Below are 558,960 nucleotides of genomic sequence, written 5' to 3'. Positions count from 1 at the left end.
ATCGCTAAAAAAAACTCCACTCATTCGGTCAATACTCCTCCTCCATTCTTTCCACCTCAAGAAGACTAGTAATAACTCATACATAAATAAAAGAAAGGGATAAATCGAATGCTCTCTGTATATACTGCCGTTTATTCAATAAATAAAATTGCACTCACGTCTTCAAAAATGAACACACGCTCATAAGAAAGCATCCAGCATCCACAGTGGTTACATCCACCAATTCTCAATACTGTCTTCCTAATAGAAAGTTTGATTGGCTCCACTCACCTGCAGGGTGACGTCACCCTTGGCATCCGCTTTATGCGGTATGTTCCGAAATACTTATTTCATTATAAAAATGTAATGTCAATGCATTTCAGGGGTTGTGAACTACTCTCTTCATAAGGGTTTAACGTGCCGTGTAATGAAAAATAGCAGACTCAAAACAAGTTTGGTAGGTTAAAGAGTAAAACAACAGTTTTTTCTAACCCAGGCTTCAGCAGTTGGTTGATAGGAAATCATACCAAAGTCCTAACCTAACCCTGAACGCCACCATGACACCTGCTCCAGTATGTTTTCCTTCTCTGGTCCCTGTTGCACCCAATTCTACTGCTAGATTTCAGCACTGAAACCACTAATACAGTACATTCATGGCCATAGTAGTACTGTGGTTGGTAAATAGAGACAGGAATGTAAAAATAATGGCAATTCAATTTGTTGGTTAACTGAACATATTTTGTTGGGCATAGTGCCCAACACATATTTGTTCAGTGCCTTGCTTATATCTTCCTTTTTTCACTTTTATGTATCTGTAGCTTTCCATCTAGATCCACTTATTTAGTTAAAGATTGATAACAAGTAGAGTTTTAATGGTGGACAAGACTTTGTATGTCTCTTCTGCCATAAACCCTCTTTTCCTGCCTGCTATCATATTTTTTAAACTGTACAATGACTGCCATACATGTGCAGCTCAGTGTACAATCTTGGCATCTTACAGATGCCAGGAGTAAGAGCTAGGTGTTTGGCCAAAATAATGACCATGCATATGCATGAGAGTTTGTTTATCCATAGCCAGCTAATGGAGGTAAGGGGCTGAAGGTTGAGGGCTCCAGACCTAGAAAAGATCAGGAAAGATGGTGATGGATGTTGCATCGCTGGAGAAGGATTCTTTGGGAGGTAAGACTGCCATCATGTACAAATTGTCTGTGTATACTTGCTCATCATTGCCAACACTATGGGCCCAAGTTGGCATATTGCGGCTTTAAAGTGATACTAAATATGCAGGGCAAGATTCATAAAAGAGATACGAAGGCGTATCTCCTGCTACGCTGTCGTATCTCTGAGATACGACGGTTACGCATATCAGGTTACGCATAGATCTCCCTAAGATCCGACAGGTGTAAGTGACTTACACCGTCGGATCTTAGGCTGCAATTCTAGGCCGGCCGCTAGGTGGCGATTCCATTGCGGTCGGCGTAGAATATGCAAATGACTAGTTACGCCGATTCACGAACGTACGCTTGCCCGTCGCAGTAAATTTGAGCCGTTTCCGTAAGAGATATGCGGCGTAAAACTAAATCTGCCCTCTAGGTGGTCTAGCCAATGTTAAGTATGGCCGTCATTCACGCGTCAAAATTTGAAAATTAACATTGTTTGCGTAAGTTGTCCGTTAATGGCGCTGGACGCCATTTACGTTAACGTCGAAACCAATGACGTCCTTGCGACCTCATTTAGCGCAATGCACATCGGGAAATTTCAGGGACGGAGCATGCGCAGTACGTTCGGCGCGGGAACGCGCCTAATTTAAATGGTCCCCGCCCCATTTGAATTAGGCGGGCTTGCGCCAGGCGGATTTACGCTACGCCGCCGCAACTTTACAGGCAAGTGCTTTGTGAATCAAGCACTTGCCCATAAAACTTGCGGCGGTGTAACGTAAATGTGATACGTTACGCCGCCGCTAAGTTACGCGATTCTATCTGAATCTGGCCGGCAATGTTTAATTGACATTATCCCTTCTATTTACATATAATAATCATGCCACTGTATTTAATTCAATATAAAAAAAAATAATCATCTGAGCACCTTATTCTATCATTGCTGTTCAGCATTGATATGATGTATCTATCCCAGGCCTTTCCTGTCCTTGGGGAAAGATCAGAGAGAGGAGGGAGGAGGTTCTAGTACTCTGCTGATGTATGTTGTATAGCACCAGAGGACGTCTGGACTATGAGTCTGTGTCTGTGTTGATTGGTGCTACATAGGTAACATGACAGAAAACAGCTTTCAGAATAGAGAAGTATCTTTCTCAGCTTTCAGAATAGAGAATCAAAATAAATAATTAAAGGAAAAGTCCAACCTGAGCTTGTTTGGCTGGGCTTCTCCTATGGGTCACATGAGTGAAATTTGTTTTGCACTCCTGTGACCCATTTTCAAGCAGAGGGCTGAGTGTAGTCTGCTCTCTGCTGACGTCACAGAAATTAGTCCAGGCACCGCGTCATCCAGACAATAGAAGTTTGGATCTGCCAGGTGCCTGGACTGACACCCGTCATGATGGCTGCTCCCAGCCCCTCCACAGCTCAGCGCTCCAGTTAGCGTGAAGGAGCAGAGCAGTGTGATGCTGATTGACAGTCAGCAGGTCTGTGCCCGGGGAGCTGTGAGAGCCGAGACATTAATGTTGTTCGATTGCTTGGTTCTTAGTGTAGGGGCACTGGGGGACCAATGCTGCATCCACCTAAGTAAGTATAATGAAGGAAAAACCCCAAACAATACTTCTCTTTTAATATCAGCAAAGTGTTTTTAAGCTTATTACAAATCTACAGTGTATTCCAAAGCAAATGCTTATTATGTTTTACAATAACATAGCATAGATTTTATGTTGACAGAAAAAAGCTTTAACTTTGCACTGTAAAGAAATCTGTAAGAGGTTCTGCCAATCACAGGCTGTGCCATGCCCCTCCATCCTGCATCTATGGTGTGTATGTGCTTGGACTAACAGGGAGGTGAAGCCTCCATTAATCAACATCTTACATCCTACCCTAATAGCGTTTAGCAATACTAAGACATGGAGAATGATGGTGGGAGGGGACTGTCATTTACCACTGTGTATACACCCATGTGTGTGACTGTAGCCCACCCATGTGGGCTGCACAGATAAGAAAAATAAGGAAATTAACAGCATTGAAGGAAACTGAAACTGGAGCATGCTCAGTAGATGCAGCAACAGCTGGTCTACACAATTTCAGGCTGCAGCAGGGACACAGGCAAGAAGAAGGGACAGCGGATAGCAGAATCAACCAGCTTTTTGCAATCTACAGTAACCAAATGCTCTATTGGTAAAGTGAATATGCACATAATGTCATATAGCATGTACTGGCAGTTTATAATGATTTGGGTTTAAAGAGGTTGCAAAGTCCAATTAAAAAAAATAAAACTACTTAGCGCTGTACAAGGGTATTGCACAGAGCGCCCGGAACTTCCTTTTCTGGGGTCCCTGCTGGCGCTGTCCGCTCTGCCTTTTCTCTGTGTTGCATAGCCATTTCTATGGGGGTATGCGTGCAGGCTTGCCCTCGAGCCAGGCTGTCTATGTTTTGCCCTTGCCCCCTACTCCCTCCCCACTGAATTTGACTGACGGAGGAAGGAGCCAATTGCTCCCGCTGCTCTCAGCCCCAAGGTTTTAAGAGCTTGCCAGTTAAAGACATCTTTTTTCATTTATTTTCACTCTCCTGTGCATATTTAGTGATGTGGTAAGAAGAGTTTTATGTGAATATTCATATGTGAAATCATTCATATGAGAATGTATTGTAAGACAAATAATATAAGACACATAGACAGTGTCAGCTTCAAAGTCTTGGCAGCCTGCCCAAATGCAGAATCAACTACCTTATGATTGTATTTGTACTAAAATAAATGTACTATGGACTAAATGCCCTACAAATATTAATAATAAAACCAATGGTGTTTCTAACAGAAGCAGATAAGGAAAAAATGATGATAAAAAAGGTAAAATAAAATCAATGGCTGATGTAATTATTTGCACTAAAAATGAACTATGCAAATAGATTAAAAAATAAAAAAAAACAGTATTTATACAGTTCAGTATAGATAATATGGATGCTCCGAACTACTTTATCATGTAGCTTTTTCTAATTTTTACTGTGTATATTTATATGTTCAACATCCTTGACAGTATCTTGTCATTTTATATGCAATAGCTGTAAAGTCTAATGTTATCTATTAGCAAACATATTTTTCAGTGTATTATTCAAGGAGGCTTAAGGATTACTAGTAATTCTGGAAAGCATTCTGTTTTGAATAGGAATATTCTATCAGCTTTTTAGCTATTACATATCTTGTCCCATTGTGCTTGCATAATTTCTTGATGTGCCCATTGTATTCATTGGGAAATGCTCATATATTCCATGTTGTCATGGATGACTTGCAGATAATGTAATGCTATGTACATACATACATTCAGTAAACAAGTTCAACTAACTGTATACAGCTTGATCTACTGCTTCCCCATGGCAACAACATATAGTGAATGTTCCTAAGGTCTGCACAATGAATCAGGGTCGGTACGAAATACATTTACAAAATTATACAATTTTTAAAAATTATTCTTAAAATATTCCTTTGTTGGTTAGGCCGTGTCACAAAGGAATAATTCTTAGATGAATTAGGATTCTGAGCGGCATAACCCAGTGCATCTTAACACAGGCGCAGAAAAAAATGGCATGTGAATTAGAGTAAACCATTTTGCTTTTAACTCTTTTACTGCCAGAACCATTTTTGCATCCTTTTATTTTTTTGCACACACATTTAAAAAAATTATTTTAGGCCTGAAGATTATGCAAACCCTCCAAACATTATGGGCCAGATTTACAGAGCGAGTACGCCGGTGTATCTACTGATACGCCGGCGTACTTTCAAATTACCCGCGTCGTATCTTTAGTTTGAATCCTCAAACCAGTATACGACGGCATCTGGGTTCGATCCGACAGGCGTACAGCTTTGTACGCCTTCGGATCGTAGGTGCAATACTTCGGCGCCCGCTGGGTGGAGTTTGCGTCGTTTTCCGCGTCGGGTATGCAAATTAGCTTTTTCCGTCGATCCACGAAGGTACGCGCGGCCGTCGCATTCTCTTACGTCGCCGCTAGTCGGCTTTTCCCGGCGTATAGTTAAAGCTTTTATTTTGCGGCGTATAGATAGACTTGCCATGTTAAGTATGGCCGTCGTTCCCGCGTTGAAATTTGAAATTTGAATTTTTTTTTTGCGTAAGTCGTCCGTGAATAGGGATGGACGTAACTCACGTCTAAGTAAAAAAAATGACGTTGTTGCGACGTCATTTCGCGCAAAGCACGGCAGGAAATTTCCAAACGGAGCATGCGCAGTTCAATCGGCGCGGGGACGCGCTTCATTTAAATGAATCACGCCCCCTAATCGCCGATTTGAATTCCGCCGCCAGAAATACACTACGCCGCCGTAACTTACGGCGCAAAATCGATGAGGATTCGAAATTTCACCAGGTAAGGTACGGCGGCGCAGCGTATCACTGATACGCGGCGCAAGTGTAAATGTCTGTAAATCTGGCCCTATATATTTTCTGAAAGCAGACACCCCAGAGAATAAAATAGTGGAAGTTCCAAATTATATGGCACATGATATTAGCTCAACGGTTTATGAAAAACAAAATTTCAGTAAAAATACACTAAAGTTCATTTTAGGGTACTAAATGCAATATATTACACAATATAAAAGACAAGGTTGCACAAAGTAAATAGATTCCCAACATGTCAAGCCTTTAATTTTCTTTAAAGGCCCTTACAGGTCATCAGTTTAGAGTTAAGTGTAAATAATGGTCCTAGAATTATTGGTCTCACTCGGGTGTGCGTGATGATATATAACATGTGTAGCGCAATCAACGTTTTTGTGTGTTGGCTTGTCAGATATACACACACTTTCGGTGATGTCCCCCAGTTACCAACTGCGTACAACATACATCAGTGCCAGTAAAAGGGTTATTGGTCTTCATTGTCTATTTTTCTGTAGTAATAACAGAATGACATTGACCCTGTAGCGCTAATGCTTTAATATCTTGCTAAGATTAAAAGAGATTAAAAAAAAGAGTAAAATCACAGCAAAACCAAATATTTTGAACGTTTGCTTGCAGTGTTTTTTTTTTTGTTTTACTTTTCATAATTTATTTTATTAATTTGCAGTTTTGCCTTTGAACTTGTTGGAAAGTTTGACTACTCCAGGAAGAGTCAGTGCATTTTTATAGCACTGGTCGCTGTAAAAATTACAATGATCCCAAAAATGTGTCAAAAGTGTCCGATGTGTCTGCCATAATGTCGCAGTCACGATAAAAATCACTGATCGCCGCCATTAGTAGTAAAAAAAATAATATATATTAATAAAAATGCCATAAAACTATCCCCTATTTTGTAGATGCTATAACTTTTGCATAAACCAATCAAACAAACGCTTATTGTGATTTTTTTATATATTTTTGGGGGATATTTATTATAGCAAAAAGTAAAAAATATTGAATTTTTTTCAAAATTGTTGCTCTATTTTTGTTTATAGCGCAAAAAATAATAACCGCAGAGGTGATCAAATACTACCAAAGGAAAGCTCTTGACGCAGTGCTGAATCGCAAAAAGGGGCCTTGTCCTTTAGCTACAAAATGGTCTGGGGCTTAAGTGGTTAAAGATGCAGGGTTCCAGACTGTTAACCTAAAATGTTGTACAAGCATGGAAATATCGGGTGTCACAATGCATAATACACATGCCCCAGGTTGTTGACTTGGTTTTATTTGTACTTTTGGGAAAACTTGAAAGCAGCATGTGCAGAAGGAGGTATCCACCTTTTGACCTTGGACAGATGGTGATGAACTAAGTAAATTTTGCTTATACTGAAAGCTGAACGCTGGGATAAGGATACAATGTCTAAATACAGGAGGCATATGTTTTCTTACATGAATCTCGGTGTGCTTTGTGTATGTCTGATAGGGAAATTGCATAGTATTGCAGTGCAATACTTTGCCTCTGTGCAGGAGCTTTCTCTAATTAAGACCGGTCACTGATGCACTTTCTCTTTGTGCAGGGTGACGAGTCTTGTGTCCACCCGTATTGTAGTTTATCAGGGTTATATCAGGGTTTGTGTAGACATTTGGGGGCAGATCCACAAAAGAATTACGCCGGCGTATCTATTGATACGCCGCGTAATTTTAAAGTTCCCGCGTCGTAACTTTGTTTTGTATCTACAGGCGTACGTCTTAGTACGTCGTCGGATCTTAGGTGCATTTTTTTCGACGGCCGCTAGGTGGCGTTTCCGTTGAATTCCGCGTTGAGTATGCAAATTAGCTAGTTACGGCGATCCACGAACATACGTCCGGCCGGCGCATTTTTTTACGTCGTTTGCGTTCGGCTTTTTCCGGCGTTTAGTTAAAGCTGCTATATGGTGGCGTACTCAATGTTAAGTATGGCCATCGTTCCCGCGTCGAAATTTGAATTTTTTACATTGTTTGCGTAAGTCGTTCGCGAATAGGGATTTGCGTAGAATGACATCACCGTCGGAATCATTGGCTTGTTCCGGTTTAATTTCGAGCATGCGCACTGGGATACCACCACGGACGGCGCATGCACCGTTAAAAAAAAACGTTGTTTGCGGCGGGTCATGACGTATTTACATAAAACACGCCCCCATCACAGCCATTTGAATTCCGCGCCCTTACGCCGCCAAAGATACACTACGCTGCCGTAACTTACGTCGCAAATTCTTTGAGGATTCGAAAAAAAATAAAAGTTACGGCGGCGTAGTGTATCTTAGATACGCTGCACCCGGTGGAGAAAAGCGCCGTGGTACGTGGATCTGCCCCTTGGTGCGCACAAAACTGCTATTGTGGAATATATATATATATATATATATTATATTCAAAGATTTTTGTGCCTGGAGTTCACCTGTCACTACAGGTGGCAGCAGTTTTTAGGGGTGAAGGTAGTCACAACATGTGGTAATGAACTGACATTTCTATTTTATGACCTTTGGGTTTCTGAAAAGAGATTTAAAGAGGAAGTAATCCCTGATGGGTTTTACTTCCTCTTTGTTCCCTGCAAAGTAAAAGCATAATGGACTAGTATGCATCGCATACTAGACCATTATGTGCCACTCACCTGCAGAAGAAGCCTGTGATGTCACCGCTGTCCCCGCTGTGTGACCATCTTCAACCCCTCTTCCTTCCGGGGCCGTGGACTCTGGCTCTGTTACTGCGCGGAGTCGTGTGACATCACTCCCGCGTGCACAGGCCCTATAGAAACATCACGATCGTGCCCTTTCTATAGTGCGCATGTGCCGATGACGTCGATGCAAGCGTATATGGCGAATATCTCCTAAACCGTACAGGTTTAGGAAATATTTCCAGTACCTACAGGTTAGCCTTATTATAGACTTACCTGTAGGGAAAAGTGGTTGTACAGAGTATACAACCACTTTAATACGAATGTATAAAGTATAATGTATACTTTAACATGACTCCGCTAATCCATAAAACATTTATTTTTCCATTTATATAGGGAGGAAACTATATAGCCATTTAATGCTTTGCTGTTATCACAAATGTTTATCCAAAGTACTTTGCATCACACTAGGAGTCATTACCATTCACATAATACAGTCTAACTGCACAATCTCCTATAGATCTATGAACAACTATGGAGCGCAAAGGCTTGCCTGACTAGACACAAATTGATTGGATAGTTCAGTTAAGTCCTCGTATCCCATAGTTTTGGTGAATCTAAATCTCACCACTCATGTTTCAATCTGACTGTAATCTCCATTAAATCTTCAAACAAATGTGTAGTCTAAGGTCTATCAAAACTCTAATGTCTCGTACACACGGTCATACTTTTGGCCGTGCAAAAGTCTGCCGTGAGCCTGACGGAACAGGTTCTCTATTTAAGGTCCGTCGGACTTCCGAGCAAAAAAGTCAGATGGAGGCTACACACGGCCGGACTTTCCGAGAAAAAAAGGCTGTGTGTACAAGGCATAATAGTTTTTTTTTCGTTCAACCCAGCAGGATGAATGAAAAAAACAACTGAAGACCATAGGAGGAGCCCCTGTACTAACAAGCTAAAATGTTAGTGCATCGATCTCCCCTGCTGTGCTATTGTATTCTGACGGGGGAACACCCCCCCCCCAGAACACTGGTCAGCCATACACACAGGCCTAATATCGCCCGGTTTACATGGAATCTAGTTCACAAAGATTTGTGTTTAGAAGCCTGCAAATTATCATAACGTTCTCATATACAACTGAAAAATGTTTTGGTGACACACACATTGCTACAGTGATACCAACTGGCATACTTGTAGCATTGGGCTGGATGTTGTTGTTTTTTTTGGGAAGGGCAAATCAGAAAAAACTATAAAAAAACAAAAACTATAACACCCTAACAATTTCATGATGAATGCTTGCACTGAAGCCAATGAGCATTTGAATGTTGTTTTAATAGTTTTTACTTTAATGACCAAAATACATTTAAATATATGAAATAAAATAGTTTAATTTTATATAAAATAGTTTAATTTTATATAAAATAGTTTAATTTTAACTTTGTCTGTTAACTTAGTGTTTTAAATTAAATTGTGGTTGTTAATTTTTTTATTCAAGGAAAATGGATAGATGAAGAGCTAACTGGATGTTAGCTGTCAGAAGGGTTGTGTTGATATTCAAAGCACATCCTGCATAGTTTCTAATTGACGGTAAAGTCAGCACCCTGTTAATTGTTTTCCTAATGAAATAAATTGCATTAGTTAGAAGAGGAAAGGGAAAATCCAGTTTCTTAAAGCAATGCCCGAGGAACTCAGCCTTTCAGAGAGGACATTAGGAAATGGAAGCTTTCAGTCTCAGGCTAATGGATCCTCAACAGATGGTTCTAAAGGTGCTTTAATATTAGTTTGCCAGCATCATAACAGAGTCGATTAGAACATGTACAAAGAGGAGATTTTTTTAATAGTATAAACTTTAGTTATTACCACATACTTTTTTTTGCAATATTTTAAACTAGGAAATGGACAGTTTTTATTCAATATTATACATCATCTGGATATTGCTACTTACCAACGGAATATGACGTGACTTCCCAATCACTTACACAGGGTTATGGATTTAAACAAATGACTCCACAAACAAAGCAATGTTTACAAGTGCAATGGCAAGGCAGACCTTTCAACCAGTGATAAGCAGCAAACAACATTAATAGAAACCCATCAGGATAGAAATATGGACATTTTATCACTAATTTGTTTTTAAGAGTGCCTTCTTCATCTTGAATTCATTATCCAGTGAGTCAATGAACTGGAATAAGTATACAAGATGAGAGTTCAGACTTCAAGCCCAATTGAACTCTCAAATAAAACACTGTAAATAGTTTCCAGGTGAAGTGAAATGGTAAGTGACTATAGTCTTACCATTCATTTCGCTGGTAAAGCAACCACAATCATAGCTAAATAGTGACGGTAAAACAGTCATGCTGCTGACAAGGACCACTGCTCTTCGGGTGTAGGAAGTGGACTCTCTGCAGTGGTCTGGCATGCACTTTGTGAATCAGAGCTAGAGCTAACACACAAAAAAAAAAAAAACACACAGAGCATCAATAATAGGAACCATGATCTATGTCTGAAATAGGTACATATGACTGTCCTCATTAATGTGGAGTCTTTGGACACAAAATTACATTTGCAGAGGTTGTCTTAATTTTCTCACCTGGGAAAACCTTGAGTATACTGTAATTTATTTGATCACTTAATATACATGGAAACAAAATATTTAATACATATACTGTACCTGTAGGTAAGGTTCCTGCTAAACAGAAATTTTAAAAAGTTATGGATTCCTTTTTATGAGATGAACATGGCCATAGGAGACCTTGTCCAGATATTGTATAGATTCTGCATTGAGGACCTTGATGTTTGATTCGTGTCTTTTAAAACTTTTATTGTACATAGAAAACATTTAATTTTGTTGTATATAACCTGCCCCAGGCATGCTTAGCTGCCTGACAAAAATCTTTCTTTTTTGGCCTCTCAAAAAGACTAAAGTCAATATATTTTTGATCCAAAAGTGCAGTGGGTAATGCTAATGTTTGCAATATTTTTTTTAAATATGAAATTACATTTTGTAAAAGAATAGCCTAACAATATATCATTCATGTGTTTTTTTGCAGGTGCTTTTCCAGGTCTGACCACCTTGCTCTGCATATGAAGAGACATATTTAAGGACATTTCAAAGCATTTATGGCTCCTAAGCCTAAAAGGACCAAGGATTGCAGTGGATACCAGTGGTTATGCCCATGTTATAGCAGGAGTTACAGAACATTTCTTCATGTAAACCTTTGTACACAAAAATCCATATCAAAGTCCATGCACCGTCAAACACTCAAGTATACAAGATAATGTTTGTTATGCCTTACCCCCCAGCCTAATTAAGAGGCACAGAGTTTTGGAGAGCTGAGCGATTAAGGAACTGCTTCATACTGATAGTTTTTCGATTACTCTGGAACCCAGGATATTGAAAATTCCCGGACAGTAAAATAACGCTATCTGAAGAACAAACCACCTTTTTGAAACTCAGAAGTCACCTTCGAGTTGCATTGTTGTAGCACTAATATTTTGTTTTAAAAGGTAATTTAAGAAAAAAAGACTGGTTCCAAACTATTAAACCAAAACTCATTTGAGCCCCTTGGTGCAGGTTTATATTTGGACTCCAAATTATAAAGAATTCTAGCTTGACCAAGCTCTGTTCTGTCAAGTATGTGGTGTTCTTCTGGTTTGGCCTCATTACAAAGCTCTTAAGATCATTTTTAACTTGGTGCCCTAGGCCTTACTGCCACTTGACTGGTGGGGTCAGAAAAATGAAACCATTATGGCTACTGTTAGGTCTGTGTTTCAGAAGATCGTGTGGATGGAGGAGCACTCATTAAATCCCCAACCTTATTTATTTTGACTTCTGTTGGCTGTAGCACACCTTATGCACTATGGACTTGTAAAAGCCACTGACACTGACTGAGGAGGGAGCCTGTTAAATATGGGCGCCCTTCACCACCAGTGTGCGCACTTCCAAAGGTTAAATAACCTTTCATTTTTTTCAGTGACATGTTATTTTAGTCTTTGCTTCATTTAAAAGGCTTTTTTTTTCCAAAAGCTTTTTTTTGTCACATTCTTTTCATGGATACGTATATATAACTGAACTTTTCAATCTCCATCTGGACACTTTTAGCTTGAATTGGACCAGCAAATTAGACTTGACTTCAAACATTGAATGGGCAGCAAGCTTACTCCCATTGAACTTTCCAAATCTTGTGCTTGATCACTGACTTCTACTCCTATTGATATAACTAGTTAGAAACTTGATGTTATTTCCAGAGCAGCTGCATTTTGTACTAAATATTTTCTTTTGAGTATCTGAAGACATCAACTACAAAAAGCCAAATATGTTGACATTGGATAATGGAGGACACTTACAGCAAATGATATTGCCATATTGACCCTTTATTGGTCAAAGGCAGACAATTCCTTGTTTATCAAGGCCTTTTCATTGGACACTCTTAGCTATAATTAAGAGGTCCTAATGGATAGACATTGTTGGCATTTATCCAGGTTATTGGTGTTTTTTCCACTTGGGACATCATTGCGAATTGCAGGTCTAATTTGACCTTATACTGATAAAATCTAGACTCATAAAAATAAATTTAACCCATGAATGCTTAGCTAATGAGTATCCATGTACATACAACTCAACCAGTAGTAATTAGTCTTTGTTTCAAAGACTGACCATCAGACCATATCAAGTGGTCAATTCAAGTAGATGTGGTGGGGAACAGGTTGTATATTTTGTATATTCTGGGACCACCCCTAAGCAGCTAGTAAAATTGCACATTTGGTCCCACTGTGTCCAGATGAACGCAACTTTACCCAGCCGGCTGGCCTCTTTTTAACTTGTTTTGACTCCTTGACTGTTAAGCAAAAAAAAAAAAAGTAAAAAAGAAAGTAAAAAAAAAAAAACATAGTAAAAAATAAAAAAATAAAGAAAAATGGCAAAAAAAGAAAAAAAAACATCAAAATCAAAAAAATAATAAAACAAAATAACATTAAACATTTGAGACTTTGAACAGAAGGAATAGATTAATAAATGAAAGAGCAGCCATGGCACTTGAGGGTTAATTCTGAAGCTGCCAGTGGGTAAAACATTTCCGTTGACTGATCTCTCTGGTTTCTAAAGGGTTTTTAAGCTTCTCTTTACTAATGTTATATGAAACCTCATAAAAACACCATTTCATCCTGTAATAACTTTACATTTTCATGCTCATTATCTCCTTGTTTATTATCATTACTACTTTTTATGGGGTGGGATGTTAACATGACCTGAAACCAAAACCTATGAACATTTTAGGTGTTCCGAAGAATCTGATAAAGGGTGAATGAAAAAAAGTTTGATTCCAAAGATTTTAAAATCGAAATGTACTTACTGTACCTGAAGCACTGCTTGTCGACAATCCTTGTAGTCCTCTGCTTCTGCATACTAGTTTTACATATTTTAATGTTATGGCCATTCTGATGGATTTTCAATATTGTTATAAAACTAAGGAACATGAATTCATAGAAAGCAAATGCTAAACATAATAGGAAATGTAAATGCTAGTTTACCTGCATTTCAAAAGGCACCTTCTTTGTAGATATTTTATACACATGTGGTTGATAGAGGAGCATGTACATTAGGGGAAATTTAGCTGAAAATGTTTCTATCCATTTCTTCCCACTGGCCCAAGTGTGTCTTTTGAGATGCAAATTTTAGGACAATGGGGCCTATTTAAACTAATTGAGGTCTTGTTCGCCCATAAATACCATCAACAATTCAATGTGTTTTTGCAAACTCTTTAATGTTATAATTATGCAGAAAACTGTTTGCCCCCTTTTTCTGTGTATGCACATAAAAAGGGTAATTTCTGAATGTCCACCTGTTTTTACACTTTACATTGAGTCAATAACCACAGAATTTCGTCAGTCTGCTGAAAAAAAAAAAAAAAAAATCTTTGTAAGGGGCAAGTTAAACTGTCTATGACTGTCTATGTTTACATCATAGGTGTATCTTTGTGAGGAGGGAACACTTTGACATCTCTTTCTTGTTTGTAAGCAATGGGCAAGGATTTTTTCTCCATGCTAGGTCAACTGATTTCTCTGAATTCCCAGAGTTGTTGTAAATAAGGTCATGTTTTTTAGACTTAGTAGAAAACGTCACTTGATGCACTTTCTTCAGTGAAATTAATGCATTTAAATGCATTGTGGTGACACATACTTTTGCATAGTTTCCAAGGGTCCCTGTTTCTGCTGGACAGTCCTCACATTTTGTCCTTGCCCCGATTTACCATGGAATGTCCTGCCAGGCAGGGGGCAGCACACAAATTGTCACAGCAGGTAGCAAACAATGTACTCCGTCATTTTTTTCTGTTGCAGAAAGCGTCCTTCTGTTTTTTCCAGATATGTTGGCAGCTATGAGAGAGTGTTAATGTCCTTTGTCTATTATGAGTAACATAATAAGTGATGTTAAGCTGAGCTTTGTTAAGAGAAAGTCATGAGAAGTAGCAATTGGAGCAGTCCTGAAGGACCAGCAGGACAGACATATGGCAGGCACCATTGCTGATATGTTTATGATTGATAATGGTTCAGGTATGCTATCCTTATCCCTCCTGCACTACCTAGTGAATTAGACATAGAGCAAACATGCACAGATACATAAGCACGTGTTTTTTTAGGTCAGTTCCTCTCCAAGTGTTAAAGGAAGGATTAAGATGACAGCCTGGATCATGGACCTCCAGACTGTAGTATTTCCATAGTTTAGTACATCCTGCTTTCAAGGTACAATTGTAGATTTTTAACCTAACATTTATTTCAAGTTCAACCAGGCCTTTTTAAATGACGTATGCGAAAATATATACCAAAAAAATGGCGCCTTGTGGGGATAAGAACATATAAAACAACAGCTGCCCCCTTTAAAGTGAACAAATCACTAAACTATGTAGAATTATAAAGTAAAGAATAAGGTGCTATACATTACATGTTCAGGTGAAAAACTGGCACAAAGAAAAACACTGCATGAAACTTAAATCTGCACATAAATAAAAAAAATAAGCAAACATAAAGTCCATAAGTGAATAAATCCCAACACCAAAATGGAATGCTCTGAGATAAAACTTCTAGATCTTCCACCACAAGTGCTCAGTATGAAGATGGCCACTCACTAGAGCTGTTTAACCCCTTTTTACAGGATGGTCAAAAAATGCTTTGGGAACACCAGATTGGTTCCGCTAATGGAATAAATCCACTCCAATGGCCACTCAGGAAGGGACTAGAATGTAAAAAATGACTCCACAGGAGACACGGATAAAAGTCTCCTAGTGTAGTAATTTTTTAATAAAGTAAAAACAGCAGCAATAATAGCAGTTAAGCTCACATGTTGTAGTGCCTGGCCTGGCACTACATGTAAACAGCGTGTGTGAGTCAGCTGATCCCTGGGAGTGGCATGCGTTCCACGTCTCGCTCCGAAGGGCAAAGCCCGATTTGGGGTATAAAATATGGACCCAGAAATGGTGGATCCTCTGCTCCAGAGTCATTTTTTACATTCTAGCCCCTTCCTGAGTGGACATTGGAGTGGATTTATGCCATTAGCGGAACCAATCTGGTGTTCCCAAAGTGTTTTTTGACCGTCCTGTAAAAAGGAGTCAAACAGCTCTGGTGAGTGGCCATCATCATACTGAGCACTTGTGGTGGAAGACCTAGAAGTTTTATCTCAGAGCATTCCGTTTTGGTGTTGGGATTTATTCACTTATGGACTTTATGCTTGCTTATTTTTTAATTTATGTGCATATTTAAATTTGATGCAGTGTTTTTCTTTGTGCCAGTTTTTCACATGAACATGTATAGCGCCTTATTCTTTACTTTATAATTCTACACAGGCCTTTTTAAATAAATGTTCATCATCATTAATTTTTATTTATAGTAAGTGACCCATAATAATTTTCTGGGAAAAAAAATGTCCCCCTCTACTGCAGTTTTTAGCTTAAGGGAGAAGTATGGCCAACTCTTTTTTGTCCGTTCTTCTTCTGGGGATCACAGCAGTGCACTTTGTTCTGCACTTCTGTGACCCAGATGCAGCCAACAGCGGGCTAAAGTCTGCTGTCGGCTGATGGCACAAAGCCAGCCCAGGCTCTGTGGAAATCCTGACAGTATTGTTGGGATCTACCCAAATGCCTGACTGGCATCTGGGTATGCTGCAGTAATCTAGGTGAGTATGTACAATATGTTTCTTTTTTATGAACCCATACTACTCTTTTAAAGCCCTTGAAACAATTACAAGATGCAAATACACTTCTTTAGAATGTTGCTTTCCGCTTTCTTTCCTCTTTAACAATAAAACTGCCATTCGAATGAAATAAACACACATGGTATTGTGCAGCTGTCTGCAGTCGTGCAGCATGATAGAATAATATGCTGGCTTGAGTTTGTTTTTCTACATCATAAGGCTTTATATATGAATTGCACTCCTGCAACACTTGTGCAATTTAGAAATACTGTTTTGCCATATAAGTGTTCACTTTCTTAGATAAACCTAAGTATACCACTCCACAAAAATGTGCTAGTTCAGTTTGTGATTGCTACAGACAGCTTGAATTTTTACCAATTCCTGCTGAATAAGCTGAAATTAGAGCTATGGGTAGCCCTGCAAGCATCCTATTAGATGCATTCACTGTTCTGTAGTACCACTCTATTCAGGCGCTACACCCCCTTAAAACAATAGCCAAGTGGAGAGCAGCATATAATTTGTCTGTATGTCATATAGATATACATACTCAGGATATGAGCATGAATATTTAGATGTCACCCTTTCTAATGCTGGTTGTTTATAATAGCTTGCAATGTCTAATTAGGGGGAAGATGTAAAGGCAGTTTTTTTTAAGTGCATTAACATACATTGTACTACCGAAGCCTTGAGGCCTGTAACCCTTTTTAGGTCAGATAGTGTGCACTTCTAGTTTACAACTGATAATGAAGGTCTGCCAGCACAGTACAAACAAGATCAGTTATGGTAAACATAACTCCCCAGCCCTCTCTTTGACATTGTATAGAAGGGGAAAGCTTAGTAGGATTTTTAGGAAGTATACATAAAACATTTTTTTTTAAATGATGAATCAGAACATGTAACAAATACAAAGTAGATGTTATCCAAATTTGGCTGCAAAAGTGGAAATACACTCTCAGGTCTCATTCAAATGAGACAGTTTAATCCATGTCCCGTGCAAGGTTGTGTTTAGCGACACAGGTGTTATCCCATGCCGGGAATCCCAAATGTGTCAGTTGGGTTGCAGCGGCTGCATGGACACTCATAATATGACATCCATGCAGGTGTATGGCCCTGAAATGCACCCAAGGCCCTTAACCCGCCACACCCAGCTGTATCTGTGCAGTTGCTGCATTCCAATTGGCAGCTGTGGAACTACCGTCACAGGGTTGCATGTAACACCTGTGTTTTCCCTTGTCGGCAAACACGGCCCTGCATGGGGCACGGATTAATACACCCCATGTAAACGAGGCCTTACCCAATATAGGCCTAAGGTTAATCTGTCAGAATTTTAGCCAGTGTCAAAAACAGAACCAAATACACACAGAAGTTTATTTTTTGACTCTGACTTGCATAGGATTTCGTCTACATTTAAACACCTACTTAATTAGTATGAGTATTGTCATAAAAAAAAAAATGATATTTTCCATTTCACCCAAAATCAGTCAAAACTTTAAAAATGCTGATATTAAAGTAGTTTTACAATTTTCCCCACAAACACTGTGCTGTGTCATCCTCCTTTACTAAAGCAATCATGGTTATAAGAACCACTCAGAATAAGAACCACTCAGACTTTTAACATATTGGCTAAGGAAAAATAAAAGCATCAGCTGATTTACCTGAAAAACCACAGTAAAATATCCTCTTAAATAACTATACTGTAGACACACAAAGCTCAAATAATTCAGCCACTGATTTACTTCAATTTTACCGAGCATTACAATACATCACGATGATATACCATCTGTGATCTACACCCAAAATGACTGTCTCGGGCATCCAGGCATTTTTGAGTATGCCCATTCTGTACTGTATTTGGCATCCTGAATTACTTTATAGCCATAGTGAAATGGATCTGAACAGAGAGATTGGTTCATTATTGCACAGTTCAAACTCCTCAATCTCAAATTTAATATTATGTGTTTTCTTGGCTCCATCGTGCATTTGTGGAGCAAATTGCAGAAAGCTTCCTCCCTTTAATGTGAAATAGTTTCCAAGGGAAATGTTTCATGAAGCGTGGGATGGTTGATTCTCCGCTTATCTGTGTGCAGTGCTTAGATCTACCATTACAGAGATGTTCTGTGTAAAGATCATCAGCATTAATACATGGCGCACTAGATGTGGGGGTGACTTTCAGTATTAATGTAATTAAATAACACACCTGTCTTTGCAGCTGAAAGTTAGCATTCTCTTGGCTCAGAGATACATATATCATTTAAACAGGAAAGTTGTGCTTTAAAAAAAAAAAGCCTGTTTATTGCATTGAGTGCAATGGGAAATGGGTGGAAAACCCTGCAAATTGTATGAAAATTGCTATTTTTGTGAAACACGGGCATTTCTTGGGCTGCTGGCAGTCTTCACAGCTAAACAGACTACCTTTGGGTTTTCTGTGCCAGAACCAGCGTGAGCATATGAAATCTAGGTTTTAGTGAAGTAGAATACATTTTTGAACAGCATTCAGTGCTTCCAAAGCCCCCTCCCGAGCAGATGTAGAAATCCTTGGCACTACGTTGATTGTGTAGTACTCTAGTCTGTGAATACGAACCTGAGACTTCCCTTTATAAAAAAATAATAGAGATTTCAGTTACACAATGTGTGGCTGACCTAAAAAGTAGATTTTTTTTCATTTAGCTACATTGCTACCTTTGGGATTTGAGTCAGTACTTTACTTTAAAATAAATCCAGCCCATGTATGACCAACAAAGCTATTGTACATGGATGGCTGATATTTTTTCAGTTATGTTAAAATTTAAATTAAATCCACTGAGCTGGGGGAAATTTATTGACAGAACAGTAACTGCATCCTAATCCGATTAATTTACTTTAAAACAAATTCAATCTGTATATGGCCAACAAAACTATTGTACAATGGTGGTTGATAGTTTTCAGGTTATAATATACTGCACAGCAAGATTGTGGAAACTTTTATGGCAAAACACGCATTTTCCCCTTTACTAGCACCCTTTATTAAAGAAGTTGTAAAGGTTAGTTTTTTATTTTCTAAATAGGTTCCTTTAAGCTAGTGCATTGTTAGTTCACTTACCTTTTACTTTGATTTCCCTTCTAAATGTTTGTTTTCTTTGTCTGAATTTCTCACTTCCTGTTCCTCCTCAGTAAGCTGTTCAGTAAGCTGTTCTGGCTGACTAAACACCGCTCAGATGATGGTGTGAAGTTTACGGAGGAGAAATAGGAAGTAAGAAATTCAGACAAAGAAAATAAACATTTAGAAGGGAAATCAAAGGAAAAGGAAAGTGAACCAACATTGCACTAGCTTAAAGGAACCTATTTAAAAAATAAAAAACAAACCTTTACAACCCCTTTAACAATAGGGTTGTACAATAGTACAGCTTTGGGGTATTTTTATCAAGTAGTTCATTCAAGTAGCATTTACTGCACAATACCCAAACAGGTCATCTGCTGTCATTTATTGTAGTTATAAAGCATACTCACAATCCTCACCTGTGGTGAATTGGGTCACATTTACTATTCTCAACCAGTGGCGGCCCATTCATTAGGGGCACACTCCTATCCATGCTTCCGGCCCCCTGATCTACATACTGGACCATGAATTCCAATGGGGGTGTTTTTTTTTTTTTAAGCACGTGATTAGAGCCAGAGGCCCTAATAGGCTTCAAAAAAGGGTGGGATTGGAGTGCAGAGGGGGGTAGTGCCACCGGCTGCCCAGGGGGGGGGTTGTTTGCCACGCCCCCAAAACAAAACACCAGCCGCCACTGTTCTCAACCCATCTGGATTTCTTCTTCCTCCTTAGAAAATTCAGGTCTCAGTAGTATTCACCATATTTACCATTCAGAGGATGTGAAAGGTATGCCCCTGAAGTTTATAAATATGCTCTATAATTAAAAAGGTCCTCAAAGGTGTGATGACATACATTTGGTAAGAGATGTCATCATCCATGCTGAAGTTATAGCAGTAATAGGGTGCTGTCCCATTTTAGCCATTGAATAATGCAAAGCTTGGAGCTTAATAGATAACCTATATTAACTAACTTAAAGTGGAAGTACATTCACAGAAACACCTCCACCTTCCAGCGATGCAGCAGTTACATCCCTCTCTGGTTGCTGTCATCCTCCTCCAGGCTACTTCCGGTTGCCGGGTTTTTGGCCTCTTGATTAGCCGATGGGGGGGTTGATATCATCCTGCACATATGCAGTCAGTCAGTCATTCTAGCACAGGGGATTTGATTAGACCAGGGAAGGTGGGTTAACTGGGCAGTAATATTATTAGGTAGATTGGCTATAAAAAAAAAAAAATACTTTGTCCTTTAGCTGGAGGCACTGCTTCAGATTGACCTGCCACCATGTGTATTTATTTAACTCAACTGAAAATTGTTATTGTCTATTATGCCAAACAATCTTATGTACAACATATCCTTTATCAGAAAAATCTGCCACAAGTCTGGAGAGAAATGTTTTATGCCTGTGGTTAGGCATAAAGTCTATTTTAGAGGATGACCTTCCAAATATAGATCTGATAAGAATACATCATAAAGGCGCATGCCTTTTCTAATAACTCATTATTTAAATTACATATACACAGTGGTAATGACCCTTTTCTATTAGATATGGCTATTGACTTCATATATTAACTATATATTACTAATGTGGATTCATACATCCTCCGTCTGACCAACATGTTTCACTGTCAATTTTCTTACCATTCTAAAGAACTGATAGTATATTCTATCCCTATGTGCACTCCACAGAGAACAGAGAGGAAGCTTCAGGAAGCCCAAGGATGTCCATTGTTTTAGTCTCATCTAGAGAAGCTAATTATACTCACGAATCAGTAGAAGAATCATCACAATAATTATTTCATGTTCCCTATCAGTTAAGGGAAAGATTGTCAGTGTATTAAGGTTTCACCCATTTGCTTGCTGGGTTATGGCTCCTTTCCCTCCCCCCTTCCTAGAAAAGATCACTTTAAGATGAAGCCTAGTGTAGTATTCCATAATTGTTGCACTTTTTTCAGTCTTGTATTGAGAACTGAGAAGCTGAGAGTGTGAGTTTCAGCCACATTCTCAGCTGAATGAAAGAGAAGAGTGACTGCTTTCAATATTAATTCACTTTTTGGTAACTCTTGGTTAGCAGATATTCAGTAAGTAGGGGATATCTCTGCTGCCTTATTTTGAATCCCAAGAGTGGAGTCTAGTTAGATAGAACATTTAGAATCCTGAAGTAGCTTCATTTTTTTATGGACCCCTAAGAAAAAGAAGGGGCCGGCAATGCAATGTATTGCTAGGTTCTGTAGCACTGGAAAGAATTCCTTATCAACGATCCTTTTCAGGCCTATTTTTGTGTGTGCAAAAAGTTGGAGACCATTCAGAATTTTTGACAAAATTGTTTTAACTAGACATTCAAAAGACTATACTGTTATATTGTAACTACTGTATTTTCTTAGAGCCAACAAAATTGTAACACCAGATGTTTTGTGGGTAGGTTAGGTATTATATAATATCTTCTAATACAGTGGCACCAAACCTGTGTTCCATACATTCTAAAATTCAATAACATTTTGTCAAGGTTCTTCTGAGAAGAATGTGGAATCAATCACATATATTTATTTCTTATTTGTTATATGTTGTGTGCATTCTGTTTTTTTTGTTTTGTTTTGTTTTTTAACTTATAGTGATTGAAACTTTCCTAAATTTTATATCACACATAAAATAGTGTAAAGTCAATTTTGACATTTGCTAATTTTATTGGTCACTTTTCCCTTTCTGAAGTTGGCAAAGCTCCATTAAAATTTGATTCTGCAGTACCAAGACACCAAATTCTATATCTTATGTTAGTTTGAGAAATGATCTTACACGCTCATAATACTACGAAAACCCGTAATTATTGATTTGGAAATACCATTCATTTAACAGTTTATTAACTGTTCTTTATGGACCAAATGAAACAATTTAGAACATGTCAACAAACTGAATAGCTTTCTATAAGCTTTAATTCATGCTATAAGCAGTGAATTCACTGTTTTTTGCTACAATGAAATATTCATATGTGAAAAACCAACACTCGGTACAATATATAATTGATGAGACATTACTAACTGAATACAATTTACTCATGTAAAAACTACAAACCCTTAAAATGGTATCAGTTCTGTAGATATTATATACACACATGGCATGGAAAAAAAATGTACATGGAAAATATGTGCACAAATTTGGTCTATAAACAACACATATTAACTTAAAGATATAATGGCTTAAAAATGAGCTATAATAAAATCAGGACCAATAGATTTGTAGAAATAAGTCACCACAGTGGTTACATTGAGAAACACTGTTATTTTATGTGATATTAGCTTAAATTGCGCTTTGTTAATTGAGCAGGTATTTGTATGCAAAAGCCTTGTTGTAGAATATATGTATCTACAAAAATGTACGTAATGACCTGTAAAACTATTGGTACATACCAGATCATCTTTACAGTTGATAAACGATTGTCCATACAGTTAGACGGACCTTAAATAGTTTTGAGGCTCAGCATATTTTTAGAAATCTGGTTCTGGATAATTTGCGTCCCTTTGCATTGCCAAGATGTGTTGCTAATTTGGATTGCACATTTATTAAGCACATTGTGCTAAAATATGAAAATTGCAAATATGAGAAAATTCTGAATGCTTTTCAAACTTGGAAAAAGTTGCTTGAAGGAATTTAATTTTGCACTATGATTTTAGATTATTATTATTTGTTGTCTTATTTTGTCCAGGCGTGTCGAACAAGTGCTTATGGAGAGACCCTCAAATATATTCTCTCAGGCCTTTTATGGTATTTCTTCTATATCTCAGAAATACCCCATTTATAGCTCTCCGTTCTCCCTTTATTTTTGTGTTTTTTATTTTGTTACTTATTATTTTTAGTCTTTTTTTATATATGAATATATTATGTTGTCTTTTTTTGCTGTACAAAAAGTCTTAAGATTTAAATAAAATATTATTTGTATTATATGATGGTGGTATGTTAATGTTACAAAATTATTAATGAAGAAAAAAATTTATTTTTGTTACTGGTCTGTTTCATAATTCTTTTTTAAATTGGTATATTGTAAGATATCTATGCAAAAATGTTATGTGACGCATTTTTATTTAAGAATGTAATATGTGTAATAAACAGTAGAATGTGTTTGGCCTGGAATGATTAAATGTCTCTTGTGCATCATTTAAGCAATACTTATATGAAGGACAAAAACCACAGTATAACAGATGGTCTTGATGCCAAACTAGTGTAAAACCTTCATGAAGAGTCCCAAGGATTTTTCATAGATAAATGATTTGCATTAAATATTCTTAATAGTTCCTTTTAATCATTAACAAAATAGCTGGAAAATTAAATAACAGCTTATCTAACATGAATATGGTTATGTGGTTTTGTCATTACATAGTTGGGTCCGGCTCTTCATGAACTCATGGGGCACACCATGGGACCGGTCTGTCTTTCTGCTCTTGTAAATGTATATTCATTGGTACCTAATGTAAACAATATTTTATAATTACTTGCCACAACCACATAGGAAAATAGATTTTTTTGCACAGGCCCCATGACTTTAAAGTAGGATCTACATTAATTATGTTTAAAAATATATTATTACTTTGGGCTTGTTTCTCATGGCCCCTTAAATGGCGTAATTTTTTCTTACTAAATACAAGTTGCATTCATTTGTGTATTTTATATTAGAAGTAATTGGAGATAGGTCTTTCACTGTGAGATCCCCTGGGGTGTTTTTAAGACTTTGCAGAATTTCTACCAAAGGAAATGTATGATAAGTTTATTCTTTTTTGTTATGCTTAAAAACATATCTCTCCCCAAACTGTATGACTATATACTTTTATTCTGGCCTTGTTTGAACAAACAGAGACATAAATTGCTAAGGGAAAAAAGTGTTGCAGATTTTTTAGATGTAATGCCGCATACACACCATCACTTTATGTGATGAAAAAAAACGCCATTTTCTGTGAAGTAAAAAACTACGTTTTTGAAACTTCAGTTTTCAAAGACGAAGTTTCCTACACACCATCGTTTTTCACAATGCTCTAGCAAAGCGAGGTTACGTTCACCACGTTTTTGTATTGAAGCTCGCTTCATAACTAGCTTCTGGGCATGCGCGGGTGTAAAAACGTTGTTTTTTGCTACACATAAAGTGATGGTGTGTACGCGGCATAAGAAGCAGAAGCACTCTTGTGCAAAGCTAAAATATTTTTTTGGACGAACTTGACTTTAACCACTTCAGCTCCAGAAGGTTTACCCCCCTTTATGACCATGCCTTTTTTTTTGCGATACGGCGCTGCATTATTTTACCCAACAGTTGCGCAGTCATGCGACGCTGTACCCGAATAAAATGTTTGTCCTTTTTTTTCCCCCACAAATAGAGCTTTCTTTTTCCCACAAATAGAGCTTTTGATGGTATTTGATCTGGTATTTGATCATCTCTGCGTTTTTTTTGTGTTATAAAATAAAAAAAGACAGACAATTTTGAAAAAAAAAAAAAAATTTACATTCTGCTATAAAACCCCCAAAAAATGTAAAAAATCATCAATTTAGGCCAATATGTATTCTGCTACATATTTTTTGATAAAAAAGAAATCCCAATAAACGTATATTGATTGATCTGCGCAAAGGTTATAGCGTCTACAAACGATGGGATATTTTTGTTTACGCTTTTTAAATAATTTTTTTACTAGTCATGACGGCTATAGTAGGACTGCGATATTGCGATGAACAAATTGGAAACTTAACTGACACTTTTGACACTTTTTGGGGAACCGTGACACTAATACAGTGATCAGTGCTAAAAAATATGCACTGTCACTGTACTGATGACACTGGCAGGGAAGGGGTTTACATCAGGGGCGATCAAAAGGTTAAATTTGTTCCTAGGGAGTGCTTGCTAACTGTGGGGGAGATGGTTTGACTGGGGGAAGGTAAAGATCCATGTTCCTACTTAGCAGAAACACAGGATCAGTACATACCCCTCTCACAGAACGGTAGTCTGCCTTGTTTTCTCCCAAACGATTGGCGGGTCCAGAAGGACATCCTGACCGACAGACCCGGTGATTGGCTCCCGCTGTGATTGGACACAACGCCCCAGACCAGGAAGTGTCAGATCACGTACTAAGTTTGTGATCTGGCACAGAGCGGCCGCCCTGCCGCAGTATATGTGTGTGGGGCAGTCTAAAAGAGGTAAAGGATAATTCTACTCAGTAGGATTGATTTACAAAAGGTAAATAGGCAGTGCACTTTGCAAGAGAAGTTGCACTCTGCAAGGGAATTTGCCCAGAGCTTAGTAAATGTGTAGTGAAGAATACACAATCACAAGGAAAATAAAAAGAAACAGTGTGTTTGCTTGCAGTGGATAATGGAAGTCAGCAGAGCATCACTTCAGCTCTGGTGCAAATTTCCCTGCAAAGTGTAAGTTCCCATACAAGGCGAACAGCCTATTTGCCTTTAGTAAATCAACCTCAGTAAGTTTACATAAGGGTATGAAAATATGCGCTTCCATTGTTCACTAAATTCACATACATGCCAATGATTTTCTCGGGACATTCACAGGATTTAGACTCTTGTTCCGTTTTTATGTTTTCACAGTAAAAATCACGGGAAATTGCCCTTTTTCCCCTCTCCCGGATAATCGCTAGAGGACCGGGTTGGCACTGGTGATGATCTCTGCAGCCATTTTACAGAAGACCAGCTCTCGTGGAGGCTGACATGCCGAGGGGAAGGAACAAGAGACGGAGTTCGGGTGGCTGCCAATAGAAATGGAGTTGCCGCCAACCCTCCGCCCCGCAGCCTGCGGTCAGGCTGTGACCTGTTGTGGAAAAGGACACAGGGCGGGGGTTGGTGACAGCTCCATTTTTATTGGCAGCCACCCAGGCTCCGCCTCTTGATTCTTCCCCTCTGCAAGTCAGACTCCACGAGAGCTGGTCTTCGGTAGTGGTGGCGGAGATCAAATCATGCATTATCTGACGAGAGGCAGAGCAAAGGGACTGGGGGCTCCTGATGTAAGGAGGGACTCTACTGGGGACACCTGATGTATGGAGAGACTCTACTTGGGGCACCTGATAATGAGGGACTCTGCTGGAAATGCCTGATGTAAGGAGGCACTCTGCTGGGGCACCTGATGTAAGGAGGGACTCTGCTGGGGCAGCTGATGTAAGGAGGGAATCTACTGGGGGAACTTGATGTAAAGAGAGACTCTACTGGGGGTACCTGATGTAAGGCAGGACTCTGCTGGGAATGCCTGATGTAATGAGGGACTCTACTGTAGGCACATGATGTAAGGAGGGACTCTGCTGGGGGCACCTTATGTAAGGGGGGACTTTGTTAGGAATGCCTGATGTAAGGTGGGACTCTACTGGGGGCACCTGATGTAAGAAGGGACTCTGCTGGGAATGCCTGATGTAAGGAGGGACTCTGCTGGGAATGCCTGATGTAAGGATGGAATCTACTGGGGGCACCTGATGTAAGGAGGGACTCTACTGGGGACACATGATGTAAGAAGGGACTCTTTTGGGAATGCCTAATGTAAGGAGGGACTCTACTGGGGGCACCTGTTGTGAGGGAATCTACTGGGGGCACTTGATGTAAGGAGGGACTCTGCTGGGAACACCTGATGTAAGGAGGGACTCTGCTGGGAACACCTGTCGTAAGGAGGGACTTTGCTGGGGGCACCTGATGTAAGCGGGTACTCTGCTGGAAATGCTTGATGTAAGGAGGGACTCTACTGGGGGCACCTAATGTAAGGAGGGAATCTAGTGGGGGCACCTGTTGTAAGGAGGGACTTTACTGAGAATGCCTGATGTAAGAAGGGAAGAGTCCCTCCTTACATCAGGCATTCTCAGTAAAGTCCCTCCTTACATCAGGTGCCCCCACTAGATTCAGGAACCTGGTGTAAGGAGGGACAAAGAAGTGTCCCTTTAAATGTTTTGACAATGTTGGCAACTATGAATTCATAGTACTAAATCTCCAAAATCCACTATATACACTAAGGGCCAGATCCACGTAAAGCGGGTGCAACTTAAATATTCGGATTTAAGTTACACCGCCGCAAAATTTCTACCTAAGTGCCCGATCCACAAAGCACTTACCTAGAAATTTGCAGCTGTGTAACTTAAATCTGTCCGGCGCAAGGCGTGCCCAATCTAATGGGGTGAGTCCCATTTAAATTTGGCGCGCTCCCGCGCCGGACATACTGCGCATGCTCCCGACGCAATTTTCCCGACGTGCTTTGCGCGAAGTTACGTTGCGCCGAGTTTTGAGAATCGCGACGGGTGTAAAAGAAAAAGTTGCGGCGGGAAAAAAAAAATTTGACAGCGACGCGGAAAAGAAGGGTATACTTTTACATGGTGTACTAAGTTTACACTTTGTAAAAGCAGCCCTAATTTTGCGACGGCAAACTAACACTTACGGAAAAAAACGAAGGGAAAAAGCTTTGTGGATCTCCGTAAGTGCTAATTTGCATACCCAACGCGGAATTTCGACGAGAAATGCCCCCCGCGGCGGCCGAGGTACTGCATCCTAAGATCCGACAGTGTAAAACTATTACACCTGCCGGATCTTAGGAATATCTATGCGTAACTGATTCTATGAATCAGCCGCATAGATAGAAACAGGGATACGACGGCGTATCAGTAGATACGCCTGCGTATCCCTTTTGTGGATCTGGCCCTAAAGTCCTATCATATACGTCACATATCTGTAACCACAAAAAGGGTGTAACTCCTAGAAATTCAAACTTGTAGGGAATTAAATAGGAAGACAGAATCTAAAATTTACACGCAGAACATTATTACAGAACTATTCAAAATAGTGGAAAAAAACATGGGAGAGCAGAATCTTTACAGTTATTTTCAAACAATGAGTCACTCTTGAGTGTCACTGCTCAAGGAGACAATGACAGCCAATTTTTCATATGTCCTATGTCTCTAAGACACATTTTGTTTGAAGCAGATCTTGCCCTAGAGTCTTGTCTGACGTAAAATAAACTATTGCTGCAATCTATAGTAGTGAACTAAGGTAAAATGAATTTGTGGCTGGTTTGGTTTTTGTAAACTGATATCTGGCCTGTGCATGACACCCGATTTCTTTACAAGCACCCTAGGAGCCACAAAACCTGAGAGAACAGAAGAACATCAGAGGCAGAGAAAAGAAAAACAGAAAGAAAATGAGACCTGGAAGCACGGTACAGAAGTATAATAAAAACTGACTTTTAAGAGTAATCTGTAAAACAAAAAATATCTAATGGTTGCAAAGACAAGCCTATACATAAAAGAAAAGGCAAAGACAAACATACTGAGGCCTCAGCAAACATTAAGCATTTGGTCACTAGAAAATCATAGGAATTTCCAATAATAATTAGTACCATCTAGTGGCTAAATGCTGTATTTTATATTTTAAATCAATGACTTACTTTTGAATGGCACAAGATATAACATAATTTTTTATTACAGGTACTTATATGGAGCTGTCAATTTTCCCATTGCTTTACATATATATAGATTCACATCAGTCCCTGCCCTCACAGAGCTTACAATCTAAGGTCCCTAACTCACATTAATACATGTGCATATTAGGATCAGTTTGGACAGGAGTCAATTAACCTACCAGCATGTCTTTGGCGTGTGGGAGGAAACCCACACAGACACATAGAGAGCATGCAAACTCCAAGCAGGTAGTGTCATGGTTGGGATTTGAACCAACAACCCTTTTGCTGCTGGGCATAAATGCTAACCACTTAGCCACTGTATATTTAATTGTATTTTTTGCTAAGTTCACACAGAAAGAAAGTACATGACCTTTCACTGGTCAAATGGCTATGCATTTAGCTTTTTTTATAAGTCAACAGTTTAGTGTATGTGCCTAGCTTTTCTCAAAACTACATGTGGGTGTTGCAATGGGCAACCTAAAGCAGTGCAGTGCTGTTAAAGTTTATTATGCAGAACTCCCGTGTTGTCTGCTTTTAAATTCAGACAGTCACAAATAGAAAAATATACTTGGTTACCATTTAGCACCTGGATGTCACAATCTCTAGTGTGTTGGTTTATTAGCTATCAAAGTGTCATATTAGTCATAAATAACCAGGTTATCTGCTGAAATAAGTAGCTTCAGCTCTGTCTGTCTTTGCCTGCTCCCACTGTTATATTTATGACAGCAAAACATGATGACCTTAAGTACTTTCAGTTTTCTCTCAAATTTTTGATAAGCCTTCTATAGCTGAAGTTTGGTCTAATACTAGAGGTTTGCAGACTTGTGGTCAGCCTTTGAAGTTAGTGTTTTACGGTCCTTGGGTATCGACAGCTGTCACTGTAGATGTTACTGCTTCTAATGTGATACAGTCTCTTCTGGTTGTTACTTCTCTGTCCAATAACTCTGTTGTTACAGATGACAATGGAGGGGATTTTTTTTATAATACATTTTTTTCTATAATTTTTTTTTCATTTACAACAAACCACACAATGCTATACACAAAATAAATGAGAAAGTGAACCATTATCTATATACTTACTCCTCTGTCTTAGGTCTTTTTCCCATTTATATAGGTCAACCTCTATGCAATATATAAAACCAGCCAAACCACACCCACTCATCCAAACAAAACAAAACAACAACAAAAAGGGGGAGAAAGGGGCGGGGTCGGGAAAGAGGTTTAAGGTTTGAGCAAACGGAAAAGGTCCTCTCTTCCAGATGATGGGTCTACATTCCTTGGAACGGGCCCTGCAGAGAAACATTAGATCAAAAATTTTAATTACGCGCCCCTGTTAAACAGGGGCAGAAAAATTGGGCCTTAGGCGGTGGTGGTGGTGGCACAACACTGTAAAGCCTCACAGATACTGTTGTTAAACGCAGGAGCGGGCCCTGCTGAGAAATATTAGATAAAAAATTGTAATTACGTGTCCCTGTTAAACAGGGGCAGAAAAATTGGCCCTTAGGCAGTGGTGGTGGTGCCACAACACTGCAACCCCTCACAGATACTCTAGTTGAGCGCAGAAACCAGCCCTGCTATGAAATATTACAGCAAAAATTGTAAATACATGCCCCTGTTAAACAGGGGCAGAAAAATTGGGCCTTAGGCAGTGGTGGGCCCTGAAACAAAAATATTCTTAGAAGCTATCAACATGAACATTGAGGAGGAATAGAATAGTCACTCAGCATAATAGGACAGTCACTCAGCATAGGCAATCTTCAAGGGATCCCACATTCATAGAAAAATCTATCAGTTACATCAGCATCAGGTGCTTGGTAGCTGGTGATCCAAGACTGATTAATTTTTATGAATGTGAGCCGATCAACAGAGTCTGTGGACAAGTGCACTCTGTGATCGGTTACAAAGCCTCCAGCAGCACTAAATGAGCATTCAGAAAGAACGCTGGATGCAGGACAGGTCAGTAGCTCAATTGTATTTTGTGCAAGCTCTGGCCAGTGGTCCATCCTCAAGACCCAGTAACCCAGTGGATTTTCTGTTGGAAAGGTCTCCTGATCTGATCTTGCCCCTAGATATTCCTGCACCATGTACTTCAGACACTGGCGATGGTTGCTGGAACCGATCAGACCTTGGGGCTGCGGACTGAAGAATTGTCTGAAGGCATCGGTCAGACGGCCACCTTCTCCACCGCTCTTTCTGTAAATGAACGAAGCCTCTGCAACACGTTGTCCAGCACCAGGAAATTGTAACCTCCCAGGCTCTGGAAACGCATTGTACAAACCTTTCTGCAAGGCCTCCCGAAGATGTTTCATCCTCTTCTCCCTCTGTGAAGGCTGGATACGTTTTGCAACCTTACCCTTGTAACGTGGATCAAGAAGGGTTGCCAGCCAGTAATGATCCCTCTCCTTGATACCATGAAACCTACGGTCCTTTTGCAGGCTTTGCAGGATCAGGGAGATCATGCAGCGCAGGTTTGCTGAGGCATTCGATACAGAGTCCTCTGGGTCAGTAAGGATCACATGATCCACAGCCACCTCCTCCCAGCCACGTACAACTCTATGGGTTACTGGGGACTGAAAAGGATCCCTTGAAGACTGCTGCTGATGCTGAGTGTTATCCTACACCTCCATGCTGACCCAATCCTCCTCCTCCTCCTCCTATGGGATCGGCGAGCCCGCAGGGGGCCTTGAGAGGTAAGGGAGTCCTCCTCTTCCTCCTACTGTTCTGCCTCAAGTGTTCCAAAAGGAAGACAAGAGGGACAGTTTTACTGATGCATGCACTGTCACTGCTCACCATTCTCATGGCCTCCTCAAATAATGACAGGACAGTGCATGCATCCTTGATTAGTAGTCACTGGCGTGGCGAAAAAAAGCCAAGCTCCCCTGACCCAGTCCTGGTGCCATACTCTCACAGATACTCATTGATGGCCCTCTGCTGCATGTGCAGCTGCTGCAGCATTGCCAACGTTGAGTTCCACCTGGTGGGCATGTCACAAATGAGGCGGTTCTTGGGCAGGTTGTATTCCTTTTTAAGGTCAGCCAGCCGAGCACTGGCATAATATGACCGGCGGAAATGACCACAGACTTTCCTGACCTGCCTCAGGAGATCCTGTAAGCCCGGGTACCTGCACAAGAACCGCTGCACCACCAAATTCAGGACGTGAGCCAAACAGGGAACATGGATCAAGTGTCCCTGTCGGAGGGCGGAGAGAAGGTTGGTGCCATTGTCGCATACAACCATTCCTGGCTGAAGCTGGCATGGCTTCAACCACCTCTGAGTCTGCCCCTGCAGAGCTGACAGAATCTCTGCCCCAGTGTGGCTCCTGTCCCCTAAGCAGACCAAATCAAGCACCACATGGCATCTTGTTGCCTGAGTGCTTCCGTAGCCCATTGAATGCCTACGGAGCACAGCTGGTTCAGAGGACAAATCTGCAGAGGAAGAGACCATAGAGGAAGAAGAAAAGGAGGGGTGGAGGAGAGAGCTTTGGCAGAATCACCACTACTAGCATTTTGGAGGTGTGGTGGCGGAAAAAACTCTAACAATAGTGTACCCTGTCCGGCATCCTTCCCAGCTGCCAGCAGAGTTACCCAGTGTGCCGTGAAAGAAAGGTAACGTCCCTGTCCATGCTTTCTGGACCATGAGTCAGTGGTAATATGCACCTTACTGCTGACCGCCCTGTCCAATGAGGCCAAGACATTGCCTTCCACATGCCGGTAGAGAGCTGGAATGGCCTTCCGTGAAAAGAAATGGCGTTTGGGAACCTGCCACTGAGGTACCGCACGTTCCACAAATTCACGAAAGGGGGCAGAGTCTACTAGCTAAAAAGGCAGCAGTTGCAGTGCTAGCAATTTGGCCAAGCTAGCATACAGATAGTGAGCATTTGGATGGCTGGGACCGAATTTCTTTCGATGGATTAGCTCATGGGTCTTGAAACTACGGCCCTCCAGTTGTTCAGGAACTACAATTCCCATCATACCTAGTCATGTCTGTGAATGTCAGTGTGTTACAATGCCTCATGAGATGTGTAGTTCTACAACAGCTGGAGGGCCGTAGTTTGAGGATCCCTGGTTTAGCAACTGGGGTAGGGAAATTTGCCTGCTACATTTGGATGTTCTACACCTTCATTCCTCTCAGTGTAGGTTTCTGAGAGGACTGAATATATTGTGGGGTTGGAGATCCCAGCTGATGAGGAGGAAGGAGAGGTCCGCCTTGTTCTTTGATGTGGGCCTTTTAAGTTCTGTTGCCAAAGGACTGCATGGGAAGTCAACATATGTCTGGTTAAGCATGTGGTGCCCAAGCGGCTGCTGTTTTGGCCACGCTTGATACGCTTCAGATATATGTTGCAAACAGCAACGGTGCGATCTGCTGCACACGTGTCAAAAAACTTGTAATACCAAGTTTGTGGTTTATCAACTTTTATGCCAATAGGGATGCTATTATATAGGCAAAACTAAGTGAAGATTGTGCTTGCAGATTAGAATTTATTTGTACGATGTTGAATCCTGGTACCTTAGATTGCCCATAGCAGGGGATTTCTACCTACAACTAGAGTTGAGCGAACCCGAACTGTAAAGTTCGGGTTCGGTACGGACTTTGGGTTTTTCCCAAACCCGGACCCGAACCCGAATAATTGGAAAAAGTTTGGGTCCGGGAAAAAATTCAAATTCAATAACCAGACCCTTTAGGTCTGGTATGGATATTAAGGGGAACCCCGCCGTCAATTAAAAAAAAAATGATGTGCGTTTCCCCCTAAATATCCATAACCAGACCCGTTATCCGAGCACGTTGACCTGGCCGGCCGCAGAAAAGAGGGGGGGACAGAGTGCGCCCCCCCCTTATCATATTAATACCTACGGGCAGGGATCTGCTCATATTAATACCACAGGCAGGGGATCTGCACATATTTTCACGTGGTGTACTGTGTCCTCTGCACAGTGTGCACCTAAAGCTACGTCAATAGATTTGCTGGTGTTCTCATATTAATTCCTACGAGCAGGGATCTGCTCATATTAATACCACAGGCAGGGGATATGCACGTATTTTCACGTGGTGTACTGTGTCCTCTGCACAGTGTGCACCTAAAGCTACGTCAATAGATTTGCTGGTGTTCTCATATTAATTCCTATGGGCAGGGATCTGCTCATATTAATACCACAGGCAGGGGATCTGCACATATTTTCACGTGCTGTACTGTGTCCTTCGTGAATACAATTGCTGTTGTTCTCATATTAATACCACAGGCAGTGGCTGATCAGCAAGTATTTTCACTGCGCCCATTCCTGTGCCCACCAAGAGTAACTGTGAGGGCTTACAGTGTTGTGCCATCTGAAGCCTGCACTGATAGGACTGAAGGTGTAGAATTAGGTGAGTCACAGCCTGGTACATGCGGGCAATCTACTATCGGTACACCGATACCAGGCAAATTTCCCTGCCCCAGCTGCTGCAGCGCCGAAAGATGTTCTCTCCCAGCCATCCACATGCCCAGCGGTTGAATGCTAGCTTAGCTAAATTGCTAGCACTTCAACTGCTGCATTTTCAGTTGGTAGATTCTGCCCCCTTCCGTGAGTTTGTGGAATGTGCGGTACCTCAGTGGCAAGTTCCCAAATGCCACTTTTTCTCACGGAAGGCGATTCCGGCTCTCTACCGCCATGTGGAAGGCAAGGTCCATGCCTCGCTGGACAGGGCAGTCAGTGGTAAGGTGCATATTACCGCTGACTCAGGTCCAGCAGGCATGGACAAGGACGTTACCTATCTTTCACGGTGCATTGGGTGACTCTGCTGGCAGGTGGGAAGGACACAGGACATGGTACAGTAGTGTTGGAGGTTGTTCTGCCACCACGCCTCCAAAATGCTACTACTGGTTGTGACACACCTCTCTCCTCCACCCCTCCTCTTCTTCCTCTGTGGTCTTTTCCTGTGCTGATGTGTCCTCGGAACCAGCGGTGCTCCATAGGCGTTCAAGGGGCTACGCAGGTACGCAGGCAAAGAGATGCCATGCAGTGCTTGAGCTGGTGTGCTTGGGGGACAGGAGCCCCACAGGGCCAGAGGTTCTGTCAGCTCTGCAGGGGCAGGCTCAGATGTGGTTGACGCCATGCCAGCTTAAGCCAGGAATGGTGGTTAGAGACAATGACACTGCGACAGGAACCCATGTGCCCTGTTTTGCTCATGTCCTTAATTTGGCGGTGCAGCGGTTCTTGGACAGGTACCCGGGCTTACAGGATGTCCTGAAGCAGGCCAGGAAAGTCTGTGTGCATTTCCGACGGTCATATAATGCCAGTGTTCGGCTGGCAGACCTCCAAAGGGAATACAACCTGCCCAAGAACCGCCTAATCTGTGACATGCCCACCAGGTGAAACTCTACGTTGGCCATGCTGCAGCAGCTGCACACATAGCAGAGGGCCATCAATGGGCATCTGTGCCAATATGGCAGCAGAACTGGGTCAGGGGAGCTTGGTTTTTTCCCCCTGGGCAATGATCAGGGATACATGCACTGTCCTGTCACCATTTGAGGAGGCCACGAGGATGGTGAGCAGTGACAGTGCATGCATCAGTGAGACTGTCCCTCTTATTCACATGTTGGAGCACACGCTGCATGGAATAATGGACAGGGCCCTTGAGGCAGAACAGAGGGAGGAAGAGGAGGACTTCCTTACCTCTCAAGGCCCCCTTTATCCAGACAGTGTTCCTGCTTGCCCGCCTATCACACAGGAAGAGGACAAGGAGGAGGATTGTGTCAGCATGGAGGTGAAACCTAGCACTCAGCATCAGCAGCAGTCTTCAAGGGATCAATTACAGTCCCAAGGAACCCATGGACTTGCACTTGGCTGGGATGAGGTGGCTGCGCATCATGTTGTCCTCAGAGGACTCCGCACCGAATGCCTCAGAAAACCTACGTTGTATGGCCTCCCTGATCCTGCAAAGCCTGCAGAAGGATCCTCGTATTCGTGCTATCAAGGAGAGGGATCATTACTGGCTAGCAACTCTCCTTGATCCACGTTACAAGAATAAGGTTGCGGACCTTATCTTGACGGCGCAGAGGGAGCAAAAGATGAAACATCTTCGGGAGGCCTTGCAGAAAGGTCTGTGCAACGCGTTCCCAGAGACTGGGGGGGGTTACAAAATCCAGGTTCTGAGGCTTTGGTGAGTTCCCACCGAAAATCCTCTGGCTTACTGGGTCTTGAGGATGGATTACTGGCCAGAGCTTGCAGAGTACGCAATTGAGCTACTGTCTTGTCCTGCATCCAGCGTTCTTTCAGAACGCACATTCAGTGCTGCTGGAGGCTGTGTAACCGATCACAGGGTGCGCCTCTCCACCGACTCCGTCGATCGACTGACCTTCAAAAAAATGAATCAGGCTTGGATCACCACCAGCTACCAATCACCTGATGCTGATGTAACTGAATATCTTTTTTTTGAAATGTCAGATCCCTTCAAGACTGCCTATGCTGATGCTGAGTGACTATACTGTTATGCTGAGTGACTATCCTTTTCCTCCTCAATGATCATGCTGATAGCTTGTAAGAACATTTTTGGTTCTGGGCACCGCCACCAGTGTTGCAGTGTTGTGACACCAGTGCCTAAGACCCAATTTTTCTGCCCCTGTTTAACAGGGGCGTGTAATTACAATTTTTGATGCAATACTTTGCAGCGGGCTTATTCCTGCGCTCCAACTAGAGTATCTGTGAGTGGTTGCAGTGTTGTGGCACCAGTGCCTAAGACCCAATTTTTCTGCCCCTGTTTAACAGGGGCGTGTAATTACAATTTTTGATGCAATACTTTGCAGCGGGCTCATTCCTGCGCTCCAACTAGAGTATCTGTGAGGGGTTGCAGTGTTGTGGCACCAGTGCCTAAGGCCCAATTTTTCTGCCCCTGTTTAACAGGGGCGTGTAATTACAGTTTTTGATGCAATACTTTGCAGCGGGCTCATTCCTGCGCTCCAACTAGAGTATCTGTGAGGGGTTGCAGTGTTGTTGCACCAGTGCCTAAGACCCAATTTTTCTGCCCCTGTTTAACAGGGGCGTGTAATTACAACTTTTGATGCAATACTTTGCAGCGGGCTCATTCCTGCGCTCCAACTAGAGTATCTGTGAGGGGTTGCAGCGTTGTGGCACCAGCACCAGTGCCTAAGGCCCAATTTTTCTGCCCCTGTTTAACAGGGGCGTGTAATTACAATTTTTGATGCAATACTTTGCAGCAGGCTCATTCCTGCGCTCCAACTAGAGTATCTGTGAGGGGGTGCAGTGTTGTGGCACCAGCACCAGTGCCTAAGGCCCAATTTTTCTACCCTGTTTAACAGGGTTGTGTAATTACAATTTTTGATGCAATACTTTGCAGCGGGCTCATTCCTGCGCTCCAACTAGAGTATCTGTGAGGGGTTGCAGTGTTGTGGTACCAGCACCAGTGCCTAAGACCCAATTTTTCTGCCCCTGTTTAACAGGGGCGTGTAATTACAATTTTTGATGCAATACTTTGCAGCGGGCTCATTCCTGTGCTCCAACTAGAGTATATGTGAGGGGCTGCAGTGTTGTGGCACCAGTGCCTAAGACCCGATTTTTCTGCCCCTGTTTAACAGGGGCGTGTAATTACAACTTTTGATGCAATACTTTGCAGCGGGCTCATTACTGCACTCCAACTAGAGTATCTGTGAGGGGTTGCAGTGTTGTGGCACCAGCACCAGTGCCTAAGGCCCAATTTGTCTGCCCCTGTTTAACAGGGGCGTGTAATTACAATTTTTGATGCAATACTTTGCAGCAGGCTCATACTAATTTGCATACCCGACGCTGGTTTACGACGCGAACTCCCCCCAGCGGCGGCTGCGGTACTGCATCCTAAGATCCGACAGTGTAAAACAATTACACCTGTCGGATCTTAGGGATATCTATGCGTAACTGGTTCTATGAATCAGTCGCATAGATACTCTGAGAGATACGACGGAGTATCTGAGATACTCCGTCGTATCTCCTTTGTGAATCTGGGCCCTAATGCCCTGTACACACGATCGGAATTTCTGATGGGATAAAATATGATGGAATTTTCTGTCGGAATTCTGTTCAAGCTGTCTTGCATACACACTGTCAGACCAAATTACGACCGTCCAAAACGCGGTGACGTACAACACTACGACGAGCCGAGAAAAATTAAGTTCAATGCTTCCGAGCATGTGTCGACTTGATTCTGAGCATGCATGTTTTTTTCTCCGTCGGAGTTCCACACAGACGATCGGAATTTCCGATAGGATTCTTTTCCATCGGTCGGAATATCCAATGAAAAAATTCCATCTGACTTTTTTCATCGGAAATTCCGATTGTGTGTACAAGGCATTGGTCTCCTGCATGATTTTTGATACTGTAGCATTACTACTAGGAATGATTCAGTCCAAACTCATATTTGCACCATGTATGGCCACCTTTAAGCAAGCTAATCCTTTTAGCAGTGTAATGCCGCGTAAACACGATTAGATTTTCTGTTGGAAAAACCTTGGATGGTTTTTCCGAAGGAATTCTGCTCAAGCTTGGCTTGCATACACACGGTCACACAAAAGTTCTCTGAACTTTCGACCATCAAGAACGCGGTGACATACAACACTACGATGAGCCGAGAAAATTAAGTTAAATACTTCCCAGAATGCGTCGAATTGTTTCCGAGCATGCGTTGACATTTTGCGTGTCGGAATTGCTTCAGACGATCGGATTTTCTGATAGGAATTTTTTCCGTCTGAAGATTTGAGAACCAGCTCTTAATCTTTTGTTGGCGGAAATTCCGACAGCAAAAGTCCGATGGAGCATACACACGGTTGGAATTTACGTTCAAAAGCTCACATCGGACTTTTGCTGTCGGAATTTCGAATCGTGTGTACGGGGCATTGGGACCAGTTCACACCACATGCAATCCAGTCCGTTTTTTTTCTGCATCAAAAACGCATGGAAAGTAGGTTATATGGTTTCCAATGGCATAGTTCACATCAGTGCAGTCAGTTCCAGGGCTTTCCAGTTCCAGAAAAAAAAGTAGAACATACTGCATTTTTTTTGCACTGGACTGTAATGGAAGGCAGTAAAACACATCAAAGTCATCGGAATGCAATAGCACACAGAAAAAAATCATCAAGAATGCACCAGATACCAGTACAGTGAAAACATCAAAAACTCACCAGAACGCGCTAAAAACACGTTAAAAACACTCATGCAGAAATGCATCCGGAACTAATCTGGAGTGTGTTTTTGTGATGTGAACCAGCCCTCAAACCCAAAAGCAAACATTGTTATATTGAAACGTACTAATTCTTAGATGCAATGCCTGTATTTGTTTTCTTTTTTAACCTTTCGTTCTTTTATTTTGCACTGGTGATCCAGACAATAAGTCTGTTGTATTTCAAATGAACAAGCTCTCTTCCAATATCCATTTACATGGATGAAACAAACAATTTAACACTGACAGGGGTGCTTTTATTTATTTATGTAAAACCTTTATCCCAAAAGGAAAAAAAAAAATATTATAAAGTATTAACTGGAGTTTAGCTTCAGTTTGATACAGTATTTAAATCTGCTAGTGCATCCAACACTCCCCTCCCGCCAGACTGAATATGCTGCTGTCCAAATCTGCCCCCTGTGCTCCTTCATCCAGAGTGGTGCCTGTATAATACAGGAGGTGTGTAAAAATAGAAAACTAATACAGCCACTACATCTGATTGGTAAGCTGCAATATATAACATTTTTGGTTGGGGGTTTAATACCACTTTAAACCTTGCAGGCATGTTGGCTACATTCCTCTTGTGCTCTCCCTGTTTGTTTTTCAAATGTATGGAAAGAGTGCATAAGGGTGAATGAGGCATAGATAACAAGTAGGATTAAAGCAGGGTAAATTATAGATTAAATCAATGCAGTAGCCCAAAACTGGCTTAGAGGAGTAAGAAAATAATTAGGCTACAGCTAGAGTAAAAGGTTCAAAGACTGAGCAGTGCCTAAAGGGAAAAGTCCTTAAAGCGGAACTTCAGTCATTTTTTTCATCTTTCCATCTATAAAATCCTCTGCCCTTGTTGTTTTAACTTTGGAATTTTTATTTTATTTTTTTCTGCCAGTAAATACCTTATACAGCCCATTTCCTGTGTCTTGTTTGGTCATTAGCCTAGGCTTATGACATCATGCACAGATCTCTCTCTCTCACCCTTGTGAGGCCCCGTACACACGACCAAGTTTCTCAGCAGAATTCAGCCAGAAACTCGATCGGAGCTGGATTCTGCCGAGAAACTCGGTCGTGTGTACACTTTTCAGCAAGGAAGCCGACGAGGAACTCGTCGGGCCAAATAGAGAACATGTTCTCTATTTCCTCGTTGTTCAATGAGGAAAGTCGGCCCGCTGAGATCCTCGGCGGCTTCCACACTGAACTCGACGAGGAACTCGATGTGTTTGGCACGTCGAGTTCCTCGGACGTGTGTACGGGGCCTGAGAGTTTGCCAGGGAGGGAGAGGGTTGAGACATAAGAGGGCTAATGAGAGCTGCAGAGCTGGATGTGTGTCTGTGTGAATCTAGGAAGTGAACAGGCAGCAGCTTCAGCTGCCCACAGTTAAAATGGGCACAGCCAGACTCAGTGGAGGGAGATTTCTGCAGCATATTTGTATTTGGCAAGTACAGAATCACAGTATATACAAAATAATAAGCAAAGTGGTTGGAGGGAAGCTTCAGAATGGCAAAGATGTTTTTATTACAAATTATGTGAGCAGACTGCAGTTCCTCTTTAAATATTTAATACCCATATGAGGGGAGGACCATCACAGGGTGGGGTACAGATATAAGATAGAAGGTTATAGGGAAATGCCAACAAATGATAGATCAATCAATAGATAGATAGATAGATAGATAGATAGATAGATAGATAGATAGATAGATAGATAGATAGATAGATAGATAGATAGATAGATAGATAGATACAGTAGATAGAGAGATAGTAATACATACATACATATATATATATATACAGTAGATAGATAACAAGATAGAAATTGTCCATAAAGACACAGGTCACAGAAGTAAACAGATTTTCTTTACAGAATAAATTATATTAATTCCCAGAAAACCTATTGTAGCACCTGGTTACTTCTAAGTACCGGTGCTAGTTAAATTTAGAGAGACATCAGAGTGTTAACTGACTCTGATCAAATTGTTATGTTCACATTTGGGTCTCTGTCTCAGCTTGGCTGTGCTGTGGGCTCATTTTGTTGCTTCTGGGGTGCTGTCCCCACCCCAGGACGATAGGTGGCAGAAGTAGAGTCGAGGTTTGGGTGCTCTTTCCCAGCGGCCAATCAGGAGGGATTTTCCTCACTGGGCATGCTGGGAGAGAGTATTTATGGGACAGACGCCATTGGTCTGGGTCTTCTTCTTCGAGTGCGGCACCCACCTTTAGGGTGACCGCATCACGGCGCCCCGGGGGAAATGGCCTTCCAGGTCGGGGTGCGCGTGCCATGCGGTGTTCCTGGTTCTGGGACTATGTTGGCCCAGAACATTTGAGTTGTGGCAGGGAGCCTGGTAGTCGACTGCGTTCTCAATTCTGAAGATCCCAAGCGAGGAAGCTGTTTGGTGGGGAGTCCATCTGAGGAGAGCCAATGAGAGGCTGGCAATCCAATAGGGTCTCGACAAACCACCGGGAATCAAGGTAACCGGACACTGAGAGGTTGGTCACCTGTAAGCTATTTGAAGGAGATCCAGGCTAATTCCATTAAGGAGAATCATCTCAGTTATCTCAATCCTAAGGAGGGTCTGTGGCAGAGACTTTTCCGCTAATTTCCGGAGTGATACTCTGGCTGCCAGGTCAGTGAGAGAGGCCTTTCCAGGTACGCTAAGTCCACTCAGGCAGGCGTGGCGCAAGAAGAGTTACATGTGGGAGCAGAACTGTTTCCCTATTATTACACCTGAATCTTCTGTTCTCCTTCTACTTTCAACTCTACCTTTCACCACCAGTTTTACTGTTTTTACCCAGCTGGGTAATAAAGAGCACAGAAAAGACACCTGTGGTGGACATTCCGTTACTACTACAGTCACCATACACCCTTAGATGGCGGAGGAGCCATGAGGTAACATGCCACCCAAAACAAACCAGAAGCTCCTCCGGGGGTAATGCTACACTATTATATTTCAAGTCAACCTGATATCTCCCCTTGGTTTTGTCATTTAAATAAATGTGCACCTAATCACTAAAATCTCATAAGATTTAATATGATAATGTAAATTCTAAAGTAATTTTCAGTATTGGTAAATCTGCTTTTTTCAATAAAAGATACATACCTGTTACAGGGTGACAACACTGTCCCTGTCTCCCGACTGTGCTCCTGTGTAGTCACCCTATTAGACGACTCATCACACAATACATAGACATGAACTACTGTTGCCACCATAATGAAACCTGTGCCATGCCATGCAGCCATACAGTAGATGGAGCGTATTCATGTAAACAGGAAGTGTCTGCAAAGAGGCAGCAGGATATCAACAATACTTAGATTCAACAGGGGAAGAGAAAAACAACAACAAAGAAATGAATTAATAAAACAAGAGTTATATGATATACAGTGATCTGGCAAACTAAATGTCAGACAGTTTTGGTGTGATTTTATTTTAATCTAAATAGCTACTTGGAGTGCAGTTTATGTTTTCTTACCTACTCTTCATGAATGGGAATGTTTACATACTTCTCCTTCTCCTGACACAGGACCCCTGAGTTCCTGCCATTCTTTGGCATCTAGTCAGGAAGAAAGGACAGGAAGACCAGCATGGTGGTGGAAACAGATAAGGAGAATACAGTTTTTCTCTCTTTCAGCAGACCAGAATCTGAAGTGTTTAAATGTCTCCCATAACATTGTTATAGAGCAGCAACATGTGCCATTTCAATGTAGGACATGTGTGGTTGACTGTAGTTGCTACAATAAAGATTAGATGAAATGTGATTGAACTGTAAAATGAATTGTAGCATGTAATATCTAACATTTACACTATATTACCAAAAGTATTAGGATGCCTACCTTTACACGCACATGAACATTAATGGCATCCCAGTCTTAGTTTGTAAGGGTTCAATATTGAGTTGGTCCACCCTTTGCAGCTATAACAGCTTCAACTCTTCTGGGAAGGCAGTCCACAAGGTTTAGGGGTGTGTCTATGGGAATGTTTGACCATTCTTCTTACTTTTATATTCATTTTCATTTTTTATTTTATTTTTTATTTCATTTCATTTTATTTTTATTTTTACTTGTCTTCACTTTTCACCATTTCACCCTCACACTCATACACTCTTATGCCAATTACAAGTCAGAAAAGTATCAGTTTTAATTTTTTTTTTTTTTAATTTTTCACTTTTTTTCACACAATAATTTCACACCAATCACTTTCGATATATTCTACTTTGTTTCTTGTTTTTTTTGTAGGCTTTGTCATATGGGTTTGGTTATTTGTACCATTGCATGAGAGTCCATGGTCACATGTCTTCATCACAGCGGATCTTTCATCCCCGTTGTAAAGTTAGAGACATGAATTTTCCGTTAAATTGGTTGATTCATAGTTTCATCATCCCCATAGTGGGTTGTTTATGACCTATGCACAGTTGGACGTATAGTTTACAGTTTGTCCATATATCCCAGATTTGAGTAATTTTTATTACATCATTCATGGTTTTATATTTCAGTAGATGGCATCCATTTACTATTCATTATTTATTCATTATTTTTTTCATTTTGTATATTTGCGTCACTGTATAGTTCATGCTCTAATTAAATATCATAATGAGTGCATCGCACGTAGCACGTAGCGCAAACAGTGCATCCGAATTGAGGCTTGACCTGCACAGGAAGTGATATCTGCGCTGCGTGTACACTTCTTGTGTAGTCTCTTTTCCAGAATGAGTCTTGGAAGACACAGCGTTCCAATCTGTGCTGTGTAATGCATGTGTTTCACCACACATTCGTTACTATAGAGAGGTTTGGAGCACAAGCGGCGACACCGGAAGTGATCCGCTGTGATGCCGGCGTGACACTGTGAGCTGGATTCTCATCATTGGGGTCAGTATTTTTATAAATTGTAGAGGGCTGCAGTGGAGGGACACCCCAGACGAAGTGCATTGACACGAAACGCATCGGGGGACTCCACTGTCACCTGATTTTTACAAGCGCTTATTATTCCAGCTGAAATGTAGATTCAATAGCTGCAATAAACCTGTTTTTTTTTATATAATTAGTATTTTATTTTAAAAGAAAATCAAAACAAATACAGGATACATTGACAGTGGAACATCGTTACATAACAGAATCCGAACAGAGTCGGGCATACATCAGGAATGGGACTCTGGGTAAGTAAGGGAGCGGAGGTCGGAGGTCATCCACCCACCCCGGACATTCGGTCCACTGAAGCAGGTGTCCCCCCCAACAAGTGGGGGGTGGGACACGACCCAAACCCCCACCCCCTGCAATGCTAAGTACAATCCCAAGGTAACGGTGAATACCAGGGAACATTCTAAGAACATCCTGAGCTCCCGAGGCAAAGCTGGGCACCTAAGCACCGCATGCCCGCTCGACATTAAACACAGTCTGCATTGAACAGGCTGAAACAAAGTCAAAATAAAAAAGTAAATTATTAAAATTAAATAAAATAAAATTAAAAGAGATACAGTGGACTGACACAGAGAAGGAAAAGAAAACAAGAGGGGTAGAAGAAGAAGGAAGAGCGAGAGAGCGAAAGACAGAAGAGAAGGTAGAGAAGGAGTCAGCCCCCACCGATGGCACCTAGGGGTTATTGCATAAATCAGGAGGTCTCTTGGTTAGCCCGTTGGCGATGCTCCTGGACGAGTCTCCCAAAGGAGGGATCCGCCAGAACCAGCAGTGCCTCCTCTAAACTGGACGATAACGGGGCAGCATCGTGGATATGTGCCTTTCATTCCCCCCAAACAGTGTTGAAGCGTTCACGGGAATCCCTGCATTCCGCAAGCCAGCTCTCGGCTTCCATGATCTCCCCCACCTTCCCCAACCAGTCCTGCTCGCTAGGGATAAGCGAGCTTTTCCAATGGATTGGAATGAGGCGTTTAGCAGCATTGAGGAGGTGGGGGAGAGCACTTCTTTTATAACGGGACAGTGGAATGGTAGGGACGTGGAGCAGAAAATGCTGAGGCAGGGCCGGGACATCCACCCCCAGGCCCTCAGAGATATGCTTACTGACCATATCCCAGAACGGCCGAAGCACCGGGCACTCCCACCAAATGTGCAGGAACGAGCCCTTCTGTCCACATCCCCTCCAACACGCCTCCGAGGCTGTAGGGAAAATCTTTGCTAGCGTAGTGGGTACTCTGTACCACCTTGTTAATAGCTTATAATTGTTTTCCTGGGTTCTGGAGTCCACAGAGCTTGAGTGCGTCAGTCGGTATAGGTGATGAAGCTGTTCCCTGCTAAACTCTATGTGTAAGTCCCTTTCCCATTCCCTTACAAAGTGGGGAGTGGGGGAAGGCGTTGCATCCCCCAGCATCCCATATAATGCTGAGATCGCGTGGGGCAGGCGTTCCTTCGCAGCCCACATGCTTTCGAATTCCGTCAGGGTAGACCTAATCTGTGCTGTCTTGTGGCTTTTAGTCACGAAGGTCTCAAGTTGTCGGTGTCTCCAGAAATCGAAGGGGAAGCTGCCAAACCTGTCTCGCAGTGCGTCTAATGATTGTAGAGCGCCCCCCTCCGCAAATTTTGCCAGATTACATATTCCGTCACCAACCCATGTGCCAAGGGAAGCCCCTAGCTCTCTGGGTGCAAACCACGGGAACCCGCATATCGGCGCCAAGGGAGACGTTCTGGGCGCCAGGCCCAGTCTGGTATTCAGCCTATCCCACAAACTCAATGAGTGAGTAGTCAAGGGGGACACCCACTCCGACAGCCCCCTTTCCTCAGCTGGCACCCACGGCGCATACGACAGGTCTCGCCCGGCCATTGTTTTCTCAAGGGGGACCCAGAGCTTAAGGGACGTGTGGAATTTCCAGTCCAGAATCCGTTGCAAAGCGATTGCTTGGTAATATTGTGGTATGTTCGGAATGCCCAGGCCCCCTCTGGTCTTTGCCCGCAGGAGTATAGACATTGCCAGTCTGGGTTTTTTGCCCCCCCACACAAATTTAGTAAAAAGACCGCGGAGATCTGTGAAAAAACGTTTCGGCATGCGGATAGGCACCATTTGCAGAAAGAATAAAACCAGAGGCAATACTACCATTTTTAGGATGTTCGTCCGCCCTACCCACGTAAAAAGAGAGCCCTGTCCCACGTCTGGAGGTCCCGAGAGATGGAGCTGAGGAGGGGAACATAATTAGATTGGTATAGTGAATCGTGATGGTTGGTGAGTTGTATCCCAAGGTACTTTATAGAAGAGGTGGCCCATTTAAAAGGGAAGGAATCCCTCAATGTAGACATCAAGGTCCGCGGGACAGTGATCGGTAGTATTTCGGACTTCGTGAGGTTTACTTTAAAATTTGAGACCTCCCCGTATGCGGTCAGTTCCCTCATCAGGTTTGGCAACGAGAAAAAGGGGTCAACGACATGAAACAATATGTCGTCTGCATAGGCAGATAGTTTATGTTCAAGGGAGCCCGCCTGCACCCCCCTGATATCAGGATTATCCCTGACCCTCTGCAGCAGTTGTTCCAGGACCAGAGCAAACAGGAGGGGCGAGAGCGGTCACCCCTGTCTCGTGCCATTCCGAATAGGGAACACCTCAGAGAGGCCGCCGTTGACTTTAATTCGGGCCGTCGGTGCTACATAGAGGGTGGAGATCCAGTGTAGCATGTGCGGGCCCAGTCCCGTCCTCGCTAGCACCGCGCGGAGAAAATCCCAATCCACGCGGTCGAATGCCTTCTCCGCGTCGGTGGACAGTATCAAATAGGGAGGCATCCGACCGCGTGTATGCGCCCAGTGTATGAGCTGTAGGGCCCTATTGGAATTATCCCTGGCCTCCCTACCCACCACAAAGCCAGTCTGATCTGCATGTATCAGGTCGGGGATAAGGTACTTCAGTCGGTTGGCCAGTATTTTGGAAAAAAAATTTAGGTCGGTGTTCAGGAGGGATATTGGCCTGTAACTCTGTGGCTGGGAGGGGTCCTTGCCCTCTTTAGGGAGAACCGTAATATGCGCCAACGAGGTCTCCCGTGGGAGGCTGCCGGCCGTTGCCAGGGAGTTAAGAAGGGCACAGAAAGGAACCTTCAACGTGTCAAAAAACTTCAAGTAATAGTCCCTAGTGAACCCGTCTGGTCCCGGGCTTTTGCCTGAGGGTAGGGATTTAATAGTAGTTAGCAGTTCGTCCGGGGCAATTGGACGCTCCAGATCCGTCGCCTGATCTGAGGGAAGGGAGCCCAATCGACGATAGGTATTCTTCTATTTTAGCCCGTTTGAGAGTCACTGCAGCAGGAGAGGAGGCGGACTCCAGGTTATACAGAGACTCATAATAGTCTCGGAACAACGAGGCGATCTTTGAGATATGCTGTTCTTGTTTGCCCCCAGGGGACAGTAATTTGTGCACATGCGCTAGGAGCCTCTTCTTCCGAAGAGCTCGCGCCAACAACCGGCCGCATTTGTTGCCTTGTTCGTAATAGGTGTGGGCCATAAATCTCAGTTTACGATTGATTTTACGGTCTAATAATTTAGAGAAAAGCACTCTAAGGTCGTTAAGTCGCTTAAGGTCTTCTGGACCCGATGTCTTCTTATGGCTGAGCTCAGCCTGCCTAAGCGCGTGCAGCACCCGCTGGAAATCCGCCTGCCTCTCTCTGCTCAGCTTGGCACCTAGAGCAATTAAGGTGCCACGGACCACTGCTTTGTGGCCCTCCCACAGGATGCCCTCGCCCACCTCATCATCAGTGTTTTCCCGAAAGTAGTGCGTCAAAGTCTCCTGCACCCCCGCCACCACCCCCAGATCGTCCAGCAAGTTTTCGTTGAGCCTCCATGTCCTGACCCTAGAGAGCGCCTGGGACAAAGAAAGCGTGAGAGTCACTGGGGCATGGTCAGATATCGTGATGTGGTCGATGGTTGCCCCCAGGAGAAGGTCAAGTGCATCCTGATCTATCAGAAGCATGTCGATTCTTGTATATACTTTGTGGACACTAGAAAAATAACTATAGTCCCTTTCCGTCGCATGGAGGACCCTCCAGCCATCCACCAAAGTGTGGTCCCGGAGTATCCTCCTAAAATGTTGCATAAAGGCGTCTGAGTGGGTCGTCCTGCTCGTTGAAGTATCTAGCTTCGGCACCGGGCTGACGTTAAAGTCCCCCCCCAGGATCAATCTGCCTTCCCGAAGGTCAGCTAGCTGGGCCAGGGTCTGGTCAATAAACGTAAGTTGTTGTGTGTTGGGGGCGTACAGAGTTGCAAAGGTGAACTTCTGTCCCATGATCGTGCCCTTTAGAAAAACAAAGCGTCCCTGAGGATCCGCCTTGTGGTCTAAGGGTTGGAATTGACAATGTTTATGTATGGCGATGGCCACCCCCTTAGACTTAGGTTTTGGTGAGTTGCTAAGATACCATTGCGAGAACAAGTGAGTGGGAAGCTTTGGTAACGAGGAGTCTGTGAAATGGGTCTCCTGTAAAAAGAGCACCTGGGCTCCCAACCTCTTCACCTTTAACCAGAGCCTGTTCCGCTTATTAGGGGAGCACAAACCACGTATATTGTAAGATACTACCTTGATCGATGCCATGAGGGTACGAAGAGGTTCGTCCGTATGCTAATCTGATTCCGCAGGGGCTGACTCGCTTTCCCAGCCGGGAAGGGGAAGAAGGAAAGGAAAGGAGAGGAAAAAGAGAGGGGGAGATAAAAAAACATTAATGACATAAAACATACAAAAAAAATTAACATTCTCAGGTCCACTAATGCCATAAAGGCACAGAACGGTGAGACCCAACACTGTTTGCCCGACCCAGGTGGCCCCTCAGATAAAGCGGGGCCACAAAGGTGAGGCAAGGTGCCCGTAACAGGGCATATACCCATGACGGGTAGTCCTAGGTGGGAATCGTGATCGGACACAGAGAGCCAGGAGGTCTCCGCTCCCCACACACTGAAAAAATAAAAAAATATAACATACTTCCAGCATAACACTACCCTGAGGGGGCCCGGGTATGCCAGGGGCACCCATCGTAACATGACAGGCCCAAACTAAGCAGAACACAACCCCAGAAACCCCATGGGCCAGGAAGCATCCCATACCCAACTCCCACCCCTCAAACCCTCCCCTTCCACATCTAAATATTGAATCCCTAGTGGCTAAGCATGTCCAAGGCACTGTAACATGGTCAAGGCCGTAAGGTAACAGACCCACTTAGGCTAAAGTAAACAGAACTAACTAAGAGTAGGACTATGACCAAAAAAACAACCGAAAAAATAACAAAAAAAGCAACTGTGTACCGAGGGACACCAAAAATAACAGAGAGGCCCCCAGTTAGGCCCCTCCGCCGGCCAGTCCAGGGAGGGTGGCGTTTGGAGAGTCAGGGTCTATCCGTGAGCGGAAAAAGAGAGTAGATTCAGCGGTCTCTTGGGGTCTCCATCTTTAAAGATAAGGCATTGTTCAGGTCTTCAGTCCCCTGTTGGAGGTCCCCGACCAGCCGCTGCAGACGAGGATCGTTTACGACCACGGGAGCTCCGAACCATCTGCCAGGGTTGAGGGGCCGGCACTGCTGGAATAGCAGAAGTCATCCTCCAGTCTGCAAAATCTACCGGTTCTAGCCGCAACTGCGTCAGGAAACGTGGGAGGTCGTCCTTGTTGCGCAAAATGGCGGACTTGCCATCTCTGTCAGCCTGCAGGCTGAACGGGAACCCCCATCTATACTTTATGTTTGCAGCACGCAATGATTCCAAGAGGGGTGATAGGGCCCTGCGCTGCATCAGGGTGCGGCGCGACAAGTGTTAAGGCTAGCCATTGGCTTGCCTGGGTTTGTGGGAGGAGCGTGGGGCTTCTTATGCTCGCCCTCTTCTCCCAGTGCACGTCGGCGCTGCTTCCGGGTCAGGACGCATCACTTCCGGTTCCAGGGATCCTCCTCCTCCTCCGTCCGTTCGATCGAGCGATCGGTATCGCCGGACATCGTGGGTGGCAAACACCGTCGGCTGGCGGCGTTCACCCGTGTCGGGGGTGTGGCCTGGCTCCCTTCTGCGTTTGGGTGGCATTCCGGCCTCCGTGCATGCGCCCTTGCTTCGCCCTGGTAGGGTCAGGTATGTTTGGGGGGGCTGGTCATCACCCGGACCGGGGGGGGGCGGATCATCACGCGGACCGGGGGGTGGGCTGGTTGTCGCACGGACCAGGGGGGGCCTGGTCGTCCTCTAACCAGGGGGGGGGCTGGTCATCACACGGAACGGGGGGGGGGGCTTGTCATCTCACGGACCAGGGGGGGCTGGTCATCATACGGACCGGGGGGGCTGGTCATCATACGGACCGGGGGGGAGCTGGTGTTGGGGAACATAAGCTGTTGGATCCCTGGCCATTGCTTTTGTTGGTATGCATTGAATAGATGCTTCCATGTTACATGCATGTTATAATAGCATTGGTGGATGGGGGGGGGGGGTGTATGGGGGGGCTGGTTTTTTGTAAGCTGGGTATGATTTGCTTTCTTCCATCCCTTGTGCAGGGTGTCTGTTTTTTCCTGCAGGTGGCAGTATCGCTGCAGGTGCATCAAGGTAAGTACTGCGGTTAGGTGGGGGGGTGGGGCACGGGTAGCTAGTCTGGGCCTCTGCTTCAGGGAATCACTGGGGGGGCGGCGGTGGTGAGCGGTTTTTCCCCGCAAGCATCATGGATCTTGCTGGGACCTGTAGTCCCACGGTGCACTATCAGTCGGTCCCCTCTGAGCCACGCATACTCACCGCTTAGTCACGCTGGGAGTTTTTAGGGGGAGGGTGTTCACGTTGGGTCACGGCAGCGCGGTGCCACTCCTCTGGCTTCTGGGGGGCACAGGGCATAGGTTCTTTACACAGCTTCACTCTGGCGCAACATGGGGTGTGCTGGGTTAGGTTTCAAGCATACCTGTATCTGGCTCATCGGCTACAGGCTCCACGGCCGCACGGCAGCTCTGGGCCATGGCCTCGCACATGGCAGGCTCAGGTTACTGGGTGCATTCTGCCCAGGGTCACTTTTTCCACCGCAGAGCACGTTCACTCTGGGTGGGGGGTGATGGCGGTACGGTGGTCATCGTTTTGTTAATTATTCGTGATATATTTTTGCAGGTGGATTCAGCTGTGTCTGCGGCAGCGAGGTGTGTCTGTTTTCCTTTTTGAGGGGATTTAGTTAGGTTTACATAATCAGATCCGTCACGTCTTCGGATCAGTACAGGCTGAGTTTTCATTTTTAATTGATTGTTTGCAATCAACTCGCCTGTACGTTCATACATCATACGTTGCATCACACTTACACGCCTATTTCTGCCTACCACGGTCTGTAGGTTCTAAGCCCTGAGTGTGCGTTTTTATTTACCTGTGCAGCGCCACAGGTGCTCGGGCTCGCGCTACATTCACGCAGGGGGTCATGGTCATTAGTTTGTCATGCGCATGTCTTCGATAGTTGCACCACACATTAGGTAGTTGCGGGGTTGTCGGGTGGCGTAGTTGACTTGTTGGTTGTTTTTTCACAGGTTGTGAACATGTCCCACGTGTCAGAGAGTGAGGATCTTGCGTTCATCCCGGCCACACCATCTAGGGGCTTAGAGCACGGCAGCTCGCCATCGTTGAGAAGCTGGACTATTCCCAGGCTCATGGCCGAGCTCCGTTCCAGGGGCATTCCTTTCGCGGCCTCAGCCAGAAAGGCAGAGTTATTTAGACTCCTTTTTCCCACGCAGTCCATACCGCAGCCATCCACCAGTACTGATCAAGCATCCCTGCTCACTGCTTTGACACAAATTCACACGGTGCTGAACACTCTTTCAACCTCCGTTCAGCTATTGCAGGATAGGATGGATGTTTTGGAGGCTCGGCCAGCCGGTGTGGTGGTCCCGGCGGCTGTCCCGATTCCAGGGCCGTCGGCTGTCCCGATTCCAGGGCCGTCGGCTGTCCCGATTTCAGGGCCATCAGCTGTCCCGATTCCAGGGCCGTCGGCTGTCCCTGCTGCGGTCACAGAAAGGCCGTCTCCTCTGGCGGTTCCCGCTAGTTTTGGTACGGTTCCGTCCATCTCCCCTGCCCATTTTATCCCAGCCAACCTGAAGAAGGATATTCTAGAAGGCAAGGACATCAACTTGGCCTCCCTCCTCATTGCATCACAAGATGTAGTGGAGAATAAGGCGTATGCCTGCGGGGAGGTCTCGGTGGTCCTCAGGACCCGCGATCCCAGGTTAAACCGCAAACTTAGCATCGCCGAGTTCGTCCTGGCCTTCGGGATTTTTAGGGACATTATTTGTGGGGTTAGTCCTGCCAGGAGGGAGGAGTTGGACCTCTATTTACATAAGATCGTAGATTTGGCCCACAAGTATGGCGGTAGCTCGTTTTACGACTATCACAGATCCTTCTCTGCCAAAGTCGCGGCCATGTGGGCTCAGTTCCAGGTGGTGTCATGTTGGAGCGTGATCGATACCGAACTGTTCTGCAGGCATTTTGCCAGCCAAAAGTCTCCAACATGTGCCACCTGCCAGTCTGCGGCCCACACTGCTAACTGGTGTCCTAATATTGAGCATCTGGGGGCAGTTGGGGCCAGCAGGCCTGGGTCAGGCAGCTCTTCTTCAGGCCCGTCGGGCTTAGTTGACAAGCTTGGCAGGCCTATCCATGTCTTAGGGAAATCGCAACTGTGTAATAACTACAACTACACGACATGCAACTATAATCAGTGCAGATTGTTGCACGTCTGTGCAATTTGTTTTAGGGCACACCCCAAAACTGCTTGCCCGATTAAGCCCTCAGGGGCTTCCTGACTAAGTGTAGTGAACATCCCACGGCTGGATTTTTGGTTGGCGCATCACCCTTCGCAAGCGCTTAGGCGATTTTGGTGGAAGGGTTTGAGGAGGGCTTTCATACTGGCCTCATTTCTCTTCCATCGCAGTCGCACGAGTGTGGTAATTTGTTATCTGCTACCACTAACCCTGAATTGGTGGATGAGTTGCTAGGGGTGGAGTTGGCCAAGGGCTTCATCATTGGGCCGTTTTTGTTCCCACCATTTGCCATGTGGAGGGTGAGTCCTGTTGGGGTGGTGAAGGGAAAATTTTCGAATAAATATAGTTTGGTGTACGATCTGTCTGCTCCTCATTCATCACCCATACCCAGTTTGAACTCCCTCATCCCTTCGGGGGAGTTTGCATTGAAATACGCTTCCGTGGACTCTGCCATCCAGCACATATTGCATTTGGGTGTGGGAGCTTGGTTGTCCAAGGCGGATGTGTCCGATGCCTTCAAGCTCCTCCCTATCATGTCGTCGTTGTGGCAGTGGTACGGCATGAAGTGGCGGGGGCAGTTTTTCTTTGCAACCAAGCTGACATTTGGATCCAAAAGTAGCCCGTGGCTGTTTGACACATTTGCCTCAGCACTCAACTGGGTGTTGGCTGAGCGGTTGGGGTGTGGTAAGGTTTTGCACTATTTGGATGACTTCCTGTTGCTGGAGAGCCCGGCTCAGGCGCCCAGTAATCTTGCCACACTTACCGATCTGTTCAGGGATCTGAATGTCCCCTTGGCTGCCCACAAAATGGAGGGTCCAGCTACCACAGTTACCTTCCTTGGGATAACGTTAGATACGGTGCGAATGGTTGCTAGCTTGCCACAGGACAAGCTGGTCAGGATTCGTGGGGTCATCCATGGCTTTGTTAGATCCCCAGTATGTTCTAAGAGGGAGTTGCAGTCTCTCTTAGGCATGCTGAATTTCGCCATGCGTATTATCCCACAGGGTAGGTCTTTTGTGTCTCGCCTGTTGGCTCCCCTGCCGCTCTTTCAGGAGGCCGACTCGAGGGTGCGGTTGGAAGCCGATGCTAGGGCAGACCTGCTCATGTGGGATCTGTTCTTGAGGGACTGGAATGGGGTGTCCTTGTTCATCCGACTCCCCACCCCAGCCTCCCCCAGGGTGTTTTCTGATGCCGCCGCATCAGTGGGTTTTGCGGCCATTTGCGGGCGGCAGTGGCTCGCTGGGCCCTGGCCTCCGGAAGTGGCGGAGATTCCGGGATTTTCCCGAACGTCTGCTTTGTTCGAAATTATCCCCATTGTGGCCGCAGCATATACCTGGGGGCCCTTGTGGTCTGGTCATACGGTCGTGTTTTTTACCGACAATATTGCCACCGCGGCTATCATCAACAAGGGAAGGTCAGGTTCCCTTACAATCATGGCGTTTATGCGCAGGCTGACCTGGTTGGGGCTCAGATTTAAGTTTGACTTTCAGGGGGAGTTTGTCAGCGGGGTGGACAATGGGGCGGCAGATGCATTGTCCAGGTCTGATTTCCCTCGTTTCTTTCGGCAGCATCCGGAGGCGGATCGGAGGGGCTTGCCGGTGCCGCCATTTGCCCAGCTGAGGTTGGACTGAGAACCCTCGGGTCTCGGGCAGCGGAACTTATCCATGGTTCTTTGGCCAGTAACACACGCAGGGCCTATGAGACGGCTTGGAGGTGTTTTTGCAAATTTACGTCCCTTCATCCTTGCACCGGAGGTCATGATATCAGTTACATGTTGGCCTTCATGGCTTTTTGTCATGATGGTCTAGGTCTGTCGCATAATACCATCAAGGTGTACTTAGCAGGTATCCAGCATTATTTTTCCCTGGCTCAACCTGCATCGCCGTCCATTTTTGCGGCTTATCCCGTCAGGGCGATGCTCAGGGGTATCCAGAAGGCGCAGGGAAGACCGGTGGTGACACGTCTGCCCATCTCAGGGTCCATGGTGCGGGGGTTGGCGGATTTACTGGCCCTGTCACCTTTCGGGGTGGGTCCCAGTTTGGTCTTGGAGGCGGCAGTGTTCCTCTGCTTCTTCGGATTCCTCAGGCCTGGGGAGGTTGCCAGAGCAGGACCCTACTCCCCTGCTCTCCGCAAAGGGGATCTCATCAGGTGGCCGGATCATTTTGCATTGCAGCTGCCCAATAACAAGACTAGGCAGGTGGGGCAGGGGTTCGTGGTAAAGTTTTATAGTTCCAACATGGCCTGGTGTCCGGTGAAGGTTTTGGACCGGCTTGTGGGTTTATTGGCCGCAGCTCCGCCTGAGAGCCCCTTGCTTCCCTTTCCTACCTTGGCCCTCTCCTCATCCCAGTTCATTTCCCATATAAGGATTCTGGTTGGGAGGTTGGGGTTTAACCCGAATAGGTTCTCGGGACATTCCTTTAGAATCGGTGCTGCTTCTGCAGCTTCCAGACAGGGGGTCCCGGCTCATGTCATTAAGTACATGGGCCGCTGGCGGTCCTCGTGCTTCCAGCATTACATTCCAGACCCCCACGCAGAGGTTAGGCAGGCTTTTGAGGTGTTATTGGTTTAAGCATGTATCTGTTGCAAGTTGTCATTAAACTATTACTGTACCTAAATTGGTGTCTCTTTGCCCTCTTTTAGGCGTACCCTCACGGGCGACCACGGCACACCTCAGGTCGCTAGGGTTGGGGTAGGGCGTTGATTACTATCCAGTATTCAGGCTCCGATCACAAGTGTTAAGGCTAGCCATTGGCTTGCCTGGGTTTGTGGGAGGAGCGTGGGGCTTCTTATGCTCGCCCTCTTCTCCCAGTGCACGTCGGCGCTGCTTCCGGGTGCCCACCCACCCAGTCCCCCTTTTTTAAATTACTTCTTCATAGGGTATGCCCTCTTTTAGGCATACCCTCACGGGCGACCACGGCACACCTCAGGTCGCAAGGGTTGGGGTAGGGCGTTGATTACTATCCAGTATTCAGGCTCCGATCACAAGTCCTGATAGAAGAAAAGCCTGGCACCATCAAAGTCAAAATAAGGGCGGTTTCTCATCAGCTGCATGATCCTATCTTTAACCGTGTATCTATGGAGCTTGCATATAATGTCCCTCGGGTTCTCTGCATCTTGTGATTGCAGCCTAAGGGCCCTGTGTGCTCTATCAATCTCCACTTTATCATTCGGTGAGAGGCCCAGCAGCTCTTTAAAAATGCCTTGCAAGGTGGGGACAATATCACTAGCTCCTGTGGCCTCAGGCAGGCCCCTTATGCGAATGTTAGACCTGCGGCTGCGATTTTCATAATCGTCCAGTTGTGTGAGTAAGGCCTCAATTTGGTAGTCCTGGGCTGCGCACTTGTCCCCCAGCTTAGCAATAGTAGGCAGGGCCTCATCCACAATCTGCTCCAGCGATTCCAACCTGTTGCCAAGCTGGGTGGTATCTGCTTTTAGCTGGTCTATGTCCTGCTTAAAGGCTTTTTCCACTCTGGTGACAAAGCGGTCTAAATCTTCCCTGGTGGGGAGGGACAGCAAATGTTGTCTCAGGTCCCGGTCGCCCAGCACATCTGCTGCGTTGGAGTTAGGCCTAGTGAAGCCACAGAGCCAGGGGAGTCGGGGGGGGGTCTCTGCCCTTACCAGGTTCGGCGTCTGGAAGGGAGTGCCTTGCTGCGTCCTTTCCCTGAGCCTCCGTCACCTTGCCTCGCCCGGACGCCATCTTGGAAGGTCTGCCGTGTGTCTGCAGGCCGCAGCCAAAATATGCGCCGATGGACCCGGTACCGTGCTGTGCGGGATGCTTGGTTCTGGAGGAGACTCTCCGGGACTGGGACATGCCGTTTGGGCCCGGCTGGAGGCAACGAATCCGCCGGAAATTGCTTATGTAGCTGCGGTGTGTGAGGAGCTCTGGAAACCTGCTTCCTCACGCGTCCATGTCCAAGCCACGCCCCCCAATAAACCTGTTTTAACTTTTATAAACGAGATTACGCGATGTGGCCATCTCTTTCTTTTATCTCTGCATACTAATTGATCTAAACTTGGGGCAAGTTTACATCACGCACCTAAAACCATTCTTTCCTGTAGATTCATTGTTTCTGTTCCCACGGATGTCTGGAGGTTAAGGTATACATCCACCGAGGACCCTTACAGCTTCATGCCTGTTTGGCTCAATGAGACGTAAGTCCTTTCTTCCTGGTTAGTGTTGAGCAGAATATGCCATATTCGATTTCGCGATATATCTCGAATATATATTCGAATATTCGAGATATATTCGCTAAATTCGAATATTCGTGATATTTTATCGAAAGTAAATGATTGCGATTTTTCGCTATTGCGAATGCGAAAATAATTGCGATTTTTTGATAACTGCGGTAGGAGCACTCTGATTGGCTCAGAATATTCGTGATATTTTATCGAAATATCGCAACATGCGAATGCGATATTTATTGCGCAATTTCGAGAAATGCTGGAGGAGCGCTCTGATTGGCTCAGAATATTCGTGATATTTTATCGAAATATCGCAACATGCGAATGCGATATTTATTGCGCAATTTCGAGAAATGCTGTAGGAGCACTCTGATTGGCTCAGAATATTCGTGATATTTTACAATACAAAATAATTGCGAATATTCGGCAAATGCGGAAGGAGCACTCTGATTGGCTCAGAATATTCTTGATATTTTACAATACAAAATAATTGCGAATATTCGGCAAATGCAGAAGGAGCACTCTGATTGGCTCAGAATATTCTTGATATTTTACAATACAAAATAATTGCGAATATTCGGCAAATGCAGAAGGAGCACTCTGATTGGCTCAGAATATTCTTGATATTTTACAATACAAAATAATTGCGAATATTCGGCAAATGCGGAAGGAGCACTCTGATTGGCTCAGAATATTCTTGATATTTTACAATAGAAAATAAAAAGTGTTTTGCATTGGTGGTGATTCTTTACTCTATCCATCTGTCACAGCCGTTTGTCAATCAAACACCTTAAAGATTGAACACGTTCATGCTGCATGCTTTGGACTTTTTTTCACTTCACATATCAAAGACATTTTTATGAAAGATTATTTTTCTATTATTGTGACTATATTTCTTTATATATTTGTTTCACTGTGTATTTCACAAGTTATTTGCGCTTGCTTATTTTATAATTTGCCCACATGTCTTGTCACTAGACATATTTTTTATTCTTGTAGAGCGACTCCATTTTCTGTCTTGTATTAATTTATGTTGTATAACATTTTTGAGTTGCTGCTGTATTCTCCCCTTTTTTAAGGTATGCGCAATTTTTTCCTTCTTACAAAAAATAATAATATCAAACATACAAATATTCATAACATACACATACACATACACAAAGCCCCCCCCTTTTGCATCAGAGACAATCAGAGTTCTCCTACCACAGTTATCGAAAATTCGCAATCATTTTCGCATTCGCAATAGCGAAAAATCGCAATTTTTTTTTTTTCAATTTGGCAACATAATAGGATCGCCTCAGCTTAGCTACTCGGCCCAGGGTCTCTAATCATACCAGCAATGCTTTTAGACGTCGATAGGATGTGATCTGTTTTAAAAATCAAATTGAAAAAATGCGAATATTCGGAATTGCGAATATTCACCGCGAAATTCGAAATATAGCGCGATTTCTCGAATATGCTATATTCGAGTCGAATATTCGCAATGCGAATATTCGTGAGCAACACTATTCCTGGTAAGCTCACACTTTTACCGGTGGTGGGGTTACATATCTCACATAAGGTGTCATGGTTTTTTGTCTGCAAGAGTTACTTGAAAGTCATTGATGTTTTTTCTCCTTGCTTTTTTCATCGGCACTTGGTGGACTTTTTATTCATTTATGGACTTCATGTTTTTCACTTTAAATTTTATATGTATTTAATGTTGCAATCATTTTTATTGTTGTTGTCACAGTGAGCACATCACTATTGTGGTATATCCACTCAACATCACATTATTTGGGTTCACTTCTCATTTTTTTTGTATAAGCGCTACACATAATATATCCCTCCTCTATGGGAATGTTTGACCATTCTTCCATAAGCGCATTTGTGAGGTCAGACACTGATGTGGACAAGAAGACCTGGCTAGCAGTCACCACTCACACTAATATATCCCAAAGATGTTCTATTGGGTTGAGGTCACGACTCGGTGCAGGACAGTCAAGTTCCTCCACCCCAAACTAGCTTATCCATGTCTTTATGGACCTTGCTTTGTGCACTGGTCCAAATAATTTGGTGGAGGGGGGATTATGGTCTGGGGTCGTTTATCAGGGATTTCGCTTGTTTCCTTAGTTCTAGTGGAGGAAAATCTTATAGTGTCAGCATACCAAGACATTTTGGAAAATTCATGCTCCCAACTTTGTGGGAACAGTTTGGGGATGGCCCCTTCCTGTTCCAACATGACTGGACACCAGTGCACAAAGAAAGGTCCATAAAAACATAATTTATTTGTACTTTTGGCAGTGTGGACAGGTGCCAAGTCCTGCTGGAAAATGAAATCAGCAACTCCATAAAGCTGGTCAGCAGAGGGAAGCATGAAGTGCTCCAGAATTTCCTGGTAGACAGCTGGGCTGACTTTGGACTTGATAAAACACAGTGGACCAACACCAGCAGATGACATGGCTCCCAAAATCATCACTGACTGTGGAAACTTCACACTGGACCTCATGCAACTTGGATGCTGTGCCTCTCCACTCTTCCTCCAGACTCTGGGACCTTGATTTTCAAATGAAACGCAAAATTTACTTTCATCCAAAAAGAGGACTTTGGACCACTGAGCAAGAGTCCAGTCCTTTTGCTCCTTAGCCCAGGTAAGACACTTCTGACGTTGTCTGGTTCAAGAGTGGCTTGACACAAGGAATGCAACACTTGTCCTGGATAGACTCTGTGTGTGGTGGCTCTTACAGCACTGACACCAGCCGTAGTTCACTCCATGTAAATCTCCCCCAAATTCTTGAATGACCTTTGCTTTTACAATCCTCTCAAAGCCACGGTTATCCCTGTTGCTTGTGCACCTTTTTCTACCACACTTTTTCCTTCCACTCAACTTTTCATTATATGCTTGGATACAGCACTCTGTGAACATCCAGCTTATTTAACAATGACCTTTTGTGACTTCATCCCCTTGTGGAGGGTGTCAATTACTGTCTTCTGGACAACTGTCAAATCAGCAGTTATCCCCATGCTGTGTAACCTACTGAACCAGACTGAGAGACTATTTAAAGACTCAGGAAACCTTTTCAGGTGTTTTGAGTTAATTAGCTGATTCAAGTGTGACACCATGAGTCTACAATATTGAACTTTTCCACAATATTCTAATTTCCTGAGATACTGAATTTTGGGTTTTTAATAGCTGTAAGCCATAATCATCAAAATGAAATAAATCAACTTCTGATGATATTCTCATTTTTTGAGATGCACCTGAATACATGTTACATCCCTAATGTTATGGTGTGCTAAAATAAAATAATAGATAGATAGATAGATAGATAGATAGATAGATAGATAGATAGATAGATAGATAGATAGATAGATAGATAGATAGATAGATAAATAGATTATTAATATATTATATTATATTTCTGATATATGTGCATTTGCATAGCTGCCAGCTAATTCAGTTCTAGAGACTGTTCCAAGTTTGCAAAAAACTATTCCTTGGAAATATAGCTGGTTTTGAACAATTATACCATAAAATCCCACTCAAATCAACTTATCATCCTCTATTAGCCTTATTGGCAAACATATATTAAGTTCAAAGAATTCTTTGCTTTTCGATTTAAACGTGTCATAATTAGGTATAATGGGCCAGATTCATAGACATTTGCCCTGGCGCAGCGTATCAGAGATACGCTACGCCGCCGTATCTTACCTGGCAGAATTTCGAATCCAGGTGTAGTGTATTTCTCGGCGCGTATTTCAAATTGGGCGGGTAAGGGGCGTGATTCATTTAAATGAAGCGCATCACCACGCCCATTGAAATGCGCATGCTCCGTTTTGAAATTTCCCACCGTGCTTTGCGCAAAATGAACCAACGTAATTTTTTGAACGTCGACGTGAGTTACGTCCTTTCCTATTCACGGACGACTTACGCAAAAAAAAAAATTTCAAAATTCGACGCGGGAACGACGGCCATACTTTAACATGGCTGGTCTAAATATAGGCCACAAAATAGCAGCTCTAACTATACGCCGGGAAAAGCAGACTAGCGACGACGTAAGAGAATGCAACAGCCGCGCGTGCCTTCGTGGATCGACGGAAAATGCTAATTAGCATACCCAACGCGGAAAACGACAAAAACTCCACCCAGCGGGCGCCAAAGTATTGCACCTACAATCCAAAGGCGTACGAAGCCGTACGCCTGTCGGATCGAAGCCAGAAGCAGTCGTATCTTGGTTTGAGGATTCAAACTAAAGATACGACGCGGCAAATTTGAAAGTACGCCGGTGTATCAGTAGATACGCCGGCGTACTTCTTCTGTGAATCTGGCCCATAGTGTTCAATGCTCCTATAAACTATTTTGACCTGATTACAATTTATAATAACGTTGCCAAATATGTATATGTGATAAACTTACAAGTTTTCAATGAGCTCACGTGGCGTGTAATTGGGCTAAACTGTTTCCCGGCATAAACTTTATTATAATTATAGGGACTGTATTTAGCATTCACACACATTAGCCAAAAATAAATTTAGCAACAGTAATTAATATTTAACTGTTATTGACTACTTTAATCCTTTTAAATTAAATCACTCAACTAACAGGGGAATATATTTAATTTTATGCTAGAGTGTTGTGCTTGAGTTTTTTTATTTACTTCTTAGAATGGGGGCTCAGTTCTGAATTTCTGGCTTGTTTGTCACAGCAACCCATCTCTGTGGTGTTAGTCATACCATATAAGACATCCAGAATGCTTGGAAGCCTAAACTGTCTATGTTGGGATGTTTTTGTAATATTTCTCCTTATAACTGTTATATTTTGATAATTTTAAACTGCTGTCTGTTAATGTTACACTTCCCTTAGCACCCCCATAGTCATGTCATTATTAATAATAATCTGAATTAGTTTATTTTTGGTAAACGTACTTGAATATGATAAAATGCATTTTTTTGCTTTGGATAGACTTTGTAAAGTTTTTATTTCTGTCTGTGTCCTTGTTAGGAAGACAGCTTTTTACCTTCAGACACCTATGGTAGATTTACCCTGTTGTACAGCCTGAAATTTAGCCAGTTGAGCAGGTCATTCCCTTACAACACCTTTTTTGCTACCACTGTCCAGACCACTGTGTACATTACAGGCCTCCCCTCAGACCACCGCCCAGAGCACTGTGTAGAGCACAGGCCTCCTCCTAGACCACTGTCCAGATCACTGCGTAGCCACCCAGTTTGTACAATCCCCCCCTAGTCTGCACAATCCCCCAGTTTGTACAATCCCCCCTCCCCCAGTCAGCACAATTCCCCCTCCACATGTCTGCACAATCTCCCCAGTCTGCACAATCCTTCCTCCCCCAGTCAGCACAACCCCCCCGCCCCCCCACCACCCAGTCTGCACAATTCCCCCAGTTTGTACAATCCCCCCAGACTGTACAATGTACTGCTGGGCGACCGGCTGGAGCAAAAATGCCAGGGGAAGCGGAAGCGATCACTGCCTGAGCAGCCAGAAATAGAAAATAGTGCCAAGGCTGCTGCGGTGGAAGTGGCGCCGCCAATCCAGGGACAAAACCAGAGACAGATTTGATCCAGGGACAGTGTCCTCAATTTGGGGACTGTCCCCGGAAAATGGGGTCATCTGGTCACCCTACTGTAAAGCTGCACAGTGCTCTGGACGGTGGTCTGAGGAGGCCTATAATGCACACAGTGCTCTGGACATAGACAGTCTGAGGAGGAGACCTGTAAAGCATTGCACACAGTACTCTGAACAGTGTCCTGTAGAGACTCGCTTGCTTGCTGGGAGCAAAAGCATTCACAGGCTCTACACAGGTGGAGCTCCAGGGAAACCAAAGGTTCATGTGGGTAAATGTCCCTCCCTCACATTTTTTTTTTTCTTTTTTTTTTTTGGGAGCAGCACCACCAAGAATATTTAGAGCACAATTGCTCTCCCCCATTCTGCGTTGCAGGTGTTCCTCTTTCTGCGTCAGCAGTGGGTTACTTTTTTTTTTGCTGCCCTTTTTTATATTTTATTTAAATTATTATTATATATTTTTTTTCTTTTTTGCTGCAGCAGCATTAAAATATTTAGGGCATAATTGCTGTTCCTCCTTTGCGTCAGCTGTGGTTCCCTTAATTTTTTTTCCTTCATTCTTTTTACATTTATTTTATTATTTTTTTGCAGCAACAGTATCAGATCAGGATCCAGGTGGAGAAAGGAGAAGAGGTGGTCGTCCTACTTCCCAACAGTCAGACAGATTGGAGGAGATTGTCTTCATTCCCCAGCCAGGATCCATGCACCTGGGAGACATTGACAGAGAAATGTCATCCCAGCAGCCAGATGAGGGAATGGAAGATGGAGCAGCCAGCTCACCTCCCCAGCAGCTTGGGAGTGGAGGAAGCCGGCCTCCCGCCCCAATGGTTAGCCAGAGTAGATGATGTGGAGTCCCTAGCAGAAGTGCTAGCAACAGGGCAGATTATACCAACCTCTGCCCAACACCAACTGTGGCGTTCCAGGGAGCTGTGAAAGTCGGCCCCTCTCTCCAGTGACAAGCTGTTGTAGTGAAGCTTCTACTCCCAGCTGAAGTGCTGGCAACAGGGCAGAGCGCCATTGGCCTCTGCCTAGCAACTACAGCATCTCCACAGCTTCAGGAAGCTGGTGCGGTCGGCCCCTCTGCCCAGCAGCAGACTGACCCCCAGAATGTTAAAAACCACCCAGCTGAAGCGCTGGCCACTGGACAGAGAGTCAATGACCTCTGCCCCACACCTACCGATGACAGCTATTTCTTGCAGTCAAGAATGGAGATCATGCAGATTCACTATGTGAGTTGCCTCTGCCCTACTAATGCATGTCCAGACCAGGTGGAGGTCTGGGACAGAGGCTTTTGGAGGGGACTGAATGCTAGCCTCTTGCCAACTGACTATAGACCCTGGTTTGTTAACCTTTGTTTCAGCTCTCCATGCCCTCTTATGACTAAGTTACCCTGTGTCTATTAGGGGCACAGGGTGACCAAGCAAATGGAACAGTAATATTTATCCACAATATCTCCCAGAAAATATACAAAGACTATTCCTGGTTTGTTTGATTCTGAAAGATACATGTTAATTGAAAGAGCTGATCACATTGGCATCTGTACAATGTAGGAGACAGATAATCTGCTACTGGTGGGCTCCTGCTATTGTGAGAAGGTCTCCTGTGTTTATACTTGTGATAATGTGGATTTTGTTTTCTGAGCTAGAAAGGTCAAACCTCTGAGACACCTAGGCTGGTTAAATGATTAGTTAATTAGCTCATGTTAATTTATGTTTCTGGTTACATTTGTATTGTTAGGGTAATATGATCAGGAGGGGGAACCTCCTCCTCAATTGTGTATAGGACAGTATTCTTGTTCTAATAAACAGTTATATTTCTGGTGTACTCCAAAACTGGTGTTGCCTGGTTCTTGGGGTTTCTATAGCCAGATCCTTTGATCTTGTGTTCCAGAGCTTAGGAAGCAATATACTGACAGAAGCACTCAAGGGAAGTGTGGGATGTTCCGTCACAACATCCACCAATGTCTCCTTCATCTACCGCCGTTGCACTGAAAATTAAAAAAATGCACCTCCTCTGACCCTGGCTCCCACCGTTCTGTCAGCTCCGGTGTATGACAATTCTTATCTATCTATGGGGCATGGCCATGTGGTGACATCACTCTGAGACCTTGCATCTTGTGACATCACGGACCCTGGCATGATGGGTCAGTCACGTCACAAGGGACTGGGGTCTCCAGTATATGTCACCACATGGCCACGCCCCATAGCTATATAAGAACTGTCAGACACTGGAGCTGACAGAAGGGAGGAGCCAGCATTGGAGGAGGAACATTTTTTTCCCAGCGGGTCGTCAGAGGAAGCAGAGAAAGAAGACATCGGTAGAGGAAGCGGAGGAAGAAGACATTGTGATTGACGTTGGAGCTACGACGGGGGGACATTTTCATTTTTAATAAAGGACTTTTTTTAGTGAATGAGTAGAAGTACAATGTATCTCATACTGATTCACATGGGGGACAGGATATGGGGGCCCCCTTTCTTAAAGCGGGCTTCCAGATTCCGATAAGCTTTCTGTCTGTGGACCCCCAAAACCACTGGCCAGGGTTGTCAGGAAGGGGCCTTTGTCCCCATGTTCCTGACAACCCTGGCTGGCAGAGCCCCCCTGCACCCACCCCCCCCATGTTGAGGGGGGGTGATATGATATGAGCACTCAAGTGTTTTGCCTTTTTATGGGCATGGAGCTCTTCAGTGCCTCTAAAGCCTCATACACACGATCGGACTTCAAACAAACTTTTCCGTGGATTTTTGTCCAAAGGGAGTTGGCCGGGCACACCCATAGCATACACACGGCAGGACTTTTCTGCAATCTTTCCCAAAACTTTACCAACATCATGTGGTTTTTCTGCTCTTTTCTGCCCTTTACCGCCACCCTTTGGTCAACTTCTGCTATTGTTGGTTGATTTTAACATTGGTTCTGGGCATGCATATTTGTACTTCGGACCAACGTTCGATGTTTTTTTGTACACACGATAGGACTTTGCACCGTAGGACTTTCGTTGCCGAAAAGTTTGTCCGTTTGCAGAGCGAACTTTTGTCTGATGAAAACCGAAAAAGTTTGTCTGAAAGTTTTTTTTGAAAACTTGCTCATTTTGAAGTTTGTTGTCAAAAAGTCCTACCATGTGTATGGGGCTTAATATCAACAAAATCAAACATAGCAGCATTTTCCAGATAAACTTGATACTTTCCTTTCAGTAGTTTATTAAGCTGAATTACCGTTAAAAAGCCACCCAAGTAGCTCTCTTGCTAATTACAGAAAGTTCAGGCATTGTTAATCCTGTGCCTGCAATTAAATAGAAACATGCACAGTTGGCAAATACTGTTGGTTTTGAAGACATTTAAGAATGAAGCTGCAGATTTCAAACTTGTACTGAGAGACATTGTAGGCTGCCATTGCTGACCTGAAAATAATAGTTGTCTGGCTGTCATACTTATCCATATTTAGATACAGTGTCAATATATAAGCAATAAAGAGTAGAGAAAGGGGTACCTACATCCAGTGGCAGCTGGTGCTCAAATTTTTTGGGGGGGCGCAAAGGAAAAAAAAAATTGCAGTCTCACTGTGCCCAAACGCAGCCACTGTTACATGCCATCAAACGCAGCCACTGTGCCATCAATTTGCACCACTGTGCCATGCCATCAAATGCAGCCACTGTGCCATCAATTTGCACCACTGTGCCATGCCATCAAATGCAGCCACTGTGCCATGCCATCAAATGCAGTCACTGTGCCATCAATTCGCACCACTGTGCCATGCCATTAAACGCAGTCACTGTGCCATGCCATCGAATGCAGTCACTGTGCCATCAATTTGCACCACTGTGCCATGCCATTAAACGCAGTCACTGTGCCATCCATTGTCACCACTGTGCCATGCCATTAAACGCAGCCACTGTGCCATACATTGTCACCACTGTGCCATGCCATTAAACGCAGTCACTGTGCCATCCATTGTCACCACTGTGCCATGCCAATAAACGCAGCCACTGTGCCATACATTGTCACCACTGTGCCATGCCATTAAACGCAGCCACTGTGCCATCATTTGTCACCACTGTGCCATACATTGTCACCACTGTGCCATACATTGTCACCACTGTGCCATACATTGTCACCACTGTGCCATGCCATTAAACGCAGCCACTGTGCCATACATTGTCACCACTGTGCCATGCCATTAAACGCAGCCACTGTGCCATCCTTTGTCACCACTGTGCCATACATTGTCACCACTGTGCCATGCCATTAAACGCAGCCACTGTGCCATCCATTGTCACCACTGTGCCATGCATTGTCACCACTGTGCCATGCCATTAAACACAGCCACTGTGCCATACATTGTCACCACTGTGCCATACATTGTCACCACTGTGCCCTTTAATGGTCGCCGCTGTGCCAATTGTCCCCACTGTGCCCTGTAAATTGCTTTCTTCCCCCTCCGCCCGGCACTTACCTTTACTGGTTTTAGGCATCCACGTCCCACGATGTCTTCTTCCGCCCTCGATGACTGACAGGCGTCTCAGCCAATCAGGTTACTGGTAGCCAGAACCGGCCAACCTGATTGGCTGAGGCGCCTGTCATCTTATTCAAGGGGCGTACAGTCTGTGCGCTCCGAGAATAAGCTTCCAGGACCCGGGGGCTGTATTGGGAAAGCCTATCAGAGCCGCTGGCTTTGATAGACATTTCCCTACAGCCAACCAGCTGGCGTTATTCAGATGGCCGGACATTGAGCGCCGACCATCTGAATAACAGCGGCAGCGGCGAAAATAACATAGATTCGTGCAATGCATGAATCTATGTTATTTCACTCAGTGGCGGTGTGAGCCAGAGGGGGCGGCGCTCCAGCGCCCTCTATGGATGAACCTCCACTGCCTACATCCTATCAAAATGGAAAGGTTTGTATTTGAGGCAAATGGACTAATGGTACCGTAAGAATTAAGATACACAGCTGTATAAAACAAATACAATTTTATTGAATAAATATCAATATATTAAAAGTATACAGATTTAACCACTTCCATATAGGGCACCTTCCTGCCTAGGCCAATTTTCAGCTTTTAGCGCTGTCGCTGTTTAAATGACAATTGCGCGGTCATGCTATACTGTACCCAAACAGAAATAGAGCTCTTTTTGTTCCCACAAATAGAGCTTTCTTTTGGTGGCATTTGATCACATCGGCGGTTTTTATTTTTTACTAAACAAGAAAAAACGACCGAAAATTTTGAAAAATAAAGTTTTTCGTTTGTTTCGGTTATAACATTTTGTAAATAAGTATGTTTTCTCCTTTACTGATGGGCACTGATAAGGCGGCACTGACGGGCACTGATAAGGCGACACAGATGAGGTGGCACCAATTAGGTGGCACTGATGGGCACTGATGATGGGCACTGAAAGGTGGCACTGATGGGCACTGATAGACAGCACTGATGGGTGGCACTGATATGCAGCACTGATGGGCATTGATAGGCGGCACTGATGGGCACTCATGGGTGGCACTGGTGGGCACTGATGAGCATTGATAGGCGATACTGATGGGCACTGAAAGGCTGCACTTCTGGGTACTTATGTGTGGCACTGATAGAAGGCACTGATGGGCACTGATAGGTGGCACTGATGTGCATTGATGGGCACTGATATGCGGCACTGGTAAATGGCACTGGTAGGCATCCCTGGTGGCACTGGCAGTGGTAGGCATTGTGGGTGGGCACTGATTGGCAGCTGCCTGGGCATTTATTGGCAGCTGCCTGGGCACAGATTGGCATTCCCTGGTGGTCTATGGGGGCATACCTGGTGGTCCAGTGGGGCGGCCATCCTGGTGGTCCTGGGCGGCTTTCTTGGTGGTCCTGGGTGGGATCTGAGGGGGGCTGCGCTGATAAACTATCAGCACAGAACCAGCAAAGTGGTTAAGAAAGCAGCTCTGTCTATCAAAACTTGAAAGGTGCAACTAAAAGAGATGGTAATAGTTATAGAGTGTATCCAAAGCCAGTACTCACCAGTCCCAAAGGAGACCCTCTGGGACTGGTGATTACCAGCTTGGTATACACTCTACCACTCTTTTTGAAGGCATTAAGCACAGTACATAGATTTTATCTGTGCTTTTTTTATAGGGGTCCCTCCTGTTTTTTCGTTGGATGGTATGTCTATATACTGACTGCTCAGCCAATTTGAAGTACTTTACCCAGCTTTATAATATAAGGAATTGTGGACATTTCACAACTTGTGGCAAGTGGACAAACCATAACTTGTGGCAGGTGTCATGGCAAGTGGACACTCCACAATTTGTGGCAGGTGATGTGGTGATGTGGCCAGGTGATGTGGCAAGTGGACAATCCACAACTTGTGGCAGGTGACGTGGCCAGGTGACATGGCCAGGTGATATGGCAGGTGATGTGGCCAGTGGACAATCCACAACTTGTGGCAGGTGACATGGCCAGGTGACGTGGCCAAGTGATGTGGCAAGTGGACAATCCACAACTTGTGGCAGGTGATGTGGCCAGGTGACGTGGCAGGTGATGCGGCCAGGTGACGTGGCAAGGGGACAATCCACAACTTGTGGCAGGTGACATGGCCAGTGGACAATCCACAACTTGTGGCCAGGTGACGTGGCAGGTGACGTGGCCAGGTGATGTGGCCAGTGGACAATCCACAACTTGTGGCCAGGTGACGTGCCAGGTGATGGGGCCAGGTCATGTGGCAGGTGATGTGACAAGGTGACGTGGCAGGTGACGTGGCCAGGTGATTTGGCAAGTGGACAATCCACAACTTGTGGCAGGTGACATGGCCAAGTGACGTGGCAGGTGACGTGGCCAGGTGACGTGGCAAGTGGATAATCCACAACTTGTGGCAGGTGACGTGGCCAGGTGACTTGGCCAGGTGACGTGGCAAGTGGACAATCCACAACTTGTGGCAGGTGACATGGCCAAGTGACGTGGCAGGTGACGTGGCCAGGTGACGTGGCAAGTGGACAATCCACAACTTGTGGCAGGTGACGTGGCCAGGTGACATGGCCAGGTGACGTGGCAGGTGACATGGCCAGGTGACGTGGCATGTGACATGGCCAGGTGACATGGCCAGGTGACGTGGCAAGTTTATAAGCTAAACGCTTATAAACGCAAACACTGTAAAACGCTGTAAAACGCGGCAAGAATTGCAGCAAAGTGGTTTGCAACGCCGGTTGTAGCCTTTAAAAATGTGTGTTCAGCAGAGTTTGCCCATGTGCATGGGGCCTAGCACATTTTAACCAAACTCCAGCTCAAAATGCAGTTAAGCAAGTAATTACAGAAACAGTTTTTTTGTTTTCTTTTTGGGATAAGTTTTACAGGGATAAATAAAAACTGACCATTGTAATCAGAGATAATTGCTTATTCTCAACCCTGTAACTGATACATTTGCAGGAAAGCTTATTCTGTTGAGAAAAACAAACTTACTGGCTGGATCACCAGACGAAAATATAGGAAAGAAAGCCTAAAAAAGAAAACGTATAAAGCCATAACATCTGAGGCCAGCCGTAGGCAGTTTGAATCTCGGCGGTTCAGCAGGAGCTGGCTGACATTCGCACAGTGTGTGGGTAGGCTGAATGTATCAAATTGGGTACAACCAGCCTACCAGATTCACTTTCGATTGTCGCTAGTGGCTGCTATAGCCGCTAGCAATAATCACTGTCTTCTCCCCAGTTTCGCCCCCCTGCTGGGTGCAGACAATTGCTGGCAGGAGGGATTCCCGCATCAACACTGTCTGTGTTAATGGGGGAATTGTGCAAATTTCTTTCGCTCAATTCCCCCACCAACACAGACAGTGTTGATACAGGAATTGCTCCTTCCGGGCCATTGTCTTCTCCTGGCCGGGGGAAGGCAGGTGGGAGGAGACAGTGATTATCCCTAGCAGCTGCTAGAGATAATCGCATGAGAATCTGGCAGGCTGGTTGTACCCAGGTTGATTGATTTACCAACTTGGTACATACAGCCTGCCCATTAATGTTTTTTGAATAATGTTTTGATTGGAACCGTGTATGGCCGACCTAAGTATTGGTAAGCTGCAATATATTAAATGTTTGCTTTTGGATTTAATAGCACTTTAAAAGAAATGGAGGCCAGAAATAAGTTGTCTTACTGTAGCTGTCTAAAGCCTCATACACACGATCGGACTTCAAACAAACGTTTCCGTGGATTTTTGTTTGAATGGCGTTGGCTGTGAACTTGGTATGCATACAGACGGCAGGACTTTTTCAGCAAACTTTCCCCAAATCACGTGTTTTTTCAGCTCTTCTCTCCTCTTTACCGCCACCCTTTGGACAACTTCTGCTATTGTTGGTTGATTTTAACATTCGTTCTGAGCATGCATGTTTGTACTTTGGACAAAAGTCTGAAGGACTTCTGTACACACAATAGGACTTTGCACCGTAAGACTTTTGTTGCCAAAAAGTTTGGGAACCTGGGAATTTCGAAGTTTGTTGTCAAAAAGTCCGACCGTGTGTATGGGAATTAAGGGCCAGATTCACAAACGAGATACGACGGCGTATCTACTGATACGCTGTCGTATCTCTGTTTCTAACTATGCGACTGATTCATAGAATCAGTTACGCATAGCTAGCCCTAAGATCCGACAGGTGTAATGGACTTACACTGTCGGATCTTAGGATGCAGTACCGTGGCCGCCGCTGGGAAGAGTTCTCGTCGTAAACCAGCGTCGGGTATGCAAATTAGCACTTACGGAGATCCACAAAGCTTTTTCCCTTCGTTAAGTCGCCGTAAGTGTTAGTTTGCCGTCGCAAAGATAGGGTACCTTTTACAAAGTGTAAAGTTAGTACACCATGTAAAAGTGTACCCGTCTTTCCCGCGTCGCTGTCCAATTTTTTTTTTTTTTTTAAATTTCCTGGCGCAACTCTTTTTTTCCCGACGCAACTTTTTTTTACCCGTCGCGATTTACAAAACCTTGGCGCTTCGTAACTTCGCGCAAAGCACGTCGGGAAATTTGCGTCGGGAGCATGCACAGTACGTCTGTCGCAGGAGCGCGCCTAATTTAAATGGGACCCGCCCCATTTGAATTGGCCCGCCTTGCGCCGGCCGGATTTAGGATACACCGCCGCAAATTTCCAGGTAAGTGCTTTGTGGATCGGGCACTAACTTGGAAAAATTGCGGCGGTGTAACTTAAATCGGAAAAGTTAAGTTGCGCCCGGGCTACGTGAATCTGGCCCTAAGTTGCAAATACCCAGAAACAGCTCAAAATCAGGATAATCTCTTCCTATTTTGGGTTATTTATGGCCACTCTATAAGAATTGATTTATCTGATGAAGAACTTTTGTACCTTTTTATGACACAAAAGGAAAAACTGTAGCTGCTAAGATGTTCGCTTAGCTCACAAAGACTCCCTGGTTGCATTTAAAGACTGGAAAGAATGATTCATATGACAAATGAAAATGAGGCTGCCATAATTTGATTTGCTGTCCTCCAAGACAGGAATGAAGCTGGACGCAGGAGAGAGACACAGGAAGTGGAATTCAGAAGTCTCCATTTATTAGAAATGATAGACAGGCTTATTTGCTGATATATCTGTTTCCGAACCTACATTTTCAACATTGTTGATTTAAATGGATTAGGTCATTAAGAGCTATATAAAACCAGTTATTGCAGCATGGCTGAACATGATTTTTTTTCGAATGTGAATTTGTGTATGGGATTAGAAAAAAAGTTCATAAAACAATAAAAAAAAAATGTATGTAAAAGGGATGGGGTAGTGTTTTCAATAAGAGCATATTCCTGAGTTAGGCTGCTTTCACAATTCTCCATTGAAAAAATGCATCCATTCTCAGTGCGTTTTCTGGTTTCTTGACTCCCAGCATACACCACTTAAAAAACACATTTTTGAATGCATTTTTGAGTTTTCCATATATTTCAATAGGGAGATGCTTCTTTGGTGCAGTTTTCTTAACATGCAACAAGCATGCACCAAAAATGCAGCAAGCAGGACATTTACAAAACGCAACTGAAAGGCAACTGACCAGTGTTAAGAGTTCCTTAGGATTTAAAAACAATAATTGTTCATACATTTTTTACTGAAAAACTGATGGATTTTACCTTATGCCCCGTACACACGATCGGAATTTCCGTTGGGATAAACTCTGAGGCCCCGTACACACGACCGAGTTTCTCGGCAGAATTCAGCCAGAAACTCGATCGGAGCCGTATTCTACCAAGAAACTCGGTCGTGTGTACACTTTTCAGCGAGGAAGCCGACGAGTTCCTCGTCGGGCCAAATAGAGAACATGGGGCCAGATTCACAAAGAGATACGACGGTGTATCTACAGATACACCATCGTATCTCTGACTTACACTGGTCCTATCTATGCGCCCGATTCATAGAATCAGTTACGCATAGATAGGGCTAGATCCGACAGTGTTACAATGTGTTACACTGTCGGATCTTTTTTTAAATTTAAAAATGGCGCCGGGGGCGTTCCCGCTGATTTACGATAAATAATATGTAAATCAGCGAGATACGCAAATTCATGAACGTACGCAGACCCGTCGCAGTGTTCTTACGTCGTTTCCGTAGCGGTTTTCCGTCGTGTACTTACCCCTTCTTTTATCAGGCGCAGCCAATGTTAAGTATAGCCGGCGTTCCCGCGTCGAATTTGAATTTTCCTACGTCGTTTGCGTATGCCGATTCACGAACACGCGCGTCGCAAGTCCCGCTCACGTCGCAACCACTGACGTCCTAGTGACGTCAGTGGGAGCAATGCACGCCGGGAAATTCCCCAGACGGCGCCTGCGCATTTAAATCGGCGCGGGAACGCGCCTGATTTAAATAGTACACTCCCCTAGCCGCGGAATTTGAATTCCGCCGGGGGAGTTAGGATCCGCCGTCGCAAGTTTGGAGGTAAGTTGTTTGTGAATTAGCCACTTGGCTCCTAAACTTGCGGGAGCGGATCTTAATTCACGTAGATCGAGCGGATCTATAGATCCGCTGCGCTACGTGAATCTGGCCCATGTTCTCTATTTCCTCGTTGTTCAATGAGGAAAGTCGGCCCGCCGAGATCTGGATCTCGGCGGCTTCAACACTGAACTCGACGAGGAACTCGATGTGTTTGGCATGTCGAGTTCCTCGGACGTGTGTACGGGGCTTGACGGATTTTTCTGACGGAATTTCGTTCAAGCTGTCTTGCCACACCAAATTCCAATTCTGCCACACCAAATTCCGACTGTCCAAAAAGCAGTGACGTACAACACTACGACTAGCCGAGAAAAATGAAGTTCAATGCTACCGAGCATGTGTCGACATGATTCTGAGCATGCATGTTTTTTTCTCCGTCGGAGTTCCATACAGACGAACGGAATTTCCGTTATACATTTTTTAACAGCCCAGATAGTGACTACAAGCCCTACACCAATTTCTCCCTATGCATATTTGTCAGTAGCACTCCCTAAGCTTTCCCTAACTCAGCTAAAACACCTTTAGCCTGATTCATGTAGACTTACGCTGGCGTATCAGTAGATACGTCGTTGAAAGTCCGAAACGCGCGCCGTCGTATCTTTAGGCGTATTCTGGAAACCAGATACGCCTGAATTTGGCCAAGATACGACCGACGTAAGTCTCCTACGCCATCGTATCTTGGCTGCCTATTTACACTGGCCGCTAGGGGCGTGTACGTTGATTTACGCGTCGAATATGTAAATGAGCAAGATACGCCGATTCACGAACGTACGTACGCCAGTCGCAGTAAGCAACGCTGTTTACGTAAGACATACGCCGGCGTAAAGATAAAACACCTCTCTAGGTGGCTCAGCCCATGCAAGGTATGGACGACGGAACAGCCGTCGTATTTTACGTCGTTTGCGTAAGCGTACATGAATGGGGCTGGGTGTAGGTTACGTTCACGTCGAGTATTTGCGACGTGATTCTGAGCATGCGTGCGCATGCGCCGTACCAACGGCCCTCATTTACATGGGGTCACAGTTACTTTACATGTAGCACGCCCACTACCTGATTAATTTGAATTAGGCGGGGTTGCGCCGGGCCATTTTCGCTACGCCAACGTAACTTAGGGAGCAAGTGCTTTGTGAATACTGGCCTTGCCTCTCTATTTTAAGTTGGCGTAGCTCAAATGAGCTGGGCTACGCCCGCTTAAACATACGCCGATGTATGTGAATCTGGCTACTTGTTGTTATGGTTGCTGTGAGTTAACCCTTTTATAGTGAGGGGGTTGGCAAACCTTAAGCCCCCTTGTTGGTCCCTTTAAGCCAGTTGACCTATGTTCAAAAGCCAGGCAGTGCGTTATGGTTACTATGATGAATTCCAACTTTATTTTACATGCAAGATTCATTCCAAACCCATGGTAGTGCCAAATTAAATATCATCCCCATCTAGCATAGAGGTTTTTTTGACACACTGTTTAACTTAGTATACAGCCATGGCCAAAAGTTGAGAATGACACAAATATACATTTTCACAAAGTCTGCTGCTTCATTATTTTTAGAATTTTTTGTCAGATGTTACTCTGGTATACTGAAGTATAATTACACGCATTTTGTAAGTGTCAATAGCTTTTATTGACAATTACATTATAAGTTTATGCAAAAAATCAATATTTGCAGTATTGACCCTTCTTTTTTAAGACCTGGCATGCTGTCAACCAATTTCTGGCCCACATCCTGACTGATGGCAGCCCATTCTTGCATAATCAATGCTTGGAGCTTGTCAGAATTTTTTTTTTCACCCACCTCTTGAGGATTGACCACAAGTTCTCAATGGTATTAAGGTCTGGGTAGCTTCCTGGCCATGGACCCCAAATGTTCATGTTTTGTTCCCCAAGCCACTTAGTTATCACTTTTGCCTTATGGCAAGGTGCGCCATCATGCTGGAAAAGGCATTGTTTGCCAACAAACTGTTCTTAGATGGTTTGGGACAATTTGCTCTCGGTGGATATATTTGTACAATTCTTTATTCATTGTTGTGTTCTTAGGCAAAATTGTGAGTGAGCCCACTCCCGTGGCTGAGAAGCAACCCACACATGGATGGTTTAAGGATGTTTGACTGCTAGCATTACACAGGACTGATGGTAGCGCTCATCTTTTCTTCTCTGGATGAGGTTTTTTCCAGATGCCCCAAACAATCGGAAAGGGGATTAATCAGAGGAAATGACTTTACCCCAGTCCTTAGCACCTTAGCACCAATCACTGTACCTTTCGCAAAATATTAGTCTTTCTCTGATGTTTTTCCTGGAGAGAAGTGGCTTCTTTGCTGCCTTTCTTGGCATCAGGCCATCTTCTAAAAGTCTTCACCTCACTGTGCATGCAGATACACTCACATCTGCCTTCTGCCATTCCTGAGCAAGCTCTGCACTGGTGGTCCCCGATCCCACAACTGAATCAACTGTAGGAGAAAATCCTTCCACTTGCTGGACTTTTTTGGGCACCCTGAAGCCTTCTTCACAAATGCAGTGGAAATCTTTTTTATGGGATTAAGTTCATTTTCATGGGAAAGAGGAACTTTGCAATTAATTGCATTTCATCTGATCACTCTTCATAACATATTGGAGTACATGTAAATTGCCATCATAAAAACCGAGGCAGCAGACTTTATGAAAATGTATATTTGTGTCATTCTCATCAAAACGTTTAACCACAGCTGTATTGAAGTTCATTGCCCGTGGTGCCTGTGAACCACATGCCAACAAAACATATAGCATAAATTAAACTTTTAAAAGATATAACACAACACTATTCCCAATTCTATGGCTCAAATTTCTGACAAATGGGATCCCTGGTTCTAGTATTGATTTTCTACCTCTGAATAATGACTACAATGTATTGTCATTTAGTCCAGATTCTTGTGTGTCTTTTGCTCATTTTCGAACTCCATTAGGCCACTGTGCATTTACTGTCGTGTATGCACTATACCCTTACATTTTTTCTTTCAGTTTATTTTATTCTGCATTGTGAGGGGTTAGCTCGGTAGCGGGGTGTGTGACCCCTTGGATGGGTTTACCACACACTGAATTTATACAGACTGGCAGTCGAAGACGGTTGAAAACAACATTTTTTTTCCATCTTGCTGGAAAACAATTGCAAGCATCCAAACAGCATAAACAAAATCAAACATAAAATAAACCCTAGCCACTCTGGGCATCTACCTTCCACACAGGAACCTATCTATGGAGTCTGGCTCAGCCTAGCGCTGGGCAGACAGTGCTGGTCGTACAGCACAAAACAATAGTCTTCTGATTTTTATCACACAGAAAAATCAATCCTCTCCTCACCTCCTCACAAGACATTCAGTACTGCTCTCCTTCCTCACAAAGCTTCAGGATGCAGCAAATTAGTGGTAATCCTCTGGGCTACTTCTAGAGGCCTTAATTGCCTCATTATGAACAGCTGAAGTTTTTCAACGGCCTTTAGCCTTTCTCTGGTTACGTTTGTAGCCGACGCCCGATAATGATTGGTGTATTGTCCAAACAAGGCAGAAATGTATCTCCCGTCTGTGACAACACCCACAGATTTACCTGACTTCCTGTCACAGCATGCTTTGTACTTATGCTCACAGCTGTTATTTGAATGTGCTATATTAGTGCTTTGTTATATGTACATTACAAGTATGCTGTGTAATTTCTAGTTACATTTAAATCTAAAGATTGTAAACAAAGATATAACACAAGGCATGTATAACAATATACGGTACCTGGTACACTGAGGGGGCAAGCGCTACTCAGTAGTAGAGCACATATACGATTATAGGTAATAAGTAGGATCGGGGTAATCCTTCCATTCTCTGGTCAATGATGATGGTCTGATACTGCCTGTGCACCATATAATGGATGTCATCTCCTTACACCCGAGACACCACTTTGTCCATCTGGACATGACATGCATATCTTCACTCCGGGTAGCAACAATGAAACTCCTGAGTAGTCAGGGAGTTTCCAATAAGAGACCACCCTTAAACACTCCCAAGTGGCAGTCTTATGTATTTTATGCCATTCCACAGCTCAAAAAGGGCTTACAGAATGGGACGCAAAAGGGACCTAGGCATCTGTTTTATGATTTCACACCCCGACTCTTCAGCTTCTTCCACCTCATTTTCAACAGTTGCTGAGGAACACCATTCTGCTCAAGGATTGGAAAACAAATTTTCTCCTCAACCCCTTAGAGCAGGGGAGTCAAACTCAATTTCAATGTGGGCCGCATCAGCATTATGATTATTGTACCTATAACATTAGATGTCCAGCGCATCCCCTCTCCTTTACATTAAATGTCAAGAGCCACCCCACCATCAGAAGTTGAGTCCCCCACTCTCCCTTACATCACAGTGCACCCCCCTTTTCTTATGCTGCTGCTGGGAAGAAGCTGGATGCATTGCTTGAAAGCAGAAACTAATGGTCTGGAGTAGGACCAGAGGAGGAGTGGAGCTCTCCTGCAGCTGCAGGAAAGGTGTGAGGGCCATACGGAATGGCATGAAGGACCGGATTCGGCCCGTAGGCTTTGTGTTTGACACCTGTGTCTTAAAGCAACAGAGCACCCCATAATGCACCAATTGTGACTTCACACACTCTAGACTTGGAGGATCCTTGGAATGTTGTTCTGCCTCCTGCACCTCTTTCACTACCTGGGCACAGGACTCAGCAGTTGCTTTGGCACTGGTGTCACTGATTAACAGTAATTCCCCCGTGGGTATCAGCACAGGGTGGACTTAACCCTGGTGCTTTTTGAGGAACTCTTTTGCCAGCAGATCTCCATATAGGGTACCAAGTCCAGAGAGCCTGGATACACAGCCTTCATCTGCAGCATTGGGTCTTCCTGGCAGCTGACTGTCTCCCACATAGCATCCTCATCCCTCAGTACTCACCTCTTGCAGGGATGCTCACAATCTGGGAGGACCTCCCATAGTGGGCCCTGGGCTCCATCTTCACTGCTAACACTCCATAATCTGGACAGACAGCCACAAATGTCTCAATCACTCCCATGTGGCAGATGGCAAAACCTTATTGGGTAGTCACCTACAGCCCGATACCATTTTTTTAAGACCGAGTACGAGCACCGATACCAATTACCGATACCTATTTTTAGTGTCACGTGACAGTTTTTTTAGGGCTCGTTCACACCATACATGCACAAAAACTGAGCTGGACTCCTCCACCTTTCCATTTGTGGATGCCCCACAGATGTTCAATAGGGTTTAGGTCTAGAGACATGATTGGCCAGTCCATCATCTTTACCCTCAGCTTCTTTAGCAAGGCAGTGGTCACCTTGGAGGTGTGTCTGGGGTCGTTATCATGTAGGAATACTGCCCTGCGGCCCAGTCTCCAAAGGGAGGGGATCATGCTCTGAGTATATCTCAGCATATCACAGTACATGTGGACATTCATGGTTCCCTCAATGAATTGTAGCTCCCTAGTGCCGGCAGCACTCATGCAGCCCCAGACTGCCCCATACACTCCCACCACCATGCTTGACTGTAGGCAAGACACACTTGTCTTTGTACTCCTCACCTGGTTGCCGCCACACATGCTTGACACCATCTGAACCAAAGTTTATCTTCGTCTCATCAGACCACAGGACATGGTTCCAGTAATCCATGTCCTTAGTCTGCTTGTCTTCAGCAAACTGTTTGCGGGCTTTCTTGTGCATTATCTTTAGAAGAGGCTTCCTTCTGGGATGACAGCCATGCAGACCAATTCAATGCAGTGTGCGGCGTATGGTCTAAGCACATACAAGCTGACCCGCCCACCCCTTCAAACTCTACTGTAATGCTGGTAGCACTCATACATCTATTTCCCAAAGACAACCTCTGCATATGACACTGAGCAAGTGCACTCAACTTCTTTGGTCGACCCTGGTGAGGCCTGTTCTGAGTGGAACCTGTCCTGTTAAACCACTGTATGGTCTTGGCCACCGTGCTTCAGCTCAGTTTCAGGGTCTTGGCAATCTTCCTATAGCCTAGGATATCTTTATGTAGAGCAACAATTATTTTTTTCAGTTCCTCAGAGAGTTTTTTGCCATGAGGTGGCATGTTAAACTTCCAGTGACCAGTATAAAAGCGTGAGAGCGATAACACCAAATTTACCACACCTGCTCCCCATTCATATCTGAGACCTTGTAACACTAACGAGTCATATGACACCAGGGAGGGAAAATTGTTAATTGGTCCCAATTTGGACATTTTCACTTAGGGTGAACTCACTTTTTTGGACAGCAGTTTAGACATTAATGACTGTGTTGAGTTATTCTGAGGGGACAGAAAATTTTCACTGATACTGACACAAGCTGTACTCTCACTACTTTACATTGTAGCAAAGTGTAATTTCTTCAGTGTTGTCACATGAAAAGATATAATAAAATATTTACAAAAATGTGAGGGGTGTACTCACTTTTGTGAGATACTGTAAATCACACATTACATTTGACCCTAAAGGAGATCATTTATAACTCAGAAAGTTCAGCCAATTCTCCCATCTTGTCTCTGCTGTGAGCCCCACTACCGTGTGTTATATTTTAGAGTCTCTTGACAGTCCTACCCTGAAAGGCCATCTCTCCCGCCCAGTTCACAAACCTACATGTAAGTCAGAGGTGACCTGTTCCCATACCCCCCTCATCTAGAGCTCCACCCACCACAGTTTAAAAAAGGGTACTAACCAGTGGCGGTGCGTCCATAGTGGGCGCAGGAGCGCCGCCCCCTCTCGCTCCTGCACCGCCACTGAAAACAATACATAGATTCATGCATTGCATGAATCTATGTATTGGCGCCGGGGCCACTACCGCCCACTATTCAGATAGCCGGCCCCCTGGCGAGTGCCGGCCATCTGAATAATGGCAGCTGGTTGGATGTGGAAGTGTCTATCAGAGCCAGCTTTCTGATTACAGCCTGTGGGCTGTAATCGGCTTCCAAATAGTTAAAGCGGGGGTTCACCCTATTAAAAAAAAATTTTTTTTATTCTAGCATAAAATTCGGCATCGTAGCGTGAGCTACAGTATGCCGGTCTTACATTTTTTATCCCCGTACTCACTGTTTAATCCTACCTAGACGATTCCGACTGCCCACGGGGAATGGGCGTTCCAATCCAGACGGAAAGTGATTGACGGCCGGCTCTGGCGCGTCACGCTTCTCCGGAAATAGCCAAAATAGGCTTGGCTCTTCACGGCGCCTGCGCATAGCCTGTGCGCAGGCGCCGTGAAGAGCCGAGACCTACTCCGGCTGTCTTCGGGGAGCGTGACGTGCCAGAGTCGGCTGTCAATCACCCTCCCTCTTGCTAGGAACGCCCATTCCCCGCGGCAGACGGAATCGTCTAGGTACGATTAAACAGTGAGTACGGGGATAAAAAATGTAAGACCGGCATACTGTAGCTCGCGCTACGATGCCGAATTGTATGCTGAAATGTTGTTCAGCAGGGTGAACCACCGCTTTAACCACGGGGTGTGCGTTCTGTGGTTAACACTCTCAAAAATATTCCAATTGCACACCTTCCTGGAAAATGGCCGATAAGAAAGGAGGGTGCTGAAGCGATTACCAGTTGGGAATCGGAAAGGCAATCATGCAAACATATTCGCCAGCACACCGAGGATCATTTAGAAAAACGTCCAGAAATTTTTTAATGCATAGAAACGATCAAAACAGCAATGTTTCGAGGTCCTACAGAACCTCTTCGTCATTTGCCTGATGAAGAGGTCCTGTGCGACCTCGAAACGTTGCTGTTTTGATCGTTTCTATGCATTAAAGAATTTATGTGGTTAACACTGACACGCATCTCAGCCAATCAGGTTCACCGCATCTGGTTACTGGTAACCTGATTGGCTGAAGGGACATCGAGGGCGGGAGAAGACATTGAGGGATCGTGGAGGAGGATGGCTGACCGAGAAAGGTAAGTGCTGGGTGGGGGAGAGGGGAATCTGGCGGTATTTTACGGGGCAAACTGTCGGCAATTGATGGGCACAGTAGCAACAATGGCATGGCACAGTTTCTGCGTTTGGCATGGCACAGTGGCGACAATTGATGGGCACAGTGGCGACAATGGCATGGCACAGTGGCTGCGTTTGGCATGGCACAGTGGCGACAATTGATAGGCACAGTGGTGACAAGGGCATGGCACATTGGCAACAATTTTGTGGCGCAGTGGCTGCGTTTGATGGGCACAATGGCTGCGTTTGATGGGCACAGTGACTGCGTTTGATGGGCACAGTGGCTGCGTTTGATGGGCACAGTGGCAGCAATTTACAGGCACAGTGGCTGCGTTTGATGGGCACAGTGAGGCTGCAATTGATGTTTTTTTTTTGTTTGTTTGCGCTACCCCCAAAAAAATTTGAGCACCAGCCGCCACTGGTACTAACCCTACCGAGCAACCACTGAGGGGAGGGGCCACACTAAAAGGGAAACCAATCTCTACTTACATGCACATTCTGTGACACCCCTAATATGAATCAAAGGCAATAAAGGAGCATTTTTTGGATTTTCAACATGCACAGCAAGCTAGGATTGCACCATATGCATTATGCATGAACATTAGTCAACAATCAGCTAGATAGGTTCAGTGATGCACTCAAACATTTGCATTAGCAAGTGGGCCTTCAATCCAAGCATACCTTAGCAGTTTATACCTGCTCTTTTTCATTTGTTTTAGTAAATCAAGCCCAAAGACTTTCACTGTGAGATGGATTAGCAAGAAGATTAACTGTCATTGAGCAGCACTACAAAGTAGGAAACAGTGCCTGCGTGCATAGGTAATAAGCAAATATGACTGTCCCAATATATATAATACAAATAATATCTAGAAAACAAGACTTTTAAAGCAATGTATATACTGCATGCGGACCTCCTATACAAGTATCTAAAAACATCAAAAGACTAAACCTTCCCCTTAAAGTGTAACACAATTCTGCTGAAGGTGAGTGAGCTTTTAACATAATAAAAAAGTATACACAGTTTACTTGCATATTATGCACACTTACCTGCCAGTGTGCACTCCCTATGACGTGAGATGCCCCCATATCTCCATGTTTAAATACTCTGGGTGCCACTGTGATCCTTCTTGGACATAGGGCTGCAACTGATGATGTAACTCCTGCACATGTGTAGCCAAAGTTATATTGACCCGAAAATGTAGACAACATGGTGCATGAAACAAAAATTGCTTGGTGAAGGGGGAATATTTTTTTCTAAAAGTGGTTGTAAACCCCATTCATAAAGTTTGACCTAAGCACATATATCTCTAGTGTTTACTTATCTCTCTCCAAAGCTCTACATGCTGTCTCTCTCTGGTGCTTTGTTCCTCTGTCATCAGCAGAGTCACCTCTGACAAGCTCCCTGACACATGAGATAACAGTAGCTGAAAATGTGTGTTGGGTAGAGTGCTTAGAGGGAGATTAGCAGGGAGCTTGTCTATTCAGACTGCAGCTCTGCATGTTGATTCATTCCTCTGCATATCTGGAGGGGGGGTGCCTTTCCTCCAATCAGCTCTCAGGCCTCGTACACATGACCGAGAAACTCGACAGAATCCATCAAGAACTTGGTGGGAGAGCTTTTTTGCCGAGGAAACTGGTCGTGTGTACGTTTTTCATCGAGGAAACTGTCGAGGAACTCGACGAGAAAAAAAGGGAACAAGTTCTCTTTTTCCTCGATGGGAGTCTCAATTTCCTCGTTGCGTTCCTCGTCGGGCTGGTTTTCGATGAGAAACTCGAGCGTGTGTATGCTAAGAAACCCGCGCATTCTCAGAATGAAGTATGAGACTGGAGTAAAAGTAGCATTTGTAATGGAGATAACACATTTTTCACGCTGTAACAGACTGAAAAGTGCACATCGTCTCCTACCACACTTTTGCTTAACACGCAGTAACATGAGACTAGCAAAAGCAGCCCCAAGGGTTGTGCCAGTGGAATCGAACTTCTCCTGCCATTGTATGTGTTGTACGTCACCGCGTTTGAGAACGAGGAGATTTTGTCTTGACAGAGTTCCTCGACAAGCCTAAAAAGGAACTCGTCGAGGAAAACGATGTGTCTTTTCCGACGAGTTCATCGGTCGTGTGTACGAGGCCTCACACAGTGTAAGCCCAAACTCCCCACCCACTGATGAAAGAGGAAGAATGATTTTTAACACGATCTGTACATTCTAAAGAGTGTACAAAGGGGAAGACAGCAGATATACAAGTAAAACTTATGTAGGGAGATTTGTTTCATCTCTGTGTATCATCTGAGGCTGTTCACTTCACTGGGTGTAGGAGAGAGTTTGCATCCACTTTGAGGAAAGAGACTTTGCATGCCTACTACAAAAATGTTCCTCCTAGCAATTTTTCAAAACAGGGATTTAGTGTCTTTTAAATCTGGCCGCAGAAGTTGGTGATTAGACATACTTTATGCCTTCATAAGAATCCCCAATCATTCTAAACCACAGTTACTGTTAATTCTGGACTGTGTACCAATTATCTACTGCATGCACCAGCAGAAGGGTCTTTCTCTTTTTTCATTTAATAGCTGAACTTTGGCTGTAGAAATTTTACAACATGCCAGAGAATCTCTGTGACAGGTGCTACATTCAATAGATGTAATGCTTTGTGTCTCTTACACTCGTGTCTCTTATTGTTAGCAATACTTGGAGCTGGCCAACGTTAGAGAAAATCAGGTGGGATACAGCCAATTTTAGGGTTATTTTACTTTCTTTGCACAGTCAAAAATTACCCAGAGAGGCAACGTCCATGTAAATTCACATTCAGTTCATTGTCTAAACCGGAGTGCAGGGCTTAATCTCTCTCTGCAGCAGCTAGGAGGAGGCTGGGTCGTTTACTACAATTTCCATAATCAATCTTTCTAAAAGTGCTCCTAACCTACAGTACTAATCCCAGCAGATCTGCATATCTTAACAGCATAAAGGGAAAGAACAAATATTGACATCTAAGTAATACTGGCTGGCCAATCTCAAGCTGAACTCAATTAAGCACAAAGGAATAGTTAGAGGGGTACAGTCATATTAAACTCCTCAGTTATTTCAGAATAGCTGTGTAAGCTTATCACATTTCAACAGGGATCATCTGGAATAAGTAGTGCTATTAACCCATTTCACCTCCTTCTATCCAATACTCCAATAAGCCGCGGCTTGAAAATGGTCTTTTCTGATTTATGTGTTGATAGTCCCAGTTAAAACTTGATATTAATAGAGAGAAGAAAAAAGTTCTGACAGTGTGAAAGTTTGGAAAACGATTCCTAGTATTAGCTCATTATCTGGGACATGTACTGTACTTTGACTATACTGTTATTGTTTATTGTACCATTGTAGCTGATTGGTAGCTGTTTGGTCACATTATCAGAGAAGAGGAAGTGATAGGATTTAAAATAAACCTATCATGCAAGGAAACATAGACGCTGTCATTCCTGTTTTTTTATTTCAAAAGTTTTTTATTTTATTTTAAAGTATAAGCATACATATACAGAATGAACATTGGTACAACAGAAGAGGTATTTGATCTTACAAATCAGGATAAAATCCAGGGGGATTAGCAATTACTCGGAGAACTAAGTCAAGGAGCCAATCAAGGACTTAAGCCCTGTACACATGGCCCAGAATCTCGTCAGGAAAAAAACATATAGGTAGATTCAGAGAGAAAGGTTTAAACTTGCGGCGGCGTAGCTTAGCGTGTTTAGGCTACGCCGCCGTAAGTTAGCTAGGCAAGTACTTGTTTCCCAAAGTACTTGCCTGCTAAGTTACGGCGGCGTAGCCTAAAGCGGGCGGGCATAAGGGCGCCTAATTCAAATGTGTGTAAAGGGGGCGTGTTTTATGTTAATGGGGCTTGACCTTACGTTTTTGACTTTTTCTTTTCAACTGCGCATGCGCCGGGCGCCTACATTTCCCAGTGTGCATTGCAGCTAAGTACGCCGCACGGGCCTATTGATTTCGACGTGGACGTAAACGACGTAAATCCCTATTCACGGACGACTTACGCAAACGACGTAAAAATTTCGAATTTCGAAGCGGGAACGGCGGCCATACTTTAACATTACTATTCCATCTACAAGATGGAATAACTTTAGGCCTAATATTGCCTTACGGAAACGGCATAAATGTACTGCGGCCGCCGGGCGTACGTTCGTGAATCGGCATATCTACTAATTTACATATTCTACGCCGACCGCAATGGAAGCGCCACCTAGCGTCCAGCCTCAATATTGCAACCTAAGATAGGACGGCGCAAGCCGTCCTATCTTAGATATGTTTAAGCGTATCTCTGTTTGAGAATACACTTAAACATAAGTCGGCGTAGATTCTGAGTTAGGTTGGCTTATCTACTGATAAGCCGGCCTAACTCTTTCTGAATCTACCTAATAGTTTTTTCTGACGAGATTCTTGGCAAGAATCTATTGCCGGCCGAGTGTACAGACACTCCATTCAAAAGAACCGCCGTTCTTTTGAATGGCACGAACGCGGTGACATCATCGACTACGACGAGCAGGCGCTCGTCACATTCAATGCGGTCGCCGCCATCTTGCTACACCCTACCTATGCCTTGGAAGCTACCGCGCATGCGTCAAAGTCATTTCGAGCATGCACGGGTTTCCACGGCGACAGGTAAGTATACAGACGCTCGGGTTTCTCGGCAGGAAATTTCTCGGCAGGTTCTCTATTTTTTCTCGTCGAGATTCTGGCCAGTTTTCTTGACGAGAAACCTCAAAGCCTTGTACACACGCTCAGTATACACGGCAAGAAACCTCTGCCAGCAGTTTCCTTACCTCTGCCAGCAGTTTCTTTGCTGGTTCTTGCCAAGAAAACCATGCGTGTATACGAGGCTTTAGACAAACAATTGAAGAAGTCTAGCGTTGTCATCCTTGAAAGCATTACCCAGATACATCTTACAGGGAATATTGAGCTATAGGAGGCCAAAGGTTGCTACTTGCTCTGGCGAGAGCAGGGCCATCCCGGGGGGACCCCTTTGGCACCCCCAAGGGGAACTAGCTGTGCCAGGTGTAGGTCATTCCTGTTTTTTTTTATTCTGATAATGCTGGTTATCTGTTTGTAATGCTGACTCTTGGTTGAAATATTTGGAGTGATTGATTCAGAATAAGTATGCAAAAAACACTTTTGATTTGACTATGACTTTCCTTATCTTAGCCCTTGTTCTGGGTCAGTGAATACCAAATTCTGGAGGAAAGCATGGCAGCCTGCAGCCTTCATACATAGTTACCTTCAGGCTGGGTTCACACTATTGCAAATTCGCAATAGTAGGAGAATGTGAATGGCTGTCTATGGAGTCAGGTTCACATATCTCTGATGCGGCTCTGGTGCGAATTTTCACAGGAGCCCTGTGCGTCTTTTAGTCTGTTTTAGGTCTGAATTCAGCTTAAATTGGACCTGAAACGTTGAACAAGGACGCACAGGACCCCTGCTAGGAGCTGCATCAGCATCCAGTGTGAACAAAGCCTAAAGTGATATTAAAGTTTTTTTTTTTTTGTTTAAAAATAATAATCATGTTATATTTACCTGCTCTGTTTAGTGGTTTTGCACAGAGCAGCCCAGATCCTCCTCTTTTCAGGTCCCTCACTGGCGCTCCTGGCCCCTCCCTCCTGCCAAGGGCCCCCACAGCAAGTAGCTTGCTATGGGGCACCCGAGCCTCTGCTCTGTGTGTCCATTCAGGCACAGAGTTGTCTCTCTGCCCAATCCCCCTCTCTCTCCCCATTGGCTCACTCACTTTGATTGATAGCAGCAGGAGCATATGTCTTCTGATTAGGAGAGAGAGTCCCAGACATCCGAGTCTCTTGTGCAACATTGCTGGATCGAGATGGGGCTCAGGTAAGTGTTGGGGGGGAGGGGGGCTGAGGGGGGATGCTGCACACAGAAGTTTTTTTATCCTAATACATTAAGATAAAAAACCTTCTACCTTTAGTATATCTAAGGGCAAATCCTTTTTTTTTTTTTTTGGATGGAGCAGAGAGGGATTAGAACACTTGTCAGTTTTCATTGCTTTCTACGCCACCATTAAGGAGATTCACCCTCTCTTTGTTCTATTTACCATTTATCACTGAAAGTGTAGGTAAAAGAAAATCTCAAATTTTGTGTTGTCCCCGGAAAAGTAATAGAGTGGAAAACTTCCAATGGGGACACTAGTTCGGGTGACCTGGGGGTCCCCAAGGAATTTCCTTCATTTGCAGGGATTTCTTCTCACTTCTTTTTGTGGCTATGGGACAGAAAGTGAAGGTAAATTTCCACAATGGGACACAGGTGGCAAAAAAAAAAAAAACTGACAGATTATAACCCTCCATTTCTCTATCCAAAATAAAAAAAGTACTTTAACCACTTGCTGACTGTCCTATAGCAGTTTTACTGCTACGGGAGGGCAGCTCTGCGCTGGATCACGTATATATATATATATATATATATATGTGATCCTGCACTTCCGCCTCCGGTTGGCTGCTTCTGCTGTGATTTTTCCACTCAATGTCTGCCAGCACCCACCGATCTTGAGGCACAGTGCATATTTTTAGCACTGATCACTATTAGTGTCACTGGTTTCTGCAAAGTGTCAAAAGTGTCAGTTAGTGTCCGATTGTCCATCACAATATTGCAGTCCCACTATAAGTTGCTGATCGCCACCATTACTAGTATAAAAAACAAAATCAATAAATACAGTGTATGACGGCTACAGCACGGATCTACTCTGCCGGCAGGCCATCAATAGACGTCCTCCCCTTTGCATGCTCCTCGTGCGCCCCCTGCATGGCGCACGCGGCGCGCACTGTGATCACTGAGTCACTGAGACTCGGGTGATCACAGATCTGAGTAAGGGGCCGATCCCTACCCCTTACCACGTGATCAGCTGTCAGCCAATGACGGCTGATCACGTGATGTCAACAAAAGCTTGGTTAACGACTTTTGTGCAAGGGACATCGGTCCCAAGTGGAAGAGGCACATCTACCTCATCAGTGCCCACCAGTTCCGCCTGCCAGTGCCCCCTGCCAGTGCCAGCTGCCAGTGCCCACAGTGCCCACCAGTTCAAAACAGTGCCACCCATTAATGCCCACAAGTGCCACCTATCAATGCCCACCAGTGGTGCCAATCAGTGCCTCATCAGTGCCACCTCGCAGTGCTGCCTATCAGTGTCACCTACCATTGCTGATCAGTGCCCATCACTGCCACCCATCAGTGCCCATCACTGCCACCTATCAGTGCCCATCACTGCCATCTATCAGTGCCAATGCTCAGTGACCACAAGTGCCACCTATCAATGCCATTTAATGCCACCCATCAGTGCCACCTATCAGTGTCACCTCTCAGTGTCCACCAGTGCCACCTCTCAGTGCCCATTAGAGCCCATCGGTGCCCATCATTGCAGCCCATCAGTGCAGCCTATCAGTGCCCATCAGTGCAGCCTTATCAGCGTACATCAATGAACAAGAAAAATTACCTGTTTGCAAAATTTTATAACAAAATATAAAATGGTATTGTATTTTTTTTTCTGTATGTTTTATAAAAAAAAACAAAAAAAAAAACGCAGAGATGATCAAATACCACCAAAAGAAAGCTCTATTTGTGGGGAAAAAATGATAAAAATGTCATTTGGGTACAGTGACTGCGCAATTGTTATTCAAAGAGTGAGAGCGCTGAAAGCTGAAAATTGGTCTGGGCAGGAAGGGGTTTAAGTACCCACTGCCCAGTAAGCAAGTTGTTAATAAAGGGATAAAGTTCTCTCTTTCGTAGAGTCATTTATAAGTGGGAGGTTATGGAACACCCAGCTTACTGTCCAGATCTGATTTCCATTTTTCCTTTTTTGACCGCTCAAAGAATCTTTAAGGGGTAGAAGAGGTGTGATGATGTGAAAGCAGTAGTGCATCAGTGGCTATGTGCTCAAGCAAGACTTTTTTTTGCTAATGGCATTAAACAGTTGCTACGACCCTGGGAAGGAACTTTGAAGGTGACTATGTAGAAAAGTTCTGTAATTCGTTTTTGAAATTTTTAACAAATTTAACAAGAGTTAAAAAAAAGTGTGGAAACTTTTTGAAGATCATATTTTCAGTTTTCATGCGGCTACCTTGCTTTGTTTGGCCCATGAAGGCTCTTACTATAACCACCCTTGCATGTTCACTCTCAATAGGAGCTACAGGTGTACCTCCCAAATCTATGACCCACTTAGAAAAGGCCAAAGCCCATGACACCAAGCTATTTCTCCCGCCTTCTCAAAGGCAATCAATTGACAGTGGCTCCCGAGACTCTAGGAGTCTCTTTAAAGATGTACTTTGTTTAGATGGCCTTAGGGATGGGGCAGGGCTCAAGTCCTGCGGGAACGCGTGGGAACGGAGCTCCTGCACTTTTTTCACAGCAGGAACTCAGTTCCCTTTGCAGGACTAGAGCAGCCAAGCCGCCCAAGCCAGTCCTTCACTAAGCGGCGATGCCCAGCTTGAGTCACTGTCAGGGGCAATCGAACCTTAGTGATCCTTTATGTTACTGGCCGCTTCCTGTATATGGATTCATCAGGTAGTGTGCGGGTATTCCGTCACTTCCTCGATGCCGCAATGTCTCCTGGGAGCTTTTGTCATTGTTCCCAGGAGACATTGCTTCTTTCTAAATCCCACGATAACTCGCGGCAGACCTCCGCAATGTCTCCTGGGATCAATGATAAAAGCTCCCAGGAGACATTGCGGCATCGAGGAAGTGACGGAATACCCGCACACTACCCGATGAATCCATATACAGGAAGCGGCCAGTAACATAAAGGATTACTAAGGTACAGTGCGGTTTAGTAATTATGCATATGAGCGTATCATTTTTTTTTTGGTGCGGGAGGGGATCTTGGGTGGGAGTTCCCACACTTTTTTCCCCAGGACTTGACCCCTGGGATGGTGGAACACATAGTCAAAATGAAGACAGTCATATGACCTTTCTTTGAGGTGTAAAGTGTTCTCTCCCCAACAAGAAGTTCTAGGAATGAGGAGTTAAACAATCCAGACCAAGTTGCCTTCAATAGTAAAAAATAGTAAAACATGCATGTGCCCACCACAAAATAGAAACAAATATTGTGGAATGTTTCTTTGGTGGGCCTGAAATAGTAAATCAAAAAGTGGAGCATGTAATACTAAATTAAAATAGGTTTACTATAAAGGGAATGTAAAATTATTTGTAAACAACATTATTTTTCTTTGTTTACAATGGTCAAACTAAAAGAAATAAAAAAAATGTTATGTTTTTTTTAGGTAAATATTAAATGTAGAATATTCCTGTTTTGGTTTCTGCTTTTAAGCCACCAGGTGGAGCTTTAGGTTACGTCTACCTCTTACACAGATGTTGGTCTATAATTAAGTGACTTATCAGCAATCAGCAAATTGTGTCTGAAAGCAAGCAGTTCTAACTTCGTGTCTTTTGAATCCTTTGTCACTATACTTTATGTAAAAATATTTTCTCCATTCACAACTTACCTTAAATCAGTTTCTACATGGAATGAAAATGTTTTGTACAGTATGCATTACAGAGTTCTATCCTGTTGGTAGTTTTCTTCTTATTGTATAAACTCTGCAGAGTTTAACTTTGCAGACTCTGGAAGTTGCATGACAAAATGATAATTTGTTATAATTCTCTGTGTCATTGAATATCATGTTCCTGTCAACCTCAGAACCAACATCTGAATCCAGTAATGGCTGGGCATCATCAAGGCGCTGTGGTCAAATAACTCAGCTGACTCCTCAATGTCTGATGTTATGGCTATGACAGGAATGGATGTGGACATGGAGGAAGGTTTATTCACTCTGGCAACTGCAGGGGATTGCACACTTGTCTCTGCTTGTGTGACAGAGGATGAAGAAGGTTTAGTAAGCCAGTCCACCACCTTCTCTGCATGCTGTGGCTGGATAGCAAGGGAAAGTCTGCCTCTCCTTGTTGTCCTCCCAGACATTATTGTGAGGGAGGGGGTGGTGCTTATAAGCAAATGTAAAGGAGAAGTTGAAACCTGTACGTAGAAGCACTTTAACAACTTGCCGCCTGCCAATGACAGATTGACGGCGGCAAAGTGGTTGTAGAATCCTGACTGGACGTCATATGACATCCTCAGGATTCTGAGCCGCTGCGCGCCCCCGGGGGCGCGCATCGCGGCGATCGTTGTTGCAGGGTGTCAGTCTGACACCCCGCAACACCGATCTAGGTAAAGTGTCTCTCACGGAGACACTTTACCACGTGATCAGCTGTGTCCAATCACGGCTGATCACGATGTAAACAGCAAAAGCCGGTAATCGGCTTTTCCTCACTCGCGTCTGTCAGACGTGAGTAGAGGAGAGCCGATCGGCTGCTCCTCTGACAGGGGGGGTTTGTGCTGATCGATTATCAGCACAGCCCCCCCTGAGGATGCCCACTGGACCACCAGGGATTCCACTAGATCACCAGGGATTTAAATCAAAGGTATGCCACATTAGACCACCAGGAATGACACATAATGGATGCCAATCAGTGCCACAATGGATGCCAATCAGTGCCCACAATGGGCATCACTGATTGTCAGGCATTGTTTGGCACTGATTGGCATCCATTAGTACAACACATTAGTTAGTGCCCATCTATGCCGCCTATCAGTGCCCATCCATGCCGCCTATCAGTGCCCATCCATGCCACCTATCAGTGCCCATACGTGTCGCCTATCCCTGCCCATCCGTGCCGCCTATCCCTGCCCATCCGTGCCGCCTATCCCTGCCCATCCGTGCTGCCTATTCCTGCCTATCTGTGCCGCCTATCTGTGCCCATCTGTGCCACCTATCCGTGCCGCCCATCAGTGCCCATCCATGCCGCCCATCAGTGCCGCATATTGGTGCCCATCATCAATGCCACCACATCAGTGCCACCTCATCGGTGCCCATCAGTGCCACCTTATCAGTGCCAGTCAGTGCAGTACCATCAGTGCCCATTAGTGAAGGAGAAAACATACTTATTTAAAATGTTTTATAATGGAAATGTTTTTTTTTTTCTAAATTTTCGGTCATTTTTTTTTTGCAGAAAATAAAAATCCCAGAGGTGATCAAATACAACCAAACGAAAGCTCTATTTGTGGGTACAAAATGATAACAATTTAGTTTGGGTACAGTGTAGCACGACCGCGCAATTGTAATTTAAAGTGCAAGAGCACTGAAAGCTAAAAATTGGTCTGGGCGGGAAGGTGTATAAGTGCCCTGTATGGAAGTGGTTAATCAATGTAAAGAGGTGTTTAGTACCCTGGGGATCCCTCTAGTGATGCATCCTAGAATTGCTTTCCCTACTGCCTGGTCACACTGTTTGCTTATTTTACCATCATTTGAAACAGGTTCAGTTTTTCTTTGTAGTTCTGGCCAACACTGTACCCCCAATGTGTTACTCTTTCAAAGGATTCTTCTTCCCTAGGTGCATTATTTCACATGTAGAAACATTGAACTGCAGTTTTCACTTTTTTGACCAATCTTCCAGCAATGCCAAATCATGTTCCATGTTACAGACACCTCCAGGAATATCAACCGTCAACCATCAACTGGCTCCCAGTTGATGGTGGCCTCACATGTGCATTCTCTGACCAGAAGTGCATTCTTTGATCAAAAGTGCCGGAGTTAAAAACCTGGAGTTTGCTATCAACTGCTTCTGTTTGCAAGGGTGGATTTTTTCCCCCTCTTTTTCTCTGACACTTTTTAAACAGCTTTTTTTCTTTTTCCTCTCTGCTAATTAAGGGGAGGGTTTAATTGTTCACAGGTGTGGGTTTGTTCACAGGTCTTCACAGGTGAGTATAAAGTGGCTTTACCAGCTCCCAGAGGAGCTGGCTCCCAGTTGATGGTGGCCTCACATGTGCATTCTCTGACCAGAAGTGCATTCTTTGATCAAAAGTGCCGGAGTTAAAAACCTGGAGTTTGAAACAGGAGGTAAGACTGGAGTCTTCATTATTTTTTTCAATCACTGATCCAGAACAAGCTTGCAGCTAATAAAGTTGGAACTCTTGATATACCGAGAGCCCCCGGCGGCAACTCTGTATTCCCCGGCTTGGCGCCCCCCCCCCCCCCCGATACACCATTCACCTGCCAGCTGCACATCAATCCCCCCTGACACCAGCAGGACCCCCCTCTTCCCTAGGGCCAGAACTACATGCCGGCAGCTACCGGCGCACGCTTCCTAGGAGTAGGACGTGTGGCCCACGGGATGTAGATAGGTAGGGCCCCATCCCCCTTCCCTTCATCGCCGCGACCGAGTGGCTCCCCACTCCTCCCCTCCAGATACCAGCCTGCTACCCCCTTGTAATTGGGTCACCTACCACCATCTCCTAACTCAATAACTACCAGTTGGCTATGCCCCCCCCCTCGAGGTCACCACCTTGGCTCTTTGCAGCCGGAGTGGTGGCCATCTTGCAACACCCTAGCCCCACTCCCCCTCTCTCAAATACCATTTGTACTTGATCCAGGGTTCGCCCGATCGCCTCAAGGGGTCAGGAAGGAATTTTTTTCCCTGTCGTAGCATATTGGCGTAGCACAACCAGGGTTTTTTTGCCTTCCTCTGGACCAAGTCAGGATCGAGGATTAAGTTAATCCTTGATTAATCCCCCCTCCCTCCTCCCCCTGGTGTTTGGCGACTATGGTTAATCTGCAATATTCTGCAGAAACCATTGGGGATCTGAGACAATTTGCCGCAATACTACCAGCCATCACTAAAAAAGCCCTAAGAACTGAGCGACTTTTGAGAATCGATCGACGATCGACTATCAAAAATCTCAGCCGTTTACCCCAGCCTAAGCATATATCGTGTGCTTTGATCAACACAAGATCGGCAGTAAAACACCGACTGGAAATCCATGATTTCATTCTACAATATGATTTAGACTGCCTCTTTATTACAGAGAGCTGGCTTACAGCTGACTGTAACACCATTCTCGGAGAACTGGTGCCAGAAAACTATTGTATCATAACTGAAAACAGAATAGGGCAAAGAGGAGGAGGACTGGCGGTGATCCATAAGACTCATCTTGCAATCACTAAACCTGTCCTACAAAACCCTCTTCCATTTATGGAAACCCTTACCCTGCAACTACAAACAAACTCCCAGGAGACCGTCCCGATTCTACTCTGCTATAGGCCACCTGGCCCAAAATCGCAGTTTCTCCCATCATTGACGGACTTTATCTCCACCTATAGCCTTAACAGCAAACACCTTTTGCTGCTCGGGGACTTCAATCTCTGGGCCAACTCCCCGCAAGACCCCGTTGCCGACGCCTGCATTGATCACTTCGAAGGATTAGGGCTACAACAACTAGTATGTGGGCCCACACATGCTTCAGGTCACACACTCGATCTTATTTTCAGACAAGATCTGGAAATAAAAATCTTGGAAAATGAACCATTGCCATGGACAGATCACCATGCAATTAAATTCATTATCTCCGATTTCCCACCCTTAACTAAAACATCAAATCTAGTGACAACACACAGGACTAGATGTCAGAAGAAGCTCCACTCGGAACTCTTCAAAGCCACGTTAAGGAAAAAAATAAATACAATTCTGCCGCATCAAACGGCTGAAGAAACGCTGGATGCCATAAACACAGCCCTATTACAGTCAGCCGACTTAATAGCGCCGAAACGTAAAACCCGCATCCGGAAAAATAACTCCAGCTGGTTCAACAACCAACTGGCATTACTGAAGCAAGAGCGTAGAAGGGCGGAAGCCGCCTGGAAAAGAAGCTCTTCAGATGAGAACCTTATCGTCTACAAAGCAACAACAAGAAAATACCACAAAGAAATCTTCAAAGCCAAGAAAAACTATTTTTCCAAGGCTATCAACAGCGCCCTTAATCGCCCACGCGAACTCTTTAAATTGGTCACTCAGACCATGAATCCAAGATGTCTTGAAGCCCCCAATTCGGACAAGAATTTTGCAGTGAATTGTCGGATTACTTCATTAATAAAATCGAGGGGATCCGACAAAGCATTCAGCAAAATAATTCCCCCCTCAACTCTCCCCGTAATGATTTACACAATACCTGCAGTAATTCACCACAACCAGGTAAGTTCACGCTGGAACCTATCTCTATCCATGCCACTAAAAATATCATCGGTACTCTGCGTAACATCACCGCGCCGAATGATATCATCCCCACTAAACTGCTGAAGGAATGCGCCGACATCCTGGCACCTCCTATCACGCAGCTTATCAACCAATCCTTCAGGGAGGGCATAGTGCCCTCCCAGTTGAAGGAGGGTATAATTCGACCCATCTTGAAGAAACCCAACCTGGACCCCAAGGACCCACTCCACCGTCGTCCAATAGCAGGTCTAAATGTACTCTCAAAGGTAATAGAACAAGTAGTGGTACAACAGCTGCAACATCATCTAGATACCCACAACCTACTTGACCCATTTCAATCGGGATTCCGGCCTGGACACGGGACAGAAACCGCATTGCTCAAAATATGGGACGACGCTCTCGAGGCCGCAGACGAAGGAGAATCTTGTCTTCTGGTTCTGTTGGACCTGAGCGCAGCCTTCGACACAGTAGACCACAAGCTTTTATTGACTCGGCTAGCTGAAGTAGCCAGAGTCGCAGAAGGCGATTTATCTTGGTTCTCCTCTTTTTTGGAAAACCGATCGCAAATAGTGAAGTTAGGACCTTTCACTTCTGAGAAACGCACGGTATCGTGCGGAGTCCCTCAAGGATCCCCCCTGTCGCCGGTGTTATTCAACATCTATCTTCGCCCTCTTTTTGAGATTATTAGCAGTCAAAAACTGCTCTACCACTCATATGCAGACGACACGCAACTATATTTCCGCATTTGCAATAAAAAGGATCATCACCTCAATCTAGAGACATGCCTCTCTTTGATAGAGGACTGGATGACAAAGAGTTATCTTAAACTCAACGGAGAGAAAACAGAACTTCTCCTGTTTCACGCCAAGCGTATGAATCAACCTACAACAACTTGGACCCCCCCGCCCATTCTGGGCAAAATCATCACCCCTAGCGCCAAAGTCAAAAGTCTCGGGGTCATCTTTGACTCTCACATGACATTGGACGCACAAATAGGGTCAGTAGTCAGCGGATCTCACCATCTGCTGCGCCTACTACGCAGACTTACTCCTTTTATTCCCAAAGAAGACATAGCGGTCGTGGTGGGAGCTATTGTAAACTCAAGATTGGACTATGCAAATGCCCTTTACCTCGGACTCCCCAAGTACCAAATCGCTCGTCTACAAGTCGTTCAAAATACGGCCGCTAGACTTGTGACTGGGAAAAAACCTTGGGAATCAATCTCACCTTCACTGAGAGCCCTTCACTGGTTACCAGTAAAAGACAGAATCACTTTTAAAGCACTCTGTCTAACGCATAGATGTATCTATGGGAATGCTCCCCATTATCTATGTGAAAAAATAAAAGCTCATAAACCCAATCGCGTTCTGCGTTCCACCAATCAAAATTTCCTCCAGATACCAAAAGCCAGATACAAGTCCAAAGGAGATTCGCGGTCCAAGGGCCTAGACTATGGAACGCTTTACCAACCAGCATTCGGTTGGAGGAGAATCACTTAGCATTCAGGAGAAAGATCAAGACTCATCTCTTTTGATACCAAAGGAGACAGGAACAACAAGCGCCCAGAGGCGATTAAATTCGCATGTGCTGCGCTATATAAGTTTTCATTCATTCAATCATTCAACCGTATTACACACCTTTGTATCATCAGCAAACAAACCTTTGGTTATATCACTTAGATCACATAGATTAAATAGAAAAGGACATAGTACAGAACATTGTGGTACACCTCTAGTGACTGGAATCTTTCCTTTAGCCAACTGCATATCCAATGAACCACCCAAGAGTTAAGTCCTAGCTTGTACAATTTTTGTATTAAATCATTATGTGAAACGGTATCAAATGCCTTGCTGAAATCAAGATATGCTTTGTCCACAGCACCTCCCTGATATTCCACATATCAGCCTATAGCTGATATACCACATTTGGCCTTCAAACGTTGATATATTTTATACAACCAACATGTGATGGAAAAGACCTCCAGTAGACTATTTGTGTGGTCAAGGGGGCAACATTAGTTTTATTAGTTTTATTTCAATAAAAACTGTCGTGTGTGTATTTTGTTTTAATTTTAAAAGGAGGTTCCAAAGACCCTCTTACTACACAAGGCAGGAGTAAAACACCTATTCTCGTTTGTGATCCCCTCCTAGGCATGGAGGTTACTGGAAAGTGCAAGTCTCATGTATAGCAATCAATGTCATATACATTTGTTTCTATGTGTAATGACTGACATTGCAAATTTTAGATTACCAAGCCCAATATGATTTATGTAGGCTAAAGGGGTTCACTGACAGAACCGTTATCTAAAAGCTGAGTTATACTAAACGAGTGCTGTGGAAGTCTTTTAAAGTATGAAACTTTAAATATTTTAAATACAATGGGTATGTCTGATTAACAGGAAGAGTTTACTTTAGCCCAGGTGAAGTAGTCCGTTTCTATAGCTGAATCTGAAAAAAAGTTTGGAGGAAAATACTTATAGGTAGATTCACAAAGAGTTAGGCCGGCTTGTCAGTAGATAAGCCGACCTAACTCCGAATCTACGCCGCCATATGTTTAAGCGTATGCTCAAACAGAGATACGCTTAAACAAAGCTAAGATAGGCCGGCTTGCGCCGTTCTATCTTAGCTTGCAATTTTTCGGCTGGCCGCTAGGTGGCGCTTCCATTGCGGCCGGAGTAGATTATGTAAATGAGCTTTTACGCCAATTCCCGAACGTACGCCAGCCCACCGCAGTCGAATTATGTCGTTTCCGTAAGGCCTTAGGCGCCCTAAAGTTATTCCACCTATGAGGTGGCCGTAGATTAGCTGGTAAGAAGATTGAAAATCATTACTAGCCTAGCTAATTTACGGCGGCGTAGCCTAAACAGGCTTGGCTACGCCGCCCTAAAGATATTCCTGTGTACCTGAATCTACCTATTAATGTTAATGGTATACCTTTTAAACGTGAGGTTTAAACATTGTTTTGACCCATGTTGCATTTTTATTTAATGGTAGGTGGTACTATTATCTCCCTGAGATAACAATGGGCAAACTGGTATCACCTACGTTTTCTAATTATTTGATCTAGAAAAGACATGGAATTAAATGGATTTGTGCAGTATATTAATTGCAATTACATAAATATTTTATTTACTGCTAAAGAATACCAGAGTGTAATGGATGTTTGACAACAAAAGGTTACAGGGAAGATACAATCACTAATTCATCATAGTGACAGTTTTCTAGCTATCATCTATAGTATGTAAAAAGTAATACCTTATAAGCTATTTCTTAGGCTAAAACCTAATTCTAACCATATTGACTTTTCACAGCGATCAATGGATTTAAGGCATTTGAAAATGCTAATTAAACAAGATATCATGTTCATTTAGAGGAAAAGGCATTTCAGTGGGCATATACATAAACTAACATACAGTTATTACATTGGAACAAAAGCACTAGAAATCAACAGGGTGCTGGGTTTAAAGGGGTTGTAAAGGTTCGTCTTTTATTTTCTAAATTGGTTCCTTTAATCTAGTGCATTGTTGGTTCACTTACCTTTTCCTTCAATTTCCCTTCTAAATGTTTTTTTTCTTTGTCTGAATTTCTCACTTCCTCCTCAGTAAGCTTGCCCCAATCATCCAAGCCGTTCTCGCTGGGGGATAGTCAGCATGCTCACCCCCTCCCTTGGGACTACATCTCTTCGGGGAGACGCTGTGACAGCTTACTGAGGAGGAACAGGGATTGAGAAATTCAGACAAAGAAAAAACTCACTAAAGGAACCTATTTAGAAAATAAAAAACAAACCTTTGTAACCCCTTTAGAGCCGGTTCACACAGGGGCGGCACGACTTCGGGGGCGACTCGGCCAGGCGACATGAAGACGACATCTAAGGCGACTTGCAAAATGACTTCTGTATAGAAGTCAATGCAGGTCGCCCGAGTTGCCCCCAAAGTAGTACAAGAACCCTTTTCTAAGTCGGAGCGACCTGCGTCGCTCCTATTAGAACGGTTCTATTCACTAGAATGGGACGCGACTTGTCAGGCGTGAACCGGGTCTTAAAGTTCTTCACTATAGCAAAGGAAATAAGCCAAGAATATCACTAACATTCAATAGGATCCAAAATAATTGAAAGTGTTAATAATAAGCCTCTGATATTGTTTTACAATTGTTAATTGTAAAATTAACGGGGTAAACGGTGTTGATTCCGAACTTTTTGCCATTGGCAATGATGCAAGACAAGAATGCCCACTCCTCTCTTGTTTGTGCTTTTCTTGGAGCCACTGTTAGAGCATATCCTCAACAATCTGGATATCCAAGGCCTTGAAACTAGCAAGCACCTCTACAAAACAGCAGTTTGTGTGGATGACCTGCTGTTCTATGTCAAAGATCCTATTAGCTCCTTACTTGTCTTACAATCTGAATTAGTCACCTATGGCGAGTTGTCCAACTTTAAGGTAAATTTGCAGAAATTTGAGGTCTTAAATGTTACTCTCACTCCTCCTGGCTTTTTCTCATTTTAGTAGCAACTTTCCATTCTGAAGGGGTTCTCAAGTTCATCCAGTACTTGGGCACTAAAATCCCCTATAATCTTCAACATATTTTTCAGCTGATTTTTTAGCCATCAATGGCTTCCCTTTCCGATGATTTAGTACAGGAACATAAGGCAGGAGCACAGTCAACACAAGCCGAGGTCACAGGTAGGCAGGCGGAGATCCAAGACAGGTACAGATGAAACCAGGTCAAACACAAGGAACAGGAACAGGTCTGGTAACAGGAAACAAGCTGAAAGACTACTCAGCAAAGTGTGTTTGTCATTGCCTGGTTTAAATAGGTGCACTGGCACCAATGCGCGCACACGCGCACCAATGCGAGCACGTGTGCGCGCACACGTGCTGTGCCAATGCACGCTTGTTACCCGGGTTTCTCTTACAAATGCAACGTCCTTAAGAAGAACATTATGCCATTACCATGTATCTTTTGCAGGTCTTACCTATAAGGCAGTGGCGGCCTGTCCATTAGGGGCACCCAGGTGCCGCCCCTTCTCTCCATTCCACCCCCCTATATGCAATGGATAGAGTCATGCATAGCATTAATCTATTTAAGGCCACCACAGCCACCCCCCTATTCATGCGTTCAGTACCTTTCAGGGCACTGGGTGCATGAATTACAGCTGTGTTTTCTTTTAAGCACCTGATTAGAGCCAGATGCTCTAATAGGCTCAGAAATCAGATGAGCTCAGGTCACAGAGAATGTGCTCCGATCGCACCCAAGTGTATAGCACCCAAATTCACACCTGATATGACTACTAGGAGGTTCAGGTAGATTGTCTATCATGACATATAATGCCAGCCTGTCCTTCTCCCTCCTCTCTTTCATTGACCTGTGATATGGTTGACTTTGTTGGTGTGCACATGATCCCCATGGTCTCTTCTGTATCATTAGTTATATCACAGATCACTTCATAGTATGTGCTGACATTTTAGGCATTAGTCGCTTCTCTTAGACCCCATTCACACCTTCGCGTTTTGTCGCATGTAGCGCGACGCGAACAAACGCCAGAGGGACGAAAAGCAATGAAAGTCAATGGGGATGGTTCACATCTGCACGCTGATGCGCCTGACGCGCATCGCCTGTAGTCAAAAGAAGTTACGGACCCTTTTTTGAAGCGCAATACGCGCGATATGCGCGTATTTGAGCGTTTTTGGTTTTCCATTGAAATCAATGTAAAACGCCAGATACGCGCGTATTGCGCGACAACAAGCGTTTGCTACGGGCGTTTTGTCAATAGAACTTGTCGCCTATGCAGAAGATTAAAAAAATCTACCAACATAGCAACAAGTGATGAAAAGTTTTTCCTACGTCTAAGTACAAAAACGTCGGACAACGCTGTATGCAAACGCGCATATTAGCATGAATACGCGCGAAAAAAACGCCGAAAAAAACCGCCGGAAAACGCCGCTATTGCCTACGCCTAGGTGTGAATGCAGCCTTAGTTAGTATGATGCACGGTATAAGATTTTGTTTTGCCGGTGGCAAATGACACATTTGTTCCCGAACATGAAGTCATGTCATGCTACTGTGTTTTGTTGCATACCACTAAATAAAGAATAAAAAACGTGAATATTTGAAAAATGACACAAGAGACTGACTGTAAACTGTTGGGAAATGTGATGTGAACATTTAAAATAGACAAAAGCTTCACAATGAATAACAATTTTGCTAGCTGTCATCTATGTGTCAATTAAATCTAATGCCACGTACACACGATCAGAAATTCCGACAATAAACGTTCGATGTCAGCATTTGGTCGGAAATTCCGACCGTGTGTAGGCCCCATCGGACTTTTTCTGTCGGAATTTCCGACAGCAAAAATTTGAGACATGGGAAAAGTTCTTGTCGGAAATTCCAATCGTCTGTATGCAATTCCGACGCACAAAAAAACATGCATGCTCGGAAACAAGTCGAAGCATGCTCGGAATCATTGAACTTAATTTTTCTCGGCTCGTCATAGTGTTGTACGTCACCGCGTTCTTGATGGGCAGACTTTTGTGTGACCATGTGTATGCAACTCAAGTTTGAGCCAAAATTCCGTGAGAAAAAAATCCACAATTTTTTTGTCGGAATTTCCGATCGTGTGTACGCGGCATTAGTGTATCCCTCACATGATTATACTTTTAAAATTCTAAATGATATGAAGATAGTTTAGTTAACAACAATACTATTAAATATGTAAATCTATATACTGTAGTATACAAACTTTACTTTTTTTCCCTCTCCAATGAGTTTTTGAATTTTGCTGTTGATATAATCTCTTAGGTATGACATCAGTAAATTGAGATGGGCGCCCTTAGGCCCCTTTTAGACGGGGTTGGAAACCATTCTGATCAGCTGGGAATCAGCTCACAGATCCCCTGCTGATCAGAGCAGAGCGGGTGGATGACACATGCGTGTCTGTTCAGATTCTGCAGATCAGACAAAGACAAAGCCCACTCTGCTCTATGGGTGGCCGTGAGTAAATTGCTTCTGCTGTTCATTTACACCCAACTACCTCTGATCCCTTTTTGCCTAATTGGAAGAGGAGAGAATCCACTTCCGCTTTTTTTTTTTGAGAACATAATCGGACGTGGAGGTAGGCGGGTGTAAACAAACACAAGTCCTTTTACACCCACCTGTCCATAGGGATGAATGGACCTTTCCGATCAGGTCCGTCTAAAAAAAAAAAACAGTCACAATCAGTTTTTCAGGCAGACCTGGTCAGAATGCCTCTGTGAAAGGGGCCTTATTACCATCATACTCATAAAGAAGTGATTATATCGATACTCATCATGTCAAGGTGTATGTATATCTTAAAGTGGAGGTTCACCCAAAAAAATCTATTTTTAACATTAGATTGAGGCTAATTACGGGAGGCAGAATCGGGTGTTTTGTTTAAAATCAATGCAGTACTTACCGTTTTAGAGATAGATGTTCTCCCGCCACTTGCGGGTATGGGCTGCAGGACTGGGCGTTCCTATTTGATTGACAGCCTTCCGACCGTTGCATACAGCGCGTCACCAGTTTCCGAAAGTAGCCGAACGTCGGTGCGCAGGCGCCGTATAGAGCCGCACCGACGTTCGGCAACTCGTGACGCGCTGTATGCGACGGTCGGAAGGCTGTCAATCAAATAGGAACGCCCAGTCCCGAAGACCATACCCGGAAGCGGCAGAGAACATCTATCTCTAAAACGGTAAGTACTGCATTGATTTAAAAAAAAAACACCCGATTCTGCTTCCCGTAATTAGCCTCAATCTAAAAAAAAAAATTTGGGTGAATCACCGCTTTAATGTATAGAGTTTATCATTGTCATTTTTTTATACTCTGCACCTTAGGCCCCATACACACGAGAGGATTTATCCGCAGATACGGTCCAGCGGACCGTATCCGCGGATAAATCCTCTCGAGGATTTCAGAAGATTTCTATGCGATGGCGTGTACACACCATCGCATTGAAATCCGCGCTGAAATCCTCTGCCGATGACGTGTCGCGCCGTCGCCGCTATTATGACGCGGCGACGGGCGCGACGCTGTCATATAAGGAATTCCACGCATACGTCAAATCATTACGACGCGTGCGGGGAATCCCTTTGGACGGATGGATCCGGTAAGTCTGTACAGACGAGCGGATCCATCCGTTGGAATGGATTCCAGCAGATGGATTTGTTGAGCATGTCAGCAAATATCCATCTGCTGGAAATCCATCCCAGGGGAGATTTATCCGCGGATAAATATCCGACGGAGTGTACACACCATAGAATCTATCCGCAGAAACCCATTTGATGGGATTTATCTGCGGATAGATTCTATGGTGTGTATGGGGCCTAATAGCTACACTGCAAAGATAATCTATTTTCTGGGCTGAACCCGTTTTCCTAAGAATGTGTAGAATACATTCACTGGGGTTTTATATGTAATAAATGCTTGTGCTAGTTTCCATAGGGTTAAAGAGTTTATGCCAATTTTTTTAAATTATGTGTCAGGAACATCATGTCTCCTGTCAGAGAGATTGTATGAGCCAGAAGATCATATGCAAGTTCCTTAGCATGCACGTGTTTTTGGGTATTGGAGCCTAATAAAGCATGTAACAATTTGTATAGGGACGTGCACACAACAGCATACATATGGACGAACACATCACCATAAAGTGATTATTATAACCAGGGCCCTGCATGAGGTCATTGTTGAATGTTTTTTTTTACCTTGAGTTCTTGTTATCCTTGATCCTGAATCTGTTTGACCCTGTTATTTATCCGGCTCTGATTTGCTTCTGGATTACCCTTGCCTGTCTATGTTTGATGCCTTTGTTTCCAAACTGATGCCGCGTACACACGGTTGTGTGTATGCTCCAGAGCATTTTTCTTGACGAGAAAAATGGGCGAATTTATTTTAGAACCTGCTCTAAATTTTCTCGTCGTTTTTCACGTCGTTCTTTTTCATGTCGTGAAAAACGGTTGTGTGTACGCTTTAACGAGGGGGGAAGAAACGCACATGCTCAGAAGCAAGTTATGAGGCAAGAAAATTAGAAAAAGCAGCCCAAAGGGTGGCGCCATTCGAATGGAACTTACCCTTTATAGTACAATCGTACGTGTTGTACGTCACCGCACTTTACTCAAGCATTTTTTTTCACGAACTTGTGTATGCAAGGCAGGCTTGAAAGCAATCACGACAAATTACGTTGAGAAAAACTTTGTGTTTTTCCATGACATGAATAGCGGTTGCGTTGTGTGTACGCGGCATTAGCCTGGAATCGTGACTAAGATTTTGCCTAATAATTCTGTACCCTGTTGCCTGCATTTTGTAACCTCTGCTTGTCCATGACCTGGATACTTTTCCTGATATGGTGCAGTCCTGATATTTTAAGTTTAGGAACACGTGACATTTGTTACATTGCGAGTTCATGTTTTTAATTTTACTCATGAATGTAGTGCTGACTACTTTTCATCAGCAGCTTACAGAAGACATTGAACCAATGACATTAGTCCCTGTCCAAGAAGGTAGTTACGATGTTGCTGCAACAGTCATGTACACATACAGAGGTGTAAGTTGTAAGGTGTAAGTTGTAAGTCTTTCAAGCTGCATTTTAGTGCTGTGGAAAGAAACCTAAATTAACTCAGGTGAAATGTAAACTTTGTGTTCCTGACAGAAATGAAACTCAAATGCTGCAAGGCTAGTCATTTCCTCAAACTGTTGTCAAAAGTTTATTGCTTCCGAACACATCACACCTCATTGTTCTGCATTCCAAAAGGCTAAAACTATTTTCCATTTACACAAACGCTTTCAATGTTTTTATTTTCTGGTGACATGTTATGCCGTGTACACACGACCATTTTTTGGGTTGTAAATGTTTTTATTTTTAATGGTCTAGAAAAAACAAAGGGCCAGATCCACATAGAATTGGATAGGCGCAGCGTATCAGAGATACGCTATGCCGCCGTATCTTACCTGGCTTTAAGTCAAACCCAGGAAGATTTTGCTCCGTAAGTTACGGTGGCGTAGTGTATTTCTGGCGGCGGAATTCAAATCGGCGGGTAGGGGGCGTGGTTCATTTAACCAATCGATTGAACTGCGCATGCTCCGTTTCGAAATTTCCCGCCGTGCTTTGCGCGAAATGACGTCGCAACAACGTAATTTTTTTAACTTAGACGTGACTTACGTCCATCCCTATTCACGGACGACTTACGCAAAAAAAATAATAATTCAAATTTCGATGCGGGAATGACGGCCATACTTTAACATGGCAAGTCTATCTATACGCCGCAAAATAGCAGCTTTAACTATACGCCGGAAAAAGCCGACTAGAGACGACGTAAGAGAATGCGACGGCCGCGCGTACATTCGCGGATCGTCGGAAAAAGCTAATTTGCATACCCGACGCGGAAAACGATGCAAACTCCACCCAGCGGGCGCCGAAGTATTGCACCTACGATCCGAAGGCGTACGAAGCCGTACACCTGTCGGATCGAACCCAGAAGCCGTCGTATCTTGGTTTGAGGATTCAAACTAAAGATACGACGCGGGTAATTTGAAAGTAAGCCGGCGTATCAGTAGATACGCCGGCGTACTCGCTATGTGGATCTGGCCCAAAGTTTTTTTCAACCCGATCGTTAAAACGGCCTTGCCTACACACGATCATAAAAAAAATAAAAATAGCTCTAGCAAAGCGCGGTGACGTACAACGCGTAAGACGGCACTATAAAGGGGAAGTTCCGTTCGGATGGCGCCACCCTTTGGGCTGCTTTTGCTAAATTTTGTGTTAGTAAAAGACAATTCGCGCTATTCAGTCTGTTACAGCGTGATGAATGTGCTTACTCCATTACGAACGCTAGTTTTACCAGAACGAGTGCTCCCGTCTCATAACTTGCTTCTGAGCATGCACGTTTTTTTCACGTCGTTAAAGCCCACACACGACCATTTTTTCCGACGTTAAAAACGTCATGAAAAATTAGAGCATGTTCGAAATTTTTAATGCCCATTTTTTTACATTGTGAAAAATGCTCTGGAGCCCACACACGATCGTTTTTAATGACATAAAAAAAAAACGTCATTTTTTACAACCCAAAAAACGGTCATGTGTACGTGGCATAAGTGATAGTGAAATGTTAGTTTCACTGGTTAAATGTCACTGTTGTCATAAAGTACTGTGTCATAATGACCTTAGGTGATCACCAGTAACACATATATCAGGTATTTGATCACTTTAGTCACATGAACATTAAGGAGTCTATGTATAAAAATGTGTTTTGCAAATGTCTCAGCATCCAAGCAAAAGTTATGAATAATCCCAACAAATATTATTATTATTATTATTATTATTATTATTATTATACCAGACTTACATAGTGTCAACAGTTTGTGCAGCGCTTTACAAAATGGAGGGAGACTGCACATTTACAGTGTCTGGGAAAAGTATTCATACCCCTTGAAATTTTCCACATTTTGGCATGTTACAACCAAAACCGTAAATGTATTTCATGGGGAAATTATGTGATAGACCAACACAAAGTGGCACAAATTGTGAAGTAAAGGGGAAATGATAAATGGTTTTCATTTTTTTTACAAATAAATATGTGAAAAGTGTGGGATGCATTTGTATTCGGCACCCCTGAGTCAATACTTTGTAGAACCACCCTTCGCTGCAATTACAGCTGCTGTTCATTTTTCACGATGGGGATGGTGTATTCAGGCTAATGTGCAGGGTTAGTTTTCCTCCACACATAGCGTTTTGCTTTTAGGCCAAAAAGTTAAATTTTCGTCTCATTTAACCAGAGCACCTTCTTCCACATGTTTACTGTGTCCCCCACATGGCTTCTCACAAACTGCAAATGGGACCTCTAAGGCTGCATACACACGATCGATCCATCCGATGAGAATGGTCCGACGGACCGTATTCATCGGTTCACCGCTTTTGTGTACTAACCATCGGTTTTGACCGATGGTCAGCCATCCATCGGTTCGATTTTAAAGCAAGTTCTAAAGGACAAAAGTCTGATGGGCCGTACACACGGTCGGTTTGGACCGATGAAACTGGACTTCGGTCTGTTTTCATCGGTTTGGAACGGTCGTGTGTACGCGGCCTTATGGCTTTCTTTCAACAATCGCTTTTTTCTTGCTACACTTCCATAAAGGCCAGATTTGTGGTGTGCACGACTAATAGTTGTCCTGTGGACAGATTCTCCCAAACTAAGCTTTGGATCTCTGCAGCTCCTCCAGAGTTACCATGGGCCTCTTGGCTGCTTCTCTGATTAATTCTCTCCTTGCCCTGCCTGTCAGTTTAGGTCAGGGGTGCCCAAACTTATAAAGGCCGAGGGCCACTTAAGCGACTTAGTAACCAGTCATGGGCCACAATGAGCGGAGTGGGCAGATGACAGGTCTGTGTCCAGTCTGCATATGCAACACAGACACAGCCCAATCTACTCTAGGGGCCCTCCGATCCAATCAGATAGAAGGGGGGCAGATCCGTTTTTTAGCAGATCGGATTGGAGATCGGATTGGAGACAGGCAGGTGTAAACGGACAAAAGTCTGTTTACATCTGCCGCTCCATAGAGGTGATAAGAGGGTCCGATTGGGTCGGACCGATTATGTGAAAAGGGCCTAAGGCTGCCTTTACACTGATGGTCTGCGGGCTATTCCGGTGCAGTGTACCTGTGGTTTTTCCGCTGGTCAGCTGCACTTTGCCATAGACGTCTATTATATCCTGTAGGTGTGGTGCACTTTCTGAAAAGCCGCTTGCTTCCTCTACCGCCGGTTTCATTTACAACACTGATGCTCTCGGATGGCAGGTCGGCAACCTGCTATCTGGGCTTGCCATTGAGCCATCCTATAGCAGGAGGTCGCAGGCCACATCAGAGGGCTCAGCGGGCCACATGTGGCCCCCGGGCCACTGGTTGGGCACCCTGGTTAGGTGGACAGCCATGTCTTGGTAGGTTTGCAGTTGTGCCATACTCTTTCCATGTTCAGATGATGGATTGAACAGTGCTCTTTGAAATGTTCAAAGCTTGGGATATTTTTTTTATAACCTAACCCTTACTTTAAACTTTCCACAACTTTATTGCCGCGTACACACAACGGTTTTTCCTGTCATGCAAAAAAACAATGTTTTTCTTGACGTGATTCGTTGTGATTTCTCTCAAGCCTGCTGTCACGTACCTTACCAGAGACCGAAGTGCTGAGATGGCTTCCCCTGCGACTAAGTGCAGAACGCCCCCTGGAGGTGACACAGGGGGTGCTATGCCCAGAGATGCAGGAGTTGCCAGCTGCGACTTGCTGAGTAGATGTTGGAGATCAGCTGTATACCAGGATACGTAGTCAGGCAGGGGTACCACGGAAGTACCAGATGAGGTAGACTGGCAGGAAAACCCAGGGGCGGAGTCAGGAGCCAAGCCGGTAGTCATACACAGGAAGCAGGAAGTGACTGGAGCAGGTCAGAAGGCAAGCCGAGGTCATACACTGGAACAAGCAGACAGGAACAGGATAAAGGGTAAGCCGAGAGACAAGCCGGGGGTCATGCACGGAGAAGTCTGGTCAGGCAAGCCGGGTCATCAACAGGAAAACAGGAATACAAGCTCAGGATCACATAAAAGCTGAAGATCATGAAGCAGTTGGTAACTGCTGCAGCAAGCTTTAAATAGGGCACTGACGCCAGGAGTCCCGCCCGCATTGCGTGCGTACTGGCGCATGTGCGTGCGCAGTAAAGAACACTGAATTTACGGTGTTGCTGCCCGTATGCGCGCGCATGCGCATTGCGCTTGTTTGCACGCGCATGCACACTGTGCTCTTTGGTCTGTGCAAGACAGGTCTGCCAGTTCTTCCACGGTTGGTTCTCTGACACCTGCCTTGCATACACACGTTCATGAAATCAACCACTCGAGCAAAGCCCGGTGACGTACAACACGTACGACAACACTAGGATGGCACTAGGGGAAGTTCCATTCAAATGGCACCACCCTTTGGGCTGCTTTTGCTGATCTTTGTGTTAGTAAATGTTTGGTGAGAGACGATTCGCGCTTTTCAGTCTTAGCGCCTTAGTAACTCTGCTTGCAACTAGGAAGGATGTAGGACAGGGCTCAGTGCTGGAGCTTGTTTTGCCGCCACATCTCCAAACAGCTGGGGGTAATAATGCAAGATCTGTCAACTCCACCCCCTTCTACTCCTCCATGCCCTCCTCTGCTGGATTGTCCCATGAACCACCAGTACCCCTAAGCATTCAAGGAGCTATTCAACGAGTCAGGCTAATTAATGCCATGCAGTGCTTCTGCTGGTCTGTCTAAAGGACAGGAGCCACACCAGAGCAGAAATTCTTTCAGTTCTGCAGGGGCAGGCCCAGACACCACCGAATCTTGAGGTAGGAATGGTGGTGTGAGGCATAGAAGCAGAGGAAGACATACGTCAAAACTTAAGAGATGTTTTTTAGTCCTCAGAAACCTCTGGAATAGTATGTGGCTGGGAGGAGGCAGTTCCAGATACTGTAATCCTCAGTGACCGCAAGAACTCTGATTCTCATGCCTCCACACAAACTTGTGGCGCATGGGCTCCTTTATTCTTCAAACCCTGTAAAAGAACCCGAGAATTTGCGACATCAAGGTGAAGGATTATTATTGGTTGGCAACCCTCCTTGACCAACCTTACAAAGGGAAAGTTTCGTAATTCATCCTGCCTTAGCAAAGGGAGCACAGGATAAAATATCTTGAGAACACCTTAAAGAGGAGTTTATGTAACTTTTTTCTCAGACTCTGGAAGGTTACAGTCTCATGGAAAAGCTAGTTTTAAGGCTTATGTTGGTCAAAGGAGGAACAGTGGATAAGGGGGCTACCTAAGTGGTGCCTTTTTAATTTTTTTTTATTCCTCAGTGCCCAGGTCTGTTAGCGTAAAGATCCCATCATCAGCATCTGTATTTTATGGTGGAAGATTATCTAGGGGAGAAAACAGACATGGAAAGATTTCCAGTAGACGATCCACTTGGTTTATGGGTCATGAAAATAGACCACTGACCAGAACTTTCCAGTATGCAATTGAACTGCTGGGCTGCCCTGCATCCAGCATGCTTTCTTAATGGGCATTCAGAGCTACCGGAGGTTTTGTGACAGATAAAAGAGCACGTCTGTTCACACACTCTGTTGACCAGCTGACATTTGTCAAAATGAATCAGTTTTGAATTAGTACAATTCCCCCAGGCAATAACTTGCATATATGCTTTCAAAATGGGGACTTTCGGTTTTTCACGTTGAAGCCCGTAGACTTCAATGAGGAAGTTAGGAGTTCAGGTTCAAACTTTTGCAATTTTCTAGAGTTCTGGCCGAACCGTACCAGGTGGGGGGGGGGGGGTGTTCAGGCCATCTCTGTTAGTTAGCGGTGTGTTGGAAGGCAATATGTTTTTTTTTCATAATACAAGATGTGTTTGAATAGGAAATCTGAATACACCAAGCCTCCGCACTCTTGGGCACTGACTGGAATGTAACACGTTGCACATCAAAGCTTTGTAGCATATCAGAACCTTCATCTGAAAGAAGAAGTCATGCCCCTATCAAGGATGTTGAACAAAAGCTTGGCTCCTGACCAATTGGTGTGATAAGATTGAAATCCTTGATGAACACTCTGCAAGCAAGCTTCAAAGAGAGCCATGTCTGCCAGGATGATTGATGAAGGTGGGCTACAGAAGATCAAAGCACCAACACTCAGTGAAGATGATCCGGGTCACATAGTGATGATACATGGACGAATGCTGCCCCTAGAGGCCAATACAGCAGGACAGATAGAAATATAATATATTGAGAAAGGACTACCTCGTAACTACTTTAATTTGTCAAAAACCTAGATGGGCTGGCAATGGGGTTGGGTCTGGATGGTGGGTATGATTGTAGTTTAAAAAGTGCTCACAGAAAGAAAATCGATCTCTTTTGGCTCTCTCTTGCTTTATTTAGCATCTTGGCTCTTTTTTGACATTTTGAGCCCAGCTGACAAGACAATATGACTACCTTATGTAATGTATTATTGATGTTTTTGTATTTTATATGCTCTGTAATATTTTCCTTTAGTGTTTTTTATGTTAGCATTTCCCATTTTATTGGGAAATAAATAAGACATTGTTTTACTAAGCAGTGTGTTTGTTTTCATAGCTAACCTTAAATCATTGTTCTATCAACAGTAACATTATCAGAGTTTTAATAGACTAGCTAACTATAGGAATAGACAAGTTAATACGTATATGGAACAAATAGAGGGAATACATAACCTACCCGGGTAATAGTTATTTCAATATTTAGTTTCAATATTTATTTCACAATGGGATAGGCCTCTCTGAAAAGATAGGTTTTCAGGGATTGCTTAACAGTGGCTAGAATAAAAGATAGTCAGACATTTGGGGTAGGGAGTGTCAGAGGATGGGGGAGGTTCTGGAGAAGTTCTGCAGGCAAGCATTGGAGGAAGTGACAAAGGAGCTAGAGAGTAGCAAGTCTTGGGAAAAGCGAAGAGAATCGTTTGGTTGGTATTTCAATATGAGTTTGGTGATGTAGCCGGGGGAAGAGTTGTGGATGGCTTTGTAAGTTATTGTTAGTGTTTTGCATTTTTTTTAATGACTGAGTGGAAGCCAATGAATGTATTGTTAGTGAGGGTTAGCAGACATCAAATGACTGGTAAGGTGGATGAGTCTGGCAGTTACATTCATGATGGAATGAAGGGGGCAGCCTATGAAAAGGGAATCCAATGAGGAGGGAGTTGCAAAAGTCAAGGTGAGAGACAATAAGGGAGTGAATTAGTATCTCTGAGGTGTCGTAGGTTAGAAAGAGGCATATTGTGGAGATGTTACAGTGGTAAGATTTGGGCAAGGGATGGGATGTAGGGTTGAAAAGAGAATTTATAGTCAGCATTACACCTAGCACCCTGGTATGCACAGAGGAATTGATCTGTATTGCCATTGATCTTGACTGAGAAATCAGGGGAGGGGACACAGGTGGGGGAAATAATATAAGCTCTGTCTTGTATAGATTGAGTTTGAGGAAGTGTTGTTACATACAGTACATACAAATATGTCCAATAGTAAATTACTGATGCGTGAAGAGGCTAATGGGATTTGCTGTGGTGTTGACATAAAATGTGATTGTTGTCAGCATTAAAATTATATTGGAAGCTGTGGGAGTCTATCAGCTAACCCAGGGAAGAGGGGTAGTTAGAAAATAGATAAAGCCATGGGGTACCCTGATGGAAAGAGGAAGAGCAGAGGAAGAGGCAGTCTTGTAAGTGACACTGAAGGTGAACCAAAAAAGAGAAGAGCCACAGAGAACAAGGGAATAAAGTGTTTTGAGAAGTAAAGGGTGGTCAACTGTATCAAGGCAACTGGTGTGCAAATACATCTGGAACTGGTGTGCAGATACATCAGAAACCGTAAGTGGCCCTGTGTCTCTAGAATACAGCTTTTTAAACCAAAATCAAAAGGTGGGTTAGCCCTCCCTGATTTCAAAAGCTATTTCTTAGCAATTATTTTAAATAGGATATCAGACTGGAAACACCACAGAGAGTCCAAGCTGAAGGTCCAACTGGAGCATGAACACAGTGCCGCAGAATTGTTCCGGATGGTTTGGATTCCTGAAAAATATTGCATACGGTACTTCTCCTCAAACCTGGTCTACCATAACAATCTGGTATTCGCTTTGCAAAACACATAACTGGCTAAAAAACTCTCTTCTAATGCATTTAACAGGCCACGCCTATTTCCCCTCAGGGATTTTGAACCACAGTTCCACAAATGGATCCCTCAAACACCTGTCCATTTTATGGACCAATCGAAATATCAGCAACTCTCTATCTTTCATTACTGAAACCACTGCAAACACTTACAGACCTAGCCCCTGTGGAAAGTATACTTGCCAGCGAGCAGTCTCCACAGAAACTTATCTTGTTATTGTATCAGGCATTATTGTCACTAAAAACCAAGTCGTGGCCTAACTTCTTGGCTAATTATGAAAAAGATCTACAACATCCTTTATCGGATGATCAGCATTCCATTGTTCTCCAACTAGCTCATACCTCTTCTACATCTTCTAAAATTGCAGAGATAAATTATAAATTGTTGGCCAGATGGCACTACACACCAGCTGTCTTCCATGAAGTCTTGGAAAGAAAGTTACCGCTTCAGGTGGATTGTGATAGGATGATCAGTATGGTCTCAGGAAATCAAGGGTGCTGGCAATGCACAAGGCAAGAAATGGAAAAATAAAATATGGACAGCCGCACTCCAAAAAAACTTGATGGTTGTCTTTATTTAAAAAAGGAAAAATGCACTACAAGTCACAGCACACTACACAGGAGTAAAACATCTGACGCCCGTCCCACTATAAATTTGCTATGATTAAGCACTAATTTATAGTGCAAAACGCGTCAGTGTTTTACTCCCGTGTAGTGTGCTGTGACTTGTAGTGCATTTTTTCCTTTTTTAAATAAAGACAAACATCAAGGTTTTTTTGGAGTGCAGCTGTCCATATTTTATTTTTCCATTTTTTTCCATAAAGTCTTTCCAGCGACTTCTGGTCTATGTTGGAGGGTTTTTGGTGAGAAAGCTTCACATGCCCATATCTGGTGGCGATGCCCATTTATTCATCCATATTGGTCCACTGTTTTACACTGGATTAAAGTGATACAAGGTTCAGAGGTTGTTAACAATCCATGGGTTGCATTATTTAATTGTACAGGCGAATCAGTAGGCCACTATAAAAAGTTCATAACCCCACACCTTCTGACCAGATTCTGTAAACAAGCTACTATACCGACTTTACATCAATGACTACAAGCTGTGGATCATATTTACCATATGGAATATATTACCTATTTACTAGGGCCGCTATCTCTAATAAAATTTGGTCCTGCTGGTTCGCCTTTTCATTCTTTTCCTCATATGCAGAGATTATGTCCCAACCAGTGTAATGTAATGTATCTTAATATAATTGTTATGTTAGTCACTGGTTGAGGCAGGATACCCCTCCCCCTTTCCCTTTCTCTACTCTTTCCAGTTCTATTTTCTATTGCTATTTTTCCTCTTTTTATCTGCTATGTTCTACTTCTAGTTTTTCTCTCTCTCCTCCTCTGACTCCCCAGATCCCCTATCTCCCCTTTTACCCTCACCCCTCCTCCTCAGACTACACAGACTCCCCTCTCCTCCTCAGAGACCCCAGACTCCCCTCTCCTTCTCAGACCCCCCAGACTCCCCCTCTTCTTCTGAAGAAGATGCTTCACAGTGTGGTCTGTAAGTACAAGGGGGAAGAGGGGGGCAACTCAGCCCCAGTCCTTTGCTCTCTACTCCTCAGACCTCCCCTTTCTCCTCCTCAAAACCCCCAGACCTTCTCACACTCTCTCCCCTTCTCACACACACCCTCTCCTCCTCAGACCCCCCCAGACCCCTGCTTTCTCCTCCTCAGTCACACAGAGCACCCTTCTACTCCTCAGACCCCCCAGATACTCTCTCTTCCTGAGACACTCTCCTCCTCAGACCTCACCCCTCCTCTTAAGACTCCACAGACTCCCCTCTCCTCCTCAGACCTTCCCTCTCCTTCTCAGACCCCCGAATCCCCTCTTCTTCTCATTAAGGTGCTCTGATTAGATAATAGTTAAGTGGAGGAAGGCATAGCTTTGAAGTAAGAGCTTAAAATTCAACTCAACTGGCTTCTGACTTTAATTTGACTAATCATCAGTGGTCAGTATAGTGGGGTTAGTTCATTATATAAAATGTGTAAACTTGAGTCTTTTCCAGTAAGAGATGAATGTGATAAAAGACTAGTTAAATAGTCTATTCCTTTTTTTCTCACTGGTTCCATGGTAACAGAAGGACTGCTGTGGAAATTAATATGGATCCTTTGTAGGAAAGAAAACTTAACCTTAACTGTCACTCTTGTATTGCTCATCCTTTGATATTTTATTAACAGCAGAATGCAATATACAGTAGATACAATAATTACTGTATAGTAAATTAACAGTATAGTGCTTACTCCCCTTTCAACACATAACTGTTTGAACTAAACACACATGAATAACCCAGAATACATATAATGAAACCAAAGAACACACAAAATGTTTTATTGCTAAGTAACATTTAATGTGCCACATTTTTAGAATGTGTAATGCTGATGGCAAGTAACAATGAGCCCAACGTATCTGGGTTCAGTTCAAGGCAGGTTTGGCGAGCCTTACAGACGTTCAGGTGCTGAATCTGAATTCCACATAATTTTTTACAAATTATTAACAAGTAGTAAAGAGCTTTAAAACAAAGTATGCCTGACCTTATTATGTCTTTTGCTGCATGTAGTGCAAAGTAAATTATCCTGAAAGATCACAACAGAAATTCTAAAGCCAAGCTTCAGTCAGTGTACAATAGCTTAGAAACACTTGGTGTTTGTTTACATTAGAGGGCTGGTAGACTGCCAAAACCTGCTCTACATAGAAAATAGCTGTGATTTCAGTGCCTCTGTTTTGAACTTAAAAGTTGCATTTATCAACAATGCTTCACTGAGCGGGGAGGGACCTGTCAGAACCCTGCTGATTCCTATGGAGAAATCATCCAAAAAGGCACAGCATGTCCGTTCATTAGATCTCATCCGATCTGAAAGACAGATGGCTGAGCGTATCGCCATACGTCTGATTTTATCGGATCAGATGGCAGGCGGGTGTCAGCGGACATCTCCACTGACATCTGCCTACCCATAGCGGTCACTAGATGGCCTGAAAAACGGACAAGCGGATCCGAGTGGGCTTGTCGTGTGACAATATATATATATATATATATATATATATATATATGTGTATATATATATATATATATATATATATATACACACATACACAAAGTGCCTTGAAAAAGTATTCATACCCCTTAAAATTGTCCACATTTTGTCATGTTACAACCAAAAACGTAAATGTATTTTATTGGGATTTTATCTGACGGACCAACACAAAGTGGCACATGAGTGGAAGGAAAATGATAAATAGTTTTCCAATTTTTTTTATCAATAAATATCTGAAAATATCTGAAAATCGTGTCATGCATTTGTATTTACCTCCCTTTACTCTGATACCCCTAACTCAAATCTAGTGGTACCAATTACCCTCAGAAGTCTTCTAATTAGTAAATAGAGTCCACCTGTGTGTAATTTAATCTCAGTATAAATACAGCTGTTCTGTGAAGCCCTCAGAGTTTCTTTAGAGAGCCTTAGTGAACAAACAGCATCATGAAATCCAAGGAACACACCAAGTCAGGGATGAAGTTGTGGGGAAGTTTAAAGCAGGATTAGGTTATAAAAAAATATCTCAAGCTTTGAACATCTCACAGAGATGAAAATGGAAATGAGTATGGCACAATGGCTCATCTGAAAATTGAAAGAGTATGGCACAACTGCAAACCTACCAAGACATGGCCTTCCTAAACTGACAGGCCAGTCAAGGGGAGCATTAATCAGAGAAGCAGCGAAGAGGCTCTGGAGGAGCTACAGAGGTCCACAGAAAAACGTTTAGTTGTGAACTTCACAAAGCTGGCCTTTATAGAAGAGTGGCAAGAAGAAAGCCATTGTTGAAAGAAAGCCATAAAAAGTCCAGTTTTCAGTTTGCGAGAAGCCTTATGGGGGACGCAGCAAACATGTGAAAGAAGGTGCTCTGATCAGATGAGACCAAAATTGATCTTTTTGGCCTAAATACAAAACACTATTAGGTAGATTCAAAGAGATTGGACTAACTTTAGGGCGGCCTAGCCTAGCCTGTTTAGGCTACACCGCCGTAAATTAACTAGGCTAGTAATGATTCTCAATCTACTTACCTGCTAATTTACGGCGGCGTAGCCTCAAACGAGCGGGCGTAAGGGCGCCTAATTCAATTGGTTGGAGGGGGGCGTGTTGTATGGAAATGAGGCTTGACCTCACGTTTTTTGATGTTTTTTGCTACTGCGCATGCGCCGGGCGCCTACATTTCCCAGGGCGCATTGCGGCTAAGTACGTCGTACGGGCCTATTGATTTTGACGTGGATGTAAATGACGTAACTTCCGATTCGCGGATGACTTACGCAAACAACGTAAAAAATTCGAACCTCGCGGCGGGAACGGCGGCCATACTTTAACATTGTTATTCCACCTCATAGGTGGAATAACTTTAGGCCGCCTAAGGCCTTACGGAAACGACGTTAATCGACTGCAGCGGGCTCGTGTACATTCGTGAATCGGCGTACAAGCTCATTTACATAATCTACGCCGGCCGCAATGGAAGCGCCACCTAGCGGTCAGCCAAAACATTGCAATCTAAGATAGGATGGCGCAAGCCGTCCTATCTTAGATATGTTTAAGTGTATCTCTGTTAGAGAATACACTTAAACATAGGGCGGCATAGATTCAGAGTTAGGTCGGCTTATCTGTAGATAAGCCGGCCTAACTCTTTCTGAATCTACCTATATGTGTGGCGTCACCCAGAACAGACCATCCCCTCCATGAAACATGGTGGTGGCAGCATCATGTTGTGGGGATGCTTTACTTCAGCAGGGATAGGGAAGCTGGTCAGAGTTGATGGGAAGATGGATGAAGCAAAATAAAGGGCAATCTTAGAAGAAAACCTGTCTGCAAAAGACTTGAGACTGGGGTGGAGGTTTAAGACTGGGACTGGGGCGGACAACCCTAAACATACAGCTGCAATAGATTAGATCAAAGCATATTCATGTATTAAAATCCCCCAGTCAAAGCCCAGACCACATCCAATTGAGAATCTGTGGCAAGATTTAAAAATTTGCTCTTCACAGATACCCTCCATCCAATCTGACAGAGCTTGAGCTATTTTGCAAAGAAGAATGTGTAAAAATGTCACTCTCTGCATGTGCAAATCTGGTAGAGACATACCTAAATAGACTTGCGGCTGCAATTGCAGCAAAAAGGTCATTCTACAAAGTATTGACACACTTATTTGTAAAAAAAATTGAAAACCATTTATCCTATCCTTTATTTATTTTCCTTCCACTTCACAATTATTGCCACTTTGTTTTGGTCTATCACATAAAATCCCAATAACATGCATTTATGTTTTTGGTTGTGACATTAAAAAATCTGCAAAATTTCAAGGGGTATAAATACCTTTTCAAGGCACTATATATATATATATATATATATATATATATATACATATATATATATATAGATAGATAGATAGATAGATAGATAGATAGATAGATAGATAGATAAATAGATAGATAGATAGATAGATAGATAGATAGATAGATAGATAGATAGATAGATAGATAGATTAGATAGATAGATAGTATTTTACCGCGTTTGGTCTAATGAGAACCTCTAGGGACAAAGATGGCTGACATCCTTCAATATGTGGTGGGTTGTGAGACACAGTGGGTGCAAAGATAGTGAAAGTCATTGGGCTTCAGACATTTCTTGTATACAAGTACAAATTTTAGGAACTGCAACCATTTTTATACACAGCAACCCCCCCCCCCCCCCTCATTTTCAGGGCCTTAGATGTAATTTGTCCAATAATTTTAATATTATCATAAATAAAATGTTCATTTTTAATGTATTGTTGAGAATACTTTACTGATAATGACTGCTAATGACTGATAATGACTGCCTGAAGTCTGGAACCCATGGACATTACCAACAACTGGGTTCCCTCCTTTCTGATGCTTTGCCAGGGTCTAACTGCAGCTGTCTTCAGTTGTTCTTTGTTTGTGGGTCTTTTTGCCTTTAGTTTAGCCTTCAGCAAGTGAAATGCATGCTTAATTGGGTTGAGATCAGGTAATTGACTCGACCATTGCAGAATATTCCACTTCTTTTCCTTCAAAAGCTCCTGGGTTGCTTTTGCAGTGTGTTTTCGTTCATCTGTACTGTGAAGCACCGTCCAATCAACTTTGCTGCATTTGGCTGAATCTGGGCTGACAGTATATCTCTAAACACGGCTTCTGTCTTCTGTCACATCATCAATACACACCAATGACCCAGTGCCACTGAAAGTTGTGTGCTTTGGATCATGAGCTGTTCCAAGCCTTCTTCACACTTGTTCTTCCCGTCATTCTGGTACAGATTAATCTTAGGTTCATCCATCCAAAGAATGCTTTTTCAAAACTGGTCTGGCTTTTTTAGATGTTTTTTGGCAAAATCCAATCTGGCTTTTCTATTCTTCAGGCTTATGAATGGTTTGCACTTTGTCGTGAACCCTCTGTATTTGCTCCCTTGAAGTCTTCTCTTGATTGTAAACTTTGACAACGAGATGCCCACCTCCTGGAGAGTGTCCTTCACTTGTCTGGATGTTGTGAATGGGTTTACATAGAGAGAGTCCTGCGCTCCTCCACCACTGTTGTCTTCCGTGGACGTCCAGGCCTTTTTATGTTGCTGAGCTCACCAGTGCAATCTTCTTTCCTCAGAATGTACCAAACTATTGATTTGACCACTCTTAATGTCGCTGTTATCTCTCTGATGGATTTGTTTTGTTTTTGAAGTCTTACAATGGCCTTTTTTGCACAGACAGCTCCTTTGAACGCATGATATACAGAATTTTTGAGTATAGCCTCACATAAAAGGAATATAACTAGCCATAATAAAGTACTATTATAATTGTAATCTTAAATTTACCTTTAGTTTTGACAATGGTCAGATCCCTTTTTTGGATCTCTCCATTGTCAAAAAATTAGATGGAACACTGCGTACTGACTTATACCGGAAACCAACGGTCTGCAACACATTGCTTCACGCATCTAGTGCCCACCCTGATCCACTAGTGCGTAGCATCCCATATGCGCAATATCTGCGCTTGCCAAGAAAATGTACACTAGAAACTGTATTTAGGATCCAGGCCAATGCCCTACTTCACTGTCTACTACTCATAGAGTATTTATCGACAAAACCTGAGAAAAACTTTCAACAAGACCTTAGCCCACTCTAGAAACTCTTTACTGTATACCCGACCTAAATCATCACCAATCGACTGTCAGATTTATTACCATGTATTCTGCCCACCACAATCACATTAAAACATGTTTTTCAGGTTTTCATGTTGCCCATGGCTACCCCTGATTGTTTTTTTTAATCACTCTGCTGTTCTGACATCACTGTGACCTTGAAATCCTTATTTGTCCCTCAACCCAAAACTTATTGAAAACTTCCATATGTGTAAATCTTAGTGATCATTTGTGGGAATCTATACCCCCAATGTTGTAATTAACATTATATAAAATGTATCTATATTATGTGATCGCATTGTGTTTTTATGTCATTATGTTATTTTGTTTTATGCACAGATTTGCTCCCTCAGTTGTCTGGCTCGGTCACGGGCTGCTTGTCTTTTTTCCCAAGCGGCGGACTTGTGTTTCCCCTGGTGAGGATGGTTCTTTTGGAGCTCATTCCTCGCTTGCCTCAACCGAGCCTGGGCTTTCTGCCCATGGGCTTGGCCTGGGCACACTTGTGCATTAACGCGGAATCACGCACCTGCGCAGTGCAGGGAAACTGACCCGGTGACATCAGATGCCGCCAGCTGGCGACGTGCCTGACGTCCGCAGGTTGGGGAGCTCATTTAAAAAACCCTGGGGGCCCGTTGATGAGCGTTGCAGACCTTCTTCCCAGGGGCAGTGTGATGGGCGGTTGACGGACAGGTAAGCTACATCTGACGATCTTTTGGAGAACTTCTATATGGACAAGTTTGCCCCCTCGTTTCTCCTACACTCCATACTGTCTATGTGGCTGATCCTTATATTTGTTTGTTCACTTTACAGATTATACTACTATATTGGGCTTTTGACTGGCCAGTCATTAGTGCCGCTTGTGTTCCTGTGAGGGGTGGATTTTTAATTATCTACCAGATATCCATACTATTTCATATTACAAGCTATTGGGTGTCCTCCCCGTTTTTGTGAAATCTTTGACATCCCATTTACTGGCTTAATTGGTGAGTTACATGCTAATTTGACACATGTTCTTCTCTCCAATACCCAGTGGTTAATGGGCTTTCTCCCCTTACCCCCCCTGTTTTTCCACTCCTCCTCTTCCCCCCTTTCCTTCCACTTTCAACCCCCCTTTCCTCATTCCCCCTTTTTTCCTTCTCGTGTCCCCCCTCCCCAATCGTACAATGACAAAAATTGTAATTTCTCTCTAGTGTGTTTTCCTCCCTTTTCTTCCTTCCTCCTCCCCCTCCCTCTTTCCCTGCTATCCCCTTCCCCTCTCCTCCTTCCCCTCCCCCTTTCCTCCCTCTTTTTGTTCTCTTCCCTCTCCTTCTTTCCTCCCTTCCTCTCCTCCCAGTGCCTTCCCCCTCCCCCTTTCCCCCCACCTCTCCCCCTCCCCATTCTTTGAAAATCCCCCCCCCCCCATTTCTATTATAATAAATTCCAAATGCACACTTAGAATCAACTCCAGACCCTTCATCTGCCTAAGTGATGAAAAAAATAACGAAAGAGTAGCCCACACCTGGCCTTGATTCAATTGTCCGATTACTTTTGGTCCCTTGAAAAGGGGGATGGATATTCATAAGAGCTGTAATTACAAAACCCTTCCTCCGATTTGGATGTACATACCCTCAAAATAAACCTAAGAGTGTGCACTTTCAGGCCATATTCATTAAATTAGCTTGAATATGTTTTGGTAAATTCCTGAAAAAAACTAAAATTGTGCCTGTGTCCAAATATACAGTATATGGACCTAACTATAGTTCTATATAATAAATAGTAACTTGTGTTGTTTGTTTTTTGGAAGGCTGGAATTATTAATCAAGGGTTATCTTGACCTTAGGAATACATTATTGCTTGCATGTTCTAGCTTTAAATACAATCAAGTTGTGCTAACTGTGAGCTCTTTGTTCTCCTCTATCCAAGGTAAGTCAAATTCAGCTTTAGAAAATAAATCTATATACTGTATGCCACTCAAGATTTCAATATACCATGCTACCTTTTCTCTTGTTGCATTAGTAAATAAAGCATACATTTTTTTTTTTATATTTACATCTACATGAAAAAATGTAATTCTTTTCATTTTCTATTAATGCAGTATTGTTACTAATCCTTTCTGAACAAAGAATATTCTGTGTCTTTGATACTAATGTTTTTTTAAATAAAACATCTGATCTTTATTGTACTTGAGATTGAATCTTATTTTGCATTAGGCTGCTGGCAAGTGGTCTTTGACAGGAAATATTATTTTAAATGGGGACAAATGACAAGCAGGAACTATTGTCTTGAAATTGACAATAACTATTTAGAGGAAAGATATATTGCAGCCTTTCGTGATAACACAGACAGGCACTGCAGCCCACGTCCTTTTGAGTTTGTCGCCTTGTCCCGGCAGATAAAATGTTCTCATGAATTTTGAGGTATTTGCATGAAAATACTCTTCCCACCTAGAATTTTAGGAAGCAGTGTAGGAGAAAAATTACCTGTTTGCGAAATTTTATATCAACTATGAAAAAAAAAAATCTTCAAAATAGTTGATCTTTTTTTTTTGTTTGTTTTGCAAAAACTTAAAAACCCAGTGGTGATTAACCACTTGCCGACAGGTCAAATTGCCATAGCTGTACGACGGCTCGCGCAGGTGCAATTGCGGGCAGGCGAGCACCACTGGGGGCGTGCTCTTGCTCCCTCTGCACACTGAGGGAGCGTGTTTTCATTGATCAGTACATTTTATAGCACTGATCAATGTAATAATGTCACTGGTCCCCAAAAAGTGTCATTTGGGGTCAGATTTGTCCGCTGGAAAGTTGCAGTCCTGTTAAAAATCGCAGATCGCCGCCATTACTAGTAAAAACAATAACAAATGAATAAAAGTCCCTAAATCTATCCCATAGTTTGTAGACGTGATAACTTTTGTGCAAACCAATCAATATATGCCTATGGCTAAACTGATGAATACATTTGTTTTTTTTATATTTTTTTGGATATGTATTAGAGCAACATTTCTAAATTGTCGCTTTTTGCTTGTTTATAGTGCAAAAAATAAAAACCGCAGAAATGATCAAATATCACCAAAAGAAAGCTCTATTTGTGGGGAAAAATGAACATAAATTTTGTTAGGGTACAATGTCGCACGACAGTGCAGTTGTCAGTTAAAGCGACGCAGTGCTGTATCGCAAAAAATTGCCTAGTCATTAAAGTGGCAAATCCTTCCGGTCCTTAACTAGTTAAATACCACCAAAAGAAATCTCTATTTGTGCGAATTGCACAAAAATGACAGTGCAGCATGACCGTGCAATTGTCATTCAAAGTGTAATGACTTAAAGCAGTGGTTCACCCTGTTTTACAACATGCTGTCTATTCAAATGCTCTGCAAAAAAAAAGACCAAACGATTTTTTTTTTTTGGAGTCCTCCTTACCCGTTTGCAGCTCGATGTTTCGACCTGTCAATCAATATCCCCCGCGCGGAATGGGCGTGTAAGTCCATTCTCCCCCGTCCTGTCACTCCAATTTAGGAACTCCTCCGTCAACGCGCTGTCCTGTAATCGCACGACATCTCGACATCGCGACATTACGCCGGCCGTTTTTAATGGTAAACATGTAGTGTTGACGGCGACGCTCGCCGTCAACACTGCGCATGCGCGGGATCGAGTGGTGAATGCTGGGAGGCCAGCATTCGCCCTATCCCGGAAGAAGACCCTGTCGGCTTCACTATGCCCACAGGCAAGATGGAAACGTCCATCGGATCAGGATCAAATATCTAATTACAGCGCATCGGATGGCTTAAAGAGTGGGACACCCTGTTAGTGCGGGAGTAAAGGTAAGAGCTATGGATTAGAGTGAAAAAAAAAACAATATCCCACGGAACCCCCGCTTTAAAGCTTAAAGATAAAAATTGGCCTAGGCAGGAAGGTTGTAAAACTGTCCAGCAGGCAAGTGGTTAAAAAAAAAACTAAGTTTTAATATCACTTTAAAGTTTATGGAAACCCTAACAATGAACTTCTTTTTCCCCTTTTTGACCTGTTAAATATACCAAAATATAAAAATCTGGAGCTATCCTGGGTCCAACACTCTCTACTTGTGTTATCTCAAAAATACTATTTAGCCCTTCAAGTGAATTAATACTTATGCTGTAGATAACAAAAGAGTAGGAGTGTGTAAAAAGAGATTCTAAACACACATATTACATTGTCCTTTCTATTTCTGTATGTGGATGGTGGCACTGTAATTATTTACATTAAAAAAATAAAAAAAATCTACCTTTTTCCTAATTAATATACAGCTGTCACATGACCCAGCTCTTTCCCAGGGTGTCTGTAGGAAACCATAAGCAGGAGGAGCTTCTAGTCCTCTGCTGCTGGTCACATGTTAAAATACGGAGAAAAAAATAAAACATTTTTTTAAATATTTTAAAATAAATAATTAATATCAATAATCTGTTTTAAATCGCCATACAAATATATATGTTTTGGCAATAACATTGTGTGGGCAGATTTCTGCCAGCCACAGGCTTTGTCAAACCCCCTCCAGCCTGTGTCTTAGAATAAGAGAGAGGTGAAGCCTCCATCAATCTAAATGTAATGTCCCGCCCCCATTTTGTTTAGCTGGTAAGTGGGCATGGGACAGGAATGAGGGACTAGGCTATAATTTACAAGTGTGTATGACTATAGTCACATGGGCTGCTCAGATGTGCTAGAGAGGAAATGCTCAGCATAGAAACTCACTGGAAACTGAGCATGTGCAGAACTGCCAACACTGCTCTGCAAAATCTCTAGTTGAGTTGGGGACATGGACAGAAGGAGGAAATAGAGAGCCGCACAATAACCAAGGATTTTTGCAGAATACAGCAAATTAATCTCATAGTGACTCAGTGAGTACACCATTTATTGATAGCTTTTTATGATGTGGTTTTAGTGACACTTTAAGGATATCGGCAAAGTCACTGGAAGGACAGACACCAGTCAGTTCCCAAAAATGTGTATTTTTTTTTGGGGGGGGGGGCTGAGCATATACCTAGATTTGACAGATACCTGCTCCCACTTCCACTTAGATAGCCTAGCTCCCCTCCGCCTGCAACCTTCTGGGACACATCACATGTTCCAGGAGGCTGCAGGACCTCACAGATTGGGCATACGCAGTGGGAAGCCGAATGTAAAGTCACATGGAGTCACATGGAGTCACAGCCGGCTTTCCACAGTTAACATAGTGGTACCGGGAACCTGAAAACTGGTGAAGAAAGAGCCTAGGTGAGGACGGTGCTGGATCCTGGGACAGGTGAGGGCCTGTTTATTCAAAGTCTGTAGCTACAGTTTTGTAGCTGCTGACTTAAATTTTTTTAAACCTGGCTGAAGAACCGCTATAAGTACAAATGAGAGGAGTACAGAATAGATGTAAAAGGTATAAAAACATTAGCAATGGCAGTAGTCTCTAGCAACTAAATGGTTCTCTATAGTGGATATGGAAAAACACATTTGCTATAGGATTTGCTGAAGAGAAGGCAATTAAACAAGCTAAAATTGAATTTAAAACTGTAAGCGAAAGAATATGCACTTTAAAAACAAAAAAGAATCAATATCTCATTTATAAGTGCTCAACTCCACTACGAAAGAAGCAGAAGAAGTAAAATGTAATCTTTTTAAACAGCCCCACAGAGTGTAAAGCAACTTACTAAAGTATTATGTTGAAGTATTATTAGACCACCAACATTGAATACAAAGAAGTATTAAAACCAACAATCTTTCTCTATAGTTTGCAGGATAAAGGGGAAATATAATAGAATAATGCCAAGGAATCAGGGCCACAACAACCTGTTAAACAGTGCAATATCCTTCTTTGGTGGTGAAAAAATGAGGAGAGGGCCTTGTTTGGGTGGTAGAACAGGGCTGTGAAATGGTTATCACAGTCTGCAATATTACCAGTTATGACTAGAGGGGAACTCTACTAAAATCTGTCTGGGAGGACTCAGGCAGGCCAGGACGTCATCTTATGATGAAACATGTAGGGAGATGCGACGTGCTGAGGTCATTGTGACTCTCTAGTCCCAGATGGACAGTTTGCTGTTAATTTGTCTGCCAGCATAACTGTTTTGATGGAAGTGTAATTTTATGAGTTTGCCAAATAAAGTTTTTAAGGATTTTATGTTATGTGGAGTCTTCTATATTTTTGTAAACTACTTTTGACCACACTGTCTGGCTGATTAGTTTACATGTTGCATGTCACAGATCTTCAGATGACACTTATGCCTCGTACTCACGGCCGGATTTTCAGAGGAAAAAAGTCAGACAGGCTTTTTTTCTAGAAAAGTCCGGCCGTGTGTAGCCTCCATCAGACTTTTTTTTCGGAAGTCCGACGGACCTTTTTTCCGTCTGACTTCCGACAGACTCATGGCGAACTTTTGCACGGTCAAAAGTCCGACTGTGTGTACAAGGCATTAAGGGCCCTAGCTGGGTATATAGCCACAAGTGTAACTGACCTTCTGTGATAGTAAGTCCGTGGGGGCTGGTAAGCAAGCACTTTATCTATGGTGGTGACAGTTCATTTAAAGGATCACACACTTCAAGATGGCAGATGGGGGTTTTATGGATTTACAACATTTATCACTTTGTTACTTGTGGACATCGGATCACGTTCTGATTTGGTGTATTCAGAGTTATTACATAATTACCACAACTCTGTATAGGTTTATTAATACAAATCTTGCATCAAAATCTGGTGCACTTAATGGGTGGTGTGGCAGCCAAAGTGATTGCCACACACTTCTGAGATTCACCAAACTATTTTGTGAGCTAGAATCCTTAGTGATATCTATTTACACTGATACCCCCCCCCCCCCACACACACACATACAAACACTCACTCAAAGACCTACACATACAATTTAGTGAAGCTTGCCGTTTTTCAGCTGACTGGTCTGCTAGGAAACAATTCCTGCACACTGGTCCTTGTCTGACAGATATCATTCCATGCACTGATGCTACTCTGCTTGCAACAAGCAACCACACAGTGCAAGTTTACACAGACTAAGATCAAATGTAAAGGCCCGTACACACACAATTGGATTTTCCTATGGGAAAAAGTGTGATGGCAGGCTGTTGTCGGAAAATCCGACCGTTTGTATGCTTCATCGGACAATTGTTGTCGGAATTTCCGCCAACAAATGTGGGATAGCATGCTTTAAAATTTTCCGACAACAAATGTATGTTGTCGGATTATCCGATCTTGTGTACAGATGTCCTTCGGAAAAAGATCTAAAGTATAATCATGCATGCTCGGAAGCAATGCTAACCATAGCACAACATTAGCAGAAGTTGTCTAAAGGGTGGGACTAAAGAGCTGAAAAACCAGGTTGTTTTGTATTTTTGGCTGACGATTCTTATGCCGTTTGTATGCAAGACAAGTTCATGGACAATGCCCTTCGGACAAAAGTCCTACACTTTGTCCGAAGGAAATCCGATCGTGTGTGCAATGCTTAAAGGGTCACTAAAAGAAAACAATTTTTTTTTGCTGAAATGACTGTTTACAGGGTATAGAGACATAATAGTTAACAGATTCCTTTTAAAAATGATTAAAAATAGATGGAAAACAATCATATAATGTTCCTGCAGTTTAGTTTAATTTTTGCTGTTGTTTCCTGGTTCTCTGATGTACAGAGACAAAGAGCCAATAGATGGCAGTGATGCTTTGTAAAACGAAACTGGATTGGTGCTGACACACAGTAATCACACCTCCTTGATTAGTCACCACAGTGAGAAATCTCCCAGTACTGTGGTGATCAGGAAACAGACAACCAGGAAGTGTCCAGAACAGAGAAGAATTACAGCAACATCAAAGCAAAAACGAACAATGAGGACATGAAACCAGGACTGCAGTAAGGTAAAGGAAGCTATTTAGCTAAAAAAATAAAAAAAATAGTGACCCTTTAAGACTGAACATACAGGCATTAGTAATATGATTCAACAATCTCTCAAGAAGCTATGAATTCTTAGCTTAGTAGAATCCACGTATTCATTTTGTATATTTAATATCCCTGTTTGTTATAATTTTAGAAGCCGTACCTCAACTGCTGTAACAAGAGTTCTTGCTTTTTGAAATGGTAAGCCAGTTTAGATGGCTGGTTCGGAGTTAGGATTTCTGACACCAGCACATTATCATGATTGCAGTAAGTCCAAACACAAAATGGCTAACATAAGCAGTGTTCATGAAACCATTTAGTAAGTCACTAGGGTGTTCTACAAAGCTAGAACATATAACCATTTTGTATTTTCATGTAGCCAATAAAATGTATATTATGAGTAAATAACTGGCATCTTCCTAAGACCACAACCAGCTGCAGCCATTGATCAGTATATTCTGACAGTGGCAGGGACCTCTGTCATAGTACAATATCCCAGCGGGGGGTTCTTCCTTCTATACCTCATTTTGTGTGGCCAGTTTAATTACTGACCAGTAAATTAGGAAAATAGTTATAATATCATATTTGTAATATCATCTCCCTCACATATTTTAATGTCACAAATAAGATTTGTTTATTTTATTTTTTTATTTTTATTTTTGGATAGAGTGGCTTAAAACACCTGTCAGTTTTTATTAGTGTCCCCATTAAAGAGACCCGCCCCCTCTCTATTTGTCCTGTTTACTATTATCATTGACAGTGAAAGTGAAAAGAAAATCCCACATTTTGGGTTGTCCCTAGAAAAAAAAAATAGAGGAGAAATCTTACAATGGGGACATTAGTTCTGGTAGCCTGGGGGTCCCCAAGGAATTCCCTTCATTTGAACAGATTTCCCCTCACTTCCTGTTTGGCTATGGGACAGGAAGTGAAGAGAAATCTCTGCAATGGGACACAGATGGCAAAAATTAAACCAACAGGAGTTATAACCCTCCCTTACACCATAATAAAAATAAAGTTTTGCCTATAGTTCTAACTTAATATTTGGTGATAAGCAGTACATAAAACCTCAAACAAAACAGATCATTGTTTAATTGACAAAATGTCTGGAATTTATTTTATGGATTTCCAAAGCATAAGAACTGTGGATTACTATTCAGACCATTCTATGTTGCTTAATAATGTCTAAAACCCAAAACATAAATATAATTTACTTCAGCTTACCAGTCTGTCGATTTGTTTAGGCTTTTTTCATCTGGTGATCCACCCAGTAACACATGTCCTATCCTGGAGTGACTTTGCTCACTCACTTTTCCTGTATCTAAACAGGGTGCTCTTTTGATTTGGAGTACAAATACCTCCCTCCTCTTTATCCCCATTACATAAGGAGTAGATATACTGTATTTCACAGATGATAGTTAGGAAGGTTGATAAAGTTGTTTGCTATTTAAGTTGTAATGTACAGGACATTACAAGATCTGGCAAGACCAACATGTGTTTTCTGTACTTGCAAATAATGCAGCCTGCTTGATTAAGGAATGGTAGGCTTTTCATATTACATGTTTATTTTGGGTTTAGACATACTTCAATTGAAAAAAAATTATGTATATTGAAAAGGTTGGGATGTTTGATGGTAAAGGTAGCGTTGTCCCGATACCACTTTTTTAAGACCGAGTACAAGTACCGATACTTTTTTCCAAGTACTCGCCGATACCGAATACTGATACTTTTTTTTCAATGTCATGTGGCAGTTTGACAGATGGGGACTGATAGGTGGCACTGACAGGTGGCTGGCACTGATGGGTGGCACTTATGGGCACTGACTGGTGACTGGCACTGATGGGCACTAATAGGTTGCTGGCACTGATAGGTGGCACTAATTGCACTGATAGGTGGCACTTGTGGGCACTGATAGGTGGCACTAATTGCACTGATAGGTGGCACTTGTGGGCACTGATAGATGGCAGTAATTGCACTGATAGGGGGCACTTGTGGGCACTGATAGATGGCACTAATTGCACTGATAGGTGGCACTTGTGGGCACTGATTGCACTGACAGGTGGCTGGCACTGAAATGCTGCAAAAAATGACACTGAATTTATAAAAAAAAAAAGAATGCTGCAACGCCCATCTTGGTACACCCTGCACTCCGCTGCAGCAAGCAGCAGCAGACATCTTGTTACACCCAGCCCATATAGCTCAGGCTGGGTGTAACAAGATGTCTGCTGTTGCTTACTGCAGCGGAGTGCAGGGTGTACCAAGATGAGTGTAGGGACGTTCAGCCGCTGACATGTTACACAGACCCCTCCCCCTACAGTGCAGACCCCCCTCCCCCTACAATACAGACATCCCCCTTACAATATAGACCCCCCCTACAATACAGATCCCCCCTACAATAAAGACACCCCCCCTCCTACAATACAGATCCCCCCCACTTCAGACCCGTAATGCTGTGCACCTCGGCTGCTCAGATGACCAGCGGGCGGCATGGCAGTGACAGGGAGGCAGCGACACACAGGCTGAATGAAGCCTGGCTTTGCGGGGGGGGGTCCGTCGTCACACCAGGGACCCAGTCGCGGCTCTGACAAATCTTGGCTGTGACTGTCTCACAGTCACACAGCCGAGCAGACCGCAGCCGCCTTCCACCCCTCTGTGTATACTACAAGTGCTGTGCACGGCGGGGGAGGCGACTGCGGTCTACTCGGCTTCAGCCTGTGTGTCACTGCCTCCCTGTCACCGCCATGCCGCCCGCTGTCTCCACGCTGTCCTCTTCAGTCGCAGAATGGCATGTTACAACCAAAAACGTAAATGTATTTTATTGGTATTTTATGCGATAGACCAACACAAAGTGGCACATAATTGTGAAGTGGAAGGAAAATGATAAATGGTTTTAAAAAAAAAATCACAAATAAACATCTGAAAAGTATATTCAGCCCCCCTGAGTCAATACTTTGTAGAACCACTTTTCACTGGAATTATAGCTGCAAGTCTTTTTGGGGATGTCTCTATCAGATTTGCACATCTAGAGAGGGACATTTTTGCCCATTCTTCTTTGCAAAATAGCTCAAGCTCTGTCAGATTAGATGGAGAACATCTGTGAACAGCAATTTTCAAGTCTGGCCACAGATTCTCAATTAGATTTAGGTCTGGAATTAGACTTGGGCCATTCCAACATATGAATGCGCTTTGATGGAAACCATTCCATTGTAGCTCTGGCTGTATGTTTAGGCTCATCGTCCTGCTGGAAGGTGAACCCCTGCCCCAGTCCCAAGTCTTTTCTTAACAGGTTTTCTTGCCCTGTATTTGGCGCCATCCATATTCCCATCAACTCTGACCAGCTTTCCTGTCCCTGCTGAAGAAAAACATCCCCACATGATGCTGCCACCACCATATTTTACGGTTGGGATGGTGAGTTCAGGGTGATGTGCAGTGCAAGTTTTCCGCCACATATTGCGATTGGCTTATAAGTCAAATGGCCCGTACACACGATTGGTTTTCCCATCAAAAAAAAAGTTGGATGGTTTTTCCAATGGAATTCCGCTCAAGCCTGCCTTGCATACACACGGTCACACAAAAGTTTAGTGAACTTTTGACTGGCAAGAACGCGGTGACGTAAAAGACTGCAAAGAGCCAAGAAAATTAAGTTCTATGCTTCTGAGCATGTGTCGATTTGTTTCCGAGTATGCGTCGAAATTTTGCGCGTCGGAATTTGTTCACACGATAGGAAATTCCGATCGGATTTTTTCCTGACGGGAAAATAGAGAACCTGCTCTCTATCTTTTTCCAGCAGTTTTTCAGTTGAAAAAAGTCTGATACAGCATACACACGGTCGGGATTCCCGACCAAAAGCTCTCATCTGACTTTTTCCAACAGGAAAAACGATCGTGTGTACGGGGCATAAAAGTTCAATTTTGGTCTCATCTGACCAGAGCACCTTCTTCCACCTGTTTTCTGTGTCCCCCAAACGGCAAACAGAACTTCCTTTTAGCTTTCTTCCAACAATGGCTTTCTTCTTGGCACTCTTCCACAAAGGCCAGATTTGTGGAGTACACGACTAATAGTTGTCCTGTGAACAGATTCTCCCACCTGAGCTGTGGATCTCTGCAGCTCCTCCAGAGTTACCATGGGCCTCTTGGCTGCTTCTCTGTTTAATGTTCTCCTTGCCCAGCCTGTCAGTTTAGGTTGACTGCCATGTTTTGGTAGGTCTGCAGCTCCGTGAGATGTTCAAAGTTTGAGATATTTTTTTATAACATAACCTTGCTTTAAACTTCTCCACAACTGCTGATTGTTCATTTAGGTTCTCTGAGGCTGTGTACACACGGTCGGTCCATCCAATTAGAACGGTCCGAAGGTCCGTTCTCATCGGTTAACCAATGAAGCTGACTGATGGTCTGATGTGCCTACACACCATCATTTAAAAAAACGATCGAGTCCAACGCGGTGACGTAAAACACAACGACGTGCAGAGAAAAATGAAGTTCAATGCTTCCAAGCATGCTTCAACTTGATTCTGAGCATGCGCAGGTTTTTAACCGATGCTTTTGCATACTAACCATCGGTTTTGACCTATCGGTTAGGCGTCCATCGGTTCAATTTTAAAGCAAGTTCTAAAATTTTTGACCGAAGGATAACTGACCGATGGGGCCCACACATGATCGATTTGGACCGATGAAAAGGTCCTTCAGTCCGTTTTCATCGGTTTGGACCGACCGTGTGTACGCGGCCTAACAAACCTCTGAGTGCGGCACAGAACAGCTGTATTTATTCTGAGATTAAATTACACACAGGTAGACTTTATTTACTAACTAGGTAAATTCTGAAGGCAATTGGTTCCAGTAGATTTTAGTTAGGGGTTTCAGCGTAAAGGGGATTGAATACAAATGCACGCCACACTTTTTTCACATATCTAAAATTGAAAACCATTTATCATTTTCCTTTCACTTCACAATTATGTGGCACTTTGTGTTGGTCTATCACATAAAATCCCAATAAAATACATTTAAGTTTTTGGTTGTAACATGACAAAATGTGGAACATTTCAAGAGGTATGAATACTTTTTCAAGGCACTGTAGCTGCGGAAATTCAGTATATATGCCATAGTTTGTAGACACTTTCTCAGAAATCAATTATTATACACTTATTGGGATTTTATATTTACCAAAGATAAGTAGCAGAATACATTTTGGCCTAAATTTATGAAGAAATTTTATATTTTCTTTTTTATTTATATTGGATATGTTGTATAAAAAAAAGTAGAAAAAAAACAGTGATGATCAAATACTACTAAAAACTCTATTTTAGTTGATAAAAAAATTATAACATTTTCATTTCCATACAGTGTTGCTTGACAGCTCCATTGCCAGTTAAGTGCAGTGCTGAATAGCAAATAAATGCTTAGGGGTGGAAGGTGAAGTGGATATCATTAGGATGCTCACACAGCATGATGTCCTGTGACTTGACAGTTCCATACATCCTGACACTGGGGCTTTGTGGGCTAGTCTAAGCTGAATTCAAAGCACAATTAAATTTCCCTATGCTGGCCAAAAAAGTGAAAGTATTTTTGTTGAGCTTTCCCCAGCGATGGACACAGGAACTTGTGTCTACCTGTTCCACTAGAAGGAGACTAGAAAATTCATGGAACTGCTGAGACTACCTTTCTACTCTTACTTCAACTACTGTCTGTGTGGCCTTAAAGCTGAGGCTAGGACACAGCCCTTCGAGTACCCGCAATGGCTTTGTGAAGGACCTCTGCCCTCTGGACCTCCTTTTCCCCACCCCTCTGTCTGGACTTTCTTTGCCGAGGCCACTCTTGGCTGGTGATTGCTGCCATGTGCTCCTGGACTTTGCTGTACTGGATTGTTGCCTGCTTCTCACTGAGCCCAGATTGTGCCCTGTGATTCTGGACTAAGCCCCTGCTGTACTAAATTGCTGCCCTGTGCCCCTAGACATGGCTGTACTGTGATTGTAACCTGCTACTCCCTGTGTCTGGATTGTGCCTTGTGATTCTGGACTAAACCCTTGCTGTACTAAATTGCTCCCCTATGCCCCTGAACTTTGCTGTACTGTGATTGTGACCTGCTACTCCCTGTGCCCAGGTTGTGCCCTGTAATTTAAGTCTCTCCTTTACTAGATTGATGCCCTGTGTCTCTCGACTTATCCCTTCATGTGCCCTATTGCCACCCTTTTACATTTTTGCATGACCCTCACTATTTTGGAATTATTGCCCTGTGGCCTTCCCTTATCTGACTCCCTGTCTTTTAACCCCCCAAAATAAAGAACCCCTTGGTCAGGGGCCCTAAAATCCCTCTTACTTTGTGTGTGTGTGTTCTGTTCCACCCATACCTCCATCACAGGATTTAAAATAGTAATAATAAAATCTGCAGAAAAGGTTATTGTTTTAACAAAATATGAAGCAAAGATAAGTATCTAGAAAGGGAATATAGAAAAAAGTAGGCCAATCTACAATGTTGGAGAGAAGAACATGTGCAAATATGAATACCTTGAAGCAGATGAATGGTAAATTAAATTTGCAGTAGAAAGAAAAGAGAAAGGCAAAAGCTCCAACAAATAGAACAGTCATTGGAAAATAAACTTACAATGGTACCTAAAGCGGTTGTATCCCCCCAAAAAAACAAAACAAACTGTAAGGCAAAGGCATAATGAGCTGGTATACACCGCATGCTAGCTCATTATAAAAATACTTAGCTTAGAACAAAGCGCCGACATCGCCTCCTCGTCACCGCTGAGGGAGCTGCGTTTCTTCCAGGTTCGCGGCTCTGGTGCTGTGAGTGGCCAGAGCTGCGATGACGTCACTGCCGCGCATGCGAGCAGGAGTCCACTTTCCGGCAAGGAGCTCTGATTTTCCAGCAGCATCTGCTGACTCTTGAGGGCGCATGCACCACTGATGTCAGCAGCTGCATGCAAGGTAAATATCTCCTAAACTATATAGGTTGAGGAAATATTCATTTTACCTTCAGGTAAGCCTTATTATAGGCTTGCCTATAGGTAAAATGTAGACAGCGCGGTAAACAAACGTTTTAAAGTGTCACTAAACCCACATCATAAAAAAACTATCAATAAATGTTGTATTACATGCTGTTCATACTCAGTCACTGTGAGATTCATATTCTGTATTCTGCAAAAAATGTAGTTGATCCTGGTGCTCTCCATCTCAACCTGTTTTTTGTTATTTTAAAGATGTGACCTCCTGCTTATGTTTCCCCGCAGACAGGCTGGGAAAGATCAGGGTCATATATGACAGCTGTATATCGATTAGAAAAAAGGTACTTAGAATTTGTTTATTATTAAAATAATTAAAGTGGCATCATCCGTATACAGAAATATAAGGGACAATGTAAATGAAACAGTGTGTATTATCACTTTAAAGTGGAGCTAACTGATAAAACAGCTACATTCAAGTCATGCACTGAATGCTGTCACGTTTGCTTGTGTGACGGTTGATTTTTTGCTTGTCACTCTTGAAATTATTAAAACAGATCTTCTTTCACCTTTTTGCCATTGCATAATCCTGGCCCTCCCTTTTACCTTTGGGGTTTTTTGTTTGTTTGTTTTTGGGTAGCAAGTACCTTTTGCAGCAGGTACATTCTTCCACTTGCTTTTTCCTTGCCTAGGGGGCAGATTCAGATAGAGATACGACGGCCTATCTCCTGATACGCCTTCATATCTCTGAGATCCGACGGTCGGATCTATGCGCCTGATTCATAGAATCAGGTTCCGCATAGATCTCCCTAAGATCCGACAGGTGTAAGTGACTTACACCGTCGGATCTTAGGCTGCAATCTCCCGCTGGCCGCTAGGTGGCGCTTCCGTTTGTATACGCAACGAATATGCAAATGAGGAGATCCGCCGATTCAGAAACGAACGCCCGCCCGACGCCTTTTTTTTTCGTTTGCGTTCAGCTTTTTCCGGCAGATAGTTACCCCTGCTATATGCGGCGTATCCTATGTTAAGTATGGCCGTCGTTCCCGCGCCGAGTTTTGAATTTTTACGCCGTTTGAGTAAGTCGATTCAGAATACGACCGGACGCAATTTACGCTCACGCCGAAACCAATGACGTCCTAGCGACGTCATTTGGAGCAATGCACGCTGGGAAATTTAGCTGGCGGCGCATGCGCAGTTAGATCGGCGCGGGGACGCGCCTGATTTAAATAGTAAACTCCCCCTAGCCGCGGAATTTGAATTCCGCCGGGGGATTTACGATCCGCCGGCGCAACTTTCGAGGCAAGTGCTTTCTGAATACAGCACTTGCCTCAAAAACTTGCGCTGGTGGATCGTAAATAAGATAGATTACGCGGATCTAAAGATCCGGTGATCTATCTGAATCTATCCCAAGGTGAAAATGACATTGTGCTGGGTCTGCTCCCTGCCCGCAACCTCTTAGGCCCCGTACACACGGGAGTATTTATACCTGCGGATACGGTCCAGCGGACCGTTTCCACGGATAAATCCTCTCGAGGATTTGCGCGGATTTTGATGCGATGGAGTGTACTCACCATCGAATCGAAATCCGCGCCGAAATCCTCTGGCGATGACGTGTCGCGCCGTCGCCGCGATGATGACGCGGCGACGTGCGCGACGCAGTCATATAAGGAATTCCACGCATGCGTCGAATCATTACGACGCATGCGGGGGATCCCTTTGGACGGATTGATCCGGTGAGTCTGTACAGACCAGCGGATCAATCCGTTGGGATGGATTCCAGCGGATAGATTTGAAGACATGTCTTCAAATATTTATCTGCTGGAAATCCATCGCATGGGAGAAAAATCCGCGGAAACAGATCCGCTGGATTGTACACACCATAGAATCTATCCGCTGAAACCGATCCGCTGAGATTTTTCAGCGGATGGATTCTATCGTGTGTATGGGGCCTAAGGATCTTCTCACAAATCCCAGTTGGCTTTGGGACAGTCCCAAACTCATGTCCCAAATCAGTTCTAAATTCAAGATGTGGGCATTGGAACAAAGATGGTGATAAAGACTTCAGGAGGTAGGAAAAAAAAGCAAACTTCTTTGGCTGGTAAATATGTGTTTTTGAAAAGTCAGTTGACTTTTACTTTTTTAAACCCTGGTGACTTTCCCATTTAACTATTTATGTACTTTTTAAAGGGATATGATCACTTACCTCATTATACTTTCCATGTCGCCAATTATAGTATTTGCATTTAGGGGAACAAAAGAGGGTTGTAGGTGTTGTGTTCTCTTTTGGTTGGAATTGTTATCTTACTTTTTTGTCACTGTTTACTTTGTTATGCTCTCAACACATGTGTACAATTCATCCCACTATTAATTTACCTGACTAAAGCAACCATTTTTAAAAACCCAAAACACTAAATATAGTTTGTAATATATAACTTATTATTATACAGCGGATATAAAAATGTCAGGTTTCTGTGATGTAAAAAAATGAGACAGAGATAAATAATTTCAGAAATATTTCCAGCTTTAATATGACCTATAAACTGTACAACGCAATTGAAATTCAAACTGAAATCTTTTAGGGAGGGGATGTATAATAATGTGGTTGGATAAGTGTGCACACCCTTTAATTGCTGGGTTTGTAGCTGTGCTCAGAATTAAGCCATCACATTCAAACTGATGTTAAATAGGAGTCAATACACACCTGCCATCATTTAGAGTGCCTCTGATTAACCCCAAATAAAGTTCAGCTGTTTTAGTAGGTCTTTTCTGATTTTTTCTTAGGCCCCTTTCACACCTGCCGACCGTATGTCCGCTTTTTCATCCCCCCTTTTGCGGATGAAAAAGGGACATACATTGGTCCCTATGAGATCGCGGAGTTCAGCGGATGAACATCCGCTGACACCCGATCTCGCCGGCCTCCACAATGAGCCGATTCTGCAGAAGGAAGAAAACCCTATTTTTCCTTCCGTCTGCGCATTGGATCAGATAAACATGGACAGATGGTCCGTGTTCATCCGATCCCCCCATAGGGGAGAGCGGAGAAAAGACAGGGCGGTCCCTGCACAGTGTGCGGGGACCGCCCTGTCATCCCCCGGCTCAGCGGGGATCAACGGAGCATTCCCTGCTGAGCAAGCGGAGGTTTACAGGGCGGATCTTTACTGATCTGCCCCGTGTGATCAGTCGCATCCTAATCCATTGTTTTATTTGCCACAGGGTTCCCCTTAATATCCATACCAGACCTGAAGGGCCTGGTAGTGGAATTTGGGGGGACCCCCACGCATTTTTTTTCAATGACTTTTAATTACTTTTTTTTGTATTGCCGGGACCCGACAATTCATTATAGCCGTAGTAGTTTTAAATGACTTTTTTTTCCTTTAGAAATGTAATTTTGTGCAGAGACTGTTATAACCACAGGAAACATGCGCTACTTTACAGGCATACTATAGACACCCCCATGTACAAAATTTAAAGGAATATTTCACATTTATTATTTCACTTTAAGCATTATTAAAATCACTGCTCCCAAAAAACAGAACAGTCTTCAGTTTTTAATTTTTTTTTTGCATTGCTACATGTCCCCTGGAGCAGGACCCAGATCCCCAAACACTTTTTATGACAATAACTTGCATATTAACCTTTAAAATTAGAACTTTTGATTTTTCCTGTTCGTGTCCCATAGACTTTAACGGTGTTCGCGTGTTCGAACACATTTTTTGCCTGTTTGCATGTTCTGCTGCAAACCGAACCGGGGGGTGTTCGGCTCATCCCAAATCTCCAGCACTTGAATGTCACTTCTGCCCTCCATCAGCAGCACTTCCACCTTCTTCTACCAGGATTGAAGTTTTTAGCCATATTGATTGGCCAGGATGACCTAATTATCCATTTCATACTGGCACAGAGTTGTGCCAAGACTGTACACTGAGTTGTACTAAAGGAATAAACACTGGCAGGCAGAGAGAAAGGAAAATGAGTGTTCATGTATGAGTGTGATGAGTGTTCGTTTGCTTCCTGTACTGGTTAAAGTGTATCTTTAGCCCAAAAATGTAATCTAGGCTACCTGGAGGCACAACAGAAAGAGAAAGGAAATCTCACTTAAGTGAAGATTTTCCCTCACTTCTTATTCTTATAATACCTGTAAAATTATGGATTTACCTCCTGTGAATGAAGGCCTCTTGAGCCCGTTAGCCTTGACTGATGGGGGCATGGCCAGGTACAGGACAAGGTGGTGGTCACTCAAGGATTGGTTATTTTGGGGGATGGGATGAGCCTGAGCTCGGGTAAAAGGATCGCCCCAGGGAATTCTGGGTCTTTTCGGAAAACGTGCTTGGAAGAGCTGCCCACCCTCCTGCCCCTTTTTTCTATGGTATGTCTCAGCTTGCTGCGGTTTTCTTGACCTTGCCAGCATAAAATGGCTGTAATGGGCCATGCCCTTGATGGAAATCGGAAGTAGGCGGCCTGTCCAGCACTTATGGTAAGGACAGGCCCATCCCCCCTTTGGAATTGTCTGCTCACAGTACAACTGATTACTGGCACTGGTTGAAAAAATGTTCACATGTTATGTTTGGTTTTTGATAAAGCTGTGGCCTTGCCCTTTCCAACCTAATGGTTGTAAGCGTGTTTATTTAATAGGGTGAGGGAGCAAGGGGGAAGGTTTATATACATATATGTTACAGTTAATGGTACCTGGGCTCATTGCACCTCAGCAGTCATGCTGGGCCAAGCAAACAAGGCGGGGGGGATCCTGCACTTGGGCTGGCACAAAGGTACCTTAAATAAATAGGCAACACGATAATATAATGCAACACATATTTATTTAACTTGGAATTTCATAATGGGTTAAATTAATTATTTAAATAAAATAAATAAGCCATCTTGGCTAAGATATGTTTAACAAAGAATTAACTGGTGTCCATCCAGCCAAGGCTGGAAGACTACTCCCCTATTTGGACAACAACATGACTCTAAAGATAGGGAGGGAGGGTGGGCATCGCTGGCTGACAGGAACGGTCTGAGGGACCGCCGCGCTCGGTCCTTTTATCAGCTTCTTCCGCGTGGGCTATTCAACCGCCCAAAACGGCCAATCAGCTGCTCTGTCATGACCGCCAATCCCGCGGCTGTTGCTGCCCAGGGATAGCACAGATACCTGTGGAATAAAACAAAGCAGGAGAACTGCAAGCTCTCCCTCTGAGCCAGCCCATGTTGGTCCAGCTTATTGCTGTGACCTCTCAGGAGACTGCATGTAGCTGTTGCTGAGTAGAGGCTGTATAAAGCCTGTGGTCCATAGTATGGGGACTGCTTAGAAAAAAGCTTTGGATCTAGGTATAGTTTAATTCTGAGCTTATTTATATATTTAATTTAAAAAAATATGAATGTATATGCAGCAATAATAACACAAATGTGGTATGTTCTTCTTAAACAAATGCTATACGGTACTTTCCCTTTAATTTGGCTCTGAGTTTAATCTGCAGTTTATTAAGTCAAATGAAAATGTTCATGTTGCATCATGTAGCTGTACATTTTTTTGCTGTACGTCTCCTCCCAGGTGTGATCCTAGCTCTGGTAGCAGTAAAACAAAAGCATTCTCCTCCATACTTTAAAGAAATACAGGTAAGTGCTGTGAAATATATGTTTAGTTGTCATAATAAGGGCAATCTGCCTGCAAATTGCAATAATCACTTTGTCTAATTTGCAGTAAGTAGTACAGGAACATTACAGTACAGTAGTAGTAAGTACAGTAACAGTAACATTTCATTAGTCTTATGTGTCCTTTATAAGCAATATACAATTAATATTTATAAAATGAGCAGTTGATGGAATATGTAATTATGACCAGCAAGGAATGTGGCTGAAAAGTCTACTATGCCTAGGGTCATAACTGCTTTTAGGGCATCCATGGTGCTAATGTATAGGGCCTAGAGCCAAATGAGAATACTCTGGAAGAATTTCAGCCCCTGGTTCATTTATTATGTAGGTATGTTCTTGTTTTGCTTTCGGTGACCACATAGGTTAAATGCAAGGTAATCAAAGTAAAAAATAAATAAAAACATTTGGAAAGTAGGACACATGTGACATGCTTCCTCGGGTTGGGGGTCTGTGCGTCTAAAACTAGGTACTGTAAAAGTGTTTGTCAAGAGTACATGAAAAAAGTGAGCTACAAGTAAACTCATGTCTTATAAACTAACATTTTGTTCAGTCAATATTAGACAACTCTACTTCCAAAAATGTTTATAATTATAATTTATTTTACTAGCCCGTCTTAACAGACTAAGCCTATTGTCCCCTGTCAGATACATATCCGTTGGCCGCAGGCGTTAGCAATCTTCACAACCACCAATTTTTTTTGCTACCGGCCACCCCATGCAGTCAATCCCCATAGTCTTCTATAGCACTGTCTTCTGTATGTTGTGATGGCTCCCTAGGTGTTTATGCAGATTGATTGTGCCTGCACAGCAAGCAGCAAGAACATTTTGGAACGTGGATGTGAAGATTTGTTGCAGCTATCAGATTTAGATAAGTATGCACTGGAGGTGAGGGAAGGGGATTTCTTTAGCTTGGGGGTAGGCAAAAAGGATAACTGTTAGTTTTAGAGCAATTATCATTTAAGGTTGTATTGGGGATTTTAAAGGAAAGAATCTTTGGAACTATAACCCATGCTGTAATTACCATATTTTACCTGACTTTACCAGTATATCTTATTATAATTGTAATATTTTTCTATGCAATTGCTCCAACTTTATCTTTGCATCAACCTAAAACTCCTACACGTACAAGAACTAGTCATAAGAATAAGGCCATAGCTATTTTTCGTCTGAGGATGCCCAACAAAGTCACAATGACGCCCTCAGATGAAGTCGTAATGACAAAATGCATCAGTGCGTGATCTTACAGCAACCGTAAGTCACATAGGCGTGTCCCAGTCAGCGAGAGACAACCAGAAGGAATAAGTGCGGCTGTTTAACCTACAGTACCTGCCGCCAAGAATGTGTTTTTAGCACAACGGCATCGCGCTGATTCTCGGCGACAGGGTGCCGACATCTCGCACTCGCTGGAATAGTAAAAGCACATTCCAGCAAGCGCGTCATAGAAGCGACGGGAGATCCGACTTGGATTCCCGCCAATTCTACACGTGTGCGGCGTTTGTTATGAATCCTGAGGGGGAACTCCCCGCCGGATTTTAAATAAAAATCCGGCATGGGTTCCCCCCTCAGGAGCATACCGGGCCCTTAGGTCTGGTATGGGTTGTAAGGAGACCCCCCTACGCCGAAAAAACGGCGTAGGGGGTCCCCCTACAATCCATACCAGACCCGTATCCAAAGCACGCTACCCGGCTGGCCAGGAAAGGAGTGGGGACAAGCGAGCGGCCCCCCCCACCCCAGAGCACCCTGTCCCCATGTTGATGAGGACAGGGCCCCTTCCCGACAACCCTGGCCGTTGGTTGTTGGGGTATGCGGGCGGGAGGCTTATCGGAATCTGGGAGCCCCCTTTAATAAGGGGGCCCCAGATACCGGCCCCCCACCCTAAGTGAATGGATATGGGGTACATGGTACCCCTACCCATTCACCTGGAGGAAAAATGTTAAAGTTAATAAACACGACAAAAGGGTTTTTATATTTAATGATTTTTATTGAAGGTTTTGTCATAACAAATTGCCAGAAGACAATGGCACATAACAGTACATAGCTTATGTTATAACAGAGATCTGTAGGTATTCGTCTATAAACAAGGCAAACATATCATAGCCTCTCAGCCCGACTCTAGTGTCCGTTGTTGAGCTGTCGGCCTTGTGTCTGCCCGTAAGGCAGCCAGGCTTGTATACTACCGCTGCGCGGGCCCCGTGACACTCATCTCCCCGGGCGCCCCTCTCGGGTTCACACTGCGCCCTGGGAGCCAAGGCCCCGGAGTCCCACGCCGCCCCATATAGTAGCGAACGGCCTATGTGATTCAAGGCGTCTGCCTGCAACTGCGCAGGCAGTCAAACTGGGTAAATATCACTTAATGACTAAATGCACCGCTAACTGAACCGCACACCAAGAGAGGTGCAGAAGTAGGGAGAGAGAGAGAGAGACACGTGGGATGAAGAGGAAAGGTGAAAAAAGGAAGAGGAAAGAGAAGAAAGACAGAGGAAGAGGGACAGAGAGATGTCTTTATGTGTGGAGTGGAGTGCTCCCACCCCCAGGCTGTATCCCTGGTAAAAGGGACACCCCGCAGTATGTCGCCCAAGGCTCCCACACAGACCTGAATTTCTCCGATTGGTCCGCACATTTCGCTACTATCTGCTCCTGTGACATTATCCAGGAGACTTTTCTCTTAAACGCCAGGAAGGAGACTGTGGGCTTCTTCCATGCCTTAGCTATGGTCATTTTGGCCCCCAACAGTATAAAAAATGCTAAGCTCTGGGATAGTTTAGGTAGACCAGGGATACACTGGTTCAACAGTGCAACATTAGGCTGCGGTGAAATCACTGTCCCCAGCAGGGCTCCGGTGGCACGGAAAACCTTTTTCCAGAAGGCTCTAATGCGAGGGCAGGACCACCACGTGTGAAGCATGGAGCCCCTCAATTCACAGCCCCTAAAACATTGTGGAGAGGTTCCTGGGAACATTCTTGCCAGCCTGGAGGGGACGTAATACCACCGCACCAAGAGTTTTAGGCTTGCCTCTATGAGGCCCACATTCATAATACCTTTGTACGCCCTTGTGGAGGCGCGATACCATACCGCAGTGCTCCAAGAATTGTTCAAGTCCTCCTCCCAGGCCCGTGCATACGATGGCTTCTCCGTCTTAGACATCAATGCTATGTAAATCAGGGATATTCCACCCCTCTGATCCATTGTGTTTGTACACCAGTGCTCATAGGGGGTTATGGAGGGGGGGACCGACTTCTCCGTCCACATAGAGTGGAGATAATGGGAGATTTGTGTAAACCGAAAGAGCTCGCTGTCGGGCATATCTAGTTTTTTCCTACAGTGTGGTAGGGAAAGCGGTCCCGCTGGGGAGAGATAGTGTCCTATCCTGTATAAGCCTTTGTCTGTCCACCACCGGAATGCCCTAATATCCAACCCTGGTGGGAAGTCGGGATTATGAAACAAATGTCTCAGTGGTTTCAGGGGGGAAATCAGGGAGTGAAGGGAGTAGAGTCTGGAGCAGAGGGCAACCGAGTGGGACAGTGTTGGGGCTAGAATGGCTGGTCTGCGTCTGGGGTCGCCCCCTAAAATGAAATCAATGGTGTGTAATGGGATGGCTTGTCGTTCCATGGCTATCCAGTCGGGTTTTGGTCCGTTCGAGAATACTGCCGACATTTGTGCCAGTTGGGCTGCTCTATAGTACTCCCAAAGGTTGGGAAGCCCAATTCCCCCCTCCGTCCGAAGCCGATAGAGTATGCCCGAGGGACATCTATACCCCTTTTTCCCCCAGACGAATCGGACAATCTCTGATTGAAATTTGCTAAGGAACTGTTTCTTCACCGGGATTGGTAGGGCCCGGAAAAGGTACAGAAGACGTGGGAGCAGGGTCATTTTAACCGCGTTCACTCTGCCCAGCCATGACAGCCCACCTTTAGCCCAACGCGTGATATCCCCTTTACATCGGAGGATCATAGGGGGGTAGTTGGCCTTGAAAAGGTTGTTGATGTCGGGCGTCAATTTGATACCCAAATATGGGATGTGTGTGGAGGTCCAGGTGAAGGTAAAATTACTAGAAATCTGTTTGAGTAGATCGGGGGGGACAGAGATATTCATCGCTAGGGATTTCCCCAGATTCACTTGCAGACCCGAAATCTCACTGAAAACCCGTAGTGTTTTAAGAATGATTGGAGTGGACAGCAGGGGTGATGTGACGAAGAGTAGGAGGTCGTCCGCGTATAGGGCGCATTTGTGTTCCCTTGTACCACATGTAACCCCCTTGACGTCTGGGTTTGCTCTCAGGGCTACTGCCAGAGTCTCTATGGCCACCGCAAAAAGAAGCGGGGAGAGCGGACACCCCTGTCTGGTTCCCCTGCCTATGGCGAATGTCTCCGAGTATCTGCCCATGAGGCGTACCTGTGCAGAGGGGCGTGAGTAAAGTGACTGTATGAGGCTAAGGAAGCTAGGGCCAAATCCCCATCTACCCAGAATTCCGTTTAAGTATTCCCAGTCTATGGAGTCGAAGGCCTTGTGGAGGTCTATGGACAGCAGGAAACCCTTTTGGGGTGCCCCTCCGTCCCATTGTGATTTAAGTAGGGAGATTACATCAATGGCGCGTCTGATCTGATCCGTTCCCTGTCTCCCAGGGATGAAGCCCACCTGATCCTTGTGTATATAAGATGCTATGAAACTCGATAGTCTGTTTGCTAAGATTTTTGTCATAATTTTAATGTCGTTATTAATCAAAGATATGGGGCGGTAATTACACACTTCGCTAGGGTCCTTGTCTGGTTTCGGTATGACCGAAATGTAAGCCGAGTTTAAATCAGCTCCCAGCCGGGCTCCATCCCTGAGAGAGTTGAACAGTCGCGTCAAGTGGGGTGCCAAACATGTGCCGAATTTCCTATAGTACCCCGTGGAGAAGCCATCCGGCCCCGGGGAGGAGCCTAACTTCAGGGACTTAATGGTCGCTAATACTTCCTCCTGCGTGAACGGGGAATCCAAAAGGTCCCTATGCTCCTCCGTAAGAGAAGGCAGGGGTAGTTCCGCCAGAAACTCTTTCCCTGCCGGGCTGAGGGGAGAACCGGCCGGTTTATAAAGGTCCGAGTAGAACCGTAGGAAGCTGTCCATAATTTTGGTCGGGTTCTGTGTCAAGTCACCCGTGGCCGTTTTGATTTTAGGGAAGGCTAATGATCGCTGTTTGGGGCTCAATTTAGTGGCCAGCCGGGAGCCCGTCCTGTCAGTTTGGGAATAAAATTTCGCCCCGGTCCACCGCAGGTGTTGTTCGGCCGCCGTCGTTAGGGAGAGGTTAAGTAGGGCCCGTGCCTTGTCCAGTCGGGAGAGCAGTTCAGTCGTGGGGTGGCGTTTGTGGTTCTTTTTTAACGTGCGGAATTCCTCCTCAAGTTTAAGCGTGTCCGCCCTATGTTCCACTCTAAGCTTCGCTGCTAGCTGAATCAATTTCCCCCTGACCACCGTCTTGTGCGCCGCCCAGACCGTGGACGCAGAAACCTCCCCTGTCGCGTTAATAAGAAAGTATTCTTTGATGTCCCCCTCCAGCAAGGAGCACTGAATTGGGTCGCTCAACAGCGATTCCCTCAGGCGCCATCGAGGTGGGTTCCTAGCTCCTGTGGGCCTCTGGGTTGTCACCGTCACCATAGAGTGGTCTGAAAGGGGGGAGTCTACTATCCGGGCGTTACGTATCAGTGGTATAGTCGTGGCGTGGGTAAAAATGTGGTCAATCCTGGCGTAAGAGTTGTGTGGTGCCGAAAAGTGTGTGTAGTCCTTTGTCCGTGGGTTGGCTTCCCGCCAGACGTCTATCAACCCTGCTGAGTGAAGGAGTTTAGCTATTTTAGAGCTCTGTTTGGAAGGGCGTTTAGGTTTGGGTTTCCCGTCCGCAGATTTATCTAGTGAGAAGTCAAAAGCTGTGTTAGAGTCCCCTCCCATGAAGACTGTGCCCTTAAGGTGCGGTTGTAGCTTCCGAAGCAAGGAGTCAAAAAAGGATTTTTGGCCCTTATTAGGGGTATAATACGACACGAATGTGTAAAGTTCCCCATCTATGTGTCCTGATACCAGGAGATAGCGACCCAGCGGATCGACAATCGATTCCACCAGGGAGAGGTTGATGTGTCTAGCGAAACAGATGGCTACCCCTTTTGTTTTGTTGTCTGCTGATGAAAGAAAAAATTGGGGGTAGCGCTGATGTAGGAACGTGGGTTTGTAAGAAGATGGGAAGTGGGTCTCCTGAATCATAAGGATATCTGCGTGCATAGAGTGGTAGAGTTGGAGGAGCTTCCTGCGTTTAACGGGTGAATTTAGTCCCTGCGCATTATGGGAGATGAGTTTGAGGGTAGGTGGGGGGGGTTGTGTGTCAGTCATGGATCAGAGGTGCAGAAACTATACCAGACACACGCAGCCTACCTTGAGCCCGCAGCGAGAGCTTCCAGTTGAGAACGGACCATCGGTGCACACTGGTCTTGAGACCCGGGACGAAGGACCGGAACCTGCCGTGGGACCTAAGAGCACTCCAGGGATTATGAAAGGGAAGCAGAGAAGAAAGAGATGAAATGGAGAGGAAAGAGAGAAGAGACAATATTATGCATGTATGTCTGCATCGATGCATACCTGCAAAAATCAGTGTTAAACAGTACATAACTTGAACCTGGGGGTCCCCCGACCCCTCCCCACCCCGGGGTGAAGTGGGCACGCCCGCCTCTACCCCTGCCCTATTAGGGAACTGAAGCTTCCCTAATGCCGGAAGACCGGATATGGATCCGATTGCACCCATGGCGCTCTCGATCCAACGGAGGTGCACTGGGTCCACCACGGCCCCACCACCACTAAACGATAACTGAGGGCTAACCAGGAGCCCGTGATGCCCAATAACTAAGCGCCCCCCCCCTGAGCGGGGGTGTTCCCCCGGGAGCTAGGATGCCCATCCAAAGCGCAAACCGGTACATATACTGTGAGGGATGCTACCTCCCCGGGGTTGGCACCCCCCCCCCCACCAAGTGATCCTATGTTAACGTAATGCCAATATTGTAACCGTTGAGTAGCATGGCTATACCTGCTATGAACTCTATTCCCCGTGTAACTTTGCAAAAATGCATCCCCCAGGAGCCCTGTGGCTCCCCCTCCTCCCCCGAGTCCAGGTTAACCCCCCCAGTTCCGGTGGAGGGGAAAGTAACACCCCCAAAAAATTAGCAAGAGAACTAATAAAAAGAAAAAAAAAAAAAAAAAAAAAACATTGTGTAAAACTTATACGGTGTTAGGTCCCTGCACCCCGGGTACCTCCCCCCTCCGAGCTGTCCCTTGGGGAAAGAAAAAGGAAACCGCGGAGGGTCCCCAAGTCCCCTTTAAGAAGGGGAGACCCTCTCGAGTCAGGGCCCCTAAATGACAAAGAGGGACATCAGAGCCCGATCCTCAGGTACGGAAGTTCTCCTTGGAACGCTTGTGGGTCTGTTTCATCCAGGTCTGCTGCAGCGGGCTGGCAGGCGAAGGCCTTTTCGTTGAAGCCGAGGGTCCTCTGTTGTTCTGTGAGCTCGGGGGTTCCAGGGCAATCAGTCCAAGTTGAACCAGCAGGTGCTCCCCCTCCGCGAAAGTTGAAAAGCCATAGCTTTTATTTCTGTAGGTGAAGTTTACCCGGATCGGGAAAGACCATCTGTATGTGACCTCCTTTTCCATAAGGACCTGCAGCAACGGTTTCAGAGCTCGCCGCTTTTGTACTGTATAGGGGGACAGGTCTGCAAAGATTTGAATCTTGTGACCGTTCAACATGAGATTGTCCGAACGCCTTGCCCTTTTCATCACCTCCTCTTTGACCGCATAAAAGTGTGGTTTCACAATGATGTCTCTGGGTAATCCATCCGATCGGGGGGCTTGCAATGCTCTGTGAGCTCTATCCAGCTCCAGACGGTGCTCAGCAATGTCAGGGATGAGGTTTTTAATGAGGGTTTTCACTGCGACCTGTACCTCCTTATCGGTTTCGGGGAGCCCCCTCACCCTAAAATTATAGCGTCTCGAACGGTTCTCGAGGTCGTCTATTTTTGCAAATGCTGTTTCCAATTGCTCCTGCACGTCTTGTAATCTGGCAGAGTTCTGATTAATCCTTGCCACTGCCTGATCAGCTTTCTGCTCAATAGTGTCCATCCTCATCCCCAACTGCAGTAAATCAGCATGAATGGATGATGTGATTTGTGCTGCGTTTACAGCTAGGCTTTTGGATAGCATTAGGGAGAAGGCAGACATCATAGAAGGAAAGTCTGTGGGGATGGGGGCCTCCTCCTGTACCTCATACACTGAGAGCAGCATCCCTGTATGGGGGTCCATCATGGGGGTAGTGGGGAATCCAGCTCCCACTCTCTCCAGCAGTGACTCGGTGGATGCTGGGGATGCAGCTGCTGCCAGGGGGGGGAATTCTGTACCCGGGGACTGCGGGGGGTGCAGATCCTGGTCCGCTATGGAGTCCTCCTGCAGCGCCGTTTTAGGCAGGCCTCGTGTCGCCGCCATCTTGGCATAACTGAGGGGGCCCGGAGACGCCGCCATCTGACCTGTCAGATCCCTCCGGACGGACGGCGCGGACATCTGCGGGCTCAGGGGAGATTCCCCTGCACGGTGATCCCGGTGGTACGGCTGCGGGGGCGCTCAGACTGCTCCGGTGGGACTCGTTAGGCCGTGGTGGAGCGGAGCTCTAGATGACGGCGGCCATCTTGGGAGCTGCCGCGCATGCGCCTCCGACAAAAGGGTTTTTATGCCGGTATGCTCCTGAGGGGGGAACCCATGCCGGATTTTTATTTAAAATCCAGCGGGGAGTTCCCCCTCAGGATTCATAACAAACGCTGCACACGTGTAGAATTGGCGGGAATCCAAGTCGGATCTCCCGTCGCTTCTATGACGGCTTTGTCTCCATCGCGGCAAGCCAGCTCGGCGCTGGCTCCCGCGATGGGGCTCGTAGGTGGTCAATATCGCCGAGAAAGGGGCTGTTTCCTATGCCAGCGCACTGGTGACTACGCTTTTACATTTACTTGCTTATTGATTTCTTACTGTTTGTAAGTCCAAACTTAAGGGGGTCGGGTTTGCAATAAAAATTGTTAAACAGGATCACGCTATGTGGAATCTTTCTCCTTTATGATTCATTATCCATGGAGTGACTTGCAGCCCTAACCAGACCTATATTTTGGATGACTTTCCTCTGATTATTTTGAGGATCGTGATTTACTTCTTTCTGGTGAGTTTGAACCCCTAGAGGAGTGTGACTCACGTGGTGTGGATTTTGGTGTATGGTGCACATTTACTAGGACCACCGTCTGCTTTCAGAACTGTATTCACCAAGTGTTCTTTGTTCCTTATATGTTTAAACATATAATTGCGGGTCATGTTTTAATGGACTGACAGGAGCGCTGCTATAATATTGGATTTGCACAGTGACTTTGGACTGGATTCTTTACTATATTTTATATAATATCCATTGGCATTCTTCACATTCTTTTACTTTCAATGTTTTGTGCTTTGTACATATTTTTTGGTGCATTAGATAACAGTGGAGTTGATGAAAGAAATGCACTTTGCTTTTTTGGCTCAGGTGCACAGATGACACAATTTCAAATGTTAAATAAGGACAGCATCATGATTCATCATCATTGACCTTTTTTTTTTTAACCATTCCTATTATCGTGCATCATGTAATTTTACACATTTGTTCAATTAGATTAGATGATTCCAAGAGTTGATTGACCTCATCTTTTCCAAATCAAGTGTCTCAACATGTGTGGTGGTAGGGTTTGCAATGGTCTTTGTTCACAGCATGGGTAATATTGAGAATTCATAACCACAGAAATAATGGGAGAAGGCCCTTGAACTAACTAGAAAACTACTAGGAGGAATCTGGGATGCCAAGCTATGGGAACATATTTTCGGTTGAATTGTAGAAAAATGCGCTTAAAAATATAAGGTTTAATGGACATGGCTAATAATGGCCATATAGAGTACATATGCAGTATGTACAATAAAAAAGTATTTAGCAGTATATATATTTAATATACTGTACATAGGTGTGTGCAGCCTATTGCATTAGGGTGTGCACCCCAAAGCTCAAACACACATGCGTGTGTGTGTGTGTGTGTGTGTGTATATACTGTTTATTTATATCCATATACATGCATACACACACATACACTATTATGGCAGAGCCTGTAAAGTAAGCTGACCAGATTTTTTAAATGAAATCAGGGGACATATTTTTTGTTTTTACTAGTAATGGCGTAAATCAGCAACTCATAGCGGACTGCGATATTGCGGCGGACAAATCGGACACTAAGTGACACTTTTGTGGGAACCAGTGGCACTAATACAGTGATCAGTTAAAAATATGCACTGTGGGCCAGATCCACATAGAAATGGATAGGCGCAGCGTATCAGAGATACGCTACGCCGCCGTATCTTACCTGGCTTTAAGTCAAATCCAGGAAAATTTTGCGCCTTAGACGTGACTTACGTCCATCCCTATTCACGGACGTGACTTACGTCCATCCCTATTCACGGACGACTTACGCAAAAAATAAAAAAAATTCTAATTTTGACGCGGGAACGACGGCCATACTTAACATGGCAAGTCTATCTATATGCCGCAAAATAGCAGCTTTAACTATACGCCGGAAAAAGCCGACTAGAGACGACACAAGAGAATGCGACGGCCGCGCGTATGTTTGTGGATCGTCGGAAAAAGCTCATTTGCATACCTGACACGGAAAGCGACGCAAACTCCACCCAGCGGACGCCAAAGTATTGCATCTACGATCCGAAGGCGTACAAAGCCGTACGCCTGTCGGATCGAACCCAGATGCCGTTGTATCTTGGTTTGAGGATTCAAACTAAAGATACAACGCGGGAAATTTGAAAGTACGCCGGCGTATCAGTAGATACGCCGGCGTACTCTCACTGTGGATCTGCCCCTGTGTCTGTACTAATGACACTGGCTGGTAAGGAGATAACATCTAGGGCAACCAACGGGCTAAATGTGAACCTAACAAGTGTTTTGTCACTGTGGGGAGGTGCTTTTACTAAGGGAAGGCATAAATCCCTGTACCTGCTTTGCAGGAACACAGGATCAATGTCTTCCAAACTGACAGAATGGCGATCTGCCTTGTTTACATAGGCAGACCACCGTTCTGCCTGTGTACATAATGATCAGTGGGTACCGGTGGACCCAGAAATGCAGAATCACGTATATACTGTATGTGATCCTTCACGGCACGACTGCCTCTCTGGCCGCCCCCGCCCGCCTCACAGCCCTTCAAGTCTCACTCTTCAGGACCCGGCTACTACTGGGTGGGGAGCGGAGGAAGATCAGCCAGGGAAGGCAAGGAGATAAGCAGGCAAGCGGCTGGCTGGGACTTGAGCCAAGGCAGAAGAACATGTGTGCAGAGCTAAATGGGCATGTACCCAAAACTGAAGAAATATTCCCTTCGCTCTGACCAGCACATGATCATCAGAAAGGGGCACAGTTAATGGAAAAAATACACCCCCCTAAGCTAGTAGGAGCAGGGAAGCGGGGGTGTGTAAATCAGATTAGTTTTTTTTTTTGTTTGTTTTTTTTAAGTGTATTTTGTGCGTGTACTCGAGAGAGGAGCCGGACTGCAGGAGTTGGGAGTAGGCAGCCCTCCCCCAGAGGCAATCTGCCACCTTTCTCCATGCCCCGGGTGGCAATGGTGGGTGTGTGAGGGGGTCCTCCCACACAGCCCGCCCTACCTGCTCTGCTTTGAAGCCCAGCGGGGCAGAGGGACTCCCTATAAGGGAGTGAGAGGATCTAGCCCGCTCAACCAGCCCCGTTAGTCCTTCGCCTCTCTTTTTAGAGACCGCGTGGTCAAAGTGCGTGCATGTTAACCCAATTTCGAGTGCGTGTAAGTGTGGTGGTTTTTGTGGGAGGGGGTGGGCGTACTAAGCGCAGGCTTACCTCGCATAGCACACCTCGCATAGATTCGTTTTTTTTTATTCTGCACTGACTGTCTATGAAATTGCCCCAGCCCCTGTTTAAATCCAATCAGGGACGAAACCAGGGACGGACCTATCCGGGGACTGTCCCTGGAAACCGGGGATGTCTGGTCACTCTACTGTAAAGTGAAAGAGAAATAAGGTAGCACTTCATTAATGGCAGAACTGGTCAGAGGGAGATAGTTTCCATCTCCCTGCTGGCACGCAAAGCGATAATGCTAACGCACACTGGCTGATTAGAGTGTGCCCAGGCACACCCCCTGCGCACGGCTATGATACTGTACATCCTGTAGAGATTAATGTGATAATTCGTAGTATATGTGAAAGATTGTAAGTGGAAACAGGTCCCTACTGAAGAACTAGGCACAAAGAGGACACCTCATTTGCTGGCTTCTCCCATCACATTGGGTTATCTTGACAAAGAGGGTGGTGCACTAAAACACGTAGAGCTTCCCGCCCACTTCTGTTACGCTGCTTCCCATGGTGATGGGTTGCATGAGGCTCTGCTGAAGACGCCGCCAGCTGTCATCTACATCGGCGCGTCCAGCTTCACTGATCAGAGGCTCAGGGATCAGCCAGTCTAAATGCTTTCTGCCTTTACTGTATCATCTACCCATTGCATTCCAGGCTGGAATTTGAGCATTTTATATGTAAGTGGGCTATTTATTTTAATAATGTGACATTGTTTTACTAACTCATGTGCCTTGCTGTTCTGTTTCCTTTTCATACATCAAAGTAGAACTATAGGCAAAACTTTTTTTTCCATTTTGGATAGAGCAAGGAGGGTTATAACACCTGTCAGTTTTTTTTTTTTTTTTTACATGTGTGTCCCATTTAGGGGATGTACCTTCGCTTCCTGTTCCACAGCCAAAACAGGAAGTGAGAGGAAAACCCTTCAAATTAAGGTTATCCATTTGCCCATTTTGATGCAGCCTACGATTTAGGATTTCGTAATTTTTTTGCACAAAAACAATCACAAATGACTGATAATTCTGCAGATTGGTATAATGTGCTATTGTAGTCTATATCCTTGATGGGCAATATAATGTGCTGTTGCTGGATGATGTAATTTACTAATACAGTGTGATTTACATAGTATGCTGTATTATGTGCTATTGTAGTACAATTTAGTGTGGTTGTGGCAGGGGAATACTATATCAGGTTCAACTCACTAATATAGAGGATTTATTTTCTAAGTCTAATCACTATTTTATTTCATGATAATTTTCTCAGAATTTCTCAGAATTTTTTTTGACTCACAAACATGAATATCTTTATGGTGTGGATTTTTTGCATGAAATTAGCATTTTTAAAAAAAAAAAATGTTTTAATCTCACATTCATTACCATTACTATAGTTATTTTTAGTCATTTAAATGTTGGTCTTCAACTTAATCAGGGGGATCAACATCTGTATCAACATGTAGTGGAAAGGATAATAGTTGGAGGATCTTGGCAATTGATAGTTGCTTTAACATTAACAAGCCAATTTGTAGATAATGGCACATTGAGCATTGTTTTAGCTTGGTGCTCCACCACCATAAAATAAGCACACTTTACTTGTAACCATCACCACTGAACTTGTAGCCATCACCACTGGCAGTGCCTCTGGGAAGACGTCCATTGACGAAACATACGTAGGGCTGGGATTGGATGTGTTGTAACAATGGTATGCTGAGTCTCTGTTCATGGTAATGTCAGAGCATTCCCGATGCTGATTTTATGCCTGCTTACTTGTGTCAGTAGAGACACTTTTATATGTGAGTGTATTATTTTTAATTACATTTGAAATGCTTTTAAAAACATTTTTTTCCTCTTATAATGGGATAAATGTTTTCTGAGAATTTGATACAGCCACGGTACCGGCAGATGATTGCATATCTGAGGCTCCTGTAGAGGATTGCTCCCTAAAGGTAATGCACTGTCTGCTGGTTTATAATTTTACTAGCCATTAGATTTGGTGAGTCAATTTTGGACATAAGTGGTGGTGGATTTTTCACTAAGGTGTGGTGGAAGCATGATAAGAAGATAACAAGCACTTTGAAGAGACATATTTTTTTGATTGAAACATTGATTTATTGGGACTCTGTTATAGCTTTTTAGTATCAATTTTGTATTATCAATAATTTTGCACAGGGGCACAACCCGACCACAACATCATCTGCCTGGAGTTTGCATGTTCTCCCTGTGCCTGCGTGGGTTTCCTCTGGGTACTCCGGTTTCCTCCCACACTCGAAAGACGTGCTGGTAGGTTAATCGGATCCTGTCTAAATTGGCCCAAGCACATCGGGACCCTTTGGGGTAAGACCACGCCATATCAAGACACCTCTCAACTCAACTCACACCAGTACTTTGGGCCAGATTCTGAGAGAATTACGTTGCTCCACGGCAGCGTAACGTATCTGATTTACGTTACACCGCCGCAGGTTTACAGCGTAAGTGCCTGATTCACAAAGCTCTTACCCTTTAAACTTGCGGCGGTGTAACGTAAATCCGCTCGGCGCAAGCCTGCCTAATTCAAATGGGGCGGGCACCATTTAAATTAGGCGCGTTCCCGCGCCGAACCTACTGCGCATGCTCCGTCGGGAAAATTACCCGACGTGCATTGCGCTAAATGACGTCGCACGGACATCATTTGTTTAGACGTTAACGTAAATGGCGTCCAGCGCCATTCACGGACGACTTACGCAAACGACATGATTTTTTACATTTCGACGCGGGAACGACGGCCATACCTAACATGGCTTAGAACAACTAGGGCTCAGCCCTAATTTTACGACGCGTATCTTGACGGAAACGACGTAAAGTTAGAGCGACGGGTAACGCGGACGTTCGTGGATCGCCGTAACTAGTCATTTGCATATTCTACGCCGACCGCAATGGCCTCGCCACCTAGCGGCCGGCATAGAATTGCATCCTTAAGATCCAACAGTGTAAGTCAATTACACCTGTCGGATCTTAGGGCTAGCTATGCGTAACTGATTCTATAAATCAGCCGCATAGTTAGGACGGGCGGATCACAGAGATACGACGGCGTATCAGGAGATACGCCGTCGTATCTCTTTTGTGAATCTGGCCCTTTGTTACAGTTTAAATATTTTATGTTGATGATTTTTTATGTTGACATTATATAAAAAAGAAAAAAGTTACTTTTTGCACCACAGCAGCACATCAGCGCCTTCCAAGGTGTAATTAGTAAATGTTAGCACTGGTATTTGCACAAAAGGATGTTAGCACTTTATTTTGTTTGTGATATGTGATGTTTTTCTATTCTTGATTTTTGTGCACAATTAGACTTCCTCCATAGCGCTGTTACCCCATAAACATTATATCTAAGTACATATCAAGGCCAACAGACCTTGGTTTGAAAATGAAAGAAGCCAAGCCTGAGCTTGTTTGGCTTGGCTTCTCCTATGGGTCACAGGAGTACAATTAGTTTTGCACTCCTGTGACCCGTTTTCAGCGGAGAGGGGACTGAAGTTTTGTGACTCTACAGTCCTCCAGACCGACACTGACCTACACTAACAACTAAACTATGTACACCTAGCACACGAACTAGGGGGTGCCACATTTGTTATTTTAGAAAAAACAAACAAAAAACAAGACTTTAAAGGGGAGGTTCACCCTAAAAACCACTTTCTCTAATTACACTGGCCCCCCACATTACAATACGATTATGCCTGTTATGTTTTTTTTGATGCTGTACATACCTTCGTACAGCTATTCACCCGTGGCTTCGGGGTTGCGAGTCCCGCGGGAGTGGGCGTTCCTCACATGCTGGTGATTGACGTTTTGACAAAAAATCAGCTCCCCCCGTCGCGTAAGCTGCGTCACGACTGGCGAAATGAGCCAAACGGCGAGTCGGCGCTATACTGCGCCTGCGCATCGCCGTTCGGCTCCTTTCGCCAATCGTGACGTGGCTTACGCGACGGGGGGAGCTGTTTTTTTGTCAAAACATCAATCACCAGCATGTGAGGAACGCCCACTCCCGGGGGACTCGTAACCCCGAAGCCACGGGTGAATAGCTGTACGAAGGTATGTACAGCATCAAAAAAAACATAACAGGCATAATCGTATTGTAATGTGGGGGGCCAGTGTAATTAGAGAAAGTGTTTTTTAGGGTGAACCTCCCCTTTAATATCTCTTTAAAGGCATTATTTTTATTTTATGATCTTAAAGCACTCCCATTTTTCTCAGTGTTCAATGTCTCTAACATTGTATCTAATTTAATATTATGTAGTATGGAGTATAGTTTATAAAAGTTGGCTCCTTTAAAATTAAGTGTTCTTACACTATCCTAATGTCTCCTTTTCCTAAAATTTACGCTGACTGTAATTACTCTGTGAATGCTTTTTTCTTCAGCTATCCTTTATGTCCACATCTGCACTGTTTGTAATTAGTAGATCTAGCAGAGCATTACTTCTAGTTGAGGCATCTATCAATTGACACATGAAGTTCTCCTGCAAGATATTTAAGAAATTGCAAGCCATAAATGAGTGAGCAGTTCTATTTGCCCAGTTGATACCTGGATAATTGAAGTCCTGCATTATAGTAACAATGCCCTGCCTTGCCTCCATTCCTAACTGTGACAGGAGGTCAGACTCCTTCTCATCCTTCAAGCGGGGGTTCACCCTTAGAGGGCACTTTTCCCCCTTCGCTTCCTGCTCGTTATTACTAGGGGAATCGGCAATTTATTTTAAAATATGTGCAGTACTTACCCGTTTACGAGACGCATCCTCTCCGTCGCTTCCGGGTATGGGCTTCGGGAATGGGCGTTCCTTCTTGATTGACAGGTTTCCGAGAGGCTTCCGACGGTCGCATCCATCGCGTCACGATTTTCCGAAAGAAGCCGAACGTCGGTGCGCAGGCGCAGTATAGAGCCGCACCGACGTTCGGCTTCTTTCGGCTACGAGTGACGCGATGGATGCGACCGTCGGAAGCCTCTCGGAAGAATGTCAATCAAGAAGGAACGCCCGCTCCCGAAGACCCATACCCGGAAGCGACGGAAGAAGATACAGCTCGAAAACGGGTAAGTACTGCACCTATTTTAATATAAATAGCCGATTCCCCTAGACCGAACGAGCAGGAAGCTAAGGGGAGATTTATTTATTTTTTTTAAATGGGTGAACTCCCGCTTTCAGGTTAGGGGACCTGTAGCAAACGCCCACTATTAATTTACTTTTTTTCCTTCTGTTTTGATTTCCAGCTGCAGTAGTTGCATAAAGTGATGCTACTATGTAGTGATATTTTATAGTATTACTACTATAGTAGTTCTAGAGAGAGTAAACAATGAGAAGGAGGCAGTGGAGAAAGCATTGGCCCATTTGAAAGTCATAGGATATTATTGGAAGGATGACAACTGTGCTTGATGCATGACTGTATAATTGAAGTGATTTTTTTAAATAATCTCAACTTCTCTAGTAAATCAGCCTCATTGTTTTGTAATGAATTCCTTCCATCCCTCATATCTTCTGTTGTCTTTCTTTTTGAATGAATATACAGACCTTCATAAATACATTTACAATTTAATTATCAAATGTTTATGCTGTGCGAAACACTCCATCGAACTTCTAATTTACTGCATTTGTTATTTTCAAATGTTAGTATAAAGGAAAGTAGTAGTGAAAAAAGCACCAGTTGGTTAAATTGATACTTGCGTATGAATTCTTCATAGCTGAGAGCTCGGAGATCATCTTTTACCTCCCTGGCGGTATGATTCCTTCTGGTTTTAGGTGCTGAAAGCGGTACAATTATTTTGCATGGAAATTTGGCGTTTTATATTGTAGGCCTGCAATTCTTAGGAATAACTCACTTAAATCTGTCCAAACAAAAGTCTAGTAGACATCCCGGGTATGATAAAGATTGAAACACAAAATCATAAATTATAATATAATGAATAACTATAAATGTAATTATAATAAAAATTATTCAATAATGTAATCAAATCAAAAACACTGCAATTTGCTCAGTTGCAGAATTGTCGCTGTCATTATTTTTATTGTTTGATGACGAATTTCCCCACAAATCGCTATCACTCAATTCTGCAAGTGATTCTAATTTATTATCGCTGTTTTCTAGCTGGTCTAAAAGCACTTTTGATGTAAAGGACACTTTTTGGTTGCTATGGACAATCTCCAGTTTCCAGGCAGAAAGAACAGTTTTTATTATATAAAACTACATGCAGGACACTGGGCAGACCACTAGGGACAAAGGGGGTGTGTAATTATTTGATGCAGTACTGTAATCTGTAAGATTACAGTATACTGTATGTGTATTGTGTGTTTCACTTTTTGAATTTGGCGCCGAACTCCGTCCCCGTGCGTCGTAACGTCGCAGGGAATGGAGCTTGGCACTCGGCACTGTGAATCGAGCGAGGCGACACAGCGGAGGAGCCCGCACACACAGCGGGGACACATCGCAGGATCCGGGGCAAGGTAAGTAACTTCCCCCTGTATCCTGCAATGCAATCCCGAGTCTGGCTCGGGGATACCACTTTTGGTATGAAAATATCACCCCGAGCCTGACTCGGGAATACCGCTAAGGAGAAGTTTATGTCATAATGTGGAACCTGCACACAACAGTAGACTTACCTCCACTGGTGACGCTGTCAAATTTTCCATAGCTTCTTCTGAATCCGGTGTGTCCCTCTTTAGCTATTGGTGGGGGTCACTGGTGTAAATCCTGTGCATGCATTCTGGGGTTTCATCGTCTTGGTTCCATTCTCCATCTCTTACATATGCCAGAAATGGGCCTGAAAGTGTATATTGTACTGCACATGTACCACAGACAACCGCAACCAATATTGTAAACAGACCACAGAGCCCATGCTCAAAGCAACCAGCTGATTAACAAACATATTTTATTACATATTTAAAGAAATCTTAAAGGCAGAACACAAGCTAAGAACAAAGATATATCTATTAACCACTTCAAGTGCAGACACTTTCACCCCCTTCCAGTCAGGCCAATTTTCGGTTTTCAGCACTGTCACACTTTGAGTGATAATTACTCAGACATGCAACACTGTACCTTAATGAAATTGTTATCATTTTTTGGAGACAGATAGAACTTTCTTGGTGATAGTTACTCACCACTGGGTTTTTTATTTCTTGCTATATAAACAAAGAAAATACCAAACATTTTGGGAAAAACACTTTTTTCTTGTTTTTTTTTGTGATAAAATGTTGTAAATAAATATTCTTTCTGATCACACTCAGGAAGTGCTCATCAACAGCTTCATATGTTATTTTTAAGATAGAACAATTCTCAAGTCCCCGCCGTTACCCTATACACCAGGTCGCCCAGATTCCCTCTTTACATCAGTGTTTCCAGATTCCCCCGTACATTAGAGTCCCCAGTGTTCCCCCTTTACACCAGAGATCCCCTTTACATCAGCGTTCTTCCCTAAATTGAAGTCCCCAACATTCGTTCCATACATCAGTGTCCCCTCTTACATCAGAGTCCACTGTTACGCTAGAATTCCTCCTGACTCCCCCTTACCTTAAGGTACCCAGTTTCACTCCCCTCTTATATAAATGTACATGTCATGCATGCAGAGTGTAGGGCACCATGGGCAGGCTTCAGGCAGGCTGTAGGGCACTGTAGGAGGGCTGTAGGACACAGCAAGAAGGCTAAGATTCAGACAGACAGGCTGTTGTTCCTCTTACCCCTCCTTCTTGTCTTCTTCAAACTAGTACTACATACTAGTACTACAAGCGCTCTTCTCTTGTTTATGGATATTACTTATACTTTGGTAATTATTTAGGTATTGAATTGTTTTGCAGGTTTTCTGTTTTTGTGTTTTTAACATAAGATACATCCTTTGAGTGTCATTGTCTGATATTTGATGGTTTCCCTGTTCTTTATTTGTTTCTTCCCTCTGGGTGCCCCCCCAAGTTAAACTTGCCTGTTGGACTGATAATACTACCTATTAGCTGCTTGGGAGAGTTTGTAGGGCACCATTGTGCTCTGCCCATCATGGTATCACATACGTATGAGCCTAGTTCCCCATGGAAAGGGACTGGAGTTGTGTTTGATGCTCTTTACCGGGTAAGGGCCCCTCTTGTCTTTGAGGATTGTTCATTTTTTCTAATAATATATAAAGCCATTGATGAGCTCTTCCTGAGTGTGATCAGGAGGATCTACAATTGTAGTGCTTCTATGGATGATGTGGATGAGATACATAGTTAATCTGGTTGAAGTCAATCCAGTTTACCAACAGAGAAAAACAAAAACCAACAACTACCTTTTATCCACAGTTGAAGAGGAAGGCAAACAAAAAAACAATAAAGCATGGACCGTATCCGCGGATAAATCCTCTCGTGTGTATGGGGCCGCAGAGCTTTCTTGCGAGTAAACAGTGCGTGTGTACGGGGCTTTGAGGTTTCTCCTCAAGAAAACTGCCCAGAATCTAGACAAGAAAAATAGAGAACCTGCTCTCTATTTTCTCGTTGTGATTCTCGGCAGTGTTTTCCTGCCGTGAAACCCGAGGGTGTGTATACTTACCTGCCTCCATGGCAACCTGCGCATGCTCGAAATGACTTTGATGCATGCGCGGTAGCTTCCAAGGCATAGGTGGGTAAAGCAAGATGGCGGCGACAGCATCGAATGTGAAGAGCGCATGATCGTCGTTGACGTCACCGCGTTCGTGTCATTCAAAAGAACGGCGTGTGTACACTCGGCCGGCAAGAGATTCTTGCCAGGAATCTCGTCAGGAAAAACAACATTTTTTTTTCTGACGAGAAACCGGACCGTGTGTACAGGGCTTAAGACCTGGTCATTGGAATGGAAACCTGGTCGTTAAGTGGGGAGAGTCTGTACCATAAATAGTGACGATATTATATTTTTACTCCAGGAGTTTGGAAATTCTAGAGAAATGCTTAAATAATGCATTACAATTGAACTAAACCCATTAGATTTTAGTTGACTAAAATTATTTTAGTCAACTAAAATGTACCGGGGATTTTAGTTGACTAAATTGTTCTGGAGATTTTAGTTGACTAAATTGTACTGGAGATTTCAATCAACCAAAATACGACTAAAATTAAAACAATTCAGATGACTAAAATACAACTAAAACTAAAACTAAAACTAAAATGGCATAAAATATGTTTGTTAAGCAGTTGGTTGCATAAGAGTTATATAAAGTATTTTTCTTTTTGCCTTCTATATTTGATGGTATCCCTGCAAAATAGATATTTTTATAGTGGTCGCTAATGTATACAGAAAGGGGTAGATTCACGTAGCATGGCGTATGTTTGTGCGGGCGTAACGTATCCTATTTACGTTACGCCTCCGCAAGGGGACTCGTAACCCCGAAGCCACGGGTGAATAGCTGTACGAAGGTATGTACAGCATCAAAAAAAACATAACAGGCATAATCGTATTGTAATGTGGGGGGCCAGTGTAATTAGAGAAAGTGTTTTTTAGGGTGAACCTCCCCTTTAATATCTCTTTAAAGGCATTATTTTTATTTTATGATCTTAAAGCACTCCCATTTTTCTCAGTGTTCAATGTCTCTAACATTGTATCTAATTTAATATTATGTAGTATGGAGTATAGTTTATAAAAGTTGGCTCCTTTAAAATTAAGTGTTCTTACACTATCCTAATGTCTCCTTTTCCTAAAATTTACGCTGACTGTAATTACTCTGTGAATGCTTTTTTCTTCAGCTATCCTTTATGTCCACATCTGCACTGTTTGTAATTAGTAGATCTAGCAGAGCATTACTTCTAGTTGAGGCATCTATCAATTGACACATGAAGTTCTCCTGCAAGATATTTAAGAAATTGCAAGCCATAAATGAGTGAGCAGTTCTATTTGCCCAGTTGATACCTGGATAATTGAAGTCCTGCATTATAGTAACAATGCCCTGCCTTGCCTCCATTCCTAACTGTGACAGGAGGTCAGACTCCTTCTCATCCTTCAAGCGGGGGTTCACCCTTAGAGGGCACTTTTCCCCCTTCGCTTCCTGCTCGTTATTACTAGGGGAATCGGCAATTTATTTTAAAATATGTGCAGTACTTACCCGTTTACGAGACGCATCCTCTCCGTCGCTTCCGGGTATGGGCTTCGGGAATGGGCGTTCCTTCTTGATTGACAGGTTTCCGAGAGGCTTCCGACGGTCGCATCCATCGCGTCACGATTTTCCGAAAGAAGCCGAACGTCGGTGCGCAGGCGCAGTATAGAGCCGCACCGACGTTCGGCTTCTTTCGGCTACGAGTGACGCGATGGATGCGACCGTCGGAAGCCTCTCGGAAGAATGTCAATCAAGAAGGAACGCCCGCTCCCGAAGACCCATACCCGGAAGCGACGGAAGAAGATACAGCTCGAAAACGGGTAAGTACTGCACCTATTTTAATATAAATAGCCGATTCCCCTAGACCGAACGAGCAGGAAGCTAAGGGGAGATTTATTTATTTTTTTTAAATGGGTGAACTCCCGCTTTCAGGTTAGGGGACCTGTAGCAAACGCCCACTATTAATTTACTTTTTTTCCTTCTGTTTTGATTTCCAGCTGCAGTAGTTGCATAAAGTGATGCTACTATGTAGTGATATTTTATAGTATTACTACTATAGTAGTTCTAGAGAGAGTAAACAATGAGAAGGAGGCAGTGGAGAAAGCATTGGCCCATTTGAAAGTCATAGGATATTATTGGAAGGATGACAACTGTGCTTGATGCATGACTGTATAATTGAAGTGATTTTTTTAAATAATCTCAACTTCTCTAGTAAATCAGCCTCATTGTTTTGTAATGAATTCCTTCCATCCCTCATATCTTCTGTTGTCTTTCTTTTTGAATGAATATACAGACCTTCATAAATACATTTACAATTTAATTATCAAATGTTTATGCTGTGCGAAACACTCCATCGAACTTCTAATTTACTGCATTTGTTATTTTCAAATGTTAGTATAAAGGAAAGTAGTAGTGAAAAAAGCACCAGTTGGTTAAATTGATACTTGCGTATGAATTCTTCATAGCTGAGAGCTCGGAGATCATCTTTTACCTCCCTGGCGGTATGATTCCTTCTGGTTTTAGGTGCTGAAAGCGGTACAATTATTTTGCATGGAAATTTGGCGTTTTATATTGTAGGCCTGCAATTCTTAGGAATAACTCACTTAAATCTGTCCAAACAAAAGTCTAGTAGACATCCCGGGTATGATAAAGATTGAAACACAAAATCATAAATTATAATATAATGAATAACTATAAATGTAATTATAATAAAAATTATTCAATAATGTAATCAAATCAAAAACACTGCAATTTGCTCAGTTGCAGAATTGTCGCTGTCATTATTTTTATTGTTTGATGACGAATTTCCCCACAAATCGCTATCACTCAATTCTGCAAGTGATTCTAATTTATTATCGCTGTTTTCTAGCTGGTCTAAAAGCACTTTTGATGTAAAGGACACTTTTTGGTTGCTATGGACAATCTCCAGTTTCCAGGCAGAAAGAACAGTTTTTATTATATAAAACTACATGCAGGACACTGGGCAGACCACTAGGGACAAAGGGGGTGTGTAATTATTTGATGCAGTACTGTAATCTGTAAGATTACAGTATACTGTATGTGTATTGTGTGTTTCACTTTTTGAATTTGGCGCCGAACTCCGTCCCCGTGCGTCGTAACGTCGCAGGGAATGGAGCTTGGCACTCGGCACTGTGAATCGAGCGAGGCGACACAGCGGAGGAGCCCGCACACACAGCGGGGACACATCGCAGGATCCGGGGCAAGGTAAGTAACTTCCCCCTGTATCCTGCAATGCAATCCCGAGTCTGGCTCGGGGATACCACTTTTGGTATGAAAATATCACCCCGAGCCTGACTCGGGAATACCGCTAAGGAGAAGTTTATGTCATAATGTGGAACCTGCACACAACAGTAGACTTACCTCCACTGGTGACGCTGTCAAATTTTCCATAGCTTCTTCTGAATCCGGTGTGTCCCTCTTTAGCTATTGGTGGGGGTCACTGGTGTAAATCCTGTGCATGCATTCTGGGGTTTCATCGTCTTGGTTCCATTCTCCATCTCTTACATATGCCAGAAATGGGCCTGAAAGTGTATATTGTACTGCACATGTACCACAGACAACCGCAACCAATATTGTAAACAGACCACAGAGCCCATGCTCAAAGCAACCAGCTGATTAACAAACATATTTTATTACATATTTAAAGAAATCTTAAAGGCAGAACACAAGCTAAGAACAAAGATATATCTATTAACCACTTCAAGTGCAGACACTTTCACCCCCTTCCAGTCAGGCCAATTTTCGGTTTTCAGCACTGTCACACTTTGAGTGATAATTACTCAGACATGCAACACTGTACCTTAATGAAATTGTTATCATTTTTTGGAGACAGATAGAACTTTCTTGGTGATAGTTACTCACCACTGGGTTTTTTATTTCTTGCTATATAAACAAAGAAAATACCAAACATTTTGGGAAAAACACTTTTTTCTTGTTTTTTTTTGTGATAAAATGTTGTAAATAAATATTCTTTCTGATCACACTCAGGAAGTGCTCATCAACAGCTTCATATGTTATTTTTAAGATAGAACAATTCTCAAGTCCCCGCCGTTACCCTATACACCAGGTCGCCCAGATTCCCTCTTTACATCAGTGTTTCCAGATTCCCCCGTACATTAGAGTCCCCAGTGTTCCCCCTTTACACCAGAGATCCCCTTTACATCAGCGTTCTTCCCTAAATTGAAGTCCCCAACATTCGTTCCATACATCAGTGTCCCCTCTTACATCAGAGTCCACTGTTACGCTAGAATTCCTCCTGACTCCCCCTTACCTTAAGGTACCCAGTTTCACTCCCCTCTTATATAAATGTACATGTCATGCATGCAGAGTGTAGGGCACCATGGGCAGGCTTCAGGCAGGCTGTAGGGCACTGTAGGAGGGCTGTAGGACACAGCAAGAAGGCTAAGATTCAGACAGACAGGCTGTTGTTCCTCTTACCCCTCCTTCTTGTCTTCTTCAAACTAGTACTACATACTAGTACTACAAGCGCTCTTCTCTTGTTTATGGATATTACTTATACTTTGGTAATTATTTAGGTATTGAATTGTTTTGCAGGTTTTCTGTTTTTGTGTTTTTAACATAAGATACATCCTTTGAGTGTCATTGTCTGATATTTGATGGTTTCCCTGTTCTTTATTTGTTTCTTCCCTCTGGGTGCCCCCCCAAGTTAAACTTGCCTGTTGGACTGATAATACTACCTATTAGCTGCTTGGGAGAGTTTGTAGGGCACCATTGTGCTCTGCCCATCATGGTATCACATACGTATGAGCCTAGTTCCCCATGGAAAGGGACTGGAGTTGTGTTTGATGCTCTTTACCGGGTAAGGGCCCCTCTTGTCTTTGAGGATTGTTCATTTTTTCTAATAATATATAAAGCCATTGATGAGCTCTTCCTGAGTGTGATCAGGAGGATCTACAATTGTAGTGCTTCTATGGATGATGTGGATGAGATACATAGTTAATCTGGTTGAAGTCAATCCAGTTTACCAACAGAGAAAAACAAAAACCAACAACTACCTTTTATCCACAGTTGAAGAGGAAGGCAAACAAAAAAACAATAAAGCATGATCCAATTTGATCCAGTGGTGGAATTTTTTTTTTATCTATAAATATTAATATCAGCTTCTTCCTTCATTAGCTGATGAAGGCAGTGTAGTTTTGCCTCTGAAATGGTTCATGATTGGCTACTAGCGCCCAGGCTTTTGACAGCTCCATCTGACAGTTCTTCTGAGGTTCCCAAGGCAGCTCTCTGACAGCTTCCCTGGATCTCATCACTGGCATCTACTGCCTCTCCCAGCGGCTCCTGTCAGGACTATTATCATTACTGACAGCCTGACATTGAACTAATTCTATGCTTTCACACTAAGCTTGTGAGTGCATTACCATTGTCTTTTGTTCGTTTTTTTATATATAAATATTTTAAAGTTGCACTTCTGTTTGTCAAAAAAACGAAATTTCTGTAACAAAGCTTGGTTTTATTCATAGTGAGTGAGTGAGTGAGTAACTTATATAGCGCTAACAAATGCGAACTGAATCACCTCAAGGCGCTTTTGTCCAACTTGTCCAAGGTCCTTCAGAAGAGATGAGTCTTAAGTTTTTTCCTGAAGGCCGGATGGTTTTCTTCCATGTGGATGTTCGTTGGTAGAGCGTTCCATAGCCATGGTCCTTGGACCTTATATATCAAATTGGCTAACTCTGTAGTGCATGTACAAAAACCTTAATACAGATACTCCTCATTTAAAGACTTACCTGTTTAAGGACTGCTCAGACCTACGACCAGCTCTCCCCATCCAAACAAGGCGCTATACATTATTGTATTGTACAGTACAGTACAGAAATGTTGTTTGTGTTCTGTACTTATGTAAATTAAAACAACGCTATTGAGCTGGAATTTTGTGTTTAAACCTTTTTTTCACAATACAGTACAGTACAGTAGTTAAGAATGCTTAAAATATTGATTACTTGTGACTCCTCGTTTAATGACCAATTTGTTTTAAAGCCTCGTACACACGCACGTTTTTCTCAGCAAGAAACAGCAAGAAAACAGCTGGCAGGCCCCGTACACACGATAGAATCTATCCGCAGATAAATCCCATCGAATGGGTTTCTGCGGATAGATTCTATGGTGTGTACACTCCGGCGGATATTTATCCGCGGATATTTCCGAATTCCAGCAGATAAATATTTGTCGACATGCACAGAATATCTATCTGCTGGAATCGGATCCCACGGATGGATCCGCTTGTCTGTACAGACTCACCGGATCCATCCGTCCAAAGGGATTCCCCGCACGCGTCGTAATGATTTGACGCATGCGTGGAATTCCTTATATGACAGCGTCGCGCCCGTCGCCGCGTCATAATCTCGGCGACGGTGCGACACGTCATCGCCAGAGGATTTCGGCGCGGATTTCAATGCGATGGTGTGTACACGCCATCGCATAGAAATCTGCTGAAATCCTCGAGAGGATTTATCAGCGGATACGGTCCGCTGGACCGTATCCGCGGATAAATCCTCTCGTGTGTATGGGGCCGCAGAGCTTTCTTGCGAGTAAACAGTGCGTGTGTACGGGGCTTTGAGGTTTCTCCTCAAGAAAACTGCCCAGAATCTAGACAAGAAAAATAGAGAACCTGCTCTCTATTTTCTCGTTGTGATTCTCGGCAGTGTTTTCCTGCCGTGAAACCCGAGGGTGTGTATACTTACCTGCCTCCATGGCAACCTGCGCATGCTCGAAATGACTTTGATGCATGCGCGGTAGCTTCCAAGGCATAGGTGGGTAAAGCAAGATGGCGGCGACAGCATCGAATGTGAAGAGCGCATGATCGTCGTTGACGTCACCGCGTTCGTGTCATTCAAAAGAACGGCGTGTGTACACTCGGCCGGCAAGAGATTCTTGCCAGGAATCTCGTCAGGAAAAACAACATTTTTTTTTCTGACGAGAAACCGGACCGTGTGTACAGGGCTTAAGACCTGGTCATTGGAATGGAAACCTGGTCGTTAAGTGGGGAGAGTCTGTACCATAAATAGTGACGATATTATATTTTTACTCCAGGAGTTTGGAAATTCTAGAGAAATGCTTAAATAATGCATTACAATTGAACTAAACCCATTAGATTTTAGTTGACTAAAATTATTTTAGTCAACTAAAATGTACCGGGGATTTTAGTTGACTAAATTGTTCTGGAGATTTTAGTTGACTAAATTGTACTGGAGATTTCAATCAACCAAAATACGACTAAAATTAAAACAATTCAGATGACTAAAATACAACTAAAACTAAAACTAAAACTAAAATGGCATAAAATATGTTTGTTAAGCAGTTGGTTGCATAAGAGTTATATAAAGTATTTTTCTTTTTGCCTTCTATATTTGATGGTATCCCTGCAAAATAGATATTTTTATAGTGGTCGCTAATGTATACAGAAAGGGGTAGATTCACGTAGCATGGCGTATGTTTGTGCGGGCGTAACGTATCCTATTTACGTTACGCCTCCGCAAGTGCCGTATTCTCAAAAGAAAGTTGCGGCGGCGTAGCGTAAATAGGCCGGCGTAAGCCCGCCTAATTCAAATCGTGAAGAGGTGGGCGTGTGTTATGTAAATTAACCCTGACTCGACGTGATTGACGTTTTTCGCGAACGCCGCATGCGCCGTCCGTGGAATTTTTCCAGCGTGCATTGCTCCAAAGTACGCCACAAGGACGTCATTGGTTTCGACGTGAACGTAAATGACGTCCAGCCCAATTCACGGACGACTTACGCAAACGACGTAAATTTTTCAAATTTCGTCGCGGGAACGACAGCCATGCTTAACATTGGTACGCCGCATATACGCCTCATATAGCAGAGATAACTTTACACAGGGAAAAGCCTAACGTAAACGGCGTAACTGTACTGCGTCGGCTGGGTGTACGTTCGTGAATTCGCGTATCTAGCTGATTTACATATTCTAGGCGTAAATCAGCGTACACGCCCCTAGCGGCCAGCTTAAATATGCAGTTAAGATCCGACGGCGTAAGAGACGTACGCCGGTCGGATCTAACAGAAATCTATACGTAACTGATTCTATGAATCAGGCGCATAGATACGACCGGCCAGACTCAGAGATACAATGGCGTATCTGGAGATACGGTGTTGTATCTCCTTTGTGAATCTACCCCAAAGTGTTTTTGAGTTTAGTTCTGGTTTAAATGCATTTTTTATATAGCATAAACACCTGCATCTGTATTGGTAAAAGCTCATCAGCTGGGGAGAGAGAAGAAACAGATTATGTTGGACAGTTGCACACATGTGTTTTGGGGAAATGCTGACAGGAGAAGAGAACAGAGTGAGCAGAGTTAAAGCTAGTGTGTCATTGTCTCTTTATTGTCCAATCAGCATGGTGTGGAAATGGAGGTGACGCCACTCTATTTCCTAATTTTAACAGAAAAATTGGTGTTACCCTCTTGCTGGTGCTATGTTTTACAGAAACATTCATCACCAAAGTGTGTGGACAGACTTACAAATTCCTTGGCAGTTAAGAAAGCTCACATAGGCCTCGTACACACGACAGAGAAACTCGACGTGCTTGGCACGTCGAGTTCCTCGTCTCGTTTTGGGATGAAGCCGCCGAAGAGCTCGGCGGGCCGCCTTCTCCTATAGAACAACGCGGCCAACGAGAAAATAGAGAACATTCTCTATTTTCTCGTCGAGCTCCTCGGCGGCTCCATCGAGCCAAAACTGTACAGACGACAGAGATTCTCGGCAGAATCCGGGTTTTGACCGAGTTTCTCGGCGAATTCTGCCGAGAATCTCTGTCGTGTGTACGAGGCCATACAGTGTGTATAGTTTATGCATTTAACTAATTGCTTACAATTGTGCTTTAAGCATTTGCTCCCTGCCATGCTAAAATATGTCACTCTTTCCCATCTCAGAAAGTTGGGAGGTATGCATAGCTATGGGCAGCTATAGTTATAGTTTTTTTTTTTAAATACTGGCCCAGATTCAGGTAGAATGGAGCAATATTTGCGTGGGCAAAGAGCAAAGATTTTTCTCTGCGCCCACGCAAATATTTCGATTTGCCCAGCGATTCACGGAGCAGTAGCTCCGTAAATTGCGTGGGCGCTATGCTAATTAGCCCTGCGTAAGGGCACCTAATGTAAATGATCCCGCCGGGGGCGGGAATCATTTAAATTAGGCGCGCTCCCGCGCCGAGCTAACAGCGCATGCTCCGTCGGGAAACTTTCCCGACGTGCATTGCGGCAAATGACGTCGCAAGGACGTCATTTGCTTCTAAGTGAACGTGAATGGCGTCCAGCGCCATTCACGAATCACTTACGTAACCGACGTGAAATTTAAATTTCACGAGCGGGAAGCGCAGCTATACTTTAGCATAGGTTGCCCCTGCTATAGCAGGAGCAACCTTGCGCTAAAGTTGCCGTACGGAAACTCCGTACCTTGCGTGCCCAGGGCCCGCGCAACTTTTGTGAATCGGTGGTAGTGTGCAATTTGCTTTCTATACGCTGATCACAATGGCCGCGCCCCCTAGCGGCCAACGCAAGAATGCAGCCTGGGATGTGAAGGCATAAGGAGGCTTATGTCTGTCAGATCCTAGGCTGCATTCGGTGTAACGAGGTTCCTGAATCAGGAGCACTCGTTACACCGGAGCAAGTAAGCACTTGCGCCGCGCAACCGGCGCAAGTGCTTCTTGAATCTGGGCCACTGATTTTAAAACAAACCTGGTATCAGATCTATTTTTCACACTTGCAGCATGCTGAGTAATCTGTAAATGTTAAATTTCCAGGTATTTATTATCTATAACAGAGATCACAGTACTCATCATGACACTGCCTTCATCTGCTTTTCCCCTCATAAGGATGAAGCCAAGCTTGTATCAAGGGTCAGTATTAACATCATGGCCTGATATGTTGGCTCAGAGTTGAGACTGTCCAATAAATCCTGGTATTTATGTATTACTGACATAGATCCAACCTTGCTGCAACCTTTCTCCTTGTGACTTGCTAAAAATTTACAATGTACAGGCTGATTGTGGGAGCAAAGGAGATTGAAGAAATCCCTCTTGCTGCCTGTAACAGCAGACAGGTGACATTGGGGTTGATTAACTAAAGACAGGTTCACTGTACACAATTGGAAAGAAAGTTGCATTTTGCTTAGTGAATGATGTGAACTTTCACTTTTTTGAGGAATACCCAATCATGGGCTAGAATCAGCAAGAATTTTTGCCGGCGTATTTATAGATACGCCGCGTAAATTCAAAGCTGCGCCGGCGTATCTTCTTTCTGTGTTCAGAAAGCAAGATACGCCGAAATTAGGCTAAGATCCGACTGGCGTAAGTCTCTTACGTCGTTGTATCTTAGGTTTTTTACGCCGTTTGCGTAAGGCTTTTTCCGGCGTAACGTTGCTCCTGCTTCTATGAGGCGTACGCAATGTTAAGTATGGACGTCGTTCCCGCATTGAATTTTGAATTTGTTACGTTGTTTCCGTAAGTCGTTCGCGAATAGGGCTGGACGTAATTTACATTCACGTCGAAAGCAATGATGATTTGCGGCGGAATTTCGAGCATGCGCACTGGGATTCTTTCACGGACGGCGCATGTGCCGTTCATAAAAAACGTAAAATACGCGGGGTCAACAATAATTTTAATAAAACACACCCACATCATCCCCATTTGAATTACGCCCGCCCACAAACGTTACGCCGCCGTAATTTAGGGCGCAAGTTCTTTATTAATACGGAACTTGCGCCCTAATTTACGGCGGCGTAACGTATCGGAGATATGTTACGCCCGCACTAAATTACGCAGGGCTATCTGAATCTAGCCCCATGTCTGTAGTGCCCACCTAGATAGGCTGCTATTTAGGATAGATAAATGTAGTTCCTGTAACTCTCTTGCAATGAGTTGAGCAGCTTGTGAATATTTTGGGCTGTTCTGTGTCTCACTGGTTGCAGATTTGACTGCTTCCCCCTGCCTTCTGGAGGGTTCTGGAATGTAGTGGGCTGGGAGAGTCAAATAAGCAGCCTGAAAATGTATGCGGAGATTAGAGAAGAATCACCCGAAAATACCTATTTGTTGCCAACATCCCTAGAATTAGTAAGCATGGAAAAGAGAAGAGGTACCCCACAAGAAGTACACAGGGGACTTTAAGGGCAACTATACTAAATACTGTATATATAAATATATCATAGGCAATGTATTAAAAATGTTAAGAAATAGGTGCATACATCACCATATAACACATTAATAAAAACAATAAATGCAGTTGATTAGTTTGAAAATGTTATTCTCCTATTATATCGCCCGATGCATTTCACAGGAATCCTTTCTTCAGGGGCATTTTCATAAGAAGATTTTTGCAACTTATAACAATCTATAATAAAGCATAACATAGGTTTATAAAAAAAAAAAAAACGGAGATATGGAATGAGCATCATGGGAGATACGCTAAAGAAAAAACCTCCCTAAAGATTTTTTTTTATCAAGAATAGCCTCTGCGTATTTAAATCTAATGCCGCGTACACACGATCGGTTCGTCTGATGAAAACAGTCCGATGGACCATTTTCATCGGACGAACCGATCGTGTGTGGGCCCCATGGTTTTTTTTCCCATCGGTGAAAAAACGTACAACCTGTTTCAAAATTATCTAATGGTTAAAAAACCGATAGAAAAAAACAATCGTCTGTGGGCAAGTCCATCGGTTAAAAATCCATGCATGCTCAGAATCAAGTCGACACATGCTCGGAAGCATTGAACCTAATTTTTTTAAGCACGTCGTAGTGTTTTACGTCACCGCGTTCTGACACAAACTGATTTTTAACTGATGGTGTGTAGGCAAGACTGATGAAAGTCAGCTTCATCGGATATCTGATGAAAAAATCCATCGGTCTGTTTTCATCGGATCAACTGATCATGTGTACGTGGCATTAGAGGTACAGCACATGGACATCTCAGCCCAGCAATTACCAGAAGAGTATCGGTAACAACTTTGGCAACAATAAAAATTTCAATCGAGTCAACTCCATTTATTGTTTTTTATCAATGTGTTATATGGTGATGTATGCACCTATTTTTTAACATTTTCAATACATTTTCTATTTTCGATTTATATATCCAGTATTTACTATAGTTGCCCTTAAAGTCTCCTGTGTTCTTCTTGGGGGGTACCTCCTCTCTTTTCCATGAATATTTAGGTGGTCTCAGCCAATCTTTGGAGGTGGGTGCCCAATAGGTGACTCGGGAGCACATAAATAGTCTGAGGCTTGGAAATGTAGGGTCCTGTCCAGGAGGAGAAGTTCCCAGCCGGAAGGGCTGCTGCCCTTCTGGGCAGCCCAGCTTTGCTTCTACACTTCTGTGTTAGAGCAGGGGGAGACATCCAAGTATCCAAGGACATTTGTGAGTATAGGCCTGTCCCAGTGTAGCTCAGTTCCCTTGTTGCTGCAAGTTCCCTAGTTGCTGCAAAAAGCCTTGTGGTACTGTTTTTGTACCACTGGAGTACAAGTGTTCAACTGTTCAAGTTCAACTTTAATAAAGCATCAAGAAAAGATACCCCTAGACTGTTCACTGAGACAGAAGAGAGACGGAAACCATGTGTTTGGCTGCTAATACACTAGTTGGTGAAAAGAGGCCATCAGGCTCACCCCGAGCACTACCCATGCAAGGAAAATAAAAAAAACAGCATTTTTGCTTGAACATGATTGGATGATGGAAGTCAGCAGAGCTTTTCCTCATTCACTAAACTCTGGGGAAAATTCCCTTGCATAGTGAACAGTCTATTTTCCTTTTGTAAAGCATCCCATAACCTCAGCCTAGGCTACTTGACTGCAGTTCAAGAACTGCTGTTTAGTGATAAAAGCTACAGCTTTCTTTTTAATTATACGGTTTCAGTAAATTGTGACATGTCGGGAATGTCTTCATAAAGACTTGTAAAGTTACTGAAAGGTCCACTTCAACACAATATCTTGTTTTTCTTTTAATTAGGCTGGAGTCGTTGTTTAATGAAGCTGAATGCTTAGGATTCATTCCATATTTCTTCCATGGATCCCACTGTTTTAACCTTGAGCTTTATTGCTGCCAGTAACTAAATCTATAGGGCATGCATAAAAAGCGTGCTACTCTAAGAACACATACACAAAATAAAAGTAAAAGAAACATGCATAGGAGAGGAAACAAAGAAATATCTAAGAAAAGGAAGAAAACGCAAGAAGGAAGAAAAGGATGATTGGGGGAGCAGAAGGCAGCATACAATAGCTTGAAGACAGACAACAATGAGTGTCACACAAAATAGAGACAGCCAGAGACAAAGAGACAAGGAAAAAGGCTCTCATAATCCAGGGTAGACAGACACAAACAGGCACACAAATGCTGCCTGAAACAAAGAGTGCAAGACAAAGGACGAGGCACAAAAAGGTAGCAAAGACAGAGATGCTAGAAAAATGAAATGGTTTTATGAATCGGAGTCTGTACACTTGTGTTAACCCCACTAGCAGGATTTTGTAGCAGAATATCCGATGGCAGTTTCAGCTTCTTACAGGCAGATGTGTATTTAATTTGTGCGTTTATGAGTCATTTAGTCATTCCCTAACGAGTGAGAATGCATTTCCATCCCCCGCTCCCTGCTGTTTTGTGTTCTATAAATACTGCACTAGTTAAAATAAATGGAGCAGGTAGAAGCAGCGAACGGCTTGTTTGGCTTTTTGCGCACACTCTATTTATTTTTATTGCAATAATCCTCTCGTGACTATATTTTATGAACTATTCTGTTATTCCTATGCTGCAGAATTGCACAAGGAAAATCAACAGGGTTCAAACCCCTCTTCCTGCCAGTGAAACTTTGCGGCGTGTTAATTGTCGCTGTTGCTGAGAAATTATTAAGGGGTAAGTAGCATTAAATCAAGCTGTTGCTTTATGGGTGCAAAATGGTGCAGACGGGTGCAGCACATGGTGTCAGGAACATACAGGTCTTCTTCCATAAAATCACCCAGAACAGCTGTTTCATCTCAGGCTGGGTCCAAGCAATGCCTTTGCTCCAGGCAATGAGATAAATTGTGCCCCTCTTTGCCACTTATACTAAGTGACACACTGAAAGGATTTTATTAGTACTCACAACTGTACCATTAACAGATATTGTTCATGCAAGAATCAGCAGGTCAGAAAATCCAATTCCCAGACCGATCTGCCTCATTCAGGAACTTTTCATGAAAATATGCATTCAGTTACACGCTGATGTAGAAAACGAATAAGCATTAAGCTGAGATAAGGAGTCATATAATACTACAAAGAAAATCTGCAGCACATTATTTTCAGTTGCTGGGGGTCCAGTGCTATTAACATTGTTCTGATAAAATGGAAATGTATTAGATCTGCCAAAGTATTCCGGCATCCTAAAGTATTCCATACCCATGGGTATAAGGATGCGGCATATGTGCAGTGTATATAGTGAAGCAAAAGCTCCCATGGGTACAAGTATATAGAGCAAAGCAACAATGATATTAATTAAAGTGACAATGCAAGTGAAGGGGGAGCTTGGATTTCAACTCCCAGAGATCCCTGCACACTGAGGAGGAGAGTCAGTGAGCGTTTCCAAAGCAATTGACCAGAGATAAGGCCAGTCTAGTGCATTGGGGGGCAGGGAGGGCAGACTTGCTGCCTGTGGGGTCCATACCCACACAAGAGAGCATGAGGACTGAGTCCTTATAATGTTTGTGTGCTAGGCTTGAGCTGTGCCAACATTGGAGCCATGTGTGCCTACACCAGAGAGGACAGAGCCTGTGAGGACCAAAGCTGAGAGACTGAACCACGTGACAACCTGTTAATGAGGACTGAGATACCGGGGCAAGATTCCAGAGGACAACTGACTGATATTAATTCTGCCCTGGTTCCATTGGGTACCAGGAGTGGCGAGCGGAATCAGCTGTGCTTATCTCCTTACTGTGCACAATTAATGCTAAGAGAGATTGACCCTTACTTAGGAGCCCAATAGTCATACGCCGCTTACAGTTTAAAGAGAGTAACACATGCACCATCGTACAGAAGGGCCCCAAAAACAGCCGTCTCAAACTTGCTAATTAGGCATCAGGTACTTTACAACCATCCCCAAGGGATACCGCTCTCAGGAATGTGTACACCCACCCACTCTTAGGGGTGTATGCTCAGAGTACACTCAGGGACACTTTTTGGATAACTATTGCCAACAGTTACAGTGGGACTTTTTTTTGAGTCATTCATGGGTTTCACGGTTGATTTTGTTCTGATCAATGCTGTGTATACTAGTTAATTGGGTTTAACCTTATTGTGGTTTAGAAAAAAATCCACTGTTGAGGCTAATATTCTCATCAGTTAATCTAATCTAACATATCTGTTGTCTCATTTATTGTTATGTGCATTGCATTTTGCTTTATCCACAATCAAGCAGCTTGTGCTCTATTTCCTGTATGCTAATACAGTTTTACATAGTTTTTTAGGTTGAAAAAAGTCCATCAAGTCCAACCTATGTGTGAGATTTTATGGCAGTATTACATAGTATATCCCTATATGTTGTGGTAGTTCGGGTGCTTATCTAATGTTTTTTTTTATCGATGCTCCCTGCTGAAACCACTGCCTGTGGAAGAGAATTCCACATCCTAACCGCTCTAACAGTAAAGAACCCTCTACGCAGTTTAAGGTTAAACCGCTTTTCTTCTAGTTTTAGTGAATGATCGTGTGTCTTATTAAATTCCCTTTCTCTGAAACGTTTTATCCCTATTGTGGGGTGGAATGGACCGTTCATTTGTACTTCCCCCTTGGTCGCCGCAGGGGACTACTTTGTTGACACCCGGTGCTCAGTCCTGGCAGGTTTTTAGGTAAGCAGCCTTGCCTATCCCCAAGTTTATATGTTTATCATTGTTATGTTTATGCATGGCTGTACTTTTACTATGTAAATTGTATAGCCATTGATCAATTGTTAATCAAATTGCAGATATTTCTCTTGACAAAGCGGCAAGACCGCAAAACTAGTTGAGATGTTCCATGTGACCCTCAATCCCACTGTGATCTTCCCCCTCTGGGGACCATTATATTGGTGATCTGTATGGTTGTGACTATGCTTTTCAATTATTTATGATTTTGGATGATTGATTTTGTATTGATAAAAACGTTATTTAATTTTATTTATGTATGTGTTCTCACATGTGATTCTAATTGGTTACCTGTATCATGATAGTCCTACTGCCCATACCCCCTGTTGTTTTGGTTTGGGGACCAAAAATTAGACATCTCTATATTTAAACTTCTAGGGTGATGGTACGACCAACTACAATATATTACATTTATATGTCTTTGCAGAGGCTCTACTTTTCATGCTTCTTCTAATGTTGTTGCTGTGGAAACTGACTTTAAGGTACTAACCCATTGGTATTCGGTCCCCGCTATTATATTGAAATATGCTTCTGATTACTCTGGAGCTTGTTTTCATGGCTGTTCAGAGTCTGACACTCAACTTCGTATTTGGTGGGAAAGCACAATTGTGCAAAATTTCTGGAAGGCAGTTTTTGACTTAACCTCCAAAATCTTTGATAAACCTATACAGCCTAATCCTGCTACAGTCTTGAAACCTGATGGGATCACACAGAATCAGTGTCACCCTATTTAACAGCTCCTAACAGCCACAAAACAAACCACGGAAAGGCATGAAAACTCAATATTTAATTCTAGCTGAAACCATACACAGAACTAATAAAGCTCTTATTCATGCTAAAATGGAAGAAGTCGAAAGTGACCGAATTGGTCAACTTGAGAAACTGGGGCTTCCTTGGGTTAAGCATTGTTTTGTTTTTAAAAGGTATTTTATTTGTTTTCACACAGGCATCAACAATATTCCACAAGAAATGGTATCTATCATTTAATATGCAATGTCAGTGTCAGGAAAGGTTTCACCTGCTGGTGGCACTGTGGCTCCCAAACCTATGGGCTGCAGTTCAGGTATCTACCAGCAGGTGGATCTTGTCAGTCAGGAGCTGACATAATCTCCTGCAATCAGGCATCACCTGATACTGATTGTAGGAAGTGTATTTAACCTGGTGATCACTTGCATACCTTGCCTTGGTATTTTATCTATGTGCCCTGATCTGTGTTCGCTAAATCCTGTATTCCTGTATCCTGTACCCTGAGTGTTCCTGAACCCTGCATCCGTTTCTTGACCCTTGCCCTGCAGCCTGATACCTTCCATCTGCTCTCTCTGTCTCCTGTTACCCTCTCCCTGTCCTGTCTTGCTCCCAGCTCTATCTGCTTGATTTCCCGTGTATGACCCTGACTTGCTATGATTATTTCCCACACCTGTATATACATTTCGTTTAGGTAAACATTTGTTGTGTGTCACTGTGGTTGGTTGCTGGATTGTCTCACTGTTTGCCATATTGGAGTTGCGTTTACTTTTGTGTACTCACTATCTTTTAATAAATTATATTATTTTTACCGGACCTGTGTTTGGTATTTTCTGCGACAGTCCACATATCTCTGGTCACTCCAATCCTTGATAGTCATCAGATAAAAAATACAGACAGTGCAAAGTACCCAGATAGGCAGGATTGATTACCAGAAAAAAACAATATCCAACAAAACAAAACATAACAGCTGGTGACTAAATTAGTTTATCAAAGTGCCATCCCTCCACTCCAAAGATATAGCAACATGACATTAAGGAGGACATGACACAGGGCACAAATCTGTACCTCTTTACCTTCATAGGGGTATAGCTCATAGTTTCATTAAACATCAATCTCTCCAGAGACCTTAGAGGTCCATTCTGTCCATATTTTATAAAAAAAATTGTTCAACCTTTAGCAGTATAGGTAATTTTATACATAGGCAATGCTTGGTTCACCAGGTCTATCCACATTTGTAAAGATGGAGGGTTTCTGTTTTTTTTCCATTGGAGTGCAATTACTTTTTTTGCATAAAAGAAAAGCAGCCCCTACCAAAACCTTCCTGGCGGCACTTAACTCTTCCTCCTCCAGAGTGCCAAGGAGACATCTGGCAAGTTTATATATATATTGGGTAAAGCAAGTTTGTCCATAAAAGATATAACTTCAGACCAAAACCGACGTACTTTTGGACATTCCCAGAAAAAATTGTGCATTGTGTGCATTGTGGCATCTGTAGGATTCAGAAGAATCCTACAGATGAATTACATAAGCGGATCAGAGTAAAATATTTTCTATGCAAATAGTTCATTTGTATCACCCTATCACCGCAGCTATGACACTCGTTACCTGAGCATCCAAGACACCAAGTTCAGCCCTGAGGCTTGCAAATGATTTAAGCGTTCCTTCAAAGAATAGCTGATGCGCATACTTCAAGCCAACACGGGCCCAGCTGTGTATATCAGGTAAACAAGTAAGTTCAGCCAAATCGCCATTGAACCACAAGGGGGCGTTAGGTGACAAGGCAAGAGGAGAGGCCTTAAGTCTCCAACTGCATAAGTGAACATTTTTATAGGACAGCTTCAGCACCTCAACCCCCTTACTATGATAAGGGCCATTTCTGTTTGTAAGTTAATCAGGGCTTCGTATGATTGCATAATGGCCACCGAAGCATTATCTATATTGGGTAAAAAACAGCTGTGTACGTGTTTCAGTTGAGTGGCCCAGTAATAGGCCTTGAGATCAGGTAGCACTAACCCCCTCTACATCAGGAGTTATAGTGTTTCCAAGGACGAGAGGCCCAAAGGAAGGTGGTAAGTAAAGTGTTAACTTCTATAAAAAAAATTCTCATATAAATACACTGGGGCATGCCAAAATATATATAAGAACCTGGGCAAGAAGATCATTTTAAACAAGCTAATCCTACCCAGCGGGTTTAAAGGGAGTTTACCCCTAGTTTTTAGACAGGTTTTTATTCTACTTATTAATGGATGTACATTGTTGTCTATATAGGTATTCAACGGTAGTTGTATTTAAATGCCCAAGTAGCAAAATTTAGAAACCACTTGAAGTAGTATGGGGGGGGGGGGGGGTGTTGGCTTAAATGGGGGGTCCAGAGGAAAGAAAAAAAAGGAAAAACTCACAAAGATGCACTTACTGAAGAATTCAATGCTTTAGCGCTACGTGTCTAGGGGATGAAGCCTGCGTTTTGAAGTTACATCGTGACCATCTTGAGACCTATTGTGTCTGAATGTGCTTTCAGCTTGCACTGCTTACAGTGCCATCTTTGTGAGTTTATACCTTACTTTTTTTATATATATTATTAAACATTTTAAACGGAGAGCACTAGATTCTGCCTACCTTCTTTTGCATATCCATCATATTTGGTGAAATGATCAGAGTTTTTATCCCATGTGAATAAGAAATATGGAGGAGGGAAGTGATTACCAACACCACGCCAGCCCTCTCTATTATCCCCAGAGGAGAACACTGCTGATTTGACTGAGATGTGAGGTGAGCAGCCTGTGATGATGGTGGAGGAAAGCACAAGCATTTTGGATGTTTGCACCATTGATGTATTAATTTTTTTTTTAATTCATTTCAATCAGTCACAGATACGATATATGAACTTTCAGCAATATATGTTTATTGATTACCATTTTTACACTTTTATTATTATTTATGTTTTTTTTATAGCACAGCACTGTCTATAAATTATTAGCTTCACAAACTTGCTCAGTTAATTAAATACCCACTTAGTACTTAGGTAGCCCCCTGATCAGCACACTTATAGTCCATTGAAACATCCTCCAATCTTCTACCTTAATGTTCATATGGAGGTACAGGAGGAAAGCTAGAAGAAATGTCTGCAGGATACTGACATTGCACCTTCGATCCACTGATCACTGGTGCAATGCTTTGCAGGTATTTGGGGGGAAAAATAATAAATGTACATTTTTCCCTTTAAATACTGATTGTCTTGGTTTATAAGAAGAGTTTGTGTCATATTTCCTGTTGTCAGTAAAAATTTGCTCAGTCAGTATATTTTCCATGTTTTGTCAGTAAAAAAAAAAGTAATCTGGGTTGGCAACACTGCCTCTAGAGGTTGTGCTAGGAATGCTAAAGTTTTTCATTATACTTCAGCAGACACCCCCTTAATGCCAAGTACTTGATCTATATCAATTTTTCTATAAGGCATGGTATTGCAATCCAACAACTAGCATGTTTTTGAAAAAAAAAATACATTATAATTTGATAAAGATCATGATATAAATTGGATACCTGTATTGCCTAAAGGATTTAAAGAAGGACTCCGGGAAATGCATTACTTTACAAACATACTTTTTACAAGCTTGGCTTAAACAATTTATGCATATGCACACACATGCACACACCCATGTGTGACTAATGGTGAATCAGTCATGTACTGTTGTAGCCAATGCTACACACAAGAAAAGGAGTTCTCATCTGGTGGGTGCTCCTGCAACTTCCCTCTGTGTTATTTGCCCTGGCACCTTTGTCACTCAGGAGAAGCCTTGTGTTTTTTTTAATATAGACAAGGCTTCTTTTCCTGCATTAAGGCTTATTAAAAATGAATGAACTACAGCAATGCAGCATTTCAAAATAAAGCATGTTACTGAATTTTATAATTGTCTTAAATGTTTTGAAAGGCATGAATACACAGCAGTGGCATACCTCGATGAGGGGGTGGGAATGGGCTGCCATGGGTACATGTTAAGAGTGCTTTAAGACTCATTCCCCAGACACACATTGCCACATTGCCTGTAGTAAAACAAGTCTTTGGGGTTGGCAACACTGCCTCTGGAGGGCGTGCTAGGAATCCTAAACCACCAACCTTTTCAGAAATAGCAAAGAGCTGAGTAAAGCTCTCCTAAGTTCTTCCCCAGCTCTAATGTGCCACAAGGAAAGGAAGAAAAATTAGCATTTAACCAGTAAGGTTATCTATTGTATTGTTATCTTAATGTGATGTTGATGAAGGTGATCGGGCTCCTGCTGCTTTGACATCTTAGAGGATTATAGTGTAATATAACAGAAATGTGAATTTGTGCCAGTAAGGGTCAGGGAGACAATTGAAAGAGTATCCAATGCAATCTGGGGCCTCAAAATGCCCCCATTAAGCAGTGGTGTGGCGCTTCAATGCACACCACTGCTGGATATGGCTGTGTGTAAGGTCTGGTAAGTGTTTTAATGGAAGGAGAGGGTTTGCTGGAAAAAAAAGTGCTGGCGGGGGCTTTGGGGAGGTAGACTTTGCTGGCAGATGGGGTTTGCTGAGGAGGAGAGGACTTTGAGGTGCTTTGTTGGTGGAGAGGAGGTTCTCCAAGGTAGAGGTGTATTTGTTAAGGGAGAGAGGGTTTTTGCATGCAGATAATTTTGATTCTGTGTGCATGGTGCATTGCTATTGAACCTTCAATTGTATTTTTTTTTGTACCATCATGGATTTATATAAAACACTGAGGTACTGAAAATCTTCCCTGTCCATTATTAGCATTTTTTTTTATTTCAAAATTACTATAGTAAATAATTGTGGCATTTCGAAGAGCATGGTGAAGGGTGGGGGTTGAAAATAATCCACCCCGGGTGTCAAGTATTCTGGGTGAGCCACTGATACACAGTACTTTAAATATTGTTCAGAACTGCCCTGTATCTAAGCTTCTGCTGTCATTTGTCTACATAAAGCAAGTAAGGAGTGGTGCAGCATTAAAATTATTTTTGGCAGTGCTATCAATATTTCTGATTTAACACATTTATTGCCAAAATCCATCAGTATGATTTGTCAGTCAGCTTCTCTGTAAGTGGTTCAGAGTAGCTGCATATATCGCTGTTGCCAAGCAGTGGGATGTTTGAAGTAGACCAATCACTAGTGGCTTATAAGATGGTCTTAAATACATTGCCATGGTTTCCTTTATATTACTTTGGATTTGTTCCCAGTGTCCTTGTCCATTAAGGGTCACATAAAATGAGTTATATCCACCATGCTGATTCAATTCCTCGGGCAATGTATTTTTAATCCAATGGCACCTAAAGGAAACCAGTGTCATGATCCTTAGGTGAGCTGGAGGTGATACATGTTTCAAACAAAGTGTTTAGTTGTAAATCCTTATTTTAATCTTCTAATAGTGTTGCTGATTTGTTGAATTATCTTTTTTTCTGTCTAGTCATTTGTTGTTGAGCACTTATTACTACTAAATTAAATTTTTAATGCCAGTTAAAGCATTTGTAGATGTATCTATAAAACTAAATGCATTTCTATATGATTCTGGCATACGAACAACAGCCCAATTTTCATATAATTTGAGTAGATATGCTTGCAGCTCTGGTTCCTGGATATATAGTCTTAAACCTACTCAACATCTGTATGAATAGAAATTCACGTTTCTTTACCCTTTTCTTTATTTTTTTATGTAAGGATCTACTGTACTTTTGAGACCACTACTGCAAAGATTTATTTGTTTTTTTGACTGTTTTGAAACAATTGACCTGTTCTTAAAGTCATTGGATTTATATAAATTTTATTTCATCTTCTGAAGACTTCTATATATTAAAAATGTAATGTTAAAAAAAAAATGCTGAAAGTATCACCATATTTCTTTGTAACATACCCATTGCAGGATATCAGTTAGGCCTCGTACAGACCATCGAACATGTCCGATGAAAACGGTCCGTGGACCGTTTTCATCAGACATGTCCGCTCGGAGATTTCGGTCTGATGGCTGTACACACCATCAAACCGAAATCCCTGCGGACAGACAGCGCGGTGACGTGGCGGTGACGTTGACGCCGCCACGTCACCAAACCAGGAAGTAAAATACTTCCACGCATGCGTCGAATCCATTCGACGCATGCGGGAGATATATGTCCGCTGGTTAGGTGTACTAAGCATGCTAAGAAACATTTGTCTGCTGGAAATCTGTCCGCCAGCCTGTACACACGATCGTATCTGTCACCTGAAACTGGTCCGCGGACCAGTTTCAGCGGACATGTCCAGTCGTGTGTACGAGGCCTTACACAAAAATTAATTTTTGGAGGATTGATTATTAAAGCAGATTTTTCATGAAAAATAGAAGGTTCGGGGGCATGGCCGGCAGTCTGAGGAGATGGCCGCACTGTGACTAAGCTCCGGCTCCACGGGATCTGACAGGCAACACACGGCAACGGCGGGACCCCGAAAACGTTACCTGACACATGATGCAGAGCCAGAGAGGCAGGGGAGGCATGAGGGAGAAGAGGAAGGAGAGTGAGGAACCCTCTAGACTTATGGATTTCTACAGTCTGGCAGATGCTCGATTCTTCCAAGATGGCACCGGCGCGACGGCTCCCTCACAGAGAAGAACAGGGACAGCTGCAGTGGCGCGGAATACCTCAGTAAGACCCTTAAGCTGCTGACAATGGAAGCCGCTCTCCTCAATCCACATTTAACAGCCCTGTGAAACAGAGAAGGAAGCTGATAGCGGAGGGAGATACAGTAAGTGATGCCTCCCAGGACAATAACAATCAGGCTGATAATAATGGCTTCAGTGAGAAGCTGGATGCTTTTCCCACAGTGAGCCAGCCTATTTTAGACTCTGCCTTGAAAGACATGCTAATTACCCTACACGGAGCACTGCAGCATGACATGTATAATTTTATGAGCAGGGAAATTGAAGCCATAGGGGATAGAGTGGATCGCTTAGAAAACAAAATGAGTGACTATACCCTAGCACACAATGAAGTAGTCGATGCTCATGATGACCTAGCAGAAGAAATCTGCAACATAAAAATCAAAATGGCAGACATTGAATACCGTCCTGCCGGAACAATGTAAAATTTAGAGGCATTCCGGAATCGGTCCCCCCAGGGGAACTCTGTCCCTATTTGCAGAAAATGATAGTCAAACTACTTCCAGTGACAAAATCCCACAAATTGATGATAGATAGGGCTCATCGCCTTCCAAAGCCATCTTATCTACCTGAATGCATACCAAGAGATGTGATGTGACAAGCGACCATACAAGCACACAAAAATCTCCTCACTATCACCAAGATCTTGAGGAATAACAATATTCTCTACAAATGGAAATTCCTGACAAAGCTGTCCATTGAAAAGAACAACAAAACCTGGCTGGTATCCACCCTAGAAGAAGGTCTGGAATTAATGAAATATTGGGGTCTCCTCCTACCAGATGAAGAGGAAATCTGGGACCCAGTGACACTCTCTTGAAAGCTCAGGTTAGAACGAACACAGTTTTGAACATCATCAGCGTATGGTTCATCTGCTCATAACCTGCTGTCTGATTGCTTACTAAGATCCTGCCCGGTTGGACATTTTACTCCCCGTTGGATATGTGTACAGGAGACACCTGTACCCAACAAACTCTCTCTCATCCAAGAGTATGGGACTACAGAAATGCAAGTTGTCAATTCCTTTTTCTTGGTTTGTTTGTTTTCAGTTCATGTTACGTTTGCCTTTTCTTCTGCCTGCAACAGAACTATACAAAAAAATAATGTGTTCGCCTGAAATAATAATTATCTTCAATGGTTCTTAAGTTGCTATCGTTGAATACGAAAGGTCTTCACAGCCCTTACAAGAGATGGGCACTATGGAAAGGCCATCTTTTAATTTGTGGTGATTTCGACATTCCCATGGACCCTGAACATAGACACTACCACCAGGAATTCAGCGGAGAAACCCGGACTTAGGCAATTCCTGCTGCAAGAAGATCTACATGACCCGTGGCACTACCACTGGAAGAGACTATGCTTTTTTCTCTCATCCCCATAACACATATTCAAGAATTGACTGCTTTATTATGGACAGAACTCTTCTCCATAAGGTAACAGGGACAAATATTTATAACATTACGTGGTCCGATCATGCCCCTATTTCACTGGAAATTTCAGAGGGGTGCACAGGTAAACACACACCATTATGGTGAAATAACACTTATATATCGTTGCACCCAGAATATGTAAAGGAGTTGGGGATGCAATTGTATTGCTTCTCCTTTAATTCTGAATCCTCTAGCAGTATATTCAATCTCTGGTGTACGCATAAAGCTTTTGTTAGGGGAGTGCTGATTCAGATGGCCTCCAGGGAGAGAAAAATGTCCACACTTCTTGCTGAAATAGCCTATTTGGAAGCTCAGCACAAACAGTCTGCCCAAAATACATTATTGTCCCGCCTTGTGATCCTTAGAGACGAACTTAGGTACCTGGGAACTGCCATGGGGCATGTAACAATGCAAAATAAATGTTTTTTACAGTTAAGTAAATCCTATAAATGACATGCTTGGTGCGCCTATAGGTCTGGTATGGATTCTGAAGAAGACACCATACAAAATCAATACCAAACCCTTATCCAGGCATGCACCCAAGCTGGCCAGAAAAAGGGAGGGTCAGCAAGTGTGTGCCCCTCTCCTGAGCCATACCATGCCACATGCCCTCAACATTGCTATTTTGCCAGGTGCCAGGACAACCTCCCATCCCCAAGCAAAGCACCTCATTATCACGTTGATGGGGACAGGAGCCTCATGCCCACATCTCTGGTACAGTGCATGTGTGGATCTGCAAGTGCAATCCCACCCGGTCAATGAGTATTACCCAAAAAAATGTCAAAAGTAAATAAAACATATACACACACTATAGCAAACGCTGTTTAAAATAAATAAATAAATAAATAAATATATATATATATATATATATATATATATATATATATATATATATATATACACACACATATACTGTTCCACAATGTACATTCAACATCAACTGCATCGTCTGGATGAAAAAAAATACACAAGTCCACCCAGTTCAACCCACAGAGAAAAAAAAAAACACACTCAAACGAATAGTAAACCTCCATGTACACAATTTTATACCCATAGTTGATCCAGAGGAAGGCAAAAAAAACCTCAATGAGCCCTGGTTCACACTGGGTACGATTTGGAATGATTTGAGATGCGATTTGACATGTCAAATTGCATCTCAAATCGGCGGCAATTGTCGGCAATGGCACTGTCCTAATCAGTGCGACGCCGCATCTGCGATTTCAAAAAGTAGTTCCTGTACTACTTTTTGCGATTTCGGGCCGCGATTTACATTAAATTGCGGCCGAAATCGCGGCAAAATCGCGGCAAATCGCGGCAAAATCGCGGCCGCGAAATCGCGGTAAAATCGCGCATTTTACCGCGATTTTGAATTCGCAGCAGTGTGAACCTAGGCTAAAGCATGATCCAATTTTCTCCAGTAGGGTAAAAAATTCCTTTCTGATCCCTGAAGAAGAAATCGTATATTCCCTGGATCAACTTTGCCTATATATATTAGTATCCAGTTATATTTTGTGCAGTTAGGAAATAATCCAGGCCTTTTTTAAAACAATCTACTGAACTGGCCAGAACCACCTCTTGAGGGAGTCTATTCCACATTTTCACAGTTCTTTCTGTGAAGAAGCCTTTCTGTATTTGTTATTAAATCTCTTTTCCTCCAGACGTAGAGAGGGCCCTCTTGTCCTCTGTGATGACCTTAAAGTGAATAACTCTAAACCAAGTTCAATATAAGGACCACTTACAGTGCCCTGAAAAAGTATTCATATCCCTTGTAAATGATAAATGGTTTTCAATTTTTTTTACAAATAAATATCTGAAAATTGTGGCGTGCATTTGTATTCAGCCCCCCTGAGTCAATACTTTGTAGAACCACTTTTTGCTGCAAGTCTTTTGGGGATGTCTCTACCAGCTTTGCACATCTACAGAGTACAATTTTTGCCTATTCTTCTATGCATAATAGCTCCAGGTCTGTCAGATTGGGTGGAGAGCATCTGTGATTAGCAATTTTAAAGTCTTGCCACAGATTCTCAATTAGATTTAGGTCTGGACTTTAACTGGGCCATTCTAACACATGAATATGCTTTGAACTAAACCATTCCATTGTAGCTCTGGCTGTATGTTTAGGGATGTTGTCCTGCTGAAAGGTGAACCTCTGCCCCAGTCTCAAGTCTTTTACAGGCTGTCCATGTTGAAGAAAAGCATCTCCACAACCTGATGCTGCTACCACCATGTTTCACAATGGGGATGGTGTGTTCAGGGTGATGTGCAGTGTAAGGCATCGTACACACGATAGGTTAAACAGAGGACAACCGATCATGTGTGGGCCCCATAGGTTATTTAACCATCGGTTAAAAAAAAGCCAACTTGCTTTAAATTTAACCGATGGATTCCTAACTGATGGGGAAAAAACGATCATTAGTAGGCACAACCATCGGTTAAAAATCCACGCATGCTTAGAAGTAAGTCGACGCATGCTTGGAAGCATTGAACTTCATTTTTTTCAGCACGTCGTTGTGTTTTACGTCACTGCGTTCTAACACAATTGGGTTTTTAACCGATGGTGTGAAGGCGCGACGGACCATCAGTCAGCTTCATCGGTTAACCAATGAAAACGGTCCATCAGACCGTTCTCATCGGATGGACCGATCGTGTGTACGTGGCTTTAGTTTTCCGCCACACATTATTTGGTCTCATCTGACCAGAGCACCTTCTTTCACATGTTTGCTGTGTCCCCCACATGGCTTCTTACAAACTGAAAACAGGAATACTTATGGTATTCTTTTAACAGTGGCTTCCTTCTTGCCACTCTTCCATAAAGGCCATGATTTGTGGTGTGCACGACTAACAGTTGTCCTGTGGTCAGATTCTTCCTCCTGAGTTGTGGATCTCTGCAGCTCCCCAAGAGTTACCATAGCCTCTTGGCTGCTTTTCTGATTAATGCTCTCCTTGCCCGGCCTGTCAGTTTAGGTGAAAGGCCATGTCTTAGAACAGGGATCCTCAAACTACGGCCCTCCAGCTGTTGTAGAACTACACATCCCATGAGGCATTGTAACACACTGACATTCACAGACATGACTGGGCATGATGGGAATTGTAGCTCCTGAACAACTGGAGGGCCGTAGTTTGAAGACCCATGTCTTAGAAGGTTTGCAGTTGTGCCATACTCTTTCCATTTACAGATGATGGATTGAACAGTGTTCCATGAGATGTTCAAAGCTTGGGATGTTTTTTTATAACCTAACCTTTAAACTTTTCTACAACTTTATCTCTGACCTGTCTGGTGGGTTCATTGGTTTTAATGATGCTGTTTGTTCACTAAGGTTCTCTAACAAACTGAGGGCTTCACAGAACAGCTGTATTTATACTGAGATTAAATTGCACACAGGTGGACTCTATTTACTAATTAGGTGACTTCTGAAGGCAATTTGTTCCGCTAGATTTCATTTATGGGGTATTAGAGTAAAAGGGGCTGAATACAAATGCACGCCACACTTTTGAGATATTTATAAAAAAAAAAAAATGAAAAACATTTATAATTTTCCTTCCACTCTACAATTATGTGCCACTTTGTGTTGGTCGCACATAAAATCCCAATAAAATACATTTACGTTTTTGATTGTAATATGACAAAATGTGGAAAAGTTAAAGGGGTAAGAATACGTTTTCAAGGTAATGTACTTATTATACATATTAAACATTTTTGTTTTAATTTTTTATTTGTTGCAAATAATAAAAACCCAGTGAACAAATCGCACAAAAAAAGCTCTATCTATCTAATTTTTTTTAACCCATTCACCGCCAGGTCCATACGTTGTATAAACCTGGCGGTGGGGGGGTATTGTACACAATCCAGTGGATGCAGCCACTGGGATTTTCTGTGAAACTGACAGGCAGCCTCATGCCTGTCAGGTGAGAGCGTTCATGCGTCTCCGCTTGCCCATTGGCGAGCCCGGGACAGTCATGTCGCGTAACGGCGGGTAGGGGGATGGAGAAGAGAGGATACACGTCCACTCTTCTCCCATTCTTGCAGTGACCCTGACGTCACTTCCGGGTCACGTTCTCTGTGTCTCTGGCACATTTTGCAAAGAAAGGATGTTTGCAATGCGTACATGCGTGCATTGCAAAACATTCAGTGAAATACAGGGGAGACATGCAGGGTCTTTTAGACAGAGATATTAGGCATATCTCAATAAAGAGAACCTGTCACCAAAAAAATCACTGTAATATTGCGTTTCCTAGACCTTTGTGGCAATATCGTGTGACATACAAAATTGGAACCACTGCTATTTTATTCTCTAGGGTGTCTGCTTTCAGAAAATATATAATGTTTGGGGTTTTGTGTAATCTTCAGGCCTAAAAAAATGTTTTAAACGTGTGCAAAAAACGCAAAAACGACTCTGGCAGCGAAAGGGTTAACCACTTGACCTCCGGAAGGTTTTACCCTCCTCGTGACCAGGGCATTTTTTGACATTTAGCACTGTGCTAGTTTAACTGTCAATATCTCAGTCATGCAATTCTGTGCACAAACACATTTTTAGAATTTTTTCAAGCAAATATAGCTTCATTTTGGTGGTATTTAACCACTTAAGCCCCAGACCATATTGCTGGTCAAAGACCAGAGCACTTTTTGCGATTCGGTACTGCGTCGCTTTAACTGACAATTGCGTGGTCGTGCAAAGTGGCTCCCAAACAAAATTGGCGTCCTTTTTTCCCCACAAATAGAGCTTTCTTTTGGTGGTATTTGATCACCTCTGCGTTTTTTAGTTTTTGCGCTATAAACAAAAATAGAGCGACAATTTTGAAAAAAAATTATATTTTTAACTTTTTACCATAATAAATATTACCCCAAAAATATACATAAAAAAATAGTTTTCCTCAGTTTAGGCCAATACGTATTCTTCTACATATTTTTCTTAAAAAAAAATGCAATAAGCGTTTATTGATTGGTTTGCGCAAAAGTTATAGCGTCTACAAAATAGGGGGTAGTTTTATGGCATTTTTATTAATATTTTTTTTTACTAGTAATGGCTGCGATCAGAGATTTTTTTTTTCGGTACTGCGACATTATGGCGGACACTTCGAACACTTTTGACACATTTTTGGGACCATTGGCATTTTTATAGCGATCAGTGCTATAAAAATGCATTGGATTACTATAAAAATGCCACTGGCAGGGAAGGGGTTAACACTAGGGGGCGGGGAAGGGGTTTAGTATGTTCCCTGGGTGTGTTCTAACTGTAGGGGGGGTGGCCTCACTAGGGGAAATGACTGATCGCTGTTCATACATTGTATGAACAGACGGTCAGGCTTTTCTCCCCTGACAGGACCGGGAGCTTTACACACACACAGCTCCCGGTTCTCGCTCTGTAACGAGCGATCGCGGTTGCCCAGCAGTGATCGCACCCGCCGGGCACGCGCGTCGGGATCAGGGACGAGCGGGGGGTGCGAGTGCGCACCCCTAGTGACCAATTCGTGAGGCGACGTAGAGCTACGGGCTCTCGCGCAGGGGAGCCGACCTGCCGCCGTAGAACTGCGGCGTCTGGTCGGCAAGTAGTTAATCACAACAGTTTATTTTATAAATTTTTTGCTATAGAAATGAAAAATACCAAAATATTTGAAAAATATATTATTTTTGCAAAATTTAGGCCAAAATGTAGTCTGCTATATATTTTTTCTTTTGTAAAAAAATAAAAATAGCCCAAATCAGTGTATATTATTTAGTCTGTTTGAAAGTTATTCAGTCTACTGACTATGGTATATATGTTTGAAAATTGATCAAGCCTGATGTACTGACGGCCTATCTCATTTCTTGAGGCCCGAAAATGGCAGAACAGTACAAATGCATCCCAAATGACCACTTTTTGGAAAGTACTCTAGATAGTCTAAAGTATTTAGTAAGCGGAATAGCGAGTTTTTTTGAAGTTGTAATTTGTTTTGAAAATTAAGACATTTTTGGGTCTTTTTTACATTTTTTTTTTTTTTTTTACATACTGTCACCAGTGCAGCATAGCACCATCCTATGGCTGGTATTGCAGTGATCAGGGATACAGAGGTGGATTTTTTTTTTAAGTTGGGGAATGCTAGAACCCATGTCAGCTTTTTATTGTAGCTTGTTCTCCTGTTGCGGATTGTTCCTCACAGTCTAGTAAAATGTTTCCCTAGGAGTGTGGAAACATCTCACTACAGAGACCTGTGCTGCAGTCAAATCTGACAGATGTTTTAACCCTTCCACACTCTTTTGAAACTTAAAGAAAAACATTATAACTAAATACACTTTAACAAAAGGACAACATGAGCAGCCAAATTACATATTCGATGTTCTGCTGATTATAGCATTACCCATATACATTAACCAATTGCTTACTGGGCACATATACCCCCTTCCTGCCCAGGCGAAATTTCAGCTTTCAGCACTGTCACGCTTTGAATGACAATTGCGCGGTCTTGCAACGTGGCTCCCAAACAAAATTTATGTCCTTTTTTCCCCCATTAACAGAGTTTTCTTTTGGTGGTATTTGATCATCTCTACCGTTTTTATTTTTTGCGCTATAAACAAAAAAAGACTGACAATTTAGAAAAAAACACAATATTTTTTACTTTTTGCTAAATATCCCAATTTAAAAAAAAAATATATATATATTTTCTCAGTTTAGGCCAATACATATTCTTCTACATATTTTTGGTTAAACAAAAACGCAATAAGCGTATAGTGATTGGTTTGCGCAAAAGTTATAGCGTCTACAAAATAGGGGATAGAATTCTAGTAATGGCGGTTATCTGCGATTTTTGTCAGGACTGCGATATTACGGTGACCCATTGGACACTTTTGACACATTTTTAAATACTGTATAAATGTGACTGGCAGGGAATGGGTTAACACTAGGGGGCTATCAAGGGGTTAAACGTGTTCCCTAAGAGTGATTATTACTGTGGGGGGAGGGGACTGACTGGGGGAGGTGACCGATGGTTGTCCCTATGTACAAGGGACACACCATCGGTCTCCTCTCCCTGACGGGACGTGGATCTCTGTGTTTACACACAGAGATCCACATCTCTGGCTCTGTAACTGCCGATCACGATTGCCTGGCAGGCATCACGGCTGCCAGGCACGCGCACGCGCCGCATCACTCAGGTTCCCCCTAGCAGCGAGAAGCCCCCCGGCATTGTAGAGCCCAGATACGAAGTGGTTAAACTGACACTAAAGGTTTTTTTTTTCCGTTTTTTTAAATAACAAACATGTCATACTTACCTCTACTGTGCAGCTCGTTTTGCACAGAGTGGCCCTGAACGCCTTTTCTGGGTTCCCCCAGCGGCTCTCTCAGCTCCTCCACGCATTAGATAACCCCCTCTGGGAAGCACTCTCCCAAGGGGGTTACCTTGCGGGCGCACTCCCAAGTCCAGCATTCAGCGTCCATAGCCGCCAAATGCAGGACTCGGCCCCGCCCCGGCGCCCAAGTCATTGGATTTGATTGACAGCAGCGGGAGCCAATGGCTGCGCTGCTATCAATCTATCCAATCAAGAGCCAAGAACCCTGAGCAAAGATGCAGCGCGTCCTCGTCATGGGACATTCCAGGGCTCAGGTATGTAAAACGAGCGGGCTGGGGGGTCGGTAATTATCAGATGTTTTATCACCTTAATGCATAGTATGCATTAAGGTGAAAAACAGGAGGGTTTACAACCCAATTTAAGTGGAAGACTGTTAAGAAGTACAGAATTTGAGAAGCAGTTAAACATCAGCACTCAATGCTAAACAGCAACTGCAAAAGCAAATATAACTTTAGTATGTAATAAAGGGAAAATAAATGTGATCCAAGTATAGGCAACAAGACATCTGCTTTCTGTGCATCATGATCTTGCATGTATAAAAATAAAGGTTGGTACATAAGAAAAGAAAATCTTGAATACTTAAAGTGGTTGTTAAGTTAGTGATTGCAATTTCTGGCAGCCCCTCTGTAATAAGATATACTGTACTGGGCAGTGTCTTTGTTTTTTAAATCATGCAGCTAAATACCTTCTTTTAAAACTCACAAAGTGAGTCACATGACTGATGTGAAAGAACATATTGAGCTGCAAGATTTAAAACAAAAACAAAGCCATTGCATAGTATATCTTGTTATTACAGGAGGGATTCCAGTAATTGTAATTGTCCTAACTAACTCTACAGACAAATGTAATAGTGGCCGGAGGGGAGGGGTGGGGAGGAGATGGCTCACACACTAGGAACAGACAGGCAGGGAGGGAGGGGAGAGACTCTGAACACAGGGGGCTGACGGAGGCACATAACACACCAACGTATCATGGATCAGCAGCCATGATTAAGGTAGTCAGCACACACAGGGGGATGCAGGAACAGGCAGGATCAACCAGGTATTTTACAGCATAGAAAAGGACAAATAACACTGCACGAGCACTATGCTGTTTAACATGCTTTCAAGGAACAGGATCTTTTTTTTCTTTTTTTTTTATATTTTAGGGTTACAACCCCTTTAAGGCTTGACAAGACACTACCTTGGTTTATTTTACTGAGGTAATCTGGGATAAACTCAGAAAAGCCAGACTCCCGGTAAAAATCATATACGAATCTCATTTAAATGTGCCACATTTAATCTGTTCATTATGTATGCATTTGGAGCATTCAATAGATTGGTGGCTCTGATTTACAGATGTTTGGACTACTGGGGAGGGTTCAAGGCACCACTAATACCAGTGAAAGGGGACTTTTATGAGGAGAAAATAGGCCACCAATGCAAGGAACTTATATTTTGGGGGTATCTAAACTAACCATTTACATTAAGAAAGTTTATTTCTGGCAGGGTGGAATAGTTCAATGTGTACTAACAGTTAAGGAGGCAAATTAGGCTACTGACCTCGAGTTTAAAGAAAAAAAATCAGCTGAAGAAGCCCACCAAATGGGTGACCATTGGAAAACATGGCTATTGAAGTTCTACCTTAGTCCCCTTTTCGCCTCCTGCTTTCTGTCTCCACAGTAGAGCTGGACATACACTATTAGATTTCTTTTCATTCAACCACCCAGGTTGTACAGTGCAAATGAAAAATCCCCCCATGCTGTGGATGTATTCTTAGGCCTCGTACACACGACCGAGTCTCTCGGCAAAAACCAGCAAGAAACTTGCTGTTTTTTTTTTTGCCGAGGAAACCGGTCGTGTGTACACTTTTCGACGAGGAAACTGTCGAGGATCTCGTCGAGCCAAAAAGAGAACATGTCTTCTTTTTCCTTGACGGCAATGGAGAAATTTGGCTCGCCAAGATCCTCGACAGCCTAACAAGGAACTCGACGAGCAAAACGATGTGTTTCGCCCATCGAGTTTCTCGGTCGTGTGTACGAGGCCTTACAGGCACCACTGGCTTACTGGGGCAGCCTCTGTTGGCCAATGACTTCCCATCCAGCTCGATTGATTTTTCAGTCAAAGGATGTTAGGCAGAAGGGTGGCAACAGGGCCACCCACAAAGTGAATTTCAACATGGGTCATCAGGAACCAGCAAAAATTCAAATAGTGTATGGCCAGCTTTAAGGAACAAAAGCATATTTACTAAATCGGACCTTTGCTCTACCCTCCAGCTAAACCAGCTCAGAATGTTAGTGTGGCAGCACTGTGCAAAATGATACAGGCCTGAGTTACTCAGAAAGAATCCTGACCTGCACTTTGTGGTGGCATATAGAAATTGAATTAAAAAGGGTTTGTATTATTCTTGCTTGGAGTTCTACCTTTCGATTTTCCCTCTATACATAATTTATATTAATGCCTCAAATCTAAAAATATAACAGATGGTAATATGATAACAGATATACAAGTTACAGTATACATTTTTCTTTAGAACTTTCTCAATTACCTTGATTTACTTAAGTAGTAGAGGCCTTTTAACTAGCAAAGTAAATGTTTGCTTGGCAATGTAAAAGTTAACGAATAAGGTATGGCTGTGTTAACTTTGAATATCCAATCGTATACAATGGAAATTTAAAAAAAATATATATGGATTTTTGCTAGCACAAGAATGGGTATTTAGAGTGAACTCAGCTTAATTTTTTTTTAATTCTATCCACTTTGCAAAGAAAACATAGGGCCAGATTCTCATAGATCCGGCGTATCTCTACGGCGGCGTAACGTATGTCATTTACGTTACGCCGACGCAAGTTTTACAGGCAAGTGCTTTATTCACAAAGCACTTTCCTGTAAAGTTGCGGCGGCGTAGCGTAAATCACCCGGCGCAAGCCCGCCTAATTCAAATTAGCCGGGTAGGGGGCGTGGAGCATTTAAATTAAGCGCGTTCCCGCGCCGAACGTACTGCGCATGCGCCGTCCGTAAAAAATATCCCAGGGTGCATTGCTCCAAATGACGTCGCAAGGACGTCATTGGTTTCGACGTGAACGTAAATGGCGTCAGCCCCATTCATGGACGACTTACGCAAACGACGTAAATTTTAAAATTTCGACGCGGGAACGACGGCCATACTTAACATTGGTTGCCCCTCATATAGCAGGGGCAACTTTACGCCGCGCAAGCCTGACGTAAACGTCGTAAACGTCGGGAATTTGCGTATCTAGCTAATTTGCATACTCGATGGGGAAAACGACGGAGGCGACACCTAGCGGCAAAAAAAAAATTGCATTTAAGATCTGACAGCGTAAGAGCCTTACGCCTGTCGGATCTAATGGATATCTATGCGTAACTGATTCTAAGAATCAGTCGCATAGATACGACGGCCCAGATTAGAACTTACGACGGCGTACATAGCGTTGCGCCGCCGTAAGCCCTTTCAGAATCTGGGCCTTTCTGTATTTTGGTAGTTGAAAATCCTATTTTTCTTTAGTAAATCAACCTGTAAGTGTTCAATCTATGGTTAAATTATATTGATAGTTTTTTTTTTTTTTTTTTATAAATTGGAAAGGGCCAAAGCAAGACCTCCAATGAGACCATAAAATTAGGGTTGACATTTGACAGATTCAGCATTAGGTAGACATTTGTGCTCTGGACTATGAATGGCTAGGGTCCTACTCCAATTTGCATGCAAGGGCACTTGTTATGTCATAAGTAACATTAAAGGGTGTCAAACTTCAATGGGTGGTAGTTACACTTCTACGATGGACGGTGGTATTCATATTACCAGCTTAACTGTGGTCAGGGCCGGCCTTTGCGTTGTGCGGGTTGTGCGATCGCACAAGGCGCCTTGGACAATACGGGCGCCGTGCGGCTGTCACATCTAGTCAGGACACTTGAGGGAAGGGACTGTGAAAAAAAACTGTGACAGACCACTCCCATCGCACGGGACCGCTGAGTTGAATGGGCGGGCCATCAGCTCTCCATAGAACATCGTATACAGAGTGACTGCCTCCAAGCAGCAGCGTGAGTCTTCTCCCTGTCCCTGCTGCTCTGTGAGCTGGTTCCGCCCCCTCCACCTCTTACATCTCTCACTGCAAGTCAGTGCGATCTCATCTCTCCTCACATCCCTCGTTGCCACCCCCGCCCCCCCCCCTCACCCCCCTCACCTGTCCTCAGTCATGGCGGGGTCCGGCTGGAGATACATGCTTTTAAGCTGGAGCCATTAGGAGCCAGAGAAGTTTCTGCAAGCAAGTTCACCAAGAGGTCAGATGCAGGGGGGGGGGGGGTACTGTGGGGGGAGTTGGAGCATTCTAAAATCCAGCCTGGACACTGACATGGCTGGGGGGGCTTTTATACATTGAGGGGGCTGAGATTTCCCTGGACTCCCCCCTGTACTGGGAACATCCCATATGTGAGGAAGTGACAGGAACCCAGCATGGGAAAGGGGGAGTTCTGGACATGCTGGGACTTGTAGTGACTGTGTGGCAATCCCTAATTCAGTGCCACAAGAGGTTAAGATGAATGTAGAAATAACATAAGGAACACCCATAACAGAGATCATTAGCACACTACTGGGTTATATTACAACTAAGAACACCAGTGCTGCACATTATTAAAAATGTGCAAACAAAGCAGAATAAACTGATAAAAATAAAAAATTCCTTATATACAGATCAAATTCATCAATAAAGTTCAAGTGAATGTGCACATAACAAATAAATACAATAAGACAACCTTAACCTACTGGATATTGCAACCAAAAGCACCAGTGCTGTAAAAAATCAAAGGTCTTGATGTGAGGTCTGAGGTGAGCTGTTAGTACACACCGTCATATATGCATTTCTATCACCGCTGGGATCTGTTTGATGTATTTATTTGCTTGGACACATTGGACAAATATATTTGGTTTATCTATTTATTCACCATATTTGCACATATTTAGATGTTTTACAGCACTGGTGCATTTGGTTGCAGTACCCAGCAGGGGCATCTTATTTGGATATTGCTACCACATGAACTTTATCTGCATGTGGAATTCTCTTGCTTTGTTTGCACAATTTTCTATATTTGCAGCACTAGTGCTTTTGGGTGCAATATCCAGTAGGGTACTATTGATTTTTATGTCTTATATATTTATTTGTTATTTGCCGCGTTGATCATCTATATAGAAAAAGGTATGTCCCGCTAGCATTTTTAAAAAACAAACGTCGATTCTCATTCTACTAAATAGCCTAAATACAATGATAATTTTTTTTTTTTAGGTGAACCTCCACTTTAAGCAGCGCACATAGCAAAACATGGCCTATCATGAAAGGGGGGGGGGGGTAAATCTTCCAGAGGTCCAATTTTTTACCCAGAGTTTATTTATACTTCAGGCAGTCTGTGATTGGCCTGTACTGGTACCATGTACCCCCGGCTATGTCTGCACCTCTGTCATATGGAAAACTCCTACAGAGGATCACTTCACGTTTGTGACACCCCAGGTTTATTGCCTGAAGTATAAATAAACTCTGGGCAAAAAAAATTCACGGTTTAACCACGTGACCTCTGGAAGATTTCCCCCCCCCCCCCCTCCATGACAGGCCATTTTTTTGCGATGTGCACTGCATAACTTAAGCTGACAACTGCGCGGTCATGCGACGCTGTACACAAATACAATTTGTATTTTTTTTTATTTTAACAAAAGATCAAATTTGAAAAAAATAAATAAAAAAAATGTACTTTCTGCTATATAACATATCCAATTTTTTTAAAGTTTTTTCATAAATTTAGGCCAGGGGTCTCCAAGCTTTCTAAACAAAGGGCTGGTTTACTGTGCTTCAGGAGGGCCAGACTGTGGCCATTTGGAGTACAAAATGTCCTGATGTCAGTGGGGAAAAAACAATGCTCCATCTTTGGTGTCAATGGGAGTAATGGTTGCCCCATAATCGGTGTTGTCAGGAGAAATTGTGTCACATCATTGGAGTCATTGGGAGAAATTGTGCCCCATTATCTGTGTCTTTGGATGAATTGTGCCCCATCATTGGTGGCAGTAGGAGGAATTGTACCCAAGGGTCAGAATAAAAGCAAGAAAAGGGCCACATCTGGCCCCCTGGCCGCAGTTTGGAGACCTCTGATTTAGGTCAATGTCGTTGGTACAAAATATCCTAATAAGTGTCTACAAACTATGGGATATATTTATGGAATTTTTTTTTCTAGTAATGGCGGAGATCAGGAACTTATAGCGGGGCTGCGATATTGTGACTGACAATCTGATACTTTGTGGGAACCAGTGACACTAATACAATGATCACTGTACTAATGACACTGGCTGGCAAGGGGTTAATCATCTAGGGCAGGGGTCTCCAAACTTATTAAATGAAGGGCCAGTTTACTGTCCTTCAGACTTTAGGGGGCCGGACTGTGGCCACTGGAAATAGCAAAAATGTTCCGGTATCAGGAGTAAACAATGCCACGTTTTTTGGTGTCAGTAAGAGGAGGAATTGTGCCCCTTTGTTGGTGTTATTAGAAGGAAATTGTGCCCCATTGTTGGTGTCATTAGGAGGAATTGTGCCCCATTGTTGGTGTCATTAGGAGGAATTGTGCCCCATTTTTTATGTCAGAAGATGAAATATTGCCCCAAGGGCCAGATAAAAGCAAGAAAAGGGCCACATCTGGCCCCTGGGCCGCAGTTTGGAGACCCCCTGATCTAAGGCAATTAAAGGCTTAACTGTTATTTGAGCGTTATTCGAGCGTTATTGAAGCGTTATTCAAGCGAAGCCTCATCTGCATTCCCAATGTGCTGGTAAAGCACCACTAAGACCCTAATGTTTTAGGACGTTTTTGCAGTGCCTCAGTGTGAAAGGGTAAGGCGTTTTTACAGCGCTTTCAATTAATTTCAATGGAGACGGGCGTTTTTGGAGCGTCTTTTTTTCAGTGCCCAAAAGCTGCTCCAAAGATGCTGCTTGCAGGACGCACTTAAATTGTCTGTTTGTTTATTAAAAGAAATTATTTTTTACAAATATTTTTTTTCTCTTTGTGTATGTTTAGGTGACCAGGGGGCGAGGGGGTGAAGATGGGGGGGGGGGGGGGGCGCCACAAGATTAGCTTGCACAGGGCGCCTGAACACCTAAGGCCGGCCCTGACTGTGGTTTACATCTTAAAATGGGTCCTGCATGAATACAATTATATAAGAAAAAAATGTGAACTGTCCCTTCAGGTGTGCTAGTAATTGAAATGTGTGGAGCGAGGAGCTTCTTATTTCAGTTTAGAAAATCTGATATCTGTTATTACTTTCCAGAGGTCCTGGTCTGCTTGGCATTTGATACATGATGCCAGCAACATTTCTTCTAATCTTTTACAGAACACTCAGCTATCTTTTGGGAATTACCTCCTAAAACATTGCACTTTATATTCAAAAAGGCTCTAAATTTGGTGTGATTTGTTCTTTTGTTATTTACAAAATATACTGATATGCAGATGTGTCCATTTAAAAAAAATGAGCAAAACAAAGTTAAAGTGGAGTTCCACCCATAAATATAACATTACATCAGTAGTTTTAAAAAAAATTCATTAGTCCTTTAAGAAACAAATTTATTTTTTTAGATGCCTTCAAAGTGTTGTTGCTAGGCAGAATAGTTAATCTTCCCTTTTCCTGCACCTAGGTGCTTAAGCTTCCTAACCTACACCGCACAGACTCCTGGGAATGTAGTGGGTGTAACTTTCCAGGAGTCTGTGCACTCTTGGACAGTACAGGTGCTGAAACCTGATCTGAAACCTATTACACTGCTTGTGCAGCACTGAGCATGTGCAAGATCTGCACGGCTGAAATCCAGGAAGTCATACAGTCTGGCTTCATGATGCCCAAACTTAAGATGGCCCCAGTCAATTTCTATTTTATAAAGTGTCTAAATGCTGTAACAACCTAACAAAACAGACCTTAGTTTACAGACTAACTTTACTAGAATACATTAAGCCTGTGTATTACAGGGGTATTTATATTTAAAAAGTGAAATTGTGGCCGGAACTCCGCTTTAATACATTACTCATTATGAGTAAGGAGTATGGGCTCCTTCACACATGCGGACCGTATGTGCGTTTTTTCACCCATCCGTTTATGGATGAAAAAGGGACATATATTGATCCCTATGAGATCGGGGGTGTCAGCGGATGAACATCTGCTGACACCCGATCTCATCCGGGTTCGCAATCCTCGGATTCTGTGCGGAGGAAAACCCTATTTTTCTATCCGTCTGTGGATCGGGTGAACAAGGACAGACGATCCGCGTTCATCTGATCCCCCCATAAGGGAGAGCGGAGATCTGACAGGGCAGTCCCTGCACAGTGTGCGGGGACCGCCCTGTCATCCGCCGGCTCAGCGCGGATCAACAGAGCGATTCCCGCTGAGCAAGCGGAGGTTCACGTGAGCGGATCATCATGGATCCATCCCGTGTGAAAGAGCCCTATGAGATGAGTAACACCTGACCCATGTCTGAAGCAGAAGCGAAAAGATAATGGGAGGAGGATTGGTTAAACCTCACCATTTTCTGGAGAAGAGTAAGAAGATGTAAGCAGGTTGAATGATAGGTGGCTAAAGTCTGGTGGAGACGTAAGAAGGTTATGTGAGGAGGTTAAGTTACACCTGACCAATGACTGGAGGAAGAGAAAGAAATGTGCAGAGGATCAGTGATACCTGACCCGTGCCTGGAGGAGAAGTGAGGAAGAGATGTGAGGAGGAGTTACACCTTACCCTTGTCTGGAGAAGAAGCAACAAGATGATGTGAGGAGCATTAGTGTATTTAGGTTTTGTGCTGCCCTAGGCCTGACTAAACTCATGACCCCCTAATTTAAATATGACCCGCCCCTTCCTGTCAAGGCCACACACCTTTCTGTTTAAGCCATGATTAAGCACTAGCTCAGTGCGAAACGCGTCGGCTGTTCCCCTGTTCCTTTGCTGTGACCTTGTGAAGTGATGCATTTGCTGTTCGTTTGAATAAAAAGACAACCTTTTTGGTTATTGGAGTGCGGCTATCCATTTCCTCTCTTCGTATCTCATGCATGGTCAGTGCATTGCCAGCACCCACGGTATCCTGAGTCAGTCTACTTCTCATAGCGACCCACCTGGAGCGGTGATCCTCTTTTTTCTCTATTTGCTATGGTAAAAAAATAAACTAACAGGGGGCTATAACCCTCTCTTACTCTATCCAAAAATTAAAGTGTTGCCTATAGTTCTACTTTAAGCATAAATTTCTGATAATTTTATGGAGAGGACTAAGAAGATATAATGGTGCAGCAGAAAACATATAGCACAGTGAGGAAGGTTTGTGGTCCAGGACCAGGATGATAGGACATTTAAAATTAGAAGCAGCGTCCCCTCCCCCCCTCACAGTTGAGGAATGCTGGCCGCCCGCATACCGAAAGCAATGCAGACGCTTTATGGGAGCGCTAGACTAATTTTCCTCTCAGCCCAGTCCGCCCCATAAAACTGGCGCTACACTAATAGTGTAGCGCAAGCCAGCAGGGACTCTTTCCGTGCTGCCCCCCTGCAAAGTTCTGCCCTAGGCCTGGGCCTTGTTGGCCTAGGCCAGGATACAGCATTGGTGAGGAGGTTAAGTGACACTTAATTCATGCTTGGAGGAGTGAAGAAATGGGAGGAGAATGAGTGACATCTAACCCTTGTCTTTAGGAAAAGTGAGATGGTGATGTGTGGAGGACAAATTACAACTGACTTACCTCAGAAGAAGAATAGGTAGATTCAGAGACGTTGCCTTAACTTTGCAGCGGCGTAGCTTAGCGTGTTTAGGCTACGCCGCCGTAAGTTAGCTAGGCAAGTACATGATTCACAATGTACTTGCCTGCTAAGTTACGGCGGCATAGCCTAAAGCGGGCGGGCGTAAGGGCGCCTAATTCAAATGTGTGTAAGGGGGCTTTTTTTTATGTTAATGGGGCTTGACCTTACGTTTTTGACGTTTTTTTTTAAACTGCGCATGGGCCAGGCGCCTACATTTCCCAGTGTGCATTGCAGCTAAGTACGCCGCACGGGCCTATTGATTTCGACGTGGACGTAAACGTCGTAAATCCCTATTCACGGACGACTTGCGCAAACTACGTAAAAATTTCGAATTTCGAAGCGGGAACGGCGGCCATACTTTAACATTACTATTCCATCTATTAGATGGAATAACTTTAGGACTGATAATGCCTTACAGAAACGGCGTAAATGTACTGCGCCGGCCGGGCGTACGTTCGTGAATCGGCGTATATACTAATTTACATATTCTACGCCGACCACAATGGAAGCGCCACCTAGCGGCCAGCCTCAATATTGCAACCTAAGATAGGACGGCGCAAGCTGTCGTATCTTAGATATGTTTAAGCGTATCTCTGTTTGAGAATACACTTAAACATAAGTCGGCGTAGATTCTGAGTTAGGTCGGCTTATCTACTGATAAGCCGGCCTAACTCTTTCTGAATCTACCTAGAAGTGACTAGGCAATGAAAGGAGAAAAAGTGACACATGACCTGTAATTGAAGAGTGAAAACAAGATGTAAGGACTGGAGGATGACTGACACCGGCTCATCTCTGTAGGGGAAGTGAGAAGGCCATGTGAAAAGGATGAATGACATCTCTTATATTTCTAGAGCAGAAATCACTAGAAACTGGTGAAGGACAGTGAGAATTGCAATAATCTAAAATGGACACCATAAAATGTGGTTTTGGCAAGTTACTAAAAAAGAAACTTTTCAAGCAGCCAAATTAATATGTATGAATATATCCAGGGTCAATATAAAGAATAATCATGTTATTGTTTTATTAAAAAGACTGTGCAAAAGGCAAAGAGCCCTGTTGTGCTTGGAGGAATATGAAGGAAAGTTTACCACTAGTTTAGTAAGCTGTTGTTTCTCATAAGAGAGGTTAATTTCCAATGAAACTTTCGGTTTAAGTCAGTTAAACACATTCCAAGTGCATTAAAACAAGGGTGGGAACAACTCTTGGTTGGGTGCCAGGGATGATGCATGTTTGTGCAGGTCTGACTGTCGGATAGTTAAAGTGGTTGTAAACGATTACATATACCCAGTGAAGTTACTGGCCTCAAGTGATACACAGAGAAGGCACAAATCCTCCTAAATAAGTTGTGCCAGTTTATCTACCCCTTTCTTCTCTACATCTGTTCAAAGTGCTACATTTTTAGCTTGTCTAAGGGTTTAAAAAAAAAGGGGTGCAAAGCTGAAGTTTCACTCTGCAGAGCTCAGTGAGAAGAGCTCTGAGAGCTGATTGGAGGGAAGAGACACACCCCCTCCACACAGCACACAGAAACAGAGCTGAGGCTGTCAATCTGCTGGAGATCTCTGTCATGTCACCATTTTTTCTCTTGGTGTCAGGAAAACTTGTGAAAAGTGGTTCATGCTGATAGCAGAGGAACAAAGCAGCGGAGAGAGATGAAACTTAATGCTCCTAATAGAGAGTACACACTATAGATGGATATGCTGTGTTCATATTTTATGTCTGAGATTGACAACATTTTTAAGTGGGATAAACAGTATTTTGAAGGGCTTTAACCACTTCAATACCGGGCATTTTCACCCCCTTCCTGCCCAGGCCAATGGTCAGCTTTCAGCACTGTCACGCTTTGAATGATAATTGCACGGTCGGGCGGCGTGGCTCCCAAACAAAATTGATGTCCTTTTTTTCCCACAAATAGAGCTTTCTTTTGGTGGTATTTGATTATATCTGTGGTTTTTATTTTTTGCGCTATAAACAAAAAAAGAGTGTCAATTTTCAAAAAAACACAATATTTTGTAATTTTTTGCTATAATAAATATCCCAATTTAAAAAAAATAAAAAAAATCTCAGTTTAGGCCTATATGTATTCTTCTACATATTTTTGGTAAACAAAAAAAATCGCAATAAGCGTATAGTAATTGGTTTGCGCAAAAGTTATAGCGCCTACAAAATATGGGATAGATTTATGACATTATTTTAATTATTTTTTTTTCTGCGATTTTTGTCAGGACTACGATATTGTGGCAGACAGATCGGACACTTTTGACACTATTTTGGGACCTTTCACATTTATTCAGTGAACAGTGCTATAAATATGCACGGATTACTGTATAAATGTGACTGTCAGGGAAGGGGTTAACATTAGGGGCGATCAAGGGGTTAAATGTGTTCCCTAGGGAGTGATTCTAGCTGTGAAGGGAGGGGACTGACAGGGGGAGGTGACCGATTGGTGACCCTTTGTACACACAGAGATCCGCGTACCTGGCTCTGTAACTACTGTTCGTGGGTACCTGGGGGACATCGCGGACGCCAGGCACCCGAGTGACGTGACAGCACACCCCCTAGCGGCCAGGAGGCCCAAGGATGTCATATGATGGCCACCCAGGATGGCAGAGCCACCTTGTGGCTGTCATATTATTATAGGCGGGATGGAAAGTGGTTAAAATACTACTGTAAATAACATCACGCTTAACACAACCTAATCATTACATAGCTGCTATAGCAAAGGGAAAGTAGGTAGGCTGAATGCTTTCAGAGGCAGGGTTAAATATATATATATATACTTTGGCCCAGATTCTCAAAGGCATTACGACGGCGCAACACCATTTGCGCCGTCGTAACTCCTCATCTGGCCCCGGGTATCTATGCGACTGATTCTTAGAATCAGTTACGCATAGATACCCATTAGATCTGACAGGCGTAAGGCTCTTACGCTGTCAGATCTTAAAAGCTATTTTTTTTCCGCCGCTAGGTGTCGCATCGTCGTTTTCCCCGTCGTCTATGCAAATGAGGTAAGTACGCGAGATTCCCGAACATACGCGCAGTCGACGCTGAGAATTTACGTCGTTTCCGTAGCGTACGCGATGCGTAAGGTTGCCCCTGCTATTATGAGGGGCAACCAATGTTAAGTATGGCCGTCGTTCCCGCGTCGAATTTAAAAAAAATTACATTGTTTGCGTAAGACGTCCGTAAATGGCACTGGACGCCATTTACGTAAACGTCTAAGCAAATGACGTCGGGGCAACATAATTTAGCGCAATGCACGTCGGGTAATTTACCAGACGGAGCATGCGCAGTACGCTCGGCGCGAGAGCGCGCCTAATTTAAATGGTGCCCGCCCCATTTGAATTGCGCGGGTTTGCGCCAAGCGATTTAACGATACACCGCCGCAAGTTTACAGGTAAGTGTTCTGAGAATCAGGATGTAAACCTGTAAACCTGCGGCGGTGTAACGTAAATCACATACGTTACGCTGCCCAGGAGCAACGTAAATGTATGAGAATCTGGCCCAGTGTGTATATATATATATATAAAAGGCATTCTATGTTTCCTACTGTGTAGAATTGTATCTGTTCTTTCTTACAGATTGCCTCTGTAATAGATACCTTTACTTTACTTGTAGTTTGGATTATATTTTATTATGAGAGATATAATGGATATTGTCACTTGAATTACAACCACTGTATACACTATAGCTCTTGGATAACCTGTCGTATATAGTGCTTATTCCATGGCTAACCCAGCCAATACTATCATTCACATTACATGATCTGTTTAGCTACATAATCCTATATTGTGCAAGTATATAATGCTCTTATCTATGTAATCCTTTCCCCTACCTACATAATCTTGTTATCTATATTGAATCTAACTTCTATCTGTTATTTATTGATTTCTCCATAAAGCATCTACAAGCCATAGCAACATTTCCAAAGAAAATAATTTATCCTTCTGCAGTACAGTTCTCTGGCCTCAGCCTGTAGGCACACTAATTACCAGCTGCTTGGGGATGTGATCGGGGACATGGCAGTAAAATGTGTGGGCTGAATACTGAAAGTGAGTAAGTGTCAGTATGAGAATTATTAATGTCATGTCAGTTAACAGTGATTATCATTTAGATAACAGAATAGTTGTCCATTAAAAGTTATTACGATAAGGAGAAAAGATCTGTTTCTTTGGCTCGTCTGTTAAAATGTACATGCCATTAAGGAACACTTAAAGGGGTTGTAAAGGAATTATTTTTTTCCCTAAATAGCTTCCTTTACCTTAGTGCAGTCCTCCTTCACTTACCACATCCTTCTATTTTTCTTTTAAATGTCCTTATTTCTTCTGAGAAATCCTCACTTCCTGTTCTTCTGTCTGTAACTACACACAGTAATGTGAGGCTTTCTCCCTGGTGTGGAGAAAGCCTTGAGGGGGCGAGCAGGCAAGTCAGGATGCTCTCTACTTTGCAGATAGAGAAAGGAGCTGTGTGTTAGTGGGCGTCCTGATACTCCTGCTCGCCCCCTCCCCCCTGAAGAGGCTTTCTCCACACCAGGGAGAAAGCCTTGCATTACGGTGACAGAAGAACAGGAAGTGAGGGGGGGCTCCCAGATTCTGATAAGCCCCGCGCTTGCAGACTCCTAAAATCACCACCCAGGGTTGTGGTATGGATTTGGAGGGGATCTCACGCCGTTTTTTTTACTAATTTTGATTTTACCGGCAATTCTTTTTTTTTACATTCAGCTGTCAGCGGGGAACCCTGCTGATAGCTGATGACTCATCGATTGTTAAATATGAGCTCTCTTTAGCAACTAGCTATACACATTGGCCCGGATTCACATAGAGCGGCGCATCTTTAGACCGGCGTAGCGCATTTCATATGCGCTACGCCAACGTAAATCAGTGAGGCAAGAACTGTATTCACAAAGCACTCGCTCCCAAACTTGCGCCGGCGTAACGTAAATTGGCCGGCGTAAGCCCGCCTAATTCAAAGTAGGAAGGTAGTGGGCGTGATCTATTATAATGAAGCGTGACCCCATGTAAATGAGGGGCCAGAACGGCGCATGCGCGCGCATGCTCAGAATCACGTTGCATATACTCCCTAAGATACGACGGCTCAATGCCTACGACGTGAACGTAACCTACGCCCAGCCCCATTCACGTTCGACTTACGTAAACGACGTAAAATACGACGGCTGTTCCGTCGTCCATACCCTAACATGACTTACCCCTGCTTTAGGTGGAATAACTTTACGCCGGACGTACGCCTTACGTAAACGGCGTAGATTACAGCGACGGGCGCAAGTATGTTTGTGAAGTCTGTTACACGCAAAAAGCAATCTGCTGTGGGAGACCTGACCCTTTTCAAAAAATGCAGAGCCGCAAAACACACAAATGTGATCTATATCCATAGGAAACCATGTTAAATGGACTGTAGTGTGTGTCTGCAAAACACAAAATGCACCAAAAACCGCATAGGTGTGAAAGTGGGGTAAATGCTCAGTCCACCCAAAAAATATATTTTAATTAAAGCTGACATCTGGTGAGCTGAGCCAGCTCATTGTTTGTTTGTTTTTTAATCTGTTGGATACTCGAGTGGAGGGGCATAGCTCCCAACTGTCCCCAATTTCGAGGGACTGTCCCTACTTTGGAAAAAAGTCCCTCTGTCCCTCTTTTCTCCTCATTTGTCCCTCGTTTTGGTCTGATCTACTGTATATAGTTGTATATAAAATTTACTTTTTATCTATCAAAAAATGTTTCACATTGCAAAAACTTTCATCCAATTTCTAAATGACTGCATTTGTGAATTTCAAAGGCCAGTATAAAGGAATAGCAGTGGTAAAAAAAAAAAGCATTTGTGGGTTTAACCACTTCAGCCCCGGAAGAATTTACCCCCTTCCTGCCCAGGCGAAATTTCAGCTTCCGGCACTGCGTCGCTTTAACTGACAATTGCGCGGTCGTGCGACGTGGCTCCCAAACAAAATTGATGTCCTTTTTTTCCCACAAATAGAGCTTTCTTTTGATGGTATTTGATCGCCTTTGCGGTTTTTATTTTTTGTGCTATAAGCAAAAAAAAAGCGTTAATTTTGAAAAAAAACACACTGGGCTGGAATTACGTAGATCGGCGCATCTTTGAGGCGGCGTAGCGTATCGTATTTACAAGCACAAAGCACTTGCCTCCTAAGTTACGGCGGCGTAGCGTAAATGGGGCCGGCGTAAACGTGCCTAATTCAAATGAGGATGAGGGGGCGTGTTTTATGTAAATGGGTGGTGACCCGACGTGATTGACGTTTTTTACGAACGCCGCATGCACCGTCCGTGTACATATCCCAGTGTGCATTGCTCCAAAGTACGCCGCAAGGACGTATTGGTTTCGACGTGAACATAAATTACGTCCAGCCCCATTCACAGACGACTTACGCAAATGGCGTAAAATTTTCAAATTTCGATGCAGGAACGACGGCCATACTCAACATTGGCTACGCCACCTTGGGGGCAGCTTTATCTTTACGCGGCGTACCTCTTACGGAAACAGCGTTTCTTTACTGCGACGGGCAAGTGTACGTTCGTGAATCGGCGTATCTAGTCATTTACATATTCTACGCCGAATTCAACGGAAGCGCCACCTAGCGGCCAGCAGAGAAAATTGCACCCTAAGATACTACGGCGCAGGCCGTCGTATCTTAGCTAGGTTTAAGTGTATCTCAGTTTGAGCATACACTTAAACTTACGACGGGCTTAGATTCCGAGTTACATCGGCGTATCTACTGATACGCCGGCATAACTCTTTGTGAATCCAGACCAATATTTTTTACTTTTTGCTATTATAAATTTTCCAGTTAAAAAAAATAAATGTTTTTCTCAGTTTAGGCCGATACGTATTCTTCTACATATTTGTGGTAAAAAAAAAATCGCGATAAGCGTATAGTGACTGGTTTGCGCAAATTTATAGCGTCTACAAAATAGGTGACATAATTATGATTTTTTTATGATTTTTTTTTTACTAGTAATGGCGGCGATCTGCGAATTTTTATTGTGACTGCGACATTATGGCGGACTCATCAGACACTTTTGACACATTTTTGGGACCATTCACATTTATACAGTGAACAGTGCTATAAATATGCACTGATAACTGTATAAATGTGACTGGCAGAGAAGGGGTTAACACTAGGGGGCGAGGAAGGGGTTAAATGTGTAGCCTAGTGAGTGTTCTAACTGTGGGGGGAGGGGACTGACTGGGGGAGGTGACCAATCTGTGTCCCTATGTACAAGGGACACAGCATCGGTCTCCTCTCCCTGACAGGACGTGGAGCTTTGTGTTTACACACAGAGCTCCACGTCCCTGCTCAGTTACTGGGCAATCGCGGGTGCCCGGCGGCGATCGAACAGTATATTGGGCAGTGGTAGAGTATAAATGGCCCCCACCATTCCCTGTGAAGCAACTACAACACAAGAACAGAGGTTTTGGCCTGTGGCATGATTTCTTGACAGACCCTATACTCTTTCATCGGAGTCAATCAACCTCTGAAAGTCACAGTGCATATATTCGTGCAGCAACTACCAATGTTTGCTTTCAACTTCTAATCTTCATAACAGAAATTACATCTACAATCCTAATGGAGAAAAGGGAAACGGACACTCTTTCCTTTCGTTTCCATATGTCAGAATCGGATGGTCAATAAAGACCAAGCAAATTGAGAAATCTTGCCAAAATTCCACCATTTGGACAAAATGCATTGGAGTCAAAGGGAAAGATGAAATGAAGGCTTTTTTAACCACTTTTTGAATGTAATGCCGCGTACACACAACCGTTTTTCGGGTTGTAAATTTTTTTTTTTTTTAATGTCATTAAAAACGATCGTGTGTGGGCAAGGCCGTTTTAATGATCGGGCTAGAAAGCAAGGGGGCCGTATCTAAGGCCGCATCGCAGACATTCTTAAAGCGGAGCTCCACCCTAAAGTGGAACTTCCACTCATCGGAACCCTCCCCCCTCTTATTAATAATTATTTTTTTACTAGTAATGTTGGCGATCAGTGTTTTTTTTTGTGACTGCGACATTATGGCCGACACTTTTGACACATTTTTGGGACCATTGTCATTTCACAGCAAAAAGTGCTATAAAAATGCATTGATTACTGTGAAAATGACAATTGCAGTTTAGGAGTTAACCACTAGGGGGCGCTGTAGGGGTTATGTGTAACCTCATATGTGTTTCTAACTGTAGGGGGGCAGGGCTGGACTTGTGACATTATTGATTGTCTTTCCCTATATCAGGGAACAGATGATCAGTGACACTGCCACAGTGAAGAACGGGGAAGGTTCTTCTGCTCCTGTGACCGAGCGGGTCCACGGCTCCCACGGCCGCGGTCACGGAGCTTCGGACCGGGTGGCAGGCGCGACCCACGGCTGGGCATTTAAAGGGGACGTACCTGTGCGTGCCTGTGCCCAGCCGTGCCATTCTGCCGACGTATATGTGCAGGAGGCGGTGTACACGGCATAAGAGTTACACCATAAATAACTTCAGCAATAGTTTCAAAGACATATTGCCTTATATCCTTTGCCCCTGCTGCCACTGTCACCCACCTAAAACTATTATAAGCAGGGCTGGTACAAGGGGTGGGCAGAGGGATCGGATTCCCTGGGCGCGACCATTTACTGGAGGAAGGGGGGCGCAGTCAGGGCCGTCATGCTACTCAATCGAGGAGCCGATCCCCCCCGCGCTCCAAGCAGTGGTCAACATTATAACAGGAGAGCGGGACAGCTGCGGACTTTCATGTGCTTGAGGCCGCCCGCCCACCCCTCCCGACTGTCCCGCTTCTTCCTCTGAAAGAATCTGTGTACCAGAGACAGGGAACGAAGCAGAGCAGTGCTCTGTGTTCCTCCCTCCCTTCCCCTGCCTGACAGACCTGTGTAGCAAACGGCCGAGTGAATTGTTGTGGCTGTGTGCTGGGTCTGATAGCCGGAGACTGCACTGTAATGCACCCCTCCCGACTGTCCCGCTTCTCCCTCTGAAAGAATCTGCGGACCGAAGACAGGGAACAAAGCAGAGCAGTGCTCGGTGTTCCTCCCTCCCTACCCCCGCCTGACAGACCTGTGTAGCACACAGCCTAGTGAATTGTTGTGGCTGTGTGCTGGGTCTGATAGCCGGAGACTGCACTGTTATGCACTGCTGGGTCCACCGAGATGAATAAGTTCTCAATCTCACCTCATGACAGAAAGAACCATGGAGATATGTGAAGAGAAAGGGTGGACGGGGGCTACAGAGGTGGACGGGAGGGGGCTACAGAGGTAAATGTGGATGGGGGGTATAGATGTGAATGTGGATGGGGGTACAGAGGTGGATGGGGGGTACAGAGGTAAATGTGGATGTGGGGTACAGAGGTGGACGGGGTGGGGGTTACAGAGGTGGACTGGGGGTACAGAGGGGGACAGGGGGTACAGAGGTGGACAGGGGGTACAGAGGTGGCACTGGCCACTGGCAGCAAAAGTGAGGACACCCCTAAGTGAAAATGTCCAAATTGGGCCCAAAGCGTCAATATTTTCCAGCACTGCTTTAACCCTCTTGGGCATGGAGTTCACCAGAGCTTCATAGGTTGCCACTGGAGTCCTCTTCCACTTCTCCATAATGACACAGAGCTGGTGGATGTTAGAGACCTTGCGCTCCTTTATCTCCTGTTTGAGGATGCCCCACAGATGCTCAATAGGGTTTAGATCTGGAGACATGCTTGGCCAGTCCATCACCATAACAATCAGTTTCTTTAGCAAGGCAGTGGTCATTTTGGAGGTGTGTTTGGGGTCGTTATTATGTTGGAATACTGCCCTGTGGTCCAGTCTCCGTAAGGAAGGGATTATGCTCTGCTTCAGTATGCCACAGTACATATTGGCATTCATAGTTCATGAACTGTAGCTCCCCAATGCTGGCAGCACTCATTTATTTATTTATTTATTAAAATGCTTATTGGGAGTGCAGTCATTACCCGAAGGCCTCGATGCGCAATCTGGGGCCTCATGTAGCCCCAGACCCAGGGCCTGTGAAAAGGGGGACCAACACCCTCCTGTACTGGGCCTGGCCCTGCAGGGGGGCCCAGAGGCAGTGTGGGGACTCTCGAATTATGGGCACTATACTAATCCTGTGCTTGGGTCCCATGTAGTGTGCGCGGGGGGAAGCAGAAAATGAACTATTTAAACACTTACGGGAGTAATCTGCAGCTGCATGTCCATTACACAAGTCCCGGTCTTTTCTATATCAGCCAGCCGGGACTTGTGTAATTTAATCGTCTGGACATGTGGCTGCAGATTACTCCCAAAAGTGTTTAAATAGTTTGCTTTCTGCTTCCCGCTGTCCAACTCCGTGCCCAGGAGAAAGGAGCAGAGGTTTTAGAGGAGCTCAATTTCTGTCCAATCCCCAGGCTCTCAGCTTCAGAGGATCCAAACCCCTAATGCCAGGAGAAGCACTGCATGAGGACACCAGAAAAAATAATCCGGCAAGACCAGGTTCTTGTGGAGTCGGGGGATGTTGGGGGGAGGTGGAGACTGGGCCCGGGCTCTAAGCATAAGGTTGGCCATACTGCATACTGCTCTCCCACACATCTAAAAGATTGTGGGTATTCACTGTGCCCAGAGTGAAAGTCTTTTCCCTGCTGTACTTTCTATTGCGTTATTATACAAATTCAAAAACGAGGGGAAGGGGGATAACATACAGGCACTCACATTAGCCCACATCCGAAATAGTAGTTCAAAAAAGGAGATTGTACTACACTAGGTAGTGACATGGCGGACTTTCAAAGGCAATCACAGGGACATTTTGGGTTATATAAAAATAAATTTAATTACAAAAATATATAAATATACAAATCAATTTCAATAAATGTTGAGGAAAAAACATAGATACATATTCTTAAGCAATATATTCGTCTCGCCGACGCGTTTCGCCTTACGGCTTCTTCAGGACGAGTTTTGAGATTTTATGACAAGAAGATATTGCTACTTGCATACGTCTGAAAAGAGATATACATTTGTAACATACAAACAACATAGAAACATAATCCAATAAAAATATTGAGAGCCGACATGCAACAAAAGACTCAAAGAAATACCAAAGAGTTGGTGGCCATCCATATCCATCAAGGATCATTGGAATCACAGGTAAAGAGGTACCAGGTGATGAGTTGGCAAGCTGTTGAAACAAAGATAAATGACCAAAAACAGAAAGAAAAAATATGTACATACACAGATACCATATGCATATATAACTGCATGCTAATGTATTAACTTGGGCAAATAGAGATGGGGCAATGAAGGACCTACCCCAATGGGAGGAGAAAAGAGAATCTCCTAATGATGTATAGGGGCCACAGCGAGAATAAATTGCTGGTTCTAGAATAAAAGGATAAATAAAGCCATATGTGACCTGGCAGAGATGAAAATATAAATACATAAGAGCAAATGAATACTGAATATTAAAGTTGCAGAGGCAGCCCATTTACCTGAAAGTAGAAACAGAAGAGCAAAACCGGGACCAGCAAGGCAAAGGGCAGGTGGGGGGGAGCCTGGAGGAAAAGCAGATTCCGACGCAAGGCAGCCACACTGCACTGTCCAACAAAGGACAAACCGGAGGGTTTAAAAGCCTGTATAGAGTATAGCCATGGTCACCATTAGAGCAAGACAGTAAAATAATAAAACAAACATAAAGCAATCCTCTGTAGGAACCTAGGTGAAGAGAGGCAGTTACCTTGCAGCCTTAGAGTTGTATTTTGTCCCGGGGGGGTAGCAGCCTGTGCTCCGCGCCGGGTCAAACAAATGGGGCTGGCTTTATAAAGGCCAGCACTCATGAATGGCGCGTATCACGTCGGGGAGACGCGATGACGTCATCATAAGCGCGCCGGAGTCGACGGCGCATAAACAGAGCGAGAGGGGAATCAGCTGGTGCAGGCCAGGGAGGCTCGGCCTCAAGTGAGCACCGCAGCGCGGCCAATAGCAGCACGGGCCAGCCCGAGGGGGCGGCGCTGGCGGGGCTACAAGCCCCCACCCCATCCCATCATTCACGATAGACTGGGCGTGGCCGTGGGCGTGGCGGTATCGATCGCAATGTCGAATTCTGCCAGCCCACACACTTGAGCACAGGGAGGTAAGGCTAAGAGCAGTATTAACAGGCTGGCAGAATTCGACATTGCGATCGATACCGCCACGCCCACGGCCACGCCCAGTCCATCGTGAATGATGGGATGGGGTGGGGGCTTGTAGCCCCGCCAGCGCCGCCCCCTCGGGCTGGCCCGTGCTGCTATTGGCCGCGCTGCGGTGCTCACTTGAGGCCGAGCCTCCCTGGCCTGCACCAGCTGATTCCCCTCTCCCTCTGTTTATGCGCCGTCGACTCCGGCGCGCTTATGATGACGTCATCGCGTCTCCCCAACGTGATACGCGCCATTCATGAGTGCTGGCCTTTATAAAGCCAGCCCCATTTGTTTGACCCGGCGCGGAGCACAGGCTGCTACCCCCCGGGACAAAATACAACTCTAAGGCTGCAAGGTAACTGCCTCTCTTCACCTAGGTTCCTACAGAGGATTGCTTTATGTTTGTTTTATTATTTTACTGTCTTGCTCTAATGGTGACCATGGCTATACTCTATACAGGCTTTTAAACCCTCCGGTTTGTCCTTTGTTGGACAGTGCAGTGTGGCTGCCTTGCGTCGGAATCTGCTTTTCCTCCAGGCTCCCCCCCCACCTGCCCTTTGCCTTGCTGGTCCCGGTTTTGCTCTTCTGTTTCTACTTTCAGGTAAATGGGCTGCCTCTGCAACTTTAATATTCAGTATTCATTTGCTCTTATGTATGTATATTTTCATCTCTGCCAGGTCACATATGGCTTTATTTATCCTTTTATTCTAGAACCAGCAATTTATTCTCGCTGTGGCCCCTATACATCATTAGGAGATTCTCTTTTCTCCTCCCATTGGGGTAGGTCCTTCATTGCCCCATCTCTATTTGCCCAAGTTAATACATTAGCATGCAGTTATATATGCATATGGTATCTGTGTATGTACATATTTTTTCTTTCTGTTTTTGGTCATTTATCTTTGTTTCAACAGCTTGCCAACTCATCACCTGGTACCTCTTTACCTGTGATTCCAATGATCCTTGATGGATATGGATGGCCACCAACTCTTTGGTATTTCTTTGAGTCTTTTGTTGCATGTCGGCTCTCAATATTTTTATTGGATTATGTTTCTATGTTGTTTGTATGTTACAAATGTATATCTCTTTTCAGACGTATGCAAGTAGCAATATCTTCTTGTCATAAAATCTCAAAACTCGTCCTGAAGAAGCCGTAAGGCGAAACGCGTCGGCGAGACGAATATATTGCTTAAGAATATGTATCTATGTTTTTTCCTCAACATTTATTGAAATTGATTTGTATATTTATATATTTTTGTAATTAAATTTATTTTTATATAACCCAAAATGTCCCTGTGATTGCCTTTGAAAGTCCGCCATGTCACTACCTAGTGTAGTACAATCTTCTTTTTTGCGTTATTATACAGTATTGAATGCTGCCACAGTAACCACATGGTTGGAGTGACTCTAATCAGGGGCATTATTGCTGTTTATTAGTGAATGCTTGTGTTGGCCGCTGATCACTTTTCAGTGGGTTTTTGCTAGGTGATGGAAAAGCAATAAATTGCCTTCTGATTTAATCCATAAAAGCCTGTACATTGGCCATCAAATGACACATGGGAGATAACTTTTATATACCCCTATTTGCTACCTTTGCCCGTTACCCCCTCTTGACCACTGCACTCTGTATGCTACATACTCCAGACTCTCTTAATTTATGCATTTACCCACTCCTGATCCCTGAAACATGTACATTACCCACTTTTGATTCCTTAATATGTATATTAAACCCTACATTTCTCCATTGTACACAGTCCGTGCTGTCTCCTTCTTCTCCACTGGCTGCCTGGCTGCCTGTGGGCTAGAGAGAGGGGTGCTCAGGTTGAGGCTCTCCACTGCCATGTGGGGGGTCCCTGCCAGGTAGGCTGTATGGACCCCCATGATTTCTAACAGCTGCTCTGCCCAGACCATGACACTCCCACCACCATGTTTGACTGTAGGCTAGAAACACTTTTCATTGTACTCCTCACCTAGTTGCCGCCACACACATGCTTTATGGCATTTGAACCAAATAAGTTTATCTTGGTCTCATCAGACCACAGGACATGGTTCCAGTAATCCATGTCCTTATAGTCTGCTAGTCTTCTGAAAACTGTTTGCAAGCTTTCTTACACATCATCTTTAGACAAGGCTTCCTTCTGGGACCATGCAGACCAATTTGATGCAGTGTGTGGCGTATGGTCTGACAGGCTGACCCCCACCCCTTAAACCTCTGCAGCAATGCTGGCAGCACTCATATGTCCATTTCCCAAAGACAACCTCTGGATAGGAAGCTGAGCATGTGCACTCAACTTCTTTGGTCGACCATGGCAAGGCCTGTTCTGAGTTGAACCTGCCCTGTTAAACTGCTGTATGGTCTTGCTGAAGCTCGGTTTCTGGGTCTTGGCAATCTTCTTATAGCTTATGCCATCTTTATGTAGAGCAACAATTCTTTTTTTCAGATCCTCAGAAAGTTCTTTGCCATGATGTGCCACGTTGAACTTCCAGTTACCAGTATGAGAGAGTGAGAGAGCGATAACACCAATTTTAACACACCTGCTCCCCATTTACACCTGAGACCTTGTTACACTAATGAGTCACATGACACAGGGGAGAGAAAATGGCTAATTGGGCGCAATTTGGACATTTTCACTTAGGGGTGTACTCACTTTGGTTTGCCAGAGGTTTAGACATTAATGGCTGTGTGTTGAGTTATTTTGAGGGGACAGCAAATTTACAAGCTGTACATTCACTACTTTACATTGTAGCAAAGTGTAATTTCTTCAGTGTTGTCACATGAAAAGATATAATAAAATATTTACACAAATGTGAGGGGTGTACTCACTTTTGTGAGATACTGAATGTGTTTGAATGTGAGTTAAGGACCTAAGACTATAAGCTCTTTGAGGGCTATGACTGATGTGAATGTATAATATATGTAAGGTGCTGAGAAAATTGACAGAGCTATATTAATATATACATACCTGTAATAATAAATACATTTAAAGGGGTTGTAAAGATAAAAAAAAAATCCCCTAAATAGCTTCCTTTACTGTAGTGCAGTCCTCCTTAACTTACTGTACCTCATCCTTCGATTTTGCTTTTAAATGTCCTTATTTCTTCTGAGAAATCCTCACTTCCTGTTCTTCTGTCTGTAACTCCACACAGTAATGCAAGACATTCTCCCTGATGTGGAGTGTCGTGCTCGCCCCCTCCCTTGAGGGGGGAGGGGGCGAACAGGAGTGTCGGGACGCCCACTAACACACAGCTCCTTTCTCTATCTGCAACGTAGAGAGCGTCCTGACTCTCCTGCTCGCCCCCTCAAGGGAAGGGGCGAGCACGACACTCCACACCAGGGAGAAAGCCTTGCATTACTGTGTGGAGTTAGGCCTCGTACACACGACCGAGAAACTCGACGGGCGAAACACATCGTTTTGCTCGTCAAATTCCTTGTGAAGCCGTCGAGAAACTCGACAAGCCAATTTTCTCCATTCCCGTCAAGGAAATAGAGAACATGCTCTCTTTTTGGCTCGTCGAGTTTCTCAACAGTTTCCTCGACGAAAGTGTACACACGACCGGTTTCCTCGACAAAAAAATATCTCCCAGCAAGTTTCTTGCTGGTTTTTGCCGAGGAACTCGGTCGTGTGTACGAGGCCTCACAGACAGTAGAACAGGACGTGAGGATTTCTCAGAAGAAAAAAGGACATTTAAAAGCAAAATCGAAGGATGAGGTAAGTGAAGGAGGACTGCACTAAGGTAAAGGAAGCTATTTAGGGGAATTTTTTTTTACCTTTACAACCCCTTTACCTTCTTTCTCCCCTTAGTTATTATTCTTCCGCAGTTTCTTTTTTTTTTTCATTTCTGTTTTTACCATTACTATTAATTAATTAATTATTTTTTTCAGTATTGATTGGAAAAATGTGCAACATTTAGACAAATTGCCTTTTTATTCTTTGCAAATAGCTCTGGTTCATATGTGGTATAAAGGTTTGAGAGCTAAAATAGTTCAGGGTGCAATTGGCTGTAAATGGCTCCCCAGGGTTACAGAAACTCCTTTCAACTCTGACTGGCTCTTTATAAAACCCATTATTTAAAATGTCACAGTGCACAAATAACATTTAAAGTATAACTGAAGCAAAACGTTTAGTTATAGATGGAATAGAGAGGAATTAGATAACCTGATGGAATTTGAATAAGAAAATTGTTTAATCTATGGCCAGCCTTGGTATCACAAAACACCTGACAAAGCAATATTTCTCCAAGTGGTCACTTTCACTGACTTTTCCAATATACAGTACATATTCTTAGACTTTTTTCATTTCAAACAATGTTCGTTTTAAGCTCTTCTCTCAATTGTATTCACTATCTTAAGATGGGAAGGTGGTATTTTCTTTAAAATGGCATTATTTAAAATTTTCAAAAGCTATTGTGCCATCCTAGCTTTTCCACTTAAGATAAAATGGCCGGAAATTTAAATGTAAGTGGACACTGATTAAACAAAAAGTTAATCTATAGGAAAGGTGACATTGCAAATAAAAGGATAAAGCGGCCATATAGTATATGTTTAATTCAAATATATTTTAATGTATTCCGTTTCAAAAATTGTCTAATGCCGCGTACACACGATCGGTCAAACCGATGAGAACGGTCTGATGGATCCGATCGTGTGCGGGCCCCATCGGTTATTTATCCATAGGTTAAAAAAAAGCAATCTTGTTTTAAATTTAACCGATGGATACCTAACTGATAGAAAAAAAACAATTGTTTGTAGGCACGTCCATCGGTTAAAAATCGGCGCATGCTCAGAATCAAGTCGACGCATGCTTGGAAGCATTGAACTTTTAAGTCACCGCGTTCTGACACGATCGTTTTTTTAACCGATGGTGTGTAGGCACAACTGGCCATTAGTCATTTTCATCGGTTAACCTAGGACAACGGTCTATCAGACTGTTTTCATCGGATGGACCGATCGTGTGTACAGGGCATTAGACTGGTTATTTTTTTTATGAAAACATACAAGACCAGTGTCAAACGTGTATGCTAACATGTGCACACTACAACAAAAATGTCTATGCTAAAAATAAATAAAATAAAATATAAGTGGATATAATCTATCTAGTTGTATGTCTTCTAAACTGTTTTATTGTTTTTAGAAACACTACAGAGACTTAAAGAAAATGTATGTTTTGCCCACACAGGGCAAAGCAACAGATTTATTTTACTGCGCCCCCCTTGCAAAAAATACTTTTCCTTTGGTCTGCAGCTGCTGCCAGAACCAAAGTAAATATCTACTTCTTCCTGGTATGGAGGCGCATCTAAATGGCTGCATGTGACAGCGCTTGTGATTGGTCCAATACTGTTACAAAGGGACAATGAAAATTATCAGACTGGAAAACTTGATGTTTACACAGGACAGTCTTTTTTCTCTCCCATTTGCCAAATGGGACAGATGACAAACAAGGAAAAGCTAAGTATGTTTAGCTGGTTAGGTCTGCATCAAAGTGAACCAGTAATTTAAAGCTGATCATATGCTAATTGACATTTAGCGGGTTCAGCAGGGATGAGACGAATTTCAATCAGTGTATGCTTACCCTGTAATTTATACAATCAATAAAGTGCAATTAGTTAAAGTGCTATAGTCTCAAAAAATTCATGTTTTTAACCTCCAACCAATAAATAAAATAAATAGTGCACAATTTCATATATACTAGCAGCTAACAAACCTATTACAGCTATGTAATGCAATATCTTAAAGTGTCAAAATTCATATACAACTTCATCCAATATTAAATTAAAAAATGCACAAAAAATCCTCATAATGTGCAAAGATCTTCAAAGTGCATTAGTGCTGAATTTGTGAAATGCAAATCAAAATAATAAAGTAAATATGTTTAATTTATCAAATAAGCAATCTTCCGACTGCTGCCACCACCTTTCCTCACCAGTAGAAATTGAACCCCCTAAATGGCAAAAAGGAAGGTTGTATATGAATTTTTACACTTTAATATATTGCACATTGCTGTAAGAGGTTTGTTATCTGCTAGTATTTTTTAAATTGTGCACTGTTTTTTTTTTTTTTTATTGGTTAAAGTTTTAAACATGAATTTGTGACATAATAGCACTTTTTTTTCAATTTCTTTATTAGACTATTATTATTATTATTTTATTTTTTGTTTTAAGACAAAAATTCATACACAAATTCATACAGTGGCAAAAAATCATACAGTGGCTGCCACTACCGGCCCCGCTTATGCAAAATGCAAACAGTCTAAAATTGTTACCCCCCCCCCCCCCCCAAAAAAAAACACTTTTTTGATTGTATTAATGATAGGGTAAGTGCAGCTCTATTTTTTTATGTTTAGTATTTTATGTGTATAAGTATATACAATATACACATTACTGTCCTTTTTTACATTTTCAACCAGTGTGTGGCCATTCGAAATTCAGCAAAGGTGGATCATGTTATTGACTTCTGTAAAAGGGACATGATGGAAAATGTTCCTCAATCAGTGGCTACAGCCAATCAGCGGGTGCCAATGTAAAGTACAATGTCCTGAAGGGGTGATTTCTTCATCCACCTTGTTTATGTTGATGGAGGAATCAGGCTGAATGAAAAAAAGCTGTGTATGGCCAGCTTTACTCTGATGGGCAAAGGACAGGTTCACTTTAAGGTTTCCATAGCGATTCAATGAACGGTCCTTGAACTGGCTGTTTGTGACCACAATTGGGTGTCTAATGACTATGGGGCACCCCAATGAAGTTTTGCATGCCTCAACTTTGGAAAAAAAAAACACGTGGGTAGGTTAGACCTTAACTGATCTTTCTATGAAAACATCAACCTGTACCAGAACTCAGGAACTAAACTACAAACTTTTAAATAGGTGGTATTATACACCGGCGAGATTAGGCAGGTACTCCCCTGAAATTTCAGATAAATGTTGGCGATGTAATAAGGAACAGGAACATTGTTTTATATATTTTGGACATGCCCTAAGATCAGGAATTATTGGTTAGAAGTACAAAAGGTGTCCCAAAAATGTACACCTTATCCAGTACTGGATGATCTAGCTTTTTTCCTGTTACATCTTTCACAGATCCCAACAAAGACATATAGAAACTCGATAATCTGTCACCTGATTAATGAAGCCAAGGCAGGTATTGCTCGAAATTGGAAAAACCCTAGACCACCCCCCCGATTGTAGAATGGCTCAATAGGGTTAGAAACGTGGGGGCCATAGAGGACTTGGTGCTCTCGGCCCAAGATAGAAAAGAACAATATAATGAAACTTGGAGGGCATGGAATGTATTCGTATATTCAGAAGAAGGAAAGAGACTGTTGGGGAATTTAAATGGGGGAATAAGTCAGTCTGTCTTATATTATTAAACTGAAGGCCCGGTTCCTTGAAAGGAGGGGGAGATACGGAGAGGAGGAGGTGGAGGGGGGAGGAGGAGGAAGAGAGGGTGGGGGGAAAATATTTTTTTATTTTTTTTGGGTGGGGAAGGGGAGGCTTGGGGGGGGGGGAGGGATAGGGGGGTATAAAGAATGAGTAGGTGGCAATCCAATTCTTGCTGGTCAACCCCTTTAAATTCTGCAGCAAACTGTTTTTTCAGAAAATATATTTCATTAGAGAAGTTTGGTTCATTTTGAATCCTTCACTGCAGAGACAGGTTTCTATCACTAGAACCATACATAGAAACATTGCACCAAATTCACACCCAACCTGCTAGGATTCTAATACATAAAACACTTTCTTGTGTTACTGGGTTTAAAGTGGCTTAGAATATTGTTACAAATTATAAATAGGTTAATAAAAGATTACTAGATTTCTACTTACCATGGATAATCTATAATAGTAACAGTGTAATAGTAATCTGTGACTGATAACTATACTTTGCTTCTGTTGTCTATAGGATAAGGCCTATTGTGCCCAATGAAAAATCATGCCCTGTGGCACTGTCATCTATTGCTGCACAGGAGAACTGATTTGAACTCCTGACGCAGAAAATGTGACCATGGCAGGGAAATGGTAATACAAAATGCCCAGTTATGGAAAAAATAATAAAATACATAGGGGTTAATTTACTAAAGGCAAATGGGCTGCACAATTCGCAAGTTCAATTGCTATGGCCACCGGATGCTTTACTAAAGGAAAATAGACTTTAAACTATTCAGCTTAGTAAATGAGGGAGAATTCTGCTGATTTTCATTATACAACCATGTGCAAACAAAAATCCAGGTTATTTTTCCTTGTGGTAAATGCAATATAAAAACACAGACTCTAGGCGGTGTAGTGTATGCAGCCCAGCTACAAGCCAGGCAGTTGCTTATAAATGTTAGGAGTATATTACATCTTAATAGATTTACTGTGAAGACCCTGTCAGGCGCAAACTCATATTTCAGTATGCAACCGTATCAGTGGACACAATTTCTTGGGTTCTCATATGGATATAAAATGATAAATACAAAAAAGGAGGACAACTATTATTATTAGTGACAATTGTGTGAAGAGGAGAATATAAATGCACTCACATTTATGAGCTGGAAAAATGGCAGCAGATGGTGACCTCATATGCTTTCATGATGTTGATAGTAAGCTAAGCAGAGTTCCTGGTGAATATCCTCGTCAGCCAGTAGGAGTACACCGTCTCTCAAGTATAAAACCATTGTATGCAAAGAGAGAGTTTTTGCCACTCTAATGCCTTGTACACACGATCGGAATTTCCGATGAAAACAGTCTGACGGAATTTTTTCATCGGATATTCCGACCGCGGGTTTCCCCATTAGATTTTTTATCCTTCAGAAAATTCCGACAGACTTAGGCCCCGTACACACGACCAGTTTCCTCGGCAGAATTCAGCTTCCGACCGAGTTTCTGGCTGAATTCTGCCGAGGAAACTGGTCGTGTGTACACTTTCGGCCGAGGAAGCCGACGAGGAGCTCGACGAGGAAATAGAGAACATGTTCTCTATTTCCTCGTTGTTCTATGGGAGCTCTCGTCCCGCCGAGCTCCTCGGCGGCTTCAGGGCTGAACTGGCCGAGGAACTCGATGTGTTTGGCACGTCGAGTTCCTCGGCCGTGTGTACGAGGCCTTAGAAAGAGAACATCTTTTTTCCGTTGGAAAAAATTGCAATCGGAAATTCCATTCGTCTGTATGGAACTCCGACGGAGAAAAAAAACGCATGCTCAGAATCAAGTCGACGCATGCTCGGAAGCATTGAACTTCATTTTTCTTGGCTCGTTGTAGTGTTGTGCATCACCGCTTTCTTGACGGTCGGAATTTGGTGTGACAGTGTGCATGGAAGACAGCTTGAACGGAATTCCGTCGGAAAAATCCGTCAGAGTTTATCCCGACGGAAATTCCGATCGTGTGTACAAGGCATTAAGGTAATATTTATTTTTTATTTTCAATAGATTTTTATTTTTCCAAATATAGAATACAATTACAGTATGACCAAAGGTCGTGTCTACAACATCAAAACATTTAACAAATAAGGCAAAATGTCAGCAACAAGGCCTCAACTGACTTCATATTGCCCGATTGTAGGCTGATTAAAGGAAATATACGAGCTTGCTAACAGGGGAAGTGGAGGAAAGGTAATATTTATTATAATCAATACAAACAAATGTAAAAACAGTATTGCACTCACATTAGTAATACATAGATAGGCATTATGCGCAGATACCAGCAGATGATGCCCTTTAATGGAATCCAATGGAAGGCAAATGGATGACGCATCTCCAATGACCACAGATGTATGGGTCTGTCAGGGAGTGGAGCAAGCCACCCATAGGCTGAAAACCAGGAAGAGCCAGTGCTAATGGTGTGTAGTCAAATGGGGGGGGGGGGCAGCAGTGGACAACAAGGAGGCATTGATACGGTTGCATACTGAAGTATGAGTTTGCACTTGACAAGGTCTTCACAGTAGATCTACTGAGATGCCATATACTCCTACCGTTTATAAGCCCCTGCCAGCCAACATCGAGTATACATATTGATGTGCTGCGTTTATCTTTCTATATATGTTTGCAATACCTACCTTTCTGCCATTTGTTACCCAAATCCTCATGTATACTACACTTAGACAGGGGCACTCTCTCTCCCCCTCTTGTTTTGCCTTTTTATTTTCCTTGCATGTGATTGGGTATTCTTTGTAAAGTAAACCTTTACCTTATCTACTAAGCACTGGAACAACTGCACTTGCAAAGTGCACAGTCTATTTGCCTTTAGTAAATCAACCCCATACTGCCACATTATGTAAACTTGCTCTTTTTTCTTACTGTCCAGAAATGCATTATGTGTGATGGCTATATTGATGTCCAAAACCTGCAGTGATCGGTTGTTGCCTTAGGCATGCTTTATTTCATGATACAGATATAAACATTTATGAAACATTATTTAACTTCTCAATCCCTGGAGTCCAACCTGCAGCCCAGGACACTTCTTGTGCAGCCCTTGGGCCCCCTACAGACACTATTGCCCTGTTATAGCATTGATTTCTAGCAGTCTTGTGTAACATTTCCAATCAATGATTGTCTCCTGAAGCATGTCCCCAGTCTTCAACAATTTCTGCTGTCTCTGACTTGACTAGGGTAGCTCCGAGGTATCCATCCTACTACTACATAGCACCCTTATTCCTCCAACCCCTACTCCCATTAAAACACATGACACTAGTTGGAGTTAAATGGCCGTCTAGCCTTTTATTGAACAACATAATAATTAACATTTGCCCCACAGACCTTATAGGTCTACCACTGCCTGATACCTCTTAGTGGGCCACACTCAACCAGAGGACACCATACCAACCATGGTTCCCCACTTGTATCCCACAGACCAGTGGTGGTGTGTCCATAAGCGCGCACGGGAGCTGCCCCCTCTCTCCAGCCACCCCCTCTATGGCCAATGGATAGATTCATGCATAGCATCCATGGTCGCCGCCGCTGCCACTCTCTATTCAGACGCCCTGTCTCTTTTCAAACGCCGGGGCGTAAATTACAGTGGCGGGGGTGTTTTTGAAGCACCTGATTAATGATCACATATCCAACAATTTTTTACCCATTTAGATTCTGGAGTTGCTGCCAGACACCACCATTACAATTCCTATGGACACTCTCCTTTCTTCCTCTTCTTCCCCCGGCTGTGGGGTTGTCCGCCTGGTTTGTCTGCGCAGGCACGTCCCCTCAGCTCCCAACAGGGACATTCCCCAGCTTTCCTTCACATCCAGCTCTCAGCATCCCATGACTTTTTATAGGGCTGTCATGTAAGTAATCTTCCGGGGTGGTTGTCTTTTTTGCTCCCCCCTCATTCTTTTTGCATCCAAGTAATTTGGTATATCTTTCATTATTTTTAGATATGCAATCTGCATTGCTTCTGAAGAAATGGATTTGTATCCACGAAACGCGTCAAGCTCTTTTATGCAGTTTTTTATGCATTTATATTTCATCCTACATACGAAGTTTACTCATGTGTAACAATGGAATTGTAATAGTTCTATTTCAAACCAGCCTGTCATAATTGCCATGTATTTTGTCTCATGTGCTTAAATATTTTTTTTTAATATATAATTATGTATTATTTTGGTACAATTGTCAACTGTACAAGCACACATTTCTTTAACCACTTACTTACTGGGCACATATACCCCCTTCCTGCCCAGGGGAAATTTCATTTTTTGGCACTGTCACGCTTTGAATGACAATTGCGCGGTCGTGCGACGTGGCTCCCAAACAAAATTGACGTCCTTTTTTTTCCCCACAAATAGAGCTTTCTTTTGGTGGTATTTGATCACCTGTGAGGTTTTTATTTTCTGCGCTATAAACAAAAATAGAGCGACAATTTGGAAAAAAAACACAATGGCCCGGATTCACAAAGCACTTACCCCGACGTATCTCCAGATACGCCGTCGTAAGTACAAATGTGCGCCGTCGTATCTATGCGCCGAACCAGAAACCAAGATACGCCTAAAAATAGGCTTCATCCGACCGACGTAACTTGCCTACGCCGGCGTATCGTGGGCGCATATTTACGCTGGACGCATGTGGCACTTCCATTGATTTTCGATTCAAATATGCAAATTAGGGAAATACGGCGATTCACGAATGTACTTGCGCCCAGCGCATAATATACGCGGTTTGCGTAAGTCGTACATCCGGCGTAAAGTTTTTCCCCATATATGAGGCGCAACTCATGCTAAGGTATGGACCAGGGAACACAGCCGTCATATTTTACGTCGTTTACGTTGTACGTGAATAGGGCTGGGCGTAGGTTATGTCCACGTCGTAGGCAGTGATCCGTCTAATCTTAGGGAGTAGTTCTGACGTGATTCTGAGCATGCGCACTGGGATGCGTCCACGGGACGGCACATGCGCCGTTCGTTATTCGTATCTTTTTGGCGCTCAGCCCATCATTTGCATGGGGTCACGCCTCATTTGCATTGCTCACGCCCACTTCCACTTACGACGACTTGCGCTTTCAAAACCCAGCGTAGATTCGAAAGCAAGTGGGAGCAAGTGCTTTGTGAATACTGTGCTTGCCTCTCTTCGCTGCGTCGGCGTAGCGTATATTCGATACGCTACGCCGGCATAAATATGCGCCGATGTATGTGAATCCAGGCCAATATTTTTTTGTTTTTGCTATAATAAATATCCCATTTTAATTATTATTTTTTTTTTCAGTTTAGTCCGATACGTATTCTTCTATATATTTTTGGTAAAAAAAAAAATTACAATAAGCGTATAGTGATTGGTTAGCGCAAACGTTATAACGCCTACAAAATAGGGGATAGAATTATTAAATGTTTTTATTATTATTTTTTTTTTTAACAAGTAATGGCAGCGATCTGCGATTTTTGTCATTTTTGCGATATTACGGCGGACACATCGGACACTTTTGACAGATTTTTGGGACCATTCACATTTATACAGCGAACAGTGCTATAAAAATGCACTGGTTACTGTATAAATGTGACTGGCAGGGAAGGGGTTAACACTAGGGGGCATCAAGGGGGTAAATATGTACCCTGGCAGTGATTCTTACTGTGGGGGAGGGGGACTGACTGGGGGAGGTGACCGATGGTTGTCCCTATATACAAGGGACACACCATTGGTCTCCTCTCCCTGACAGGACATGGAGCTCTGTGTTTACACACAGAGCTCCACGTCCCTGGCTCTGTGACTGCCGATCGCGGGTGCCTGGTAGACATCGCAGCCTGCCAGGCACCCGCATCGGCGCGCGGCCGGAGGCTGTATATAGACGGCCTCCCGGGAGATCAGAGCCACCTGGCCGCAGGGTGGGAAGTGGTTAAAATCCCCACCCTTCTCCTTTCATCAATTACAGGGATGGAGGCGTATGTTTTTGTAATCTCATACGCCTCATTTAAAGTCCCAAAGCCACCCCCTTATAGTACCTTCAAATAAGTAGTGCAAAGGCCTACCGGTTTGCATACAAATTGAAAGTGTTCAGGTTTGACCTCATATTACATGGTTTTGGTAAATCTAAAGGAAAAAATCGAAAGAAAATTGTATAGTGTGTATTCAGCTTTACTCTTTGGCCCAGATTCTCAAAGGCGTTACGACGGCGCAACACCATTTGCGCCGTCGTAAGTCCTAATCTGGCCCGGGTATCTATGCGACTGATTCTTAGATACCCATTAGATCTGACAGGCGTAAGGCTCTTACGCTGTCAGATCTTAAATGCATTTTTTTTCCCGCCGCTAGGTGTCGCCGACGTCGTTTTCCCCGTTGCTTATGTAAATTAGCAAATTACGACGATTCCCGAACATACGCGCGCTCGAAGCAGAGAATTTACGACGTTTCCGTAGCCTTTGCGACGCGTAAAGTTGCCCCTGGGTCTATGAGGCGCAGCCAATGTTAAGTATGGCCGTCGTTCCCGCGTCGAAATTTAAAAAATCTATGTCGTTTGCGTAAGACGTCCGTGAATGGCGCTGGACGCCATTTACGTTAACGTCTAAGCAAATGACGTCGGTGCAACGTCATTTAGCGCAATGCACGTCGGGTAATTTACCCGACGGAGCATGCGCAGTACGCTCGGCGCGGGAACGCGCCTAATTTAAATGGTGCCCGCCCCATTTGAATTGGGCGGGCTTGCGCCGAGCGCTTTTACGATACACCGCCGCAAGTTTACAGGTAAGTGTTCTGAGAATCAGGCACTAACGATGTAAACCTGCGGCGGTGTAACGTAAATCACATACGTTACGCTGCCCAGGAGCAATGTAATTATATGTGAATCTGGCCCTTTGTATTTAGTCTTAAATTCATCTTTACATCTCTGTCTGAACAGAAACAACATACTGTATATACAAAAACACATTACAGCTGCAGATTTCCTCTTACATTTATCTATTTGATCAGTATGTGTCAAAGAACATGGACTGGACAGAGGAAAATGAAACCTTATATAGCTAAAATGTATTATGAAAAGTATGTATAAAATCAATACTGTCAACGTGAACAGCTAAGAGCTTATCTCCAACTTTAATCATCTCCTCTGGCTATTAGCGTATGCAGAAAGAAGTGACACAGGCCTGTGAAGGAAAAACGTACAGACTCTGACTGACAGGCACCACCTTCTCTGTGCTGTGTGAGAGGCGAGATAGCAGCATGTATAGTGCCCAAAAGGGAAATAATTCTTGGGATAGACTCCAGCAGAATTTTATTTGCTAATTATGCATCTGTAAATTGTTTGTAGGCTGAATGATACATTTTTGCCAACAGTTGCTGTAAACATTTGGAATTCTTGTCAAGACACAATCTGCATGGAGTTTGTATGTTCTCCCTGTGCTTACATGGGTTTCCTCTGGATACTCTGATTTCTTCCACACTCCAAAGACATGTAGGTTTATCCGCTGCAGTCCAAAGTAGTTCTAGTATGTGTATGCATATGTTTTAGATCAGGACTCAAAATTTTAAGTCCTGAGCCACTAGCCAGGCATCAAGGTTTACTCTCCACCAGTTGCCCCACTCAACCCCTACGCTGCCCACCCCTAATTCCACCCCAAAACACACCCTCATAAATTATCTCATGAATGTACACTTAAATGTTTTATGCAGAATTAAGTTATAAAAATAAATATTAACAACAACTATATCAGTGCCCATCAGTGCAGCCTCACCTGTGCCCAACAATGCAGCCTCACCTGTGCTCATCAGTGCAGCATCATCTGTGCTTATCAGTGCAGCCTCACCTGTGCCCATCAATGCAGCCTCTCCCGTGCCCAACCACACAATCTACCTGTATCCATTAATGCCACTTCACCTGTGAATGCAGCCTCTCTGTGCCTGTGAACGCAGCCTCGCTGTGCCCTTGAATGCAGCCTCACTGTGTCCTCAGCCTCTCTATACATGTGAATGCAGCCTCACTGTGCCCGCAGCCTCTCTGTGCCTCATCAATGCAGCTTGACTGTGACCCATTATTGCAGCTTGACGGTGACCCATTAATGCAGCTTTACTGTGCCTCATCATGGCAGCTTTACTGTGCCCAATCAATGCAGCTTTTCTGTGCCCCATCAATGTAGCTTTTTGGCGCCCCATTAATGCATCTTTACTGTGCCCAATCATCAATAGAGACTCCTCTGGACTCCCCTGGATGGATCAAACACACAGCGGGATGTCCCGCTGTGTGTCATGGAGCTGGCTGGGTCTGTGTTCGGCATGCAGTGTAACAAGGTTCCGTCCCCTAGACCGGCTTGCTTCGTAGGCAGAACACTGATACTATCACACAAACAGGTCTAGGGGGTGGGACCTTGTTACACTACGCGCCAAACACAGACCCAGCCAGCTCCATGACACACAGCGGGACATCCCTGCTGTGTGTATGTGATACACAAGACAAGAGGAGGAGAGAGAGGGAGCGGAGCGCTGCAGCCTCACCTCAGCTTAAAGCAGCGCCAGGGCAGTCCAGCCTTGCCGCTCTGTGTCTTCTGGCTGACAGTTTCCTGGCTGATCGCTTCAGCCAGGAAACGGTCAGCCTGGTCCACCCCCACTTCTCACTCGCCCTGCATTAAATTCCACTCACAAATTGCGAGCAGTTGAGTGGAGGGCTGTTAAAGATATTGTTATTCTTAAAGATGTTGTTATTTATTTTTGGAACTTAAATCTGTTTAAAATATTTAACAGTGTAATTTCATGAGATAATTTACAAGGGCATGTTTGTGGCGGACTTAAGGGTGGGGCAGGGGAGAGGTTGGGTGGGGGCAACTGGTGGCGAGTAACTCTTAAGGCCTGGCTAGTGGCTCAGGACTTGAAATTTTGAGTCCTGCTGTAGCATACACGATTGTGGCACAAGCCATATTGTAATTTATTGTTGTGGCACCCCCTAGCATAGAGTGCTCGAGTAGGATGTTTGTGTTAGTGTAGGTACATTGTCAGGCGTGTGTTTTTTTTATGGGTCGGGTGAGTGGCTCAGGTAGGCTGGATGACTCAGCAGCAGCTTCTCTGGCAACTCCTTCCTTCTTGCCGGAAATGTGGAGAAGGTTCTAGAAGCAGTTAGGAGGAGTCTAGAAAGAGCTAGCTGGAGTATTCTGAGGGTCCTAACCAATCCCCAACAGAAGGGTTGGAAGGGGTCAGCCCAGCAGTGTGGGTGGAAGATGGAGATGGAGTGTTAGGCTGTCAGAGGCCTTTGAGTGTAGCTCCCTAGTCTGGGGTGGGGGGTGAACTCAGGTCTGGGCTCGGGTGTGGAAGGGACTCTTCTCATGACACATGGAGGGATCCTGACCAAAAGGCACGGGAGCAAGGAGGGGACAGCAGGAGAACACTGCCGGGCAAATGTCCAGTGAGAAAAACAGCCACGTGGACTGGTGAGTATTGCAGTTAGAGGACTGAGAAACATGCCTGAAGGGACTGGGTGCAAGCAGTCTGGGGAGGATGCAGAGTCAGTCTTGGCGGACTGTGGAGAAGTAGCCATGAGGGCTAGTGAAAGGGACAGCTGCAGCCAGGCGGACTGGCAGTGCCAGCAGGTAGCCACAGGAGAAAACAGCTAGCACCAAAGACCTCTATTTTTGCTGCATTACTAAAGGGGCCCACGGTCCCTGCCTGCAAAGGGCATTAGCAAGAATCTAACTGAGATTTTGTTGTATCAGTTAGGACACATGCCTTCAACTTGCCAATGGAGACACATAAAGCATGTAAAGCAAGGGAAATGGAATGAGACCGTGTGGAATAGCAATCTAGAGCATTGCATGTGGAATGAGTCAGTGCAGAATAGAGAATGTACAGTATACAGTATGGAATGAGACAATGTGGAATAGGGAAAGTAGAGCAATGGCGGGACTATGGCGGTGCATACAATAATAAAGCAAAATAAAGCAATAATATAAATTTTAATAATTTATTAAAAAAAGAACAGAATAGCATCAGGCTACATAGCACACTATAGACCCAACAGGGGCCCACTAGGCAACTCAATAACCTGATCGATAATACAATATTAATTTAAAAATTCCCGTAACAGACAACCAATACTGTAACAGAGATCGCAACCCGGTTGGCAAACCCTATATATTTCGCCCGGTCAGGCTTCTTCAGGGGTGGTTGAGATCAGGGTTTCGATTCTGATGGTGAAATACAGAAAGATAAAAGTTTACAAACATTCAAAAAAATATTAAACATACATAAATAATAAAGTCGCTCTGCCAATGTATATCACATAATGCCAACCTGCTGGTCCGTAGTGGGAGTAAAAAGACAACAGGGTGCATATACGCCCTGGTTCGATCACATGCCTGAAGAGTCAGGCCGGATGAGCACAAGTTGACAGCCACAAGGATATCTTAGGCAGGGAAAAATGGGGAGCTGCTGCAGATGGAGGTCACACATTCCCCAACCATCGGAGAGGCAAGGGGCGGCACCTAAGGACAGAGTGACCAGCTGTGAAGAAGAATAGTAATATCAGTATCTGTTAAGGAAGTACTTAACAAAGGATAAATGTACAAAGTAATAAGTGGAATGTACACTCACAGTGCTTAAATAAGCATATATAGCATCTGTGGAGGGATCCACCTACACTTGAGGCAAATGGCTCACCAGATCTATGAGAAGCTGATCCAAAAAATATATAATGTCAAAAACTTGGAAAGAAGAAACAGCCAGGGAAAAGAAATAAAGCAGACAGTTTTCTTGTATATATAAATTTAAATGTAGCGATCCTGGGGACCTTCAGCATACAGCTGGTCCATATTAGGATAAAAAAGGTCCACTCATAAAGAAAAAATTTGCCAATAGATAGCAACAAGCCAGAAGAATATATATAATATACTTTTGAACAGGGGAAAGGCATTTAGTAAAGGGCATGAGAATTACTATTAAACATCATAGGGACACACTAAGAATGTATAGGAAAGACAGAGGTATAGTTCAAGCAGTGTGTAGTAGACAGCATTCACGCTGGCAAAGAAGTACCTGGCCAATCAGTGTCAGCAGCATAGGTTGGCTCCACAGGAGTGTACAGCACACTGACGCTCCACAGCAGAGCAGGGTCCTGATATACCCCTAAACCCCTCCCACACGTCCGCGCGTCAGAGGGGGCGCGGTCGGACGTGGGCGGACACAAAGTGTCAGTGCGCAGGCGCCCGTACTGGCGCTGGACATAGGCCTACAATCCCCAGCAACCCCTGGGTTGGAAGGCGAGGAAAGCCGAAAAATCGGCCAATCACAACGCGCCGGGGGAGGGACAAACGCCGCAAAGCGGGGCATCCAATAGGCACAAAGGAAGAACCAATGGCCGAGGGCGGGGAGGGGCCGAGCCGCCGATGGAATGGGCAGGGAGCCAGCGATCAGGGGGAGAAGAACACTGACATAAAACGGGCTCACAAAGTGAAGCCCTTGGGTGTCCGAATGGAAGGGGAAAAAATATGGGGGACCAAACAGCCACAGCAGCATCACGGTGGACAGGTCCTGCAAGGTGGTATAAAGATATCCAAGTGGCAGGAAAGTACACAACTTGGTATATAAGGATATTGACCCATACATTAACAAAAGGCAGGGACAAAGAAAAACCAACAAGGATAAAGGCAGGGTGGCAAAAGGCACATACACAATGGCAGAGCGATTCACATCAATGTTTTCACAAACAGGCAATGTATACATGATCAAAATAGTAATCAAGGTCCGACATAATTATTATAGCATAAGGCACTTATATAGTAAGTATCGTTTATACAAATGTATTAATTAACAAAATGCCAAAGTAGCCCAGGGTGGAAGGCAGACAGAGAGGAAAAAGAAAAGGAAAAATAAGACATACAGGGGAAGGGGAGAAAAAGGGGAGCACACATGAAGAAGGAAAGGGAAGGGGGGGGAGAGAGAGGGGGGCAGAGGAAGAAATTGGGTAAAAGGGGGAATAAGGAGAGAAAGAAAAAAAGGAAGAAAGGGGGGAGCAAAAGGAAGAGCATGTCAGGAAGACCATAAAAATAACAAAAGGGAGGGGAAAGGGAGACAATGCAGACAAATGACGCAGAGTGACAGGCATCAGGGACGATGGAGCTGAGGAACATAAAATAGATAGCCCTTATAAGAAAGATTTGAAGCTGATATATTCGTTCAGCCCTGGGTATTGGGTGGCATTCAGAGTTTGTATCCATTTGGTTTCAAGTTGCAGAAGACTGCGATCAATGCCCCCACCCCTGACATGTGTGGGCACATGTTCCAGGGCAGTGAATTTGACCATAGTAGGCTCAAAATTGTGCTCATGTCCCACATGCCGGCTAATGGCAGTGGTGGACAGCTTTTTTCGTATAGGTCCTATATGGTCCGATATACGCTTGTAGAATGGTCTTTTCGTCTTGCCCACGTAGAAGCACCCGCACATACATTTGGCCAGATATACCACGCCGACGGTTTGGCATGTGACCCGATGCCGAATGGTGTGGGTGCGTCCACCAGGCAACACGACTATATATCCACTCAAGATAAAGGGGCACATATTGCATCCCTTGCATGAGAAAGTGCCATTGATCGTGTATGCTGAATTTTCTAAAGGATTATGATGACTCTGGACAAGTTTGTCCCGTAAAGATGGTGCTCTGCGGTAAGTGACTTCCGGTCGATCCTTAATAAATTTGCTTACGGTATTGTCAGCCAATAGCAACGGCCAATACCTATCCAAAATTTCCTTAAACTGTACATGGCAAGTAGAGTATTGAGTAAGCAGGCGTATTGGTTGCAGGGAGTTGACCCTTCTAGGGGGAAAAATCAAATCCCTGCGGTCAATACTAGCGGCTCGATTATAGGCCTTCTTCAGGGTATTGTGACTGTAACCTCTATCCTTCAGACGAGAGTATAGGTTTCTAGCAGCTATTTCATAATCTTTATTGAGGACACAATTCCTCTTTAGTCTAATGTACTGGCTGTAGGGTATACTTTTTACAAGCGACTGAGGATGGCCACTGGAGGCATGTAGAATAGTATTACCTGCAGATGGCTTACGGTAAAGAGAGGAGTAAACAACTCCATCAGAGCCAATGAAGATGGTGAGGTCGAGGAAATTAATGGATTTTAGACTGCAATCCATGGTAAACTTTAGATTAAAGGTATTTTTGGCCAGTGTATTCATGAACAACTCTAGTTCCGTTCTGCTACCAGACCACAATAGCAGAACGTCATCGATGTATCTGTACCACGCAATTACGTGGCACAGATACATCGAGGATTCATCATCAGAAAAAAGTTCCTTCTCCCACCCCCCCAGGTACAGGTTGGCATACGATGGGGCACATTTAGTCCCCATCGCAACCCCCTGCACCTGGAGGTAGTGGGAGAGTCCGAACATAAACACATTTCTGGTGAGAATGAACTTTAATAGATCCAGAACAAATAAATTATAAGGTTCTGCCTGATCACCTCTATCCTTAAGAATTTTACCCACAACTTCAATACCCCTATCATGGGGGATTGCGTTGTAAAGGCTTTCAATATCGATTGCAACCAGCCAGGTATTGGGTGGGACTGATATGCCATCGATAGTTTGCAAAAGATCAATCGTGTCCTTGATGTACGAGGACAAAGCGGTAACATGCGGGCGAAGGTAATTATCAACCAAGGAACTGGCATTCTCTGTTAGACCCGCACAGCCTGATACTATAGGTCTACCGGGTGGGCATTTTAGAGATTTATGAATCTTCGGTAGGGCGTACATTGTGGGGACCCTAGGTTCCTGAGTATTAAGAAAATTCCACGTATCCTTGTCAATCAAACCCTGGTGATAGGCCCGAGTGACAAGGGAGTAATATTCATTGTTAAAGCTTAGAATTACTGACTGAGATATCGGACGGTACCAGTCCTTGTTTTCAAGGATCTTGTAACACATACGTTCGTAGTCCTGTATATTCATGACTACTACGTTACCCCCTTTGTCTGAGGGTTTAATTATTATAGAGCGATTGTTCTGAAGACTTCTGAGAGCTTTTCGTTGGTTGAAAGTGAGATTTGGGGTGTTGTTGGAGAGGTCAATTTTTTCCACTTCTTTCGTGGTCTGCTGGACAAATGACCATATACTGGCATTTTTGTTCAGGAGTGGAAAGTTTAGCGATTTAGGTTTAAAGGACATAGGTGGAGGAAAGATGACCTCTGGGGCACAAATTCCCAGAGTGGATGGTACCAAGGGGTTATCATCATCCACATGACCTTCCTCCCACAGTTCCATCAAAGTCTCAATAGCCTGTATCTCATCGGCATCATTTTTAAGTTGTTCAAAATTGCTAGTATCTGACTCTATGGATGGTTTGTTATAAATAACCTTGAACATTAATTTCCGAGCAAAGAGATGAATATCTTTGATCATTTGAAACCTATCACCCCCTATAGATGGACAAAAGGTGAGTCCAAGCTTGAGGACATCAATCTCATGTCCACTCAGCAAAGTGGATGATAGATTGATGACCTCAAGATCCAGAAAGGGCGTATTTACTTCGTCGGTGGTATCGGGGTGGATGATAGATTCATCTGTTTGCCTAAAAAAATTGGTGCAATTTTGGGATCGATACTTGCCGAACTTTGGGGAAAGAGTGAAGATACATGTGAAGATACATTAGGTTCGCTTACCCGTCTCGTCGGAGTTGTATTAGGTGTCATTAGCAGAGGCGACATAAGTGCCGGAACTCGCGGAGGGTGCGCTGATATAAGATTAGTCACCTGTGGGGTGTCAGGATGCAAAATTTGTGATAGAGAAGACGGACGAAAGTTGTCTAAAATGGAAGAATTAGTAGGTAAACGCTTAGTAGTGTTAAGACCGGTTTGTGATAGAGATTCTGATGACGTAGATTTACGGTCACTTTTGCGTTTCCTTGGGAAACGATCATGAGACATCTCCCGGTATACAGTTGACTGACTTGATGCTGTGGAGGAGACAGAGGTAACATTAGGTATATTAGTCAAGTTGACAGGCATGTTGCGTGTGGGCGGATGAGCCGAAGGTTTAATAAAAGTGGGTTGGTTCCACTTATAGGCATACTTGTTATCATATGCAGCTTTATCCCTAAGATATTTGCCCTCCTTGAACTCCCTTCCAGGTGTTCTTTCAAGGATTTCTCCCTCTCGATAAACAAAGGATTGGATATGGACAATACGAGTTCGATATACCAGGCGTTGACCTGGACATCAAGATCTTCAATTTCAGCTTCATATTGGTTACATAAGATGTTCATCATTTCGAATGAGCATGTCTGTAAGTTCTGTTCCCATCTAAGTTTCAGCGCGTCATCTACCTTTTTAAGGTTAGGGAATATTTGTATCCTCAGGCCCCATGGGGTGATCTGATTCTCAACATACTTAATAAAATATTGTTTATGCCAAAATACTCTGACCTTCTTCTCCAGAAGTCGTTGCAGTCTCGAAAATGCTCGATCAAGCTCGGGAATGGTTATGTCGGCACTATTGGTGCTGGATTGAATTTTAAACATAAAGCCATCCCATGCAGCACCACGAAAGTCTGCCATACTGAGGGCAAAAGATAACCTGAGCAAGAAAACCAGCAAAGAAATTTATACAGATAGTACAAACAGGGATAAACAACGGGTGCCCTGTAACAAGTGAGGTGGGGACTCAACACCGCACAGGGTAACCGAGTGGGGGTGACAGTGATGCAAACAGAGGAATGCTAGAGACACTGTCAGTGGAGAGGGACTAAGAAAGAAGACGGGGAAAGGATCCGAAGAGAGGATCATAGGGTGAAGGGGCTAAATAGCAAAGTAATGGAGACTAGCTCCTAGACAAATATTAACGTTTTAAACAATATATACAGTAATGGCAGTATCATATATCCAAAAGTGGAACCAGAAAGACATAGTATTAATCATAAGTCGCTAGGCCAATCAGATCCAAAATGTGATGTATTGAAACATCCAAGAGAGTATTTGGAAGAGAGGATAGGATCTGGCTGGTCTAGACTGAGAAAATTCTTGTATTAACAAAAGCACCTCATCCCAAATTTATATATGGGAAAGTAGAGCAATGGCGGGACTATGGCGGTGCATACAATAATAAAGCAAAATAAAGCAATAATATAAATTTTAATAATTTATTAAAAAAAGAACAGAATAGCATCAGGCTACATAGCACACTATAGACCCAACAGGGGCCCACTAGGCAACTCAATAACCTGATCGATAATACAATATTAATTTAAAAATTCCCGTAACAGACAACCAATACTGTAACAGAGATCGCAACCCGGTTGGCAAACCCTATATATTTCGCCCGGTCAGGCTTCTTCAGGGGTGGTTGGGATCAGGGTTTCGATTCTGATGGTGAAATACAGAAAGATAAAAGTTTACAAACATTCAAAAAAATATTAAACATACATAAATAATAAAGTCGCTCTGCCAATGTATATCACATAATGCCAACCTGCTGGTCCGTAGTGGGAGTAAAAAGACAACAGGGTGCATATACGCCCTGGTTCGATCACATGCCTGAAGAGTCAGGCCGGATGAGCACAAGTTGACAGCCACAAGGATATCTTAGGCAGGGAAAAATGGGGAACTGCTGCAGATGGAGGTCACACATTTCCCAACCATCGGAGAGGCAAGGGGCGGCACCTAAGGACAGAGTGACCAGCTGTGAAGAAGAATAGTAATATCAGTATCTGTTAAGGAAGTACTTAACAAAGGATAAATGTACAAAGTAATAAGTGGAATGTACACTCACAGTGCTTAAATAAGCATATATAGCATCTGTGGAGGGATCCACCTACACTTGAGGCAAATGGCTCACCAGATCTATGAGAAGCTGATCCAAAAAATATATAATGTCAAAAACTTGGAAAGAAGAAACAGCCAGGGAAAAGAAATAAAGCAGACAGTTTTCTTGTATATATAAATTTAAATGTAGCGATCCTGGGGACCTTCAGCATACAGCTGGTCCATATTAGGATAAAAAAGGTCCACTCATAAAGAGAAAATTTGCCAATAGATAGCAACAAGCCAGAAGAATATATATAATATACTTTTGAACAGGGGAAAGGCATTTAGTAAAGGGCATGAGAATTACTATTAAACATCATAGGGACACACTAAGAATGTATAGGAAAGACAGAGGTATAGTTCAAGCAGTGTGTAGTAGACAGCATTCACGCTGGCAAAGAAGTACCTGGCCAATCAGTGTCAGCAGCATAGGTTGGCTCCACAGGAGTTTACAGCACACTGACGCTCCACAGCAGAGCAGGGTCCTGATATACCCCTAAACCCCTCCCACACGTCCGCGCGTCAGAGGGGGCGCGGTCGGACGTGGGCGGACACAAAGTGTCAGTGCGCAGGCGCCTGTACTGGCGCTGGACATAGGCCTACAATCCCCAGCAACCCCTGGGTTGGAAGGCGAGGAAAGCCGAAAAATCGGCCAATCACAACGCGCCGGGGGAGGGACAAACGCCGCAAAGCGGGGCATCCAAAAGGCACAAAGGAAGAACCAATGGCCGAGGGCGGGGAGGGGTTGAGCCGCCGATGGAATGGGCAGGGAGCCAGCGATCAGGGGGAGAAGAACACTGACATAAAACGGGCTCACAAAGTGAAGCCCTTGGGTGTCCGAATGGAAGGGGAAAAAATATGGGGGACCAAACAGCCGCAGCAGCATCACGGTGGACAGGTCCTGCAGAGTGGTATAAAGATATCCAAGTGGCAGGAAAGTACACAACTTGGTATATAAGGATATTGACCCATACATTAACAAAAGGCAGGGACAAAGAAAAACCAACAAGGATAAAGGCAGGGTGGCAAAAGGCACATACACAATGGCAGAGCGATTCACATCAATGTTTTCACAAACAGGCAATGTATACATGATCAAAATAGTAATCAAGGTCCGACATAATTATTATAGCATAAGGCACTTATATAGTAAGTATCGTTTATACAAATGTATTAATTAACAAAATGCCAAAGTAGCCCAGGGTGGAAGGCAGACAGAGAGGAAAAAGAAAAGGAAAAATAAGACATACAGGGGAAGGGGAGAAAAAGGGGAGCACACATGAAGAAGGAAAGGGAAGGGGGGGGGGGAGAGAGAGGGGGGCAGAGGAAGGTGGTATATCTGGCCAAATGTATGTGCGGGTGCTTCTACGTGGGCAAGACGAAAAGACCATTCTACAAGCGTATATCGGACCATATAGGACCTATACGAAAAAAGCTGTCCACCACTGCCATTAGCCGGCATGTGGGACATGAGCACAATTTTGAGCCTACTATGGTCAAATTCACTGCCCTGGAACATGTGCCCACACATGTCAGGGGTGGGGGCATTGATCGCAGTCTTCTGCAACTTGAAACCAAATGGATACAAACTCTGAATGCCACCCAATACCCAGGGCTGAACGAATATATCAGCTTCAAATCTTTCTTATAAGGGCTATCTATTTTATGTTCCTCAGCTCCATCGTCCCTGGGCTCCATCGATTAGGTCGCCACGCTGTCTCCAAACGACCGCCTGGGGTGCCCCAGCATGAAATATATGATGCCTGTCACTCTGCGTCATTTGTCTGCATTGTCTCCCTTTCCCCTCCCTTTTGTTATCTTTATGGTCTTCCTGACATGCTCTTCCTTTTGCTCCCCCCTTTCTTCCTTTTTTTCTTTCTCTCCTTATTCCCCCTTTTACCCAATTTCTTCCTCTGCCCCCTCTCTCTCTCCCCCCCCCTTCCCTTCTTCATGTGTGCTCCCCTTTTTCTCCCCTTCCCCTGTATGTCTTATTTTTCCTTTTCTTTTTCCTCTCTGTCTGCCTTCCACCCTGGGCTACTTTGGCATTTTGTTAATTAATACATTTGTATAAACGATACTTACTATATAAGTGCCTTATGCTATAATAATTATGTCGGACCTTGATTACTATTTTGATCATGTATACATTGCCTGTTTGTGAAAACATTGATGTGAATCGCTCTGCCATTGTGTATGTGCCTTTTGCCACCCTGCCTTTATCCTTGTTGGTTTTTCTTTGTCCCTGCCTTTTGTTAATGTATGGGTCAATATCCTTATATACCAAGTTGTGTACTTTCCTGCCACTTGGATATCTTTATACCACTCTGCAGGACCTGTCCACCGTGATGCTGCTGCGGCTGTTTGGTCCCCCATATTTTTTCCCCTTCCATTCGGACACCCAAGGGCTTCACTTTGTGAGCCCGTTTTATGTCAGTGTTCTTCTCCCCCTGATCGCTGGCTCCCTGCCCATTCCATCGGCGGCTCGGCCCCTCCCCGCCCTCGGCCATTGGTTCTTCCTTTGTGCCTATTGGATGCCCCGCTTTGCGGCGTTTGTCCCTCCCCCGGCGCGTTGTGATTGGCCGATTTTTCGGCTTTCCTCGCCTTCCAACCCAGGGGTTGCTGGGGATTGTAGGCCTATGTCCAGCGCCAGTACAGGCGCCTGCGCACTGACACTTTGTGTCCGCCCACGTCCGACCGCGCCCCCTCTGACGCGCGGACGTGTGGGAGGGGTTTAGGGGTATATCAGGACCCTGCTCTGCTGTGGAGCGTCAGTGTGCTGTACACTCCTGTGGAGCCAACCTATGCTGCTGACACTGATTGGCCAGGTACTTCTTTGCCAGCGTGAATGCTGTCTACTACACACTGCTTGAACTATACCTCTGTCTTTCCTATACATTCTTAGTGTGTCCCTATGATGTTTAATAGTAATTCTCATGCCCTTTACTAAATGCCTTTCCCCTGTTCAAAAGTATATTATATATATTCTTCTGGCTTGTTGCTATCTATTGGCAAATTTTCTCTTTATGAGTGGACCTTTTTTATCCTAATATGGACCAGCTGTATGCTGAAGGTCCCCAGGATCGCTACATTTAAATTTATATATACAAGAAAACTGTCTGCTTTATTTCTTTTCCCTGGCTGTTTCTTCTTTCCAAGTTTTTGACATTATATATTTTTTGGATCAGCTTCTCATAGATCTGGTGAGCCATTTGCCTCAAGTGTAGGTGGATCCCTCCACAGATGCTATATATGCTTATTTAAGCACTGTGAGTGTACATTCCACTTATTACTTTGTACATTTATCCTTTGTTAAGTACTTCCTTAACAGATACTGATATTACTATTCTTCTTCACAGCTGGTCACTCTGTCCTTAGGTGCCGCCCCTTGCCTCTCCGATGGTTGGGAAATGTGTGACCTCCATCTGCAGCAGCTCCCCATTTTTCCCTGCCTAAGATATCCTTGTGGCTGTCAACTTGTGCTCATCCGGCCTGACTCTTCAGGCATGTGATCGAACCAGGGCGTATATGCACCCTGTTGTCTTTTTACTCCCACTACGGACCAGCAGGTTGGCATTATGTGATATACATTGGCAGAGCGACTTTATTATTTATGTATGTTTAATATTTTTTTGAATGTTTGTAAACTTTTATCTTTCTGTATTTCACCATCAGAATCGAAACCCTGATCTCAACCACCCCTGAAGAAGCCTGACCGGGCGAAATATATAGGGTTTGCCAACCGGGTTGCGATCTCTGTTACAGTATTGGTTGTCTGTTACGGGAATTTTTTAATTAATATTGTATTATCGATCAGGTTATTGAGTTGCCTAGTGGGCCCCTGTTGGGTCTATAGTGTGCTATGTAGCCTGATGCTATTCTGTTCTTTTTTTAATAAATTATTAAAATTTATATTATTGCTTTAGTTTGCTTTATTATTGTATGCACCGCCATAGTCCCGCCATTGCTCTACTTTCCCATATATAAATTTGGGATGAGGTGCTTTTGTTAATACAAGAATTTTCTCAGTCTAGACCAGCCAGATCCTATCCTCTCTTCCAAATGTGGAATAGGGAACATACAGCATGGAATATGGTGTGTACTAGCAGAAATATTTTTGTACCTTAGCATAATGATCCCGGTCCTCAACCTTCATCAGCACAGACCCGCTATTGATTGTAGTGATAGCTTAGACTGTCAGCCTACTGGATGAGGAGTGCTATATTCCTCTTTAACTAGGCTGTTACCCATCCAGGCCTCCTGTGAGAGCAGAACTGCAGTGATTGCAGTGACAGACAGCTCAGCTGATCACTGCTGTCACATGTAAAAAGCAGTCAAGGCAAAGGAACACTTTCACTACTCACTTCCTCTGCCGTGCTCTGCATTGGATGATGTTATCAGTCACATTTATACTTGTAATATTGTACCGTACATTTATACTTGTAATATTGTAATGTATGTAATATTTCCTGGATGGTAACCCTTGTGTGTGTTTCTTAGTCAATGTACATTGAAGCTGAAATTTGTTGATCTTAAAAAAAAATGTGGCTGCCCCCCCCTCCTCTATATTCAGGATATAATGCTTTGTTGGTCTAGAGTAATAGATAGGGATACTTACCTTATTACACAGTCACAAGGACACCATTACGTTTTTTGGGCCAGCCTTGAGTTGGGCGCTAATATTTTACTTTACCCTTCCCATTTACACCTGCAACACCACTATACCTTGACAGATAGATATATTTTTTTTAAATATATTTGTTGTTGAGTTCATCAACACCCCCAGTTGGCCACCATCAGTCATCCCTGCCATATTGGGCATTCTTTAACTTGGATTATTTAAAAACAGTCCTTACCAATTTGCCTGTTATAAAGTAAAAGTCCTTTGAAATCAGGATTCGAGAACACATTTAGTAATCCCCCAAAAAAAATTCAAAACTGGTATGTTTCTAAAAAGCTATAGCTGTTGGCTTGGATCCAGAGATAAATCCTGGACACTGTGACAGCATGAAAATTAAGCTTCAGGCCATATAGAAGAGCTGAACAGGAAAGGTTTCTTTTTCTTACAGAGAATGCTTTCCAACTTATCACCACTTACATACTTTATTCTTATTATCTGTAAACCTGCTAGTCAGACATTAATTCCCAAGCACTTCTTCGGATAACAAAGACTATATTAGAAACACATGCTTTGCCTCTTCCTTCAGTAAGCTTCTTAAGCAAGCTTATATTTTATCCAGCCATGTACAGTAGACATTTTGCTGTCTTAGGCTCCTTCTCCCAGATCCCACCTTTATAACAGGGGATCAAAGTGATGTGTGGCTCATCCTATTGCATTAACTCCTTTGTTATGGCACAGCTGTAATAAGTATCTTACAAGTAAAGCTGGCCATAGGTGAACAGGTGTCTCACAGATAATGCCAGTTGGTGAGGCATGTTTCTGTCCTTGAGAGCATCTCGGCACCTTTGGGACCTTCTGCTTTCATCTTTCTGACTCAGCCAATGAGTAAGTGTAATGCCTCGTACACACGGCCGGACTTTCAGAGAATAAAAGTCAGACTGGCTTTTTTTCTTGGAAAGTCCGGCCATGTGTAGCCTCCATTGGACATTTTTTGTCAGAAGTCCGACGGACCTTAGATAGAGAACCTGTTTTCTGTCTGTCGGACTTCCGACAGGGTCATGACAGACTTTTGCACGGTCAAAAGTCCGACCGTGTGTAAGAGGCATAAGAGGTAAAAATCATGTTTTTTTTTCCATAGGGAAGAGAACAAACAAAAGCACACTTACACAGATATTTGACAAAAATTTGAATATGTCTATTTGTAAAAACAAGAGCTTTCAATGGTCAGATGCAATATTTATCACCATCTAGGAATGCTCTTCGTGCTTGCCCAATATTGCAAGAAATTCACAAATTAGTCCATATTTTGCCACCTGAAGGTTTACAAGGAAAATACAGACTTAAAGTGGAGGTTCACCTGGAAATAACATTTTTTAACCTTAAATTCCTGCTCATTTTGTCTAGGGCAGGCATGTCCAAAGTCAGGCCCGGGGGCCAAATGCGGCCCCCCTGTTGATTTAATATGGCCCCCCTGGGGATTTGGATATATATATTGTTTGTGGCCCCCAGGGCCACAAAAGATATATACTGTAATTATTGGCGCTGCCTTGGAGGGGACAGGGAGGGGGCAGGACGAGTGCCGTCAGATTATATGAAGAGAATCTCCTGTTTACTCAGCAGCGTCTCTATTGGAAGTCCCGTCTCCTGGGATGCCATTGGACGACTGTTCTGTCTATCATAGGAGGCAGGACTTTGTATTAAAGAGGCCACAGAGTAAACAAGAGATTCTCCTGTTTGTAATCTGTCTGCACTTGTCCCGCCCCCCTCCCTCTGCCCTCCGAGGCTGCAGATGGGCATCGTTCAGGCTGCACTGATGGCAATGGTAAGGCTGCATTTATGGCACATATGAGGCTGCATTGGTTGCAATGGTGAGGTTGAAATGGTAAGGCTGCATTGGTTGCAATGGTAAGGCTGCATTCATGGCAATTGTAAGGCTGCATTCATGGCAATGGTAAGCCTGTGCGTGTTATACGCCGATAAATACGGTATATCCAAATAACACGCCCAAGCTCATCCTTAGTCCTAAACAGCGCTCTGGGATTCGTTGGGGCCACAAATAAAATATATACAGTATATCCAAATAACATGTCCAAGCTCATCTCTTCACCACACACAGTCACAAAGGCAAAAGAATTCTTGTTGGGCCGTGTAGTAGTGCTTAGACAAACACACTTGGACAGAATTTTAATGGTTCAAAGAATGTCAGGCAAAATAGTCGGCCCTCACGCATGTTCACTTCACCAAATCTGGCCCTCTTTGAAAAAAGTTTGGACACCCCTGGTCTAGGGGAATCGGCTAGTTGTTTTAAAATCGAAGCTGTACTTACCGTTGTAGAGAGCGATCTTCTCCGCCGCTTCCGGGTATGGGCTGCGGGACTGGGCGTTCCTATTTTGATTGACAGTCTTCCGACAGGCTTCCGACGCTCGCATCCATCGCGTCACGATTTTCCGAAAGTAGCTGAACGTTGGTGCGCAAGCGCAGTATAGAGCCGCACCGACATTCAGCTTCTTTCGGCTACTCGTGACGCGATGGATGCGACCACCGGAAGCCTGTCGGAAGACTGTCAATCAAAATAGGAACGCCCAGTCTCGAAGACCATACCCAGAAGCAGTGGAGAAGATCGCTCTCTACAACGGTAAAACAACTAGCCGATTCCCCTAGACAAAATGAGCATCAATCTAAGGGTAAACATTTTTTTATGGGTGAACTCCCGCTTTAAGCCCTGTACACATGATCCGTTTGTCTGATGAAAACGGACCGATGGACCGTTTTCATCAGACAAACCGATCATGTTTGGGCCCCATCGGTTTGTTTTCCATCGGTGAAAAAAATAATAGAACATAACATTTTCCTATAGATAAGAAACCGATAGAAAAAAACGATCGTCTGTGTGGAAGTCTGAGAGGAAATTGACAATATAAAGCCTGTAATGCTCATGCTCAGAATCAAGTCGACACATGCTCGGAAGCATTGAACTTCATTTTACTCAGCACGCTGTAGTGCTTTACGTCACTGCGTTGGACACAGTCAGATTTTTGACTGATGGTGTGTAGGCAAGACTGATGAAAGTCAGTTTCATCGGATCCGAAGAAAAAATCCATCGGATTAGATTCCATCAGATATCCGATCGTGTGTACAGGGCTTTATTTTTACTATGCTGCAAAAATGATTATGTTTTTTATTATTCTATAATGGTCTGACATGCAGAGTTATGCAGAATAATAATGCACAATCACTTATTGCAAAGTGCAATAATCACCGAGCCAATCAAAATCTCTATTGTGAAGTAGTATGTCTTTAATAAACAGATTTTTTCTCCTCTTCACAACAAATGTTTTGTTCTTTGCAATAATTATTGAATAACACTAACATTGTGAAAAGGAGTCAATGCGATGCTAGCAGTATAGTGCAAAGAACTTAAAGTATATAAAAAAGGCAAAACATTTTAGTTAAAGCAGAGTTCCACTCAAAAGTGGAACTTCCCCTTATCTGTCTTCTCCCCCTTTCTAGTGCCACATTTGGCACCTTTCAGGGGGAGGGGGGAATTGGTACCTGTATTTCACAGGTGCCATTCCCCACTTCCGGGAGACGGGGTTGCGGCCCCGTCTCTCGGAAGTTCGGCTCCTCCTCCTCCCTGCGCCACCGGACCAATTAGAAAGCACAGCGTGCTTTGTGCATGCGCAGTAGGTATACAGCGGTGAAGCCAAAAGGCTTCACTGCCGGGTTCCCGTAAAAGGAATTGCAGCGGCTGCACCGAAGATCAGCTGGGGTGCTGACATTGCGGCTTCCTGGAGCTAATTGTCAGCCCATCAAAAGTAAGGGAAATCCTCTCTTAGACAGTTGTCGCCACATTAAAGCAGGATTAAACTGCGGCTAATCACCATTAACTGAAAAATAATTTTCTTTTGCGGATATAAGAAAACCCTAGCAGTTCTGGCCACAGCCAGTAAGGTCAGATGATTTATGTAGTATTTACTGTACTTCATGGAATCAATCTGCTCTTAGACCAGGCCTGCATACAGGAGATGTGCTTAGCTAAGAAATCCCCTCCTAAAGACTCCTGGGATGTATGACATCATTTTTCCTAAGCATGGAAACCAGGAAGCAACTCAGGAAATGTAAAAAAAAACTTTTAAAACAAGCAAATATGATATACTTTGCTATTTACTAATGCTAGCAGCATAAGGATTAAAAATAGTCTGATTTGCTGATTGAGAAATCTTAGTTCTGTTTAAAGTATTTCCATTGGAAGACATTCTTTATCTTCGGTCTAGTGCACAAGCACGGTTTTCTCGGCAAGAAAGCTGCTGGGAGAGCTTTTTGCCGAGAAAACCGTGGATGTGTATGGTTTCTTGTCGGAAAAACTGCCGGGAATATCGACATGAAAAATAGAGAACCTACTCTCTATTTCCTCATCGGGATTCTCGGCAGTGTTTTCCTGCCGAGAAAACCGAGCGTGTGTATATGCTTACCTGTCCCCGCGCATGCTCGATGAGACTTCTCAGCATGCACGGAAGCTTACAAGGGCAGTGTAGGGTGTAGCAAGATGGCAGCGACGGCATCAAATGTGACGAGCGCATGCTCGTCGTAGTTGATGACGTCATCGCGTTCTTGCCATTCAAAAGAACATTGGTTCTTTTGAATGGCCTGTGTGTACACTCGGCGAGCAGGAAAGCTTGCAAGGAATCTCATCAGGAAAACCAATGTTTTTTTTTTCCTGACGAGATTCCCGGCCATGTGTACAGGGCTTCACTGTTTCAGTGACAACTCAAAATTTTGGATTTCCCATAATTTGTTAGCCTAGGTGTCAATGGTCAACTCATGAAGACCCTATAGATTATTTGTAGCTTATTTAGGCTTGGTGCATGAACCAGAGATTGTTCTCCTTGTTTCTTGTATAGTGAAAAGACAATAATTTTTCAACCCTGTACTTCATACATAGTCATGAACTTAACACACCAGCATCATGAAGAGTGACTAGCTAGGGGAATTCCAGAAACAAAGGGGAATGGGGTACAATGGAACATACCGAGATACAGTATAATAAACACAATACAATAAGCGAGCTGCATAAGATTAGTGAATTTTGGCTCTATTCAAACTTTTATGTTTTCTTATGTCACGTGTATGATATTATAGAATATATATATTTTATATATATATATATATATATATATATATATATATATATATATATATATATATATATATATATATATATTAGGGATCATCTGGTTATCAGTAAGGCCGATTATTGCAGGCCGATATTAGCATTTCCTGAAAAATCGGTATCGGTCGCAAGCTACACCAATATTACTGATATTGCTTCAAGGGGCTTTACCAGAGTGATCCCCAGTACTGTTCTTTAGAGTGGACGGTCGGCTTTATTGTAATAACAACCTATGCGGCTCAGCAGACACTCGGCTGTAATTACAAAAATCGGGAGGGGACATTCCCCCCCTTCCGCCACTCGCCCGAGCTCTCCCGTCTCACCGGTAGGCCCGAGCAACCAGCCGGAACATCCGCCGGCTGGCCAAAGACCCAAACAAAGTCGATGCTTCGTTCGGGTCTTGGATCTAGTAACCTGGAAGTGATGTCATGACATCACTTCCCTGATTACTGGCAGCTTAAAAGCGCCAGTTTTAAAGAATAGAAAGTATTAAACAAAGCAGATCTTGACGTTTTGAATACTTTCAAGTGCAGAGGAGAGGTTTGGGGTTTTATAGACCCCCCGATCCCTCCATAAAGAGTACTTGTTACTGCCTATTACTGTCACAAGTGATGTTTACATTCCTTGAGACAGCAATAACAGTGATACAATTTTTTTGAAAAAAGTGTAAATTTTTTTTAATGTACTGAATATCGGCAGACAATATTGGCTATCAGTCTGAGAGGTTGCCGAAATATTGGTATCGTATCAGTATATATATTAAGTTATGTGTAATAAAATGGAATGACACAGGAAAAAAGTATTGAAAAGTATTGAACACATGAAAAAAGAGAGGTGCAAAAAGGCATGGAAAGCCACAACATCAGTTGAAATCTATCAGTAATTAGAAAGCAATCCGGACCCTTGTCAGTGCAAATTAAGATCAACTTATAAAAATGTGTCTCATTACTAAGGTGTCACACAAGAAACAACTCATGATTGGTAAAAGCAAAGAGCTCTCCCAAGACCTTAGCAATCTTATTGTTCAAAACATAATGATGGCATTGATTACAGAAGGATCAAGAGCCTGGGACCACTTGTGGAGATCTTCAGAAAGACCTGGAATTAGTAGGTACAATTGTTTCAAAGAAAACATTAAGTAATGCACTAAACCGCCATGGCCTGTATGCACACTTACTACACAAGACTCCATTTCTGAGAAAAAAAGCATGTTGACACTCGTTTAAAGTTTGCTGCACAAGATTTAGACAAGCCTGGGAAATACTGGGAGAATATAGTCTGGTGGTCAGATGAGACCAAAATTGATCTCTTTGGATGCCATAATGCACAACATGTTTGAAGGTCAAATGGCACTGCACATCAACCCAAAAACACCATACCAACACTGTTTGGAGGTGGGAACATCATGGTGTGCAACTGTTTTTCAGCACACAGTACTGGCAAACTTCATGTCATTGAAGGAAGGATTAATAAAAAATGCACAAGGCATTCTTGATAAAAATCTGCTGCCATCTACCAGGATGATGAAGATGAAACAAGGGTAGACATTTCAGCAAGACAACGATCCCAAACACATGGCCAAGGTAACTCATAATTGGTTTTAAAGAAAGAAAATAATGCTGTTAAAATGGTACCTGACTTGAATCCAATAGAAAATCTATGGAAAGAACTAAAGATCAGAGTTCTTAGAAGAGGCCCACGGAACCTTCAAGATTTGAAGATTGTGTGGAAGCAGGGCCGGCCCTACCATGGGACCCAATGGGCCCATAGTCACAGGCGGCATTTACAGAGGGGCGGCAGCCGGCAGTGATAAGTGAGCATAGCATGAAGGGATACAACCTCAAGGCCGCTATAGCGACCCGGCTTCTGCTCCAGGGGGGCGGGGCAGGCAGTGGTGTACCAACGGTGGGGCAGGGGGCGGTGTCAGCACGCTGGAAGCAACCATACCTCCATGATTTGCTGCCGTTCGCATGTAGCAGTGACTTGCCTGGGAGGGGCGCGCTAATGTGGGCGCACACACCCCGCAGCTTGTGCGGGGCGTTTGCTGTCCCACGCAATCTTAGCCCAGCTGTTCATGGCACAGTGCATGCCGATAAACCCGCCCCTACCACGCCTCCTCTGCTCTGACGCCTTTTGAGTACACAGACAGGAGGAGGAGCCGGGGAGGAGACGAGACGCTGCTGTGCTGTTCCGCTCATCTAAAGGTCTGTTTACAGTACACACACATTATCAAACACACACACACTATAGATGACACTTGCGCGAGGGGGGGAGCTAATATAAATGAATACCTGCAGTGATTTGTGTGGGGGGAGAGGGAACTGCATGTGTTAGGGGGCGTTGCTGTGTCTTGTAGTGTACAGACAGTAGGGGGACCCCTGTGTTCATTCAGAGACCTAAAACCAAAGCCCCCCCAACAGGGCTAATAAAAAAAATGGTAAAAAAAACACTGACGCTGTCCTTTGCCCAACTAACACCATCCACTGACACTTTCCGCTTCTCTACTGACACCGTCCGCTGCTCTACTTACACCATCCACCAGTGGTGGTGCGTCCATAGTGGGCGCAGGAGCGCCGCCCCCTCTCTCCTGCACGCCACTGAAAGCAATACAAAGATTCATGCATTGCATGAATCTATGTATTGTCGCCAGCCCCGGTGCCACCTACTATTCAGATGGCCGGCCCCCTGGCGAGCACCGGCCATCTGAATAACGGCAGCTGGTTGGCTGTGGAAGTGTCTTTTGCACCAGGGCCCACAAGCTTCAAGCTACACCTCTACCCGTACCTTAGTAGCCGCCCGGCTGAACCCTACCTGGATTTCAATGGCACCCGTTTCCATCTATGCGACTTTGAAAATCAGCGACTCTGAAAAAGTACCTGCAATGCTTTGATGCGACATTGATCCAGTACGATCGGCGCGGGAACGTGCCTAATTTAAATGATACACGCCCCATTTGAATTAGGCGGGCTTGCGCCGGACGGATTTACGCTACGCCGCCGCAAGTTTACAGGCAAGTGCTTTGTGAATCAAGCACTTGCCCATAAAACTTGCGGCGGTGTAACGTAAATGCAATACGTTACGCCGCTGGAATTCTATGTGAATCTGGCCCTATATTACAGTCTGTAACAAACCGAACCGAACCGACTTCCAAAGCCTCCCCCTCCTCCCTGGCCAAACAAGGCTATGAAGACAGGAGAAGATCTGAGAAGGAGAGGAGGGATGTGGGTGGGGCTGAGCAGGTCTAGCCAAGTCTGTCTGAAGGAGAGGAGGGATGGGGGTGGGGCATATATCAGAGAAGGACAACGTTTCCAGGAAGTGAGAGCCCCCAAGCAGAATTCAGAAATAAGAAAGTAAGGTTGTCCCTGAAGAACAGGAAGAAGCTGATTGTCTAGCTTTGATTAGACTTTCTAAGCTTGGCAATCAGCTATACAGAAAATTAATAATGTCAAAGATATAGATATTTTACATAAAAATGAATAGACAATTTTTCATTTTTGACTAGACTTCCACTTTAAATAAATTTCAGTTAGCGTATTCAATACTTTCTCCCTGTGTCATTCCATTTTATTACACAACTTCATTTGTGAACTTATTTGCTTTGGTTTCAATGTATGTATGGATTGCACGGGTTGTTACCCTTGCACGGGTTATGCATACCTCCCAACTGTCCCTGATTTCGAGGGACTGTCCCTGATTCGGAGCAATGACCCTCTGTCCCTCTTTCCTCCTCATGTGTCCCTCATTTTGGTCTGATCTATATAGTTGCATATAAAATGCACTTTTTATTTTTCAAAAAGTGTTTCCCAGTGCTAAACCTTTCATCCAATTTATAAATTGCTGCATAAATTCCAAAAGCCAATATAAAAGAATAGTAGTGGTAAAAAAGCACTTGTGGGTTTAACCAATCTTGTTTTTTTGTACAATTCTCCTTTAATGGGGCGTTGCAAGAGGTATGTGCTATGCTTGCATACATTTGCTGATAGGTGTCCCTTATTCCCATCTCAGAAAGTTGGGAGGTATGGACATGTGGTGAAAATGTCATGTCAATAGAACCTTTAGAAATCTATTTAAATAGAAAAGAGGTGACGTGTTCAATACTTACTGTATTTTACTTGCTGTATATATAAAACTTATTGTTTTGACTTTTTAACTAAGAGACTCAAAAACTTAGCTATTCTGGTATTTAATTGTTGCCAGCTCCTGTGGTCACCAACTCTAGCTCTTCCCCTTGTGTAGACCTGTGGATTAGAGAGGCCACCCATCATGGTTCCGCACCAGTGGTGAGAAATAGCGATGAGCCTAACGTACCTGGGTTTGCTCATCAACCTTTACTAAAATTCGGATGCTGAATCTGAACCCCAATAGTAGCTGAATCTTGGAATTAAGTATGGACCATTTTCTGGGCTAATAAGCAATGCTTGTCAACCAAGCCTACCTGAGAAGAGGCATATTGTATGATTTATACAACCTGCTACAGCAAAAAACTAATTTACAAAGAAAAGAAAATGTTGTTTAACCACTTACCCGCCGTCGTTATACATCGCTACTTTGAAGAGGAATACCATTGTTATGGTAGCAGCTAGCTACCATATCCCCGGTACCCTCTTCAAGAGAGGGCAGTCCTCTTTCAGATAAAAGTGCGGCAGATACAAGATCACTTTTTTCGGTGGCAGGAGAGGGCCCGCTCTCCCGTGCCCTCTGCCGCTTACCAGAGCTGTCGGTAGAGGCGATCAGATCCACTCCCTGCCTGGGTATGGAAAGGAGTGAGGGGAAGATAGCCCCCACCCGTTTCCATGCCACTGCAGGGCGAAAGCAACGTCAAAACGTCACTCCCGCCCAATGCTCTTAAATGCCCATTTTTTTTAAAGTGCGCTGCACAAATACGGTGTGACAAAAAGTATTGAAACAACCGCCATTTTATTCTCTAGGGTGTTAGAAAAAATATATATAATGTTTGGGGGTTCTAAATAATTAACTAGCAAAAAAAATGTTTTTAACTTGTAAACACCAAATTTAAGAAAGAGGCTTGGGGCTTAAGTGGTTAAATTGCTAGTAAATGATAGCTCCTGACTGCTTCGGTATTCCCTTCATCTATTTCAGACCCTTATCCTAGGTGAGGGTCTAATATAGATTTTTAGGGGACTCCACACAAAAAAAAGTGTGGAGTTCCCCTTAAAAATACATACTAGACCCTTATCCTGGATGCTTATACAAGAATGCAGACAGACAAGCCAGGAAAGAGGGGAGAGCATCAGGCACCCCAGCCCCGAACCATACTGGGCCATATGCACTCCACGTGGGAAGGGTACCTTGCCAGGGGGGACCTGGCCTGCAGATTAGGGGGGGGGGGGGTTATTGGGATAATTCATAAAATTCAATGTAAAGTAAAAAACACACAGACACACTTTGACAATTCCTTTATTTAAAAAGCCCCACAATGTAATCCATTATCAGTCATGTCATCCATCAATACAGATACTCATCAATTATGGTGAACGATGCCCACCAACCTGCCAAAAGAAAAAACACGCCAACAGGGCAGCCATCAGAAATTTTTTAGGGCCCCTTACAAAGCTTAAGGCCTGTGCTCCCCTCTCCTGCCGGGTGCCGAAGAAAGTGTCATCTCTCCTCTCCCCAGCCATGAGGTGCAAATGCGGGGGGGGGGGGGGCGTCCCATGATGGTGGCCCTGTACGTCAACTGACCACTTCTGACCACTGCTCACTGTAAATGGGCATGGGGATCTGCCCATGCCTGTAGAAATATGCTTGTGCCTACAAAAAATTGCATGCTACTGTGTGTGCGTGTGTTTGTGTGGATGTGTGTGGATAGACAGTCACAGATAAAAATATGTTAAAATGGTGTTTTCAAACTATCACATTTTCTGTAATGGGAATTGCTTTTTTTTTATAACTTTTCTTTATTTTTTTCTTTATTTTTTCAAGTTGAAGACAAAAAAATAAAATAAAATACTTGGATTCTTATTATCTTTGACTAAAAGAAAATTGCATAGAGATTGTAATTTTAGCTCCAGCTATTCAGCTCTATTGAGAACACACAACGTTGTACATTATTAGAAAAATGTAAGCTTGTACTCCACACACTATGATTGCAGTATATCTTTATTTTTATATTCTTCCACCAGAATAACAATTCTGCTTATATTTTCCTGTTAGTACAGCATCCTCTCTACATCTACCCAGCCCCTCCACCTGACACTTGGGCAGTTTTGAATGACACCATCACACTGGTGCCATGACTCCAGCTCTGTGTACACTTTCCTTTTCATAAAACAAAGTCTGTGAAGACAGGTGTCAGCCAGGGGGTCAGAGGCTGCACCAACAGGCAAAACTATGAGCTACATTGTAATGCTGTTGAAAGAAAAAAAAATGTAAACTGCAGAGGTAAAGCAATAATCACACCTCTGCGCATAATAAAATCACAGTGCCCGGAGTTCAGCTTTAGCCAAAAAATCTCATATGACATTGATTGTTTCAGATATACTCTGTAGTTTATGTGGAAATATCTTGAGAAGACAATGCACATACTGTAAGTATATTACATGCATCAGGAGAAAGCAACAAATAGAAGAAGGGAAGATCACACTATATTTTTTTTAATGTTTTTTTCCATTTTAATTAGACAGTTTGTATTGATCATACGATAAAAAAAAATATTCTCTGAAAATTGTTGTAAGGTCTGAATTTCTTTTAGCCTAGTAATTATCATAGCTTTTAATAATTAATCATAAATTAATTAAAAATGTAATTAAAAAAATCAACCTCACATTGCTATGGCTTAAATCTGATCTTCCAAAAACCTAAGGTTGTATTGAGTAATACACCATTCAAAATGTGGGCAACCTTTAATAAAATTTAATTCAATTTAGTCAAAATGGAATATTGGTTTAAACAATATGACAGGAAATAGCTTATTAACCACCTCAATACCGGACACTTTCACCTCCTTCCTTCCCAGGCTATGTTTTCTGCGATATCACACTTTGAATGACAATTACTGGGTAATGAAAAGCTGTACCCAAATGTAATTTGTATCATTTTTGAGACATATAGGGCCAAATCCACAAAGAAATTGCGGATCTTAGTTTTAGGCAGAAAAGTTACACTGGCGCAATTTTAGTATTTTAGGTAGCGATCCACAGAGCACTTACCTCTAAAATTGCGCCAGTGTAGCTGATCTCCTTGCATCTTAAGCGATCCCTAATTAAAATGGGCGATTCCCATTTAAATTAGGGCGCGCTCCCGCGCCGGACGGACTGCGCATGCGTGTGACGTCATTTTTCCCGACGTACATCGCGCATACGTAGTTTACGTCGGGCTTTGTGGATAGCGACGGGTTCGTAAAGTTGCGACGGGAAAAAAAAAGTTACGCGACGAAAAAAAAAAATCAAATTTAAAAAAAAAACACGAAAAAAAGGTATGGTTTTGCATGGTCTACTAAAGTTAGTCCATATAAAATCAACCTTAGTTTTGCGCAAGCAAATTCGTAACTTACGCAAATCACACAATGCCTAAAGCTTTGTGGATCTCCGTAACTACTAATTTGCATACGCAAGGAGGGATTTGCATCCGAAGATTCAACAGCGTAACTAAATTACGGATGTCGGATCTTCTGCCTAACTTGGGAAAAATCCTTTTGAGGATCGCTCCCAAAGTTAGGCACAGAGATACGCAGGCGGAACAGCAGCTCCGCCTGCGTATCTCTTTTGTGGATTTGGCCCATAGAGCTTTCTTTTTGTAGTGCTTAATCACCACATGTTTTTTTTGCTATATAAACAAAAATATAACATTTTGAAAAAGACACTTTTATCACATGCTGCGTACACACGGTTGTTGTTTGGCATGAAATAAAATTACATTTTTAAAAACGTCATTTAAAATGATCGTGTGTGGGCTTCACATCGTTTTCCGTCTTCTGAAAATTCGAACATGCTTAAATTTTTTATGTCGTTTTTGAAAATTTCGTTTTTTGTGTTGTAAAAAATGAGCGTGTGTGGGCTAAAACAACGCTTTAAACCCGCGCATGCTCAGAAGCAAGTTATAAGACGGGAGCGCTTGTTCTGGTAAAACTACCGTTCAGAATGGAGTAAGCACATTCATCACGCTGTAACAGACAGAAAAGCGTGAATCGTCTTTTGCTAACAAGGAATCAGCTAAAAGCAGCCCAAAGGCGAATAGAACTTCCCCTTTCGAGTTCCGTCGTACGTGTTGTACATCACCGCGCTTTGTTCATCATTTTTCCAAAACGATGGTGTGTGGGCAACATCGTTTTTTATGATCTAAAACGTTGTTTTCTTTCATGAGAAAAAGTGATCGTGTGTACGGGGCATTTGTTTCTGTTGTAAAATTTTGTAAATAAATAATCTTTCTTCATACACTTAGGCCAAAATGTTTTCTGCTGCATTTCCCTGGTAAAAAATAACCCAAATCAGTGTATATTTTTTATTCTATGTGGAAGTTACAAAGTCCACAAACTATGGTATATATATTTGAAAATTGAATAATCCTGTATTGACTCCCAATCTCATTTCTTGAGGCCCTAAATACTAGGGGCCAGATTCACAAAAGAGATACGACGGCGTATCTCCTGATATGCCGTCGTATCTCTGTGATCCGCCCGTCCTAACTATGCGGCTGATTCATAGAATCAGTTACGCATAGCTAGCCCTAAGATCCGACAGGTGTAATTGACTTACACTGTCGGATCTTAAGGATGCAATTCTAGGCCGGCCGCTAGGTGGCGAGGCCATTGCGGTCGGCGTAGAATATGCAAATGACTAGTTCCGTCAATTCCCGAACGTCCGCGCTGCCCGTCGATCTAACTTTACGTTGTTTCCGTCGAGATACGCCACGTAAAATTAGGGCTGAGCCCTAGGTGTTCTAAGCCATGTTAAGTATGGCCGTCGTTCCCGCGTCAAAATTTAAAAAATCACGTCATTTGCGTAAGTCGTCTGTGAATGGCGCTGGACGCCATTTACGTTAACGTCTAAACAAATGACGTCCGTGCGACGTCATTTAGCGCAATGCACGTCGGGTAATTTTCCCTAACGGAGCATGCGCAGTACGTTCGGCACGGGAACGCGCCTAATTTAAATGGTGCCCGTCCCATTTGAATTAGGCGGGCTTGCGCCGAGCGCATTTACGTTACACCGCCGCGGTGGTGTAACGTAAATCATATACGTTACGCTGCTGCGGAGCAACGTAAATGTATCTGAATCTGGCCCTAGGTTAGTACAAATACCCCCCACATGAATCCTTTTGTGGAAAGTAAGCTATCAAAGTAATTAGTAAGAGGCATGGTAAGTTTTTGAAGTTATAATATTTTTGGCACAATTTTGGGGGAAATTAAAGAAATAACATTTGTTTTTTGCACAAAGTTGTAATTTTAAGTTATGTCTCACACACAGCATAAGCATATCTATAATTACACCCCAAAACACATTCTGCTATGTTTCTTAAAGCGGTAGTTCACCCCCCCCGACACATTTTACCATCGAGACAGGCATTGTAGCGCGAGCTACAGTATGCCTGTCCCGATTTTTTTAACCCCAGACTCACCTTGTAATCCGACATCGTAGATTTCGGCTCCCGCGGGGAATGGGCGTGCCTATGGAGAGGGAGGATGATTGACGGCCGGCCCTGGCACGTCACTCTCCCCGAAGACAGCCGGAGTAGGTCTCGGCTCTTCACGGCGCCTGCGCACAGGCTATGCGCACGCGTCGTGAAGACCAAGCCTATTTCGGCTATTTCCGGAGAAGCGTGACGCGCCAGAGCCGGCCGTCAATCATCCTCCGTCTCCATAGGCACGCCCATTCCCCGGTATCTTCGATCTACGACTACAAGGTGAGTACGGGGGTAAAAAATTCGGGACAGGCATACTGTAGCTCGCGCTACAATGCCTGATTTTAAGGTAAAAGAAAAAAAATTTTTTTTTTTTTGGTCGATAGGGTGAACCCCCGCTTTAAGTATGGAGATACAACATGTATGAGATGTTTTCACAACCTAGGTGCCTAGAGGGCCCCGAACTCCAAAGAGCACCTTTGGGCTTTGAAGGAGCATAAATTCCACATCTAATTTTCTGACTACCTATCATATTTTTTGAGGCTGTGGAGCACCAGGAAAGACCCACACCCAATTTTGGAAAAAAAAACACTAAGATATTTTCTAAGATTCATAACGAGTCTTTTGAAAATTTAATTTTTTGCCACAAGTTTTTGGAAAATGCAGGAAAGTAAATGAAAATGTATTTTTTTACACAAAGTTGTCAATAATAAGATATTTCTAACATACATCATAGGCATACTTAGAATTCCACCCCAAAACAAATTCTGCTATTCCTTTTCAGTCTGATGCCTTTTTACAGCCTAGCCACACAAAGGGACCCAAAATCCAAGGATTACCCTCAGGCTTTCTAGGGGCATTGAAAACAACCATAAACAGACAACATTTTGGAAAGCAAAAACACAAGGTATTTTCTAAGAGGGATAAAAGAATTGTGAATACTTTATTTTCTTGCCCAGAGCTTTTGGAAAATGAATAAAAAAATGATAATTATTTTTTTGTACAAAAAGTTGTCAATTTAATAAGACATTTCTCACATACAGCATGGGCATATTTAGAATTACACCCTAAAACACATTCTGCTTCTCCTTCTGAGTATGGTCATACTCAGAAGGAGAAGCAGAATGTGTTTTAGGGTGTAATTCTAAGTATGCCCATGCTGTATGTGAGAAATGTCTTATTAAACACTGAAAAAGTCTCATAAATGTTTGGACTGATTATATATATATATATATATATATATATATATATATATATATATATATATATATATATATATATATATATATATATATACACAGTATATATATATATACACAGTATATATATATATATATATATATATATATATTAGTGCTGTCAAGCGATTAAAATTTTTAATCGCGATTAATCGCATTAATGTCATAGTTAACTCACGATTAATCGCGCCAAAAATTTTTTTTTTGTTTTCTTATTTATTTTTTATTTTTTTATAATATTAAATTGTGTTTTTTTAATTTTTTTACATTTTGATCACTTTTATTGCTGTCACAAGGAATGTAAACATCCCTTGTGACAGCAATAGGTGGTGACAGGTACTCTAAAAGACCTCCGAGCCCTCCTTTGCACTTCAAAGTATTCAGATCGCCGAAAACGGCGATTCTGAATACTGTGTACTTTTTTAAATCCGGCGCCATTGGCAGCCGAGAAACCCGGAAGTGACGTCATGACGTCGCTTCCGTGGTTTCAATGCAGAGACTGAATCAAAGCCGCTTACGGCTTAGTGTCAGTCTCCGCCTGGACACAGAAGGCGCCGGATGGAGGATCGGGTCTCCCGGTGGGACGGGAGGCCCGGTCAGAGCGGCGAAAGGCGGCGGGAGGGGGGGATGTCCCCTCCCGCTCCTCCGGCATAACAACCGAGCGGCTTTTAGCCACATCGGTTGTTATGTTTGGATAGCCGATCGCCCGCTCTAAACAACGGTACTGGGATGATGCCTGCGGCTGCAGGCATCATCCCGGTATAACCCCCGAACGCCGCCTCGTTAATCGCGCGATAAAAAAATTGACGGCGTTAACGTGGGTTTGCGTTAACGCCGTTAATAGCGCGTTTAACTGACAGCACTAATATATATATATATATATATATATATATATATATATATACAAACTGGACACTTGGTAACACAAACTGCTAATCAGCCAATCACATGGCAGCAACTCAATGCATTTAGCCATCTAAACATGGTGAAGACAACTTTCTGAAATTCAAATTCAAACAGCATCAGAATGGGGAAGAAAGGGGATTTAAGTGACTTTTGAACATGGCATGGTTGTTGGTGCCAGACGGGCTTGTCTGAGTATTTAAAAAAAACTGCTGATCTACTGGGATTTCACAGGTTGCCACTGGAGTCCTCTTCCACTCCTGCATGATGACATCACAGAGCTGGTGGACAGGGCCAGATTAAGAACATCATGGGCCTGGTGCTGAGGATTTTGGTGGGGCCTTTTAGGCTGCATTCACACCTCCGCGACAAGTAACGCCGCGTACGCGGCGTATTTTGCCGCGAATAGTGTAACTTTTTTTTTACAAATCCTTCCTATTGCTTTGTATGGCCGAACGCCAATGCCGCCTGAAAAAAAGGGTCCGGGACTTTTTTTCATGCCGCAGGTGTACGGCGTCTATGAGATATGAACCATCTCATAGACAGCAATGGGAATTCTCCCCTCCAGCGACACGAGCGGCCGGCGTCGGGCGTTTTGTCGCGGAGGTGTGAATGGGGTGTAATAAATAATAAATAAATGCGTGGGAATGACATGAACGCAGCCCAGCCAAGGCAAGTGACCAAAGGCACAGAACCCAGAAGGAAGACCGGGTGAAGATGGAAGTGTCCAGGCCCCGCCTGATTCATCGCAGCACTGGAGGGCTCAGTCTGAAAATTGAAGTGTACACTAATGTGCTAATATGCTGTGCATACTTGTACGTTGTGGCATAACCTACCCCAGGGCCTCTAAAAAGTAGTAATGTCAGGAAAGTTTACTACCGCTTTATTATCACAGGATCCCAGGAGCCTCTCATGGGGCCCCCTACTGACCCAGTGGCCCTTGGGCAGTGCCTAAGTGCACAGTTGCCAACATTTAAAAAATATTTTCAGGGCCACTTTTTTATATAAGTGCTATATTTAGAGTAGCTGAGATCCCCGATGTTCCTCTATACATCATAGTAGTAATCACAAAATTAAATGAGTACTAATAATGGGGCAGAACAAATATGAGAACTGATATTTCCTTTAGTTGAACTAACAAAAGTGTGTCCATTCTAGAGCTGGTAACATTGAGGATATTCAGTATAATTTTAAAGAACTGTTTTTGTGGGTAAGCGACATAGGGGAGGAGTATGGATGGTATATAAGTGGGAAGTATGTGCAGGTGAGGGAGAGGAATGTGGAGGGTCTAACAGTGGGCACTATGTACAGGAGAGGAGTACAAAGGGTACGGAAAAAAGCACTATGTACAGGAGAGGAGTGTCAAGGGTATGACAATGGGCAGTATGTACAGGAAGAGCGAGGGGGTATGACAGAGGGTAGTACGTACCAGAGAGAAGTGTGAAGGGTATGATGGGGCAGTATGTACAGGAGAGGAGTGTGGAGGGTCTAACAGTGGGCACTATGTACAGGAGAGGAGTACAAAGGGTACGGAAAAAAGCACTATGTACAGGAGAGGAGTGTGTAGTGCTGCCAGCTAAAGTTAGCAACACTGATCATTGTACGCACTGGCAGAACACAATAACACTGCAGGAGTGATTCCCCCATCCACAGGTCAGCAGGTGAGAGGGTGTGTGGGGACAGGTGAGAGGGTGTGTGGGGACAGGTGAGAGGGTGTGTGGGGACAGGCTGGGGAGAGATAGTAGTCAGTGGCTGGGTAGGCACTGGTAGTATCAGAGCCAGATACACACAGGTTACATACGCCACAATCGTTAGAGCGAGAACAATAATTCTAGTACTAGACCTCCTCTGTAACTCTAAACATGTAACCTAAAAAAATGTAAAGCATCGCTTAGGATACCAAAAAAAATTGTGCTAACTTAACTAACCAACTGTTTTTTTAATGAATGAAACATTTTTTTAAAAAAAAACATGTTTGAAAAATTGCTGCGCAAATACCGTGCTAGAGCTGCACAATTAATCGTTAAAAAAAATTGTGATCTCGATTCAACCCCCCTGACGATCTTCAATGCAGAGTTTGCTGATTCTTTCATATAACAAGTGGAGAGACTTTCAGCTGTCAAAAGAAAATATCTGGGCAGTCTGCCAAGTTTTTAACAGGAAACATTGTAACTGACACTTCCTTCTTAGATCAAAGGGATACACTTCTGTGTGTAAAGAACAAATCTGGGCAGTCTGCAAAGTTTGTAAACAAAATGAAACATTGTAACTAACTAACATTGTAACTAAATTTAACCACTTAAAGTCCAACACTTGTTTCTTAAGTTAGAAAGCAATATTATTTGCTAGAAAATTACTTGGAACTGCCAAACATTATATATATTGTAGCAGAGACTCTAGGGAATACAATGGCTATTGCTGCAATATTTTATGTCACACTGCATTTTCCCACTTCAATGAATAATAAAAACCATAAAAACAAAACAGTGAAGTTAGCCCATTTTTTTTTTGTTTTGTTTTAATGTGAAAGATGATGTTACGCCGCAACAATCGTGAGAGAAACGTGATCTATCTTCTAAGCAAAAAAAATGCAATTCTCATTTTAGCCAGAATCATGCAGCTCTGTACCCTGCAACATAAAAAGTGCAAAGACCACCATAGAGTAATTTTCTAGCAAAAAACAAATGATGATTTTTACATGTAGTAGAGAAGTGTCAGAATTGGCCTGGGTGGCAAGGGGTTAATTACCATGAGTAATATACAAATAATTATTATAAGCACTGTGATCCTATCAGTCTGCTGTAGTGTGTCAGCTTGTATTTATATTGGCCGCTCTAAATGTAGCTTTTGACAGGCTGTGCAAGCAGGCCCGTATCTTCAGAACCATAAATGATAGCCGTCCCATATTTTAACCAGTTGTGGGGTAGGTCTTCCCATGCCTACCCCCAAATGTGGGGTTTCTGTGACCTCTGGTCATCGAGCTACAACCCCCCAAATTCGATCTTAGAAAAAAAAAATCTTAAAAAAAAAAAATAATAATAATTTTTTTTTGGCAAATGGGCCTATCTTGAGAAAGGGGCCTGGAGCTGCAGCTCCATCAGCCCCATTGTTAATCCGGCCCTGCTGGTGGATGTTAGAGACCTTGCGCTCCTCCACCTTCCATTTGAGGATGCCCCACAGATCCTCAATAGGGTTTAGGTTTGGAGACATGCTTGGCCAGCCCATCACCTTTCCCCTCAGCTTCTTTAGCAAGGCAGTGGTCGTCTTGGAGATGTATTTGGGGTCGTTATCATGTTGGAATACTGCTTTGCTTTTCTTTGGTATGTTTGCTCTGGTTGGTACACACAGTCATGCATTTACAATTTTGTTTAACTTGTATTTGTCAAAAGTTAAAATATGACTTATTAATAATGTTTCTGTTTTGTTTTTTTTACACCTAAAGATGACTGAACAATGATTCTATGTAATAAATGTATTTATACGTCCTTTCCTTAAGAAGCCTTTTTGGTGAAACATATGTTGAAATAAGTGGACATAATTAATTATGTGATTACAGCAAATCATTGGCATTAATAGGATGTGTGTATACCTATGGCAATGACTACACTGCTCTCACTATATTTTTATGATATGTTGTATGTCCTGTTTTGAATAAACATTTTGTATATTTTTTTCATACTAAATCTTGATTGAATTTTTGTATGGTGCACCTTGAAAGTCCCATATCTCCAACCAAATCCAAATCTAAAGTAAAGTTGAACAAGAAAATGGTATAGTGTATGGCCAGCCTAAGTCTGCTTGTCTTCAGAAAAGTGTTTGCAGGTTTTCTTGTGCATCATCTTTCTTCTGGGACGACAGCTTTGCAGACCAATTTTATGCCCTGTGTGGCGTATGGTCTGAGTACTGACAGGCTGACAGCCCCACCCCTTCAACCTCTGCAGCAATGCTGGCAACACTTATACGTCTATTTCCAAAAGTCAAGCTCTGGATATGACGCTGAGCATGTGTACGCAACTTATTTGGTCGACCATGGCAAGGTCTGTTCTGAGTGGAACCTGTCCTGTTAAACCACTGTATGGTCTTGGCCACCGTGCAGCAGCTCAGTTGCATCTTCATCTTCTTATAGCCTAGGCCATCTTTATGTAGAACAACAATTCTTTTTTTCAGATCCTCTGAGTTCTTTGCCATGAGGTGCTATGTTGAACTTCCAGTGTCCAGTATGAGAGAGTAAGAGCGATAACACCAAATTTAACACACCTGCTCCCCATTCACACATGAGACCTTGTAACATTAACGAGTCACATGACACCTGGGAGGGAAACTGCCTTATTGGGCCCAATTTGGACATTTTCACTTCGGGGGGGGGGAATCCTTTTGTTGCCAGCGGTTTGGACATTAATGGCTGTGTGTTGAGTTATTTTAAGAGGACATCAAATTTACACTGTTATACAAGCTGTACACTCACTATTTTACATTGTAACAAAGTGTAATTTCTTCAATGTTGTCACATGAAAAGATATATTAAAATATTAAAAAAATGTGAGGGTGTACTTACTTTTGTTAGATACTGTATATATAATACCATATATATATATATATTATATGGAATAGCTGCGACTATATAGTGATGTGTGCATCGTTTGTTAGCTAAAGTGGTCTTTACTAATAAAATTGCTTAATTAAAGCCCATGTATGGGTGTGTTGGTGATTTTTTGCCACGTTCTCCGTGTTTCCCTCCTTGTTGGACACCAAGCAAGGGTTAAACAAGAGGCCTTCCGTGGGGTGGGTTCTTATGGGCTATGCTAGGCTAATATTTCTTTGCTTTGTATTGTCTTCATCAATGCCCAGGGACAAGGCTGAGGTTGCTGACCTTGAGTCAGACCTCTACTGTTAGGCCCCGTACACACGGCCGAGGAACTCGACGTGCCAAACACATCGAGTTCCTCTGCCAGTTCAGTCCTGGAGCCGCCGAGGACCTCAGCGGGCCGAGTTCTCCCATAGAACAACGAGGAAATAGAGAACATGTTCTCTATTTCCTCGCCGAGGTCCTCGTCGGCTTCCTCGGCCGAAAGTGTACACACGGCCGGGTTTCTCGGCAGAATTCAGCCAGAAACTCGGTCGGAAGCTGAATTCTGCCGAGGAAACTGGTCGTGTGTACGGGGCCTTAGAGATGAACGTACATCATGAAAACGGACAATGTAACTGTTCTTCAGTAAACTCTCAACTCCCCATGACAATGTACACCTTCTCTGTAGAGAGGGACATACTGAGCCAATGTCCACATTCACCTGTAAAGCGTTTTTCACTACTAATCCCCAGTAGTAGAGTGGGTCCCACCGTGCACCCTATGCAGTATACACACATGCACTTAGCTTAACTCTTAAACCTCTCTACAGGATGGGAACCTCTCCGGCGCAAATCTGCTTCCATTGCCATGGGAGATAGAACGCTGACAACATCTCCCTCACTGCAAGAGGGCGTTCCACCTATAACACGCTATTGACAGGCTGCTTGTTAATCTTCTGTTACTCTACGTCAGCTTTTTTCAACCAGGGTGCCTTTAGGTTTCTTTAGGGGTGCCTTGGCAAAATGCCTAAAAATTGCCCACAATTGTATACAAGCAGCAAGTTGATGAAGCCTGCCTCTTAGTTACACAAAGCCACAGGTTTTTATTATGCACCATTACAACCTTCCAGACGCCAGCGTCAATAACCACTGACGACATCAGTTGATAAGGAGGACATAGGGCACTTGCACAGCATCCTTGTTTGTGCCTCCCCTATCCCTCTCTATCAGTACTGGGGTCACATTAGCTGAGTGAGGGAGAAAGGTGTATTTGCTTTGGAAGAAGAACTTGCCTTTAACGTTAGGTAACCTGTGTGTTGATGTTGCTGTGTTATGTAAATCTATTTTGTTTAGCTCTTCACATTATAGAATCGGGTGCCTTGAGATTGTGCATAATTTTAAAGGGTGCCTTAAAACAAAAAACGGTTGAAAAACACTGCTGTAGGTAACCGCTTGTGTCTTCACACTACTCCATTCTGCACCAATGCCTTCATACCCCTCTACAACTATTTGTGCGCCGGTTACTTGTAATACACCTCTTCAGTAATTTTAGACCAGGCAAGGACAATGATTCAATTCTTTACATGTGTAAAAAAATGCAAAATGAACATTACACAGTCAAAAATACAAATGCAAAATTATTTCTACGTCCCTACTCCTAACTACAGGCTCATTCTGCCCCAGCATACCTGCAAAGGTGAAGTCCCAGCAAATACAGTCCTTCAGAGGCACTCTCTTGCAGACGTAAGTCCTTTGGAGGCATATTCCAGTGTTGGTATCTTTAGGGCAAACCCCAGATTATGAGGACTTTACATCCCAATGAAATTAGGTGGCCTCCTTCTGCTCTTTGCGGGTCTCATTCTCCATCTTACTCCCTTACAGGCACTTTCATTAGTGATAAGCCTAAACTCTCCCAACTCTCTCGTTGAGCTTTCTGTATGAAACTCAAACCTCTGCCCCCCTTTTCCCTGTGCCCCAGGCCACTCTCCCTTTGATATCACACAGGACCTGTAAGCCAGACCCAGAGAAGAACCCACCAAAAAGACCAAAGAACTCCCCACCCTCCCAGTCAGGAAAGCACCCAACTATTTCAACCTGCCCACAACCAGATCGGCCTTTAAGAGACATCCTAAAGAAATACAGGACATGTATATGTTATAACTTTCAATTTTTATTTTCCCAATCTTACACATCAAAACACACAATTCTACAGTCCCTCGTCAGTAAATAATTCCCGCCTCTGACATCCGCAATCTTTAATTAGATAAGCAATTAATAATTTACAACCTTCTTTTTATATAGACACGCTCACTTAATTTACACTTCTGCTCTAGAAAGCAGAACAAACGCCTGTCTATATGATCTTACAACACTAAAACTGAACATTGCAACCATATTTTGTTACAATATTATATTATATTGTTACAATGAACAAGCCCCAAATAATTTACCAGTATTGGTGGCTGCTGCAGACCAAACTAAACTTATCCAAAAATCAGTTTATATAGATGCACTTTATATTATAATATACGTAGCTTCAGGGATTATTTTTTAATTGTTATATATGTAGGAATACCAGTCTATTGTTTTATAATTTTGAATTAGATATACAGGGGCAGATCCTCGTACAATTGCATGGGCGCAGCGTATGTGAGATACGCTACGCCGCTGTAACTTACTTATTTAATCTTTGAATCCACAAAGAATTTGCGCCGTAAGTTACAGGGGCGTAATTCAAATCGGCGAGTAGGGGGCGTGTTTCATTTAAATGAAGCGCGTCCCCGCGCCGAACGAACTGCGCATGCGCCGTCCCTAAATTTCCCGCCATGCATTGCGCTAAATGACGTTGCAAGGACGTCATTGTTTTGATGTGGACGTAAATTACGTCCAGCCCCATTCACGGACGACTTACACAAACAAAATAAAATATTTTCAAATTTGACGCGGGAATGACGGCCATACTTAACATTGCGTACGCCACCAAATAGCAGCTTTAACTATATGCCGAAAAAAGCCAAACGGAAACGACGTAAAAGAATGCGACGGCCGCTCGTACGTTCGTAGATCGTCGGAAATAGCTAATTTGCATACTCAACGCAGAATACGACGGGAACGCCACCCAGCGGACGCCGAAGAATTGCATCTAAGATCCGAAGGCGTACGAAGACGTACGCCTCTCGGATCTAACCCAGATGCCGTTGTATCTTGTTTTGAGGATTCAAAACAAAGATACGACGCGGGAAATTTTAAAGTACGCCGGCGTATCACTAGATACGCCGGCGTACTCTCTTTGTGGATCTGCCCCACAGTCTGTACATAATATATTTTTTTAATACATTTAAAGGGGTTGTAAACCTCTAGATTTTTTACCTAAATGCATTCTATGTATTTAGGTGAAAAACCTCCTGTCATGCAGCATCCCCTCCAAGCCCCCCTTTTACTTACCTGAGCCCTGTAATTCCTGCGACAGGAACGAGCACACAAGCTCCAGCCGGTGTCTCGTGTCCTTATTGGAAAGATTGATAGCAACGCAGCCATTGGCTCCCGCTGCTGTCAATCAAATCTAATGACATGGGCGCCTGGGGGAGGGGCCAAGTCCTGCTGTCTGTGTCAATAGATGCAGCAGCAGGACACAGGAGCATGCCCGCACAGGTGACCCGAAGGAGAACACTTCTCCAAGGGACACTTGAGAAGAGGAGCAGCCACATGCGTTGCTGAGGGGCACCAGAAGAGGTGGATCGGGGCCACTCTGTGCAACATCAACTGCACAGAGGAGATAAGTATGACATGTTTGTTATTTTAAAAAAAAACGAGGGTTTAGTAACCCTTTAATTTGGTCTGTAGCAGTCACCAATGGTGGTAAATAATTTTGGATGTGTTATTTGGATGAATAACCCAATGATTACAGCTCATTTTTTGTATGGAGTGTTTGAGCCTTTTGTGAAAAGTTTAATATTGTTACAATACCATATTTAAATTTACGTCATACCCAAAAGTTATGTTACTGTTTGTGAGGAGTACGCTTTATATCTTATTGTTATAAAATAAAAATACTGAAATTGAAAAGTGCAAAAACAGCCCCAAGTCATTCCAGAACAAGGCATCAGATTTGTTGGCTGGCGAACAAGATCTACCTTTTCAGTTTTTGTGTTATTTCATAACCTTAAAACAAACACAAATATAATTGTATTGCACTAGCCTTTCCCTTATCAAATATTAGTGTGTTAAAAAAACACTCACAATATAAAATTGTGTACAAATATACATACTTATTTTTTACACACTTCTTGTGAGAAGCTTAATGTACTCTTCAAAAATGCAACTGCCCTTCAGACTCTCTGTTCTTCATTCTGTTGTTAATATTACATTTGCATATTTGATTTTGAATGGGAAGGGCCTGGCCCTCTTGCATCAATTGGTACTTGGCTATTGTTCAAATTTCCTGCATTATAATTTATCACTGAATGAAGAATACACATACACCATTAAGTTAAAGCTAGTGTATATGAACCTTAACAATGAACTTTGATTTGCTCCCTTTTGTTCTGCTGAATTTACCAATGAAAATGTTTTCTTAAATCAGATCAACAAGCACAAAATATACCTGTGGATTTTTCTAGAAATCCTATGGTCTGATAACTTTCTGTGTTCTCTGCCTGTGCAGAAGGAAGGGTTTAAGAGCCCTTTCCCCACTTACTCCCAATTTTGCTAGAATGTGAATAAGTGTCCCATGCCTACATATGGTGGCATTGTTCACTAATTGGACCCTACTGGTGTGAAGTGCATTGGCTAATAACTGTAATACAGGGATCTAAACTGGAATCCAACCCATGGCTTGTCCTTTTTTCATTAAACAACCAAACCAACAGGCCAATATACAGTAAATGGTCTATCACCCTACCAAATGCAGTTAAATCTCTTATTCCCATGTACTGCAGGCAAAAAACAACCCCCTTTATTTTCCAGTGGACCTTTATAACAATATGCTTTAAGAACAGGTGTACAAGGACGCACTGAACACCCACCACATAATACTATGGCAGCAAAGATGTCAGTGCGTTGCCTGATCAATATAATCAAAATACAAACAAATGGCCACTACCCCACCTATAACTGGTCTTTGCAATAAGGAGCCCATGGCAGGGCAATGTATGTCAAACAAATACAAAAAGATTTCCAACCTCAGACTTATTAACCAGCCAGCGACCAACCGAATTGACCTGTCTAACAATATACGTTACGAACAGGGGTTAAGTCTGCATACATGCCCATTTGTCTTTATACCACGATATGGGCATGTTGGTTTGAGTTTAAAGCCTCTGCTCAGTATTTGGAGATTGTATTTTGTATCCATTGCTGCTATAACAACCTTAAGGCCTCGTACACACGATAGGTTAAACAGAGGACAACGGTCTGATGGACCGTTTTCATCGGTCAAAACCGATCATGTGTGGGCCCCATAGGTTATTTAACCATCGGTTAAAAAAAAGCCAACTTGCTTTAAATTTAACCAATGGATTTCTTAACTGATGGGAACAAACCGATCGTTAGTAGGCACAACCATCGGTTAAAAATCTATGCATGCTCAGAATCAACTCGACGCATGCTTGGAAGCATTGAACTTCGTTTTTTCAGCACGTCGTTGTGTTTTACGTCACGTGTTCTGACACGATCGTTTTTTTAACCGATGGTGTGTAGGCGCGACGGACCATCAGTCAGCTTCATCGGTTAACTGATGAAAATGGTCCATCGGTCCGTTCTCATCGGATGGACTGATCATGTGTACGCGGCTTTAGACACCATTTTGCCAACTTAGTCAGTTTCATTCTACTAGTTGACCATTTAGCACCCTCTCTACCCTTCCTTCCGGCCCCTCTTCTCTCCCTTTTCCTCACCTATTTCCTTTCTTTTCTTTTTTGGGTTATTGTCTATGGTATGCCCATCATGAGTTTACAGGCAATAACATGTATTTATTTGTTTCTTGAAAGTTACTACAAAACTTGGATTGTATTAAGCGAACACTGTTATAACATATGTGAACTGTAGTTTTTTTCAGTCTGTGTTTTTCTTTCTTTACATTGCCTTAGACAATGTTCTCTCTTGTTTAAATTCAATTTTTTTTTCAATAAAAACATGAAACAAAAAAAAAGAAAAAAAAGAAAGGTGAGGAGCAATATCACCATTCCACGGGTGATACCCACCACTTTATTATCTAGGGCCTCTGCTTACAAAATATATTTATAATTTTTGGGGATTCTAAGTAATGTTCTAGGAAAAAATATGCAGTGGTTAGGGTAGGATCAAGCAGTGCTAGCTATTTCATAGTTGCCAACAGTTCAAAATGGTTTTTAGGGACACCTTTTTTTTGTGTGTGTCCAGAAAGCTGTTGTAGGCGAAGTAGGGACTTTAATTAGGAGTAGGGCATTCATTTAAATGGGCATGATTCTACAAGAAGCATATCATATACATATTTATTTATTTGTTGCAGGCAAATATATAGCTCCTACAGTTTCTATAGTGCTTTACATATTGTACATATTTACATATTGTATGTAACTTTTTTTTTTAATAATGTGTATGCAGGAAGATTTATTAAAAGGACAGAAACATAGCTCAGAAGATATTGTTCATTGGTAAAATGCCTCCTGGATCCTGGAAAATCACTGAAGTAGACACTACTACTCCAGTGATCTCAACTTGCTTCCAAGTCTCCTGCTAAGCGGCAGGCCTGCATTCTACATAAATGTGCAGTGGCCAGGGGCGGACTGACCATTGGGACTTTCGGGCACTGCCCGAGGGCCCCATGCCACTAGGGGGCCCCATCAGGGTTGCCAGGCTCAATAAAACCAGGGACAGTATGTAAAAATCTTTGTTTTTTCTTACATCTGTCCCTGCTATGTCTTAAACCGACATGCTTTTGATGTGAAAATCCTGAGATTTTAGCTGCCCTGTCTCTGCACTGCCTCCTGTCGTGGTGGCAATCTGTAAGCCCAGGGGCCCCATAATCTTCTATTGCCCGGGGGCCCCGTGGGTTGTCAGTCCACCCCTGGCAGTGGCACTAACTTACCTTTGTGTTGTCTCTGCACCCTTACGCGTGCCTCAGCACTGAGCAGAAGGTGGGCTGAGCATGATAATCTTGCGGCCATAACCCCTCCACAAGTCCCACCCACTGAAACTGGCCTTTGCAGGCTCTGCCTCTTCTGAGGATACTTTTAGTGGATCGAGACCCCAATGAGAGAACTGCCTGAAGACATCAGCTGCTGGGGGAGGAGGTAGGGAGAGAAGGCCCGAAAGTACACCTGACCTCCTTACACATGCTCTGGTGTGAAACATAGTTGCAGGCAGCACCAGTGGCACTATATGTACGTGATCAGCCTTGATTTCCAGAATGCAGCTCAAGACAAGGTCGTGTTGGGAAAGATGATTAAATTCCATGATTGTCCCAGCCAAATCGGGACACTTGACAATTATAGTACGTCCAAAATGCAAGCAACACCCCTATGCTATAGTCAGACTGCATTTAAGTTTTCAGAGCTAAAAAGTAAAAGCAAAGGGGAGTAAAGGACATATTTGTTGTATACAGAGTAATCCCACGGCTCCCTGCAGCTCTTGAGTTCTAATCTAAAATTCCTGCAGGGCTGTCCATCCTGAGTGGATCACAATGCACTCTCTGCTTTTGGTGCAAAGGGGAAGTGGTCTGAAACTACTTGCAGCATCCGCGTGGGATAGAGTACCTAAATTCTGGTTAGTCTGTGTACTTTTCAGTGTGGATGGATTTCTGGCTTCCTTGTGGCGAATAAGTGACTATAATTTTACTACCCCACTAACAGCAGTGGTTGTTGTTACCAGTTTTTGGGGATTATTGACCCCCACACACCCACTTTATTGATTATGTCCCCTTTGTGGCCATGAACACAAATCTATAGTGTGAGGTGCGCATAGCATGCTGCATTTTTCTTCGCAGTTTATGCAAGGCGCACAGCAGGTGGCCACATATTTATTTTCAAATGTTGGCAACTATGGTTTATTTTTACACCCACTGACACTAATTATAGAGTTGATTTTTGTAGTTACATACTTCTAACCACTGCATTCTGTGTGTTTTACTGTGCTTAAAAGGGGCAACAGTCTATGTTCTTATTACACTGTTTCTATGTAACATTTTTTCTTTCATTTATGGCTAAGTATTTCTCTCTAAATTACAGTGCCTTGAAAAAGTATTCGTACCCCATGAAATTTTCCAAATTTTGGCATGTTACAACCAAAAAAGTAAATGTATTTTATTGGGATTTTATGTGATAGACCAACACAAAGTCACACATAATTGTGAAGTGGAAGGAAAATAAGAAATGGTTGTGGTGTGTATTTGTATTCAGCCCCCCTGAGTCAATACTTTGTAGAACCACCCTTCACTGCAATTACAGATGCAAGTCTTTTTGGGTTTACACATCTAGGGGCAGATTCACGTACATCGGCGCATATTTCTGTCGGGCGTAGCGTATCTAAGATACACAACGCCACCGTAACTTACTTTTTTTATTTTTAATCCTCAAAGAATGCGCGCCGTAAGTTACGGCGGCGTAGTGTATCTTTGGCGGCGTAAGGGCGCGCCATTCAAATCAATGTGATGGGGCGTGTTTTATGTAAATACATCGTGACCCGACGTAAACAACGTTTTTTTTTAACGGCGCATGCGCCGTCCGTGGGGGTGTCCCAGTGCGCATGCTCGAAATTAAACCAGAACAAGCCAATGCTTACGACGGTGACGTCATTCTACGCAAATCCCTATTTGCGAACTACTTACGCAAACGGCGTAAAAAATTCTAATTTCGACGGCCATACTTAACCTTGAGTACGCCACCATATAGCAGGGGTAACTATACGCCGGAAAAAGCCGAACGCAAACGACGTAAAAAAATGCGCCGGCCGGACGTACGTTCGTGGATCGCTGTATCTACCTAATTTGCATACTCTACGCGGAATTCGACGGAAATGCCACCTGGCGCCCAGCGTAAATATACACCTACGATCCAACGTCGTACTAAGACGTACGCCTGTCGGATCCATCCCTCATTCCGTCGTATCTTGTTTTGTGGATACAAAACAAAGATACGACGCAGGAACTTTGAAATTACGCGGCGTATCAATAGATACGCCAGCGTAATTTCTTTGTGGATCTGGCCCCTAGAGAGCGAAATTTGTGCCCATTCTTCTTTGCATAATAGCTCAAGCTTTGTCAGATTGGATGGAGAGCTTCTGTGAACAGCAATCTTCGAGTCTCGAGCCACAGATTCTCAATTGGATTTAGGTCTGGATTTGACTGGGCCATTCTAACACATGAACATGCTTCGATATAAACCATTCCATTGTAGCTCTGGCTGTATGTTTAGGGTCAGTTTCCTACTGGAAGGTGAACCTCCACCCCAGTCTCAAGTCTTTTGCAGGCTCTAACAGGTTTTCTTCTAAGATTGCCCTGTATTTGGCTCCATCCATCTTCCCATCAACTCTGACCAGCTTCCCTGTCCCTGCTGAAGAAAAGAATCCCCACAACATGATACTGCCACCACCATGTTTCACAGTGGGGATGGTGTTTTCAGGGTGATGTGCAGTGTTAGCTTTCCACCACACATTGGGCTAGATTCATATAGCCTGCCGTAAGTTTGTGCGGGTGTAGCGTATCTCAGATATCTCACGTATCTCAGATACGCTACGCCGCCGTAACTTAGTGAGGCTGGGGCTGGATTCACAAAGAACCTGTGCCCTAAGTTACGGCGGCGTAGCGTAAATCTGCCAGCGTAAGCGCGCCAAATAAAAATTTTTAAGAGGTGGGCGTGTTTTATGTAAATAAAACATGACCCCGCGTAAATGACGTCTCTAACGAACGATGCATGTGCCGTCCGTGAACGTATTAGGTGACTTCTGAAGGCAATTGATTCCACTAGATTTTAGTTGGGGGTATCAGAGTAAATGGGGCTGAATACAAATGCACGCCACACTTTTCAGATATGTATTTGTAAAAAATTGGGAAAAACATTTATCATTTTCTTTCCACTTCACAATTAGGTGTCTCTTTGTGTTGGTCTATTACATAAAATCCCAATAAAATACATTTGGTTGTAACATGACAAAATGTGGAAAATTTAAGGGTTACGAATAATTTTTCAAGGCACTGTGGCCCAGATTCACAACCGAGATACGACGGCGTATCTCTATATATGCGCCTCATTCTTAGAATCAGTTATGCAGAGATATCCATTAGATCCGACAGGCGTAAGTCTCTTACGCCATCGGATCTTAACTGCATTTTTTTTTGACCGCTAGGTGGCGCTTCCGTCGAATTCCGCGTCGAGTATGCAAATTAGCTAGATACCCAAATTTCCGAACGTACGCGTGGCCGACGCAGTAAAGTTACGAAGTTTACGTTAGGCTTTTCCCGGCGTAAAATAGCCCCTGCAATATGAGGCGCAGCCAATGTTAAGTATGGCCGTCGTTCCCGCGTCGAAAAGTTACGTCATTTGCGTAAGTCATCCGTGAATGGGGCTGGACGTCATTTACATTCACGTCGAAACCAATGACGTCCTTGCGGTGTACTTTGGAGCAATGCACACTGGGAAATTCCACGGACGGCGCATGCGCCGTTCCGAAAAAACGTCAATCACGTCGGGTCACAGTAGTTTTGCATAAAACACTCCCCCCTGATCCAAATTTGAATTAGTCGGGCTTACGCCGGCCGATTTGCGCTACGCCGCCACAACTTACGGAGCAAGTGCTTTGAGAATACAGCACTTGCCCGTGTAAGTTGCGGAGGCGTAGCGTAAATCATACGTTACGCCCGCACAATTTTATGCGGCTCTACGTGAATCTGCCCCTGTATGTCTGGGTCTCTTATACCCCTAGCACCAGCACAGAACCCCGAAAAATATTGTCTAGACTTGCCCCTGAACAAACCATAGTGAACCATAGGGAAATGTGCATGTGCAGAGATGTACTTATCCATATATATATATATACTGTGTGTGTGTGTGTGTGTGTAATATATATATATATATATATATATATATATTTTTTGCCTTGACATACGATATAAGGGCCAGATCCACATCAGAAATAGATCGGCGCAGCATATCAGAGATACGCTACGCCGCCGTACCTTACCTGGCGTTCTTTCGAATCCTCAAAGATTTCGCGCTGTAAGTTATGGCGGCGTAGTGTATTTCTGGCGGCGGAATTCAAATCGGCGATTAGGGGGCGTGTTTCATTTAAATGAACCGCGTCCCCGCGCCGAATGAACTGCGCATGCTCCGTTTCTAAATTTCCCGCCGTGCATTGCACTAAATGACGTCGCAACAACGTCATTTTTTTTAACTTAGACGTGAATTACGTCCATCCCGATTCACGGATGACTTACGCAAAAAACAAAAAAAAATTTGACGCGGGAACGACGGCCATACTTAACATGGCAAGTCTAACTATACGCCGCAAAATAGCAGCTTTAACTATAAGCTGGAAAAAGCCGACTAGAGACAACGTAAGAGAATGCGACGGCCGCGCGTATGTTCGTGGATCGTCGGAAATAGATAATTTGCATACCCGACGCGGAAAATGACGTGAACGCCACCCAGCGGACTCCGAAGTATTGCATCTTAGATCCGAAGGCGTACGAGGACGTACACCTGTCGGATCTAACCCAGATGCCGTCGTATCTTGGTTTGAGGATTCAAACTAAAGATACAATGTGGGTAATTTTAAAGTACGCCGTATCAGTAGATACGCCGGCGTACTCTGTCTGTGGATCTGGCCCTAAGACTTTTTTTTTATGTAATGTTTTTTGGTGTTCCCTTGCAAAATACACTAGCTGCATAAAGGTTCAAATGTCTGCATTAAGCAATCTATATGTTAGTAGTGACTGTCTAAGCATCTTGATAATGAGAACGCCACAAAAGGCCACTTATGTAACCCAATATTCACATTTTTCCACTGTGTTTTGTGATTACAGCTTCTCAAATAATACACAGATAATAACAGTACAGAGGGTCACCGAACAGCAAGCTGTGCTTTTTTTTCCACATCTATTCCTTAAAGTGAATTGTATGAAACGGTGCAAAACTGTATATATCCAGCATCCCTGCATGATAACTGGATGCGTTTCTAGTAATCTTTGCTGTGCAAGCTGCTAACATCCTGGGTAAGTCATTGTCATGTGCAGACTTTATAATGACATTTGGTTACATTATCAGTGATGATCAGGGACAAGCATATACGGTATGTCTGTTTATATGCTGCAGGCCAGACATATGCAGCATCTATTACATGTAAATTAGGTGCAGAGTGGAGCTGCTGGCGATCTTGGTTACTGTGCTGAATTCTTATATAGAAAAGCTTTTCCATTTTTGCATGCCTGGTGACTGAAAATAGATAGATAGATAGATAGATAGATAGATAGATAGATAGATAGATAGATAGATAGATAGATAGATAGATAGATAGATAGATAGATAGATAGATAGATAGATAGATAGATAGATAGATAGATAGATAGATCGATCATCAGAACAGCCAACATATGTGAATATGTGCTTTAGGCATTCAAATTACATTTTTCAGTACCACTGATGCTTCTTTAGGAATACTGGTTAAAAAAAAAAATATTAATGAAATAAATGTGCATCTATGACTGTGTATGTACATCTGTATGTCTGGATAAATTCCATATGATCCTCATCCATCAATTACAGTAAATGTGTTTTTATTATAGTTAGTTATTCCTTTTGTTATATTGTGCAATTTTTATGCATTGGAAAAACAGGTATTATAACGGAATATACATATGGTATTAAGTATGTTAAATGTATATTAAAAACACACACATAGATTATACAGAGCCACTCAACTAATTCACTGTAACAAAGGAGGCAAGCACAATATCTCAAGGTCTCTGTTCTCTTGAGCTCAGCTTGCGTTAGTTGTAAAGGTGAAGAACAGTCACCTAGTGCCATCTAATGGCTATAAAACATTCCAGTCTCTGCGGATGGGAAATATTTATTGTGATTTTTACAGGGCTTCATTTATGATGCATTAGCTAATGCAGCTGTCAGCCTGTAACTAGGGATGCTAGAAATATTGTGTCAAATGTCTGGAGTCCAATTTCTACCGAATAGTGTTCAGTTACTAGCTTGAGGAAACCGTATAGAAAAAAGTAGGACAACAAAGATGACCCTGACTACAACAAATCACATCCTCATCAGATTTACAAACAGCTATTTTGTAAAGAATACATTTTATCTTTTAGACCCCATGCAGGGCCTTATTTCCCGCTAGGCACTGTTGGCATGTGCCTACAGGCACCCTTCCTAGAGGGGCACTCATCTGTATGAGGTTTGTTTATTTTATTTTTTAACCCTTTCACTGCCAGGACCTGACAGTGGGACATTTCACACACCGTCTGGTGGCTGCAAATAATGGCTGGGTGGTGCGGCTCTAGTTCTGGGTGGGTGTCGTATGACGGACGCCCAGAACGACCGCTCTCATCAGTGCCCTGATTACAATTAAGTGCTAGCAGTGCCAGCAATCAGTACTAACCAGTGCCCACAATTGCCAGCAATCAGTGGCCATTAGTGATGCCAGTCAGTGCTGGCTATCACTGCTGCCCATAAATGCCCATTAGTGTCCATCATTGCCACCTATCTGTGCCAACCAGTGCCGCTTATCTGTGCCCACCAGTGCCACCCATCAGTGCCACATTTCAGTGCCATCTATCAGTGCCCATAAGTGTGGCATATTTGTGTCTCCTAATCAGTGCCCATAAGTGTCGCCTCATCAGTGCCCGTAAGTGCCACCTCATCAGTGCCCATCAGTGCAGCCTATCAGTGCCGCCTCATCAGCACCCATCAGTGAAAGAGCAAAATTACTTATTTACAAAATTTTCTGACAGAAACTAAGAAAAACATATTTTTCCCAAATTTTTAGGAAAAAATTAAAAACCCAGAAGTGATCAAATACCACCAAAAGAAAGCTCTATTTGTGTGAAGAAAATTATAAAAAAAATTACATGGTTACAGTGTAGCATGACCGCGCAATTATCATTCAAAGTGTGACATCGTTGAAAGCTGACAAATGGCCTAGGCAGGAAGAGGGTGTAAGTGCCCTGTATTGAGGTGCTTAAACCAGACAGGCACACTTCTGCCTGTCAGGTGGAAGCATTTCTTCCACACACCCCCGGTACTAGCACTCACCCTCCTCCCACCCTCTGCGCGTGCACCCCCATTCTTGCTATGCCCAAGAAAGCAATGCCATAGCATATCTGGGAAGGGATGTATTGCAATTGCAATTCAGTGGAGCCCAAAGGTCTTTTAGACCCTGCCTGTCTCATTTTAGAGAACCTGTCACCTAAAAATTATCATATAGGGGGCTTTTTGTCCTCTAGGTGATAAAAAAGGTGGTTGTAAACATACAAAATTCAATGCATTAAGATAAAAACCTTCCATGTGCAGCAGCTGCCCTAATACTTACCAGAGCCCCATCTCTATCCAGCAATGTCCACAATTGCCTTGATCATCCGGGACTCTCCTGATTGGCTGAGACACAGCAACTGTGCTGTCAATCAAAGTCAGTTAACCAATCAGCAGAGAGAGGGGGCCAAACCATGTCTCCATGTCTGAATGGACACAGGGAGCTGTAATTCGGCTCGGGTACAGCTTGCTATGGGGGCACTCAACATGAGGGAGGGGCCAGGAGAGCTTAAGAGGGACCTGAGGAAAAGAGGACCCGGGCTGCTCTGTGCAAAACCAACTCCACAGAGGAGGTAAGTATAACACATTTGTTATTTTTAGAAAAAAAAAACAAGACCTCACAATCGCAAAAAAAAAGTTGAGCTTCATTTCTGTTCCCAGATGATGCCTTCTAAGGGGAAACATGTCGGGTGGAGCATAACCTGTGATGTCATCACACTGAACAGCCAGCTGGCTTGAGCCGTGGCTGTTTGAATCTGTTCATCTCTCATAGTGTTATCCGCTTGAAAATAAACCTTCTTTGGAACATATTACACCATGAAGCATTCCTTTGTTCTCCATTAAATGAGACTTTTTAGACACCTCTCAGCCGAGGTTTAACTCCTGGAGTGAGCTCTCCTGTGACGGTCCATTTGCATTCGGTGAAATATCTTCTTGTGAGAAGACTACAGGTGGATTGTTTTTTTGCCGGCAGGCCAATGCACAAGCGCTCTCGATCTCTACAAATTGAGATCCTACAAATTTGGTAAGTAGTTTGTGATATCATATCAGAATGTTGGAACATTCTATTGATTGAAGACCTTATGTTTGTTTGGAATTCGGCTACTCAGAGATTACCATATGGACCTTTTCTTGGTTATGGTTAAAAAAACCTGTCATATATATTTTTAATCACTTTTCACTTGAAAGGACTTTTAATTTGAGTGATATTTTTATTATATGCACTATAGTATTTTTTACTAATTTGCATGCACTGATTTATTTATATATATTTTTATATATGTTTTTGTATATGCACACTCTTTCCCCCTTTTTCCATTTATCTTGAACTTTTAGGGTCAGATCCACGTACATCGGCGCATACATAGGCCGGCGTAGCGCATCTCATTTCCGCTACGCCGGTTCAACTTAGAGAGGCAAGTACCGTATCCTCAGAGTATTTGCGCCCGATGTTGCGCCGGCGCAACGTAAATTCCTAGGCGTAAGCCGGCGTAATTCAAAGTAGGAAGGAAGTGGGCGTGTTTCATTGAAATGAGCCGTCACCCTATGCAAATGAAGGGCCGAACGAACGGCGCATGCGTCGTGATGCTGACTATGTTCAGCGCCTCTCTGCGCATGCTCAGAACTAGGCCCGGCGTAATCAGTGAGATACGAACTAGGCCCGGCGTAATCAGTGAGATACGCCCAGGGCATAAATACGCCCAGACATGCGCCCGTCCAGTGCAAAAGTACACCCGCTTGTTTCCCCCCCTGAAGCAAGGTACTTTTGTTTTCTTTGCAGCTGTTTGTTTTTGAGCCATGTCTGCTCCAGCAGCTCAGAAAAAGAGGAAGTTAAATTATTACTCCCCACAGGAGAAGGCAGTGATTATCAGGGCCATGGCCCAGTATGATATTTATCTCCATGGGGCAGAGAGTGCCAACACCACCGAGGCCAGGAGGAAGGAGATCCTGGCGCAGATTGCCACAGATGTCAATGCTTTGGGGAGTGAGGTCAGGACCCCCAATGACATTTTAAAAAAAATCAATGACCTGCATCGCCTGGTGAAAGGTAAGCTGGCCAGCATGAGCGCTCATGCCAGGGGCACTGGAGGGGGACCAGCAACTACCCTGACCTTGACTGCTGAGGAGCAGGTGGTTGCCCAGTGCCACCACAGGCATCAAGTGGAGGGAGTTGCGGGATTTGACTCCGTTGAGGATGCCTTGAGGACAGGTAAGTGTGTTTTATCTCCCATCTGGTGTGTAGCATGTGAGGGGGTGGAAGGGAACATGTGACAAGTGTGTAGATCCTCCAACATGTGAATGTTTTGTGTCATCCACAGACGTGCAGGAGGGTGCTGGGCCATCTGGCCAGTCAACACCATCCCCCGGACATCAGTCTGAGGCAGACCACCTGGCAAGCCAGGAGTCCTCAGTGGAAGGGAGTGGCCACACCTCTCCTCAGGAGGTGGTTGAGGAGGAGGAGGTGACCAGTGGGAATGAGGTCAGGCTCCATTTGGAGGAGTCTTCCCCTGTGGCTGGGACCAGTCAGCCCACCATCACGGGTAGCCCCTCCCGCTCCTCCCCCAACAGGGCTTCCCCCCAAGGGTCTCCCCTTCTCCACTGCCCCAAGCCACTTCTGGACCCAGGAAGGTGTCTAGGAAGACAAGGGGGGTGTCTGACGTTCTTCCTGAACACCTTAAGAGGGACCAGGCCCGCCAGACCCGCCATCTGGGTGAGGTTGCCATGAATATCAACCACATGGCACAAAGCATGGCCTCCCTGAAGGAAGCTGTGCATGATGTGGAGGGCAGGCCGCCAGCCGTGGAGAGACCAGGGGATGCTCCTCCTCCTGATTTCCCCCCCCATGAGTCTCCCATGAGGAGCCGGGGCCGCGGCAGGCGTGGGGCACGTCAGCGCCGTTGATTTTTTTTTGTATTTTTTCTGATCTACTCAGGTTATGAGTCTTTTTTTTTTTTTAGCCCAAGCACACGGTTAGTAGTGCAGGCTACAGTGTGACTGGTGTTTGAATGTGGGGGTGACATTCCTGCCGGAAAAGGGGGGTCACCCTTGGTCGTCGGGGAGAAGTGATCCCCAGGACCAGGGAGAAGTAATCCCCAGGTCCGTGTGAATGTGGTATGAATGGACAGCAACATAATTGGAGCCTTGACGGGGCATTGCTGCTCCCAAGTGCTGCATTGTGGACTTGGGCTAATCCAATGTGATGAGGATGTGGGGTGTGTGTGCTAGGGACCACAGTGGTGTGTATGCGTGCATTCTCCTTGTGCCATGATGAATGTGTGTGTTTAACGTGCAAAGATGCCTACTGTGAGGCATCTCCTGACTGCTCTTCCCTCAGCAGATGGGGTAGCCTCATTTAGGGGGGGAATGTCTGGTTCGGGGGTCAGGTCATCACGTATGTCAATCTCCAGGCCATTTCTCACGGCGAAGTTGTGCAGCATGCAACATGCACCGATGATCTGGCACACAAAGTTTGGGGAATACAACAGGGTCCCCCCGGACTTATCCAGGCATCAGAAACGGGACTTCAGGAGGCCAAAGGTGCGTTCCACCACTGCACGGGTACGTGTGTGTGCATCATTGTATCTTCTCTCTCCTGGGGTTTCAGGATTCCGGAATGGAGTCATGAGATGGGGCCCAAGTGCATATGCAGAGTCACCTGGAAGGGAAAAGACAGGAGGATGTTAGCCGTGCATGTGCAGTCGTGGTGGGAACAATCGTGAATTCCAGACTGGACTATGCTAACGCCCTGTACCTCGGACTCCCAAAGTACCAAATCTCCCGTCTGCAAGTCGTTCAGAATACGGCCGCCAGACTGGTGACTGGGAAAAAAAATGGGAATCAATCTCACCTTCGTTGAGAACCCTTCACTGGCTGCCAGTAAAAGACAGAATTGCATTTAAAGCACTCTGCCTGACACATAAGTGCATCCATGGGAAGGCTCCGCAATATCTTTGCGACAAGATAGAACCTCACAATTCGAATCGCGTTCTGCGATCCACCGACCAAAATCTGGTCAGGGTACCAAAAACCAAATATAAGTCCAAAGGAGAAAGAAGGTTTGCTTTTCAGGGTCCTAGACTATGGAACGCTTTACCAACCAGCATTCGGTTGGAGGAAAACCACCTGACTTTCAGAAGACAGATCAAAACTCTGCTCTTTTGATGTCATGAGACACGAACAACTAGCGCCCAGAAGCGATTCAGTTCGCATGCGCCGCGCTTTATACGTTTTTCATTCATTCATGTGCCCCTCGTGATGTCTGCATCATGGGGTCGGACAGTCATGCCTGACTCCCATGTCACTCACCAACCAGCCAGCTGTCCTCGTACACGTTCTGTTCAAATTCTGTTGGGATGGGGCTTTGAGGGAATATGTAGCTGTCGTGGCTGGACCCTGGGTGTTTGGCACGGACGTGCCATATGAGGCATTGGACATCGGCTATCACCTGTATGTTGATGGAATGCCAATGCTTCCGATTGCGGTATATGTGCTCTGTGTCACGGGGGGGCCGTAGTGCCACACGTGTGCAATCAATGGCCCCCACGGTGCGTGGGAATCCTGCAATTCTGTAGAAATCACGCATTGCCTTCACCCGCAGATGCTCCTTGGTGGGTCTGATGATTTGGTGGGCCATGCGTCTGAGGATTACGGGGACAACCTGGTGCACACATCTGCTAATGGAGGATTGTGCCATCCCAGCCACAACTCCACTTGTACGTTGGAACGAGCCACTGGCAAGGAAATGGAGTATTGCCAGTACCTTGACCAGTGTGAGCGGTGTGTCTGGCTGGTGATGTCATCTTTCAGGGTTCTGGTTAATTCCAGGATGGCAGCAGGGCTGAATCTGAAGATGCGATACACCTCCGAAGCCCCAATGCCAAAGACGTTTAGGCGTGGTCAGTATATCCGCGCCCGTGCCCTCCTCCTTCTACGCGCATGTAAAGCCAGTAGTATAGCTATGACCATGGATGCCCCTGGCATGTTGTCATACAGATTGTTGTCCTGCAAGTGTGGATGCTCAGCTCGTCTCTAACGGTGCTGCTGAAGCTGCTCTCCAGCTGACCTGCACACGTCTGGTGCAAAGTTGCAGCTGCTTTTATGAGGGGTAACTTTAGGCCGGACGTATAACTTATGCGCGGCGCGCGTAGCCCGTGTCAGGCGCACGTACGTTCGTAGATCGCCGTATCTCCCTCATTTGCATATTTGAATAGCAAAACAATGGTGCGTCCAGCGTATATATATGCGCTGGCGCAGAAAAATGACGTTGGTCGGAAAAAGCCTATTTTCAGGCGTATTTCTCGTTTTGTGGATACGGCGCATAGTTACACTGGCGTATATATACACTTATGCTGCGCATCTCGAGATACACCGGCGTAAGTGCTTTGTGGATCTGCCCCTTAGTATTTAAATTATTAGAGCTGCTGCACACAGTCACTTTGCACCATATAGGTTATAGCGCAAATTCTCCTCTCTTTACATAATGTATTCATTTAAACCCGGGTATTTAATGGCATCCAAACTGTGTATCCACTTGGTTTCTAACTGTAGCATATTGACATCAATTCCACCACCTCGAACATGTAAAGGTACATGCTCCAGTGCGGCAAAGTGGACGACATTGCAATCAATGTCATGTTTACATCCAATGTGTCTATTAAGGGCAGTGGTCATTAATTGTTTATATAGTGGAGTAGTATGATCCTTAATACGCTTAAAAAATGGATGTTTCGTCTTACCGACGTGAAAACATCCGCACTGGCAGGTGGCCAAATAGACGGTTTTGCCACGGTTTTGTACGTAACTCTATGTTTTATTGTATAAGTTTGGCCATTAGGGAGAAAGGTATCTCTGGAGTTGGAAATTAAAGGACAAATGTCATATCGTCCACAAGGAAATGTACCTGTAAATGAGGGATTGTATGTATTTTTACGCATATAAAGACTAGTTACCAAATAGTCCCTCATAGAGGGAGCCTGTCGGTATGTGATCTTCGGGTAGGATTTTATACATTTTTTAATGGTGCTATCTGCCCTCAATAGAGGCCAGAATTTAGTGAAGATACCTCTCATTTGGGTGTGTTGTTTCGAAAACTAGGTGATGATACGAACCGAGTTGTTGTTCTTTGGACTTTTTTTGAGTGAATAAGGTCCTTTTTATTCAGTTTAACTACTCTATTAAATGCCCTTTTTAAAGGGGATTGACTGTATGCTCTTTGATGTAATCTATGGTACAAGTCTTTGGCTGCAAGTTGAAAATCTGCATCTAAAGTACATCTAGAGTACAATTTCTTCTAAGTCGTAGAAACTGACTATAAGGAATGCTGTCAAGCAATGGTTTTGGGTGTGCACTACTTGCATGCAAGATCGTATTGCCAGCAGAGGGCTTACGATATAAGGAAGAATGAAGGGTTCCATCTGTGTCAACATGAATTAGTAAGTCACGGAAATTGATCTTGGACTGACTACACTTCATCGTGAAATTGAGATTATAGGTGTTAATAGCCAGTAGGTCCATCAGCAGTGACAGTTCATCCCTCAGGCCAGACCAAAAAATTAAAATATTATCTATATATCTATGCCAGGCGATGACATACTGGAGTAATTCCGATAGATGATCATTAGCAAATAGGTCCCTCTCCCACCCCCCAGATACAGGTTGGCATATGAGGGGGCACACTTAGTCCCCATAGCCACCCCCTGTACCTGTAGGAAGTGGAGGAACCGAACAGAAGACTTGACCCGCTATCTAATCATTTGTAACATGCTCCTTTTTATTCTAATGTGATTTAACCACTTCCATACCGCGCCTATTCTGGCACACCTCTCCTTCTGGTAAAAATCATAATTTTGGCTATTTGGCTATTAAAACCTATAATCTCAATTTCACGATGAAGTGTAGTTAGTCCAAGATCAATTTCCGTGACTTACTAATTCATGTTGACACAGATGGAACCCATCATTCTTCCTTATATCGTAAGCCCTCTGCTGGCAATACGATCTTGCATGCAAGTAGTGCACACCCGAAACCATTGCTTGACAGCATTCCTTATAGTCAGTTTCTACGACTTAGAAGAAATTGTACTCCTTCTTGTAAAAATCATAATTTTTTTGCTAGAAAATTACTCAGAACCCCTAAACATTATATATATTTAGATTTTTTAGCAGACACCCAAGGGAATGAAGTGACGGTCATTGCAACTTTTTATCTCGTACTGTATTTGCACAATAATTTTTCAAAACGCCTTTTTAAAAAAATAATAATGTGAAAGATGATGTTATGCCGAGTAAATAGATACCTAACCTGTCACGCTCTAAAATTGCACCAAACTTTGGTACTTAAAAATCTCTATAGGCGACGCTTTAATTTTTTTACAGGTTACTAGTTTAGAGTTACAGAGGAGGTCTAGTGCTAGAATTATTGCTCTCGCTCTAACGCACACGGAGATACCTCACATGTGTGGTTTGAACGGCGTTTACATATGTGGGCGGGACTTACATGCATTTTGACATATTTTTTTACTTAATTTTTTTTATCACTTTTATGTAAACATCCCTTGTAATAGGAATAGTGTGTGACAGGTCCTCTTTATGGAGAGATGCAGAGTCAATAAGACCCCACATCTCTCCTCCAGGCTGGAAAGCATGAGATCGGGCAAAAAAATCACGGTCTCATGCTTTCAGCCACGATTGCGGCTTTGTTTACTTCCGGGTACCGGACCGGGCCTCCGACGGTCATAAAGATGACCGGTGACCATCTGGTCACTGGAAATCTCTATCCTCCTCATCCAACGGTGGCCGATTCATTCTCCGTGCCTCTGAAGGAGGGAGAGCCGTAGAAAAACCGGATGGCGATGGGAGGGGGGACGTCCCCTCCCGCCGCCTATAAGAATGATCAAACGGCGGAACCGCCACTATGTTAATTCTTATGGTGCGCAGAATCGCCGCCTGAAAAGGATATCTGAATGATGCCTGTAGCTGCAGGCATCATTCAGATATGTCCCCTAAAGTCCAGGACGTCATATGATGTCCAACGGTAGGGAAGTGGTTAATATTTGTAAAATTTGCTATTTCAGTGATAATTTGTCACTTTGGCACCGCAATAATCCCCTTTCCTCCATTCCCTTATGAAATAGTGTGGCCAGAAAGAAGAGGAGCAGCGAGCAAGCTTCCCTGTTCTTCCTGAACCATACAAAGGCCACATGGAGAATGTACCTTGCCATGGAGGTCCCTTTAAACACACAGAAACCGTAGGGAAATTATTTTATTGAGAAAAAAACAACAACATGTCAAAGATCCATAAATCCTACTTAAATCATGTTGTCCAGTTATGAAGATCACAACATCCCGCGGCAATAATCCTCTCCTGCTGGACTCCCACAAATGAAAGCACCTCGGCTGGCTGCTGAATGCCCACAAACTGAACATTGGTGCTAGCTGACATTAAATAATTAATTACCTTCATGACCATATTTGAGTTAGTGAATATGGAAGCATATGTGTGTGTTTTTAGAGAAAGATTGGTGGTGTGCATTACAATGAATCTCAGATAGACTCATGAAGGCCTTTAGCGGTTCAGTCATTGCAAGCCTGGAGATGAAACTTCGTAGACTCTAGTTAAAAATATTGATTGGCCCTGCAAGCATAAAGGCATCATATTGCTGAACACAATAGCATCCTTGTGCAAGCCAAAGCACAGTAGTTCATCTCTGATTTGTTAAGCAATTGTTTCCTTTTATTTTATTTTTTAATAAAACAGTGTTTATGACTCATATTCTAGACCATAAAACGAAATGCTTTGCTTGTAATGTTAATGCTTGTTGTAGTTTGCATAGTATTTTGAAAGTGACAGAATAACATTAAATGAAAAAAAAAGTAAAAAATAAAATAAAAAAAGTAATGACTATTTATCCAAAAATGTAATAACTCATAAAGCTGTAAAGTACTTGACTATATAAAACATTATTTGTAATCAAGGCTGCTGTTAGAAATCATGTTGCCCTGTACAGCTTACCTGACAGGGACCCCTGAAAATATCAAATTATATTTTTACTAAAAGGCCATGGCACAACTGTAATCCCGCACAACCACTTGCAATGTGTTATGCCCTGTACACAGAATCGGTTTGTCTGATGAAAACAGACCGATTGGACCGTTTTCATCGGACGAACCGATCGTGTGTGGGCCCCATCAGTTTTTTTCCCATCGGTGAAAAAAAATAGAACCTGTTTTAAATTTTTCGTATGGTTAAAAAAACGATAGAAAAAAACGATCATCTGTGGGGAAATCCATCGGTCAAAAATCCACGCATGCTCAGAATCAAGTCGAAGCATGCTCGGAAGCATTGAACTTAATTTTTCTCTGCACGTCGTTGTGTTTTACATCACCGCGTTGGACACGATCGGATTTTTAACCGATGGTATGTAGGCAAGACTGATGAAAGTCAGCTTCATCGGATATATGATGAAAAAATCCATTGGTTTGTTTTCATCAGACGAACCGATTGCGTGTACAGGGCATTAGTGTAGGGATAAAGTAGGTGGTGAGGAGGCAATATTGCTCTTCAGAGACCAAAGCACATGTGAACATGCCTTTAATGTTTGAAAATTATTTTATCAATTTCTTTTTTTTTTACATTTTCCTTTAGAATTATTTATTTATTTTATTTTTCACATTTTTTTTCTTCCCATTTGGGGGTCTTTGTTGACAGAGCAATTAACTGAGGACAGAGATTCCCCCAGTCCCTTTCTCTGCAGCCTTAGTTGCACTGGACAGTGAATGAATGGTATAGTGTTCTGCTAAGCAGCTTCCTACTCATTCACAAACTAAAGCATAGTAAATACAGTTTCAGTTATGAATGGACACATGAGTAAAAGGTACTGATCTCCATCCTGAAACAATCCTGGTGCACCCACAGCAGCTGCTGGCAGGAGAGGAGAGGGGGGAAGACGGCAGTGCAGTGGGGGAGTGGGGACACACAGGGGGTCCAGACAGTTGGTGGAAGGGGTAAATATTGTGGCCTGGATTCACAAACAGCGGCGCATATTTATGCCGCCGTAGCATATCTCCTTTACGCTACGCCGACGCAGCGCAGAGGGGCAAGCACTGGATTCACCAAGCCAGTGCTGCCAAATCTGCGCTGGGTTTCCTAGGCGTAAGCCGGCGTACGTGGACGTGGGCGTGAGCCATGCAAATGAGGCGTGACCCCATGCAAATGATGGGCAGTGTCTCAGACAGATACATATAATGAACGGCGCATGCGCCGTCCCATGGACGCATACCAGTGCGCATGCTCAGAATCACGTCGGATCTACTTCCTAAGATACAACGGATCACTGCCTACGGCGTGAACATAACCTACGCCCAGCCATATTCACGTCCAACGTAAACAACGTAAAATACGATGGCTTGAGTTCCCTGGTGCAGATATTTGCATGTCTTCTGCTGAGTTACACCTCCTTTATGGGGAATAACTTTACGCCGGACGTACGACTTACGTATTTCCTTTATTTGCATATTTGAATAGAAAATCAATGGGAGCGCCACATGCGTCCAGCGTAAATATGCGCCCACGATACGATGGTGTAGGCAAGTTATGTCAGTCGTAGGAAGCCTATTTTGAGGCGTATCTTAGTATGTGGGTCGGCGCATAGATACGACGGCGCACATTTGTACTTACGTCGGCGTATCTTGAGATACGAAAGTAAAGTGAGGAGCGCAAATTTAAATACTAAAAGTAAACAATAAGTCAGTAAAAACTGAGATAATCACAATCTTTACATCAAAATATGTGAAATCACAAACAAACACTTCAAACGTGACCGGAAGTGATGTGATACCCTGACCGTCCCACCGGAAGTGCCTGTGTTTGGCTTTTTTATTTGTTTTTCTTGCAAGCAAGTTTTTAGCTTCATTAAACCGTTCGAGTTTTTACATATTTCACGATGAGAGCTTCTATTTCTTTACGCTACTCATGGTAACACTCATGGTTGTCGTGGTGAGCTGACCCTATCGTGCTTGGACCGGGATTGCTTCCATATACAGAGGACGCTCCAGACTTCATTCCAGTGGCCTGAGGAATTCATCCAGGCGTATTGCTGTTGGGAGGTAAGCGATCTGTGAGCTCAATTCCTGTGAAGATCCATCCAGATTGTTGCATTGTCGTCCATGGGCAGGAGCTTTTGAAACAGTTGTTGCACTTATTTTACTTTTTGGACTTGATTTATAGTTCACCGCAGAACTTTTTACACGTTTTAGTGTTTGTTTGTGATTTCACATATTTTGATGATTTCACTGTATAGATTGTGATTAGATCAGTTTTTACTGTTTTATTGTTCACTTTTAGTATTTCAATTTGCAGCATGAATTATGGGGCCCCTTACACAGCTTCAGGCATGGGCCCCCTGGAGCAGAGAACCGGGGGGGGGGGCTGCCGCCTGAAATTGAGAAGCGGGGGGGGGGGGGGCTGCCGTGAAAAGAGAAGCGGGGGGGCCTTTACAAAAAAAAGAAGAAATAAAGAAAAATATATATTAAAAAAAGGGGGGGGGGGTAGCCATCCGGCCCCTGGGGACATCTGGGCCCTTTAATTAAAAAAAATTATATAAAAAATATATATATTTTTTAAAAAAAGGGGGGTTGCCATCTGGGGCCCTCTGGGCCCTATAATAATAATAATAATAATAATAATAATATATATATATATATATATATATATATATATATATATATATATATATATAATGGCCCGGATTCACAAAGCACTTGCGCCAACGTATTTCAAGATACGCCGCGTAAGTGCAAATATGCGCCGTCGTATCTATGCGCCGGACCCACAAACTAAGATAAGCCTAAAAATAGGCTTCATCCAGCCGACGTAACTTGCCTACGCCGGCGTAGCGTGGGCGCATATGTAGGCTGGACGCATGGTGGCGCTCCCATTGATCAGCCATTCAAATATGTAAATGAGGAAAATACGGCAATACACCGCAGTTATTATCACTCATTTCATTTGCTTTCACTTTTGGCTAGGACCAATTTCAGATAACTGCAGCAGTGCCCCCTAGGTTTAGAACATCGATAGCGCGAGAGCCCTTCCATTGCAGTAACCCAGCAGCAGACATGCAAAGGTCTGCACCAAGGAATACAAGCCAGTGTATTTTACGTAGTTTACGTTGGACGTGAGTCTGGCTGGGCGTAGGATACGTTCATGGCGTAGGTAGTGATCCGGCGTATCTTAGGCAGTTGTTCCGACGTGGTTGTGAGCATGCGCAGGGGGATGCGTCCACGGCACGACGCATGCGCAGTTCGTTAAACGTACTTGTCTGCCGCTCGGACCATCATTTGCATGGGGTCACGCCTCATTTGCATGGGTTTGCATGGCTCACGCCCACTTCCACCTACGCCGACTTACGCCTTCAAAACCCAGCGCAGTTTTGGCAGCATTGGCTTTGTGAATTCCATGCTTGCCTTTCTGCGCTGCGTCGGCGTAGCGTATATTATTTGCGCTACGCGGCGTAATGTGCGTAATGTCCGGACCCATTACAGGTGTGCTGCCTGTACCCCCCTGATGGCGGCCGTGCCTGTCACGTACCTGGTTGGAGGCCGAAATGCCGAGAGGGCTCCCCTTGCGGCTGAGTGCAGTACACCTCTGAGGTTGGGTACAGAGGGTGTAGTGCCCAGAGAAGCACAGGTTGCCAGATGGATCCAGGAGAGAAGACCCGGAGAGTGCCTGAAGAATACTGGAGAATACAGGAAACACCGCAGGGCTGCAGTCTCTAGGAATCCTCAGTAACACTTGGCAAGGTGGAAGCCGGCTAGGTATCACACATTGTGGATCCAGGCAGGAGATGAAGGTTGCAGGAACGGAGACAAGCCAAAGGTCTGGTATTGGAAAACATGCAGGAACAAATAACTGAAGCAAAGTCCATGAAACAAGCCGGGATTAGGTGCTGGAGAAGGTAACAAGTCAGTAAAGCAAGCCAGGGGGTCAAACCAGGAGAGCGGATCAAACAGGTCAGGAACAAGGAAATCCAAACAGCAGTAGTACAGAGGCTCAGACACTCAGGAAGGCTGACGACAATCCAGCAATTTGGATCAGACAGTGGCAGCCTTTTATAGGCCTAAGGGCCTGGTATGCTCCTGAAGGGGAACCTATGCCGTTTTTTTATTTAAAATTTGGCATGGAGTTCCCCTGTGGGAGGGAGGTGTTTGATTAGAACAGGTTCACACTGGGGTGATTTCCTGTAAAGTTGGCCCACTGTGAATGGGGATTCGACTTGGAGGCGACTTCCATTGAAATCAATGGGTATAAGTCGGATTGAAGTAGTACAGGAACCTTTTTTCAAGTCGGAGCGACTGCAGTAGTGTGCATTAAGACGGCTCCATTCACTTACATTGATTTCTTCATGCAGCGCGACTTGAGACGACTAGGGGCGACCTGGGGCGACCTGAAGTCGGATCCAAAGTCGGACCTGTGTGAATGGGCTCTTAAAGTGGAGTTTCCATCCCAAAATGTTTTTTTCATTATTGTGCTCATTAGACCTAAAAAAGAGAAAAATAAATGTTTTTTACTCATCTGGAAATGCCTGTTGCTATGCAGTCCCACAAAATCTGCCTTTGGAATCACCTAGGATCCTGACATCATCTCCCTCTAATGCTCCTGGGAAATGTGTTTCATCATTTCCCAGGATGCACTGCGCTACCCAATTATCACTCCCCATCCAAGACTTCCAGGAAGTAAGTGCTTGTGTGCTTCACAATGCCCACAAGCAAAATGACAACGTTATGTAAATGAGGGAATACGCCGATTCACGAACGTACGCCAGGCCTACGCCGTCGATTAACGTTGTTTCCGTAAGGCCTTAGGCGGCCTAAAGTTATTCCACCTATGAGGTGGAATAACAATGTTATTCCGCCGCGAGGTTCGAATTTTTTACGTCGTTTGCGTAAGTCGTCAGTGAATCGGGAGTTACGTCGTTTACGTCCGCGTCAAAATCAATAGGCCCGTACGGCCTACTTAGCCGCAATGCGCACTGGGAAATGTAGTCGCCCGGCGCATGCGCAGTGTCCAAAAACATCAAAAAAGTTGAGGTCAAGCCTCATTTCCATACAACACGCCCCCCTCCAAGTCATTTGAATTAGGCGCCCTTACGCCCGCTCGTTTTAGGCTACACCGCCGTAGATTAGCAGGTAATTAGATTGTTAATCACTACTAGCCTAACTAATTTACGGCGGTGTAGCCTAAAAAGGCTAGGCTAGGCCGCCCTAAAGTTAGGCAGATGTGTGTGAATCTACCTAATAGTCTCTGTTGTGTTGATCAAGGCGAAGGCAGAGAGCAACTGAGCTGGGCGGCTTAAGTAGGCAGGACTGACGAGCAGGATCATCAACAGGTGAGTCACTGTGGAGAGATAGAAGCTGGCAATTAGCCGACAGCTGAGCGGCCAGCTCAGAGAAAGAAGGGCTGAGCCCAGCCCTGGCAGTACCCCCTCCTCAATGACCCCACCCCCTTGGAGGACCACCAGGCTTAAGGGGAAAACATCTATGGAAATCACGGAGGACAGGGGCATGTACGTCTGAGGATGAGACCGTTCCTCCGGACTGTACCCTTTCCAATGCACTAGGTACTGTATGCGCCCATGGAACCTACGGGAGTCAACAATGGACTGTACTTCATACTCCTCATGGTTCTCAACCTGTATAGGGTGAGGAGGACATGACACAAGGTGGTAAAGCAGTTGCAGACCAAACGTTTCAATAAGAAGACATGAAACACATTTGAGAAAAGCATACTAGAAGGAAGGTCCAACACAAGCCACTGGATTAATCCTGGGAAGGATACGGAAAGGCCCAGCATGGAGTCTGTACCTATCGTTAGCATGTTGCAAAGCCTCCTGGACTTGTTCCCAAGTGGAACAAAGACCACAGAGATGCTCTCTAATACAGGAATACACTGTGGAACAAACGAGTCAGGCAACATGGAAGGTTGGAAACCATAGTTCGCCATAAACAGGGACAATGGGGAAGCAGGATTCAAGGCACTATTGTGAGCAAACACAGGCAATGGTAAGAGGTATGACCAGTTGTTATGATGGTCAGAAATATAGCAACGTAGGAATTGCTCCAAAGACTGATTGGCTCGTTCTGCAGCCCCATTAGGTGATACGCAGAGGAGAAAGCAAGCTAAATTCCCAACTGTGCACAAAAAGCTCGCCAGAACCGGGACACAAACTGACTACCCCTGTCTGAAACAATCACCTTGGGTAGCCCATGTAAGTGAAAGATCTCCCGAGCAAAAATGGAAGCCAGTTCCTTAGAAGTGGGCAACTTCTTAATGGGACATTTTTGAGAACCGGTCAACCACCATAAGGATAACTGTGTTGCCCTGGGAGTTGGGTAACTCCACAATGAAATCCATAGACAGGTGGGTCCAGGGCCTCTCTCCATTGGGTATGTAGGAAGCCCACTGGAAGGTGTAGTGGAGTCTTACTCTGATCACACACAGAACAGGCAACTACGAAGATGGTTAAATCAGCACGTAGACTAGGCCACCAGAATTGTTGGGAAATGGCCCAAAAGAGTTGATTCTTCCCAGGGTGGCCAGCAGCCTTGGGAGAATGGTAAGTTTTGAGCACGGCAGTACGGAGACTCTCTGGGACAAAGCAGCGGTCACACGGTTTCACAGGAGGAGCATCTATCTGAGCAGCAAGAATTTTGTCACCCAAAGAAGAAGTGAGACTGGTGAAAACCATAGCCAGAATGCGATCAGGAGGAATCACAGGAACCAGAACCGACTCCATCTTGGAAGTGGAGGAAATTTGTTGTGACAAAGCGTCAGCCCTAACATTCTTAGTACTGGGTAAGAATGAGACAATGTAATTAAAACTTGACAAGAAAAGAGCCCATCGCGCCCTTCTGGGGAGTTTAGCCTCAGACAAGAATGTGAGATTCTTATGGTCAGTAAGAATGAGAACCAGCACAGTGGTACCCTCGAGGAGATGTCTCCATTCTTTCAGGGCTAAAATGATCGCCAACATCTCTCTGTCACCAATATCGTAATTGCACTCCGCGGGTGACAGTTTCTTGGAAGAGTAGCCACACAGATGCATAGCACTCTCAGAGCTAGGACGTTGAGACAGAAGGGCGCCAACTCCAGTCTCAGAAGCATCGACTTTAAGGATAAAAGTCAACGTAGGATCAGGATGTGCCAACACAGGAGCAGAAATAAAGGTAGCCTTGAGACTCTCATAGACCTTAATGGACTCCGGAGACAAACTCTGTGGATTACCGTCCTTTCCTTATCAGTCAGGGGCTTGACCAGAGACAAGAAGTTACAAATAAACTCTGACAATAGTTGGCAAAAACAAGAAAACGCTACAGAGGACGTAAACCCATGGGTCGAGGCCACTGTAGGACTGCTGAAAGTTCCTCTGGGTCCACCGAAAAACCAGCAGTGGAAATGACATAACCCAGGAATTTAACCTGTTCACGATGGAATTCGCACTTCTACAATTTACAATAGAGATTATTCTCTCTTAGTTTCTGAAACAAACGACAGACATTTGTGTGGTGGCTCTCCAGGGACAAACCACCACACATAACTGCAACAAATCTTGGCAGACATTGTTAATAAACTCCTGGAAAACTGCCGGAGCGTTACAAAGGCCAAAAGGCATTACGAGATACTCATAATGACCTGTTCTGGTATTAAACGCAGTTTTCCACTCATCGCTCCCTTGAGGCAGTCAAAAAACTCTGGAATCGGATAAGCATTCTTGGTCATGAAATGCTTGAGACCCCTATAATCAATACAAGGTCTCAGTTCACCACTCTTCTTCTTCTTCTTCACAAAGAAGAAACCAGCACTAGCAAGAGATGAGGAAAGTGCGTCTGCAACATACTCCTCCGTGGCCTTATCCTCTAAGACCGACAAAGGGTAAACCTGGCCATGAGGAGGTATGGCACCAGGTTGAAGGTCAATTGTGCAATCATAAAACCGGTGTGGAGGCAAAGTACCGGCTTGACCTTTATTGCGGTACTCCTCCGGCAGGGAGGAGAGTGAAGAGGTGCACAGAACCTTGGCTACTTTCTGGAAGCATCTCTTACTGCATTGTGGTGACCAGGACAGAACCTCAACACAGAGCTGATCAAAAGAAGGGTTGTGCCTCTGTAATCAAGGATAACCAAAAACCAGCGGAAACTTAGCGTCAATACCTTGGAATTGAATTATCTCATGGTGAAGAGCCCCTACGGCCATGGACAACATAACAGTCTCATGAGTCACATGGGCAGGCTGTAGAGGTCTCCCATCAAGAGAGCCTTGATGGCAAGTGGAGTGTCACGCAACTGTAGCGGAATCTAGTGCTTCAATACAAAGGCAGCATCAATGAACACTGCAGCCCCAGAGTCGAATAGAGCCTGTATCTCAACGGACGACTCAGCCCAAGAAAGGGTAACCGAAACCAGGGGCTTATCCTTCTGGATAACTGGAGACGAAACAACGCCACCTAAGGTCTGTTCGTGACAGGACCTCAAGGTTCGGGCATTCCCTGGACGGGTAGGACAAGACTTCAAAAAGTGACCAGCCTGGCCACAATACAGGCACAATCTCTCCCTCCCTCTAAGGGCTCTCTCATCCGCAGAGAGACACATGAAGCCAAGTGCATGGGTTCACCTTCACTGACCAACTCAGTATCAGGAGGCATGGGAGGTGAGGGAGGCAGGGACGAGACTGCAAAACTTGAGACAAATGTACAGGAGGCTTCCGCAAGCACTCCTTAAAAGAGAGTCTTTCTCTGAGTCTGGAGTCAATGAGGATAGCAAATGTGAACTTCTCCAGCTCAGTGGGTATATCTCGGGCTGCTATCTCATCCTTGATGTTATCTGAGAGATCATGAGAAAAAGCAGCACGAGCATACAGCCACGAGAGCCTCATTGTTCCAAGCAACCTCTGCTGCAAGAGTATGGAATTCAATGGCGTAATCGGCAACAGTACTCTGTTTAATGGACATGAGGCTCTTGTTAGCAGAAGCAGAGCATGCAGGAACGTGAAATACCCTTTTGAAGGAAGCCACAAATTCTGGATAACTCAGGAGTTTTTTTTGCGCCTCCTATAGAGGGTTTGCCCAGGTCAAGGCTCTCTCAGAAAGCAAAGATATCACGAAACCTACTTTGCTTCTGTCCGTGGGAAACGCCTGGGGCAGCATCTCAAAGTATATCTCAACCTGTTTGAGAAACCCTCTGCATTAAACTGGATTGCCCCCATAATCGCTGGGGAAGCAGAGGGAAACAGACATACCTTATAGAGTTAATACTCGAGGCGGGTGCCTGAACAGAGACTGGAGCAGCAGCAGGGACGGCCTGCAACACAGGTTGTACCGGAGCAGCCACAGTGGGAGATTCCACGTGAGCCATGCGACTCAGGAGCTTTTGTAATGCCATGGCAAACTGATCCATGCAGTGATCCTGGTCATCCAATCCGGAAAAAATATTACCAACAAGTGGATTGACTGCATCTTCTGAATTTGTGGCCTTCGCCTACTGTCAGAAACCATAAATCAGACCGAGACAGAAGTAAAGTTAAATTACACTTGTTTAATAATAAAAAGATAAACAGAGTAAGCATAGTCAAAACATAGCCAGAGTTCAGAACCGAATCAGATATTCAGCCAAGCCAAATGTCAGAGATATACGTAGTAGAACAGCAAGCAGGATTTGGAGCCAGAAGGAATGTCTTCAACAGGGACACAGGTGATGTTGACCAAGGTGAAGGCAGAGAGCAACTGAGCTGGATGACTTAAGTGGGCAGGACTGACGAGCAGGAACATCCACAGGTGAGTCACTGTGGAGAGATAGGAGATGGCAATTAGCCAACAGCTGAGCGGCCAGCTCAGAGAAGGAAGGGCTGAGCCCAGCCCTTACAATAAGAACATCACTTGGCTGTGTGGGTCAGTCGGTCACAAGGATGGATGAAACCTATTAGAAAGGCCGGAGCAGATGTTATTACTGTTGAAGGCCAGGGTGCTGAAAGTCCCAAATATGAGATGGCAGTAGTCAGAGCTGAGGCTGTGTCAGAGTAGACTGATCTATAGTTGATGCAGTGAAAGGCTCTACCTTTCCAGCAGCCATCATGAGGTGGAACCTAGTTACTGGGATTTGCTGATTGATGGGAGACACCTGCGGGTGGCCACTGGAACTCTGACCTTCAGCTCTGGAAACCACAGTGCCACCACCAGCAGGTGACCCAGGTTCTGACGGTTGTCTAGATTTGCGGTTGGAGGGGGGATAACAACACACAAATGAGCTGCATTTTTACCATCCCCCAACAATCCCCACTTAAGCTGCAAAGTCAGCAGATGGAGGTGTTCATATGCCGTGGTCGATATACTTTGCTTTGAGCCTGAATCAAAAATTATCCCCCCTGTGGCATTTAGTGGGCAGTAGTGCCACCTAATGCAACCCATTTAAGCAATTGGGATCACGCTGCAACTGGTTGTTGTCCTCATATTGTCACAATTCCCTATTTTCTGCCTGCATATTGAATTATTATTTGCCACTTGCGGTAAGTATTAGCTACCTGCAAGTTCAATGATCGTTGCCTGTACTGTATATTGTATACAATTGCCTATTTGGGCCCCTGTACTGTCAGAATTGCCATTTTTTGCCTATGTGTTGTTAAGTTACTGCTGTTTAGAGGATCATTTTATGATAACCTAGGCTCCTCTAGGTCTGTCACTATCAAAACATGTCACTACTATCCTAATACTACTATGTTTCGCCATTGTCTACTTCTCATAAATCCTTATGCCTCGTACACACGAGAAAACTGCCATTTTTTTGATTGGTCGGGAAAACCGGTCATGTGTATGCTCCATAGCAGTTTTCCCGACAAGAAAACTGCCTGCAAAAAAAAAATCGATCCCGTCGTGTTTCCCGCCAGTCTTTTTCTCATCGCACAAACCGCTCGTGTGTATGCTTTTCCGGGGGGGGGGGATCAATTGGGGGGAACGTGCATGCTCAGAATCAAGTATGAAACGGGAGCGCTCGTTCTGGTAAAACTAGCATTCGTAATGGAGATAGCACATTTGTCACGCTGTAATGGACTGAAAAGCACGAAGACTGAAAAGCGCAAATCGTCTCTCATCAAACTTTTACGAGGATCAGCAAAAGCAACCCAAAGGGTGGCGCCATTTGAATGGAATGTCCCCTTTATGGTGCCGTTGTAGGTGTTGGGCGTCACCGCGCTTTGGTCGAGTGTTTTTTTGATTGAACATGTGTATGCAAGGCAGGCTTGAGAGGAATCATGTCGGGAAAAACATTGGGTTTTGGCATGTCAGGAAAACCGGTCGTGTGTACAGGGCATTCTATTTTTTAATAACACGCAAATATTTGCTTCTTTTATTTTTTTTTATCAGGGTGCTATTTGTGCCACTATAAAGACCTTCAATTTTACTTTTTTGTCAACATGATTATACATAAAACATTCAGATAAAAAAAAAAACTTTCAATTTATTTTCTGCCCATTAGTATTTATTTAATTTAATGATTACCACTGAAAATAATTTTGCTATATAAATGAGTGTGGGGAAGGGGGATATGAAGGGGGCATGTTAATAATTAATCTTACTGAGGTGTTAATTACGATAGGTACACAACTGATGACACAACTTATTTCTCAAAAACGACACTTTTGAAACCTCCCTGCATTAAGATCTCTGGTCTCCCTCTTTCAAAATGCTAATAAAGATGTCTTGCAACTCCATTCCTCAGCTACTTGGTTATTCTACATTAGGAAGAATAAAATGGAATTATTATTCGGTCTTGCAATATCAGTTTAGTGAATATTATAGTTCATGTCAAATCTTGAACCCCCAAGAATGAAGTCTGTAAGATGATTAAACTTGCTTGACTCTGGTAAAAAAAAAAAAAATGTCATGCTTTTTTTTTTTTTTTTACAGCTCTTAAAAAGGAAAAACTGATCTTGTTACTGTGTGATACCAGTTTCTGTGTATCTTGTGTTTTCTCCAGGAGGTGGCTGCATTGTCCAGAACAGTTTTTTATTACAGTCTTTCCAACTAGCAGCTAGTTTCTGATCATTCTATTAATTTCACAATTATAGGTGTGCTCATATGCGTGTGTGCATGTGTATATATATATTGACAGTGTCAGTAGAGAAGTAAATGATGTCATAAGGGCAAAGATCAGTGTCAGTGGGGCAGTTACAATATTATTATTTAAAAAAAAAAAAAATATCTTTATTTGGTGAAATATCAGTGGTCTAAACATTGGAAATATGCACCACACTGGGTGATTAGGGTGTGCCCCGGCACACCTGGCACACCCTGTGCGCACGCCTATGATCACAATGAATATCTGCTGTGTTTTCATTTCATTTATACATATATTTCAAGTGATATAATTATAACCAATGAACAATACATTTATCTCAGCCAGTGTCGGCATCAGTCAGTATTACCAGTATTAAGCCATCTTAAAAAAAAAAAAGCTCTAGCTCTCTGTCTCCTATATATAGTATATTGTATTGTACACAGTGTAATATAAACTACATTGTACAGCTAATACATACTTCATTTAAATTAAACTTACATTACAGTTTATATTATAATATTTGAAATCTAATAGTAACCATAAAAAAATATTAATTTGTAAACATTTTATATTAAAATTTCATAGTAATGAAACCTTAGAAGGTGTTAAGCTGCAAAATATTTTCTCCTGTAAGGCAGTGCCAGAGGATGTCTGTAGTAAGTGGGAGTGTAGCTTTAAGGGATCATCGGATTAATTAAAGCGTGCCTTTCTCCATATGTGCATTCTCTTTTGTTTGGAAAAGAATAGCTAAGGACCTAGCCATGCGCGCCATTCATTTGTTTAATTCTGTCACTATTGTTTTTAAAAACCTGTCTTCAAATCGTCACCATAATGGGCTCCGTTCAGACACGCTCCAGGGAGCCTGCTGATGCGCTGACATCAGCTCCCGGAGCATCGTGGGTAGCCAGCGTATTAAAATGGAGCCAAGCACACAAGATTGTGGGCAGCTGGCTCTGGCCAGTACTATCCCAGCAAAGAACAGATTGAAGAGAAAAAGAAGAGACAGCTTTAGCAGGTAAACATCTGGGATCTTTTTTTTTTTCTGTTAACCATTTTGCTGCTAAAAGATGACTGAGAATTTGTTAAGCAGTCCTTGTGAACTGCAATATGTAGTGGTTTGCTTATATGCTAAAATATATTATAAATAGAACCAATTCTACTATGCCCACACGTTTATTCTAGCTATTGACATCAGAAGTTTTTTTTTTTGACATTTGGCCGCTAAGGATCTTTCTTGTAAGATCTTTCTATAAACATGCGCACACATGTCATCTGATCGTATATGTTTATAGATGTGAATTGGAGGGGAGTTCAGAAGGATATCCCTGGTGTCAGCTAATCTACAAAAAAAAATTAAGATCCAGGCGCAGACATACCAGTCAGAGTAAATATTGGGCAAGTGTACTGAAAACACTACTCATGGCGTTACCCCTTTAAGTAGTGTTTTCAGTAGTTTGAGGTGTATGCCTTAGTAACAGCAGCAAACCCATCTTCAGATGAATATTGTATATACACATAAGATACTAGTGGGGGTTTACTTTTTTTTTGGGGGGGGGGATTTAATAATTGATGAAGGAAATCATTTTAGGCTAACACATTGAATTAAAGAGGTAGAGCTGTAACCATTTGGGCAGCACAGTGGTGCAGTGAGTAGCACTTTCGCCTAGCAGCAAAAGGTTCGCTGGTTCGAATCCCAACCACGACACCATCTGCCTGGAGTTTGCATGTTCTCCCTGTGCCTGCGTGGGTTTCCTCCGGGTACTCCGGTTTCCTCCCACACTCCAAAGACATGCTGGTAGGTAAATTGGATCTCGTCCAAATTGGCCCAGTATACAGTATGTGTGTATGACTGTGTGTCCCTAGCGTGTCATGATCCTACGGGGTAAAAATGACCGCACCAGCCAAGCAGATACTGGCTGGAAAAAGCACCCAGAGGCGATTCAGTTCGCATGCGTTGCGCTATACAAGTCATTCATTCATTCATTCATTTGGATATAAGTGGACAAGTGTAGCTCATCTTTAGGTTCCTCTTTACCTTAGGCAAGTAGGCCTATTGAAACTCTGTTAAAGGGGTTGTAAAGGTAAAAAAAAATGTTCCCTAAATTTACCTTAGTGCAGTCCTCCGTCACTTGCCTCATCCTTCGATTTTGCTTTTAAATGTCATTATTTCTTCTGAGAAATCCTCACTTCCTATTCTTCTGTCTGTAACTACACACAGTAATGCAAGGCTTTCTCCCTGGTGTGGAGAAAGCCTCTTGAGGGGGCGAGCAGGAGTGTCAGGATGCCCACTTTACACACAGCTCCTTTTTCTATCTCCAAAGTAGAGAGTGGCCCTCCCCCCTCAAGAGGCTTTCTCCACACCAGGGAGAAAGCTTTGCATTACTGTGTGGAGTTACAGACAGAAGAACAGGAAGTGAGGATTTCTCAGAAGAAACAAGGACATTTAAAAGCAAAATCGAAGGATGAGATAAGTGAAGGAGGACTGCACTAAGGTAAAGGAATTTTTGTTTTACCTTTTACAACCCCTTTAACCCCCAGGACTTAAAGTTACACTAAAGGTTCAAATAATAAAAAAAAATAACAAACGTGTCATACTTACCTCCGCTTTGCAGCTCGTTTGGCCCTGAACCTCGTCTTCTGGGGTCCCTCGGTGGCTGTCTCAGCTTCTCCCCGCATCTGGTAATCCCCTCTGGGAATCGCTTTCCCATGGGGGTTACCTTGCGGGCATGTTCCCGAGTCCAGCATTTGCGTCCATAGACACAAATGCCAGACTCAGTAACGCCCCCCTCGGCGCCAGCATCATTGGATTTGATTGACAGCAGTGGGATATCCAATAAAGAGCCGAGAAGATCGAGACGAGAAGACAGCGCATTCATGACGCAGGACTTTCGAGGACTCCGGTAAGTAAACCGGGGGGCCAGTAATTAACAGATGTTTTTTCACCTTAATGCATAGGATGCATTAAGGTGAAAAACCAGGAATCTTTACAACCCCTTTAATTCACAAATCTATACACTCCAGCTGTAGGATGTGGCTAGCGTAGTTAAAGTTAGAAATGGTTAGAAAAGGGTATGGAGCTCGAGGTGACGTCAGTGCGCCGCTCTGCCCTACGTTCGTTTCGTAATTTTCAGTAGATCAGTAAGTTATTACGAAACGGACGTAGGGTGGAGCGGCGTACTGACGTCACCTCGAGCTCTATACGATTCCCCAGTAGGATGGGTGTCTGTGTTTTGTGTACCGGTTGGCACACCAGAATTTAAGGCCTATTTTCCTGCAACATTTGTAAGTGTATTACCAAATCTTTTTAATAAATATTTTATACAGTATGTTTAATGCACTATGTGGAGCATTCATTATCTTTTACATATCGAGTACATCTGCTGATGATTTATGTCCGCCATTGGATGAGAGTTACTACCTAAGGATCGGATTAGTTTGGGCTGTTTTCTGGAATCTTGATTACATGCACATAGTGATCCTCTGTCAAAGGGGATCATGGCAAGCGATTTGAGTGGTTTAAAAATGATTGAGTGGTTTAAAAACTTGCGGTCTCCTCCTGGTCTCTTCCGTTATAGGCGTTTCTCAGCAGACACAGTTCCGCCTATCACGGACGTTCTCTGATCCTCTGACTCAGTTCCCCAGCAGATACTGTGTTCAGTGTTCTGCCAATCACGGACGTCCTCTTGTCCGAGTATGAAAAGACGTCCGTGATTGGCGGAACACTGAACACAGTGGGGGTTATTTACTAAAGGAAAATCTACTTTGCACTACAAGTGCAGTCACTATAGATCCAAGGGGGACATGCAAGGAAAATAAAAAACAGCATTTTAGCTTGCATATGATTGGATATTAAAATCAGCAGAGCTTCCCCTCATTTCAGATCTACCCCTCAGATTTACAGCGACTGCACTTCCAAGTGCACTTTCAGTACAATTTCAAGTGCACTTGTAGTGCAAAGTGGATTTGCCTTTCGTAAATAACCCCCAGTGTCTGCTGGGATGGGTGAGGATGAGAGAACGTTCGTGATAGGCGTTTCTCAGCAGACACAGTTCTGCCTATCACGGAAGGGACCAGGAGGAGACCGCACGTTTTAAACGATGGACGCCCACAGCCCCTCAATAATTTTAGGTACACTGACTCAAGTATAAGGGGGCATTTTCAGCCCAAAAAAAGGGCTGAAAATCTTGGCTTATACTCAAGTATATACGGTAAGTAAAATTGTAGGGAAAAAAATGGGGAGATGGAAACTGCCATGTCGAACATTTAACAAAGCAAAACAGAGGGGGTTATTTACGAAAGGCAAACCCACTTTGCACTACACGTGCACTTGCAGTGCAAAGTGGATTTACCTTTCGTAAATAACCACCAGTGTTTTTAAAATACTGTACATTACGAAGAGAGTCCTTCTAATACAACTTGGAGAAAACTCCAGTCCTTTTAAATTACATTCTTGGAAGATGCCTTTAATTTGTATGTGGTCTTATGGAACAGTACTATTTTCATGGACAGCATATTAGCATTACATACAGTGCCTTGCGAAAGTATTCGGCCCCCTTGAACTTTGCGACCTTTTGCCACATTTCAGGCTTCAAACATAAAGATATAAAAATGTAAATTTTTTTGAAGAATTAACAACAAGTGGGACACAATCATGAAGTGGAACAAAATTTATTGGATATTTCAAACTTTTTTAACAAATAAAAAACTGAAAAATTAGGCGTGCAAAATTATTTAGCCCCCTTAAGTTAATACTTTGTAGCGCCACTTTTTGCTGCGATTACAGCTGTAAGTCGCTTGGGGTATGTCTCTATCAGTTTTGCACATCGAGAGATGAGATTTTGCCCATTCCTCCTTGCAAAACCGTTCGAGCTCAGTGAGGTTGGATGGAGAGCGTTTGTGAACAGCAGTTTTCAGTTCTTTCCACAGATTCTCGAATGGATTCAGGTCTGGACTTTGACTTGGCCATTCTAACACCTGGGATATGTTTATTTGTGAACCATTCCATTGTAGATTTTGCTTTGGATCATTGTCTTGTTGGAAGACAAATCTCCATCCCAGTCTCAGGTCTTTTGCAGACTCCATCAGGTTTTCTTCCAGAATGGTCCTGTATTTGGCTCCATCCATCTTCCCATCAATTTTAACCATCTTCCCTGTCCCTGCTGAAGAAAAGCAGGCCCAAACCATGATGCTGCCACCACCATGTTTGACAGTGGGGATCTTTTGTTCAGGGTGATGAGCTGTGTTGCTTTTACGCCAAACATAACGTTTTGCATTGTTGCCAAAAAGTTCGATTTTGGTTTCATCTGACCAGAGCACCTTCTTCCACATGTTTGGTGTGTCTCCCAGGTGGCTTGTGGCAAACTTTAAACAACACTTTTTATGGATATCTTTAAGAAATGTCTTTCTTCTTGCCACTCTTCCATAAAGGCCAGATTTGTGCAGTATACGACTGATTGTTGTCCTATGGACAGAGTCTCCCACCTCAGCTGTAGATCTCTGCAGTTCATCCAGAGTGATCATGGGCCTCTTGGCTGCATCTTTGATCAGTCTTCTCCTTGTATGAGCTGAAAGTTTAGAGGGACGACCAGGTCTTCGTAGATTTGCAGTGGTCTGATACTCCTTCCATTTAAATATTATCGCATGCACAGTGCTCCTTGGGATGTTTAACCCCCTTAGTGGTATCCCCGAGCGTGACTCGGGGTAGATGTGCAGAGCGTGCAGCGGCGCGGCCTACCTTTCGCAGTATCCACAGACAGGGAATTACTTACCTTGTCCCTGGATCCTGCGATGCATCCCCGTGCGGGACCTCGCTCGATTCACAGTGTCCCCGTGCGCCGCTGATCTCCGTTGCCTGCGACGTTACGACGCACGGGGGTGGAGAACGGCGCCAAATTCAAAAAAGTAAACAAACACATTACATACAGTATACTGTAATCTTATAGATTACAGTACTGTATGTAAAAAATACACCCCCCCCTTGTCCCTAGTGGTCTGCCCAGTACTGTATGTAAAAAATACACACCCCCTTGTCCCTAGTGGTCTGCCCAGTGCCCTACATGTTCTTTTATATAATAAAACTGTTCTTTCTGCCTGGAAACTGTAGATGTATTTTTAAAAGTTTTTAAAAGTTTAGAAATATCTATTACCTCAATATGCACGTCTGCGGACTGAAACATGTTGCTGTTGTGGAAAAAGAACCAACTCATATATGACAGCATGTGGTTGCCATCATCCCATAGTACTAGAAATTATTCGAATATACCTCATGGGGTGGGATTATGTAGGCAACACAAAAAAGGTTTCAAAATATATAAAAAATGATATCAATTTATTACAAAAATAGATTCAGCATATACAAAAATATCTCAAAAATTACATGAATGTACATTATACAAATCATAAATGATGCAAATACTGTCCGGCATACGGTACCATCACCAAATTTGGGAGGTAAGTTGTAGCTGAAAGCCATGTTGCTGTTGCTGTTGTGAGTGCAAAAAAGAATACTGCAAAAACATGTATCTTGAAATCCACTACAGCCTGTGTGCTCATGCTTTTATGGGAGGCGGAGCATCCATCCATCAAGATGTGACATCCCACTCACTGTCTTCTTTTTTAGTTACTGGGCATGGGGGAGGAGGGACTGGGCTGTCATTTAGGATCTGTATACACGCCCAAATGGGTGATGTCAATATTATGTGACCTGAACAGCTCAACTTAACTCAACAGCTCAACTGAAACAAGAAATGTTCTCTCCTGCAAAAGAGACCAAACTGAGCATGTGCAGCAGGACTACCCTCGCTGTGTCTTATCTGGACTTGTCCAGAGTGACACTGCAGGAGGGAGAGGATCTGTGCATACAGGATCAAACTGCTTTTTTACACAATGCAGAGGATTAATCACCTAAAGGGGTTGTAAAGGTTAGTTTTTTTATTTTCTAAATAGGTTCCTTTAAGCTAGTGCATTGTTGGTTCACTTACCTTTTCCTTTGATTTCCCTTCTAAATGTTTTTTTTCATTGTCTGAATTTCTCACTTCCTGTTTCTCCTCAGTAAACTTGCCACCATCATCCGAGCAGTGGTTAGTTAGCCAGAGCAGCTTACTGAACAGCTTACTGAGGAGGAACAGGAAGTGAGAAATTCAGACAAAGAAAACAAACATTTAGAAGGGAAATTAAAGGAAAAGGTAAGTGAACCAACAATGCACTAGCTTAAAGGAACCTATTTAGAAAATAAAAACAAACCTTTACCACCCTTTTAAGTTCCACAGTGAGTATAACAAGCATACTATTCTGCATATACAGACAGATTTTACTGTTGTGGGTTTATTAACACTTTACTACATCATGTATTTAACTTTTTTTGTCCCTTTGTTCTATGAAGGAGGAGTGTGATGTGGTCTTGGTAAACAAAATTCAGAGAAGCACCCAGAAAGGTTTTCCATATATAAATGCTGTTCACTTTGGAGAGATTTTCTCTTATTTCCTGTTTCATTTCCATGTCAGGAAGTGAAGGTAAATTTCCCCAGCATGCCATAGTCAGCAATAAATAAACTAATATGGATTTTAACCTTTCTATACTCTTTCAAAAACAAAACAAAAAACGGTTTTGGCTTAAATGCGTTTTAATTATTTAAGCTTATTTAAATGATGGAATATTGAACATTTGGAACTTGTTAATTACCCTAATTAACATAACCAAGGCACTCTTAAGGGGATATAAAAATGATTCAAACCCACACGTTTCAACCTATAACATCTTGGCTCTGCAATCCCATATTTCACTTCAGCTCCACTTTTTTTAGCAAATTTGAGAGCATTAAACGTCTGACTTTCACAGAACAGTTTCAACTCAAAATATGTAAAATATGCACGGTTTGCTTCATCATGGGCAAAGTCTACATATTCAACAATGGTGTTATTGCTTTTGAAAATGATGCATGTACAACATCTGAAACACATTGGGGGTTATTTACTACAGGCAAATCCACTTTGCACTACAAGTGCAAACTACAAGTGCACTTGAAATTGCACTGAAAGTGCACTTGGAAGTGCAGTCGCTGTAGATCCGAGGGGGATATGCATGGAAAATAAAAAACAGCATTTTAGTTTGCACATGATTGGATAATAAAATCAGCAGAGCTTCCCCTCATTTCAGATCTACCCTTCAGATTTACAGCGACTGCACTTCCAAGTGGACTTTCAGTGCAATTTCAAGTGCACTTTGTAGTGCAAAGTGGATTTGCCTTTTGTAAATAACCCCCACTGAGTAAAGGAACTAACATTGGGTGTAGCTTAAAATGGATAAGTAAAATTAAGTTTGAGCCTACTCACCTGGGTTGATTTACTAAAGTCAAATAGACTTTTCTCTGCAAGGGAATTATCCCCAGAGCTTTGTGAATGAGGTAAAGCTCTGCTCATTTCCATCTACCAAACATGTGCAGGCTGTTTTTTATTTTCTCTGCACACGATTGGGTATTCTTTACCACATTCACTAAGCTCTGGGGAAGATTCCCTTAGAAAGCGTGACTTTACTTGCAAAGTGAAGAGTGTATTTGTCTTAATAAATCAACCCCACTGTATACATTGCACACATATTCTGAAGTACTTGTATACACAAAATATGCCTTATCACTGTGTGGCAGTGTCTCAAAGACACACATAAACCTTGGCACAAAGGATTATTTAAAAAAATGCTTTTCTACAAACAGCTAACACTATGGGGTTGATTTAACCACTTCCATACAGGGCTGTTATACACACATCCATACCGGGCCTATTCTGGCACTTCTCTCCTGCATGTACAAATCATAATTTTTTTGCTAGAAAATTACGCAGAACCCCCAAACATTATATATATTTTTTAACAGACACCCTAGGGAATAAAACGACGGTCATTGAAACATTTTATCTTGCACGCTATTTGCCCAATAATTTTTCAAACGCCTTTTTTTTGGAAAAAAATTGTTTCATGAATTAAAAAAATAACAAAACAGTAAAGTTAGCCCAATTTTTTTGTAAAATATGAAATATGATGTTACACCGAGTAAATAGATACCTAACATGTCACGCTTTAAAATTGCGCACACTCATGGAATGGCGCCAAACTTCGGTACTTAAAAATCTCCATAGGCAACGCTTTGAAATTTTTTACAGGTTACCAGTTTAGATTTACAGAGGAGATATAGTGCTAGAATTGTTGCTGGCCGAGGATGACGGCGTGCGTGTGCACGTGAGGACGTGAGGAACGACGCGCTCATGGGTGGGGGTGCGAGATGAGCTGCTGGGAGGAAGGACGGACCGTGCCGAACGCCGAATGAGGGGGAGAGACGCCAGCTTCCCTGCAGTCCCCGCTCCCCCTCCGCTCTCACTATAACAGCCCTGCATTGGATCTCCAAGCCCGCTCCTACCGTAGTGTGGTAGGGTCGGCGGGTCGGTCGGACGGGATACGCAGCGCAGGACAGCTGATGCTGGAAGACAGACACGAGACGCATGGGAGCCACGACCATCAGCTGGGAAGGTATGGTAAGCGGGGCAAGCAGATGGAGGAGGCACCTGTCATCCACGATCAGATTATCCACCTACACTGATGTGAGTATGTGGAACCAGTGGGTCTGCTGAGCCTAGAGGATCCATCCCTGTACTCCCCTTCTTTGATGCACCAGGTAGAGAGGTACCCTGCAAGCTGTGAAAAATCTCTGTTGCAATAGATGTAAAAGATCCAGAAAGTCTGTTAATTATAGCATGACTGAACTGATTGAATTCTTTTGACTCACTGAGGAGGAGATCCACTATATATTAAGTATATGCTACGCTGTGAATATTAAATGTCAGGTATATTGATGTAAATGCGTGCCAGTCAAATGGGACCTGTAATACATGAAGAGACGCAGTGTAAATCACCACATGATAAATGATGGCGGAAGATGTTTGAATTTCGGAGCTAAGAGGCTGTTGGTGAAAAACGGATCATACTTACGGATTTTAGGGGAAGACAGGGGGGGAGAAAAAACATAGTGAACTGTCGGGTATAGCTCCCTCTCTATTCTGAATTACATACATAGGACCTGAAAAAAAAAAAAAAAAAAAAAAACCCCAGGTGCTATATATAGGCCAGGCTCATACACTGGTCTTGCTTAATCTTTTGGAGGCTGGACGGGATTTGCAATACCGGGAAAAGGTCTGAGAAGGAAGTTCATAGCCAATCTACCCTTCCTCTACTACAAAACCTTTATATTTAAAGGGAAATAGGGGGTCTCCGCCTGATCGTAACTCTTTGCGGACGGAATATTACCCCCCGGTTAAGACTAGGCAACGTCCTGTAATAGGAGACGATTAAACAAACAGGGGAAGAGGCCTTTAAAATTCACCTTTAAAAAAAAAAAAAAAAAAAAATATATATAAATAAAAAAAAAACATAAAAAAGGGGGGAAAGAAAGAAAGAAAAAATCTACTGCTCCACCTATCCCAGCATTTTACATGAATTACCCCAGTCCAAAGGAACCTCTCCCCAATCGCCAATTCTCTCAAAAATTCGAAAAAAGAGGTCAAGCTGGGGAAGAGAATTAGAAGGAGAGAAAATAAGAATATGAGTAGAATGACGAGTAGATCAACTAAAGGGGGGCCCCCAATCACCCCAAGCAATACAACAGCGACAAGCTCAATTAGACCATTTGTGACCAGGGGGGAAAGCCCGCGTGCCCCAGGGGGCCAGGGAACAACGAAGCAACAACAACAAGCAAATAAAATCAAAAGGACCGATAATAAGATACCCCAGAGTGACACCTCCAGAGAAACATCTATAGAATTAGGAGAGGAAGGGCCCAGGGGAAGTGGACTGGAAAGCAGCAGGATGGAAGAACGAAGTGCAGATACACAGTCCCCCTCAAAGGGAGAAATGGCAGAGATGCTGCTTAAGTTGGAAAATGTGATAAAGGGGGAGATACAGAACTTACGGGCAGATTTTGGTCATATGCTTTCCAGAATAGAATCAGCAGAGGAACAAATAGAGAAACAAGAACAGGAATCAAACTCAATAAAAACTCAGATCGAGCAGATCAAATTACAACAGAGGCATATTCTATACAAATTAGAAGATCAGGAAAATAGAAATCGGAGACAAAACTTGAGGATCAAATCAATACCAGAGAAGAGGGGCGAAGATCTCAGGGCAATCATGCAAACGATATTTAACCCTGTACTAGAAAGAACAGAGGACAACCCAATTAAGATTGAACGGGTACATCGAGTAGGAAACCCGAAAAGAGGGCCCCCAGAGCGAACTAGAGATGTTATAATAAGATTCAGATTCTTCGAAGAGAAAGAAGAAATACGGAAGAAGATGAGGGGGAAACCCCCGATAGTTTTTGAGGGGGCGGATCTCCGGATATTTACAGATGTGGCCCCAGAAACATTGGCTAGGAGATGGTCGTTAAAACCACTCCTAAAACAGATGATGGATTTAAATATTAAATATAACTGGGGTTTCCCAGCATGTTTGATAGGGTCAAGAGAGGGTAGATCTGCGACCTTGAGATTCCCCGAGGACTTAAGTGAATTTTGCAGGAAACTGGATATTCAGATCCCCGACTTGCCGGGTTGGGAGTAGGGGGGGGAGGGATGAGGGAGAAGGGGAGCTCTTTTAGGAGACCCCCCATCCCGTCCCCTCTCTTACCTCCCCGGCTCCTACTTAGGCAAAAATCTGCCCCCTTAGGACCCCCTTCGATGGTGCCTTTCTCTCCTTACTTTCCTTCCATCTATCCTGGGGGACGGGGGGACACATGTTGGACACGGGAGAGGACGTCGAAGCAAGGTCTTTCTTCTCTCAAAAGGATCAAAATCACCCGGGGTTTCTCCCGCTTGTTGAACTGGGTCTTGAGAGGGGAGATCTACTGTGTCAAGAATTCCTGAGGGCTTGGCGGGCGCTGCGGGGAACTGGACATTGGGCACCAAATCTTTTTGGGGTGGGGTCGGGGGGGGGTCGGGGGGGGCTCTATTCCGAGGCCCCCCTGTCCTCTCCAATCTTCCCTTCCCAGCCCTGACCATTGGCACATTGTGCCACGTTAGGACCCTTCCTTTTTGAGGGCCCCCTTGGGGTGTTGTGCTTTCTTTTGTATCTTTTTTTTTTTTTTTTTTTTTTTCCTTCTTTCTCCTTGTTTCTATCTATCACCCTGGTCCGCTTCCGGGACCCGAGAGGGCCTCAGGCGGTCACGGGGAAGACGATTGGAGATTGTTCCCCTCCACCCCTATCTAAATGATAGAGGAGGGGGAGGAAAACTCTAAACCTCACCCAGAGCGATCTGGACCAAGACATGGTAGTTGGTCTAGTGGTCTTTAATAGACCAAATGGGAGGGTGGGAAAGAGGGAGGGGGGAGGGGGAATGAGGGGGGAGGGGGGAGGGGGGAAGGGGGGGGAGGGATGGAGGGGGGGGGGAAGACGCCCTGTCTCACCTGGACAATTAGAAGTGAGCGTGAACCATAGAAAGGAAAATTGTAGATCTAGATCGAGGATTAAAAAACAAAAAAAACGAGGATGCCAGTAATTAAATGCCTATCATACAACGTTAAGGGACTAAATAGCCCATACAAGAGACATAAGGTGTTGAAGGAACTGAAATATTACAGGGCAGATATCGCATTCCTACAAGAGACCCATCTGACAATAGGATCAAACGTCAGGATGTACTCGCCAGACTTTCCCACTTGGTATTATGGAGATACCATCTCCAAGAGGGCTAGAGGGGTCGCAATTGGGGTAGCCAAGGGTACAAGGTTTGTGCTTACAGATAGACTAACTGACCCAGAAGGGAGATTCCTCTTCTTGAGAGGAAAACTTGAGGAGGAAGACTATACCCTTGTAAACGTATATGCACCTAACATTTCCCCAATGAAATACATTGTGGGAATTTTGGGGAAATTAAAAGACTTCAGTAGGGGAAAGATAATACTAGGAGGAGACCTAAACTTCTGTATGGATCCGAAAGTGGATAAATCACACCGGACATTAGAAACTCAGGACACACAATTAAGAAAGGCCAAAGCTAGCTTATACAGAAGTCAGCTAGTGGATACATGGAGGATTTTTAATCCTAGTCAACGAGATTATACTTTTTACTCCCAGGTGCATGGTAGCTATTCTCGGATCGACCACATCTTAGTTGATCATAGAATGCTGGAGGGTGTGGTCGAGACGAGAATAGAGCCCATGACGATCTCTGACCACGCGCCCATTAGTATTTCTATAAAAATCTCGGGCAATCAAAGGCCCTATCAAAGCTGGAGATTAAATGAGGAACTACTGATCGAGGAGAGAAGCGTAACAAGGGTCAAAAAAGAACTAGAAGAATATTTTAAGATCAATGAAACGGAGGAAATCTCGGCGGCTACCCTATGGGATGCCCATAAGGCAGTAATAAGAGGGGTCCTGATCTCCGAAGGAGCAAGGAGAAAAAAGGAAGCGATCAGCAAAAAAGTTAAATTAATAGACGAGATCTTCAGCCTAGAACAAATACACAAAAAAGATAGTAAGCAACGAGATGTATACCTAACCCTTGTTAACAAACGAAATAAACTTAAAGATCTCATGGATCAGGATACAAGAAAAGAATTCAACTTAATAGCAGGGGAAAGATATAGGTGGGGAAATAAAACAAGCAAACATCTGGCTCGGTTGGTGAAAAAAAAAAAATCAAGGAATTACATTGACAAAATCAAAAATGATAAAGGAGAGGTTGCCCATACAACAAAAGAAATCGCCGAAACATTTAGATTATACTATGAAAAATTATACTCAGTTGAACAAAAAATTTGGCAGATAGGAGAGAAAGAAAATAAGATCACAACCTTTTTAAAAGAAGCAAGACTCCCAAAAATTAGTCAATTTGACGCAGAGGGGATGGACAGGCCAATCACGGAGAATGAAATTAAGTTAGCATTAACAAACTCAGCCTCAGGTAAAAGCCCAGGCCCAGATGGCTTTACAGTAATGTACTACAAAAAATGTAAAGAGATACTACTACCAAGGCTATGTAAGTACTTCAACGGCCTTGGGAAGGGGTACAAGTTAGGTAAGGAGGCCTCAGAAGCAATTATCACTGTCATCCTGAAGGAAGGCAAAGACCTGAAAGGATGCTCGGGGTACCGGCCAATATCCTTGCTAAACACGGATATAAAACTGTTCGCAAAGATTTTGGCCGGGAGAGTTAAGCAGGAAATGAATAAATTGGTGCACCCAGACCAAACGGGGTTCATCCAGGGGCGAGAGGGGAGAGACAATGGCGTCAGAACACTTTTGATTATCAGGAAAATGAGGACAATGGGGTCCCCAGGTCTACTCCTGTCAATAGACGCAGAAAAAGCGTTCGACAGGGTAGACTGGGGACTCATGCTTTCTACTTTAAAGGAAATGGGGTTTGGCCGGGGGATGATGAACTGGGTGGCAGCCCTATATCAGTCCCCTATGGCCAAAATTAAAATAAACGGCAGCTTCTCGCAAACATTCCAAATGAAAAATGGAACACGGCAGGGGTGCCCATTGTCACCACTGCTGTTTGTGTTGTCAATGGAACCCCTGCTAGCCAAGATTCGTAATAGCCAAAAAATAAAAGGGATCAAAATAGGGGAGGAGGAACATAAACTTGCAGCTTTTGCAGACGACGTCCTCTTCTATTTAACTGAACCCAAAACATCAATTCCAAACCTATTAAGCCTTTGCTATGAATATGGAGAAATTTCTAATTTTAAATTAAATATCACCAAAACGAAGATCATGAGCATAAATGTTAGTAAGATAGAAGAAAAATCCCTGAAAAAAAACCATCGTTTCGACTGGGTCAGTGAACTTAAATACCTTGGGATCATGTTAGCCAAATCAATTAAAAAAACGTACGAGATAAATTTTATCCCATTGCTAAACGAAATTAAGAAAGAGACAAAAAGGGTGGAAAATAGAGCAATATCATGGATAGGACGAATCAATTATTGCAAAATGGTCATTATGCCAAAGGTCCTATATAAATTCCAGATGATCCCCATAGCCCTCCCGAGAACTCTACTCTCAGCCCTTAATAAATTAATTATGAACTTTATATGGAAGAACAAGAAACACAGGATATCTTCTCAAACATTAATGCAACCAAAAAAAAAGGGAGGACTCGCCGTTCCGGATGTTAAGAGATACTACGATGCGGTTATTTTGACAAGGGTGGTGGAGTGGGCCAGACTCAATAAAGAAAAAAGATGGGTAAGTTTAGAAAATGAATTATCACAGACAAGGTTAGATAAGATAATTTGGAACCCCCCCAAATTTAGGACACTGGACATAAACTTACACGAGATAACAAAAAAGGCACTGAAAACATGGGATATAGTATATAAAAAAATTGAGAAAGAATATAACTCACCTCTCATAGCACTGAAAAACAATGATTTTTTTGCACCGGGTAAGACACAAGTGGGGGGGCATTGGATTAAAAAAGACACGGCACAACTAAGAGATGTAATGAGTGAGGGTCACATTAGAACACTGCAGGAGTTAAAACTTAATAAAAACTTAATGGAAATCAATGAGTGGAGGTATCAGCAGCTTAACCATTTTATCCAAGGTCTCCCACACCCGTTGAGGTCAGGAGACCAGCTGTCAGACCTGGAAAAAATCTGTACCACGGAAAGATCCAAAGGTATTGTTTCAAAACTCTATAGGATCTTAATAAAGATGGGGGAGCCGGGTATACCCCCATTCATTGAAAAATGGGAAAGGGAATTGGGCACAAAGCGGGATAGGATTACAATAGAGAGAATGTTGACTCTGACCCACTCCTCCGCGGTGGATAGCCGCACGGCGGAAATGTGCTTTAAATGCATTGCCGGTTGGTATATGACACCGGATAAATTAAAACAATTTAAAGAGGGGCAGACAGGGAACTGCTGGAGGGGGTGTAGCACACTAGGAAATATGGCACACCTTTGGTGGGGATGCCCTAAGATAAAAGAGTACTGGGAAAAAATATTGGGATGCGTTGAGGAGATCACAAAGAAAAAGATCAAGATGGACCCATGGGTTGTTTTATTTCATGGGGGAGATGAAGGTATTAAAAGGTACAGGGAATCACTGATACCGCACCTCCTGAACGCCGCCAAGAGATTAATCCCTAGAAGGTGGCAAGACCCAGACCCCCCTCTGATTTGGGAATGGATCGACGCAGTCGAAGAAACATACAAAATGGAAGAACTGAAAGAGGGTTTAGAGGGCAATAATATTTTATTAAGCACAAAATGGGAAAACTGGAGGATCTTCAAGAAAACTTGGAGCTACGCAGAAAAGCTAAGGGAAAAATTTTAAACGCTCTCCTAGAAGAAAATTAGAAAGATCTACAGGTCTGAAGAAAATGTCTAAGGTGAGACAGGGGAGGGGGGGGAGGGGTAGAGGTAAGGGGGGGTAAAAATTTGAAATGGTCAACCTTTTGGTATTTTTATTTGCTCTTTTGCAAGAGGAGGTATATATGGGTTTATATGGGTTTATTGTATATGCGCATGTTATAATAGCATATGTATAAAAAAAAAAAAAAAAAAAAAAAAAAAATCATAACAAAAAGGAAATAAATAAATAAATAATATATTAATTAAAAAAAAAAAAAAAAAAAAAAAAAAAAAAAAAAAAAAAAAAAAAAAGAGAAACCCTTATAAAGAAAAGCGACACTAATGATGCAAAACCAAAATAGAGATGCAATGGGCTGGTACGTAGAACATGAGCATATATCCGCACTCTATGAGGTAGAGTCTGAAGTGAAAAAAAAAAAAAAAAAAAAAAAAAAAAAAAAAAAAAAAAAAAAAAGAATTGTTGCTGGCACTCTAACGCACGCGGTGATACCTCACATATGTGGTTTAAACAGCGTTTACATATGTCGGCGGGACTTGCGTGTGCGTTCGCTTCTGCGCGCCAGCTTCCCGGGGACAGGGGCGTTAAAAAAAAATGTATTTCTTTTTTTTTTTTTACATATTTATTTCTTTTTTTACACTTTTTTTTGTATCACTTTTATTCCTATTACAAGGAATGTAAACATCCCTTGTAATAGGAATGTGTGTGACAGGTCCTCTTTATGGAGAGATGCGGGGTCAATAAGACCACACATCTCTCCTCCAGGCTGGAAAGCATGAAATCGGTGAAAAAAATTCACCGATCTCATGCTTGCTGTTGCTTAGCAGCCGCAATTGCGGCTTTGTTTACTTACGGGGACCCGGGCGTGACGTCATCACATCGCGACCGGATCCTCTGACGGTCATAGAGATGACTGGTGACCATCTGGTCACCAGTCATCTCTATGCTTCCTGCCAGCGCCGGACGATTCGTTCTCCGGGCCCCCGATGGCACGGGAGAGCTCGGAGAAGCACCAGATGGCGGCAGGAGGGGGGGGATGTCCCCTCCCACCGCCTGTAAGAACGATCTAGCGGCGGAATCGCCGCTATGATCATTCTTTCGTTGTGCAGAATCGCCGGCAGAAGAGAAGGATATCTGAATGATGCCTCTAGCTGCAGGCATCATTCAGATATCCCCCCACAAAGCCCAGGACGTCACATGACGTCCACCCGGATCGAGGAGGGGTTCCTGCCGCCGTCATTTCACAATGACGCGGTAGGGAAGTGGTTAATAATGGCAAATAGGCTGTTCACTTTACAAGGTAATTTATTCTTAGCTTAGTGAAGCTTTTTTAAACTTTAGTCCACATGATTGGGAGTTATATTCAGGATTTTTTTTCCACATTCTTTATGTAGCACTGACCACGTAAGGCTTGCTGAATGTTGACTTCATTGGTCTCTCCCTGGTTACCTGTAGCTAGTTGCCAATGGTTTCCACTTAGTTGCTGAAGGCTCCCACTACATTGTTGAGGATCCTCACTTGGTTGCTGAGGATTTCCCACTAAGTTGCTAGGGGTTCCCGCTTGGTTGCTGAGAGCTCCTGCTTGTTTGCTAGGAGCTTCCATTTGTTCCACCCTTACTCCCGCTTGCTTGTTACTCAAAGACCTGCCCAGGGTATTTGGGTTTTTGCATTTTATTTGGAACTTAGATGGGAGAAGGGATGAGTGGGATACTCCAACTATTCACAACAGATGAGGACAACTCTCACTTGGCCTCACCGGATTATCTGTGATAGAAGACACACTGTTTGAACCATACAGCCACATTTATGGAAGTGTTAAGTCTTCTTGCTCTCATTAGCAGCAGACTTGATGTACTAAATTATCTTCAGGACGCTCGCTAGCATCCCCTTTAATGACACCCGTCCACTGACTCGTCTAGCTGAAGGGGTGGCCCTCACTCTACAGACCCCAAAGACACAGATCTGTTCTCACAGTAGGCAGAATCAGATCCTTCCTGGTTTGTCTCTTCCAGTCAGCTCTGCATGACCTCTGTATTCAGCATCTCTCTCTCTCTAGGCCCCTGGTTTGACCATCCAGGGTCGCACAACCATCTCCGCGGAGGAGAGAGCAGCTGTCCCTCCCCCTGTTGGGCTCTGTTCCCCTGCTCAACAACCCTGAGCATGTGTACTCTGGCTGTATATACAGTATCCCACAAAATAATGCATCACTTTCCCTCTGCCAATTGCTAGAGCTGTAACAAAGCCTTGCACCCACTTGCCATGTCCACTCCCAATGTCCAATATGCCTCCCTATTGGACCAGTGAGGGACAGTCAGGACAAGCTGAGCTGCACCTGAGTACAATGAGCAGACCTAACCAATAGATCCTGCTTCCTGGTAGGCAGAGAGCACACCAAGTTTTACCTTACCATCTTCTTGGTAAGCAGAAAGAAGAAAAACTATACTCTCTTCTAGCACCTATCTAGGAGGGTGCTACATTTAAACGAAGGGAAAATTGCCTTGCTAAGTGAACAGCCTTTTATTTCAGTTTTGGATAGAGGAGAGATGGATTAGACCCCCTGACAGTTTTTATCCCTGCCTGTGTCCCCATTGGGGAGATTCACCCTTTCTATTTGTCCTGTTTACCATTATCATTACCATTAAATTCACAGTTGTCCACAGAAAAGTAATAGAAGGGTAATCGTCTAATGGGGACACTAGTTCTGGTAATCCCCAATGGATTCCCAAAATTGGCAAGGATTTCCTCTCACTTCTTGTTTGGCTATGGGACAGAAAATGAAGGTAAATCTCCCCAATGGGACAAAGATGGCAAAAATAAACCTTACAGGTTGTTATAACCCTCCCTTACTCTATCCAAAAAAATAAAAGTTTCGCCTATAGTTCTCCTTTAACAAGCTCTTTGGATATGTCTGGATCTCAATTTGTTAAAACAAGCTAATGGCCACATCAGTAACCACGTGCTTCCTTCTCTTTGTACTGTTGGCTTATAGCTTTTATGTAAAAGTGATCAGGCAGCTATAAAGCCACCTAATCCCCTGTTTCTAACCTGCAACAAACATACAAATGGTCTTGGAGACAGGGACACCACCCTCCCCAAGAACCCAAGTCTGTCTGGGGAAGAGGGGGGGGGGAATTATTTTTCATTTCCTGTCCTTTAGCCAAAACAAGAAGTGAGAGGAAATCCCTTGCTGTCACCAGGGTCACCAGAACGAATGTCTCCATTAAAAAATGTCCCCTTTATTTCACTCTCAGTAATTGGAGCAAACAGAACACATTGAGAGGGTGAATCTCCCTAAAACGAAAACATCGTTTTCCATTAGGGCCCGGTCACACCAGTATAACTTGTCATGCAATTTGACAGGTCCAAATTGCATGACAAGTCGCACCCTATTGTTAGCAATGGAACTGTGGTGCAGCACTGTTTTCAGTGATTTCAGGTGCGACTTGCACGGACATCTGTACATGAAGTCACACAGATGCCAGCCAAGTCACACCTGAAGTCGCACTGACATGCGGCTTTAAAATTGAGGGTTTTTAAGTGAAGTCGCACAATTTCAAAGTCATATTCGATGTGAATGGGGGCTAAATGGACAGCTGTCACACAGTAAATCGCAGTGGTTTAATGTGGGGCAGCGGTCCATTCTGGCTGTAGTGGGCTGGAGGTAATTCAGTGCATCACACAGCTTACTTTTTTGTCTTTTTCTTCAATTGAACTTGATTCAAGTCGCATAATAGTGACACATCCTTCATGTCACTGTGCAGCAGTGTGGTACGCTGCCCTGCACTGCTGTATAGTGACATGTAATCCTGCCCAGTGTCCTATGCAGACACGCTAAAATTATTTTTCAGGTCACTGCAGCAGCTCAGCTGCGGTCTGTATATTGCAGTGTGAACGGGACACATAGAAAACATTTGTTTTCCATGTGTCATAGTGGTGACAGGAATTTTTCCAGTGCGTAAAAACTTTGGTCACTGCACTATATGTGACTAAAGGGCTGTTCACAGCCTCAAGATCTGGGGCATCACACATCGTTTTGGGGCATGTGTCCCAAGTGTCCTGTGTCAGCAACCACATCAACCAGAGTTGTTCCTCTAGTGCAGTGTTGTCTTTCTGAACTTACCTAATGGTTTTTTATTTGTTAAAGTAGAACTATAGGCAAAACTTTTTTTCAATTTTGGATAGAGCAAGCGATTATAACCCCTGTCAGTTTTTTTTTTGCCCACCTGTGTCCCATTATGGAGATTTCTCTTCACTTCCCGTCCCATAGCCAAAGAGGAATGAGAGGAAATCTCAGCAAATTAAGAGATATCCTTAGGGACTCCCAGGTCACCAGATCTAGTGTCCCCATTGGAAGATTTCCCCTCTATTACTTTTCTGGGGACAGCCCAAATTTGGGGATTTTCATTTAAGTTGGGTTTACACTATTGCGAATTGGATCCGCATCCAATTTGCATGTCAGGAGCCTGCGACTGCCTCTCAATAGAGCCCGTTCACCCATCTCCGGAGGAAATTGCACAGGAGTCGTCTGTTTACCTTTTTCAAGTCTAAATTCAGCCAATAAATCAGGCCGAAATCAGACCTGAAACGATAAACAGGGACGCACCGGACCCCTGCCGTGAGCCGCTCTGCGTGGCAGTGTGAACCCAGACTAATTTTTAATTTCAATAATATTGGTAAACAGGACAAAGAGGGTGAATCTCCTTAATGGGGGTACAGGCAGCACTAATCCCTCTCCACTCTACCCAAAAAAAATAAAAAATAAAAAAAAGGTTTGCCTTTAGTTATACTTTAAAAAAAAAAGAGCTTCAACAAGGTTCAACATGTCAGAAAAATATTTAATTTTATTTTTATTTTTTATGATCTTTGGGAAAGTTAGAAATTAGACCCTAACATGGAAAAGTTGAGATCTACTGAAGTGCTGGATATAAAACAGATTCTGGATAGACAGTTTTCCCCTGTGTTCAATGACTGTATGTGTAGAGTTGTTCCTCATATGTCCCGTTAATGACTGTTTTCATTTCATCAGTATCCAACATTGGGGTAAAGTTAGGACTAACATAAGCCAGTATCAAGATTTTTATAAACACGCTATAGCTGTTTCCTTTGTTTAGCTCTTTCTGGGACTCTTTTCTCTATAAACCAGTTGTCTCAAACTGGCGGCCCTACAGCTGTTGCGGAACTACAAGTCCCATCATGCCTCTGCCTGTGGGAGTAATGCTTGTAACTGTCACCCTTGCAATGCTTAACGGGACTTGTAGTTTCGCAACAGATGGAGGGCCGCCAGTTTGAAACCCCCTTCTATAAACAGTAGAAGAACAAGTGCATGCTGGAGCACAGAACTCATCTCCCATTACAGCAAATGATCATTCCTATAAGGAACTAGACAATGCTAGTTAAATTAAACAAGGACAATGACATACCCTACTGGGAGTGCCAGAATGTCTGGTGCCACTGCAGAGTGCGGATTAAACTGATTCGGCCCTTAACAAAGCTTTAGGGGAGAATCCCAAACATTTTCTCAGTCAGGCAGGTGTGGGTTAATATTTGAGTTGTAAATGACAGTCTTCTTCAATAATTACACAGAGCCAGCAATCACCAGCCAGCCAGCATCCAGCAGTTTTCAGTCTGTTTGCTAACTTATGTCTCCGTGCAGCTTCAAGAAGATGTATCTTCTGCTGTGGAACGTTGGTTTTCTGGGAATTCTGAGCCTGCAAGTGCTGGGCGAGAAGATAAACTATGATAGGTATGAATTTCATTCTTCTATTTTGATGACAGATGGACGCATTTATTGAGTTGTGCAATGAATATACACCATTAATTGTGTCTGGCTGCGATAGCTTGTTCTGTTAAATAACATCATAAACCAAATGTATTCATGTTATGTCTTTAAGTGTGTTTATACAATTTTGAAAATGCTTTTCTAAAGACAAAAGCAGAATGTACGCTTGCCTTAAATACATACAACCTGTCCCATAGATCTGTCACTACGCTGTTACTGCCTCGGTGTCCTTGGCAGTGTGTGACCTACAGAAATATCTTTTCCAGCTACTATTGTTGTGACTTGTGCATGAGACCTGTTGAAAAGCAAACTATATTTATCTAATTGAAATTAATTGCACTATATATGTCATACCGCTCTACCCAAACTGTATGGTAGTCCATTTATCTATATTCGTTTGGATTTACAGATTTTTTTTTTTTTTTACTTTTCCCTGGTATGTTATACTGTGTACATGTTTATATACTGTATATTTTACTTTCAATAACATTTTACATTCTAGAAAGTTTGTTTTAAACTTTGAAATCAGTGGCTCCATAATATTAGGCTATTGTGTGTATACAGTGGATATAAAGGGCCAGATTCTCCGGCGTAACGTATCTCGTTTACGTTACGCGGCCGCAGGTTTTACGGGCAAGTGCTTGATTCACAAAGCACTTGCCTGTAAAGTTGCGGCGGCGTAGCGTAAATTCTCCGGCGCAAGCCCGCCTAATTCAAATGATCCAGGTAGGGGGCATGGATCATTTAAATTAGGCGCGTTCCCGCGCCGTCCCTAAAATTTCCCGACGTGCATTGCGCTAAATTACGTCGCAATGACGTCATTGGTTTCGACGTTAACGTAAATGGCGTCCAGCGCCATTCACGGACGACTTACTCAAACTACGTACTTTTTTAAATTTCGACGCGGGAACGACGGCCACACTTAACATCGGTTGCCCCTCATATAGCAGGGGCAACTTTACGCGTCGCAAATGCTACGGAAACGTCGTAAATTCACTGCGTCGACCGCGCGTACGTTCGGGAATCTCGCGTAAATAGCTTATTTGCATAGACGACGGGGAAAACGACGTCGGCGACACCTAGCGGCGGGAAAAAAATTGCATCTAAGATCTGACAGAGTAAGAGCCTTACACCTGTCAGGTCTAATGGATATCTATGCGTAACTGATTCTAAGAATCAGTCGCATAGATACGCCGGGCCAGATTAGGACTTATGACTTATGACTTATGACGGCGCAAGCCTTTTAAGAATCTGGCCCAAAATGTCAGGTTTTTGTGATGTAAAAAAATGAGACAAAGATAAATAATTTCAGAATTTTTTCCATCTTTAATGTGACCTATAAACTGTACAACTCAGTTAAACAACAAATTGAAATCTTTTACAGTACTTGCCGCCAATATTGTACTTCCAGCACGATCCCCTCTGGAGATCGGCGATGCAGGCTGTGCTTCTCGCGCTCGCCACCCCCACAAGATGCCAATGTCTATTGGGGGAGGCGAGCGGGAGGAGCGACATAGCTCGGTGCTGGCTCCCACAACGGGGCTCGGCAGCGGCGATATTCGCCGCCGCCGAGCCCCATTTAGGGACAATATTGCGGTCACCAGATGTAGGTGGAGGGAAGTAAAACGAAAAAAATAAATCAAATAATATGGTTGCATAAGTGTGCGCACCCTCAACTAATACTTTATTGAAGGATTTTTTGGATATGAGTCTATCAAAATCATTTCAGAACTTTTTCAAACTTTAATGTGACCTATAAACTGTACAGCTCAATTAAAAAACAAACTGAGTAAAAATAAAAAAATAAAATAATGTGGTTGCATAAGTGTGCACACCCTTATAACAGCTGTAGCTGTGATCAGAATTAAGCAATCACATTCAAACTCATGTTAAATAGGAGTCAGTACACACCTACCATCATTTAACCACTTCCCGACCGCCGCATGTACATATACGTCGGCAGAATGGCACGTACAGGCACATGGGCGTACCTGTACGTCCCTGCCTAGACGTGGGTGGGGGGTCCGATCGGGACCCCCCCCGCGACTTGCGGCGGTCGGGTCCCCTCGGGGAGCGATCCGGGACGACGGCGCGGCTATTTGTTTATAGCCGCTCCGTCGCGATCGCTCCCCGGAGCTGAAGAACGGGGAGAGCCGTGTGTAAACACGGCTTCCCCGTGCTTCACTATGGCGCTGCATCGATCGAGTGATCCCTTATGTAGGGAGACTCGATCGATGACGTCATTCCTACAGCCACACCCCCCTACAGTTGTAAACACACACACAGTGTACACCAAATCCTACAGCGCCACCTGTGGTTAACTCCCAAACTGCAACTGTCATTTTCACAATAAAGAATGCAATTTAAATGCATTTTTTGCTGTGAAAATGACAAAAATCCCAAAAATGTGTCAAAATTGTCCGAAGTGTCCGCCATAATGTCGCAGTCACGAAAAAAATCGCTGATCGCCGCCATTAGTAGTAAAAAAAAAAAAATTTATAAAAATGCAATAAAACTATCCCCTATTTTGTAAACGCTATAAATTTTGCACAAACCAATCGATAAACGCCTATTGCGATTTTTTTTACCAAAAATAGGTAGAAGAATAAGTATCGCCCTAAACTGAGGAAAAAAAAAAATTTTATATATGTTTTTGGGGGATATTTATTATAGCAAAAAGTAAAAAATATTGCATTTTTTTCAAAATTATCGCTCTATTTTTGTTTATAGCGCAAAAAATAAAAACCGCCGAGGTGATCAAATACCACCAAAAGAAAGCTCTATTTGTGGGGAAAAAAGGACGCCAATTTTGTTTGGGAGCCACGTCGCACGACCGCGCAATTGTCTGTTAAAGCGACGCAGTCCCAAACTGTAAAAACACCTTGTGCCTGATTTACTATGCTATGTGCGCTGCGCTGGTTCATGCGTTAATTAGTACTCCGGGTGGAGGCTTAATTGGGCGCATGAACCAGCGTAGCAGCCGGCGCATTGAAACTAATATGTAAAGCCGCGCCGAACTCCCTATAGAAGTCTATGGGAGAAATCAAAAGTGTTCATTTTAAAGGCTAATCTGCAAGTTTTGTCCTAAAAAGTGTTTGGGGACCTCAGTCCTGCCCCAGGGAACATGTATCAATGCTTTTTTTATTTTTTAAAACGGCCGTTTTTTCGGGAGCAGTGAAATTAATAATTCTTAAAGTGAAACAATAAAAGTGAAATATTCCTTTACATTTCGTACCTAGGGGGGGTGTAATGTCAGCATGTGAAATAGCGCATTTTTCCCGCACTTAGAACTCCCCCTGCACAAAATGACATTCAGAAGGAAAAAAGTCATTTAAAAATTCACACGCGGCTATAATGAATTGTCGGCTCTGACAATTCTAAAGGGATTCATTCATAAAACAAACAAAAAAATGTGTAGGGGTTCCCCCAAATTAAATTACCAGGCCCTTCAGGTCTGGAATGGATATTAAGGGGAACCCCGCCGTAAAAACCAAAAAAAAAAAAGACGTGCGGTTCCCGGCAGATATACATTCCAGACCCTTCAGGTCTGGTGTGGATTTTAAGGGGAACTCCACCCCAAATTGAATAAAAAAAAATGGCGTGGAGTCCCCCTAAAAATCCACACCAGACCCTTATCCGAGCACGTTGACCTGGCCGGCCGCAGAAAAGAGGGGGGGACAGAGTGCGGCCCCCCCTCTCTCCTGAACCGCACCAGGCCACATGCCCTCAACATGGGGAGGATGTCCCCATGTTGATGGGGACAAGGGTCTCATCCCCACAACCCTTGCCCGGTGGTTGTGGGGGTATGCGGGCGGGAGGTTTATCAGAATCTGGAAGACCCCTTTAACAAAGGGGACCCCCAGATCCTGACCCCCCCCCTGTGTGAAATGGTAATGGGGTACATTGTACCTCTACCATTTCACCCCCAAAAAAATGTCAAAGTGTTAAAAATGACAGTAGCCGGTTTTTGACAAATCTTTTAATAAAATCTTCTTTTCTTCTTTCCTTCGGGTTTCTTCCGCTGCTTCTTTCTTCTCGTCCACATCTTGCCCGACGTGTTCTTCTATCTTCTCCGTCCGTCCTTCAGCCTTCTGGTCCCGCATCTTGCCCGTTGTCTTGTCCTGTCTTCTTCTCCGTCCGCCTCCTCGTCCGCATCTTGGGTCTTCTGCGGTGTTCTTCTCGTCCCCGGACCCAGCGTTTGAATTTGATTTGGCCGCCGTTTTCCCGCTCCTGGGACCCGCCCCCCTCTGACGCCACAAGTAAACTCCTTAGAAGGTCATGTGCGTCAGAGGGGGGGCGGGGTCGCAGAGCGTCACACAGCGGGGGAATTCAATTTCAATCGCGCCGCCCGGAGAAGAAGTTCCCGCCGTGTCACACTCATGTGACCCCGCCCCCCTCTGACGCCACAAGTAAACTCCTTAGAAGGTCATGTGCGTCAGAGGGGGGCGGGGTCGCAGAGCGTCACACAGCGGGGGAATTCAATTTCAATCGCGCCGCCCGGAGAAGAAGTTCCCGCCGTGTCACACTCATGTGACCCCGCCCCCCTCTGACGCACATGACCTTCTAAGGAGTTTACTTGTGGCGTCAGAGGGGGGCGGGTCCCAGGAGCGGGAAAACGGCGGCCAAATCAAATTCAAACGCTGGGTCCGGGGACGAGAAGAACACCGCAGAAGACCCAAGATGCGGACGAGGAGGCGGACGGAGAAGAAGACAGGACAAGACAACGGGCAAGATGCGGGACCAGAAGGCTGAAGGACGGACGGAGAAGATAGAAGAACACGTCGGGCAAGATGTGGACGAGAAGAAAGAAGCAGCGGAAGAAACCCGAAGGAAAGAAGAAAAGAAGATTTTATTAAAAGATTTGTCAAAAACCGGCTACTGTCATTTTTAACACTTTGACATTTTTTTTGGGGTGAAATGGTAGAGGTACAATGTACCCCATTACCATTTCACATAGGGGGGGGGCAGGATCTGGGGGTCCCCTTTGTTAAAGGGGTCTTCCAGATTCTGATAAGCCCCCCGCCCGCATACCCCCACAACCACCGGGCAAGGGTTGTGGGGATGAGACCCTTGTCCCCATCAACATGGGGACATCCTCCCCATGTTGAGGGCATGTGGCCTGGTGCGGTTCAGGAGAGGGGGGGGGGGCCGCACTCTGTCCCCCCCTCTTTTCTGCGGCCGGCCAGGTCAACGTGCTCGGATAAGGGTCTGGTGTGGATTTTTAGGGGGACTCCACGCCATTTTTTTTTCAATTTGGGGTGGAGTTCCCCTTAAAATCCACACCAGACCTGAAGGGTCTGGTATGGATATTTGGGGGGACCCCACGCCATTTTTTGGGTTTTTTTTTTACGGCGGGGTTCCCCTTAATATCCATTCCAGACCTGAAGGGCCTGGTAATTTAATTTGGAGGGACCCCCTTTTTTTTTTTTTTTTTTTAATGAGCAATGACTCTATTCTTTATAGCCATGAGTACTTTAACCACTTGCCCACCGGGTTAATTCTGGCACTTCTCTCCTTCATGTGAAAATCACAATTTTTTGGCTAGAAAATTAATCAGAACCCCCAAACATTATATATTTTTTTTTAGCAGACATCCTAGGGAATAAAATGGCAGTCATTGCAATACTTTTTGTCACACCGTATTTGCGCAGCGGTCTTACAAGCGCACTTTTTTTGGATAAAAATCACTTTTTTGAATTAAAAAATAAGACAACAATACATTTTGCCCAATTTTTTTATATATTGTGAAAGATAATGTTACGCCGAGTAAAATGATACCCAACATGTCACGCTTAAAAATTGCGCCCGCTCGTGGCATGGCATCAAACTTTTACCCTTTAAAAATCTCGATAGGCGACGTTTTTAAAAATTCTACAGGTTGCATTTTTTGAGTTGCAGAGTAGGTCTAGGGCTAGAATTATTGCTCTCACTCTAACGATCGCGGCGATACCTCACTTGTGTGGTTTGAATACCGTTTTCATATGCGGGCGCTACTCGCGTATGCGTTTGCTTCTGTGCGCGAGCTCGTCGGGACGGGGCGCTTTAAAAAAATTTTTTGGGGTTTTCTTATTTATTTTTATTTAGTTTTATAATGTTTTACACTGAAATAAAAAAATAAAAAAAAAATGATCAGTTTTCTTCCTATTACAAGGAATGTAAACATCCCTTGTAATAGGACTAGTGTGTGACAGGTCCTCTTTATGGAGAGAGGCGGGGTCAATAAGGCTGGAAAGCATGGTATTGAAAAAAAAAATAAAAGTTCTCATGCTTTCAGCTGCAATCATGTTCGTTCACCACAGTGGTGTAGTGTATAGCACTTTGACCTAGCAGCAAAAGAGTCGTTGGTTCGAATCCTGCCCGTGACAGCATCTGCATGGAGTTTGCATGCTCTCCCTGTGCCTGCGTGGGTTTCCTTCCACAATATAAAAACACGCTGTAAATCGGATCCGGTCTAAATAAGCCCTAATATGCAGTAGTATATTTAGGTTTGGTTCTGCCCTAGGCCTGACTACATATCTGCACCTCCTAATAGAAAAATGACCCACCCCTTCCTGTCAAGGTCACACCCTGTTTTTGTATAACCCCGCCCAGTAATTTTCAGGGGACCCACACACTAGTTCTGGGGGGGCACTGGATTCCCTTAACCACTTCCATACCAGGCACTTACGCACCTTCCCGCCAAGCCAATTTTCAACTTTCAACACTGTCGCACTTTGAATGGCAATTGCGCGGTCATACAACACTGTACCCAAACAAAATTGGCGTCCTTTTTTCCCCACAAATAGAGCTTTCTTTTGTTGTTATTTGATCACCTCTGCGTTTTTTTTTTTTGCGCAACAACTAAAAAAAGACTGCAAATTTTGAAACAAAAAAAAGTTTTTATTTTTTTAGGTTAATTTTTTTGTAAATAAGTTTTTCTCTTTCAATTACGGGCACTGATATGGCGGCACTGATGGGCACCGATGAGATGGCACTGATGGACATCGATGAGGTAGTACTGACGGCACAGATGAGGTGGCATTGATTGGCGGCGCTGCTATGCGGCACTGATGGGCACTCATAGGCGGCACTGATGGGCACTCATGGGCGGCACAGATGGGCGGCACTTATGGGTGGCACTGATGGATACTTATGGGTGGCACAGGTGGGCACTGATAGGTGGGCACTGTGCATGGATGGGCACTGTGGGGTGGCACTGATGGACACTGTGGGGTGGCACTGATTTTCCCAGTCAGTGCCCATTTGTGGGCACTGATTGGCATCTTTTTTCTTATTTTTTATTGCTTTTTGTTTTTTTGTTCTATATTTTTTTTGTTTTTGCACACCCTGGTGGTCCAGGGTGGGCATCCCTGGTGGTCCAGTGTGGTGATCCGAGGGGGGGCTGCGCTGATAAACAATCAGCGCGAACGCCCCCTGTCAGGAGAGCCGCCGATCGGCTCTCCTATACTCGCGTCTGTCAGACGCGAGTGAGGAAGAGCCATCGATGGCTCTTCCTGTTTACATCGTGATCAGCCGTGATTGGACACGGCTGATCACGTGGTAAAGAGTCTCCGTCTCCGTGAGAGACTCTTTACTGAGATCAGACTGACACCCCGCATCACCGATCGCCGCACTGCGTGCCCCCACAGGCGCGTGCGGCATGAAATCCTGCAGGACGTCCTGTCAGGATTGTGTAACCACTTCCCGGACGTAAATCGGCCATAGGCTGGGCGGGAAGTGGTTAATTTGCATAGTTTTTCTCTCACTTCCTGTTTGGCTATGGGGCAGGAAGTGAAGGCAAATCTCCCCAATTGGACACAGATAATACAAAATAAACTGACAGGGCCTATAACCCTCCCTCACTCTATCCAAAATTAAAGAAAATAAAACTTGTTGATTATAGTTCTTGTCAGGGGCGGACTGACCATTGAGTCACTCGGGCACTGCCCAAGGGCCCCATGCCACTAGGGGGCCCCATCCGGGTTGCCAGGCTCAGTAAAACCAGGGACAGTATGTAAAAATCTGTGTTTTTTTTAGATCTGTCCCTGATATGTCCGAAAATGACATGCTTTTAATGTGAATATCCCAAGATTTTAGCTGCCCGCCTCTGCACTACCTCCTGGCGTGGTGGTCATCTGTAAGCCAGAGGGGCCCCATAATCTTCTATTGCCCAGGGGCCACATGAGTTGTCAGTCCGCCCCTGGTTCTAGTTTAAGCACAAATTTCATAGAGTTTTATTGAGAGCCCCAAAAAATATAACCATGCCAATAGGCCAGGATAGAGCGTTGCTAATATGTAGGAATGTGTGCGTTAGAGCACCCCACCCAATGTTAACTAAAAAATTATTAATTTGCAAATAAGTATTATCTGCTCATTTTTTGGGGATGTCTGCACCCCTGATAGTGACAACATTTGTGAGGTGTCTTCACCCTTTCTAATTCATTCACTTCCTGTCACATAGCCAAACAGGAAGTGAGGGTAAAACCTTACTAATATCTTTTCTTGGGGACACAGAGATCAAGCTAAATAGTTTCCCATTATGTAAATTGCACTCTAGCATTTTGCTGTGTACACCCCAAATTATTAGGGATCTTGGACTTTGGGGTCCATTGACTAAAGGCAAATCCACTTTGCACTACAAGTGCAAAGCAAGGAAGAAAGAAAACAAAACAACTTTGCTTCTACAGGATTGGATGTTAAAACCATCAGTGCTTCCTCTCTGATTTTCAGCAACTATGCTTGTACTGCAGAGTGGCTTTGCCTTTACTAAACCCCAAACTAAATAATCATTTGGGGCAGGGATCCTCAAACTACGGCCTTCCAGCTGTTTTAGAACTACACATCCCATGAGGCCTTGTAATGCACTGACATTCACAGACATGACTAGGCATGATGGGAATTGTAGTTCCTGAACAACTGGAGGGCCGTAGTTTGAAGACCCATGATTTGGGGTGTACACAGCAGTGCTGGAGTGCAATTTGCTTAATGGGGACACTAGTTAGATTGACCTGTGTCCCCAAGAAATGACACTGGTAGGGTTTTAACCTCACTTCCTGTTCAGCTGTGTGACAGGAAGTGAAGCCAATTTTAAGAAAAGGGACACAAAGCTCAACACAAAAATAAAAAAACACAAAGCAGGGGTTCTAACACTCACTTGGCTTCCCTCAAACACCCACAATTTGAATAGGATTGCCTTGCGCTAGATTTAAGCACAGTGCTGTAAATCAGCACGTCAAGCCTGTCCACCAATAGCAAACCCCCCCACAGGCCATGTTTGCAGGTTTTCCTTCATCTTGCACATGTGCTTTAAAATACAGTCTGGACAGCAATTCTTGATAAGAGAAATCCCCAAAACATGTCCTGTCGGGGGTACTTGAGGGCTGAGGACCACTGCAGAATAAATAAAATACTTACCAGTTTTTGTCTTTAAAGTCATGGAGAATAAACATGGCAAACATTTCATGATTACACACCAGGAAAGAAGCTTAGACAAAAATCACACATACTTTGTTAGGCCCAAACCTAGTTCAGCTGCAGCTGTCAACATATGTAGCATGAAAAAGTAACAAAAGACAAAAACTTAACAATTTTAAAGTAATTTTTATTGGTCAACAAAACAAGGAAAGCAAAAAAAGACAAACAAACAAAAATACATTTCAAAATTCTAAATAACCATAGCTTTACACATTTTTCATAAAATAAGGCCACATAGACAAATACATCAAAGTGAACATCATTTAAAAATAAACCAAAACCATTGGCAAAATAAAACAAAACCCATGCAACAAACCACATTTGTGTTTAGCAACAGCATTTCTGCCAGCCTGCCCCTTCTGAGGGCAGCTGAGGACTGATCGATCCAAGCTTTTTATAACAGTGCTAGTAATGAAGCAATTGAAATCACATGAACAAATTGCAGTCTCTAGTTTGGGTGAGCTTGTAATTGGGCACACCTGCAATTAATCCAAACCACGCTCTATGAGCATCCAATGAGTGTTTTTCACCTTTTAAAAAGAAAGGATATTTTTTTTCTAAGTGTTTGAGCATGCTCAGTTCATCACACATGTAGGAACCAAGCTGCAATGGAATGAGAGCTTTTTTTTTTTGGTTTCCCCTGATCTGATGCTTTCCAGCCTGAAGGGGAGGTGTTAAAGACAGAAGTAAACACGCACATTTAATAATCTATTTGTGTGAAAAAAAAGGTTGCCAATTTTGTTTGGGAGCCACGTCGCACGACTGCGCAATTGTCAGTTAAAGCGACGCCGTGCCGAATCACAAAAACTTGCCCGGTCATTGACCAGAAATATGGTCCGGGCTCAAGTGGTTAAAAATTAACAAAACACAAAAGTGAGCCCAATTTTTGGGGATAATGTGAAAGATGATGTTACACTGAGTAAATAGATACCTTACATGTCACGCTTTACTATTGGAAACACTCCTGCAATGGGGCCAAAATGAATTCCGTGAATATCCCCATAGGCAACCTTTTTCTTTTTTTTCCAGGTTACCAGTTTATAGTTACAAAGAAGGTCTAGTGGTAAAAGTATTGCTCTCGCTCTAACGCACGCGTCAATACCTCACATGTGTGGTTTGAACGATGTTTATATATGTGGGCGGGACTTGCGTAAGTCCCGCCCACATATGTAAAAATTAGTTTTACTTTTTGCTATAATAAATATCCCCAAAAATATATATTCAAAAAACTAAAAAACCCCTCAGTTTAGGCCGATACGTATTCTACATCTTTTTGGTTCCAAAAAATCGCAAATAGCGTTTAGTGTTTGGTTTTTGCAAAAGTTATAGCGTCTACAAATTTTTTTTTTTTGTTGTTTTAACTAGTTATTGGGGCGATCAGCGATTTTTATCGGTACTGCGACATTATGGCGGACACATCGAACACTTTTTTGGAACCATTGGCATTTTTCTAGCGATCAGTGCTGTAAAAAATGCATTGCTTACTCAAAAAATGCCACTGGCAGGGAAGGGGTTAACACTAGGTGCGAGGGAGGGGTTAAATATGTTCCCTGGGTGTGTTCTAACTGTAGGGGGGGGGGGACTGACATGTGTAAATGACAGATCGCTGTTCATGAAGGGGAACTCCAGACCCCCCCAAAAAAAAATAAGGTGGGTTCCCTCCAGGTGCATACCAGGCTCTTAGGCTTGGTCTGGAACATAAGGGGTTAAACCCGCGCAAAAAAAAATAGCGTGGGGGTCACCCCCAAGATCCAAACCAAGCACTTATCCCAGGCACGCAGTCTGGTCAGACAGGAATGGGGGTGGGGACGAGCGAGCGCCCCCCTCCCTCCTGAGACATACCAGACCACATGCCCTCAACATGGGGGAGTGTGTGCTGTGGGGGAGGGGGGCACTGCCCCCCCACCCCAAAGCACTCTTGCCCCCATGTCGATAGGGACAAGAGCCTCTTCCCGACAACCCTGGCCGTTGGTTGTCGGGGTATGCGGGCGGAGAGCTTATCAGAATCTGAGAGACCCCTTTAATAAAGGGGTCCCCAGATTCCGGCCCCCCACCCTATGTGAATGAGTATGGGGTACATCGTACCTCTACCCATTCACATGGGGGAAATGTAAAGTAAAAAAAACACCACACAGAATAAAATATTTTATTAATCTGCTCCGGAGCCCCCCCCTTTCTTCTTTAGCTCTCTTAGAAGGGGGGGTTTCTTCTCTCCCGATCTTCCGCCAGGACCCTGGGCTTCGGTGATTTCTGCCGGGGGAGGGCGCCATCCCTCGGTCCTCTCCGGAGCCTTCCGCCGGATGCCCCCACCCCATTTAAGCTCTTTTTCATTAGGGAGGGGCATCCGGACTTCGGGGTCTTCTGCCGGGGGATGGCGCCTATCCCCCGGTCTTTCCGGTGCCTTCCGCCAGGGTTCCGGTCTTCCTGGTCTTCTGCCGGGGGTGCGCCAACTCCCCGGTCTTTTCTCTTCTGTCTTCTCTGCTCCCTCTTCTGCCTGGCTCCCCCGCGGAGCCAGGGCTTTCTTCCATCTTCTTTCTTCTCTCTTCCTTCTTCTGCCTGTCTCCTCCGGGAGCCCAGGGCTTGTCTCCGCTGTCTTCTTCCTTCTCTTCCATTCGATGTTGACACGACGAGGTTCCGCGCTGACATGCCGTGTCAGCGGCGGGCATGGACTTATATAGGGTAATGCCACCATGTGACCTCAACCCATGTGACATCACATTCCCTGGGCATGATGGGAATGTGATGTCACATGGGTTGAGGTCACATGGTGGCATTGCCCTATATAAGTCCATGCCCACTGCTCAGACGGCATTCCAGCGCCGGACCTCGTCGTGTCAACATCCAATGGAAGAGAAGCAAGAAGACAGCGGAGACAAGCCCTGGGCTCCCGGAGGAGACAGGCAGAAGAAGGAAGAGAGAAGAAAGAAGACGGAAGAAAGCCCTGGCTCCGCGGGGGAGCCAGGCAGAAGAGGGAGCAGAGAAGACAGAAGAGAAAAGACCGGGGAGTTGGCGCACCCCCGGCAGAAGACCAGGAAGACCGGAACCCTGGCGGAAGGCACCGGAAAGACCGGGGGATAGGCGCCATCCCCCGGCAGAAGACCCCGAAGTCCGGATGCCCCTCCCTAATGAAAAAGAGCTTAAATGGGGTGGGGGCATCCGGCGGAAGGCTCCGGAGAGGACCAAGGGATGGCGCCCTCCCCCGGCAGAAATCACCGAAGCCCAGGGTCCCGGCGGAAGATCGGGAGAGAAGAAACCCCCCCTTGTAAGAGAGCTAAAGAAGAAAGGGGGGGCTCCGGAGCAGATCAATAAAATATTTTATTCTGTGTGGTGTTTTATTTTACTTTACATTTCCCCCATGTGAATGGGTAGAGGTACGATGTACCCCATACTCATTCACATAGGGTGGGGGGCCGGCATCTGGGGGCCCCCTTATTAAAGGGAGCTCGCAGATTCCGATTAGCCCCGCCCGCATACCCCGACAACCAATGGCAAGGGTTGTCGGGAAGAGGCTCTTGTCCCTATCGACATGGGGGCAAGAGTGTTGTGGGGTGGGGGGGCAGTGCCCCCCTCCCCCACAGCACACACTCCCCCATGTTGAGGGCATGCGGTCTGGTACGGCTCAGGAGGGGGGGGGCGCTCGCTCGTCCCCTCCCCCATTCCTGTCCGGGCCAGACTGCATGCTTGGGATGAGGGCTTGGTTTGGATCTGGGGGGGACCCCCGCGCCGATTTCAAGTTTGAAATTTGGCGCCGAGTTCCCCTTCAGGGCTGAAAACAGCTCGGAGATTCCCGTGCGTCGCGTCACACAGCGCAATCACGGGTACGCCGCTTGGTATTTACCAAGATTTTCACGGCGTACTGACAAGGCGCACGGGAATCCCTGACTTTTCTCTCTGCGCATGCCCAGTATGCAAATGAACCTCCCGAGGTTCAGGTGCACTGTGCAAGCGTACGGGGATCTGTTTTCAAAAAACACTTTCCCTTTCAATTCGGCCCGCCAAACACTTTAAAACACATGTCACTTCACTTCCCCTGCATCCCCCCACCTCCCCCCCTAATAAACTCCCGCCCAAACCCCCGCAATTTACAGTTTAATGTGCCGTGCGCCAGGTCTGTACTGGTGCACAATGCACCCTCTCCTGGGCGCACGGAGCACATTAGTAACTAGGGAAATACACTGCACTAGCAGCGTATTTCTTTAGTAAATGGCCAAACGGCTGCTACTCCTGCTTTTACTCCATGAGTCATGGAGTAAAGGCTTGGTAAATCAGGCCCCTTGGGTCTTTAGGCAGCAATATGGTCCGGGGCTTAAGTGGTTAAAGTGTCTCTGGTGAACCCCAAATAATGTTAAACTGTTCTAGTAGGTCTTTCCTGACATTTTCTTAGTCGCATCCTACAGCGAAAGCCATGGTCTGCAGAGACCTTTCCAAAGCATCAGAGGGATCTCATTGTTAAAATGTATCAGTAAGGAGAAGGGTAAAAAATAATTTTCAAGGCATTAGATGTACCATGAAACACAGTGAAGACAGCCATCATCAAGTGGAGAAAATATGGCACAACGGTGAAATTATCAAGAACTGGACATTCCTCCATAATTGATGAAAAGACGAGAAGAAAACTGGTCAGGGAGGCTGCCAGGAGGCCTGCAGCAACACTATAGGGGCTGCAGTAATTTCTGGCAAGTACTGGCTCTGTGGTACATGTGACAAGAATCTCATCTATTCTTCATATGTCTGGGCTATGGGGTAGAGTGGCAAGGAAAAAGCCTTTTCTTACGAAGAAAAACATCTAAACTCGAAAAATTATGCAAAAACACATCTGAAGTCTCCCAAAAGCATGTGGGAAAATATGTTATGGTCTGATGAAACGAAGGTTGAACTTTTTAGCCATAATTCCAAAAGATATGTTTGGTGCAAAAACAACACTGCACATCACCAAAAGGACACCATACCCACAGTGAAGCATGGTGGTGGCAGCATCATGCTTTGGGGCTGTTTTTCTTCAGCTGGAACAGGGGCCTTAGTCAAGGTAGAGGGAATTATGAACAGTTCCAAATACCAGTCAATATTGGCTTCTGATTTCCATAGCAAATTTGTGGGATGATTTGAAGAGGGCTGTGCACAGAAGATGCTCTCACAATCTGACAGATTTGGAGTGTTTTTGCAAAGAAGAGTGGCCAAATATTGCCAAGTCAAGATGTGCCATGCTTATAGACTCATTCCAAAAAAGACTGAGTGCTATAATAAAATCAAAAAGGTCCTTCAACAAAGTATTAGTTTAAGGGTGTGCACACTTATGCAACCATATTATTTTAGTTTTTTAGTTTTACTTCCCTCCACCTAAAAGATTTCAGTTTGTTGTTTAACTGAGTTGTACCGTTTATAGCAGTGGTCCCCAACCTTTTTGGCACCGGGGACCGGCTGCGTGGAAGAAAATTGTGCCAAGCACGATTTTTAGCGGGCAGTGGCTGGTGTTAGCGCATCAATCATCACGGCACCATGCTTAATATGGTGTCAGGGTGATTGAAGCACATTATTTCTATTATTACATTGTAGTAATAAGTGAAATAGTTCAACTCACCATAATGTAGAATCAGTGGGAGCCATGAGCGTGTCACTTGCCTGCTACCAGATGTGGATAGTAGACATGTGCACAGCAAAATTTTTCGTTTATTTCTGTTTCGTTTCTGTTCGTTTTTCGTGATTCGTAACGAGTCGTTATTTCGTAAGACGTTTTTTTCTGTTCGTTTATTTTTCGTTGAATCGAGATTAGTATTTTTGTTATATTTTGTATTCTGCCGCGTTCGTATTTTTAAAATGATTTTATTTGTTCCTTCGTTTTTACGTTGGTTTATATTTTCCATCATGCCGCGTTTGTATTTTCGTAAGAAATATATCTTCGTTGCTTTACGATCATTCTTATTTTCGTGTCTAATTTCCTTTGATTGTAAAAACGTACTTTTGTAGATTTTATTGCATTCGTAATTCTGTTAGAATACATTTTACGTGTATTCGACACACTACTCGTCGTAATTTTGTAATTCGTACTTTACTGTGATTGACTTGACTGTCTTAGTTAGCACACATACCCTGTCTAGAATGAAGTCTGACATAGAAGAAAACTAAAATATGTCAGATATTACAAATACAAATCTAGAAATTAGATGCACTGCAGTCTAACACAGAAAAAGACACAAGGAGCCAGGAGGTAATGAGAAAGAAGCTCATTGGGGGAAGGAACAAACCTCTTCAGAGGAAAGGGACAGCGCTCAGTGGCTATTGGTCAATGTCCAGAAATATTTCAGTACTAACGAAAGCTAATTTACATTATTTCGTATTTTCGTTGTTTTCATTTCCGTTTTCCGAAGATTCGTAATTTATTTTTCGTTAGTTTTGATTTTCGTTTGTTATTCTTTGTTCGGCATTTCGGTTGTTTTCTTTTCGGTCTTCGAATATTAGTAAGTTTGCATTTTCGTTCATTTTGTTTTTTGTAATTTTTTTTTTTTTGGGTTCGGTATTTTCGTTGTTTCTATGTTTTCGTTTCTTTCTTCTTTCGTATCTTCGTTGTTTTCCATATTTGTTATTTTAAAAATATCGTTATTCGTTATTAATTGCGCTAAACCGTTCGTTCATTCGTATGTTAACGAATCAAACTAAAATAACCAAAATTGACGGAAAACGTATTCGTAACTAAAAAAATTGCACATGTTTAGTGGATAGTCACTTGCCACGCTGCCTGTCACCAGATGTGGATAATCACTTGCCACGCTGCCTGTCACCAGATTCGTAATGTCATTTGCCACATCACCTGCCACACTGCCTGCCACAAGATGTAGATTGCTACCTGCCACGTTTCCTGTCACCAGATGTGGAATGTCACTTGCCATGCCTCCTGCCACGTTGCCTGTCACCAGATGCGGAGTGAGTGAAGCGCCCCTTGTGGTATATCAGGCAGACAGCTGAGGGGGTGAACTACAAGTCCCAGCACACCTCACCTGTACATTCACACACAGCTCACCTGTCACTGATGATGTCACATCTCTGTGGGATCGCCCCTCTGGATGTAGCAGGGTGTCTCCCTCCTCATGCTGCAGCCGGTCTCACCTGGCAGAGGCTGTCAATCTCTAGCTCCACCTTTCTGCCTTTCCTGATTAGCTGTCCGGGGGTCAGGCAATCTGAACAAGGAAGTTATCACAACGTGGAGCCGCAGGAGAGCGGCGATGCAAGGCGGGCAGTGTGAGATGATGTCATCTCTCTGCTCCCTTTGACACTGAGACAGAGCACTGGCTTTGAGGGCAAAAGAGCGTTGATGCAGGGGGTGGAAAGAAATAATATCTCTGCTCGCTTCTTCCATCCACCCAGTGCTCTCATGCCAGTCTTGTGCCGAGAATGGTTTCCCCGTCAGAGTCTGTTCCCCCTGGCTCTCGGCTCTGATTGGAACTCTGCCTCTCCAGCCCTCTGCATTGCCGCTCCTCCTACTGTACCCACAAATGCTAATGATCCTAATACTGCCCCCCCCCTCTCCAGCCCTCTGCTTTGGGAACAGATGGGGAAACTATTCTCGGCACAACACCTTCAGCCCAGCATGTCTCTTGATGGCCGCACGCACCCGTAGCCCGTCTGCAGAAGGGCCACGGCCCGGTAGTGGGCCGGGGGAACAGGGGTTGACGACCCCTGGTTTACAGGTCACATTAAAGGTGGAAAAAGTTCTCAAATGATTTGTAATTGTCTAATTTTTTTACATAACAAAAACCTGACATGTTTATATCCACTGTATATATATGTGTGTATATATATATATATATATATATATATATATATATATATATATATATATATACTGCTCAAAAGAATTAAAGAAACACTTTTGAAAACATATCAGATCTCAACGGGCAAAAATCTCATGCTGGATATCTATACTGATATGAACTGGGTAATGTGTTAGAAATGAAAGGATGGTACATCATTTGATGGAAATTATAATTATCCACCTACAGAGGGCTGAATTCAAAGACACCCTGAAAATCAAAGTGAAAAAATTATGCAGCAAGCTAGTCCAGTTTGCTGAAATTTTATTGCAACAACTCAAAATGGTCCTCAGTAGTTTGTATGGTCCCCAAGTGCTTGTATGCATGCCTGACAACATCAGGGCATGCTCATAATGAGACGACGGATGGTGTCCTGTTTTTTTTCCTCCCAGATCTGGACCAGAGTATCACTGAGCTCCTGAACAGACTGAGGTGCAAACTGGCGGCTCCGGATGGATCGAAAAATGATGTCCCAGAGGTGTTTGGACACCACAAATATCACATTCTGGTTTAAATAATAATTACATAATTTTTTAACATGGTTGATAAAAAGAGATGCCTATGAACTGGGCTGCTGTTAGAAATCACGGGGACCTGAACAGCCTACCTGAGAGGCCCTGAAACTTATGACATGCAAGAGAAAGATATAACACTAACATGTCAGAGAAAATTAAAAACAGAACCACTGAGTAATTAACCCCATTCATTTTTCTTCTATCCTGACTAGGGATGAGCCGAATATCCCCCCCCCCGTTCGGTTTGCACCAGAACCTGCGAACAGACCAAAAGTTTGTGTGAACTTTAGAACCCCGTTAAAGTCTATGGGACTCGAACGTTTGAAATCTAAAGTGCTAATTTTAAAGGCTAATATGCAAGTTATTGTCCTAAAAAGTGTTTGGGGACCTGGGTCCTGCCCCAGGGGACATGTATCAATGCAAAACATTTTTTTAAAAACTGCAGTTTATTCGGGAGCAGTGATTTTATATGACTTTTTATCCTTCAGAAATTACACTTTGTGCAGGGACAGTTCTAAGCACGGGAAACAAGCGCTGCTCAAGCGCTGCTTTACATGCATACTTTACACCCCCCCCTAGGTACGAAATTTAAAGGAATATGTCACTTTTATTGTTTCACTTTAAGCATTATTAAAATCACTGCTCCTGAAAAAACAGCCATTTTTTTAAAACTTTTTTTGCATTGATACATGTCCCCTGGGGCAGGACCCAAGTCCCCAAACACTGTTTATGACAATAACTTGCATATAAGCCTTTAAAATTAGCACTTTAGATTTCTCCCATAGACTTTTACAAGGTGTTCTGCGGCTTTTCGAACTTGCCGCGAACACCCCAAATTGTTCGCAGTTCGACGAACAGACAATGCTCGAGTCGAACTTGAGAACAACATCCTCATAACCACTTTCATGCTTTACTGTAGGAAAGGTATTATTTTGATGGTGAGCTGTATTGTATTTCCGCCAGACATATCGTTCGGTGTTGAGGCCAAATAATAACATTTTAGTCTCATCTGATCACCTTAACCGGTTCCTGACCAGCTCAAACTGGCAGAATGGCTCTCCTGGGCGAAATCCCGTACATATATGGCTTTGCCCAGGAGAGCCACCAGAGGGTACACAAATCCTTGTGCTGTCAGAGGAGAGGAGACAGATCATCTGTTTCTACAAAGTAGGAACAGCGATCTGTCATCTCTCCTAGTTAGTCCCATCCCCACACAGTTAGAACACAGTGAGGGAACACACAATTAACCCCTTGATTGCCCCCTAGTGTTAACCCCTTCCCTGCCAGTGACATTTATACAGTAATCAGTGCATTTTTATAGCACTGATCCCTCTGTAAATGTCAATGGTCCCAAAAATGTGTCAAAAGTGTCCGATCTGTCTGCTGCAATGTCGCAATACCGCAGATCGGCGACCTTACTAGTAAAATAACGAATACAAAAAAAAATGCCATAAAAATGCCACAAATCTTTCCAATAGTTTGTAGATGCTATGACTTTTGTGCAAACCAATCAATATAAGCTTATTGTGTTTTTGTTTACCAAAAATATGTAGAATACATATTGGCCTAAACTGAGGAAGAAATTTGTTTTTCAAAAAAATTTGGGGGATATGTATTATAGCAAAAAGTAAAAAAATCATTTTTTTCAAATTGGCGCTCTTTTTTTTGTTTATAGCGCAAAAAATAAAAACCCCAGAGGTGATCAAATAACATCAAAAGAAAGCTCTATTTGTGGGAAAAAGGGATGCAAATTTAGTTTGGGTACAGCATCGCACGACTGCGCAATTGTCAGTTAAAGTGACACAGTGCCAAATTGTAAAAAGTGCTCTCGTCAGGAAGGGGGTAAAATCTTCCGGGGCTGAAGTGGTTAAAAGCACCTTGAAGATTCTGAGGCCACATGGAAAAAGGTGTCATGGTCAGATGAGACTTAAATTGAATTATTTGTCCTCAACACCAAACTATATGTGTGATAAAACAATACAATACAGAGCTTGAAAAAGGAGCACGGCTGGCGTGTCATTCGCAGCGCGTACGCTCAAGAAACGCGCCACCTTTCCAGTTACATCATCCATTTGCGTCATCCACTGTTTCCAATTGCGCTCCAAGCCTCGATTTGAAGTGTCTTCACTGCAGCCAGCCTCTCTCACGTACAGCGGTACCTCATTGTTTTTACCCTTTGGCCCTGATTATTGTACTGAACTAGTGTTCATACCACATTACACTATGGCTGCCCTAGTTCTCTGCGCCTTCACTTGTATTATTAGAAATACAATACAGCTCACCATCCAAATAACACCATTCCTACAGTCAAGCATGGAGGTGGTAATACCCTGTTATGGGGGTGTTTCTCTGCAGCAGGGACTGGAACAATTGTCAGGATAGAAGAGGAATGGATGTTTCCTCACATTCCTCATATTGTTGAGGAAAATCTGCTGCCCTCTGCTAAAAAGTTGGGAAGACAATGACCCCAAAGCACACAGCAAAAATGACCACACAGTGGTTGAAGGAGAAAAGGGTGAATGTCCTTGCATGACTTAGTCAGAGCCCAGACTTAAACCACATTGAAAATCTGTGGAATGATTTGAAGACTGCAGTCCACAAACAGTCATCATCAAATTTAACTGAACTTGATCAGTTTTGCAAAGAAGAGTGAAAATATTGTAAAGTCTAGATGTGCAAAATTAGAAGAGACATATCCCAAAAGACTAAAAGTTGTGGTTCAACAAAATACTGACACAATGGAGGTGATTCTTTTTATAACTCAGTGGTTCTGTTTTTCATTTATTTTTAATTTTTTTATGACAACAGACAACAGACTAAAGGCTGTAATTAAAGAAAAAGGTGGTTCAATAAAATACTGACATAAGAGGGTGATCATGTTTCCAACTCAGTGACATGTTGGTGTTATATCTTTCACTTTGATGTTATAAGTTGAATCAGTAAACACAGCTGGATAAAAAAAAATCTGTCTGTCTTGATTTCAGGTTGCAAAGCAACAACATTTTATTATTTTAAAGGGGGTAATTCTTGTCCATACCCACTGTATGTATGTATGTAAATTATCTACTAAAAATGTTCACTATTCATTCTCAATTAGGATAATTTCTCCTAACACACACACAGGTAATTGTAAGGTAGACCAATACTGTGTGTTGTATTTTTCAATATTTTAATCGCAAATACCTGTATATTATTTGTTTGTGATCACTCGCACACAAATTGATATGTGTATGGCCACTTTAAGGCAGCTATCTGCTCTACTCTTGACAACACAAAGTTACTCCACACTGTGGCCTGTATTTTACATTCCATTCATTAAATGTAGGCTATGGTGGTGAGCCTGAAGCTGGCCACACATGGATCGAACATTTGGCCGGTTCAGCAGAGACCGGACTCATTTTGATCCATGTATGGGCAGGCTTATTGCACCCAAGTGGATCCATCAATCGACTTGGGTACAACCAGCTTGTTGGATTTGTTTACATTTGATTACTGCCAGTGGCTATAGGAAAGGAAATTGGATCATCTATGGCCTGCTTAATGCTGAAGATAGAACTCCAACATGTGGTTGAAGAAAGGAAATTGGCTAATGCATGGCCTGCCTAAGTACAGTAAAGCTGGCTATACATAGATAGAATTTCAACCGAAAATTCTTCGGAGAAGTCCTAGGAAAATTTGTACCAAAATTCTCCCGCTGAGAGACATTTTACCGACTCCCACAGAGGTAAATCACACCGACAACCGCCCAAAAAGCCATGGGGTCTTCCTCTCGCACTTCCTCCACCTCACGGTCTTATTCTCCCGAAGATTTAAGTGGCGGAACGACACATACCATCCCTATAATGTTCCGATGTAGGCGGCCAATATGGCACCCACACAAAACAGGCAGCCGCCTACAAGCCAGGCACCAGCGGCAATGTCCCGCTCACACTCTCCTCACAATGACAGGGAAATCCTCCTGACAGCGCACCCGTCTCCCAGTCTACACAATCTCCTCTCAGTAGCGATTGACATTAAATAAATTCTGAAGGCGGCAATAATGGCGGCAAACATGGACCTCTGCATTGACATTCAGTCAATTGCAGGACAGGTCTAGGAGGTTGAAAGAGTGATGGCTACACAAACCAACACAATCCGCAGGGCCCAACAAGTCATTGACACACACTCCCTGCAACTCCGTGACCTTAACAGACATATGGAAGACCTTGACAACCGTGGCAGATGTCACAATCTGAGACTGAGAGGCCTCTCAAAAACAGTTGAGACAGACCAACTTCAAGCAACGGTAGTAGGCCTCTTCAGCAACCTCTTAGAGAGAACCCCCTACATCCCCTATAGGGATGGAGAGAATACATCGCACCCTTTGACCACGAGGCAGGGAATCGGACTCACCCAGGGATGTAATCTGCCATTTAATAGATATCAACTCAAAGAATAAATCTTACCAAAAGCGTGGAACAAAACCCAGATATCTCATAATGGCAGAGAGCTGTGCCTGTTTCAGGATGTCTCAAATATCACTCTCCAGCTCTGCAGAGAACTCCGACCCATACTGGAAGATCTCCACATGAAAGGGATCCCTTACAGGTGGAAATTTCCCTTCTGCTTGTCTGCAACATCTCAGGGCCGCACTGCTCTCCTCAGGGTGCCAGAAGATCTCCATCACTTCTGTGACACACTAGATATTTCATTAACAGAAATACCAGACTGGTATGCTGAATTCTGCCCACCAGTTGCAATACCCACTCAACCTAGAAGTGAACCTATGGAAACCCATGAAGTCCACTATAGAAGAAGACGATTGCCTTCAGAAACACATTCTCACCAACCCACTCCTGACGCCTATCTGGGAACAAGCCCCATGAAAGCTCTGCAGAGCTCACCGTGATCGTTAACCAAACTTAATGCTGACCGCATGATCCAGTTGAGTTCTGCTCACGTTGTTAAACCTGTTACCCCTTTATTCTTCACATCCTTCATATGCTCATTATATGCTGGATACCGCTGCCTAAAACCTGTTTGTTCACCCAGAATCATTATCCCCCTATAGTAAGAAGCACATCTCCTGCTTTCAGTCCTATTGTCAGAATCTATCCCTCTGATTAGAATGAACATCTCCTGACCACTTCTACCGCTGCAACTATACTTCCATTTCACTATCTGACTCAAACTATCAACTGAACTATCTACTAAGCCTGGTGGATATGATCTTTATAGCCATATCAATTGCCACTTAGGCGATTAAGGTACCTTCCTCACACAGGACGATTAAGGTCTCTGTCAGATGACATACGCCTATGAATTCTACACCCCTCTCCTCTTCCCTTCCCTTTCTTTTTTCTTTTTCACTTTATCTCTCTCCTCTTATTCTAAGCTAATTGCATTATCTCTCTATCTATCCTTCCTTATTTGCATATTCTATTGATTAATGTAATAGTGGGATTACCAAACTACTCGCCTGAATGGGCTGGTCTCGGATGTTTACTCGTGGGAGACTAGCTCCCTGACCAGACATGATACTGCCCCAAGAAACATTTACTTGATGCTCCAAGTTAACACATCGCACCTTATCCACTACGGTGGATATATAACATACACTTAGGCTAACTTGCTCAAAGCCACTATTCTCCATCCATCCCTATGAGACACCAACTATCTCCTAAACTCAGGATTAATTTGCCAGATTGCATACTCTGATGGGATGTGTGTCCTCACAAACCATCCACTGGGCCAAGTAAAGAAGTCTGAATCTAGCAATTACACAGACTTCTCACTTGCCACCACCTAGCAGGTTTATCCTTCAATGCCCTTTATCTGACAATTACTGTCTCATTAGTGGAGGTATTCTCTCTTTTGTTAAACACATACGGTAATCAGAAAGAGATTGAATACCTAAACCCTAGACTAGAGAATACTCTGAGTTTCAAATTCTCACCCAGAGTTATGTATAGAATATATAGGTACCTTTAGCCACTACCTAGACACCAAAACAATGTAGGGGATTTACCCGAGTCTCTATCTGATTATACTCCTTCAACCAACACCTACACATCTCCTGTATATCTGACAGTACACACAAACACATAGACCTGGAACCTACATGGAAAACACATTATACACCCTCCGCTAATTATGCCCTAAGCAAACAGGTAAAAATACCTCATTAGCCCCCCTTATTAATACTCCCTGGAAAGAAGCCTTTCAAATTGGATTTTCCAAGAGTGGAAAAGATAAAGATACTCATATAGTTTAATACAGATGACACAAAACAACATATTGGATTCACACATAATAATCATCAACAGCAAGTAAAGCCTAAAGCCTTGTACACACGATCGGATATTTGATGGAATCTAATCCGATGGATTTTTTCGTCGAATATCCGATGAAGCTGACTTTCATCAGTCTTGCCTACACACCATCAGTCAAAAATCAGACCGTGCCAAAATGCGGTGACGTACAACACTACGACGAGACGAAAAAAAATGAAGTTCAATGCTTCTGAGCATGCGTGGATTTTTCTCCGATGGAGTTCCACACATACGATCAGATTTTTCTATCCATAGGAAAAATGTAAAACATGTTCTATTTTTTAACATCGATGGAGAAAAGACCGATGGGGCCCACACATGATTGGTTTGTCCGATGAAAACAGTCCATCGGTCTGTTTTCATCGGACAAACCGATCGTGGGTACACGGCTTCAATGGTTACCGACCTTTATTTTGCTAAACCTATCTCCCCTTATGAAACTTGAATAATAAGATAATTTCAATCTTCCATAGACACCAAGAAACCACCTCATCCCCTATTCTCACACTTCAACACCTCTAGGACATCTGGGAATTATTATCTCCACAGAACATTCTATAAAGTTAACTCTAAGCAACAGGTTTATGTTTGATGTTTAACCTAAGTGCTTCATAGGACAAATGGCTTACTCACTTATTGAACTCTGGTTATATATAACAGATCTTCTTCCTCCTTGTTCACCTATCTCAATGTTTTTTCAGTTTGTTAATTAGATGTTCTATTAAATGCATACTGGCCTTAAACTTGAACTGTACTTCGAGAAAAAACATAGTAACAAAGTGGGATTTTAAATGAGGCCATGCCAAACAGAGAATGGACATAGACAGGTGGGACTTTATATGGAGCACACAGTCTTCAGGGAAAACCCAATATCAAATTATTTGAAAATTGTATTGATTTATTCGGTACAGTTTGACAATAGTTACATAGAAAATTATATAAATATAATATACTTAATAGTATTGAGGACCAAAAATACATTAGAAAACCACAAATTGGTATTGTTTGTACACTTCCCATAAAATTAAAAGAACGCTCTGCACATGCATAAATGATTGGAACATTTGAATAGGAACAGCTACAACAGGAGTAGATAAGTCTCCAACCTCCCCAACCTGCATCGGTATGACCCGAAAGGGACCCTAAGTAGTGGCGTCCCAAACTGAAATCCACAGAGCTGCATCATGTATAGTAATAAAATTGTAAAAATCATAAAAGTGCAACCACGGCTTAAAGCTAGCTCGACGTGTTTCGTGGCTTGATAGTACCACTCATCAGGAGCAGGCACGTGATGCATATCTAGAAAGATATAAAGTTATATAGGGGTTAGATTCATGGTTGCTTGGCATGTGGCAGAGAATACAATTGCACATATTATAGAACGAACCAATCCCATAGTAGAACATACAGACAGGCATGCTGTGTAGGGAGGTATATCATGGTCCATTGAGCCCAGAGGTTCACCGGTAAAGTCTCCCACAGGAACTGAGGGGGTGTGTACCAGGAACGCAACCCACCAAATGGCCCCTCAGGGAAGGCATGAATACTCATAGTATAGAGGCAATTCCCAGTAGCCTTGGTAGTGAAACAAGGAGTAGCATGGAAGCATCTATTGAAGGCTTCTGTAGAGATAACAATATTGGCAATTATATAAGACTCCATAAAAATGGAGTATAGTATCTTAACATAAGGAATATGGGGAATTGGGATCTACAGTAGACTATAGTAAAACAACCCCAGAGTTAGTTGTATATAAGGGCCAGGTAGAATATAAGTACCTTATACAGAAGCATAGATGTTGGTCCTTGGGGATACGATGGTAGTGAGGGACTGGGAGCCAAGAGAGGAACCCACCAATGATGGGCTTAAAAAGGGGGCACGACCCAAATACACACCCCCAACGTCACATGCATGCATGCGAGTAGGGAGGCGCCGCCATTGGGCGTCATAGACATCCAGTGATTGGCGCCAAAAACAAACCCTGGAGTGCACACAGATGAAAAAAGTTCCGCCAACGCGGCGGCGGTCCAAAACAGAGCGCAACACACGTGGAAGCGTAGACGTGACGTCGATGTTCAGCGAATGGCACCCGCCCATCCCAACGAGAGGGGGGAGGAGGGGTCACCAGCGGTGCACATCGCAGTTCCCAGGGCTGACAGAAAACCCGGAGAAACATAAGTCATGGCCCCACATCATCCAAACAAAAAACAGCATATAACAGTGGCCATTGTGGTCTGCAAGACAGGACATGTTTAAACATTCTATGGGCAACAATACCTCTGAACCATACCAACAGGGTGGGAGTATAAATAGGAGAAATTGTAGTAGGCTATGTAGAGGTTCCATTACAAAAATAGATAAAATTAGACCATTGTTCCGATACATGTGCTAGTGGCAGATAATAACCATAGTAACAAAGTGGGATTTTAAATGAGGCCATGCCAAAACGTGGCGTGGTACCCCCATCCCTATCTACTGACAAGATTACAAAAATGGGGGGGGAGGGGGAAGGGGGAAGGAGAACGGAGAATGGACATAGACAGGTGGGACTTTATATGGAGCACAGTCTTCAGGGAAAACCCAATATCAAATAATTTGAAAATGTAATTGAATTATTCGGTACAGTTTGACAATAGTTACATAGAAAATTATATAATATACTTAATAGTATTGAGGACCAAAAATACATTAGAAAACCACAAATTGATATTGTTTGTACACTTCCCATAAAATTCAAAGAACGCTCTGCACATGCATAAATGATTGGAAAATTTGAAGAGGAACAGCTACAACAGGAGTAGATAAGTCTCCAACCTCCCCAACCTGCATCGGTATGACCTGGCCCTTATATACAACTAACTCTGGGGTTGTTTACTATAGTCTACTGTAGATCCCAATTCCCCATATTCCTTATGTTAAGATACTATACTCCGTTTTTATGGAGTCTTATATAATTGCTCTTGCATCACTCAACCACTCCCAAAACACAGTATCACAAATCCCTATCTCTACACCTAATAGATGAAGCAAAAATGTGTATCCCAGCACAAAGGAAAGCAACCAATCCCCCAACCATTGTGGAGTGGTTTAAACGTATTAGCAAAGTGGCAGACATGGAAGAAATGATTCATCAATCCAGAGATACACCTACTAAATTTCAGAAAACCTGGACATATTGGAGACACTTTCAAACATCTACTGAATATTAGACATGTGCATTTATATTCGTCCGAATGCATTTTCGTCCGAATTTTGGGTATTTTCATTATCGTTTTAACAAACGAAAACAAACGTGCAGAATCCGAAATCCGAAAGATCCGACAATGCTTTATTTTAGTTTTTGTTGCTAACACAGTTTGATATAGATAGGAGTTTCGACATGACGCTGACAATAGCAATCTGTGACTATTGAATCTGCGGTCGAATTTGCCTAACCTTAACTCTATTAGTCCAAGATTATTCTAAATATGGAGGAAAGATTCAACATAGAGAAAAAGATTTGACATTATAGAGACAGTGTTGGGGGAGGCCATTTGACATGAACGATGAAGCAGCAAAAAAACATATAAACGTTGAATCTGTCATTGAAGGCTTATGGGGCCAAATTCTCAAAAAGTCTGCGTAACTTAAATTTCAGCAGTTAAGTTACACTGACTTAAAATTTCTACCTAAGTGCCTGATCGTCAAAGCACTTAGGTAGAAATTACACGCTGTGTAACTTAAGTGCCGCCGTCGTAAGGCGGTCCTCCTCTCCTGGGGGCGTTTAAAATTTAAATGAGGCGCGCTCCCGCGCCGGCCGTACTGCGCATGCGTGTGACGTCATTTTCCCGACGTGCAGCGCGCGAACGTAATTAACGCCGGTCGGCTTTGAGAATTTCGACGGGACACTAAAGTTGCGACGGGTGAAAAAAAAAGACGCGCCGGGAAAACAAATAATTATAAAAAAAAATGTCAGCGTCGCTCAGCATGCATTCCTGAGAGGGAGAACTCCATGCCAATTTTCAAAGAAAAAAACGGCATGGGTTCCCCCCCCAGGAGCATACCAGGCCCTTAGGTCTGGTATGGGTTGTAAGGAGACCCCCCTACGCCGAAAAATTGACGTAGGGGGTCCCCCTACAATCCATACCAGACCCGTATCCAAAGCACGCTACCCGGCCGGTCAGGAATGGGAGTGGGGACGAGCGAGCGTCCCCCCCTCCTGAGCCGTGCCAGGCCGCATGCCCTCAACATGGGGGGGTTGGGTGCTCTGGGGCAGGGGGGCGCACTGCGGGCCCCCCCACCCCAGAGCACCCTGTCCCCATGTTGATGAGGACAGGACCTCTTCCCGACAACCCTTGCCATTGGTTGTCGGGGTCTGCGGGCGGGGGCTTATCGGAATCTGGGAGTCCCCTTTAATAAGGGGGCCCCCAGATACCGGCCCCCCACCCTAAGTGAATGGATATGGGGTACATCGTACCCCTATCCATTCACCTGGAGGCAAAAAGTAAAATTTAGTAAACACACAACACAAGGCTTTTTAAAATAATTTATTATTCTGCTCCGGATGCCCCCCCTGTCTTCGTTATTAGCTCAATTAGCAGGGGGGGGCTTCTTCTTCCACTCTCCGGGGGTCTTCCGCTCTCCGGGGGTCTTCTCCGCTCTCCGGGGGGGGCTTCTCCGGACTCCGGGGGGCTTCTTCCATCTTCTCCCCTCTTCCGCTGTTGACTCGGCGAACCCCGGTTCTTCTGCAGATGTCCGGTGCCTTCTTCTTCAGCGCCGGCTGCCTGCTATGTTTGTGTGTTAGCTCGATTTCAAACAGGCAGCCGGCGCGGTCTTCTGTGGCGTCAGGGTCTTCTCTTCTGTTCTTCTCCCCTCTTCCGATGTTGCCTCGTCGCCTCTTGTCGCTGTAATGATGGAAGCGCGCCTTGCATCCCATTTATATAGGCATCACCGTCCCATCATGCTCCGGTAGGTACCCACGTGGTGGGTGCCTACCCACGTGCACCCACCACGTGGGTACCAAGTGCGCCCCCCTGCCCCAGAGCACCCAACCCCCCCATGTTGAGGGCATGCGGCCTGGCACGGCTCAGGAGGGGGGGGACGCTCGCTCGTCCCCACTCCCATTCCTGACCGGCCGGGTAGCGTGCTTTGGATACGGGTCTGGTATGGATTGTAGGGGGACCCCCTACGTCAAATTTTCGGCGGAGGGGGGTCTCCTTACAACCCATAACAGACCTACGGGCCTGGTATGCTCCTGGGGGGGAACCCATGCCGGTTTTGAATTTAAAAATTGCCGTGGAGTTCTCCCTCAGGAATGCATACCAAATGCCGTCGCTGGAATGGGCCTTTACAAGGTTTGGCTAACTTTCCACATTATAAAACCAGCCCTAGTTTTGCGCCGGCAAATTCGGAACTTAGGCAGAAATCAAAGTGCTGAAATGCTTTGAAAATCTGCTTAAGTCCTCATTTGCATACGCAAAGCTGCATTTCAATGAGAAATGCCCCCAGTGGCGGATGCGGTACTGCATCCTAAAATCTGACCGTGTAAGTGTCTTACACATGTCAGATTTTCTGCCTAACTTTGGAAAAAGCCTTTTGAGAATCGTTTCCAAAGTTAGGCACAGGGATACGCAGGCTGAACAGCAGTTAAGTCTGCGTATCTCTTTTGAGAATTTGGCCCTCGGTGTCTGTCGAAAGTTCTAAGAAGATTCGACAAGCAGCTAAACTGTACTACGCCACAATCGTACATTTCGATCAAATGCTCAGTCCATAGGCTATAGAAGTATTTGAATGTTGGTTGACTAGTAATAATAATTTATAAATAGAATTATTACTAGTCATACAACATTAGAATTCTACTATAGCTTGACCAGAAATGTACGATTCGACCGGAAATGTACGATTCGACGTACAGTTTAGCTGCTCCGTCGAATCTTCTTGGAACATTCAACAGACACCATGAGCCTTCAATGACAGATTCTCATTTGGATTTTCGGACGAATGCATTTTTTAACTAAACAAAATAAATAAAAACAAATTTTGGGAGTAACTAAATAAATGTATTTTTCCGACGAAAACGAAATTCGGAAACAAAATATTTCAGTGTGCACATGTCTACTGAATATACCCAATTAATATCCCAGTAGAGCTCTGCTGTAACTAACTGTCAGGTCGGAGGAGGAGGAGGAAGATATTGCCCCTACATACCACTCCCCTCACATTTCCCTGGATATTTTTGCCCCAACCCACATATACACCAGTGTACCAATAACAACACATATGGCCATCCAAGGACAACTAAACCCCCCCCTACATTTGTTTATCCCTCATGATCCCTAGAAACATACCCCATACACCTCAAGTTAGAATTCCCCGTGTATCCCCCCTTACTCACAACACCCATACCAGATCTTCCCGATAGCAATAACAAATTATCCTGCTCACGGAATAGGCCAACTTAAACCACCATACTCGACAGGGTTCGCTAGTGGTTCGGAGACCTACAAGATGCAACCAGTTCAAGACACAGCTGGCCTACAAAAGTGGTAGATGCAATTTATAAATTTATACTGTTTCAAAGTTGTTTTTCAATGATCCTTCATCACATTTATGTTATACATGCAAAAACTAATATTGCCATTTACTTTCATGACAGTATGTTTGAAATTATTTGTCTGATAACTCTGTATATCTATGTAATTCACTCTTTCTATACAATAAAAACGTATTGCAAAAAAAAATATTCGTTTGTCGTTAAAAAGATTGTGTTTGCTTTTAACATTTGATTTAGGAGTGGATGGACTTTACCAAATGAAAACCACATCCACTGTAAGAAACTTGTTTATTCGAAAACAATTTACCATTTAGCCCCTTTAAATCTTCTCGTCACGGCGGTCAAAAACGAACACTGATTTGATCCACTAATGATTAAAAAAATGAACAAACTTTTTTTAAAACCTTACTCTCTGAAGAATTTTGGTTTGAAATTTTTCCCATCTATGACCAGCTTAAGGCATGGGCAGGAAAGATGTTTGGAAAACTACAGGAAGTAAAGGAATGTGTTTTAGATTACTTACACTCCAATTAAACAGATACTGCTTTATTATAACAGAAAAAATTATAATATATAATAGAGATATTAAAAAAATATGTGCAGGCACGGAATATACAATAACTTCATACCTATATATTATTTAATAGCTAGATTTAAAAAAAAAATCAAAAGAATCACAATTTAAATAATACTATCACATAAGGGAGGTTGCTTTTAGTTCATCATGAGGTCTGTGATGGAAATCCCTGTCCACATAAGCATTTCTTTAGGATCACTACTAGTTCTTGGTGAATTGATAGGGTTTGTTATAATAAATATTGATCATGCCCACCAGATGGACACCTTCATAGTGTATTGCCATTTAATGGTTAATAAATTAATTTTCATATTTTCCACAACTACCAGTAGACATTTTAGTTGCTTTCATTCCAGCACATCATTCAAATAATAAATGAAAGACTTCATTGGAGTAGGCAGTCAGGCTAGAAATGATCATATTTTACAGAACCTGTCTACAAATGCTATAAAGTCTCCAATTTTTAGAGACCACTTACACACTATTCTCAGTGGGATCCGCATCAGATTTAGTACTAAACTTTAGTGCTGTAATAAGCACATTAATTGTCCCCTTAGAGGGTTAAGCATGCTTCTTTTTTCAGAAAAAGAGAAAAAAATCGATTCAAGCAGATTACTATTCCTGAGAATTTAAGATGCGGGGAGAGATGAAAAGGAATCATGCAGAAATTCTCAAGGTTGTTCAAGTTATTAAATGAGCAAGGCATGAATGTATTAATAAATGGTTCATTATCATTAGTATCTAACTGGGGAGGAATCCCCATATATTCTCTAGTTTAGTCTGTTGCTTTAAAGCTGACTTTGGTATACCCTTTTGATCCTTTAAAAAATAATTGTAGTTGCCTAAACAGAATAATAAATATCTGTTTGCTCATACTATTTTTTACTTTTTAGGGACCAGGTTCTACAAATCATCCCACAGAATATGAAACAAGTTCAGTGCCTATACCATATATGTGAGTCGTCACAGGTTAGTAATTTAATAATAATAAAAAAAAAAACAGTTTTGGCTGCAGAATTTATAATACAAGCCACACATTTTCAGTTGTTTACATGTAATGGCCTGACACAAGGAAAAAATTACCACAAGTGAGCAAGATGGTGCAACAAAGCAGTATAGAATACGTTGTGCAGTTCCTTTTATGCAGCCAACCCACCATGATACATTATGAGGACAGCAACTATTTTAAATAGAAATAATCAGAAATTAGTGTTAAGACCTGCAGTGGTTATGGTCCTGCGGCCTTCTTTCCATCCCTCAATCGCCCAGCATAAGTGATTATCGCTTCCATAGGAGGTAGAGGGATAGTGGAGATAAATGCAGTTTCCAGGATGATTCTTCCCAATGGTTAGAATATTCCCCCCAAACATGAGCCAAGACTTCATGAAGGGTGTACCAGGCATAGAACATCTTTATTGAGAAGGCAGGCTCTTATATACACCAAAAATAATATTTGCAGTAATCAAATGGACAATGACACACTCCACCCCCAATATCATACAATGGGTACTAACGAGCCTCCAATACACATCCTTTAGGAGACAGACATTCTGTCTCTAAGATAATCTACATGAGCTAATTACTAATCATTTACCCAGACAAGGTGACTCCCAGATAAGCTCTTCTCACCTGCTATACAATACACATGTATCATCAATAGAAATTCACACAATACAGTGTCAATTAGCATCACACAATGAAAGGTTCTTGAGAGCCAGACTAAGGTTCATTTACATGACAGTAGCAGAAGACATTAAACACCTTAACAGTCTGTGTTCCCACATTGAATGAATCACTTTCTATTGACCGGCTGGGTTTAGAATCAACAACCTGTAATATTTCAAGATATCCTGGAATACATTGTGAATTATCATTACTGTCCCATCTCCTGTAATCCAAGATATAATTTCTCAGTCATCCTATGCCCCTAGTGGACATAGGATGACTTTAGACACAAGAGTCATCGGTGAAGCTGAAACAGGAGTACCCCACACCCGCCCTCTCTCTGCCTGGGAGATATTGCGATCAGTTAAGGAATAAACCAATTATCTCCAGGCAGAGAGCACATAATGTTTTCCAAAAGTTGGAACACCCCATTCCACACAAGGTATCCCTACAATTACATATTCCCTGATAGCCCCGATCAGGGGGACCAACATATCCAAATTTCACCCAGATCAGTCCAGGGGTTCTTAAAAAAACGAACCTATGAGAAAATACAGAATCAAGTCTATTTTCTTCACAATTAGTATTTGTACCAAGATACAGTACTGTGCAACTGTTTGAGGCAGGTGTGAATAAACATGCTTTCAAAAATAGAAGTGTTAATAGTTTATTTTTATCATTTAACAAAATGGAAAGTAAATGAGCAGAACAGATATCCAAATCCAACCAATATTTGGTCGCCCTTTGCCTTCAAAGCACCATCGCTTCTTCTAGGTACACTTGCACATAGTTTTTTAAGAAACTTGGCAGGTAGGTTGTTCTAAACATCTTGGCGAACTAACCACAGATCTTCTGTGGATGTTAGCTGCCCAAACCCTTCTACCTCCTTATGTAATCCCAGACAGACTCGATGATGGCAAGATCAGGGCTCTGTGGGGGCCAAAACATCACTTCCAGCACTCCTTGTTTTAATTTAAAGATAGTTCTTAATGACTTTATGTTTTGGACTGTTGTCCTGCTGCAGAATAAATTTGGGGCCAATCACATGCTTCCCTGACTGTCTCCTGCTACAACCAAATATTTTAAAATTTTAGTCCAGGGCACCTGCTGCCATTTTTCTGCACCCCAGTCCCTACGTTTTCATGGATAGTTATATTACTGAGACTTGTTTCCAGTAGATGGCTGTACCTGGGTCCTTCTGGTTTCCACCAGTTCTGTGCTGATGGCCCTGCTGGACATCTTCTAAAGTGGAAGGGAAGTAAGCATGTGTCTTTTATCTGCTGTATTATGTTTCCTTAGTTGACCACTGCGTCTATGGTCCTCAACGTTGTCCATTTCTTTGTGCTTTGAAAAAGAGCTTGTACAGCACATCTTGAAACCCCAATCTGCTTTAAGTCTTTGGCTCTGTTCACACCTTGGAATCATGGGCAGAATCGCTGCAATTCTGCCTGTGATTCCAAATCGCGGCAAATCGTGGGAGGCTTGTGCAAGGCCATTACTACTTAATGGCACCCCAATAGCGTCACAATTTTTGAGCTTCTTTTGAGCGTCAACATCACGCGTTGTGATTTGCCGTGATAGCAGCGCGATTTATGGTGTCGTTTGGGGTGCCATTAAAAAGTAATGGCATTGCACAAGCGCCCTACAGTTTGCCGCACTTTGGAATCTCGGGCATAATCGCGGCAATTCCACCCACGATTCCAATTACCCAGGTGTGAATGGGGGCTAAACCTTGGAGAAACCTTGTTGATGCAGTATAACTATCTTGTGTCTTGTTGCTGTGTTCAGTCTTGCCATGGTGTATAACCTGTTACATTAAACTGTCTTCCACAACCTCAACTTAGTAGCAGATCGTGACTGTTCCCCACCCAGTATTAAGCCTCCTACACAGCTGTTTGTTTTAGTTAAAGATTGTGTTTCAACCTACATATGAAATTGATGATCATTATTATCTGCTTAGTATAATTGGTTAATCATACATCTGACTCCTGAATCCTACAAATTCCCTGACTTTGTTCACATGTACAAACCCAAAGGGTGGTCACACCAAATATTGATTTAAAGCGGAGGTTCACCCTAAAACAATTATATACAATTCCATCCAGCATACTGCCGACATGTACAGTATGCTGTTTTTTATTTATTTTTTGCGCTGTACATACCGTTTAATCTTTCTTTTTCTTTTCAGACTCCCGCTGGGAATAGGGGTTCCTTTGAAGAGGCGTAGATGATTGACGTGCGGCTAAGGCGCGTCACGCGTTCCGAAAATAGCCGGACTGGGACTCGGCTATATACGGCGCCTGAGCAGTCAGCTCCTAGTCTGTGCGCAGGCGCCGTATAGTGCCGAGTCCAAGTCCGGCTATTTTCGGAACACGTGACGCACCTCAGCCGCACGTCAATCATCTACGCCTCTTCTGAAAAGAAAAAGAACGATTAAACGGTATGTACAGCGCAAAAAAAACAAACAAAGAAAACAGCATTTTGAACATGTCGGCAGTATGCTGGATGGAATGGTATATAATTGTTTTAGGGAGAACCTCTGCTTTAATTTAGATTTTTCTTCTGTTCGTTCATTTTGCATTTTGTAAATTCATAAAAATAAACAATTAAAATATATATTTTTGAAAGCATTCTTACTTTACAGCATTTGTTCACACCTGACTAAAACATTCGCACAGTACTATATATCACACCGAATGTTAAAATTGTATCCAAAATGCATTATTGCACAAAGCCATGTTAAAGTTGTTTTGTTACTGATGCTTAAGTAAATGAATACGTATGGAGCTACTCCCTCCTGGGCTTTCCCATCCAAGTAAATAAATGATATTATCCAAAACATTACATTGTCAGGACATGGATCACCTGCTAGTGGCACTGTGGTTCCCAGAGCATAGAATCATAATACTGGTATCCACCAGCAGATGTCTCCCAGCAGCCAGCATATCCTAGCAATCAGTCTTCAGCTGAAAGGGTATTTTGTTCCTCCTTTAAGCCCCTTTCACATGGGCACCTCTGTACAGCAGATTCCACTTGCTCAGCGGGGGATCGCTCCGCTGATCCTCGCTGAGCAGGCGAATGACAGGTCCTGTCCACTCCGATGTGTAGAGCGGAAACGGACACAGTCCCACTCTCCTCTATGGGGAAATCGGATGGAAACAGACCACCTGTCCATTTCCATATGATTCTATCCAATCTGATCCACCAGACGGATGGAAAATAGGACCACCATCTGTCTAATTTTGGCAGACAGCATTAAATCGGATAACAGCGGGTGTCAGCTAACATGTGTCAGCTGACATCTGCCACTTCATAAAGCAGACTGCAAGGTCTGATCTGGTCTGCTTGAAAAACTGTCAGTCAAACCCGATCAGACAGCCTGTGTGAAAGGGGCCTTACATTGCTCTTGTGCTTTAGTGTTTTGCCCTGCTTGCCATTTAATCCTGAGACTGCTTCCTGCTTCCAGACACACATATAGTCACAACCATAATAATAACATGTCACAATCAGTATAACAAGTTGATCATGGAGAGACAATACAATACTTTCTCTACACGTTTCTCAGGCTCAGTCCCCTTCTTCAGAACAGGAATGTAAAGATCCAATATATGTAGCATCAACTACATCACATACTGTACAAATGGTTAAAAAGCCTGCATCGATGCTACCACTTCTCTGTCACTCCCAAGGACGCAAGGATGGGTTCCAAAGGGATGTGTCGTAGGACACAGGTCAGGCCGAATCCAAGTCCTATTGGAGGGACTCGTACATTGAATACTGTGTCAACTCCTGAACTCATTTACTCCTGCAATGCTGACCAAGATGGGGACCAGTTTGACTGGCCAGATCCTAGGGAAGAATACTCCTCCTTTCCAAATAATACAATGCCACTGTAGCATTTGATATATGATATATGAGTCCCTCCACTGGGACTTGGATTCTGACTGACCCATGTTCTCCAACATGTCCCTTCGGATCCCTGTTTTGTGTGTTTGGGACTGACAGAGGCATGGGGACATCAATGCAGGCTTTTTAATTGTTTGTATGCTACATATCCTACCATTCCTGTTCTTCTGTAGAAGCAATGATTTTGAGAAACATGTAGAGAAAGAATTGTGTCATCTCTTCATGGTCGCCCTATTATACTGATTGTGACAAGTTACTATTATTGTTGTAACTACAGTATATATGATGTTTTGGATAATATCAGTTCTATAACTGGATGGGAAAGACTCAGGGGAGTATTTTTGTAAGCATCAGTAACAAAATTATTTGAATATAGTTGTATGCAATAATAAATGTTGGATATAATTTAACAATTGACATTGTGATGTTTGTTGGTACCTTAAATGTACCATAGTGGTTTTTACTGTATATCGTATTGTATACTGTATGTATTGTATTGTATATCTTATTGTATATGTGTTGATCCGTTATCTAAGCTGCTCTATTTATTCCCTTTTCTCAACTCTAAATCAGTAGGTGATTGATGACTGTAGGAACTTTTCCTGCAGCACAGCTGTTTTACATTGTTGGGTTTGCACAACTGGGTCCTGGATGCAGAAACATACCCTGTGCCTGTAAAAATGTTGCCAAAAGTGACATTCACATAAGATTCTTTCCCAGGCGGAAGAACCTGGGTAAGGGAGCAAGATGAATGATTTATTCTATAGTGTCAAATGCAAGTAAATGCTGCAGTCTTTTTCAATTTACTTGGTGCAGTGCAAAGAGAAGCTGACAATTTGCTGACTGCTTGTACAACGCATAAACAATTCATCTTAATATAAATTTCTTACACTGGGTATTTGGGAGCAAATGAATGGCTTTGGGAACACAACCAATCACTCACTCCTGACCACTCCCTGAAATAACAAAAGGCATTCTTTTTCTTAAATGTTGTTTGAAACAGTGTCACCCCCAAAGGAGCAGCTTGAGTATTTTTGGTTCTTTACTCTGCCTGTCAACCCCAAAAACAGTTCCAGACCCTCTGACACACCTAACAATGTGGTAAATAGACACAGGCAGTATTGAATCAGAAAATATTTTATTTACTGGAAGACCTTCTTTGGCACGGAATAAAGCAATAACAATGTGACAGTTAAATGTAATCCAACAACTCAACTGTGCCTTCTGGACTGGTTTAGAGTGATAAAGTTCAACAATATAATTTGTCTACTTCCAGGGCCTCTTAAGGTGAATGACCCTGAAGGCAGAGATAACCACAAAGATAATAACAGATTGCAGTATGATAAGAACATTTAAACAGATTAACCACCAACTCTACTTTAGTTGGGCTCTATGAGTCCAGGCAGGAGGAGGGAAAAGGAATGGCTCTTCGTGGTCTCTTTCCTTCTCCCAGGCAGCCTTGTGGTGTCCTTTTCCCCTTCCTCCTGAGGGCATGCTGGGTTGTGTAGTCTTGCCCCCTAAGGATTGCTATGGGGCCACCTGTTCTGGGGACTACATGTCCCAGGATGCTTTGCTCCAAAGTCCTGGCTTGTCATTGGTTTCCCCCCCTGACAATGAGGAAGTAGGGAAGGGAGTAGAGTGGGCGGCTGGGTCCCTGCGAGCGCTGTTCGCATACAGTATAGCTAAAGAGTAGGGGGGAGAAGCCCCCCTGCAGCTGCTGACAGGCTCGCTCTCCCTCAGAGCCTGTCAGTGATTGTCTTAGCGGCAGGATGTGTGGGGCTCTGGGCAGCTAAGTGGCACCAGTTACAAGCATTCGATAATACAGGACCATTTGTGATCATTTTTATAAGATCAAGATCATTGCTCCTTCAAAACAACAGTTCATTTTTTCAGGCAGAAATTGAGCTCCAGGCATGTGACCACATTGATAATGTCATTGGTTTGCTGCAGGCAGGAGAAAATATTGCTTTAGTCTCCACTCCCCTAGAGATCAGACTAAAACATTGTAACTTTGTAGCCAGTCAAGGTGTAAGGCCGAAACAGGGGGTTCTGTGTCAGATCTGTGAAAGACATTTTTGGAAACAGACACAAACTCACAAGCAGAAAGATTTGCATGATTGTGTTATCTCTAAGCAAACTCCTCAGTCCAGGAAGTAAATGACAGTCTTTCCTGAACAAAATTCAGAGGCTATGCTGCGATCTCTGATCTCTAATAAATATCTGCATGTTTTACACAGGTTGTGTTAGATTTACCTCCGACGAGATATCATGGTAGAAATAACTGTAAGCGCAAGATGCAGCGCATTTAAGTGAAAGTCACTATGCATATAATATATATATATATATATATATATATATATATATATATATATATATATATATATATATATAATAAAACTCATTGGCTCATGTTCAAGCAGATTAATAAAAGTACAGTTAGAATACAGCTTATTAAAACCAACATGTAAATAGTATGATTAGCAGGTGATACTGATACTACTCAAGTACTGGACCAGAGCATTAGATGACTAGAAACTAGTATAGCAATTTAATGATTGGTGTATCATAGGAATTAATTGCACATGTGGGGACTAGTGTTGCTCACGAATATTCGCATTTCGAATATTCGTTACGAATATGGCATATTCGAATATTAGCGAATAACTCGAATTTCGCGGCCAAAATTCGCTATTCCGAATATTTGTATTTTTTCAAATTTATTTTTAAAACCGATCACATCCTATCGACGTCTAAAAGCATTGCTGGTATGATTAGAGACCTTGGGCCGAGTAGCTAAGCTGAGGCGATCCTTTTATGTTGCCGAATATTCGCAATCGCGAATATTCGATTTCCGAATATTCGCGAATACTTTCTCCGCCCTTCTTTTGCATCAGAGCCAATAAGAGTTCTCCTACCACAGTTGTCAAAATCTCGCAATCAATTTCGCATTCGCATTAGCGAAATTTCGATAAAATATCACCAATATTAGATTTCCGAATATTCGCGAATACTTTCTCCACCCTTCTTTTGCATCAGAGCCAATCAGAGTTGTCAAAATCTCGCAATCAATTTCACATTCGCATTAGCGAAATTTCGATAAAATATCACCAATATTCGATTTCAGAATATTCGCGAATACTTTCTCCGCCCTTCTTTTGCATCAGAGCCAATCAGAGTTCTCCTACCACAGTTGTCAAAATTTCGCAATCAATTTCGCATTCGCATTAGCGAAATCTCGCAATTTTTTTTTTTTTTTTTTTATAAAATATCACGAATATTCGATTTTAGCGAATATTTCACGAATATTCGTCTATATATTCGTGATATATCGCGAAATCGAATATGGCGTATTCCGCTCAACACTAGTGGGGACCATGGATGCTTCAAAAACGCATACATGTATAACCAACCTGCTAAAGGGGGGGTCATACTTATGAAGAGCTGAACCATATTTACACACATGTGTCTGTACATACAGGTGAAACTCCAAAAATTTGAATATCGTGCAAAGGTTCATTTATTTCACTAATGCAACTTAAAAGGGTGAAACTAATATATGAGATAGACTTATTACATGCAAAGCAAGATAGTTCAAGCTGTGATTTGTCATAATTGTGATGATTATGGCTTACAGCTCATGAAAACCCCAAATCCACAATCTCAGAAAATTTGAATATTGTAAAAAGTGTGTAATATTCTAGGTTCAAAGTGTCCCACTCTAATCAGCTAATTAAGCCATAACACCTGCAAAGGGTTCCTGAGCCTTTGAATGGTCTCTCAGTATGGTTCAGTAGGAATCACAATCATGGGAAAGACTGCTGACCTGACAGTTGTGCAGAAAACCATCATTGACACCCTCCATAAGGAGGGAAAGCCTTTAAGAGGTAATTGCAAAAGAAGTTGGATGTTCCCAAAGAGTTGTATCAAAGCACATTAATAGAAAGTTATGTGGAAGGGAAAAGTGTGGAAGAAAAAGGTGCACACGCAGCAGGGATGACCGCAGCCTGGAGAGGATTGTCAGGAAAAGGCCATTCAAAAGTGTTGGGGACTTTCACAAGGAGTGGCTGAGGCTGGAGTCAGTGCATCAAGAGCCACCACACACAGACGGATCCTGGACATGGGCTTCAAATGTTGTATTCCTCTTGTCAAGCTACTCCTGAACAACAAACAACATCAGAATTGTCTTACCTGGGCTAACGAAAAACAGACCCGGTCTGTTGCTCAGTGGTCCAAAGTCCTCTTTTCTGATAAGAGCAAATTTTGCATCATTTTGCATGAAGTCCAGTGTAAAGTTTCTACAGTCTGTGTTGTTTTGGGGAGCCATGTCATCTGCTGGTGTTGGCATTGCCAAGAGAAAGATGAGAGACATGAAACCAAACAAAGCAGAAGATCTGAAGGCCACTATTGAAGCATCCTGGTCTTCCATAACACCTCAGCAGTGCCACAGGCTTATCGCTTCCATGCCACGCTGCATTGAGGTAGTAATTGCTAAAAAAAGGGCCCAAACCCTTTTTTTTTCTTTTTTTTTTATTGTGATATTTATTAAATAAAAAAGTAAAAAATATTGTGTTTTTTTTTTAAATTGTCGCTCTTGTTTTGTTAATAGCGCAAAAAATAAAAACAGCAGAGATGATCAAATACCACCAAACAAATGCTCTATTTGTAGGGGGGAAAAAAACATAAAGATTTAGTTTGGGTACAGTGTTGCATGACCATGCAATTGTCATTCAAAGTGCAACAGCGCTGAAAACTAAAAATTGGTCTGGGCAGGAAGGGGGTGAAAATGCCCTGTATGGAAGGGGTTAAGAAAAGAAGCTTCTATTTTAGAAATTATCTCATCATCAAGGGCCTTTTGGATAAGTGTATTAGCTTCTAAAGAAAACTGAAAGGTGGGGTCACTGGGGAGAATTTGATATGTATTTACATCTGATAATAGCTTACTACTATACTACCACCTTTGTCTGCTGTTTTAATAACAATAGACTTATTAGGAGTCAACTGCTTGAGTGCCTTATGTTCCAAAGACTGAAGGTTAGATTTGAGATAGGTATGTGAGGAGTCAGATTTGCACATTTTGATTAGGTCAGAATAAACTACCTGATAAGAGGTCCGAAGATATGGGCCTTTATTGTGTGTAGGGTTAAAAATAGATGTAAAACGTAGTGTAGAATGCAATGGAAGGGCTCTCGCGCTATCGATATTCTAAACCTAGGGGGCACTGCTGCAGTTACCTGAAATTGGTCCCAGCCAAAAATGAAAACAAATGAAATGAGTGATAATAACTGCGCTGTGTGGGTATGGAGGGATAGGGCAACAACCAAAAAACAATAAACAATAGAACAAAAAAAAAACGAAACAGTGATCAAATAAGTCCCACCAAATGGGCGGGGTGAACTCTACAAGCAGTGTGCAATCTGAACTGTGAAGGTGGGTGATTTGGAAAAGGTTAACACTATGCAGCAAAATCCTTATAAGGAAATAAAATAAACATGGAAGTACAGTTATCAAAATAAATGTCCAAGATTGGTACTAAAGACCAAAGGTAAGTGATCCCAACACATACTAAAGGGTAAAAATCCAGTGAAATCAAGTGCAAATACAAATCTCGCATCCAAAAAGCATATATTTAAAGGTGCAGTCCTTGATAGCTGTGAGTAATAAGTGATGAGAAACCAGGAAATCCAATATTTCAGAGAAGAGCAAGCTTCGGTGCGCACACCTCTAGTGGTATGGAATGCTCACCTCAAGGCCATAGCACGGATAGCCTGGATACCACTCAGGGTGTACTCAAAGATCCAGCAGGATGAGGGCTAGATGTAGTCTCCACATTAAATGACCATATTGGAAGAAACAAGAAAAAGATATGGCGTAATACTGGAAGCAAGGGTCTAAAAAACGATCAATCAAATGCACAAGCACTCACATGGAGGCCGTGAGCAGTGGGCCTATCTCCTACGAACGGCGAGTTCGTGCGACCCAGTCTGAGATCTTGATTGTATGCTGATCCTCTCTCTTTGGCCTCCACCTAAACATCCACGGATACTGGCACTAAATGCTCAGCAGGTATAGATGGGCAAAGAGAGAAGAAGGCACATAGTACAGCTCCGCTTCAAAAGGTATTTAATATAAAAACATATAAAAAACTCACATTTAAAATGTCAGATATATCCAAACAAAACGAGCAGCGAGCTCATATCTCTCTCTTCAGAGTGTGTGAGGTCTGGTACTTCCTGTCCCTACTAGTGGCGTCATGTCACAAAATAGATGTAAAACGTAGTGTAGAATGTGTAAAGTAGTTATTCCTGCGCTACAGTGGAAACTATGGCCCGGATTCAGATACATTGGCGCATTTTTAGGCAGGCGTAGCGTATCTCGTTTACGCTACGCCAACGCAAGTCAGAGAGGCAAGCATGGTATTCAGAAAGCAAATGCTCCCAACAATGCGCCGGCGTAACGTAAATTAGTCGGCGTAAGCCGGCCTAAGTCAAAGTAGGAAGGAAGTGGGCGTGATCCATTAAAATGAAGCGTGACCCCATGCAAATGAAGGGCTGAGCGAACGGCGCATGCTCCGTGACGTCAACGTATGTCCCGCGTCCCTCTGCGCATGCTCACAACTTCGCCCGGCATATCCCCTAAGATACCCCGGCCCACTAACTACGCCCAGTGCATAAATACGCCCAGACATGCGCCCGTCAAGTGCAAAAGTACACAAGCATTTTTTTTACTGCTAGTACTTTTGTCTCTTGAGGTATGTCTGCACCAGGGACTACTAGGGACCGCAGGATGAAAAACGTTAGCCCTGAGGAGAAGGCTATAATTATTGATGGCCTCTCCAAATACGGCGCGTGCCTCTACGGGGCACAGAGTGGCACGACCAGCAAGGTCCAAAAAGATCAAATATTGTTGGAGATCACCACGCAGGTGAATGCCCTTGGCGTGGCGGCTAGGAAACCCAAGCACATTCTTAAAAAAATTAACCATCTGCGGCGTCTGGTAAAAGAGAAGCTGTCGGCGATCAGGAGCCATGCCAGTGGCACAGGAGGTGGACCAGCTGCTAGGATATCCCCGACTGCTGATGATCTTGTCTTTGCCAGGTGCCTGGAGAGGGAGATGGTTGAGGGCCTGGAGGGCTTTGATTCAGTTAATCAGCCCTTGAGGACAGGTAAGTTTGTTTTATCTTCTTTCCGGTGTGTAGCATGTGTGGAGGGGGCAAGGGAACATGTGACAAGTGTGTGGGTCCACCAACATGTGAATGTTTTGTGTCATCCACAGATGTGCAGGAGGGAGCTGGGCTGTCGTCGGCTGATGTGCGACCCATGCCATCCGTGGTGGAGAGTGCCCCTACCTCACCTCTTGAGGAAGTAGAGGAGGAGCACGTTGGTATTGAGGATGCTTTATACCTTGTGGAGGAGACCCCCATACCTGGACCCTCCCAAACATCCTCCCCCATCAGGGATAGCCCCTCAAGGGCCACCACCCCCATCAGGGATAGCCCCTCAAGGGCCGGCCCCAAGCCTCTCCTGCCCCCAGGAAGGCTACAAGAAAAAACAAGGGTGATCCGGAGGAATTGGAAGATCATCTGGTGAGGGACCAGGCCAGGCAGACCCGCCATATGGGTTTCCCTAGTGGGTGATCTGCACCATGTGGCAGAGAGCCTGGCCTCCTCGGGAGGGGAGGGGAGGCAGACAAGGCGCCACCTGCGCAGCACCACCACTCGCCAGCTGCGGATGCAGGCTGCGACCAACATTTACCTCCACCGCATAGCCCTGGCATTGGAGGGCATCCAGGCAGCCAGGGAGAGACCGGGGGATGTTCCACCACCAGATGCCCCTCCCCCCCCCCCACCTGAGGCTCCCCCCAGGCAACTGTGGCCCAGGAGCCTAGGCACCAGGCACAGCCCACGACAGGGCAGATGATTTTTTCTTTGGTTTTCTTTTCTACTCAAGTGCTGAGTTTTTTGATGTATGTGATGAGTGTTTTTATTATTTTCACTCAGATTATGATTTTTTTTTGTATAATCCCTGCACACAGGGAGTAGTGCAGACTACAGTGTGACTGGTGTGTGAATGTGGGGGTGACACTCCTGCCAGTAAGGGGTGTCACCCTCGGTCGTTGGGGAGAAGTGATCCCCACGACCGTGTAAATGTGGTATGAATGGAAAGCGACATTATTGGATCCTTGGCGTGGCGTTGCTGCTCCCAAATCCTGCATGGTGGACTTGGGCTAATCCAATGTGATGTGGATGTGGTGTGTGTGAGCTAGAGACCACAGTGGTGTGCATGCGTGCATTTTCCGTGTGCCATGATGAATGTGTGTGTTTAACGTGCAAAGATGCGTTCCACGGGACAACTCCTGACTGCTGTTCCCTCAGCAGACGGGGTAGCCTCGGGCAGGGGGTGACTGTGTGGTTCGGGGGTCAGGTCATCACGTATGTCAATCTCCAGGCCCTTTCTCATGGCGTAGTTGTGCAAAATGCAACATGCTCCAATGATCTGGCACACAAAGTTTGGGGAATACAACAGGGTCCCCCCGGACTTATCCAGGCATCGGAAACGGGACTTCAGGAGGCCAAATGTGTGTTCCACCACTGCACGGGTACGTATGTGTGCAGCATTGTAGTTTATCTCTCCTATGGTTTGGGGATTCCGGTATGGAGTAATGAGATGGGGCCCAAGTGCATATGCAGAGTCACCTGGAAGGGAAAAAACAGGAGGATGTTAGTCGTGCATGTGCCCCTCGTGATGTCTGCATCATGGGGTCGGACAGTCATGCCTGACACCCATGTCACTCACCAACCAGCCAGCTGTCCCTGTACACGTTCTGTTCGAATTCTGTTGGGATGGTGCTTTGACGGTATATGTAGCTGTCGTAGCTGGCCCCTGGGTGTTTGGCACGGACGTGCCATATGAGGCATTGGGCATCGGCTATTACCCGTACGTTGATGGAATGCCAATGCTTACGATTGTGGTATATGTGCTCTGTGGCACGGGGGGGCCATAGTGCCACATGGGTGCAATCAATGGCCCCCCACGGTGCATGGGAATCCTGCAATTCTGAAGAAATCTGCCATTGCCTTCTGCCGCAGGTGCTCATGGGTGGGTTTGATGAAGTGGTGGGACATGCGTCTGAGGATTGCGGGGACAACCTGGTGCACACATCTGCTCATGGTGGATTGTGACATCCCAGACACGACTCCACTTGTTCTTTGAAAAGATCCACTTGCAAGGAAATGCAGTGTTGCCAGTACCTTGACCAGTGGCTGCACTGCATGTACGCGGTGTGTCTTTTTGGTGATGTCATCATGCAGGGTTGTGGCTAATTCCAGGATGGCATCAGGGCTGAATCTGAAGATGCGATACACCTCTGATTCACCCATGCCAAAGACGTCAATGCGCATTCGGAATATCCTCTCCCGTGCCCTCCTACGTTCCCATAGACGCAGTAGTGCTATGACCACGGCTGCCCCTGGCATGTTGGCATACAGATGTGTTGTCCTGCAAGTGTTGTTGCTCAGCTCGTCTGTCACGGTGCTGCTGTAGCTGCTCTCCAGCTGACCTGTGCGAGTCTGGTGCAAAGTTACCCCTGCTTTATGAGGGGTAACTTTACGCCGGACATTCCACTTACGCGCACCGCGCGTAGCCTGCGCCGGCCGAACGTACGTTTCTGAATCGGCGTATCTCACTCATTTGCATATTTGAATAGGAAAAGCGTAAATAGCGCCTACGATACGCCGGCGTTAGAAATTTACGTCGGTCGGAGGAAGCCTATTTTCCAGCGTATCTTGTTTTCTGGGTACGGGGCACAGATACTACGGCGCATATTTACACTTAGGCGGCGTATATCGAGATACGTCGGTGTAAGTGCTTTCTGAATCCGGGCCCATGTGTGCAGAAGGTAGTGGCAACTACTGTATGGGCCAACCACTTCCCACAGTGAGACATGGAAAAAATCAAGAGATGGTGTTGCGCTCCAATAGCATAGAATGGTGTAAGTGGTAAAATGTATAAATAACCAAAATAGTACAATTGATAAATTAATGTGCAAATATGCAAATAGACTGACTGAAAGATAAAAATCACTATAAATGCTAAGATAAGGTGCATCCAAAGGTGTACTGAATGAATGTGCAAACAGTGCAGATAAGGTGACTCAGGTGCATAAATAAAATCCCAACGTAAAGATAATAGTATATGCAGTCGCAAAGGAAATCGCAGGATGGTGTTATGCTCCAATCAAAATGAATGACTGCACATAATTGATATACAACAATGATGGATGAATAAAACAGTGAACTGAATAAAAGTGCAAATACATACAAATAGGTGACTGTATAATGTAAGTAAAATCACACCATATGAATGGTGAATGGAACCGCAAGATTGTCCAATTGTTACAAAGTGTAAATAGTGCAACTGCGACTCAGTCCAAGAGGTGAAGAAATTGCAAGGTGCAAGTAGAGTGCTGGGTGCAGAAATAGAATCGCAGCATAAAGATAATATATGCAGTCGCAGAGGAAATCGCAGGATGGTGTTTTGCTCCCATCAACATGAATGACTGAACATAACTGATATACACCAATGATGGATGATGCAATTGCGATGATGCAATCTCCGATGACGTCATGTGACAGTGACGATACGCGTCAGTCACTAGGACACCGGAAGTGACGTTTGCACAGTGTGAGCTCGCTGCTCATTTCCGATGTACACTGCATTACTGTTTTAAATGTGAGTACCCTGTTTGTTATATGTTTGAATAAACCGCTGAGTGTTTAGAAAATATTACACTAGAGAGCTTCCTCTATGTTTTCTCTACCCTGCCTGGTGACACACTTTGGAGCTGTCTTACCTTGCTGACCACCCAGCCTGGAAGGAAGCCTTAACCCCCTAGGCGCCACACCACTGGAAGGACGGATAGGAGTTATCCCCTCTACCCCCGAGTGATTCCATTGGTTTTATTGAAAGCTGCTTACCTTGCAGCCATAAGGTAATTTGCTAGCACACCTTCGGGTTTCACCATACACCGAAGATTAACCAACAAGTCACCTTGCCACCTGCTGATGTCGTTTAGCACCCAGCACTTCACTCGCACTTTGCAATTTCTTTTGATTAATTTGCTTTACCTCTTGGACTGAGTCAATGTTGGGTAAGCCATTCTAAATCCGCATAGCAATTTTCAGCATATAACTCCTCTAGATGGGCGTGTATAGGAAGATCTGTGTCATCTAATGGAGTGGCTTCCAAGGAAGGGTATATTTGACTATTATCCTCTAAAGGTGGTATGTTCTTTGGAGGATTGGATGTTAAAGAACCTCTGCACCATAAGGTTTCTGATAAATTTGTTTGAGGTCTTTAATCAACACAGATGAGCTTATATGTTTTCTAAAAAGGGTATATGTGTACCTTGCCATTAAAGCCTCAATTTTAATATTACAATTAGGTGGCACTTTCAGTGTTCTCTCCTTCTTATCTTTCTGACGAGAGATCAGCGCATGGTTTTGTATCCCCATAGATAGAAAGCTAAACTACAGGCCTCCTGCCATGTGATTCCAGGGGGCCTATTTTCAAGCACCAGCAGGGAACTAACAGTCACAAATCTCTTCAATATCAACAGTACCCCAGGATGCAATGCTGAAAATGTGAGGAAGGAAAGTTTTATAAACTAGTTTAAGTAGCACTTAAACTACTTGTACAGTGCCAATACGTACCCTAGCATATATCCACTGAAAATGGACCCTGGTGAAAAAACTTTCACAGAAATCTCATGTCAGTTTTTTGATCACCTTCAGTTTTTGCCATTAATAGATAGATGTCAAAAGGACCCTTGATATACTCTGAAATGAAGCCACTAAAGCTCATTGTGAAAATACTTTTCAGGCCATTATAGGAAAACATGGCATTTGTAGAAAATAATTATATATATGATTTTCACACAAGACACTTTGGAAGTTAAAATTATTAAAAATCTAACTTTGCTTTCTTGCACTATCACATCTTAATTCTCGCATTTTTGATTGGCTCTTTGCTTTTAAAATGTTGCCACCGTTGTGATAGGAGTTTCACTTTTGGTGAGGCACTTCCTAAGGCTAGTCATCATGTGAAGCTTTTCTTATTACAGTGCAGAGATTACCCCAGGTGGTTATAAGGAAGGTTAAACAAAGCTGATAACTTTAAAATAGGCACCAGTATGTATGTGTACCTCGAGTTTCTGGAATTGAAATACTGTATGTATTATGTTGTGATATGTAATATAATTATTATTATTATTATGTTTAACATTACAGTTGGATCTTTGGAAACCTCTTTATCTAGAGGATGTCACCCCTAGTAGAGTAGTGCTCATCAGGATCCCATCCATTGCTCTTCAGACAGTGAAAGAGGAGCTGCTACATTGTTCGCTATCTTTTAAGTAAGTACAGTGATGAAGGTTCAGCTGCTTTAATCTTCTGGAGTCTGGTAAAGATGATATTGAATATTAGTCATGCAGAGGGATACACTGATATAGAAGGTGAGAGAACATCTACATTATATATCTATGATGTTTCAAGGAAATCTCTAGGAAAATCTGTATTTAGAAAATGTTACCTATAGGTATTATCTTGATCTATAGATTTCACAGCTGTATTACTCATTTCCTAAAGCAACATAGGGAAATATACAAGAGCTACCTTTGATGTTCGCTGTAATTCTTGGTAAGCCAATGCATATACAGTTGTGCTCATAAGTTTACATATCCTGGCAGAATTTTTGATTTCTTGGCCATTTTTCAGAGAATATGAATGATAACACAAAAACATTGAAGCCATTTATTATCAATCAACTGTGTTTACTCTTTTTAAATCATAATGACAAAGGAAACTACCCAAATGACCCTGATCAAAAGTTTACATACCCTGGGCATTTTGGCCTGATAACATGCACACAAGTTGACACAAAGGGTTTTGAATGGCTATTAAAGGTAACCATCATCACCTGTGATCTGTTTGCTTGTAATTAGTGTGTGTGTGTATAAAAGGTCAATGAGTTTCTGCACTCCTGACAGACCCTTGCATCTTTCATCCAGTGCTGCACTGACGTTTATGGATTCTGAGTCATGGGGAAAGCAAATGAATTGTCAAAGGATCTGCAAGAAAAGGTAGTTGAACTGTATAAAACAGGAAAGGGATATAAAATGATATCCAAGGAATTGAGAATGCCAATCAGCAGTGTTCAAACACTTCAAGAAGTGGAAAATAAGGGGTTTTGTTGAAACCAAACCACGGTCAGGTAGACCAACAAGAATTTCAGCCACAGCTGCCAGGAAAATTGTTTGGGATGCAAAGAAAAACCCACAAAAAACTTCAGGTGAAATACAGGACTCTCTGAAAACATGTGGTGTGGCTGTTTCAAGATGTACAATAAAGAGGCACTTGAAGAAAGATGGGCTGCATGGTTGAGTCGCCATAACTATGCAAATGCCACAAAGTATCCTGCTTACAATATGCCGCAGAGACAAGCCTCAAACCTTCTGGCACAAAGTAATTTAGGGTGATAAGACCGAAATTTAGCTTTTTGGCCACAACCATAAACATTACATTTAGAGAGGAGTCAACAAGGCCTAAAATGAAAGGTACACCATTACTATTGTGAAACAGGGAGGTGGTTCGCTGATATTTTGGGGATGTGTGAGCTACAAAGACACAGGAAATTTGGTCAAAATTAATGGCAAGATGAATGCAGTATGTTATCAAAAAAGAAACATTTGCATTCATCAGCCAGAAAGCTGCGCATGGGTTGTACTTGGACATTCCAACATGACAATGATCCAAAACACAAGGCCAAGTCGATCTGTCATTGGCTACAACAGAATAAAGTGAAGGTTCTGAAGTGGCCATCTCAGTCTCCTGACCTCAATATCACTGAGCCACTCTGGGGAGATCTCAAACGTGCAGTTCATGCAAGACAGCCCAAGAATTTACAGGAACTGGAGGCATTTTGTGAAGAGGAATGGGCAGCTTTACCATCTGAGAAGAAAAAGAGCCTCATCCATAAATACCACAAAAGACTTCAAGCTGCCATTGATGTTAAAGGAGCAATACACATTGGCCCAGATTCAGGTACAATTGCGCTTTATTTGCGGAGGCACAGGGCAACGATTTTGCCCTGCGCCCACGCAAATATTTTGTGCTGCCCTCGATTCACAGAGCAATAGCTCCGTAAATTGCGAGGGCGCGCCGGCAAAATTGCCCGGTGTAAGCGCGCGCAATGTAAATGATCCCGTCGGGGGCGGGAATCATTTAAATTAGGCGCGCTCCCGTGCCGAGCGTAGAGCGCATGCTCCGTCGGGAAACTTTCCCGACGTGCATTGCGGCAAATGACGGCGCAAGGACGTCATTTGCTTCAGAGTGAACGTGAATGGCGTCCAGCGCCATTCACGAATCACTTACGCAAACGACGTAGATTTTAAATCTCGCGATGCGGGAACGTGGGTATCCTATAGCATTGGCTGCGCCTGCTATTAGGATGTGTAACGTTACACGAAACCCGACGTACGCAAAATACGTAATTTGCGTTTGCAGGGCTCGCGCAACGTTGTGAATCGGTGTTAGTATGCAATTTGCATACTATACACAGATCACAATGGGAGCGCCCCCTAGCGGTCATCGCTAGAATGCAGCCTAAAATCTGCGTGGCATAAGAGCCTTATGCCACGCAGGTTTTAGGCTGCAGTCGGCGTAGCGATGTTCCTGAATCAGGAGCATTCGCTACGCCGGAGCAAGTAAGCAATTGCGCTGTGTAACCTATGGTTACACAGGCGCAATTGCTTCTTGAATCTGGCCAAGTATTAAGAACTGGGGTAAGTAAACTTTTGATCAGGGTCATTTGGGTAATTTCTGTTTTCATTATGATTTAAAAAGAGTAAACACAGTTGATTGATAATAAATGGCTTCAGCCAAACACTATCCATGAGTAAAAGAAATGTTTTTGTGTTATCATTCATATGCTCTGAAAAATGGCCAAGAAATCATAAATTCTGCCAGAGTATGTAAACTTATAAGCACAAATGTAAATAGAAGAAAATGCATTGAGGTTACTTTTAATGATAACTTTGTATCAAAACAATCAGTAGATCTAGAGATATAGAAAGCTGACATTCTCTATAATCTTGACTTTTGCTATAAAAAAGGTCCTAAGCCACACCCCATTCATCTCCTGAGATGTCTTATTGGTCCATAAAGTGGATGTAAACCCAATTCATGAAATTTGAGCTGGGCACATATATCTGCAGTATTTTGTTATCTCTTCAAAGAGCTAAGTCCCGTAGCTTTTGCCTGACCGGTTCCTCTGTTATCAACCTAGGAACTTCTGACACATCAGATAAAATCAGCCTGACATTTCTGTCAGGAGAGGTTGCTATAAATAGATTAGCAGGGAGCTGGCCCTGTTACAAAACACCTCGGAGAGTCTCTGCCTATAATGATAGGGGGTGTGTGCCTTTCCTCCAATCAGCAATTTCAACTATCTTGGCTGTATGCCCAGACATCACACTGTGTTAAACAGGAAGAGAACATTTCTTAACATGATCTGAACTTTCTAAACAGTATATAAATGTGAAGACAACAGATATACATGTAAAACCTATGTAGGGAAATTTGGGTCATCTCTGTGTATCATCTGAAGCTGTTCACTTCACTGGGTGTATGGAGGGTTTACATCCACATTAAGAGTCACCTTTACAAGATAACACAGTAAGGCACAGAAGCTGGAAGAGGGCAGGGCAAAGCATTACATTCATTAGCAAAAATAAGATATGCATCAGTGGTGGTCTGTCCATAGGAGGCGCACAGGCTAAGCCTCCCCCCGCCCCCCCAAACGGCTAGTCACAAAAAAAAAAAGCCTTTTAAAAAAAGGTCCTTTAAGTGCACTGTGTTTAGGCGCTGGAGCATGACGCCAATGCAATCACGTGATTGCAGGCGAGATGCTTCATTTGCAGGGTTTTTGATGCTTTGTGGCGTAATGCAAAGCGCTTCTACACTCCCTTATGTGTCATTCTTTTTGGTATCTTTCTGTTGATTGGCACTGCCGTAGGACAAGGTGGAGGGAGGGGGAGGGTGCCCTGCTTCTTTTCTGCCCCAGGAATCAACCCCAGTCATTCACCCGGAAATCTGCTAGAGCATTTCATTACAATGGCAATGGCAATGGCTCGCTCAGGCTGTCACTCTCATTCCACCTGATGGCCAGCATATTCAGAAAACAGTCCTTGTGTACTTTTCAGTCCATTATTTAATTTTAAGTTGAGAACTTGCCCTCTTTGCCACAGCTTATTCTACCTAACTGACTAAACTACCCAGTACATCAATCCTTCACTCAGGGTGAAACAAAATTTTCCAGCAGTTTCCCTTCTTCCTAGGGACAACTCCCTAGGAGTTGCTTTCAAACAAGCAGCCATTCCATGGTACAAAAGACCACACTTATTGAAATGGGTCCCCTTGCATTGTAATCTCAGCCTGTCCATACAACAGCTTTGGACTGAGAAAAGATTTCCTCACTTGTTGAAGAACAAACACGCTGACCATCAGATCAACCTGTTTCTTTTCAGGTGGAGGCACACTAGCGATTTCAGAACACTAGCCAGTAGACAGTGGTAGCACCGACTCCAAGGGTGCAAGAACACGGCAAAGCCAGAACATCATTGGCAAACAATTCCCATGTTCCCGGAACTTTGAGAGATGTACAGTGCTATCTCTCCATGGGGCACAACTGAAGGCCCGTATCAGTAATCGTCTCTCCAGAGGCAAAGAAACTGGCAACGGCCCTGGGATCATATTCAGCTGAAGCAGGATAAATAATTTCGGGCATAGGAGCTCTGAGAGCACCTTTACCATTACTTACAATTATACTTCCTACTCTCCTCTTCCTTTCACTGTTGGGGTCCCCCAAGGTTCTGTTCTTGGGCCTCTCTTATTTTCAATCTTTTCAATCTACAACCCCTCTCTTGGTCAGCTGATAGCCTCCCATGGCTTCAAATACCATCTCTACACTGATGACATCCAAAGCTATTTCTCTACCCCTCAGCTCACCCCCTCAGTCTCTTCCTGTATCAATAATTTACTAACAGATATCATATATCAGTCTGGATGTCACACCACTTCCTCAAACTCAACCTTTCCAAAACCAAACTGATAATTTTTCCTCCACCACGTGCCCCCTCCCCTGATCTCGCTGTCAAAATCAATAGCACAACTATAAACCCATCCCCGCATGCCAAGGTCCTAGGTGTAGTCCTGGACTCTGAACTAAGCAATATCTCCGAAATACGTCCCTTTCTAACCAATGACTCAAAGCACTTAATTCACTCCCTGATCATCTCTCGCCTCGACTACTGCAACTCCCTTCTCATTGGCTTACCGCTACATAGGCTATCCCCCTTCAATCCATCATGAATGCTGCTGCCAGACTCATCCACCTTACCAATTGATCTGTGTCTGCTACTCCTCTCTGCCAATCCCTCCACTGGCTTCCACTCACCCAACAAATTAAATTCAAAATACTAACAACTTAGAAAACCATCCACAATTTAGCCCCCAGCTACATCATTAGCCTAGTCTCAAAAATATCAACCTAATCGTTCTCTTTGTTCCTCTCTAGACCTCCTGCTCTCTAGCTACTTTGCTCACCTCCAGGACTTTTCCAGAGCCTCTCCAATCCTATGTAACTCTTTAACCCAATCTGTTTATCTCCTAATCTATTAGTTTTTAGACGATCTTCGAAAACCCTCCTCTTCAGGGGAAGCCTATCCTACCCACACCTAACATCTGTATTTGAACTTTCTCCATCAGTTCATCCCCAACAGTTATTACTTTTTGTTTCACTTGACCCTCCCTTCTAGGTTGTTAGCTCTAATGAACAGGGCCCGCTGATTCCTCCTGTATTGAATTGTATTGTGACTTTACTGTCTGCCCTCTTGTTGTAAAGCACTGCGCAAACTGTTGGCGCTATATAAATCCTGTATAATAATAATAATAAATAATATTGGTTGTAAAAATCATATATTGATGGTGGTTAGTAAATAGGCAGCCAAAAAGCTTCACAAACAGGTATTGTAAATTAAATGACTAGGCTGTCGGTATGAAAATGTATTTTCTTAAGGATCACCAGACCAGAGAACGTGTGTTAATTTCTCTTCTTGATAAACAACACTTTTCTTAAAAAAAGTAGAGATTTCCCCTTGACTGGTTTGAGTGCTTGGAAAGATTAAGCTTAATTAATTAAGCCCACTCAGGGTTGAGTTGCGTCATAGGGACATGGCTACAGGCTGGGATTGTGTCAGGCCCCATACACACGTCCGAGGAATTCGACGTGCCAAACACATCGAGTTCCTCGTCGAGTTCAGTGTGGAAGCCGGTTCCGTTGCTGTTGTTGCAGGCACGTTGTCTTCCATGAATGAGCTGTGGCTCCGCGATGTAAATCCGGAGAGTAGCCGGAAAAGAGGACAAACCGATCAGTGCAGACCGAGCTGGCAGTCGAAGGGAGTGTGGCAGTGTGGAAGCCACCGAGATCTCGGCGGGCCGACTTTGCTCATTGAACAACGAGGAAATAGAGAACATGTTCTCTTTTCGGTTCCTCGTCGGCTTCCTCCGAGTTTCGGAGTTTCTGGCTGAATTCTGCCGAGAAACTCGGTCGTGTGTACGGGGCCTCAGTGTCAGTGCCATTGAATAAGCTATTGAATAAGCATGGGTTTTGTTTTATGGTGTATGGTTGAACTGTGTTTGCTGTTTTTATAATGCAACTTAAAACTTGGGTTTAAAAAAAAATAATACAATTAATTTGCTGCAAGTGTATCTAATACCCATTATTCTGTATATTTTGGTTGGTCATAGTGATTATCTGAGAGTATGCCAAGGCTGCTTTACTAGGCACAACCAACTGGTGTTTGATCCATAGACAGACTCAGAACATACTGGCAGGATTATATCTCCTAGCTAGCCTGGGAACACCACACCTTGAAATCTCAATGAAAATACAGGAGTTAGTGGCCTTGCAAAGAGAATCCTGAACCAGACAATTGACTTATCCTACCAGCCTTAAAAGATTTGAAAGGTCTACACTGATGATGATGGTGGTAGAAATTATGATCAAAATGTGAAATATGTATAGTATAACTATATAAATGTAAAATACATTACTGTACCAGCAAATTATTTTTAGTTATTGCACAGTATTACTGTTCTTAATTTTCCATACTTCTCTGAATCTATATCCATGGAAATAGAGGTTCTGGGACTAATATTACAGGGTATAGGTACCAAATAAACATTTAAGCTCCCAGCAGCTGTCAGGTGAATTGCTACATTGTAAAATTGTAAACATTATCTGGAAAGGGCTATAAAATTAAACGATTCATCCCAGATCTGAAATGTGATAAATGAAATGTACAAGATTTATCAGAATGAGTCATACTCATTTAAACGGAATGCCAAGAGACAAGTTAGAATGTATAAAAAAAGCAAAATTTCACTGTGCACAAATATCAAGGGACAGCTTAAGTTAGATGAAGCTTTATCCGTTTAACAAGCTCTGCTCATTTTAATAATAATACATTTCTGATGCTCTTTGCCTCTGTGGTATTTATGAGTTGAATTAATGTTTAAATTAAGAAAAATAAAAAATTAACTGTTATCCTCCAAGAGCATAAAAGTCCACATCATGTAGTGCATATATTAGGCACTCCTGTTATGATGAAAGGGTTAACATGGAAGCAAGCCAAGACTTTCACATACCGGACTTTATTAACCAGATATAAACATTAATTTCATTTGTTTCAATTTACTTGTCAGTTCTTTAACTGCATTACAATAACTGGTGCTGCCTCTCATATTAGGGAACGTGATAAAGCAATTGAGAGCTAACAGGCACTGTGGGAATTGCCTTGTATATGAATGTTGACTGAAGATACTTAGGTATGTATAGGAAGAAGGCAAGAGATAGCTGTACGGGCAACTGAGGAGTCATTATGTGTATAGGAAATTACATCCTCAAGCCTGTTATTTCTCTATGAACTGTGTTTTTGGGAAGATTTTAGGACTTTAGAGCCTTAAGCTATATTTAAATCAATATTTGGCTTTCAGTAGATTTTAAACACTTCTTAGAAAAAAATATATATTGCTAAATATACTGTATGTAGTTATGTATCAGTACAATACCCAAGAGTAAGATTTGTTTTTCCTTTTTTTTTTTTTTACGTATTTCTAGAACTGATACTAGCTAGTGTTTGTTACTTTCTTAGTCCACTTTTCAGCAGTTCAGAATCGACTGCTCCTGGGAAGAACATGTGCATATGTCTGCTATAACTATAATTGCTCTCTAAGGTGAATGGTGATGTCAATACTCACTGACAACTCAAATCCTACTTGTAGCTTTTTCCATAAAAAACATGGAGAGGGGCAGGAAAGGTGAGGAATACCCATACATACAATTGCATAACGCTAACTCTGATAATTAGATGTTAGAAAAAATATATATATTTTTTTGTATTAATTCAATATTTTCCTGTACACAAATACAGTATCTTTAATCCATTTGATTTAATATTTATTGGACATTTTTTTTTTTTACTAAAGCTAGAGAGGGCAACATTAGTCACAATTCTGCAGAGAAACCAATCAGCTTCCAGGTTTTATTGCTAAAGCTTAATTAAACAAGCTGAGGTTAGAAGCTCATTAGTTTCTCTGCATAATTGGGACTCAATTTGCACTCTCTAGCTTTAGTAAATAAACTCCTTAAGTAACCATTTAACCTAGGTCCTAAATGTGTTGTCATTGTGTCTTCCATCTTGTTTTGTAGTGTTCTGCTTAATAATATAACTCAAGTAATGGGCAGTGTGGAGAAAACAAAACTAAGAAGAAAGAGATCAACAACTGACTATGTCTACACCAAATATCACCCAATGGAAGATGTAAGAGAAGGATTTAGTGTTATACTATATATCTTCTGAAGTGTTTTCATGTACAGCGTTCCTTTAATATTTCACCCATACCTTGAAACCAGTGAAAATGTGGAAGTTTACAATTAAATAGATGACCTATTGGATAGGCTTTCAGAAAATAGTGAACATTGAACATGAACCATAAACCAATCAAATATTCACGTGTCTAAAAATGTTACCTATAAAAAGTCCAATATTAAATGTTTAGGCTTTAAAAGTGTTTGTACATTCTACATCAGGGTGGGCAATTTCATTTTTCCAAGGGGCCACATAAGAAACTGAGACTTTTGTGGAGGCTCAAAACAAAGGTGAGTGTGTAATAAAAGAAAATATTTTGATTTAACCAGCAGCCTTAGGTGAGCAACATTGGAATGGGAAGGTCTGCAAGTATGGCAACATGTAGAAAACAAACACCTGGCGCTAGGAATAATAGGTACAACTGCTCATGAAATAGTGTGCACACTCATGATTATTAGAATCAGTACCAAAGAAATGTCCTCTACTGATCTGCAGGTCACAATGTTGGTGTAGGGCAGGCTGGTAAAAGCAATAAGGGAGCTGACAGGGATTATCTGTCATTCTGAATGCCAATGTGTGACTGACAAGTTTGGGGAGATCCCATCCCAATGCACTGTTCTAGACTCATCCTTTCATTTGATTTCTGGACTTTGGGTGCAGGTCCAAGAAGAACTTGGTTATTATCAGATGAAAATAAAGAATAGGAACTGTGCTTCGAACTGTGCTCTCATGTGTTACTTTATTGGATCATCCATAATAAATATACAGCCATAGTGTTTCCACCCAAATAAACCAACTCTCCCTTAACAGGTTTCACCACAATGTGACTTGATCATAGCTCAGGGAAATAACTGACAGAGCTGCAAGCACTGACAGAAAGTAGAGAGCCTGAGATCGGTATATTGGGGATTTCTGAAGATCCTGACCTGGAATGAACAGGTGCACAGCTCCTGGGCTTTGCAGCAGACAGGTGCTTAGCACAGGAAGAACTTGGCCGGGTAGCAGAGTGGTGTGAGAGCATTGAAATGTCTTCTAAGCAATGCTCTCCTGCCAGAACTGAGCCTCCAAGCTGTACCTATAAGCTATTGAAGCTCTCTCCTTTCAGTTCTTTCAGCTCTCCCCATGAACAACTCTCAGCATGTCTCCCTAAGCCTGTCAGCTTCCTCAGTGAGGAAGCTGACAGGCTCAGTGAGGAATGCTAACAATAAATGCATCTTGGGCTGGACTGGAACAGCCAAAGAGCCAAACAGCCAAAGAGTCGGGTATGGCAATTTGCACAGGTCTGCTCTACATTGTAATATACTGTATATAAAAGCTACAGTACAATGTTTTATGGCTGTCTCAGTGTTAATAGTGCATGGGAGAATGGATAATACCAAGGATACTGGTTAACCTTCCATGCCACCAGGTATAGCAAACAACTGTAGTGCATGAACCAGGTAATTGGTTAGAGCAGGTGGCAAATAGGTAGGCTGTAAATACAAGAGCAGGTCACTATAACCAGGAAAGAAAAGGTAAATTACTAAAGTTTACAGACACTGTGATGAAGAGCTAGAATAGGGAATAGCATGATGTAGGTCTTCTATGAAAGGTGAATGGGAGTGTCCATCTTGTAGTGGATGTTGTATAACTAACAGTTCACTATACTTCTGCACTGTCCCACCTGGGCACACTTTTATGTTTTGTCCCAGCTATAGCATATACTGTAGCAAGTCCAGCTATAGCATATTCAGATCCTTGCAGTTAAACAAATTTAAATGACTTAGGGGCAGATCCACGTAGATCGGCGCATTATTCCGCCGGGTATAGTGTATCTAAGATACACTACGCCGCCGTAACTTTTTTTTTTTTTTCGAATCCTCAAAGAATTTGCGCCGTAAGTTACGGAGGTGTAGTGTATCTTTGGCGGCGTAAGGGCGCGGAATTCAAATGGATGTGATGGGGGAGTGTTTTATGCAAATACGTCGTGACCTGACGTAAACGTTTTTTTTTTAACGGCGCATGCGCCATCCGTGGGGGTATCCCAGTGCGCATGCTCGAAATTAAACCGGAACAAGCCAATGCTTAAGACGGAGACGTCATTCTACACAAATATCTATTCGCGAACGACTTACGCAAACGGCGTAAAAAATTCTAAATTCGACGCGGGAACGACGGCTATACTTAACATTGAGTACGCCTCATAATAGCAGGGGTAACTATACGCCGGAAAAAGCCGAAACCCAAACGACGTAAAAAAATGCGCCGGCTGGACGTACGTTCGTGGATCGCCGTAACTAGCTAATTTGCATACTCAACGCGAAATTCGACGGAAACGCCACCTAGCGGCTGGCAGAAAAATGCATCTACGATCCGACGGCGTACTAAGACGTACGCCTGTCGGATCGATCCGAGATGCAGTCGTATCTTGTTTTGTAGATACAAAACAAAGATACAACGCGGGAAATTTTAAATTACACGGCGTATCAATAGATATGCCGGCGTAATTATTTTGTGGATTTGCCTCCTAGTGTGTTTAAAATTTGCTCTCTTGCATTTATTAATAAAAATGCAGTATGTACATTGTTTTGTGCTACTGTTGTGTGAGCACAAAGAACCCTTTCAGCTGTGATGAGTATCTGAGTAAGCCAGACTGGATTAACAAGTTTTCATATGGAGCCTTTGAAAGGAGATCTCAGTTAAGGATTTGATCTAAAGTATGTATGTTCATTTTACTGAGAATACATCAATGTACGGTATTGCATCACAACACAGTATATTAGATTAAAACCTATTGTTACTGTGTTAGCATGAGTATGGTTAAATACAGAAACCTACTGTTATATGCCATACCTCAAACACAGGTCCAGAGACAATTCCCGAAAATCCAAGAGAACGTTGTACATATTTAATGATCTGCATCCCCGCAATTAAATGCCATTATTAGTATCCTTTAAAAATCCAAGAACATACAGCTGAATATCAATAACATTTAGTAATCAAGCACTTTCTCTGAAATAACACATTAGAAAACAGTTTGCATTCTGGGCATAGTCCTTTCTCGAGCCAATCTCTACCCACACTCCACTTGTAAAACACTGGTAATACAGAAGCGGATGTGTGAGGCATATTTAACCTCTATATACTGTGAAGTAATTGGTTAAGACAGACAACAATCTGATATCCTTTTGTTCAAATTTCCATGTACATAAAGGGCCAGATTCAGAGAGATCGGCGTATCTTTAGAGTGGCGTAGCGCATCTGATATGCGCTACGCCGACGTAACATAGAGAGGCTCGTACTGTATTCACAAAGCACTTGCACCCTTTCTTGCGCCGGCGTAACGTAAAATGGCCAGCGTAAGCCCGCCTAATTCAAAGTAGCAGGGCAGAGAGGCGTCTAGTATTATAATGAAGCGTGACCTAATGTAAATGCATGGCCGAACGAATGGCGCATGCGCGCATGCTCAGAATCACGTCGCAAATACTCCCTAAGATACGACGGCTCAATGCGTACGACGTGAACGTAACTTACGCCCAGCCCTATTCACGTACAACTTACGTAAATAATGTAAAATCCGACGGCAGTTCCGACGTCCATACCCTAAACGACTTAGACCAGCTTTTTGGTGGTTTAACTTTACACCGGAAAAACGCCTTATGTAAACGACGTAGATTACAAGTATGTTCGTGAATCGGCGTATCTTGCTCAATTACATATTCGGGCGTAAATCAACGGAAGCGCCCCTCTATCGGCCAGCGTAAATATGCACCCAAGATACGACGGCCTAGGAGACTTACGTCGGTCGTATCTTGGCAAAATTCAGGCGTATCTCATTTAAAGAATCAGCGCATAGATACGACGGCTCTCATTTGTACTTACGACGGCGTATCAGTAGATACGTCGGCGTAAGTCTCTGTGAATCAGGGCCATAGTCTCTAGTTTGTCTGCTAATCTCATTTTAGGGATATTCCCATGGTTCGAGTCGAAAGTAAGTTCGGCTCGAACATTTGGTGTTTGCCGAATTCCGAACATTATGGGGCGTTTGCGGGAAAATATCAAGATTGCAGTGCATTGATGTCCGATGATTGGACAAAGCATTCACCTGAACTGCATGCTTTGGCCAATCACACTGCGTTCTGCTGTGAGAGCTATGATTGACCAAAGGCCATTTGGGTTCGCCGGGTGGCTTGATTGACGATGGATGTACATTGCGGGACACTTTTTTCTTTTTTAATAAAGGAATTGTCAAAAACTGTCTTTTGTAGTTTTAACTTTTTTACAGTTTTTTTTTTTGGTACCCCATACCCATTCACATAGGAGGGTCCCACATGAAGATCCCTCATCTTGGGCCCCCTTTTAAAAGGGGCATCCAGATTTCGATAAGCCCCCTGCCCGCAGACCCCCACAACCACCAGGCAAGTGTTGTGGGGATGAGGACCCCAAATCACCCTCCCCATGTTGAGGTCATGTGGCACGCCCCCCCCCCCATCCTTTCCTCCAGGCTGCATGCTCGGATAAGCATCTGGTATGGATTTTGTGTGGGGCCCACGCCATTATATTTTATTTTGGCGAGGAGTTCCCCTTAAGAAATGCCATTTTGCTGTGGTACTGTAAAACACATCAAACAAACATGCCACTTTACAGGCAGACTAAGGGGACCCCCCAGGCATGATATTTAAAGGAATATTTCATTTTTATTGTTTCACTTTAAGTATTCATTGCTCCTGAAAGAACACATGTTTTTAAAAAAATACACTTTTTAGGGCAATAACTTGCATATAAGGCTTTAAAATTAGTGCTTTTGATTTTTAATGTTGGTGTCCCATAGACTTTAATAGGGTTTGCATGTTCTGGTGCGAATCAAACTGTGGGGTGTTCGGCCCATCCCTACCTATTTTCAAATGCCACTGTATTTGAATTGATTGATTATATGTACAATATGTATCCTTTGCATACATAATTAATATAGCTAAATGTTTTATGTGCATTGATAGGCCTATTTTACAGATGCACATTCTAAATCAGTAATCTTTTTCATGTTTTTAAGATTTACAGCTGGATCAATCTAATGTCTGAAAAACACAGTGATCTGCTTACACAACATCACTTGGGTTCAACATATGAGTCCAGACCCATGCATTATCTAAAAGTAGGTAACGTTCACATATACAGTATAATTTCAAGGTCAAGTTTCTAAGACATTGTTGGAAGTACTAACTTGTGTTTTTTTTCCTTACAGATTAGTCAACCATCAAATAATCCTAAAAAAATAATTTGGATAGACTGTGGCATTCATGCACGGGAATGGATTTCACCAGCTTTTTGTCAGTGGTTTGTCAAAGAGGTAACATTTCTTAATCCACTTAGCCACTTATAGTGTAAGGGTTCTGTAAATGTGTGTAAGTCACCTCTCATTCTGTGTGCCTGATAAAATTTAGCAACCCTGTGTAATACATTGACATTTGAAATGAACAACAAAAAGAAGAAGAAAAATGGCTAGTAGTAGTTAAAACGCAGTCAACTGAGCTCATTCTATAATGCGGAAAATGTTTCGTAGCAATTCTTAGGTTATGAAAAAAATACTCCAGCATTTATTTTCACACAGGTAGCACAGATGCCTTAATCCAGTCACCAACATGTTGATGTTGATGGTCCAAGAACAGGATGGGAGGTGTGAAAGTTGTAGAACAAACTTGTTAGAGTTATATAATCCAATTCTTGCTATCTAGGCACTTCAACAACTATCCTCTATCCATAAAGATAGTATGACTTTGGTATGACTTTCTTCTGAGTGGGAGCATAGAAATTATCCACAGGAAACAGTAAATTTCCTGCAGTAGGTTTCTGATACGTGTTTGTTTTTGTTGTCAAATGTGTTTATTGGGTTTAAAGTAAAGAGAAAACAGTAGATACAATTGGCAATAAAAGATTACAGAAAAAAAATGGTATCATGTAATAAGAGAGTATTTGAAACATAGAATAATTAATAAATATTTGTAGATCCTATGAGGAATATTAAAGGAATCATTAAAGCAGGTTAAAGTCAAACCAATCGTGTTAGTCTATTACATTTGAACTCATATAAAATATTATAGAATATTATGATATAAACGGAACTGGATATAATTATGATATGAATTATATCTATGGAGCAATTGTAATTTTAGCAATGAATCGGCTCAAAAACTACCCGAAATAGGGGGGAGAAGGATCTTATTCATTTTAATTATTAACCACTTCCCGACCGCCGTACGACTATATATGGCGGCACTTTAAAGATGGATATCTCGGTAACGGCAGCAGCTGCTGCCACAACCGAGATATCCATCTTTAGTGTGAGCGGTCCTGTAAAAGAGAACAGTGGTCTCTGTTATCAGCGGCGGGAGCGGGCCCCCCCTCCCGCCGCTCTCCCGCGCCCTCCGCCGCTTACCGGAGCCGTCGGTAGTGGCGGAGGCGATCGGGTCCTTCAGCCTGCTGTGTGGGGATGCGAGTGAGGGCAAGATGGCCCCCATCCGTCCCCATAGCATAGCAGGGCAGAAGTGACGTCAAAACGTCAGTCCCGCCCATGCGTCTTAAAGGCACATTTTTTGTTGTAATTTTTTCAAGTCTAAATATGAGATCTGAGGTCTTTTTGACCCCAGATCTCATATTTAAGAGGACCTGTCATGCTTTTTTCTATTACAAGGGATGTCTACATTCCTTGTAATAGGAATAAAAGTGATACATTTTTAAAAAAATTTCCAGTGTAAAAAATAGTAAAATAAATAAAATCTTTAAAGCACCCTGTCCCGACGAGCTTGCGCGCAGAAGCGAACGCATACGTGAGTAGCATCAGCATATGAAAACAGTGTTCAAACCACACAAGTGAGGTATCGCCACGATCATTAGAGCGAGAGCAATAATTATAGCCCTAGAGCTACTCTGTAGCTCAAAAAATGCAACCTATAGATTTTTTTAAACGCCGCCTATCGAGATTTTTAAGGGTAAAAGTTTGACGCCATGCCACGAGCGGGCGCAATTTTTAAGCGTGACATGTTGGGTATCATTTTACTCGGCGTAACATTATCTTTCACAATATATAAAAAAATTGGGCCAGATTTATTGCTGTCTTATTTTTTAATTTAAAAAAGTGAATTTTTTCCAAAAAAAGTGCGCTTGTAAGACCGCTGCGCAAATATGGTGTGACAAAAAGTATTGCAATGATCGCCATTTTATTTTCTAGGGTGTTATAAAAAAATATATATATAATGTTTGGGGGTTTTAAGTAATTTTCTAGCAAAAAAAATGTTTTAGTCTTGTAAACACCAAATCTGAAAAACACCCAAGGTACCGATATGGTTAAAACAATAGGAGAAAAATTAGATCTCGTATTTACATATTCACATTTACCATTTTATATAATGAGATAGCTTGAGTTATATATTTGAAGAAGTGAGAGATAAAAAGAAAGAAAAAGGACAGAATGTGGAGTATAAAAAGTGGAAAGTGATGAAAACAATAGGATAGAAAAGGGAGTACAGGATAGAGGAAAGGCTCCGGGATCGTTACATAATAGAGATAGTAATAATAGTGATGAACTGTATCCAGAATGTTACTGGCTTACAATATCTCACCAAGGTCTCAATAGAGAATCGTCTGGGTTAGATGAGATAGTATAGGTCGCCCATGGGTTCCATATTGTTTCATATATGTCTATGGAATCATTGGTTATGGCTTCTGATTTTGAGTGGAGCATGGCTTGGTGTACTCTATTTCTGGTTTCAGAAACTAGAAGCGTAGCTGTTTTCCAAGCTTTGGAGATGGTTTGCTTTGCGGCTGTGGTGATTTGTAGGAACAGTTTAAATTGAGCATAGGAAATACAATCCGGTTTTAAATTTAGCAGTGCGGTAGACGGATCAGGAGTAATAGATTTCTTGAAAACTGCTGAAATCATGAGGATAATTTCTTTCCAGTAATTTTTTTGTAACAGGGCACTCCCAGAAAATATGTAAATATGTTCCCGGATCACCACAGCTGCGAAAACAAAGCGGGGAATAATGGGGAGCAAATTTTGCTATTCTAAAAGGAACCAAATACCAGTACATGAGAACTTTATAATTTGTTTCAATAGCAAGTATATTTTGGGAGGACGTTTTAGTATTTGACCATACTTTATTCCAGGTAGATATAGCTATATTGAAACAAAGGTCGTTCATCCATTTTTCAGCATATGAAGGTAATTTTGCGGTAAGCTTAGTACTTAGTTGGCTATATAGTATTGAAATGAGTCCTCTTGAATGAGGATCTCGTTTACATATTCGTTCAAACTGCGTCATGTCACTCAATTTATCTATACCCTGTAAATATGGTGCAAAGAAGGTTTTAATTTGTAAATAGCGAAAAATTTCTGATGCTGGAAGTTTATGACTTTCACGTATTTCTGAAAATGTTTTAAATGAGGCAGGTGATAAAAAGTCACAACATTGTGTTAGACCCGCTGAAATCCATCTTGTGGAGGTTCTAGGAAATGTGAGGGCTGGGTAAAATGTTGAGTTTCTCATAAAAGATATAAGGGGTACATGTGGGGATTGTAAACCCTGGGTAATTTTGAATCTTTCCCAAATAGAGATTGTATGTTTAGTAATCTTATTGTCAATTAGGTTGTGGTTAGAGGAGGTGAACCAAATGAGATTTGGTATAGAGATTGGGTCGCTATCAATGGTTTCAATTACTACCCATAGTGGAATTTCATGGCTTACATGGTATTTGGGAATGTTTGCTATTTGCGCAGCATGAAAATAAGTGGCAAAGTTTGGTAAACCTACACCTTCTTTAAGTTTAGGGAGGTATAGGGTGTGTAGAGAGATTCGAGATTTTAAAGTGCTCCATATAAATGATTCTGTTTTTTCGTTGTAGGTTTCTGAGGAAGTAGGCTGAAATAGGAATGGGTAAAACTCTAAAGAGATATAACATTTTGGGTAATATATTCATTTTTATAACATTTATCTTACCTAACCAAGATAAGGGGAGAGTGGACCATTGCTTTAAATAATTTGAAATTTTCCGTAACAGTGGAGGGTAGTTGGCGGAGAAAATATCTTTTAGATCAGGGGTAAGTACAATACCTAGATATGAGAGATGTGTCACGGACCATGTAAAAGGGAGGGATATCTTCGCTTGTTGAAGTATATCTGGGGGCAAAGAAACGTTTAAAGCTATGGATTTTTGCATGTTTATTTTTAATCCAGATATATGGGCAAAATGGTCAAGTTTGTTTATAACGTTGGGAGCTGTAATATGGGGGGAGGACATGAAAATTAAAATATCATCAGCAAATAAGCAGAGTTTATGGTGGTAGCCAGCCAGTTCTATACCTTTTTAATTGATGGATTTGTTCTAATAGCTTGAGCTAGGGGTTCAATGAGTAAGGCAAATAACAGTTGGGAGAGGGGGCACCCCTGGCTCTGTTAATATTGAACATAGCTGATTTATATCCTGCATACTTGATGTATGTCTTTGGGTTATTATATAAAGATGTGACCCAACTAAGGAAATGTGGGCCAAAGCCCCATCTTTGTAAAGTGAAATGTAGGTAGGGCCATGTTACCGTGTCAAAGGCTTTTTTGATGTCTAGTGATAGTAGATACATAGGGATTCTCCTTTTTTTGGCTGCTTGGATCAGCAACAAGGCCCTACGAACATTATCAGTTTCTTGGCGCATTGGGATAAAATCAACCTGGTCGTTACTTATTAAGGTACCTATTATGCTATTCAATCGGGTTGCAATCACTTTCGCTAATAATTTTATATCTAGATTTAAGAGTGATATAGGTCTAAAATTAGCACAGGAAGAGTCATCAGATTGTCGCTTAGAAATCATAGATATAATTGCCGTTAGAGTTTCAGATCTGAATGATTGGTTATTAATGATGGAGGTGAATGCTTCTAACATCATGGGAGTTAATATATGTGAGAATTTTTTATAGTAAAGGGCTGAAAACCCATCTGGTCCCGGACGCTTATTAGGTTTAAGGGATTTGATTGCTTGTTCAATTTCAATAGGAGTGATGGGGCTTTCAAGGCTTTCATAATGACTTTGGGATAGAGTAGGGAGTTTTATTTGTGAAAAAAAAGTTTCTGCTGAGGATTGGTCGAAAGAGCCTTCTTTTTTATACAAGGAGGTGAGATGTTTGTGGAAGGTATGAAGGATATTGACTGGATTACTTGTATATTTATCATGGGAGATTTTCAGTCGGATTGGTTTTGTTGGGTTGTTTCGTTTTTTAAGTGCACATGCAAGGAGAGTGCCAGGTTTATTTCCTTGGAAGTAGTATTTTTGTTTGGATTTACAAAGAGTTTTATCTACTGATTCTGATAAAAATAGGTCTAGATTTAAGCTAGCTTTCTCGAGCTGTGTTTTATTCTGCGGTGTAGGGCTAGATTGGAATTTATTATGACAGTTGTTAAATTCAGTTTCAAGTTTTTGTTGCAGTTTTTTCTTTCTTTTGATGTGATGCTTGACGTAAGCAATACCCTCTAAGGACAGGCTTATGTGCTTCCCATAATGTTAGTGGGGATATATCTAAGGATTTATTATTTTGTAAGTATTCTTTTAGGGCAATTTCTAGGTCTTGAGAGAGTGAAGGGTGTGATAAGAGAGAGTTGTTTATTTGCCACGTTGTGTCTTGTGCTTTTGGAAGTAATGAGTTAAAGGTGGAAATTATAGCGAAATGATCGGTCCATGTATAGGGTTTGATATATGAAGTGAGCAATTCAGGGGACATACTAATAGAAATTAAAATGTGATCAATACGGGAAAAGAATTTGTGAGGGTGAGAATAGAAGGAGTATTGATGTTTGGATGGAATAATTTCACGCCAGGAATCTGTTAATGAATGTTGTTGAAGGAGTCTCTGAAACAATCTTGAGAATTGAGAATTAGATGTAGGGGGTAATGGTGATTTATCTAAATAGGGATAAATTGTTTGATTGGAATCTCCACAAATTAGGAGTGTGCATACTTTATGTGTATCAATAACTTGAAGAAGGTGGGATAAAAATGATGTTGGTCTTTTGTTGGGTGCATAATATGAGACTACTGTGATTGGGATATCGCATAGGTTGCCTATAAGTATGAGGTAGCGACCTTCTGGATCTTTGATTTCTGTTTCTAGGGAAAATGCTATTAACACTCCTCTGTGTTTGGACTTGGCTGAGGCTGTATAAACCTGGGGGTAGCTTGCACCAAAATATTTAGGGGTAGAGGATTCAGTGAAATGAGTCTCCTGGAGGCAGACTATGTGTGCTTTTGATGCTGAAAGTGACCTGAAAACTTTAGTATATTTATGAGGTATGTTTAGACCTTGTGTATTTAGGGTAAGTACATTCAAGGGAGCCATATAAGAGTTTTGAGAAAAATATAACAGTACATATCAAATGTAAATTGTGGTACTAGACAAAACCCGAAGTAAGGAAGGAAAATGGAGAAAGAATAAGAAAAATAGGATAGAAGAAAAAAAAACGAGATGATAGTCAATAATCGAATTAGATTGAGATGGTTGAAATCCATAGCAAGAAATAAAAAGTAGGCTTTCTGAGCTCAAAAATGACAGGAGCTCAGAGGCACAACGTCTGTCTGAGGAGGCCCCCTACACTATAACTACAGTGAGGGAGAGTCCTAGGACAGCAAAATGAGAGGCGCAGTGACCTCTTCTCTGCTTCTTACTGGCTAAAATGTATTCAAGAATAAGGAAAAAAAAAACTACGACAACCAGACTTGGCAAGGTAACCAGCTAAAACATGTATTTAATTAGTGACTAGTCATTCCTCAATTAAGAACATAAGATAAACAATTAACCTTATACATTTCAAAACTAGAAATGGCATATTTCAATTCTTTTATGATCATAGGATTGATACACCTCGGGGCTGCTGTAAGTGTGGAAGATAATTAAGTATTCTCTCTGTAGGAAAGGAATAGGGTTAATAACAAAAATATTAGTTTAAATACACAAAGCCTTGGAGATACAACTTCTGTCTCTGCATAGTGTATGAAAGGGAGGAAAGGAAAGGGGGAAGGAAGGGGGTAGGGGGAGGGAGGGGGTAGAGGTAATTATAGGAGAACAGGGAGAGACAGGATGTTACAATGAAGAGAGACGTATGAGGGTATAACAAGGCGATTTGGCAGAGTGATTTTAAGTGTACTAATACTTATCTTCTATTGGAAGGAAAAATGTGAATGAATTAAGGCATGGCTAAATTAACCATGAAGTTTGGAGGAGATACAAAGGTGATTACTCAGTCAAGTCAGTCCATTGTGTCCTGCTGGTCAGAAACTGGAGGATTGGGGTAGCCTGTCTGTTTCCATCAGGTTCAGGGATTGATGAATTTGGAGGAGAGTCAGAAAGGGCACAACGTCACGTATTTGCAGATGACTTATTATAAAGCTGAAGTTTTTGCAGCGTGTTCTTTAGTTCTGTAGTGGTTTTGCTGGAGTATTTGGCTCCTTGATAAGTGAACCTAATTGAAAATGGAAATCCCCATTGATATGGGATGTGATGGAGTTGGAGATTTAGGAGCAAAGGTTTCATCTCACGACGTTTAGCTACTGTTATAGGAGATAAATCCGCAAAAATTTTGTATGTATGTCCTTGGAAAGTAAGAGATTCTTTCAGTCTAGCTGCAGCCATAATTTGATCTTTGGTGCGGAAAAAGTGGAACTTCAATCAGCTTTGCGTGGCCCTAAAGCTCTGTGGATCCTATCCATTTCCAATCTTTCTATAGGAATTGATGGTGTTAGTTCTTGAAAGAGGGCTGTCAGAGACGATTGGAGGTCAATGATTGACTCTGGTATACCTCTTATACGGAGATTTGAATGGCGAGCCCTGTTCTCAAAATCCTCCAAACGGGCTTGCATTGCTGTATTTTCTTCTTTTAGCATTTCAAATTCATTGTCATGGTTTTCTATGCTAGTTTCAATATCATCCATCCTGTATTCAAGGTCTGCAGTGCACTGACCTATGTCTCTGATTTATTTAGTCAGAGTTTCAGTAATTTGTTCAGAGGACACTTTCAAAGCTTTTTGAAACATTTTCTCTATTTGTTTCAATATTTTAGGTTGTAATGTATCAGTTTGTTTTGACTGGCTTATGGCACTGTGTTCATCATCAGTATCAAAGGAATCCTGTGATAAGTGCTGTTTCTTGTCAGAGCGGGGTTTGACTGCCTGAGGAGAATTTGACAGTGCCATTTTCATATTCCCTTTGAGTGGCTTTTCTTTGAGGGTTTTAGCTGTGGTTTTTCCACGGGTTACTCCAAAAACCATATTGTTTTGATCCCCGGACTCTAGGGAGTGATATGGTTAATTTATTTTGTAGTTACCCTGCCATTCGAGCGTCTGTGAGAGCCGTTAAGAGCTGAGAAGCACAGAGATTCAGCAGGACACGTCCATCGCCGGTCACTCCCTCAGAAGAACTGTGACGTGTTTGTTTTTAAGAGTTTTCCTTCTCAATAAACTTTGTGAATAGAATCTTATTCACAATTATCAAAATTCACATTAAGGAATATGTTGGATTTATTATCACTAACAAAATGCTATATTAAAATGCCGCAGAGGCTAAGTCTGCCCTTAGTATGGGGGTGGTCAGATATGTGGGTATTTGACCACCCTCAAGGCCACTAATCTTTAAAGCACTGCAGAAACCGCTATTAACCTGCAACGTTGGTTATGCTGATCTAGCAAGTTAATATGAATAGAAGGAAAAGAGACAAGCTGTGCAAGAAGATGGGGATGAACAATGGCAACTGAGATATGTTCTCATCCAGCTTTATAGCATCTGCCATCCCATATCACTAAGTTGGTCTTAGAAGTGAACAGTGATTTAACTAAACATACTCTGACTGCTTTTTCTCAGTAAGAAGTATATTCATGCCTTTTAAAACATTGGTTTTCTCAATGATATTCACATATAATAACTGCTACTGAATACTAAGCTTATTATTAACATAGGTTTACATTGACAGACGAAAACTTTGACCCCGGCTTTGATGCTGACTTAACATGCACTGACACCCACTGACAGGAATTGCAGCAGTTCTTTAAGGTGCTTAAGAAGATCAGTAGTAGGCAAAACATTAAATTGAATGCATTTTTACAAATTCCCAACCAACAGTTAATCATTAGACTTCCATACATGCCCAGATCTAAGGGTCAAAAGTTAAAGACAGTGGGAAGCATACATGATTACACTTTATCATGCATGATTTTTTTCTTGGCGTATGTGCACTAACATATTTTATATATAAAAGGTACTACAGCGCTAATATGATCAAATAAGGAAAAAACAACAACAAAAATAACCAAATGATGAAGCTACATACATAAAAATGTGCTAAACCAGTGAAAAAAATTGGATAAAATAGGATGAATGCGCTAAATCAACCCTTGCTATTGTACAGTACACATCAAGTGTGTATATATATATATATATATATATATATATATATATATGTAAACACTCAGATTTTCAAATGAAACAAAATACAAAAACAAAAAAAGTCCACAAACATATATAAAGTGCACTTGTGCATCAGTGCAAACACTGTGAAGTGAAAAACACCAGGTAAAAGCAGCAAGAAATTAACCATTCACAGTTCCAGCATGTAGACTTACTTAATGACAGAGAGCACCTGTGATATGCTCACCACTTCACCATACCTCCCATCCACAGTCCAATACTGCCACTTGCTGATTCAGAAAGCCAGCTCATAGAGAGGGGAGAGAAAAAAAACAAAGGAAAATGCTCATAGTGTACTACGGCCGAGAAAAAACAGAGATTGTGGACTGATAGAGAAACCACACTCACAAATCCTCTACACATAGGCAGCCTGTAGATAAAGCTCAGTGCGGCGATCTCCTCATGCGGATGTACTGTAGGTGACCGCGATATTGTGTCAACCTCACTCCCTTTCTCGGTGAGATTGACCACCTACGAGCCCCATCGGGGGAGCCGGCTCGCCGAGATGGGAAAAAAGCGGTCATAGAAGCGACGGGGATCCAACTTGGATTCCCGCCAATTCTAGCCGCGGCGTTTGGTATGAATCATGAGGGGGAACTCCACGCCAAATTTTAAATAAAAAAAACGGCATGGGTTCCCCCCCAGGGGCATACCAGGCCCTTAGGTCTGGTATGGATTGCAAGGAGACCCCCCTACACCGGAAAAACGGCGTGGGGGTCCCCCCACAATCCATACCAGACACGTATCCAAGCACGCTGCCCGATCGGTCAGGAAAGGAGTGGGGACGAGCGAGCGCCCCCCCCTTTTGACCCGTACCAGGCTGCAGGCCCTCAACATGGGGGGTTGGGTGCTCTGGGGCAGGGGGGGGGGGCGCCCTGCCGTTGTGCTGGAAACACATTCTCAGCGACAGGTATTGTATTTCCGTCGATCGCGTCACTTAGTCTTCTCCCCCACTAGTATCGTCACTGGTCACGTGACTTAGTCATGGGTAGCCATGTGACACAGACAGCTGAGCTTTTATCTTACCAGCTGCGAGTCTGTGGTCATGGAAACGGAGGATCATATAACACATCATTGCTGGTATGTTTTAATATAAGGCTGTATGAAACATATTACATGAAAAAACTTACAAGATTAGTATTTAATACAATATGACATAAAAACAACTCACAATAAAAAAAAAAAAAAATACTGCACGGAAGGAAGTCCTGCTCCCTCCAGTGGCCAGAATAGGTGCTGATGGTAGTATAATAGCAATACAATCAGAGCTAAAATGGACAATACAAACATACAGTATTACCCTGTATACGCCTATATACACAACCATACATAACATAAAAAATATAAATATATATATATATATATATATATATATATATATATATATATAAAAAAACAAGGAGGGGTAAATACATAATAATAATTAGAACCAAATTAAATGTAAAATATAATTTATAAAAATATAGAATTTATAAAAAAACATTTGATTTTAATAATCCGATATGAAACAATTTAGATCAAAATCTATACTGAGGCCATTGGGCGCTAATGATCCCATTTCATGTATCCATCTGGATTCACTCTTGCCTATTTCTCTAATTTTGTGACTCCCCCTCCAATGTGGTGTATACTTATCTATGGTCCAAAACTTAATTTCGTTCGGATTCTTGTCATGACATAATACAAAATGACGTGAAACATTATGCTTAGGAAAGCCCTTTTCTATATTTTGCCTTATTCGTTTCCAGAGGGGTCTTTTCGTACGTCCGACATATTGTAATGAACAGGAGCACTGCAGGACATAGACCACACCTTCTGTCCTACATGTTATCAGATCTTTTATTTCATATTCTTTTTTGGGTTCATTTTTTTGCAAGCGTAACAACGCCTACACAAAAAAAATACTTTTCCTTGGTAAAAGGTTAATGTACTATTTCTGATTGGGGGGTCTGGGACATTTTTAGCCACCAGATCCCTCAATGTGGGGGCTCTCCTATAAATCACCCTGGGTATAATGGGAAGTATGCTTTGTAACTGTCTATCTGCTTTTAAAATGGGCCAATGTTTCCTGAGAATTTATTCTTTTTGCCTGAGCTGGATGTTGTAATTCAGAATAATAGGGAGTTCTTGTTCCGATCTGATTGCCTTCTCTTTGTCCTGTATAAGGGTATCTCTTGGGATCTCATAGACTTTTTTGATTTCAGACTGTATAAAGCCTTCACTGTAGCCCTTGTTAATAACTTTCATTCTAATCATATTTGCTTGTTCTAAAAATACTTGAGGATCTGAGCAGTTTCTCCGAAGCCTCATCATTTGTCCTTTTGGTATATTGATCAACCAGGGATTAAAATGGCAGCTGTCCACCGGCATATAGCTGTTTCTATCTACTGGTTTGAAGTATGTTTTAGTGGTGATTTGATGTGCCTCCAAAGTTATTTCCAAATCTAGGAATTTAATAGTTTTATCACTAATTGTATAGGTCAATTTGATATTCTTTTGGTTGTCATTCAGCTTATCAAGAAATTGTATTAATGTGGTTTCATCACCCTCCCAGATGACTATGCAATCATCAATAAATCTCCTGTATAGTACCAATTGTTGGGGTACATCTGCATATATGGCTTTCTCTTCCCACTCAGACATAAATATGTTGGCCACACTTGGTGCGTACTTGGCCCCCATACCAATACCATTGAGTTAATAAGAAAATATTGTGTTGCGCTGATAATCAAGTAAAACATTGCATACATATACCATATACATAAATAAGAACCCCCTACACCTCAAATCAGGGAGGTATATGTGCAAAAGATAAACAAAAACCACTAAAAAACTATAATGTGAAAAAGTTCTAATAGAACCAGCAACCGATTAAACACAGGATATCAGCCGCTCATAAGGAGAAAAGAAAGATATATGGTGCAAATAACGTAATAAAATGGGAAATGAACACTGCAATACAATTATTGCACTCACGGAACCTCAATGGTAAACAGGCTCAACTGCAATCAGTCATTGAACGCCGCTCAGTGCTACGATCTCCTCAGAAGGACGGATTCGACCGTCGACCGTCGATCGCGTCACTCGGCTTCTCCCCCACGCGTATCGTCAATAGCCACTTGACTTATTCATGGGTTGCCATGTGACCATGTCAGCAGTCTATTTATACAAGCTGACAATGGAGGCAAGAGCAGAGGGTGGATCCTTCACATCATTGCCGGCTGACTGGTGCACTTTAGCCACAACATTTTAATGTGATCTTTACAAGCAAATAAAATACATATATACGAGACCATTTGGAACAAATTAAATGTTAAAATACATTATAAAATTAATTTATGAAACCTTCATTATGAACAACTAATAGCCTATACACGTCACTGCCTCCAGTGGTGAGAAGAATAAATACACCTAATATTACTCAACCACTTTCAAAAATAAATAAAAGAAGGCATAGATAATCACCCCCCCTAGTGGGTGATAGTAATATTACAAGAATTACTATTATAGACATGACATACAATGGAAGGGGATAAAAATCCCCCATACTGGTAAATCTTCACCAAAAAAAACACATGATCAGCTGATCAATAGGTTATAATAATAAACCCAGTCCATAAGATTATTAAAAAATATTAATAACAATATATAATGATAAAAATATATTGATAAAAATATATATATTGATAAAAATATATATATATGGATAAAAAATATATAAAAATGTATATAAAATGCCCCTAATATTTTCTTATTTATTCACTTTGGTTTTGTGCACCTCACGTGTCTGCAGCTTATCTTTAGTATCTTATATGGTTTTAGTAATAGCGCTGTAGTACCTTTTTACAATACCATTGAGTTGTCTGTAATAGTCGGAACTGTGCCAGAAGTAGTTGTGCTGAAGACCAAAAGCCAAACATCTCAAGATAAAACACTTCTGTTTAGAGATAAGTTGGCTAAAATTATTCAAGGCCCACTTAGAGGCCACAATAGCTTCTTCATGGTTAATGACTGTATACAATGAGGCTACATCCGCTGTAGCTATCAAATACCTATGTTGTGTATTGATTTTCACCCCATTTAGCATCTGAATAAGATGTTTAGTATCCCTCAGATACGCCGGGTCTGAGGGACCAATGGCTGCATAAACTTATCGACATACTCCCCCAATCTAGAATTAATAGACTGAATCCCATTAATGATGGGTCCTCCCTGGTGGTCTCTGTGGATCATTATGGATTTTAGGAACTGTGTATATAATAGGAACTCTGCAAACATCTGGAATTAGATATTTTTCTTCTCTCTTAATGATATGAATGATACTAACACATATATCAAACTGAGAGGAAACCCCACAGGGGAATATAGGGAGGAGTTATCCGAGCTTATTCTAAATGGAAGAATGAAAGATGTCCTTAACAAGAGAGAAGAAAATATCTAGATCCAGATGTTTGCAGAGTTCCTATTATATACACAGTTCTTAATGTAGCTGACCTTAATTAATAATTTAGTCTGAGCATGCATGGATTTTTAACCGATGGTTGTGCCTACTAACGATCGGTTTTGACCTATCGGTTAGCAATCCATCGGTTAAAATTTAAAGCAAGTTGGCATTTTTTTAACCGATGGTTAAATAACCTATGGGGACCACGATCGGTTTGGACCAATGAAAACGGTCCATCAGACCGTTGTCCTCTGGTTAACCGATCGTGTGTACAAGGCCTTAGTGTTTACATATATATATACACTTGATGTGTATTGTACAATAGCAAGGGTTGATTTAGCGCATTCATCCTATTTTATCCAACATATTTTATAAAATTGCCTTTTCAACAAATGCACATAATATATTGTCAGTATGTGTGGTATACTGCAAAATTGTATTTTGGCTGCTGTAACCTGCTGACCTCTTGTACCTCTTGAGGACCCCAGTGGTGAGATCTTTCTGACTCGGTTGCCAGTTGTTTTTTCACCCACCTTTTAGTGTTTACTGATAATGCCTTCCTTGGGGTGTTTCCACTTCTCATATTGTATTCTATACAATATAAAAAATATGTATAAAATAAAACCTGGACAGAAGGGAGTTTTCACAATAGCGTAGACATTTATGCAAATTTTTTACCTCCAAAGTCCCGGAATTATTAAACATTTTTAGGTGATTTCATTTTCCTGAATATCTGGAATATCTAGAACTAGAATATCTATTTTTGGTTGAATGACCTTTTAACAACGAATTATCTTCAATCCACCCTTAATACGTGTGGCAGTTTGACAGCTTTATTAATCAAGGTCAGCTACATTATAACTACAATTATAAGATATTCTGCCTGGCCCTTCACTATTTTAGCATTGCTTTACTTGGATCTTAAGATTTACCCAAGGTTTCTTCTTTGGAAAAATCATTAATCTTTATCATCCAGGAATAAAGTCCAGTTTCAGTTTTGTTTAAAAAAATGTCTAACGCTAGGTTCACACTATTGTGCACAGTTTTCCCACATATAATTCAAATGTCAGGAGATTGTGACCGTCTCTCAATGGAGCCAGCTCACACATCTCCGGAGCGGCTCTGGTGCGAAATGCACAGGAGTCTGTGTTTTCTGGTGCATTTTAGGTCCGAATTCAGCCAAAAATTCGGACTGAAATCATACCTGAAACAGTGAACAGGGACGCATTGAACAACTGCTGTGAGCTGCTCTTTGTGGCACTGTGAGCCCAGCCTAAAAGCTTGTAGCAAGTTCTAAAGACCCATTATGAGAGATTGTTTTTCTATGTTCCATTGTAGAACGAGGTACGTAAAACTGTAAGCAACACGTTACTAGTTCTGGGGCCATCCTGGTTACAAACTAATGATCAAAAACCAACCAGCATGGTGCCTGTTGACATGCTCACCATAACAGCCAATCATGGTGATCACATGAGTTTGGTTTGCAAACATGCCTTCTGATTCCAACTGTCAGTGTGTCTTAGGCCTCATTCACAGAGACTGCATTCTGATCTCTGCACTGAACCCGGACAGATGTACAATTCAGGATGCTTGTGGAGGCTAGTGTAGGTTCATGTAGCTGGCTGCCTGTCATTGATTTCAACAGAATGCCTGCACGCCCCTGCACAGAATATTGGTACATCCCAGGTGGTTTACATGTTATTGTCAAGCTAACCGACACGTTCTGATGCTGTTAAATTTGGTCTTGCCATTTAGGCTTTAATGACCTCCAGTTGTGAACGGGTTTAACAGTATTTTTCCACAACATTCACTGATGCATCTTTTGCCTTTTTTTAGGTGTATGGCATGAATATGGTGCAACTCTTTATGGGATTCATTTTATTATTTATTTACTAGAGCATAAATAGATAAACAGTTTAAGTCTGTTCTTTCTCAAGACAAATGGACTTGCACAATTTAATTTGATTCTTCTTTATTTATCATTAGATCGTACAGAATCATCAGAAGGACGCACGTATAAAAAAGATTCTCAGGAACCTGGATCTGTATGTCTTGCCTGTTCTAAATATTGATGGCTACATTTATACGTGGACCACTGTAAGTTAAATTGGAAAATACTTTTCATCCTTTTTTGTTAGATATACTGGCAGTGACCAACCTGTGTGTGAAATACTATAAACTATATTAGAGTGTACTCCTTTTATTGTCAGATGGTGGCGTAGGTTTGCATGTCACCTCCCAAAGCCTTTTCTGCAGCCTTCTTAAAGTGGTTCTAAAAGCAAGACAGACATTTCTTACCTTAAAGAGGAAGTAAACCCAGTTACACATTAAAAAAACAAAAAACTGCAAGATAAAGCCATAATGAGCTAGTATGACTAGCATACTAGCTCATTATGCATGTAATTACCTTAGAACGAAGCACCAGTAGCTGTCATCGTGCCCCCCTCCGCCACATCCATCGCTCCCAGAGGTTAATTCCGGGTATCACCGCCTCTGCGCTGTGATTGGCCGAAGCGGCGATGACGTCCTGCCCTGCCTGAAATGGATGTGTGGTATGACAGAGCTGTGTGAATGAAGTTACAGATAGAAATACAAATCCCATGGCAGGTAAACCAGCTACCTTATATGTATTCACCTGTATACTTTGCTAATTTCCCGGAATTCAGCTTTAATTCTCGTACACACACACACACACACGATTTTCTCTGCAAGAAAGCTGCTGGGAGAGCTTTTTTGCAGAGTAAACCTTGCGTGTGTATGCTTTCTCGGCGAGAAAACTCCTGGCAAGAAAAATAGAGAACCTGCTCTCTATTTTCTCATCGGGATTCTTGGCAGAGTGTTTCCTGCCGAGAAAGCAGTTTGTTTGTATACTTACCTGTCACCAGGTAAACCGGTGCATGCTCGATGAGACTTTGACGCATGCGCGGTAGCATACAAGGGGAGTGTTGGGTGTAGCAAGATGGCGGCGACAGCATCGAATGTGACGAGCACATGCTCGTCATAGTCGATGATGTCACTGCGTTCTTGCCATTCAAAAGAACGGCGGTTCTTTTGAATGGCCGTCTGTATGCACAGCAAGCTTGCAAGGAATCCCGTCGGGAAAACAGACGTTTTTTTCCTGACTGGATTCCCGGCTGTGTGTACAGGGCTTAAAGTGGTTGTAAACCCCTTGGAGACAAGATTATTTTAAGAATTTGCCTTTAACATAGGCAGCTGATTGCTGCCTGTGAAAGTGTACTCACCCCTGTATTTTGCTGTAAAATCATCTTTTTTAGTTATGATGACTTCACCGCGCTTGCGCATTACCGACCCTCAAAACCGGCATTTTTAGTTTGCCCGGTTTTCAATGTCATGGTTTCCGGCACTAACTGTAAGCGAACTTCCCCTCTGTCCGGCACAGAGGAGAAGTCTTGCGTTGCTAGACTCCTTCTCCCCTTCCTGATTCTCCCCCGTGACTGAACAAGACATCACAAGGGGGAGTGAAACAACACAGCAGCTGAAGACACTAATGTGCAACGACGCATGCGCAAAATTTCGAGCAGGGAGTCAGTAAGGGCGGAAGTGACGCTAAATAGGGAATCAACAAACAGGACTAAGAATGTTGCTTTTGAATTTGAGTAAGTTCCAGACCTTTATGGATGTCCACAAATTTACAAGGAGGTTGAGCATAAAGCGACACTTCCTATCAAACCCCATTAGGGAAGGACTCAACCCCCCTCCTGAATTTAAACATACCAACTTGGCTAACGCTTCACTCTTCAACCCTCCTGGGTCATTACCAGCTAGCATTAGGGTTTTTCGGGACGTAGTGCTTAAAGACCTGGATAACATCAAGGTTAACAAGGCTAGAATGCACAAGGATCTTGAAACTGGATTAGATTCACTCTGTTCCAACAAGTCCCTCATTATAAGACCCACGGATAAGGGAGGAGGAATTGTCATCTTAGATAGGTGAGATTAGATAGGTTGATGACCGTGATACCTATACCCCTTTAAGCCGAGACCCAGTGGTCAAGTATAAACAAGAGTTAGAGGCCATTGTGGATCAGGGTTTTCATAGAGGGATTTTAAATGACAAGGAGAGATTGTATTTAGTTCCGGTGGCTCCCGGTACACCGGTAATCTATTATCTCCCCAAAATTCACATAAGTGTGAGACTTGCCCCCCGGGACGTCCCATTGTGAGTAGGATCGATTCAATCACTTCCCAGGTGGGAAAGTATATTGATTTCTTCTTACAGCCCCTTGTCCGGAATATCCCCTCTTTTATAAGGGACACTAAACAAGTTATAAACCTGTTATCCGGCCTATCACCCAAGAATGGTATATGGATGGTCACCGCGGACGTGACTTCTTTATATACCATTATTCCTCACGACTTGGGTTTTGAAGCCGTCAGGCTATATCTGACACAGGGATCCGATCTAGCTCCTGAACAGATAGAATTTATTATGATCCTGCTGCAATATGCAGCTAGCCACAATTATTTTTGGTTTGACCATTGTTTTTTTCGATAGGGGAGTTGCCATGGGGGCCAAATATGCCCCCAGCCTGGCAAACCTCTTTATGGCCAAGTGGGAGGAGGACGTCGTTGATGAATGCCGGAGGCCCGAAGTCATTCTCTGGGCGAGGTATATCGACGACGTCCTCCTCCTATGGGATGGTAGTAAGGAGGACCTGGATGGGTTTATGTAATTTCTTAATGACAATACAAGAGGTATTAAGTTCACTTTTTCAGCTAGCCAAGCCAAGGTGAATTTTCTGGACCTCAATATTGAGGTTGTGGGTGACAGATTTGTAACCACGACCTTTTTTAAACCAACGGACAGAAACTCGCTCATTCCTCTGGACAGTTGCCACTATGTCCCCTGGCTTAAGGCTGTCCCTCAAGGGCAGTTTGCCAGGATTAGGCGCAACTGTACAGGGGTTGAGGCCTTTGACAGTCAAGCTGCTATTCTGTCCAATAGATTTGCGGAGAAAGCGTATGACCCGAACACTCTATCTGGTCTGGTTCATTTTACCCGAGAATTAGATAGGGAATCCCTATTAAAGGACCGAAGTAGGGACGAACGGAGTAGTTTTACACTTCCGTTCATCACAACCTTCTCAGCACAGCACCAAAGCATCAAGTGCCTGATAAGAAAACACTGGCACATATTGCAGAGTGACCAACTACTGGCATCTATATTACCTGAGAGACCATTAGTTGTGTTTAGGGGAGCGTCCTCACTGGGAAGCAGCATTGCACCTAGTGTTCAGGACCCTCCCAAGGAAAATAGGACCTTCCTGCAAGGCCTCACCGGTTACCATAGGTGCAAGAGGTGCCAAGTGTGTTCCCTAAACATGTGTCAGGATCGTAAAATTATACAATTTATTTCTACGAGCACCGGCAAGACCCACAAAATTGAGCCCTTTGTCACTTTTTCAACTAAGGGGGGTCGTATACCTTCTCCAACGCCCCCGTGGGCTCCAATATGTGGGGAGGACCAAAAGGGAACTGAGGATCAGACTCAACGAGCACATAGCCAATATCAGGAAGGGCTTCCCTAAACATTCAGTATCCAGGCATTACAATCTTGCTCACGATAGGAACCCTTCTGGTACACTATTTGTGGGTTTAGATAAGTACAAACCACATTGGAGGGGGAGCTTCCTGGTTAGGGAGATATCAAGATCAGAAATGTCCTGGATCCATAGGTTGAGAACTTACCTTCCCTATGGACTCAACGTGGACACTGATATAAACGCTTTCATTAATAATTCTTAGTTTGAAGAGGTTTGGCAGATTCACATCTCCCTCTCAATCCTCAATTTATTAACCTATGGTATGTTTGGGACCGTGGTTGCGCATGTTCATACATGTGCGCACTCGTTGGGTCCATTAGGAATAACATCCATTGTGTATGTTTATTTAATCTATGATCGACCAGTGAGTTCCATAGTAATGAGTTCATTCCTCGAGTTGGGGATCACAATTAGCAATGGAGTAGGGGGAGGGTCATTTGATTTAGCCTTGAAGGGGTGTCCCTCCAAGGGACCCACCGCTTTGTGCGGAATGCTGGTGTAATACGAGTCCATGACATACCATGCTGGTCCCCTGTTTTTGCACCACATGAGACTGCATCTGGCCTCACTCCCATGTCACCAATATGTTGACAGGTCACCATTTCTAGTTATCTAGTTTTAATAGTTTTTAATACGTTTTAAGGTTTATTATAATACTGTAAAAAAAATTGTCAGTATGAGATTTTAATAATTGTGCTCAAATGTTGTAATTTCATTATCTCATGTGAGTTTATATCTAACTTCCGTGTATGTCCCCGCAGCTTAGTGTTGCATGTCTTGCTTCCGGGACACGGAATCACCATGACCATTTCTGGGGGCTGGATGCATGCTCTATTGCGCCATTGGTCCACCCGCCCGTGGGTCGGCTTCTGGCGTTAGCGAATGAGACAGGAAGCTGTCTCTCTAGTGGAACGCAGAGCAAACCTGTCTCTCTTGAGTCCGGTAATGCGCATGCGCCCGCCATCCGGAACGAGGCTTGGCTTAATTGTATTGTACATTGTCCATAAGAGGGGATGGCCCAGCATGCCGCTCGAGCCCCGAGACGAAGTGACCTATCATGAAACGTGTCGGGCGGAGCGAGCGGCGTGCTGACGTCATCCCCCTCATCGCAGAATCTCTACACGAGTGGTTGCCTGTTAGCGTCCACTCACAATTACTCACAATTTGTGTTAACACTGATGCTTGTCAATATCAGGCACATTTGGTTTCACACTGGGCCCTGTGCCTATTGATGTGCTTCCCTATTGGCAGCACCAGTTTTGGTTTAGCGCAACTATATTTTTTCCTATATTTATCCACTGTCGTTTCACATAATAGTTGTTGCTTTATAATCCAGATCTAAGTATTCATTCAACTTAGTGCAGTTGTTTCCACCATTCTACATATGCATTGCGATGCCCAGGTTTAACTGAAAAAGTCAAAAACAGAACAAATCGGCCGGGGTTTACTTTCTCCTTAAGGCTCCAGTCACACTTGTGTGACTTGTCATGCAACATTGGACATCAAAGTTGCATGGCAAGTCGTTCCCCATATTTTCCAATCATAGCCATTCATATACCGGTATGTGCGACTTAAAGTTGCAGCAACTTCAAAGTAGTTCACTCACTACTTTGGTTCGACTTTCATGCAACTTGAGGGCCATAGACTTCAATGTTAACCCTCAATGCATGAAAGTCATACTTGAATGTTATACAAGCCAAAGTCTTATCCAGGTTGCACCCATCCAAAGTTGCGTCAAAGTTGCACTCCAAAGTGTGTGCAGCTTTGGAGTCGTACAAGTGTGAATGGGGACTTAAAGGTTTGTTCACACAGGCGGCCAGGTTCAGCAAAGAAGTAGCTGGTTGAGCTGTTTTTTTTTTACCACCCTGTTAGACTGCAATGGTGACTGAATTGGAGTGTAGAAATGAAAAGCATAACAGCCACTGCAAAAATGATACCACCTTTCTCAGTACCACTGCTGAACACGTCCCATTCAAGTGAATAAGCCTGAACCACATCCATGAGGCAAATGCTAGATTTACAATTGTGGCATGGAATTTCTATTGAAACTGATTCTGAAGAGGTAGATAGGCAAGTCAACATTGCAGTCACATCTACTGCCAAGTATCTCAAGCCTTTCTATTTGTTGTTAATGCCAAATACAGAGAACACAATTAACAGTTTGTTCCATTTAAAGCAACAACCGGGACATGGTTAAAGTGTATCTATATACAAAAAAAGTTTTTTCTTTTTGGTTTGGATGGAGTGGGAAATGATTAGAAGTCCTGTTAGGTTTTACTGCTATCAGAGTCTCTGTTGGAGAGATTCCTTCACTTCCTGCCTGGTAAAAGGGTTATCCTCTCAACAGGAAGTGAGAGGTAATTCTTTCTAACAGCAACACAGACAAAAGTAAAAATACATTTAACCACTTCAATACCGGACACTTTTACTTCCTTTCTGCCCAGGCCAGTTTTCAACTTTCAGAGCTGTCACACTTTGATTGACAATTGCGCAGTCATGCAATACTGTACCCAAATATTTTTTTTATATTTATTTGCTAAAAAAATCCAACATTTTGAAAAACAAAACACACTTTAATTCATTTTAAATAATTCTATTATAAAATTTTGCAAATAAATAATCCCTGTTCATAAATTTAGTGCAAAATATATTCTGCTACATTTCTTTGGTGAAAATAACCCAAATCAGTGTATATTATTTAGTCTGAAGGAAAGTTATAGAGTAAAACTATGGTGTATATCTGAAAATTGATCAATCCTGATGTACTGGCGGCCTATCTCATTTGTTGAGACCTGAAAATGCCAGGACAGTACAAGTATCCCCTAAATGACCCCTTTTGTAAAGTGGACAGGCCAAAGTATTTAGTAAGAGGCATGGCACGTTTTTTTCACTTTTCTTTATTTTTTTAAAAGAAAATACTGTCACCAGTGCAGTACAGCATTATCATATAATGGTGTGACGGTGACCAGGGAAATGTACTTTTTTGTTACATACTGTGACCAGAGCAATACAGTCTTGCTATACGAACACTGTACCACTCTGGGGGAGTGATCAGGATTTTTAACACTATGATTGCTTATAGCAGTGAATTTTAGTGCTATACGCAAACATTTGAAATCGTGTATTCACTGTGTATTGATGTGATTAGCTGTGATTTGCCATATCTAATGACTAATGACATGGTACAGATGGGCTGTGATTAGCCCTGTCTGTACCATCTGATCACTGTGACCAATCACAGCTAGCAACACAATTGTACACAATGAATGGCATTAAAGAAAGCCATTCATTGTTACCATCTGTCATGTGATCTGCTGTTTGGTCACAGCGATCACATGGTACCGGCAGCGGGCTGGTACACTTATCAGTCATTTGCCGTGTCCAGTGCACATAGATACAATAAAGTTAGTGTGCATTGTCACCCTAGGTCAGGAAGTGTGTTACTGACAGGATCACCAGGTGAAAATTAAAGGTAAAACGATAACTAATGCAGCCACTACATCTAAGGACTGGTAAATTGCAATTTGTTAGATTTTAGTTCTTGGGTTTAGATAAGCTTTAAGAATATCACATCTTATTTGTGACCATCTGAAATAGAAACAAAACATAAAAAATATTCGGTAGCCTGTTTGGTTAGTGATTTACTTGTAATAAATGGATCAATCATTCCCTAGGACAGACTTTGGAGAAAATCACGTTCAAAGCATGAAAATGGGACGTGTTTTGGGGTGGACCTTAATCGGAATTACAACATTAAATGGTGCAGTGAGTATAATCTTGAATATCTCCTATACATGTGCCACAGTGAAGTCTTTTTATTTTCCAGGTACCATATTATCTGGGAAGTAAACTCCCTTTTTTTTCTTCCCTGCAAAGTAAAGGCATAATGTGCTAGTATGCATCGCACATTATGTGAAACTTGCCTGCAAACAAAGCCCACGGTGCAGCTCCATGAGGCTTTCTTCCATAACTGTGGATTCTGGCTCTGTGACTGGCCGGAGCCGCGTGACGTTACTCGCCACTGGTCACGGCACTCGCTTCTGGCAGACGTTCCTTCAGAACGCATGCACCGATGACATCATTGGCGCAGTATATAGTAAATATCTCCTAAACTGTGCAAGTTTAAGAAATATTTACAGTACATATAGGTAAGCCTTATTCTAGGCTTACCTATAGGTACAAAGTATAAAGAAAGGTTTGCAACCTCGTTAAGTAATCTGTACCACTTTACAATTGTAGAGTGATACATATTACGTAATATAAATAGTTATTTTAAGCCCAGAACTTGGAGATCAGCACTTTAGTTGGTATGGTGTCTGTAGCATTGTTACACAAATCCTTGTCCTTTCCTTGTTTGGTTGGTAACATTGATCCATCATTTTCAATATTGAGCCACTGGCCCAGAATAGGTCTACATATGGAGTTTTGGCTTAAAACATACTTTTTCCAGGTCAGGAATGAAAAAGTACTAAAGTCAGCAATAAGTCAGGCATCTATTGTTTTCAAGCAGGTTAGCAGTGGCAGCCTCTATATTTTTCCATACGGGTCTTACAGGTTCACAGGTCTTTAGTGCATGTACATTAGGCCTTGAGTTATTGTGTAGCACTCTAAGGCAGCCAATTCATTTTAAATGCACAACAAAAACTGAACTTGACCCTTTTTTACCGATGCAGTGCACCACAATGCGAAGTAGTGAATGGCATTGCAATGCACAAATGTGTGCATGCTGTGGCACCATGCAGTGTGGCAATGCAAAGGTGTAAAGCCGGCTTTAAGCTTATCAATCTGTGTGGAGATCTCTGTCAGGTCACTGCAGCAAACTCTGTGACATTTGGGGTAAAAAATCGATTGGAATTTTCTAAAAGCCACAAATACTCACCTAAATCATTGATCTTGGGGCTTTATCCTCTTCCCTGCAGAAGAAAAGAGTCTTTTTTCAGATGTCCTCATCAATGCCTGGGTGACGTGGACATTTTGTATTGGCTGTACAGAAGTGGGGTTCTCTCATGATCCAAAAGACTGTATCACTGTGATGATGTTATGAAGAGGTGACCACCAGTAAGCAAAGGCATGGACATTACCCCCTGGATCACCACAAACAGAAAAGCCACTGGCGAGGGACACAGAGAGCAGACTTGTGTCACATACACACGACCGTTTTTAATGTCATGGAAAAAACAACGTTTTTCTCAACGTGATTCTTGTCAAGCCTGCCTTGCATACGAAAAAATGCTTGAGTAAATCGCGGTGACATACAACACGTATGACTGCACTATAAAGGGGACGTTCCATTCTGATAGCGCCACCCTTTGGGCTGCTTTTGCTAATTTCGTGTTAGTAAAAGTTTGGTGAGAGACGATTTGCGCGTCTTTGTGCTTTTCAGTCTGTTACAGCCTGACGAATGTGCTATCTCCATTACAAATGCTAGTTTTACCAGAACAAGTTTCCCGTCTCATAACTTGCTTCTGAGCATGCACGTTTATTCCCGTTGTTAAAGTCTACACACGACCGTTTTTGGAGTCATGAAAAATGACGATGGAAAAACGACAAGAAAAATTAGAGCATATTCTAAATTTTTAATGCCCATTTTTCACAACAAGAAAAATACTCTGGAGCCTACACACGGTTGTTTTTAATGACCAATTTAAAGAATGGCATTTTTCTCGTCATAAAAAACGGTCATGTGTACGCGGCATTAGGTGAGTAAAAAAATGGGATATCATGCTTATCCAAAATTCTTTACTATGTCAAGGTCCTTCTAGTTACAATGCCTAGTCCCATCTTGAAAATCATATGACCCTCCATGTAAGCCAATAAATACCTAGCAACAGCTTGTAAACTTTCTTTACAGACTAAGCATTCACAACCTAAGCAAATCTTTAAACACACCGGCTCGGTATACTGGAACACCCTTTTTACTTCTCTAATCCAGAAAGCCTATGAAAAAATATACCAGTACAATGTTTTATACAGCAACAATCACATCCCAAACTGTCTTGGAAGTTAGAATGCGGTTGGTGTGTGCAGGAAGAGGACACAGACAATGTTACACAGTACAGGCATTGCAAACTATACTCTTACTGCCCTCCATTGGACCTTGTTAGCTGCCTGCTGAAATCTGAAAGGGGGATTATGCACAACTCAGATTAAAGTAAATCACTTGGATATTTTGATTTAAGCACAATTGCAGCATTTGCTGGATACCAATATTGACTCCCTGAATGTTTTCATTTGTTGCCCGGAATTGTATATTAATTTCAGTGTGGTGTTTGCAGATCTTGGATCATCCAAAAATTGCTCGGACAACTCTTACTGTGGAAGTTCACCTGTATCTGAACCAGAGACGAAAGCAGTGGTGGACTTCGTGGAGGAGAGAAAATCAGACATTATATGCTTCCTGACAATGCACTCATACAGTCAATACATCCTGACTGCTTATGGCTACACCAGAAACCTACCAAAAAGCTATAATGAAACGGCAAGTCATGTTTTTCTAAACCTTATTTGTAATTTTTGTAGGTCTGGAATCATAGCAGTCGAAATAGTATTTATAGGCATGCTTTAAACTTGAAAACTGAGACAGTGCTTGAATCATGGCTTCGTATTCGTAGTAAACACTGTAAAAGTGACAAGGACTCTCTTTTGGAAATATATAATTTAAATAGTTTACAGTCTTCAAAACATAACATTCTAACTCCATTTTCATTTCTTTTTATTTGCATTATATGGCGAAAAATTTGTGATAACCTGTCCACCCCACATATAAGTTTGTTGGACAGCCCATGCCAAAACCATTGGCATTTATCTGGCGTTGGACCCCTTGTGTCTGTAATTATATATCTTCCTCTCATTTGGGAAAGATTTCCACAAGATACTGAAGTGTTTTTATGGAAATGTGTGGCCATTCAGCCAAAAGAGCATTAGAAGTTAGAAGGTTGAGTTCATTTTTGGCATCTGAACTACTCCCATAGGTTAGGGCTCTGTGCGGGTCATTTGCGTTCTTCCACATCGATTTGATCAATTCATGCACTTGGATTGGTGCTCAGGGGCAGTCATACTAAACAGAAAAACTGTTTACCACAAGGCTGTGGCAAAATTGTCTAAAAAGTTTTCATATGCTGTACAACTTTACTGAAAACACGTATACCTAATTAGAGAGGTGTTCACATTGGTTTGATGGTAAGGTCACCACAACATTTTTGCCATATAGTGTCATTTAATTTGTACCTATATTCTCAAGAGAACAACTCTATGAAATTTACAGAGTAAGGCTGGGTTCACACTGCATCATGGAGCGGCTCACAGCAGGGGTCCGGTGTGTCCCTGTTCACTGTTTCAGGTCTGATTTCTGTCCGAATTTTTGTTAAATTCGGGCCTGAAATGGACCAGAAGACGCACAGGACTCCTGTGCAATTTCCTCCGGAATCGCTCCAGAGAACCGGCTCCCTAGAAAGCGTGCTGCCATCTTCTTCCCGATTCATCCTGCACAGTGATGCACAGTGATGCAGCGCTTGGCAAAAAAAAAAACATCATTCCCCTTTCTCTGTAGGAAAAGGACTAGTTAGTATTTGGTTGCAAACCAGATTCTCTATCGTGATGCAAAATCTCTGCATGTAACAAACAAGTCTGTCACTAGGAAGTTTACCTTATTGCTTTGTTGCGTTACTGCAATGCAGCTAGCTTAGAGGGTAACTCCATGTTCGTGGAGAAAAATAAATAGCAAATAAACAAAAAATAAAATAGCGTATACAATTGAGACACAAGTCATATTGTAATTGAATGTTATTTAAAATTACCTTTCCTTTTCAATCTGCAGCTGCTGTAATTTTCTAAAAATGCTATATAATATGGCTACCTGGAGGTGTTCTGTACACAGAATGTGTACAAACACGTGAAACATTCTTCATTATAAACTGTCCCCCCAATCTGTGCAGATGTCTATACTCACTACCATGTGTTTCAAAATCTGCGACAGCACGACTGAAAATTATACACTGGCAGAAACCTCCTAAGTGCAGTTACAATCCTTACCCTTATATAATTTGCATTTCAACTACGAGTGTTATGAAAAAAACATGGCAGTAAATCTTTTCAAAATATACTTTTTTTTACAGATCAAGGTTGCACAGATGGCAGCATCGGAGCTGAAGAAAAAGCACGGCACAGTTTATAGAGTGGGAAGTTTTGCAAATCTCCTATGTAAGTGGATTTATTTAAGGCTTTGTAAGTCTATCATTTTAAGTATGGTACAAGAGTCAGTATACAAAAAAGCAATATACCGTATTTATCGGCGTATAACACGCGCTGGTGTATTACACGCACCCCAATTTAAGAGGAAAGTTTCAGGAAAAAAAAGTTTTTTCAAATAAACCATTTTGAAGCAAAATAATGGTCAGTGTCAATCAATGCAGCCTGATTAGTGTCCATCTGCAGCCTCAATGCAGCCTGATTAGTGTCCATCTGCAGCCTGATCTGCGCCCATCCAATGCAGCCTAATGCCCATCTGCAGCTTCAATGCAGCCTTTGTGCCCATCTGCAGCCTGATCTGCCCCCATCCAATGCAGCCTGGTGCCTATCTGCAGCCTTACCATCTCTCATGCAGTGCAGGAAATCAGGAGGGGGATGAGCGTCGCCGAAATCACCGAGCTGTCATCTTCTGTTTACAGTACTCGGCTCTCAGTCGGCAGTCACATACACAGTCCCGCCTCCGCCATCTAAATGGGACCAGCTATTGTGATTGACAGAACACTGGTCCAATGCCGGTGGTGGAGGCGGGACGTGTGTGTGATGTCAGAGCCGAGTAAAAAGGACATGACAGCTCGTGATTCCGGGGGCGCTCATCCTCATCCGAGGTACGCTATCGGCGTATAACACACACCCAGTGATTTCCACCCTATTTTCAGGGGGATAAAGTGCGTGTTATACGCCGATAAATACGGTAATTTACCTTTGACAGATATCATCTTTAGTGTGGTACAGAAGTATATATTATCTAAAACTTTATAGCCTGTATATGGAGCTCATTAAGGGTCTGTGTCGATAGGCTTTTGTTTGCATCAGAACCACTTCACTGTCCCGATGGGAATTCACTGTCCCGATGGGAAGTCTATGGGGATGCAAAAGCAGCCGATGGCAGGTCAGAAGGAGGATAACTATCAGTCAAATGTACCTGTCAATGAATTCTGAATTATCTGAGAAGATTTCAAACAGATGTCAAAGGCAAGCTTATCAACATAGCCCAAAGCGTATCGACACACGCACACGCGATTGCTGTGTCTTGTATTTGGCATGCAGCTATTTGGTTACATAAAAGGAATCTATAGATGTTGTACAATATTTTATTTAACTTATTATGTTTGGGACTAAAAAAATAAATTAAAAATTACTTTTCCTTATTCTTTTAAGTCAAGTAAATATTACGTAGTCTTCAGGACTTTTCACATGTGAAGCATTGTATCACTTTCACCATTGCCGAAACAAACATATTGTTTACAAAACTTAAAGAGGAGCTCTAGGCTCCTTCAGAAAAAATGTAAAGTCAGCAACTACAATTATATTAGCTGCTGACTTTTAATATAAGGACACTTACCTGTCCTCAACTGAGCTGATTCTTCAATGCATGGGAAGGAGGGCGAACTTCCGTCTCAGTTCACCACAGCAATCTGAGCCAGAAGTGGGAGCAGGTACCTGTCAAAACCAAAACCAGGTACCTGCTCCCTGCTCCCCACCAATAAGTGACAAATGTGGCAGTGAAGGGGAAAAGGGTGCAAACAAGCAGAGCTTCCCCTTTTGGGTGGAGCTTGGCTTTAAGGAGTCATCACAACACTGACTCACGTATTATCAGACAGATAAGAATAGGGTTTCAGTCAGACAAAGGAAGCTGCCATGTAAACTTCTATTTTTTGCTGTCTCTTTAGGTAACCGATAGTGCTCAAGGAACTTTTTTTGTTCATTAAATTGCATTTAAATTAAAATTACATTTACATTTAAATTTAATTTAAAATTGAAATTTAATTTAAACTATAACATTTTATTAAATTAAAATTTTTAATTAAATGTATTGTTTATTATTAAAAAAAACTTTGCGTATTTATAAATAAAAAATAGATAATGACTGCCAGTTTAAAATATAGTATCTCAAAAAATATATTTATATACAATATATATCTGACCCAAAACCATTCTAATTTTACAATTCTGGTAAGCTGACACCATAAATATTTTCTACAACAAGAAAAAGGAAAAAAAAGGGGCTTCAAAGCACGGCTAGCAACAGATTGCCATAGAAGCTTTGAATATATAATGTCAATTATTGAATTTTCATATAGTTAATGCATGAAAAATGCAAGGCCCACTTATCTCCTATCTCCTGACCGCCTGACAAAACACTGATTAAAAAAACTAGAAGAAACAAAACACTAGAAGGCAAAATAAATTCCTTCTGACATTGACTTCCGACCACTTCCTGTATGTCCATCATTGTGCTGAAAAGCTCAGTGATCTCAAATCAGGAAGTGGCCAGAAGTCGCTACAAAATCTATTCTTTCTTATTTATCAAATACTTAATTATAAGTTAAACTAGTTATTAAATAATAACCAAACTTTTGTAAATATTAATTGTCACACATTAGGTTTATATTGATTTTAACTCTTTCTGCAGATGAAGCATCTGGAACATCTCAAGACTGGGTCCACGACCTAGGGATTGAATTCTCTTATACTATAGAGTTAAGAGACAATGGTACTCATAAGTTTATATTGCCAGAGGACCAAATCCAACCAACGTGTGAAGAAACAATGGCTGCAGTATTGTCCATCATAGAATATGTAAATGATAAATATTTTCCTAATAAGGCATCTACAAATGTTTACATGCTTTATCCAGTTGTCCTTCTCTTCAATGCAGGCATTAAATTACTGGTATAGCTTTATAGATGAATTCAATACATACGTATAAAAAAAGTTGCTTTCTTTTAAACCTGAATTGAAATTCAATATCCAGTATACTCAGTTATTGTGATACTAGATACTGCTTACTTGTCAAGCAAAATGATTCAAAGAGCAAAATAATCAGAATCAAGTGAGCTCTTATAGAGCTTTTTAATGAACAATGATCATGTAAGTTTCTAGAATATAAATAACAGAAAAGCACAATAGAATAGATACAATAACACAATCCTGGTAACGTAAGCACATCTGTTTTCTGAAAAACTTGAATTATCAGTGAAGCAACGAACCTAGCTCAAATTGGACTGGGCTTCATTGAGTACTGATAAATGACTGTCTACACCATGGGTGCTCAACCTGTGGCTCTCCAGCTGTTGCGGAACTACAATTCCCATGAGGCATTGCAAGCCGTTGACAGGTACAAGCATGTCTCCCATAGGCTGAGGCATTATGGGAATTGTAGTTTTGCAACAGCTGGAGAGCCACAGGTTGAGCACCCATGGTCTACACTGTGAGCCTAATTACATATTCTTAAAGGGGTTGTAAAGGAATTTTTTTCCCCCTAAATAGCTTCCTTTACCTTAGTGCAGTCCTCCTTCACTTACCTCATCCTTCAATTTTGGTTTTAAATGTCCTTATTTCTTCTGAGAAATCCTCACCTCCTGTTCTTCTGTCTGTAACTCACCACCGTAATGCAAGACTTTCTTCCTGGTGTGGAGAAAACCTCTTGAGGGAGGAGGGGGCGAGCAGGCAAGTCAGAACACTCTCTACTTTGCAGATAGAAAAAAGAGCTGTGTATTACTGGCCGTCCTGACACTCCTGCTCGCCCCCTCCCCCTCAAGAGGCTTTCTCCACACCAGGAAAGAAAACCTTGCATTACGGTGGTGAGTTACAGACAGAAGAACAGGAAGTGAGCATTTCCCAGAAGAAATAATGACATTTAAAACCAAAATTGAAGGATGAGGTAAGTGAAGGTGGATTGCACTAAGGTAAAGGAAGCTATTTAAGGAAAAAAATAAAATCTTTACAACCCCTTTAATGTTAAATGTCTTGTCTTCTATTTGTGATTGTATTATATTGAGATTTTCGCCTTATCAAATGATCTTCCTTAAAAAATAAAGATTACTGGCTGACATTTTTGTTGAGTGTTTTTACCTGCCAATTCTCCTTTTTTAGCCTACACTTTACTGAAAAAATACTTATTTCCTTGTTGAACAGACCATTTAAATAAAAATTATTAGCATGCATTACGAGTGCTGTTGAAGCTCATCCCATGACTTCTCTATTGTCTTGGGTAATTTAGGAGTAAGTTACGCAATTTTTAAAACTGTGAGCCATAGATAAGCAAGTGCAGATTCCATATGGCTTAATCATGCAAATCATCTGAATGTGCTGTGTATGTCATGGAGGTTAATAAGCAAAGCCTAAGTTTGGTCAGACAGTCATAAATTAACTGAATTATGGTAAGTAATTCTTTCCCTTATTTTACTCATCAAGCCAGTTGCTGGAGTTAGCTTGAATCTGATTAATTAATTTCTCCCAGTTACTGGCTGAGGCTTTAACACTGTTTGGTGTGTATAGTCACAATGCCCGGTAAAGCGAATATTTAAAGAGACTTAAGCTGACCTCATGGATAAGCGAATATTGTCTGAACACATGGGGCATAAATCTTGATGTTTTTTTTTTTTTCTCTTCAGATCTGTACATTATTCCAGCTTGAAATATTGCTTTCGGTTATTAACCGCTTCAGCCCCGGAAGATTTTACCCCCTTCCTGGCCAGAGCACTTTTAACAAAATTTGCGTCCTTTTTTTCCCCCACAAATAGAGTTTTCTTTTGGGGGTATTAGATCACCTCTGCGGTTTTTATTTTTTGTGCTATAAAAAAAGAGCGATAATTTTGAAAAAAAAAAACAATATTTCTTACTTTTTGCTATAATAAATATCCCCAAAAATGTTTTTTAAAAACTAATTTCGTCACCAGCTTAGGCCAATATGTATTCTACATATTTTTGGTAAAAAAACTAAATCGCAATAAGTGCATATTGATTGGTTTGCACAAAAGTTATAGCATCTACAAACTATGAGAAAGATTTATGGCATTTCTATTATTTATTTTTTTACTAGTAATGGTGATCTGTGATTTTTACCAATATTGCGACAAACAGATCGGAAACTTTTACCCATTTTTGGGACCATTGACATTTATACAGTGATCAGTGCTATACATATGCACTGATTACTGTGCAAATATCACTGTCAGGGAAGGGGTTAACACTAGGGGCGATCAAGGAGTTAAATGTGTGTTCCCTCAGCGTGTTCTAACTGTAAGGGGATAGGACTAACTAGGGGAAGAGACATATTGTTGATCCTACTTAGTAGGAACACACGATCTGTCTCCTCTCCCTTAACAGCACAGGGGTTTGTGTTTACACACACAAATCCCCATGCTGGCTCTCGGCCATGCGCATCAGGTCCCCTGCTGTTCAGCGGGCGCACAGGCTGCCTCCGGTGACCAGCACACCCTCTGGTGGCTCTCCTGGGCAAAGCCGTACCCGTACGGCTCAAGACAGGAAATATTGCTACCGGAAGTTGGGGGAGGCAAAACAACTTGAACAAGCCATGTGGCAAGAGACAGGGGAATAGTTGTTTTCAGGACTCTGAGAAGGAAGGAGCCATAAGAAGACTCCATCAAATGAAGAACCAAGTTAAGTAACTGTTTAGCGTATGCCATTCACATACATTGTACATGCTTGTTAAGGAGGGTTGGCTTGTGCATGTTGTAGGCATAATTTGTAATATTTGTCAGTCTTTTATTGTATTACTACAATTGTAAACGTTTGTACGTATGGCATTTCTGTTTAGTAAAAGCATATTGATACACTACAGAGGTTTGTAAGCTTCTTTGTTTTATTGCAATATAAGCTTAAAAAAACTCAATAAAAGATTTTCCATGGCGTTTGTGTCTTTATGTTTTTTACACATTGTACCCCTGTACTCATTCCCCTGTAAGAGGGAAAAGGGAATATTCTAGGGCCCCCTTATTTTAAATGAGGTTTCTAGAGCTCCCCTCATTCTCTTAGGTTCTTGCATTTCAACAGTGGGAAAGCTGCCCCCCACTTGCAAGGTACCTCCCTCGATGTTAAAAGGCATGTGGCCTTGTATAGAACAGGAAGGAAAGGGGGGGGGGGCATGTTCACTGACCACCATTTTCTGACCAACCAGGCTCCATACCTGAATAAGATTCTGGTTAGAATATTAGGAGTGAGTAACTTGTATAGCGCTAACAAATGCGAACTAAATTGCCTCAAGGTGCTTGCTAGGAAGTCGGCACAATTTTTCCAACCTTTTTTTTTTTAATGTCACTTTTAAAGGACTATATCACACTGTCCCCTAACAGCATGTGCAACTTTTAGGTATCCCACAAGCATGTTATTTAAAGTATAACCGAAGGGAAAACATCCTATTTTAGATATAGTAGAGAAGGATTAGAATGTCTGTCATGTTTTTATTGCTGTCAGCATCCCCATTCTCTATTTGTTTTGGTGACCCTTATTACTGAAAGTAAAAGAAAATAATACATTTTGAGTGGTCATCAGTACAGGTATAGAGGTAAAATTATCCAATTGGAACACTACTTCTGACGACCAACATGGATTCCCCTCACTTTGGATGAATTTGCTCTCCCTTCTTGGTGTGGCTATAGGATAGGAAGTGAAGGACCTCTCCAATGAGACACATCTGTTAATAAACTGACGGGAGTTATAACCCTCCCTTGTGCTATCCAAAATTTAAAAAAATGTATTTAGTTCAACCTAAATGATTATTCTATGTTAAATGTTCCCTGTAAGCCATATAAAAAAACCTTGTTACTCTAAAAGTTTTTTTTCTACAATAGATTTGGATACTGCGTGCCCCTTCTTTGGGCTTTCAGGAAGCACAGAGGGAATCTCAGTGAGCAGATAGCATGAACCACATCCAGCGTGTTAAAAGCCCTGTCCCCTAGCATCTGAAGCTTCGTTTTTTATTTTCTAAATAGCCTTTAAGGTAGTGCATTGTTGGTTCACTTACCCTTTCCTTCGATTTCCCTTCTAAATGTTTTGTTTGTCTGAATTTCTCACTTCCTGTTCCTCCTCAGTAAGCTGTTCAGTAAGCTGTTCTGACTGACTAACCACTGCTTGGATGATGGTGGCAAGTTCACTGAGGAGAAAGAGGAAGTGAGAAATTCAGACAAAGAAAAAACCTTTAGAAGGGAAATCGAAGGAAAAGGTAAGTGAACCAACAATGCACTACCTTAAAGGAACCTATTTAGAAAATTAAAAAAACAAAAATTTACAACCCCTTTAAAACAGAAAGACGGCACAATGTCTTTGTTGAGATGGAATGAAGATACCACTTTAGGTAAAAATGACGGCTGGGGGGGCGCTGACTGAGATCGTACATCTACAGAGCTCCTGGTCCTCTTCTGAAATACCCCGTTCTGGTACACTACTTTATGTACGGCATGCCCCAACAAAGAGTAAGGTGAAGGAGAGCACTTAGGCAGCCAAGTCGGCTAAAACCAGAGGGAAATTTGTACTTTTCCATCATACTTACCTGTAAAATCCTTTTTCTTGGAGTATACCATGGGGCACAGAGCAACCATAATAATGACTATATGGGTTATACGTAGGTGGATGGACACTGGCATAGTCAAGCAGGAATTCCACCCCTAGATAACCCCTCCTACACAGGAAGGACCTCAGTTTTGTAGCAAGGCAATAAAACATCCCCAAAATTATGGGAGGGACCTCTGTGTCCCGTGAAGTACTTCAAGAAAACTATTTTACAGGCAAGTATGACGAAAAAATCCTAATTTCTTTATCGTACATCACGGCACACAGAGCAACCATAATAATGACTATATGGGATGTACTAAAGCAATTCCCTTGAGGGGAGGGAGACACAATCACAGAAACTGCCACCAAAACATACTGTGGCCAAAGCAGTATTATCCATGGCTTTCATATCTATCTGGTAAAAATCTGTGAATGTATGAACAAAAGACCATGTAAAGGCCTCAAATTCTAAACCACTGACATCTGATGGTGGATGGCCCAAGATGCTCCCACACACCTGGTAGAGAGTGCTTTTACCAAATAGGCTTGAATAATTAACTGGCAAATCCAATGAAAATAGTTAACTTAGATGCCTCCTGCCCATCCTGGACTCTACTGGCAGCACAAACCAGGATTCCTGACCTGTACCTACAAATCAATTAATTATGACCACCTCCAGAGTATGCAGTGATCTAACTCCTGCCAACTGAGGATCAGAAAGAACGCAAGACATTGTCTTGATTTAAGTGAAAACTAGACACCTTTCTAGGCAAAAAATGGATGAGGACGTAACATCACCTTATGATGCAAGACCAAGAACGGCTCATTGCATGAAAGAGCCGCCAGCACTGACACTCCACGTAGTGAAGTGATAACCATCAAAGAAGCCACTTTCTGAGATAAAGGAACAAAAGGTTCAAAAAATGGCCTCTGCAAGGACAGTCAAGATCAAATTCAAGTCCCAAGGACACAATAATGGCCTGACAGGTGGGACTGTCTGCGTTACACGCTGTATGAAGTATAAATCAAGGAGTGGGAAACAATGGCTTCTGGAAAAAAAAATGTATAGGGACGAACTCTGACTCTTAACAGTACTTAAAGGGTCACTAAAGGAATTATTTTTTTCGCTAAATAGCTTACTTTACTGCAGTCCTGTTTTCATGTCCTCATTGTTTGTTTTTGCTATGATGTTGCTGTAATCCTTCTCTGTTCTGAACAGTCTGTTTCCTGATGAAAAAAGTAATGGGAGCTTTCTCTCTGTGGCACTAATCAAGGAGGTGTGATTACTGTGTGTCTTAAACCCCTCAGAACCAATCACTTTAGTTTTACAAACCATCACTGCCCTCTATTGGCTCTGTGTCTCTGTACTTCACAGAAGCATGAAACTAGATGCATAAGCGAAACTGAAACTACAGGTACATTATATGATTAATTTTTATCTATTTTTAATCATTTTTAAAAGGAATCAGTTAACTATTATGTCTCTATACCCTGTAAACAGTCATTTCAGCAAAAAAAAATATTTTCCTTTACAACTCCTTTAAGGTCAATCTCCTTTCCCATACTGATTGGAGAAAGAAAGAGAAAATCTCCCACTCACATATTTCTGCGTGTGCCACTTCCTGGCTTCACCCCAGGCAAAAAAATATTTCCAAGTCCTGTAATTGAAGTTCCTCGAAGCTGGCAGTGGCTTCCGAGGGTTCAACAGTGCTGAGATACAGGACTCAAGACCATTAGGTCCCGCTGGACTGGAAGTGTTCAAGAAGCGTCCGCCGCAAGACTTGCTCTGTCGGTGTACGAAGCCCTCCTGGGTCAATTCGGCTAACGTTAATATCAGTGTTACCACCTCCGGATTCTTTGCAAAAGATGTGGGAGAAGCTATGTGTTTCCTGATTATGGGCCCCGCAATCTACCTCTTGCAGACAGGTCATCACTGAACAGGCCAAGCCTATCTGAAACAGAAGGATGCCCAGTGGATTAGATCATGTCCCTATTCAGTTTTGAAGCTGCTACCATTTATTTGTTCTACAATAAGGAGCCCATAACTTTTGCTCCAAGACCCAATGCAAGGCAAAGACTGACCCGGCTAAGGAAGGAGCAACCACCTCAGACTGCTCTAAAATCTTATGGTCGGAGACACTCTCAAACACAGCAACCTCAGATGCCTCCCTCACTTAGGAGGGAAACCTGGGCAGTCCCCCATCCAAGTACTAACCAGGCTTGATCCAAGATCACGCACCATAGTGGCTCAGATCATCCTGATGCCATTGGTCCAACAGGAGACATGAACATTGCCAGACCACTGAATCTGAGGACAGTGTGCCTGCCTCACCCTTTTAAGTCATTTAGCTAGTCTAACAGATACATAATAAAGTGACTGTATTAGACAAAGTAATACGCAGTTCCACAACGATGCAGGCCTAGACAATGTTGGTCTACCGTTTTACAACCCCGTAAGTATGCAGATACCCAGGTATGCAAACATGCAGGTATACAAGTATTCTTGCCATTCATGCATCTAGGTATGCAGTTAATATTAATTAGCACATATGTATGTAGTCCTAGGCAAATAAGAACATGTGTATACAGTTTAATGCAACTAAGCACATATGTATACAGTTTAATGTCACCAAGCAAATATGTATACAGTTTAATGTCACTAAGCACATACAGTTTAACCACTTGCCGACCGCCTCATAATGGATATACGTCGGCAGAATAAGGTATATATACGTTACCGCCCACCCGCGGGCAGAGGGCGCATTCGCCTCCCCCCGGTGCCCGAGGCAGTCCGTCCAGAGGGGGAGGCCACTGATTCATGGCTCCCCCCTCATGATCGCTCCTGACCAGTGAAACGCTTCCTCTGCCTGTGAACTGTAAACACAGGCAAAGGAAGTGAGGTCATCTCTCCTCGTGCAGCCTTTTCGTTCGGGAGCCAAAGAGAGAAGACGTCTCACAGTGAGTTGCTCCAACATCACACTAACACCAGTACACATATCACCCCCCCCCCCCCCAGTTAACCCCTGCACCCCTGTCACAGTGTCACCAATCACAGTTTTCATATTTTAACTGATCACTGCTTTTATAAGTGTTAGGGCAATTAGTGGTAGGCCCTGTTAGGTCAAGGGTACCCCCCTAATAAAGGTTTAACCCCTTGATTGCCCCCAGTTAACCCTTTCACCCCCTTTAGCCAATGTCACTAATTGATCTTTTTTTTTGTTCGCCGTATTGGTGTCACGGGTGATGCTAGTTAACCAGTTATTTAGGTTCACCGTCAGGTTTTTATAGCGTCAGGTACCCCCATATACTACCTAATAAAGGTTTTAACCCCCTGATTGCCCCATAGTTAACCCTTTCACCCCCTGTCACCAGTGATCACTGTATAAGTGTCACAGGTGACGTTAGTTAGCCAGTTAGTTATTTAGGTTCACCTTCAGGTTTTTATAGCGACAGGTACCCACATATATTACCCAATAAAGGTTTTAACCCCCTGATTGCCCCCTAGTTAACCCTTTCACCCCCTGTCACCAGTGATCACCATATAAGTGTTACAGGTGACGCTGGTTAGTTAGTTTGTATTTTATAGCGTCAGGGCACCCGCCGATTATTACCCAATAAAAGTTTAACCCCCTGATCGCCCATATGGTGATATCAGTTAGGTTTTAGTGTCAGATAGGGTCTGCATTGCCCCAGGCAGCTCAGATTAGTGCCAGTAGCGCTAACACCCATGCAGGCAGCATAGACTTCCCTTAGTAGTATAGTATCTGAACTGATCAATATCTGATCTATACTAAAGTCCCCAGCAGTTTAGGGTTCCCAAAAACGCAGTGTTAGCGGGATCAGCCCAGATACCTGCTAGCACCTGCGTTGTGCCCCTCCACCCAAGTGCAGTATCGATTGATCACTGTCACTTACAAAACACTAAACACATAACTGCCACGTTCGCAGAGTCAGGCCATTTTTTTGGTAGCGTTTGATACAGTTGCTGGCAGTCTAGGAGCTTTTTTTCCCCTGTGAGTCTCACTAGTGTACCAGTAAATTTAGAGACTAAAATGGCAAATCGAAGGTACACTAGTGAAGAGGCCTACACGTTTCTGAGCATGACACATAGTGAAGAGGAAGTCACTCATCTGTCAGATTCAGGCTCAGAATATGATCCTGTAGACAGCAGCGGCTCCCTGACAGATAGCTCTGACAACAGAGTTGTGTTCCCTGCCAAGATCAGACTTACCCGACCCCATTCTTCTTCTGCTGTTGTTGAGGTGCAAGAACCGCAGGGCTCTCATATGGAGCAGAGCAGTACTAGTGCCGATCATCCTTCTGGTGAACTGGCAAGCATCAGCGGCCTAGTACACTCCGGTCGTACATCCAGCACTGCAGTATCATGTGGTGACGTGGCGAGTCCCATAAGTGCAGTTCAAGCTGGGGAGGGGGCAAGCACGAGTAGTGTCCCACTGCCACCAAGAAGACAAAGACAGGCCCGTCGTGCCCATAGTGTCCTTCCTGCAGAATTTGCCTATCCTAATTGGGAGCCCATCACTTCTGCAGCCCCCGTTATCCCCCATTCACTGGCCAACCCGAAATTCAGGTGGAAACAGTTGATTTTACCTCACTTTTTTTGCTGTTTTTCACAAAAGATCTCTATAGATCTATTGTGAACCAAAGCAATTTGTATTCTGGTCAATTCATCACGGCTAATCCCCAGTTGTCCTCCCTTGCCAGAGATTTGAAACCAATTACGGATTTCGAATTTAAGACCTTTCTAGGCCTACCCTGCCTCATGGGCATAAGTAAAATGAGTAAGCTGCGGTCATATTGGTCCACTGACCCAATTTACGCATATGCCCCGGTTCTCTGCCTCTATGGCCATGGCACGATATGAGCAGATCTTGCAATTCATGCACTTCAACGACAATGAACGCTGTCGTCCTCGGGGAGACCCTGGATACGATCGGCTCGACAAAATTCGGCCCCTCGTAAACCACCTCAATGAACGTTTTGCAGCCTTGTTTACTCCCGATCAAGTTGTCTGCATTGATGAGCCCCTGATTAAATTTTCTGGTTCTTTCAAACAGTATCTTCCCAGGAAGCGTGCCAGATATGGGGTCAAGATGTATTAGCAACAGGCTATACATATAGTTTTATGGTTTACAAGGGAAGAGATAGTTACGTAGAACTGCCCAGACTACATAGGGAGCACTGGCAAGATTGTGTGGAACTTGGTGTCACCATTATTCAGAAAGGAGTACCACTTGTATGTGGTCAATTATTATACAAGCGTGCCACTTTTTAGTCACTTGTTTGATCATCAGATTGGCGCATGTGACGCTGCGCGATCTAATCGCCAGGGCTTACCCCAGAGGCTTGTAGATTCCCATCTTAGGCTGGGGGAGAGAGCCTGCTTGAAGTGTAATAATTTGCTCGCTGTGAAGTGGAGGGATAGTAAGAATGTTTTCGTTCTGTTCTCCCTTCACGCAGACACGGCTGGTCCAAATTTCTTACGGCGACTGGTGTTTGAGAAACCCCTCTGTGTTAACGAATATAACCAAAATACAGGAGGGATGGACCTCAACGACCAGTTGTTGGCGCCGTACCTAGTTGCCCGTAAGGCCAGATGCTGGTACAAAAAAGTGTCTGTATACTTATTTCAATTGGCTTTGCTGAACACTCATGTGCTATACAGAGCTTCAGGACAGAATGGATCATCCCTTAAATTCCAGCAAGAGATCGTCAGAGCCCTTCCTGCTCCACCTCACCTTCCCATTCCAAATGCGGTAAGCCCGCTGCATGAGAGCCATTTTCCATTTGTCCTCCCTGGTACCTCTACCCAATGAGCCCCCCAAAGAAGATATAGGCCCGGATTCACAAAGGACTTACGACGGCGTAAATCCAGATACGCCGTCGTAAGTCTGAATGTGAGGCGTCGTATCTCGGCGCCTAATTCAAAGAATCAGATACGCCAGAATTTGTCTAAGATACGACTGACGTAAGTCTCTAACGCCGTCGTATCTTAGGTGCATATTTACGCTGGCCGCTAGGTGGCGCTTCTGTTGATTTCTGCGTTGAATATGCAAATGAGCTAGATACGCCGATTCACGAACATACTTGCGCCCGGCGTATTAAAATACACTGTTTTAGTTTTTAACATCTTTTGCAAATAAATATCTGACAAATGTGGCATGCATTTGTATTCAGCCCCCTTTACTGGGATATCCCTAACTAAAATCTAGTAAAACCAATTGTCTTCAGAAGTCACCTAATTGGCACAACTGCAAACCTACCAAGACATGACTATCCACCTAAACTGGTAGGCTAGACAAGGAGAGCATTAATCGATGAAGCAGCCATAAGGCCCATGGTAATCCTGGAGGAGCTGCAAAGATCCACAGCTCAGGTGTAAGAATCTGTCCACAGGACATTAATAAGTTGTGCACTCCATATAACTGGCCTTTAAGGAAGAGTGGCAAGAAGAAGGTCATTTCTGAAAGAAAGCCATAAGAAGTGTCGTTTGCATGTGGAAGAAGGTGCTCTGGTCAGATGAGACCAAAATGTAACTTTTTGGTCTAAAAGCAAAATGCTATGTGTGGCGGAAAACACTGCACATCACCCTGAACACACCATTCCCACTGTGAAACATGGTGGTGGCAGCATTATGTTGCAGGGATAGGGAAGCTGGTCAGAGTTGATGGGAATATGGATGGAGCCAAATACAAGAAAATCTGATAGAGTCTGTAAAAGACTTGAGACTGGGGCAGAGGTTCACCTTACAGCCAGAGCTACAATGGAATGTTTTAGATCAAATCATATTCATATGTTAGAATTTCCCAAAGTCTAGACCTAAATTCAATTGAGAATCTGTGGCAAGACTTGAAAATTGCTGTTCACAGACATTCTCCATCCAATCTGAGTTTGAGCTATATTGCAAAGAAGAATGAGCAAAAATTCTACTCTCTAGATGTGCAAAGCTGGTAGAGACATACCCAAAAAGTCTTGCAGCTGTAATTGCAGCGAAAGGTGGTTCTTCAAAGTATTGACTCAGGGGGCTGAATACAAATGCACGCCACACTTTTCACATATTGATTTGTAAAAAAAAGAAAAATTGAGAGTTATCATTTTCCTTCCATTTCACAATTATGTGCTACTCTGTGTTGGTCTATCACAGCCCTCCAAATTTCCACTCACCTGCTCACATTTGGCGAGTGGAAAAACGTTGCTGGCAAGTGTACTAGCATGGCTGTGGCAGGGAGGCAGGCCAACTCAGCTTGACTCAGGCAGGGGGCAGGTCCGCTCGGGTGGAATGACAGGCTGGCTCAGCTCGACTCAGGCAGGGGGCAGGTCTGCTCGGTTCGGGCAGGGAGGTGAGCGGACCGCAACTGACACCGACACCCGCTATACCCATTACAACCAGTTACCAGTAAGGTGTGCCCACGGGGAGCTGCGGTGGCTCAACGCGATTGGCACTGCGCTGATAAGCCATTCACCTCTGCAGCTAGAGGTTCGGATCTCGGCTACATGTGAATTGAGTTTGGTGGTCTCAGCCCGGCTCCCGGTGGGTGTGCTATGCGAGGTAAGCCTGTGCTTAGTACGCCCACCCCCCTCCCACAAAAACCACCACACTTACACGCACTCGAAATTGGGTTAACATGCACGCACTTTGACCACGCTGTCTCTAAAAAAGAGAGGCCCCGTTGGGCTTCAAAGCGGAGCAGGTAGGGCGGGCTGTGTGGGAGGACCCCCTCACACACCCGCCCTTGCCACCCGGGGCATGGAGAAAGGTGGCAGATTGCCTCTGGGGGAGGCCTGCCTACTCCCAACTCCTGCAGTCCGGCTCCTCTCTCGAGTACACGCACAAAATACACTTAAAAAAAAAAAAAAGTGTGCCCAAAGCTACCATTCATAGGAACTTCATCAGAGTGACATGACAGGAACTGTTGGTGGCTTCCTGTGCAACAAGAGTGGTGGAGTTCTTAGAGGTCAGTTATGTAGCATGTTCTCATTCAGAGTTGTATTTGCAGGCTTGTTCCAGGTCAGGGATTTCTTCCTCTGTACTACAACCTCTCATGTCAATGGAATACTTTACATCAGGTCTGATAGCTGGAGCAGAAAGGGCCACTCACTTCCAAGTGTCTTTTGTCAGTGAACCTCCCCCTGTACAGCTTGCTAAATAGTGTTGGACCAGTTCACATTAGAATGCCTTGTGGCAAAATTGCATTTCATGCTGGCTTCCTGCACCACGCGTTAATGCGCTGCCCTTGAGAGACGCACACGGAACCATTCATTTGTAATGACACCCAAAATGCATCAGTTGCAGCCACTGAGGCCACATGGTAACTGCAGTATCATGCGGTTTGGTGCGGCACAATTTGAAAGTTTTGCTTGCGCTCCTTTTTGTGTTCACATGCATTCTGTCAAAATGGGAATGCATGCATTACATTGGGAACCAGTGCATTTTTGTAGTGGGACATTGTGCGTTTGATACATTTTTTTGGGTTGACGCTTTTTTTTTTTTTCTTTAGGAGGAGACGGCTGAATTTAAGTCCCCGTTTACACAATTTCTTATGTGATTCCGGATGCATTACAGGTCCTTTTTTCCTGTTTTGCTCTGAACTGGGGTACACTACCTTTAGTAGCTCATCATATTTTATTGTTATTTTATTTATCAGATTAATGAAATATGCTTTATGTTAATATTGTTAAAGTTGTTGTTAATATTTATAAGAAGTGTAATTTCATGAGATGCTTTGCGAGGGCGTGTTTAGGGGCGGGTGTTGACAACTGGTGGAAGGAGGAACAAGGGAAGGCACAATATAGGAGTATTAACCACTTACCCCCCGGACCATATTGCTGCCCAAAGACCAGAGTACTTTTTGCGATTCGGGACTGCGTCGCTTTAACAGACAATTGCGCGGTCGTGCGACGTGGCTCCCAAACAAAATTGGCGTCCTTTTTTTCCCACAAATAGAGTTTTTTTTGGTGGTATTTGATCACCTCTGCGTTTTTTATTTTTTGCGCTATAAACAAAAATAGAACGACAATTTTGAAAAAAATGAATATTTTTTACTTTTTGCTGTAATAAATATCCCCCCAAAATATATAAAAAAACATTTTTTTTCCTCAGTTTAGGCCGATACGTATTCTTCTACATATTTTTCGTTAAAAAAAATCGCAATAAGCGTTTATTGATTGGTTTGCGCAAAAGTTATAGCGTTTACAAAATAGGGGGTATTTTTATGGCATTTTTATTAATATTTTTTTTTACTAGTAATGGCGGCGATCAGCGATTTTTTTTCGGTATTGCGACATTATGGCGGACACTTCGGACATTTTTGACACATTTTTGGGACCATTGGCATTTTTATAGCGATCAGTGCTATAAAAATGCATTAGATTACTATAAAAATGCCACTGGCAGTGAAGGGGTTAACACTAGGGGGCAGGGAAGGGGTTAAGTATGCCTGGGTGTGTTCTTACTGTGGGGGGGGGGGTGGTCTCACTAGGGGAAACACTGATCTTCTGTTCATACATTGTATGAACAGAAAATCAGCATTTCCCCCGCTGACAGGAACGAGAGCTGTGTGTTTACACACACAGCTCCCGTTCCCCGCTCTGTACCGAGCGATCGCGTGTGCCCGGCGGCGATCGCGCCCGCCGGGCACACGCACGGGAGTCGGGGGCGAGCGGGGGCGCGCGCCTCCGGCGGCGCGCGTGCGCCCCTAGTGGCGGCTAATAGGCAGGACGTCATATAACGTGATCTCGCCTAGGAGAGCCACCTTGTGGACGTATTTCGACGGTGCGGCGACGGCAAGTGGTTAAAGGGGTTGTAAAGGTAAAAAAAAAAAAAAATCCCTAAATAGCTTCCTTTACCTTAGTGCAGTCCTTCTTCACTTACCTCATCCTTCGATTTTGCTTTTAAATGTCCTTATTTTCTCAGAAGAAATGAGGACATTTAAATACAAAATGGAAGGATGAGGTAAGTGAAGGAGGACTACACTAAGGTAATGGAAGCTATTTAGGGAATTTTTTTTTACCTTTACAACCCCTTTAAGTTTCAGGGCTTGAGTAAGAGTTGGGTAAAGTTTCAGTGTTAGTGGCAGACTATTAGTTTAGAGGTCAGAGAGTGTATGTAAAACATTCTAACAATCATTAAATGTCTTTGAAAAAAAAGAATACAAAAGAAACTGCAGAGATATAATAAAAATAGCATGTTTATTATTATAATGGATGTTGTGAATTACAAGTTTTCCTCGTACAAGACAGAAAAAAACATGTAAATAAAATTATTTGTGACACATTCCAATCTGCAAAACTGTTCAATGAAAATAACCCTTTATGTGTCATGGGGGGTTTTCTCCAAACCCCCCTCCGCGGTGGTGCCCTCCAGTGCACTTTGATCGTCCGATAGTTCTTGAAAGATTATTGTCCTTAAATATTTCACTTTATGCTCTTCAGTCATCCTTACAAATTTATGCATGGGGAGCTGCAAGACATATAGTCAAAAGAATCAACAATTGCTACCAGAAGAAGAGGCTGTTGGGCAGGAAGACACAATGCAAATTCTTAGCCTTTTACTAAAGACAAGACCCAAACATCATGTACCACCTCTCAAAGTACACTTGTTTCTATGTGCCAAGCAATTATATGTTTGTTAAATTGTTTGGCAGCATGAAAAAAAAAAAAAAAAAATGTAGTTAACAGTTTCATTTCGATTACTAGCAAAAACCCTTTAGAGATGCTGTATGACACATTTCCAGGCTCTTTTTTAAGACAAGCTTGACTATTGCTACAGATGTACATCCAGTGTGAGATCTTGTGCAGTTGATGATGAAATTACTGTAGCAGCGCACTGAAATGAAACCTGCACTAAAAGAAATATTGAGGCTGCCACTGCCGATATCTCTCTTGAAAAATACTAGTTGCCTGTCGGTTGTGCTGATCCTATGGCTTCAATGACCTTGTTCCAGGTCAGTGACTCAAACTAATAAATCCAGGGGGAGCAGGTCAACTAGCATTTCAAGGAGGAGGTGGTCAATTCCAGCTTCCTTATTTCTCTCAGTACAGGTTTCAATTTTACATAGAAAGCTCTGAAGTTCATTAGCACATGAGGAATATACAGTATCTCACAAAAGTGAGTACACCCCTCACATTTTTGAAAATATTTTATTATATTTTTTCCTGTGACAACACTAAAGAAATGACACTTTGCTACAATGTAGTAAGTGTACAGCTTGCATAACAGTGTAAATTTACTGTCCTCTCAAAATAACTCAACACACAGCCATTAATGTCTAAACGACTGGCAACAAAAGTGAGCAAACCCCTATGTAAAAATGTCCAAATTGGCCCCAATTAGCCATTTTCCCTCCCAGTGTCATGTGACACGTTAGTGTTACAAGGTCTCAGGTGTGAATGGGGAGCAGGTGTGTGAAATTTGGTGCGATCGCTCTCACTCTCTCATACTGCCCACTGGAAGTTCAACATGGCACCTCACGGCAAAGAAATCTCTGAGGATCTGACAAAAATAATTGTTGCTCTACATAAATATGGCCTAGGCTACAAGAAGATTGCCAAGACCCTGAAACTGAGCTGTAGCATGGTGGCCAAGGCCATACAACGGTTTAACAGGACAGGATCATCTCAGAACAAGCCTCACCACGGTCGACCAAAGAAGTCAGTGCACGTGTTCAATGTCATATTTAGAGGTTGCCTTTGGGATATAAACGTATGAGTGCTGCCAGCACTGCTGTAGAGGTCGATTGGGTGAGGGGTCAGCCTGTCCGTGCTCAGACCATACGCCCCACACTGCATCCAATTGGTCTGCATGGCTGTCGTCCCAGAAGGAAGCCCATCCTAACGATGATGCACAAGAAAGCCTGCAAACAGTTTTCTGAAGGCAAGCAGACTAAGGACATGGAATACTTGAGCCATGTTCTGTTGCCTGATGAGGCCAAGATAAACTTATTTGGTTCAGAGGGTGTCAAGCGTGTGTGGCGGCAACCAGGGGAGGACTACAAAGACAAGTGTGTCTTGCCTACAGTCAAGCATGGTGGTGGGAGTGTCATGGTCTTTTGACCCTCCTGTGCCCCTCTCCATCAGCATTGGGGACACATTAGCTGACATATAGGGAGAAATTGAGGGACAGAAGAAACATTGGAATACTAGTCAGTACCAGTGTGCAAAAGTGTATTTGCTTTGGAAGAATAAATCACCTCTAACGTTGTGTGGATGTTGCTGCATTGTGTAAAGCTATTAGAATAGTTTTGTTACATTTTAGAATGGGGTGTCTCGAGATTGTCCATAATTGTAACCACTTCCCACCCGGCCTATAGAAAAATGACGGCCGGGCAGTGGTTCAGTTATCCTGACATGACAGGATAACAGCCGCCGTGTGCCCGTGGGGGCGCGCATCACGGCGATTGGTGTGTCAGTCTGACACGCCTCTACACCAATCTCGGTAAAGAGCCTCCGACGGAGGCCATTTACCACGTGATCAGCCGTGTCCAATCAAGGCTGATCACGATGTAAACAGGAAAAGACGTTGATCGGCTTTTCCTCACTCGCATCTGACAGACGTGAGTGGAGGAGAGCCAATTGGCTGCTTTCCTGACAGGGAGGGTCTGTGTTGATTGTTCATCAGCGCAGCCTCCCCTTGGATGCCCGCCCAGGACAACTAGCATGCCACCAGGACCACCAGGGATGGCCATCCACACTGGACCACCAGGGAAATGCCAATCTGTGCCAAGACAGCTGCTAATTAATGCCCAGGCTCCTGCCAACCAGTGCCCACCCAAAATTCCAACCAGTGCCAGATATCAGTGCCATGTATCAATGCCCAGTATCAGTACCCATCAGTGCCACCCATAAGTACCCATCATTGCAGCCTTTCAGTGCCCAGTAGGGGTGCAACGGATCAAAAAACTCACGGATCGGATCGATCCTCGGATCAGGAGTCACGGATCGGATCATTTTCGGATCAGCGCAAAAAAAAAAAAAAAGGGTGTTTTCATTGGTCCAAAAAAAAAAATGTGTGTATATATATATATATATATATATATATATATATATATATATATATATATATATTATATATATATATATATATATATATATATATATATATATATATATATATATATATATATATATATATATATATATATATATATATATATATATATATACACACACACACATACATTTCAGGGGTGGATTAAAGAGGAAGCAGGTGAGGCTGTTTGGGACTTGTTAAAAGTACAATCTTGATGTTTTTACAGCTATATATATATATATATATATATATATATATATATATATATATATATATATATATATATATATATTTTTTTTTTCTGTAAAAACATCAAGATTGTACTTTTAACAAGTCCCAAACAGCCTCACCTGCTTCCTCTTTAATCCACCCCTGAAATGTGCTCTTTCCCCCCCCCCCTCCTCTCACACCAGTGCTTCTCTGCTAATATTCCCTCTCCATGTCGGCTTGCCAGAGCCCAGTGAACAGCGTGACACGCCTCCCCGGGGAGGCGTGTCACGCTGGGCTCTGGCAGCAGACTGGCCGCCGCTCCGGAGCAAGGCCGAAGCCGGGGACTTTCCTAGGCCTAGGCTCCGGAGCGCTCCGCGGATCGCGGGGTGTGCCGATCCGAACGGGGTGGCCCGTTCGGATCACGGATCGGTGACGATCCGTTGCACCCCTAGTGCCCAGTGTCGCCTATCAGTGCCCATCAGTGCCACCCATCAGTGCCGCCTATCAGTGCCACCCATAAGTGCATGAATGCTGCCGGCACTGGGGAGATGCAGTTCATTGAGGGAACCATAAATGCCAACATGTACTGTGACATACTGAAGCAGGGCATGATCCCCTCCCTTCGGAGACTGGGCCGCAGGGCAGTATTCCAACATAACGATCCCAAACACACCTCCAAGATGACCACTGATTTGCTAAAGAAGCTGAGGGTAAAAGTGATGGACTAGCAAAGCATGTCTCCAGACCTAAACCCTATTAAGCATCCGGGGTGTATACTCAAACAGAAGGTGGAGGAGCGCAAGGTCTCTAACATCCACCAGATGTTGTCATAGAGAAGTGGAAGAAGACTCCAGTGGGAACCCGTGAATCTCTGGTGAACTACATGCACAAGAGAGTTAAGACAGTGCTAGAAAATAATGGTGACCACACAAAATATTGACACTTTGGGTACAATTTCAACATTTTCACTTGGGGGTGTACTCACTTTTGTTGTCAGTGGTTTAAGCATTAATGGCTGTGTGAGTTATTTTGAGGGGACAGCAAATTTACACTGTTATACAAGCTGTACACTCACTACTTTACATTGTAGAAAAGTGTAATTTCTTCAGTGTTGTCACATTAAAAGATATAATAAAATATTTACAAAAATGTGAGGGGTGTACTCACTTTTGTGAGATACTGTATGTTCTTAGGGATGTTCTTTGCAAGAAACAGGATTTCACAACAGCAGATTCTTCTCAGCATTATAAAGTTGATAAGTACAGTGAGCTGTGGGCTACAGGAGTGGATTCAGCTTAACTGAGGTTAGAAAGAACTCACAGTGCTCAAGGTTAAAGTGGTTGTGAAGGCACCTTCCATGTATGTTTGAATCTAGCATTAAAAGCGGTATTACATTTGTACATAATATTTTTTGTTTTTTGGACCCCCTGCAGCTTTATTCTGTAAAGTGCTAGTATACACCGAATACAAGCACAGTATGACAGACTACCTGTTAAAAGAAGACCTTCAGCTCTGCGATGTCAGTGGTTGGACGTTTCACTCTTTACTCTGTCTTCCTTCTGGGTTAACTATTTTCCAGCCGCTTAAATGGGCAGACCATAATGGTATCATTCCCATGCATGAGCATGGAAGCCACATCACCATGGCACAGAGTGGGGGCCAAAATGTATTTTAAGCTGCACATGCGTGGCTCAATGTACATTACCGCTGACAGACAGGAGGAAGCATTTATGACAGAAGAGAAAAATAGGGTCTCTTCTGCCATAAAAGCCCTGGCTGTCAGCATTTTTAAATGTAATACCATTTTAAAAGGGGTTGTAAAGGTTTGTTTTTTTATTTTCTAAATAGGTTCCTTTAAGCTAGTGCATTACCTTTTCCTTCACAGCGTCTCCCCGCAGGGATGTATTCCCAAGAGAGGGGGCGAGCACGCTGACTAACCCCCAGCCAGAACGGCTCAGATGGGGGCAAGCTTACTGAGGAGAAACAGGAAGTGAGACATTCAGACAAAGAAAAAAAACATTTATAGGTAGATTCAGTAAGAGTTAGGCCGGCTTATCAGTAGATAAGCCGACCTAACTCAGAATCTACGCCGACTTATGTTTAAGTGTATGCTCAAACAGAGATGCGCTTAAACATATCTAAGATACGACGGCTTGCGCCGTCCTATCTTAGGTTGCAATATTTCGGATGGCCGCTAGGTGGCGCTTCCATTTCGGTCGGCGTAGAATATGTAAATTAGTAGATACGCCGATTCACGAACGGCCGCCGCAGTACATTTACACCGTTTCCGTAAGCCATTATCAGGCCTAAAGTTATTCCATCTATTAGATGGAATAGTAATGTTAAAGTATGGCCGCCGTTCCCGCTTCGAGATTCAAAATTTTTACGTCGTTTGCGTAAGTCATCCGCGGATAGCGATTTACGTCCACGTCAAAATCAATAGGCCCGTGCGGCGTACTTAGCCACAATGCACACTGGGAAATGCCCGGCGCATGCGCAGTAGAAAAAATGTCAAAAACGTAAGGTCAAGCCTTATTAACATAAAACACGCCCCCCTTACACACATTTGAATTCGGCGCCCTTACGCCCGCTCGCTTTAGGCTACGCCGCCGTAACTTAGCAGGCAAGTACATTGTGAATCATGTACTTGCTTAGCTAACTTACGGCGGCGTAGCCTAAACACGCTAAGCTACGCCGCCGTAAGTATAGGCACATCTACCTGAATCTACCTATTAGAGGGGAAATTGAAGGAAAACGTAAGTGAACCAACAATGCACTAGCTTAAAGGAAAATAAAAAACAAACCTTTACAACCCCTTTAAGTCTGTGTATGCCGGAAATGTAAGCAAAGTAAAAACAGATATGTGAAAAAAAAAAAAAAATTCCCAATATAAATCGTTGCCTAAAGTGGTAAAAAATCAAAAAGGGAGATGCTTACTGCTACATAACACACATTAAAACAACATCAGATTCCCCACAACAGTGGTAATGTATCTCTGCGATCAGCAGTATACTGTTACAATACAATAGTGGAAGACATAATACATTTTATAACACAGGCACAGATTTCTGCAATTCTAAGCCCGAGAAATCTAAAAATGAATACTACATAATGGAAGGAACCAGTAATGAAAACATTTATTTGGAATGAAAAAAAATAAAAAAAAAAAACTCACCACCAGCACAGAAAAACCAAAAGATTTGAGAATTCTGATCTTCAAGGCCAGCTTCCCCAGTGGATGAAGTGTGCCCAAAGCAAATGCATTTGGAGTACAACACAATACGGCAATACTGTAAATAAAAAAAAATAAAAAATCAATTACCTTTAACCTAATCATAAACCTACATTTAGACCTGTGTTTAGCGCCATTTGAACACCAGGAATGGCCATTGTGTTTTTCATTTTGATACTAAGCAATGTGCATCTGCCAACAGATTTCTCTGTACTGCTCTGTGCTGGATAGAAGAGTCATTTCAACACGTTTTTGGTGGGTGGGAACTAAGCAAACTTCACTGTGCCTTGCATGATGTTCACTTTAACCACTTAAGCCCCGGACCATGTTGTTGCTAAAGGTCCAGGCCCCTTTTTGCGATTCGGCACTGCGTCACTTTAACTGACAATTACGCGGGCGTGCGACGTGGCTCCCAAACAAAACTGACGTCCTTTTTTTCCCCACAAATAGAGCTTTCTTTTGGTCATATTTGATCACCTCTGCGGTTTTATTTTTTTGCGCTATAAACAAAAATAGAGCGACAATTTTAAAAAAGATGCAATATTTTTTACTTTTTGCTATAATAAATATCCCCAAATAATATATAAAAAAAAGTTTTTTTCCCTCAGTTTTGGCCGATATACATTCTACATATTTTTTGTAAAAAAATAAATAAATTCGCAATAGGCGTTTATTGATTGGTTTGCGCAAAAGTTATAGCGTCTACAAAATAGGGGATAGTTTTATTGCATTTTTATTAATATTTATTTTTTTACTAGTAATGGCGGCGATCAACATTTTTTATCGTGACTGCGACATTATGGCGGACACATCGGACATGATGTGTCGAAGGGGTTAAGTGTGACCTAAGGGAGTGATTCTTACTGTGTGGGGGCATGGCTTGGCGTGTGACCTCACTGATCGTCGTTCCCTATGACAGGGAACAGACAATCAGTGACACTCTCACTAGGAAGAATGAGGAAAGGTTCGTCTACACTTACCTCTACTCGTTCTTCAGCTCTGTGACCCGATTGCGGAAACACCGGCGGCGATCGGGTCCGCGGGTGCGGTCACGGAGCTCAGGACCGGGTCACAAGCACGCCACCAGCGGTGCGTGACCCACTCTCTGCCAAGGTATATAGACGTAAGGCGGTCCTTAAGTGGTTAAAATGACAGAAACATGCAGAAGGGCCATCGCTGACCTTTCCAGATCTCTATACTTGTTTTGGATTACTGACTGAAAATATGGAAGCCAAATGATCAGTACAGCAGCCAGACAACTGGCATTTTCAGAAAGAAGTCGGCAATGACAGATCCCATATTCCCTGTAGAGCAGGCTCATTTTAAATATATAAAATGGTAGTCAACCATTATCCTTTCTTACCGAATAACATTTTCTGAGTGGTCAGCTAGTTCTAGGTTGTCCGTCTGTAGGTCACCAACAGGAACCAACTTGTTGTCTTGGGTATCCAAAGCCAACACAAAATCTAGAAAAAGAGTTTAAAAAAAAAGTTCTTAGAGCAATAAAACTATTGTACTCACATTACAAGATTCAATTCAGAAACCTAATTATTGTACACATTTTGAGTATAATGTATTTTAAACATTCTGCATGAGTAATCCTGTATTAAAACAATTTTAATACAACCTGAATTAATACACCTGTAATCACTTAGGCTCCGGAATATTTTACCCCCTTCATGAGCAGGCCATTTTTTACAGTTCAGCACTGCACTGCTTTAGCTGGTAACTGCGCAGTCATGCAATGCTGTACGCAAACAAAATGTATATAATTTTTTTGCACAAATAGAACTTTCTTTGGGTGGTATTTGATCACCACTGGGTTTTTTATTTTATTGTGCTATAAATTTTCAATTAAAAAAAACAAATTTCTTCAGAAATTTAGGCCAAAATGTATTCTGCTCTATGTCTTTGGTAAAACAAAATCAGAATAAGTATGTTTATTTATTTATGGTACTTATATAGCGCCATCAATTTATGCAGTGCTTTACATATACATCGTACATTCACATCAGTCTCTGCCCTCAAGGAGCTTACAACCCAAGGTTCCCAACACACATTCATACATATACTAGGGCCAATATAGACAGGATTCGATTAACCTACCAGCATGTCTAGAGTGTGGGAGAAAACCGCAGTACCCGGAGGAAATATGCAAACTCCAGGCAGACGGTGTCGTGGTTGGGATTCAAACCAGTGACCCTTTTTGCTGCTAGGTGAAAGTGCTATCCACTACACCAATGTGCTGCCCATATATTGATTGGTTTGCGTGAAAGTTATAGCATCTACAAACAATGGTATAGTTACAGAATTTTTTTTTTTTTTAATACAGTGGAACCTTGGATTACGAGCATAATACGTTCCAGGAGAATGTTAGTAATCCAAAGCACTCGTATATCAAAGTGAGTTTCCCCATAGAAGTCAATGGAAACAAAGATAATTTGTTCCGCATTGACTTCCATTGCATGCAATACCACATGTGGTCAGAGGTGGTGGGGGCGCCGGAGATCCGGAAATACTCGGAGTCCGTTCGGATGCAGCGGTAACCCTCGAAAACACTCGGCAACCGAGAATTTCCAAATGTCACTGGAGCCCCCACACCTCTGCCCAAATGCGGTACTGCACACCTTAGAGGCTTGAATCCTACTCGTTTTGCGGGACAACACTAGCAAATGGATAAAAAAAAAAAAAAGCCTGTATTGCGAAATGCTCGTTAACTGCGTTACTTGCAATCCGAGGTTCCACTGTACTAGTTATGTTGGCGATCAGCGACTGTGATAGTGCAATGGATTGATGCTAAGTGGGAACAAACTGACACTGACATCTCCAGTAATATTTGGGGCAATTAAAGGGTTAACTGTGTGCCTAGCAAGTGTTCGTGTTTTGACTGTGTAATGCTTTCACTTTGCAGGGAGCCAGCCACAGCACATCCGGGTTGGTAGGTGCGCACCCCTTCCTGGAAATGCAGAATCACGTATATATATATATGTATGCGATTCTGTGCAGACGGCCCCTACTGTATTATTATACAGGATTTATATTAGCGCCAACAGTTTGCACAGCGCTTTACATCCGGGAAGACTGTACAGTCACAATACAATTCAATACAGGAGGGATCAGAGGGCCCTGCGCATTAGAGCTTACAGTCTAGAAGTATCAGTTAAGCTACAGTGCATGGCCAGCAAGTGGTTAAGATTTTTTTTTTTTTAAGGAGTAGTGTTTAATGCGTATAGTTGTAGATTTTCATATCCACCAGTAACCTATAAATAGCCTTAATTAAAAAAAAATTGTATGAAGGGACTGGTATGGATTTTGGGAGCATGATGCTCCTTCTTAAAATCCTAAACCAGACCTTAAAGGAGGGGACCCTACGCATTTTTTTTTTTGCATATCATCCAAAAGGTAAACCCAGAGAAATGCACTGTAGCTATGGGGGAAGCAAAGGGCTGGTAAAACCACAAGTCAGTAAAATAGAGGTTATACCATCCTGGCCCTATTCTTTCTCAAAAAAACAAGTACGTTCATTTCTATGTACCATTGGGAACTATCGGCAATGTGCCAACGTATGCCATCCTGGGAGCCCCATGCCTGGCCTGACTAAGGGCCCTAACTTATTCATGGTAGAATGGGACCCAGAGGCTAAGAGATATATGAAAAAACAACCAAATAAGATGAAATAGTGAAGCTGTAAAAACAAAAACATGGGTCAGCTCACACCAATGTAGTTTTCTTTAATGCGATTTCCAGTGATAACAATATGAACACATCAAAAAGCATGTCGTTGCACTTTTTACTGATATATTGATATGTCAACATGTATCATATCGAACATCAAAGTGCATTAACATGGGTCTTAATGCATGTGTTGACATGCATATTGATGCGTTTTCATTCATTTCAATGTAAAACCCATTAAAGCAAAAACCATAGGAGTGAAAAGGCCCCCTAATTCTGCAAAAGGGATGTTTGTGTCATACCAATGTAGTAAGTGTTGGCTATCTGCAAGCTGTACTGATACAAGTCCGGATCCTTAATGAAGTTTTTCATGTCATTATGTAAAGTTTGAAAGTCTTCAGAGGTTGCAGGGGGAACTTTCTTTAGGCAGCAAAACGAATTACTTTTTACAAAGGGTGTATTCCTCATCAAACACAGGTTAATATGCTCAAAAATGCTCTGTTCTTTAAAATCTGAAAAACAAAAAATATAGAGCATTCAATGATATGATTGCAATAAATGCCTCATATTAAGATCTATTACAAATCTAGGCAACCGAAACTGAGCAGAAGATGGAAAGATCTGGAGGCTTATCTTTAGTGAAAGGGCCAGAGATTATCTTTAGTGTAAACGAATTGTCAGTCATCAGTAAATTCAGAGATATAGGAAGCTTTATTTATATGTACATCAACAATTTTCATGTAAAAAAAAAAAAAACTATCATGGCTGCAACTCTTATGCCGCGTACACACGATCATTTTTCGGGTTGTAAAAAATGAAGTTTTTTTTAAATGTCATTAAAAACGATTGTGTGTGGGCTTCAGAACATTTTTCGGGTTCTGAAAAACGGCCAAAAAAAATTCGAACATGATCTATTTTTTAACTACGTTTTTAAGGTTGTCGTTTTTCGGGTTGTAAAAAATGGCTTTAGCGACGTGAAAAATCTACGCATGATCAGAAGCAAGTTATGAGACGGGAGCGCTCGTTCTGGAAAACTACCATTCGTAATGGAGTAAGCACATTCATCACGCTGTAACAGACAGAAAATCGCGAATTGTCTTTTACTAACACAAAATCAGCTAAAGCAGCCCCAAGGGTGGCGTCATCCGAATGGAACTTCCCCTTTATAGTGCCGTTGTACGTCACCGCGCTTTGCTAGAGCATTTTTTTTTTCACGATCGTGTATAGGCAAGGCCGTTTTAATGATCAAGTTGAAAAAAACTTTGTTTTTTCTAGAGCCTGAAAAACGTTGTTTACAACCCAAAAAATGATCGTGTGTACGTGGCATAAAAGTGGAGGTTCTGCAGTCCAACTTTTTTTTTTTTCTGTGCAATCAATGTTGTTTCAGGTAACAACTTACTACGCACTTTTTTCGTGATTAAAACCATCCCCCGACGGTTTTTGTTAAAAAGATTAACTTTTAAAAAACGATCCTGACATGTTCCATTTTGCTTGTGGGCACTGTGAAGCCCACAAGCACGGACTTCCGGGAAGTGGTGATTGCTCGTCTCCCGGCATTCACCGCTCTATCTCGCGCATGAGCAGTGTTGACAGCGAGCAGCGCCGTCAACACTTCCTGGTTGCCACAACGGCCGGCATCATTTAAAGTACACTCCCCGTTGTGACGGCATTCACCTTTGTGCCCTTATTTAAAACGGCGGAAATAGATCCGCCCTCGTCACGTGACCAGCTTGACGAGTCACGCGACGAGTGAAATCTCGAGAGATTTCGATGGACAGCGTTCAGCATTGTCTCCTGGGAAGCATGACACTGTGCTCCTAGGAGACATTGTGGAGACATCCCAGCAAACAATGCTGCGCCGGGGAAAAGAAGAGATACGCCTACTCCCGCGGGAGGAATATCCGGAATTCCAGCTTCACAGAGCTTATCAAAAAGGTATTTAAATCATCAAAAAAAAAAAAAAAAAAAAAACAACATTAGGCCAGGGTTTGACAAATTTTCTTGGAATCTAGGAACCAGCTAAAAAAGTTAGGAGCCAGAAACGTGCCCCGTCCCGCCGAGCTTGCGCACAGAAGCAAACGCATACGTGAGCAGCGCCGACATATGAAAGCGGTGTTCAAACCACACATGTGAGGTATCACCGCGATTGGTAGAGCAAGAGCAATAATTCTAGCCCTAGACCTCCTCTGTAACTCAAAACATGCAGGCTGTGGAATTTTTTAAGACCACTGTGCAAATACGGTGTGACAGTAAGTATTGCAACGACCGCCATTTTATTCTCTAGGGTGTTAGAATAAAAAATATATATAATGTTTGGGGGGTTCTAATTAGAGGGAAGGAGATGGTAGTAAAAACACAGGGGAAGCTCCATTAGTCTTGTCATGCCAACGGCCACCACCAGATGGCGCCAGATCACAGAAGGAAGCATAGGCCTGCAGAACGCCGCGACCTCAATTACCGGCCGGCACGGCCCGATGCGATCGGCGGGGGGCGCACAGAGACACAGGATGGGGTATCCTGTGTCTCCGTGCGCCCCCACCTCCCCCGCCGGTAATGGAGGACGTGGCTTTGCGGCCTTCTGCAGGCCTATGCTTCCTTCCCCAGGCGCCAGGTCGCTAATTCTAGTCGCAATTGCAACCTGGCGCCCGGATTAATAAACCGCTTGGGGACCCATTTCATTAAAAAAAATAAAAAGCACATACTTATACCGTTTTAAGCTGGCAAAAATTATTGGTATTAACTCTAAATCTTCCTGAAGAACAGGGTAAGGTGATCACCAACACCTGCATAAAAGGGCAGAAAGGGATGTTACATACCATAACCTAAAATGGTATTCAAGAACATCATGATCAGATAGAGTAAGACACCTTTCAACAAAGGCCCATATGTGTTTCTGGGTTGTGACACCATGCCTAACCAGTTATCTTCCGCTGAGGAGTGAGGGGTAGGAATCCTAGCAAAAGTACTATTTTTATTCGCCTTATAGGGAATAGTAAGGAGGAAGGAATCTAAGGAGACTTTATGAGAAGACTGCAGCTAAACCACAGGAGGACCACAGCTAAACCACAGGAGGATGACCTATCTCACATATCAACAGGTCACTAAGAAGGGCTCTGAACTTTACTACTAGGGGAAATCTGCAGCAGGGCAGTAGAGGTCCATCCAGCGACAGAAAGGCAGTCATGTGTTGAATCCTCGTGCTTCAATGTGTAAATAAATCATCAGTCGGTAGGATCTGGAAGGCATTACCATAAAGTGATTATAAGGGCAGAATGTTTTTTATCTTAATGCATTCTGTGCATTAACATAAAAAGCTGTGCACAGCAGCCCCCAATACTTACCTGAGCCCCTTCTAGATCTATTGATGTTGTAGGTATTTTTCTCGGCTGCCTGGGACTCCCCTCATTGGCTGAGACAGCAGCACAGAGCCATTGGCTCCCGCTGCTGTCAATCAAAGTCAGTCAGCTGAGAAGAGAAAGGGGCGTGGCCGGGCCACGGCTTCTTGTCTGAATGGACACAGAAAGATGCGACTCGCCTCAGGTGCCCCCATAGCAAGCTGCTTGCTGTGGGGATACGCAACAGGAGGGAGGGGCCAGGAGCGCCGTCAAGGGATCCAAGAAGAGGACTTTAGAATCACTTTAACTCTAGGAAAGACACACTCAACACTGGCCAGCGAAGGGGAAAGGCAAGCCATTCTGTCACAGAGGGAGTTCCCACACCTTTCAAGGGTGAAGGTCCAGCAGAGGTCAGATCAAAAGACTGACCAACAAAATAATCCCAGACAACCAAGTAACTGTCTGTTTCAGAGAACTGTGCTCAAGGGCCAGGCTAGATAATAAAAATGATAGGGTAGTCCTCCAAGGATGGAGAGAAAGGAATCATTCCCTCCCTGGCCTGAGGCAGACTAAAAGTGTCCAAAACTTTTTTGTCTAATAAGAACAGCTTGGAGCCTTGCTAAGATTCCAGACCACCCAACGTAAAAGGGGTTGTAAAGGTACAATTTGTTTTTTCCTAAATAGCTTCCTTTACCTTAGTGCAGTCCTCCTTCACTTACCTCATCCTTCCATTTTGCTTTTAAATGTCCTTATTTCTTCTGAGAAATCCTCACTTCCTATTCTTCTGTCTGTAACTCCACACAGTAATGCAAGGCTTTCTCCCTGGTGTGTAGTGTCGTGCTCGCCCCCTCCCTTGGACTACAGGAGAGTCACAACGCTCTCTACGTTGCAGATAGAGAAAGGAGCTTTGTGTTAGTGGGCGTCCTGACTCTCCTATAGTCCAAGGAAGGGGGTGAATACAACACTACACACCAGGGAGAAAGCCTTGCATTACTGTGTGGAGTTACAGACAGAAGAAGAGGAAGTGAGGATTTCTCAGAAGAAATAAGGACATTTAAAAGCAAAATGGAAGGATGAGGTGAGTGAAGGAGGACTGCACTAAGGTAAAGGAAGCTATTTAGGGAAAAAAAAAATTGTACCTTTACAACCCCTTTCAGCCTCATCAAGCAGTTAGATGTACAGGTGGATGCAGACAGTTGCGACTGTGCCTGTACAAATCAATGACAGGCTGACAATGGGTGCAGCTGTCCAGCAGTGTATGGATGTAATTTCCATGTAGTTAGGGACAGATGATTACCCCTGGATGCAAACAGTCTGTCCCTAACTGCCACTTATCAATGGCTGTGCGATTACATCCAAACACCGGTGGACTGCAGCAGTGGGTCATCACTCTGTACAGGTTCAGCGCCCATAATGGTCTATATTCAGCCACAGGAATCTGCTGGATTCTTGCAGCAGCTGGAACATTTTTTTGCCATGTGAATTAGGCCTTACAATAACATCATACAAAGGAAAACTGCAAATTCTAGAAAATGAAAACTGATGTTTTAAATTGATTAGCAACTGCAACAATTCAGGGTAAACAGAAAGACACTAGCAACTTACTGAGAATGCTTTCATACTGCAGAAGCTTATTTACTGCAAAGTCAGGACATGCTTCTAGAACACACAAGTTGTATACAATAAAGAGAAGTTTTTTAGGTGGAATACTATTGAGGTATGCCTGTAGGGATGAGTTTACGGCCTCCAGGAACCTTAAAATAGAAGAACATGAATACATTTTTAACGATGAGTTCCAAAACTTCTCTCTCATATATTAAGCATGCAAAAATAAGGCTTACTGCGTCTTTTTTTCTGGAAGATGATTCAGCGCCGAGTAGAATTTGACTGTCTCTGATAAATCCCATATTTTTACTGAACTTAAATTATTTGTAAAAATCTCAGCATATCGATCCAGTAGTGGAACATGTCGAAAATGAAGGTGTACAAAGTACTGGAGTATCATAGCCAACTAAACAGATAAGGAAATAAAACAATTTGTTACCATTGTTTAGCCACTTTAAGCACAAGAGAAAATAATGAAGTTTTGGGTTAGCAACTCATGGCCCCGGAGCTAGTGCTTGCTTTAACCACTTAAGCCCCGGACCATATTGCTGCCTAAAGACCCAAGGGGTTTTTACAGTTCGGGACTGCGTCGCTTTAACAGACAATTGCGCGGTCGTGCGACGTGGCTCCCAAACAAAATTGGCGTCCTTTTTCCCCCACAAATAGAGCTTTCTTTTGGTGGTATTTGATCACCTCTGCGGTTTTTATTTTTTGCGCTATAAACAAAAATAGAGCGACAATTTTGAAAAAAATGCAATATTTTTTACTTTTTGCTGTAATAAATATCCCCCAAAAACATATATAATTTTTTTTTTTTCCTCAGTTTAGGCCGATACGTATTCTTCTACCTATTTTTGGTAAAAAAAAAATCGCAATAATCGTTTATCGGTTGGTTTGGGCAAAATTTATAGCGTTTACAAAATAGGGGATAGTTTTTTTGCATTTATTTTTTTTATACCACTAATGACGGCGATCTACGATTTTTTTCGTGACTGCGACATAATGGCGGACACTTCGGACAATTTTGACACATTTTTGGGACCATTGTCATTTTCACAGCAAAAAATGTATTTAAAATGCACGGCTCTCCCCGTTCTTCAGCTCCGGGGAGCGATCGCGACGGAGCGGCTAAAAACAAATAGCCGCGCCGTCGTCCCGGATCGCTCTCCGAGCGGACCCGACCTCCGCATGTAGCGGGGGGGGGGGTCCCGATCGGACCCCCCACCCACGTCTAGCAGAGGACGTACAGGTACGTACATGTGCCTGTCCGTGCCATTCTGCTGACGTATATGTACATGAGGAGGTCGGGAAGTGGTTAAAGTGGGGTCCCCGCACTACGCCCCTCTACAAGATTGTATCTGGCATGCAGCTAATGTGCACAGTGAAAGCTCCCCCACCGATTGGGCTCCGTCACACTTGCTCAAAATACTGACTCTCATCAAATGCTCCTATAGTGTTAATGCATGTTAATAGGTGTGGTTGATAAGCTTTTAGTGAGCATTAAAAATGCTCCTCCCAAAGGCCTATGTATGTTTGCAGCGCGGTTGACAAACACCTGTGGCTTGTTAAAACTGCACCACAAACGCCTACAATAGGGTTACCCACTGACAGCTGAAAAAAAAAAAATGAGCGGTCTTCTGATGTCTTCTTCCTCCAGTCATCCTTCTACGGTCTTCTCCTTCCGGTAATGTTTTCTCCCTCAGTCAATGTCTTCTTCCGCCGCCAACCCACTCAAATTTTGTTTTAAATCTGGTCCTGCTCAGACGATGGCTCTCGTTGTTATGCCAGCTCAGCTTTCTTCCAGCTCTTATATAACTATGGGGTGTGGTCACCCATCGAGGACACCCAGAAACACCACACACTTGTGATGTCACCACCCCATCATGCCCCGAGCGGTGGCATTTTTATTTTGAGTGGGTTGGCGGTGGCAGAAGTAAAAAGAAGACATCACCAGAAAGAGAAGACCGGAGGAAGAAGACTTGTTGGAGCTATGACAGGGACATTCTTCAATTAATAAAGGGCTTGTCAAAAACCGGCTTTGTTTTTTGCAACACCATTTCTTTTCTTTATACCCCATACTCATCCACATGGGTGGGGGACGGGAATCTGGGGGCCTCCCTTGTTAAAGGGGGCGTCCAGATTTCGATAAGCCCCTTGCCTGCAGACCCCCCCCAAAACCACTGGCCAGGGTTGTCGGGAAGAATCCCTTGTCCCTATCAACATGGGGACAAGGTGCTTTGCTTTGGGGTGGGTGGGGGGGGGGCACAGAGAGAGTTAGGAGTGGTGGAACTTGACTTGCCTGCACAAAGCCCTGACCTCAACCCGATAGAATTTGAATTATGAATTCGGAATGAATTAGAGCGGAGACTGCAAGCCAGGCTTTTTCATTCAACATCAGTGCCTGACCTCACAAATGCGCTTTTGGAAGCATGGTCAAACTTTACAGTTGATGTGCACAGTGTAAACTGCCCCACCCCTTCACATCTGATGTGCACAGTGTAAGCTTCCCCACCCCTTCACATCTGATGTGCACAGTGTAAGCTTCCCCACCCCTTCACATCTGATGTGCACAGTGTAAGCTCCCCAAGTGAGTACAGCAGGCTGGGTTTGGGAGAATAACCACTAAGAGCTACTCATGGCTCTTTGTATTATGCTGTCAATTTTGCACCCAGGGGTAGTTGCATTTCACCTCCTCCCCTCCTATTTTCTTTTGTTAGGAGTTTGAGGTGTATGTTATGAATATTGGGGTTGTTAAGCAGTAAATCTCCCTCTCCCCCCCCCCCTTTTGTTCGTTCCTTCTCCATTTCTCAAGTTTTATGAATGTTCTATATACATTTTTTGTATAAGAATTTTCATGTCGATTATGAAATCATTTTTAATATCATTTTTATTTTTACTGACACACGGGGGCATGCAGGAGTTTTATGGTATAAATATGTGATTTATTACTGCCATGACATATGTATACAGGGCTGTATTGTTTTTAAGGTTTTTAAAGTTTGATTATAATGTGTATGTAGCAATCACTATTCATAGTTTTTTTGCTGTCAGCACTGTGTTTTCAGTACTGTTATTAGGATACTTCCCTCTGGGCACATTTGCACGTACATTTATTGCTGCAATGCATGTCGACAGGGTTGTAGTCCTGTACACCGAGTAACCTAGTGGCATTCAAGACCAATTAGGTTTCCGGTGTCTCTCTCCTGCTGATATTTAAGCGTGGTGTGCGACGTCCGGTTCTAGACTCCTTTCCCTGTCCATGCCTCATACGGAGAAACGCAGCGTAGGGTGGAGCGATAGAATTTGACGTCACCACGCCCCAGCTGGCTGGCTTAAGCTGCGGCTGGTTACATTGCAGCTTGGTTTGAAAAACTTTCCCTGCTTGCAAAAAAATTTATGATGTCAGTGTCCCAGCTATCTGTGAATAAAGGGATTTTCTTTCAAAGATATACTGCGCCATGAAGTATCCTTCTTTTACTTTCTTATATTATGCCCTGTGAGTGATCCCATTCATCTAAAGATTTGGAGGGAGATCCCTGGTGCAGTGTGTGGACTGTCAGTGGAGGAGTGAAACCAGATGCCGTTTTAGAGTGATTCCTGTGTGCTGAGCTCTTTTGATCTCTGTGATAGAGATCCAACTGATCCGGTAAGCGGTCACTTTATATATCCCTAATTTCTTGTCATCTGTCCAGTGAAATGATCTGATGAAGATTGTACATGTGGCGTGTCTTTTCTGGTTACAGTGAAGCGCAGCTTACTTTTCACGGACACTGTTCAATATGGACATTTTTGTAGCTTTTTTATTTTACAATTAGTTATGATATCATAGTTTGCTTATTCAATAGCCGACCTAAATTTGCACTTTGTTTTTGCATTTACATTTGGATGCGCACCTATTTTTTACTTTTACACTGCTCTCAATTTTGGTCCTAATTTTTGTGAATTATCCTAAACCATACCCCTAAAGCTGGCCACACACTATAAACTTTTTAAAAATTTAACAGATCCATCCAAACACACAATACAGCTTAGATGGACGAATCTCCTTCTGTGGTATTTGGACATTTGGCACAAGCAGTTGCATTAGATTCAATGTAGCCACTGTTCGGTCAACATTTTTCTGTTCTAGTCCTTACATTTTTCAATCAAATGTTGAGCTTCAGGTTGGCGACAGGACCACTCACAGAGTGAATGCCAAACCTTCAAAATTTGTAAAGTGTATGGCATGCTTCAGAATTCTGCCTAGTAGAAAAGATGATGGGTATGCTCCACATAGAAATAAGTGACCCGATAAAAGCTGCCAGAGGAATGCATAGTGTACTGGACATGCTTTGACTAATTTGATATCTGTTTCATTGTGTTTCAATGTACATAACAGACCACTACAACCCCATACCAAACAAAACAAGGAGATTCCGTTTAAAACACAAGATAAGGGCTCAATGCAGACTGAACCTCTAAAAAAGCTCCTTCTTTAAGCATTTGAGCTTGTCTCTGCTTATAAACTACCATGTTAGCCTATGTGTCCATGCACACTATAGGCTTTTCCAGAAGATTAGTGTCCGGAGAGTTTACAGGCAGACAAAAAAAAAAAAAAAAAACATCACTTGCGCATTTTGGAGAGGAGCTTTTGAGCATTAAAAACGGTCAAAAACTTTGTAACGCACGTTAGCGTGCACTAACGCTGGGCGCATTTCTATGTTGATGCATTTTAATAGGCAGAATTCAGGCCAATATAATTAATGCCAGAGGCAGGAGCACGCATTAACGCTCTTGCAAAAAAGTTTATTTTTACAGAATTTTTGAGGCTGCAATTTCCTGTAGGAGAAGATTTTTTTTTTTAAACTTACAGATGTGCATGAGACCTAATGATCATTGGATGAATTAGAAAATACATAGACAGAGGGGATTTTACCTGCCATGGCTTCCACAAGCAAATAGTCTTCATAATCTGATCTCCAACTGCAGTCAGCAACCTTTCATTGCCATAATCCAGTTCACAGCAGCAAGACAGCAGACTAACAATTTTGGTATATGACAGTCCATCTAGGCCATCTAAACCAAAAAGCAGACAGAAAATACATTGAAAATAGACTATACCTTATAAAACAGTCTTTATACCGGCAAGCTGCAAGCGGTTAGCATGTTTGGTATGTGTTTTTCCATTCACACAGCATGCCTTAAAAAAAAAAAAAAATTATATATATTACATTACATTACCACGTGATCAGCCGTGTCCAATCATGGCTGGTCACGATGTAAACAGGAAGAGCCGTTGATCGGCTTTCCCTCAATCGCGCCTGACAGACGCGAGTAGAGGAGAGCTGATTGGCTGCTCTCCTGACAGGGGGTCTGTGCTGATTGTTTATCAGTGCAGCCCTCCCTTGGATGTCCGCCCAGGACCACCAGGAATGGCCACCACACTGGACCACCAGGGATATTCCAATCAGTGCCCAGGCAGCTGCCAATCAGTGCACATCAGCGATGCCTACCAGTGCCATTAGCAATGCCCATCAGTACCGCCTTTCATTGCCCAATGTCGCCTATCGGAAGGAAGAGTGTGTAACGCTTAGGCCAATTAATATATAAGATAATTGTTCCTCATGGGAACACAAAGAATAATAATAAATACAATGAAGATATTCCCGTGATATAGTTCTTGAGTGAAAAAAATAAAGTCCAATATGTATCAATAAAGTCCATATATCTATAAACACCACGTGCAGAGATGAAAAATGTTGCCTATCAGTGCCACCCATCAGTGGTGCCTATCAATGCCCATCAGTGCTGTATATCAGTGCCACTTATCAGTGCTGCCTACCAGTGCCACCTCATCAATGCTCGCCTTATCAGTGCCCATTGGTGAAGGAGAAAACGTACTTTGTTTCAAAATTTTCAGTCTTTTTTTATTTGTTTAGCAAAAAATAAAAACCGCAGAGGTAATCAAATACCACTAAAAGAAAGCTCTATTTGTGGGAACAAAATTATAAAAATTCTGTTTGGGTACAGTGCAGCGCAATGGTCATTTAAACAGCGACAGCGCTGAAAATTGGCTTGGGCAGGAAGGGGGTGTAAATGCCTGGTATTGAAGTGGTTAAGGTTGAGAGGTTAACCACTGAACCTTAGAATGAAAGAACACAGGTTCTTTCATTCTATTAACAGTACTACACTATGGCAGTTCTTGTATTATTATGGGGAACATCCACTCGGGAGATGTATTGAGGAGCCCCCATGTGGAGAAGATAGAGGAGACAGGATACCTCTTGCTACATTCGATTGAGAGACCCTGGGCGGGGGAAATAGCCACATGCTACAGTGATCTCCCTAACAAGAGATCCATTGGATTCGGTAAGGAGATTTGATATAGGAGGTGGAGGATCCTTTTCTTTTATCTTCTTGACACCTCTTCTTGGGTGATAACCTGCTTGAAGTCACGGATAATCACGGATATCAACTCATTGAACGGACTGTCACTTATATTATGTTATTTTGTAATATCTGATGCTTTTTCAATGATTAACATATGACTCCAGTGTCACATAATTTAGCAGGAGCAACATTTAATATTTTTCACTGTGTTTAGTCACCTTGGACTTTTGTAGAATTTTTTTAAGAATTTATGTCAAGTATTTTCTTTTGGTGCCAACATATAGGTACATTTGTGTGCAATGCAGCACAGCTATATTTTTTCTATAATTTCCTAGTGTGTGTTTCTTGCATATCTAGTTGCGGCAGCTGGTGCACATCACCAATAATTTTTTCATGTGTTTTAGAGATGCGATTTATTTACATTCACTGTGACCGCGCAGTATTTCCTTTACACATTTGCACAACATTACACATATTTATTTTTAACTACCGTATATACTCGAGAATAAGCCATCTTTTTCAGCACATTTTTTATGCTGAAAAAGCCCCCCCTCGGCTTATACATGAGTGAGGGTCGCCCGCTGTGTCATGCTGTCTTAAATGTTCGGCAGCCGTCCACTGTAACAAAGCCCCGCCTCCTCCTACAATGCTGGGAAACTGAATCAGTGTTCCATCTATCATGGATGAGGAGGAGGCGAGGCTTTGTTAAAGTGGACAGCCGCCAAACAGTTAAGACTGCATGACACAGCGGGAGACACCCGCTGTAATCAAAGGTACATGAGGTTGCAGATGGGCGCAGTGAGGCTGCAGATGGGCATTGTTGACCCTCCTTTCCACTGATTGGTATCTATTTTTATTTTTGAAATTTACCAGTAGCTGCTGCATTTCCCACCCTAGGCTTATACTCGAGTAAATGTTCTCATTTTTTTGTGGTAAAATTAGGTGCCTCTACTTATATTCGGGTCGGCTTATTACGCGAGTATATACGGTAAATGTTGTGTTTTGGTAAACATATCATTACTTACCGATGAGTTTATCACTGCAAGCGTTCAGGAGATGTTCAGAGTAGAAGTCAATATCAGCAAGTACACAAAATAGGTTTTCACTCTGTGCAACATTAAATCTGTCAACCATCTGTAAGGCTTTATTCTTAAAAAAAAAAAAAAAAAAAAAAAGAAGTAAAGTTCTGCACTTTAAATTAGTCCTACAAATATGGGACTTAGTAATTGAAACAGAAAAAAGAATTAAAAACAATTCAAGGGTAACCCCACAATAAATAAGTGTGTAAAGCAAGCAGAGAGATTTTCAACTCTTGAAAGTACCACCTCTATCTCCATCCATTAGGTAAGGGGCCCATAAAAGTCTATAGGCAGATCTCGAACACCTAGGAAGAGGGAGAAATCTGCAGAGCTTCAATCGAGGAGTTCCTTTTAATCCGTTTGACCATTTTTGCACAGAGGTCATGTAGCAGCATCAGTGTGTGTTGGTTAAAGAGGAGCTCCACCCAAAAAGGGGGATCTCCACTTATTTGCTTCCCCACTTCCGCTGCCACATTTAGCACCTTTCAGGAGGGAGGGGAGGGGGCAGGCGCTTGGTTTTGACAGGTACCCGCTCCCACTTTCAGCTGATCCGCTGCAAATTCATCCGGAAGTTAGGCCCCCTCCTCCTTCCCCCACCCACCGGACCATTCACAAATGCTTCACGCATGTGTAGCAGGGAACTGCCTGTTTCCCTTACACGAGATGGTGGAGGCGGCAGCACCCGAGAGCCAATTGAAAAATTGGCTCGGGTGAAGACACCGCTGGATTCGTGGACAGGTAAATGTCCAAATATTAAAAGTCTTTTAATTTTTCCAGGAGGAGACTAGAGCTCCGCTTTAACTTAACTATAATTTAAATTAACTATAAGGCCTCATGCACACCGGACGTTTTTCCTGCCGCTTTTAGGAGATTCAGGGTTTTTTCCTAGAGCTTGCACACATTGGCTCGGATTTACAAAGCACTTACGCCGACGTATCTCGAGATACGCCGCGTAAGTGTAACTATGCGCCGTTGTATCTGTGCGCCGTGCTCACAAAACTAGATACGCCTGAAAATAGGCTTCCTACGACCGACGTAACTTGCCTACGCCGTCGTATCGTAGGCACATATTTACGCTGGGAGCATTTGCCACTCCCATGGATTTTCTATGCGCATATGCAAATGAGGGAGATACGCCGATTCACGAACGTACTTGCGCCCGGCGCATAATATACGTGGTTTGCGTAAGTCGTACGTCCGGCGTAAAGTTAAGCCCCATATATGAGGCACAACTCATGCTAAGGTATGGACCAGGGAACACAGCCGTCGTATTTTACGTCGTTTGTGAATAGGGCTGGGCGTAAGTTACGTTCACGTCGTAGGCAGTGATCCGTCGCATCTTTGGGAGTAGTTCCGACGTGATTCTGAGCATGCGCACAGGGATACGTCCACGGGACGGCGCATGCGCCGTTCGTTTTAAGTACTTGTATGGCACTCGGCCCATCATTAGCATGGGGTCACACCTCATTAGCATGGCTCACGCCCGCTTACGCCGAGGGAACCCAGCGCAGTTTGGGAGGCAAGTGCTTTCAGAATTCGGTGCTTGCCTCTCTGCGCTACGTCGGCGTAGCGTATATTGGATGCGCTACGCCGGCATAAATATGCGCCAATGTATGTGAATCCGGGCCATAGGCTTTTAAGAGCTAAGATGAATAGGCATTTTCAAGCTGCAAAAAATACTCCAGGGTCAGAGCGTTGTGGAGCAGCAGCGTTACAGCTGTAAAAAGTCTGACGTGGCTAAACGCTGTGTAGGCCCAACTCTGACTAAATTGCCCATTTCAATTGTATACATTTTAAAGATGTGTAAACACATACTTATACATGCACAGCCATGGCAAATATTTAGTACAGCCAAGGAAAGTGTTGACTTTTTCAACATATTTAAACATGCAAACATTGGATCTCTATTCAAACAGGACCCATGGATAAAGGTGTTATACTTAACCTCTTAGCACTGGCACCTCCCAGCCTTTTAAGAGGTTTATGGCGTCGGGAGGCAGGGCGCGGCTTAAGATCACGTGACCGCCATGATTGGCTGTCTGTGGTCACCCATTGCGATCGGGAGCTTTCAGTTAGGGGGCGGTAAATGTGCTGGGAGTGCACTGCGCGCGCAGCCTACATACAGTGGGTAATTTGACACAAGCAAAAAGTTGCAATAGGGGGCATCGCTAAAGTTTCTCAAAAATAAGAAGGCTGTATATTCCCTTTGTGGTCTATAAAATGTGCTATCCTATAGAGGCCCTTATTAATCCACCATGCAAATTGTTCAGGGTCCTGTCCTGGGAGAAAGTAAGGGTTATTAAATAGAGGAGTCACTGGAGAAGATTTCAAGGGGTATAATTTGCATACTGTGTCCCAAAGGCGTAGGGCGTGGGATAAGAAAGCACTCATGATGTCCCGATGCTCCTTCCCATGGCCACATCAGGAGGTCCATGGGAAGTGAAGTATTAGCTTGTGCCTCCAACCGAACCCAGTCAGGTTAATAAGCTTTTTAGAAAATTTGATACAGCTGGACAAACTAAGCGGCTCTATAATAGTGCAGAAAACGTGGGACTCCCAGGCCACCCCGCCACTTGGAGGTACATAGCATGGAAGGAGCCACTCTGCATCCACCATTATCCCATTCGAATTTGTAAATCAGTGATTGCAGCTTCCTTTAAGAATGTGGATGGTACTGGAATTGGTAGAGACCTGAAGTAGTATAAAATGCAAGGAAGGACTGTCATCTACCCATCCAGGAAAGATCATGAGCCCGTCATTATTTTATGTCTTGTTCTATTGAAGTATAGAGGGAGACATAGTTAGCCTGATACAGTGTGGAGATATCAGAAGCAAGTTTGACTCCAAGATAAGGGAGTGCCTGTGATCACCATCTAAAGGAAAAGGACTTCTGCACGGCATCCTGTATCGGGTCCAGAATAATTATAGTAGGGCTGCAACCAACGATTATTTTCATAATCGATTAGTTGGTCAATTATTGTTTCGATTAATAACCTTAAAAAAGAATAAAAAGGAAGGTGATTTTGCGGCGATTAGCATTTTTACATTTTTTGGGCCAATTTGTTGTTGGGCAGATTAAAAAAACACAATTTGCCACAAAAAATGCATTACATGCTTTTCTGCAGCTTTTATATTGAAGTATATTGAATAAAAAAAATAAAAAGCACTGTTTTGCATTAAAAAAAGTTCTTGACCTTTCCAAATACGCAGCAGCTGAAAAAATCATGGATGCGAACGTGTCCCATAGGAAACCATGTAAATGAACTGTAGTGTGATTCTGCAAAAAGCAACAAAAAACAGAGGTGTGACCCCAGGCCTGAGATGTTTAGTAACATAATGGGGTTAAAAAACACAAAAAATAGTACAAAAAGAGCAAATAATCGCTACTGTAAGGGGTTCATTTTTTACTGTGGGACAGTGAAGTAACATTTACAGTAGCGATTTGCTCTTTTTTTTTACTATAAAGGGCCAATTATTATTTTTTTTAACCCCATTATGTTACTGGCTGATTAATCGATTATGAAAATAGTAATCGATTAGTTGTTTCGGCCCTAAATTATAGCGAAGACTTGATTTAGAGTGGTTTAGCCTCAGACGTGGGATTGACTCAAATTTAGACAGGGTTGCAAATAGATTAGGTAGTGGTTGTGAATTTAAAATTTTCCACATTTTGGCATGTTACAACCAAAAATGGAAATGTTTTTTATTGGGATTTTATGTGATAGACAAAACACAAAAGTGGCACATAATTGTGAAGTGGAAGGAAAATTATAAATGGTTTTCAAAATGTTTTAAAAAAATAAAATATGTAAAAAATGTGGCATGCATTTGTATTCAGGCATCTTTACTCTGATACCCTTAATTAAAATCGAGTGGAACCAATTGCCTTCAGAAGTCACCTAGTTAGTAAATAAAGTCCACCTGTGGGTAATTTAATCTCAGTATAAATACAGCTGTTCTGTGAAGCCCTCAGAGGTTGGTTAGAGAACCTTAGTGAACAAATAGCATCATGAAGGCCAAGGACCACACCAGACAGGACAGGGAAGTTTAAAGCAGGGTTAGGTTATAAAAAAAATACCAAGCTTTGAACATCTCACGAAGCACTGTTTAATCCATCATCTGAAAATGGAAAGAGCATGGCACAACTGCAAACCTACCAAGACATGGCCGTCCACCTAAACTAAAAGGCCGGGCAAAGGAGAGCATTAATCAGAGAAGCAGCCAAGAGGCCCATGGTAACTCTGGAGGAACTTTATGGAAGAGTGGCAAGAAGAAAGCCATTGTTAAAAAAAAGCCATAAGTGGTCCGGTTTGCAGTTTGCGAGAGGCCATGTGGGGGACACAGCAAATATGTAAGAAAGTGCTCTGGCCAGATGAGACCAAAATTTTACTTTTTGGCCTAAAAGGAAAATGCAAAATGCTATGTGTGGTGGAAAGCTAACACTGCACATCACCCTGAACACACCATTCCCACTGTGAAACATGGTGGTGGCAGCATCATGTTGTGGGAATGCTTTTCTTCAGCAGGGACAGGGAAGCTGGTCAGAGTTGATGGGAAGCTGGATGGAGCCAAATACAGGGCGATTTTAGAAGAAAACCTGTTAGGCCTCGTACACACGACAGAGTTTCTCGGCAGAATTCACCGAGAAACTCGGTCAAAACCCGGATTCTGCCGAGAAACTCTGTCGTCTGTACAGTTTTGGCTTGATGGAGCCGCCGAGGAACTCGACGAGAAAATAGAGAACATGTTCTCTATTTTCTCGTTGTCCGCGTTGTTCTATGGGAGAAGGCGGCCCGCCAAGCTCCTCGGCGGCTTCATCCCAAAACTCGACGAGGAACTTGACGTGCCAAGCACGTCGAGTTCCTCTGTCGTGTGTACGGGGCCTTAGAGTCTGCAAAAGACTTGAGACTGGGGCGGGGGTTTGCCTTCCAGCAGGACAACGACCCTAAACATACAACCAGAGCTACAATGGAATGCTTTAGATCAAAGCATATTTATGTGTTAGAATGGGCCAATCCAGATCTAAATCCAATTAAGAATCTGTGGCAAGACTTGAAAATTGCTTTTCACAGACGCCCTCCATCCAATATGACAGAGCTTGAGCTATTTTGCAAAGAAGAATGTGAATGCTGCCGTTACATGATTATGTACAGTTAGATGAATTCCGGATAGTATAGCTCTCAATATACTTCTGATGCTGCGATAATGAAAGTTGAAGCTCTCACACATTGAGGCCGTACTGTTGTTCATCTGTCCCTCCTCTCCTCCATTTAAAAAATGCTCTGTATTATGCACACAACTTACAAAATACTTTGCGTCCTGTCAATGAACAAAGGGGAGAAGAGTGTATAAACAACAGTACTACTTCTGTGTATGAGACCCGCAGGTGACTGGAAGTGTAGCGTGAGCTGTGATACCAGACATCACTGAAACAAAATAAGAAGGTGGTATACACTCCATTAAAGTAGAATTAAAAGCAATATTTTTTTCCCCCCATTTTGGATAGAGCAAGGTAGAGCATCACAGTTTTTCTTTTGCCATCTGTGTCCCACTGGGGAGCTTTCCCTTTGACTTCATGTCCTATAGCCAAAACAGAAAGTAAGAGGAAATCCTTCCAAAGTGCAGAGAACCCTGGTTGTCTCCAGAACTCCCCATTGGAAGATCTCCTCTCTGGTCCTGTTCTAGCGTCAACCCAAAATTTGAAGATTCCTTTCACTTTTGGTGGTACAGGCATCAAGAAAACCCTTATAGGCATTCTAATCCTCTCCACTGTCCAAAAACAAACATTTTGATTTTAGTTATACCTTAACTTTTTCTTACACAGATCATTTTAAAAACTTATCGTTTACCTATAAATATACTTTAGTAATGTCACAACCCTATTTAGGGTTTACCTTGTAACATGTTACTTGTGCATGTTTCACCCCCCACTGTGAAAGGTGGTGGAGGTTCTTTTCCCTGCACTCGCTGTCACAATTAAAAAAAAAACACACAGCCACATCATGGCAGGCAGACTTGTAGTTAGAATGGTCCAATTGTGAATCCAATGCTCTGCAGGCTCCGGGGGAAAAAATGATGAATGCTAGTTTTTTACCTCCAAAACATGTGCAATCATTAATTTATTTCAAGTTGAATGTAGCCTTTAATGAAAAACTGTTGCCTTTAATTCTTTAAAAATAGTATTGGTCAAATTTGAGGGACTGAATTCTGCCTTAAAGTGGAGGTTCACCCGAAAACTTAATTTTTAACATTAGATTGAGGCTCATTTTGTCAAGGGGAATCGGGTAGTTTTTTTAAAATCGAAGCAGTACTTACCGCTTTAGAGAGCGATCTTCTCTGCCGCTTCCGGGTATGGGCTGTGGGACTGGGCGTTGCTATTTGATTGACAGGCTTCCGACGGTCGCATCCATCGCGTCACGATTTTCCGAAAGTAGCCGAACGTCGGTGCGCAGGCGCCGTATAGAGCCGCACCGATGTTCGGCTTCTTTCGGCTACTCGTGACGCGGTGTATACGACCGTCGGAAGCCTGTCAATAAAAATAGGAATGCCCAGTCCCGAAGACCATACCCGGAAGCGGCAGAGAAGATCGCTCTCTAAAACATTAAGTACTGCTTCGATTTAAAAAAAACTACCCGATTCCCCTTGACAAAATGAGCATCAATCTAATGTTAAAAAAAAAAATTCGGGTGAACTCCCGCTTTAATAGACATTAACACAGTGAAGTCATTTAGTTCTTGCACTTACCTCCAGCTTTAATTTAAGCCTTAATGGTGCAGTCCTTCCAATGGCTTTCATCATAGTTAAAAGCGGTGTTACTTCATTAACCTCTTCAATTTTCATGTCGATCATCAGCCTAGGTGAGAAAAATGAGTTCTGAAATGAGTTGCTAATGGCAAACTTGTCTAAACTAACCTAAGCCAAGATATTCTATGGACAAATCATTAATGTGAAAACAACTATTAATAAATATCTTCATGAAGCAACATGCAACATTTTGAAATACCAACAATCGCTCTATTAAACAATTTGTGTGTGAATCTTCAATCAATAATTTACTACTTTATTCCACTATAGAAGATTGTTTTTGTGACTTGCACGTGTGTATATTACGTATGTTCTAAAAACAAAAATCAATTGGTGCAACAAAAAAATAAAGTCCTTCAATAAGGCTCCATTGTGTTCCGTTTTGTGTGCAGAATTGCCACGATTCTGCCTGACGAATCACAGTAAGATCACGCAAACAGAATAGCGGAACGCCTGGTGTGCAAAAGAAGTACAAAAAAAAAAAAAAAAGGAAAAAAGGGAGTAAATATACACTCCACGTCCTGACTACCCTAGGGCCTAGGTGAGGTTGATGCTGTCATCCTTCCAGCAAGATTCTTGGAAATATTGAGTAGCCCAAATCCCATATGATGACGCTTCAATACAGTGCAGCTGCTCCTTCCTGTGATATTTGGGATGCCCAGCATTCCCTAGGATCACTCTAAAACAGGGGTGTCAAACTCGATTTCATCGTGAGCTGCATTAGGGATGCCTTCAAAAGGGCCAGTTGTATCTGTAAGATTAGCTGTCCAGCGCACCCCCTCCCCTTACATTAGATGTCAAGAGCCACCCCACCATTGGAAGTTGAGTCCCCCACTCTCCATTACATCACAGTGCACCCCCCTTTCCTTATGCTGCTGCTGGGAAGAAGCTGGATGCATTGTTTGAAAGCAGAAAGTACAGGGTCTGGAGTAGGACCAGAGGAGGGCTGGAGCTCTCCCGCAGCTGCAGGAGAGGTATGAGGACAACATGAAATGGCCTGGAGGGCCGTATTCAGCTTGCGGGCCTTGTGTTTGACACCTGTGCTCTGGAATGTTAACATCACCCCCTATGGTACAGAAGCCAAGCGAAAAGTAAGTATATTAATTAACTTTTTACCCTTGCTGTTTTTTTTTCTGTACTACAGTGTTTCTCCATGGGGAGGAGGTAAAAGTGGACTTTGCCTGAAGTGCAAGGTCTGCTGTAACCACTTCCTACAAATAGAAGTACCTGTATGTCCTCAGGTGTACGTGGTTATACCAGGATCATGGCTGAAGTCATTGATCCTAGTATCATATTTTAGATCCAGCAATGCTCTTTTTATGTAAAAGTGATCGAGCGGCTATACAGCCACCTGATCACTTTTACAGAGAGCGGAAAGAGGCCCCCCTCCTGCCCTTGACCATTATGCTCACTCGGACCGGCTGAATACAGAGAAGAAGGTACGTCTGTACCCTACGCTTCTCTGTGACAAATTAAACTGTAAGCGACAAGGATTGCGTCACTTCTGGTTTCGGTTTGTTGTTCACAAAAAGTAACCGTCTGGGTTTGATCGGATGCTTTTGAGTGGTATTTAAATCAACAAATTCTTCCACTAGGTTAAGGCTTCATGTACACGGGACATTTTTACAACCTCTCCTGTACGATTTAACTTGACAGATACTAACCCACATTTAAAATGTCAGTTTTGCTGCATTTACATGCTGTGCTTAGCGGCGTTTTGCCACATTTGAGTTTAGAAACATTTTTATATATATATATATATATATATATATATATATATATATATATATATATATATATATATATATATATATATATATATATATATATATATATATATATATATATATATATATATATATATATATATATATATATATATATATATATATATATATATATATATATATATATATATATTTTTTTTAAAGCCCGAAAAAAATTTACCCTTAGATTGATGCTCATTTTGTCAAGTGGAATCGGGTAGTTTTTTTTAAATCGAAGCCGTACTTACCGTTTAAGAGAGCGATCTTCTCCGCCGCTTCCGGGTATGGTCTTCGGGAATGGGCGTTCCTATTTGATTGACAGGCTTCCGACTGTCGCATACATCGCGTCACGAGTAGCCGAAAGAAGCCGAACGTCGGTGCGGCTCTATACGGCGCCTGTGCACCGACGTTCGGCTACTTTCGGAAAATCGTGACACGATAGATGCGACAGTCGGAAGCCTGTCAATCAAATAGGAACGCCCAGTCCCGCAGCCCATACCCGGAAGCGGCGGAGAAGATCGCTCTCTAAAACGGTAAGTACTGCTTCGATTTTAAAAAAAAATACCCGATTCCCCTTGACAAAATGAGCCTCAATCTAATGTTAAAAATTTACTTTTCGGATGAACCTCCACTTTAAATGGCCAAATAGCCGCATTTGGCATCTGAAAAAAATTTTTTGCCTTCAAAGACAGGCCTAAAAAATGACAGTAAACGACAGTGTACATGTACACATAAGATAACATTAAATGAGTTCAATATTGTCCAACTGTCTGAACATCTGTTTAGCAGCAGCAATGTCCATGGGGCCTAACAGTGAACACGTTTACATTTGCGCTGGGGGTGCACAGAATAAACAACATCTGCAAACATGAATTAATACTTTAAAATTATGTTTTTTTGCAAGTCCATAAAAAAATTCTTACCGTAAACCAAATGTGATCAAATCCACATTTTTGTCACTCTTTAGCCATTCTAAAGTATTGGCCAAGATGGCAAGTTCCACTTCATTGAAGCAAGTCAGGTGTTCCTGAAAAAGTTACAATAAATGAAACATAATTTTTTTTTTTTTTTTTTTATACATATGCAGGTACTTTTGAAAGCAGCTGCACAACAAAAGTTATGACAGAAATTGTCAGTTCTTTGACAGGTTACAGCTGGTGTCTGTGATTAGAATATCATTATCATGCATATGCTTTAGTTTAAAAAAATATAAAATAAAAAAAAATAAAAAAAACAGGAAAAGAGAAAACATGCATCAACAGGAAACACGCATTTGAAAGAAACTTTTCAAAATATATATTTTTTTTAAGCAGCCTCTCTACAGCAGCGCTAAAAATGCCAGTTTGTTCGCATTTAACCGCGTTTTTACATTAGTGTTATTGTGCATTTCCCAAGTTTTTTCATTAAAGACACTCCCTATAATGTAAAAACCCCTAAAAACATCAAACGCGGCTTGGTACAGCGTTTAGGGGCGTTTTTTGTTTTTACTGCTCCTGGAAGCACGGGCTGTCATTTTGTTCTACTGCTTCTAAACATGTATGCCTCCAAACTTCTCTGACAGTTTATGTGTGCATGGACACATAGGCCAACATGGAGGGGCATTTAGAGGCAGTTAAAAAAAAAAATCAGGTGCACCTAACAGCAGCTGGAAAAACATCCTGTGTGCAGATGTATAACTGTACTCTTACAGGCTTCCAGCCGGGGTCAACGTGTTTCGACTATTTATGGCTTCTTCAGGAGCCAAAGTATTGAAAGGGTATCAAAAGGCAATGGCAAACCATGGAATCAATCCTGGGGGTGAACACAGGGGCACCAAGACCACATGCGAATAGTAGGTTAAATAGGGAGACCTTAAAGTGGAGCTACATCCAAATAGGGAAGTTCAGCTTTATGGCCTCCTCCATCACTCCGGTTTGTGAAATAAAGCTTTTGAGGAGAAGGGGGGAAGCGGGTACCCCGATTTGACAGGTACTCGCAGGCACGTCTGCTCCGACTGCCTAGGCCAGGGGTCTCCAAACTTTTTACTTCAAGGGCCACATTCTATATTTTACACATATTCGCGGGCCGGAAAAATAATGTATAAATAAATCCACAGTAGAAGAATAGAATATAATTTGACTTACTGCTCACAGCAGGACTGGATGGTGCCCCTATATTCTTTGCTGGCACCTAAACGCTGGAGCATCATGCAGCGGGGCTAAACTTCCAGCGTGCATGAGGCTTTACACCCGTGTCCCCATGCATCCGTGTCCCCATATATCTGTGTCCCCATCCATCTGTGTCTCCCCATCCATCTGTGTCTCCCCATCCATCTGTGTCTCCCCATCCATCTGTGTCTCCCCATCCATCTGTGTCTCCCCATCCATCTGTGTCTCCCCATCCATCTGTGTCTCCCCATCCATCTGTGTCCCCATACATCTGTGTCCCCATACATCTGTGTCCCCATACATTTGTGTCTCCATACATCTGTGTCTCCATCAGTCTCCCCTTTCATCTGTGTCCCCATCCATCTGTGTCCCCATCCATCTGTGTCCCTATCACTCATCAGGCTATCCCCACAAATTGGTGTCCCCATTAGAGCCCCCCCCCCATCATTCATCCGAGTCTCCCTGCACATTTGTTTCCCCATCACAGCCCACCCCAGCCTGCATATTTGTGTCCCCATCAGAGCCATCACCTCCCCTTCCGCATATTTGTGTCACCATTAGAGCTATCAGCCCCCCTCCTCACATGTTTGTGTCCCCATAAGAGCCACCAGCACCCCCACATTTGTGTCCCCATCAGACCCCACAGATATTTGTGTCCCCATCAGAGTCATCACCCCCCCCCCCACACACATTTATGTCCCCATCAGAGTCAGCCCCCCCCCCCACATTTGTGTCCCCATCAGGGTCATCAGCCCCCCAAAATTTGTGTCCCCATCAGTCTACAACCCCCCCCCCCCACGTGTGTCCCCATCAGAGTCATTAGCCCCCACATATTTGTGTCCCCATCAGAGCCATAAGAGTTATCAATCCGCCCCACATTTGTGTCCCCATAAGAGCCACCCCCCCCCCCACATTTGTGTCCCCATCAGAGCCATTCAACCCACCAACAACACAAGTGTATCAGCCCCCCTCCTTGCATGTGTCCAGCGCGTCTCCATCACTGGCTTTGCAGACCTGCTGCACCTCCCGACTCCCACCCCGCTGGTATTACACACTCGTTACTGGTTAACAGCGAGGCGGGAGGCGGGAGCAGGGAGGCGGCTACGGGTCTGCACTAAACACCTCATTGGCTGCTGGGATGCCGTGATCCCAGCATCCAACACAGTGAGACGCCGGAAGGGATTGCGAGACCTGCGCTGCTTATTGCCTGGGGCGAATATGCAGCGCAGGTTACACAACTAACAGGGGAACTAAGGATTCAAGCTGCTGGCTGGAATAAATGGCCTGGCGGGCCGGATGTGGCCCGCGGGCCGTAGTTTGGAGACCCCTGGCCTAGGCGATCGGAAGTTGTAGTTCTTCCCCCCTCCCCCCCCCCCTCCTTCTCACAGTCTTTTGGAACACATGACAGGTCCTAGAAGACTGTGGGACCATCCATGATGCACAAGCTGTCACAGCCAGGTGCCCATAGTAAAGATGCCAGGGAGACAGGACACATGGTGAAATGGCTGGGCTGAGCACAGCACTGGATCATGGGACAGGTGAATGGCTGTTTATTAAAAGTCAGCAGCTACAGTTTAACAGTTTAGCTCATAGGAGCTCTTCATTAAGCTACTTCCAAATAGTCAAAATGTGTGAAGAAGATCCAAGACTGAATCCCCGTTAGGAAAACAAAATCATAAATGATAAAGTGTACCGCTGGTAAAGCGCCGCCAAGACCCCTTTCACAGTGGGGCATTTTTCAGGCACTTTGGCGTTAAAAAAAAGCTCCCTCAGTGGGAAGGGGGCTTTAGGAGCGGAGTATTAAACGCTCCCAAAGCGCTGCAAAGAAGCGGCTTGCAGGACTTTTTTTGACGCCCTGCCAGCACAGCGCCTCAGGCCGCGTACACACGGTCGGACAAAACCGATGAGAATGGTCCGACGGACCGTTTTCATCGTTTCACCGCTGAAGTGGCCTGATGGTCTGATGTGTGTACACACCATCAGTTCAAAATCCGATCGGGTCAGAACGCGGTGACGTAAAATACACGACGTGCTGAAAAAAACGAAGTTCAATGCTTCCAAGCATGCGTCGACTCGATTCTGAGCATGAGCGGGTTTTGAACCGATGCTTTTCTGTACTAACCATCGGTTTGGTCCGATTGGGCAGCGGTCCATCGGTTTGGTTTTGAAGCATGTTTTAAAATTTTGGACTGAAGGAAAACAGACCGATAGCCTATACACACGGTCGGTTTGGTCCGATAAAACTTCGGTTCATTCTCATCGGTTTTGTCCGACCGTGTGTACGCGGCCTCAGTGTGAAAGCACTCGGGCCTACACATTGGGATTGCAGATGCAGCTTCTTTCAGGCGCTTTTTTTTTAACGCCAAGACCCCTTTCACACTGGGGCATTTTTCAGGCGCTTTAGTGTGAAAGCACTCAGGCTTTCACATTGGTTTTCACTGGAAACCGGTCACAGGAGTGCAAAATGAACTGCACTCATGTGATCCCCAGGAGACTTGCATTTATACGAGCTTTGGCTGTACTTCTCTATTAATACAGTGATTTCCTATCATCATCTGTTCCATTTGGTGGCCATATTGCATAAGTAAGATTTCTGATTGAGGTATTACAGGAAACTACTGTATTAAAGCTTAAAGTGGTTGTATAGTCAGAAGTTTTTTTTATAGTAATGCATTCTATGAATTAAGACTAAAAGCCTTCTGTGTGCAGGAGCTACCTCAGCATCCCCTAATTACTTACCTGAGCACCATCTCTGTCCAGCGATGTCCATGAATGTCTTGTCCGCCTGGGACCCTCCCTCCTGTTTGGCTGAAACACAGCAGAGGTGCCACTGTCTCCTACGGCTGTCAAAGTCAGTTAGCCAATCAGAGAAGAGAGAGCGAGAAAGAGCGCAACAGCTTGGCTCAGATGACCCCTTAAAAAATCCTCCTTTGTCCATGACCACCCCCACCTCTCAAAAAAAAAAACGACTATACCCGCCCTTTTTTCCGCCTTTCATAGAAGCCGTACTATACCTTCTACAAGGGAAACATGATCTTTGGATGAAGCACAGGCAGATGAGTGATAGGTCCTCCCCCCATTCATAAATCATGTTTCATTAGAAGTAGCTGTAGTACGGCTTCTAAAAATGGAGCAGCTGGGTGAAAAAAGTATAATCGGGCTCTCATTTAGATGAAAAGTTCATAAAACATGAAAATAATTGTGAAGAACAAGGAATTGGATGATCTAAAGTAGAGGTCGACCGATATATCGGCCGATATTTTGCCGTTTTGGAGAAATCGGCATCGGCCGATTTTTCTCCAAATTTGGCCGATATTTAACATGGCCACTAGCGGTGGCCGCGGCTCCGGAGCTAGGCCGAAGCCGCGGCCTTTCCTGATGCTGTGACCGCGGAGGCAATCCGCGGATTGCCGCATCAGGAAAGGCTGCGGCTTCGGCCTAGCTCCGGAACCGCGGCCATCTTGGTACACCCAGCCTTGGTACGCCCTCCTCTCTGTTTACACCCACAGAGGAGGAGGGGCCCACGCTCGTGGGACAGAAACCGCTCTCTGGTGTCTGTACTACGGTGAGGGGGGGTCTGTACTGAGGAGGGGGGTGGGTGTCTATCCTGAAGGGAGAGGGGGTCTGTACTGAGGGGGGTGACACTATATATTTTTTTGCACCAGTGCCCCCTGCCAGTGCCACTTGCCGTCCAGTGCCATCTGCCAATGCCAATACCAGTGCCACCTTCTATCCAGTGCCAATACCAGTGCCACCATCCAGTGCCAATACCAGTGCCACCATCCAGTGCCAATACCAGTGCCACCATCCAGTGCCAATACCAGTGCCACCATCCAGTGCCAATACCAGTGCCACCATCCAGTGCCACCATTCAGTGCCACCTTATATCCAGTGCCACCTTCCAGTGCCAATACCAGTGCCACCTTCTATCCAGTGCCACCTGCCAGTGCCAACTATTGCCATCCAGTGCCACCTACCAGTCAGTGCCAACCAGTGCCACTTGCTAGTGTCACCTGTTAGTGCCAGTGCCAATTGGTGCCATCTGTCAGTGCCAACCAGTACCATCTGCCAATCAGTGCCACCTGCCAGTGTCAATTAGTGCCACCTGCCAATCAGTGCCATCTGCTAGTACCATCTTTCAGTGTCATCCAGTGCAACCTGCCAGTGCCAATAAGTGCCACCTGCCAATCAGTGCCTTCTGCTGGTGCCATCTTTCAGTGCCAATTAGTGGCATCCAGTGCCACCAAAAAAAAAAAAAAAAATCGGCCTAAAATATTGGCCGCATAAATCGGCATCATATATCGGCCGCCCCGATTTCTAAATATCGGCATCGGCCAGAGAAAAACCCATATCGGTCGACCTCTAATCTAAAGTACAGTAAGTGGTGCGCTTTAAATACTGGCATTTCCCAAAAACATTCAAAATGTAAAGATAAACAATTAAACCCACCTGGCAAATAAGCAGAAGATTCTGAATCAATTTTGACTGTTGATATATTTGTAAACGCACAAACACATATAGCATCCGGATCAAAGCCTCGGGTGACATGACTGGAGCCATCTTCAAGATTCCATGAGTCAGATTGTGAAAGTGTGGATGACCGACTATGGAGTCTCTTTCAGCGAGTTTCTGTTTCTCGTTAAGCGCCAAGAATGTATTCCAGAGTTTTAGAACACCTTGGAAAAGTTCATCTTTCCTGTACGAGGGTCTTGAAAAGACATTCAATACATCCCTGGGAGTAGTACATTTATTCAGAGCAATCACAGTATAAGATGGGGTCATTTTAGGGGTACTAGACAGTTCATCTGGTGTCAAACTAACCTGTTCATTTAAAGGGCTAACATGATTACCATCAGAGATGGCAGGAGAATCATTCAATGGTCCATCTACCCAATCAGATGTCATATTTTTTTCTTGATTAATTGGTGAACTCTCATGACTAACACTCCTTATGGGTACAGTGACTGAACTGAATGGCGGTCTCAAAGTACGAGGATCTGAAGGCAGAGGAAGGGTAGCTTCTGATCTATAGTTCTTTGGAAATTTAGAAAAGCTCATCCCTACTAAAGAACTGCATGATTGTAGCTGCCGTATCCTTTGCAGCATGTATATACAGGTCTTGCTCCCCATCTCTGTAGTCTTCCGAGAAATTCTGGCAAAACGGCATTGAGGGGGGAGGGGGGGGGGTTGTATTTTTCACTGCTGTGTCTATTATCTGCAAACAAAATGGAACAAAAACAAAAGATCATACAAAATGCACAAATGAAATCTCTTAAATCAAATTACAATTGGCATCTTTGGCAATAGTCTAAAGCAGGGGTCTCCAAACTTTTCAAACAAAGGGCCACTTTATTGTCCTTCAGACTTTAGGAGGGCCGGATTGTGGCCAGCAGGGGGAGAAAATTGTCACAGGCCCTGCATTAGTGAGAACAAATATGGCCTCAGGGTTGGTGGGCAATAGGAGGAGGAGTATTCCCCCTATTAGCAGGAGGAATAGTATCCCATCATTGGTATCGGTGGACAATATAGTGCCCCATTGTTGGTGTCAGTGGGAGGAATAGTGCCTCATATCAGTGGTAGGAATTGTATCCTAAGGGCCGGATAACGGCAAGCAAAGGGCCACATCTGGCCCTCGGGCCGCAGTTTGGAGACCCCTGGTCTAAAGGCTCAATTCATAAAGCTGACTGGGATAAGGATCCCTATATTCCATATAAATCTATTTAAAAAAGGAGTTCACTTTATTATTTCATCTCCCTATATACCATTAGCGTACTTCTGTTGCAGAAAGAAAAAAAGCTTTCTATGTATTTTAGGATAAGGCCTTTCCTCAGCCTTCAGCTTGTTCAATAATAAAGTTCATGACTTCCCGGTTTGGATTTAGGACATGAAAACTGTTAAGACTCAGGAAGTAAATCAGCAGCTGACTTCATTAGAACACACCTTGCACCAGTCCTGCCCCTCTAGGAGATTGCTACCACCCACCTCTGTACTCGCATGCAGACAGTAAGGATGAGCTCCGGCGTGTTCAGGTCCACGTGCAGAGCCCGCCAGGAAGCCGGTATTGCGCTGCGCTAATCACAGGCAGAGAGACATTGTCCCGATGTGCGGCTGCAGAGATCGGAAATGTCTCACTGCCTGTGATTAGCGCAGCGCAATGCCGACTTCCTGGTGGGCTCTGCACGTGGACTTTGCAAACATGCCGGAGCTCATCCTTAGTATTGAAAACAGGAGAAGTGTGTCCTTCTGTTAAAGAGCCCCCACAGCAAGCAGCTTGCTCTGGGGGCACCCGACCTAAGCCACAGCTCCCTGTGTCTAATCAGACTACGGAGCCCTGGCCTGGCCCCACCCCAATATCGTCTCAATGGATGAATGACTAATTAGCAGGAGCCTATGGCAGCTGTCTCAGCCAATGAGGAGGGGAGTCCTGGACAAACCAGACACTCCTACAACATTTGCTGGATCTAAATAGGGCTCAGGTAAGTATTAAGGGGGCTGAGGGGGCTGCTGCACGCAGAAGGCTTTTAATCTTAATGCATTAAGTTAAAAAAAATGTCTGCTTTTACAATCACTTTAATGCATTAAAGTAGTTGTAAACCCTATTCATGAAATTTGGCCCAAGCATATTTATCTATAGTGTTTGCTTATCTCTCTGCAAAGCTTTAAGTGCTGTGTCTTTCTGCTGCTCCGTTCCTTTGGGATCAGCAGAGTCACTTCTGACAAGTTCTCGAAAACATGAGATAACAGCAGCTACAAATTTGTGTTGGGGAGGGAGCTTAGAGGTAGATTAGCAGAAAGCTTGTCTATTCAGATAACAGTTCTGCATGTTCCTTCTTTCCTCTGCCTATGTGGAGTGGGGTGCGTCCCTTTACTTCAATCAGCTCTCACACAGTGCAAATCCAGACTCCACACCCACCACTATGTGCTGCTGAAACAGGAAGAAAGATTTGTAACGCCAATGTCGGGACACTGTTCCCTCCAGCGACGCCAATGTCGGGACACTGTTCCCTCCAGCGACGCCAATGTCGGGACACTGTTCCCTCCAGCGACGCCAATGTCGGGACACTGTTCCCTCCAGCGACGCCAATGTCGGGACACTGTTCCCTCCAGCGACGCCATTGTCTGGACACTGTTCCCTCCAGCGACGCCATTGTCGGGACACTGTTCCCTCGGACACTTTTCCCTCCAGCGACACCAATGACGGGACACTGTTCCCTCCAGCGACAACAATGAAGGGACACTGTTCCCTCCAGTGACACCAATGAAGGGACACTGTTCCCTCCAGTGACACCAATGACGGGACACTGTTCCCTCCAGTGACACCAATGACTGAGCACTATTCTTCCCAGTGACAACAATGATGGGACACTATTCCCTCCAGTGACAACAATGATGGGACACTATTCCCTCCAGTGACAACAATGAAGGGACACTATTTCCTCCAGTGACAACAATGAAGGGACACTATTTCCTCCAGTGACAACAATGATGGGACACTATTCCCTCCAGTGACAACAATGATGGGACACTATTCCCTCCAGTGACAACAATGATGGGACACTATTCCCTCCAGTGACAACAATGATGGGACACTATTCCCTCCAGTGACAACAATGATGGGACACTATTCCCTCCAGTGACAACAATGATGGGACACTATTCCCTCCAGTGACAACAATGATGGGACACTATTCCCTCCAGTGACAACAATGAAGGGACACTATTCCCTCCAGTGACAACAATGAAGGGACACTATTCCCTCCAGTGACAACAATGAAGGGACACTATTCCCTCCAGTGACAACAATGATGGGACACTATTCCCTCCAGTGACAACAATGAAGGGACACTATTCCCTCCAGTGACACCAATGACGGGACACTATTCCCTCCAGTGACAACAATGAAGGGACACGATTCCCTCCAGTGACAACAATGAAGGGACACTATTCCCTCCAGTGACAACAATAATGGGGCATTATTCCTCCCACTGACAGACACCGGGGGACAGATGCTACATACACCTAGGTAAGTATAATGGGGAGAAATAAACCAAACCCATACTTCTCTTTTATTGCATCACTTGTGGACAATTTGGGGTATCGAAGTTCATTGTCATTTCACAGCTGTACACAAGGCTTGACATGTTGGGTATGGCCTCATCTTTTACATTTGGTACTATATTGTGTGCACTCAATTAACGATTAGGAGTTAACAGAAAGGACTCCTGATCATGTGACAGCCAATCACAGATCACATGATCTGATAGCCCTCCAGCATTACAATGTATAAAGTAACAAGTGAAATGATGAAGCTGTGCTTTATAATGATCTGCCTGGACCAAGCACAGCTCATCGATCAGTCCACATCTTCTACATAAAGTAACATGAAGCCGATGTCAGGCGAACACGATCACAGTGAGCCTCCAATGCACTCACCTTGATCACACACCGGGGAAGAACATCATGACTGCCCCCAGGACGCTGCCGTGACATCAACAAACCACGCCCCCCAGCTACGGCAACCACGATGGCCCAGAACCCGATCACGCGTTGTGACAAAGTCTCAATAGAGAGAACGGCTACAGCGACCCCTGGAGGCCAACAGTGGAAACGTATTTGTATACAGACAGACGAGAACAGCGGGAGGTGCGTGGTGATGATCCGCCCCTGAATCTTCTGTGTAGCGTTGCTTGGCAACACCACGCCGTGACTTTCTGCTGCACTGTGTGGGTGACGTGATGGCGAAGTTCGTACTTGCAGGTAAAGTTGTATTCTCTCTTGTGGCATAACTGTCTAATGTATCTTCTCCTATTTCTGAGGAATATAGGCGTAGTACGTAGATAGAAATCATTAGCTGTGCAAGAACACTAATACGGCTACAGTCACCTTAGAAATAAATCCCGAAGTGATTGCTTCCATTTACCACCAGAGGGCGCCCGCCTCACCTTCTCACCATGCCAGTGTACACAGGGACAGCGGATTGGACAGTTACAGTGGAAGTCCACCCTAACACTTAAATTCTCCCCTGCAATCATTAAAGCGGAGGTTTACCCTAAAAACATGTATATAACATTACATTCTGCATACTTCCAACATTTACAGTATACTGTTTGTTTTTTGTTTTTTTGCTGTACATATCGTATTATTGCTATTTTCCACCGGCTTCCGGGTACTCGCTCCCGCGGGAGTAGGCGTTCCTATGCAGAGGCGCAGTATCATGTGGGACTTTGTCCAGATGATTGACGTCTTGAGACATAAGGCTGACCTTCGCTCACATTAAAGCGGAGGTTCACCCTAAAAACATGTATATAATATTACAATCTGCATACTTCCAACATTTACAGTATGCTGTTTGTTTTTTGCTGTACATACCATATTATTGCTATTTTCCACCCGGCTTCTGGGTACTCACTCCCGCGGGAGTAGGCGTTCCTATGCAGAGGCGCAGTGTCATGTGGGACTTTGTCCAGATGATTGACGTCTTGAAAATAACTTCCCGCAGGCGGATAAGGCGCGTCACGAGTTTCCGAAAGTAGCCGAACTGCGAGTCGGCTCTATACGGCGCCTGCGCACCGACTAGGAGCCGTGTAGTGCTGACTGCGCAGGCGCCGCATAGAGCCGACTCGCAGTTCGGCTACTTTCGGAAACTCGTGACGCGCCTTATCCGCCGGGGGGAAGTTTTTCTCAAGACGTCAATCATCTGGGCGAAATCCCACATGACACTGCGCCTCTGCATAGGAACGCCTACTCCCGCGGGAGTGAGTACCCGGAAAGCCGGGTGGAAAATAGCAATAATACGGTATGTACAGCAAAAAAACAAACAGCATACTGTAAATGTTGGAAGTATGCAGATTGTATTGTTATATAAATGTTTATAGGGTGAACCTCCGCTTTAATGTGAGCGAAGGTCAGCCTTATGTCTCAAAATGAAAAAAATCCAGTTTTTCTACCTTTATTTTGCAGTAACCAGTGCCGTCACATGACTTCAATTCTACTTCCTTCTGAGACTAAAATCAGCCAGTGGGTGTGGTTACTGAAATCTCGTGACATCACTTCCTGGGAGGGACACCGTTCCTGTGTAGCAGGATGGGGGGAGCTGATCATTCCGCCCAGTGTTCTCTCTCATCAGTAAGGATGCATTGTACATCCTAATTCATGAGAAAATTCAGAAATAAAAAGCCCCATCCACAGGGGGGGAGGTGCAGTTCACATATACAGTATAGCCAGGGGCGGACTGACAACTTGTGGGTGCCCCTGGGCAATAGGAGATTATGGGGCCCCCAGGCAATAGATTATGGAGCCACACAGTATAGACACACAATATACTCACACAGTATACATACACACACTGAAAATGTACTGGAGAGGCGGGACAGCTATAATCTTGGTATTTTTACTGAGGATGGCAACCCTGATGGGGCCCCCTAGTGGTATGGGGCCCTCGGCTAATGGTCAGTCTGCCCCTGAGTATAGCTGTGCACAGGAAAAGGAAGCTGGATGGGGGGGGGGGGGACTGTCAGTGTAGCTGGAAGTGCTCTGGGGTCTCAGCTCACAGTCTACAATGATCATAGTACAGGCAACCACATCAAGGCTCTGTTTCCACTAGTGGGACTTGTCATGCGGCTTTGGACACATAAAGTCACATGACAAGTCACAGGCTATTGACTTCAATGGCACCCATTCCCATCTATGCGACTTTGAAAAGGTGCCTGTAATGCTTTGATGCGACTTTGATCCAGAGAGTGTAAAATTGGATCAAAGCTGCACTCAAAGTCGCATCAAAGTTGCACTCTAAATCGTGCAATTTTGGGGTCGTAATAGTGGAAATGTAGACCAATGTTTCTCAACTCCAGTCTTCAAGGCGCACCAACAGGTCATATTTTCAGGATTTCCCTTAGATTAAACAGCTGTGGTAATTACTAAGGCAGTGAAACTGGTCAAATCACCTGTGCAAAATAATGGAAAGCCTGAAAACATGACCTGTTGGGGCGCCTTGAGGACTGGAGTTGAGAAACACTGATGTAGACTAATGCCCTGTACACAGGATCGGTCCATTAGATGAAAACGGTCTGATGGATTTTTCCATCAGTTATCCGATGAAGCTGACTGATGATCAGTCGTGCCTACACACCATCGGTTAAAAAAACGATCGTAAGGGAGCTGCGGTGGCTCAACACGATTGGCACTGCGCTGATAAGCCATTCGCCTCTGCAGCTAGGGGTTCGGATCACGCTCTCGGCTACATGTGAATTGAGTTTGGTGGTCTCAGCCCGGCTCCTGGTGGGTGTGCTATGCGAGGTAAGCCTGCGCTTAGTACGCCCACCCCCCTCCCACAAAAACCACCACACTTACACACAATCGAAATTGGGTTAACATGCACGCACTTTGACCACGCAGTCTCTAAAAAGAGAGGCGAAGGACTAACAGGGCTGGTTGAGCGGGCTAGATCCTCTCACTCCCTTATAGGGAGTCCCTCTGCCCCGTTGGGCTTCAAAGCGGAGCAGGTAGGGCGGGCTGTGTGGGAGGACCCCCTCACGCACCCGCCATTGCCACCCGGGGCATGGAGAAAGGTGGCAGATTGCCTCTGGGGGAGGCCTGCCTACTCCCAACTCCTGCAGTCCGGCTCCTCTCTCGAGTACACGCACAAAATACACAAAAAAAAAAAAAAAACGATCGTGTCAGAACGCAGTCGCGTAAACCACGTACGACGGCACTATAAAGGGGAAGTTCAAATCCAATGGCGCCACCCTTGGGGCTGCTTTAGCCGATTTTGTGTTAGTAAAAGACGATTTGCGCTTTTCTGTCTGTTACAGCGTGATGAATGTGCTATCTCCATAAGGAACTCTAGTTTTACCAGAACGAGCGCTCCCGTCCCCTAATTTAGTCTGAGCATGCGTGGATTTTTAACCGATGGACGTGCCTACAGACGATCGTTTTTTTTTCTATCGGTTAGTTAACCATCAGATCATTTTAAAACAAGTTCATATTTTTTTTAACCGATGGTTAAAAAAACAATGGGGCCCACACACGATTGGTTAGTCTGATGAAAACGGTCCATCACACTGTTTTTCATCAGACAAACCGATCGTGTGTACGCGGCATAAGGCTCCATTTATATGCAAAGTATACTCTACATCAGGGGTCTCCAAACTGTGGCCCGGGGGCCAGATGCGGCCCTTTGCTTGCTTTTATGCGGCCCTCTGGGTTTCATCCACGTATACCAACAATGGGACATAATTTCCCCCCCCCCCACCCACTCACACAAATAAAAAGACACAATTCCTCCCAATTACACCAAAGATGGGGCACTATTCTCCCCAATGGTGGGGCACAGTTTCTCCCAATGACACCAATGATGGGGCACAATTCCTCCCAATGACACCAATTATGGGGTACTATTCCTCCCAGTTAAACAAATGATGGGGCACTATTCCTTCCAATGACAGCAACGATGGGGGACAATTTCTTTCAATGACACCAATAATGGGGTCCAATTACACCAATGATAGGGGACAATTCCTCCAAGTGGGTCCAACAATGGGACACAATTCCTCTCACTAATATCAATGATGGGCCACAATTTCTCCCAATGACACCAATGATGGGACACTATTCCTCCCACTGAGAAAAACAATGGAGCATTATTTTTCTCTCAATGATGTTGGGACCTATTCTACTCCCAACGGCCGCAGTCCGGCCCCCCTAAAATCTGAAGGACAGTTAAACGGCCCTTAGTTTAGAAAGTTTGGAGACCCCTGCTCTACATGTTGAACATGTTTTCTTACTATTTTACTTTGTGATGCCTTACATAAGAAATGTATACAGTATGCACTATGTTTACACAACTATTCAATGTACCTCCCCTGTCCTTACAGGAAAGGCAGACTGCCCATATTATGCCAAAGCAGAACTTCTTGTTGACTATCTTCAGAAAAACCTGCCACATTTCAGCGTTCATAAAATCACCTGTCACCCTGAGGACTGGGAGGTAGGAGACCACTAATGTCAATTTAAAATCTTTGATTATTTTTGACCAAAGGGAAACTGGCTCATATCTATGTGTAGAATGATCATACAGGGAGGGAAAAAGGTGTTTGATCCCCTGCTGATTTTCTATGTTTGCCCACTGACAAAGAAATTATCAGTCTATCATTTTAGTAGGTTTATTTTAACAGTGAGAGACAGAATAACAACAAAACAATCCTGGAAAAAATTATTGATTTGCATTTTAATGCGTAAAATAAGTATTTGACCCAATGCGAAAAACAGGACTTATGCCGCGTACACGCGGTCGGAAATTCTGACTGTGTGTAGACTCTATCAGACTTTTTCTGTCAGAATTTCCGACAACAAAAATTTGAGAGCTGGTTCTCAATTTTTCCGACGGGAAAAGTTCTTGTTGGAAATTCCGATCGTCTGTATGAGTGAGTGAGAAACTTATATAGCGCAACAAATGCGAACTTAATCGCCTCAAGGCGCTTGGCATCCAAAGTTGTACAGGTCTTTCAGAAGAGGTGGGTCTTCAGTTTTTTCCTAAAAACCCGATGGTTTTCTTCCAAGCGGATGGTCGTGGGTAGAGCATTCCAGAGCCGTGGTCCTTGGACCGAGAATCTACGTTCTCCCTTAGATTTGTAGTGAGATTTGGGGATTTGGAGAAGGTTTTGGTTGGTTGATCGGAGTATGCAATTCCGATGCTTAAAAAAAAAACATGCATGCTCAGAATCAAGTCGACGCATGCTCGGAAGCATAGAACTTTATTTTTCTCGGCTCGTCGTAGTGTTGTACGTCACCACGTTCTTGACGGTCGGAATTTTGTGTGACCGTGTGTATGCAACACTAGTTTGAGCCAACATTCCGTCAGAAAAAAATCCACAAATTTACGATCGTGTGTACACAGCATAAGTACTTGGTGGCAAACTCCTTGTTGGCAATCACAGAGGTCAGACGTTTCTTGTAATTGGCCACCAGGTTTGCACACATTTCAGGAGGGATTTTGTCCCATTCCTCTTTGCAGATCCTCTCCAGGTCATAAAGGTTTCAAGGCTGACATTTGGCAACTCAAACTTCCACATATTTTCTATGGGACTAAGGTCTGGAGCCTGGCTAGGCCACTCCAGAACCTTAATGCTCTTCTTCTTGAACCACTTCTTTGTTGCCCTGGCCATGTGTTTTGGTTCATTGTCATGCTGGAATACCCATCCACAACCCTTTGATGCAGTGAAGTTGTCCTGTCCCCTTAGCAAACCCCCCCCCCCCCCCCCCCCCAAGCATAATGTTTCCACTTCCATTTTTGATGGTGTTCTTGGGGTCATAGGCAACATTCCTCCTCTTCAAAACCTTGCGAGTTGAGTTGATGCCAAATACCACGTACACATGATCGTAAATTCCGACAAGAAAACCGTGTTTTTTTTCCCAATGCTGGCTCAAACTTGTGTTGCATACACATGGTCACACAAATGTTGTCTGAAATTCCGACCGTCAAGAACGCGGTGACGTAGAGACACTACAACGAGCCGAGAAAAATTAAGTTCAATGATTCCGAGCATGCGTGTTTTTTTGCGTGTCAAAATTGTATACAGACGATCGGAATTTCCGACAGGATTTTTTTCCATTGGAAAAATAGAGAACCTGCTCTCAATCTTTTGTTGGCAGAAATTCAGACACCAAAAGTCAGATGGAGCATACACACGGTCGGAATGCTCACATCGGAATTTCCGATCGTGTGTATGCAGCAAAAGTTCTTGATTTTGACCACAACACTTTCACCCAGTTCTCCTCAGAATCATTCAGATGTTCATTAGCAAACTTCAGACTGGTCTTGAGCAGCGGGACCTTGCGGATGCTGCAGGATTTCAGTCCTTCACGGTGTAGCATGTTACCAATTGTTTTCTTGGTTACTATGGTCCCAGCAGATTCTCTCCCATGTAGTTCTGGGCTGATTCCTCACCGTTCTCATGATCATTAAAACTCCACGAGGTGAGATCTTGCATGGAGCCCCAGACGAAGGGAGATTGACAGTTACAGTATTTTGTGTTTCTTCCATTTGAAAATAAAAAATAATCGCACTAACTGTTGTCACCCTCTCATCAAGCTGCTTGGCGATGGTCTTGTAGCCCATTCCAGCATGGTGTAGGTCTACAATCTTGTCCCAGACATCCTTGCACAGCTCTTTGCTATTGGCCATGGTGGAGAGATTGGAATCAGATTGATTGAATGCTTCTGTGGACAGGTGTCTTTTGTACAGGTAACAAGTTAAGATTAGGAGCACTCCCTTTAAGAGAGTGCTCTTAATCTCAGCTTGTTACCTGTATAGAAGACACCTGGGGGCCAGAAATCTTGCTGATTGATCGGGGATCAAATACTTATTTCACTCATTAAAATGCAAATCAATTTATAAAACTTCTTTGAAATGCTTTTTTCTGGATATTTTTGTTATTATTCTCTCTCACTGTTAAAATAAACCTACCATTAGAATTATAGATTGATCACTTCTTTGTCAGTGGACAAACATACAAAATCAGAAGGGGATCAAATACTTTTTTCCCTCACTGTAGCTTATTTATGTAAAGGTGGACTTGTTTTGATTGATTTCATTTTGGGATACATTTTATGTATTTTCTTCCAAAAGTGAAACTTTAACTTAAAGGGTTTGTAAAGGAATATTTTTTTTCTCTTAATAGCTTCCTTTACCTTAATGCAGTGCTGTTTTCATGTCCTCATTGTTCGTTTTTGCTCTCAAGTTGCTGTAATTCTTCTCTGATCTCCACACTTCCTGGTTGTCTGTTTCCTGATAACCACAGTACTGGGAGCTTTCTCTCTGTGGTCACTAATCAAGGAGGTGTGATTACTGTGTGTCAGCACCAATCAGTTTCGTTTTCCAAACCATCACTGCCCTGTATTGGCTCTGTGGCTCTGTACAGCACAGAGGAAACAACATGCAAAAACGAAACTAGAAACTACAGGTACATTATATGATTGATTTTTATCTATTTTTAATCATTTTTAAAAGGAATCAGTTAACTATTATGGGCCATATTCTCAGTGAAGTTACGATGGAGTAAGTCAGATACTCCATCGTAACTCCCTTTTTTGGCCAGTGTATCTATGCTCCTGATTCTCAGAATCATTTTTGCATAGATACACTTAAGATCCGCCATCTGTAAGTCACTTACACTGGCGGATCTTAAATGCAATGACGCCGGCCGCCGCTAGATGGCATTTACGTGAAGGAGTCATTTGCATATGCAAATGATCCTTCTACGCCGATTCCCGAACGAGTTCGCGTCGCGTAACCGTCGCTAACGTCGTTTGCGTAAGCGGAAATTTAGTCCTGCTATATGGAGGATTAAATTTCCGCAAGTCTCGTGTAGGCCATGTTACGGATGGCGTCGGGTCCCCGTCGTGTTTTTTCATTGAGTACGTCTTTTACGTAAGTCGTTCTTGAATACGACTTTACGTCAATGACGCACACGTCGGCGTCATTGACGTTTTCCGCCGAGAACTGGAGGATGCGCACTGGGCTTTTTGCAGCCCGGCGCATGCCCAGTTCTTTCGCATCGGGGGCGCGCTTCATTTGAATAGAAGACGCCCCCTTGGAGATCCGCCAGGCTACGCCGGGACACTTACACTCCGCTGTCCCAACTTATGGAGCAAGTGTTTGGGGAATACAACACCTGCTCCAGTAAGTTGGGACAGCGGAGTGTAAGTGCCCTAAGCGCAGCAGGCGGATATTTTTCGAGAATATGGCCCTATGTCTCTATACCCTGTAAACAGTCATTTCAGCCAAATTTTTTTTTTTATTTACAACTCCTTTAATGCAGATCTTCCTTGATTTGCCTGCATGTCAATATGAAACTTAGTATTGCGTTTCTGGAAAGAAATTCTCAAAATGAAATGGAGAATGAATGAAATTGCAAGCATTTTTTAAATGGATGATTAAAACTGATTGAGGTACAATAGAACATTCCGTTTATTATATTGCAGGTGCATCAAGACAAAAAACATGCAAATTCTTTTTTTTTTTTTAAAAAAAGCAGCCACAGCCTGATATGCAATCCCTGCTGAGTCTAAGCTAGAGTTATCTAATCTGTACTGAGCAAGAGCTTTGCTGTGCGCAGAGCTATAAGTATGGCTCAGCAGGAGGAGTGTTGGATCTCTTCTTCCACACATTGAGGAAGGGTCTTTCTTTGCAGCATGCTGGCAGGGGGTAGGCCTGTCTGCTCAGGCTGTAACTGTATGTCCTTGCACACCTGTTTTGATGCACCTAGAATGTATTTAGCTGGTTCAGCCCTGGTTCACACTGGGTACGATTTGGAACGATTTGAGATGCGATTTGACATGTCAAATCGCATCTCAAATCGGCGGCAATTGTCGGCAATGGCACTGTCCTAATCAGTGCGACGCCGCATCTGCGATTTCAAAAAGTAGTTCCTGCACTACTTTTTGCGATTTCGGGCCGCGATTTACATTGAATTGCGGCCGAAATCGCGGCAAAATTGCAGCCGCGAAATTGCGGTAAAATCGCGCATTTTACCGCGATTTTGAATTCGCAGCAGTGTGAACCTAGGCTCAAGGATTGTCTGTCTCCACTGGCATTATATATTCAACACTCACAAATGCTTCCCTATTTGTAAGTGTATGCAAGCAGACAGACAGCAGCTGACAACTGGGTCACACTTGTCAAAACTGTGTCTGCAATAGCACTTTAAACTAATAGTTGTAAAGGGAATTTTTGCTTCAGGTACATTATGAAAATTCTATATAATTATCATGAAATCTTCAATCCAGCCAGCAGCTTTGGTCTGTTTTTTGCATTATTATCCTCATTACTATTCAGCTGTGCAGACAAAAAAAGTCCTTGATATCAGAATGAAAATGAGTCAACAGAGTAGAAACACTTTGCTTATCAGAGGGTTTATCAGGAACTTATCAGAGAGCTTAGGGTCTATTCACCAATCCCCGGGGAGGTGTGCCCAGAATGAGGAGGGAGGGCCTATAAATATTCTGAGATCTGGCAGCCAGGGGCAGACTTCCTGGGTCCATTCCTTCAGGAGGAGACTCCTGTGCAGGGGCTCTGCCCTGGGTAGAGAGATAGACAGAGAAGAAGCCAGAGGGGTAGATCCACAAAGAAATTACTAGATACGCCGGCGTAATTTCAAAATTCCCGCGTCGTATCTTTGTTTTGAATCCTCAAAACAAGATACAACGGCATCTCGGCTAGATCCGAGAGGCGTACGTCTTCGTACGCCTTCGGATCTTAGATGCAATTTTTCGGCGTCCGCTAGGTGGCGTTCCCGTCGTAATCCACATAGAGTATGCAAATTAGCTATTTCCGACGATCCACGACCGTACGAGCGGGCGTCGCATTTTTTTACGTAGTTTCCGTTCGGCTTTTTCCAGCGTATAGTTAAAGCTGCTATATGGTGGCGTACTCAATGTTAAGTATGGCTGTCGTTCCCGCGTCTAATTTTGAAAATTGTACGTCGTTTGCATAAGTCGTCCGTGAATGGGGCTGGACGCCATTTACGTTCACGTCAAAACCAATGACGTCCTTGCGACGTCATTTAGCGCAATGCACGGCAGGAAATTTTAGGGACGGCGCATGCGCAGTTCGTTCGGCGTGGGGACGCGCTTCATTTAAATGAAACACGCCCCCTACCCGCCGCATTTGAATTCCGCGCCCTTACGCCGCGAGAGATACACTACGCCGCCGTAACTTACGGCGCAAATTCGTTGTGGATTCAAACCAAAGCCAAGTAAATTACGGCGGCCTATCCTCTCTTAAATACGCTGCGCCGGTGCAGATCTTTGTGGATCTGCCCCAGAGTGTCCAGAGACTGAGCAGAGCCACATTGGAGTTGGTGGGAGGAAGCACAACCATTGTAGGTGAGTAACTGCTCTTGCTATACATAGGGATGTGGACTGGAGGGGCCTTACTCCCCAAGCAAGTGCAGTGCAGGAGTTGTTCAAGACAGCCAGGAGTGTGCAATACTGCTTAGAAGTTTGCCCAGTACAGCCAGAATTTGTGTAAGACAGCCAGGAATTGTACAAAACAGCCAAGAGAGTACAGTGCAGCCAGCCAAGGTTGTGCAATACAACCTGCATTTTTTTGTACAGAGCAGCCAGAAGCTTAGCATTCCTCGATTAGCTGTACAGTTTTGGGTTATCCCATGCTCCCCAACCCTATCCAAAATACTGTTCCAATAAAAACCACAAAAAAAACCTAGACTGATTTTTTTAGCCAAAGGAAGAATGCTGAAAATCCAGTGTATGCTGTGAGCTACTGGCTTGATACTGGCTTCTACTATCTCTGATGCCCTGTACACATGGTCAGAATTTCCAAAGGGAGCTTTTCATCGGATATTCCGACCGTATGTATGCCCAATCTGACTTTTTCCATCCGAAATTTCGACGGACTTAGATAGAGAACATGTTCTCTATTTTCCCTGATGGAAAAAATCCCTATTGGAAAATCCATTCGTCTGTTTGGAATTCCAACTCACTAAAAACCACGCATGCTCAGAATCAAGTCGACGCATGCTTAGAAGCATTGAACTTAATTTTTCTTGACTCGTCGTAGTGTTGTACGTCACCTCGTTCTTGACGGTCAGAATTTGGTGTGACCGTGTGTATGCAAGACAGCTTGAGCGGAATTCCATCAGAAAATCCATCTGAGTTTATTCCGACAGAGAAAAACTGGTCATGTGTCCAAGTCATCACAACCACACATTTCAATTTTTCCTGGTGTCACAGGGACAGGAAGTGAGGGGAATCTCTCTCTGTAACAACTAAAACCTAAATATTAAGTCTTCCCACTCCATCAAAATGTTGAAATACTGTTCTGATATGTTTAATTTATGATCTTTTTTTTTTTTTTTGCTGGTTACGGTAAGTAGCAATGGATCGCAGAACTTTGCCTAAAAAATGGATGGAATGACAGGCACTCACCCATAATATGGAGAGAGTTGTTGGATCGAGGCGGCAAGGGATTGCTGCTCGGAGGATTTAATGAGCTAATGGAACATGCACAGGTAAGATAACTAATTATAACTAAGATAACTACCATATTTATTGGCGTACCTGAATATTGGGAGTAGTGTGTGTGTATTGTTATTACCTGGGTATTGGGATTGCCTGATGTAACGAGACCCTTGCTCGCTCGCTTCCACTCTCCCGACACTCCTCTGCTACTATTGAGTCAGCTTGCAGATCGCAACGTCTGATGGTTCGGTCATCCAAGGCTCCGGGATCCGAACTACAGCTATGTGCCGTTCGGGATCCATAAGAACAAAACACCAGGCAGGCTGTATGTAAGTTCAAACAGGAAGACCTTTATTGGAAGTACACAACACACTTTTTTTTTTTTGAATCAAAGAGCTTTTATTTGAGCAAAATAACAATGTACAGAGCATACAGATAGCATACGGGTACAACACATGTCCAGTGGTTACAGGTAGAATACAGGTACAGGAGTGTCAGCGTTAGGCATTCTCATCATAGGCGATATGGAGCTCAACAACATTTTAAACCCAGTTGCCCCGGAATGTAAATACGTTGCAGTAGAGTTGACTATCAGACCACCTGCGCCCCACCCAATCTCCCTCTCCCCTCCTAGCTCTCCTGAGTGCAAGTTGCAGAGGAGTTCAACCACTTCCCCCAGATTTTTTCATACTTGGCTGGGCAGCCCCTATGTGAGTAGACCAAGTTATTGTACGGCAGTACACTGTTGACCTCTGCCAACCAGTGGGACAGTTCTGGGGGTTCCGGCCTCATCCACACCCGTGCTATGACCTTTCGGGCTATAAATAGCGTTTCATGCAGGAATACTGTAAGAAATTTATTTATGCCGACATCCGGGAAAATTCCCAGTAGGCATGGTTTGGGCTGCAGAGTGATAGGGGACCCCATTTTATCATGAAGGAATTTTACCACCTGTTCTCAGTAGGCCTGGACCTTGGTGCACTGCCAAATTAAGTGGAAGAAGGTGCCCGTGTCTCTAGTACACATCGGGCACGTAGCGGGGGAGTCCCTCTTGTACCTGGAGATCCTTAGAGGTGTAAGGTATGCTTTATTCACAATAAAGGTTTGCGTAAGGCGATCTGACAACTTCGGGGATACAAGTTTACAAGCGTCTAGAGCGTCGCTCCATTCGTCATCTTCCAGTGGGCCCACCTCCCCCTCCCACCTGGACTTTAGGGCATAGGCAGACACCGTTGCACTCGGGAGTGTGATCATAGCGTGAAATTGAGTGATCAGTTTTTTGGGGTCCGGGCATTTAACTGCAGCCATGAGGGGATTGTCAGCTAGGGCCAAGTTATCTTGGGGGAATTGAGCCTGAAAGGCGTGTCGTAGTTGGGCGTAGCGGAATAGCATGTGGTCGGGCAGGTTATATTCAGTCTGCAGCGCGTCGAAGGGCCTGAGTTTTCCGTTACTGGTGACATGGGATAGGTAGTAGATTCCCCTGGAACTCCACGCCTCAGTGTCCCCGATACGCTCCAGTTCCGGCAGGGCGGAGTTGTGCCACAGGGAGGTGTATCCGTGTAAGGGCGAAATGCCCAGCCTATCTGAGACCACGCTCCACACCTTCCTGTAATGGTGCAGCAATGAGTGGCGGTCTCCCACCGACTTCCCCCCCCTGCTATTACTACCATGGGGTCGCCTATTGACTGAGTCCACGCAGGGCACAGGAAAGCGGAGGAACCTAGTCCTATCTATCTTGTCCACGTGGAAGAGTTGTGACAGTTGGGCGGCCAGATAATACGCATTAAAGTCGGGTAGCGCCAGTCCAGCCAGGTCGGTCGGGTTTTTTAGTCTATGCCAGGGGAGTTTATGTCTTGCGGAGCCCCACACAAATGGCTTAAGAAGGGTTTCCAGTATTCTAAAACACCTGAGCACCAAATACACCGGTGAATGCCACACCATGTATAGAATCTTAGGGAGCAGGACCATCTTTATTAAATTTACGCGGCCCATGACCCCTACTGGGAGTCTGGCCCATACCTGGGTCCTGGACTTCAGCATATCGTACAGTGGTGTGACATTCAATGATACATAGTCCGCCGGGTCCCTAGTGGTCCGGATCCCCAAGTACTTGATCTCAGCCACTCTCTGTATTGGGAGAAGAGCCCTATCCCTGGTCATTGGGTAGCTATCTAGAGAAAGTATTTGGGACTTGTCCCAGTTGATCCTGAGTCCCGAGAAAGCGCCGAAACGCTCTATCAGGGCCAGTGCCAGGGAGAGAGAGTCAGTGGAGTCATCCAGGTAAAGAAGTGTGTCATCCGCATATGTGCTTATCCTCTCCTCGACGTCCCCCCTCCGGAGGCCCGTTATCCCTGGGTGCGTGCGTATGGCAATTGCCAATGGTTCTGCCGCCAAGGCATACAGCAGCGGCGACAGGGGGCAGCCCTGCCTCGTGCCACGCCGCAGAGGAAACTGATCTGAGGGCCACCCGTTGGCCAGTACTCTGGCCACGGGGGCCTGATATAGGAGCTTCACCCATTGTATGAATTTGGGACCTATCCCGAATTTGGCAAGGCATGTCCACAGGTATCGCCACTCCACCGAGTCAAACGCCTTGGCAGTATCTAAGGCTACTACTATCCTGGACCCTGGATTGTCATGGCTGGCCTGTAGGTTAATGAACAACCTCCTGAGGTTGAAGGAGGTGTTCCGGCCGGGCATAAAGCCTGCCTGGTCAGCATGTACCAGAGAAAGGACTACGGTGTTAAGGCGGGCCGATAGCACTTTGGCTAGAATCTTGATGTCTACTTGTAAAAGGGAAATAGGGCGGTACGACTCCGGCAGATGCGGGTCCTTTCCTGGCTTAGGGATTAGCACTATGGTGGCTTCCCTCATCGAGGGCGGGAGCTCTGAGCCATCGAAAATGGAATTATAGAGGGCGAGAAGCCTGGGAACTAATGTCGCAGCGTAGGTGAAGTAGAATTCGGCTGGTAAGCCATCCGACCCCGGTGCCTTGGATTTCGGGAGACCAGCCAGAGCGGCGGAGATTTCCTCCACTTTCAGTGGTTCCTCCAGTGTTCGGGTCTGCTGTGCAGTCAGTCGGGGGATCGGTAGGTCTACTAAAAAGTCCTCTGTCAGGGAGTCAGAGTCAGGGGCCACACAACACACTTTTAAACAGAATTTGGAACATCCCGCCCCCAACAATCGCTTTCCTATTGGTCAATTGTAAAGTACATTGAGTTCTCCTTCAGGTACTCATAACCATGCAAATGAGGGCTTGAACATGAGTCAGCTGGGATTGGTCAGATAGCTTGAGGGACTGTTATGTGTATTGAGACAGAAGCCCCAGGGGGCAATCAATGTACACAATAGCCAGACACAGAACAATGGAGCCGTCTGGCCTTAAGACAGAGCAGAAGACCCCCCACTGTGTAACAGATTTCAAAGAGATACCATTCAGCATTCCAAGGTCCATGACACCTGAGTACCTGTGTATTGAGAGTGTTGTGAGTGCACGTGGTATGTGAGTGCATGTGGTATGTGAGTGCATGTGGTATGTAAGTTCACGTGTGCTGTGAGTGCACGTGGTATGTGAGTTCATGTGGACTGTGAGTGCACGTGGTATGTGAGTTCATGTGGACTGTGAGTGCACATGGACTATGCGTGCACGAGGGCTGTGAGTGCACGAGGGCTGTGAGTGCACGTGGACTATGAGTGCACGAGTGCTGTGAGGGCACGTGGACTGTGAGTGCACGTGGGCTGTAAATGCATGTGTGTTGCAAGTACTTGTGTATTGTCTTGTTCAGAACCTGTGTATTGTTGAGTACTGTATTAGTGTCAGGAAGCTAGTTGTTAGTTAATTTGGACAGAGTATAACCCCCAATCCCCATTAAATTAGTATGTACAATGCCTGGGGGGTGTGGAGATGCGACTCGGTGTACATCTTGCGTCATGTTTGCGTTCCTTGATCATTTGATCGAGGGCAGAGGCGGCTCTTTAATTAGGCAAATTAGGCGGTCGCCTAAGGCCTCGCACTCGCAGGGGCCTCACGGCCGCCAAACTTACCCAATGCATTACCCCAGTTTTGAAGGCCAGGGGACCTTAATGCTTCCGCTGCTGTGCTCAGGCAGCGTTAAGAGCCCTGACTCAGGAGAGGGGCCGCCAGCGTCCCTAACAACCAGTGAATATCGGTGACACCACCCTTTGTGACGTCAATGACCCAGCATGTCCTCATTCAATGACTTCACAAGGGGGCGGGTTAACCAGGTGACACCCGCCCCTTAGTTATTAAAAAGCAGGATCTGGGGGCATCCTTGTTAAAGCCGCCCACCCGTAGACCCCCACAACCACCGGCCAAGGTTGTGGGGAAGATGCTTTTGTTCTTGAATTATTTTTCCCATTTAGGGGCGTGAGTGGGGCCCCATGTCAAGTTTTGCCTAAGGCCTCACAAAACCTAGAGCCGCCTCTGATCGAGGGCGAATACTGCTGTGCAAAATGTAAGCACATAAGCTAAGCAGGGCAATAACTTCTCCGCAGGATGTGGAAACCTTGCAAGAAGATCTGAACTAATTAATGGGGTGGGCAACTGCATGGCAAATGAGGTTTAATGTAAAATAATGCATTTAAATGGCAAATACAGTCATGTCCATAAATATTGAGACAATTCTAATCTTTTTGGCTCTATACACTACCACAATGGCCAACTGTTGTGAAGTGTGTTTTCTTCACCAGGGAAAGAATTCTTCGGTCATCCACCACAGTTGTTTTCCATGGTCTACTGGGTCGTTTGGTGTTGCTGAGCTCACCGGTGCATTCTTTCTTTTTAAGGATGTTCCAAACAGTTGATTTGGCCACACCTAATGTTTTTGCTATCTCTCTGATGGGTTTGTTTTGTTTTTTTCAGCCTAATGATGGCTTGCTTCACTGATAGTGACAGCTCTTTGGATCTCATATGGAGAGTTGACAGCAACAGATTCCAAATGGAAATAGCACACTTGAAATGAACTCTGGACCCTTTATCTTCTCCTTGTAAATGGGATAATGAGAAAATAACACACACCTGGCCATGGAACAGCTGAGCAGCCAATTGTCCCATTACTTTTGGTCCCTTAAAAAGTGGGAGGTGGTGTATAGAGCCAAAATGATTAGAATTGTGTCGATGTCCCAATATTTATGGACCTGCGTGTTTATGAATGCAATCTACTTACTAGGGGGAGAGCCTCTGGGGAAATCTAGAATCAAAAAAGAATTGAGGGTCTTAGTAGATGACAGGCTCAGCAATGGCATGCGATGCCAAGCTGCTGCAAGCAAAGCAAAACGAATATTGGCATGCATTAAAAAGGGGATTAACTCCAGAGCTAAAACAATAATTCTCCCGCTCTGCAAGACTGGTCCGGCCGCACCTGGAGTATGCTGAATGATGTGCTGGAACTGGAGAGGGTCCAGAGAGGGGCAACAAAACTAATAAAGGAACTGGAGGACCTTAGTTATGAGGAAAGTTTACGTGCACTGAACTTGTTCTATCTGGAGATAAGAAGCTTGAGAGGGGATATGATTTTAATGTACCGTACTGGTGATCCCACAATAGGGATAAAACGTTTCCATGTAAGGGAATATAATAAGACACGCGGCCATTCACTGAAGCTAGAAGAAAAGCAGTTTAACCTTAACCACTTCCATACCAGGCACTTACGCACCCTCCCGCCCAAGCCAATTTTCAGCTTTCAGCGCTGTCGCACTTTGAATGGCAATTGCGCGGTCATGCTACACTGTACTCAAACAAAATTGGCGTCCTTTTTTCCCCTCAAATAGAGCTTTCTTTTGGTGGTATTTGATCACCTATGCGATTTATTTTTTTTGCACAACAACTAAAAAAAGACTGAAAATGTTGAAAAAAATTACGTTTTAATTTTTTTCTGTTAATTTTTTTTGTAAATAAGTACGTTTTCGCTTTCAATTATGGGCACTGATATGGCGGCACAGATGGGCACCGATGAAATGGCACTGATGGACATCGATGAGGTAGTACTGGTGGGCACCGATGAGGTGGCACTGATGGCGGCGCTGGTATGTGGCACTGATGGGCACTCATGGGCGGCACTGATGGGCACTCATGGGCGGCACTGATGGGCACTCATAGGCAGCACTGATGGGCACTCATGGGCGGCACTCATGGGCACTCATAGTCGGCACTGTGCACTCATAGGCGGCACAGGTGGGCACTCATGGATGGCACTTATTGGTGGCACAGATGGGCACTAATAGGTGGGCACTGGGCATGGATGGGCACTGTGGGGTGGCACTGATGGACACTGTGGGGTGGCACTGATGGATCCATGTTGCCAGTCAGTGCCCATTTGTGGGCACTGACTGACATTTTTTTTTTTTTTACTGCCCTTTTTTTTTTTTTTTACTGCCCTTTTTTTTTTTTTGCCCTTCCCTGGTGGTCCAGGGTGGGCTTCCCTGGTGGTCCAGTGTGGCGATCCGAGGGGGGACTGCACTGATAAACAATCAGCGCGAACCCCCCCTGTCAGGAGAGCCGCCGATCGGCTCTCCTCTACTCGCGTCTGTCAGACGCGAGTGAGGAAGAGCCATCAACGGCTCTTCCTGTTTACATCGTGATCAGCCGTGATTGGACATGGCTGATCACGTGGTAAAGAGCCTCCGCCGGAGGCTCTTTACCGAGATCGGAGATGCAGGGTGTCAGACTGACACCCCGCATCACCGATCGCCGCGCTGCACGCCCCCACGGGTGAGCGCGGGCATGAAATCCTGCAGGACGTCAATAGACGTCCAGTCAGGATTTCAGAACCACTTCCCGGACGTCAATCTGTTATTGACCGGGCGGGAAGTGGTCAAACTGCGTAGAGGGTTCTTTACTGTAAAAGTGGTAAGGATGTGAAATTCTCTTCCACGGGCAGTGGTTTCAGCGGGGAACATCGATAATTTCTAAAAACTATTAGATAAGTACCTGAATGACAACAACATACAGGGATATACAATGTAATACTGACATAAAATCATGCACATAGGTTGAACTTGATGGACTTTTTTCAACCTCGTCTACTATGGAACTATGTATAACACGCACAGGCGTATAACACACAATTTTAATTTTAAAAGGGAAGTTTCAGGGGACAAATATTTAAATAAAGAACTTTGAAGCAAAATAAGGGTCAGTGCCCATCAATGCAGCCTTATCAGTGCCCATCTGCAGCCTCACCATTGCAGCCTGATCAGTGCCCATCTGCAGCCTCACCATTGCCCATCAATGCAGCCTGATTAATGCCTAACTGCAGCCTGATCAGTGCCCATCTGCAGCCTCGACATTGCCCATCCTTACATCCTGATCAGTGCCCATCTGCAGCCTCACCTTTGCCCATTAATGCAGCCTGCTCAATGCCCATCTGCAGCCTCACCATTGCCTGTTAATGCAACCTGCTCAGTGCCCATTTGCAGCATCGCCTTTGCCCAACAATGCAGCCTCACCAGTGCTGGATTACACAGAGCCCAGCTCTCTTGTGTACTCGGCTCGATGTCACTCACAGTCCCGCCTCATATGATAGACATAACACCGGTCCAATGCCGCTGCAGCTCTCGCCCCCTCCTTTCCCTCCGAAGCAGCCTGGTATCGAAGTATAACACGCACTCACGTTTTGCCCCCTATTTTTAGGGGGGAAAGTGCATGTTATACGCTGATAAATATGGTAATTATGTAGCTAATAACTAACTGTATTAGAATGCGTAAGGGGAGGGAAGAGGGATTTGGTGGGACTTTAACCACTTCCGTAACATGGGACGTCATATGACGTCCTGGATTTTAGTGGGGCATATCTGAATGATGCCTGCAGCTACAGGCATCATTCAGATATCCTTCTTTTCAGGCGCCAAGTCTGCGCACCATAAGAACGATCATAGCGGCGGTTCCGCCACTTGATCGTTCTTATAGGCGGTGGGAGGGGACACCATCCAATGCTTCTCCTGGCTCTCCCGTGCCATCGGAGGCCCGGAGAACGAATCAGAAAAATGTGTATATCCAGGGCGCTCCAAGCATTTGAATCCTGACAGATAAAGTCTGTGTTGGAGAGGGTAGCAAATCTTTACACACTTGAGGCCCCGTACTCACGACCAAACATGTCTGCTGAAACTGGTCCGCGGACCAGTTTCAGCAGACATGTTTGGCCGTGTGTTGGCCCGAGCGGACCATTTTCGGGCGGATCGGACAGGTTTCCAGCGGACAACTGTTTCCTGGACTTGCTTTAAAACAGTCCGCTGGAAACCTGTCCGCCCGGACATGTACGGTCGTCTGTACAGACCTACCGTACATGTCCTGCCGCCCGCCATCCCTCGCATGCGTCGAATGACTTTGACGCATGCGTGGAAGCATTTTAAAGGCAGGCCGCCCACGTCGCCGCGACAATGACGCGGCGACACCGCGGACACGCCCCGCGTATTGTTTACGCGCGGACCTCTGTTCGATGGTGTGTGCAGCCATCGAACAGAAGTCCCCGGGCAGTCCCCAGGCAGACATGTCCGATGAAAACGGTCCGCTCGTGAGTACTCGGCCTTAGGCAGCACTCAGGGAGACAAGCAATCTCTAATGGAAACAGAAAAACAAACAAGGCGCCTCTAACTGTAGAAGTATAAAACTTTTAATATCCCCTAAAGGGGTTAAAAACACTTACAAGATAGTGGATGAAACAGGCATTTAGCAGGTAAGTGCGTCCAGGAGATGTTCCAGTGGCAGGGCAGTCCCAGTCTGTGATGGTAAAGCTTCCAGGGAAGTCCACGAGATAACAGCCGACTTGTGCTGTGAATGTTCAGTGGGACGCATTTCGGAACAACTCATTGGTTCCCTCTTCAGCCAGGGACCTGAAGAAGGAACCAATGAGCTGTTCCGAAATGAGTCCCGCCTCTATGACACACTTCCTATCCACTTCCTGTTTGTGTTCCATGCTGGTTTCTGTCTCGCTTCCTCTGTCTATACTTCTGCACTCAGGTCCTAATTACTCACATGGAGTTACAGTTCACAGGTATGCGGTATACTGTAGCAATACAAGGGCCACCAAGGGTATTGTCTGTCCCAAGAGCTGAGGTAACAAACCCGCCCCCCACCACCACGATGAGAGGGAGGGAATGGAGGGGGGCTCCCAGGCATCAGACGGCCAGGCAGCTCCAAGGATGCAAACCTAGGTGAACAAGAAGAATGGTATAAATTAGGGTTGTCCCGATACCACTTTTTTAGGACCGAGTACAAGTACCGATACTTTTTTTCATGTAGTCGCCGATACCGAATACCGATACTTTTTTTAAATGTCATGTGACAGTTTTCAAACCACAATACAGACTAAGAATATTTTCTTTAGAATTATGAAGAACTCTAACTCAAGACATTATAAAAGAATAAAAATGAGTAAAAATGAATAAAAATGTTTTATTTGCTTGTCACGCAGTAGTAAAAAACTCAAAGAATTTTCATAGAACATGTTGATAAATACAAAAAAAGTATTCTATTTAGGTATCGGGAGCATTTGCGTGAGTACGAGTACTCCCGCAAATACTCGGTATCGGTCCCGATACCGATACTAGTATCGGTATCTGGACAACCCTAGTATAAATAAGGGGCAGGGTACAAACATTGCTGGGTATTAAAAATATATATGTCCTGTATGTACAGTCCAATGAAAGGTCAGTCAATCACACCATTAACATAATTTATATTTATTTTATAATTGATAATTGTATGTAAATATATAAATTGGTCTCTAATTATCTATGTATGTATATATTTGAAATTACCTTACAATTGCAAGGTTTGTCAAATGCTATATGAATTTTCTAAGACAATAAATATGTTGCATTTTATAAATCAATAGCTTTCTGTCAATTGCCTCACTTAAAGTTCCAACCAACTTTTTCGATTAAATGTATTAGAAGCTGCATTCTTTGTATTTTTTATTAGCATATGTATGTTTTCCATTTCATGTTTGTTTCTCTAGCACCTTAGGCCCCGTACACACCATAGAATCTATCCGCAGATAAATCCCATCAAATGGGTTTCAGCGGATAGATCCTATGGTGTGTACACTCCTGCGGATATTTATCCTCGGGTTAAATCTCCCCTGGGATGGATTTCCAGCAGATGAATATTTGCTGACATGCTCAACAAATCCATCTGCTGAAGTCCATCCCAAAGGATGGATCCGCTCGTCTGTACAGACTCACCGGATCCATCCGTCCAAAGGGATTCCCCGCACGCGTCGTAATGAATTGACGCATGCGTGGAATTCCTTATATGACAGCGTCGCGCCCGTCGCCACGTCATAATGACGGCGCGACACGTCATCGCCAGAGGATTTCAGCGCGGATTTCAATGCGATGGTGTGTACACGCCATCGCATAGAAATCTTCTGAAATCCTCGAGAGGATTTATCCGCGGATACGGTCCGCTGGACCGTATCTGCGGATAAATCCTCTCGTGTGTATGGGGCCTAAGACTAGTATTTTTTATTCATATGCAACACACAAATTTGAATATTGTGTCCCCATTCCTTTCTCTATAGCATAATAGAGGAAGAATAGGATAAAATTGGGCAAGCTTAACGTGTATTTTTAAATTTTGGATAAGCCAGGGATAGTAAAGAGAAGGATTATAACCTTTGTAATGCTTTTTTATTGCTGTCTGTGTCTCTACTGGGTAGCTTCAGCATTACTATTGGTCCTGGTGACCATTGTCTTCATTATGCTCACCTGGACACAGGCAGAACAAACTCCACAGGGGTCTTAACCATCACCTACTCTGAAACTAAACAGTTTAGCTTTACATACACCTAAAGAACATCAACCAATCAAATACAGATGTCAGAAAATAATCCAATAGACCAGTGATCTCCAAACTGAGGCCAGGGGGCCAGATGTGGCCCTTTGCTTGCCTTTTTCTGGCCCATGAGGCATTATTTCTGCCACTATTCCTATCAATGACACCAACAATGGGGCACAATTACTCCCACTGACACCAATGATGGGGTACTATTCCTTCCACTGACACCAAAGACGGAGTACTTCAGCCCCAAATCCAATCACTATCCAAATCGTCCAGACTTCACCTTTGAAACATCTCCAAAAATGCCCCTTTCTAACCATTGGCACCACTCACTCCCTTGTTATCTCTCGCCTTGACTATTGTAACTCCCTCCTCATTGGCTTACCTCTCCGCAAGCGATCTCCTCTTCAGTCTATCATGAATGCCGCTGCCAGACTCATCCACCTTACCAACAGTTCAGTGTCCCCCACTCCTCTCTGCCAATCCCTCCACTGGCTTCCCATTGCCCAACGAATAAAGTTCAAAACACTAACAACAACATACAAAGCCATTCACAATTCTGCCCCGAGATACATCGCCAATCTTATCTTCAAATATAACCCAAACCATCCTCTCCTCTCCTTCAAAGACCTTCTGCTCTCAGGCTCTCGTGTATCCTATTCCCAAGCTCGTCTCCAGGACTTCTCCAGAGCCTCTCACATCCTCTGGAACTCACTACCCCAATATGTCCGGTTTTTCCTACTCTGTCCACTTTTAGGCGATCCATGAAAACTCAGCTCTTCAAGGAGGCCTATCCTGCCTCCAGCTAACAACCAAATATTCTACTCCCGTCATCAGTTCATCCCTCACAGTCCCTACCTTTTTATTTCTCCCTGTTAGATTGTAAGCTCGCAAGAGCAGGGCTCCTCTAAACCTCTTGTTTCGAATTGTACTTTTGGTGTATTGTCTCCCTACATAAAGTGCTGCGCAAAGTGTTGGCGCTATATAAATCCTGTATAATAATAATGCTCCTCCCACTGACACCAATAATGGGGCACAATTCCTCCCACTTACACCATTGATGGTGACACTATTCCTCCACCTGACGCCAATGATGGGGCACTATTCCTCCCACTGACACCAACAATAGGGCACTATTCCTCCAACTGATACCAAAGATGGGACATGGTTTACTCCCACTGGCCACAGTCCTGCCAAATGTAAACTGCTCCTTTGTTTAGAAAGTTTGGAGATCCCTGCAATAGACCTTACCCGATGTCCAACTTGGACAGCTAGTTTATTCTGTAAAGATGCCTGCTCCAGCATTAGTCAAGGAGCTCTAACACCTATTGTTTGCTGTCTGTGTCCTGCTGGGGAGTTTTGTCCTCAACTCTGTCTTAAAGACATAAGGCCATATTCTTAAAGAATTTACGCCGGCATATCAGCAGATACGCCGACGTAAGTCCGATTCTAAGGCCGTCCTATGTTTAAGTGTATTCTCAAACTCAGATACACTTAAACATGCCTAAGATACGACGGCCTGCGCCGTTGTATCTTAGGCTGCAATATCTATGCTGACCGCTCGGAAGCGATACGCGGCGTAAAGATAAAGATGCCCCCTAGGTGGCGTACTCAATGTTAAGTATGGGCGTCGTTCCCGCGTTGAAATTTGAAAATTTAACGTCGTTTGCGTAAGTCGTCCGTGAATGGCAATGGACGCCATTTACGTTACCGTCAAAACAAATGACGTCCGTGAGACGTCATTTAGCGCAATGCACGTCGGGTAATTTACCCGACGGAGCATGCGCATTACGATCGGCGCGGGAGCGCGCCTAATTTAAATGATCCACGCCCCCTACCAGGATCATTTGAATTAGGAGTGCTTGCGCGGGTGGACTTTACACTACGCCGCCGCAAGTTTACAGGTAAGTGGTTTGGGAATCAGGCACTTGCCAGTTAAACTTGCGGCGGAGTAACGTAAAGGACATACGTTACGCCGCCGGAGATCTCTAAGGCCCCGTACACACGAGAGGATCCATCCGCTGGAATTGATCCGCGGATCGGCTCCAGCGGATAGATCCCCTGGTGTGTACAATCCAGCGGATCTGTTTCCGCGGATTTTTATCCCCTGGGATGGATTTCCAGCGGATAAAAATTTGAAGACATGCTTTCAAATCTATCCGCTTGAATCCATCCCAACGGATTGATCCGCTGGTCTGTACAGACTCACCGGATCAATCCGTCCGAATGAATCCCCCGCATGCGTCGTAATGATTCGACACATGCGTGGAATTCCTTATATGACAGCGTCGCGCACTTCGGCGCGTCATCATCGCAGCGACGGCGCGACACGTCATCGCGATGGGATTTCGGCGCGGATTTCGATCCGATGGTGAGTACACTCCATCGGATCAAAATCCTCGCAAATCCTTGAGAGGATTTATCCGCGGAAACGGTCCGGTGGACCGTATCCGCGGATAAATCCTCTCGTGTGTACGGGGCCTTAGAATATGGCCCATAATAGGAAGTGGGTGGCAATCTCACCAAAGTGGGAGTAATTCATATCTTTGACAGTTATCACCAGAACCTTTGTCCGCTTTCTCCCCACCCATTGCTCTCAACACTTACTCACATACTCTTATAGGGAAACAGTAATAGATGAAAATAATTGCTCACTGAAAATACACTATAGGTTCCTATTAAATAAGACATACAAATTATATAGAAACTGTTAAAACAGTAGACTTTTTACACCGTTTATCCTGTAATCATTTGAAATCATGCAAAATTCAAATAGCACACATGTGAAAGGTGAAAGTTACATCATAAATTATTTTCAGGTGTTTTGTCTGATTCAGGTTTACTTACTGTTAGGTACCCTTTAACATGTAACACATACTGCAAGCCTGTAAAGTGAGTCTACCGTCTTACCTTCCAAAATGCCCCCATGTCCATAGAATATTCTCTGTGGGCCAGATTCTCAGAAGAGTTACGACGGTGTATCTCAGGAAACACCGTCGTATCTCTGTTTCTGAGCCCGGGTATCTATGCAAGTGATTCCTAGAATCATTTTCACATTGATACGGCCAAGATCCGACAGGTGTAAGTCACTTACACCGTCGGATCTTAGATGTAATGCGACGCCGGCCGCTAGGTGGCGTTTACGTTCAGGTCTCATTTGACCAAGCAAATGAGCCTGATACGCCGATTCCCGAACGAATTTGCGCCGCGTAGTCGTCGCTTACGTCGTTTCCGTAAGCGTAAGGTTACCCCTGCTATATGAGGGGTAACCTTACGCCAGTCCGCCGTATGCCATGTTAAGTATGGCGTCGGGTCCGTGACGGCTTTTTCCGTCGGTTACGTTGTTTTCCTAAGTCGTTCTTGAATACGACTTTACGTCAATGACGCTCACGTCGGCGTCATTGACGTTTTCCGTCGTGAGCTGGAGCATGCGCACTGGGCTATTTTTCAGCCCGGCGCATACGCAGTTCAATCGGCGCGGGGGCGCGCTTAATTTGAATAGAACCCGCCCCCATTGAATTACGCGGCCATACCCTGGGCCATTTACACTACGCCGCCGCAAATTACGGAGCAAGTGTTTGGGGAATACGGCACTTGCTCCTGTAAGTTCTGGTAAAACTACCATTCATAATGGAGTAAGCACATTCATCACGCTGTAACAGACAAAAAAGTGCGAATCGTCTTTTACTAACACGGAATCAGCCCAAAGGGTGGCGTCGAACTTCCCCTTTATAGTGCCGTCCTACGTGTTGTATGTCACCGTGCTTTGCTAGAGCATTTTTAAAAAACTATAGTGTGTGGGCAACGTCGTTTTAATGATGAAGTTGGAAAAACTTTGTTTTTTTTCATGCCGAAAAATCGTGTGTACGCGGCATTATACCTTGGGACACTCTGGGGTTGATTTACTAAAAGTGGAGAGTGCAAAATCGGGTGCAGCTCTGCATGGAAACCAATCAGCTTCTAACTTCAGCTTGTTTGTTTTAGCTTTGAAAGATTATTGGTTTCTATGCAGAGTTGCACCAGGTTTTACACTCTCCAGTTTTAGTAAATCAACCCCTCTAGCTTGCTGGAGTTTAACCATGGAGGCTATGGATACCTACATTATAGAACACTGTTATAATTGAGTTTTGTGTCACTCCAATTATAATACAAAGACACCCTTGAGGTGCCTGATTTTTGGGCCTGGGCCACAGAGTTAGTGCATTCTCCCATTTTTGTACCTGTTTCTTTTCATTCTATTGACTTCTTTCTCAGGAATACTACAATATAAGTTCAGCTATCTTGAGTGAGTTAATGAAGGATATTGCAGCAGAAAACTTAGAATCTCATATCAATTTACACATGGAAGAAGAGGAAGTAAAAAGACAGTTTAAACCTCTACATGTTTGGATTACCAGGTATGGAAACCAGGATTTCAAACTTTGTTATGTTTGTTCTGGAAATAAAATTAAAATCATAGGGTTATTTTGCTAAGAATACCCAATCATGTACAAGGAAATAATAATACAAAAAAAATAGTATTCTTTGCTGGCACTTGATTGGATGATGTTAGCAGCGCTTCGCCATATTCACCTGTGCGAAGGAAAATTTCCCTTGCAAAGTGAATAGCTTATCTGCCTTTAGTAAACCAACCCCAATGTCTCACTATATACAGTGCCTTAAAAAAGTATTCACACCCCTTGACATTTTCCACATTTTGTTATGTTACAACCAAAAACGTAAATGTATTTTATTGGGATTTAATGTGATAGACCAACAGAAAGTGGCACATAATTGTGAAGTAGAAGGAAAATGATCAATGGTTTTATTTATTTTTTTTACAAATAAATATGTGAAAAGTGTGGCGTGCATTTGTATTCAGCCCCCTTTAATCTGATACCCCTAACCAAAACCTAGTGGAACCAATTGTCTTCAAAACTAACCTAAATAGAGTCCACCTGTGTGTAATTTAATCTCAGTATAAATATAGCTTTTCTGTGAAGCCCCCAGAGGCTTGTTAGAGAACCTTAGTCAACAAACAGCATCATGAAGACCAAGGAAACAGAGAAGTTTAAAGCAGGGTTAGGTTATAAAAATAATATCCCAAGCTTTGAAACATCTCACGGAGCACTGTTTAATCCATCATCCAAAATCATAATCCAAAATCATTTGAAAATGGAAACAGTGAGGCCTCGTACATACGACCGTTTTCCTCGACAGAATCCATCAAGAAACTTGGTGGCAGAGCTTTTTTGCAGAGGAAAGCGGTCGTGTGTATGTTTTTCGTTGAGAAAACTGTTGTGGAACTCAACGAGAAAAAAAGAGAACAAGTTCTCTTTTTCCTCGTCGGGAGTCTCAATTTCCTCGTCGTGTTTCTCGTCGGGCTGGTTTACGACGAGAAACACGTTTGTGTGTATGCTTAGAAACCCGCGCATGCTCAGAATATAGTATGAGATGGGAGCGTGCCTTCGGTAAAAGTAGGGTTTGTAAGGGAGATAGCACATTCATCACGCTGTAACAGACTGAAAAGCGTGAATCGTCTCTCACCAAACTTTTTCTTAACATGCGGTAACATGAGATTAGCAAAAGCAGCCCCAAGGGTGGCGCAAGTGGACTCAAACTTCCCCTTTATAGTGCCGTTGTACGTGTTGTACGTCACCGCGTTTGAGAACAACGAGATTTTGTTTTGACCTGACTCTGTTGGTTTTTGAGCCTTTTAAAGGTTTACAGTGTTTTGCATAGTGGCTTGGGGAACTAGGAGATACTGGGACCTTGCATTTCTATGAAAGGTTTGCTTTAACCACTTGAGATCCGCGCTATAGCCAAATGACAGCGCGGATCTGCTTTGCCGGAAGGCCGTCAATAGACTCCTCTTCGCAGGCTCCCCACACGCCCCGAAAGGGCGCTCACGGCACGCGCTGTGATCACAAGTTACTGAGACTCGGATGATCACATCCCCTTACCACGTGATCAGCTGTCAGCTAATGACAGCTGATTACGTGATGTAAACAAAAGCTTGGTAATCACCAGCTTATGTGCAAGGGACATCAGTCCCGAAGAGGAAGAGCCAATTCTGCCTCATCTGTCCCCACCATTACCGCCTGCCAGTGCCACCTGCCAATGCCCACGATTGCCACCTATCAGTGCCCACGAGTGCCACCTATAAGTGCCCAAGAGTGCCACCTATCAATGCCCACAAGTGCCACCTATCAATGCCCACCAGTGGTGCCAATCAGTGCCTCATCAGTGCCACCTAGCAGTGCTGCCTATCAGTGTAACCTATAGTGCCGATCAGTGCCCATTATTGTCACCCATCAGTGCCCATCACTGCCACCTATCAGTGCCCATCACTGCCAGCTATCAGAGCCACCTATTAGTGCCACTCCTCAGTGCCCACCAGTGCCACCTATCAATGCCCTTCAGTGCCACCTCTCAGTGTCACCTCTCAGTACACACCAGTGCCACCTATCAGTGCCGCCTATCAGTGCCTACCAGTCCCCGCTTATCGGTGCCCATCGGTGCAACCTATCAGTGCCCATCAGTGCAGCCTCATCAGCGTACATTAATGAAGGAGAAAAAATACCGGTTTGCCAAATTTTACCAAATATCACCAAAAGAAAGCTCTATTTGTGGGGAAAAAAAATGATAAAAATGTAATTTAGGTTCAGTGTTGTATGACCTCGAAATTGTCATTCAAAGTGCATCAGCGCTGAAAGCTGAAAATTGGTCTGGGCAGGAGAGGGGTTTAAGTGCCCAGTAAGCAAGTGGTTAAAAAAAAAAAACAGAATAGTGAAAACAAAGTTTTCCAAATACTGCATATATTACTTAATTATTATTTATAATATACAATATTATTTTCCATTTTTTTGTTTTAATTTCTGATGACATTTATGTATTTTAGTGCATCAATGCCTACTTGCTACAGTTTAGTTCCTATTCTGGCTACTGGTGAAGTCTTTGGTCCAGAGAAAGCTATTTGGTTGCACTTATTAGACAATAGCCAATCCATGGATACCCTGCAAGGACTGAAAATGGAGGTGGAAGACTTAGCTTTTCCATGTATAAGACAAGTAACATTGCACACAATGGCTGATGATGTGTTTCTCCAAGCTGACTTTGTAATTGTCCTTGATGATGTACTTCTGAAAACTGATCAGTCCCCAGAAAATTACATAAAGATGGTTACAGAAGAGTGTGCACAGTATGGCAGGCTCATTGACCGAAATGCAAACAAGGAAGTGAAGGTGGTTGTGTCCGGAAGTACCTATGCAAATCTTAAAGCCCTAGTGGTGCTGAAAAATGCACCATCCATCAATAATCATCATGTCGTGGCTTTATCAACACAACTGGAGTTTGAGGCAAAAGCTCAGATTGCAAAAAAGCTGAATGTAAATTCATCAGGTGTGTATTACTGTTTTGTAATTATGACAAACAAAAGTCTTGAATCAGCAGGAAGGCATACATGAGAAAAACAAAGGGTTCAGTTTCTGTATTGACATGTATCACTGTGAAAATTTCCACTTACACTTAGCTGTTACAAAGCCAAATGATGACGAGACTTCCCTAATGTTGACTAAACAAAAAATGTGAGATTATTAAAAGAGAAGTTTGGGATTCTAAAAAACAAACATTTACACTCACCTAGGTGGATGCAGTCTCTGCATTGAGAATGGAGAGCTCAAAGACCTCTGAGCACTCAGTTCTCCCCCTCACTGGAGCGCTGGGCTGTGGAGGTCGTGGGATGGGCACAAATAGCCAGATTCAGAGAGATCGACGTATCTTTTGGCCAGGGTAGCGCATCCCATTTGCACTACGCCAACGTAACATAGTGAGGCAAGGCCAGTGTTCACAAAGCACTTGCGCCGTAAGTTACGTCGGCGTAGCGAAAATGGGCCGGCCTAACCCCGCCTAATTCAAAGTAGGCAGGTAGTGAGCGTGCTACATTTAAATTAACCGTGACCCCCATGTAAATGAAGGGCTGTTCGTACGGCGCATGCGCGCGCATGCTCAGAATCACGTCGCAAATACTCCCTACGATACGACGGCTCAATGCATACGACGTGAACCTAACTTACGCCCAGCCCCATTCACGTACGACTTACGTAAACGACGTAAAATCTGACGGCACTTCCGACGTCCATACCTTTGCATGGGCTGCGCCATCTTTTTGGTGGTTTATCTTTACGCCGGAAAAACGCCTTACGTGAACAGCGTAGCTTACTGCGACGGGCGTACGTACGTTCGTGAATCGGCATATCTTGCTCATTTACATATTCGATGCGTAAATCAAAGTAAACGCCCCTAAATATGCACCCAAGATATGATGGCGTAGGAGACTTACGTCGGGCGTATCTTGGCAACAGTGAGGCGTATCTCATTTTAAGAATGAGCGCAAAGATACGACGGCGCAACATTCGGACTTACGATGGCGTATCTACTGATACGTCAGCGCAAGTCTCTCTGAATCTGGCCAACTTTACTGCAGCTCTCATCAAGTACCCGAGATGGCGGGGATATAGAGGCAACATGCCACCCAAATCAAACCAGAAGCTCCTTCAGGGGTAGTTCTACACTAGGGATGGGCAAATGGTTTGGCTCGAGCATGAGTTTGGGCCGAACATTGGCTGGTCGCCTGTTCGACGAACACCCAAATAATCGGTGTTCGACCGTTTGTTTGGCCCGCCAAGTAACCACAATGCACTGCGCCACCGCACAGCGTATTGAAATCCTTGATTGGCTAAAGCAATGAAAGCTTTGCCCAATAAGGGAACAGAGCACTGTCAGAGCCATGATTGGATGCTGTCATGATGACTCTATCCAATCATGGCTCATTGCTCTTACTCCTGCCCCACACTATAAAAGTATTCTTTCAATAGCGGACATTTGTAGTGTGATATTTACTCAGAGAGAGATAGAACACTGCTCTGTTCAGTGCTACTAGCAAGTTAGTGTGCTATAGTGTACTATTCTGATTCTCTTGTCGGTATAGAATATCAGTTTAGTGTGACTCTAGTGATAGTTCAGTTAGTGTGAGTGTAGTGACAATTCATCTTTACATTATTGTAAATCTAGTGATAGTTCAGTCAGTATGAGTGTAGTGACCACCATTCATCTTTACATTAGTGTGAATCTAGTGTTAATTCAGACAGTATGGGCCAGATTCACATAGAGATACGACGGTGTATCTCCTGATACACCGCCGTATCTCTGAGTTTCGTCGGTCGTATCTATGCGACTGATTCATAGAATCAGTTACGCATAGATATGCCTAAGATCCGACAGGTGTAACTGTGTTACACCGTTGGATCTTAGGCTGCAATTCCAGGCCGGCCGCTAGGTGGCGTTTCGGTTTATTTACGCAACGACTATGCAAATGAGGAGATACTCCGAATTCCGAAACGAACGACCGCCCGGCGCTTTTTTTTAACTTTGTTCGTGTTCGGCTTTTTCCGGCGTATAGTTACCCCTGATTCTATGAGGCGCAGCCAATGTTAAGTATGGCCGTCGTTCCTGCGTCGAATTTTTAAATTTTACGTCGTTTGCGTACGTCGATTCACAAAAGCGCTGGACGCAAGTGTGACGGTATCGGTATGATATCCCCGTCAACGTTCCCTTCTTCCCATAACGAAAATCACCCCAATATTCCACGAGGAGGGATATCCCTGGAGTCGCCCAGAAAGCCACACATGAGACAAGCTTACTGCTTGAACAACACAGACTTTAATGTTATAACACACAGCTTATATGTCATTTCCAAAACTGTTACAATGACAAATCTCCGCCCCCCTCACACTGGGGCTTCCATACAGATGAGTAGGTAGACACGACGGGGCCGATGCTGAAACACATTTTCTTTAGACAATGACATCAATGACGCTGAGCACTAGCTGTACTGAATACATCAACCAGACCGCTCGACCCCGCATATAGAGAGATAATTACCACAATGAAGCAATCAGAATAATTAACACAAGCCACTTAAACCCAGCTCTCCTTCACACAACACAATAGATCAATTAACCTTTAGAAATAGTGAGGGGACATTAGCACATCAATAACCTGGCTAGCAGGGAGCAGTAAACTGAGACATATAGGCAAATGTATCACAATGGCCCCCCTTTTGCTCCCTGCTCCGGCAAACCCGGTTGGACCTTCCCTGGTCCAGTAGGGTTGACGGGTTCATAGCTATTAGTCAGAGGTTAACTCCGTTTGGCATGACTGACCTCCCTTGGCAACTGCTTCAGACTCAGGTATGTCACCGGGTCGTCAGATCACACGCCGGTCAGTCCCCAAGTCTTTGTGCGATCTGCAAAGTCACCAGAAGTCAGTGTGAAGACAGCGAATGGGTCTGTGCGCCGCCGTCTAGGTGTCCCGCTATGGGAGGGGGCAGGTTATGGCTCTGAAGTGACAATCCCAGGAGATTCATAAAAAGAAAAAGTTATATTTGTTGAAATGCTGTAGCACTGGTGCTCAGAGTCCGGGGGGGGGGGGGGGGAATCAGAGCCCCATAAGGTCAGCCACCCCCTGCTCCCTCCGCAGCCGCCGGTTCTCCTCTTGGAGCTTCTCCAGCTCCATCTCCAGTTCATGCTGCTGTGACCTCAGGTGGTTGTTCTCCTCCTCCATGCGGCTTATGCACTCCTCCAGCTCTATGTACTCACGGATCAGCTCCTGCTTGCTCATGTCCTGCAGGCTCTCCACGTGGTCCTTCATCATCAGGAACTGGGTGGTGGTGTAAGGGGCCACCGGTGGGCCCTTGGCGAACATCTCGGCACGCATCTGGGATGCCCGCTGCGACTCCCTCTCCTCCAGTCGCTTCTTCTCCTCCCAGGTCAGCTTGTTATACGGCTTCCAGGACCTCTTCTTCTTGAAGGGTGGCCGGCGGTGCCTCTTTCTGCCCAGCTCCCTCCAGGGCCCCTCCGGCTCAGGGCTGTCGCCCATGACCAGCTGACAATGGTGTTCCCTGTTGTCCGTAATAACAGATTGTACCATGAGGGCTTCGTAAGGGGTGCCCAATGGTTCTTCCTGACCCAGCTCCTTTGGATCCCAAGCCGAGTCTACACAATGGGCTGCTGCTGGTGGGCGGTACCCAGGTTGAGACCAATTTGACCTGGTGTTGTCATTCATGGGGCAATTCTGCTTGAAGTGACCCAGCTGTTTGCACCGGAAGCAGCGTTGTTCGTTGCCCTCCTGGCGATGATAGCGAGGGCTAGATGTCACCGGTCTGTTAGGAGGTTGGTATCTAGCGGTTGGTGGGTGTGAGGGCACCGTTTGTGGTGGAGGTTGTTCCTGTGGTGTGACCTGGTTCGTCTTGCGAGTATCTGCATATTCATCCGCCAACTTCGCGGCCTCTGGTAGAGTCATGGGCCTGCGATCTCTCACCCAATCCTTGACGTCCGTCTGGATGTGATTGTAAAATTGCTCCAGGAGCATTAGTTGCAAAATGTCCTCTGCGGTGGTGGCCTGGCTGCTGTTAGCCCAGTTAGAGGCCGACCGGGACAATTGGCATGCCCATTCCGCATAAGAGTCTTTCGTGGTTTTGCGTGAGTCCCTGAACTTCTGTCGGTGGGACTCTGGGGTTACTGCATAACGAGCCAGGAGCACTTCTTTAACCCTGGCGTAGCTATGGATATCCTGATCTGGCACGGTCCGGAAAGCATCAGAAGCTTTGCCTGACAGTTTGCCTGACAATATTGCAACCCAGTCTCCTCTAGCTATTCGGTGCAGGTTACATTGTCGCTCAAAATCCGCCAGGAAGTTATCAATCTCACAGTCCTTTTCATCAAAAGCTTTAAAAGCGCTAAACGGAATCTTCCTTGCGTCTGCTGTGCTGTACTCACTGTTTGGAGAATGTGCGGCTGCTTGTTGGACTGCTGCCAGTTTTAACTGTAGCTCTGCGTTTACTAACAGGTCCATCACTTTCAGTACCACATCTGGCGTTGGGTTCGGGCCGAACCACGCTAGCTTCTCTCTCATTAGCTTGTTGGTTGGTGACTCCTCCTGAATCACTGGTGTCTCCATCTCTTGTACTGCTGGCGTTGCTGCAATCCCGTTCTCCTGGTCTAGCTCCATTAATTCTGCTATGATGACCCGCTTGGTTTTGTTGCTAGCAATCCTTCCACGAACTTCCAGTAGTTCTTTCAGTGTATTTCTTTTAAGCCGGGTGTAGCAGCCTTCCATTCACTGTTCCCAGTGTCTGCTTGGAATCCGGGTGTAAAGGAGGGTAGAAGGGAAGATCCCGCTGCTTCCAACCAATTGTGACGGTATCGGTATGATATCCCCGTCAACGTTCCCTTCTTCCCATAACGAAAATCACCCCAATATTCCACGAGGAGGGATATCCCTGGAGTCGCCCAGAAAGCCACACATGAGACAAGCTTACTGCTTGAACAACACAGACTTTAATGTTATAACACACAGCTTATATGTCATTTCCAAAACTGTTACAATGACAAATCTCCGCCCCCCTCACACTGGGGCTTCCATACAGATGAGTAGGTAGACACGACGGGGCCGATGCTGAAACACATTTTCTTTAGACAATGACATCAATGACGCTGAGCACTAGCTGTACTGAATACATCAACCAGACCGCTCGACCCCGCATATAGAGAGATAATTACCACAATGAAGCAATCAGAATAATTAACACAAGCCACTTAAACCCAGCTCTCCTTCACACAACACAATAGATCAATTAACCTTTAGAAATAGTGAGGGGACATTAGCACATCAATAACCTGGCTAGCAGGGAGCAGTAAACTGAGACATATAGGCAAATGTATCACAGCAAGTTATGCTCACGCCGAAACCAATGACGTCCTAGCAAAGTCATTGGGAGCAATGCATGCCGGGAAAATTTGCGGACGGCGCATGCGCAGTTAAATCGGCGCGGGGATGCGCCTGATTTAAATACTACACTCCCCCTAGCCGCGGAATTTGAATTCCGCCGGGGGATTTAAGATACGCCGCCGCAAGTTTTGAGGTAAGTGCTTTGTGAATTAGCATTTGCTTTAAAAAATTGCGGCGGCGGATCTTAAATCACATAGGTTACGCGGATCTAAAGATCCGCTAACCTATGTGAATCTGGCCCTATGAGTGTAGTGAGTGACCATTTATTTTGACTTTAGTATCACTTTAGTGTGAATCTACAGCCAGTGTGAATGTAGTGACCATTCATTTTTATATTAGTGTCAGTTTATTTTGTCAGGGCTGGTTTACTGCAGTATAGTTCAGCGCGTAAATGCAAGTTTAACACTGTATATTTCAGTGCGTTACCTTCCTTTAATGCAGTATAGTTCAGTGCGTTACTCCAAGTTTAACGCCATATATTTCAGTGCGTTACCTTCCGTTTAATGCAGTATAGTTGTTATGTACGAACGTACCTGGTAATCAGAGCCTAGTTACAGGAGAAGGCCTCTCTTACAGCCCTGGCTTGTGAGCTACTGGAATGGGGACAGCAAGCTCAGGAGCGCAGTGGGGTAGGAGTGCCGGAGTAATAGCAGTAGTCGGCACTGGATGCTGATCCTTCAAGAACGACTGGAACCGAGGACCGCTGGAGCGGAAAAAGCGGGTCAGCGACCAGGAGAAGGTGGTACTGGTACAGCGGCAGCGGGAGCTGGTGAAGTAAGCTGGGTTAGGAATAACAGGCAATAGCGGAGATAGGGGAGTAGGCTCCCCTTTTACTGAATTCATCAATAAATTGGTGATAGGGTTCTGGAACAGACTGAAGCAGATTGGGGTCAGAGTCCATGCATAACAGGGTAGAGGACAGACTGGTGGGGTCTGAATAGGCAGTGCTTCTGACAGTAGGGAGACGGAAATGATACTTCTCCAGATACCCAGTTAATCTGGGGATTGTGAGCCTAGAGCCAGGGTATGCCCAGGATTACAGGAAACAGGGGAGAGGAGATAACATCCAGGGTTAGCAGTTCCTTATGTTTGGAGATGATGGTGGTAGGCAGAGGAAGGGTCTCCCGGGTCACTTGTCCCGACTTTATACAGGAACCATCAGCCAGGAAAACAGAAAGTCTGTGATCTTTGTCTCATAGAGGAATGTTGTGCAGGTCAGCAAAGGTGGCATTGATAAAGCAGCTACATGCGCCAGAGTCAATAATGGCGTTGACTGGAACCATCCTTTCCTGGAGCTGCAACAAGAGAGGAAGAGCAATGTGGGTGGTGTTGGCAGACAGGGCTGAGAGATTAACAGGAGCGGGGGAATGACACTTACGCATCTTAGCGGGACAGTTGCGCGCATAGTGACCTGCTTCACCGCAATAGAGGCACAGATTTAATTGGCGGCGGCGCGCCCGCTCTTCGGGTGGCAAGGCCGGTCGCATTAGACCAAGTTGCCTCGGTTCAGAGGTGTCCGGAGTGATGCTAGCAGGACTCGGGCAGGCAGATGGCTGGTAGCGGGACATGGGCACTCTTGTGGTCATCAATACTGGGCGACTTTGCTGAGAAGAACATAGCCTGAGGTCGATCTGGATGGCCTTGGAAATTAAGTCTTCCAGGGTGTCTGGAACACCGACTCGAGCCAGCTCATCTTTCAGGGCCTCATAGAGACCTAAGCGGAACTGATGCCGCAGGGCTGCGTTGTTCCACTGAGTATCTGCGCTCCAGCGACGGAAGTCCGTTACCTAGTCCTCGGCTGCTCTGCGACCTTGCTGGAGCGCAAGTAGGGCAGACTCAGCGGTGGCAGCTCGTTGGGGGTCGTCATAAAACTGGGCCATGGCTTCAAAAAAGACCAGCAGGGTTTGTGTCTGGTCGTTATTCTCCTCCAACAGCCGATGGGCCCAAGTCTGTGGTTCCCCTTGGAGTAGGGAGATCACGAATCCCACCTTTGTGGCCTCTAAAGAAAAAGTCAGAGGTTGCAGGGCAAAATATAGCTGGCAAGCATTACGGAAGGCCCGGAACTTGGTTCGGTCTCCCGCAAATCGTTCTGGCACGGGTACTCTTGGTTTGGGCGGCAGCATCACCACTAAGGAGGCAGAGGCAGTTGGTGAAGATCTGGAGGCGGGTATGGGAGCTGCGTCTCCGGAGGCGGATAGGTTTTGAACTTGGCCCTCAGTCTCATGTAGCCTTCTTGTAAGCTCTTTACCGCTTGTGTGAGAGCTGTCAGGTGTTTGCAGATCTCCTCAACGGCCGGGACTTCCCCTGCAGGCTCTGTCATGGCTGTCTGATACTGTTATGTACGAACGTACCTGGTAATCAGAACCTAGTTGCAGGAGAAGGCCTCTCTTACAGCCCTGGCTCGTGAGCTACTGGAATGAAGACAGCAAGCTCAGGAGCACAGTGGGGTAGGAGTGCCGGAGTAATGGCAGTGCGACGGCGCGCAGTTACAGACAGGCGCTGCTGTCGAGAGGCAGGTCCCTGACAATAGTTCAGTGTGTTACTGCAAGTTTAACGCTGTATATTTCAGTGCATTACCTTCCAAAATGGGCACTTTTGTTTTTCCCATTTTGGGTCCTATAGATTTCAATGGGGTTCGTTATTCGGTTCCAAACGTTCGCCAATGTTGAACGTTTCGGTGCGAACCGAACAAGGGTCGGTCAGCCCATCCCTAGCTTTGATCATGCTTCACCTTTAAACATTTTATTATGGTCTTCAGGTAGAGGGCAGAAATAAATACAATTAGGGAGAAATCTCAGCTTTGGAATATGCAACTATAGAATTTATGTGGTTTCAGTCCACTGCTTAGTGAAAAATTAAAATAGGAGTGGAAGTAGAGTTGATTCAGTTCTTGCTGGCACATTGTTGTCTAGCAGGGTTTGTGCATTAGAGTAATGCAGGCCTTCCTTGATAAAACTTAGCATGCTTTTTAAACTCAGTGGGGTAGATTCAGGTAAGAATGAGTGTGCGGCGTCGTATCTATGCGCCTGATTCATAGAATCAGTTACGCATAGATTTGACTAAGATCCGACCGGCGTATCTTAGTTGCAATTTTAGGCTGGCCGCTAGGTGGCGCTTCTGTATATTTACGCGTCAAATATGCAAATTAGGTAGATATGCCGATTCAGAAACGTACGTTTGCCCGGCGCATTTTTTTACGTTGTTTACGTTAGGCTTTTTCCGGCGTATAGTTACTCCTGCTATATGAGGCGTATCCTATGTTAAGTATGGACGTCGTTCCCGCGTCGAGTTTTGAAAATTTTACATCGTTTGCGTAAGTCGTTCGCGAATAGGGCTGGACGTAATTTACGTTCACCTCGAAAGCAATGATGATTTGCGTCGGAATTTCGAGCATGCGCACTGGGATTTTTTCACGAACGGCACATGCGCCGTTCGTAAAATACATCAAATACGTGGGGTCACAGTAAATTTAGATAAAACACGCCCGCACCATCCACATTTGAATTACGCGGGCTTACGCCGGACCACATACGTTACGCCGCCGTAACATAGGGCGCAAGTTCTTTCTGAACACGGGAACTTGCGCCCTAAATTACGGCGGCCTAACGTATCTGAGATACGTTACGCCGCGCGGATAGATACACCAATGTATCTGAATCCGGCCCAGTGTCTTATATGCACTCTGAGTTCACACCAAACTGTAGGTGAACAGGATGTCCTTGTGAGAGCGTGCGGGTGCCAATAGAATGTTAATGGCACCCCAAACACATCTGATCACAAAGTACCATGCGATTTAAAGCAGTGTTTTTCCACATTCAGTGAAAGCAAAAAAACTTTAATTTAATATTTAAAGGTTTGTTTTAATTTAATATTTAAAAATAATTTTTAAAAAAAGATATAAAAAAAATATTTCCAGTTTTAAAACTCAAAATGGTCACTAAGATGAAGGGGAGTGAAAACCAGCAGATCAGGAGCTGGGATTTGACTAAGTGTCTGCTAATTTAAATTTGTTATGGTTCACTAATGGGAAGGGATGTTTTGGGGAAACTCAGCTCAATTATGTTCTTATTGTATTTTATTGTCTCTTGTATATTTCTGACAGTTGTAAAGGATGTTATTGTTTGGGGTAACATCAGTGGTACTAATCACCTTGAACTGAACCAAGCAAAGATATACAAGTATGACAGTTCAATATGGGGTCCTTCCAGTTACTCGCGCCCTTTGCTTGATATGATATTTGACAGGTACGTAATAGTAATAGTAGTAGTAATTTGACTAATTGGTTCATGATGACAATAGCTGAACATGCCTAACCAACCAACATATGGATCAGTGTCTAAAATATAGTCTTTGAAAATGTACTGTAGTGCAAAGAAATTGTGATCTTGTGATATCATACTTTTCAAGAATATTATATTTAGTTAATTAATCAATTACCGTAATTAATCCCTAATACATGTTCCTGCTGTTTTCAGCTTTTATATCTATAGGCATGTTGAATATGTGCAGGTGATAAATAAATGTGGGGTAAAAGTGTATTTACAAACATGCGTAAAAAATAAAATAAAAAAGTTAAAATATTTTGCAATGGTTTGTACTCTTGTTTTTTTTCTTACTTATAGAATATACACCAATAGAATTTTACTAAATGTTTCATTAAAAATCCTTTCAATTTAATGGCAGAAAATGGACGAAGAATGACCTAGTAAAAGAGTGGAAAATTCGAAAGCAACATCGTTCTGGCTTGTCTGCAGCTCACTCTATTGCCAGTGTTCTGTCCTGGTGGCAACAGAATTCAAACCATGAAGAGATTGTTTCCCTCGGTGTCCTTAGTGAAGGTAATCATAATGATTAACAGTGGTGGCTGGTGCTCGATAATTTAGTGGGGCGGTCAGAGCTGCGCGATTGTGACTAAAATGAGAATCACAATTTTTTGCTTGGATTAAAGATCACAATTCTTTTACGATTCTCGCGGTGTAACATCATCTTTCACATTATACTGTTTTTATTTTTAATTCATTGAAATCTATTTTTTCCCACAAAAATACATTTGAAAGACCGCTGCAAAAATACAGTGTGACATACAATGTTTTATTCTCTAGGGTCTCTGCTAAAAAAATATATATAATATTTAGGGGTTCTAAGTAATTTTCTAGGTTTGGTCTTTAAATGGTAAAACTGACCTTATTTACACACACAAGTTCATTCCTTTGATCTAAAAGCTAAGAGAGATACAATGCTTCTTTTTTCTATCTCCCAGCCCTGAGGAATGTTGATAAACATTGCCAGGTTTTTTTTCTTTTCTTTGACATCCCTGAGTGGCTCTGCACTTGTCACATAGAATCGAGGAAATGTTAGGTTAAAATTGTGAGGGGGGTGTAATCGAGATCACAATCTTTTAACGGTTAATTGTACAGCTCTAGAAGTGGGCAATCAACATCACTCTCCCCCCTCCCCTTTGGCGGGAGACGGACATTAATGTGGGTAACAAGGGGAACAATGGGGAAACCCCCCCACTGCTGCCGCTGCGGGAGATGGACGGCCTCCTTACCGCTGTCCTGCCCAGACTCTGATCTCCCCTCCTTGAGCCGGGGAGTGCTGGATGACTGAGCCGGATGTTGGATGGTGAGCCAACTCTGGAGTGGCAGCTGGTGGGTCCATCTGTCGCGCGTCTCCTCCCTTCCCTTCCCTTCCCTTCCTCCCACTTGGCCAGTAACATTGATTCTCCTTTCGGCCAATCAAGAAACGGGTCTCACGACCCACTTCCTGATTGGCTGGGAGGAGAATCAGTGTGAGAATAGTGAATATTAATTTGTTATTATCACACAACTGGGTGGGCTCGGAGCGCAGTGCTCTGTGCCTGAGCCCACCCTTTTTTGAAGCCTATTAGAGCCTCCGGCTCTAATCATGTGCTTCAAAACTCCCCCTCCCCATTGGAATTCATGGTCCGGCACCATGTATGTAGATCAGGGGGCCAGACACATGGACGGGTGGGGTGGTGCCCATGCGCCCCTAATGGACAGGCTGCCACTGATGATTAACATGCCAACAGCAAGTTCTTGTTTATTTTTAATGGCATGTAAGACTTGTTTTCATTTGTATTGGGATGAGCTGATAACGCCCCAAAAAAAAGAAAAGGAATGTGACAGCTTAGATCCTTTCCTAATTTGTATTATACGTTTGATTTATATTTGTGGGTGTTTAAAGGAACCAAAATGTATGCCTAGTATGAAAGTTGGCAGTTTATATGATCAGTAGTATTTACAGTATAAAGAGAAGTGCCAATGTCCAATACTTTAAATTGTTCCTTACAAGCAAAATGTTTCTTCTCTGGCCTTCCTGCCAATATATAGTCTTGCTTTAAAGCGGTTGTACACCGCAGCTGTGTGGCTTGTGAAAAAAAAAACACCTGCAAGGCAATGTCGTAATGTGCTAGTATGCATTGCATGAAATACCTACATTCCTTGAAATACCTACCTTGGAACAAGGCCTCCCAGCACAGTACGGTCACAGCTGAGAAGGCTGACATGTTCCCCTGTCTGTCTTCTAGGTTCACATGCTTCGGGTATGGTGATTAGCCGGTCCGGCAAGGTATGCCGGACCTTCAGAATGCATGCAGTGACATAACTGGCTGCATGCAAGGTAAATATCTCCTAAACGTTTAGGAGATATTAATTTTACCTACACTCTGAATGGAGGAGCATAGGGACACAGCAAGACAGCACAACTGTTAGTTTGGGGGAAGGATAGTGTTTGATGTGCTAGCAGATTTAAATACACTAACAAATTGAAGCCAATCTCCAGCTAATACGTTATAAGCAGTTAAAGAAAATAGTCTTTTTCCTTTTTGGATAAAGGTTTTTACGTAAATAATTAAAACGTATCATTGTAAGCATCCCTGCCAGTGCTGAATAGTTTTTGTCATCCCTGTAACTGATACATCTGCAAGATTGCTTTTTCTTTTGAAAAACAACATATCAGATGACAATAGAAGAAAGAAAGTCTAAAAAATAAAACTAACCACATGCCGACCGCGGTTTGCAAGTGGTTTACCGGGGTTGCGGCTCATAGCTTTAGCTGGCGGCTGGCTTTCTCATAAAAGCGGTCAAAGTGGCTCATTAACCACTGGATCGCTTTCAGAAGTGGCGGGAGGGAACGACACACCCCCCCTTTCTGCCCCTGGCTGATGTTTCTTAGGCTTACCGTTCTCACCAGCGTGCACAAGAAACGATTCGATGGTGCCGCTGGCTGGTCACAAAGGTGAACTAAGACCAGATATTCTTTGATCGCCTCTATGGCCATGAAGGACCAGAGCGATATCATGACGTCACTACTGATCCAGGGTGGAAGTAAACAATTCATTTTCTTTTTTGGATCTTTTGCTTTTAAAGATGAAGAAGAGATTTGGAGTCTTTTTGACCCTAGACCTCTCCATAAAGAAGATCTGTCATCCTTATTTCTAGAACAAGGAATGTTTAAATTCCTTGTAATAGGAATAAAAGTGATAAAAAAAAAAGAAAGCGCCTCCCATCCCTCTGTGCTCATGCGCAGAAGTGAACGCATACGTAGGTCATGCATACATTTGTAAACAGTTTTTGCACCACACATGTGAGGTACCACCACAAACGTGAGAGCGAGACCAAAAATTTTAAGCGCTAGACCTCCTTTGTAACTCTAAAAAGGTAACCTGTAAAAATGTTTAAAGTTTTGCCTATGGAGATTTTTAAGTACCACAGTTCCACGAGCATGCGCAATTTTAAAGCATGACATGCTAGGTATCTAAAAGGCCGCTGCGCAAATACCACATGACATAAAAAATTGCAATGATCATCATTTTATTCCCTATGGTCTCTGGTAAAAAATATATATAATATTTGGGGGGTTATAGGTAATTTGCTAGCAAAAAAATACAGATTTAAACTTGTAAACAAAAAGTGCCAGAAAAGGTCTGGTCTTCAAGTGGCTAATGTCAGAATTGGTAAGCTGCAATAAAATAAATGTTTGCTTTTAGGTTTAATACTGGATTAAGAGCCAATTCACACCAGGATGGTCTGCTGTGGTTTGTTTAAAGTGTATTGTATTAGGCATTAACATTGTGTACATTAAAGGAGAAGCATGGCCAAAGCTGTTTTGGCTATGCTTTGCCTGTGGGTCACAGGAGTGCAATTAGTTCTACAACCCATTTTTAGCTGGCAGCAAGCTAAAGCCCACTGTTGGCTGACGTCACTCCAGGAGCTGCTGGTCCAGGAGATTAATTGATCCTGACTTTACAGTCGGGATCGCTCCAGATTCCAGGACCAACAACTGGCTTAGCCCTTTAGTGAGCCACTAAGAGGCTGAGCCAGCAGCTCCCGCTCCCACCACAGCCCAGCGCTCCAGTGAGCGTTGGAGGGGCAGAGCAACCGACAGTCACCGTTGTCTGCTCAGAGCAGGAAGACCTAAACAATAGGCAGCGTTTGTTCACTCAGTTCTTGGTCTTATGGGTGGCAGGGGACAGCTGCGGCTGGGATCAGTGCTGCAGCCATCTAGGTGAGTATGATTTTCTTTTTTTTTCTAAGATTCCTATACTTCTCTTTTAAGGCCACCCATTAATGTGAATGCAATGTCAATGCACCAACATGAACTAAAAATTGAACATGCAGCAAGTTTGGTGGGTGTAGAACATTGAAAAGCACAGTAGTGTGGTAAGGTGTGTTGGCATGTCAGCACCTGCATGCTTGTTTTGGGTTAGGAACTTAAAGTGTGTAAGAAGCCAGAGTTACCCAGGCAGCTTTCAGGAGAAGAAGAGCAGTAGAAGTTATATTTTTTCTCATACGACAGGTTCACTTTAAGGGTCAGTAAGTGACTTTTACGTATTTTGGCTGTAGTAAGTGTAATGAGTTGTGTTACGACATTTCTTACTCCATGTTTTCAGCACCAAAACCAACCAATTTAAAGTTCAGAATCTGCAAATGGATGCATAAATAATTATGAAACTGACCTTTTCATGTTTTGCTTCCTTAGGCCATTTTAATCTTCCAGATGACATGGTTTACTCCATGCCAGTGCAATTCAGAGATGGAAACTGGAAGGTGTATACCCAGGTTGACATTTCTGAGGATGCAAGAGAAATATTGCAACAAGCAGCCTCTGAACTCATTGAGGTAAAGTTCTATTACAGTTTTACTGTAGTCCACAATTTATACAGAGTTAAAGCAGGGGTTCACCCAAAACTTTTTTTTTTTAACATTACATTAAGGCGAGTTGTTAGAATCACAATCGGTGTTTTTTTTTTAAATCGTTGCCGTACATACCATTTTATAGATATATGTTCACCGCGGCTTCCGGGTATAATCTGCGGGACTGGGCGTTCCTAATTGATTGAAATACTTCTGACCGTCGCATACAGCGTATCACGAGTTGCCAAAAGAAGCCGAACGTCGGTGCGCAGGCGTCTTATAGAGCCGACTCGCAGTCCGGCTTCTTTCGGTGACGCGCTGTATGCGACGGTCGGAAGCATGTCAATTAGGAACGCCCAGTCCCGTAGATTATACCCGGAAGCTGCGGTGAACATATATCTATAAAACGGTATGTACGGCAACGATTTAAAAAAAAAAAACACCCGATTGTGATTCTAACAACTCGCCTGAATCTAATGTTAAAATTTTTTTTTTGGGTGAACCCCTGCTTTAATGTATAAAAACATAGCATATCAAAAGCCTAGTCACTGTGTACACAAAAAATGTTTGTGGGAGTACTGGTACCCACAAAATGTGCCTATTGGATACTGTATTTTGAACATTTTGTACTTGGTTGAAAACACAATAATACAAACACAATATTGTGAATGTTCTTTTTTCCCCGCAAATAGAGCTTTCTTTTGGTGGTTTTTGATCACCTTTTGCGGTATAAACAAAAAAGGACCGACAATTTTGAATGAAAACATTCCCAATAAAAAAATATTGTTTTTCACTAATAGTGACAGTGATCTGTGATTTTTAGCGGGACTGCGACATTGCGGCAGACAAATTGGACACTAAGTGAATCTTTGGGGACCAGTGACACCAATACAGTGATCAGTGCTTAATAAAATGTACTGTCAACGTATAAATGACACTGGCAGGGAAGGGTTGAACACCAGGGGCGATCAAAGGGTTAAGTGTGTCCCTGGGAGGTGCTAACTAACTGTGTGGGGGGCGGATACACTGGAGGAAAAGAGAGATCCGTGTTTCTGCTTCGCTAAAGTACAAGATCTCTCCTTTGCTCCTTGACAGATCAGCTGTCTGCCTTGTTTACATAGGCAGACCGCTGCTCTGTTTTTCCACTGAACGATTGGCAGACCTTGGCGCCCATTGCAACCACCAGACTCACCGATTGAGTGTATCCAATCACAGTGGGAGCTGTGCTCCGGCGGCGCGCACGCTCTTTATACCGCATACACAAAATCACTGCAGTATATATCTGGTGGGAGGTCCGGAAGTGGTTAAAAGTGCAACACATTACAAATGCAAATGGTCTTGACTGATTGTAGTAAAGTGCAAACAAATGTACAGTGAATATTAGGACAGGCAAAGAGGTATAAGGGAGCACCACAATGCTCATCAGGAACTGAAAATACATCTAAATGATTTTGGTGAAAACTGCTAAAAGATAACAAATATTCATATCAGGAAAATCATTAGGTACTGTGTGAAATTCAGGTTCGCAAAGATTTTGTTTAACGTATATTTCTAGCTCTAGGAGCAGGGCTTTTTCTTCATTGGGAACATGGGGGAACACAGTTCCGCCACCTGCGAGCACCTTCAGCATTAAATGTATGTAATGGCAAGGTGTGCTGGAGAGTCTGTTGGTGATGGCTGCTGGGGGACCAGTTGTTGCAGGTGGGGGGGGGGTCCTATGTTGCTGGGAGGGGTCTACTGTTGAGGGAGGGATTGATTGTTACTGGCTGCTGGAGGGTCTATTGATGTTGGGTGCTGGTAGATCTATTGTTGTGGGGGGGATCTATTGTTGCTGGGGACGGGTCTTTTATTGTTTGGAGATCTTTTTTTCACCACAAAATGATACTTGGTTTTGTATTCCCTAAAAGGGTCGGTACTGGGAGTTGAGAAGGGGTGAAAGCAAGGGATGGTGCTCAGAGATTTGTAGAGATATGGGGGGACTCTGCAGGGAGGAATACCTGCAGATATATTTTCTGAGACAAAAGCCCTGTTTAGCAGTACGTTTTTTTTTTTTCACGCTATTGATATGTAATGAGCTTTTAATTTGTTTTCTGTTTTAAAAAAATACTTAAAAATGTAAACAAGCTTTTTAGATTAAAAACATAAGTTAAGGCAGTCATTAACTGTTCAATAAAAATAATGACACAAATTAGTAGCATGTTATGGAACTGGGGCCAGTTGGAGGTCTGTTTGTCAGAACCAAATCCCATTAACTAGGCACTAAAATTACTGTGATCGACAGGTCTGGTGTGTGTGTGTTACAGGAATACCCATTGATTTCTCTTGATTATTTTTATGTTATTTTTTTCGTGGAGTTATTCACTCAGTAGACCGCTCAATAATGTGCACAATCACACTGTATCTAAGTAAGTGCTTTAAAATGAAAAAAAAAAAAAAATATATATATATATATATATATATTTTTTTTTTTTTTTCAAATATATATATATATATATATATATATACATATTGTTAAAAAGTTACCCTTCCAACCATGCAATGTATTTCTTCGTTTTTTATGTTATCTTGTCTGTAACAGAACTTCCACCGGCAGGAGACTGAGTATACAGCATTCAAAATCTAAATAAATTACAAATGATTCTAGTCCTACAGACTTGCAAACATAAAACTACTGTATACAGAAAAGTGTTGTTTTATTTCCCTGTATGCACTGATTAGCCATAACTTTATGACCACTCACAGGTGAATAGCATTGATTATCTTGTCACAATGGCATCTGAAAGTCAGTGGGATATATTTTTTTTTTAAATCAGGTAGAAGTTTATTGAAAAACAACAAACCATATAACAAAAAAGACTACATGTACCATCCAAAAAGACTGCAAAACAATGTTGCAATATAAAACAAAGGGCTAGTCATGGACTTTAAAGACACAATAATAAGGTAGGGATACCTACCTTATTATTGTGCCTTTAAAGTCCATGACTAGCCCTTTGTTTTTTCGTTTTCTATTATATTAGGACGTGGCACAGTTAATATTTTTTCATGTATCCGCAGTACCACTCTGCGTGTTGATACATTCTTCTCCTATTTAAATGTTGTAATATATACCAATACATAGTACAATTTGTACCTTAAGCACATTATTACAAGGGTTGCACACACAAAAAAAGAAAATGGCCATTGGACTTTTAAAGAGCACACCTCAAGTAAAATGTATAAATGATTTATTTACCAACATTTAAAAACAACAATTAATACAGAAAAAAAAAAATATTAAATATCAACATATAAATCTATATTGCATTTTTGTTATAGACCTTTCCATGAGATCTGAATGTATCATGCAGATAACTGTCAGTAGTCTAGGATGACTGTGCTAGGTCTCAAGTAGCCCCGTATCACTGGAACTATAGGTGGCAGGAGCCCCAAATTTTAACCAATGGTGGGAGAGAAACCCAGGCCGCAGAGCTACAACCCTCAAAGCTTGATCATTTTTTTTTTTTTTTTTACGTTAACGGCAGGTGAGGCTCTGCTTCACCTGCCTCCCCTGACTGCATGTTTCTGCCACAAAGAATTAAGATGGCCACACAAAGTCCAGAAATCCACCAGTATGACATTGTTAATATAGTGTGTATATTATACAGTAGAGAAAAGAGACATTTCTAACATCATACACTAAACTTTTTTGTGACAGCAGTATACAGTGCAGGCATAAAAGCTAGCATATGTTATTTATCAGGTCTTTGTGTTAGTGTCAGTTCAGCTGATGCTCCATGAACACCAGCCATAAAGTAATAACATGTATTGTGTTGTACAATTGATTTTATTTCAGGAGAAACATATTGCTTTTGGGATACCACAAGCTGAAGAAGCCATAGAAAAGGAGGAACAAATTATCCAACAAGAAGAACAAATTATAAGAGGGGACACTCAAGAAAATGGAATTACTGGTATCTAATTATTAATATTTTTTTTCTGATGAGTTAGGGCAGGGGTAGGCAACCATTTGAGCAAAGTGTGCTGAATTTTTTTGAAAGAGATTGAGCATGCCGATTTTATAACAAAAAAAATGTTAACTTTACACTCTCAATCACAAAAAGGATTTTTTTATGAAGTAAATGCTGTAAACTACTTTAGTAGTGAGAATTTGAGAAATTAACATGTCTCAGATGTTCCCCAATTCTTGCAACTCCACACCTTTCGATGAGCCCCAATTCATGGACCTTTACACCTCAGATCATTGTCACCCCTGCAAATCTGTTTCACCACTGTAACTCCCTGCTCATCTACCCCACCACTGTAACTCTCTGCTCATCTGCCCCACCACTGTAATCCCTTGATCATCTGCCCCACCAATGTACCCCCTGCACATCTGCCCCACCACTGTAACCCCCTGCACATCTACCCCACCTCGGTACCCCCTGCTCTTCTGCCCCACCACTGTACCCCCCAGCTCACCTGCCCCATTAATGTACCCCATTTCTCCTCTGCCCCACCACTGCAACCCACTGCTCATCTGTCCCACCAATGTACCTCCTTTCTCCTCTGCCCTAACACTGAACCCCCCTGCTAACCTTCCCACCACTGTAACCTCCTTCTCATCTGGCCCAACACTGAACCCTCCCTGCTCATCTGCCCCATCACTGTACCCCCCTGCTCTTCTGTCACACTACTGTAACTCCCCTGCTCACCTGCCCCATTAATGTACCCAATTTCTCAACTGCCCCACCACTGTAACTCCCTGCACATCTGCTCCACCACTGTATTCCCATGCTCTTCTGTCTCACTACTGATTCACCTTCTCATCTGTCCTAACACTGAACCCATCTGCCGCATCACTGTAAACCGCTTTCTCATGTACCTCCTGCACATCTGTTCCCCATGCTCTCCTGCCCCACCACTGTAACCCCCTGCTCTCCTGCCCCACCACTGTAATCCCCTGCTTATCTGCCCAATCAATACACCTCCTTTTACATCTGCCCCACTGCTCTACCCCCCTGCTCATCTGGCCCAACACTGAACCCCCTGCTCTTCTGTCTCACTGCTGAACCCCTTTCTCATCTCTTCCACTACTGTACTTCCCAGCACATCTGCCCCACCACTGTACCCTCCTGATCTTCTGTTCCACCTCTGAACCCCTCCTGCTCTTTTTCCCCACCGTTGTACCATCTTCTCATCTATGATATGCGTGATATGCAGAGTGGTGAAAGGAAGCAGAGATGAGACAAATCTATCTGTCCTGGCACACTCATCCTGCTGATCCACCCCTCGCATTCAGCCCACGTGCTTATATGTGATGTATGTGATTTATAGAATGTATGGGATGTATGTGATGTCACATACAAGCATATGAAATAGATGTGCAATAATGAGCTCAGGTCAGGGGAGTTTTCTGAAAGAATTGGGTCTGTGTGCAGGATCATAGGTTGGGCCCCCCGCAGCTGAGAAAAAGTGGTTGGGTGTGATTTTCATTGCACTGAATACTGGCTGGAGCTTAAAGGGACACAGAGTGCAGGGGTTCAGGAGTAAGTGATGCAAAGATTCAGGAATAATGTCAACAAAGTTCCCAGAAGTACAATAGAAATTCCACAAACTGTCACCTGATTGTGGTTTTCTCAGTCACAGTTAAATTCCTTCTTTCTGAGATTGGTAGTTGCAACCAAGCGAGTCATCTTCCTTCAGCTGGTGAACAGGGCTAGCAGGACTGTGATTGGCTTTAGCAGTGGCCAATACAGTCCTCCTCCTCCTGTAAACATGGACCGCCCCCCCCCCCCCAGCAGAACTGCACCCAATCTCTTCCCCATCAAAAAAGCAGATGATCGCAGCTACAGCAAAGATACCAAACAATGTTTCCCATTTTTTACAATATGTGGGGGTGCAGTGCCTCCCCCTTAGTGCAGGTGCGGTGTGGAGAACTCTGAAATATAAATGCATTAGTGTCTCACTGACACTTCCTTGCACTGCTCTGCTGATGGGGGAGGGAGACAAGTGCCGACAAAAGAGACTTTGTGTACCGCTTGCGGCACTAGTGCCGGGGGTTGGCTACCCCTAAGTTAAAGTATATAGATCTGTGTGACATAATGATTCAATATTGTGGGTGGAAACTGTTTATATCCCAACTAAATGTATCAAGAAACTCTCTTGGCTACAGTTTTCTAGTGTGTAGCACTACCCCCTCTGGGGCTGCTGGTTTTAACTTGTTCTGCACAAAATAGTACAGAGTCCATCAGCCACCCAAACAGTCCATTTACTCTGGCTCCAATAAACAGTTTGCAATGTTGTCTTTTTGTTTCTTATTGTTGATAAATCTTGTACCTGGGGAGGGGTTAGGGCATGGGATACTCCAAAATGATTACCTTTTTGCTGTGAAGGGACAATCTCCTCCATAAGCAACTGTGCATGTTGGACAGTCTACGTCCTCACAGCTGGGGATCATAAGGCAAGTCTTTTTGGCATCTGGTTACCCGGCACCACTGCACCACCCAGTGAAATCTTTGGAACATTGCACAGTACAGGAGGGCACGCTTCACAAAACTCACAGTTCAGAGTCCTGATGAGGACAAGGAATAGGCAGTATCAGGTACCCTAAAAGAGCTATCTCTGGTGTCTGACACTTTTATCCCAAAAAGCACAGTCAGCAGGAATCCATTTAGGGTCATGACTCACAAGACCCCATGAAAGCTGCCACCTTCCAGCCTTCTCCAAGCACAATCCAGTTAAAGAGACAGTCCTTCTCTAGACCAGATACATTTTGAAATCTTGCAGTCAGTTCCAGATCTCTTCTAGGTCACAGCTCTGCCACTGCTAAGACCTCACAGATCAGCAACACAGAGCAATAGCCCCCTGAGGCTTGGAGCTCTCCTTAGTGGGGAAAGACAATTTTTAAAAAACAACAGAATTGGGAAGCGCAGATCCAGGAGGTGGCAAGAAATCAAATGAAGATGGAATCCATGTGAAATTTAAAACAGTTTATTGCTGATAAAACATGTAACCAATACACAGTACAAATGGGAAAAATTGTCAGAACGGCCAAACTCACTATGATAGTGCCAGCAATGGAGCCAAAGGTGGGGGAGAAATGGCTGTCCCGCTTATGAGAGGGCTGTGGACATAGGGGGCTGCACACCAAAAATGGGAAGCCTAAAAACACTTTGCAACAACAGGGAGCGGTGACAGTAACCAAAGCCAGGCGACATCAGGGAGGGGAACAGCTGGATCCACTGTATATCACTGTATATCACTGTATAACCAGAGTGGAAAATGGCAGAGCCACTGCAGTGGCAGGTGAGACCAGAGATGAATGCTGGAGGGGCTTAACTGCAAGGTGTCTAGACACCACAGGACTCCTCCCCGTCCACATCACACGCTCCGACTGCAGGCAAACATCGGCAAGACCAGATGGATTAAATGGATCAGAGAAGGGGATGTGATGAGTATAACAGCAGGTGCTGGAGCTTGAGCGGTATACGATTACATGTTTCGGGGTCTAACCCCTTCCTCAGATAAGCGTGTTATCTGAGGAAGGGGTTAAACCCTGAACCATGTAATCGGTCCAGTGTGACTTTTATAATTACTTTGGCTCCTTGGTTTATTTTCTGCGCTTGGCTCCCTGCTGGAATTTTAAAAACTATTTTTTAATCTTGCCAAACACTGGGGAGGTGTGCCCAGACCTGATGGCTGGGAAGCTAATAAATAGTCTGAATCACAAAAAAGATTGTCTTTCTCCCAGGTGGGAGAGTTCTAAGCCTCAGGGGAAGAGGTTGGCACCAAAGAGTCCCTGAAAGAGGTGGATAGTCATTGCTGGTGCCCAGAAAGAGCAGAGTTTGGAGGTGGCACATGCACAGAGAATATGGAGAATTGGCAGGCCAGAGATAGCACACATGGAGCGTACACCGCACAATGGTGCTCATAAGGTTCTTTGGCTACCGGGTTGTAATGGCTACAAAAGCGCTACTGTTTGGGGGGCACCCAGACTGGCTGGCAGAGCTACAAGGGAAGGTTCCCACTGACACATGTGTGCGTTTGGCGCACAAGGGATGCTTGGCCCTGGGCACTGTGAAGGGGTCTGAGCATATTTTGATAGTCTGTGGGCTTATCTGTAGGGCAACAGTGAATGTAAAGGCCTGGAGTCGTTGCAACCATTGCTGAGAGGCTCTGTTTGATCTAGTGCCCTTAAACCTGGGTAATTGAATCAACAATTACAATATAGAAAAACAATATTAAAAAACATATAATTGACTATATTAAAAACATTAGTAAGCATAGAATATCTCTGAAATGCTAATAACCCATAGGGGTTGTACAAAAACCACAGATAGTCCACACGGGACAACAACAACAGTTGGTGAACAAACGTAGGCTTCAATTTGTGTATTTTTATACATATGCTCTACATGTTTCGCATGTTACTGCTTCTTCGGGAGCTTAAAAAGAATACTTTCTGGAAGGAAAAAACATAGACTATTATTGGTTTCAGATTTTAATTTAACATTGTATATTTTGTGAATCAGAATAAATAGTGTTTCTTGTGCAAAAGAGCACCATAAACAATGACTCAGATTGCCAAGAACCGCCAAACCACCGGTGCAACAAAAGGGATCAAAGTGAGGGAGGTGTAGGGACATGCCAAATACCCACGTAGTTAATCAGAGGTGTTGAGAAATAACACCGTCCTCGCCAGAATAGAAAAAGTGGCGAGTAATGACGGATATGCCTAGATAGTGCGGCAAGAAAAGGAAAAGAGTATATATATATATATATCTCAAATTGTCGGTGGTAATAGAGTCAGGGAAAGATGATAGCGAAGCTCCACACATCACCAGTAAGAAAGTGAGAGTGAACCATTTTGTGTGTATAGAGAGACGAGATTATATAATGATAAAAGAAATAAAAAAGTATAATAAACCTACCATCAGCAATGATAGGTAAAAAATAAATGTGTATATGTGTAAGAATTCCAACGATAATTCTGGATCAATGTGGTAACAATTTCCAGATACCAAAGTGGATAAAGGTGTAGTTTTTCGGACAAAGTTTGAACTGGAGTAGGGTCTGATAAATAAAGAAATAAATAGTACTAATAAGAAAATAGGGCTTATGCAACGTATAAATGCATATAGCAACCCGAATCAAAAAATAACAGATATACATACCCAAAGTACAGGGTACAGTCAGTATAGGGCTGGTTCAAAGGTTAGGAAGCAGTGCACGATAATGTATATACACTGCACCTTTTTGAGTAAAATAGGCAAATACCCATAAGGGTTAAATCCAAAAAATTGTAAAAACCGGACCAGATCATTAGAACAGAACTGTAGTGGTATAAGATGGTATCTGTATGAGAAGGGATGAATAAACAAAAGACAGTCTAAATGAGGGCTGTTATAAACATAGCCAATAATGCCAGTCACCGCTACCAAAAGAAAAAGAAAGAGACCCATGAAGGAGTGCTTACCATGTCCAGGTACACCTGTTGTCTCACACGCACTGTCTATGGGAGCAAACGTGCAGCTTTCTGGGGATCCTGCTCCATTATAAGCCTGCATGTCTCCGATCACGTGAGCGGATGGGACTTCCGCATCGCGTGTTCCGACCAGAGATCACGAGGGCCAATCCCCTGTCAACGCAAGCTCCATGGGCGTCAGATGACGCCTGCCAGAGCCAACGCAAGTAACCGGGCCGGTCCTCGTGGAAGGGGAGGAGTGTAAGAACACGCTCCGCCAATGGGATTAGGCGGGGCGTGTCGGACCGGCACTGCACGTATTCGATGGCATAGCCATCAACACAATACAGGTCAGGCCGAAAATCTCTCATCCATCCCCTAACAAACCGCAGCATAGTATACGCTGCGGTTATCTGGCCGTACACAACCCCCCCATGAAACCCAAAAAACAGATGCGCCAGTCCTAGCAGCTATGGCAAACTGAGTCATGGGTAAAAGAAACTTAAAGTAGTAATTCCTAAAAGAGGAAGACAATAAACAAAATTAAATTGTACATAGTAACACGCCACCAGCCAGTACATGGTGAGAGTGGCCATGAATTATTGCTGCCAAGTGAAGCAGGACATGCATAGAGTAATACAAGCATATTCAATATTTTTATACATAATTGTGTCTAGACATTTAAGTATATCTGCAGGGAAGTGGATAGTCATAGGAACATAAGAAAGAGAACAAAACTACAATAGCAGAAAAACAACAGGGGGGAAAAAAAGGTATATCTAATGGAGTATAATGTATATCGAAAAATATACACAATACACTGCGGAGGGAGGGGAGCAGAGCCATACTGCAATATCTATTGGGGGGGAACCTGGGAGAAATCAATGTCAGCCACAAGGTACCAACGTGACCAACTATAAAAATGATTTGTATGTTTGAAGCTCATTGATACCTGGGGGTTGGGTGGCATTTAATCTTTCAATCCACTTGGTTTCACTTTGTAAGATCTTTTTATCCCAATCGCCTCCTCTTGGGTCTCGTGTGATCACAGCCAGAACCAAGAAAGAGGCGGGGGATGTGTCAAAGCGGTGGTAGAGGTCCAAGTGCCGACTGACAGGTGTTAGAATTTTTCCGCTAGCGGAATAATATACATGATCTCTTATTCGTTGGCGTAGAGGTCGGATAGTTTTCCCGACATAATACACGCCACATAGACACGACATAAGATACACTACACCCATGGTATTACAGTCGGCCTTGAACTTAGGTGAAAATCTTTCACCATTTGGTAGAGTAAATTCTCTGCCTATCATCACATATTTACAAAAGGCACAGTGTCCACACCTCGACATACCCCTGTCCGTTGATAGTTCTTGTTTATTGGGGGCATAATGGCTGCATGTAAGTTGATCTCTAAGCGATGTGGATCGTCTAAATACTATTTCTGGACGTTCACCCACATACTTGCTGAGGATAGAATCCTCGCGTAGGATGTGCCAGTGTTTGGTGAGTGCCTCTCTTAGTTGGGCCTGTTGGTCAGAGTATTTAGTAATAAACTTGACAGAAATGAAAGGGTCCTGTATAGTTCGAACTTTATGCAAAAGGGTGTTTCTAGGTTGTTGAATTGTTTTATTGAAGGCCTTACGTAAAAGCGTTTTTGAGTACCCCCGTGCCAAAAGGCGGTCCCTGAGTTGGTTGGCATGATATTTGAAGTCTGCATCGTGTGTGCAGTTTCGTCTCAGCCTGAGGTATTGTGCATATGGTATACTTCTTTTAAGTGGGATTGCATGTGCACTATCTGAGTGTAAAATCGTATTGCCCGCAGTTTCCTTACGATATAAGGTAGATGCAAGACAATTGTCACTGTCAATGAAGACCTCCACATCTAAAAAGGATATTTTGCGGGGATGACTGTTCACCGTAAACTTCAGGTTATAGTTATTGGAATTAAGACCATCAACGAAGTCTGTCAGGGATGCAAGGTCACCCGTCCAAACCAGAAAGACATCGTCGATGTATCTAAGCCATACTGCCGTCTGGTTGGTAAAGATAGATAGCTGTTCATCTGAAAAAATGTCTCGTTCCCACCCCCCCAGGTACAGGTTGGCGTAGGCCGGTGCGCAACAAGTGCCCATGGCCACGCCCTGTACCTGGAGGTAGTGGGAACCGTTGAAAGTAAACCAATTGTGAGTCAAAATAAATAAAAGTAGTTTCAAGATGAACTCATTGAATGGCCAGGAATGATGGTCTTGTTCCATGAGGAACGTGCGTGCCATCCCGACGCCCTGCTCGTGAGGGATGCTGGAGTACAGGGCCTCCACATCCAAAGTCACGAGGAGGGCGTCGGGAGGGACAAGCACGCCCTCGATTTGTTTGAGAAAATCTAGTGTGTCTTTGACAAAAGACGGTAAACTGATGACATGGGGTGTTAAGAAGAAGTCAATGAACCTGCTAGCATTTTCCGTGATAGACCCAATGCCTGAAACAATGGGTCTGCCAGGAGGCACTTTAAGGTTCTTATGTACCTTGGGTAGGGCATAAAAGGTTGGAGCCCGTGGAAATTTAATATTGAGATAATCATACGTGTCCTGATCTATTAGACCCTTCATAAACGCTTCTCCTATCAGTGATTTATAATCATTGGCATATTGTGTCACTGACATCTCTACAATTTTTTGGTACCAAGACCGGTTAGATAAGATGTTCATACACATTTTTTTTATATTGTGTATTGGTCATTAATACAATGTTACCTCCCTTGTCTGAGGGTTTAATGGTAAGGTCTGGGTGGTTTTTTAATTTCCTAATTGAGAAGGTTTGTTGTTTCGTCAGATTAGACTGTATAGGGTTGACATCAAGTGATGCTGACCATTGGTGCCTATAAAGTCCATTATTCCTTCAAAATTAAAAACTTCCACTTATGTTAGGACGTGGCACCGCAATACCTTAGGACACCCATAGTCCATCCTATGGTTGGTGTTCCTCTATTTCTTATTTCATTCTTGATCTAGTGCCCAGTGATCTCCCACCAAGTCTCCTGATGGTTGTTTGGGACACAGGCTACTGTGCTGAAGCTCTGGAGTTCACCAGACCAGATACAGTGAGGTGAGAGACTGCACCACCACCCAACGGGAAAGCACTGACTTGGCGAGGATTCACTCGAAAGGAAGAGGGGTTGTCTTCACATGCCTAATGCAGAGACATGGCATCTTGTTTCTTTTTGGAGAAGACAGAGTCTTCTGTCATCCCCACTGCCAGTAGTGTACCAGAGAGGCCGGGTACTACTGGTCAATCAGGTGAGTTTGCAGGGTAAGAGAACGAGAAGAGGTCTGACCTGGGGTCATAAAAGTTTGTGGGTGGATTTGAATCTCTAGTGGAGAAAGTTGGTGATTGTGGTTCCTCAGATTTATCTGAGCCAGAGTGGGACTGGGGGGACTACCATGGATGAAGAGTCCCCCATAGCACTTAAGAATATGCCTGAGAGCTCAGTTGGCCCTAAATCTGCAGGAGAGAGGAAGTCAGCCATCCAGCTATTAGTGAGTGAGTGTGCTCAAAATCTGCAATTAGAAAGATTGTACTAGAGTGTAGGATTGATTTGTCAGCACCTCACTGTGATGGGCACAGTAAGGCTGCAATTGATGTCTTTTTTTTTTGCCCCCCCAATTTTTTTTAAGCACCAGACGCCACTGGCTGATAGCCTCCCATGGCTTTAAATACCATCTCTTTAGGAACCCTTACATCAACATATGCATATCAGACCTCAAATTTTCCACTCGCCTACTCGCATTTTGCGAGTGGAAAATGAGGTCTGGCGAGGAGCTGGGCTGCCTGGGAGTGGGGGGGGGGGGGGCGAGCACTGCCGGCGGGGTTGATCGGGAGCTGTTCTCCCACTGTTCACCCCGTGGCAGAGAGCATGAAGGTAGAGCCGTGGTATCACCGAGCGGTATAGCCCCCTGTAACAGCCTTTCATTGAACTTTCCTCTGCTCTGCTCGCTCTCACACACAGCCCTGCCTCCTCCTAACCCGCGCCTGTAATAGACAGAATGCGGATACAATGCTAGGAGGTGTTCTGTCTATTACAGGCGCGGGTTAGGAGGAGGCGGGGCTGTGTGTGAGAGCGAACAGAGCGGAGGAAAGTTCAATGTAAGCTGTTACAGCGGGATATACCGCTCGGTGATCCCGTGGCTCTCCTCTTCCTCCTGTCATGATCTGGCACAGTGAGTCTGTAATGGGAGCACAGTGAGTCTGCAATGGGGGCGCAATGAGTCTGCAATGGGGGCACAATGAGTCTGCAATGGGGGCACAATGAGTCTGCATTGGGGGGGGGGCACAATGAGACTGCAATGGGGGGCACAATGAGGCTGCAATGGGGGGCACAATGAGGCTGTAATGTGGGGCACAATGAGGCTGCAATGATGGGCACAGGTGAGACTGCATTGATGGGCACAGGTGAGCCTGCATTGATGGGCACAGGTGAGGCTGCATTGATGGGCACAGGTGAGGCTGTGCTGAGGGGAACTGATGAAGTTGTTAATATTTATTTTTGTAACTTAATTCTGCATAAAACATTTAAGTGTCATTTCAGGAGATAATTTATGAGGGCGTGATTAGCGGCAGAATTAGAGGCGGGGCATGGTAGGGGTTGGACAGGAAAACTGGTGGCGAGTAACCCTTGAGGCCTGGCTAGTGGCTCAAGACTTGAAATTTTGAGCCCTGTGCATATGCTATATTGGTAATCAATTGCTACAGGACGATTATGATCACATTGCCCTGTGAGGCATGCTTAGTACTATCTGGCTGCCTGTTATGTTATAATATCTCATTTACCCAGCTTCTCATATTTATACAATATGTTGTCTGCACCCACCAAGCAACCTCATGTTCCTTGGTAAGTCATTTGTTTTCTTTTAATTTTGGTCCCTCTAACTTGTTGCTTCTGCCTTGAACCTTATACTTCATAATATAATTGAGGCAATGTACTATATTCTGCTAACAAGCACAGTCATTTTGAAAGCTTGTTCACAGATAGCTTCTTCTTTGTTACACTGCACTGCTGTCACCACCTACCTAAGTGATACTCACATGGGTTATCGCTATGTAAATGTTGTCCAAATGCACTTGTTAGAAAAGCCCAGATGTCTCTGTAATCCCACTCAACTCCTACAGTCATTCCCTGGGAATTAGAGACGACTATCCTGCCTGATCCGCCAAGCTTGCCCTGAGAGAGGGGAAAGTAGTTGCTCTTGGCATAATTTTTTCACAACTATTGAAAATTGTAAGGTTGTTTATGCTCTTGAATTTCTGCTTCAATTAAGCTAATATTTTACTGAAATCTGGTGGAACTAATTATTTTAGTTTACATTGACTTCTATGGGGAAACTCCCTTTGATATGCGAGTGCTTTGGATTACAAGCATTCTCCTGTAACGGATTATGCTCGTAATCCAAGGTTCCATTGTATTATGTACAATTGTAGTTTGATCTCTTCCCAGCTCTAGTCTAGACCTTTTTTTCTACCTGCCCCGTCTAACTTCTTCTTCCTCTTATTTCATAACACTACTTTCCCATTCCTACTGTATATGCCATGCCTAGCTAATTCTTCGACACTGCCAACTTCTGCATTTCAGCCCACTCAGGGACTGGCTGAATTTCCATCTATCTATGGCTGTTCCTGTTCAAGAGTAGTCGATCCAATGATCCACTCCTCTCCAACAGGACTGCTGTTACATTTTCATTCAGTAACCACATGCAACCAATAGGCTGCAGCCGTTGATCAGTGTAGAGGAGTCTCTCTGTCAGAATACAATAGCTCAGCAAGGAGGATTCCCACATCCACCTCATATGTGGGCATTGGGGGAATTAATTTAGTTTTTTAGATCATCCCGCTAGCTAATTGAAGAAAACGTATCAATGTATGGCCAGCATTAGGCACTCAATCCTCATAAACTGGCATCTGGGCTGGGCCTTCCAAATGTGACCACATGTTAGCAAGCCACCCAACTTGCTCAGATTTCTAAATTCCATGCTACTAATGAAGTCCTCATACAAACAGACCTGGATGCCATAGATTGTGACCCAGTCCATCTAAACTGGCTCTAAAATCTCCTTCCCTGGCTTAATTCCTATGATAGGCTACGTCTAACTAAACCAGTCTTAAAATATATTATAGGAAAAAAAATAAGGTGTAGAGTACTAACTGTATAAAGTAGGCAATATAAGACCAAGCAGTGTAGTATGAAAAACGTTTAATGAAAAATGAGTTTAAAATTAGACATGGAATGACATTTATGTGTGCTTTCCAGAACCTTACAGAAATTGAACAACACAAAACAGTACAAAACAATCTCGAAGGTTGCCAAGGGGTAATGAAGGTTTCCTGGTAGATCATCTGACATGTATTAATAAGTGTGATACCCACTTATGTGTCCAGTCAGTAGTGTATTTAGGTTTTGTGATGCCCTAGGCCTGACTAAACTCGCGCACCCCCTAATTTAAATATGACCTACCCCTTCCTGTCAAGGCCACACCCTGTGTTGTTTAAAACCCACCCTGAAATTTTTCAGTGGGGACACTAGTTCTAAGGGCCTGGGGGGGGGGGGGGTGCAATGGATTCCCTTAATTTGCATAGATTTCCTCTTACTTCCTGGTTGGCCATAGAGCAGCAAGTCAAGGGGAATCTCGACAATGGGACAGGGATGATATAAAATAAACTGACGGGCTATAACCCTCCCCTACTCTATCCAAAATGAAAAAAAAGTGTTACCTATAGTTCTACTTTAAGCAGATGGTGCAGCAGAAACATATAGCACAGAGAGGAAGGTTTGTGGTCCAGGATGATAGCACAGTCAAAATTGGAAATCACCCCCCCCCCCCACAGTTGTGGAATGCCGGCCGCCTGCTTACCGGAAGCAGTGCGGCCGCTTTATAGGGGCGCTAGACTAATTTGCCTAACAGTGTAGCGCAAGCCGACGGGGACTCTTTTCGTGCTGCCCCCCTGCAAAGTGCTGCCCTAGGCCTGGGCCTTGTTGGCCTAGGCCAAGATACAGCATTGTGTCCAGTAAAGAATGGTATTGTGTTGCTAAAGAACCTGAAATATTACAGCACAGCCTAGATATGTCTCCGTAATATAGTGGAACCACAGTGGAGTCACAAAGAGTTAAAGGCAAGTTGTGGTTTTGAAGTGGATATTTAGCATAAGTCCCTATTGGTGATAATGGTATCAGTTCAATAAAGCTGTGATTTGCAGAGTGGCGGCTTAAAAGACTAGTTTAAGTCATATAGGAATGCAGGTATATTGAATAGTAACTCTTGCATGTAGACCTATAGCCAATTTTACATTGAACAATGTTTTATATTTTCACTTTACACAATATGACTCCCAAATAAGAGAGGTAATGATGTTTTATTTTCAAATATGCATTAACAACATTATAAAAATAATGCTGGAAAAACAAAACAAAAAAAAAACATTTATACAATGCAATGGTTGAATTCAATGAAGATATGACTGATGATACTGTGGGGCAGCTTAATTACACTCTAGTCATTCTTTCTTAAATAATGATGCAGTAATCAGATTTATACCAGGCCAAATGTCCTTTGACACTTCAGTTCAGCACTAGTTGACAGTTTTCCCACTCTGTGACAGTACATATAGATTCAACGTCAAAAAGCATTGGCTAGACTATCACCTCAGATAGATTATAACCCTAAATTGTTCTCTATTCTATCAACAAAAAATACACAAACTGTGCAGGGGCAACACCCGTAAATATCATACCAGAGACTGCACTGGCAGTCAGGGTGTAATTCTATAGCCTTTTATTATACATAAGAATATGTTTCTGGCAATCAACAGCATGATTTGTGAGTGACTGTGTGCCTACGCCTGCAGCCCAGTGTCCATATGCTACTGCCTGTGTTGGCCATGCAAATTTCCAGCCCTGTGTATAATATGAATTAACATGTTTTTGACTAGTATTAACACAGGTAAACATTTTGGCACATGTGGCCATGAGAAAAAAAATCATGATAGGTCCCTAAAACACAAATTTCATGGTCATCGTAGGCATAGTCATGCCCTTGTATATAAAGTTTACCTTTATAATTAATATTATGTTTTTCTTATTCCAATCTCTTTTAGAATTAAACGTTTCATCGTCTGATCTTAAAACTTCTGTAAGAAACTTCTTTAAGGATCTTCTTTCATAAACTTCTGCAAGACAACTTGAAGTTCATTCAATAGATACAAGAGGAAACAAGAGGAAACCATCTGAACTGAAATCTCCAAAGTGGATGTTGTTAATCATCCTTAAAAATAAAGAAAAAACGGCGCTAACTCCGAATGAAATAAATAAGCTGCTACATACAAACAAACAAACAAATCCGGTATATAGTAAAACAAAAAATGTAGCGCTAATAAACTCAAGAAATACAATGTATGATACCCTGTGGGGCAGCAACATTCAGGCCCCATGCACACCATAGAATCCATCCGCAGATAAATCCCATCAAATGGGTTTGAGCGGATAGATCCTATGGTGTGTACACGCCAGCGGATCTTTATCCGCGGATATATCTCCCCTGGGATGGATTCCAGCAGATCGGATATTCGCTGACATGCAGAACAAATCCATCTGCTGGAATCCATCCCAACGGATGGATCCGCTGGTCTGTACAGACTCACCGAATCCATCCGTCCGAAGGGATCCCACGCATGCGTCGCAATGATTCAACGCATGCGTGGAATTCCTTATATGACAGCGTCGCGCCCGTCGCCGCGTCATAATCGCTGCGACGGCGCGACACGTCATCGCCAGAGGATTTCCGCGTGGATTTCAATGCGATGGTGAGTACACTCCATCGCATAGAAATCTGCGGAAATCTTTGAGAGGATTTATCCGTGGAAACGGTCCGCTAGACCGTATCCGCGGATAAATTCTCTCGTGTGTATGGGGCCTCATAGTGTATGTGCACATACGAGAACTACCAATAAAAATTAGGTAGCCAAAAACAAAGTTCAATGTGATATTAAAACGTTGCAAAGTCTATAACAAAAATGTTGAATGAACATCAATCAGAAGATTGGTGCAGTGAGTAGGATGGACAAATGTCCAATAATTGAAATAAAACAGGTGATCGAGTTGTCTGTAGGGATCTATGGAGATCACAATCACGTCAGGTATAGGGTAAGTATGAACACGCTTACCGGATAGGTTGGACTCCAATACTATACAGCAGAGAGTCAATCAGACGTTGTGGTCATTGGAAACCGGGACCACTGCAACCGGAATGGAACCGTTTTTGTGATTAGGACTCCAACTGGCGTGGACACCAGGAACCAACGATACTCGGATAGTGTGCTGCGTTACCGCCACAGACTTCAGGTGTAATCCTCAGGCCGTATATCCAGGAGTACAGGAATGGACGTAGCTGAAGCTCCAATTGGACCATGGGATAAATGATATAGAAAATAGAAGAAAAGGGGGCTCCAATTGCGCAGGTCAATTAAACCAATGAAGGTTTTTTATTAAAAGTCATACATGAAAAATTACGACATAGATAAAAGTGATCACATAAAAAAAGCAATATGGGGTGCTCAATGGGTATTGCCATTGAGCACCCCATATTGCTTTTTTTAATATCACATTGAACTTTGTTTTTGGCTACCTAATTTTTATTGGTAGTTCTCGTATGTGCACATACACTATGAATGTTGCTGCCCCACAGGGTATCATACATTGTATTTCTTGAGTTTATTAGTGCTACATTTTTTGTTTACTAATCATCCTTAAAAGTTTTGTATATAACTTTATTTACCAATATGCTATGGTGGTACAGTACAAATTAACATTTTCAGTTTTTCTTGTTTCCAATGTCCGCTTTTTTTTTATGTCAGTGTCTGTAACTAAAATGATAACCTAATGTAAAAAGTGAAATTTAGATATCTTGTAGGTTAGCAAATTGTGCTTATTAATGCAATCTTAGGCAAATATTAAAATACTGCAAGAATATGGATTGAGTTTCCTGTCCTGTCATTGTCCAAGGTGCTGACAAATCAATCCTACACTCTAGTACAATCTTTCTAATTGCAGATTTTGAGCACACTCTAATAGCTGGATGGCTGACTTCCTCTCTCCTGCAGATTTAGGGCCAACTGAGCTCTCAGGCATTTTCTTAAGTGGGACCATGTTCTCAGAGATATATTGTTCCAAAAAGATTAAATCCCATTGGAGTTGTATCTCTGAGGTCATAACATTTTTTAAACGCACAAATAGCCCTCCAATTTCAGTGTCATTACCTGTAACTGTAAAAACACCGTCAATGTTCACAGTACGGGATGCTCTATAGTCAAATATATCCATATCACTACAGATGTATAGACAGTAAGGCTGCTGCAGTGTAAATTTCAAAATAAACAGAGTAAAAAAGTTGGATACCCTGCGCTGCCAATATTGAGTGGACAAAAGCTGCTAACACGGCTTATTTGAAAAGAAGCAAAAAATAACAGGAAAAAGTGAATATGTAGCGCTTGAAATGACTGTCAATGATGAAAATCGAATACAAAAAATCGTGAAAATGTAAAACACATAATAATAAAATACAATGTGTATTAATTACATATTAGTCCCATATTGCAAGAACCAAATATTGTGCCGCTGGAACGTGAACTATTACGTCTATTGGTTGATACCAGAACACAGGAGTGGTAAAGTAAGTAACGGATAAATTAAATTCGCATGTATCCAAAAAAAGTCAATCAGTGAATGGATGAAAGGGTGACTTAAAGAGGAGTTCCACCCAAATTTGGAACTTCCTCTTAACCCACTCCTCTCCCCCTTACATGCCACATTTGGCATGTAATTTTTTTGGGGGGGGGAGTGGGGGCTTCAGCACGAGTGGGACTTCCTGTCCCACTTCCTCCTTCCTGTAGGCGACTAAGCTTAATCGCCTTCAGGAAGTGGCTGCTGTAGGCGATCGCCTAGGACACGTCACAGGTCCTAGGCGATCTCCTGGCCAATTACACGGCGCGGCGCCGCTCGCGCATGCGCAGTGCCGCGCCGCTCGCGCATGCGCAGTGGGTGCCCGGCCGTGAAGCCGAAAGCTGTCACGGCCGGGTGCCCACACTGAAGATGAAGACGCCGGCCGGGGAGGGGGGGAGAGGAGCGGTATATGGTATCCAATACACATCATACTGTAGATCGAGCAGCAACCTCCGGGACAGTTCATTCTGGATTATCGAACCCGTCCCTCTAATTCGTCTGTTGCGGTGGCTCCTGCTGTTAGAATTTTTAAGGAGCAGGTCCTTAACGACTTGTCCCGATTAAAATAAAAACGATATTCCTCACAGCCCTTGTCCAGCCAGGGTGTTCGATCCTTGTGTGAAAACAAGGATTTGATCATTCGTCCAGCTGACAAGGGTGGTGGGATTGTCATTTTAGATAGAGTTCAATACGAACAGGAGATGCATCGGATTCTTGCTGAACCCGGCACCTATCAAGAGATCCCCACTAATGCCACTGCAAAATATAAAAACAAATTACAAACCCTTGTAAGTAAGGGATTTCGCCTTTTGGAGAGTATGGAAGTACAGGAGGGTTGTATTATGGTCACTGCTGACGTGGCCTCCCTGTACACCTGTATCCCTCACCATTTGGGTATAGAAGCCGTACAGCACTTCCTGAATAGAGAGCAGTCTCTTGCCTCATTCGAAAGCGACTATCTTATTGAATTATTAGAGTTTGCTACTAAACATAGCTACTTTTGGTTTGACCAACGTTATTTTTTACAATTAACAGGCGTAGCTATGGGGGCAAAATTTGCACCTAGTCTTGCGAATCTTTTCATGGCCAAGTGGGAGGAGGATGTCGTCTATGCCCAAACAGTTCCGTCCTTGGTGCTGTGGGCCAGATACATAGACGACATCCTCGTCCTATGGAATGGCAGCCCTGAATCCTTGAAAGTGTTTTTTGACTCTCTGAATACCAATGACAGGGGTATTTCCCTAACATATGAATTCAGTTCCACCAGCATTCATTTTTTGGACCTAGAAATAACTATAGTCGATGGGAAATTCACTTTCCAAACCTACTTCAAACCGACTGACCGTAACGGTTATATCCCCAAGGGGAGTTGCCATCATGCATCTTGGCTCAGATCGGTCCCGCGCAGTCAATTTCTTAGATTGCGCCGGAATTGCTCGGCTGATGATATTTATCTTGCACAGGCCGAGATCCTAAAGTCTAGGTTTGTGGAAAAAGGCTACTCTGTAAACGATGTAGATTTCGAGTTACAGAGAGTCTTTTCATTGGACAGGAAGTCATTAATATCTGTTAGGCCTAAACGTCCTGCTGATGACGGTTTTAAATTTGCTATGTTGACTACTTACTCTACTCAACACAAACAGATTAAGAACATTTTTAACAAACATTGGAACATCCTTAAAGGAGACAAAGTATTGGGTTCTCTGCTGCCTGAACAGGCCAAGGTAGTGTTTAAGGGAGTACCCTCATTGCAGAGTAAAATTGCTCCAAATATAATCAACCCCCCAGTTAAGAGCTCTTTCTTTCATGATTTAGTTGGCTTTTACCCCTGTAGGAAATGCAAAGTGTGTCAACACAATGCATTCGTCACACGTAAGATTTCTGAATTCTCTTCTTCAGTCACCAGGAAGCAGTATACAATCAAAACGTTTTGTACTTGTGCGACTAAATACGTTGTATATTTACTAACGTGTCCCTGCGGCATGCAATATGTCGGTCGTACCATTCGTACTTTTTCCATCAGTCAGTGAACATATTGCACTTATAATAGGTGGTGACACCAAACATCCTGTCCCCAGACACTACAGACAGCATCAACATAGAAATCCCAAGGGTACCCAGTTTGTTGTCATTGACAAATATACTCCCCCCTGGAGAGGCAGATGTATGACCCGAGGGGTCTCCCTTCTTGAGACTTTCTGGATATATGAACTCCAGACTCATACCCCATTAGGAATGAATGTTGAATGGGACATTGATTCCTTTATCAACATGTCCTAAATGATTATTGCTGTTTTTTTTATTTTAATTTTCTTTTCTTTGGGTAATGTGTTTATATACATTGTATATAAGATGGAATATACAGTTTTTGTCTAAGTACATTCTGTGAGCTTCTCTTCACGGTTACGCATGGTGTCATATTTTTGTACGTGGAGATCTGACTCACAGGTGGCATGAGGCAGTGTTCTTGTTTTTTTTTTGTTTTTATATGCATGCAGTTTTTATTTAAACATATATTGCAAGGTTTATTACACTGCAAATATGTTTGTGCAATTTGCCATAATTGTACCCATGTGTCCAAACATATATTTCATAGGGACACGCTGGACATAATATACATACATTATTGCGACTGCACACACAATCTAATATTTTTTAAATTTTTATCTATAATTGTTTAATATTTTTTTAGCTTTATCTACGCCTTACTGACATAGTTTGACAGAGACTTGTCATGGGCTATTTCACTCCCTTTTTTTGGCACAATATATTCATTATCTTTGGGCCCCATATTTTGTGTAATTATATCTCCATGGTGACACCTGTTTGTTGGGTGGGCGCTTGCGTAGCCGGCGAACAGGTGGAACGCATGTTTTTCTGCTTGGAACGCATTTGCCATTCACGGTGAGGCCCGCTCACTGCGAGTGCGCCGATGCGACCAATCAGCATGGAGCGTCTCTTTCCATTCGATAGCGGGACGTAATGAGCGTGCATTTCTTAGCCGCTCACGTGACCAACAAACGGAAAGCCTCTGGCTGCTTCACAGCGAGGCGTGGATGGCGCGCATGTGCTGTAGCTTATCGATTCGTTCCGATTTTTATATTCTCTTTTTTATTATTATTTCAAAATATTCATTTCCAATGAATATTTATAGTTCTTTTATCCACGCTTTACTCTCTATCCATGCAAAGGATCATTTTATTACTATTAATCCACAATTTTGCAATGTTTTTTTCTGGCTTTCTGCCCCTGTGAATGAGGCTCAGCATTTTCACATTGAGGCTTGAACCGAAAGCAGCGGCGCCATCTTGAATATCCAGCTCCCATTGCTGTAATGCACAGGGTGAGTCAGATCTCTACTGATTGGATTTTGATGTATGGATTTTATATAAATTGGAGGGGGGCTACAGTGGAGAGACACCCCAGACGAAGTGCTATGACCACGAAACGCATCGGGAGGACTCCACTGCCGCCCCACTTTTGTATACAAAGTACTTTTACCTTCAGCCAAATGTAAGTTTGATAGCTGCATATAAGACGGGATTACACTATGGGGCTGATTTACCAAGCCTTTACTCCATGACTCATGGAGTAAAAGCAGGAGTAGCAGCCGTTTTGACATTTACTAAAGAAATACGCTGCTAGTGCAGTGTATTTCCCTAGTTACTAATGTGCTCCGTGCGCCCAGGAGAGGGTGCATTGTGCACCAGTACAGACCTGGCGCACGGCACATTAAACTGTAAATTGCGGGGGTTTGGGCGGGAGTTTATTAGGGGGGGAGGTGGGGGGATGCAGGGGAAGTGAAGTGACATGTGTTTTGAAGTGTTTGGCGGGCCGAATTGAAAGGGAAAGTGTTTTTTGAAAACAGATCCCCGTACGCTTGCACAGTGCGCCTAAACCTCGGGAGGTTCATTTGCATACTGGGCATGCGCAGAGAGAAAAGTCAGGGATTCCCGTGCGCCTTGTCAGTACGCCGTGAAAATCTTGGTAAATACCAAGCGGCGTACCCGTGAATGCGCTGCGTGACGCGGCGCACGGGAATCTCCGAGCTGTTTTCAGCCCTGAAGGGGAACTCCGCGCCAAATTTCAAACTTGAAATCGGCGCGGGTCCCCCTCCAGGGCTACATTAGGCTCTTAGGCTTGGTCCGGAACGTGCGGATTCGGCGCGGGGGTCCCCCCCAGATCCAAACCAAGCCCTCATCCCAAGCATGCAGTCTGGCCCGGACAGGAATGGGGGCGGGGACGAGCGAGCGCCCCCCCCCTCCTGAGCCGTACCAGACCGCATGCCCTCAACATGGGGGAGTGTGTGCTGTGGGGGAGGGGGGCACTGCCCCCCCACCCCACAGCACTCTTGCCCCCATGTCGATAGGGACAAGAGCCTCTTCCCGACAACCCTTGCCATTGGTTGTCGGGGTATGCGGGCGGGGCTAATCGGAATCTGCGAGCTCCCTTTAATAAGGGGGCCCCCAGATGCCGGACCCCCACCCTATGTGAATGAGTATGGGGTACATCGTACCTCTACCCATTCACATGGGGGAAATGTAAAGTAAAATAAAACACCACACACAATAAAATATTTTATTAATCAGCTCCGGAGCCCCCCCTTTCTTCTTTAGCTCTCTTAGAAGGGGGGGTTTCTTCTCTCCCGATCTTCTGCCGGGACCCTGGGCTTCGGTGATTTCTGCCGGGGGAGGGCGCCATCCCTCGGTCCTCTCCGGAGCCTTCCGCCGGATGCCCCCACCCCATTTAAGCTCTTTTTCATTAGGGAGGGGCATCCGGACTTCGGGGTCTTCTGCCGGGGGATGGCGCCTATCCCCCGGTCTTTCCGGTGCCTTCCGCCAGGGTTCCGGTCTTCCTGGTCTTCTGCCGGGGGTGCGCCAACTCCCAGGTTTTTTCTCTGCTCCCTCTTCTGCCTGGCTCCCCCGCGGAGCCAGGGCTTTCTTCCGTCTTCTTTCTTCTCTCTTCCTTCTTCTGCCTGTCTCCTCCGGGAGCACAGGGCTTGTCTGCGCTGTCCTCTCCCTTCTCTTCCATTGGATGTTGACACGACGAGGTTCCGCGCTGACATGCCGTGTCAGCGGCGGGCATGGACTTATATAGGGCAATGCCACCATGTGACCTCAACCCATGTGACATCACATTCCCTGGGCATGATGGGAATGTGATGTCACATGGGTTGAGGTCACATGGTGGCATTGCCCTATATAAGTCCATGCCCACTGCTCAGACGGCATTCCAGCGCCGGACCTCGTCGTGTCAACATCGAATGGAAGAGAAGGGAGAAGACAGCGGAGACAAGCCCTGTGCTCCGCGGAGGAGACAGGCAGAAGCGGAAGGCATCGCAGAAGCCCGGAGAGTGGCGCCCTCCGGCGGAAGACACCGTACAAGCCCGGGACCCTCCCCCAAAGGCAGGAGCCTCCCTGGTGAAGGGGGTCCCGGTGAATTACGTCGCTGAAGACGGGGGTGGGGTGCCAGTGCACCCCCCCCCGCAGAAACCGTCGTGGAAGCCCGGGACCCTCCCCCAAAGGCAGGAGCCTCCCTGGTGAAGGGGGTCCCGGTGAATTACGTCGCTGAAGACGGGGGTGGGGTGCCAGTGCACCCCCCCCGCAGAAACCGTCGTGGAAGCCCGGGACCCTCCCCCAAAGGCAGGAGCCTCCCTGGTGAAGGGGGTCCCGGTGAATTACGTCGCTGAAGACGGGGGTGGGGTGCCAGTGCACCCCCCCCCGCAGAAACCGTCGTGGAAGCCCGGGACCCTCCCCCAAAGGCAGGAGCCTCCCTGGTGAAGGGGGTCCCGGTGAATTACGTCGCTGAAGACGGGGGTGGGGTGCCAGTGCACCCCCCCCCCGCAGAAACCGTCGTAGTAGCCCGGGACCCTCCCCCAAAGGCAGGAGCCTCACTGGTGAAGGGGGTTCCGGCAGAAGATGGCGAAGCCCGGGGCCTAATGGGGTGGTGGTGGGGGGCCCCGGCAGAAGACCCCCGGCTGACTAATAAATTAATTTATTCATGTGTGGTGTATTATTTTTTTCCATTTTTTTCCCCAGGTGAATGGGTAGGGGTACAATGTACCCCCATACTCATTCACATAGGGTGGGGGGCCGGAATCTGGGGACCCCTTTATTAAAGGGGTCTCTCAGATTCTGATAAGCCCTCCGCCCGCATACCCCGACAACCAACGGCCAGGGTTGTCGGGAAGAGGCTCTTGTCCCTATCGACATGGGGACAAGAGTGCTTTGGGTTGGGGGGGCAGTGCCCCCCTCCCCCACAGCACACACTCCCCCATGTTGAGGGCATGTGGTCTGGTATGGCTCAGGAGGGAGGGGGGCGCTCGCTCGTCCCCACCCCCATTCCTGTCTGACCAGACTGCGTGCCTGGGATAATGGCTTGGTTTGGATCTTGGGGGGGACCCCACGCTATTTTTTTTGCGCGGGTTTAACCCTTTATGTTCCAGACCAAGCCTAAGAGCCTGGTATGCACCTGGAGGGAACCCACCTTATTTTTTTTCCGGGGGTCTGGAGTTCCCCTTCATGAACAGCGATCTGTCATTTACACATGTCAGTCCCCCCCCCCCTACAGTTAGAACACACCCAGGGAACATATTTAACCCCTCCCTCGCACCTAGTGTTAACCCCTTCCCTGCCAGTGGCATTTTTTGAGTAAGCAATGCATTTTTTACAGCACTGATCGCTAGAAAAATGCCAATGGTTCCAAAAAACTGTTCGATGTGTCCGCCATAATGTCGCAGTACCGATAAAAATCGCTGATCGCCCCAATAACTAGTTAAAACAACAACAAAAAAAAATTTGTAGACGCTATAACTTTTGCAAAAACCAAACACTAAACGCTATTTGCGATTTTTTGGAACCAAAAAGATGTAGAATACGTATCGGCCTAAACTGAGGGTTTTTTTAGTTTTTTGAATATATATTTTTGGGGATATTTATTATAGCAAAAAGTAAAAATAATTTTTACATATGTGGGCGGGACTTACGCAAGTCCCGCCCACATATATAAACATCGTTCAAACCACACATGTGAGGTATTGACGCGTGCGTTAGAGCGAGAGCAATACTTTTACCACTAGACCTTCTTTGTAACTATAAACTGGTAACCTGGAAAAAAAAGAAAAAGGTCACCTATGGGGATATTCACGGAATTCATTTTGGCCCCATTGCAGGAGTGTTTCCAATAGTAAAGCGTGACATGTAAGGTATCTATTTACTCAGTGTAACATCATCTTTCACATTATCCCCAAAAATTGGGCTCACTTTTGTGTTTTGTTAATTTTTAACCACTTGAGCCCGGACCATATTTCTGGTCAATGACCGGGCAAGTTTTTGTGATTCGGCGCGGCGTCGCTTTAACTGACAATTGCGCAGTCGTGCGACGTGGCTCCCAAACAAAATTGGCAACCTTTTTTTTCACACAAATAGATTATTAAATGTGCGTGTTTACTTCTGTCTTTAACACCTCCCCTTCAGGCTGGAAAGCATCAGATCAGGGGAAACCAAAAAAAAAAAGCTCTCATTCCATTGCAGCTTGGTTCCTACATGTGTGATGAACTGAGCATGCTCAAACACTTAGAAAAAAAATATCCTTTCTTTTTAAAAGGTGAAAAACACTCATTGGATGCTCATAGAGCGTGGTTTGGGTTAATTGCAGGTGTGCCCAATTACAAGCTCACCCAAACTAGAGACTGCAATTTGGTCATGTGATTTCAATTGCTTCATTACTAGCACTGTTATAAAAAGCTTGGATCGATCAGTCCTCAGCTGCCCTCAGAAGGGGCAGGCTGGCAGAAATGCTGTTGCTAAACACAAATGTGGTTTGTTGCATGGGTTTTGTTTTATTTTGCCAATGGTTTTGGTTTATTTTTAAATGATGTTCACTTTGATGTATTTGTCTATGTGGCCTTATTTTCTGAAAAATGTGTAAAGCTATGGTTAATTAGAATTTTGAAATGTATTTTTGTTTGTTTGTCTTTTTTTGCTTTCCTTGTTTTGTTGACCAATAAAAATTATTTTAAAATTGTTAAGTTTGTCTTTTGTTACTTTTTCATGCTACATATGTTGACAGCTGCAGCTGAACTAGGTTAGGGCCTAACAAATTATGTGTGATTTTTGTCTAAGCTTCTTTCCTGGTGTGTAATCATGAAATGTTTGCCATGTTTATTCTCCCTGACTTTAAAGACAAAAACTGGTAAGTATTTTATTTATTCTGCAGTGGTCCTCAGCCCTCAAGTACCCCCGACAGGACATGTTTTGGGGATTTCTCTTATCAAGAATTGCTGTCCAGACTATTTTAAAGCACATGTGCAAGATGAAGGAAAACCTGCAAACATGGCCTGTGGGGGGGGGGGGGGGGGGGGGGGGGGGGGGGGTTTGCTATTGGTGGACAGGCTTGACGTGCTGATTTACAGCACTGTGCTTAAATCTAGCGCAAGGCAATCCTATTCAAATTGTGGGTGTTTGAGGGAAGCCAAGTGAGTGTTAGAACCCCTGCTTTGTGTTTTTATTTTTGTGTTGAGCTTTGTGTCCCTTTTCTTAAAATTGGCTTCACTTCCTGTCACACAGCTGAACAGGAAGTGAGGTTAAAACCCTACCAGTGTCATTTCTTGGGGACACCGGTCAATCTAACTAGTGTCCCCATTAAGCAAATTGCACTCCAGCACTGCTGTGTACACCCCAAATCATGGGTCTTCAAACTACGGCCCTCCAGTTGTTCAGGAACTACAATTCCCATCATGCCTAGTCATGTCTGTGAATGTCAGTGCATTACAAGGCCTCATGGGATGTGTAGTTCTACAACAGCTGGAGGGCCGTAGTTTGAGGATCCCTGCCCCAAATGATTATTTAGTTTGGGGTTTAGTAAAGGCAAAGCCACTCTGCAGTACAAGCATAGTTGCTGAAAATCAGAGAGGAAGCACTGATGGTTTTAACATCCAATCCTGTAGAAGCAAAGTTGTTTTGTTTTCTTCCTTGCTTTGCACTTGTAGGAGTGGATTTGCCTTTAGTAAATGGACCCCAAAGTCCAAGATCCCTAATAATTTGGGGTGTACACAGCAAAATGCTAGAGTGCAATTTACATAATGGGAAACTATTTAGATTGATCTCTGTGTCCCCAAGAAAATATATTAGTAAGGTTTTACCCTCACTTCCTGTTTGGCTATGTGACAGGAAGTGAATGAATTAGAAAGGGTGAAGACACCTCACAAATGTTGTCACTATCAGGGGTGCAGACATCCCCAAAAAAATGAGCAGATAATACTTATTTGCAAATTAATAATTTTTTAGTTAACATTGGGTGGGGTGCTCTAACACACACATTCCTACATATTAGCAACGCTCTATCCTGGCCTATTGGCATGGTTATATTTTCTTAGGGCTCTCAATAAAACTCTATGAAATTTGTGCTTAAACTAGAACCAGGGGCGGACTGACAACTCATGGGGCCCCTGGGCAATAGAAGATTATGGGGCCCCTGGGCTTACAGATGACCACCACGCCAGGAGGTAGTGCAGAGGCGGGCAGCTAAAATCTTGGGATATTCACATTAAAAGCATGTCATTTTCGGACATATCAGGGACAGATCTAAAAAAAACACAGATTTTTACATACTGTCCCTGGTTTTACTGAGCCTGGCAACCCGGATGGGGCCCCCTAGTGGCATGGGGCCCTCGGGCAGTGCCCGAGTGACTCAATGGTCAGTCCGCCCCTGACAAGAACTATAATCAACAAGTTTTATTTTCTTTCATTTTGGATAGAGTGAGGGAGGGTTATAGGCCCTGTCAGTTTATTTTGTATTATCTGTGTCCAATTGGGGAGATTTGCCTTCACTTCCTGCCCCATAGCCAAACAGGAAGTGAGAGAAAAACTATGCAAATTAACCACTTCCCGCCCAGCCTATGGCCGATTTACGTCCGGGAAGTGGTTACACAATCCTGACAGGACGTCCTGCAGGATTTCATGCCGCACGCGCCTGTGGGGGCACGCAGCGCGGCGATCGGTGATGCGGGGTGTCAGTCTGACACCCTGCATCTCCGATCTCGGTAAAGAGTCTCTCACGGAGACGGAGACTCTTTACCACGTGATCAGCCGTGTCCAATCACGGCTGATCACGATGTAAACAGGAAGAGCCATCGATGGCTCTTCCTCACTCGCGTCTTACAGACGCGAGTATAGGAGAGCCGATCGGCGGCTCTCCTGACAGGGGGCGTTCGCGCTGATTGTTTATCAGCGCAGCCCCCCCTCGGATCACCACACTGGACTACCAGGGATGCCCACCCTGGACCACCAGGGTGTGCAAAAACAAAAAAAATATAGAACAAAAAAACAAAAAGCATTAAAAAATAAGAAAAAAGATGCCAATCAGTGCCCACAAATGGGCACTGACTGGGAAAATCAGTGCCACCCCACAGTGCCCATCCATGCACAGTGCCCACCTGTGCCACCCATAAGTATCCATCAGTGCCACCCATAAGTGCCGCCCATAAGTATCCATCAGTGCCACCCATAAGTGCCGCCCATCTGTGCCGCCCATGAGTGCCCATCAGTGCCGCCTATGAGTGCCCATCAGTGCCGCATAGCAGCGCCGCCAATCAATGCCACCTCATCTGTGCCGTCAGTACTACCTCATCGATGTCCATCAGTGCCATCTCATCGGGGCCCATCAGTGCCGCCATATCAGTGCCCGTAATTGAAAGAGAAAAACTTATTTACAAAAAAATTAACCTAAAAAAAGAAAAAGGTTTTTTTGTTTCAAAATTTGCAGTCTTTTTTTAGTTGTTGCGCAAAAAAAAAAAACGCAGAGGTGATCAAATAACAACAAAAGAAAGCTCTATTTGTGGGGAAAAAAGGACGCCAATTTTGTTTGGGTACAGTGTTGTATGACCGCGCAATTGCCATTCAAAGTGCGACAGTGTTGAAAGCTGAAAATTGGCTTGGGCGGGAAGGTGCGTAAGTGCCTGGTATGGAAGTGGTTAAGGGAATCCAGTGCCCCCCCAGAACTAGTGTGTGGGTCCCCTGAAAATTACTGGGCGGGGTTATACAAAAACAGGGTGTGACCTTGACAGGAAGGGGTGGGTCATTTTTCTATTAGGAGGTGCAGATATGTAGTCAGGCCTTGGGCAGAACCAAACCTTAATATACTACTGCATATTAGGGCTTATTTAGACCGGAACCGATTTACAGCGTGTTTTTATATTGTGGGAGGAAACCCACGCAGGCACAGGGAGAACATGCAAACTCCATGCAGATGCTGTCACGGGCGGGATTCGAACCAACGACTCTTTTGCTGCTAGGTCAAAGTGCTATACACTACACCACTGTGGTGAACGAACATGATTGCAGCTGAAAGCATGAGATCTTTTTTTTTTTTTTGCAATACCATGCTTTCCAGCCTTATTGACCCCGCCTCTCTCCATAAAGAGGACCTGTCACACACTAGTCCTATTACAAGGGATGTTTACATTCCTTGTAATAGGAAGAAAACTGATAATTTTTTTTTTATTTTTTTATTTCAGTGTAAAACATTATAAAACTAAATAAAAATAAATAAGAAAACCCCCAAAAAATTTTTTAAAGCGCCCCGTCGCGACGAGCTCGCGCACAGAAGCAAACGCATACGCGAGTAGCGCCCGCATATGAAAACAGTATTCAAACCACACAAGTGAGGTATCGCCGCGATCGTTAGAGTGAGAGCAATAATTCTAGCCCTAGACCTACTCTGCAACTCAAAAAATGCAACCTGTAGAATTTTTTAAACGTCGCCTATCGAGTTTTTTAAAGGGTAAAAGTTTGACGCCATGCCACGAGCGGGCGCAATTTTTAAGCGTGACATGTTGGGTATCATTTTACTCGGCGTAACATTATCTTTCACAATATAGAAAAAAATTGGGCAAAATGTATTGTTGTCTTATTTTTTAATTCAAAAAAGTGATTTTTATCCAAAAAAAGTGCGCTTGTAAGACCGCTGCGCAAATACGGTGTGACAAAAAGTATTGCAATGACTGCCATTTTATTCCCTAGGATGTCTGCTAAAAAAAAATATATAATGTTTGGGGGTTCTGATTAATTTTCTAGCCAAAAAATTGTGATTTTCACATGAAGGAGAGAAGTGCCAGAATTAACCCGGTGGGCAAGTGGTTAAAGTACTCATGGCTATAAAGAATAGAGTCATTGCTCATTAAAAAAAAAAAAAAAAAAAGGGGGTCCCTCCAAATTTAATTACCAGGCCCTTCAGGTCTGGAATGGATATTAAGGGGAACCCCGCCGTAAAAACCCCCAAAAAAAAAGACGTGCGGTTCCCGGCAAATATCCATTCCAGACCCTTCAGGTCTGGTGTGGATTTTAAGGGGAACTCCACCCCAAATTGAAAAAAAAAATGGCGTGGAGTCCCCCTAAAAATCCACACCAGACCCTTATCCGAGCACGTTGACCTGGCCGGCCGCAGAAAAGAGGGGGGGACAGAGTGCGGCCCCCCCCTCTCCTGAACCGCACCAGGCCACATGCCCTCAACATGGGGAGGATGTCCCCATGTTGATGGGGACAAGGGTCTCATCCCCACAACCCTTGCCCGGTGGTTGTGGGGGTATGCGGGCGGGAGGTTTATCAGAATCTGGAAGACCCCTTTAACAAAGGGGACCCCCAGATCCTGACCCCCCCCCTGTGTGAAATGGTAATGGGGTACATTGTACCTCTACCATTTCACCCCAAAAAAAATGTCAAAGTGATAAAAATGACAGTAGCCGGTTTTTGACAAATCTTTTAATAAAATCTTCTTTTCTTCTTTCCTTCGGGGTGCTTCTTTCTTCTCGTCCACATCTTGCCCGACGTCTTCTTCTATCTTCTCCGTCCGTCCTTCCGCCTTCTGGTCCCGCATCTTGCCCGTTGTCTTCTCCGTCCGCCTCCTCGTCCGCATCTTGGGTCTTCTGCGGTCTTCTTCTCGGTCCGCCGCCTTCTCGTCCCCTGCGTTTGAATTGTAATTGGCCGCCGTTTTCCCGCTCCTGGGACCCGCCCCCCTCTGACGCCACAAGTAAACTCCTTAGAAGGTCATGTGCGTCAGAGGGGGGCGGGGTCGCAGAGCGTCACACAGCGGGGGAATTCAATTTCAATCGCGCCGCCCGGAGAAGAAGTTCCCGCCGTGTCACACTCATGTGACCCCGCCCCCCTCTGACGCACATGACCTTCTAAGGAGTTTACTTGTGGCGTCAGAGGGGGGCGGGGTCACATGAGTGTGACACGGCGTGAACTTCTTCTCCGGGCGGCGCGATTGAAATTGAATTCCCCCGCTGTGTGACGCTCTGCGACCCCGCCCCCCTCTGACGCACATGACCTTCTAAGGAGTTTACTTGTGGCGTCAGAGGGGGGCGGGTCCCAGGAGCGGGAAAACGGCGGCCAATTACAATTCAAACGCAGGGGACGAGAAGGCGGCGGACCGAGAAGAAGACCGCAGAAGACCCAAGATGCGGACGAGGAGGCGGACGGAGAAGACAACGGGCAAGATGCGGGACCAGAAGGCGGAAGGACGGACGGAGAAGATAGAAGAAGACGTCGGGCAAGATGTGGACGAGAAGAAAGAAGCAGCGGAAGAACCCCGAAGGAAAGAAGAAAAGAAGATTTTATTAAAAGATTTGTCAAAAACCGGCTACTGTCATTTTTATCACTTTGACATTTTTTTTGGGGTGAAATGGTAGAGGTACAATGTACCCCATTACCATTTCACACAGGGGGGGGTCAGGATCTGGGGGTCCCCTTTGTTAAAGGGGTCTTCCAGATTCTGATAAACCTCCCGCCCGCATACCCCCACAACCACCGGGCAAGGGTTGTGGGGATGAGACCCTTGTCCCCATCAACATGGGGACATCCTCCCCATGTTGAGGGCATGTGGCCTGGTGCGGTTCAGGAGAGGGGGGGGGGCCGCACTCTGTCCCCCCCTCTTTTCTGCGGCCGGCCAGGTCAACGTGCTCGGATAAGGGTCTGGTGTGGATTTTTAGGGGGACTCCACGCCATTTTTTTTTTCAATTTGGGGTGGAGTTCCCCTTAAAATCCACACCAGACCTGAAGGGTCTGGAATGGATATTTGCCGGGAACCGCACGTCTTTTTTTTTTTTGGTTTTTACGGCGGGGTTCCCCTTAATATCCATTCCAGACCTGAAGGGCCTGGTAATTTAATTTGGGGGAACCCCTACACATTTTTTTGTTTGTTTTATGAATGAATCCCTTTAGAATTGTCAGAGCCGACAATTCATTATAGCCGCGTGTGAAATTTTAAATGACTTTTTTCCTTCAGAATGTCACTTTGTGCAGGGGGAGTTCTAAGTGCGGGAAAAATGCGCTATTTCACATGCTGACATTACACCCCCCCTAGGTACGAAATTTAAAGGAATATTTCACTTTTATTGTTTCACTTTAAGAATTATTAATTTCACTGCTCCCGAAAAAACGGCCGTTTTAAAAAATAAAAAAAGCATTGATACATGTTCCCTGGGGCAGGACTGAGGTCCCCAAACACTTTTTAGGACTAAACTTGCAGATTAGCCTTTAAAATGAACACTTTTGATTTCTCCCATAGACTTCTATAGGGAGTTCGGCGCGGCTTTACATATTAGTTTCAATGCGCCGGCTGCTACGCTGGTTCATGCGCCTGATTAAGCCTCCACCCGGAGTACTAATTAATGCATGAACCAGCGCAGCGCACATAGCTTAGTAAATCAGGCCCTCAGTGGCCACTTTTTTCTCCTATCTCCATACACCATTGACACATTGGGAGAAAACGAGCCTTGGGATCCTATTCTTAGAACAGCACCGAGTCTCCTTCCATCCACCTACCTTATAGAGGATATAATGATCAGTTGACGTACCACTCTGCCTTGGATCATTTGTGACATCAGTCATATAAGCCTTATTTGACCTGCGGTGGCATATGTCATCTTAAGTCAACTCGCTCCGGTAAGCCTGCATTACTTTCGGTGGTGGGATTATCACATATTGGAGAAGTCACCCTTTCATCCATTCACTGATTCACTTGATTGACTTTTTTTGGATGCATGCAAATTTTATTTATCCGTTACTTACTTTACTACTCCTGTGTTCTGGTATCAACCAATAGACATAATAGTTCACGTGCCAGCGGCACAATATTTGGTTCTTGCAATATGGGACTTATATGTGATTAATGCACATGTATTTTATTATTATGTGTTTTACATTTTCAAGATTTTTTGTATTTGATTTTCATCATTGACAGTCATTTCAAGCGCTACACATTCACTTTTGTCCCCTGGGGCAGGACCCGGGTCCCCAAACCCTTTTTAGGACAATAACTTGCATATTAGCCTTTAAAATTAGCACTTTTGATTTTGAACGTTCGAGTCCCTTAGACTTTAATGGGTTTCTAAAGTTTGCGCGAACGTTCGGTCCGTTTGAAGGTTCTGATGCAAACGGAACCGGGGGGTGTTCGGCTCATCCCTATTCAGGAGCCTCCCAATACCAATTCCAGCTAGCTATTTTAAATCACTTCAAACTATACTATCAAAATAAATATGGCAAGGTAAAAAAAACAGATGCGCCCATGCAAAACTAATCAAACAACGCCAGGCAGGGGGAACTGGTTACATAGATTTTCAGGACTATTCCTTAGCCTCAGTACTTACAAAGAAAAAAAAGTTTTCTGTCTTTCCCCTCTACATTATGGGAGAAAATAGAACGCACTACCTTCCCAGAAGGCAATATATCAACATGGCTATTCTCTATCACCATTGGAGCTAAAATTCCACTGCTTATCCCCCCAACTATCTTGGCAACAATCAAGGCCTGGGACTACATAATTTAATGCAATCAACATCCTATGTGGTGTGGAAATCGAAAGGAATAATGCACATACATGATCTGATCAGTAAGGAAAACATTAAGGCCGCGATTCAGATACATTGGAGTATCTTTAGTGTGGCGTAGCGCATCTGATATGCGCTACGCCGCCGTAAGATAGTGAGGGGAGATCAGTATTCACAAAGCTCTTGCCGACAGCGTTGCGCCGGCGTAATGTAAATAGGCCGGCATAAGCCCGCGTAATTCAAAGTAGGTGGAAGGTGGGCGTGATGTATTTAAATAAATCGTGACCCCATGTTAATGAAGCACCGAACGAATGGCGCATGCGCGCACATGCTCAGTATCACGTCGAATTTACACCCTAACATACGCTGGCTCAATGCCTGTGACGTAAACGTAACCTACGCCCAGCCCCATTCACGTACGACTTACGTAAACGACGTAAAATTCGACGACTGTTCCGACGTCCATACTTTGCATTGGCTGCGCCTCATATAGCAGGGGTAATGTTACCCCGGACGTAAGCCTTACGTAAACGGCATAGCTAAATTCGACGGGTGCAAGTACGTTTCTGAATCAGCGTATCTAGCTAATTTGCTGGAGATACGCCGTCGTAAGTCCTTTCTGAATCTGGCCCTAAATCATTCCCCACCTTACAAAAATAATTTTACTTACCAAACTCAGACCTTTTCCTATACCTCCTCACCTAACACTGTATCACCACGCTCCCAACATGGACCTGCAAAATTCCCCAATTGGCATGGACATTTCTTAGAGCCCCTAAACCTCATCAAAAAGGGATATCACTGTTCTATAATCTTCTTCAACATAAAAATATCTTTACCAAAACAACCTAACTACTTTGGTGGGAATCGGATCTAGGTTGTAATTACACTGTGAATCAGTGAGCTAAAGCCTGCTAAAGTCTGCCACTCCACATACAAAGTCACCTGCTGCTCAACCCTCTGGGACCAATCAATCAAACTAGCACAACGTTGGTACCTTACCCCTGATAGATTGTCCAAATTTGACACAAAACTAGAAGAAAAATGTTGGAGGATGTGTGGACAAAGGTGATATGCTCCATATATTTTGGAAATGTCCCAAACTGATACATTATTGGAAAGCAATATTCCAATTACTTTCTGAAATTACCCTAACAACAATCCCCATGAGACCTACACTGGCACTATTTTCCCTTGACATTGAAAAATTCCTCACACAGATTAGACACGTCATAACTCATATATTATTGTCAGCAAGACGCAACATCACCAGAAAGTGGAAAAAAACAGACCCACCCACACACAGTGATGTGGTCAATAGAACCCATGTACATTTCACTTATGAACAAATACTGGCAGTAAGGAACAAAAACAAAAATCAATCCTTTGGAATGTAGCAACTGGCAACCATGGTTGAACTGGATTAGTTCTCCAGGTATTGTCAATGCCCTTGGTTCCTAACCTCTCTGTTACGGTTGCAAGATTAAGGTGAAATCTGCAAGAGAAGTGGGGTTGTCAACACCCTGGACACAGTTTTGCAACCACAGGGGTGTCCAGGTAGGTAGTCAATCCTCCTACTTCCACATCACAGCGGAAACATAAAAGAAAAATCACATAATGACAGTACTCTTCTATCGTGATACTGTTACATTGCGCCATATGTAGTTATATCCAGATGACCTGCGATATGTTCTAGTACAGGGGTGGCAAACTCAAATTCATTGGGGGCCGCATCAGCAGTTTGGTTACCCTCAAAGAGCCGGTTGTTTCTGCGCTTACAACAGTGGCGTAGCGTGGGTTGTCAGCGCCCAGGGTAATTTCCCCCCCCCCCCCCCCGACTCGCAGACCTACCTATTTTCAGCTAGCTCCAGTCTGGTTACATGATCCCCTGTGTGAGCCAGCGGTGGCTGCAGGGGAGAGGAGAGCGTGCTCGTCAATGACTGGAAAAGCCTGGAGTGGTGACATCAAATATAGATTCCTATGTCCCATCTGTTTTTGGTGCTCCCTCCTCTCACTTGCATACACCACTGGCTCACACAAGGAATAACATGACCGGACAGCCAGAAAATAGGTGTTTACATCTTTTCTACCCAGGTTAGCCATCATAGGCATTGGGAGTGGGATTTTATAATATTTATGTTAATGGAAGCTACATATGTCATATTCACACTATAATACTTGTTGCAGCACTGTGCAGCTGGGATTAATACCCAGTAGGGTTTTGTATTTAACCTTTTTGAAAATGATATACCAATATATATATATATATATATATATATATATATATATATATATATACAGTATATATATATACCAAAATATATATAGAAAAAAATCAAAAAGGTTAAAAAAATAAACCCTAAAGTACAGAAAATTCCAATAAAACAATTAAAAAAATACAATGGGACAAATCCACAAAGCAGATGCGCCGACTTAACTCGAGATTTCTAATTTTACTCCGCGCGTATCTTTGCGCCCGATCCTCAAAACGAAAATTCCGGTTTTTCCGTCCTACTTAAAAAAATTACTCCGGCGCATCCTCTGATGAAAATTACGCTAGTCACGCCGCTTTATTTGATAGGCAAAGATGCAAATGAGGGAGATAGGGCGATCCTCAAAATTAAGTGTGTGCGCCGTAGATTACGCCCTGTGCGCCGTAGATAACACCCTGTACGCACCTGTTAGTTTTCTTGAGCAAAATTAGACTTTATAAAAGCAGCCCTAATTTTACACCAGCCCTGTAAAGGTCTGCTGAAGCAACACCATTTAGGAAGAGCTGCCAACACTTCTTTGCTTGACTTCATTGTGACTGCCAAAATGCCCGGGCCATCAATGATTATAACGGCACTCGCAACTTTACAGGCGCAGAGAAGGAGGAGGGCACAGAGGAGGAGGGCACAGGAGAGGATATACCGCCCACGCCAAGATCTCTTTGGCATGACTGCGTCTGAGGTCATTGGCAACTTCAGATTTAACCAGGAAGCCATCCTGGACTTAACCAGGATCCTGCAGGATGATCTGAACACCCCAACCCAACGATCCCATGCCCTGCCAGCTCATATTAAAGTTATGGCCACCCTGCATTTTCTGGCCACTGGGTCTTTTCAAAGAACATGTGGAGGTCTGGCTGGGATGGTTCAGTCCTCGATGAGCAGGTGTGTGCACCAGGTTGTCCCTGCAATACTCAGACGCATGGGCAGTCAATTTGAAAAGCCCACCCAGGAGGACCAGCGAATGAAGAGCATGGCCGACTTCTATCAGATTGCCCGATTCCCACGGACCATCGGGGCCATTGACTGTACCCATGTGGCACTACAGCCCCCCCATGATACAGAGCACCTGTTCAGGAATCGCAAAAACTGGCATTCCATCAATGTGCAGGTAATCGTTGATGCCCATGGCCTCATCTGGCATGTCTGTGCCAAATTTCCGGGTTCGTGCCATGACAGCTACATCTTTAGGCAGACCAACATATCACGTGAATTGGAGCAGAACGTGTATGGAGACAGCTGGCTGGTTGGTGAGTGACATGTGTGTCAGGTATGACTGTCCCCCCCCATGATGCAGACATCACATGGGGCACATGCATGACTAATATCCTCCTGTCTTTTCCCTTCCAGGTGACTCTGGATATGCCCTGGGACCTCACATGATGACCCCATTCAGGAACCCCCAAACCCTAGGAGAGCAACGCTACAATGAGGCTCATATTCGCACCCGGGCAGTAGTGGAGCGTACATTTGGCCTGCTGAAGTCCCGCTTCAGATGCCTGGACAAGACTGGGGGTACACTGTTGTATTCCCCAGACTTTGTGTGCCAAATAATAGGGGCTTGTTGCATTCTTCACAACTTTGCAATGAGAAGGGGACTGGAGATTAACTTACGTGCTGACCTGACCCCCCACCCAGGCAATCCCCCCCTAGCCCACTCTACCCGGTCTACTGAGGGCACAGTAGCCAGGAGACGCCTCGCAGAAGGCATATTTTCTCAGTAAATGGCCATAAATCATGTCACAATGATATTATTTGTTTTCACTGCAAACGCACATGAATTATGTGACAATGATATTATTTGTTTTCACTGCAAACGCACATGAATTATGTGACAATGAGAATGTTGCTTTGCACAGTAAACGCACATGATTAATGACATATTGAGAATGTTTTTGTCTCTGGAAATGCACATGATTTATGTCACAATGAGAATGCATGAATGCACAGCACTGTGGTCCCTAGCACAGACACATCACATGCACATCGAATTGGATTAGATCCAAGTACCCCCCCCTTTGGTACTTGGGAGCAGTAACGCCCCGCCACGGCTCCAATTATGTCACTGTGCATTCATACACCATTCAGGAACCTAGGATGACTTCTCCCTGGTCCTGGGGATCCCTTCTCCACCAAAACTGAGGGTGACACCCTTATTTTGTCAGGAATGCCACCCCCCCACATTCACACATCATTCACACACATAAACCAAATCATAAGTACAGTATAATAAACAAAATTATAAAACCAAAAAAATAACAAAAAAAAGTACCCCTGGTATTTAAGTCCGGCGGCGAGTGCTCCGTCTGGGCTGCCCACGGGCAGGGGCACGGGCACGGCCACGGGCACGGCCACAGGCACCTGGAGGTTCATCACGGGGGGGGGGAGCAGGGGAGGGAGTATCTTCATGGGGGGGGGAAGCAGGGGAGGGAGTATCTTCATGGGGGGGGAGCAGGGGAGGGAGGAGCCTCCCCTGGTGTCTGACCTACGGCTGGCCTGCCCTCCAAGGCCACTGCTATCCTGTTCAGGCAGTCAGTGATGGCAGCCGTATTGGCCTGGCCAGCCCGTGTGTTGTCCTGCACAGCCCGGGTGTTGTCCTGCACAGCCCGGGTGAGGGCAGTCACCTCCTGTCCCACGCCTGTTGTGGCGGTATGCAGGGACCACAAACAGGTGATGACACCCAATGAATTGGTGGCCACATCACTGAGTGACTCCCTCATTACATCCAGGCTGTGCTCCATCTTGGCCATAGTTTTTTTGATGTCACCCAGACTGCGGGTCTGCTGGACATTGTCCCTCAGCAGACTGGCCGGCAGATGCTCAGACCCCCCCTGGTCTCCTGGGTCGCCATCCTGCCTGCCCCTGAGGCTTGTGGCCAGGTAGGAGGGGATAGAGTGACCCTTGTGGGTTGCGGCATGTTGTGGGAGGAGTGGGAGGGGCTACCCCTGATGGTGGCCTGACTGGTGCCAGCCTCTGGGGTAGCCTCTGGGGTAGCCTCTGGGGGAGCCTCAAGGGGAGCCTCTGGGGGAGCCTCAAGGGGAGCCTCAAGGCTAGCCTCAAGGGTATCGTCAAATGTCATTAGATCTGTGGCAATAATGATTTCCCGGCCAATCTGGAGATCTTCTTCCTCCTCCCCCTCATCCTCCTCCCCCTCATCCTCCTCCCCCTCAGCCTCCTCATGAGGGGAGGTTTGGCCACTCCCCTCCCCTGGGGACTCCTCAGCAGCCTCCTGTCTTTGGGGTGGTGCAGCAGCCTGGCCTGATGGCCCAGCAATCTCCTGGTCATCTGTGGAAGACACCAAACAATCACAGGTTTGAGGATCCACACACTTGGCACATGTTCCCTTCCCCCACCCACACATGCTAATCACCAAATAGAAAAACAAAAAGCTTACCTGGCCTCACAGGAACATCAGACTGATAACCAGGCAGGCCCACCACCTGCTCTGGCTCGAAACACCGGGCCACTGCCCATTCCTCCTCAGTCAGCCGGATGGGGCATGGTCCCCCTCCTCCAGTGCCCCTCCTATGCGCAGTCAGCTTGGCCACCTTATTGCGGACCACGCTCCTCAGATCATTGATCTTTTTCTTAATGCCAGCGGGGGTCCTCGTCTCCCCTCCCCCCGTCGCATTTATGTGATCTGTTATTTTTGCATATATCCTCTTCCTTTGGGCCGGGGAGGTGTTCCGGCTATCAGGCCCATGTAAATATCTTCCATATTGGATGATATACCTGGCAAGGATTTGCTTTTCAACATGGGAAAAATTCAGCTTCCTGCGTTTGGGAGCCATCACAAACACCACACAGCAACAAGGAAACTCACAGGACAAACACACAAAAATACACACCAAACAAATACACAAAAATACACACAGAAGCAGACAGCTACTACAAAGTCAAATACAAACACACAAAAACCAAACACAAAATCCAAGCAGAAAAAAAACAAATAAAAAAATT

The 558,960-nt window shown here is 43.6% G+C and overlaps 4 protein-coding genes across 7 annotated transcripts in view; 3 read left to right on the top strand and 1 right to left on the bottom strand.

Annotated features, from left to right (window-relative positions):
• Nucleotides 1-13,043, top strand: part of KLF7 (Kruppel like factor 7) — a 217,701-nt gene extending 204,658 nt beyond the window's left edge. Inside the window, exon 4 of the mRNA XM_040357318.1 lies at nt 11,207-13,043. Within this exon, the coding sequence (XP_040213252.1) occupies nt 11,207-11,258 (52 nt within the window). The 3' untranslated portion in view covers nt 11,259-13,043. The remainder of the gene's footprint in view (nt 1-11,206) is intronic.
• A 127,611-nt stretch (nt 13,044-140,654) lies between these two features.
• Nucleotides 140,655-416,277, top strand: CPO (carboxypeptidase O). 3 transcript variants are annotated; one of them, XM_040357316.1, is made up of 13 exons: nt 140,655-140,673; nt 277,411-277,599; nt 322,767-322,856; nt 354,979-355,054; nt 371,940-372,064; nt 380,479-380,590; nt 385,668-385,769; nt 385,860-385,964; nt 401,546-401,656; nt 408,798-408,888; nt 411,399-411,601; nt 413,238-413,322; nt 415,784-416,277. In XM_040357316.1, the coding sequence occupies exons 3-13, from the start codon at nt 322,777-322,779 to the stop codon at nt 416,047-416,049; spliced, it is 1,356 nt and encodes a 451-aa protein (XP_040213250.1). In that variant the 5' UTR covers nt 140,655-140,673; nt 277,411-277,599; nt 322,767-322,776; the 3' UTR covers nt 416,050-416,277. The 3 variants fall into 3 exon arrangements, with proteins under 3 accessions (XP_040213250.1, XP_040213251.1, XP_040213249.1); XM_040357317.1 differs by lacking the exon at nt 140,655-140,673 and having other exon boundaries at nt 277,394-277,599; XM_040357315.1 differs by lacking the exons at nt 140,655-140,673; nt 277,411-277,599 and adding an exon at nt 301,376-301,756.
• Nucleotides 416,278-430,853: 14,576 nt separating this feature from the next.
• Nucleotides 430,854-472,468, bottom strand: FASTKD2 (FAST kinase domains 2). Its single transcript, XM_040357312.1, has 12 exons — nt 472,367-472,468; nt 468,383-469,148; nt 462,710-462,813; nt 459,961-460,069; nt 453,163-453,286; nt 450,684-450,823; nt 446,005-446,174; nt 445,769-445,917; nt 441,131-441,340; nt 438,517-438,619; nt 437,097-437,211; nt 430,854-431,143 (listed from the first exon to the last, which is right to left on the bottom strand). The coding sequence occupies exons 2-12, from the start codon at nt 469,061-469,063 to the stop codon at nt 430,994-430,996; spliced, it is 2,055 nt and encodes a 684-aa protein (XP_040213246.1). The 5' UTR covers nt 469,064-469,148; nt 472,367-472,468; the 3' UTR covers nt 430,854-430,993.
• Nucleotides 472,469-472,555: 87 nt separating this feature from the next.
• Nucleotides 472,556-534,515, top strand: MDH1B (malate dehydrogenase 1B). Of its 2 annotated transcripts, XM_040357313.1 has the most exons (10): nt 472,556-472,690; nt 476,806-476,918; nt 483,826-483,960; nt 498,966-499,108; nt 501,592-502,091; nt 511,642-511,783; nt 512,223-512,377; nt 516,543-516,682; nt 520,533-520,650; nt 534,285-534,515. In XM_040357313.1, the coding sequence occupies exons 1-10, from the start codon at nt 472,669-472,671 to the stop codon at nt 534,350-534,352; spliced, it is 1,536 nt and encodes a 511-aa protein (XP_040213247.1). In that variant the 5' UTR covers nt 472,556-472,668; the 3' UTR covers nt 534,353-534,515. The 2 variants fall into 2 exon arrangements, with proteins under 2 accessions (XP_040213247.1, XP_040213248.1); XM_040357314.1 differs by lacking the exon at nt 476,806-476,918 and having other exon boundaries at nt 472,602-472,690.
• Nucleotides 534,516-558,960: the final 24,445 nt, after the last annotated feature.

Source organism: Rana temporaria, chromosome 6 (assembly GCF_905171775.1).
Source record: "Rana temporaria chromosome 6, aRanTem1.1, whole genome shotgun sequence".
Lineage (NCBI taxonomy): Eukaryota > Metazoa > Chordata > Amphibia > Anura > Ranidae > Rana > Rana temporaria.
Note: the sequence above shows the minus strand (reverse complement) of the source record. Positions and strands in the feature narration are given on the sequence as shown.

Excerpts from the sequence above, each read along its gene's own strand:
- CPO (XM_040357315.1), top strand. The coding sequence starts at position 301,659 with ATGGAGCCAAGCACACAAGATTGTGGGCAGCTGGCTCTGGCCAGTACT. Across the intron at positions 372,065-380,478 it reads CATTGTTCGCTATCTTTTAA|TGTTCTGCTTAATAATATAA; the intron begins GTAAGTACAGTG and ends CTTGTTTTGTAG. Across the intron at positions 385,770-385,859 it reads GACCCATGCATTATCTAAAA|ATTAGTCAACCATCAAATAA; the intron begins GTAGGTAACGTT and ends TTTTCCTTACAG.
- FASTKD2 (XM_040357312.1), bottom strand. The coding sequence starts at position 469,063 with ATGGGGAGCAAGACCTGTATATACATGCTGCAAAGGATACGGCAGCTA. Across the intron at positions 437,212-438,516 it reads CACTCAGAAAATGTTATTCG|TATTGCCGTATTGTGTTGTA; the intron begins GTAAGAAAGGAT and ends TTTTATTTACAG. Across the intron at positions 431,144-437,096 it reads TTGGTTTTTCTGTGCTGGTG|CTCCCCATGCATAAATTTGT; the intron begins GTGAGTTTTTTT and ends TATGTCTTGCAG.
- MDH1B (XM_040357313.1), top strand. The coding sequence starts at position 472,669 with ATGGCGAAGTTCGTACTTGCAG. Across the intron at positions 499,109-501,591 it reads CTACATGTTTGGATTACCAG|TGCATCAATGCCTACTTGCT; the intron begins GTATGGAAACCA and ends TATGTATTTTAG. Across the intron at positions 511,784-512,222 it reads CTTGATATGATATTTGACAG|AAAATGGACGAAGAATGACC; the intron begins GTACGTAATAGT and ends ATTTAATGGCAG.